At 46.9% G+C, this 576,716-nt stretch overlaps 2 protein-coding genes across 2 annotated transcripts; both read left to right on the top strand.

Annotated features, from left to right (window-relative positions):
- The first annotated feature begins 107,323 nt into the window (after positions 1-107,323).
- LOC139273868 (cation channel sperm-associated auxiliary subunit epsilon-like) lies at positions 107,324-359,592 on the top strand. Its single transcript, XM_070890944.1, has 19 exons — positions 107,324-107,328; positions 107,586-107,649; positions 107,778-107,855; positions 109,372-109,478; positions 132,533-132,907; positions 134,552-134,609; positions 139,358-139,544; positions 192,214-192,656; positions 216,981-217,039; positions 222,446-222,524; positions 256,130-256,182; positions 257,819-257,872; positions 279,415-279,448; positions 279,577-279,656; positions 309,802-309,901; positions 311,472-311,558; positions 317,975-318,129; positions 345,728-345,781; positions 359,394-359,592. The coding sequence occupies exons 1-19, from the start codon at positions 107,324-107,326 to the stop codon at positions 359,530-359,532; spliced, it is 2,211 nt and encodes a 736-aa protein (XP_070747045.1). The 3' UTR covers positions 359,533-359,592.
- Positions 359,593-441,478: 81,886 nt separating this feature from the next.
- Positions 441,479-455,793, top strand: psmb1 (proteasome 20S subunit beta 1). Its single transcript, XM_070889160.1, has 6 exons — positions 441,479-441,673; positions 450,325-450,432; positions 452,268-452,349; positions 452,860-452,989; positions 454,286-454,392; positions 455,452-455,793. Exons 1-6 carry the CDS (start codon positions 441,579-441,581, stop codon positions 455,635-455,637), a joined length of 708 nt encoding a protein of 235 aa, XP_070745261.1. The 5' UTR covers positions 441,479-441,578; the 3' UTR covers positions 455,638-455,793.
- Positions 455,794-576,716: the final 120,923 nt, after the last annotated feature.

Genomic DNA, 576,716 nt, shown 5'->3' with positions numbered 1-576,716 from the left:
GGAAAACAGTCTAAGAGACGGGATAAATCTTCATTTAGAAAGACACAGATTAATCAAGGACAGTTAGCATGAATTTGTTAATGGAAAGTCATGTCTGACTAACTTGATTGAATTTTTTGAGGAGGTAACAAAGAGAGTCGATGAGGGCAGTGCGTTTGATTCAGGCTTGTGTTTGAGCTAGTTCAACACTTGGTAATATTAACTATTTTAATATTTACAGCTCCATTTGGTTTATGAAGGAGATTCATTCGTTGAATGGATCATTCCATCATCATGTTCAATCAGCTCTAGAAGGTAAGATTAAATTTAAGGGACTGCTTAATGGGGAGGAACACCTTTTGGTCTTTTTTTAGTAGGGTAAGGGGGCATCTTTTGATATATTGTACTAAACTCTTCGATGATGACAAAATGGTGCTGTTATAATTTAACTCCAAATAATTATTTGTATAGGTTTTATTTGTTTGCATAGATTTTCCAATTGGACGAATCGCACCCATTAACCTGTAATGGTGCTGACCCTGTGCAAGTCTGCAATCAGCCTAATTAAAATATAGTGAGCAGGGTCCAGGTTTGGAAATGCCTGTGCTTAGGAGCTTACCCACTAATAGGTGGAAAATTTTGTTGCAGGTTTTAAAAGCCTGCAGCAGCTTAAAGGAACAAGCATCCTGATTTAAAAAAATTGTAAGACAGTAAGCTTCTGTGGGAAAAAAAACAACTATGGGCTACAGAGGAGGCAGATTTACAATAAATGCTCTTCTGGAGAAAGTGATTCAGCAGCTGGAAGTCTCTCTTAGGCTTTGAGAGCTAAATGTGAATGTTACCATCACAAACTTCACCTGGTAGCAATACAAGAAAATCAGTGACTTTATCAGGTCAACGAAGGCATGAGAATACACCATGATTATGCATTAATGCAGTGTACAAAGCAATAATGCAGTTACAAGTTACCTGGACTTTCGGGTTGGAAATCGATGGTTAGTGGTGTGCCACAGGGATTGGTGCTGGGACCACAACTGTTTACAATATACATAGATGACCTGGAAGAGGTGACAGAGTGTAGTGTAACAAAATTTGCAGAAGACACAAAGATTAGTGGGAAAGCGGGTTGTGTAGAGGACACAGAGAGGCTGCAAAGAGATTTAAATAGGTTAAGCGAATGGGCTAAGGTTTGGCAGATGGAATACAATGTCGGAAAATGTGAGGTCATCCACCTTGGGGAAAAAAAGTAAAAGGGAATATTATTTGAATGGGGAGAAATTACAACATGCTGCGGTGCAGAGGGACCTGGGGATCCTTGTGCATGAATCCCAAAAAGTTAGTTTGCAGGTGCAGCAGGTAACCAGGAAGGTGAATGGAATGTTGGCCTTCATTGCGAGAGGGATGGAGTACAAAAGTAGGGAGGTCCTGGTGCAACTGTACAGGGTATTGGTGAGGCCGCACCTGGAGTACTGTGTACAGTTTTTGTCACCTTACTTAAGGAAGGATATACTAGCTTTGGAGGGGGTACAGAGACGATTCACTAGGCTGATACTGGAGATGAGGGGGTTACCTTATGATGATAGATTGGAGTTCAGAAGGGTGAGGGGTGATCTTATAGAAACATTTAAAATAATGAAAGGGATAGACAAGATAGAGGCAGAGAGGTTGTTTCCACTGGTCGGGGAGACTAGAACTAGGGGGCACAGCCTCAATATACGGGGGAGCCAATTTAAAACTGAGTTGATTGTGAATCTGTGGAATTCTCTGCCCAAGGAAGCAGTTGAGGCTAGCTCATTGAATGTATTCAAATCACAGATTGATAGATTTTTAACCAATAAGGGAATTAAGGATTATGGGGAGCGGGCGGGTAAGTGGAGCTGAGTCCACGGCCAGATCAGCCATGATCTTTTTGAATGGCGGAGCAGGCTCGAGGGGCTAGATGGCCTACTCCTGCTCCTAATTCTTATGTTCTTATGTTCTAAGGCTGGATTTTTGGGGCGGCAAGGCGGTAAGGTTAGTGCCCGGGAACAGTTTGTGCCTATATAAGTAACATTGGGCAGCTGCGCCCTGAGTCAGGGGCGCAGCTCTAAGAGAGGGTTGTTCACCTCCCTTGGGTGCTAGCATGGGAAGCTCCCGAGCTAAAGAGCCGGGTTGGGAGCGCTCCGAGAGATGCCGGCGGGGGAAAAAAAATGTTTTTAAAAAGCCATAAAAACATTCCCAAAACATTCCCAAAACATAGCCCACGCTAAAAGAAAAACAATCACACTTACCTTCGGAGTCCATTATTTGTCTCTCCGCTATCAGTATCGTTGCAACACCTGCTTTCTCAGGCGTTCCCTGCGGGGTCGCTTTGGGGTGTACGGGTTGGGCAAGAGTCAAAACTCATGCCGGTGTCGCAATCAGGGGCGTTGTACACCGGTGCATCTCTTCTGGATGGTGCTGCTCGTCGCCACCGCAAAATGGACCCGAAGATCGCTACAGGGCGCTGGAGGCTGACTGCCTGGCCAGAACACCTCACAGTCACCATTGCCGCCGCTCCGGGGTGAAAAATGGAGCAGAGGGGAGCCAAACATCCACCCCACACTGTTTCAAAGTCATTTAAAAATTTGTCGTGAAATCTTATGATACAACAGGATGTTCTCTGTACCCGCAACCCTTGGCTAGAATTGTTGCTTTACATCTTTGCATAGATTCAATCCAAAAAGTCCTTCTATTCCTTAGAGATGATTGCTCGTATATATGTTGAGAAATAGATATTACTGCAAGTCTTCTTAACAATTGCTGTTTCTCACTTTTACTCTTGCAGGAGATGGCAGTTTGTAATAATTGTGAGAGATCACTTACAGGGAAAATCCTTAACAGTAGATCAGTGACTCTATTTGAGGAAGAAGTCTCAGAATCCTAGGAAAGAAGGCCATAGGGCATGCCAGAGTTGAGGAATTAACAGGGTTGCCATGGTTGGTTAGCAAATTTGCTGCTCTTCCTTTTTATCCTAATTTCCAATTCACTTACTGCCAACAAAGCATATGCTTAAGCCCTTTTACTATCTAACTCCTACTCAAAGTTATATATGAAGTCTGCTCATCAGGATATCTTTATAACCTGTTTTCCTCCTTTTCCCCAGATGTGCCAAAGGAAGGAAATCTTAGGCTATATCTGGCCATGTCAGCTCTTTGTAGCACAGACCAGTACTCACTCTCTCCCTCCCAAATGCCAGCTCTTCTGGGGCATTAGCCAGTGAGCAAGTGCACAGCGTGAGAGTAAGCATGAGTGGCCAGGTGTTGCCAGCAGAGAAGGAGGAGGGGTCAGATTGTGTCCCATCACAGCTGCTGAACCTAGGGGTCTGAACCACAAAGGAGGTTTAAAGAAGGATACGTTTTGAGCATTAAATATAGGAATGATAACGTTAGCATAGTGGTCATGTTACTAGACTAGTAATCCAGAGGCCTGGACTAATAATCTGGAGACGTGAGTTCAAATCTCGCCACGGCAGCTGTGGGATTTAAACTCAGTTAATTAACTGAATATGTGACACCAGAGCAACAGGAAAGTGGTTGACTCCGAAATGGCCTAGCAAGCCACTTTGTAACACACCCCTACAAGAAACTACAATAAGAATAAAACTGGATGGATCGACCTCAACAACAGCATCGACCTCAACACCGGCTTCAGATACGACAACGGCATACCCAGCCCAGTCACTCCTGCAAAGTCCTCCTCACTAACATCTGTGGACTTGTGCCAAAATTGGGAGAGCTGTCCCACAGACTAGTCAAGCAACAGCCTGACATAGTGATATTCACAGAATCATACCTTTCAGCCAATGTCCCAGATTCCTCCATTACCATCCCTGGGTATATCCTGTCGGGAGGAAGTGGCCCTGGGAGTTGCCACTCCGGACCCCATGAAGTCTCATGGTATCAGGGCAGGCGAACAACCCTGGTTCAATGAGGAGTGTCAGGAGCAGCACCAGGCGTACCTAAAAATGAGTTGCCAACCTGGGGAAGCTGGATTGCATACACGCTAAACAATGGAAGCAGCATGCTATAGACAGAGCTAAACGATCCCACAACCAACGGATCAGATCAGGCTCTGCAGTCCTGCCACATCCAGTCGTGAATGGTGCTGGACCATGAAACAACTGACGGGAGGAACATCCCCTTCTTCAATGGTGGCAGAGCTCAGCAGGAGAGTACAAAAGACAAGGTGTTTGTAACCTTCTTCAGCCAGAAGTGCGGACTGGATGATCCATCGGTCCTCATCTTCACAGAACCCAGGCTTCAGCCATTTCGATTCAATCCACGTGATATCAAGAAATGGCTGAGTGCACTAGATATAGCAAAGGCTATGGGCCCCGACATGCCGGCTGTCATGCTGAAGACTTGTGCTCCAGAATTAGCCGCAATGTTGCATTACTTCTACAACACTGGCATCTATCTGACAATGTGGAAAACTGGCTGATATGCTCATAATAAAGGATGAAACTAAGTACTGTGAACAATGAGTAAGTGTGACCTTAGCTCCTTTAATAAGACTCCAGCGTGCAGGTACCTCGTGGGTGACCTGCTTATATACAGCGCTCCCAAGGGATGCTGGGACTTCAACAGGTAGGCCCTCTGGTGGTGGTGTGATACAGGTTGCCAAGGGTTAAATACATAACACTGGCCAGCTATACCCTGTCCACATAACACAGCACAAATCCCATCCAGCCAATTACCACCCCATCAGTCTACTCTCAATCATCAGCAAAGTGATGGAAGGTTTCATCGACAGTGCTATCAAGTGGCACTTACTCACCAATAAACTGCTCACCAATGCTCACTTTGGGTTCCGCAGGACCACTCGGCTCCAGATCTCGTTACAGCCTTAGTCCAAACATACGCAAAAGAACTGAATTCCAGAGGTGAGGTGGGAGTGACTGCCCTTGACATCAAGGGAGCATTTCACTGAGTGTGGCATTCAGGAGCCCTCGTAAAATTGAAGTCAATGGGAATCAGGGGAAAGACTCTCCACTGGCTGGAGTCCTAACTAGTACAAAGTAAGATGGTTGTGGTTGTTGGACGCCAATTATCTTAGCCCCAGGACATTGCTGCAGGGCAGTGTCCTAGGCCCAACCACCTTCTGCTGCTTCATCAATGACCTTCCCTCCATCATAAGGTCAGACATGGGGATGTTCGCTGATGATTGCACAGTGTTCAACTCCATTCGCAACTCCGCAGATAATTAAGCAGTCTGCTGCATGCTGCAAGAACTGGACGACATTCAGGCTTAGGCTAATAAGTGGCAAGTAATATTCACGCCACACAGGCAATGATTATCTCCAACAAGAAAGCGTCTAACCACCGCCCCATAACGTTCAATAGCATTACCATCGCCAAATCCCCCAACATCAACATCCTGGAGGTTATCATTGACCAGAATCTTAACTGGACCAGCCACATAAATATTGTGCCTACAAGAGCAGGTCAGAGGCTGGGTATTCTGCTGTGAGTGTCTCACCTTCTGACTCCCAAAGCCTTTCCACCATCTACAAGATACAAGTCAGGATTGTGATGGAATACTCTCCACTTGCCTGGATGAGTGCAACTCCAACAACACTCAAGAAGCTCGACACCATCCAGGACACAACAGCACGCTTGATTGATGCTCTACCCACCACCTTAAATATTCACTCCCTCCACCACTGGCGCACCGTGGCTGCAGTGTGTACCGTCTACAAGATGCACTTCAGCACCTCCAAAATTGCCGACCTCTACAACATAGAAGGGCAAGGGCAGCAGGTGCATGGGAATACCATCACCTGCAAGTTCCTCTCGAAGCTACACACCATCCTGACTTGTAAATATATCATCGTTCCTTCATCGTTGCTGGGTCAAAATCCTGGAACTCCCTCCCTAACAGCACAGGGAGTACCTTCACCACACAACTGCAGCGGTTCAAGAAGGCGGCTCACCACCACCACCTTCTTGAGGACAATTAGGGACGGGCAATAAATGCTGGCCTTGCCAGCGACACCCAAATCCCTGGAACGAATAAGAAAATACAGGTGCAGGCTTTGGGACTGTGCCAAACAGCAGACTGCAGATAATGAGTCAGGTAGAGGAGTCCACTCGCTGCATGTGTTTAGTGTTGCATAATAGTTCGGCAACATTGCAGTTCACCATGGAGCTTGGCAATTCGGTGCAGTTGAAGGTCATGTTACCTGCTACTTGTCAGCCTGAGCCTGGATGTCATCCAGATCCTGCTGTAGACCAACATGGGCTGCATCATTTGTCAGAGGAGTTGTGAATGAAGTCGAACAATGTAGAAGCTTAAGAAAGCAGTCCCATTTTGACCTTGCTTTGGATGGAAGGTTATTAATGAAGCAGCTGAAGGTAGTTGGGCCAAGGACACTGCCCTGAGGAACATCTACTGTGATGTCCTGCTGCTGTGATGATTGGCCTCCAACAACCGCAACCTGTGTGTAAGGCATGCCTCCAACTGTTGGTGGGTTTTCCCCGTGACTGCTATTGAACTCAGTTTTGCTGGGGATCCTTGGTGCCATACTTGGTCGAATGTTGCCTTGCTATCAGCTACTCTCACCTCTTTTCCTGGCATTCAGCTTGTGTGCATGATTGAAGCAACGTTGTATGGAGGACTGGAGTGAGTAGTTCTGATGGAGCCCAGATTGAAAGTCAGCGAGTGGGTTATTAGTGAGTAGGTGTCACTTGGTGGCACTGTTGATGACTTCCATCACTTTGATGATTGGGAAGTGGGTGATAGGGTGTTAATTGGTAGGTGTTTATTTTTAAAAAATCATTAATAAATTTAGTTTAATTTGATTATTGGTCACTTAAAAAGGTGGCAGTGATTTAATTCAGTCAAATTTTATTCAAGAAAGCACAATCTGTGCATATGTCCACAGATCCTTAAAGGTAGCAGGACAGGTTGATAAGGTAATTAAAAAGGCATACAGAATATTTTCCTTTATTGGCAGAGACATAGAACACGAAAGCAGGGAATTTATGCTCGAACTGTATACAGCACAAGTTAGACCACAGTTTGAGTACTGCGTGCAGTTCTGGTCACCACATTACAGGAAGGATGTGATTGCACTAGAAAAGGTGCAGAGGACATTTACAAGGATGTTGCCAGGACTGGAAAACTTTAGCTATGAGGAAAGATTGGATAGGCTGTGGTTCTTTTCCTTGGAACAGAAGAGGCTGAGGGGAGATTTAATTGAAGTGTATAAAATTCTGAGGGGCCTCAATCATCATCATCGTCATCATAGGCAGTCCCTCGGAATCGAGGAAGACTTACTTCCACTCTTAGAATGAGTCCTTAGGTGGCTGAATAGTCCAATACGAGAGCCACAATCCCTGCCACAGGTGGGACAAACAGTCGTTGAGGGTAAGGGATGGTGGGACAGGTTTGCTGCACGCTCTTTCCTACATTACGCACACGTTTCCTACATTCCTTCCGCTGCCTGCACTTGTTTTCTGCATGCACTTGGTGATGAGACTCGAGGTGCTCAGCGCCCTCCCGGATGCACTTCCTCCACTCAGGGCGGTCTTTGGCCAGGGGCTCCCAGGTGTCAGTGGGGAAGGGGATGCCGCACTTTATCAGGGAGGCTTTGAGGGTGTCCTTGTAACGTTTCCTCGGTCCACCCTTGGCCCGTTTGCCATGAAAGAGTTCCGAGTAGAGCGCTTGCTTTGGGAGTCTCGTGTTTGGCATGCAGGCAATGTGGCCTGCCCAGTGGAGCTGATCAAGTGTGGGCAGTGCTTCAATGCTGGGGATGTTGGCCTGGTTGAGGACGCGAATGTTAGTTAATAACGCTCGAGTGTTCTCAACTCCATCCCGCAGCATGTGACCTGCCACCACCTCAGTGAAACTCCAATGTTGCACGAGGTAAGAAAAGCCATAAGACAAGGCTACGGGAGCAGATGGAATCCCTGCTGAGGCACTAAAGTATGACGTAGAGGCGCTGTTGGCGTGGATACATAACCTCATCTCTCTCATCTGGAAGGAGGAGAGCATGCCGGGAGATCTCAGAGATGCCGTGATCGTGACCATCTTTAAAAAAGGGGATAAGTCCGACTGCGGCAACTACAGAGGAATATCCCTGCTATCAGCTACTGGGAAAGCTGTTGCTAGAGTGCTCCTCAGCTGTCTTCTCCCTATGGCCGAAGGGCCTAGATAGAGTGGATATGAAGGACCTATTTCCCTTCGCAGAGGGGTCAATAACCAGGGGACATAAATTTAAAGTAGTTAGTAGAAAGATTAGAGGGGAGATTAGGAAACATTTCTTCAGGTTGAAGTCTGGAATTCACTGCCTGAAAGGGTGGTAAAGGCAGAAACCCTCATCACATATAAAAAGCTTTTGGATATGCACTTAAAGAGCCGTAATCTACAGGGCTACGGACCTGGTGTTGGAAGGTAGGATTGGGCTGGGGATCTCTTTTTCAATCAGCAGAGACACGAATGACCTCCTTTTGCTTTTTATGAAGCTGCTTTTATAGTTTTCTGTAGCCCAGCAATAGCTCGTCTACCCAGGTAATTAATCTGCTGACAGGCTATGTAAAGCAGATTTAACGGCATTAAAGCTAGCTCCCAGAATCCAAATGAAAAGGGTAAGATAAAAGTTACTTTTTAAAAAAGTATAATAGCATTCTTTATTTTTCTGCAGATCCCTCTCTGCTGAATTATCCTGCCAGGTGCGTGGAATATATGCAATTTTTCCAAGAGTTTTGAACCAGGTACATATTTCTTTGTTCCTCCTTATTTACTCATGAGAAAATGAGGTAGACTAATTTTTAAAATGAAGTTTTCAATGTCCGATTTGTTGACCCAAACCGTTATCTGAATTGGCCAAGCTATTCTTTGAGATTCTGTGCTGCAGTTAGCTCATAGAAACATAGAAACATAGAAAATAGGTGCAGGAGCAGGCCATTCAGCCCTTCTAGCCTGCACCGCCATTCAATGAGTTCATGGCTGAACATGAAACTTCAGTACCCCCTTCCTGCTTTCTCGCCATAACCCTTGATCCCCCGAGTAGTAAGGACTTCATCTAACTCCCTTTTGAATATATTTAGTGAATTGGCCTCAACTACTTTCTGTGGTAGAGAATTCCACAGGTTCACCACTCTCTGGGTGAAGAAGTTTCTCCTCATCTCGGTCCTAAATGGCTTACCCCTTATCCTCAGACTGTGACCCCTGGTTCTGGACTTCCCCAACATTGGGAACATTCTTTCTGCATCTAACCTGTCTAAACCCGTCAGAATTTTAAACGTTTCTATGAGGTCCCCTCTCATTCTTCTGAACTCCAGTGAATACAAGCCCAGTTGATCCAATCTTTCTTGATAGGTCTACAGGGCTGTAGTAATACCCACCCTGCTGTATGGATCAGAGGCATGGACGATGTATAGAAGGCACCTCAAGACGCTGGAGATATATCACCAACGATGTCTCAGCAAGATCCTGCAAATCCCCTGGGAGGACAGGCACACCAACATCAGTGTCCTCATCCAGGCTAACATCCCCAGTATTGAAGCACTGACCACACTCAATCAGCTTCGCTGGGCAGGCCACATAGTTCACATGCCAGACACGAGACTCCCTCAGCAAATGCTCTATGCGGAGCTCCTTCATGGCAAATGAGCCAAAGGTGGGCAGCAGAAACGTTACAAGGACACCCTCGGTAAAGTGCAACATCACCACTGACACCTGGGAGTCCCTGGCCGAAGACCGCCCTAGGTGGAGAAAGTGCATCCGGTAGGGCGTTGAGCTCTTCGAGTCTCAACGCCGAGAACATGAAGAGGTCAAGTCAGGTAGCGGAAGGAGTGCGCGGCAAACCAGTCCCTCCCACCCACTCCTTCCCTCTGTTATGTCTTTAATACTTTTATGAATGACTCCACGAGGTCCAGTATTGTACTTGAGTATTGTGACCTTAGTTCCATTTATTGTAACTCCAGAGTGAGGCACAAGCATAGTGGGCAGCCTTTTATACTGGGCCCTGCACACCTATGCAGGTGACCCTCAGGTCTCCCATTGCAGTGCCCTCTGATGGCACACCTTACGTGACTATACAGTTAGTATACATGGTCTACATACAGGACATCACTTCCCCCCAAATCTTTAATGCAAATTAACTCGTACATTGACGGTGACCTGGGCTTTGCTCTTCCTGGTTGACCATTGGAGGGTCACTTCTAGCTTGGGTGGGTTGGTGGTGAGATTTGTTGCCAGTGGAGGTCCCCGTGGTTTCTGGTTGTGAGTCCATGACTACTCCATTCTCCCCCCCCCCCCCCCCACTCACACAGAGATCATGCTAATGGCCCGTTACATGCAAGTTGCATTCGAGTTCATCACATGGGTTTTAAATTTACATCTTGGTACATTTGTTGGGTGGATTACAGTTGCGTTTCTTTTTGTGTGGTACATTTACATGATCAGTACAGGTATATCAGTACAGGTACACAAGGACAGTCTAGTTCCAGCACAGCTGGATGAGATCCGGGTTGTCTGGTGGCAGCGCAGCGCCCCATGCTAGTGGGTATGTGGTCGAGGTGAGCTTATTTTGCTCGAGTTGCCGGAGCTCAGGGCTCTTGCCGTTACTCCTAGTGTCAGGCAGGCCCAAAGACAGCTGATGTGTCTGTGACCTCCCTGTCCTTTTCACTTGCACTGTGTCGCTGCTGTTTCCTGAGAAGCGGTCTGAGAGAGTGAGCGTTTCGTCTAAGCGACGGTGGGGCTGCCTCATCTTGTCTAGCAGTTCGCAGGGGACTGCTAACTCGCTTTCCTTGCGGTCACCATTGTGAGCACTCTCTAGTTTTGGATCCTGGCTGTTCCAGGTCCCGTTCGGAAGAGCCATTGTGGGTGACCCTTCGCTCTTGGGCATTGCCGTGGTGGCGAGTGGGTTTGTGGACTGCGTCTTTTCCACCCGGGTGGTGGGCGACGGTAGCCGACTGCGAGCATAGGCGCAGTTTACTGTTTCTGGCCCATGGCGGTTCATGTCATCGGGTCCCTGCAATGTTAAACCGATCTGAGGCAGGGTATCGCTACCGGTGCCTCTGCTCTCCAGGGATCGTTTACTCCGCGGCTTGTCTACTTCTGTCAGCTGTGGGGACACTTTATGATACATCGTTCTGGTCCCGGGGAAGCAGACTACAGCATTGGGTAGCCCGGCGGACCTGTATACGCCCGTTAGGTGTTCGCCCGCTACATTGGCTGATTGCAATTTGCATCCGACATCGCTCAACAACATTTTGCTCGTTACAGCTGGACTTTTACATTGGTTACCAATTTCAAGCAGTTCATTCAAAAATGTCAGGTTGCTGGTCTCCTTTAAAATGGCCTTACTACTTTTACCCCAATCTTCTTCCTTGCGTGGAACCACATGTCATTGCTCCATTAGCGCTGCACCTTGTGATTTGGACGCCATCTTTTCCCTGTCTATGATGTCGACTGCCACGATCTTCTTTCCCAGGGATTCTGTCACTGAAGCTGGAAAGGCGCCCTCGGATCCAGTCTTCCTCCCCAAGAATCCTGCCACTGAATCCGGGAAGTCCACGCAGTCGTGATGAGCGGTCTGTGCCTCGGGGGCTGCGCGGATCTGCTCTCCGGTGCCTGGTCCAACCGAAGGTGGGGGCTTGCTCTGCCTCTGAGCACTGGGTATGTCGATCGCTGGAGGGATGAAGTCTTCCCAGTTCCAATGAATCTTCCCCAACCATCTTCTTCCAAGTAGCGTTGGTCCATCACCTGAACTATCCACAATGGTAAATTGTGCACCATGCCATCATGGGATACACTTACATCCGCATTACCAACAACTGATATCAGTTCCTTGGTGTAGATGCGCAGCTTTGCCTGAACCGGGACCGGCTTGGGTTGTTCAGCTTGATCGTTCCATAGCCTCGCAAAGGCTTCCTGGCTCATTACTGACTGACTCGACTCCGTGTCCACTTCCACGCAGACTGGAACGCCATTTATCTCGACTTCCATTATCACTGGAGGACAATCTGTGGTGCAGGTATATACTCCATACACTTTGTCCTGGGACTGAGCTGCCTCTCTCGCCATCTCTTCGTAATCCGCGCTGGATTCACAGCCATCTGCTGACTCCTCTTCCACATGGTGAGTCACAGCTCTTTTGCACATTCGCTGGAGGTGACCCTTTGTACTGCAGCCTTTGCACACATAGTTTCTGAACCGACACTGATGAGCCCTGTGATTATCTCCGCAACACCAGCATGGTGCTACTCGACTTAGATTTGCACCCCTCAGCGGACTCTTGAGTTAAAGGGCTCAGGGGGCCTGTACACTCTGCCCTGGGCGATTTATGTTCAACAGATCTGCCATTCTATTTACGCTACTTGCCGGGGTTGAGTCCTGATAGTGAGTCATCATCTGCTTGGAGCTGCAGCTTGAGGTCATGAATGCCTGGCTGATGCTGATGGCCTTCTGCAGAGTGATTTCGGCAGACAGTAGCCTGTGAAGAAGGGCCTCATGACCGATACCAATTTCAAAGATGTCCTGCAACGCATCGGCGAAGGATGTGCCGAATTCACACGGTCCTGCCAGCCTCATGAGGTCGGCAGCGTACTTCGTGATTTCCTGGCCCTCAGGGCGGCGGTGTGTCATAAAATCGATGCCTGGCCGTGAGGATGCTCTCCTTCAGTTTGAGTTGGTCCCGAATTAGCATTTTCAGCTCCTCGCATGACTTGGTCGTTGATTTCTCTGGTGCAATCAAATCCCTGACGAGGCCGTAGACCGCGGGCCCACAACTGCTCAACAAGATAGCTCTGCGCTTATCTGCCAACGTGGCCGGATCACCGCTTACCAGGTCGTTTGCTGCGAAATATTGGTCGAGCCGCTCCGTAAACCCAATCTTCACTCTCTGAAAACTTTTCTAATGCACCAACGTTAGTCATTTTTGCGTGAAATTTCGTAATCTCGTCGCCAGTTGTTATGTCTTTAATACTCTTATGAATGACTCCACGAGGTCTAGTATTGTGCTTGAGCTGTTGTGACCTGAGTCCCATTTATTGTAACTCCAGAGTAAGGCACAAGCATGGTGGGCAGCCATTTATACTAGGCCCTGCACACCTATGCAAGTGACCCTCAGGTCTCCCACCGCAGTGCCCTCTGGTGGCATACCTTATGTTGGACATTTTGGAGCGGGAGGGTGAACAGCCAGTTGTCATGGTGCATATAGGTACCAACGATATAGGTAAAAAACAGGATGAGGTCCTACAAGGTGAATTTAGGGAGGTGGGAGTTAAATTAAAAAGTAGGACCTCAAAGGTAGTAATCTCAGGATTGCTACCAGTGCCATGTGCTAGTTAGTGTAGCAATTGCAGGATAGTTCAGATGAATACGTGGCTTGAGGAGTGGTGCAGAAGGGAGCGATTCAAATTCCTGGGACATTGCAATCGGTTCTGGGGGAGGTGGGAGCAGTACAAACGGGATGGTCTGCACCTGGGCAGGACCGGAATCAATGTCCTAGGGGGAGTGTTTGCTAGTGCTGTTGGGGAGGGGTTAAACTAATATGGCAGGGTGGTGGGAACCTATGGAGGAGACAGAGGGAAGTAGAATGGGGGCAGAAGCAAATGATAGAAAGAAGAAAAGTGGAGGGCAGAGAAACCCAAGGCAAAAATCCAAAAAGCCCACATCACAGCAAAATTATAAAGGGGCAAAGTGTGTTAAAAAGACAAGCCTGAAGGCTCTGTGCCTCAATGCGAGGAATATTCATAATAAGGTGGACGAATTAACTGCACAGGCAGCAATTAATGAATTTGATATAATTGGCATCACGGAGACATGGTTCCAGGGTGACCAAGGCTGGGATCTCAACATCCAGGGGTATTCAACATTCAGGAAGGATAGACAGAAAGCAAAAGGAATTGGGGTAGCGTTGCTGGTTAAGAGGAAATTAACGCAATAGTCAGGAAGGACATTAGCTTGGATGACGTCGAATCTGTATGCGGGGAGCTGCGGAATACCAAAGGGCAGAAAATGCTAGTTGGAGTTGTGTACAGACCACCAAACAGTAGTAGTGAGGTTGGGGACAGCATCAAACAAGAAATTAGGGATGCGTGCAATAAAGGTACAGCAGTTATAATGGGCGACTTTAATCTACATGTAGATTGGGCTAACCAAACTGGTAGCAATACGGTGGAGGAGGACTTCCTGGAGTGTAATAAGGATGATTTTCGAGACCAATATGTCGAGGAAACAACTAGAGGGCTGGCCATCTTAGACTGGGTGATGTGTAATGAGAAAGGACTAATGAGCAATCTTGTTGTGCAAGGCCCCTTGGGGAAAAGTGACCATAATATGGCAGAATTCTTTATTAAGATGGAGAGTGACACAGTTAATTCAGAGACTAGGATGCTGAACTTAAGGAAAGGTAACTTCGATGGTATGAGACGTGAATTAGCTAAAATAGACTGGCGAGTGATACTTAAAGGGTTAACGGTGGATAGGCAATGGCAAACATTTAACGATCACATGGATGAACTTCAACAATTGTACATCCCTGTTTAGAGTAAAAAATAAAATGGGGAAGGTGGCTCAACCGTGGCTAACAAGCGAAATTAAGGATAGTGTTAAATCCAAGGAAGAGGCATATAAATTGGCCAGAAAAAGCAACAAACCTGAGGACTGGGAGAAATTTAGAATTCAGCAGAGGAGGACAAAGGGTTTAATTAGGAGGAGGAAAATAGAGAATGAGAGGAAGCTTGCCGGGAACACAAAAACTGACTGCAAAAGCTTCTCTAGATATGTGAAGAGAAAAAGATTAGTGAAGACAAACCTAGGTCCCTTGCAGTCAGATTCAGGTGAATTTATAATGGGGAACAAAGAAATGGCAGAGCAGTTGAACAAATACTTTGGTTCTGTCTTCACGAAGGAAGACACAAATAACCTTCCGGAAATACTAGGGGCCCGAGGGTCTAGTGAGAAGAAGGAACTGAAGGAAATCCTTCTTAAGCGGGAAATTGTGTTCGGGAAATTGATGGGATTGGAGGACGATAAATCCCCAGAGCCTGATACTCTGCATCCCAGAGTACTTAAGGAAGTGGCCCTAGAAATAGTGGATGTATTGGTGATCATTTTCCAACAATCTTATCGACTCTGGATCAGTTTCTATGGACTGGAGGATAGCTAATGTAACACCACTTTTTAAGAAAGGAGGGAGAGGGAAAACGGGGAATTATAGACTGGTTAGCCTGACATTGTAGTGGGGAAAATGTTGGAATCAATTATTAGAGATGAAATAGCAGCGCATTTGGAAAGCAGTGACCGGATCGGTCCAAGTCAGCATGGATTTATGAAAGGCAAATCATGCTTGATAAATCTTCTAGAATTTTTTGAGGATGTGGACAAAGGAGAACCAGTGGATGTGATGTATTTGGACTTTCAAAAGGCTTTTGACAAGGTCCCACACAAGAGATTGGTGTGCAAAATTAAAGCACATGGTATTGAGGGTAATATATTGACGCAGATAGAGAACTGGTTGGCAGACAGGAAGCAGAGAGTCGGAATAACCGGGTCCTTTTCAGAATGGCAGGCAGTGACTAGTGGGGTGCCGCAGGACTCAGTGCTGGGACCCCAGCTATTTACAATATACATTAATGATTTAGATGAAGGAATTGAGTTACTATCTCAACAAGTTTGCAGATGACACTAAGCTGGGTGGCGGTGTGAGCTGTGAGGAGGATGCTAAGAGGCTGCAGGGTGACTTGGACAGGTTAGGTGAGTGGGTGAACGCATGGCAGATGCAGTATAATGTGGATAAATGTGAGGTTATCCACTTTGGTGGCAAAAACACGAAGGCAGAATATTATCTGAATGGCAGCTGTCATGTATTCAACCAGCAATGTAACCCATGTATAATCTGACCTAAGTTGTACATTGTGAGAACAATGACTACTAGGTGGTGAACTTGTGGGAGACACTCCTAACCTGGACCTTCAGATATAAAAGGGGAAGCTCCACCCACTTCCTGCATTTGAGTGCTAAGAAATAAAGGACAGGTCACTGACTGACCTCTCAAGCATGGGCCTCGTGTGCACTTATACTGTATAGTAAGGACGTATCAATGGCGACGAGAAACTGGGATTTAAACCACGCGAGCATGGCCACTAACAGAACAGACGAGAGGTACTGTGCTAAGGAATGGTTGGGAGAGAGATTCAACATTGTTAAAGCAGCACAGAGTTCTCCAGGCAGACAAGGGCAATCGGGCATGCCCCAACATGTAGTCGAACCCAGAGGGGTAGATCGACAGAGACAATGGCAAGCTGAACGGCGATTCACGACATTGCAAGGGACAACGCGGCCAGTAATGAGGCCATCAACACCTGTTAATGGCGCACTCAAGGACAATACCAGGGGCAGTCACGGACGATCGACTGGCAAGGGACCTTTTGTTTCCAACAGCAGCTCATGTTGGAGGTGGGAGGCACACACTCAGCCGGAGTTTGCAGAGATGAGCAAAATACCTGCAGAAATTGCAGAAATGAACGCTGGGGGAAATCACTGGAAGCTGAAGTTCAGCGAGTTCGTGTGGAGCACGTATACAATTCATACACCAGGACGCCACCGATAATGATGAAAGTGCTCCTCAATGGCATCCCAGTATCAATGGAGCTAGACACGGGGGCCAGTCAGTCTCTGATGGGTATCAAACAGTTCGAAAAGTTGTGGGCGTCCAAGGCCAGGAGGCCAAAATTATCGCCGATTGACGCACAGCTACGGACATACACAAAGGAGATCATTCCGGCGCTAGGCAGCGCCACGGTAGTCGTGACCCACAAAGATTCGGAGAACAGATTGCCACTCTGGGTTGTCCCGGGGGACGGTCCCGCACTACTCGGGAGGAGTTGGCTTGCTGTGATGAACTGGAAATGGGGCGATGTCAATGCAATTTACTCTGGAGCGAGTATCATGCTCACAGATCCTGGACAAATTTGACTCATTATTTCAATCCGGCATTGGCACTTTCATGGGGGCCAAGGTAGTGATTCACATAAACCCGGACGCCAGACCAGTACACCACAAGGCCAGAGCTGTGCCGTACGTGATGCGGGAAAAGATAGAAGGCGAATTGGACCGCCTGCTGAGGGAAGGCATCATCTTGCCAGTCGAATTCAGTGACTGGGCGAGCCCGATTGCGCCGGTGCTCAAGGCGGATGGGTCGGTCAGGATATGTGGTGATTACAAGGCCACCATCAATCGGGTGTCACTCCAAGACCAGTACCCGCTACTGAGAGCGGAGGACCTCTTTGCGACGCTATCCGGTGGCACAAATTTTTTTCAAAATTGGACCTGACCTCAGCTTACATGACCCAGGAGCTGGCGAGTGAGTCGAAGAAGCTGACCACCATCACGACACACAAGGGGTTGTTTGAGTACAACAGATGTCCGTTCGTGATTCGCTTGGCCGCCGCGATCTTCCAGCGAAATATGGAAAGCCTCCTCAAGTCGATTCCAGGGACGGTGGTTTTTCAGGACGACATCCTCATCACGGGTTACGATACTGAAGAACACCTCCACAACCTGGAGGAGGTGCTACGCAGACTGGACCGGGTAGCGCTGCGATTGAAAAAGGCGAAGTGCGTCTTCCTAGCTCCAGAGGTAGAATTCTTGGAGATGAGGGTAGCAGCAGACGGCATCAGCCCTACTGCGTCCAAGACGGAAGCGATCCAGAGAGCACCCAGACCCCGTAACACGATGGAGCTGTGTTCGTTCCTGGGGCTCCTGAACTATTTTGGTAACTTTCTTCCCAAATTGAGCACGCTGCTAGAGCCGCTACACGTGCTCCTATGCAAAGGTCGCGAATGGGTCTGGGGAGACAGCCAGGAAAGGGCTTTTAATAGAGCACGCAATTTGTTATATTCCAACAATCTGTTAACGCTATATGACCCATGTAAGAAACTTGTGTTAACATGCGATGCGTCGTCCTATGGTGTTGGGTGTGTGTTGCAGCGTCAATGCCAAGGGTCAATTACAGCCGGTAGCTTATGCCTCCAGAAGTCTGTCCCAGACAGAAAGGGGCTACGGGATGGTAGAAAAGGAGGCGCTCGCATGTGTATGTGCGGTAAAGAAAATGCACCAGTACCTGTTTGGCAGGAAATTTGAGCTGGAGACAGATCACAAACCCCTAACGTCCCTTTTGGCCGACAACAAGGCCATAAATGCAAACGCATCGGCCCGCATACAGAGGTGGGCACTCACGTTAGCCGCCTATGACTACACAATTCGGCACAGAACGGGCACCGAAAACTGCGCTGATGCACTCAGCAGGCTCCCACTAGCCACCACTGAGGGAGCATGCTGCTGAGATGGTCATGGCTGTTGAAGCTTTCGGAAGCGAAGGCTCACCCGTGACAGCCCGTCAGATTAAAGTCTGGAGAAATAGAGACCCGCTATTGTCTCTAGTCAAGAAATGTGTCCTGAATGGGGACTGAGCAGCCACGTACAGGGCATGCCCTGAGGAATTTAAACCATTTCACAGGCGCAGGGATGAACTCTCGATTCAGGCCGATTGCCTACTGTGGGGAAACCGCGAAGTCATGCCCCAGATGGGCAGAGAGGTGTTCATCAGAGAACTCCACAATGAGCACCCGGGCATTGTCATAACGAAGGCAATTGCCAGGTCACACGTTTGGTGGCCAGGGATAGACGCAGATCTGGAACTTTGTGTTCGCAGGTGCAACACGTGTGCCCAGCTGAGCAATGCGTCCAGGGAAGCCGCTCTTATCCCCTGTCCATGGCCCGCCAAGCCTTGGTCACGCATCCATGTGGACTACGCAGGTCCTTTCATGAGAAAAATCTTTTTGGTTGTAGTCGACGCCTACTCCAAATGGATCGAGTGTGACATTTTAAATTCAAGCACATCCTCTGCCACGGTAGAAAGTCTACGGGCAATGTTCGCCGTCCACGGTCTACCGGACATCTTGGTCAGCGACAGTGGCCCGTGCTTCACAAGCACTGAATTCCAGGACTTCATGGCAGGTAATGGAATTAACCATGTCAGAACGGCACCGTTCAAGCCGGCCTCAAACGGCCAGGCAGAACGAGCAGTGCAGATAATTAAACAGGGGATGCTCAGAATCCCAGGGAGTTCCCTACAAAGCCGCTTATCACGCTTCCTGTTGGCCTACAGATCCCGACCACACTCGCTCACAGGGGTTTCACCTGCAGAGCTGCTAATGAAAAGGACGCTCAAAACCCAGTTATCCCTTATACACCCCACCATGAAAGAAATTGTCGAGAGCAGGCGCCAGCCACAATATGACTACCATGACAGGAATGCGAGGGCACGATGTATTGATGTAAATGACCCTGTTTTTGTCCTCAACTACGCTGCAGGGCCCAAATGGCTCGCAGGCACTGTGATTGCCAAAGAGTGAAATAGGATTCTCGTAGTTAAACTTACCAATGGACAAATCTGCCGCAAACATGTGGATCAAACAAAAAGGAGGTTCAGCAACCCCATAGAAGAAGCAGAGGAAGAACACAATATAGAGTTCACTACTCCACAGGTGACCGAACACAGGGACCAAAGGGAGGAGAGCCCAGTCACTATGGGCAGTCCGGATAGGCCTGAGGCACCGCAAACAGCAGACACTCAGGCCAGCACCCAACAACCGGAGCTCCAACTCAGGCACTCTACAAGAGAGCGTAAACCACCAGAGAGACTCAACCTATGATCCCAATAAGACTTTGGGGGGGGGAGATGATGTCATGTATTCAACCAGCAATGTAACCCATGTATAATCTGACCTAAGTTGTACACTGTGAGAACAATGACCACTAGGATGTGAACTTGTGGGAGACATTCCTAACCTGGACCTTCAGATATAAAAGGGGAAGCTCCACCCATTTCCTGTACTTGAGTGCTGAGGAATAAAGAGCAGGTCACAGACTGACCTTCTCTCAAGCATGGGCCTCGTGTGCATTTATACTGTATAGTAAGGACGTATCAGCAGCAGATTAGGAAAAGGGGAGGTGCAACGAGACCTGGGTGTCATGGTGCATCAGTCATTGAAGGTAGGCATGCAGGTAAGCAGGAAGTAAAGAAAACAAATGGTATGCTGGCCTTCATAGCAGGGGGATTTGAATATAGGAGCAGGGAGGTCTTACTGCAGTTGTACAAGGCCTTAGTGAGGCCTCACCTGAGATATAGTGTTCAGTTTTGGTCTCCTAATCTGAGGAAGGACGTTCTTGCTATTGAGGGAGTGTAGCAAAGGTTCACCAGGCTGATTCCTGGGATGGCAGTAATGACAGTACTGACACGAGGAGAGACTGGATCGACTGGGCCTGTATTCACTGGAGTTTAGAAGGATGAGAGGGGATCTGATAGAAACATATAAAATTCTGACGGGACTGGACAGGTTAGATGCAGGAAGAATGTTCCCGATGTTTGGGAAGTCCAGAACCAGAGGACACAGTCTAAGGATAAGGGGTATACCATTTAGGACTGAGATGAGGAGAAACATCTTCACTCAGAGAGTTGTTAACCTGTGGAATTCCCTACTGCAGAGAGTTGTTGATGCCAGTTCATTGGATATATTCAAGAGGGAGTTAGATATGGCTCTTACGGCTAAATGGATCAAGGGGTATGGAGAGAAAGCAGGAAAGGGGTACTGAGGTGAATGATCAGCCATGATCTTATTGAATGATGGCGCAGTCTCGAAGGGCTGAATGGCCTACTGCTGCACCTATTTTCTATGTTTCTATGTGACTATACAGTTAGTATACATGGTCTACATACATGACATCCTCGACGAATATCTGTCCCACCTGTAACAGACTCTCATATTGGACTGTTCAGCCACCAAGGAACTCACTTCAGGAGTGGAAGCAAATCTTCCTCGATTCCGAAGGACTGCCTATGATGAAGACCTGAAACAATGGCAAATGCAGAACTCGTAAACAGATGGCTCCTGATCACATTAAATGTATGGGCTGTGAGTGAGACATCTCATGTCACATTGTTCGCATGCCGGACACGAGACTCCCAAAGGAAGCGCTCTACTTGGAACTCCTTCAGGGCAAATGAGCCAAATGAGGACACCCTCAAAGCCTCCCTGATGAAATGCAACATCCCCACTGACACCTGGGAGTCCCTGGCCAAAGACCGCCCCTGAGTGGAGGAAGTGCATCTGGGAGGGCGCTGAGCACCTCGAGTCTCATCGCCGAGAGCATGCAGAAATCAAGCGCAGATAGCGGAAAGAGCATGCGGCAAACCAGTCCCACCCACCCTTTCCCACAACGACTATCTGTCCCACCTGTGACAGAGACTGTGGTTCTCGTATTGGACTGTTCAACCACCTAAAGACTCATGTTTCGAGTGGAAGTAAGTCTTCCTTGATTCCGAGGGACTGCCTATGATGAGGTTCTTCTGATATAGCAAAAGGAAACAAAGATTAATTTGATCAAGCAGCCAAATCAGAAGGCAGACAGCATACACACTGCCTGATAAGGAAAGATGAAACTGGGAATCCATTACAAGTTAGCAAGTTGGGATTTACATGCTGCAGTCATTTGAGTGCAGCGCTCAGAGATTTCAAATGGCTATGTAAAGGAATGTAAGGACTAAAAATACCAGGAGTTGACAGTAATAGATTCAGCCAATGGATCAGATTTTCCTGACTTGTGTCAAAGCAATGGCGCATCTGCATCATCCGAACCCTTGATGGTGCAAAAGAAAGAGGAAATTATGGAGTAATTGAGTTAGTCCATTAATTATGCGCTCCATGGGGCTGCAATGGCGGGATTGGCGGTGAATGCCATACATTGAACTTTTGTGCTCACCATTAACATCGCACTACATTTATGCCACAAATTTCTGGAACATCACTCCAATAACGGCATAGCAAGGTCAGTGTCATCAGGGGCCTTGCGACTGGCCTGCCCAATGGCTTATTTCTCTGAGCAACCACATGGCACGATAAAATGCTGAAATCAGACACAATAACTCAGATTGAGGTGAGGCACTGAGAGGTGAGTGACCTGCAACTTCAGAAAATACCTTAAATCAACTTTAAAAAAACCCAAATATTTTAAAAATGTAGAAAAAGTAATTACTGTAACAATATCTTGCATACACTTTTAAATAGATGTGTCTCAAAAAGATCTGAAAAAGAGAGTGTAAAACTTTGGAGAGGAGGGCCTGTGAGCATTGTGAGCACTTCTGCAAACCTGTGCATGAACATGCAGGATGCGTATTTGGGAATCACGGATCTTGACACTCAGGGAATGGTAACCATTCCTATTTATGAACGTGATGGGTTCATCCACATCGATGGCCACATGAACTCTGGAGAAGCCACAATCCTATGAAAATCAATGAAACTTTGCTGCGCTGGGGACATGTCACACTTGATGAGGTTGGATGCCCTGTGGAATAGGGCATCTGTGACCTGTTGAATGCAACTTCTCACACCGCCTTGGGTAATGTTAGAGGTTACTGTTGCCGACCTGAAAGGAACCACATGTATAGAAATTGAGAGCCATCATCAACATCATGACCAATGCAATGCCCTGTGGGAGGTGGACCGTGACTTCAGGTCCTGTTTAATGATCTTAGAGATGGCTGATTGTCTCCTTGGTGACATGCAGTCTGCGCACGTTTAGCTCCACCAACGTCTCAAAGGATATTAGTTCTCTGCAGACTCTCTTGGCGGGTTCGAGTAGTAGTTATAGCTCCTCAGTGTCCAGCCATGGTGCCTCACTCGCCGCGCCTATTCCCTCTGCTTCTCTTCCAGGTCATCCATTATGATCAGGAATAATGGAACACCCAGCGTAGACCATTGAACTGCTTTCACCCTCTTTGTGCCCTGAAATTTATTACCTTCTGACACTAACAGGAGTGTGAATGGCAAGACTGGCTCAAAAAGACTGCCAAGAAATAAAAAGAATTAAAAAGCTCTAGAAACAATTAATTTACTGCTAGAGCGAGACTCAATAGTTGCACTGGTCCCTTTGTGGGCCTCCCTCGTTGAGGGTTATGTGAGAGTTGGACATCGTGGAGAGTTGTATGTTGGACATCTTGGAGAGTTACTCATCGAACTTCCTTGTATCTTGGAACAACAAGCTTTCCAATTTAAAGAAGATAACTTTGGGTTGCCATGAGAAGCAAGCATAGCTCATCTTCAGGTATTGATGTCTGAGTATTATCTACGAGAAATGCTTGTGCAAGGAAATAAATGACTGGCAAGACATCAAGTATGAGTGATTAAAGTATAACTTTATGGCTGGAGTAATAAGCACAGACAGAGAGATCTATTAACGATAGTATAGAAAGATAACAGTTAATAAAATCTATTCTTCAAAGGATTCGAGAACAGTTAAATCAAGAAAAGTTGTTTGAGATTAGTAGCTTTGAAGTAAACAACTACAACTATTTAAGCAAATAAGACTGTTTTCAAACGATTCAGGAACAGAGATATAGGAACGGGGGAGACCATTTAGTCCCCCGTACCCATTCTGCCATTCAATGAGATCATGGCTGATATCTCTTAATACCTTTCGTTAACAAAAATTTATCAATCTCAGATTTAAAATTAATAATTGCCAATTGCGGAAGAGGTGTCTCCTAACGCTATTCCTGAAAGACCTGGCTCTAATTTTTAAACTGTGCTTCCCAGTCCTAGACTCCCCAACCAGCGGAAATAGTTTCTTTCTATCTCCTCTATCACTTCCCCTTAATATCAATCTAATCACCCTGTGACCTTCTAAATTCCAGGGAGTACAACCCTAGTCTGTGTAATCTCGCTACGTAATTTAATCCTTAGAGTCCAGATATCATTCTGTTAAATCAATGCAATATCCCTCCAAGACCAATATATCCTTCCTAAGGTGTGCTGCGCAGAACTGCTCACAGTACTCCAGCAAATCCACTGGGAGGACAGGCGCACCAACATTAGCGTCCTCGATCAGGCCAACATCCCCAGCATCGAAGCACTGACCACACTCGATCAGCTCCGTTGGGCGGGCCACATTGTTCGCATGCCTGACACAAGACTCCCAAAGCAAGCGCTCTACTCGGAACTCCTACAAGGCAAGCAAGCCCCAGGTGGACAGAGGAAACATTTCAAGGACACCCTCAAAGCCTCCTTGATAAAATGCAACATCCCCACCGACACCTCGGAGTCCCTGGCCAAAGACCGCCCTATGTGGAGGAAGTGCATCCGGGAGGGCACTGAGCACCTCGAGTCTCGTTGCCGAGAGAATGCAGAAAACAAGCGCAGGCAGCGGAAGGAACATGCGGCAAACCAGTCCCACCCACCTTTTCCTTCAACGACTGACTGTCCCACCTGTGACAGAGACTGTAATTCCCGTTGTGTATGGAGAAAGAGTCAGACTGAACACTGTGAGCTCAAAGTAAAGTGTGACCTTAGTCTTTTATTGCAGGTCTCCAGAGTGCCTCTCCAACCTGTGAAGCCTCCTTAAATACCTGTGCTCCAGAGGGATTATGGGATCCCTTGGGACTCCAGGGGATGAGCCCTCTGGTGGCTGTACAGAGTAAATACAAGTCCACATATATAACAACACTCCCCCCCTCAAAGTCAATAGTGTAACTATTTGCAATGTGAGTTGATCTGGGACCCTTCTTATCCTGGTTGATCGTCTTGGTGTGAAAGCTGGTGTTGTTGAATCATTTGTTGTGCCCTTGCTGGGTTACTGTGCAGCTGGCCTTGCTGGGCTGCCTGGTGTGTTGGGCTCTGCTGGGCTGCTGTGGATGATGGGTTCTGCTTCGTGGTCAACCGTGTGTATGTTGGAGGATCAAAAAAGATAGGGTCCAAGGTGGGTTGCTCAGGCTAGTCCGTGAATCTGAGTTGGATTTGTGCAAGTGTTTCCGGTGAATTGAGTACATTTGAAAGTTTGACCCAAAACACCGTGCCCTCCTCTTTGGCCACGACAGTGCCGGGAAGCCACTTGGGACCTTGTCCATAGTTTAATACAAATATAGGATCATTGATTTCAATCTCGCGTGACACATTTGCGCTATCATGGTATGCACTTTGTTGAAGCCACCTGCTCTCTACCTGTTCATGTAGATCAGGGTGAACTAACGAGAGCCTTGTCTTAAGTGCTCTTTTCATGAGCAGTTCAGCAGATGGGATCCCAGTGAGTGAGTGGGGTCTTGTGCGGTAGCTAAACAGGACTTGGGATAGGCGAGTCTGCAGTGAGCCTTCAGTTATCCTCTTGAAGCCTTGCTTGATGGTTTGCACTGCTCTCTCTGCCTGACCATTGAACGCTGGTTTAAACAGGGCAGATGTGACATGTTTGATCCCATTATGGGTCATGAATTCTTTGAACTCAGCACTTTTTGAAACATGGCCCGTTGTCGCTCACCAGGACATTGGGTAGGCTGTGTGTGGCAAACATGGCCCGCAGACTTTCAGTAGTGGCAGCGGACGTGTTAGCCGACATTATCTCACATTCAATCCACTTGGAGTACGCGTCTACAACCACAAGGAACATTTTACCCAAGAATGGACCTGCATAGTCGACGCATACCCGAGACCACGGTTTGGAGGGCCAAGACCATAAACTTAGCGGCACCTCCCTGGGTACATTGCTTAACTGCGAGCATATATTACATCTGTGAGTCCGCATCGATACCGGGCCACCACACGTGGGATCTGGCTATCGCTTTCATCATTATGATGCCTGGGTGGGTACTGTGGAGCTCATTGATGAAGGTGTCTCTGCTCTTCTTGGGGGGGCTACTACTCGATTGCCCCACAGAAGGCAGTCTGCCTGTATAGACATTTCAGCTTTGCGCCGCTGGAAAGGCTTTATTTCTTCCTGCATTTCCACTAGGACACTGGACTAGCTCCCGTGAAGCACACAGCTTTTGACTAGAGATAATAAGGGGTCCTGGCTTGTCCAGGTTGCTCACTCTCAAATGCTTCCATAACCATGGCTAGATCTGCGGACTGCGTCATTTCCACCCCCGTGGTGGGCAATGGCAGCCTACTGAGAGCATCGGCGCAGTTTTCTGTGCCTGGCCTGTGACGGATGGCGTAGTTGTATGCAGACAACGTGAGCGCCCATCTCTGGATGCGGGCCGATGCATTGGTATTTATCCCTTTACTCTCGGAGAACAGGGATATAAGTGGCTTATGGTCAGTTTCCAATTCGAATTTTAGCCCAAACAGGTATTGATACATTTCCTTTACTCCATAGACACACGCTAATGCTTCTTTTTCAATCATGCTATAGGCTCTCTCAGCCTTAGACAGACTCCTGGATGCATAAGCAACCGGTTGCAGTTTCCCGAAATCATTAGCTTGTTGCAATACACACCCGACACCATATGACGACGCATCACATGCTAGTACCAAACGCTTACATGGATCATACAATACAAGCAATTTGTTTGAGCATAAGAATTTTCTCGCTTTTACAAAGGCATTTTCTTGGCTTTTGCCCCAAACCCATTTGTCACCTTTTTGTAGTAAGACATGCAGTGTTTCTAACAGTGTTCTGAGACCCAGTAAGAAGTTACCAAAGTAGTTCAGGAGTCCCAGAAACGACCGCAGCTCTGTTCTGTGGCCTCAGTGTGTTCTCGATTGCCTCTATCTTCGCGTTGTTGGGCCTGATGCCGTCCGCCGCAACCATCCTTCCCAGAAACTCCACTTCAGGCGCCAGAAAAACGCACTTCGAGCATTTTAACCTGAGCCCCATGCGGTTGCATCGACTAAGAATCTCCTCCAGGTTCTGCAGATGCTCGACTGTGTTCCGACCTGTGACCAAGATGTCGTCCTGGAAGACCACGGTATGCGGGACCGACTTCAGTAAGCTTTCCATGTTTCTCTGGAATATCGCCACTGCCGATCGGATTCCATCTGTTATAAACAAAAAGACTTTTGTGCGAGTTGATGCAGGTAAGGGCGTTCGATGATTCCTCCAGTTCCTGCGTCGCGTAGGCTGAAGTCAGATCCAGCTTCATGAAGGTCTTTCCTCCCGTCAGCATTACAAAGTGGTCGTCGGCCTTTGGTAGTGGGTATTGGTCCTGTAGGGAGAAACGATTGATAGTTACTTTGTAATCGCCACAGATTCTGACGGTGTCGTCTCCCTTGAGGACTGGGACGATACGACTGGCCCACTCATTGAACTCGATCGGGGAAATGATGCCCTCTCTTTGCAGCGGTCTAGCTCGATCTCTACCCTTTCTCTCATCATGTATGGTACTGCTCTCACCTTGTGATGGATGGTTCGCGCCCCCAGAATTAGGTGGATCTGCACTATTGCTCCTTGGAATTTCCTGATGCCTGGTTCAAACAGCGAAGGAAATTTGTTTAAGACCTGGGCACACGAAGCGTCGTCAGCGGGCGATAGCGCTCCGACTTCGTCCCAGTTCCAGCGTATCTTTCCCAGCCAGCTCCTGCCGAGCAGCATGGGACCATTGCCCGGTACCACCCAGAGTGGTAGCTTGTGCACCGCTCCATCGTAGGAGACCTTTACGGTAGCACTGCCGGTAACAGGAATCAGTTCTCTTGTGTAGGTTCTTAGTTTCGTGCGAACTGGAGTTAAGACTGGCCTTGCGGCCTTGTTGCACCACAACCTTTCAAAAGTCTTTTTGCCCATGATGGACTGGCTCGTGCCCGTGTCCAACTCCATTGACACCGGGAGTCCATTTAGTTCAACATTCAGCATTATCGGGGGACAATTCGTGGTGAATGTGTGCACCCCATGTACCTCTGCCTCCTGTATCTGAGGCTCTGGTTCATCGTGATCCTCCGTGGATCTGTCCTCCTCTGCAACATGGTGGTTTGCAGGCTTTGTAGCTCGCCTGCACACTCGTTGGAGGTGTCCCATTGTTCCACAGCCCTTGCAAACGTACTCTTTGAATCGGCATGAATGGAAACGATGATCACCCCCGCAGCGCCAACAAGGTGTTAATGGCCTTGCATTCATCAGCCTTGATGGTGGACTCTTGAGACATCTGTGGACGTGTAGCTGCAGGTATGTGTGGCGTGCCCTGTACTTTACGATTCGAAAACAACATCACTTTGTTCGTACTACCTGTAGCAGCACTTGTGTGCCGAGAGATTTGCTTCGTATTGTCACTGGTGGCAATGAAATCCTGGGCTATCGCTATGGCCTTACTCAAGGTTGGGGTCTCTACAGTCAAAATTTTGCGAACTATGGTTTCGTGGCCAATGCCAAGTATGAAAAAGTCTCTGAGCATGTGCTCCAAATGTCCTTCAAATTCGCAATGTCCTGCAAGGTGTCTTAGCTCGGCGACATAACCCACCACTTCCTGGCCTTCTGACCTTTTGTAGGTGTTGAACCGGTACCTCGCCATCAGAACGCTTTCCTTCGGGTTCAAATGCTCTCAGACTAGTGTGCTCAAATCGTCGTATGATTTCTACGTGGGTTTCACTGGAGTGAGCAGATTCTTCATGAGGCCATACGTTGGTGCCCCACAGACGGTGGGCAGTGCACTCTTCCCCATCTAGCTCGTTGGCAATGAAGTATTGGTCGTGTCGCTACACAGAAGTTGCCCAATCATCTACCTCCGAGAATTTCTCCAGGATGCCCACTGTTCTCTGCATCTTTGGGTTCGCTATCTGTATCTCGTCGTCAGTTGTAGTGTATGGAGAAAGAGTCAGACTCAACACTGTGAGCTCAAAGTAAAGTGTGACCGTAGTCTTTTATTGCAGGTCTCCAGAGTGCCTCTCCAACCTTTGAAGCCTCCTTAAATACCTGTGCTCCCAAGGGATTATGGGATCCCTTGGGACTCCAGGGGATAAGCCCTCTGGTGGCTGTACAGAATAAGTACAAGTTTACAGATATAACACCCGTATTGGACTGTTCAGTCACCTAAGAACTCACTTTTAGAGTGGAAGCAAGTCTTCCTTGATTTCGAGGGACTGCCTATGATAATGATGATGTATAGCTGTAGCATAACTTTTACCCCCTTGTATTCTAGTCCCCTCGATATAAAGGCCAGCATTCCATTAGCTTTTTTGATTATTTTCTGTAGCTGTCCATGACATTTTAATGATCTATGTACATGGACCCTCAAGTCTCTTTGGACCTTCACTGTTTCTAGCTTTTCACCATTTAGAAAGTATTCTGTTTTATCCTTTTGAGGTCCAAAGTGGATGACCTCACATTTGCCTACATTGAAATCCATTTGCCACCGTTTTGCCCATTCGATTTATCTATTAATATTTCTTTATAATTTTATGTTTACATCTACATTGCTTACAATGCCCGCCTATCTTTGTGTCATCGGTAAACTTTGATATGTGGCTTTCTATCCCATCATCTAAGTTGTTAATAAATACAGTGAATAGTTGAGGCCCCAACGCAGATCCTTGTGGGACACCACTAATCAGATCCTGTCAATGAGAGTAACTGCCCATTGTCCCTACTCTCAGTTTCCTGCCACTCAGCCAATTTCCTAACGAGGTCAACAATTTGCTTTCAATTTCATGAGCTTAAACTTTAGCTAGCAGTCTTGTTTGAGGGAGTCCATATAAATAACATCCATAGACATTTCCCTTTCCATTGCAGTAGTCACCTCTTCAAAAAATTCAGTCAGGTTCGTCAGGCATGATGTGGCATGTACCTTCGACGTAGGCAAAATATGGTGTATAAAGGAGCATTGTGATCAACAGTTCTTCAGAGGGCTCAAAAGATAGAACTAGAAACCAAAACCCACGCTCTGTGTATGACATAGATCAATCACCTATACTGAATATCAATAAAGTCTGTTCCAGATACTCCCATCAAGTGTCTTGTGGTTACTCGAAACGTCTTGTTGTCAACCATAGAAAGAAGGAGGTTGACTGGGATCAGCTTTGGCGAGACTTAACAGTGGACCGCCACAAATGGTCCAGCCAGAGGATTGGAATTCATGCCTTATCTCAGTCACTCCGCAAATTACTGTTTTTTTTTTCAAATTAATAATGGCAGACGACGTTAAAGCGTCACTATAATGGCATGATTTCCCAGCAAATTCAGGCCCCATATTTTCCTGGGATTTTTGCGCTATTCCACATTACCCTTGCCAGAAACAGTTAGAAAGTAATTATCATAGCTCGGCCCCCACTAAAGTCAATGGCGATTGTGATTTTCATGCATTTATATCAGTTTTCACTTGGACTTAAAAGTAATGCCGGTGGTGGATGTCAGCTGCATGATTTATTGCTGCAAGGTCGGATTTAAACTCCCAGTTGTTAAAAATGTATTACTGTTAGAAAGATTAAACAACTAGGATCTTTGAGTTGTCACTTCCTGTACTTGGGATTTTCAATTTTAAATACGCATATTTCCAGTCTTTTCAATTGATGCAATTGTTCAAAATTTATATGACCCCTTTTCTATTTTCCTACAGTGCTCAACCTCACTACAGCCACTAACACAAAATACATATCTTTTCTAATAACTCTAATTTGCTTATTAATCACTTATTTCAATTAGCAATGACTAAATTGATGTACATGCACCTCAAAAACATTTCAAGCCCATCTACTCAGGAAAGGCTGTGATTTTTGCCGTCTACTAAGATTTGTCATCTTCAGTCTCATTCAAATCCAAATAATTCAAACTTTTCAATAAGTTAAAAATTCAAGATTAGCTTGCTTAGCTTATTTTATGCCCTCATAATCCACAAAAATAAAAGTCAGTAATTGCTTTATTCCTAAATTATTAATTTATAATGTAGCGATTTAGAATGACCTGAATTCATAGCAAAGCAGGTTGAATTATCCTGACAGAGACACATGGAACAGGAGTAGGCCACATTGCAGCACTGGAGCTGCGGATGGATTCACTGTGGAGCATCCGCGATGGCTGAGGATGTCGTGAATAGCACGTTTAGTGAGTTGGTCACACTGCAGGTAAAGGTTACACAGCCAGTTTGGGAATGGGTGACCATCAGGCAGAGCAGTGAAAGGAAGGTAGTGCAGGGGTCCCCTGCAGGCATCTCCCTCCAAAACAGGTGCACCGTTTTGGGTGCTGTTAGGGGAGATGATCCATCAGGGGAAGGCAGCAGCAGGCAAGTCCATGTCACCAGAGGTGGCTCTGCTGCACAAGAGGGCAGGAATAAGAGTAGGAGACCTATAGTGATAGGGGATTCTATTGTAAGGGGAATAGCTAGGCGTTTCTGCGGCCGCAAACGAGACTCCAGGATGGTATGTTGCCTCCCTGGTGCAAGGGTCAAGGTTGTCTCGGAGCGGCTGCAACGCATTCTGGAGGGATGGGTGAACAGCCAGCTGTCATGGTACATATAGGTACCAAGGATATAGGTAAAAAAAACAAGATGAGGTCCAACAAGCTGAATTTAGGGAGCTAGGAGTTAAATTAAAAAGTAGGACCTCAAGGGTCGTAATCTCAAGATTGCTACTAGTGCAACGTGCTAGTCAGAGTAGGAATTTCAGGATAGCTCAGATGAATACGTGGCTTGAGGAATGGTGCAGGGTGAGGGATTCAAATTCCTGGGACATTGGAACCGGTTCTGGGGGAGGTGGGACCAGTACAAACTGGACGGTCTGCACCTGGGCAGGACTGGAGCCGATGTCCTAGTGCTGTTGGGGAGGGTTTAAACTAAAATGGCAGGGGGATGGGAATCTATGCAGGGAGGCAGAGGGTAGTAAAAAGAGGGCAGAAGCAAAAGGTAGCAAGGAGAAAAAGAGTGGAGGGCAGAGAAATCAAGGGCAAAAATCAAAAAGGGCCACATTACAACATCATTCCATAATTCTAAAAGGACAGAGTGCTAAAATACAAACCTGAAGGCTCTGAGTCTCAATGCGAGGAGCATTCGTAATAAGGTGGGTGAATTGACTGCACAGATAGCTGTTAACGGATACGATGTAGTTGCGATTACGGAGACATGGCTCCAAGATAACCAAGGCTGGGAACTCAACATCCAGGGGTATTCAATATTCAGGAAGGACTGACAGGAGGAAAAGGAGGTGGGGTAGCGTTACTGGTTAAAGAGACGATTAACACAATAGTAAGGAAGGACATTAGCTTGGATGATGTGGAATCTATATGCGTAGAGCTGCGAAACACCAAAGGGAGAAAACGTTAGTGGGAGTTGTGTACAGACCACCAAACAGTAGTAGGGAGGTTGGGGATGGCATCAAACAGGAAATTAGGAATGTGTGCAGTAAGGGTACAGCAGTTATCATGGGTGACTTTAATCTACATATTGATTGGGCTAACCAAACTGGTAGCAATACGATGGAGGAGGATTTCCTGAAGTGTATAAGGGATGGTTTTCTCGACCAATATGTCGAGGAACCAACTAGAGAGCAGGCCATCCTCTACTGGGTCTTGTGTAACAAGAGAGGATTAATTAGCAATCTGATCGTGCGGAGCCCTTTGGGAAAGAGTGACCATAATATGGTAGAATTCTTCATTAAGATGGAGAGTGACACAGTTAATTCAGAGACTAGGGTCCTGAATTTAAAGAAAGGAAACTTCTACGGTATGAGACGTGAATTAGCTAGGATTGACGGTGGATAGGCAATGGCATACATTTAAATATCTCATGGATGAACTACAACAATTGTACATCCCTGTGTGGCATAAGAATAAAAAAGGGAAAGTTGCTCAACCGTGGCTAATAAGGGAAATTAGGGAGAGTGATAAATCCAAGGAAGAGGCATATAAATTGGCCAGAAAAAGCAGCAAACCTGAGGACTGGGAGAAATTTAGAATTCAGCAGAGGAGGACTAAGGGTTTAATTAGGAGGGGGAAAATAGAGTATGAGAGTAAGCTTGCAGGAAACATAAAAACTGACTGCAAAAGCTTCTATAGATATGTGAAGAGAAAAAGATTAGTGAAGACTAATGTCTTGCAATTAGAATCAGGTGAATTCATAATGGAGAACAAGGAAATAGCAGTCCAATTGAACAAATACTTTGGTTCTGCCTTCACTAAGGAAGACATGAATAACCTCCTAGGGTTATTCTAGGGTACCGAGGGTCTAGCGAGAAGGGGGAACTGAGGAAAATCCTTATTAGTCACGAAATGGTGTTAGGGAAATTGAAGGGACTGAAGGCCGGTAAATCCCCAGGACCTGATAGTCTGCGTCCCAGAGTATTTAAGGAAGTGGCCCTAGAAATAGCGGATGCATTGGTGATCATTTTCCAACATTCCATGGACTCTGGTTTAGTTCCTATGGATTGGAGGGTAGCTAATGTAACTCCACTTTTTAAAAAAGGAGGGAGAGCGAAAACAGGGAATTATAGATCGGTTAGCCTGACATCGGTGGTGGGGAAAATGCTGAAATCAATTATTAAAGATGTAATAGCAGCGCATTTGGAAAACAGTGACAGGATCGGTCCAAGTCAGCATAGATTTATGAGAGAGAAATCATGCTTGACAAATCTTCTAGCATTTTTTGAGGATGTAACTAGAAGATTGGACAAGGGAGAATCAGTGGATGTGGTGTATTTGGACTTTTGAAAGGCTTTTGACAAGGTCCCAACGAGAGATTAGTGTGCAAAATTAAGGCACATAGCATTGGGGGTAATGTATTGAAGTGGATAGAGAACTGGTTGGCAGATAGGAAGCAAAGAGTGGGAATAAACAGGTCCTTTTCAGAATGGCAGGCAGCGACTAGTGGGGTGCCACAGGGTTCAGTGCTGGGACCCCAGCTATTTACAATATACATTAATGATTTAGACGAAGGAATTGAGTGTAATATCTCCAAGTTTGCAGATGACACTAAGCTAGGTGGCAGTGCGAGCTACGAGGAGAATGCTAGGAGGCTGCAAGGGGACTTGGTCAGGTTAGGTTACTGGGCAAATGCATGGCAGATGCAGAATAATGTGGATAAATGTGATGTTATCCACTTTGGTTGCAAAAACAAGAAGGCAGATTATTATCTGAATGGTGACAGATTATTAAAAGGGGAGGTGCAATGAGACCTGGGTGACATGGTACATCAGTCAATGAAGGTAGGCATGCAGGTACAGCAGGCAGTAAAGAAAGTTAATGGCATGCTGGCCTTCATAGCGAGGGGATTTGAGTATAGGAGCAGGGAGGTCTTACTGCAGCCGTTCAGGGCCTTGGTGAGACCACACGTTGAGTATTATGTGCAGTTTTGGTCTCCTAACCTGAGGAAGTACATTCTTGCTATTGAGGGAGTGCAGCGAAGGTTCACCAGACTGATTCCCGGTATGGCAGGACTGACATATGAAGAAAGACTGAATCGACTCGGCTTATATTCACTGGAATTTAGAAGAATGAGAGGAGATCGCATAGAAACATATAAAATTCTGACGGGATTGGACAGGTCAGATGCAGGAAGAATGTTCCCGATGTTGGGGAAGTCCAGAACCAGGGGTCACAGTCTAAGGATAAGGGGTAAGCCATTTAGGACCGAGATGAGGAGAAACTTCTTCACTCAGAGAATTGTGAACCTGTGGAATTCTCAACCACAGAAAGTTGTTGATGCCAGTTCGTTAGATATATTCAAAAGGGAGTTAGATGTGGCATTTTTGGCTAAAGGGATAAGGGGGTATGGAGAGAAAGCAGAAATGGGGTACTGAAGTTGCATGATCAGCCATGATCTTATTGAATGGTGGTTCAGGCTCGAAGGGCCGGATGACCTACTTCTGCACCTATTTTCTATGTTTCTAACCCCTTGATCCTTTTTCGGGTATTCTATTAGATCATGGCTGATTGGTACTGCAACTCCATTTAACCGACTTCTCTCCATATCCTTAAATAACAAAAAATCTTATCACAGTTTTGAAAATTTTAATTGATTCAGCATCCATAGCCTTCTGGGGAGAGAGCTCCAGATTTCCATTACACTTTGTGTGGAAAAAATGCTTCCTGATATCACTCCTACATGACTTAGCTCTAATTTTAAGACTGTACCTCCTTATTCTGGAATCCTCCATCAGAGAAAATTGTTTCTCTGTATCTATCATTTTTTAATCCCTTCATCATTTTAATTACCCCAATTAGCTTACCCTTCAACCTTCTCAATCCAAGGTAATACAAACTAAGTTTATGCAACCTGTCCTCATAACTTAACCCTTTAAGCTCAGGTATAATTCTGGTGAATCTGCACTGTACCCCCTCCAAGGCCAACATACCTACTCCAAAGCCACTATATCTTTCCTGATGTGCCCCTTTGTAACTTCCTGCTCCTACCCACACAACTTACCGTGCCTCCTAACTTAGTGTCACCTGCAAACTTGGATATATAACTCTCTTCATCTACGTCATTAATATATATGGTTCCTTTTATCCCTACCCTACCTCTCGATCTCCTACATCCCAACCAGTTACCACCCTATGTCACAAGGTTCCCTCCAATTCTATGTGCTTTTGTTTTTGATCATAATTTTAAGTGCAAAGCCTTAACAAATGCCTCTAACAGTCCATAGAACAACATCCATAGACACTCCCCTATCCACCATATTAATTACCTCAGAAAACTCAACTACATTTTTCTATAAAGTTATGCTAAACCTTTATGAAACACTGGTTTGGCCCCAACTGGAGTGTTTTGGCTAATTCTGGCCGCCACACTTTAGGAAGGTTGTCAAGGCCTTAGAGAGGGTGCAGAAGAGATTTACTGGAATGGTACCAGGGATGTAAGACCTCAGTGACGTAGAGAGACTAGTGAAGCTGGGGTTGTTCTCCTTCGAGCAGAGGGGTTGAAAGGAGATTTGATAGAGGTGTTCAAAATCATGAGGGATCAAGACAGAGTAGATAGAGAGAAACTTCCCATTGGCAGAAGGGTCGAGAACCAGAGGACAGAGATTTAAGGTGACTGGCAGAAGAACCAAAGGCAACATGAGGAAAAACATTTTTACACAGCGAGTGGTTAGGATCTGAAATTCACTGCCTGAAAGGGTGGTGGAGGCAGATTCAGTAACTTTCAAAAGGGAATTGGATAAATACTTGTAAAGTAAATATTTGCTGGACTATGGGGAAAGAGCAGGGGAATGGTACTAGTAGAATAGCTCTTAGAAAGAGTCAGTACAGGCGCAATGGGCTGAATGACCTGTGCTGTATCATTCTATAATTCTAGTTTAATCAAACATGACCTACTCTTCACAAATGGTGGACATTTACACCATTATTTATTTCATTTTCAAAAATGAACTAGGTTATTTTCATAAATAAAAACCGTAAATGCTGGAATTACTCAACAGGTCCGGCAGCATCTGTCGAGACAGAAACAGAGTTGATGTTTCAGGTGTGTGAACTGAGAAAAGTTAGAGGTGTAACAGATTTTAATCAGGTGCAGAGGCATGAAAAGGGGGGAAGGGGTGGAAAGAACAAAAGGGAAGATGTGTGATAGGTTGGAAGGTCCGAGTAGTTAAATGCTGCAAATGGGAATGGCAGATCATCAACAGCTGCCACCCTTGCCAGCATTTTGTGTTTTATTTCAGATTCCAGCATCTGCAGTATTTTGCTATTGTATTAAATTATTTTCATGCCTTACGGATTAAAGGCACGTCACAACATGTTATCCTCCACATTTTGTTTCTCTTTTAAATGTGCATTAGTGTGAGAGAAAAAAATCGGAAGGGATTCTTTGGTGTAGAATCATAGAAAATTTGATGCCTGTGCCAGCTTCCTCATTGGAACTATCTAATCTGATATCATTTTCCTCCATCATTTAGTTTTTTTCTTCCTCTAATTCCCTCTTAAAGCCCCAATTTTGCCCCAATGTTTGGCGCCATACATTCTGGCATTGATATACCTGTAAACGAAGGTTGCGCGCCATCTCTGTGCATGAGGCAAACTTTCCCCACCAATAAACCGACGCAGAGAACCTAGACGCACCGTAGGAAAAACCCTTACCTGTAATTAGAGAAATCTGTGCTGGGCCGCTCCTATCCCCGGCCGAAGGGACTCCTTGTCTCTTACAAATAGACTAAGGTCATTTAAAAAGCAAATCCTAAGTATATGCAGGTAGAAAATTAAAAATAAATATAAACTTACCAATACTGATGCTCCTGCGATGATAAATTAATGCTGGCAAAAAAAGAAAAAATCTTTACTTATTTCCATTGACGTTCTCACTGCCCAAAAACCTCCAAGTAATACAGGGAAACCTTTTGAAACCTCCAATAATGAAAAAACAGCAGGCAAATCGGAGTCTTCTTCTTTTGGCATCCAGCACAGCCTTCTCCCGATTCTCCTCGACGTCGACTGTAGCTGCTGCTAGCCTCTGGCCGAAGGTCCTCCACCCACGTGGCCCGCTGCGAGCCCAGGACCAAGGTCTGCACACAAAAGACAGTGCAAGACACTCCAGGCTCAACAGTGATCTCTAATAAAGGTGGAACATTACGTTGAATAAAAAAAAATAATCCCACCACAAATCTTTTATGTTTTTATGGAGTATTATAGGGTGTTTTGTGTCCCCGTGTCTCTATGACTCTCCCTTGAGTCGACCCGTGCTTTAGAACTCCCGGGTTCGAGTTGTTTCTCTTTGGATGGCAGGAGCTTATGCCAATAGTTCCTGCCTAGCCCGTCAATTAGCGGGTAATCCCACAGAGAGAGAGAGAGACCAAGGTCAGATAGGTCTTCTCCTATGCCCGATGCGCAGCTCCTTAGTGGGATTACTGTGTAACCCGGCCGTGAGCGGATGCCACCCGGTTGGTCTTCCGAATTATGCCGCGAACCACAAGCCCCACAACCCTCAAGTTAGGACACAAGGAGTTACTATGGATAGATTATAATTGACTCACAAAACAAAACAATTCAGGTTGGTCGAAGATCGATGGCTTTTACTACACTCACAAAACGACAACTCCTACTCCCCTCGCTTACGGCTTAAAGATTAGGTGACTGTGGACACTAGCTTACAACCTTAGACTAAATACCCACCCTGTTGGTTACGCCGAAGCAACCCCCTTCCCAGAATATAAACCTAGATAATGGAAACCCTTCTAACTCAACCCCTCTCCGGGTTTGGTCAGAACCCACACTTGGAAGCCTCCTCACACACACAAACGTGTTAGCCTGCGTCTTGGACACTTGCAGTTCCTCAGCAGCTAAACACGCTGGCGGTCTTGGGGATTTCCAGAGGTGTATGCTGGATATAATTACCAGTCCTTGTTGCTGATTCACCCAGTCCCTGGTCCATTCAACTCTAAAGACAAAACCGTGCCTAACAGAGGCATCCGATGAGGCCTAGAGAGTTACGTTCCGGAGGTACAGCGAGGCACTTACTTCAGGCATTCCCGGAGAGTTGACAGACGCGTAGCCATGTGGGGAACCCTATTCCAGATGGTGAAGAAAAGTAAACCACTGAATCCCCCAAGTTCAGCAGCTTTATACCCCGTATAATACACAAAACTGGCTGGGCGATTCCTGTTTACCATGATGATGATGATGATGATGGGTCACAGAGATGCTGGTTGGTCTTCCTGATGATGTCTCTGTCCTGGATTGGTCTACTTGATGTAAACAATGGCAGGCCATTTCTGTAAATGAGCAATTCTCGAAGTGCTAACTGTTTATTGAGTTATTGTCTGCTCCTTCATTGAAAGAGTCCAGAGGTGTTAGATTTGGCCTGCAAACCTCATTGTCCATCCAGACATTCCGGTCCCATGGACAAAAGGTGTTTTTCCACAAATCACACAAAGTTGGAAATGAAAAGCCCTTTCTTTGCCTTTCATGACGTCAGCCTTGAGACTGGTCCCATGGCAATTCAAAAGACAGACAGCTCCTGCTATCAGCCCTTTTTGAAGTCCAAGGGCTAGATTTTCCATTATTTTTGCATGCATACTGCCCATTTAACGTCCATTTTAATGCTGAAATGAGGTGCAATGCTCATATATCGCCCATTTAGCTACAAAATGGAAAGTAACGGCCATTTCTCAGTCACTTATCACCGAGCGTTACTTTCAGCATGCATGTAACAGCGATAAAAAATAATACTTTTTTTGGGCGGAAAGATCAGAATGGGCGAAACCAATGCCCATAATATCGCCCAACATTACTTTTGGCACGTAATTAACGCCGAGATTTAATAATACCGCCTGGCCACTGTTTTTTGTCATAAAGATCACATTTGCTGAAACCTAACACCCAGAAAATTGTCCAGCCTTACTTTTGGCACCTCGCACACCCTCGCCGACAATATCGCTCGCTGAAGAAAACCGCTGTGAAAAAGTTGCTCTCTCCTGAACTAATCACAGCGTTATGACGCCATTTTCTAAATCGCAGGTCGCATCATTTAAAATGCTGCTCTGCTTCAACTTCGGGGGAGTTTGGATGTACGCTGGAGGTCTTTTAAGGTGCTGTGAACACCTGAACAAACATCTTTTCATACTGTGGACGACTGGAATTTACTTTAGGTGTCTTAGTGGGGACATTTATTGTTTGAACAATCGGTGTAATACTGATAGCTATTGGAATTGGGCCTGTCATTTCTCAGCCTGTCTTGATGAGTATGCACATGCTGCAGACTCGAGATGGCAGAAGGTACATTCAACAGCAATATGTGCCCAATCTAAGATGTGCCAGACTGATGAGCACCCCACGCACTTACAGGAAGAAGCGGTCTTATCTCAACTTGTCCGACACCACCTGCCGTAGGAGACTACACTTCCACAAGGATGTCATCAGTGAAATATGCTAGCTCATCAGGGGAGATGCGCAGCCTGCCAGCACCATCAGGACTGCACTGTCTGTCGAGGTCAAGATCACCACAGCACTTTCGTTCTCCGTGTCAGGTTACTTTTAGGCCTCAGCTGGCGACATTTGCGGTATATCTCAGCATGTTACACATTGCTGCATTAGACAGATCACTGAAGCCCTTTACGCACGCAGGATGGACTTTATTAGCTTCCCTATGCCCAGGGAGGCTCAGACTGAGTGGGCTTTAGGATTCTACCGAATTAATAAGTTCCCCAAGGTGCAGGGAGCAATAGACTGTACGCACATCGCGATGCAGGCACCTTTTCAGGATGCAGAGGTATTTAGGAACCACAAGGGATTCCATTCCCTGAATGTGCAACTCGTTGTTGACCACCAACAAATTATTATGGCAGTGAATGCAAAATTTCCGGGCTGCATCCATGATGCTCACATCCTGCATTTGAGCACTGAATCTGATATGTTCACCAGTCAGCCACAAGGTCAATGCTGGATGTTTGGTGACAAAGGATATGGTCTCGCCACTTGGCTGATGACCACCTGCGTGACACCCACACCGAAGCCGAGAAGCGATACGAGAGCCACAGATCCACTTGCAATATCGTGGAGAAAACCATTGGAATGCTTAAGCAGCGCTTTAGATGCTTGGACCACTCAGGAGGTGAGCTCCAATACCACACTGAGCAGGTAGCTCAATTCGTGGTGGTGTGCTCCATGCTGCACAACTTGGCTATCAGGAGGGGACAAGAAACGCCGGAAGGGACTGACAATCCACCTGAAGAGAGAGAGGAAGAGGAGGATGAGGAGGTGGACGCTGACCTTGGGCCAGACAATCAGACTGACGCTGAAACCATGTTCCCGCCCCCCTCTAGACCGTAGGAAACAAAGAAACACCGAAACTAGGTGCAGGAGTAGGCCATTTGGCCCTTCGAGCCTGCACCACCATTCAATATGATCATGGCAACTTCAGTACCCCATTCCTGCTTTCTCTCCATACCCCTTGATCCCTTTACCGTAAGGGCCACATCGAACTCTCTTTTGAAAATATCTAATGAACTGGCCTCAACAGTTTTCTGTGGTAGAGAATTCCACAGGTCACAATTCTCTGAGTGAAGAAGTTTCTCCTCATCTCGGTCCTAAATGGCTTACCCCTTATCCTTAGACTGTGACCCCTGGTTCTGGACTTCCCCAACATTGGGAACATTCTTCCTGCATCTAACCTCCCCAATTCCGACAGAATTTTATATGTTTCTATGAGATCCCCTCTCATTCTTCTAAATTCCAGTGAATATAAGCCTAGTCGATCCAGTCTTTCTTCATTTGTCAGTCCTGCCTTCCCGGGAATAGTCTGGTGAACCTTCGCTGCACTCCCTCAATAGCAAGAATGTCCTTCCTCAGATTAGGAGACCAAAACTACACACAATACTCAAGGTGTGGTCTCACCAAGGCCTTTTACAACTGCAGTAAACCTCCCTGCTCCTATACTCAAATTCTCCTGTTATGAAGACCAGCATGCCATTTGTTTTCTTTACTGACTGCTGTACCTGCATGCCTACCTTCAATGACTGATGTACCATGACACCCAGGTCTCGTTGCACCTCCCCTTTTACTAATCTGTCACCATTCAGATAATAATCTGCCTTCTTGTTTTTGCAACCAAAGTGGATAACCTTACACTTATCCACATTATTCTGCATTTGCCATGCATTTGCCCATTCACCGAACCTGTCCAAGTCCCCCTGCAACCTTCTAGCATCCTCCTCGCAGCTTGCACTGCTACCCAGCTTAGTGTCATCTGCAAACTTGGAGATATTACCTTCAATTCCATCAACTAAATCATTAATGTATATTGTAAATAGCTGGGGTCCCAGCACTGACCCCTGCAGCACCCCACTAGTCGCTGCCTGCCATTCTGAAAAGGACCTGTTTATTCCCACTCTTTGCTTCCTGTCTGCCAAGCAGTTCTCTATCCAGTCAATACATTACCCCCAATACCATGTGCCTTAATTTTGCACACTAATCTTGTCATGTATTCAACCAGCATTGTAACCCATGTATAATCTGACCTCAGTTGTACACTGTGAGAACAATGGCCACTAGGTGGGAGATACTCCTAACCTGGACCTTCAGATATAAAAGGGGAAGCTCCACCCACCTTCATCACTTGAGTGCTAAGAAATAAAGGACAGGTCACAGACTGATCTTCTCTCAAGCATCGGCCTCGAGTGCATTTATACTGTATAGTAAGGACGTATCAAATCTCTTGCGCGAGACCTTGTCAAAAGCCTTTTGAAATTCCAAATACACCACATCCAGTGGTTCTCCTTTATCTACTCTACTAGTTACTACATCCTCAAAAAATGCAAGAAGATTTGTCAAGCATGGTTTCCCTTTCATAAATCCATGCTGACTTGGACCGATCCTGTCACTGCTTTCCAAATGCGCTGCTATTACACCTTTAATAATTGATTACAGCATTTTTCCCACCACCGATGTCAGGCTTACTGGTCTATAATTACCTGTTTTCTCTCTCCCTCCTTTTTTAAAAAGTGGAGTTACATTAGCTACCCTCCAATCCATAGAAACTGAACCAAAGTCTATGGAATGTTGGAAAATAACCACCAATGCATCTACTATTTCTAGGGCCACTTCCTTAAATACTCTGGGATGCAGACTATCAGGCACTGGGGATTTATCGGCCTTCAGTCCCTTCAATTTCCCTAACCCCATTTCCTGACTAATAAGGATTCCCCTCAATTCCCCCTTCTCGCTAGACCCTCGGTCCCCTAGTATTTTCGGGAGGTTATTCGTGTCTTCCCTAGTGAAGACAGAACCAAAGTATTTGTTCAATTGGTCTGCCATTTCCTTGTTCCCCATTATGAATTCACCTGATTCTGACTGCAAGGGACCTACATTAGTCTTCACTAATAGAAACATAGAAACATAGAAACATAGAAAATAGGTGCAGGAGCAGGCCATTCAGCCCTTCTAGCCTGCACCGCCATTCAATGAGTTCATGGCTGAACATGAAACTTCAGTACCCACTTCCTGCTTTCTCGCCATAACCCTTGATCCCCCGAGTAGTAAGGACTTCATCTAACTCCCTTTTGAATATATTTAGTGAATTGGCCTCAACAACTTTCTGTGGTAGAGAATTCCACAGGTTCACCACTCTCTGGGTGAAGAAGTTTCTCCTCATCTCGGTCCTAAATGGCTTACCCCTTATCCTCAGACTGTGACCCCTGGTTCTGGACTTCCCCAACATTGGGAACATTCTTCCTGCATCTAACCTGTCTAAACCCGTCAGAATTTTAAACGTTTCCATGAGGTCCCCTCTCATTCTTCTGAACTCCAGTGAATACAAGCCCAGTTGATCCAGTCTTTCTTGATAGGTCAGTCCCGCCATCCCGGGAATCAGTCTGGTGAATCTTTGCTGCACTCCCTCAATAGCAAGAATGTCCTTCCTCAAGTTAGGAGACCAAAACTGTACACAATACTCCAGGAGGGAGAGAGAATCTTTTTCTTTTCACATATCTATAGAAGCCTTTGCAGTCAGTTTTTATCTTCCCTGCAAGCTTACTTTCATACTCTATTTTCACCCTCCTAATTAAACCCTTAGTCCTCCTCTGCTGAATTCTAAATGTCTGGCCAATTTATATGCCTCTTCCTTGGATTTAGCACTTTCCCCCAATTTCCCTTGCGAGCCATGGTTGAGCCACCTTCCCTTTTTTATTCTTATGCCACACAGGGATGTACAATTGTTGGAGTACATCCATGAGATATTTAAATGTCTGCCATTGCCTATACACCATCAACCCTTTAAGTATCATTCTCCAGTCTATCCTAGCCAATTCATGTCTCATACCGTCGAAGTTTTCTGTCTTTAAGTTCAGGACCCTAGTCTCTGAATTAACTGTGTCACTCTCCATCTTAATGAAGTATTCTGCCATATTATGGTCACTCTTCCCCAAGAGGCCTCCCACGACCAGATTGCTAATTAATCCTCTCTTGTTACACAAGACCCAATAGAGGATGGCCTGCTCTCTAGTTGGTTCCTCGACATATTGGTGTAGAAAACCATTCCTTATACACTCCAGGAAATCCTCCTCCACAGTATTGCTACCAGTTTGGTTAGCCCAATCAATATGTAGATTAAAGTCACCCATGATAACTGCTGAACCCTTATTGCATGCGTCACTAATTTCCTGTTTGATGCTATCCCCAACCTCCCTACTACTGTTTGGTGGTCTGTACATAACTCCCACTAACGTTTTCTGCCCTTTGGTATTTCGCAGCTCTACCCATATAGATTCCACATCATCCACGCTAATGTCCTTCTTTACTATTGCGTTAATCTCCTCTTCAACCAGTAACGCTACCCCACCTCCTTTTCCTTCCTGTCTATCCTTCCTGAATATTGAATACCCCTGCATGTTGAGGTCCCAGTCTTGGTTACCTTGGAGCTATGTCTCCGTAATCCCAATTACATCATATCCGTTAACAGCTATCTGCGCAGTCAATTCATCCACCTTATTAGGAATGCTCCTTTCATTAAGACTCAGAGCCTTCAGACTTGTTTTTTCAACACTCTTTGTTCTTTTAGAATTATGATGTAATGTGGCCCTTTTTGATTTTTGCCCTTGATTTCTCTGCCCTCCATTCTTGCTTTTCTCCTTCCTCCTTGGACTTTCAGAAGGCTTTCGACAAGGTCCCACACAAGAGATTAATGTGCAAAGTTAAAGCACATGGGATTGGGGGTAGTGTGCTGACGTGGATTGAGAACTAGTTGACAGACAGGAAGCAAAGAGGAGGAGTAAATGGGTACTTTTCAGAATGGCAGGCAGTGACTAGTGGGGTACCGCAAGGTTCTGTGCTGGGGCCCCAGCTGTTTACATGGTACATTAATGATTTAGACGAGGGGATTACATGTAGTATCTCCAAATTTGCGGATGACACTAAGTTGGATGGCAGTGTGAGCTGCGAGGAGGATGCTATGAGGCTGCAGAATGACTTGGATAGGTTAGGTGAGTGGGCAAATGCATGGCAGATGAAGTATAATGTGGATAAATGTGAGGTTATCCACTTTGGTGGTAAAAACAGAGAGACAGACTATTATCTGAATGGTGACAGATTAGGAAAAGGGGAGGTGTAACGAGACCTGGGTGTCATGGTACATCAGTCATTGAAGGTTGGCATGCAGGTGCAGCAGGCGGTTAAGAAAGCAAATGGCATGTTGGCCTTCATAGCGAGGGGATTTGAGTACAGGGGCAGGGAGGTGTTGCTACAGTTGTACAGGGCCTTGGTGAGGCCACACCTGGAGCATTGTGTACAGATTTGGTCTCCTAACTTGAGGAAGGACATTCTTGCTATTGAGGGAGTGCAGCGAAGGTTCACCAGACTGATTCCCGGGATGGCGGGACTGACATATCAAGAAAGACTGGATCAACTGGGCTTGTATTCACTGGAATTTAGAAGAATGAGAGGGGATCTCATAGAAACGTTTAAAATTCTGACAGGTTTAGACAGGTTAGATGCAGGAAGAATGTTCCCAATGTTGGGGAAGTCCAGAACCAGGGGTCACAGTTTAAGGATAAGGGGTAAGCCATTTAGGACTGAGATGAGGAGAAACTTCTTCACCCAGAGAGTGGTGAACCTGTGGAATTCTCTGCCACAGAAAGTTGTTGAGGCCAATTCACTAAATATATTCAAAAAGGAGTTAGATGTAGTCCTTACTACTAGGGGGATCAAGGGGTACGGCGAGAAAGCAGGAATGGGGTACTGAAGTTGCATGTTCAGCCATGAACTCATTGAATGGTGGTGCAGGCTCGAAGGGCCGATTGGCCTACTCCTGCACCTATTTTCTATGTTTCTATGTTTCTACCTTTTGCTTCTGCCCCCTTTTTACTTCCCTCTGCCTCCCTGCATAGATTCCCACCCCCCTGCAGGAAAGGGACCGTGGTGGCTACATAACTGCAAGACTCTTGTGTCAGCAGCTCATAAATGAGCGCTTTGTTTGAAAGAACGTTGTTGTTATTTACAAAGCTACAACACTGCTGGTTGTGCAAGTCATACATCAATGGTGTGCATCACCTTGGTGACAGTTAAAGTTTAAGTTGATTCCAGTTAAGTGTAATAATACCCTTTCTTGTTAAGGAATCACCAGTGTGTAACGGTGCAGTTATCTGAGACAATGCGCAACAATGTTTTGTGAAGTAAAAAACATTTAACCCGACCATTTGTCTGAAATCATAAGTATAACTGTAAAAAACACCCCGCCCCACTCCACAAGAAATTTATCACATTTACATCATTACAATGGTCCCCATTTCTAGCAAAACAGAACACAAAAGCAAACCAACAAGGTAGCCCCCTTGCCCCAACACTCCCACCAAAATAGCACCAGCAACTTAAAAATATGCCCCAGACAACACCTGCGGTCATGCACCTCATTTTCCTTCCCCCCCCACCTCTACCCCTTCCCCTTCCCCTCCTGACTCCAAGCCACCTGGCCGAGGAGCTCCTTAAGTGCTGCTGCATTGGGGAGGATGACGGCAGAACCACTGCTTGGACAGATGCGGGAGAGGACGGTCACAAGGTGGGAACGTCCTCCAGGCCAGAAGCAAGATCTTCCTCCTGGCTCTCATGTGTCGTTGGCACTGGGGGGTGCAGCACCTTGGGGTGCAGTGTCGTGCTCTGGGACCACTGGGAGCCCTCTGCCACCAGTGTTCCTGGCTTTCAGCTCCAGGGCCTCCGCCATCCGTGGCACGTACTCCATCATGGTGGCGGACATGCTGGCCAGCTGGTGGGATAAGCCCCCAATTGTGTCTGTAGGATCTGCTGACCTATGTCAACACTCCTCCTGGACAAGTGTGCCATGTCCATGCTTAGATCTGCTGCTCGTGGAGCAGACCTACCGCATCGAACCAACCTCTGCTTGGTCGGCACCATCCTGGAGACACCTGGGGTGCCCTGTGGCAAGGTGCTTGGGCCCGGATCCTCCACGGTCGATGTGGGAAATGGCCGCAGGAGCACTACATGTCAGCAGTGTCGATTGGATCATGGAGGTTGGGGATGCAGGCTCCTCGAAGTTGGCACTGTCATCCGTGGAGAAGGGACCCAGCAGATCCACGGGCGAGAATCGGTGCTCCTTAGCACCAAATGGAGTATCGTCCGGCGAGTCCGTCCTTGCGCCCCCAGCTTCTGGGCTCGGTGTTCTTGCATGGGGCTGCAAGGACGGCTGAGCTGCAAAACATAAATGAGATTTAAGAGGAGAAGCGGGTGCTGGGGCCACAAGGTGATTCCAACACTACACACAGCATATGCATGACAAAAGCAACATTGCTATCAAAATCATCACAGACATCACATTTCATGACCATCACCAAATTCTGCATTGCAATGATTCTCATGAGGACATCATTAGAGAAGAATTTTATGAATATCTATCATATAATATTGGTCGGATATGAGTGAGTCTGGCATCTATTGACTTTACATCACGCAATGGTGTATACTTTACTCACATGACATCACTTCAGGTTCTGCAGGTGCCTGCGTGGCCGACTGGGGGAGGGTCCCCACTAGTGCTAGCACCTGCTCCTCAGTGTCGGTGAGGTCGATGATGAATGGTGACCCCCCCACCCGTTCGCCTCTGCTCGGCCCTATTCTTGGCAAGCTTCTTCTGTAACAGCTAACAACAGCACGACATGGCATGAGATCATTGCGTGATATCATTGCTCGGTACTGTCACAGAGACTGATACAACACATTACCGTCAGATGTAATCATGATTATAATGAACATTATAATTCTTCACCAAAAGACGCAGTCTTTGAGTAAAACATTCCCGTTATATGTGCAAGACATCACATCTGATTTTAATCACTCATTTCACTTACAATTCCAATTATATAAATATATAAATACATGTAAATAGATATAATATTCTAGCGGATCCGACAAGGTCGTTCCACCGCTTGCGGCATTGGTTGCCCTCACGCACCTCACTGGTCGCTGTCGAGACCACCTCTGCTATCTCTGCCCATATCTTCTGGTAGGCCTTTGGGGTGGGCTTCTCACGCCCTCCCTGGGTCAATTGACCCCAGCGTGACGTGACCTCCTGCATGAGGGAGGCATTTGCCTTGTCCGATAACCTCCTCGCTCTTTTACGTCCTCCCAATTGTTCCTCTCCCACCTCACTGCTTTCACCAGCGTCAGTCTCCACAGCGTGCTGGGTCGCCTCCTCCATCTCTTCCATATTATATATTATTTGGTGGACTAAAACTCGGTGCCAACTACCTTCTTTGTGCTTAGTAGGCTTTTTACTGCTGGTGAATCTCCCTCGTGCCTCCCTCAACAGCCAAACAAGCACACACCACACCCACACACGCTTTCAGTCCCTCTCTGCTCCCTCTCTTCTGCGCATGTAATGATGACCCCTGACCACCTGAAAGACGGGAAATGAGTGTTGCCATGCCGTTGCTATGGTCGGCGACACTTTACGGCAGAAGGTCAAAAAAATGTAACGCTAATGCCCATTTCAGATTGCTCGCGGTAACGCCTATTTTAAAAAATGGAAAGTTAGGATTTTGGAAACGGGCGATCTCAAAACCCATATTTAGCGCCCAAGCAGGAAATAACGCCCATTTTTGCCCGATTTGCACAAAAGTGAAAAGTCTAGCCCCAAATGTTCAAACTTCATTTTGAAAGGCAGCCCATGTGTGTCTCCATTTTGAAAGTGTACAGATCCATTTTAAAAGTCCAAAAATCCTTCCGGCCCATACACACACTGATGTTGGCACCAGCCAAATCCTACATATTGGAGTGCTTAGGTGGACATTACATTATGTTTATTAACTATTCCCACCACAAATCTTGTATATTTTAATGGAGTTTTAGAGTGTTGGAGTGCTTAGCTAGACAATAATACTAAGTTGTTCATGGATCTAGACTGGGTGAGAGTCACTGATACATGCACCATGGTCCTTCGTTGCATGTATCAGTGACCCAGAACAAGGCAGGATCCATGAACACCTTAGTACTGGAACCTGCCCCTGTATCATTTAAACCAATAGGTTGCAAGGAGTGAGGCCATTTTACATGTTGAGTCCAGTTATCTTGTAATATTTATTAGTGCAGCAATAAAACATGAAGTGCAGGAGTTAGGTTAAAAGTCCAAAATTAAAATGTTTATTAAATATTTGTACAGCACAGTTGTAATTAGCTTGACTTTACTTATCTAAAGATTAGTGAAGGCCAACATAGGTCCTTTGCAGTCAGAATCAGATTAATTTATAATGGGGAACAAAGAAATGGCAGACCAATTGTGAACACTAAGGGTTTGAGGGTCTAGCGAAAAGGAGGAACTGAAGGAAATTCTTATTAGTCAGGAAATTGTGTTAGGGAAATTGATGGGATTGAAGGCCGATAAATCCCCAATGCCTGATAGTCTGCATCCCAGAGTACTTAGGGAAGTGGCCCTAGAAATAGTGGATGCATTGGAGATCATTTTCCAACATTCTATTGACTCTGGATCAGTTCCTATGGTCTGGAGGGTAGCTAATGTAGCACCACTTTTTAAAAATGGAGGGAGAGAGAAAACGGGTAATTATAGACCAGTTAGCCTGACATCAGTAGTGGGGAAAATGTTGGAATCAATTATTAAAGATGAAATAGCAGCGCATTTGGAAAGCAGTGACCGGATCGGTCGAAGTCAGTATGGATTTATGAAAGGGAAATCATGCTTGACAAATCTTCTGGAATTTTTTGAGGATGTAACTAGTAGAGTGGACAAGGGAGAACCAGTGGATGTGGTGTATTTGGACTTTCAAAAGGCTTTTGACAAGGTCTCACACAAGAGATTAGTGTGCAAAATTAAAGCACATGGTATTGGGAATCGGCTATGAGGTCATTCTTCGCAAACTGCTGTATGCTGAATCCCTAGATCTGAGCAAGGCCATCACGATAGCCCAGGCTTTCATGTCCACGAACGATAATGCTAAACAGATATCATTGCAGCATCGAAACTCACCGGCAAGTACTGTGCATAAAATAACGCCTTCAGCAGGCAGAACTGTAAATGGTAGGGCCTACACGCCCACAGAGGCCAGACCTAGGATGACTCAGAGTCCGCCGTGTGTCGTGAATGCGAATCCATTAACACCATGTTGGCGCTGCGGGGATAATCATCGAGCCCATCAATGTCGATTCAAGCACTATGTTTGCAAGGGCTGTGGAACAATGGGGCACCTCCAGCGAATGTGACTCACCACGTGGCAGAGTCGGCAGAAGATGACCGATCCGGCGTGGAACACGCTGAACGAGTAAGAGAAGCAACTCAACCCAAGGCTGAAGAGGAAGTGTATGTGGTACTCACCTTCACCACCAAAAGCCCCCAGATAATGTTACAAGTCAAATTAAACGGCATTCCAGTTTCCATGAAATTGGACACGGGGGCGAGTCAGTCAATTATGAGCCAGAAGACTTTTGAGAAACTCTGGGGCAATAAGGCACAAAACTAAGCTCGATCCACACCAAGCTGCGCACTTACACCATAGAGCTCATACCAGTCATTGGCAGTGCGGCAGTGAAGGTATCGTACGATGGAGCTGTGCATGATTTACCACTATGGATTGTACCAGGTGATGGCCCAATGCTGTTCGACAGAAGCTGGCTAGCAAAGATCCGATGGAACTGGGATGACATAAAAGCATTGTCTTCGGAGGATGACGCCTCGTGCGCCCAAGTGCGAAACAAATTCCCATCGTTATTCGAGCCAGGCATCGGCAACTTCACAGGTGCCAAAGTGCAGATCCATCTAGTCCCTGATGCACGACCCGTTCAACACAAGGCCCGAACGGTTCCATACATGATGTGAGAGAAAGTCGAGATCGAGCTGGACAGACTTCAACGAGAGTGGATCATATCGCCAGTCGACTTCAATGAGTGAGCCAGCACATATGTTCCGGTGTTGAAAAGCGATGGGACGGTCATAACCTGCGGGGACTACAAGGTAACGATCAACCGACTCTCGGTACACTACCCAAAGCAAATGACCTTGTTCGCAACGCTAGCAGGGGGGAAGTCGTTCACCAAGCTGGATCTAACCTCTGCTTACATGACACAGGAGCTGGCTGAACCTTCGAAAAAATTGACGTGCATAAACACGCACAAAGGACTGTTGATATACAACAGATGCCTCTTTGGGATTCGCTCAGCTGCAGACATCTTCCAGAGGAACATGGAGAGTCTGCTGAAATGGTGTTTCAAGATGACATCTTGATCACTGGCCGCAACACCACCGAACACTTGCACAACCTGGAAGAGGTTCTAAAGCGACTGAACAGAGTGGGACTCAGGCTGAAACGCTCCAAGTGTGTTTTCCTGGCGCCAGAGGTCGAATTTCTGGGGAGAAAGATTGCAACGGACGGCATCCAAGACGGGGGCCATTAAGAATGCATCCAGACCACAGAATGTGACGGGGCTCCGTTGGTTCCTGGGGCTCCCCAACTATTTTGATAACTTTCTACCGGGGTTGAGCACTTTGCTGGAGCCTTTGCATTTATTGCTACGCAAGGATGACAACTGGGTTTTGGGTAAATCTCAAGAGATAGCCTTTTACAAGGCCAGAAACCTGCTATGTTCTAACAAGTTACTTGCATTGTATGACCCGTGTAAACGTTTAGTACTAGCTTATGATGCATCTTTGTACGGGGCGGTTGTGTGTTGCAGCAAGCCAATGTGTCAGGCAAACTGCCACCGGTTGCATTTGCATCCAGAAGCTTATCTAAGGCTGAAAGAGCCTACAGTATGGTTGAGGAAGAAGCAGTAGCATGTGTATACAGGGTTCCGAAAATGCACCAATACCTATTTGGACTCTGGTTCGAGCTCGAAACCGACCACAAGCCGCTCATTTCACTGTTCTCAGAAAGCAAAGGTATTAACACCAATGCTTTGACCCGCATCCAAAGATGGGCACTAACGTTATCTGCGTATGACTATGTAATCCGCCACAGACCAGGCACTGAGAACTGTGCTGATGCCCTCAGTCCGCTACCATTGCCCACCATCAGGTTGGAAATGGCGCAACACGCAGATTTGCTTCTTGTAATGGATGCTTTTGAGAGCGAGCGGTCACCTGTCACGGCTCGTCAGATCAGGACCTGGACTAGCCAGGACCCTGTGCAATCACGAGTAAAACGCTACTTCCTCAATGGGAGCTGGTCGGCGGTTCTCAGGGAAATGCAAGACGAAATTAAGCCATTCCACCGACGCAAGGATGAAATGTCCATCCATTCGGACTGTCTCCTTTGGGGGAATCATGTAGTTTTGCCTAAAAAAGGCAGGGAAACTTTTATACACGACCTACACAGTACCCACCCAGGCATAGTCATGATGAAGGCTATTGCCAGGTCGCGCATTTGGTGGCCCGGCATTGACTCGGAATTGGAGTCATGCGTACACCAATGTAACACTTGCTCACAGTTGAGCAATGCACCAAGGGAGGCCCCATTGAGTCTGTGGTCATGGCCCTCCAAACCGTGGTCCAGGGTCCACGTAGATTTCGCTGGCCCCTTTCTAGGAAAAATGTTCCTTGTAGCAGTGGACGCTTACTCTAAATGGATTGAATGTATAATAATGTCGTCATGTACGTCCACTGCCACCATTGAAAGACACTGGGCCATGTTCGCTACCCATGGTTTGCCCGACTTTCTTGTTAGTGGCAATGGACCATGTTTCACCAACTCTGAATTCAACGAGTTCATGACCCACAATGGCATCAAGCATGTCATGTCTGCACCGTTTAAGCCAGCATCCAATGGTCAAGCGGAATGGGCACTCCAAACCATTAAGCAGAGCTTGAAATGCATGACGGACGGTTCCCTGCAGACCTGGTTATCTCGGATCCTGCTCAGTTACCGCACGCGACCCCACTCGCTTACTGGGGTTCCTCCTGCAGAATTGCTAATGAAGAGAGCACTCGAAACCAGGCTCTCTTTAGTCCACCCGGATCTCAATGATCATGTAGAAACCCAGCTTCAGCGGCATAACGTGTACCATGATCAAGCGGCTGTATCGCGTGACATTGAGGTTAATGACCCTGTGTTTGTTCTTAATTACGGTCATGGTCCCAAATGGGTTGCTGGCACTGTGTTAGCCAAAGAGGGGAATAGAGTGTTTGTTGTCAAACTTTTGAATGGACAGACGTGCAGAAAGCACTTGGATCAGACCAAACTGTGGTTCACTGACAACCAAGAACAGTTTGAAGAGGGCATTACCATCAATGATCCACCCACACACATCCAACCAGCAATCGACCTCGCGGACAACCATGAGGATGAACCCACCGTGCCCGACAATCCGATCAGACCAGCCACACCGCAGTGCAGCAATGATCCGACCGACTCACCCATGTCAGGACTTCAATGCGGGAACGCAGAGCCCCAGATCGCCTCAACTTGTAAATAGAAACATAGAATATAGGTGCAGGTCCAGGCCATTCGGCCCCTCGATCCTGAACCACCATTCAATATGATCATGGCTGATCATGCAACTTCAGTACCCCACTCCTGCCTTCTCTCCATACTCGCTGATCCCTTTAGCCGTAGGGGCCACATCTAACTCCCTTTTGAATATATACAACGAACTGGACTCAACAACTTTCTGTGGTAGAGAATTCCATAGGTTCACAATTCTCTGGGTGAAAAAGTTTCTCATCATCTCGGTCTTATATGGCTTACCCCTTATCCTTAGTCTGTGACCCCTGGTTCTGGAATTCCCCAACATCGGGAACATTCTTCCTGCATCTAACCTGTCCAATCCCGTCAGAATTTTATATGTTTCTATGAGATCCGCTCTCATTCTTCTAAATTCCAGTGAATATAAGCCTAGCCGATCCAGTCTTTCTTTATATGTCAGTCCTGCCATCCCGGGGATCAGTCTGGTTATCCTTCGCTGCACTCCCTCAATAGCAAGAATGTCCTTCCTCAGATTAGGAGACTAAAACTGCACACAATACTTAAGGTGTGGTCTCACCAAGGCTCTGTACAACTGCAGCAAGACCTCCTTGCTCCTATACTCAAATCCTCTTGCTATGAAGGCCAGAATACCATTTGCTTTCTTAACTGCCTGCTGTACCTGTATGCCTACTTTCAATGACTGATGTACCATGACACCCAGGTCTCGTTACACCTCCCCTTTTACTAATCTGTCACCATTCAGATAATAACCTGCTTTCCTGTTTTTGCCACCAAAGTGGATAACCTCACACTTATCCACATTATACTGCATCTGCCATGCATTTGCCCACTCACCTAACCTGTCCAAGTCCCCCTGCAGCCTCTTAGCATCCACCTGACAGCTCGCACTGCCACCCAGCTTAGTGTCATCTGCAAACTTGGAGATATTACATTCAATTCCTTCTTCTAAATCATTAATATATATATTGTAAATAGCTGGGATCCCAGCACTGAACTGTTCTGCCTCAAATAAAGCAATGTGACTGAGTACTGTAGACTTGAGTAAGTGTGACCTTAGTCTCTTTATGTTGACTCCAGAGTGCTGGCACAGCATGCGAGACCTGCTTATATGCAGTCCTGCCAAGGGATGCTAGGATCCCTTGGGACTCCAGCAGATACGCCCTCTGGTGGTGGTAGAATGTTGGTTACAAGGTGTTGCATACATAACATCACTCCCCCCACCCCCCCAAAGTCAATAGTACACTTATTTACAGGGTGAGACGATCTGGGGCTTTCCACTCCCTAGTCGATCGTCTCGGTACAAACTCAGGTGCAGGTGAATTGGCTGGCCCTTTGCTGGGCTGCTGCGCAGCTGACCTTGCTGGGCTGCTGGGGATGATGAGTTCAGCTTCGTGGTCAACCGTGATGTCGGTTGCCACTTGTATGTGTATTGGAGGTTCAAAGCTGGTGGTGTCCTCTTCAGGTTGCTCCTGGCTGTCTGAATCGTAGTTTGGTTTGGTCCAAATGCTTTCTGCAAGTTAGTCCATTTGCAAGTTTGATCTCAAATACCCTACTATCTTTTTTGGCTATGGCAGTGCCATTTGGGACCATGTCTATAGTTGAGTACAAATGCGTCATTGATTTCAATATTGCGTGACAAATTTGCGCGATCATGGTACATGTTTTGTTGATGTCGCCTGCCCTTGACATGATCATGGAGATCAGGGCAGATTAGAGAGAACCTTGTTTTGAGTGCCCTTTTCATGAGCAGTTTGGCAGAGGGAACCCCGGTGAACCAGTGGGGTCTTGTGCGGTAGCTGAGCAGGACTCGGGACAGGCGGGTCTGCAGGGAGCCTTCCGACACGCGTTTCAAGCTTTGCCTGATGGTTTGGCCTGCCCGTCCTGCCTCGCTGTTAGATGCGGGCTTGAACGGGGCAGATGTGATGTGCTTGATCCCATTGCGAGTCATGACTTCCTTGAATTCAGCGCTGATGAAGCATGGCCCATTGTCGCTGACAAGGACATCAGGCAGGCCGTGTGTGGCAAACATGGCTCGTAGGCTTTCAATGGTGGCAGTGGACGTGCTTACAGACATTATTACACACACAATCCATTTTGAATAAGCATCCACAATAACCAAAAACATTTTGCCTAGAAACGGGCCAGCGAAGTCAACGTGGATCCTAGACCACAGTTTGGAGGGCCATGACCACAAACTTAGTGGTGCCTCTCTGGGTGCATTGCTCAGTTGAGAGCAAGTGTTGCATCGGCGCACGCAAGACTCCAAATCTGAGTCGCTGCCGGGCCACCACACATGGGATCTGGCTATAGCTTTCATTATTACTATGCCTGGGGTGGGTACTGTGTAGGTCACGTATGAACGTTTCCCTGTCTTTCTTAGGCAAAACCACGTGATTACTCCACACAAGACAGTCCGCCTGTATGGACAATTTTGTCTTTGCGCCACTGGAACAGCTTGATCGCTTCATGCATCTCCGCTGGGACGCTGGACTGGCTCCCATGGAAGACACAGTTTTTTACAAGGGAAGTAAAGGATCCTGGCTGGTCCAGGTCCTGATCTGGCAGCCCATAACAGGTGACTTTTCGTTTTCAAATGCATCCATCACCAAGAGCAAGTCTGCAGGCTGTGCCATTTCCACCCTGGTGGTGGGCAATGGTAGCCGACCGAGAGCATCAGCGCAGTTCTCTGTGCCTTGCCTGTGGCGAATTACATAGTTATATGCAGACAGCATGAGTGCCCATCTTTGGATGCGAGCAGAGGCATTGGTATTAATACCTTTGCTCTCTGAGAATAGCGAGATGAACGACTTATGGTCAGTTTTTAACTCGAACTTAAGCCGAAACAGATACTGGTGCATTTTTTTCACCCCGTAAATGCATGACAGAGCTTCTTTTCCAATCATGCTGTAGGCCCTTTCAGCCTTGGACAAACTCCAGGACGCATAAGCGACCGTTTGCAATGTTCCCGATTCGTTTGCTTGTTGTAACACACACCCGACCCCGTATGAAGACGCATCGCAGGTTTACATGGGTCATACAGAACAAGCAGTTTGTTGGAACGTAACAGATTTCTGGCTTTCTCAAAAGTAGTCTCTTGTGATTTCCCCCATACCCTGTCATCTCCATTGCGTAGCAGCACATGTAGAGGTTCTAGCACGGTACTTAACCTGGGTAGGAAATTGCCAAAATAATTGAGGAGTTCCAGGAATGACTACAGCTCCGTCATGTTCTGTGGTCTCGGCGCGTTCTTGATGGCCTCCGTCTTGGCGTCGGTGCGTCTGATGCCATCTGCCCCAAGAACAGGACCTCTGGTGCCAGGAAAACACACTTTGAGCATTTCAACCTGCGTCCCACACGATCTAGCCGACTTAGAACCTCTTCCAGGTTCTGCAAGTGTTCGATGGTGTCCCGACCTGTGATCAATATGTTGTCCTGGAAAACCACGGTGCACGGAACCGACTTTAGCAGACTCTCCATGTTCCTTTGAAAAATAGCCGCGGCCGATCGAATCCCAAATGGGCATCTATTGTAGATGAACAAACCTTTGTGCGTGTTGATGCAGGTGAGGCCTTTCGAAGATTCCGCCAGCTCCTGCGTCATGTAGGTCGAAGTCAGGTCCAACTTGGTGAACATCTTTCCTCCGGCCAGCCTTGCAAATAGGTCGTCTGCCTTGGGTAGCGGGTACTGGATCTGCAGCAAAAAACAGTTAATCGTGACTTTCTAGTTCCCACAAATTCTGACCGTGCCATCGCCCTTCAGAACCAGAACAATCGGACTGGCCCACTCATTGAACTCAACCGGCACGATGATGCCCTCTCGTTGCAACTCGTCCAGCTCAATCTCCACTTTCTCTCGCATCATGTATGGCACCGCACGTGCCTTGTGGTGGATGGGTCGTGTACCGGGAACCAAGTGGATCTGCACCTTCACCCCAGAGAAATTTCCAATGCCTGGCTCAAACAACGACGGGAACTTGCTCAAAACCTGGGCACATGAGGCGCTGTGGACAGACGAAAGCGCTCGGATGTCATCCCAGTTCTAGCGGATTTTTCCCAGCCAGCTTCTGCCGAACAGTGTGGGGCCATCTCCTGATACAATCCATAGTGGGAGTTCGTGCACCGCTCCATCATAGGAGACTTTTACTGCTGCACTGCCAATTACAGGGATCAGCTCTTGAGTGTAAGTTCTGAACTTGGTATGAATACGGTTCAGCTTGGGCCTATGTGCCTTGTTGCACCACAGCCGATAGTAAGGCCTTTTTGCTCATGATAGACTGACTCGCACCTGTGTTCAATTCCATGAATTCTGAAATTCCGTTCAGTTCAACTTTTAACATGATCGGTGGACATTTCGTGGTGAAGGTGTGTCCCCCATACACTTCTGCCTCCTCGGTTCGAGTCTCTAGTTCAGTTTGATCCACCATGGGTCGGTCTTCCTCTGCAACGTGGTAGTTTGCAGGGTTTGCAGCTCGTCTGCACATTCGCTGGAGGTGTCCCATTGTTCCACAGCCTTTGCACGCATTCTGTTTGAAGTGGCATTGATGGGCTCGATGATCACCTCCGCAGCGCCAACAAGGTGTTAATTGCCTCACATTCACACTTGATGGCGGACTCTGGGTCATCTGAGGTCGTGCAGCTGCAGGCGTGTACATTCTGCCATATGCATTCCTGCCTGAAAACGACGTTACTTTGTGTACAGTACTTGCCGATGCATCTTTATGCTGCGAAATTTGTTTGGTGTTATCGCTGGTGGACATAAATGCCTGGGCTATCGTTATGGCGTTGCTCAGGTTCGGTGTTTCAACAGTCAATAGCTTGCGAAGGATAACCTCATGGCCAATGCCAAGCACAAAAAAGTCTCTTCGCATTAGTTCCAGGAATCCACCGAATTTGCATTGTCCTGCAAGGCGCCTTAGTTTGGCGACATAGATCGCCACTTCCTGGCCTTCAGACCGTTGACATGTATAAAATCGATATCTTGGCATCAGAACGCGCTCCTTCGGATTTAGGTGCTTCCGGACCAGCGTACACAGTTCTTCATACGATTTGATTGTTGGTTTCACCGGAGCAAGAAGATTCTTCATGAGGCCATAGATTGTTGCCCCGCAGACGGTGAGGAGGTTTAGCAGCGTTCTCATTCCCTTGCAGCTTGTTGGCCACGAAGTATTGGTCAAGTAGCTGCACTTCCCAATCGTCACCTTCTGAGAATTTTGCCAGGATACCAACAGTGCTCTGTATTTTAGCGTGATGGTTCGTTATCTATTACTCATCGCCAGTTGTTATGTCTCAAATAAAACAATGTGACTGAGTACTGTCGACTTGAGTAAGTGTGACCTTAGTCTCTTTATTCTGACTCCAGAGTGCTGGCACATCGTGGGAGGCCTACTTATATGCAGTACTCCCAAGGGATGCTGGGATCCCTTGGGACGCCATCAGATGCAACTTCTGGTGGCGGTAGAATGCTGGTTACAAGGTGTTGCATACATAACATTAACCTTGCGGTACCGCACTAGTTACTGCCTGTCATTCTGAAAAGGACCCGTTTATTCTCACTCTTTGCTTCCTGTCTGACAACCAGTTTTCTATCCACGTCAATACATTACCCCCAATCCCATGTGCCTTAATTTTGCACACTAATCTCTTGTGTGGTGCCTTGTCAAAAGCCTTTTGAAAGTCCAAATACACCACATCCACTGGTTCTCTCTTGTCCACTCTACTATCATCCTCAAAAAATTCTAGAAGATTTGTCAAATATGATTTCCCTTTCATAAATCCATGCTGACTTGGACCGATCCTGTCACTGCTTTCCAAATGCGCTGCTATTACGTCTTTAATAATTGATTCCAGCATTTTCCCCACTACCGATGTCAGGCTAACCAGTCTATAATTCCCTGTTTTCTCTCCCCCTCCTTTTTTAAAAAGTGGAGTTACATTCGCTACCTTCCAATCCATAGGAACTGAACCAGAGTCCATGGAATGTTGGAAAATGACCACCAATGAATCTACTATTTCTGGGGCCACTTCCTTAAGTACTCTGGGATGCAGACTATCAGGCCCTGGGGATTTATCGGCCTTCAATCCCATCAATTTTCCTAACACATTTCCTGACTAATAAGGATTTCCCTCAGTTCCCTCAGTTCTTTCTTCTCGCTAGACCCTCGGTCCCCTAGTATTTTCGGGGGGTTATTTGTGTCTTCCTTAGTGAAAACAGAACCAAAGTATTTGTTCAGTTGCTCTGCCATTTCCTTGTTCCCCATTATGAATTCACTTGATTCTGACTGCAAGGGCCCTACATTAGTCTTCACTAATCTTTTTCTCTTCACATATCTATAGAAGCTTTTGCAGTCAGTTTTTATGTTCCCTGCAAGCTTACTTTCATACTCTATTTTCCCCCTCCTAATCAAACCCATAGTCATCCTCTGCTGAATTCTAAATGTCTCTCAGTCCTCAGGTTTGCTGCTTTTTCTGGCCAATTTTTATGCCTCTTCCTTGGATTTAACACTATCCCTAATTTCCCTTGTTAGCCACGGTTGAGCCACCTTCCCCGTTTTATTTTTACTCCAGACAGGGATGTACAATTGTTATAGTTCATCCATGTGATCGTTAAATGTCTGCCATTGCCGATCCACCGTCAACTCGTTAAGTATCATTCGCCAGTCTATCCTAGCCAATTCACGTCTCATACCATCGAAGTTACCTTTCTTTAAGTTCAGGACCCTAGTCTCTGAATTAATCGTGTCACTCTCCATCTTAATGAAGAATTATACCATATTATGGTCACTCTTCCCCAAGGGGCCTCGCACGATCAGATTGCTAATTAATCCTCTCTCATTACACAAGACCCAGTCCAGGATGGCCTGCTCTCTAGTTGGTTCCTCGACATATTGGTCTGGAAAACCATCCCTTATACACTCCAGGAAATCCTCCTCCACAGTATTGCTACCAGTTTGGTGAGCCCAATCTATATGTAGATTAAAGTCACCCATGATAACTCCTATACCTTTATTGCACGCATCCCTAATTTCACGTTTGATGCCATCCCCAATCTTACTACTAGTGTTTGGTCGTCTGTATACAATTCCCACTAATGTTTGCTGCCTTTTGCTGTTTCGCAACTCTATCCATATAGATTTCACATCATCCAAGCTAATGTCCTTCCTTACTATTGCGTTAATTTCCTCTTTAACCAGTAATGCTACCCCACCTCCTTTTCCTTTCTGTCTATCCTTCCTGAATATTGAATAATCCTGGATATTGAGTTCCCAGCCTTGTTCACCCTGGAGCCATGTCTCTGTAATCCCAATGACATCATATCCGTTAACAGCTATATGCGCAGTTAATTCATCCACCTTATTATGAATGCTCCTCGCATTGAGACTCAGAGCCTTCAGGCTTGTTTTTTTAAGCACACTTGATCCTTTTAGAATTATGTTGTAATGTGGCCCTTTTTGATTGTTACCCTTGATTTCTCTGACCTTCACTCTTACTTTTCTTCTTCCTACCTTTTGCTTCTGCCCACTTTTTACTTCCCTCGGTTTCCCTGCATAGATTCCCATCCCCCTGTCATATTAGTTTAAACCCTCCCCAACAGCACTAACAAACACTCTGTCTAGGACATCGGTTCCGGTCCTGCCCAGGTGTAGACCGTCCGATTTGTACTGGTCTCACCTCCCCCAGAACCGTTTCCAATGTCCCAGGAATTTGAATCCCTCCCCCTTGCACCATTCCTCAAGCCACGTATTCATCTGAACCATCCTGCTATTCCTACTCTGACTAGCACGTGGCTCTGGTAGCAATCCTGAGATTACTACCTTTGAGGTCCTACTTTTTAATTTAACTCCTAGCTCCCTAAATTCAGCTTGTAGGACCTCATCCTATTTTTTACCTATATCGTTGGTACCTATATGTACCACGACAGCTGGCTGTTCACCCTCCCCCTCCAGAATGCCCTGCAGCCATCCGAGACATCCTTGACCCTTGCACCAGGGAGGCAACATACCATTCTGGAGTCTCGTTTGCGGCCGCAGAAACGCCTATCTATTCCCCTTACAATCGAATCTCCTATCATTATACCTCTCCCACTCTTTGTCCTGCCCTCCTGTGCAGCAGAGTGACCCCTGGTGCCATGAACTTGGCTGCTGCTGCCTTCCCCTGATGAGCCACCTCCCTCAACAATATCCAAAATGCTATATCTATTTTGGAGGGAGGTGACCGCAGGGGACCCCTGCACTACCTTCCTTCCCTTGCTCTTCCTGATGGTCACCCATTCCCTATCTGCCTGTGTAACCGTTACCTGCGTGTGACCAGTGAACTAAACGTGCTATCGATGACGGCGGATGCTCCAGAGTGAATCCATGTGCAGCTGCAGTGCCGCAATGCGGTCTGACAGGAGCTGCAGCTGGACACACTTCCCGCACACATAGTAGCCAGGGACTAGTGTCCCTGACTTCCCACAGAGCACAGGAGGAGCATGACTCGGCTCTGGGCTCTCCTGGCATGACTTAATCCTTAGATTAACTTAAATTGGCAACAATGCCAAAGGTTTCCTACTGATAAGAAAAGAAAATGAAAAGGTAAAAATACTCACCAATCAACCAGCTGCTTACCCGCTTGGCTGTGACGTCGCACTTCGATTTCTTTTTACTTCTATTTTGCCTTTTGTCCCTGCGGCAGCTAGCTGCTCCCGACTGTTGCTCCTTTGACTGCTGCTGGCCTTTTATAGGCCTCGAATCTCCCGCTCCTGCTGGCTGCTCCCGACTGCTGCTCCTCCAACTGCCACTGGTTTTTCTAGGCCTCGAGCCTCCTGCTCCCTCTGGCTGCTCCCGACTTGTATCTAAGACTTTGGAGGACTTATGTTATGTATGTAAACATTACAATGTGTAAGACTTGCCACCAGGGACGCACCTGTGGGAGACCCAAGGGTCACCTGCACACCCTGGGCAAGCAGGTATAAAAGGCAGTCTACCATGCTGCCTCCTCACTGTGGAGTTACATTAAAGAGACCAAGGTTGCAACAGTTTGAGCTGACAATATACAGTCTTGTGGAGTTATTCTGAACATAACAAAAACCATGGCAAACTTTGCAAAGAACAATCACCTAAAGCAACTAAAAAACAAACAAGACATTTATCCTCTTCAATCCTGCCCCAGTAGATGCTGCTACCCCTGCGCCTGCCTGTAGTTGCAGACTTCTGCTTCCTTGCCTCCCATACCTCCAGGTGTAATCTGTTTTTTTTCCGGCGTGGCGTTTCTTGATGCTGGGCTACAACAAGGACAGAGCCAAAATGTATCATAGTGGAATGCCCGGATTCCTCTTCGTAGTCAACTTCAGCTTCAGGATCAACCCTTGATTTTGGTGCAATGGAAAACGCTCCTCGCATTAAGGACAGCCTGGGTGAATCTCCCTATTGCCGATACGACCTCATTCAACCGCTCCGAAAGTCTTTCCACCTGGAATGACAGTCCCCCCAACTCTGCCCTCACTCCACCAAAGGCTTCCAGGAGCAATCGAGATTGTTGGATGATCAGATGGGGAAGTCCAGAGCCAGGGGTCACAGTCTAAGGATGGGGGGTGGGCCGTTTGGGACCGAGATGGGGAGAAACTTCTTCACCCAGAGAGTGGTGAACCTGTGGAATTCTCTACCACAGAAAGTTGTTGAGGCCAATTCACTAAATATATTCAAAAAGGAGTTAGATGTAGTCCTTACTACTAGGGGGATCAAGGGGTATGGCGAAAAAGCAGGAATGGGCTACTGAAGTTGCATGTTCAGCCATGAACTCATTGAATGGCGGTGCAGGCTCGAAGGGCCGAATGGCCTACTCCTGCACCTATTTTCTATGTTTCTATGTTTCTATCGCCCCGCTCATCCCCACAAGATGTCCTATGTTCTCAGAGTCCAGTGTTTCTGCATCAGGTCTGTAGTTCGTCCTCCTATGACGTCTCGCAGGTGTGGCTTGCTGCGACACACTTGTACCCGCAGCTTCGGACGTCACACCTAGAAAAGCCCTCTCGCTTGATTCACTCATGAAAGGGCTTGGAATCCTCGAGGCGTTCAGCATCCCAAATCCAGGGTAACCACCTCGTCGTCTATGACTTGTTGCTGCCCATCATTCTCCTGAATTGGAATATCTGGCGTGGCATTTTCTTGAACATTCTCTTCTTCAACTTCAGGTGCACCTTCTGTCTCCTCGTGATGATCAATTGCGAAACAAAAGATAGATGCTTGGTTAGCAGCATTGAGGAAGGAGGAGCATAGGCAGCACATGCAGTATGTAACATTTAGCCTACCCAGACTGTGCAGTTTGCAGGGCTTTACCCTCTAATGGAAAACTGGGCCCAGCTTCCACAAGGATTGTTGGTCTTCTCCTGTGACATTTAATCATTGACGCTATCCTCTGCTCCACGGCTGTTAGTTGCAGCCTACTTGGCAGACCTCCTCCAGTTTGTGACCGTTCTCGGTTGATCTGTGACAACATCATCTGCAAAGATGAAAATTGAACTTTTTAAGAGAGGGTCCTTCTGAACACATGCACACAGACGCACACGGATCACATTTACAGATGTTATTGCAGTGCATAAATAGACATATATTTAAAAGCCCAAATAAATGTCCGAGGTCCTGCCACTTCTTTTTCATCTGCGCACCGGTTCTCGGGGTCATGGACATTCCATTAAACTCGACAGCGACCTGGTCCCAAACTTTTGTGAGTGCAGACGGTTTAAGCTTATTTTTACCGAAACGCCCCTTGCTCTCAAAAACTCTCCATCGACTCAGTTAAGTCTATCAGGGGCTCAATTTCTTCCGCAAGAAATCTCCTCGCCCTTACGGTTTCCCCTTCTCTATCCCTGGCCCTTTTGCCTTCTCTGCGCCCTTCCATTGCAGCCATCTTGTGAACAAAGCTATATTTCCTACCTGCGAATCCACCTCTGCCTCCAATGGATTCTCAATGATGATCCACACAGTCCCCCCACACATGCTGTTTTTTTAATACTTTCAACTGCACATGTGCAAATGGTTATTTTTTTTCTTGTGTGCATGCGCAACGCATGCCCAGTGGGTTTAAAAAAAATATTTTTTGAGCGTGTGCGCATGCGCGATTTGGTGCCCGTTTTTTTTCAGCACATGCACTGTATGGTTTCAGCGCACATTGGAGGCTCTGTCTTGCAGATTCGGATCGGGTAGTGTCAGCGTCAGAGATGCGCATGTGGTGAGAAAACGGCATTTTTATTTTCAGCGCTGCGCGGCCGAAATAAAACCGAGCGTCCAGGTAAATGAATGCCATTTTTTTTCTTTAGGGAAACTTGGGCCCTAAGTATCATGATTCACTCACCTTTAATCATCACTTGTGGTAAAGCATCATATTTCCCAATGGCGCTTTATGTGAAAAAATTATTTCTGACCTGTCATTTATGATTCTAGTATTAAATCCTAAATTTATGCCCCATGTTACCAATTCATCAACCAGTGAAATAATATTTTTTCTATTTATGACCTTAAGAAGCATTTCTCTTACATAGTTCTCTAACTTCCTTTGTTCCAGTAAACACAGGCCTAATTTCTTTGGTAATCATGGGCCCAAGTTTCGGGCCGCGCCTAGAACGGCGCAGCCCCGATCTGGACGCCCGTTTTTCGCGCCACAAAGTGCGCCTAAAAAAAATTTCCAGATTCTCTGGCTCCCTGCTGATCCTCTTGAGCCGGGTGCATGCAGCACGAGCTGTAGGGGGCGGAGCTAGGTCCCTGCGCTGAAAACAGTGCCGGGACCTCTGCACATGCGCGCTACAGTGGGTGCGCATGTGCAGTAGCTCCAAGCACCCAAAACTGTATGGGAGGGGCCAGAAGCACGCAGCCCCTAGCCCTGGCCGAATGGCCTCACTGGGGCTGCGTACATAAGGCTCCTCCCACGCCCAGCTCCTGCTTCCTCCTGACCCGACTCGACTCCCGCTTCCTCCCCCCGCCCCCGGACCCGACTCCCACTCCCCCCCCCCCCCCCGCCCCTGGACCGGACAGGACCCGACCCGCACTTCCCCCCCCCCACCGACCAACCTGACCTCCCTCCCCCACCCCCCCCGACCCGAACCGAACCGACCTCCCTCCCACCACCCCCCCAACATAACCCGCGCTCCCGAACCCCCCCCCCTCCGGACCGGACCCGACCCAACCTGACCTCCCTCCCCCCGCCCCTGACACGAACCGACCTGCACTCCCTCCCTCCCCCCTACCCAAACCAACCAGACCTCCATCCTCTCCCCCCCCCCGACCCGACCCGTGCTCCCGACCGCCCCTCCCCGGACCGGACCCGACCCGACCCGCGCTCCCGACCCTGACCCGCGCTCCCCCCGACCCGACCCGCGCTCCCGACCCCGGACCCCGGACCCAACCCGACCCAACGCCACCCACCTGTAAATCTGGTGCTGGGGACCGGGCCCTGCCCGAAGTCTTGGGCCCGGCCGGGCCCGGCCCGTTCAGCCTCCCCCCCTCCCTTCTCCTTCCCCCCCCTTCTCCTTCCCCCCCTTCTCCTTTCCCCCCTCTTCTCCTTTCCCCCCTTCTCCTTTCCCCCCTTCTCCTCCCCCTTCTCCTTCTCCTCTCCCCCTTCCCCTCTCCTCCCCTTCTCCTCCCCTTCCCCTTCTCCTCTCCCCCTCCCCTTCTCCTCCTCCCCTTCCCCTTCTCCTCCCCTTCTCCTTCCCCCTTCCCCTTCTCCTCCCCCCCTTCCCCTTCTCCTCCTCCCCCCTTCCCCTTCTCCTCCTCTCCCCCCCTCTCCTCCTCCCCCCTTCTCCTCCTCCCCCCTTCTCTCCCCGCCCCCATCCCTCCCCCCTCCCCCTCTGCCTCCCTCGCTCCCCTCCCCCTGCCCCCCCTCTCTTCCTCTACCCCCCTCCTCCCCCTCCCCTCGCTGTCAGAAACACAGACACTGACAGACAGAGACTGAGAGACACAGACAGACAGATAGACAGAGAGATAGAGACACAGTGGGGGGGGGGGGGCATCCCAGCACGCTGTTGGCGGGCTCCCGGTGCTGCAGTCGGTGAGTAGAAAATGTTTTATTTATTGATTTTTTAAAAAATTATTTCTTATTAATTTTTTTTGATTGATTTATTGGTTGATTTATTGATATTTTTATCATTTATTATTGATGATGGCTCTTTATTTGTAAAACTGAAGTGTTTAATGTTTCTAAATTTCCCTTTAAACCCCCCCCCCAATTCCCTACGCCTGATTTGTAACCTACGCCTGATTTTCTAAAATGTAGACAAGGTTTTTTCGAGTGTACAAAAATCTTCACTTACTGCATTCTAAGTTAGTTTGGAGTAAGTTTTCACTGTCGAAACTTTGAAAATAGGCGTGAGTGGCCAGACACGCCCCCTTTTGAAAAAAAAATTCTGTTCCAAAGTGAAACTGTTCTAACTGACTAGAACTGGAGCAAACTAAATGCCGAGAATTTGAATTTCTAAGATACTCCGTTCTACACCAGTTGCTCCAAAAAATCAGGAGCAACTGAGGCCGAAACTTGGGCCCCATATCCCTTGTCTCATCCAACTGAATCAGCATTGCAATTTTGAGGTTACTTTTGTAATAAGGTGACTGTTGTTTATATAGGGACTGGAATAGTTTCCCACTCACTCCATTCCAGGTCAGGAATTTCCTCAGCTCAGACCGAACATCATCATCATCATCATCATAGCAAACTTTAACATGAACTTCCTCTGCAATATTCTTCATTAATCTGTCTTTCACATACATTCGGATTAGTGCTGTCAACAAATCAAGGTCAATCTCAGAACACTTTAGTCTTAGGAGAATCATCTCTTGCTCTCACACTGTATGATAGGTGGCATAGAATCATTTCTTGATTATATTTCTTTCATCAGTGCCATCACTTCCTTGTCCTTGGACTTCAGTTTTAAATTCACACCTTATCTATGTGACATAACTAGCCCTCTGGACTAACGGTTTTACCCACCCATAATCACACATCATTTTAAACATGTAAATACGACTTTGATGCCGGGGGGGTGGTGGTAGAGAATTATGAATGAACATGCAAGTCGCTTTGGAGCGCCAGCCTCAATGGATATTTTGTATAACACATCCTGGTACCATAAAGGGAAAATTTAATACTGGGCAGGAAATTGGGCTCGGTAGCGTCCGTTCTTTGCGCAATATGGGTGCTGTTCGGGGACCAAAATGCCATCTTAATGAGGGCGTTAGTGTATGCGCAGCTAATGTCCGCTGGAAGTATGCAGAGCGTGCAGATTATGACGTCAATCATAGTGCAATGCTCATTTTACGCCAGCGGTGCCGTTTTGGAGCTCAACGCTGAAGCTAATGCCCTCTTTATAATGGTAAAAGTTGACACAGAAGGTGTGGCAAAAATGTAGCAAATGAAGTCAAATGGTGCAGACATAAGTTGGCTGCAAAATTCGGCTCTATAGCGCCCGTTGTTTGGACGCTACAAGTGCCATTTAAGTTCCAAAATGGTGTCTGCGGCATGCACGCACACTTGATGTGGTCTGTGTCGGACGCCATCTTGGGGAGAGCGATCGTGCATGCACAGGGCACGTCCACTGGAAGCATGCAGTAGGCAGTTCAGCAGGCTACCATTTTGCAGCTCAACATTACAGTTAACACCCTACCCTCTCTTAAGCTCGCACAGTTGAACAGGTGTTAAGCAGCAGGAAGGAATGCCCACCAGCACTATTTAAAGGGATCTTAGAAACATAGAAAATAGTTGCAGGAGTAGGCCCTTCGGCCCTTCGAGCCTGCACCACCATTCAGTATGATCATGGCTGATCACGCACTTCAGTACCCCATTCCTGCTCTCTCTCCATACCACTTGATCCCTTTAGCCGTAAGGGCCACATCTAACTCCCTTTTGAATATATCTAATGAACTGGCCTCGATAACTTTCTCTGGTAGAGAATTCCACATGCTCACAATTCTCTGAGTGAAGAAGTTGCTCCTCATCTCGGTCCTAAATGGCTTACCCCTTATCCTCAGACTGTGATCCCTGGTTCTGGACTTCCCCAACATTGGGAACATTCTTCCTGCATCTAACCTGTCCAATCCTGTCAGAATTTTATATGTTTCTATGAGATCCCCTCTCATTCTTCTAACTTCTATTGAATACAAGCCTAGTCGATCCAGTCTTTCTTCATATGTCAGTCCTGTCATCCTGGGGTTCAGTCTGGTGAACCTTCGCTGCACTCCCTCAATAGCAAGAATGTCCTTCCTCAGATTAGGAGACCAAAACCGTGCACAATATTCAAGATGTGGCCTCACCAAGGCCCTGTACAACTGTAGTAAGACTTCCCTGCTCCTATACGCAAATCCACTCACTATGAAGGCCAACATGCCATTTGCCTTCTTCACCGCCTGCTGTACCTGCATGCCAACTTTCAATGACTGATGTACCATGACACCCAGGTCTCGTTGAACCTCCCCTTTGAGGTCCTACTCACCTAACCTGTCCAAGTCACCCTGCCCATTCACCACTCACCTAACCTGTCCAAGTCACCCTGCAGCCTCTTAGCATCCTCCTCACAGCTCACACTGCCACCCAGCTTAGTGTCATCTGCAAACTTGGAGATATTACATTCAATTCCTTCATCTAAATCATTAATGTATATTGTAAATAGCTGGGGTCCCAGCACTGAACCTTGCGATACCCCACTAGTCACTGCCTGCCATTCTGAAAAGGACCCGTTTATGCCTACTCTTCGCTTCTTTTCTGCAAACCAGTTCTCTATTACCCCCAATACTATGTGCTTTAATTTTGCACACTAATCTCTTGTGTGGGACCTTGTCAAAAACCTTTTGAAAGTCTAAATACAGCACACCACTGGCTCCCCCTTGTCCACTCCATTAGTTACATCCTCAAAAAATTCTAGAAGATTTGTCAAGCATGATTTCCCTTTCATAAATCCATGCTGACTTGAACCGATCCTGTCACTGCTTTCCAAATGTGCTGTTATTACATCTTTAATAATTGATTCCAACATTTTCCCCACCACTGATGCCAGACTGACCGGTCTATAATTACCTGTTTTCTCTTTCCCTCTTTTAAAAAGTGGTGTTACATTAGCTACCCTCCAGCCCATAGGAACTCATCCAGAGTCTGTAGAATGTTGGAAAATGACCACCAATGCATCCACTATTTCTAGGGCAACTTCCTTAAGTATTCAGGGATGCAGACAATCAGGCCCTGAGGATTTATCGGCCTTCAATTTCCCAAACACAATTTGCTGACTAATAAGGATTTCCTTTAGTTCCTCCTTGTCGCTAAACCCTCGGTCCTCTAGTATTTTCGGGAGGTTATTTGTGTCTTCCTTAGTGAAGACAGAACCAAAGTATTTGTTCAATTGGTCAGCCATTTCTTTGTTCCCATTATAAATTCACCTGATTCTGACTGGACGGGACCTACATTTGTCTTCACTAATTGGTTATCTCCCTCCAAAACAGATATACCGTTTTGGGTACTGTTGGGGGAGATGACTCATCAGGGAAAGGCAGCAGCAGCCAAGTTCATGGCACCATGGGTGGCACTGCTGCACAGGAGGGCAGGGAAAAAAATGAGAGAGCTATAGTGGTAGGGGATTCTATTGTAAGGGGAATAGATAGGCGTTTCTGCAGCCGCAACGCCGAGACTCCAGGATGGTATGTTGCCTCCCTGGTGCAAGGATCAAGGATGTCTCGGTGCGGCTGCAGGGCATTCCGGAGGGGGAAGGGTGAACAGCCAGTTGTCATGGAGCATATAGGTACCGATATAGGTAAAAAGCGGGATGAGGTCCTACAAGCTGAATTTAGGGAGCGAGGAGTTAAATTAAAAAGTAGGACCTCAAAGGCAGTAATCTCAGGATTGCTACCAGTGCCACGTGCTTGTCACAGTAGAAATAACAGGACAGTTAAGAGAATACGTGGCTAGAGGAATGGTGCAAGAGGGAGGGATTCAAATTCCTGGGACATTTGAACCAGTTCTGGGGGAGGTGAGACCAGTACAAACAGTGCCTTCGGTTGCCTGAGGAAAAGAGTGTTTGAAGACGAAGATCTCAAACCCGGCACCAAGCTCATGGTCTACAGAGCTGTAGTGATACCCACCCTCCTATATGTTTCAGAGACATGGACCATATACAGCAGGCACCTCAAAGCACTGGAGAAGTACCACCAACGCTGCTTTCGCAAGATCCTGCAAATCCATTGGCAGGATAGGCGCACCAATGTCAGTGTTCTTGCTCAGGCTAACATTCTCAGCATCGAAGTATTGACCATGCTTGATCAGCTCCGATGGGGCTCGGCTTCAAAAGAAGCCCGGAGGAGTTGAAGTCGAGCCCCTGTGTCTGACCGAGGGAGCGATTCTGCCAGTCGATGCTCCGACCCTCGACCCGGTGAGGATAGTAGAGGTGGTGGGGTAGTACTTTGAAAAAAAAAATCAAAATTTTGAGAATTGCATTACATTTTGTAGCCCCAAATGTCTTCATTGAATGCCTAGCTTCCCGTTGTAAGCAAACCTATTGCACATGCGCAGACCAAGGTGTAGTCCATACTAGGGCATCCACCTTGGAGAGAGAGAGGGAAGAAGAGGTGTGAGTGCTTTATTCTACAGTTTTGAGGTTATTGCAAAGTTACAATTTAATTATGGGGGTCATATTGACAATGCTATACCTCATGCAAGCCTTCTGCATGATGGAGCTGCGGAGGAGAAGATTGATTAGAGCAAGTAGGATGATGGGCAGGATGCCTTACCCACATCGGGTATATCGAGACAGGCGTTCATACCGGCATCTGTGAGGCAGACTGTATGAGAAGGCTGCGTTTCCACAAAGAAGTTGTAATCAAGATCTGTGAATTAATAAAAGCAGACCTAGAAGCGTCAGGAGGACTGCTTTGTCAGTTGAAGTGCAGGTTACAGCTGCACTTTCATTCTATGCGTATGGGTCATTCCAGGCCACAACTGGGGATGTGTGCACCATTTCTCAACATGCAACACATATCTGCATTCGGCAGGTGACTGCTGCACTATATGCCCGGAGGAATGACTGCATAAAGTTCCCCATGACTGCCCAGGCAATGCGTGACAGGACTGTGGACTTCTCCAGGATTGCTGGCTTCCCCAAGATACAGGGCTGCATTAATTTTACCCACATCGCCTTGCGAGCACCTTTGCAGGATTCCGAGATATACAGGAAAAGAAAGGGGTTCTACTCGATGCAGCTCGTCTGATGAAATGCATCGCATCATGGCAGTTGATGCGAGATACCCTGGAAGCACCCATGATTCTTTCATCCTACGTGTTTCAGCAGCAGCCAGAAGGGCAGAGCTGGCTATTGGGGGAACAAAGGGTACGGCCTTGCCACCTGGCTCATGACGCCCTTACACGTAACCCGGACGGAAGCTGAGCAGGAATACAACATGTCGCACATTGCAACGCGCAGCATAATAGAGAGGACCATTGGCATCTTGAAGCAGCATTTCCGATGCCTGGACCATTCCAGAGGCTACTGAGATTGTCGATCAGTTCACTGTTGTCTGCTGCATGCTGCACAACCTAGCCATCATAAGGCAGCAGCAGCTGGTAGTAGAAGACCCACCTGAGGTGAGAGTGGCTGATAATGAGGAGGAAGATGCAGGTGACGAAGATAAGGAAGCCATGCAACTACCTGAACCCGGAGCACGACGGCAGAGTAGGACGGGCCGTCGTGCCTCTTTAACAATTGCTCGAGTCTTGCGCCAGCAGCTCATCCTTGAATGCTTTGCTGCCTGAAGGCTCATTCAAAATGGACCATGTTTACTGTTTTGACCTGTTCCGTAATGTTGTGTTGTGTTTTAATAATGGAACAAATAATGTAAACGATTCTTCTTTAGTTCAAAAAGTTGTGTTAATAATGGAACAAATAATGTTAATGATTCAGCTATAATTTAAAATATATATTTTATTCAAAATGTTAACACTTTGTATATAACTTAACTTTAATAAAAGTATTCTTGTAACAAACTTTAAGCTATTCAGTTAAGATCACTTACAAACTTTAAGATCACTTACAAACTTTTAAACTTGTAAATTTACATCACTTACAAAAATTTTTTAATTTGATAACCGTTAAATAACAATAGCATAAGAACAACAGTAACAACAATAATAATAACAATAACATCAGCAGCAAACAAAGGCTGCACCCACCTCTCCTCCACCTTATTCTAAGACCGCCCGCTGCACTTGGTCTTGGTGACTCCACCCTTGCCTGCAGGTGGTGACGCAGCGTTTCTCAGGTTGGTACCTAGCTTATTCTTTCGAACATCTTGGGTAATGCGCACTTCTTGTTGGGGGTTGTGGGCAGGCGGTAATGTGGAAAGGCCCGGCTTGGGCCTCTTCAGAGGTTGGTCTGGGGATTGAAGTGGGAGTGGCAGTTGATTCCGTCAATTACCGTGGGGTCTGGGCGTGTTCCCTTATTGCAGCAGCTGCCTCCGACATTCCCTCCCTCATGTGTCTCGACATTGTCTCAACTACCTCCGACATTACTACCCTCATGTGCACCGACAGTGTACCACCCTCATGTGCACCAACAGTATATCAGCTACCTGCGACATTCTGTCCCTCATGTTCACCAACAGTGTATCAGCTACCTGCGACATTCTGTCCCTCATGTTCACCAACAGTGTATCAGCTACCTGCGACATTCCCTTCCTAATGTTCACTGACAGTGTAGAAGCATAGAAGCATAGAAAATAGGTGCAGGAGTAGGCCATTCGGCCCTTTGAGTCTGTACCACCATTCAATAAGATCATGGCTGATCATTCATCTCAGTACCAATTTCCTGCTTTCTCTCCAAACCCCTTGATCCCTTTAGCCGTAACGGCTAAAGGGATCAAGGGGTTTGGAGAGAAAGCAGGAAATGGGTACTGAGGTGAATGATCTTAAAGTTTGATCTTAAAGTACTGAGGTGAGTGATCTTAAAGTTTGTAAATGATCTTAACTGAATAGCTTAAAGTTTGATACAAGAATATTTTTATTAAAGTTAAGTTATGTTAAGTGTTAAAATTTTGAATAAAATATATATTTTAAATTATAGCCTACTCCTGCACCTATCTAACTCCCTCTTGAATATATTCAATGAACTGGCATCAACAACTCTCTGCGGTAGGGAATTCCACAGGTTAACAACTCTCTGAGTGAAGAAGTTTCTCCTCATCTCAGTCCTAAATGGCTTACCCCTTATCCTTAGACTTAGACTTATCAGCTACCTGCGACATTCCTTCCCTAATATGCCTGGACAGTGTTCCCATTTCTTGCGAAAGTGTTGTTTCTTCTCCCGACAGTCCCAATACCTCATCACCCACCCCACCGATAGTGTTCAGGAGTGAAAATATAACTTTTTAGAGAGGGTGTCTTTCTACTGTGTGGGACAAACAGATGGTCACATTTACAATTGCAATTCCAGTGAATAAATGAAAATATTACTTACACCAGCTACTTGACCAAGGTCCTGCCACTTTTCGCACTGGCCTCTGGACCTCGGGGTGGTCACCATTGCACAGTAATCTTGTGAAAGTTGGTTCCAGTGTTTCTTCATTTCTTTTGGTGAAACTTTTATGTGACCCCTGCTGGTGTCCAGCTCGTGCCACCTGGCCTCAATTACAGTAACCAAGGCCTCCACTCCATCCTGTGAGAAATTCTTGGTCCTTAAGCCGCATTGCATATTGCAGCTTGATTTTTTCCACTCAAAAGGCTCACACACAACTGGCTCTTTAAAAATGGCTGGATGCAGACTGGGAGGTGTACTGGGCATGCGCGCCCATACTTGTCATGTAGAAAACGACATTTTTTTCCCGCATGCACAAAAGGGGGGCCTCCTTTTTATGACGCAGACCTTGAGCTCCACCCTCCAAAGCTAAAGGACAGGCTGCATGGTTCCAATTTCAAAAATGACAACGGTCATATCTCTTCAAATATGCCAAAAAATGACATTGGGGACAATTGAGCCCATAATGTAGAGAAATGTGAAGTTATTCACTTTGAAAGGAAAATAGAAAAGCAGAGTATTTTTGAATGGTGAGAGATTGGGAAATGTTGATGTTCAGATTCCTTGTACACGAATCACTGAAAGTTAACATGCTGGTACAGCAAGCAATTAAGAAAGCAAATGGTATGTGTAATGTCCTTACCCAATGGCACAAAACCCACACGAGGCACATTCTATGGACAAGGTCACTCTATGACCTGAACCTTTATTCACAGGACCAAGAAGTGATGACTCTGCGTGGGACCTCCCTTTATATACCTGGTCTCCCACAAGTTCACCCCCTGTGGTCAAGGTGTGCATTGTTTAAGTATATACAGTATTGCAGTGGTGTTACATAGAGGTTACATACATGACATCACCTCCTCCCCAAAGTGTTATTGGGATCATAGGTTAAGTCTTTCAAGTGGTCTACGCTCCCTTGTGGAGCGCCGCAGTTGGGGCTCTGGTTGTTGAGCCTTGGCGTGAGTGTCTGTCACTTGTGGTGATTCCGGCCTGTCCGGGCTTGTGCATGCTGCTGAATGTTCTTGATGCTCATTCACTGGTGGTGGTGTGAATACCATCTCATCTTCCTCGGGTTCCTCAGTGTCCATGCTGAACCTTTTTTTTACTTGGTCCAGATGCTTGCGGCATATCTGCCCATTGTTAAGTTTAACCACGATGACCCTGTTCCCCTCTTTGTCTATTACAGTACCCTCAAGCCATTTGGGCCTCACGGCGTGATTGAGGACAAATACGGGGTCATTTATTTCTATACATCTCCCCCCTTGAATTTCAGTCATGGAACTCGTTTTGGGACTGGCGCTTGCCCTCAACTATGTCGCTCAGGACTGGGTGAATGAGGGACAACCGAGTTTTGAGTGTTCGTTTCATAAGTAGCTCAGCAGGTGGAACCCCCGTGAGCAAGTGCGGTCGGGACCTATAGGCCAGCAGGAGGCGCGATAGGCGGCATTGAAGGGAGGATCCTTGAATCCTGAGCATGCCTTTTTAATGATTTCGACTGCCCGTTCTGCCTGGCCATTGGAGGCCGGCTTGAACGGTGCTGTCCTGACATGGTTGATGCCATTGCCCGACATGAACTCCCGGTATTCGTAGCTCGTGAAACATGGGCTATTATCGCTAACAAGGATGTCCGGCAAGCCGTGGGTTGCAAAGACCGCACGTAGACTCTCCGCAGTGGTGGCTGTCGTGCACAAATTCAAAATGATGCACTCGATCCATTTCGAATACGCATCTACCACAATGAGAAACATTTTTCCCATGAACAGGCCCGCGTAGTCTACATGAATATGTGACCATGGCCTGGTGGGCGAGGACTACGGGCTGAGTGGGGCCTCCCTGGGGGCATTACCCAGCTGGGCACATGTCGTGCACCTGCAAACACAGTGTTCCAGGTCTGAATCAATTCCCGGCCACCAAACATGGACCGGGCAATGGCCTTCATCAGCACGATGCCTGGATGCTCGCTGTGGAGTTCCCTGATGAATGCCTCCCTGCCCCTCTGGGGCATGACTGCTCCATAGTAGGCAGTCAGCTTGGATGGAGAGCTCATCCATCCGCCTGTGAAGCGGTCTGACCTCCTCAGGGCATGCTCCATATGCGGGCGCCCAATCCCCAGTCAGGACACATTTCTTAATCAGAGATAGGAGGGGATCTCTGTTTGTCCAGATTTTGATCTGGCGGGTTGTGATGGGGGAGCCTGCGCTGTCAAAGGCATCAACGGCCATATCCACCTCAGCGCTTTGTTCCGCTGCCCCCTCGGTGGTGGCCAGTGGAAGCCTGCTGAGCGCGTCAGTGCAACTTTTGGTGCCAGGCCGGTGCTGGATGGAGTAGTCATAAGCAGCCAGCGTGAGAGCCCATCGGTGTATGCGAGCTGACATGTTGGCATTGACAGCCTTGCTGTCTGACAACAGGGATGTTAATGGCTTGTGTCCGTTTCTAATTCGAACCTCCTGCCAAAAAGGTACTGATGCATTTTTTTTTACACCATAGACACATGCGAGTGCCTCCTTCTCAATCATCCCATGTCCCCGTTCTGCTTGAGAGAGCGACCTGGAAGCATAAGCCACAGGTTGTAGTTGGCCCTCAGCATTACTCTGCTGCAACACGCACCCAACCCCATAGGACGATGCATCACATGTCAGAACCAATTTCTTACAGGGGTTGTACAGGGTCAATAACTTATTTGAACAAAGTAGGTTCTGCGCCCGATTGAAAGCCCATTCTTGACAGTCCCCCCAAAACCAATCACAACGCTTACGCAGGAGCACATGAAGCGACTCCAACAACGTGCTTAAGTTCGGCAGAAAGTTCCCGAAATAGTTCAAGAGTCCCAGAAATGAACGCAACTCCGATGTGTTGCCGGGCCTGGGCGCACACATTTAGACTTCTTGAGTTGCAAGCCTACCCGGTCCAGTCGGCGTAGCACTTCCTCCAGGTTGTGGAGGTGTTCCTCAGTGTCACGACCCGTGATGAGGATGTCATCCTGAAATACGATTGTTCCAGGAATAGATTTGAGCAGGCTTTCCATGTTTCTTTGAAAAATCGCGGCCGCTGATCGAATGCCAAACGGGCACCTGTTGTAAACGAACAGTCCCTTGTGCGTAGTAATGGTGGTCAGTAGTTTAGATTCGTCGGCCAATTCTTGGGTCATGTAGGCTGAAGTGAGATCCAACTTGGTAAACAGCTTGCTGCCTACCAGCGTGGTGAAAAGATCCTCCGCTCTCGGGAGCAGGTATTGGTCTTGTAGGGACACCCGCTTGATAGTGGCCTTGTAGTCGCCACAGATCCTGACAGAACCATGCGCTTTTAGGACGGGAACGATGGGGCTCGCCCAGTCGCTGAATTCAACGGACGAGATGATACCCATCAGCAAACGGTCCAATTCGCTCTCAATTTTCTCCCACATCACATACGGCACCACTCTGGCTTTGTGGTGCACTGGTCTGGCGTCCGGGGTGATGCGTATCACTACTTTGGTACCTTTGAACGTCCCGACGCCAGGTTGGAATAGTGACTCAAATTGTTGTAGGACTTGTGAGCACGAACTTCGCTCCACAGATGACATTGCGTCCACATCCCCCTATTTCCAGTTCATCTCAGCTAACCAGCTCCTCCCCAACAATGCGGGACCATTGCCTGGGACAATCCAGAGTGGCAGCCGGTTCACTGATCCATTGTGTGTGACCGCCAACATTGCACTGCCTAGTACTGGAATGATTTCTTTGGTATACGTCCGTAGTTGTGTCTCAATGTGTTCTAGTTTGGGTCTACTGGCTTTGAGTGGCCATAGCTTTTCGAATTGTTGAACACTCATGAGTGCCTGGCTGGCCCCCGTGTCCAGCTCCATGTGCACAGGGATGTCGTTTAATAAAACCTCCATCATCATTGGTGGCGTTTTGGTATATGAGCTGTGAATGTTTGCCACATGAACCCGTGAACTTCAGCGTCCATTGATTTGCCCCAAGAGTCATCCTGCCTCACAGACCCCTCTTCTGGTCCATCTGCATCGTAAATTAACCTCCCACTGTGTCCCCCTGTAGGTCTGGGGAAGCCACAACACTACGGGAACAATTGGCTGATTACCATAGTTCTTGTTTCCTTTTACCAAATACACCAACCCATGTTTCTGACGTTCTATGTCACTGAACCCTGCCATCACCTGATCCATCATATAGCTTCCATAGATAGAGCACGCCATAGCTCTTGAGATATCCCTTTCTGCATGAGTCATATCCAGAGTCGCATTTTTAAAGTGATCCTGGATTTGTCTATACAAGACAATCTCATCCCGGGTGGTTAGCAACATGTTTCTAACTCCTGTATCGTGTCCTAGTCTCCTTTATTCATGTTACATAACAGACCCTTCAACTGTCTCCTCATTGCCTTATCATCTTCCCACATAGTTTCTATATCTACTCTGATCAAAGCAGCGGTTCCTGCAGTAGCTCTTATAACTAACCATTCCCACAGGTCTCTGTTTGTCCTCAAGTGGCTATGATTGTGGCCTGAGATACTGACTATTGCATAAGTTTGTCCAACATAACATGACTTGCATTTTTCCTGGACGTGGTTCCTGTCTAGGAAATCCCTTATAATTTTTCCCACTAAATGTTGTATTATCCTCGGTCTCTTTCTGGGCATAAGTTTTTCGGGAAGGAAGTTAAAACCTATCGGTTTTTCATATCGAATGTCATTGTACAGCTGTTTATAACTGTGGGTAACAACTAGCCCATTTGGTGGCCTTTTTCCTAACAGTGGGTATTTCTCAATTCTGCATCTATCCTTTTCTTCCACCATGTCCTTTTTTCCCTTTTCCTAATCTCAATCTGCTCTGTTTATCCTTGTTGGGTTCCATCTGGTTCTGCATTAAAGCATCCCACCATTCCCCTGTGTCTTTTACTTATTTTAGGCCAATTCAGCGTATCCAAGAGTTGTCCTAGATATGGAATCCCCAAACTATTTGACATATCATAGAATCATAGAAATTTATAGCACAGAAGGAGGCCATTTTGAACCATCGTGTCCGCGCCGGCCAATAAGAGGCTATCCAGCCTAATCCCACTTTCCAGTTCTAGGTCAATAGCTCTGCAGGTTACAGCATTTCAAGTGCACATCCAAGTACTTTTTAAATGTGTTGAGGGTTTCTGCCTCTACCAGCCTTTCACACAGTGAGTTCCAGACCCCCATGATCCTCTAGGTGAAGGAATTTCCCTTCAAATCCTCTCTAAACCTTCTACCAATTACTTTAAATGTATGCCCTCTGGTTGTTGACCCCTCTGCTAAGCAAAATAGACCCTTTCCAACTACTATATCTAGGCCCCTCATAATGTCATACACCTCAGTGAGGTCTCCCCTTAGCCTCCTCTGTTCCATGGAAAACAAACCCAGCCTATCCAATCTGTCCTCATAGCTAAGATTCTCCACTCCCGACAACATCCTCGTAAATCTCCTCTGTACACTTTCCAGTGCAATCACATCCTTCTTGTAATGCGGTGACCAGAACTACATGCACCACTCTAGCTGTGGCCGAACTAGTGTTTTATACAGTGCAAACATAACCCCTGTGCTCTTGTATTCTCTGCCTCGGCTAATAAAGGCAAGCATTCTGTATTCCTTCTTAACCACCTTATCTACCTGGCCTGCTACATTCAGGGATCTGTGGACATGCACTCCAAGGTCCCTTTGTTCCTCTGCACTTCTCACTTTGACGCTTCTCCGTATTAAATTCCATTCGCCACTGTTCTGCCTACCTGACCAGTTGATTGATATCGTCCGCAGTCTATAGCTTTCTTCTTCATTATCAACCACACAAGTAGTTTCAGTACCGTCTGCAAACTTCTTAATCATACCCCTTATATTCAAGTCTAGATCATTGATGTATACCACAAAAAGCAAGGGATGTAACACCACTTTTTAAGAAAGGAGGGAGAAAGAAAATGGGTAATTATAGACCGGTTAGCCTGACATCAGTAGTGGGGAAAATGTTGGAATCAATTATTAAAGATGAAATAGCAGCGCATTTGGAAAACAGTGACCGGATCGGTCCAAGTCAGCATGGATTTATGAAAGGGAAATCCTGCTTGACAAATCTTCTAGAATTTTTTGAGGATGTAACTGGTAGAGTGGACAAGGGAGAAGCAGTGGATGTGGTGTATTTGGACTTTCAAAAGACAAGGTCCTGCACAAGAGATTAGTGTGCAAAATTAAAGCACATGGTATTGGGGTAATGTACTGATGTGGATAGAAAACTGGTTGGCAGACAGGAAGCAGAGAGTCGGGATAAACGGGTCCTTTTCAGAATGGCAGGCAATGACTAGTGGGGTGCTGCAGGGCTCAGAGCTGGAACCCCAGATATTTACAATATACATTAATGATTTAGATGAAGGAATTGACTCTAATATCTCCAAGTTTGCAGATGACACTAAACTGGGTGGCAGTGTGAGCTGTGAAGAGGACGCTAAGAGGCTGCAAGGTGACTTGGTCAGGTTAGGTGAGTGGGAAAATGCATGGCAGATGCAGTATAATGTGGATAAATGTGAGGTTATCCACTTTGGTGGCAAAAACACGAAGGCAGAATATTATCTGAATGGCGGCAGATTAGGAAAAGGGGAGGTGCAACGAGACCTGGGTGTCATGGTGCATCAGTCATTGAAAGTTGGCATGCAGGTACAGCAGGCAGTGAAGAAGGCAAATGGCATGTTGGCCTTCATAGCTAGGGGATTTGAGTATAGGAGCAGGGAGGTCTTACTGCAGTTGTACAGGGCCTTAGTGAGGCCTCACCTGGAATATTGTGTTCCATTTTGGTCTCCTAATCTGAGGAAAGACGTTCTTGCTATTGAGGGAGTGCAGCGAAGGTTCACCAGAGTGATTCCCGGGATGGTAGGACTAACATATAAGGAGAGACTGGATTGACTGGGCCTGTATTCACTGGAGTTCAGAAGGATGAGAGGGGATCTCATAGAAACATATAAAATTCTGAAGGGACTGGACAGGTTAGATGCAGGAAGAATGTTCCCGATGTTGGGGAAGTCCAGAACCAGGAGACATAGTCTAAGGATAAGGGGTAAGCCATTTAGGACCGAGATGAGGAGAAACTTCTTCACTCAGAGAGTTGTTAACCTGTGGAATTCCCTGCCGCAGAGAGTTGTTGATGCCAATTCATTAGATATATTCAAGAGGGAGTTAGATTGGGCCCTTACGGCTAAAGGGATCAAGGGGTATGGGGAGAAAGCAGGAAAGGGGTACTGAGGTGAATGATCAGCCATGATCTTATTGCATGGTGGTGCAGGCTCGAAGGGCTGAATGGCCTACTCCTACACCTATTTTCTATGTTTCTATGCCACACTCCTTGCATTGAAGCATATACCATTTAGTACAGGCAAATCTCCTTGGTGACTACTATCTAGCCCTTGTTTCCTCTATCCTTCTAATTTACTTTCTACATTTTTGTTTTCTAATCTCAGTTTTTCCTCCCTCCCTACTGACTATTCTCGGGCTCCTATCCCCCTGCCAAGCTAGTTTAAACCCTCCATAACAGCGCTAGCAACCCCCCCGCGAGGATATTGGTCCCAGCTCTGTTGAGCTGCAACCCATCCGGCTTGAACAGGTCCCACCCCCCCCCCCCCCCCCCCCCCCCCCCCCCCCCCCCCCAGAAACTGTCCCAATGCCTCAGGAATCTAAAGCCCTCCCTCCTGCACCAACTTTCCAGCCACGCATTCATCTGCTCTATCCTCCTATTTCTGAATAAACCAGCACGTGGCACCCGGAGTAATCCGGAGATTACTGCCTTGGAGATGCTGCTTTTAGACTATATACAGCAGACATCTCAAAACACTGAAGAAGTACCACCAGCGCTGCCTCCGCAAGATCTTGCAAATCCATTCGCAGGATAAACGCACCAGTGTCAGTGTTCTCGCTCAGGCCAACATGCGCAGCATCGAAGCATTGACCACACTCGATCAGCTTCGTTTGGACTCCCAAAGCAATCGCTCTAGGCAGAGTTTCGACACGGCAAGTGAGCCCCAGGTGGGCAGAGGAAACTCTTCAAGGACACCCTCAAAGCCTCCTTGACAATGTGCAACATCCCCACTGACTCCTGTGAATTTCTAGCCCAAGACCTCCTAAAGTGGAGGAAGAACATCCAAGAGGACGCTGAGCACCTCGAGTCCAATCGGCGAGAATGAGCAGGAACCAAGCGTAGACAGCGGAAGGAGCATGCATCAACCCAAGCTCCCCACCCACCCTTTCCTTTAACCACTGTCTGCCCCACCTGTGACAGAGACTGTAGGTCCTGCATTGGACTGTACAGTCACCTGAGAACTCAACTTTTAGATTGGAAGCAAGTCATCCTTGACTCCAAGGGACTGCCTATGATGATGATTTTAATCTGTCTCCTAGCTCCCTAAAGTCTGCCTGCAGGACCTCATCCCTCTTTCTACCTATGTCATTGGTACCAAAATGGACCACGACCTCTGGCTCTTCACCCTCTCCCCCCAGATTGCCCTGCAGCCTTTTGGTGACATCATTAACCCTGGCACCAGGGAGGCAACATACTATCCTGGAGTCACATCTGCGGCCGCAGAAACGCCAGTCTGCTCCTCTCACTATTGAATCCCCTACCACTATTGCTCTTACACTATTTTTCCTTCCCCCCCCACCCCCCACCCCACCTCCATCCAGCTGAACCACCCATGGTGCCGTGGACTTGACTCTGACTACACTCCTCAGAGGGACCATCACCCCCACCAGTACTCAGGATAGACTACCAGTTGGAGAGTGAGGTGCCCTCCGGGGCCTCCTGCCTGGTCTTCTTCTGCCTGGTGGTCACCCACTTGCTCTCGGTCCGCTCTCTCTTAGGCTGCGGAGTGACCATCTCTCTAAACGTACTATCCACTTAGTTCTCAGCCTCGCGGATGCACCACAGTGACTCCAGCCACCAGTCAAGCTCCATAAACTGTCGCTTGAGTAGTTGCAGCTGGGTACACTTATTGCACATGTAGTCATCCATGCTACACGAAGCGTCCATGACTTTCCACATGTCACAGTATGTGTACTCTGCTAGACTGAGCTGCCCTGCCATTCCTGCCATCCTTTTATTTTACAGACTAAGAATGAACCTTTATTTAAAAGACTAAGAACTAAACTTTTATTTAAATACTAAGAACTAACTTAACAGAAAAAAAACATTCACCCACTGCTCACCAATCAGCTACTTCTCTTGTGCCATCGTCACTTTTAAATTCTGACATCCCTTTCGAATGTTGCCTGTTGAGCCTTGCTTTTGTCTGCTCCGCCTTGTCTCAGCTCCACGCAGGTCCGCTGCCTCTGTCGGGCCTGCACTCGCTGCGTTGCTTTTAGGCGCTCAACCTTGCTTCAGCTCCCACTGCTGCTCCCACGCAGGTCCGCTGCCTCTGTACTTTTAACCGTTTCTCTAAATCTAAACCCTGGATCTGTGTAGCTTCCTTTCCCTCACTGAAACCTCAGAGTTAACCGAACATTGTTTTTATAACAAAAGAAAAATACTGTGGATGCTGGAATCCAAAGTAAAAACAAACAATGCTGGAAATCTCAGTGGGTCAGGTTTTTAATACACTGACATTCTATTTTAATCCCTTCTCCCCCTTGGGAAGAATACAGGAAGATTCATCGGTGAGTGTTTCATGTTTAGAATAATCACAGTCACATCACATCCGTGCTCTGATGCCGCGCCCTGTTCTGGTAGGAATATAACATTGGTTGGTACTTTGTCCTTTCCGATAATGATGACGTTCACGGTTTGGTCGATACCAGCAAGCATCAGAAATCCCACTATGCATCTGAGTCCAGCCTTTTTTATCATCTGGAGGAATAAAATGCACAGTATTTATCCTTTCACAGTCTTTAGCTGATTAATATGGTACCATTTAGTTACCTCCCTCTTTCCCATTCTCCCCTTGGGGTTCTGAATCAGGTACACGGCCGGGTTCAATTTATCCACTATCGGATAAGGCCCCTTCAACTTGGGGTCAAACGCATTTTCCTTTTTCCCATAGTTTAATACCATGGCTATGTCCCCTATCTGATACTCGAAGGGTCTGATGTTATCAAAGTATTTCTTGACTTGGTTTTTAGATTTCCCTAAATTTTCCGCCACGTAGTGGTTAGGTGGGAAAGCTCTGTTAATAAAGGATGAGAGCAGTGCAGTAGTGAGAAATTATATTGGCTGAGAAGATCAAGATGTAGAATCAGTTTGGGTGGAGATAAGAAATAGTAAGGGGAAGAAGTCACTGGTGGGCATAGTCTATAGGCCCCTTAACAGTGGCTACACAGTTGGACGGAGTATAAATTAAGAAATAATGGAGACTTGTAAGAAAGGTACTGCAATAATCATGCGCGATTTTAATCATATTGATTGGACAAATCAAATTGGCCAAGGTAGCCTTGAGGAAGAGTTCATAGAGTGCATCTGGGATGGTTTCCTAGAACGGTACATAAGAACATAAGAAATAGGAGCAGGGGTAGGCCATACGGCCCCTCGAGCCTGCTCCACCATTTAATACGATCATGGCTGATCCGATGATGGACTCAGGTCCACTTCCCTGCCCGCTCCCCATTACCCTTTGTTCCCGTATTGATAAGAAACTGTCTATTTCTGTCTTAAATTTATTCAATGTCCCGGCTTCCACAGCTCTCTGAGGCAGCGAATTCCACAGATTTACAACCCTCTGAGAGAAGAAATTCTTCCTCATCTCTGTTTTAAATGGGCGGCCCCTTATTCTAAGATTATGCCCCCGAATTCTGGTCTCTCACATCATTGGAAACATCCTCTCTGCATCTACCTTGTCGAGCTCCCTCATAATCTTATACGTTTCGATTCTTCTGAATTCCAATGAGTTGAGGCCCAACCTCCTCAATCTTTCCTCATAAATCAATCCCCTCATCTCCGGAATCAACCTAGTGAACCTTCTATGAACTGCCTCCAAAGCAAGTATATCCTTTTGTAAATATGGAAACCAAAACTGTACGCAGTATTCCAGGTGTGGCCTCACCAATACCCTGTACAACTGTAACAAGACTTCCCTGCTTTTATACTCCATCCCCTTTGCAATAAAGGCCAAGATTCCATTTGCCTTCCTGATCACTTGCTGTACCTGCATACTATCCTTTTGTGTTTCATGCACAAGTACTCCCAGGTCCCGCTGTACTGCGGCACTTTGCAAACTTTCTCCATTTAAATAATAACTTGCTCTTGGATTTTTTTCTGCCAGTGGGAAAAGTCCAGCTGCCTGTCCCGTCTGGGATCAATTAACCCATCGCAGATCTGGAATCCAACTTGGGATCTTCAGTTCTGCATGGCTCCTTACTGCTCCTAGAGTTCATTCCCAGGGGTAAGATGTGGGACGTGTACAGATTTCACCTGCAGATTATTTTACACTTTTGACAATTCTCACACTTAACCTGTGGGGTGCCCGCATCAACTCTGGTTGCCAAGCAACAGAATGTACCATCCTCTCCAAAAGGCCACACTTTCCTCTCTTGCTGCCCACCCGCCTCAGTTCCAGTTGGGCCGAAGCAATTCGAGACCCCACTCTCACAGCAGCAGACGCTGTTACGGACAGAGCCGCGGCAACACCCGAGGGATAGGCAAACCAACCATACGTTGCAGAACCAACCAGGGAGCAGGCTATCTTACTGTGTAATGAGTTCGGAGGAGTGGCCAGCATCGCGAGACCTGAGCATGCGCGGGGCTACAAAAAAGGCGGTGGCGGTTCGGAGGAGCCTGAGTCCAGAGGAGCTAGTTGCAGCACCGACAACAGAGACAAAAAGTAAAAAGAATCGAAATCGAAGTCTGACGTCGCAGCCAAACAGGTAAGTGATTGGCTGGTTGATTTTTTCTTTTCTTTTTTTTAAACCTTGGGCATTGGTGTAAGTTAGGAGCTGCAATGAAATAGATAAGTGATACTTATTATCTAAAGAAAACTAATTCATTAAATCAGCTGCATGCTGAACAGCGGCTGGGTGTGTTTTGCTGCTTGATAGTTCCGAGTCTAACTAGAGGGATGGCAGGGCAGCTCAGTCCCATGGATTGCTCATCCTGTGGCATGTGAGAAGCCCTGGATGCTTCGCACAGCCTGGACGACCACGTGTGCAGTGTGTGTTTCCAGCTGCACCAACTCGAGCTCCGCGTTTTCAAGCATGAGCGGTGACTGGAGTCACTGCGGTGCATCCACGAGACTGAGAGCTACGTGGATAGCATGTTTCTAGAGGTGGTCACCCCACAGCTTAAAAGTGTGCAGGCAGAGAAGGAATGGGTAACCAGCAGACAGAAGAGGAGGTCTGGGCAGGTAGTGCAGGAGCGATTGGCTCAGCTGCACAGGAGGGGAGGAAGAAGAATGGAAGAGCTATAGTGGTAGAGGATTCAATAGTCAGGGGAACAAACAGGCGTTTCTGTGGCCGCAGACGGGATATGTTGTCTCCCTGGTGCCAAGGTCAAGGATGACCGAGCGGCTGCAGGGCATTCTACGGGGGAAAGGGTGAACAGCCAGAGGTCATGGTCCATATCGGGACCAATGACATAGGTAGAAAGAGGGATGAGGTCCTGCAGGCAGAGTTTAGGGAGCTAGGAGAGAGATTACAAAGCAGGACCTCAAAGGTAGTAATCGCTGGATTACTCCTGGCGCCACAAGCTAGTGAGTACAGAAATAGGAGGATAGAGCAGATGAATGCGTGGCTGGAGAGATGGTACAGGAGAGAGGGCTATAGATTCCTGAGGCATTGTGACTCTGAGGGAGGTGGGACCTGTACAAGCCAGACGGGTTGCACCTATATACTCGCGGGGCGGGGGGTTGCTAGTGCTGTTGGGGAGGGTTTAAACTAGCATGGCAGGGGGATGGGAACCTGAGAATAGATGCAGTAGGGAGGGGAGTAAAGCTGGATTTAGAAAGCAAAAATTTAGAAAGTGAGTTTGAAGGACAGAGGAAACAAGCAGAAAAAAAGGGTAAAAAAATAAATTTAAAAGAAGTTCTTTATCTAAATGCACGTAGCATTCATAACAAAATAGATGAGTTGATGGCACAAATAGATACAAACGGGTATGATCTGACAGCCATTACAAAGACGTGGTTACAAGGTGACCAGGACTGGGAACAAAATATTTAGGGGTATTTGACAATTCGGAAGGACAGACAGAAAGGAAAAGGAGATAGGGTAGCACAAAGGATGGGATCAGTGCATTAGTGAGAAACGATATAGGCTCAGGGGATCAAGATGTTGAATCAGTTTGGGTGGAGATAAGGAATAATAAAGGGAAAAAGTCACTGGTGGGCGTAGTATATAGGCCCCCTAACAGTAGCTACATGGTTGGACGGAGTATAAATCAAGAAATAACGGAGGCTTGTAATAAAGGAAAGGCAATAATCATGGGTGATTATAACTTTCATATTGATTGGACAAAGCAAATTGGCCAGGGTAGCCTTGAGGAGGAGTTCATAGAGTGTACCTGGGATAGTTTCCTTGAACAGTTTGTTGCTGAACAAACCAGGGAGCAGGCTATCTTAGATCTTGTTATGTTTGTTATGTACCTATGAATGGCTCCACGAGGCAATGTGCTGTACTCAAATTGTAGTGACCTTGGTCTTTTATTTGTAATTCCAGAGTGAGGGACATGCATGGTGGCTCCCCTTTTATACAGCCCCTGCCACTAGGGCAGGAAACCCCGGTCTCCACCAGTTGCACCTTCTAGTGGTGCCAGCATAGTATATACACAGTGTAAACCTTATTGATAGTACATCAGGTAAACAAGTCTCCATCTTATGCAACTATACAATGACTACACAGAGAGTATATCTATAGTCTGCATATATAATAGATCTAGTACTGTGTAATGAGGCAGGATTAATAAATGATCTCTTGGTGAAAGATCCTCTAGGAATGAGTGACCATAATATGGTTGACTTTCAAATTCAGTTGAGGGGTGAGAAGGTTGGTTCTCAAACCAGGGTCCGAAGCTTAAATAATGGAGAATACAAAGGTATGAGGGCAGAGTTGGCTAAAGTGGACTGGGAAAATAGACTAAAGTATGGGATGGTTGATGAGCTAGTGGGAGACCAGAGGATTGGGAAATTTTTTTAAGCCAGCAGAGAACGACTAAAAAAATGATTAAGTGAGGGAAGATAGATTATGAAAGTAAACTAGCACGAAATATAAAAACAGATATAACATTTTGGGTACTGTTGGGAGAAGATGGCTCAACAGGGGAAGGTAGCACCAGCCAAGTTCATGGCACCATGGGTGGCTCTGCTGTACAGGAAGGCAGGTAAAAGAGTGGGAGATCTATAGCGATAAGGGATTCTATTGTAAGGGGAACAGATAGACGTTTCTGCAGCCGCAAACGAGACCACAGGATGGTATGTTGCCTCCCTGGTGCAAGGGTCAAGGATGTCTCGGAGCGGCTGCAGGGCATTCTGGAGGGGGAGGGTGAACAGCCAGCTGTCGTGGTGCATATAGATACCAACGATATAGGTAAAAAGCGGGATGAGGTCCTACAAGCTGAATTTAGGGAGCTAGGAGTTAAATTAAAAAGTAGGACCTCAAATATAGTAATCTCAGGATTGCTACCAGTGCCACGTGCTAGTCAGAGTAGGAATAGCAGGATAGTTCAGATGAATACGTGGCTTGAGGAATGGTGCAAGGGGGAGGGATTCAAATTCCTGGGACATCGGAACCGGTTCTGGAGGAGGTGGGGCCAGTACAAACGGGGCGATCTGCACCTGGGGCAGGACCGGAACCAATGTCCTAGGGGGAGTGTTTGCCAGTGCTGTTGGGGAAGGTTTAAACAATTATGGCAGGGGGATGGGAAGTAAAAAGGGGGCAGAAGCAAAAGGTAGGAAGGAGAAAAACAAGAGTGGAGGGCAGAGAAATCAAGGGCAAAAATCAAAAAAGGCCACATTACAACATAATTCTAAAAGAACAAAGAGTGTTAAAAAAACAAGCCTGAAGGCTCTGAGTCTCAGTGCAAGGAGCATTCGTAATAAGGTGGATGAATTAACTGCACAGAAAGCTGTTAACGGATATGATGTAATTGGGATTACGGAGACCTGGCTCCAGGGTAACCAAGGCTGGGAATTCAACATCCAGGGGTATTCAAAATTCAGGAAGGATAGACAGGAAGGAAAAGGAGGTGGGGTAGCGTTATTGGTTAAAGAGGAAATTAACACAATAGTAAGGAAGGACGTTAGTGTGGATGATGTGGAATCTCTATGGGTAAAGCTGTGAAACCCCAAAAGGCAGAAAACATTAGTGGGAGTTGTGTACAGACCATCAAACAGTAGTAGGGAGGTTGGGGATGGCATCAAACAGGAAATTAGGGACACGTGCAATAAGGGTACAGCAGTTATCATGGGTGTCTTTAATCTACATATAGATTGGGCTAACCCAACTGCTGGCAGTACTGTGGAGGAGGATTTCCTGGAGTGTATAAGTGATGGTTTTCTAGACCAATATGTTGCGCAACCAACAAAAGAGCAGGTCATCGTAGACTGGGTCTTGTGTAATGAGAGAGGATTAATTAGCAATCTGGTCGTGTGAGGCCCCTTGGGGAAGAGTGACCATAATATGATGACACAAAGATCAGTGGGAAAGCAGGTTGTGTAGAGGACACAGAGAGGCTGCAAAGAGATTGAGATAGGTTAAGCGAATGGGCGAAGGTTTGGCAGATGGAATACAATGTCGGAAAATGTGAGGTCATCCACCTTGGGAAAAAAAAACAGTAAAAGGGAATATTATTTGAATGGGGAGAAATTACAACATGCTGCGTTGCAGAGGGACCTGGGGGTCCTTGTGCATGAATCCCAAAAAGTTAGTTTGCAGGTGCAGCAGGTAATCAGGAAGGCGAATGGAATGTTGGCTTTCATTGCGAGAGGGATGGAGTACAAAAGCAGGAAGGTTCTGCTGCAACTGTATAGGGTATTGGTGAGGCCGCACCTGGAGTACTGCGTGCAGTTTTGGTCACCTTACTTAAGGAAGGATGTACTAGCTTTGGAGGGGGTACAGAGACGATTCACTAGGCTGATTCCGGAGATGAGGGGGTTACCTTATGATGATAGATTGAGTAGACTGCGTCTTTACTCGTTGGAGTTCAGAAAGATGAGGGGTGATCTTATAGAAACATTTAAAATAATGAAAGGGATAGACAAGATAGAGGCAGAGAGGTTGTTTCCACTAGTCAGGGAGACTAGAACTAGGGGGCACAGCCTCAAAATACGGGGGAGCCAATTTAAAACCGAGTTGAGAAGGAATTTCTTCTCCCAGAGGGTTGTGAATCTGTGGAATTCTCTGCCCAAGGAAGCAGTTGAGGCTAGCTCATTGAATGTATTCAAGTCACAGATAGATAGATTTTTAACCAATAAGGGAATTAAGGGTTACGGGGAGCGGGCGGGTAAGTGGAGCTGAGTCCACGGCCAGATCAGCCATGATCTTGTTGAATGGTGGAGCAGGCTCGAGGGGCTAGATGGCCTACTCCTGTTCCTAATTCTTATGTTCTTATGGTAGAATTCTTCATTAAGATAGAGAGTGACACAGTTAATTCAGAGACTAGAGTCCTGAACTTAAAGAAACATAGCAACATAGAAACATAGAAAATAGGTGCAGGAGTAGGCCATTCGGCCCTTCGAGTCTGCACCGCCATTCAATGAGTTCATGGCTGAACATGCAACTTCAGTACCCCATTCCTGCTTTCTTGCCATACCCCTTGATCCCCCTAATAGTAAGGACTACATCAAACTCCTTTTTGAATATATTTAGTGAATTGGCCTCAACAACTTTCTGTGGTAGAGAATTCCACAGGTTCACCACTCTCTGGGTGAAGAAGTTTCTCCTCATCTCGGTCCTAAATGGCTTACCCCTTATCCTTAGACTGTACCCCCTGGTTCTGGACTTTCTCAACATTGGGAACATTCTTCCTGCATCTAATCTGTCTACACCCGTCAGAATTTTAAACATTTCTATGAGATCCCCTCTCATTCTTCTGAACTCCAGTGAATACAAGCCCAGTTGATCCAGTCTTTCTTGATATGTCAGTCCCGCCATTCCGGGAATCAGTCTGGTGAACCTTCACTGCACTCCCTCAATAGCAAGAACGTCCTTCCTCAAGTTAGGAGACCAAAACTGTACACAATACTCCAGGTGTGGCCTCACCAAGGCCCTGTACAACTGTAATAACACCTCCCTGCCCCTGTACTCAAATCCCCTCGCTATGAAGACCAACATGCCATTTGCTTTCTTAACCACCTGCTGTACCTGCATGCCAACCTTCAATGACTGATGTACCATGACACCCAGGTCTCGTTGCACCACCCCTTTTCCTAATCTGTCACCATTCAGATAATAGTCTGTCTCTCTGTTTTTACCACCAAAGTGGATAACCTCACATTTATCCACAAAGAAACGTAACTTCGATGGTATGAGACATGAATTGGCTCGGATAGACTGGCGAATGATACCTAAAGAGCTGATGGTGGATAGGCAATGGCAGACATTTAAAGATCACATGGATGAACGACAACAACTGTACATCCTTGTCTGGTGTAAAAATAAAAAGGGGAAGGTGGCTCAACCATGGCTACAAGGGAAATTAGGAATAGTGTTAAATCCAAAGAGGGATATAAATTGGCTAGCAAAAGCAGCAAACCTGAGGACTGGGAGAAATTTAGAATCCAGCAGAGGAGGACTAAGGGTTTAATTAGGAGGGAGAAAATAGAGTATGAGAGTAAGCTTGCAGGGAACATAAAAACTGACTGCAAGAGCTTCTATAGATATGTAAAGAGAAAAAGATTAGTGAAGACAAATGTAGGTCCCTTGCAGTCAGAATCAGGTGAATTCATAATGGGGAACAAGAAAATGGCAGACCAATTCAACAAATACTTTGGTTCTGTCTTCACTAAGGAAGACGCAAATAACCTCCCGAAAATAATAGAGGACAGAGGATCTAGCGAGAAGCAGGAACTGAAGGAAATCCTTATTAGCCAGGAAATTGTGTTCGGGAAATTGATGGGATTGAAGGCCAATAGATCCCTAAGGCCTGATAGTCTGCATCCCAGAGTACTTATGAAGTGGACCTAGAAATAGTGGGTGCATTGATGGTCATTTTCCCACATTCCATAGACTCTGGATCAGTTCTTATGGATTGGAGGGTAGCTAATGTAACCCCACTTTTTAAAAAAGGAGGGAGAGAGAAAACAGGGAATTATAGACCGGTTAGCCTGACATCGGTAGTGGGGAATATGTTGGAATCAATTACTTAAGATGTAATAGCTGCGCATTTGGAAAGCAGTGACAGGATCAATCTAAGTCAGCATGGATTTATGAAAAGCAAATCATGCTTGACAAATCTTCTACATTTTTTTGAGGATGTAACTAGTAGAGTGGATAAGGGAGAACCAGTGGATGTGGTGTATTTGGACTTTCAAATGGCTTTTGACAAGGTCCCACACAAGAGATTAGTGTGCAAAATTAAGGCACATGGGATTGGGGGTAATGTATTGACATGTATAGAGAACTGATTGGCAGACAGGAAGCAAAGAGTGGGAATAAACGGGTCCTTTTCAGAATAGCAGGCAGTGACTAATGGGGTATCGCAAGGTTCAGTGTTGGGACCCCAGCTATTTACAATATATATTAATGATTTGGACAAAGGAATTTAATGCAATCTCTCCAAGTTTGCAGATGATACTAAGCTGGGTGGCAGTGTGAGCTGTGAGGAGGATGCTAAGAGACTGCAGAGTGACTTGGACAGGTTAGGTGAGTGGGCAAATATATGGCAGATGCAGTATAATGTGGATAAGTGTGAGGTTATCCACTTTGGTGGGAAAAACAGGAAGGCAGAATATTATCGGAATGGTGACAGATTAGTAAAAGGGGAGGTGCAACGAAACCTGGGTGTCATGGTACATCAGTCATTGAAAGTAGGCATGCAGGTACAGCAGGCAGTTAAGAAGGCAAATGGCATGTTGGCCTTCATAACGAGAGGATTTGAGTATAGGAGCAGGGAAGTCTTACAACAGTTGTACAGGGCCTTGGTGAGGCCACACCTTGAATATTGTGTACAGTTTTGGTCTCCTAATCTGAGGAAGGACATTCTTGCTATTGAGGGAGTGCAGCGAAGGTTCACCAGACTGATTCCCGGGATGGCAGGACTGACATATGAGGAGAGACTGGATCGACTAGGCATGTATTCTCTGGAATTTAGAAGAATGAGAGGGGATCTCATAGAAGCATATAAAATTCTGACGGGATTGGACAGGTTAGATGCAGGAAGAATGTTCCCGATGTTGGGGAAGTCCAGAACTAGGGGTCACAGTCTAAGGATAAGCCATATAGGACCGAGATGAGGAGAAACTTTTTCACCCAGAGTATTGTGAACCTGTGGAATTCTCTGCCATAGAAAGTTGTTGAGTCCTGTTCATTGGTTATATTCAAAAGGGAGTCAGATGTGGCCCTTATGGCTAAAGGGATCAGGGGGTATGGAGAGAAGGCAACAGTGGGGTACTGAAGTTGCATGATCAGCCACGATCATATTGAATGGTGGTGCAGGCTCCAAGGGCCGAATGGCCTACTCCTGCACCTATTTTCTATGTTTCTATAAAGCGCCTTGACGTTGCCGGCTGCTCGCTGCTTGGTACCGGTACCACTTCAGGTGATTTCTAAAGTAGCTGCAGGTTCATCCCCCTCTAGCTTCCATAACTTCCTCCTCCTCCTCCTCTGGTTCGGTGGTCATAGACTCTTCCTCCTGTTTCTCACCACCCATGGTGAATGACACCTGCATAGGTGCAGGTGCAGCCTCCACTTGCGCCGCCGGTTGACCTTCAAAGCACAATTGAGCCTGTTGAGCTTATTAGAACAGAAGGGTACACATTACCGAGATATGTTACCTATTAATGCACCATGAAGATTTCACTGCCCAGAAAGCTGTCGCGGCTGCATCAGTCGCGGATGGACAGAATAGGGAGTGAGGGTTTATGGGAGCGCACATAAAAGGGGACAGATGGCCAGAATACCTTCACCTGCTCTTATTGCTTATGTTCTTATGTTGTCAACCTGAGTAGCATAAAGGCTGCATGCATGATATGACTTGACATGACATCATTCGTATATTGCATTATCATTACATGATGTTACATTACTTTAAAACTGAGACATTACTCACGTGACGCATAGGAGGGTTCCGTAACACCACGGGGGGTGGCCGAGCGACTGTGGGTCCCCACAAGTGCCACAGCACGCTCCTCGAGGTCGATCAGTGGCTGCACCTGAGCAGGGCCCCCCTCTGGGGCGCCTCTGCTCAGAGCGGTTGTTAGATATCTTCTGCTGCAAGCGTGAAAAGAGCGTGGCATAAGCCAATTGACTAGGTAGTATCATGGAAACACAACAGTTTCAAATGTTACATGCAAATAGGATCAACAATTGATGCACGATTATAACAAAGCTCAGCATGTTTAGGACCTAAAGCATGACACATACATCTCTCTATACTACAATCGCCATTGAACTCAGCAATGGCAGGAGCTAATGTACAAAAGTGTCCCAGGGCAGACAGTGAGCAAGTGTAGCTCTCCCACAGTCCATGCTGGGTCCCTGTGTAAGTGACAGCAGCCAGAGAGACTTAAAAAGGGCACAGGTTCATAACCCTGTCCAGACCTTAGCAGGGATTCTATATATATGTGTATGTATGTATGTAAGAATTTACAAAATTTAATTCAATCCATGAGATTTACTATTATAATTATAATTACAATCTTCATCAATACAATATAAAATCTGTACTTACTCTTGCTAATGCCACAAGGCTGTTCTAGTGCTTCCGGCACTGGTCGGGCCCCCTCGCCTCGTGGGACGCCGAGGAGACGACATCCGCAATCTGACCCCAAATTTTTCGGTACGCCCGGGATGGAGGTTTCCCACTGCCACCCCGGGTTAATTTGGCTCACCGGGAGTTCACTTCCTGGATGAGAGCCTCATTGGCCTCGTCGGAAAAGGGCTTTGCCCTCTTCCTACCCCCCTCCACACTGTCTGATGATGCCATTGTTCTCTTCTCTTTATTTTTTTTTGAATCTCTCACTCTTGCGAACTATGTTTTCCTCCTCTGCTTTCTTTTTCCCCTCTCTCTCTCTCTCTCCCTCCATAACTGCCTTCTGCGCATGTGTGGATGGCCCCTGACCTCCCGAAATGTGGGAAAAGCTGTCCACCAAAAAAAAAACGCATGCGCAGAAGGCCGTTGCTAGGGAAGCTTTGCCTTCCACATCACTGGGCTATCGCTGGGCCCGTTTCGCTTCGTTGATCTATCGTTGGGCCCATTTCGCTTCGCTGGGCTATCGCTGAGCCGAAAGTCATGAAGGCTGACACATCGTCAAGGTTGGAACATCGGCCATTTTTTGGGCGATAGCCAGCAAAGTGGAAAGTCTAGCCCACAATGACATGTCAGGTGTGTACTCCTCATTAGAATATGGAAGATAAATACTTGAAAAACCATAACTTACCTTTTCTCTTTACAAATGTTGTCTGACCTGCTGTGTATTTCCAACATCTTTTGTTTCTGTTTCATACTTCCAGCATCTGCATATTTCCCTTTTACTTGAGTTGAGATGTTCTTCCCAATATTTGATTTAAAATAAGAACATAAGAATTAGGAGTAGGATTAGGCCATTCAGCCCCTCGAGCCTGCTGCGCCATTCAATGAGATCACGGCTGATCTTTTACCTCAACTCCACTTTCCTGCACTATCCCCATATCCCTTGATTCCTTTAATATCTAATAGTCTATCAATTTATGTCTTGAATATACTCAAAGACTGACCTTCCACAGCCCTCTGGGATAGAGAATTCCAAAGAATCACTACCCTCTGACTGAAGAAGTTTCTCCTCATCTCCTAAATGGTCGACCCCTTATTCTGAGACTGTGACCCCTGGTTCTAGACTCCTCAGCCAGAGGAAACATCCTCCCAGCATCTACCCTGTCAAGCCCTGTAAGAATGTTGTATGTTTTAATGAGAATATTGCAGGTGCGGTCTCACCAGGACCCTAACATGTCTTTACTCTTATACTCAAATCCTCTTGTAATAAAGGCCAACTTACCATTTGCTTTCTTAATTGCTTTCTGTACCAGCATGTTAACTTTCAGTGATTCGTGTACAAATACACCGAGGTCCCTCTGAACACCAACATTTCCCAATCTCTCACCATTTAAAAGTACTCTGGTTTTCTATTTTTAAAGTGGATAACTTCACATTTCTCCATATTATATTCAATTTGCCATGTTCTTGCCCACTCACTTAGCCTTTCTATATCCTGTCTATATCCCCTTGAAGTCTCTTTGCACCCTCCTCACAACTTACATTATCGCCTAGTTTTATATCATTAGCAAACTTGGATTTTGGTCCCCTCATCTAAATCATTGATATAGATTGTGAGTAGCTGGGGCCCAAGCACCGATCATTGTGGCACCCCACTAGTTAATTGCATGTCAACCTGAAAATGACCTCTTTATTCCTACTCTCTGTTTTCTGTCCGTTAACCAATCCTTAATCCATGCTAGAATATTACCCCCAATCCCATGAACACTAATTTTGTTTAATAACCTCTAGTGTGGCACCTTATCGAACACCTTCTGAAAATCCAAATACAGCACTTCCTTACCTATTCTGCTAGTTATAACCTCAAAAAACTCAACTGATACATCAAACATAATTTCCCTTTCATAAATCCACATTGACTCTGCCCAACTGTATTATTATTTTCTAAGGGCCCTATTACCAAGTCTTTAATAATAGATTCTAGCATTTTCCCGACTTCCCTCACCTGAGAGCACGAGTCCTGAATGCTGTGTTGACTGCCCGGTGCCAGGGTTAAGGACATCTCCTCTGGGCTGGAGAGGAACTTTGAGTGGGAGGGGAAAGATCCCGTTTTCGTGGTCCACGTGGGTACCAAAGACATAGGTAGGACAAAGAAAGAGGTTCTGCTGAGGGAGTATGAGCAGCTAGGGACTAAATTCAAAAGCAGAACCACAAAGGTAATAATCTCTGGATTACTACCTGAGCCAAGAGCAAATTTGCATAGGGTTAATAAGATCGGCGCGATGAACACGTGGCTCAAAGATTGGTGTGGGAGAAATGGGTTTCGATTCTTGGAGCACTGGCATTAATATTGGGATAAGAGGGAGCTATTCCGTCGGGACGGGCTTCATTTGAATCAGGCTGGGACCAGTATCCTGGCAAATCGATTAACTAGGGCTGTAGATAGGGCTTTAAACTAAATAGTGGGGGGGAGGATGCAGGTGAGTGAAAATTTTAAAAGTCAAAAAGAAAGCAGAAGGCAATAGTGCAGGATAGCGATAAGGGTAATGATAACCAGAGTGTGACAGGAAGGGACAGATAAACATAAGAGTGCATTAGAAAGTGGGGTCAGAGTAGGGAAAAATGGTAAAAAGACAAAATTAAAGGCTCTTTATCTGAATGCACACAGCATTCGTAACAAGATAAATGAATTGATGACACAAATAGAAACAAATGGGTATGATCTGATAGCCATTATAGAGACGTGGTTGCAAGGTGACCAAGGCTGGGAACTGGATATTCAAAATGTATTTGACATTTCAGAAGGATAGGCAGAAAGGAAAAGGAGGTGGGATAGCTCTGTGAATAAAGGATGAGATCAGTGCAGTAGTGACAAATGATAGTGGCTCAGATCAAAATGTAGAATCATTTTGGATAGAGATAAGAAATAATAATGGAAAGAAATCACTGGTAGGGGTAGTCCGTAGGCCCCCTTAATAGTAGCTACACTGTTGGATAGAGTATAAATCAAGAAATAAGGGTAAGAAAGGTACTGCAATAATCATGGGTGATTTTAATCTTCATATTGATTAGACAAATCAAATTGGCAAAGTAGACTTAAGGAAGAGTTCGCAGAATGTATTCGGGATGGTTTCTCAGAACAATACACTGTGGAACCAACCAGGGAGCAGACTATTTTAGATCTGGTAATGTGTAATGGGACTGGATTAATTAATGACCTCATAGTAAAGGATCCTCTTGGGAAGAGTGATCATAGCATGGTAGACTTTCAAATCAGTTTGAGGGTGAGAAAACTAGGTCTCAAACTCGTGTCCTGAACTTAAATAAAGGCAATTACAAAGGTATGAAGGCAGAGTTAGCTAAAGTGGGATAATAGATTAAAGGGTGTGACGGTAGATGAGCAGTGGCAAACATTTAAGGAGATATTTCATAACTCTCAGCAAAGATATATTGCAGTGAGAAAGAAAGAGGTAGAAATTGCCCCCCTCCAGAAATGGGGCGCATTCACCCCTTTCTATGTTTTATTTACCGTAGCTGCGGTTCAGGTTGACTCTTTCGGGAAATTCCGCTCTTTTTTTTTGTTTGTTTTCATCCAGAAGTCGGTCATAATGGGGGGCGGTGACTACACCTGAGGAGTAAAAACACGGCAGCTGAGGGGCGGATGTTGGGGACGGTGCATATTCACTGCCGTGATGGCATCATCGCAGGCCACGTCACCATGACTCTCCCCTTCACTTAAAGGGGAGAACCTCCGTGGTTTTTAATCCTCAGCCCACTGGCTCACCAGGGAGGGATTCGGCCAAGAGGGGGTACCAGGCTGCCTGCTGGCATCCCGGCCGAACCGGGGGCATAGTTGTCGTGGCCAAACTGACAGTCGGCCAACAAAAAAAAATGGTGGCAGCAGCAGTGCGCCCTCCCCTTTCAGGGAAGTCGCACCGCCACTGTAGAAGGCCACGGCCTCACTGGACCATTGGGGTAAAGGTTATTTTGGCACCGCCGGGTGGGCCGAAGATTTTCCGAGTGGAATGTCGCTGTCGGGGGAGTAGATCGGCGGTGCGCATGGTGATGACATGCTTAACACCGATCGGCAGCAGCGGAGAGGTGGGGGAGTGGAGGAAGGGGGGATCGGGCCACTGCCGGGAAAATTGGGCCAGTAGCGTCCATTCCACCAAAAGTCATCAGCCACTCCACTCCGCAGCGTGGCCGCTGATTTGTGGTGGTAACAGACCTGAAGGAAAGGGGCAATTTCAGCCCAAAGACTCTAAGGGAAAGATGAACTATCCATGGCTAACTAAGGAAATAAAGGATGTATGAAATTGAAAACAGAGGCATACAGTGTTGTGAAGAATAGTGGAAGGCCAGACGATTGGGAAATTTTTGGAAACCAGCAAAGGATGACTAAAAAAATAATTGAGAAAAAATAATTTGAGAGAATAAATTAGCAAGAAATATAAAAAGACAGTAAGAGCTTCTACGGGTATATAAAAAGGAAGAGAGTAGCTAAAGTAAACGTTGGTCCCTTGGAGGATGACACTGGGGAATAATGGAAAACAGGGAAATGGCAGTGACTTTGAACAAATATTTTGTATCGGTCTTCACGGTAGAAGACATTTAAAGCATCCCAATAATTGATAATCAAGGGGCTATTGGGAGGGGAAATTAAAACAATCACTATCACTAGAGAAAAAGTACTAGGCAAACTAATGGGACTAAAGGTGGACAAATCCCCTGGACCTGATGGCCTGCATCCTAGGGTCTTAATAGATGTGGCTGCAGAGATAGTGGATGCATTGGTTGTAATCTACCAAAATTCCCTGGATTCTGGAGAGGTTCCAGCGGACTGGAAAACCGCAAATGTAACGCCCCTATTTAAAAAACGAGGGAAACAAAAAGCAGGAAACTATAGACCAGTTAGTCTAACATCCCTCATTGGGAAAATGCTGGAGTCCATTATTAAGGAAGTGGTAGCAGGACATTTAGAAAATCATAATACCTGTACAGTTAAGCAGAGTCAGCATGGTTTTATGAAAAGGTAATCATATTTGACAAATTTACTGGAGTTCTTTGAGGATGTAACGAACAGGGTGGATAAAGAGGAACCAGTAGATGTGGTGTATTTGGATTTCCAGAAGGCATTCGACAAGGTGCCACATAAAAGATTACTGCACAAGGTAAGAGCTCACAGGGTCGGGGGTAATATATTAGCACGGATAGAGAATTGGCTAACTAGCAGAGAGTCGGGGTAAATGGTTCATTTTCAGGTTGGCAAACTGTAACTAGTAGGTGCCACAGGGATCAGTGCTGGGGCCTCAACTAGTTACAGTCTATGTTAATGACTTGGATGAAGGGACCGAGTGTAATGTTGCCAAAGTTGCTGATACAAATATAGATTTGAAAGAAAATTGTGTGAAGGACGCATAGAATCTGCAAAGGGATATAGATAGGCTAAGTGAGTGGGCAAAAAATTGGCAGATGGAGTATAATGTGGGAAAATGTGAGGTTATCCTCTTTGGTAGGAAAAATAAAAAGGAAAATTATTATTTAAATGGGGAGAGATTACAAAATGCTGAGGTACAGTGGGATCTGGGGTCCTTGTACATGAAACAGAAAAAGTCTATTGTAAGAAGGATGGAGTATAAAAGTAAGTCCTGCTACAACTGTACTGGGCGTTGGTGAGACCATACCTAGAGTACTGCGTACAGTTTTGGTCTCCTTATTTAAAGAGGGATATACTTGCATTGGAGGCAGTTCAGAGAAGGTTCACGAGGTTGAAGGGGTTGTCTTATTAAGGCAGGTTCGGCCTATACTCATTGGAGTTTAGAAGAATGAGAGGGGATCTTATTGAAACATAGAAGATTCTGAAGAGGCTTGACAGGGTAGATGCAGAGAGGATGTTTCCCCTCGTGGGGTAATCTAGAAGAAGGGGGCATAATTTCAGAATAAGGGGTCGCCCATTTAAAACAGAAATGAGAAGGAATTTCTTCTCTCAGAGGGTCATGAATCTTGGAATTATCTTCCCCAGAGAGCTCTGGAGGCTGGGTCATTGAATATATTTAAGGTGGAGCTAGACAGATTTTTGAATGATAAGGGAGTAAAGGGTTATGTGGAGCGGGCAGGAAAGTGGAGCTGAGCTCATGATCAGATCAACTATGATCTTATTAAATGGCAGAGCAAGCTCGAGAGGCTAAATAGCCTACTCCTGCTCCTAATTCTTATGTATTGACGTCAGGCTAAATGGTCTGTAGTTCCCCGTTTTCTCTCTCCTTCCTTTCTTAAGCAGCGGGGTTACATTAGCTATCTTCTAATCTGCGGGAACCGTTCTAAAATCCATGGAATTTTGGAAGATGACAACCAATGCATCCCTTATCTCTATAACCACCTCTTTCAAAACCCGAGGATGTCGGCCATCAGGTCCAGGGGATTTATCGGCGTTCTCCAGTACTATATTTTTACTAATACTAATCTCTTTGAGTTCCTCACTCTCGCTATTTCTGGGATGGTTTTTGTGTCTTTTTCCGTGAAGACAGACACAAAGTATTTGTTTAATTTCATTGCCATTTCCTTATTCCCCATTATAATTTCTCCTGTCTAAGCCTGTAGGGGACCCACATTTATTTTTGCTAATGTTTTCCTTTTTACATTCCTGTAGAAGCTTTTACCATCTGTTTTTATGTGTCTCGCTAGTTTACACTCATATTCGATTTTCCCTTTCTTTATCAATTTCTTGGTCCTCCTTTGCTGAATTTTAAGATCCTCCCAATTGTCAGGCTTACTGCTCTTTTTGGCAACATTTTTAGCCTTTTCCTTTGATTTTTAATACTATCTTTAACTTCTCTTGTTAGCCACGGTTGGATCACTTTTCCTGTGAGGATTTTATACCTAAAAGGAATGCAAATTTGTTGTAAATTATATATTAATTCTTTAAATGCTAGCCATTGCTCATCTACCGTCATCCCTTTTAATGTAGGTTCCTAATCTACCTTAGCCATCTCACCCCTCATACCTACGTAGTTTGCTTTGTTTAGATTTAAGACTCTAGTTTCGGATTTAACTAAATCACTTTCAAACTTAATCGAAAATTCTATTATATTACGGTCACTCTTCCCTAACGGCCCCTTTACTACAAGGTTATTAATTAACCCTTTCTCATTGCACAATACTAGATCTAAAATAACCTATTTCTCTAGTTGGTTCCTCAACATACTGATCTAGGAAGCCATCTTGTATACATTCCATGAATTCATCCTCCACACTATTACTGCAAATTTAGTTTGCCCAGTCTGTATGTAGATTAGAGTCCCCCATGATTACCGTATTACCCTTGTTACATGCACCTCTAATTTCCTGATTTATACTGTGCCCTACATTGCCATTACTGTTTGAGGGCCTATAAACAACTCCCAACAATGTTTCTACCCTTTGCTGTTTCTTAGCTCCACCCAAACTGATTCTACTTCCTGCTTTTCCATGCTAAGATCTTTATTCCATCCTTTATTATCAGGGCTACCCCTCCTCCTTTTCCATTTTGCCTATCTCTTCTAAAAGTTAAGTAGCCTGGAATATTTACTTCCCAATCATGGTCACTTTGCAACCACTTCTCCATAATGGCTATTAGATAAAACCTATTAATATCTATCTGCGCTATTAATTCATCAGAACATAAGAATTAGGAACAGGAGTAGGCCATCTAGCCCCTCGAGCCTGCTCCGCCATTCAATAAGATCATGGCTGATCTGGCCGTGGACTCAGCTCCACTTACCCGCCCGCTCCCTGTAACCCTTAATTCCCTTATTGGTTAAAAATCTATCTATCTATGATTTGAATACATTCAATGAGCTAGCCTCAACTGCTTCCTTGGGCAGAGAATTCCACAGATTCACAACCCTCTGGGAGAAAAAATTCCTTCTCAACTCGGTTTTAAATTGGCTCCCCCGTATTTTGAGGCTGTGCCCCCTAGTTCTAGTCTCCCCGATCAGTGAAAACATCCTCTCTGCCTCTATCTTGTCTATCCCTTTCATTATTTTAAATGTTTCTATAAGATCATCCCTCATCCTCTGAACTCCAATGAGTAAAGACCCATGTCGACTCAATCTATCATCATAAAGTAACCCCCTCATCTCCGGAATCAGCCGAGTGAATCGTCTCTGTACCCTCTCCAAAGCTAATATATCCTTCCTTAAGAAAGGTGACCAAAACTGCACACAGTACTCCAGGTGCGGCCTCACCAATACCCTATACAGTTGCAGCAGGACCTCCCTGCTTTTGTACTCCATCCCTCTTGCAATGAAGGCCAACATTCCATTCGCCTTCCTGATTACCTGCTGCACCTGAAAACTAACTTTTTGGGATTCATGCACAAGGACCCCCAGGTCCCTCTGCACCAAAGCATGTTGTAATTTCTCCACCTTCAAATAATATTCCCTTTTACTGTTTTTTTTTCCAAGGTGGATGACCTCACATTTTCTGACATTGTATTCCATCTGCCAAACCTTAGCCCATTCGCTTAACCTATCTAAATCTCTTTGCAGCCTCTCTGTGTCCTCTACACAACCCGCTTTCCCACTAATCTTTGTGTCACCTGCAAATTTTGTTACACTACACTCTGTCCCTTCTTCCAGGTCATCTATGTATATTGTAAACAGTTGTGGTCCCAAAACTGATCCCTGTGGCACACCACTAACCACCGATTTCCAACCCGAAAAGGACCCATTTATCCCGACTCTCTGCTTTCTGTTAGCTAGCTAATTCTCTATCCATGCTAATACATTTCCTCTGACTCCGCGTATCTTTATCTTCTGCAGTAACCTTTTGTGTGGCACCTTATCGAATGCCTTTTGGAAATCTAAATACACCACATCCATCGGTACACCTCCATCCACCATGCTTGTTATATCCTCAAAGAATTCCAGTAAATTAGTTAAACATGATTTCCCCTTCATGAATCTATGTTACGTCTGCTTGATTGCACTATTCCTATCTAGATGTCCTGCTATTTCTTCCTTAATGATAGCTTCAAGCATTTTCCCCACTACAGATGTTAAACTAACCGGCCTATAGTTACCTGCGTTTTGTCTGCCCCCTTTTTTAAATAGAGGCGTTACATTAGCTGCTTTCCAATCCGCTGGTACCTCCCCAGAGTCCAGAGAATTTTGGTAGATTAAAACAAATGCATTTGCTATAACTTCCGCCATCTCTTTTAATACCCTAGGATGCATTTCATCAGGACCAGGGGACTTGTCTACCTTGAGTCCCATTAGCCTGTCCAGCATTACCCCCCTAGTGATAGTGATTATCTCAAGGTCCTCCCTTCCCACATTCCCGTGACCAGCAATTTTTGGCATGGTTTTTGTGTCTTCCACTGTGAAGACCGAAGAAAAATAATTGTTTAAGGTCTCAGCCATTTCCACATTTCCCATTATTAAATCCCCCTTCTCATCTTCTAAGGGACCAACATTTACTTTAGTCACTCTTTTCCGTTTTATATGTCGGTAAAAGCTTTTACTATCTGTTTTTATGTTTTGTGCAAGTTTACTTTCGTAATCTATCTTTCCTTTCTTTATTGCTTTCTTAGTCATTCTTTGTTGTCCCAATCTGCTAGTTTCATCTATTTTGTTGCGATTGCTTTGCACATTCAGATATAGTGCCTTCAGCTTTGACTTTTTTCTATTTTTCTCTGGTGTCACTTTAGTCAGTAATGCCCTATTACCTTTGTTACTCTCTCTGTCCCTTCCTGACTCACTCTGCTTATTGTTTCCCAAAACTCTGCTCTGCTCTAGAGCCTTCACATTTCTCTTGCTGCTTTTAAATTTACTCTTTCCTGAATCCTCCCACCACCCCCTTCATTAGTTTAAAACCCTGTCTGCTGCCCTAGTTATTCGATTTGCCAGGACACTGGTTCCAGCCCGGTTCCAGAACGGAACAGCTCCCTCTTTCCCCAGTATTGGTTCTAGTGCCTCACAAAGCAAAACCCCTGCCTCCCACACCACTCTTTGAGCCATGCATTTAACTTTCTAATCTGCTCATCCCTATACCAATTGGCAAATGGCTCAGGTAATAATTGTCCCACTATTTCTAAATTAAGGTCACTGAGTTAATTAGTAATAGTATTCTGGATTTAGCATCTTTCTTCCTAGACTAGTCTGATCTTTCCTCAGTTCATCTTTTTATACTTATCAGTCTTGTTCTTCTCTGCACTCTCATGGTGCAGTACTATGCCAAAATAGAACAGGAAAGTCCAATATTCTGTGGATTGAAGCCATTTATATGTGGGGAGTGAACATCAGATAATGAGAAATATTCCAGTAAGAAATCTGTGTTTTCTGAACATTGGGTCCAAGGTTGTATTGAGCTAATGAGAGCAAGTCTCTGGAATCGTTAATACTATCAAAATATTGCTAGAATGTCTCCTCTGCCCTAGAATAGTTATACATGGATGCATTTTGACATCAAAATCTTAATTGTGAAGTACATTTTAACCAGTGAGCATTGACGTATTGCAGACAGACTGAAAAGATGCTTTGGTACAGTGAAGCTAATGGCTTCCACTTGTGCTGTATTACTGATTCAAGTTCTGTTTCGTACAGCAGCTTTCGTAATACTAATGCTCTTGCTTTCTCTTAGACAGCAGAAGATGCCGCTCGCTACTTTGAGTTAGGTTATGCCTTATTCAACTTTGTATGGTATATGGTGAAACTACCGAATACTAACAGGTAATGGTTAACAATACAAAATAAGTTGTTGAATTAATGTTTCTGTATAAAAGTCATATGTTAAGTGAATAGTTCCATGAGGAACTGGAATATGTTTGATACTTGCTGATTGACATTGAACTATAAAGATATACAATACAGCCCAATTTTGAGAGGTTTACATTGTACCTGTTAAATAGATACTAGAGGGGTAAGTTTATGAGACTGCGTTACCATCAGGGTGGAGTCGTAAAATTACCCCTCAGCTACATTCTTGAGTTCTGCTGTGGCAATTAAAGGTGGCCAGTCCTATTGCGGGGATGGGGGGTGGCAAGTGGAACAAGTACATTTTATTCAAACATCAATTTTTCTCAACATGAGGTTGAGTTTCTTTCTCTAGTCTAGTCTATTCTGATGTCACTGATGGAAAATATTCCTTTACATCCCAAGTGTAGGTGTAGAGACTAGCTTGTCCAGGGACTGAAAACCACGAGCAGCTGAGGTTGTAGAGTATCCAACTGGTAGTGTGGTTTCTTGGTGTCGGGATCAACTCTCAGGCTAGTTTCAAGTCACGGGCCCGGTTTCTAATGGAGCCACTCAAGGACATACCCCTGTTAGTCACGTCATGCAGCAACGTAACAGGGAGGGAGAGAGCTTGTGCTGCAGGCAAAGAAATAACTTCATGTTTGTCAAGAAATATCAAGATTTCTGCAAGTATTCAATGTAAATATTGGAGACTGTAATGGCAAGCAGATCTAACCTGAAAGCTCTAGAGAATACATCTATAACTTGCTCGATGCATCTGTCCATAATTGTTTGACTTCGGTTACGGATGGACCCAGCAACTGCTTAGAATGACCTGGTTACATGGAAGTTAAGAGCAATTGTGACCTTAACAACCATTGATAAACTGATGCATATGGTGCAGGTGGGCTGTAGATCCCCTAGCAGCATGTGGCATAACTGTGCAACAGAAAGAAAAACCTTTGCAAGCACTGATCCTCAGTGAAATACAGGTGGGCACTCCCCTCCCTGCCTGTATATTCCTATGTGGTGCCAATGATGGGCAAGTGCCTCTGGTACAGCCTTAGCAACTACATCTCCCTCTATTGCTCCTTCTCCTTCCAAGAAATAAAGTCAACGGGAAACCAATTAATTGTGCCTTGTCTGAAAAGGGAGGAAGGTGGCAGGCCCTGTGAAGATGGCACAAAGTCAGATGACAGAAGAATCAAAAATACCACACCAATAAAACTTTTTACAGCATCTGTAATTGTAAGCCCTGATTTTAAATCTGGCGTGAGTGCAGCTAAATGTTCAAAGGCAGAGTCCCACCCGAACCCGGCATAAATCACTAGGATGCAGGTGGGCAGGAGCAGGCTTTTGGGCGCCAGAAGGCTGCCGCCAGGGATTCAACCGAACAGTCTCCAGCATAAGATAAGTGTTCGGGAATAGGGGGGCGCGGGGAACCAGGTGGGTAGTATCGTCCTGAGGCAACTGTAGTCGGGAGAGAGCGGTCCAAGGATCCTTTGTGGTGCCCGGCGGAGCATTCCTGTTCTGTTTAAATGGTGTTAAAATCGAACTTTTCGGAGTCCGGTTTCTTTAAATTCTCTTCTGCCTTCATTACATTGCCTACCAATCCTGGACACCAGTTTTATACTGATGTGATTCAGCACAAATGATACGGAAATTATGGAAGTTGGGACATACTACATCCCCATGTCATTACTGCCTCATTTGCTTGCGCCCGCACAAGAAAGGACAGGAGTTGCTGTTGGAAAAGATGACAGAAAATGGAGCGGGAGCACAAGTGCCTGGAGATCTTGCATAATGGATCTTCATTACGATAATTTTTCTGCAAGTGTACAAATGATTGTCACATGTTTCATTCTCCTTATCACTAGATGATTTTCAAAATTTGTGTTTTATGCACTTACTGGATGAAACAATTAAAAAGTCCATTCCTTTTTCAACATAAAACATGAGTGTTTCTCTAGTGCACATGAATAATGTTTTGCTGATATTCTGTTCTATACAGACCTTGCCTCAGTTGACTCAACTCTGTAACTAGCCACTGGGGGAGACGCAAGTCGTTTTGCCCATTGATTTTTTTTTCTCGCTCATATTCTTCTCCTTCGGGGAAGATCCTTATGCTTCACTTCATGCTGCTGTGTACAGAATTGACCGTGAGCATGCAGCCGAACAATCTAGGTGGTCATGCTTTGTTGAATCAAATGTGCCAACATCATTGCACCATGTCGTAACTTTGCACATGAATTTTAATTATGCTAATGGTTCCATGGTTTTATATTAACATGTATGCATCCAAAGAGAACAAAATTAGCTTCACAGTTAATTGCAGAGATTATCATCAAAAACACATAAGAAATAATAAAAAAGTGATTTTGCCTTTGTGCCTTCCTAAAGCATATGTCCTTTTTGAGTGTTTATTTTCCTAGCATTGTGCACTAAGTAACAAAATATGATCCTGACAAATCCTATTGCTTGATGAACCAGTTTAACATTTGAAGGTGAAGATGAAGCTGCGGTTCAGCGTCTTCACAAACCTATCCCGAGGGATGTAAGTAATTATATGGTAGAAATGAGGCGAAAGATTTTGGTATTTCTTCTGCATCATATTTCTTTAAATGATTTTTAAATGCTTACACATTTTACTGGCAATCATTTTGTCCATTGTTTGCTATTTAGGAACTCAGGATTTGGGTAGTTGACCCTGAACAAGCTGCTTCTGCAGAGCTGAATAAAAAAGCTGAAAGGCCTTCTCCAGTAAGAACATAATATATTATCCATTGTTGTATGGTTCTTACATTAATTTGTTTTACTGAACAAGATCATACTTGAAAGTTAGTCCTTGATACATGTAGTCTCTATATACAAATTGAAAGTCTCTCCTTCATGAGAGAAACACTCAAACTCAGGGAAACATTTAATGTTGAAGCTTCCAGTCAGGTGACCTTGTCTTTTTTCTTCCACCCTCCACCCATCTTCTTCCCTCCGTTCCCCACCCATCTTCTTCCCTCCGCTCCCCACCCATCTTCTTCCCTCCGCTCCCCACCCATCTTCTTCCCTCCGCTCCCCACCCATCTTCTTCCCTCCGCTCCCCACCCATCTTCTTTCCTCCGCTCCCCACCCATCTTCTTCCCTCCGCTCCTCACCCATCTTCTTCCCTCCGCTCTCCACCCATCTTCTTCCCTCCGCTCCCCACCCATCTTCTTTCCTCTGCTCCTCACCCATCTTCTTCCCTCCGCTCCCCACCCATCTTCTTCCCTCCGCTCCCCACCCATCTTCTTCCCTCCGCTCCCCACCCATCTTCTTCCCTCCGCTCCCCACCCATCTTCTTTCCTCCGCTCCCCACCCATCTTCTTCCCTCCGCTCCCCACCCATCTTCTTCCCTCCGCTCCTCACCCATCTTCTTCCCTCTGCTCCCCACCCATCTTCTTTCCTGCCTCGGTCTAACTGTATATTCAGTTATTTTTCCTTTACCGTATCATACAGATCGTATACCTTTGTGCTTCTACACCAGGATAAAAAGATTATAGTTTTCCGGTGCTGTACTGATTCCAGACCATGCTTTAGCCTCTTTGGTTCCCTCAATAGAGAGGGTATCTTATACTTGAACAATTTAAAAAAAAATAACTTTTAAACTTTGGCAGTATGCTATTGTTTATCAGGCCAAGTGGGTTTTCGGTGCCATTTGAAGCTCGATATCTATGTTTCAATGAAATTTTCCAACCTAGCACCTAGAATGGTTAACCTTTAAGAACTGTCTGGTTTTGTTGATAACAGCATCTGAAAGCTTGCTAGCAAAGTGAGAGCACCATGATTTTCTATTTTTACAAAATATAATTGTTCCAGACATTTTGAAATGGGCAGCTTTGAAATATAAATACGTATAGGTGTGGTGTTTGTTATACTGATCACAGTTTTGAAACAAAAAAACTTGGCTGGCAAAGGTCATACACTGTCAATAGTGCAGTGTTCCATATCACAAGTTGTTGATCTTGGTGGACTCTGGGTGCTACCCCTCTCCATGAAGGGGGATCAATAAATAGCGAGTTACAATGCATATCTTTTAATGGAAAACTTAAGAGTGGTATTTTAAGAACTCCAGGGAGCAGATCACCTGCTTGCTCTGCTGATGTGATTCAGTGGAACCGAAAGAGGTTATGGCTGGAGCGGCTGGAACCGATCATAAAAATGAAGACCACAAGATCGGTCCTATCATATTTGATTTTACTGAGCTATTCACTATTTAGGACTGATGTGTGTTTTTACTCAACAGTTATCTCGTATTTTGACCAAAGAATTCTTTAATCTGGGACAGGAGCTAATACTGACAACGTTTCCCACAAGTCACAATTATGAAACATCATTTGATGTTGAAGCGGGGTATGTATAGGTTTAACAAAGAATCTTCTCAAACAGCATATATTAGATATTCTCTCTCACTCATTCAATCTACATATACATATAGGAACTGCCATCATGCTGTCCAGAATTTACAAGGATGCCAGAATACGGGAAGGCAAGAAGCCAAGCTCCTTCATGAACAAATTTAACCATTTCAAATTTTACCTCAAACAAATATCTAATAACCTTTGTTGAATTAGGGATTGGTCTGAATCCTTCTAACTGCTGTAACTATTACCTCATTGGGTAGCAATTTTGACAGAAGGGGATCCATTTTAACTCCCCAAAAATCGGCACTCACGGCCTCATAATGGAGTTGATACCCTTATCGCATCGTTAACCCAGACGATATGGCCGGCCCATTTGGAAAGGAGCCTACCACTGGTCGCCTAAAGCGCCTGCCTGTTTCAGGCCATATACCACTTTAATATGCAAATAGAGGTCCTGTGACATTCTCTGCAGCCTACACAAAAAGTTGTTGGTGGAGCTGCATGGGTAGTGTATGGAGAAAGAGCCAGACTGAATACTGTGAGCTCAAAGTAAAGTGTGACCTTAGTCTTTTATTGCAGGTCTCCAGAGTGCCTCTCCAACCTGTGAAGCCTTCTTAAATACCTGTGGTCCCAAGGGATTATGGGATCCTTTGGAACCCCGGGGAATGAGCCCTCTGGTGGCTGTACAGAGTAAATACAAGTCCACATATATAACAACATTCCCCCCAAAGTCAATAGGGTAACTAATTACAATGCGAGTCGATCTGGGGCCCTTCTTGCCCTGGTTGATCATCTCGGTGTGAAAGCTGGTGTTGTTGAATCATTTGTTGGACCCTTGCTGTGCAGCTGGCCTTGCTGGGCTTCCTCGTGTGTTGGGCCCTGCAGGGCTGCTGTGGATGATGGCTTCTGCTTCGTGGTCAACCGTGGTGTCGGTTGCCACTGGTTTGTATGTTGGGGGATCAAAAAAGGTAGGATCCAAGGTGGGTTGCTCAGGCTAGTCTGTGAATCTGAGTTTGATTTGGTCCAAGTGTTTCCGGTGAATGAGTCCATTTGAAAGTTTGACCCAAAACACCCTGCTCCCCTCTTTGGCCACGACAGTGCCGGGAAGCCACTTGGGACCTTGTCCATAATTTAATACAAATACAGGATCATTGACTTCAATCTTGCGTGACACATTTGCACTGTCATGGTATGCACTTTGTTGAAGCCGCCTGCTCTCTACCTGTTCATGTAGATCAGGGTGAACTAATGAGAGCCTTGTCTTAAGTGCTCTTTTCATGAGCAGTTCATCAGGTGGGATCCCAGTGAGTGAGTGGGGTGTTGTGTGGTAGCTAAGCAGGACTCGGGATTGGCGAGTCTGCAGTGAGCCTTTAGTTACCCTCTTCAAGCCTTGTTTGACGGTTTGCACTGCTCTCTCTGCCTGACAATTGGACACTGGTTTAAACGGGGCAGATGTGACATGTTTGATACCGTTACGGGTCATGAATTCTTTGAACTCAGCACTGGTAAAACATGGCCCGTTGTCGCTCACCAGAACATCGGGTAAACCGTGAGTGGCAAACATGGCCCGCAGGCTTTCAGAAATGGCAGCGGACGTGCTAGCCGACATTAGCTCACATTCAATCCACTTGGAGTACGCATCTACAACCACAAGGAACATTTTACCCAAGAACGGGCCTGCATAGTCGATGTGTACCCTAGACCACGGTTTGGAGGGCCAAGACCATAAACTTAGCGGCGCCTCCCTGGGTACATTGCTTAACTGCGAGCATGTATTACATCCGTGAACATAGGACTCGCCAAGTCCGCATCGATACCGGGCCACCACACGTGGGATCTGGCTATCGCTTTCATCATTACGATGCCTGGGTGGGTACTGTGGAGGTCATTGATGAAGGTGTCTCTGCCCTTCTTGGGGATCACTACTCGATTGCCCCACAGAAGGCAGTCTGCCTGTATAGACATTTCATCTTTGCGCCGCTGGAACGGCTTTAACTCTTCCTGCATTTCCACTGGGACACTGGACCAGCTCCTGTGAAGCACACAGCTTTTGACTAGAGATAATAAGAGGTCCTGGCTTGTCCAGGTTTTGATCCGCCGGGCAGTGACGGGTGATTGCTCACTCTCAAATGCTTCCATAACCATGGCTAGATCTGCAGGCAGCGCCATTTCCACCCCCGTGGTGGGAAATGGCAGCCTACTGAGAGCAACGGCGCAGTTTTCTGTACGGATGGCGTAGTTGTATGCGGACAACTTGAGCGCCCATCTCTGGATGCGGGCCGATGTGTTGGTATTTATCCCATTACTCAGAAAACAGGGATATAAGTGGCTTATGGTCAGTTTCCAATTCAAATTTTAGCCCAAACAGGTATTGATGCATTTTCTTTACCCCATAGACACACGCTAACGCTTCTTTTTCAATCATGCTGTCGGCTCTCTCGGCCTTAGACAGACTCCTGGATGCATAAGCAACCGGTTGCAGTTTCCCGAAATCATTAGCTTGTTGCAACACACACCCGACGCCATATTACGATGCATCACATGCTAGTACCAAACACTTACATGGATCATACAATACAAGCAATTTATTTGAGCATACAATTTTCTCACTTTTACAAATGCATTTTCTTGCCTTTTGCCCCAAACCCATTCGCCCCCTTTTCGTAATAAGACATGTAGTGGTTTTAGCAGGGTGCTGAGACCCGGTAAGAAGTTACCAAAGTAGTTCAAGAGTCCCAGAAACGACCGCAGCTCCATCACGTTCTGTGGCCTTGGTGCATTCTCGATTGCCTCCGTCTTTGTGTTGGTGGGCCTGATGCCGTCCGCCGCAATCCTCCTTCCAAGGAACTCCACTTCAGGTGCCAAGATAATGCACTTCGAGCCTTTTAACCTGAGCCCCACATGGTTGAGTCTACTATGAACCTCCTCCGGGTTCTGCTCGATTGTGTTCCGACCTGTGACCAAGATGTCATCCTGGAACACCACGGTGTGCGGGACCGACTTCAGTAAACTTTCCATGTTGCTCTGGACTATCGCCGCCGCTGATCAGACTCCAAACGGACATCTATTATAAACAAAAAGACCTTTGTGTGTGTTGATGCAGGTGAGGGTCTTCGATGATTCCTCCAGTTCCTGCGTCATGTAGGCGGAAGTCAGATCCAGCTTCGTGAACGTCTTTTCTCCCGCCAGCGTTGCAAAGAGGTCGTCGGCTTTTGGTAGTGGGTATTGGTCCTGCAGGGAGAAACGATTGATAGTTACTTTGTAATCGCCACAGATTCTGACGGTGCCGTCTCCCTTGAGGACTGGGACAATTGGACTGGCCCACTCGCTGAATTCGATCGGTGAGATGACGCCCTCTCTTTGTAGCCGGTCTAGCTCGATCTCTACCCTCTTTGAAAATCAAATAAGGAATCAGTTTAGTTTTAACACTAAAAACAAATCCCTTCTTTTCTAAATAGTGTGGCCTAGAAATTGCATAAGGCCTGAAAATGGCTGTGGGTATCACGATGTGTGACTACATGGCGCTCATTCCATCCAATGAGGGCAGCACGCAAACTTTGTGCTGCCTGCTAATTTAAATGATAGCAGTGTGCAGCTCAGCTCTAAACATTGAGTGACTGCGTGCTGCAGCAAGGTGCTCAGGTTCGTGCGAGGCTAGTACCAATTAAAGCGAGCCTGGAAAGGACAGGTGGATTCTGGCTGCAGCAGGTATTGGAAGTCGTTGTAGAGGAGTGTGTGACCGACAGGAAGAGTGAAGATGGCGTAACATGGTAGAGAGAGTGCTCCCAGATTTTCTGATGCAGCACTCAAGGCCTTGGTGCTGGAGGTGGACAGGAGGAGAGATGGCCTCTATCCACAGGAAGCCCTCCAGACACATGCTGAGAAGGGAATGGGAGCAGATAACCATTGCTGTCAATGTAAGCAGCGTAGCCCCAAGGACCTGGATGCAGAGCAGGAAGATGTTTAATCACCTCACATGAGTGGTCAAGGTCAGTGAATTCATCTTCAAATGCCATATCACACCATCTGCACCACTAGCCTCATATACTGCTCAATGTACCACACCCCCATCGCTCACCTACCAACAATCTCTATCAAACACGACTCAAACCTCACATTCATAGCTTCACCTCACCCTCACACACTTACCACTGCTGCAAGCCTCACACCACATCTCATAGCTTGCACACACTGCGAGCTAATCAATTGTGACATGCACATCAGTCAAACACATTGCTCCACACTCACTGACACACTCCCCTTTCTCTTACAGGACAAGGTGGCTCACAACCGGAAGCAGCAGGACCTAACCGGCGTGGAACAGGCATGACCAAACCCTCAGAGAGGAAACGGTCCTGGAGATAATTGGAGCGGCCATCGCTGAGCCCATGACCAGTCAGGGCTTAAACAATGCAAAATGTCAGTATCCTCATACCTAATCCTCCTTCTCACATCCCACTTCCCCCTTATCCCACAATCTCTTCCGATTTACAAGCTTCAGATGGTATAAGCATGCACCTCTTGCTTTCCCCCTCCTCTCACCACAACCCTACACTTGTGCTTTTCTCCTTTCAGATTGCCATGAACTGCAACCTGGCTAGGCAGTGGAGGAGGAGCAGGAAGTGCAAGAGAGAGAAGGAAGTGAAGCAAAAGATGCACATCATTGCAAATTATTATTTAAATAGAAAGAGATTACCAAAATGCTGCAGTACAGAGGGACCTGGGGGTCCTTGTGCATGAAACATAAAAAATTAGTATGCAGGTACAGCAAGTAATCAGGAAGGTAAATGGAATGTTGGCTTTTATTGCAAGGGGGATGGAGTATAAAAACAGGGAAGTCCTGCTTCAACTGTACAGGGTATTGGTGAGATCATACCGAGAGTACTGCGTACAGTTTTGGTCTCCTTATTTAAGGAGGGATATACTTGCAGTTCAGAGAAGGTTCACTGGGTTGATTCCTGAGATGAAGGGGTTGACTTATGAAGAAAGGTTAAGCAGATTGGGCCTATACTCATTGGAGTTTCGAAGAATGAGAGGTGATCTTATTGAAATATGAGATACTGAGGGGGCTCGACAAGGTTCATGCAGAGAGGATGTTCACCCTGTACAGTTGTAGCAGGACTGCCCTATTTTTATACTCTATCCCCCTTGCAATAACGGCCAACATTCCATTTGCCTTCCAAATTACTTGCAGTACCTGAATGCTAACATTTTGTGTTTCATGTACAAGGACCCTCTCTGTACCACCACATTTTGTAAGTCCTCCACATTTAAATAATAATTTGCTTTTTTATTTTTCCTACCAAAGTGGATAACCTCACATTTTCCCACATTATACACCATACGCCAAATTTTTGCCCACTCACTTAGCCTATCTATATCCCTTTGTAGATTCTTTGCATCCTCCTCACAACTTGCTTTCCCACCTATCTTTGTGCATCCCGAAAGCTGTGTTGCCTACCCGGTGCCAGGATAAAGGACATCTCCTCCGAGCTGGAGAAGAACTTGGAGAGGGAGGGGGAAGATCCAGTTGGTAGGTACCAATGACATAGGTAGGACAAAGAAAGAGATTCTGATGAGAGAGTTTGAACAATTAGGGACTAAATTGAAAAGCAGAACCACAAAGGTAATAACCTCTGCATTATTACCTGAGCCACGAGAAAATTGGCATAGGGTCAATAGAATCAGAAAGGTGAGTGCGTGGCTCAGAGGATGGTATGGGAGAAGTAGGTTTCGATTCGTGGGGCACTGGCACTAATACTCGGGAAAAAGAGAGCTGTTCCGTGGGGACGGATTACACCTGAACTATGCTGGGCCCAGAGTTCAAGCGAACTGACTAACTAGGGAGCTAGATAGGGCTTTAAACTAAATAAGGGGCAGGGCAGGGGGAAGATGGTCGCAATAGAGAGCAATCCAGAATGCAAAAGAGAAAAGAAAAGGAAGCAATGCAGGAAAGTGATTGTGGTAAGGATAACCAGATTATGTCAGGAAGGGACAGAGCATACACACAAAAGAGTGCACTAGCAAATAGGGTCCAGGTAAGTAAAAATTATTGTGTATCTGTAAAGCATGCACTCCCATGTTCCGCCACCAGGGAGCTCATCCCCTGAAGTCCCAAGAGACCCCAGCATCCCTTGGGAGCACTGTATAAAGTCGGCCCCTAAGGCCTGTTCCTCACTCTGGAGTGTCTTATTAAAGACTGAGGTCACTGTTACTTTAACGTCCCTGTGTGCAGCCTCATCTGTGTTAGGAACACAATAACTGGCGATGAGGATACGAATCCAATGCAAAGATGCAGCAAACTGTGGACATCCTGGAGAAGTTCTCAGAGGGTGAGGACTGGGAAGCCTATATCGAACGGCTAGACCAGTACTTTGTAGCCAACGAGCTGGACGGAGAAGGAAGCGCTGCAAAAAGGAGACCGGTCCTCCTCAGTCTGCGGGGCACCGACCTACAGCCTCATGAAGAATTTTCTGGCTCCGGTGAAACCCACAGGTAAGTCGTATGAGGAGCTGTGTACACTGGTTCGGGAGCATCTGAACCTGAGGGAGAGCGTGCTGATGGCGAGGTATCTGTTCTACATGTGCCAGCGATCTGAAAGTCAGGAAGTGGCGAGCTACATCACTGATCTAAGGCGACTTGCAGGACAATGTGAGTTTGATAGCTATCTGGAGCAAATGCTCAGAGACTTTTTTGTGCTGGGCATTGGCCACGAGACCATCCTACGAAAACTTTTGACTGTAGAGACATCGACCCTCAGTAAGGCCATTGCGATAGCACAGGCGTTTATGTCCACCAGTGATAACACCAAACAAATCTCTCAGCACACAAGTGCTAGCAATGTTCATAAATTAACTGGAACTGTGTTTGCAAGCAGAAATGTACAGGGCAGAACCCTCGCGTCTGCAACTACTAGCAAGCCTCAGGTGAACCAGATGACTCATGTCCCCAACAAAGAATGAATGCAAGGCAATTCACACCTTGTTGGCGTTGTGGAAGCTTCCATTCAGCCTATTCATGCCGCTTCAAAGGGTATGTTTGCAAGAGCTGTGCAAACGAGCTGCAAGCTCTGCAAAACCTGCTAACCACCATGTGGCAGAGGGAGATTGGTCCATGGTGGATCAAAGCAATTTCGAGCCTCAGAGAGAGGAGGCAGATGCTGAACAACACGCGGTGCACATATTTTCGACAAAATGTCCACCTATAATGCTAAATGTAAAATTGAATGGCTTACCCATAGCCATGGAACTGGACACTGGTGCTAGCCAATCCATCATGAGTAAAAAGATGTTTGAGAGACTGGTGCAACAAGGCATTCAGACCAGCCCTGAGCCCCATCCACACGAAACTGAGAACGTACACCAAAGAGCTTATCACTGTCCTGGGCAGCGCCATGGTCAAGGTCACCTACAAGGGCACGGTGAATGAACTGCCACTCTGGATTGTACAGGGCGATGGCCCCCACTGCTTGGAAGGAGCTGGTTGGGCAAAATCCGCTGGAACTGGGATGACATCCGAGCGCTGTCACATGTCGATGAGGCCTCATGTACCCAGGTTCTTAACAAATTTCCTTCCCTTTTTGAGCCAGGCATTGGAAACTTTTCCGGGGTGAAGGTGCGGATCCACTTGGTCCCTGAGGCACGACCCATTCACCACAAAGCGCGAGCGGTACCTCACATGATGAGGGAGAGAGTGGAAATCGAGCTGGACAGGCTGCAACGCGAGGTCATCATCTCTCCAGTGGAATTCAGCGAGTGGGCCAGCCCGATTGTTCCAGTACTCAAAAGTGATGGCACGGTCAGGATTTGCGGCGATTATAAAGTAACTATTAATCGTTTCTCGCTACAGGATCAATACCCGCTACCTAAGGCAGACGACCTATTTGCGACGTTGGCAGGAGGCAAGACGTTCACCAAGCTCGACCTGACTTCGGCCTACATGACGCAGGAGCTGGAGGAGCCTTCGAAGGGTCTCACCTGAATCAACACGCACAAGGGACTGTTCATCTACAACAGATGCCCGTTTAGAATTTAGTCGGCTGTAACGATCTTCCAGAGAAACATGGAGAGCCTACTCAAGTCAGTACCACACACGGTGATCTTTCAGGACGACATATTGGTCACAGGTCGGGACACCGCTGAGCACCTACAAAACCTGGAGGAGGTACTCCAGCGACTGGATCGCGTAGGGCTGTGGCTGAAGAGGTCAAAATGCGTCTTCATGGCAACAGAAGTGGAGTTTTTTGGGAGAAAGTTCATGGCTGTCATGTATTCAACCAGCAATGTAACCCATGTATAATCTGACCGAAGTTGTACACTGAGAACAATGACCACTAGGTGGTGAACTTGTGGGGGACACTCCTAACCTGGACCTTCAAATATAAAAGGGGAAGCTCCATCCACTTCCTGCACTTGAGTGCTAAGGAATAAAGGACAGGTCACAGACTGACCTCTCAAGCATGGGCCTCGTGTGCAGTTATAATGTATAGTTAGGACGTATCAGTGGCGGACGGCATTCGGCCCACAGACGCCAAGACGGAGGCTATCAGGAATGCGCCCAGGCCACAGAACATCACAGAGCTGCGGTCGTTCCTGGGACTCCTCAACTATTTGGTAACTTCCTACCGGGGTTAAGCACCCTTTTAGAGCCCCTACATGTGGTATTGTGCAAAGATGAGAACTGGGTATGGGGAAAAAAAACAAGTAATTGCTTTTGAGAAATCCAGAAACATTTTATGCTCCCAACAAGCTGCTTGTATTGTATAACCCATGTAAAAGATTTGTGCTAGCATGTGACGCGTCGTCGTACGGAGTCGGGTGTGTATTACAACAAGGTAATACGGTGTCCCTGACGATTACGTGTGCGGGAAGTGTATCCGCCTCCAGCTCCTGACAGACCACGTTGCGGAGTTGGAGCTGAGGGTGGATTCACTCTGGAGCATCCACGATGCTGAGAATGACGTGAGTATCACGTGTAGCGAGTTGGTCGTACCACAGGGAAAGGGTCCACAGCCAGATAGGGAATGGAAGACCAACAGGAAGAGCAGTGCAAGGAAGGTAGTGCAGGAGTCCCCTGTGGTCATCCCCCTGCAAAACAGATACACTGCTTTGGGTACTGTTGAGGGGGATGACTCATCAGGGGAGGGCAGCAGCAGCCAAGTTCATGGCACCGTGGCTGGCTCTGCTGCACAGGAGGGCAGGAAAAAGAGTGGGAGAGCAATAGTGATTGGGGATTCAATGGTGAGGGGAATAGATAGGCGTTTCTGCGGCCGCAACCGAGACTCCAGGATGGTATGTTGCCTCCCTGATGCAAGGGTCAAGGATGTCTCGGAGCGGGTGCAGGACATTCTAAAAAGGGAGGGAGAACAGCCAGTTGTCGTGGTGCACATTGGTACCAACGACATAGGTAAAAAGAGGGATGAGGTCCTATGAAACGAATTTAAGGAGCTAGGAGCTAAATTAAAAAGTAGGACCTCAAAAGTAGTAATCTCGGGATTGCTACCAGTGCCACGTGATAGTCAGAGTAGGAATCGCAGGATAGCGCAGATGAATACGTGGCTTGAGCAGTGGTGCAACAGGGAGGGATTCAAATTCCTGGGGCATTGGAACCGGTTCTGGGGGAGGTGGGACCAGTACAAACCGGACGGTCTGCACCTGGGCAGGACCGGAACCAATGTCCTAGGGGGAGTGTTTGCTAGTGCTGTTGGGGAGGATTTAAACTGATATGGCAGGGGGATGGGAACCAATGCAGGGAGACAGAGGGAAACAAAAAGGAGGCAAAAGCAAAAGACAGAAAGGAGATGAGGAAAAGTGGAGGGCAGAGAAACCCAAGGCAAAGAACAAAAAGGGCCACTGTACAGCAAAATTCTAAAAGGACAAAGGGTGTTAAAAGAACAAGCCTGAAGGCTTTGTGTCTTAATGCAAGGAGTATCCGCAATAAAGTGGATGAATTAACTGTGCAAATAGATGTTAACAAATATGATGTGATTGGGATTACGGAGACGTGGCTCCAGGATGATCAGGGCTGGGAACTCAACATCCAGGGGTATTCAACATTCAGGAAAGATAGAATAAAAGGAAAAGGAAGTGGGGTAGCATTGCTGGTTAAGGAGCAAATTAAGGCAATAGTTCGGAAGGACATTAGCTTGGATGATGTGGAATCTATATGGGTAGAGCTGCAGAATACCAAAGGACAAAAAACGTTAGTGGGAGTTGTGTACAGACCTCCAAACAGTAGTAGTGATGTTGGGGAGGGCAACAAACATGAAATTAGGGGTGCGTGCAATAAAGGTGCAGCAGTTATAATGGGTGACTTTAATATGCACATAGATTGGGTTAACCAAACTGGAAGCAATACGGTAGAGGAGGATTTCCTGGAGTGCATAAGGGATGGTTTTTTAGACCAATATGTCGAGGAACCAACTAGGGGGGAGGCCATCTTAGACTGGGTGTTGTGTAATGAGAGAGGATTAATTAGCAATCTCGTTGTGCGAGGCCCCTTGGGGAAGAGTGACCATAATATGGTGGAATTCTGCATTAGGATGGAGAATGAAACAGTTAATTCAGAGACCATGGTCCAGAACTTAAAGAAGGGTAACTTTGAAGGTATGAGGCGTGAATTGGCTAGGATAGATTGGCGAATGATACTGAAGGGGTTGACTGTGGATGGGCAATGGCAGACATTTAGAGACCGTATGGATGAACTACAACAATTGTACATTCCTGTCTGTCGTAAAAATAAAAAAGGGAAGGTGGCTCAACCGTGGCTATCAAGGGAAATCAGGGATAGCATTAAAGCCAAGGAAGTGGCATACAAATTGGCCAGAAATAGCAGAGAACCCGGGGACTGGGAGAAATTTAGAACTCAGCAGAGGAGGACAAAGGGTTTGATTAGGGCAGGGAAAATGGAGTACGAGAAGAAGCTTGCAGGGAACATTAAGACAGATTGCAAAAGTTTCTATAGATATGTAAAGAGAAAATGGTTAGTAAAAACAAACGTAGGTCCCCTGCAGTCAGAATCAGGGGAAGTCATAACGGGGAACAAAGAAATGGCGGACCAATTGAACAAGTACTTTGGTTCGGTATTCACTGAGGAGGACACAAACAACCTTCCGGATATAAAAGGGGTCGGAGGGTCTAGTAAGGAGGAGGAACTGAGGGAAATCCTTATTAGTCGGGAAATTGTGTTAGGGAAATTGATGGGATTGAAGGCCGATAAATCCCCAGGGCCTGATGGACTGCATCCCAGAGTACTTAAGGAGGTGGCCTTGGAAATAGTGGATGCATTGACAGTCATTTTCCAACATTCCATTGACTCTGGATCAGTTCCTATGGAGTGGAGGGTAGCCAATGTAACCCCACTTTTTAAAAAAGGAGGGAGAGAGAAAACAGGGAATTACAGACCGGTCAGCCTGACATCGGTAGTGGGTAAAATGATGGAATCAATTATTAAGGATGTCATCGCAGTGCATTTGGAAAGAGGTAATATGATAGGTCCAAGTCAGCATGGATTTGTGAAAGGGAAATCATGCTTGACAAATCTTCTGGAATTTTTTGAGGATGTTTCCAATAGAGTGGACAAGGGAGAACCAGTTGATGTGGTATAGTTGGACTTTCGGAAGGCTTTCGACAAGGTCCCACACAAGAGATTAATGTGCAAAGTTAAAGCACATGGGATTGGGGGTAGTGTGCTGACATGGATTGAGAACTGGTTGTCAGACAGGAAGCAAAGAGTAGGAGTAAATGGGGACTTTTCAGAATGGCAGGCAGTGACTAGTGGGGTACCGCAAGGTTCTGTGCTGGGGCCCCAGCTGTTTACACTGTACATTAATGATTTAGACGAGGGGATTAAATGTAGTATCTCCAAATTTGCGGATGACACTAAGTTGGGTGGCAGTGTGAGCTGCAAGGAGGATTCTATGAGGCTGCAGAGCGACTTGGATAGGTTAGATGAGTGGGAAAATGCATGGCAGATGAAGTATAATGTGGATAAATGTGAGGTTATCCACTTTGGTGGTAAAAACAGAGAGACAGACTATTATCTGAATGGTGACAGATTAGGAAAAGGGCAGGTGCAAAGAGGCCTGGGTGTCATGGTACATCAGTCATTGAAGGTTGGCATGCAGGTACAGCAGGCGGTTAAGAAAGCAAATGGCATGTTGGCCTTCATAGCGAGGGGATTTGAGTACAAGGGCAGGGAGGTGTTGCTACAATTGTACAGGGCCTTGGTGAGGCCACACCTGGAGTATTGTGTACAGTTTTGGTCTCCTAACCTGAGGAAGGACATTCTTGCTATTGAGGGAGTGCAGCGAAGGTTCACCAGACTGATTCCCGGGATGGCGGGACTGACCTATCAAGAAAGACTGGATCAACTGGGCTTGTATTCACTGGAGTTCAGAAGAATGAGAGGGGACCTCATAGAAACGTTTAAAATTCTGATGGGGTTAGACAGGTTAGATGCAGGAAGAATGTTCCCAATGTTGGGGAAGTCCAGAACCAGGGGTCACAGTCTAAGGATAAGGGGGAAGCCATTTAGGACCGAGATGAGGAGGAATTTCTTCACCCAGAGAGTGGTGAACCTGTGGAATTCTCTACCACAGAAAGTTGTTGAGGCCAATTCACTAAATATATTCAAAAAGGAGTTAGATGAAGTCCTTACTACTAGGGGAATCAAGGGGTATGGTGAGAAAGCAGGAATGGGGTACTGAAGTTGCATGTTCAGCCATGAACTCATTGAATGGCGGTGCAGGCTAGAAGGGCCGAATGGCCTACTCCTGCACCTATTTTCTATGTTTCTATGTTTCTATGTAACGTTGCGGGGAAGTTGCAACCTGTCACCTATGCTTCCAGGAGCTTGTCGAAGGCCGAGAGAGCTGACAGAATGATTGCGAAAGAGGCATTAGCGTGTGCGTTCGGGGTAAAGAAAATGCATCAGTACCTGTTTGGCCTCAAATTTGAGCTGGAAACTGATCACAAGCCCCTCACATCCCTGTTCGCTGAAAACAAGGGGATAAATACTAATGCCTCAGCCCGAATACAAAGGTGGGCACTCGCGCTATCAGCATATAACTATACCATCCACCACAGGCCAGGCACCGAGAACTATGCAGATGCTCTTAGTCGGCTACCATTGCCCACCACGGGGGTGGAAATGGCGCAGCCTGAAAACTTGTTGATGGTGGCGCAGCCCGCAGACTTGTTGATGGTCATGGAAGCGTTTGAAAATGATAAATCACCAATCACAGCCCGCCAGGTTAGGACTTGGACCAGCCAAGATCCTCTGCTGTCCCTAGTAAAAAACTGTGTACTGCATGGGAACTGGGCCAGCATCCCCGTTGAAATGCAAGAGCTAATCAAGCCGTTCCAGCGGCAAAAGGACGAGCTGTCCATTCAGGCACACTGCCTGTTGTGGGGTAACCGTGTAATGCTACCGAAAAACGGCAGGGAGACGTTCATCTCGGATCTCCACAGCACACACCCGGGTATAGTAATGATGAAAGCGATAGCCGGATCCCACGTGTGGTGGCCCGGTATCGACTCTGACTTAGAGTCCTGTGTACAGCAATGCAACATATGTGCTCAGTTGAGCAACGCGCCCAGAGAGGCATCACTAAGTTTGTGGTCCTGGCTCTCCAGTCCATGGTCGAGGATCCATGTCGATTATGCGGGCCCGTTTCTCAGTAAAATGTTCCTGGTGGCGGTGGATGCTTTTTCAAAATGGATTGAATATGAAATAATGTCGGGAAGCACCGTCACCACCACCATTGAAAGCCTGAGGGCCATGTTTGCCACCCACAGCCTGCCTGACATACTGGTCAGTGACAACGGGCCATGTTTCACCAGTGCCGAATTTAAAGAATTCATGACCCGCAATGGGATCAAACATATCACCTCGGCCTTGTTTAAACCAGCCTCCAATAGGCAGGCAGAGCGGGCAGTACAAACCATCAAACAGAGCCTTAAATGAGTCACGGAAGGCTCATTCCAAATCCGCCTGTCCTGAGTACTGCTCAGCTACCTCACTCACTCACAGGGGTGCCCCCGGCTGAGCTACTCATGAAAAGGACACTTAAAACTAGACTCGCTGGTTCACCCCAACCTGCATGATCAGATAGAGAGCAGGCGGCAGCAACAAAATGTAAATGATGGCCGCGCCACTGTGCCACGGGAAATTGATCTGAATGACTCTGTGTATGTGCTAAACTATGGACATGGTGCCAAGTTGATCACGGGCACGGTGATAGCTAAAGAAGGGAATAGGGTGTTTGTAGTCAAACCAGACAATGGACAAATTTGCAGAAAGCACCTGGACCAAACTAGGCTGCGGTTCACAGACTGCCCTGAACAACCCACAGTAGAGACCACCTTTTTCGAGCCCACAACACACACCCAAAGGATCAACGACACCACGCCGGACCAGGAAATCGAACCCATCACGCCCAACAGCCCAGCAAGGCCAGGCTCACCTAGCAGCCCTGCAGAGCCAACAACATGCCAGCCCAGCGAGGGCACAGCCAACACACCAGAACAGACATTTGTACCGAGGCGGTCCATCAGGGAAAGAAAGGCTCCCAACCGCCTCACCTTGTAAATAGTTTTCACTTTGACTTTGGGTGGGGTGTGATGTTGTGTATCTGTAAAGCATGCACTCCCATTTTCCGCCACCAGGGAGCTCATCCCCTGAAGTCCCAAGGGATCCCAGCATCCCTTGGGAGCACTGTATATAAGCCTCCCCTACGGCCTGTTCCTCACTCTGGAGTGTCTTATTAAAGACTGAAGTCACTGTTACTTTAACCTCCCTGTGTGCAGCCTCATCTGTGTTCGAACACAATAAAAACAGTGAAAATACAAATAGGGCTATAATACAAAATAATGTTAAGATGTCTAATAATGTTAAAAGGACAAATTTAAAAGCATTGTTTCTGAATGCACGAAGCATCTGTAATAAGGTAGACGAATTAACAGCGCAAATAGATGTAAACGGATACGATATAGTTGCAATTATGGAGATATTGTTGCAGGGTGACCAGGGTTGGGAACTGAATATCCAAGGATATTTTATATTTAGGAAGGACAGACAAAAAGGAAGAGGGAGTGGTGTGATGTTGTTAGTAAAGGATGAAATCAGAGCAATAGTGAGAAAGGATATTGGCTAGAAAATCAAGATGTAGAATCAGTCTTGGTAGAGCTGAGGAGCACCAAGGGGCAGAAAACATTGGTGGGAGTTGTCTATAGGCCTCCAAACAGTAGTGGTAGTGTAGGGGACGGCATCAAACAGGAAATTAGCGATGCATGTAGCAAGGGTATTACAGTAATCGTAGGTGACTTTAATCTACATATAGACTAGCCAAACCAAATTAGTAATAATACTGTGGCAGATAAATTTCTGAAGACTGTACAAGATGGTTTTTGAGACCAGTGTGTTGAGGAGCCTACTAGGGAACAGGCTATCCTAGATTGGGTATTGTGCAATGAGAAGGGGTTAATTAACAGTCTTGTTGTGCAGGGGTCCTTTAGGGAAGAGTGACCATAACATGATTGAATTTCTTATTAAGATGGAAAGTGAAGTAGACCAATCCAAAACTCGGGTCCTAAATCTAAACAAAGGAAACTGCAAAGGAAACTACGAAGGACACTTCCAGTGTCCCTGACGACTTCATATGCAGGAAGTGTATCCTGCTGCAGCTCCTGACAGACCACATCGCGGCACTGGAGCTGCGGGTGGATTCACTCTGGAACATCCGTGATGCTGAGGATGCCATGAATAGCACATTTAGTGAGTCGGTCATACCTCAGGTAAAGGTTACACAGACAGATAGGGAATGGATGACCAACAGGAAGAGCAGTAGAAGGAAGGTAGTGCAGAGGTCCCCTGAGGTTATCCCCCTCAAACACAGATACACCACTTTGGGTACTGTTGTGCAGGATGACTCATTAGGGCAGGGCAGCAACAGCCAAGTCCATGGCACCGTGGGTGGCTCTGCTGCACAGGAGGGCAGGAAAAAGAGTGGGAGAACTATAGTGGTCGGGGATTCTATTGTAAGGGCAATAGACAGACGTTTCTGCGGCTGCAATCGAGACTCCAGTGTGGTATGTTGCCTCCCTGGTGCAAGGGTCAAGGATGTCTCAGACCAGCTGCAGGACATTTTGGAGCGGGAAGGTGAACAGCCAGTTGTCGTGGTGCATATAGGTACCAACGATATAGGTAAATAACGGGATGAAGTCCAACAAGCAGAATTTAGGGAGTGAGGAGCAAAATTAAAAAGTAGGACCTCAAAGGTAGTAATCGCAGGATTGCTACCAGTGCCACATGCTAGTCAGAGTAGGAATCGCAAGATAGCTCAGGTGAATAACTGGCTTGAGGAGTAGTGCAGAAGGGAGAGATTTAAATTCCTGGGACATTGGAACCGGTTCTGGGGGAGGTGGGACCAGTACAAACCTGACGGTCTGCACCAGGACCGGAACCAATGTCCGAGGGGAAGTGTTTGCTAGCGCTGTTGGGGAGGGGTTCAACTAATATGGCAGGGGGATGGGAACCTATGCAGGGAGATAGAGGAAAGTAGAATGGGGCAGAAGCAAAAGATAAAAAGAAGAAAAGTAAAAGTGGAGGGCAGAGAAACCCAAGGCAAAAATCAAAAAGGGCCATATTACTGCAAAATTCTAAAAGGGCAAAGTGTGTTAAAAAGACAAGCCTGAAGGCTCTGTGCCTCAATGCGAGGAGTATTCGTAATAAGGTGGATGAATTAACTGCACAGGCAGCAATTAATGCATATGATATAATTGGCATCACGGAGACATGGCTCCAGGGTGATCAAGGCTGAGAACTCAACATCCAGGGGTATTCAACATTCAGGAAGGATAGACAGAAAGGAAAAGGAGGTGGGGTAGTGTTGCTGGTTAAAGAGGAAATTAACGCAATAGTCAGGAAGGACATCAGCTTGGATGATGTGGAATCTATATGGGTGGAGCTGCAGAATACCAAAGGGCAGAAAACGCTAGTGGGAGTTGTGCACAGACCACCAAACAGTAGTAGTGAGGTTGGGGACAGCATCAAACAAACCCAAGGCAAAAAACAAAAAGGGCCACTGTATATATAGGGGCTGCAGGAGGGGTCAAAACTAAAAATCATGCTTTAAAACTAGTATTAAAACACTACCTAAACGCACGCAGCATTCGAAATAAAAGTAAATGAGTTGTCGGCAAATCATTACAAATGGATATAATTTGGTGGCCATTACAGAAACGTGGTTGCAGGGTGGCCAAGACTGGGAATTATACATACAGGGGTATCTGACGATTCAGAAAGATAGACAAGAAGGGAAAGGAGGTGGGGTAGCTCTGTTAATAAAGGATGATATCAGGGCAGTTGTGAGAGATGATATTGGCTCTAATGAACAAAATGTTGAATCATTGTGGGTGGAGATTAGAGATAGTAAGGGGAAAAAGTCACTGGTGGGCGTAGTTTATAGGCCCCCAAATAATAACTTCACGGTGGGGCGGGCAATAATCAAGGGAATAATGGAGGCATGTGAAAAAGGAACGGCAGTAATCATGGGGGATTTTAACCTACATATCGATTGGTCAAATCAAATCGCACGGGGTAGCCTGGAGGAGGAATTCATAGAATGCATACGGGATTGTTCCTTAGAACAGTATGTTACAGAACCTACAAGGGAGCAAGCTATCTTAGATCTGGTCCTGTGTAATGAGACAGGAATAATAAACGATCTCCTAGTGAAAGATCCTCTCGGAATGAGTAATCACAGTATGGTTGAATTTGTAATAAAGATTGAGGGTGAGGAAGTAGTGTCTCAAACAAGCATACTATGCTTAAACAAAGGGGACTACAGTGGGCTGAGGGCAGATTTGGCTAAAGTAGACTTGAAACACAGACTAAACGGTGACACAATTGAGGAACAGTGGAGGACTTTTAAGGAGCTCTTTCATAGTGCTCAACAAAAATATATTCCAGTGAAAAAAGGCGGTAAGAGAAGGGATAACTAGCCGTGGATAACCAAGGAAATAAAGGAGAGTATCAAATTAAAAACCAATGCGTATAAGGTGGCCAAGGTTAGTGGGAAACTAGAAGATTGGGAAAATTTTAAACAACAGCAAAGAATTACTAAAAAAGCAATAAAGAAAGGAAAGATAGATTACAAGGGTAAACTTGCGCAAAACATAAAAACAGATAGTAAAAGCTTTTACAGATATATAAAACGGAAAAGAGTGACTAAAGTAAATGTTGGTCCCTTAGAAGATGAGAAGGGGGATTTAATAATGAGAAATGTGGAAATGGCTAAGACCTTAAATAATTATTTTTCTTTGGTCTTCACAGTGGAAGACACAAAAACCATGCCAAAAATTGCTGGTCACGGGAATGTGGGAAGGGAGGACCTTGAGACAATCACTATCACTAGGGGGGTAGTGCTGGACAGGCTAATGGGACTCAAGGTAGACAAGTTCCCTGGTCCTAATGAAATGCATCCCAGGGTATTAAAAGAGATGGCGGAAGTTATAATCTACCAAAATTCTCTGGCCTCTGGAGAGGTTCCAGTGGATTGGAAAGCAACCCTAACCCTAACCCTAACGCCTCTGTTTAAAAAAGGGGGCAGACAAAAGGCAGGTAACTATATGCCGGTTAGTTTAACATCTGTACCGGGGAAAATGCTTGAAACTATCATTAAGGAAGAAATAGCGGGACATCTAGATAGGAATAGTGCAATCAAGCAGACGCAACATGGATTCATGAAGGGGAAATCATGTTTAACTAATTTACTGGAATTCTTTGAGGATATAATGAGCATGGCGGATAGAGGTGTACCGATGGATGTGGTGTATTTAGATTTTCAAAAGGCATTCGATAAGGTGCCACACAAAAGGTTACTGCAGAAGATAAAGGTACGCGGAGACAGAGGAAATGTATTAGCATGGATAGAGAATTGGCTGGCTAACAGAAAGCAGAGAGTCGGGATAAATGGGTCCTTTTTGGGTTGGAAATCGGTGGTTAGTGGTGTGCCACAGGGATCGGTGCTGGGACCACAACTGTTTACAATATACATAGATGACCTGGAAGAGGGGACAGAGTATAGTGTAACAAAATTTGCAGATGACACAAAGATTAGTGGGAAAGCGGGTTGTGTTGAGGACACAGAGAGGCTGCAAAGAGATTTAGATAGGTTAAGCGAATGGGCTAAGGTTTGGCAGATGGAATACAATGTCGGAAAGTGTGAGGTCATCCACCTTGGGAAAAAAAAAACAGTAAAAAGGAATATTATTTGAATGGGGAGAAATTACAACATGCTGCGGTGCAGAGGGACCTGTGGGTCCTTGTGTATGAATCCCAAAAAGTTACTTTGCAGGTGCAGCAGGTAATCAGGAAGGCGAATGGAATGTTGGCCTTCATTGCGAGAGGGATGGAGTACAAAAGCAGGGAGGTCCTGCTGCAACTGTATAGGGTATTGGTGAGGCCGCGTGCAGTTTTGGTCACCTTACTTAAGGAAGGATATACTAGCTTTGGAGGGGGTACAGAGACGATTCACTAGGCTGATTCCGGAGATGAAGGAGTTACCTTATGTTGGAGTTCAGAAGGATGAGGGGTGATCTTATAGAAACATTTAAAATAATGAAAGGGATAGACTAGATAGAGGCAGAGAGGTTGTTTCCACTGGTCAGGGAGACTAGAACTAGGGGGCACAGCCTCAAAATATGGGGGAGCCAATTTAAAACTGAGTTGAGAAGGAATGTCTTCTCCCAGAGGGTTGTGAATCTGTGGAATTCTCTGCCCAAGGAAGCAGTTGAGGCTAGCTCATTGAATGTATTCAAATCACAGATAGATAGATTTTTAACCAATAAGGGAATTAAGGGTTATGGGGAGCGGGCGGGTAAGTGGAGCTGAGTCCACGGCCAGATCAGCCATGATACTGTTGAATGGTGGAGCAGACTCGAGGGGCGAGATGGCCTACTCCTGTTCCTAATTCTTATGTTCTTATGTTCTTAAATGATACTTAAAGAGTTGACGGTGGATTGGCAATGGCCATCATTTAAAGATCACATGGATGAGCTTTAACAATTGTACATCCTTGTCTGGAGTAAAAATAAAACGGGGAAGGTGGCTCAACCGTGGCTAACAAGGGAAATTAAGGATAGTGTTAAATCCAAGGAAGAGGCATATAAATTGGCCAGAAAAAACAGCAAATCTGAGGACTGGGAGAAATTTAGAATTCAGCAGAGCAGGGCAAAGGGTTTAATTAGGAGGGGGAAAATACAGTATGAGAGGAAGCTTGCCGGGAACATAAAAACTGACTGCAAAAGCTTCAATAGATATGTGAAGAGAAAAAGTTTAGTGAAGACAAACATAGATCCCTTGCAGTCAGATTCAGGTGAATTTATAATGGGGAACAAAGAACTGGCGGACCAGTTGAACAAATACTTTGGTTCTGTCTTCACGAAGGAAGACACAAATGACATTCCGGAAATACTGGGGGACCGAGGGTCTAGTGAGAAGGAGAAACTGCAAGATATCCTTATCAGGTGGGAAATTGTGTAAGAGAAATTGATGGGATTGAAGGCCGATAAATCCCCAGGGCCTGATAGTCTGCATCCCAGAGTACTTAAGGAAGTGGCCCTAGAAATAGTGGAAGCATTGGTGATCATTTTCGAACAGTCTATCAACTCTGGATCAGTTCCTATGGACTGGAGGGTACCTAATGTAACACCTCTTTTTAAAAAAGGAGGGAGAGAGAAAACGGGTAATTATAGACCGGTTAGCCTGACATCAGTCATGTGGAAAATGTTGGAATCAATCATTAAGGATGAAATGGCAGCGCATTTGGAAAGCAGTGACAGGATCGGTCCAAGTCAGCATGGATTTATGAAAGGGAAATCAAGCTTGACGAATCTTCTGGAATTTTTTGAGTATGTAACTAGCAGAGTGGACAAGGGAGAACCAGCGGATGTGGTGTATTTGGACTTTCAAAAGGCTTTTTACAAGGTCCCGCAAAAGAGATTGGTGTGCAAAATCAAAGCACATGGTATTGGGGGTAATGTACTGACATGGATAGAGAACTGGTTGGCAGACAGGAAGCAGAGAGTCGGGATAAACGGGTCCTTTTCAGAATGGCAGGCAGTGACTAGTGGAGTGCCGCAGGGCTCAGTGCTGGGACCCCAGCTCTTTACAATATACATTAACGATTTAGATGAAGGAATTGAGTGTAATATCTCCAAGTTTGCAGATGACACTAAGCTGGGTGGCGGTGTGAGCTGTGAGGGGGATGCTAGGAGGCTGCAGGGTGATTTGGACAGGTTAGGTGAGTGGGCAAATGCATGGCAGATGCAGTATAATGTGAATAAATGTGAGATCCATTTTGGGGGCAAAAACACGAAGACAGAATATTATCTGAATGGCGGCAGATTAGGAAAAGGGGAGGTGCAACGAGATCTGGGTGTCATGGTTCATCAGTCATTGAAAGTTGGCATGCAGGTACAGCAGGCGGTGAAGTAGGCAAATGTTATGTTGGCCTTCATAGCTAGGGGATTTGAGTATAGGAGCAGGGAGGTCTTACTGCAGTTCTACAGGGCCTTACTGAGGACTCACCTGGAATATTGTGTTCAGTTTTGGTCTCCTAATCTGAGGAAGGACGTTCTTGCTATTGAGGGAGTGCAGCGAAGGTTCACCAGACGGATTCCCAGGATGGCTGGACTGACATATGAGGAGAGATTGGATCGACTGGGCCTTTATTCATTGGAGTTTAGAAGGATGAGAGGGGATCTCATAGAAACATATAAAATTCTGATGGGACTGGATAGGTTAGATGCAGAAAGAATATTCCCGATGTTGGGGAAGTCCAGAAGCAGGGGACACAGTCTTAGGATAAGGGGTAGGCCATTTAGGACTGAGTTGAGGAGAAACTTCTTCACTCAGAGAGTTGTTAACCTGTGAAATTCCCTACCGCAGAGAGTTGTTGATGCCAGTTCATTGGATATATTCAAGAGGGAGTTAGATATGGCCCTTACGGCTAAAGGGATCAAGGGGTATGGAGAGAAAGCAGGAAAAGGGTACATAGGGAATGATCAGCCATGATCTTATCGAATGGTGGTGCAGGCTCGAAGGGCCGAATGGCCTACTCCTGCACCTATTTTCTATATTTGTATGACAGGTTAGATGCGGGAAGAATGTTCCCGATGTTGGGGAAGTCCAGAAACAGGGGACATAGTCTTAGGATAACGGGTAGGCCATTTAGGACTGAGATGAGGAGAAACTTCCTCACTCAAGAGTTGTTAACCTGTGGAATTCCCTGCTGCAGAGAGTTGTTGATGCCAGTTCATTGGATATATTCAAGAAGGAGTTAGATATGGCCGTTATAGCTAAAGGGATCAAGGGGTATGGAGAGAAGGCAAGAAAGTGGTACTGAGAGAATGATCAGCCATGATCTTATTGAATGGTGGTGCAGGCTTGAAGGGCCGAATGGCCTACTCCTGCACCTATTTTCTATGTTTCTATGTTTACTAGGACTTTGCCTTTAAACTCACACACTGACGTATCTCATCTTGCCATTCTGAAATAGATTATAATTTCTGTTACTTTTAGTGTATTTTGCAGATGTGAAATCTCTCTAGTCCAGAGTTTTGCAGCACAGACCTAATCGAACGAGCCATAGTAATGCCTGTTGTAAATTTTTGTTCAGGATTTTTTTCTTTGTGTTCCGCTGTATTTCTTCCTTCCAAGTACCGCTCATCTCCATGCATCCTGCTCGAGGGAGGTTGTGACATGAACAGATACATTCTGATCAACTGGCAAATGTAAAAGAAAAAAGTTTACATCGAGGTTCTCCCCTCCGTCTTCAGCTCAGAAAAGCGCATTGCTTTTGAATGGTGATCCGTACAGTAGTTAAATTGAGAATTGACAAAATTAACAGGTGCATCAACTGAGACGGGGCAAGTTTAAGACATGACTGATGTCCCTGGGATTTCTACTTGTACTTTGAGTTAATAAATCACCTAAATATAAAGATAATTTTCAGCATAGTTCTTCTGATTCTTTCAATAGGTACTGGACAGTCAACATTTACAATGTAACTACTGAGATAATTCTTACAATTGGTGGCAGACCTATAACTTACAACGATTTATTTATCGTGGATACAGTCTACACTATTGAAAAACGTCTCGATCTCTCTTTCATTAAAGCACTTGGGTATTTTTCACTGAAACTGGATGAGGGCAGCAATCCCTTGATCGTGTACCACCCATGTTCTGCCAGCAGTGCCTTACTTCTGACAGTTCATGGTACCTTTATAACCCATGATGGTTTTATTACGGTGGAAGAGCTGAAAATTGTACCTACCGAACTACAGCTTCGAGAACAGAACAAAGTAAAAACAGCTGCATTCCTGGAGAGAAACATCTTATTTCTTATTGATCAGTCAGTTTACATAAGACATGCAAAAGGTTTTTATACAAAACTTGGGACTAAGAGTGATCTACCCGAAAATGGGATTATTGGCCTACTGAGCAGGACAGCATGTGCAGTTGTATATCCAGTAACGGTAGGTCTATTTAAATTATTATTAAATTAAAAATATTTTCCCTCTTCACAATCTTTTGCATTTTTTCACCATCCAGTGGGCCACAATTGTAGTTTCAAAGTACCAGAGATGAACCAGTAAAATGTGGAGGTGAGTAGAAGAGGAGATATCTTATGGAAATAGTCAACAGTCTTTCAGTGAATACAGCAGTATCGTTGCTTTCGAAAACAGGTGCAGAAATTATGAGAATTTTTGAAGACAAAAGGTCAGAACATACATGCTATTACAGGGGATGGCTGTGAGAACCAGGATTCCTTTTAACAGCGTTCCTTATACGATCAAAGGTATGCTGGAGTTTGGCTCAGCTACTTTTTTGTGGGACTGCCTGGGAAATTCAGGTGTCATATCTGAGATTATCCCTTACGTTCAAGTGATATTTACACGGAGAGGTCCGTGCCCGGTATCGTCATGTTGATCCAGGCCGACTCAAGCTTTGTATCATTGTCTTGCCATATATTCCTTTCCCACTTGGGACGCAGGTAATGACCCAGGAATTCATAGCTGAATGGGGTTGCATGACTCCGAGAGATTATTAGTGAAAGTTACTATCTCCATCTCACTAGCACCCTCTTAAATTCTCTTAGGTGGTCAGTTCAGGCCACCTACGTGATCCTATCATAATAGCAACATCGTCAGCCAAGAGATAAATATTGGCCAGGACAACTGCACTGCTCTTCTTCAAATAATGCCACAGGATTTTTTACATCCACCGAAGAGGGCAGACAGGATGTCCTTTTAATTTCTCATCCTAAAGGCGACTGTTCTGACAGTGCAATACTCCTTCGGTGCTGCAGTGGAGTGTCAGCCAATATGATGTTCTCAAGTCCTGGAGTGGGACTTGTACCCATGACCTTCTGACTCAGAAGTGAGAGTTTACCACTGAGTTCAAGGTTGACACCTTATATATTAAAATGTATGCCTAAAAATATTGATAAGTTACTGCAGATCAATGAGCTGCCATTATTATTTACAATGTGGCTATAAAAAGCACCTGTCAACAAAGGGCATGGAAACAGGATTCACAGATACCTTGAGCTGGCAGAACTGAGTTGACCCATTATGTTATTTATACCAGTTACGTACCTATTTGGATGGTTAATAAGTGACCATTATTGTAGGCGTGCTTTGATTGGCTCAGTTGTGCATTAGATATAATGCAAGAACGTACACTGAGTAAAATCACACATTTTAAGCAAATTGTTAAAAAAAATGGGAGAAAAATTAGCTCCCATTTACAATGTCCCCCAGTGTACTACAAAAAAACTGAAGGGGGCGAAATTGGGCTCTTTTGCGCCTCCCATTAGCACTTCTGAGGGGCATTAGAAGGGTGCAAATGGTTTTGCGACTGGGCACAGCAAGATCAGCGACTCCCGCCATATTCAGCGGATGTGTAGTAGCGCCGGTACGGCATTGTGCCCCAATCTCCTTTGCACATCACCCTGGTAGTGCCCGGACCCAAAATTGCATTTTGCCCCCTGCAGCAGCATTAGGCGAAAACACCGACAATTGCAGGAGGCGTGCATCGGGCGGCCGGCCGAGGTAAGTTTAAAAAAAACTTACCTTGCAGCTTTTTTCACAGGTTCCTGCCCACGATCGATCAGCCCGGCGCTCTGCTTGAGTACCGGGCTGATCGGGCGGGATTGTGTCTGCCGTTGTGGAGCAGGTAAAATTTATTTCCTTTGCAGCAACTGTAGCAGTGGCCCTTCACTTTAAGGGAGGCAACGCGGCAGTGCTGCATGGCCCAGTATGCAGTACTGCTCAACTCACCACCCCACCCGCTGCCAATTGTACTCCAGAAAGGAAGTGGAGCGCTTGATTTAACATCCCACTTCCTTCGTCTTGCACAAATGCCGAATTTTTTAAAAGTTTGAAATGATTAGCGCATGGGGAGAATTTTATAAACTTTTAAAAGTTAGCGCCCCAAACGGAGCGATACCCAATTTAATCCCAGAAGTGTTAGGACACCAATCGGTTGACATTGCCCAGCATCCCGTTTGGAGGCAGTAACTTTGCGGGACCAGAACACTAATTGCCCAGCCTGAAAGTTCCGCCCCCAGCGAGGAATTGGGCCCTTCCACCCCTCAAGAGAGGCAGAGCACTATTGGAGCCGCTTCCCATCCGTGGAGGGGCGTCAGCGCTTCGCAATTAAAGGGCAGGGCTGCTGCGCGCTCTGCAGTCCCTTTGGCAGCCACCAGGGACGCCCTCGACCGGGCAAACAGCTGGGCACCCATAATGGAGTTCCGAGCTGCAGGATGGTGGCCCGGTCGATGCAAGGGCCGTCATTGTCAGACCGACAGAAGAGTCGGCCAATAGAAAAAAATGGCGGCCCACGGCATAAATGGCCTCCCCTTTAAGAGGCGCCTCAGCGGCGGATGTCCGCCAGCTTCCTGACCCGCAAAGCTGCTGGTGACATCGGCCGGTTCCATCCTCGCTGCTCACAGGGCAATTCCTCCATGGGGCGGTGAGGGGTTTGCGCGCACGCCGATGATGTTATTGCCGTGCTTGCACCAGCCCACGGCATAAATTGCGGGGCGCGGTGCTAACAACAACACCCCCCCCATTAAACCTCTAGGGAAATTTCCCTTGAGGTGCTATCGACCCCTTCCCCCATGCGATAACCCCATTAGTACCCCCGTAGCGCTAAAAAGGGCAATTTTGCCCCCCCCAATTACCTTAGTCTTATTTTACTCTTACCTACCTTTGTGCTGGTTTTCTAAAAATGTTCTTAATTGAATGAAATCCCACTCTTATTTGCTCAGCAAGTTTAAGTCCTGCATAGATTCACCCATATAGATCAGGTAGTTTGGGCAGGTTCAATTCCCAGTTTATATGGAGTTAGCTGATTAGGCGCCTGATTGGAGAGTGTATGGTTGACAAGAGTTGCTGCTCTTGATCATCCAGTGCAATGTACTTGAAGTGCGTTTGTTATTCAGTATGGGCAGGATTGTACTCACCTGCGTTGTTCTCTTTGGTCAAATAGCTTGCTGACAATCACATGAACAATACTCTCTTGGGCAAGCTGTTGGAGGGTACCTCATGAAGGAAGCAACATCTTCAGGGAGGGGAAAAAAGTATTGGGAGGCTTTAAAAAATAGGAATAATGTCCAGGTGATTCCTCATCGAAGGGATGACAAATTGCTGTTTTATGTGGAAGATGCACTTGTTTCAGTAATGACAAAGACTTCATCTGTGGTAAGGTGACCAACCCGTATCTCATAAGCTACATGCAGCTTTTGGGAGCGGAGAATTGTGACTTTGGCTGACATTGTAAAACAAGCTATATCAATTCAGCCGCCCGTTGTACATCTCTGATTTTCATTGATGTCAATTTCAAGCCTTTTTTTAAAGACTTCCTGTTCTGCTGAACATAATAGAACATACATAAGAACATAAGAATTAGGAACAGGAGTAGGCCATCTAGCCCCTCGAGCTTGCTCCGCCATTCAAAAAGATCATGGCTGATCTGGCCGTGGACTCAGCTCCACTTACCCGTCCGCTCCCCATAACCCTTAATTCCCTTATTGGTTAAAAATTTATCATTGAATACATTCAATGAGCTAGCCTCAACTGCTTCCTTGGGCAGAGAATTCCACAGATTCACAACCCTCTGGGAGAAGAAATTCCTTCTCAACTCGGTTTTAAATTGGCTCCCCCGTATTTTGAGGCTGTGCCCCCTAGTTCTAGTTTCCCCGACCAGTGGAAACAACCTCTCTGCCTCTATCTTGTCTATCCCTTTCATTATTTTAAATGTTTCTACAAGATCACCCCTCATCCTTCTGAACTCCAATGAGTAAAGACCCAGTCTACTCAATCTATCATCATAAGGTAACCCCCTCATCTCTGGAATCAGCCTAGTGAATCGTCTCTGTACCCCTTCCAAAGCTAGTATATCCTTCCTTAAGTAAGGTGACCAAAACTGCACACAGTACTCCAGGTGCAGACACCCAAAACTCTATACAGTTGCAGAAGGACCTCCCTGCTTTTGTACTCCATCCCTCTCGCAATGAAGGCCAACATTCCATTTGCCTTCCTGATTACCTGCTGCACCTGAAAACTAACTTTTTGGGATTCATGCACAAGGACCCACAGGTCCCTCTTCACCACAGCATGTTGTAATTTCTCCCCATTCAAATAATATTCCCTTTTACTATATTTTTCCCAAGGTGGATGACCTCACACTTTCCGACATTGTATTCCATCTGCCAAACCTTAGCCCATTCGCTTAACCTATCCAAATCTCTTTGCAGCCTCTCTGTGTCCTCTATACAACCCGCTTTCCCACTAATCTTTGTGTCATCTGCAAATTTTGTTACACTACACTCTGTCCCCTCTTCCAGGTCATCTATGTATATTGTAAACAGTTGTGGTCCCAGCACCGATCTCTGTGGCACACCACTGACCACCGATTTCCAACCCGAAAAGAACCCATTTATCCCGACTCTCTGCTTTCTGTTAGCCAGCCAATTCTCTATCCATGCTAATACATTTCCTCTGACTCCGCATACCTTTATCTTCTGCAATAACCTTTTGTGTGGCACCTTATCGAATGCCTTTTGAAAATCTAAATACACCACATCCATCGGTATACCTCTATCCACCATGCTCGTTATATCCTCAAAGAATTCCAGTAAATTAGTTAAACATGATTTCCCCTTCATAAATCCATGCTGTGTCTGCTTGATTGCACTATTCCTATCTAGATGTCCCGCTATTTCTTCCTTAATGATAGTTTCAAGCATTTTCCCCCTACAGATGTTAAACTAACCGGCCTATAGTTACCTGCCTTTTGTCTGCCCCCTTTTTTAAACAGAGGTGTTACATTAGCTGCTTTCCAATCCGCTGGTACCTCCCCAGAGTCCAGAGAATTTTGGTAGATTATAACGAATGCATCTGCTATAACTTCCGCCATCTCTTTTAATACCCTGGGATGCATTTCATCAGGACCAGGGGACTTGTCTACCTTGAGTCCCATTAGCCTGTCTAGCACTACCCCCCTAGTGATAGTGATTGTCTCAAGGTCCTCCCTTCCCACATTCCTGTGACCAGCAATTTTTGGCATGGGTTTTGTGTCTTCCACTGTGAAGACTGAAGCAAAATAATTATTTAAGGTCTCAGCCATTTCCACATTTCCCATTATTAAATCCCCCTTCTCATTTTCTAAGGGACCAACATTTACTTTAGTCACTCTTTTCCGTTTTATATATCTGTAAAAGCTTTTACTATCCGTTTTTATGTTTTGCACAAGTTTATCTTCGTAATCTATCTTTTCTTTCTTTATTGCTTTCTTAGTCATTCTTTGCTGTTGTTTAAAATTTTCCCAATCTTCTATTTTCCCACTAACCTTGGCCACCTTATACGCATTGGTTTTTAATTTGATACTCTCCTTTATTTCCTTGGTTATCCACGGCTGGTTATCCCTTCTCTTACCGCTCTTCTTTTTCACTGGAGGTTTGTTAATATTTCAATTATAGTTGGCGTTCTAATGATTTTCCAGACAATATTTGGCTACTTTTGTTTCAATATAAATATTCCCTGCAACAAAAAAATTAAAAACCAGAGAACATAATATATATTTAAATGTTTCTTTAAAAGCATCTGCCTTATATTGGGAGAGCAGAGCGCAATCAAGTTCAAAAGCAGGGAAATTGCGCCATCTTATTTAAATATATTAAACATTAAATGAAATTCCTATATATTTTGTGTGAGATTATTTTAGGCCGGCCTGAAGTGACCAAGCCTTCTGGCTGGAACATGCATCCTTGTATTTGACTTAATATCTCTTTGTCGGTAATGTATTCAATTATTTCTTCTGGCTCTAGAACTTTTGAACAATTGATCGCCCCTTGATTTGTGATAAGAAATTTAATATGACTTTTCTCAAAGGACAGAGGAGGAAGTTCAGAATTCTGCATATAACATGTTACTTCTGATCGCATAAATATAACCCACTTTATTAAAATGTTTACCTATTTCAATGTATTTTGCAGGACGAATATATCTTGAGTTCAGCTGCTGTATGGACTAGCAACAACTTGTATCTTTTAAATTCAAGGGAAGTCTCATTTTCCAAACATTTAAAACTACCTGATTGGTCAGCTGTCCTTAAATTTGCAAAAAATTCCACGATAAACATTGGTGCAGTATCATTTGGTTCTCGTCCTCCTGAAGTTGGAGTTCTGATAGAGGTCAGGAATTACAATACTCAAAGAAGACTATACTTAACCATTTACAATGAAGAAACCGAGACATGGGTACTTTCTTCCCTTTTCTTATATGCTGATTCACAGTATTTGCCTGTTAGCCCTTTTTATATGCATTTTATTGATTCGGCTTTGCCAACGGTGTTTATCTGGAGCAATAACTCCGTGTTCTATAGCTTGAGAAACAACAGTAAGAGTGGAAAGATGACTATTAATGGAAACGAAGACCTTTCCAGTGCAGTGGAAGGAAGCAGTATCCATCAAATTATTTTTGGTTAAGTACTTTGTTTACATCATAATTTTTTCTCGATAAATATATTATTGCTATGAATGTGTTATGTCGGCAGTAACGATGTTGGCCTGGATGTGATGGTCAGCAGCAAAGAAACGGTGCTTTGCCGTTCATCACGTTTTATAGGCAGCTGCCGGTTCCAAGAGTTCATTTTCAGCATGGGCCCCTTTACAGGGAATCTGTGGTGTATGTGAGCAGGTCAATAAACAGCGTTTCTCTTTAACCAATCAGATTGAAGAATCCTCACCGAGATATGCAGGGGATAATTTTAACCCCCAAAACAGGTGGGTTGGTGTCAGGTGAGTTGTAAAGTTTGAGTGTTTTCGTGCCCTCAAAAAAAAACAAGGGGGCACTTGTTTGAAAGTGTTTGGTGTGTGTCGTCCCACCCCACCGCCCCCTTTAATCAGGGAGCACTTGATTTCATTGTTTCCTACAAAATAGTTGTAAAGTTTTAGAGGAAGGCCTCCTCGTAGGACTGCTCCTGGGCATGGCCACGGTGCCCATCCAACAGGTCCAGGCAGCGGGTGGTCGAGGGGGTCGTTCAGCCCGACTGCCTGCCTCTCTTCCATGGTTACATCCGAGCCAGGGTGTACCTGAAGATGGAGCACGTGGTGTCCACCGGTATGCTAGCGGCCTTACGTGAGAAGTGGGCACCGGAAGGACGGGAGTGCATCATCATCCCTGGCAATCAAATTTTAATTTGACTATTATTATTACAAGTTTAATTTGTTTAATGTGTCGGTTTTGGTGCCCCCCCCTCTTTAATCAGGGGGCACTTGATTTACATTTGATTTACAGGTGCAACTAAAATAATTGTAAAATTTTAGAAGTCTTAACCCCAACCCGCCTACACTTCCATAGTATGCAGGAAAACCTGTACTTCTGGGTTTACCAACCCCTCTCGCGCACACCCCACCCTCTTACGAACCCCACTCCTGTTAATATCAAGGCTGCAAAGTAAACCAGGAAGTATAACTTTGAATATTTAATTCAATGTAAAATCATGTACAGAAAGCAAAATAAAGTAAGGGGAAAAAAGAGATTAAGGGGGCGCGGAAGGCCTGCCCCGGCTGCTGAATTAAGTTTACTGCTCCGCAAAGAAAGTGGAGCGCAATCTCGCACGCTCCACTTCCTGTAGGGGCGGGACCAGCAGCGCTAATGGAGTGCGGTCGGGAGAGCTACGTGGATGCTCCACATAGCATTGACCCGCTTCAACGCCCCTCCCTTCGCTTAAAGGGGAGGGCCGCTGCGCACTCTGCAAGGCCTCTGGTAGCCTCCACTGACCACTGAGACTGCAGCCCGGCACCCAAAACGGAGTGCCGGGCTGCACAGATGGTGGCCCGGACCATGCTAGGGAGCACGTCCTCGCGGGGTAGAAATGGATTGGTGCGCGGCAATTACATCTTCACCAGTTGTGTGGGTAGTCAGTTACACCATGGGAAAGCCTGCAATTCTCGCAAAGCTGCGTGCTTGCTCCGCCTGTTGTTTTGGCCAGAGAGAATGAAATGTATTCAGCTCTCTTGGAATACAGAGTCTCAGTTACCTCCAGTGTTCCCACTTAGCGGGCACGCAGTAATCTGCATGATCTCATGCAGGCCACGCACCAGTTTTTGCATTGTAAATTCTGTGCATCAATCATCCCATTAATTTATTTGGGATGCTCGGCCCATTCAAAATACCACGCATGTGAACCGACTGCACGGGAGCTGCAGAGTCGGCGCAGCTTAAAGGAAATATTGCCGCAACTGTGCATGAATTGAAAGGGACTGCTCATTAAGAGAAATAGGCCGCACAGGACAATGTGCAGCTCACAGTGAACATTAGTTACCTTCCTTATGCAACAGTGAACAGCAAACGGCAAGATGTTGCAAATATCTCCTACTCCAGCCAGGAAGGAGCCCCTGATCCATAAAGGTTCATGGGCACCACATTTACGGCCTCTGGCAATGCAGTCCTCGCCCTGCTATGAGGCTGTGGCAAGTAGCAGATTTCAGTGAGGACGTACTTAGTGAAGCGCAGACGTCTGACACACTGTTCCTTACTCAGGTAGGAGTAGTACTTCCTGAACAGCCTGCGCTGATATGGCCTTCTGCTGAGAGCAGCGTGTCCTGTTCTGTGTCATTCTCCTTGTCACTGTCATTCTCCTTGTCACTATTTGTGAAGTACAATGCATACTACTGCACTTTTGTCTGGGAGCAAGTGATTCGTGTAGAATCCTTGAGGTTAAGACGAAGTCTTGCAGCATTTGCCACATCATTCTCTGTAGACTTTAGCAACTTTAAAGAACTCTGGAAACCACCAAACACTTCAACAAACATAGAAACAGCCAGTAGAAATTAATCAGCAGCTAACTTGTAAGTAGGTGATGATCCCTTTAAATAGCGCTGGTGGGAGTTCCTTCTGCTTAATGCATGTTCAACTGTGTGTGTAAAGTCCTTACACAATACCACAAATCCACACGAGGCACATTCTATGGACAAGGTCACTCTGACCTGCACCTTTATTCACAGTACCAAGAAGTGATGACCCTGTGTGGGACCTCCCTTTATATACCTGGATGACCAGGTGAGAAGTTCAAGTTCACCCCCTGTGGTCAATGTGTGCATTTCTCAAATATATACAGTATTGCAGTGTTGCTACATGAAGGTTACATACATGACATCACCTCCCCCCAACGTCTTATTGGGATCACAGGTTAAGTCTTTCGGGTGGTCTGCGCTCCCTCGTAGAGCGCCGCAGTTGGGGCTCTGGCTGTTGAGCCTTGGCCTGCGTGTCTGTCCCCTGTGGTGATTCCGGCCTGTCCAGGCTGACCGCAGGGACTGTACATGCTGCTGAATGTTCTTGTTGCTCGTTCACAGGCGGTGGTGTGAATACCATCTCATGATCATCCTCATGTTCCTCAGAGTCCATGCTGAACCTTTATTTTTAAACTTGGTTCAGATGCTTGCGGCATATCTGCCTATTGTTAAGTGTAACCACGATGACCTATTCCCCTCTTTGTCTATTACAGTACCTTCAAGTCATTTGGGCCCCAAAGCATGATTGAGAACAAATACGGGGTCTATACATCTCCCCCTTGAATTACGGTCATGGTACTCATTTTGGGACTGGCGCTTGCCTTCAACAATGTCGGACAAGACAGGATGAATGAGGGACAGCCGAGTTTTGAGTGTACGTTTCATAAGGAGCTCCGCAGGTGGGACCCCCGTGAGCGAGTGCGGTCGGGACCTATAGGCCAGCAGGAGGCGCGATAGGCGGCATTGAAGGGAGAGACCTTGAATCCTGAGCATGCCTTGTTTCATGATTTGGACCGCACGTTCCGCCTGGCCATTGGAGGCCGGCTTGAAAGGTGCTGTCCTGACATGGTTGATGCCATTACTCGACATGAACTCCGGAATTCGTAGCTCGTGAAACATGGGCCATTATCGATAACAAGGCTGTCCGGCAAACCGTGGGTTGCAAAGACCGCACGTAGACTCTCCACAGTGGTGGATGTCGTGCACGAATTCAAAATTATGTACTCGATCCATTTTGAGTATGCATCAACCACGATGAGAAACATTGCCCCATGAACGGGCCCGTGTAGTCTACGTGAATGCGTGACCATGGCCTGATGGGCCAGGACCACGGGCTGAGCGGGGCCTCCTTGGGGGCATTTTCCAGCTGAGCACACGTTGTGCACCTGCAAACACAGTGTTCTAGGTCTGAATCAATTCCCGGCCACCAAACGTGTGACCGGGCAATGGCCTTCATCAGCACGATGCCTGGGTGCTCGCTGTGGAGTTCCCTGATGAAAGCTTCCCTGCCCCTCTGGGGCATGACTACCCGGCTGCCCCATAGTAGGCAGTCGATTTAGATGGAGAGCTCATTCATCCGCCTGTGAATCGGTCTGACCTCCTCAGGGCATGCTCCGTGTGCGGGCACCCAATCCCCAGTCAGGACACATTTCTTAATCAAAGATAGGAGGGGATCTCTGTTGGTCCAGATTTTGATCTGGCGGGCTGTGATGGGGGAGCCTGCGATGTGAAAGGCATCAACGGCCATGACCATCTCAGCGCTTTGCTCCGCTACCCCCTCAGTGGTGGCCAGTGGAAGCCTGCTGAGCGCGTCAGCGCAATTTTCAGTGCCGGGCTGGTGCCAGATGGTGTAGTCATACGCAGCGAGCATGAGAGCCCATCACTGAAGGTGAGCTGACGCATTGGCATTGACAGCCTTGCTGTCTGACAACAGGGATGTTAATGGCTTGTGGTCCGTTTCTAATTCGAACCTCCTGCCAAAAAGGTACTGGTGCATCTTTTTCACCCCATAGACACATGCGAGTGCTCCCTTATCAACCATCCCATATCCACGTTCTGCTAGAGAGAGTGACCTGGAGGCATAAGCCACAGGTTGGAGTTGCCCCTCAGCATTGCACTGCTGCAACATGCACCCAACCCCATAGGACGATGCATCACATGTCAGAACCAATTTCTTACAGGGATTGTACAGGGTGAACAACCTATTTGAAAAGAGTAAGTTATGCGCCCGATTGAAAGCCCATTCTTGACAGTCCCCCCAAAACCAATCGCAACCCTTACGCAGGAACACGTGTAGTGGCTCCAACAATGTGCTTAAGTTTGGCAGAATGTTCCTGAAATAGTTCAAGAGTCCCAGAAATGAACGCAACTCTGATGTGTTGCAAGGCCTGGGCGCTCGTCGAATCGCCTCTGTTTTGGATTCGGTAGGCCGAATCCCGTCTGTAGCAACCCTCCTGCCCAAAAACTCGACTTCAGGAGCCAAAAACACACACTTAGGTTTCTTGAGTCGCAGGCCTACCCGGTCCAGTCGGCGTAGCACCTCTTCCAGGTTGTGGAGGTGTTCCTCGGTGTCCCGACCCATGATGAGAATATCGTCCTGGAATACAATCGTTCCAGGAATGGATTTGAGCAGGCTTTCCATGTTTCTTTGAAAGATCGCAGCCGCTGATCGAATGTCAAACAGGCACCTGTTGTAAACAAACTGTCCTTTGTGAGTGGCGATTGTGGGCAGTAGTTTGGATTTGTCGGCCAGTTCTTGGGTCATGTAGGCTGAAATGAGGTCCAACTTGATGAACAGCTTGCCGCCTGCCAGCGTGGCAAAAAGATCCTCTGTTCTCGGAAGCGGGTATTGGTCTTGTAGGGACACCCAGTTGATAGTGGCCTTGTAGGCGCCACAGATCCTGACCGAGCCATCCGCTTTTAGGATGGGAACAATGGGGCTCGCCCAGTCGCTGAATTCAACGGGCGAGATGATGCCCTCTCTCAGCAAATGGTCCAATTCGCTTTCAATTTTCTCCCGCATCACATACGGCACAGCTCTGGCTTTGTGGTGCACTGGTCTGGCGCCCGGGGTGATGCGAATCACTACTTTGGTACCTTTAAACGTCCCGACACCAGGTTGGAATAGCGACTCAAATTGCTGTAGGACCTGTGAGCATGAACTTCGCTCCACAGATGACACTGCGTGCACATCCCCCCATTTCCAGTTCATCTCAGCTAACCAGTTCCTCCCCAACAGTGCGGGACCATTGCCCGGGACAATCCAGAGTGGCAGCCGTTTCACTGATTCATTGTGTGTGACAGCCAACATTGCACTGTCTAGCACTGGAATGATTTCTTTGTTGTACGTCCATAGTTGAGTGTCAATGCATTCTAGTTTGGGTCTGCTGGCTTTGAGTGGCCATAGCTTTTCGAATTGTTGAACGCTCATGAGTGACTGGCTGGCCCCGTGTCCAGCTCCATGCGTACCGGGATGCCGTTTAATAGGACCTTCATCATCATAGGTGGCGTTTTGGTATGTGAGCTGTGAATGTTTGCTACATGAACCCGCTGAACTTCAGCGTCCATTGATTTGCCCCACGCGTCATCCTGCCTCGCAGACCCCTCTTCTGGTCCAACCGCCTCGTAAATTATCCTGGTCGTAGGCTTCCTGCACATTCTAGCTAAATGACCAGTGAGGTTACAATTTCTGCAGGCAAACTGTTGAAACCTGCAAGTCCTGGCAGCATGTCTGCCCCCACACCTCCAGCATGAACTGAGATTCCCATTATTGTGAACAAAAGAGCTGTTACAAGGCATTCCTCGCTGATTGTCCCTTTGACTGCTCTTGAGCACCCTGTTAGTAGGTGTCAATGGCCCCATCCCAGAATGCATTGTCCACTGGAATGGTGTAAATGTCCGTTCAGTCTGCCATTGTCTGTGTTGAAAACCTGTTCTGGGGTCTATTCCTGCCTGGGGTGTGTCGAACTGCCCTTGCCTGCCTGCTGGGCTCTCAGTCGCGTTTAGGATATTGACCCCCTGATCCATCGCCACGTTGGAGTCAGAGTTGCGCGCGTATATTATCTCGGTTTCCTCCTCACCCGCCATAAAAGTCTGAGCCAGCAACGCTGCCGCATCCAAGGTCAAGTCCTTGGTCTCGATTAACTTTCTGAAAATCCCGGCATGACTGATGCCCTCAGTAAAGAAATCCCTTAGCATCTCCCCACTGCAGGCGACTGTGAACTTAGAGGCTGGCCAAGCGCCGGAGGTCCGCAATGAAGTCCGGTATGCTCTGTCCTTCCCGACGTCGGTGGGTATAAAATCTGAGTCGGGGAATCTGTATGCTGCTCGTCGGTTTGAGGTGCTCACTGATTAGTTTGCTGAGCTCTTCAAAGGTTTTGTCCGCCGACTTCTCGGGTACGAGCAGATCTTTCATGACCGCGTTAGTCTTAGATCCACAGCTGGTCAGTAGATGAGCCCTTCGCTTGTCGGCCGCTGCACCTCCCAGCCAGTCCTTCGTGACAAAGCTCTGCTGGAGCCTCTCAATGAAATCGTCCCAGTCCTCACCAACACAATACCGTTCCTCAGTGCTACTGGTGGCCATTCTTGTGGGTCGTTGATTCCCGTTTCTCGTCGCCACTGTAAAGTCCTTACATAATACCACAAATCCACACAAGGCACATTCTATGGACAAGGTCACTCTGTAACCTGCACCTTTATTCACAGTACCAAGAAGTGATGACCCTGTGTGGGACCTCCCTTTATATACCTGGATGAGGAGTGTCTCCCACAAGTTCACCCACTGTGGTCAATGTGTGCATTTCTCAAGTATATACAGTATTGCAGTGTTGTTACATGAAGGTTACATACATGACAGTGCGAGCATAAGAGAGGGTGTTAACTGGAATGTTGAGCTCCAAAATGGCAGCCTACTGATCTGCTTACTCTGCATACTTCCAGCGGACGTGCCCTGCATGTGCACTAACACCCTCCCCAAGATGGCATCTGGCACAGCCCACACCAGAAGTGTGCACACGAACTGCAGATGCCATTTTGGAACCTAAATGGCACTTGTAGCGCCCACTTGCAGGCACTCCCTGCCTACACCTGTTGCCACATTTTTGTCACACTTTCTGTGTCAACATTTTACATTAAAAACAAAGGCATACAAAGTGGCCAAACTAGTGGGAGGACAGAAGATTGAGAACTTTTAAAAGCCAGCAAAGAATGACTTAAAAAAAATGATTAAAAAGATAGACTATGAAAGTAAACTAGCACGATACATAAAAACAGATAGCAAGAGTTTCTGCAGGTATATAAAAAGGAAAAGAGTGGCTAAAGTAAATGTTGATCCCTTAGAGGATGAGACCGGGGAATTAGTAATGGTGAACATGGAGATGGCAGAAACTCTGAACAAATAGAAACACAAAAAATAGGAGCAGTAGTAGGCCATTCGGCCCTTCGAGTCTGCACCGCCATTCAATATGACCATGGCTGATCATCTATCTCAACACCATATTCCCATTTTTTCCCCTTGATGTCTTTTGTTTCTGGAAATCTATCTCCCTCTTAAATATATTCAGTGACTTGGCCACCACAGCCTTCTATGGTTGAGAATTCCACAGGTTCACCACCCTCTGAGTGAAAACATTTCTCCTCATCTCGGTCCTAAATTTCCTACCCCGTATCCTGAGACTGTGACCCCTTGTTCTAGACTTCCCAGCCAGGGGAAACATCCTCCCTGCATCCAGTCTATCCAACCCAGTCAGAATTTTATACGTTTCAATGAGATCCCCTCTCATTCTTCTAAACTCTAGTGAATACAGGCCTAGTCGACCCAATCTCTCCTCATACGACAGTCCTGCCATCCCAGGAATCAGTCTGGTGAACCTTCACTGCACTCCCTCTATGGCAAGTATATCCTTTCTTAGGTAAGGAGACCAAAGCTGCACACAATAGTCTCACCAAGGCCTGTATAACTGTAGTAAGACATCTTTGCTCTTGTACTCAAATCCTCTTGCAATGAAGGCCAACATACCATTTGCCTTCCTAACTGCTTGCTGCACCTGCATGTTTGCTTTCAATGACTGGTGTACAAGGACACCCAGGTCCCTCTGTACATCGACACTTCCCAAGCCATCACCATTTAAATAATACTTTGTCTTTATGTTTTTCCTACCAAGGTGGATAACTTCACATTTAGCCACATTATACTGCATCTGCCATGTGTTATCACATCCTTCATAATAGACTCTCGCATTTTCCCTACTACTGATGTTAGGCTAACTGGTCTGTAGTTCCCCGTTTTCTCTCTCCCTCCTTTTTTAAATAGTGGGGTTACATTTGCCACCCTCCAATCTGCAGGAACTGTTCCATAATCTATAGAATTTTGGAAGATGACAACCAATGCATCTACTATTTCCATGGTTACCTCTTTTAGTACCCTGGGATGCAGATCATTATGCCCTGGGGATTTATTGGCCTTATGGTGTATGAAATGATACAATGAACTCTGTACTGTGAGCCAGTGACCAGGTGTAACCTGGTCAATCTTTAATGGCTTCCAGAAGTGAAGATACAAAGGTGAAGTTCAGGTTATATACCAGGCCCAGCACGAGTGTACCTATAACCCTAGGACCTCCAACGGTAATGCCCTCTGGTCGTGGGCAGATCTTATGTACATGCATTACATGATCCCCCACCCCCTCCCCCCACCCCGCCAATTTTTGGCACAAGTCCATTTTACAAGTTCAGACGGCCCAGAGCGCTTTGCTCCCTGGTTGATTGTCTCAGCACAATCCCAGTGCTTTCCGAGTCTCTCTCAATTTGGGGATGGGCATTGACCACAGTGGGTTCTTCTGATAGCTGGACGTGAGTTGTTTGGTCGTCTAAGCTTGCGGTGTCTTCTTCCAACTGTTCCGTTTCGGTCAGTGTGTCTTAGCTTGATTTGATCAATGTGTTTCCTGCACATCTGCCCATTCTTGAGCTTACCTAAATACACCCGGTTATCCTCCTTATCCGTAACATTGCCCGGGAGCCACTTGGGCCCTTGACCATGGTTAACTACATAAACTGGGTCATTTACAGATATGTCACGTGGCACTGCGGCGCGGACGTGATACCACTGCCAGCGTTGACGTTGGGTTTCAACTTGATCGTTAAGGTCAGGATGGACTAGAGAGAGCCTGTTTTTGAGGCCTCTCCATCAATAGTTGCGCAGGCGGGACCCCAGTGAGCATGTGTGGCCTCGTCCTGTAACTGAGCAGTATGCATGACAAGCATGTCTGCAAGGAACCGTGAGTTACGCGTTTCAGGCTCTGATGGTTTGAACTGTCCGCTCCGCTTGACCATTGGATGCGGGTTTGAACGGGGCTGACCTCACGTGTTTTATGCCGTTGGTTTCATGAACTCTTGATACTCCAGGCTCGTGAAACACGGTCCGTTGACGCTGACAATGATGTCTGGCGGACCTTGTGTGGCAAACATGGTTCTCAGGTTCTCAATGGTGGCAGTGGAAGTGCTGGATGACATGATCACACATTCTATCCATTTCAAGTATGCATCCACCATCACAAAAAACATTTTACTGAGGAAGGGGCCTGCAACGTCGATGTGGATTCTAGACCACGGTTTGGATGGCCACAGACTGAACGGAGCTTCCTTTGGGGCATTGCTTAACTGCATGCAAGTGCTGCACTGATGCATGCATGACTCTAACTCCGAGTCAATGCCAGGCCACCAAACATAGGACCTGGTGATGGCCTTCATCATGACAATACCGGGATGCATACTATGTAACTCCCATACAAATTTCGCCCTGCCTTTCTTGGACATTACAACATGATTACCCCACAGTAAACAGTCGGACTGGATAGAAAGCTCATCTTTGCGACGGCTGTACAGTTTGGTTTCATCACCCATTTCCTTGGGGATGGTCGACCAGTCCCCGTTAAGAACACAATGATAGGGTTGGATCCTGGTTGGTCCAGGTCTTAACTTGTTGAGCAGTGACAGATGACCCTTCACTCTCAAAGGCATCCATGACCATGAGTAGCTCTGCGGGCATTGGCGCTTCCACCTCCGGTGTGGGCAACAGTAACCGGCTCAATGCATCAGCACAGTTGTCGGTGCCTGGTCTATGGCGAATGACATAATCATAGGCAGATAATGTCAGCACCCACCTCTGAATGTGGGATGACACGTTGGTATTGATACCTTTGTGTTCCGAGAACAATGATCTAAGCGGCTTGTGATTGGCTTCCAGCTCGAAGCGAAGCCCAAACAGGTACTGGTGCATTTTTTTTTACTTCATAAACACATGCTAAAGCCTCTTTCTCTACCATGCCATAGGCTCTTTCCGTCTTGGACAGGCTTCGAGACACATATGCAACTGGTTGTAGTTTGTCTGACTCATTGGCTTGCTGGAGTACGCAGCCGACCCCATAGGACGACGCATCACAGGTCCAAACTAGACGCTTGCATGGGTCATGCAGTACCAGTAGCTTGTGGGAACACTACAGATTTCTACCCTTCTCAAAGGCTCTGTCTTGACGTTCACCCCACACCCAGTCATCTCCTTTCCTGAGCAGCTTGAGCAAAGGCTCTAACACTATGCTCAATTTGGGTAAGAAGTTACCGAAGTAGTTGAGAATACCCAGGAACGAACGCAGCTCCGTCACATTCTGGGGCCTGGATGCCTTTTTGATGGCCTCTGTTTTCGCGTCTGTAGGCCTGATTCCGTTTGCAACATTCTTTCATCCAAGGAATTCGACCTCTGGTGCCATGAAAATGCACTTCGAACGTTTCAACCTGAGTCCCACTTTGTCCAGATGACGCAGAATCTCTTCCAGATTGTGCAGGTGCTCGGCGATATCACGACCTGCAACTAGGATTTTGTCTTGGAATACCACGGTTCTGGGGACGGATTTCAATAGGCTCTCCATGTTTCTCTGAAATATGGCTGCCGCCGAACGAATGCCAAAAGGGCACCTGTTGTAACTAAACATTCCTTTGTGCATGTTGATGCACGCAAGTTTCTTTGATGATTCAACCAGTTCCTGTGTCATGTAGGCTGACGTTAGATCCAATTTGATGAACGATTTTCCCCCGGCTAGCATTGCAAACAGGTCATCAGCTTTTGGTAGTGGGTACTGATCTTGTTTCGAAAATTGCTTGATCGTGACCTTATAGTCTCCACAAATCCTGATCGTGCTGTCGCTCTTTAACATGGAACTTCATTAAATTCGACCGATGAGATGATCCCTGTTGTGTATGCATGCCTGTTTACTGTGTGATGTCTGTAACACTGTATGCAACATTAAATGTACCCTTGTACTGTACACGCCTTACCGGTACACTAGAGGGTGCTGTTACTGGAGACACAATGGTTGCATGCACATGGGAGGTAACCCAGTATAAAAAGGAACACACAGCTTGTTGTTGGCACTCAGGAGCTGCTAATAAAGGACTGCAAGTCTGCAGTGTTTAAGCACCATACCCTGCCTCGTGGAGTCATTACTAAAGATGCCTGCATACACTATAACGGGCGACGGGAATACGGGATCACGAACTACATGCTCAACATGTCTAACCTCAGCAACTTTCAGCAATTTACGGAGGGGGAGGATTGGGATGCTTTTGTGGAAAGATTGGAACACTTCATAGCCAACGACCTGGACAGGGACACACCGGCCACACTACCGAACAAACGCATCCTGCTTAGCAGTTGTGGGCCCACCATCTCGTCAGGGACTTACTAGCCCTGGAGAAGACAACCACCAAGAGTTATGAGGAACTTGTAACAATCATACAGGAACAACTAAAACCAAAAGAAAGCATCCTCACAAGCCAGTCACCGGTTCTACACTTACTGGCGACCTGAGGGCCAAGAAATTGCCAAGTATGCTGCACACTTAAGAAGACTAACTGCACCGTGTGAGTTTGCCGACCAGCTTAATGAAGCACTAAGGGACATTTGTCATCTGAACTGGCCACGAAGGCCTCCTACACAAATTGCTCTCGGCTGATATCACGGTCACCCTGTAGAAAGCAATTCAAGTGAGCCAAGCCTACATGGTTTCGGCCAGCGACTCCAGGTGAATACTGACCCAGGACTAAACCAGCGAGCGCAGTGCACCGCATGGACACTTCTAAAGGCAGAAATGCTGCCTCGAGTCCTGCAACCCTGAGTCCGCCACATGGGGCAAACCAGATGGCCCCGTGCTGGCGCTGTGGAGGAAACCACAGGGCCCACCAATGCCGCCACAAAGACGATGCATGCAAAGGCTGCAAAGAAAAAGGGCACCTTCAGAGAATGTGCAGAAAAGGCTTTACTCACTGTGTCTCTGATGAGTTGGCTAATCACCGGGGCTCCGACACAGATAAAGATGAAGCTGCTCTAACCCTGGGAGAGGAGTATGGAATCTTTACCTGCTCCACCGGAAGTTCTCCGTGTATGATGGAAGTGGACATCGACGGGGTCCCATTCTCCATGGAGATTGACACAGGAGCGAGCCAGTCTGTGATGAGCCAAAAGACCTTTGAAAAAATTTGGTGGAATCCTGCCACTCGACCAAAACTGTCTCCTGTCCAGGCAAAGCTGCTCACCTATACCAAAGGTGAAATCCAAATCATTGGCAGTGTAGACGTCCAGGTCTCCCAGGGCGGTGTGTTGCACAAACTTCCCCTGTGGATTGTAGCCGGCGACGGTCCCACGCTGCTGGGCAGGAACTGGATGAACCGGCGATAAGGTGCTGTGGAAGAAAAGACCACCACAGCCTGCCTGCAACAAGACCACAAAATGGCTGCAGCACCTCAAGAACGTGGAGGAAAAGTGCACCACAAAATGGCTGCTGCTTGGTGAGCAGCAGACCTGCATTCAAAATGCGAGTCATCATGGGACATCGAGCGGCCAATCGGATTTGAAAGCTCCCTTACAGGAGACCGGTAACCAAAAAATTTAAAGGGAAAGTTCCAACTATTTGAGTACACGGACTTTAAAGCTAAAGATGCAATTAAAGGGTGCAAGTATGAAAATGTATGCAATGTAACCATGAATTGTGATGCTGGTTTAACTAATGTGACTAATGAGATGAATGCTGGTGTCAGTAAGGTTAAGAACAAGTTTATTATGCTTAACAATAATGATAGAGATTGTGAAATGCCTAATGTAACCATGTCTGTTGAAACCAGGACACCCAAAAGTGATGCAAGTGTGAGAAGGTATAATGCAGGCTCGACTATGTGTGCTCAGAGCCAAGGTGTTATGTATACCGGTAGGACATTGTCAAAGGACATTGGGTACTACAGGGACCATGCTAATGCCAATGGAATCCCCCTGTGGGAGACCCCCGTGTCCAGCAGGCTACCTGACCATATAGCCTGGATCTTTGGAACGAATGTGATGCCCCTTGCAGGACACACACAGGTAGTGGGAGCAGACCCACTACAGGGAGAAGGTCAATGTGCAGCCCAGCCACCACCAATGGCAACCAGCATCAGACCAGCCCTACAGCCCCTGGCCACCAGGAGCATGAGGCCAATACCCTCCAGCTTCCCTGGCAAACGCTGGGATGACCTAACCCTCATCCCCATTGGTGGACAAGGAGCCCACCCAGTCTTGTGGCCCTGCCCACCACCCCACAACTACCCACATCACAGTGTATACACACCACCCACTGCTGCCGTGGCTACCTCCCCGAGGGATCCCACAACAGTGACACCCACATGGTTTGTGTGTGAGGGAGGGGAAACGTACGAGGCCAGCCTCAAGCACAGGGGTCACACCTGCCAACCACACAACCCTCACCACAACCTCCCATAGCCCACCACTGATCACCTCCCCTGGTCATGACAACAAGGATATGAAAAATGCTTTAGGGGGGAGTATTGTTGTGTATGCATACCTGTTTACTGTGTGATGTCTGTAACACTGTATGCAACATTAAATGTACCCTTGTACTGTACACACCTTACCGGTACACTAGAGGGTGCTGTTGCTGGAGACCCAACAGTTGCCTGCACATGGGAGGTAACCCAGTATAAAAAGGAACACACAGCTTGTTGTTGGCACTCAGGAGCTGCTAATAAAGGACTGCAAGTCTGCAGTGTTTAAGCACCATACCCTGCCTCGTGGAGTCATTACTAAAGGTGCTTGCATACATTATAATCCCCTCGCGTTGTAATTCGAGTTTGACCTTTTCTCTCATCATGTGCGGGACAATATTGATTAATGATTTAGACGAAGGAATTGAAGGTAATATCTCCAAGTTTGCAGATGACACTAAGCTGGGTGGCAGTGCAAGCTGCGAGGAGGATGCTAAGAGGCTGCAGGGGAACTTGGACACGTTAGATGAATGGGCAAATGTATGGCAGATGCAGTATAATGTGGATAAATGTGAGGTTATCCACTTTGGTGGCAAAAACAGGAAGGCAGATTATTATCTGAATGGTGACATGAGTAAAAGGGGAGGTGCAAAGAGACCTGGGTGTCATCGTACATGTCATTGATGGTAGGCATAGAAACATAGAAAATAGGTGCAGGAGTAGGCCATTCAGCCCTTCGAGCCTGCATTACCATTCAATAAGATCATGGCTGATCATTCACCTCAGTACCCCATTCCTGCTTTCTCTCCATACCCCTTGATCCCTTTAGCCGTAAGGGCCATATCTAACTCCCTCTTGAATATATCCAACGAACTGGCATCAAAAACTCTCTGCGGTAGAGAATTCCAAAGGCTAACAACTCTCTGAGTGAAGAAGTTTCTTCTCATCTTGGTCCTAAGTGGCTTACCCCATATCCTTAGACTGCATCCCCTAGTTCTGGATTTCCCCAACATCGGGAACATTCTTCCTGTATCTAACCTGTCCAGTCCCGTCAAAATTTAATATGTTTCTATGAGATCCCCTCATCCTTCCTTCTAAACTCCAGTGAATACAGGCCCAGTCGATCCGGTCTATCCTCATGTCAGTCCTGTCATCCCGGGAATCAGTCTGATGAACCTTTGCTGCACTCCCTCAATAGCAAGAACGTCCTTCCTCAGATTAGGAGACCAAAACTGAACACAATATTCCAGGTGAGGCCTCACTAAGGCCCTGTACAACTGCAGTAAGACCTCCCTGCTCCTATATTCAAATTCCCTAGCTATGAAGGCCAACATTCCATTTGCCTTTTTCACCACCTGCTGTACCTGCATGCCAACTTTCAATGACTGATGTACCATGTCACCCAGGTCTCGTTGCACCTCCCCTTTTCCTAATCTGTCACCATTCAGATAATATTCTGTCTTCGTGTTTTTGCCACCAAAGTGGATAACCTCACATTTATCCACATTATACTGCATCTGCCATGCATTTGCCCACTCACCTAACCTGTCCAAGTTACCCTGCAGCCTCTTAGCATCCTCCTCACAGCTCACGCTGCCACCAAGCTTAGTGTCATCTGCAAACTTGGAGATATTACACTCAATTCCTTCATCTAAATCATTGATGTATATTGCAAATAGCTGGGTCCCAGCACTGAACCCTGCGGCACCCCACTAGTCACCGCCTGCCATTCTGAAAAGGACCCGTTTATCCATACTCTCTGCTTCCTGTCTGCCAACCAGTTCTCTATCCACGTCAGTATATTACCCCCAATACCATGTGCTTTGATTTTGCACAACAGTCTCTTGTGTGGGAACTTGTCAAAAGCCTTTTGAAAGTCCAAATACACCACATCCACTGGTTCTCCCTTGTCCACTCTACTAGTTACATCCTCAAAAAATTCCAGAAGATTTGTCAAGCATGATTTCCCTTTCATAAATCCATGCTGACTTGGACCGATCCCGTCACTGCTTTCCAAATGCGCTGATATTCCATCTTTAATAATTGATTCCAACATTTTCCCCACTTCTGATGTCAGGCTAACCGGCCTATAATTACCCGTGTTTTCTCTCCTTCCTTAAAAAGTGGTGTTACATTAGCTACCCTCCAGTCCATAGGAACTGATCCAGAGTCGATAGACTGCTGGAAAATGATCACCAATGCATCCAGTATTTCTAGGGACACTTCCTTAAGTACTCTGGGATGCAGACTATTAGGCCCTGGAGATTTATTGGCCTTCAATCCCATCAATTTCCCTAGCACAATTTCTTGCCTAATAAGGATTTCCTTTAGTTCCTCCTCACTCGACCCTCGGCCATTTCTTTGTTCCCTATTATAAATTCATCTGATTCTGACTGCAAAGATCCTACATTTGTCTTCACTAATCTTTTTCTCTTCACATATCTATAGAAGCTTTTGCAGTCAGTTTTTATGTTCCCAGCAAGCTTCCTCTCATATTCTATTTTCCTCCCCTTAATTATGCTCTTTGTCCTCCTCTGCTGAATTCTAAATTTCTCCCAGTCCTCAGGTTTGCCACTTTTTCTGGCCAATTTATATGCCTATCCTTAATTTCCCTTGTTAGCCACGGTTGAGCCACCTTCCCCGTTTTATTTTTACTCCAGCCAGGGATGTACAGCAGGCAATAAAGAAAGCAAATGGCATGCTGGCCTTCATAGCGAGGCAATTTGAGTGTACGAGCAGGGAGGTCTTACTGCAGCTGTACAGGGCCTTGGTGAGACCACACCTTGAGTATTGTGTGCAGTTTTGGCCTCCTAATCTGAGGAAGGATGTGCTTGCTATTGAGGGAGTGCAGCGAAGGTTCACCAGGCTGATTCCCGGGATGGCAGGACTGACATATGAGGAAAGACTGGATCGGATAGGTTTATACTCACTAGAATTCAGAAGAATGAGAGGGGATATCATAGAAACTTATAAAATTCTGACGGGACTGGACAGGGTGAATGCAGGTAGAATGTTCCTGGTGTTGGGGAAGTCCAGAACCAGGGGTCACAGTCTACAGATAAGGGGTAAGCTATATAGGACCGAGTTGAGGAGAAACTTTTTCACCCAGAGAGTTGTGAACCTGTGGAATTCTCTGCCACAGAAAGTTGTTGAGTCCAGTTCGTTGGACATATTCAAAAGGGAGTTAGATGTGGCCCTTACGGCTAAAGGGATCAGGGGGTATGGAGAGAAGGCAGGGGTGGGGTACTGAGGTTGCATGATCAGCCATGATAATATTGAATGGAGGTGCAGGCTCGAATGGTCTGCTCCTGCACCTATTTTCTATGTCTATGTTCCTAGGTCAATCTGCACTTTGGCTCCCTTGAAGCTGCCAATTCCCGGTTCAAACAGTGAGGGAAATTTGCTTAGCACTTGAGCACACAAATCATCATCTGCTGATGACAGCTTTGATATCGTACCAGTTCCATTTTATTTTCTCGAGCCAACTCCTGCCGAATAACGATGGGCCGTTGCCCGGGATAATCCATAACGGTAGATCATGAACCGAGCTCTCGTACGTCACTCTTACTGTTGCACTACCGATCACTGGAATGAGCCCTTTGATGTAGGTACGCAACTTAGCATTTATCGGACTCAGCTTGGGTCTCTCTGCCTTGGTCACGCACAGCTTTTTGAAAGTCCTCTCTCTGGCTCATTATCGATTGACTCGCACCCATGTCTAATTCCATGGATACCGGCACCCTGTTTAATTTTACCTCCATCATTATCGGTTGACTCTTTGTTAGGAACGCACGTATGCTATACACTTCCTCCTCGGAGCTCTCAAATGCCTTGGGCTGCATCGCCAGATCCACACTGGATTGGTTATCATCTTCACACACCCTCCTCCTGCTGGCCTATAGGTCCCGACCGCACTCGCTCATGGGGATCCCGCCCGCGGAGCTACTCATGAAACGAACACTCAAAACTCGGCTGTCCCTCAGTCATCCAGTCCTATCCGACATTGTTGAGGGCAAGCGCCAGTCCCAAAACGAGTACCATGACCGAAATTGAAGGGGGAGATGTATAGAAATTGATGACCCCGTATTTGTTCTCAATCACACTTTGGGGCCCAAATGGCTTGAGGGTACTGTAATAGACAAAGAGGAGAATATGGTCATAGTGGTTAAACTTAACAATGGGCAGATATGCCGCAAGCATCTGGACCAAATAAAAAAAAGGTTCAGCATTGACACTGAGGAACCTGAGGAAGATCATGAGATGGTATTCACACCACCGCCAGTGAACGAGCAACAAGAACATTCAGCAGCATGCACAGTCCCTGCGGTCAGCCCGCACAGGCCAGAATCACCATAGGTGACAGACATGCATACCAAGGCTCAACAACCAGAGCCTCAACTGCGACGCTCCATGAGAGAGTGCAGACCACCCGAGAGACTTAACCTATGGTCCCAATAAGATGTTGAGGGGGAGGTGATGTCATGTATGTAACCTTTATGTAACAACACTGAAATACTGTATATACATAAGAAATGCACACCTTGACCACAGGGGGTGAACTTATGGGAGACACTCCTCACCTGGTCACCCAGGTATATAAAGGGAGGTCCCATGCAGAGTCATCACTTCTTGGTTCTGGAAATAAAGGTTCAGGTCATGGAGTGACCTTGTCCATAGAATGTGCCTCATGTGGATTTGTGGTATTGTGTAAGAAGTCCAGCTTCATGAATGTTTTTCTTCCCGCCTGAGTCGCAAATAGGTCGCCTTCCTTTGGTAGCGGGTATTGATCCTGCAGGGAGAAACGATTGATAGTTACCTTGTAATCACCACAGATTCTGACGGCGCCGTCTTCTTTGAGGACTGGAACAATTGGACTGGCCCACTCGCTGAATTCGATCGGCGAAATGATGCCCTCTCGTTGCAGCCGGTCCAGCTCGATCTCCACCCTCTCTCTCATCATGTATGGTACTGCTCTCACTTTGTGATGGATGGGTTGTGCCCCTGGAATCAAGTGGATCTGCACTTTTGCTCCTTGGAACTTCCCGATGCTCAGTTCGAACAGCGAGGCGAACCTGTTTAGGACCTGGGCACATGAAGTGTCGCCGACGGATGAGTGTTCTGACATCGTCCCAGTTCCAGTGAATCTTTCCCAGCCAGCTCCTGCCAAACAGCGTGGGCCATCGCCCGGTACCACCCAGAGTGGTAAATTGTGCACCGCTCCATCGTAGGAGACCTTTACGGTAGCACTGCCGATTACGGGAATCATTTCCTTTGTGTACATTCTCAGTTTAGTATGAATGGGCATCAGGACTGGCCTTGAGGCCTTGCTGCACCACAATTTATCAAAAGTCTTTTTGCTCATTATGGACTGGCTCGCGCCCATGTCCAGCTCCATTGACACCGGGAGTCCATTTAATTCAACCTTCAGCATTATCGGGGGACACTTTGTGGTAAATGTGTGCACCCCATATACCTCTGCCTCCTCAGTCTGAGGCTCTGGTTCGTTGTGATCCACTGTGGATCTGTCCTCCTCTCCAACATCGTAGTTTGCAGGATTAGCAGGATTTGCAGCTCGCCTGCACATACGTTGGAGGTGTCCCATTGTTCCACGGCCCTTGCAAAAGTATCATTTGAAGCAGCATGAATGGAAGCGATGATCACCTCCGCAGCACCAACAAGGTATTAATGGCCTTGCATTCACCACCCTTGATGGTGGACTCTGAGACATCTGTGGATGTGCAGCTGCAGGCATGTGAGTCCTGCCCTGTATGTTACGATTCAAAAACATTACTTTGTTCACAGTACTTGCAACAGCACTCGTGTGCTGAGAGATTTGTTTGGTATTGTCACTGGTGGTAATGAATACCTGGGCTATCGCTACGAAGAATTACTTAATGGCCAATGCCAAGTACAAAGAAGTCCCTGAGCATGTGTTCCAAGTGTCCTTCAAATTCGCAATGTCCTGCAAAGCGCCTTAACTCGGCGACGTAGCTCGCCACTTCCTGGCCTTCAGACCTCTTGTACGTGTAGAACCGCTACCTCGCCATCAGAACATTTTCCTTCGGGTTTAGATGCTCCTGGACCAGTGTGCACAAATCATCATATGACTTCTCTGTGGGTTTCGCTGGAGTGAGCAGATTTTTCATGAGGTCATATGTTGGTGCTCCATAAACGGTGAGGAGGATTGCGCTTCATTTGGCAGCGTTCGCTTCTCCTTCCAGCTTGTTGGCTACAAAATATTGGTCGAGTCGCTCCACGAAGGTTTCCCAATCACCTCCCTCCAAAAATTTCCCCAGGATGCCCACGGTTCTCTGCATTGTTGCGGTGGGGTTCGTCATCTGTATCTCATCGCCAGTTGTTATGTCCTGAATAAAAATTCTGACCAGATACTGTAAGCTCAAAGTAATGTGTGACCGTAGTTCTTTATTACACGTCTCCAGAGTGCCTCTCCAGCCTGTGAGGCCTCCTTATGTACAGGTGCTCCCAAGGGATTGTGGGATCCCTTTGGACTCCAGGGGATGAGCCCTCTGGTAGTTAAACAAGGTATTTGCAGGTTTACATATATAACAAAGATGATGCGTGAAATCTCCTCAATCCTCTCCCTCATTGAATCTCTCGAATTCCAACAGTACTCGATCGTGCTGTGCTCGCCATACTTTTGCGTGAGTTCATATTTGCCTCGTCGCCAGTTATGGTGTATGAAATGATACAATGAACGCCATACTGTGAGCTAGTGACCAGGTGGAACCTGGTCAGTCTTTAATGGCTTCCAGAAGTGAAGATACAAAGGTGAAGTTCAGGTTATATACCGGGCCTAGAACCTCCAACGATAGTGCCCTCTGGTGGTGGGCAGACCTTATGTACATACATTGCAGACCTTCAGTCCCATTAGTTTCTCCAACACTATTTTCATACTAATAATCATTTCCTTTACTTCCTCTTGCTCCCTAGACCCTTGGTTCCCGAGCATTTCTGGGACGTTATTTGTGTCCTCTTCCATGAAGTCAGAACCAAAGTATTTATTTAATTCTGCCATTTCATTGTTCCCCATTACAAATTCTCCCATTTCTGACTGTAAAGGACCTACATTTGTCTTCACTAATCATTTTCTTTTTACGTACTTGTAGAAACTTTGGCAGTTGTTTTTTATGTTCCTTGCAAGTTTACTCTCATACACTCTTTTCCTCTTAAATCAATCTCTTGGTCCTTTTTTGCTGAATTCTAAACTGCTCCCAATCCTCAGGCTTGCTACTTTTTCTGGCAACTTTGTATAACTCCTCTTTGGATCTAATACTATCCTTAATTTCTTTTGTTAGCCATGGTTGGGCCACTTTTCCTTTTACGCCAGAAAGGAATGTATAACTGTTGCAATTCATGCATTCGTTCCTTAAATATTAGTCATTGCCGATCCACCGTCATGCCTTTTAATGAATCCTCCCAATCTATCATAGCCAATTCATTCCACATACCTTTGTAGTTTCCTTTGTTTAGATTTAGGACCCTAGTTTCGGCTTGGACTACTTCACTTTCCACCTTAATAAGAAATTCAATCATGTTATGGTCACTCTTCCCTAAAGGACCCCGCACAACAAGACTGTTAATTAACCCTTTCTTATTGCACAATACCCAATCTAGGATAGCCTGTTCCCTAGCAGGTTCCTCAACATACTGATCTAAAAAACCATCTCGTACACACTCCAGGAATTCATCTGCCACAGTTATTATTAATTTGGTTTGGCCAATCTAGTTGTAGATTAAAGTCACCTACGATTACTGTAGTACCCTTGCTACATGCACCCCTAATTTCCTGTTTGATGCCATCCCCTACACTGCCACTGCTGTTTGGAGGCCTATAGACAACTCCCACCAATGTTTTCTGCCCCTTGGTGCTCCTTAGCTCCACCCAGATTGATTCTACATCTTGATTTTCTGAGCCAATATTCTTTCTCACAATTGCTCTGATTTCATCCTTTACTAACAACGCCACACCACCCCCTCTTCCTTTTTGCCTGTCCTTCCTAAATATCAAATATCCTTGGATATTCAGTTCCCAACCCTAGTCACTTTGCAACCATGTCTCCGTAGTTGCAACTATATCGTATCCGTTTACATCTATTTGCGCTGTTAATTTATCTACCTTATTACTTCGTGCATTCAGATACAATACTTTTAAATTTGTCTTTTTAACAATATTTTGTACTATAGCCCTATTTGTCATGTTGCTATTTTTCTTACCTGGACCCAAATATTTTGTACCAGTCTTTAAGGTAGAGGACACTAACAAAATATCCCAACAGTGGATAATCAGGGGGCTATAGGGGGGAAGGAACTTAACACAATCACAATCACTGAGGAGGTGATACTCAGTAAGATAATGGGACTTGTCAGGGGTGGTGTGCGGGGTCAGTTTGCCTTCCCTGACCGAGAGCGGTTGCGAGTCGCTCCCACTTCCTGGTTCCCGAGCCTGGATTTATTAATCAGGGTGTGATAAAGTACAGCAGACAACTGCTTTGTACAAAGAAGGTATGGATTTTATTCAAAAAAGCAAATAACACAAATACACTCCAGTAAAACTGTAAAATCTTACAAAACAGTTCTAAACAATGGGGAATACTTTGTTACAGGTCTGGACCAAGACCTAGCTTTGTCAAGCCCATGTGGTGGCTGGTGTGCAACGGTCACCACACGTTAAAAACATCCACACACAGGCATCTTCCACTCTTCAAGATGTAGTTCGGGATCTGGACTATTAGGTCCTTCATTGAAACACCTGTGAACTCATCCCTTTTTGGCGTGGAAGCAAGTCATCCTCGTTTCGAGGGACTGCCTATGATGACATAAAAGGTTACTGCACAAGATAAAAGGTTCACGGGGTTGTGGGTAATCATCATAGGCAGTCCCTCGGAATAGAGGAAGACTTGCTTCCACTCTTAGCATGAGTTCTGAGGTGGCAGTACAGTCCAATACGAGAGTTGTGGGTTGTGGGTAATATATTAGCATGGATAGAGGATTGGCTAGCTAACAGAAAATAGAGAGTCGGGATAAATGGTTCATTCTCAGATTGGCAACCAGTGGGGTGCTGCAGGGATCAGTGCTGGGACCCTAACTATTTACAATTTATATTAATGGCTTGGAAGAAGGGACTGAGTGCAACGTAGCCAAGTTTGCTGACGATACAAAGATGGGAGGAAAAGCAATGTGTGAGGAGGACATACAAAATCTGCAAAAGGACATAGGCTAAGTGAGAGGGCAAAAATTTGGCAGATGCAGTATAATGTTGGAAAGTGTGAGTTTATGCACTTTGGCAGAAAAAAAGTCAAAGAGCAAGTTATTATTTAAATGGAGAAAAATTGCAAAGTGCTGCAGTACAGCGGGACCTGGGGGTACTTGTGCATGAAACACAAAAGGATAGTATGCAGGTACAGCAAGTGATCAGGAAGGCCAATGGTATCTTGGCCTTTATCGTAAAGGGGATGGAGTATAAAAGCAAGGAAGTCTTGCTACAGTTATAGAGGGTACTGGTGAGGCCACACCTGGAATACTGCGTACAGTTTTGGTTTCCATATTTAAGAAATGATATACTTGCTTTGGAGGCAGTTCATAGAAGGTTCACTAGGTTGATTCCGGAGATGAGGGGGTTGACTTATGAGGGAAGGTTGAGGAGGTTGGGCCTCGACTGATTGGAATTCAGAAGAATGAGAGATGGTCTGTGGAATTCGCTGCCTCACAGAGTTGTGGAAGCTGGATCATTGAGCAGATTTAAGATAGACAGTTTTTTAACCGATAAGGGGTTATGGGGAACTGGCAGGGAAGTGAACCTGAATACATGATCGGATCAGCCATGATCATATTAAATGGCGGAGCAGGCCCGAGGGGCCGTATGGCCTACTCCTGCTCCTAATTCTTATGTTCTTATTTATTATAAATTTCTGTGTTGTCAATAATGCACTTCCCTATATAAACCATCACAAGTGGCTCAAGAACTTTCTAAGCCATCTGTGCCACTTCAGCTGCCATCTTGATTTTTTTTTCCTGAGTGAATTTACGTAGCAGACAAAATGCTTTTAAATTTCAAATTTCAGTTGCTAAATTTAAGATATTTGTTTCACATAGCCTCATTGGTAATAAGCATGTTTTGTATACTTAACAATTTCACTGTCCTGTTCTCAACTGTTGTCGGACCTGGCCACTGCTGATTGGGTGCCCCATGGTTGATTTCTAGTGCCCCAACTCTAATGTGACTTAGTACATGCAGCCTTATGTCTCTTAAGTTTGCCTCCCCTTCTTCCCCCTGAGCTGTTAAAGAGTGAGTTGTGATTAGCTGGCCTGATCTTGGAAAATGCTAGTCCCCACCATGTCACCTCCAACTGTTGCCAATTGTTATGTCTTAAATAAAGTGATGTAATTGAGTACTGTAGACGTGAGTAAGTGTGACCTGAGTTCCTTTATTCTAACTCCAGAGTGTTGGTACAGCATGGGAGGCCTGCTTATATACAGTGCTCCCAAGGGATGCTGGGATCCCTTGGGACTCCAACAGGTACGCCCTCTGGTGGCGGTATAATACTGGTTACATAGGGTTGCATACGTAACATCACTCCCTCCCAAAGTCAATAACACACTTGTTTACAGGGTGAGACGGTCTGGGGCCTTTCGCTCCCTAGTCAATCGTCTCAGTACAAATGCAGGTGTAGGTGAGTTGGTTGGTTCTTCGCTGGGCTGCTGTGCAGCTGGCCTTACTGGGCTGCTGGGGATGGTGAGTTCAGCTTCATGGTCAACCGTGATGTCGGTTGCCACTTCTGGGTGTGTTGGAGGGTCAAAGTTGGTGGTGTCCTCTTCGGGTTGCTTGTGGCTGCTCGTGGCTGTCTGTGAATCGCAGTTTGGTTTGGTCCAAATGCTTTCTGCAAGTTAGTCCATTTGCGAGTTTGACCTGAAACACCCTACTCCCTTCTTTGGCTATGACAGTGCCAGCAAGCCATTTGGGACCCTGTCCATAGTTGAGTACAAATACAGGGTCATTGACTTCAATATCACGTGACAAATTTGCGCGATCATGATACATGCTTTGTTGATGCCGCCTGTCCTCGATGTGATCATGGAGATCAGGATGGACAAGAGAGAGCCTTGTTTTGAGCACCCTTTTCATGAGCAGCTCGGCTGGGGGAACCCCGGTGAGCGAGTGGGGTCTGGTGCGGTAGCTGAACAGGACTCGGGACAGGCGGGTCTGCAGGGAGCCTTCCGACACGTGTTTCAAGCTTTGCTTGATGGTTTGGACTGCCCGTTCTGCCTGGCCATTGGATGCAGGCTTGAACGGGGCAGATGTGACGTGCTTGATCCCATTGCGAGTCATGACTTCCTTGAATTCAGCACTGGTGAAGCACGGCCCATTGTCGCTGACAAGGACATCAGGCAGGCCGTGCATGGCAAAGATGGCTCGTAGGCTTTCGATGGTGGCAGTGGATGTGCTTACAGACATTCAATCCATTACACACTCAATCCATTTTGAATAAGTATCCACAACAACCAAAAACATTTTGCCTAGAAACGGGCCAGCGAAGTCAACGTGGATCCTAGACCACGGTTTGGAGGGCCATGACCACAAACTTAGCGATGCCTCCCTGGGTGCATTGCTCAGTTGAGAGCAAGTGTTGCATTGGCGCACGCAAGACTCCAAATCTGAGTCGATGCCGGGCCACCACACATGGGATCTGGCTATAGCTTTCATCATTACTATACCTGGGTGGGTACTGTGTAGGTCGCTTATGAACATTTCCCTGCCTTTTTTAGGCAAAACCAGGCAATTACCCCACAAAAGACAGTTCGCCTGTATGGACATTTCATCTTTGCGCCGCTGGAATGGCTTGATCTCTTCATGCATCTCCACTGGGACGCTGGACCAGCTCCCATGGAGGACACAGTTTTTTACAAGGGACAGTAAAGGATCCTGGCTGGTCCAGGTCCTGATCTGGTGGGCCGTAACGGGTGACTTTTCATTTTCAAATGCATCCATCACCAAGAGCAAGTCTGCAGGCTGTGCCATTTCCACCCCTGTGGTGGGCAATGGTAGCCAACTGAGAGCATCAGCGCAGTTCTCTGTGCCTGGTCTGTGGCGCATTACATAGTCGTATGCAGACAGCGTGAGCGTCCATCTTTGGATGCGAGCAGAGGCATTGATATTAATCCTTTTGCTCTCTGAGAATAGCGATATGAGCGTCTTATGGTCAGTGTCTAACTCAAACTTAAGACCAAACAGATACTGGTGCATTTTTTTCACCCCGTAAACGCATGCCAGAGCTTCTTTTTCAATCATGCTGTAGGCCCTTTCAGCCTTGAACAAACTCCAGGATGCATAGGCGACCGGTTGCAATATTCCCGATTTGTTTGTTTGTTGTAACACACACCGGACCCCGTACGAAGATGCATCGCAAGCTAGCGCTAAGCGTTTACATGGTTCATACAGAACAAGCAGTTTGTTGGAACATAACAGATTTCTGGCTATCTCAAATGCAGCATCTTGTGATTTACCCCATACCCAGTCATCTCTCTCCTAGCCGGGTTAAGCACCTTGCTAGAACCTCTAGGTAGAACCCGGGTAGGAGTCTCAGGAGCGACTGTAGCTCCGTCACGTTCTGTGGTCGGCGTTCTTGATGGCCTCCGTCTTGGCGTCAGTGGGTCTGATGCCGTCTGCCGCGACTCTTCTCCCTAAGAACTCGACCTCTGGCACCAGGAAAACACACTTTGAGCATTTCAACCTGAGTCCCACACGATTTGGCCGACTTAGAACCTTTTCCAGGTTCTTCAAGTGTTCGATGGTGTCCTGACCTGTGATCAATATGTCATCCTGGAAAACCACGGTGTGCAGAACCGACTTTAGCAGACGCTCCATGTTCCTTTGAAAAATAGCCATGGCCGATCAAATCCCAAACCGGCATCTATTGTAGATGAGCAGACCTTTGTGTGTGTTGATGCAGGCCTTTCGAAGATTCCGCCTCTTCCTGCATCATGTAGGCCGAGGTCAGGTCCAGCTTGGTGAACGTCTTTCCTCCGGCCAGTGTCGCAAATAGGTCGTCTGCCATGGGTAGCGGGTGTAGTGTATGTAGGCACCTTTAGTAATGACTCCACGAGGCAGGGTATGATACTGAAACTGTGTAGACTTATAGTCCTTTTATTTGCAGCTCCTGAGTGAGGACAACAAGCTGTGAGTTCCTTTTTATACTGGGTTACCTGCCATGTGCAGGTAACCCGTAGGTCTCCAGCAGCAGCACTCTCTGGTGTACAGTATAAGGGTACTTTCAGTGTGGCATTACAGTGTTACAGGCATCACACACTAAACAGGCATGCATACACAACAATACTCCCCCCTAAGCATTTTCATATCCTTCTTGTCATGACCAGGGGAGGTGATCAGTGGTGGGCTATGAGAGGTTGTGGTGAGGGTTGTGTGGTTGGCAGGTGTGACCCCTGTGCTTGAGGCTGGCCTCATACGTTTCCCCTCCCTCACACACAGACCAGATAGGTGTCACTGTTGTGGGGTGGTGGGCAGGGCCACAAGACTGGGTGGGCTCCTTGTCCACCAATTGGAATGAAGGTCAGGTCATCCCAGGGTTTGCCAGGGAAGCTGGAAGGTATTGGCCTCATGCTCCTGGTGTTGGCCCTGATGGCCAGGGGTTGTAGGGCTGGTCTGGTGCAGATTGCCATTGGTGGTGGCTGGGCTGCCCATTGATCACTGTCCCTGTAGTGGGTCTGCTCGCACTGGCTGTGTGTGTCCTGCAAGGGGCATCACATTCGTTCCAAAGGTCCAGGCTACATGGTCAGGTAGCCTGCTGGATCTGGGGATCTCCCACAGGGGGATTCCATTGGCATCAGCATGGTCCCTGTAGGACGCAATGTCCTTTGGCAGTGTCCTACCGGTATACATGACACCTTGGCTCTGATCACACACAGTCGAGCCTGCATTATACATTCTAGCATTTGCATCACTTTTGGGTGTCCTGATTTCAACAGACATGGTTACGTTAGGCATTTCACATTCTCTATCATTATTGTTAAGCATAATAAACTTGTTCTTAACCTTACCGACACCTGCTTTCATCTCATTAGTCACATTAGTTAAACCAGCATCACAATTCATGGTTACATTGCATACAGTTTCATACTTGCACCTTTAATCGCATCTTTAGCTTTAAAGTCCGTGTACTCAAATAGTTGAAACTTCCCCTTTAAATTTCTTTGGTTACCAGTTTCCTTTAAGGGAGCCTTCAAATCCGATTGGCCGCTCGGTGACATGTGATGCTCCTCCATGCTTACTTGTGGTATGGCCGCGGCCATTTTGATTTTCGGTTTTTCTCCTCCTGGTGCTGGTGCTGCAGCCATTTCTTGGCTTTCTTGCAGGTAGGCTGCAGTGCTCTTTCCCTCCACAGGTTCGACCCTGGACATCGGGAATCCATTTCTTTCGACGCCGTTCACCTCTTGGAGTGCTGCCTCGGCCCGGAAAGTGGAGTTTGGATCCTCGGTCTTGGAGATTTCGCCGGGGTGCTGTGGGCAGTTGAGCTGGACAGTGGAACCTCCGGATGCTGCGATGGATCCATGTTTGAGGTCGATTGCCGGAGCCCGGAGGCCTGGGAGCAGCTTTGCTTGGACAGGATGCCATTGTGGTCGATTGGCGGGATTCATCCAAAGTTCTTCAAAGGTCGCTTGGCTCATCGCAGACTGGCTCGCCCTTGTGTCGCTCTCTATACAAACCGGGACCCCGTCGATGTCTACTTTCATCGTCCATGGAGAACTTTCAGTGGAGCAGGTATGAGTTCCATACTCTTCTTCCAGGGGTTGAGCAACTTCACCTTCCTCTATGTCGGAGCCCCGGTGATCAGCCAACTCATCAGAGATGCGGTGAGTAAAGCTTTTTCTGCACATCTTTTGAAGGTGGCTTTTCTCTTTGCAGCCTTTGCAGGTATAGTCTTTGTAGCGGCACTGGTGGGCCCTGTGGTTTCCTCCACAGCGCCAGCACGGGGCTAGCCGGTTTATCCCATGTAGCGGACTCAGGGCTGCGGGACTCAGGGCAGCGTTTCTGCCCTTCGAAGTATCAATGCGGTGCACTGCTCTCGTCGGTTTAAAGTCCCTTAGTGCTTCATTTAGGTAGTTACCAAAGTCGCACGGTGCAGCCAGTCTCCTTAAGTGTTCCAATCTTTCTACAAAAGCGTCCCAATCTTCCCTATCGGTAAATTGCTGAAAGATGCTGAGATTCAACATGCTGAGCATGTGGTTTGTGACCTCGTATCCCATCCTCGTCGGCAGTTGTAGTGGATGTAGGCACCTTTAGTAATGACTCCACAAGGCAGGGTATGATACTGAAACTGTGTAGACCTGTAGTCCTTTATGTGCAGCTCCTGAGTGAGGACAACAAGCTGTGAGTTCCTTTTTATACTGGGTTACCTGCCGTGTGGAGGTAACCCTTAGGTCTCCAGCAGCAGCACCCTCTGGTGTACAGTATAAGGGTACTTTAAGTATGGCATAAGTGTTACAGACATCACACAGTAAACAGGCATGCATACATAACAGCGGATACTGGTCCTGAAAAACGGTTAATAGTTACTTTATAGTCCCCGCAAATTCTGACCGTGCCATCACCCTTGAGGACCGGAACAATCGGACTGGCCCACTCATTGAACTCCACCGGTGCGATGATGCCCTCTCTTTGCAGCCGGTCTAGCTCGATCTCCACTTTCTCTCGCATCATATTTGGCACCTCCCATGCCTTGTGGTGGATGGGTTGTGTACCGGGAACCAGGTTGATCGGCACCTTCGCCCCCGAGAAATTTCCGATGCTTGGCTCAAATAACGACGGGAACTTGCTCAGAACCTGGGCACATGAGGCGTCATCAGCGGATGAAAGCGGTTGGATGTTGTCCCAGTTCCAGTGGATTTTTCCCAGCCAGCTTCTGCTGAACAGTGTGGGGCCATCTCCTAGTACAATCCATAGTGGGAGTTCATGTACTGGTCCATCATAGGAGACTTTTACTGCTGCACTGCTAATTGCAAGGATCAGCTCTTTAGTGTAAGTTCTCAGTTTGGTATAAGAACATAAGAACATAAGAACATAAGAATTAGGAACAGGAGTAGGCCATCTAGCCCCTCGAGCCTGCCCCGCCATTCAATAAGATCATGGCTGATCTGGTCGTAGACTCAGCTCCACTTACCCGCCCTCTCCCCGTAATCCTTAATTCCCTTATTGGTTAAAAATCTATCTATCTTTGACTTGAAAACATTCAATGAGCCAGCCTCAACTGCTTCCTTGGGCAGAGAATTCCACAGATTCACAACCCTCTGGGAGAAGAAATTTTTTCTCAACTCGGTTTTAAATTGGCTCCTCCGTATTTTGAGGCTGTGCCCCCTAGTTCTAGTCTCCCCCACCAATGGAAACAACCTCTCTGCCTCTATCTTGTCTATCCCTTTCATGATTTTAAATGTTTCTATAAGATCACCCCTCATCCTTCTGAACTCCAAGGAGTAAAGACCCAGTCTACTCAATCTATCATCATAAGGTAACCCCCTCACTTCTGGAATCAGCCTAGTGAATCGTCTCTGTACCCCTTCCAAAGCTAGTATATCCTTCCTTAAGTAAGGTGACCAAAACTGCACGCAGTACTCCAGGTGCGGCCTTACCAATACCTTATACAGTTGCAGCAACACCTCCCTGCTTTTGTACTCCATCCCTTTCGCAATGAAGGCCAATATTCCATTCGCCTTCCTGATTACCTGCTGCACCTGCAAACTAACCTTTTGGGATTCATGCACAAGGACCCCCAGGTCCCTTTGCACCACAGCATGTTGTAATTTCTCCCCATTCAAATTAATATTCCCTTTTACTGTTTTTTTTCCCAAGGTGGATGACCTCACACTTTCCGACATTGTATTCCATCTGCCAAACCTTAGCCCATTCGCTTAACCTATCCAAATCTCCTTGTAGTCTCTCTGAGTCCTCTACACAACCCGCTTTCCCACTAATCTTAGTGTCATCTGCAAATTTTGTTGCACTACACTCTGTCCCCTCTTCTAGGTCATCTATGTATATTGTAAACAGTTGTGGTCCCAGCACTGATCCCTGTGGCACACCACTAACCACTGATTTCCAACTGGAAAAGGACCCATTTATCCCGACTCTCTGCTTTCTGTTCGCCAGCCAATTCTCTATCCATGCTAATACATTTCCTCTGACTCCGCGTACCTTTATCTTCTGTAGTAACCTTTTGTGTGGCAGCTTATCGAATGCCTTTTGGAAATCTAAATACACCACATCCATCGGTACACCTCTATCCACCATTCTCGTTATATCCTCAAAGAATTCCAGTAAGTTAGTTAAACATGATTTCCCTTTCATGAATCCATGCTGCGTCTGCTTGATTGCACTATTCCTATCCAGATGTCCCGCTATTTCTTCCTTAATGATAGTTTCAAGCATTTTCCCCACTACAGATGTTAAACTCACCGGCCTATAGTTACCTACCTTTTGCCTGCCCCCTTTTTTAAACAGAGGCGTTACATTAGCTGCTCTCCAATCCGCTGGTACCTCCCCAGAGTCCAGAGAATTTTGGTAGATTATAACGAATGCATCTGCTATAACTTCAGCCATCTCTTTTAATACCCTGGGATGTAGTTCATCAGGACCAGGGGACTTGTCTACCTTCAGTCCCATTAGCCTGTCCAGCACTACTTCCCTAGTGATAGTGATTGTCTCAAGGTCCTCCCTTCCCACATTCCTGTGGCCTGCAAATTTTGGCATTGTTTTTGTGTCTTCCACTGTGAAGACGGAAGCAAAATAATTGTTTAAGGTCTCAGCCATTTCCACATTTCCCATTATTAAATCTCCCTTCTCATCTTCTAAGGGACCAACATTTACTTTAGTCACTCTCTTCCGTTTTATATATCGGTAAAAGCTTTTACTATCTGTTTTTATGTTTTGCGCCAGTTTTACTTTCGTAACCTATCTTTCCTTTCTTTATTGCTTTCTTAGTCATTCTTTGCTGTCGTTTAAAATTTTCCCAATCTTCTAGTTTCCCACTAACCTTGGCCACCTTATACGCATTGGTTTTTAATTTGATACTCTCCTTTATTTCCTTGGTTATCCACGGCTGGTTATCACTTCTGTTGCCGCCCTTCTTTTTCACTGGAATATATTTTTTTTGCGCACTATGAAAGAGTATGAATAGGGTTTAGCTTGGGCCTGTGTGCCTTGTTGCACCACAGCCTGTCGAAGGCCTTTTTGCTCATGATAGACTGACTCGCACCCATGTTCAGTTCCATGGATACTGAAATTCCGTTCAGTTCGACTTTTAACATGATCGATGGACATTCCGTGGTGAAGGTGTGTACCCCATACACTTCTGCCTCCTTAGTTTGAGTCTCTACTTCAGTTTGATCTGCCATGGATCGGTCTTCCTCTGCAACGTGGTGGTTTGCAGGGTTTGCAGCTCATCTGCACACTCACTGGAGGTGTCCCATTGTTCCACAGCCTTTGTACGCATAGTGTTTGAAGCGGCATTGATGGATTCGATGATCGCCTCCACAGCGCCAACAAAGTGTTAATTGCCTCGCATTAATGTTTGATGGTGGACTCTGGGTCATCTGAGGTTGTACAGCTGCAGGCGTGTACGTTCTGCCGTATGCATTCCTGCCTGAAAACGATGGTACATTGTGTACAGTACTTGCCGAAACCTCTTTATGCTGCGAAATTTGTTTGATGTTATCGCTGGTGGACATAAATGTCTGGGCTATCGTTATGGCTTTGCTCAGGTTCGGTGTTTCAACAGTCAATAGTTTGCGAAGGATAACCTCATGGCCAATGCCAAGCACAAAAAAAGTCTCTTAGCATTTGCTCCAGTCATCCATCGAATTCGCAATGTCCTGCAAGGCGCCTGAATTTGGCGACGTAGCTCGCCACTTCCTGGCCTTCAGAACGTTGACATGTGCAAAATCGATACCTTACCATCAGAACGCTCTCCTTCGGATTTAGGTGCTCCCGGACCAGGTTACACAGTTCTTCATACGATTTGGCTTTTGGTTTCAACGGAGTGAGAAGATTCTTCATGAGGCCATAGGTTGTTGCCCCGCAGATGGTGAGGAGGATCGCCCTTTTTTTGGCAGCATTGGCGCTCCCTTCTAGCTCGTTGGCCACGAAGTATTGGTTGAGTCGCTCCACGAAGGCCTCCCAATCATCCCCTTCTGAGAAGTTCTCCAGGATGCCAATAGTTCTCTGCATTTTTTAGTGGTGGTTCGTTATCTCGTCGCCAGTTGATATGTCTTAAATAAAGTGATGTAACTGAGTACTGTAGACGTGAGAGGTGTGACTTTCGTTCATTTATTCAAATTCCAGAGTGTTGGTACAGCATGGGAGGCCTGCTTCTATACAGTGCTCCCAAGCAGATACGTCCTCTGGTGGTGGTATAATACTGGTTACATAGGGTTACATACATAACACCTATGGCCACCAGCTCATCAATCTATTCCAAACCAGACCTGGTCTGCCTCTCTACATTCTCGCTGCTTGTGAGTCTACTTCCCAATACTTGCCTGCGAGCCAATATACTATCCTCATCATCACTACTTGTCACCAATGTTCCTCCTAATTTTTTTGTGGGTGAGCAAAACTTAACATTGGAAATTCGGTCCCGGGCTACGCGGAACTGACAGAGAGCTGCCCGGCCATGCAACTTAAAAGGAATGTTACTTGTCACTTTCCTGTCATAGAACTTCGGGCCTCCTGCTGGTTGGCTAGCCCCATGGGCAGTCCCAGTCTTCTGCTGCTGCCTCTCAACTATCTGATTCAGCCAATATAAATGTCATTAGTAAACCTTTAACACAGTAGTTTTGGAATCAATAAAATTGAAATATCCGCTCAGCACCCGCTGTGCACCCACCCATTCCATTGTACCCATCCGTCACAAGCTGTTTCCCTTGGCCCTTTTACCCACTCATTTCTGTCCTCTCAGCCACCCCTCTCTCCTTCTTCCCTCACCCCTTCTGTCCCTCATCTATCCCGTTGTCCGCTCATTGCAGCTCCTGCTCTTCCCCAACCCCTCTCACTTTTCCCCCTCTTGCTTTATATCCTTATTGTAGTGTATGGAGAAAGAGTCAGACTGAACACTGTGAGCTCAAAGTAAAGTGTGACCGTAGTCTTTTACTGCAAGTCTCCAGAGTGCCTCTCCAACCTGTGAAACCTTCTTAAATACCTGTCCTCCCAAGGGATTATGGGATCCCTTGGGACTCCGGGGAATGAGCCCTCTGGTGGCTGTAGAGAGTAAATACAAGTTCACATATATAACATTCCCCGGCAAAGTCAATAGGGTAACTATTTACAATGTGAGTCGATCTGGGGCCCTTCTTGCCCTGGTTGATCGTCTCGGTGTGAAAGCTGGTGTTGTTGAATCATTTGCTTGGCCCTCGTTGGGCTGCTGTGCAGCTGGCCTTGCTGGGCTGCCTGGTGTGTTGGGCCCTGCAGGGCTGCTGTGGATGATGGGTTCTGCTTCGTGGTCAACCGTGGTGCTGGTTGCCACTGGTGTGTATGTTGGGGGATCAAAAAAGGTAGGGTCCAAGGTGCGTTGCTCAGAATAGTCTGTGAATCTGAGTTTGATTTGGTCCAAATGTTTCCGGTGAATAAGTCCATTTGAAAATTTGACCCGAAACACCCTGCTCCCCTCTTTGGCCATGACAGTGCCGGGAAGCCACTTGGGACCTTGTCCATAATTTAATACAAATACAGAATCATTGATTTCAATCTCGCGTGACACATTTGCGCTATCATAGTATGCACTTTGTTGAAGCCGCCTCCTCTCTACCTGTTCATGTAAATCAGGGTGAACTAATGAGAGCCTTGTCTTAAGTGTTCTTTTCATCTGCTCTCTCTGCGTGACCATTCGACGCTGGTTTAAATGGGGCAGATGTGACATGTTTGATCCCGTTACGGGTCATGAATTCTTTGAACTCAGCACTGGTAAAACATGGCCTGTTGTCGCTCACCAGGACATTGGCTAAGCCGTGTGTGGCAAACATAGCCCGCACACTTTCAGTGGTGGCAGTGGACGTGCTAGCCGACATTGTCTCACATTCAATCCACTTGGAGCGCGCGTCTACAACCACAAGGAACATTTTACCCAAGAACGGGCCTGCATAGTCGACGTGTACCATAAACTTAGCGGCGCCTCCCTGGGTACATTGCTTAACTGCGAGCATGTATTACATCTGTGAACGCTGGACTCTTAAGTCCGCATCGATGCCGGGCCACCACACGAGGGATCTGGCTATCGCTTTCATCATTACGATGCCTGGGTGGGTACTGTGGAGGTCATTGATAAAGGTGTCTCTGCCCTTCTTGGGAACCACTACTCGATTGCCCCGCAGAAGGCAGTCTGCCTGGATAGACATTTCATCTTTGCGCCGCTGGAACGGCTTTATCTCTCCCTGCATTTCCACTGGGACATTGGACCAGCTCCTGTAAAGCACACAACTTTTGACTAGAGATAATAAGGGGTCCTGGCTTGTCCAGGTTTTGATCTGCCGGGCAGTGACGGGTGATTGCTCACTCTCAAATGCTTCCATACCCATAGCTAGATCTGCGGGCTGCGCCATTTCCAACCCCTTGGTGGGCAATGTCAACCGACTGAGAGCATTGGCGCAGTTTTCTGTGCTTGGCCTGTGGCGGATGGTGTAGTTGTAGGCGGACAACGTGAGCACCCATCTCTGGATGCGGGCCGATGCATTGGTATTTATCCCTTTACTCTCGGAAAACGGATAGAAGTGGCTTATGGTCAGTTTCCAATTCGAATTTTAGCCCAAACAGGTATTGATGCATTTTTTTACCCCATAGACACACGCTAACGCTTCTTTTTCAATCATGCTGTAGGCTCTCTCAGCCTTAGACAGACTCCTGGATGCATAAGCAACCGGTTGCAGTTTCCCAAAATCATTAGCTTGTTGCAATACACACCCGACGCCATATGACGACGCATCACATGCTAGTACCAAATGCTTACATGGATCATACAACACAAGCAATTTGTTTGAGCATAAGAATTTTCTCGCTTTTACAAAGGCATTTTCTTGGCTTTTGCCCCAAACCCATTCGCCCCCTTTTCGTAATAAGACATGCAGTGATTCTAGCAGTGTGCTGAGACCCGGTAAGAAGTTACCAAAGTAGTTCAAGAGTCCCAGAAACGACCGTAACTCCGTCACGTTCTGTGGCCTCGGTGCGTTCTCGATTGCCTCCATCTTCGCTTTGGTGGGCCTGATGCCATCCGCCGCAATCCTCCTTCCCAAGAACTCCACTTCAGGCGCCAGGAAAACGCACTTCGAGCATTTTAACCTGAACCCTACGCAGTTGAGTCGACGAAGAACCTGCTCCAGGTTCTGCAGGTGCTCAACTGTGTTCCGACCTATGGCCAAGATGTCGTCCTGGAAGACCACAGTGTGCGGGACCGACTTCACTAAACTTTCCATGTTTCTCTGGAATATCGCCATCGCTGATTGGATTCCAAACGGGCATCTGTTATAAATATAAAGACCTTTGTGCGTGTTGATGCAGGCGAGGGTCTTCGATGATTCCTTCAGTTCCTGCATCATGTAGGCTGATGTCAGATCCAGCTTCGCGAACATCTTTCCTCCCGCCAGCGTTGCAAAGAGGTCGTCGGCTTTTGGTGGTGGGTATTGGTCCTGCAGGGAGAAACGATTGATAGTTACTTTGTAATTGCCACAGAGTCTGACGGTGCCATCTCCCTTGAGGAATGGGGAATTGGACTGGCTCACTCGCTGAACTCGGTCGGTGACATGATGCCCTCTCTTTGTAGCTGTCTAGCTCGATCTCTACCCTTTCTCTCATCATGTACGGTACTGCTCTCGCCTTGTGATGGATGGGTCGCACCCCCGGAATTAGGTGGATCTGCACTTTTGCTCCTTGAAATTTCCCGATGCCTGGTTCGAACAGCAAAGGAAATTTGTTTAAAACCCAGGCACACGAAATGTCATCAGCGGGCGATAGCGCTCGGATGTTGTCCCAGTTCCAGCGGGTGCAGGACATTCTGAAAAGGGAGCGTGAACAGCCAGTTGTCGTGGTGCACATTGGTACCAGCGATATAGGTAAAAAACGGGATGAGGTCCTATGAGACGAATTTAAGGAGCTAGGAGCTAAATTAAAAAGTAGGACCTCAAAAGTAGTAATCTCGGGATTGCTACCTGTGCCACGTGTTAGTCAGAGTAGGAATCGCAGGATAGCTCAGATGAATACGTGGCTTGAGCACTGGTGCAGCAGTGAGGGATTCAAATTCCTGGGGCATTGGAACCGGTTCTGGGGGAGGTGGGACCAGTACAAACCGGTCGGTCTGCACCGAGGCAGGACCGGAACCAATGTCCTAGGGGGAGTGTTTGCTCGTGCTGTTGGGGAGGAGTTAAACTAATATGGCAGGGGGATGGGAACCAATGCAGGGAGACAGAGGGAAACAAAATGGAGACAGAAGCAAAAGACAGAAAGGAGATGAGTAAAAGTGGAGGGCAGAGAAACCCAAGGCAAAAAACAAAAAGGGCCACTTTGCAGCAAAATTCTAAAGGGTCAAAGTGTGTTAAGAAGACAAGCCTGAAGGCTCTGTGCCTCAATGCGAGGAGTATTCGGAATAAGGTGGACGAATTAACTGTGCAGATAGCAGTTAACGGATACGATGTGGTTGGCATCACGGAGACATGGCTCCAGGGTGACCATTGCTGGGAACTCAACATCCAAGGGTATTCAACATTTAGGAAGGATAGACAGAAAGGAAAAGGAGGTGGGGTGGCATTCCTGGTTAAAGAGGAAATTAATGCAATTGTAAGGAAAGGCATTAGCTTGGATGATGCGGAATCGGTACGGGTGGGGCTACGGAATACCAAAGGGCAGAAAACGTTAGTGGGAGTTGTGTACAGACCTCCAAACAGTAGTAGTGATGTCGGGGAGGGCATCAAACAGGAAATTAGGGGTGCATGCAATAAAGGTGCAGTAGTTATCATGGGTGACTTTAATATGCATATAGATTGGGCTAACCAAACTGGAAACAATACGGTGGAGGAGGATTTCCTGGAGTGCATAAGGGATGGTTTTCCAGACCAATATGTCGCGGAACCAACGAGGGGGGAGGCCATCTTAGACTGGGTGTTGTGTAATGAGAGAGGATTAATTAGCAATCTCGTTGTGCGAGGCCCCTTGAGGAAGAGTGACCATAATATGGTGGAATTCTACATTAGGATGGAGAACGAAACAGTTAATTCAGAGACCATGGTCCAGAACTTAAAGAAGGGTAACTTTGAAGGTATGAGGCATGAATTGGCTAGGATAGATTGGCGAATGATACTTAATGGGTTGACAGTGGATGGGCAATGGCAGACATTTAGAGACCGCATGGATGAACTACAACAATTGTACAAAAGAACATAAGAATTAGGAACAGGAGTAGGCCATCTAGCCCCTCGAGCCAGCTCCGCCATTCAACAAGATCATGGCTGATCTGGCCGTGGACTCAGCTCCACTTACCCGCCCGCACCCCGTAACCCTTAATTACCTTATTGGTTAAAAATCTATCTATCTGTGATTTGAATACATTCAATGAGCTAGCCTCAACTGCTTCCTTGGCCAGAGAATTCCACAGATTCACAACCCTCTGGGAGAAGAAATTCCTTCTCAACTCGGTTTTAAATTGACGCCCCCGTATTTTGAGGCTGTGCCCCCTAGTTCTAGTCTCCCCGACCAGTGGAAACAACCTCTCTGCCTCCATCTTGTCTATCCCTTTCATTATTTTAAATGTTTCTATATGATCACCCCTCATCCTTCTGAACTCCAACGAGTAAAGACCCGGTCTATTCAATTTATCATCATAAGGTAGCCCCCTCATCTCCGGAATCAGCCTAGTGAATCGTCTCTGTACCCCCTCCAAGGTTAGTAGATCCTTCCTTAAGAAAGGTGACCAAAACTGCACGCAGTACTCCAGGTGTGGCCTCACCAATACCCTGTACAGTTGCAGCAGGACCTCCCTGCTTTTGTACTCCATCCCTCTCACAATGAAGGCCAACATTCCATTCGCCTTCCTGATTACCTGTTGCACCTGGGCCAATTGTGGAGCAGTGGAGGCGTGGCCTAAACAGTTGGAGCTGTGAGCAGTGAGAGAAGGAGCTGCTGCTTTTGCTCCTGGCTGGGCCTGTGAATCAGCCCAGGAAGAGAAGGAAGGAAGGAAGGGGCTTCACCACCAACTTTCACCCAGAGGGAGAGGAGGAAAAAGCAGAAAACTTGAACAACTTCACCATTTCTACAAAGAGTTGGAGAGAGGGGGAAAGACCAACAACAACATCCAGTGTGGAAGGAGGGAGACTCTACCATTCTACAGGTGGGTGTATTGGTACAGTCCCTAAAAGACTTTGCTGTATCGGTGGGGGGAGGAAAGAAGACCAGTCGGGGGCCGGAACATCGCGGGGGGTGTGTGTGTGTGGAAGTGTGTGTGGGGGCCTTGCTTACAACTAGGCCCCACACACCTTTGAAGCACCCCTCCCCCATTGCCTAGCCTGGGATAGCTGGAGCTACCAGGCTGAAGAAACAATTAATCCACCCTAATTAACATCGTTGGGAGTGTGTGCCTGTGTGGCTCCAGCTGCACCAGGTGAAGACATCTTCTCCCCTCACCCGAAGACCACCCCAAGGACTATTTTTGTTTGCCATCTGGGGATTGCACCCACGCACAGCTGCGAGGGGAGACCTGCCCTTGCAGTTTCCCCCCTTCCCACCCCCCTCTTTCTTTGTTACTCTCTGTCTCTCCCCCCTCTCTCTGAGAGCCCTTTTCCTCCCAAATTAATTGGAAAAATATAAAACAATTAAGACAACTGAGCAGAGGGAGCAAGGCCCCTCCCCAATTGTCAACTAGGGGAGAGGTGTGCCTCGTTAAGAGCTCCTCTGCTCAGTCTATTAAACGAGGCCATTTAAAGACCATTAAGGCCTGTGACTTTGGGGTGGGTGTAGCCCTTAAAGGGACCCCGTGATGGCAACCCCATCCACGCCGGTGGCAGGGCCAGCTAGGACTTATGCGCAGGCGGCATCCACATCCACATCCACGGCACCTCCTGCGCCACCTGCTGCCCTGCCACCATTCAGACTTATAACTACGAAACACGGGGTCAAGAGCTACACTCACCCCACAATGAGCATTGAGGAGTGCGTGCGGGCGATGGCTGGGGTAGTCAGCCCCTCGGCCATTGTCACAGCCTCCAAGATGTCTGGGAAGGCCGTGTTCTTCCTGGGGTCGGAGCGGGCGGTGTCCCTGGCCATTGAAAAGGGGCTCACGGTGGGCAGGGCGTTCCTGCCGGTGGACCCTCTCGAGGCCACCGCGCAGAGGGTCATTCTATCAAACGTCCCGCCCTTTGTTCCCGCTGAGCTCCTCCTCCCTCACCTACACCAACTGGGGGAGGTAAGGTCGGGGATCAACCCCATACCGCTTGGCCTCAGGGAGAACAGCCTGCGCCACGTGTTCTCCTTCCGCCGCCAGCTCTTTGTCCGGCTGGCGCGGGAAGAGACGGCAGAGGGCAATTTTAATGTGGTGCACGAGGGGACTGCCTACCGCGTCTTTTGGACGTCGGATGGCGTGCGGTGCCATGCCTGCAGGGAGGTGGGGCACGTTTGCAAGAACTGCCCCGCCTCCAAAGCCGCCAAACCACCGAGGGCGGACAAGGCTGGCGCCACCGCCACCCATCCCCCTAGTAGCGTCTGCGTGCCGGGAGCTTTGGGTGCGCGGGCATCGTCGGGGGCCTTTGTTTTCACGGCCTTCGGCGGGGGGGAGGGAGAGCGTCCGGCCGGAAAGAAGGCGCGGAAGAAGGCGAAACACCTCGAGGCGGGTCCCCTTAGTGCGCCAGACAAGCTGTTCACCGCGCTCGGCCCAACCCCGTCATCGGCGAGCGCGGGGTGCCCTGAGCCCGTGCCCGAGCCCTTGACTAATACCGCAGAGGGGTTCGGGCGCGGGCAAGATAAGAAAAAGGGGTGAGTGGAGCGGGAGGCCTCGGCAGACACGGGTGTCTCCCTGTCTCCGTGCCCCCCCAGGAAAAAAAGGAGGCGCCGCTCCAATGAGGCGGGGGGGAAACAACATCCCTCCGCAGAGGAGTCGGTGCCCGCCGCATGTCCCGCGTCCCCCACCGGCGCCCCCAAATTGCGCCGTAGGCACGAGAAATCTGTCCCCGGGGAGGGTGAGGCAGTCGAGGCTGCCCAGCCGCTGCCTCCCGGGGATGGCATGAAAGATCTGCCTGTCGTGGGGGGCGTGGGGCCAGCGGAAGAATGCGTAGCCGCCGGGTCGAGCGTCCCGGGGACTGAGGCGGGCGGGGCCGAAAAGGCCGAACCTGAGCCCGCCCAGCCAATATCCAACTTCCCCCGGGATTTGCTCGACTCGGCAGAAATACAAAGTATTAACACTTTTAATGAATCTGTACACGCTGGGCCAGGGGGTGGCGGCGGGGAGGGGGAGGAACACCCACCCTCGCCCCCTACTTTGGAGCTGGAGCGCTTGGAGGGCCTGGGGATTTTCTATGGCCGGGTCTCTCCTTGTTCCCCGGTTCCTGGGGTGGAGGAGGAACCCCTTCCGCTGTCGCTTCCCGACCCAGCACCAATTCTAAAAGAGCCCAGTGGGGACTCCTCTGCCGACGATCCTGGGGGTGGGATCGGGGCAGAGCCAGGGCCGATGGAGCGGCCGGGCCGTTTGCCGTACCTCGTGCGGTCGACGGGCCGGCTGCTAGCGGCGACCTCCCGGAGGAGGACGGGGACTCGGTGGAGGACGCGGGTGAAGATCTCGAGTCCATCGCCAGTGAGGCGGTGGATCTCCTCGTGCCTGCCGCTGAGTCCCCCCTCATTCCCGTAGAGGATCTCCGGAACTTTTTGGTCGAGAGCCAGGGTCGCCGCAACCGAGCCCATCTGGCCCGGGAAAGATGGTCCGAGCCGGGGCTGCTCATCGCTTCCGTCCGCGTCGCCGCTAAAACCATGGCCGTGGGCGGGCCCTTATCAAGGGCGCAAGGCCTTGAGCTGTGCCAGCTCAAAAAGTTCCTCGCTGGGCTGCTGAAGGAGTGGAGGTCAACAAAAGACTCCGCTCCCTCCCCCACAATAGGTTAAGGTAGAGGTTGCACTATGCTTTTGCCATGAAGATAACCATAGCCAGCCTCAACATCAACGGCGGCAGAGGGGCACGTCGTAGATTTGACAATTTTTCACTCCTGCGGGAGGGAAAATATGCGGTGTGCTTCCTGCAAGAAACCCACACCGTTCCGGGAGACGAAGCCACGTGGCTCCTGGAATGGCAAGGAGAGGTCCGCATGAGCCACCTCACCGCCACTTCTAGTGGGGTGGCCATCTTGCTGGGCCCGCATTTTCAGCCGGAGATCTTGGGGGTCGAGGAGCCCGTGCCAGGCCGCTTGCTGCACGTAACGGTTCGCCTGGGGGATGTGCCGCTCCATCTCGTGAACGTGTACGCCCCTCAGCCCGGCCCGCAGCAGGCGCGCTTCTTCGAAGAAGTGTCTGCTCTTTTTGGCTCCGTCGACGTCGGCGACTGCATTGTCCTCGGGGGGGATTTTAACTGCACCCTCGAGGCGAGGGACCGCTCCGGTGCCCCGCAGAGCATGACGGCAGTGGAGAAGTTGAGGGACCTGGTCGGGTCTTTCGACTTGGTGGACGTCTGGCGAAATCTCCACCCCGACTCCAGCGCCTTTACTTGGGTGAGGCCTGGAGTAGGATGGTCCAGAGTCGACCGCCTTTACGTGTCTCGGGCGTACGTTTCCTGCGTCCCGGCGGCCTCCATGCGGCCGGTGCCGTGTTCGGACCACCACCTGGTGTGGGCGGAGCTCGCTTCGCTCCGCGCGAGGACGGGGTCCGCGTACTGGCACTTTAACAACCGGCTGCTGGAGGACGTGCGGTTCCAGGACTCGTTCCGTCGATTCTGGTCCGACTGGAGAAGGAAGCAGGGGGGCTTCCCCTCCTTGAGGCTATGGTGGGACGTGGGCAAGGCTCACGTCCACGTCTTCTGTCAAGAGTACGCGAGGGGGTCGACCAAGAGGCGGGCGGCCGGAGTCGGGCGCCTAGAAAAAGAGGTGCTCGACCTGGAATCCCGTCTCGGTCAAGTCGTCGAGGACCCGGCTCTGCGGACGGTGTACGAAGCTAAGAAGGCCGCGCTGAAGGACCTGCAGCTCGTCGGGTCCCGAGGCGCGTTCGTGAGGTCGCGGATCCGGTTCCTGCGGGATCAGGACCGCGGCTCCCCCTTCTTCTACTCGCTGGAAAAAAGGCAGAGTGTCCGTAAGCAGCTCTTGACGCTGCTGGCCGACGACGGCTCTCTCGTCTCGGATCCGGTGGGTGTCAACAACAGGGTCCGTGAATATTACGGGGCTCTGTTCTCTCCGGATCCGTCCAACGAGGAAGCGCGTAGAGTTTTGTGGGAGGACCTGTCGAAAGTCAGCCCGGAGGGCGGTGAAAATTTGGAAGCTCTGCTAAGCCTGGCGGAGCTGACCGGTGCCCTCGACCGGCTCTCGAGGGGAAAATCCCTGGGGCTGGACGGGCTGACCGTGGAGTTCCACAGGGCTTTCTGGGACGTCCTGGGGAGCGACTACGCGCGGGTCCTGGGGGAAAGTCTGGCGACCGGGGAGATGCCCCTCTCTTGGCGCAGGGCAGTCATCGTCCTGCTGCCTAAGAAGGGCGATCTCCGCCTCCTTAAGAACTGGCGCCCGGTCTCCCTCCTCAGCACAGACTACAAAATCTTCGCCAGGGCGATGTCTGCTCGCCTTGGCACCGTGCTGGACCACATGATCCACCCCGACCTGTCCTACACGGTCCCGGGCCGGACAATCCACGATAACATCCATCTGGTCCGGGACCTCATCCATCATTCCCAGGAGGCTGGTCTGTCGGTCGCCTTCTTATCTCTCGACCAAGTGAAGGCGTTCGACAGGGTGGATCACGACTATCTGCTCGGAACTCTGCGCGCTTTCGGGTTAGGGACGCATTGTCAGACAGGAAGCAAAGAGTAGGAGTAAATGGGTACTTTTCAGAATGGCAGGCAGTGACTAGTGGGGTACCGCAAGGTTCTGTGCTGGGGCCCCAGCTGTTTACACTGTACATTAATGATTTAGATGAGGGGATTAAATGTAGTATCTCCAAATTTGCGGATGACACTAAGTTGGGTGGCAGTGTGAGCTGCGAGGAGGATGCTGTGAGGCTGCAGAGCGACTTGGATAGGTTAGGTGAGTGGGCAAATGCATGGCAGATGAAGTATAATGTGGATAAATGTGAGGTTATCCACTTTGGTGGTAAAAACAGAGAGACAGACTATTATCTGAATGGTGACAGATTAGGAAAAGGGGAGGTGCAAAGAGACCTGGGTGTCATGGTACATCAGTCATTGAAGGTTGGCATGCAGGTGCAGCAGGCGGTTAAGAAAGCAAATGGCATGTTGGCCTTCATAGCAAGGGGATTTGAGTACAGGGGCAGGGAGGTGTTGCTACAGTTGTACAGGGCATTGGTGAGGCCACACCTGGAGTATTGTGTACAGTTTTGGTCTCCTAACCTGAGGAAGGACATTCTTGCTATTGAGGGAGTGCAGCGAAGGTTCACCAGACTGATTCCCGGGATGGCGGGACTGACCTATCAAGAAAGACTGGATCAACTGGGCTTGTATTCACTGGAGTTCAGAAGAATGAGAGGGGACCTCATAGAAACATATAAAATTCTGACGGGGTTAGACAGGTTAGATGCAGGAAGAATGTTCCCAATGTTGGGGAAGTCCAGAACCAGGGGTCACAGTCTAAGGATAAGGGGTAAGCCATTTAGGACCGAGATGCGGAGGAACTTCTTCACCCAGAGAGTGGTGAACCTGTGGAATTCTCTACCGCAGAAAGTTGTTGAGGCCAATTCACTAAATATATTCAAAAAGGAGTTAGATGAGGTCCTTACTGCTAGGGGGATCAAGGGGTATGGCGAGAAAGCAGGAATGGAGTACTGAAGTTGAATGTTCAGCCATGAACTCATTGAATGGCGGTGCAGGCTAGAAGGGCCGAATGGCCTACTCCTGCACCTATTTTCTATGTTTCTATGTTTCTATTTCGTCGCCCAGATCCGACTTTTGTACGCCGCCGCGGAGTGTCTGATTAAGGTTAATGAGTCCTTGACGGCGCCCCTTCGCTTTAGGAGAGGGGTGCGCCAGGGATGCCCCATGTCCGGCCAGTTATATGCCATCTGCGTGGAGCCTTTCCTGCGCCTCCTGCGGACGAGGTTGACGGGACTGGCTCTGCAAGGGCTGGGCGTGGAGGTCGTCCTCTCGGCTTACGCCGATGACGTGCTCCTCGCGGTAGAGGATCCCGCTGACCTGCGGAGGATGCGTGAGTGCCAGGAGATTTACTCGGCCGCATCCTCCGCCAGAATCAACTGGGAAAAATGTTCCGGACTCCTGGTGGGTCAGTGGCGGGTGGACACCCTGCCGGAGGAGCTCAGGCCTTTTGCCTGGAGCACGACCCATCTCCTCTACCTGGGAGTCTACCTTAGCCCCGACGAGGAAGCCTGGCCGGCGAACTGGCAGGAGCTGGAGGCCAAGGTCGCCGCTCGCCTAGGGCGCTGGACAGGACTGCTCCGAGTGCTGTCCTACAGGGGTCGAGCGCTAGTCATAAACCAGCTGGTGGCTGCAATGTTGTGGTACCGGCTGGTCACTTTGACCCCTCCCCCTGCGTTTGTCGCCAAGATACAGAAGAAGCTGGTGGACTTCTTCTGGAACAACAGGAAGCACTGGGTCTCTGCCGCGGCCTTGAGTCTCCCGCTTGAGGAAGGCGGTCAGTCGTTGGTGTGCGTCAGCGCCCAGCTCGCGACTTTCCGTCTTCAGACCCTGCAGAGATACCTTTACGTCGAGCCCCCTCCTAGGTGGTGTGCTCTGGCGACGTATTTCTTCCGCCAGCAGCGCGACCTCAATTACGACACGCAGCTCCTGTTTGTGAACTTGGGGGGTGTCAGGACCGCCCTCCAGGAGCTGCCTGTCTTTTACAAGGAACTCATCAGGGTCTGGAACAAAGTCGCCACCAAGCGCAGCTCTCCGCCGGCTGGAGTGGCGGCTGTCCTGCAGGAGCCGCTGCTCGGGAATCCGTACCTCCACGACCGAGGTTTTATGTGGCGGTCGGAAGAGAGGGCTGTGGCTGGTGAGGTGACCAGGGTCAGGGACCTGCTCGATGGCGGAGGAGCGGGCTGGATGGCGCCAGGCACGCTGGCGCGGCGCCTAAATTCAGCCAACGTCTGCCGCGCGGCCGAAGCCATCGAGTCGCTAAAAACAGCTTTGGGCCCTGACTCTGTTAGGTGCATCGAGGAGGCTCAAGCACGTGGGGAGATCCCGTCCGAACTGACCCCCGTCCGGACGGAATTCCTCATCGGCGCCAAAACCCGGAACCTCCCTCGGGAGCCGGCACCTCACAACTTGAGCCGCCTCGAGGAAATCCCCTCCGTGCCTTTCAGTTCCGCGCGGAGGGGTTTCCTGTATGGGCTGCTCCTGCACACTCTCAACTTTGCCATCCTCGCCGGCCATCCGGACACGCCATGGCGTACCATCTTGCCGTCCGGAGGAGGCGGGGGTCCCCGATGGAGGGCACTCTATGCGGGAGTCCTCCCACTATTCATCGGGGACTTGGCCTGGAGGGTGGTGCACGGAGCAGTGCCGTGCAACAAATTTTTAAGCCGGTTCATGGACTCCCAGGCCACCTGCAATTTCTGCGGTCTGGAAGAGTCCGTGTTCCATGTTTTTATGGAATGCACGAAGTTGCAGCCCCTGTTTTATTATTTAAAGGGGCTGCTCCTGAAATTCTGGCTGCACTTCAGTCCCACTCTCCTGATCTTTGGGCACCCTGTGCGGAGGGGAGCGGGTAGGTCCGAGGGCCTCCTCGTAGGACTGCTCCTGGGCACGGCCAAGGGTGCCATCAGCCGGTCCAGGCAGCGGGCGGTCGAGGGGGTCGTTCAACCTGACTGCCTGCCTCTCTTCCGCGCGTACATCCGTGCCAGGGTGTCCTTGGAGATGGAGCACGCGGTGTCCACCGGTACGCTCACGGCCTTCCGCGAGAGGTGGGCACCGGAGGGACTGGAGTGCATCGTCACGCCCGGCAACCAAATTTTAAATAGATTTTATGTTTTAAAGTTTAATTTGTTTTAATTGCCGGTGCTTTTAGTGTCCCCCTCCCCTTTTATAGGGGGCACTGGAGGAAAAAATTTGATTTTAGTGCCCCCCCCCAAAAAAAAAACACAAAAAAAAAACACAAAAAAGAAAAAAAAGGGCCTTGTAAATGTCTGGTGTGTCATCCAGGGCGGGTGGCACGGTTTAATGTTTATGTTTTTTTCAGGTAAACTCCAAAAGAGTTTCATGCACAAGGACCCCCAGGTCCCTCTGCACCGCAGCATGTTGTAATTTCTCCCCATTCAAATAATATTCCCTTTTACTGGGTTTTTTTCCAAGGTGGATGAACTCACATTTTCCAACATTGTATTCCATCTCCCAAACCTCAGCCCATTCGCTTAACCTATGTAAATCTCTTTGCAGCCTCTCTGTGTCCTCTACACAACCCGCTTTCTCACTAATCTTTGTGTCATCTGCAAATTTTGTTACACTACACTCTGTCCCCTCTTCCAGGTCATCGATGTATATCTATGTACAGTTGTGGTCCCAGCACTGATCCCTGTGGCACACCACTAACCACCGATTTCCAACCCGAAAAGGACCCATTTATCCCGACTCTCTGCTTTCTGTTCGCCAGCCAATTCTCTATTCATGCTAATACATTTCCTGTGACTCCGCGTAACTTTATCTTCTGCAGTAACCTTTTGTGTGGCACCTTATCGAATGCCTTTTGGAAATCGAAATACACCACATCCATCGGTACACCTCTATCCACCATGCTTGTTATATCCTCAAAGAATTCCAGTAAATTAGTTAAACATGATTTCCCCTTCATGAATCCATGTTGCGTCTGCTTGATTGCACTATTCCTATCTAGATGTCCCGCTATTTCTTCCTTAATGATAGCTTCAAGCATTTTCCCCACTACAGATGTTAAACTAACTGGCCTATAGTTACCTGCCTTTTGTCTACCCTCTTTTTTAAACAGAGGTGTTACATTAGCTGCTTTCCAATCCGCTGGTACCTCCCCAGAGTCCAGAGAATTTTGGTAGATTATAACGAATGCATCTGCTATAACTTCCGCCATCTCTTTTAATACCCTGGGATACATTTCATCAGGAGCAGGGGACTTGTCTACCTTGAGTCACATTTGCCTGTCCAGCACTACCCCCCTAGTGATAGTGATTGTCTCAAGGTCCTCCCTTCCCACATTCCCGTGACTAGCAATTTTTGCCATGGTTTTTGTGTCTTCCACTGTGAAGACCGAAGCAAAATAATTGTTTAAGGTCTCAGCCATTTCCTCATTTCCCATTATTAAATCCCCCTTCTCATCTTCTAAGGGACCAACATTTACTTTAGTCACTCTCTTCTGTTTTATACATCAGCAAAAGCTTTTACTATCTGTTTTTATGTTTTGCGCCAGTTTACTTTCGTAATCTATCTTTCCTTTCTTTATTGCTTTCTTTGTCATTCTTTGCTGTTATTTAAAATTTTCCCAATCTTCTAGTTTCCCACTAACCTTGGCCACCTTATACGCATTGGTTTTTAATTTGATACTCTCCTTTATTTTCTTGGTTATCCACGGCTGGTTATCCCTTCTCTTACCGCCCTTTTTTTTCACTGTCTGGCGTAAAAATAAAAAAGGGAAGGTGGCTCAACCGTGGCTATCAAGGGAAATCAGGGATAGTATTAAAGCCAAGGAAGTGGCATACAAATTGGCCAGAAATAGCAGCGAACCCGGGGACTGGGAGAAATTTAGAACTCAGCAGAGGAGGACAAAGGATTTGATTAGGGCAGGGAAAATAAAGTACGAGAGGAAGCTTGCAGGGAACATTAAAACGGACTGCAAAAGCTTCTATAGATATGTAAACAGAAAAAGATTAGTAAAGACAAACGTAGGTCCTCTGCAGTCAGACTCAAGCGAAGTCATAACTGGGAACAAAGAAATGGCACACCAATTGAACAAGTATTTTGGTTCGGTATTCACTAAGGAGGACACAAACAACCTTCCGGATATAAAAGGGGTCAGAGGGTCTAGTAAGAAGGAGGAACTGAGGGAAATCCTTATTAGTCGGGAAATTGTGTTGGGGAAATTGATGGGCTTGAAGGCAGATAAATCCCCAGGGTCTGATGGTCTGCATCCCAGAGTACTTAAGGAGGTGGCCTTGGAAATAGCGGATGCATTGACAGTCATTTTCCAACATTCCATTGACTCTGGATCAGTTCCTATGGAGTAGAGGGTAGCCAATGTAATCCCACTTTTTAAAAAAGGAGGGAGAGAGAAAACAGGGTATTATGGACTGGTCAGCCTGACATCGGTAGTGGGTAAAATGATGGAATCAATTATTAAGGATGTCATAGCAGTGCATTTGGAAAGAGGTGACATGATAGGTCCAAGTCAGCATGGATTTGTGAAAGGGAAACCATGCTTGACAAATCTTCTGGAATTTTTTGAGGATGTTTCCAGTAGAGTGGAAGGGAGAACCAGTTGATGTGGTGTATTTGGACTTTCAGAAGGCTTTCGACAAGGTCCCATACAAGAGATTAATGTGCAAAGTTAAAGCACATGGGATTGGGGGTAGTGTGCTGACGTGGATTGAGAACTGGTTGGCAGACAGGAAGCAAAGAGTAGGAGTAAATGGGTACTTTTCAGAATGGCAGACAGTGACTAGTGGGGTGTTGCAAGGTTTTGTGCTGGGGCCCCAGCTGTTTACATTGTACATTAATGATTTAGACAAGGGGATTAAATGCAGTATCTCCAAATTTGCGGATAACATTAAGTTGGGTGGCAGTGTGAGCTGCGAGGAGGATGCTATGAGGCTGCAGAGTGACCTGGATAGGTTAGGTGGGTGGGCAAATGCATGGCAGATGAAGTATAATGTGGATAAATGTGAGGTTATCCACTTTGGTGGTAAAAACAGAGAGACAGACTATTATCTGAATGGTGACAGATTAGGAAAAGGGGAGGTGCAACGAGACCTGGGTGTCATGGTACATCAGTCATTGAAGGTTGGCATGCAGGTACAGCAGGCGGTTAAGAAAGCAAATGGCATGTTGGCCTTCATAGCGAGGGGATTTGAGTACGGGGTAGGGAGGTGTTACTACAGTTGTACAGGGCCTTGGTGAGGCCACACCTGGAGTATTGTGTTATGTTTTGGTCTCCTAACTTGAGGAAGGACATTCTTGCTATTGAGGGAGTGCAGCGAAGGTTCACCAGACTGATTCCCAGGATGGTGGGACTGACCTATCAAGAAAGACTGGATCAACTGGGCTTGTATTCACTGGAGTTCAGAAGAATGAGAGGGGATCTCATCGAAACTTTTAAAATTCTGACGGGTTTAGACAGGTTAGATGCTGGAAGAATGTTCCCAATGTTGGGGAAGTCCAGAACCAGGGGTCACAGTCTAAGGATAAGCCATTTAGGACCGAGATGAGGAGAAACTTCTTCACCCAGAGAGTGGTGAACCTGTGGAATTCTCTACCACAGAAACTTGTTGAGGCCAATTCACTAAATATATTCAAAAAGGAGTTAGATGTAGTTCTTACTACTAGGGGGATCAAGGGATATGGCGAGAAAGCAGGAATGGGGTACTGAAGTTGCATGTTCAGCCATGAACTCATTGAATGGCGGTGCAGGCTCAAATGGCCGATTGGCATACTCCTGCACTATTTTCTATGTTTCTATGTTTCGCAGCCAGCTCCTGTCGAGCAGCGTGGGACCATCGCCTGGCACCATCCCGAGTGGTAGCTTGTGCACCGCTCCATCATAGGAGACCTTTACGGTAGGACTGCCGATTACAGGAATCAGTTCTTTTGTGTAAGTTCTTAGTTTCGTGCGAATTGGAATTAAGTAGGCCTTGAGGCCTTGTTGCACCAGAACCTTTCAAATGTCTTTTTGCCCATGATGGACTGACTTGCATCCGTGTCCAGCTCCATTGACACCGGGATTCCATTTCGTTCAACATTCAGCATTATAGGGGGACAATTCGTGGTGAATGTGTGTACCCCATATACCTTTGCCTCCTCTATCTGAGGCTCTGTTTCGTCGTGATCCTGCTCTGCAACCTGGTGGTTTGCAGGTTTAACAGGCTTAGCAGCTCATCTGCACACTCGTTGGAGATGTCCCATTGTTCCACAGCCCTTGCAAACATATCCTTTGAATCGGCATGAATGGAAACAATGATCACCCCCGCAGCGCCAACAAGGTGCTAATGGCCTTGCATTCATCACCCTTGATGGTGGCCTCTGAGACATCTGTGGACGAGTAGCTGCAGGTATATGTGACCTGCCTTGTATGTTATGATTCGAAAACAACATCACTTTGTTCACAGTACTTGTAGCAGCAGTTGTGTGCTGAGAGATTTGCTTCGTATTGTCACTGGTGGCAATGAATGCCTGGGCTATCGCTATGGCCTTACTGAAGGTTGGGGTCTCTACAGTCAAAAGTTTGAGAAGTATGGTTTCGTGGCCAATGCCAAGTACGAAAACGTCTCTGAGCATGTGCTCCAAATGTCCTTCAAATTCGCAATGTCCTGCAAGGCGTCTTAGCTCGGCGACATAACTCGCCACTTCCTGGCCTTCAGATCTTTTGTAGGTGTAGAACCAGTACCTCACCATCAGAATGCTTTCCTTCTGTTCAAATGCTCTCGGACCATTGTGCACAAATCGTCATATGATTTCTCCGTGGGTTTCGCTGGAGTGAGCAGATTCTTCATGAGGCCATACGTTGGTGCCCCACAGACGGTGAGGAGGATCGCCCTTCGTTTGGCAGCGCTCTCTTCCCCATCTAGCTCGTTGGCCACGAAGTATTGGTCGAGTCGCTCCACAAAAGTTTCCCAATCATCTCCCTCTGAAAATTTCTCCAGGATGCCCACTGTTCTCTGCATCTTTGGGTTTGCTCTCTGTATCTCATTGCCAGTTGTATTGTATGGAGAAAGAGTCAGATTGAACACTGTGAGCTCAAAGTAAAGTGTGACCGTAGTCTTTTATTGCAGGTCTCCAGAGTGTCTCACCAACCTGTGACGCCTTCTTAAATACCTGTGCTCCCAAAGGATTATAGGATCCCTTGGGACTCTGGGGAATGAGCCCTCTGGTGGCTGTACAGAGTAAATAGAAGTCCACATATATAACACTTATATTTCTATATTTTTTCTATTGTAAATTCGTATATCCACATTTACAATGGAAAGTCTAAGCAATTATCCCGCTGTAATTACACCCACCAGATGCAGCACTTCCATTGGTGTGAAAGAGCATTACATCTTGACAAGTTTAGATCGACAGTCTCACATTATTAACGTGAAGATAGGAATTTAAATATAGATTCTTTGTATAATGAAAATACAGCTATTTTCTACTGATTCAGTATTTTAATCTATGCTTTCTTTTCAATTATTACAGATCATAAATTGAATATTGTAATTAAGATGGTCAACAATTTAATGCTTTATGGTGTAGTTGGCATAAATGCACTGCTGAAGCTGCACGTATGGGAACGACAGGATTCAGAGATAATCCTTTACTCCAACCTTCTAAGTCAGATTTTTGTCATTAAATTAGTAAATTCCGTTATCAATCAAGAACTGTACCCTCTGCAATTGGAAATTTCCAGTATTTTATTTAATGAAGATTTACCAGGATGTCCGTTCAGGAAGTTCCACCACAATATGGATTTGCCGGTGTACTATCTAGACATGGGAGAATCTCTGGCGTTTTGGTCTGAAATTATCTACATAGACAAAAATGGGTTACAACTAGAATTAATAGATTACAATAAGAATCTGCTTCATTGGACGGTTGACTCAGACTTTCAAATAACTATAAGATTTCATACAAGAAACCTGGTACGTGATCATTCGCTAATATTATTTAAAAAATACTGAATATCTTTTTACAAATTTTAAAATGCAGTCAGACCCACTTTTGATGGTTACAGGCTTATTGGGGTGATTTTAACCTTTGGAAGGGCTGGGCGATTAAAACTGCTTTAGAATACTTAATGGTCTGTTCCCACTGAGTTCCTGTTGTTTGCTATTTTAAGCACGCAGTTTAATCGGTCGAGGCACCTGCCATGGGCCGGTGACACAATTAGGATCCCATTGCCATTTTAACGAATATCACAAACGTCCTTCCCAACGCCCAGCTCACCAGTAAAGCCGAGCAGGATTGTGTTCTCAGAGCCACTAAAGTAGTATTTAAAGGGGCACTCACCTGCTGGTAAATGGATCATAGGATGTTTGTGCTATTTAGATTGTGAGGAGAGTTTTCAACTTCCAGGTTGTTTCTTTCTGATATTTTCTGCCTTACCTTCAGTAAGCTTTATCTGCTTATAATAGGAGCTGTTATTGACAGTTTTATTTGGATTGAGGAACAATTGGAGCAAGAGGAGCACCAGCCTCAGCAACAAGCATGAACAGCAGCTGTGCCTTTTGGAACACAGCAGGTGAGAGCGGTGCTCATAGGAAACCATGCCAAGCACACAAGGTGTACAGGTCAAGAGTCACTTTCCTTGATCTGTTTGAAGAGCAGTGGCTCAGGAGGCTGTGCTTCTTCAGGCAGGCTGTTGCAAACCTCTACAGCCTCCTTCAACAGAACCTGCTGCCTGCTGGATCAGAGGGTCATGCATGCTAGCAGCTTTCAAAGTCACCAAAGCACTTCTTTGTGATTGACTAATTCCAGTCCAAAGGAGCGATCTTCTGCATCTTCCCATCTGAAGTACACAGCTGTATTAAGCAGATCACCAATCCTTGCTCACCAGGGATAATCAGTACATCACTTCCTCCATTGACCTCAAATTTCAACTTGAGAGAACTTCAGTTTTTGCAGCAGTGGCTGGCTTTCCTCATGTCTGGGGTATCATTGACTGCACATATGGTGCCAGCAGCCTTTATGAATAGGCAGGGCTGCCACTCCATTAATGTCTCTGATCACAGAAACATCATGCATTCGTAAATGTACCCAGACGGCTGCCATGATGCAATCATGCGGTATTCAACCATCTCTCAATATTCGACCCTTCCACCAACATGATAGGATAGCTGCTGGGAGACTAGGGATACTCCCTACACACAATGCTTATGACAGCCCTTTGCCACCCCACTACTACTGAACAACACCAATATAATCAATGCCATGGGACTACCAGCACACTGTTGCTTTATCTGCTCCAAATGCAATCCTCTCTGTAGGACATCACTATAATGCAGGAGTCTCTAAGGCGGATATTGTATGGAGCCCCCAGACATATTCACACATCTGAAGGCTACTGGCTGGTCTTCTGGTGCCAACTATGATGGCAACATGTGAACATTCAACGATGCCCTGCTACTGCTGCAAATACCCGAGCTCTCTTGTGTTGATTGTTGAGGTCAGTTGGGAAGGTAATGCACTGGTTAGTTCTGGTAAACAGGGCATTGTTGGCCTGCTTGTTGCAGCTGTGGACTGCAGACTGGGAGATGCAGGTGAAGTCTCCTATAGCAAATTTGAAGGAGCCAGTGACAAAGAGGTTAAGGGATGTGGTGAGTTTGAAAGCCACTGGCAAAGCATGCCCCCTGCCTGCCCACCACCCCCCCGCCCCGCCCCTACTCATCCCTTGTCCAGCAGGCAGCAGGTCCTATTGCAGGAGGTTGTAGAGATCTGCGATAGCTTGCCTGGAGAAGCACAGGCTCCCGCCACACTGCATCTCGAAGAGATCTAAAAATGTCACTCTTGGCCTGTGTGCCAGGTATGCTGGTGAAGTTGCTGAGGCTTTTGCTGCAACTGTGTTCCTCCATCCAAGTGAAACTGGTAATAATAGCACCTATAAGCAGATAAAGCTTATTGAGGGTACGTATGGCAAAATATATCAGAAACAAGCTGGAAATTGGAAACTCTTCTGGAAACCTAGTTGGAACAAAGATGCTATGATCCACTTACCTGCAAGTGAATGCTTTTTTAAATACTACATTGGTGGCTCAGAAAGACCTATATTGGTAGGTTTGAGAACTGGGTGGGACTTTGTCGTTATGTAAAAATTATTTTAATTGCGTCATGGGACCACTGATTTGCAAGCCCATTGTACCCCGCCAACTCGCCAAGGGTTCTTTGGCAGCACCTCCCAAACCCGCGACCTCTACCACCTAGAAGGACAAGGGCACATGGAAACACCACCACTTCCGCGTTCCCCTCTAAGTTGCACACCATCCTAACTTGGAAATATATCGTCGTTCCTTCATCGTCGCTGGGTTAAAATCTCGGAACTCTCTAACAGCACTGTGGGAGTGAATACCTTCACCACACGGACTGTGGCGGTTCAAGAAACATAGTAACATAGAAAATAGGTGCAGGAGTAGGCCATTCGGCCCTTCGAACCTGCACCACCATTCGATAAGATCATGGCTGATCATTCCCTCAGTACCCCTTTCCTGCTTTCTCTCCATACCCCTTGATCCCCTCAGCCGTAAAGGCCATATCTAACTCCCTCTTGAATATATCCAATGAACTGGCATCAACAACCTTCTGCGACAGGGAATTCCACAGGTTAAGAACTCTCTGAGTGAAGAAGTTTCTCCTCATCTCAGTCCTAAATGGCCTACCCTTTATCCTAAGACTCTATCCCCTGGTTCTGGACTTCCCCAACATCGGGAACAATCTACCCGTCAGAATCTTGTATGTTTCTATGAGATCTCCACTCATCGTTCTAAACTCGAATGTATAAAGACCCAGTTGATCCAGTCTCTCCTCATATATCAATCCAGCCATCCCGGGAATCAGTCTGGTGAACCTTTGCTGCACTCCCTCAATAGCAAGAACGTCCTTCCTCAGATTAGGAGACCAAAACTGAACACAATATTCCAGGTGAGGCCTCACCAAGGCCCTGTACAACTGCAGTAAGACCTCCCTGCTCCTATACTCAAATCCCCTTGCTATGAAAGCCAACATACCATTTGCCTTCTGTACAGCTTGCTGTACCTGTATGCCAACTTTCAATGACTGATGAACCATGACACCCAGGTCTCATTGCACCTCCCCTTTTCCTAATCTGCCACCATTCAGATAATATTCTGTCTTCACGTTTTGGTCCCCAAAGTGGATAACCTCACATTTATCCACATTATACTGCATCTGCCATGCATTTGCCCACTCACCTAACCTGTCCAAGTCACCCCTCACAACTCACACTGCCACCCAGTTTAGTGTCATCTGTAAACTTGGAGATATTACACTCAATTCCTTCATCCAAATCATTGATGTATATTGTAAAGAGCTGGGGTCCCAGCACTGAGCCCTGCGGCATTCCACTAGTCACTGCCTGCCATTCTGAAAAGGACCCGTTTATCCTGACTCTCTGCTTCCTGTCTGCCAAACAGTTCTCTATGCATGTCACTATATTACCCCCAATAACATGTGCTTTGATTTTGCACACCAATCTCTTGTGTGGGATTGTCAAAAGCCTTTTAAAAGTTCAAATACACCACATCCACTGGTTCTCCCTTGTCCACTCTACTAGTTACATCCTCAAAAAATTCCAGAAGATTTGTCAAGCATGATTTCCCCTTCATAAATCCATGCTGACTTGGACCGATCCTGTCACTGCTTTCCAAATGTGCTGCTATTTCATCCTTAATAATTGATTCCAACATTTTCCCCACTACTGATGTCAGGCTAAAAGGTCTATAATTACCTGCTTTCTCTCTCCCTCCCTTTTAAAAAAAATGATGTTGCATTAGCTACCCTCCAGTCCATAGGAAATGATCCCGAGTCGATAGACTGTTGGAAAATGATCACCAATGCATCCACTATTTCTCGGGCCACTTCCTTAACTACTCTGGGATGCAGATTATCAGGCCCCGGGAATTTATTGGTCTTTAATACCATCAATTTCCCTAACAAAATTTTCCGCCTAATAAGGATATCCTTCAGTTTCTCCTTCTCATGAGACCCTCGGTCCCCTAGTACTTCCGGAAGGTTATTTGTGTCTTCCTTCGTGAAGACAGAACCAAAGTATTTGTTCAATTGGTCTGCCATTTCTTTGTTCCCCATTATAAATTCACCTGAATCCGACTGCAAGGGACCTATGTTTGTCTTCACTAATCTTTTTCTCTTCACATATCTATTGAAGCTTTTGCAGTCAGTTTTAATGTTCCCGGCAAGCTTCTTCTCGTACTCTATTTTCCCCCTCTTAAGTAAACTCTTTGTCCTCTGCTGAATTATAAATTTCTCCCAGTCCTCAGGTTTGCTGCTTTTTCTGGCCAATTTATATGCCTCTTCCTTGGATTTAACACGATCCTTAATTTCCCTTGTTAGCCATGGTTGAGCCACCTTCCCCGTTTTATTTTTACTCCAGACTGAGATGTACAATTGCTGAAGTTCATCCATGTGATCTTTAAATGTTTGCCATTGCCTATCCACCGTCAACCCTCTGAGTATCATTTGCCAGTCTATTCTAGCCAATTCACGCCTCAAACCATCGAAGTTACCTTTCCTTAAGTTCAGGACCCTTGTTTCTGAATTAACTGTGTCACTCTCCACCTTAAAAAAGAATTCTACCATATTATGGTCACTCTTCCCCAAGGGGCCTCGCACAACAAGATTGCTAATTAGTCCCTTCTCATTACACATCACCCAGTCTAGGATGGCCAGCCCTCTAGTTGGTTCCTCGACATATTGGTCTAGAAAACCATCCCTAATACACTCCAGGAAATCCTCCTCCACTGCATTGCTACCAGTTTGGTTAGCCCAATCAATATGTCGATTAAAGTCACCTATGATAACTGCTGTACCTTTATTGCACACATCCCTAATTTCTTGTTTGATGCTGTCCCCAACTTACGACTACTGTTTGGTGGTCTGTACACAACTCCCACTAGCGTTTTCTGCCCCTTGGTATTCCGCAGCTCCATCCATACTGATTCCACATCATCCAAGCTAATGTCCTTTCTTACTCTTTAACCAGCATTGCCACCCCACCTCCTTTTCCTTTCTGTCTATCCTTCCTAAATGTCGAATACCCCTGGATGTTGAGTTCCCAGCCTTGGTCACCCTGGAGCCATGTCTCCGTGATGCCAATTACATCATACCCATTAACTGCTATCTGTGCAGTTAATTCGTCCACCTTATTCCGAATACTCCTCGCATTGAGGCACAGACCTTCAGGCTTGTCTTTCTAACGCACTCTGCCCCTTTAGAATTTTGCTGTAATGTGGCCATTTTTGCTTTTTGCCTTAGGTTTTTCTGCCTTCCACTTTTACTTTCCTTCGTTCTATCTTTTGCTTCTACTTCCATTCTACTTCCCTCTGTCTCCCTGCATTGGTACCCATCCCCTGCCATATTAGTTTAACTCCTCCCCAACAGCATTAGCAAACACTTCCCCTCGGGCATTGGTTCCGGTCCTGCCCAGGTGCAGAACGTCCGATTTGTGTTGGTCCCATCTCCCCCAGAATCGGTTCCAATGTCCCAGGGAATTTGATTCCCTCCCTGCTGCACCACTGCTCAAGCCACGTATTCATCTGAGCTAGACTGTGATTCCTAATCTGACTAGCACGTGGCACTGGTAGCAATCCTGAGATTACTACTTTTGAGGTCCTATTTTTTAATTTAGCTCCTAGCTCCCTAAATTCGTCTTGTAGGACCTCATCCCTTTTTTTACCTTTATCATTGTACCTATATGTACCACGACAACTGGCTGTTCACCCTCCCTTTTTCAGAATGCCCTGCACCCGCTCCGAGACATCCTTGACCCTTGCACCAGGGAGGCAACATACCATCCTGGAGTCTCGTTGCGGCCGCAGAAACGTCTATCTATTCCCATTACAATTGAATCCCCTATCACTATAGCTCTCCCATTCTTTTTCCTGCCCTCCTGTGCAGCAGAGCCACCCATGGTGCCATGGACTTGGCTGCTGCTGCCCTCCCCTGATGAGTCATCCCCCTCAACAGTACCCAAAGTGGTGCATCTGTTTTGCAGTGGGATGACCGCGGGGGACCCCTGCACTACCTTCCTTCCACTGCTCTTCCTGTTGGTCACCCATCCCCTATCTGACTGTGTACCCTTTTCCTGCGGTAAGACAAACTCACTAAACGTGCTATTCACGTCATTCTCAGCATCGTGGATGCTCCAGAGTGAATCCACCCGCAGCTCCAGTGCCGCAATGCTTCGGCTCATCACCATCTTCTCAAGAGCAATTGGTGATGGGCAATAAGTGCTCGCCTTGCCAGTGACGCCCACATCCCATTAACTAATTTTTAAAAAAAATTACCCACCCAGTCTGCAAAACTCTGCCTGCCCACGGTGGGCACCGCAGTTGACTCAACAAACTCGTTAAGTTGGTGACAGGCGTGAATGCAGCGTTAAGTACTCTACCGCTAACGTAAGGGTTAAAATCAGCCTTGTTGAATATTCTTACATATGCTAGCCTGTTTTTCACAGCAGTCTAATAAAACCTGTAAAATCTAGTGTAAATCTAAGTAATTTTAGTCTGGATATTATTAGTATGCTTTAGAAACAGCAGTTTATAGAAACATAGAAACATAGAAAATAGGTGCAGGAGCAGGCCATTCAGCCTTCTAGCCTGCACCGCCATTCAATGAGTTCATGGCTGAACATGAAACTTCAGTACCCCCTTCCTGCTTTCACGCCATACCCCTTGATCCCCCGAGTAGTAAGGACTTCATCTAACTCCCTTTTGAATATATTTAGTGAATTGGCCTCAACTACTTTCTGTGGTAGAGAATTCCACAGGTTCACCACTCTCTGGGTGAAGAAGTTTGTCCTTATCTCGGTCCTAAATGGCTTACCCCTTATCCTTAGACTGTGACCCCTGGTTCTGGACTTCCCCAACATTGGGAACATTCTTCCTGCATCCAACCTGTCCAAACCCATCAGAATTTTAAACGTTTCTATGAGGTCCCCTCTCACTCTTCTGAACTCCAGTGAATACAAGCCCAGTTGATCCAGTCTTTCTTGATAGGTCAGTCCCACCATCCCGGGAATCAGTCTGGTGAATCTTCGCTGCACTCCCTCAATAGCAAGAATGATTTCCTCAAGTTAGGAGACGAAAACTGTACACAATATTCCAGGTGTGGCCTCACCAAAGCCCTGTACAACTGTAGCAACACCTCCCTGCCCCTGTACTCAAATCCCCTCGCTATGAAGGCCAACATGCCATTTGCTTTCTTAAACGCCTGCTGTACCTGCATGCCAACCTTCAGTGACTGATGTACCATGACACCCAGGTCTCGTTGCACCTTCCCTTATCCTAATCTGTCACCATTCAGATAATAGTCTGTCTCTCTGTTTTTACCACCAAAGTGGATAACCTCACATTTATCCACATTATACTTCATCTGCCACGCATTTGCCCACTCACCTAACCTATCCAAGTCACTCTGCAGCCTCATAGCATCCTCCTCGCAGCTCACACTGCCACCCAGCTTAGTGTCATCCGCAAATTTGGAGATACTACATTTAATCCCCTCGTCTAAATCATTAATGTACAATGTAAACAGCTGGGGCCCCAGCACAGAACCCTGCGGTACCCCATTGGTCACTGCCTGCCATTCCGAAAAGTACCCATTTACTCCTACTCTTTGCTTCCTGTCTGACAACCAGTTCTCAATCCACGTCAGCACACTACCCCCAATCCCATGTGCTTTAATCTCCTGTGTGGGACCTTGTCGAAAGCCTTCTGAAAGTCCAAATATACCACATCAACTGGTACTCCTTTGTCCACTTTATTGGAAACATCCTCAAAAAATTCCAGGAGATTTGTCAGGCATGATCTCCCTTTCACAAATCCATGCTGACTTGGACCTATCATGTCACCATTTTCCAAATGCGCTGCTATGACATCCTTAATAATTGATTCCATCATTTTACCCACTACTGAGGTCAGGCTGACCGGTCTATAATTCCCTGCTTTCTCTCTCCCTCCTTTTTTAAAAAGTGGGGTTACATTGGCTACCCTCCACTCGATAGGAACTGATCCAGAGTCAATGGAATGTTGGAAAATGACTGTCAATGCATCCGCTATTTCCAAGGCCACCTCCTTAAGTACTCTGGGATGCAGTCCATCAGGCCCTGGGGATTTATCGGCCTTCAATCCCATCAATTTCCCCAATACAATTTCCCGACTAATAAAGATTTCCCTCAGTTCCTCCTCCTTACTAGACCCTCTGACCCCTTTTATATCCGGAAGGTTGTTTGTGTCCTCCTTAGTGAATACTGAACCAAAGTACTTGTTCAATTGGTCTGCCATTTCTTTGTTCCCCGTTATGACTTCCCCTGATTCTGACTGCAGGGGACCTATGTTTGTCTTTACTAACCTTTTTCTCTTTACATACCTATAGAAACTTTTGCAATCCGCCTTAATGTTCCCTGCAAGCTTCTTCTCGTACTCCATTTTCCCTGCCCTAATCAAACCCTTTGTCCTCCTCTGCTGAGTTCTAAATTTCTCCCAGTCCCCAGGTTCGCTGCTATTTCTGGCCAATTTGTATGCCATTTCCTTGGCTTTAATACTATCCATGATTTCCCTAGATAGCCACGGTTGAGCCACCTTCCCTTTTTTATTTTTACGCCAGACAGGAATGTACAATTGTTGTAATTCATCCATGCGGTCTCTAAATGTCTGCCATTGCCCATCCACAGTCAACCCCTTAAGTATCATTTGCCAATCTATCCTAGCCAATTCACGCCTCATACCTTCAAAGTTACCCTTCTTTAAGTTCTGGACCATGGTCTCTGAATTAACTGTTTCATTCTCCATCCTAATGCAGAATTCCACCATATTATGGTCACTCTTCCCCAAGGGGCCTCGCACAATGAGATTGCTAATTAATCCTCTCTCATTACACAACACCCAGTCTAAGATGGCCTCCCCCCTAGTTGGTTCCTCGACATATTGGTCTAGAAAACCATCCCTTATGCACTCCAGGAAATCCTCCTCCACCGTATTGCTTCCAGTTTGGCTAGCCCAATCTATGTGCATATTAAAGTCACCCATTATAACTGCTGCACCTTTATTGCATGCACCCCTAATTTCCTGTTTGATGCCCTCCCCAACATCACTACTACTGTTTGGAGGTCTGTACACAACTCCCACTAACGATTTTTGCCCTTTAGTGTTACGTAGCTCTACCCATATAGATTCCACATCATCCAAGCTAATGTCTTTCGTAACTATTGCATTAATCTCCTCTTTAACCAGCAATGCTACCCCACCTCCTTTTCCTTTTATTCTATCCTTCCTGAATGTTGAATACCCCTGGATGTTGAGTTCCCAGCCCTGATCATCCTGGAGCCACGTCTCCGTAATCCCAATCACATCATATTTGTTAACATTTATTTGCACAGTTAATTCATCCACCTTATTGCGGATACTCCTTGCATTAAGACACAAAGCCTTCAGGCTTGCTTTTTTAACACCCTTTGTCCTTTTAGAATTTTGCTGTACAGTGGCCCTTTTTGTTCTTTGCCTTGGGTTTCTCTGCCCTCTACTTTTCCTCATCTCCTTTCTGTCTTTTGCTTTTGCCTCATTTTTGTCTCCCTCTGTCTCCCTGCATAGGTTCCCATCCCCCTGCAATATTAGTTTAACTCCTCCCCAACAGCACTAGCAAACATTATAAAAAGTATGCACTTGTTTAAGCACTTGTCATCAATAAGGAAATTGCGCTTCCAGAGTGGGGACTTCCTATGCCTGGCCCGGCCCGGAAAGTCCTGCTCCCGATGTGGAATTGGGCTGTGCGCCCCTCAATGGGAGCGGAGCGCTGTCACCGCCGCTCTGCTTCACTTTTTGAGGCGCGCTCTCAAGGCGGCAGCATAGCACTGACACCCCTTCAATTAAGGAGGAGGGCCACTGCACACATTGCAGGCCCTTTGGTGACCACCACTAGGCCATGAGGGATGCGATTGACTGGGCCAGCGGCACAGTACCTAAAACAGAATACCAGGCTGCATGATGCCGACCCGGTCGACGCGACGGCTACCATTGTCGGGCCGATGCAAGAGTCAGCCAACAAATAAAAATGGCGGCCCGGGGCGCTAAAAACTTCCCTTTTAAGGGGCTCCTCCATCTTCGTGACCCGTGAAGCTGCCATTGGCATCTGCCCGCGCCAGCCTCGCGGCCCGCAGGGCACAAAGGATCGGGGTGGTGAGAGGTCGGTGTGTATGGTGATGGAGTAATCACTGGTTGCGCGCTGGCCCAGGGCGTTAATCATGGTGCGGGGCGCTGCCAGAATTGCGCCCCCCCCAAACCTCTGGGGCAAGTTCCCCATAGTCGCTAGTGCCCTCCCCTCCTCCCCTGGGTGAAAACACCATTGCGTCCCATGTGTGCCCCCTATAGGCACTAACGGGGCTATAAAAAGGGGCAATTTCAGGCCCCTCAATGCCCTAACAATATGACTGACATGTGATGCACTTTGGGACCTGTTACAATGTTAAAGGTCCGACAAAATGCACGTTATTATTGTAGGTCCCCAAGTTCTCTGGCCTTAACTAATTGGGCTGTGCCCATTTCAGACCAAAAAGAAGATAAAACTAAAGGGGCCGAAATTGCCCTCCTCCCGAAACAGGGCGCACGTACATCTTTTTGGTGTGCATTACTGCCCCAATGGTTCGGGCAGCCATTAGAGCAACATTCAGCACTTTGGGGGGATGGGGTGAAGGTGTATTGCGATGTTGGTGGCGGGAATGGGCTCCTTGCAGCGGTGTGGGGGTCGAAGGATAGATTAGGCGGAGAAATTCAACTGATTTCTATTGACTGATTGATGAGACAACTGCTCCCTGACCTTAAAGGGCAAGTTTTGCAGCTAGGCCCTGAGCATTGAGTTTGTCTCTGGTGCTTCTGACGGAATGGCTAATGCAAGAGCTTTAAGGAGGGCCAACCGCTTCTCCGATGTTGAAATTGACACGCTCACCCAAGCTGTGGAGGGAAGGAGGCACGTACTGTATCCGGACTCAGGAAGACCCAGTTGCGCCGTCTTTGTGAATGCGTGAAGCGAGATAGCTGCGGAGGTGTCGGTGACCTCAATTCATGACCGCACTGCCACTCAATGCTGCAAAAGGTTGAACAACATAACTTGACTGATGAAAGTGAGTACATGTTTCCCCAACTCCTGACCGTCCATCTCTGAGCCTCTCCTTCACCTCTTATTTCCCACCTTCACTATATAGCCACAGAAGCACCATTTGATTGCTGAGGCATCTATATCTATGTGTGCATACTCACAATGGAGAGTCCCTTTCAGAGGGCTGCTGGGGACGAGGTCAATATCCAGTGGCATAGAAGAGAGGGTGCAGTGGCTAGTGAGCCCACATGTTGACTTCACCGCCGGCAGTGTGGATCCCATTGGGAGCAGAATCAGTCAGTGAAGGCCTTCCTTTGGCAGGAAAAATAAAAAAGCAAATTATTATTTAAATGGAGAGAGTTTACAAAATACTGCAGTACAGAGGGACCTGGGGGTCCTTGTGCATAAAACACAAAAAGTTAGTATGCAGGTACAGCAAGTAATCAGGAAGGCAAATGGAATGTTGGTCTTTATTACAAAGGGGAGTCCTGCTATAACTGTAAAGGGTATTATTGAGACCACACCTAGAGTACTGCGTACAGTTTTGGTCTCCTTATTTAAGGAGGGATATACTTGCGTTGGAGGCTGTTCAGAGAAGGTTCACTAGGTTGATTCCTGAGATGAAGGGGTTGACTTATGAAGAAAGGTTGGGCCTATACACATTGGAGTTCAGAAGAATGAGAGGTGATCTTATTGAAACATAAGATACTGAGGGGACTCGACAAGGTAGATGCAGAGAGGATGTTTCCACTCATGGGGGAATCTCGAACTAGGGTACATAGTTTAAGGGGTCACCCATTTAGAACTGAGATGAGGAGAAATTCCTTCTGAGGGTCGTAAATCTGTGCAATTTGCTGCCCCAGAGAGCTGTGGAGGTTGGGACATTGAATATTTTTAAGGTGGAGATACGACAGATTTTTGAACGATAAGGAAGCAAAGTGTTATGGGGAGCAGGCAGGAAAGTGGAGCTAAGCCCAAGATCAGATAAGCCATAATCTTATTAAATGGCGGAGCAGGCTCGAGGGGCCAATGACCTACTCCTACTCCTATTTCTTATGTTATTATGTTCTTTAATGCCATCTCTTCCCGAAAGTCCAAGCGCCTACCAGTCAATTGGTGGTTGTGCGCAAGTTGCTTGCTGGATGGTGCAATGCCCTACCTCATGGAACTCTTGTGTCATTTATGATTGCAGATGATACCCCAAGTGTGAGCCAGAGTGAAATAGACACCCTTGAGCTAAGTGTGAGCCAGAGTGAGACCGACACCCTTGAGCCGAGTGCAGGCATGTCCAATGAGGGCGATGAAGAGGGGGACACTGCTGCGAGCACCACGTCACTGCTTCCTACACTCGCACGCACCAGCTCAGAGACTGGAAGTATGCGTTTGTTGCAGTTAGATTTAGGAGAGGGGTCTGCACTGGGTGATGCACCGGGGCCTAGCGGGCTGCAGCATGGTGAAGGGCAAAGGAAACCTCGGATGACAGCTCTCTGGCAGGGAGGAGGGCCGAAATCGCACGCGAGTTCTGCTGCATAGGACTCAGTAAACCCCTCTGTGGCAGCTTTTGAAACAAGGGTGCAGGCCATGCATTCGCAGATGTTGGGGGCAATGGCAAGGATGCCTGAGAGCCTGTCGCAATCAGGAATTTGGAGGAGTCTGCCTCCCACATTGCGGACAGCTCTGCGCAGACAATGCGCATATCATCATTGCCAGTATGCAGACGATGGTGGAGTCCCAGAGTGACCGTGTGGATCCAAATGTGATGAAGTGTGTCAGGGGCGATGTGGCAGCTGCCATTACAGCACAGGTGGAAGGAAACCAACGTCTCAGTGCTATGTTGGAGAGGATGGCCGCTGGCCTGGAAGCTCAGAATGTTCTCACGCACTCTGAGTAACAGATCACGGAGCGTCTTACTGCTGTCATATCTGATGGCATTGAGATTGTGTCTGCTCTCATGCAGTCTCAGCTGGATGCCACGCGAGCTCTGACTGCTGCCACAGTCCACCAGGAACCTTCTGGTGTCACACCACCCCGCCCAAATTTCCACCAGCAGATTGGTGGGGATCGTAAGGTGCTGCCTCGGGGGTATGGTGCAGGCTCATCGGACCAGGATCCTGATGTGGTCTCTCACGATCACAACAGTCCTGAGCCAAGACCTCCCACTCCGTCTTTGCTGCCAACCATGGATTCGCCCCAGCCAATTCCGACTGAAGGCGCCGAGGAGGATGCAGCCAGCCCTTCCAGGGATGAACTGGTCGAGGGCATCCGAGAAGGACATCTGTAGCTTCTACACCTGAAACAGAGCCGTGATGCAGCCACAGAGGAGAAACTATGGCATAGTTCCAGAATAGAATGCGTAAGAGGGGTTATAAGGAAATGCACAAGGGTGAGAATTGATAATGTGTATGTTTTTTGCACCATTATTTCTTGTGTAATAAATCTTTTTGTGGATTGAATATCTGTGCAGGTCTCTCAGTTAATTGTAGGGAATGATGTGTGAAAGGGCTGATTGGTTTGCCCGTGGAAATGCATAGATGAAGGCTACTGTGCACATGAACTCAGCGGAAACGATCAGCAATGAGACCTGCAGCTGGGCAGGACCGGAACCAATAGGGGGAGTGTTTGCTAGTGCTGTTGGGGAGGGGTTAAACTAATATGTCAGGGGGATGAGAACCTATGCAGGGAGACAGAGGGAAGTAGAATGGGGGCAGAAGCAAAAGATAGAAAGAAGAAAAATAAAAGTGGAGCGCAGAGAAACCCAAGACAAAAAGCAAAAAGGGCCACATTACAGCAAAATTCTAAAGGGACAAAGTGTGTTAAGAAGACAAGCCTGAAGGCTCTGTGCCTCAATGCGAGAAGTATTCGTAATAAGGTGGACGAATTAACTGCGCAGATAGCTTTTAACAGATATGATGTAATTGGCATCACGGATTCATGGCTCCAGGGTGACCAAGACTGGGAACTCAACATCCACGGTGTATTCAACATTCAGGAAGGATAGACAGAAAGGTAAAGGAGGTGGGGTGGCATTGCTGGTTAAAGAGGAAATTAACGCAATAGTAAGGAAGGGCATTAGCTTGGATGATGTGGAATCAGTATGGGTGGAGCTACGGAATACCAAAGGACAGAAAACGCTAGTGGGAGTTGTGTACTGACCACCAAACAGTAGTTGTGAGGTTGGGGACAGCATCAAACAAGAAATTAGGGATGCGTGCGATAAAGGTACAGCAGTTATCATGGGCGACTTTAATCTACATATTGATTGGGCTAACTAAACTGGTAGCAATGCGGTGGAGGAGGATTTCCTGGAGTGTATTAGGGATGGTTTTCTAGACCAATATGTCGAGGAACCAACTAGAGGGCTGGCCATCCTAGACTGGGTGATGTGTAATGAGAAAGGACTAATTAGCAATCTTGTTGTGCGAGGCCCCTTGGGAAAGAGTGACCATAATATGGTAGAATTCTTTATTAAGATGGAGAGTGACACAGTTAATTCAGAGACGAGGGTCCTGAACTTAAGGAAAGGTAACTTCGATGGTCTGAGACGTGAATTGGCTAGAATAGACTGGCAAATAATGCTTAAAGGGTTGACGGTGGATAGGCAATGGCAAACATTTAAAGATCACATGGATGAACTTCAACAATTGTACATCCCTGTCTGGAGTAAAAATAAAATGGGGAAGGTGGCTCAACCGTGGCTAACAAGGGAAATTAAGGATAGTGTTAAATCCAAGGAAGAGGCATATAAATTGGCCAGAAAAAGCAGCAAACCTGAGGACTGGGAACATTTTATAATTCAGCAGAGGAGGACAAAGGATTTAATTAGGAGGAGGTAAATAGAGTATGAGAGGAAGTTTGCAGGGAACATAAAAACTGGACTGCAAAAGCTTCTATAGATATGTGAAGAGAAAAAGATTAGTGAAGACAAACATACGTCCCTTGCAGTCAGATTCAGGTGCATTTATAATGGGGAACAAAAAAATGATGGACCAGTTGAACAAATACTTTCGTTCTGTCTTCACGAAGAAAGACACAAATAACCTTCCGGAAATACGAGGGGACCGAGGGTCTAGTGAGAAGGAGGAACCGAAGGAAATCCTTATTAGGCGGGAAATTATGTAAGGGAAATTGAAGGCCGATAAATCCCCGGGGCCTGATAGTCTGCATCCCAGAGTATTTAAGGAAGTGGCCCTAGAAATAGCGGATGCATTGGTGATCATTTTCCAACAGTCTATCGACTCTGGATCAGTTCCTATGGACTGGAAGGTAGCTAATGTAACACCACTTTTCAAGAAAGGAGGAAGAGAGAAAACGTGGAATTATAGACCAGTTAGCCTGACATCAGTAGTGGGGAAAATGTTGGAATCAATTATTAAAGATGAAATAGCAGCACATTTGGAAAACAGCGACAGGATTGGTCCAAGTCAGCATAGATTTATGAAGGGGAAATCATGCTTGACAAATCTTCTAGAATTTTTTGAGGATGTAACTGCTGGAGTGGACAAGGGAGAACCAGTGGATGTAGCGTATTTTTGACAAGGTCCCACACAAGAGATTGGTGTGCAACATTAAAGCACATGGTTTTGGAGGTAATGTACTGACATGGTTGGAGAACTGGTTGGTAGACAGGAAGCAGAGAGTTAGGATAAACGGGTTCTTTTCAGAATGGCAAGCAGTGACTAGTGGGGTGCCGCAGGGCTCAGTGCTGGGACCCCAGCAATTTACGATATACATTAATGATTTAGATGAAGGAATTGAGTGTAATATCTCCAAGTTTACAGATGACACTAAGCTGGATGGCAGTGTGAGCTGTGAGGAGGACGCTAAGAGGCTGCAAGGTGACTTGGACAGTTTAGGTGAGTGGGCAAACGCATGGCAGATGCAGTATAATGTGGATAAATGTGAGGTTATCCACTTTGGTGGCAAAAACATGAAGGCAGAATATTATCTGAATGGTGGCAGATTAGACAACGGAGAGGTTGAACGAGACCTGGGTGTCATGGTACATCAGTCATTGAAAGTTGGCATGCAGGTATAGCAGGCGGTGAAGAAGGCAAATGGTATGTTGGCCTTCAGAGCTAGGGGATTTGAGTATAGGAGCAGGGAGGACTTACTGCATTTGTACAGGGCCTTGGTGAGGCCTCACCTGGAATATTGTGTTCAGTTTTGGTCTCCTAATCTGAGGAAAGACATTCTTGCTATTGAGGGAGTGCAGCGAAGGTTCACCAGACTGATTCCCGGGATGGCAGGACTGACATATGAGGAGGGACTGGATCGACTGGGCTTGTATTCACTGGAGTTTGGAAGGATGAGAGGGGATATCATAGAAACATATAAAATTCTGACGGGACTGGACAGGTTAGATGCAGGAAGAATGTTCCCGATGTTGGGGAAGTCCAGAACCAGGGGACATAGTCTAAGGATAAGGGGTAAGCCATTTAGGATGAGCTGAGGAGAAACTTCTTCACTCAGTGAGTTGTTAACATGTGGAATTCCCTGCCACAGAGAGTTGTGATGCCAGTTCATTGTATGTGTTCAAGAGGGAGTTAGATGTGGTCCTTATGGCTAAAGAGATCAAGGGGTATGGAGAGAAAGCAGGAAGGTGGTACTGAGGTGAATGATCAACCGTGATCTTATTGAATGGCGGTGCAGGCTCGAAGGGCCGAATGGCCTACTCCTGCAACTATTTTCTATGTTTCTATGTTTCTATGAGATGGTTTAGGACTTCCCTTGCAATGCCGCCTCCTGCATGGCCAATGACCCACATCCTGCTTCTCCACCTTCTCCTGTGCGTCGTGCTCCTGCGCCTCCTCCTCCTCCTGGTCCTCCTCCTCAGGTGGTACTGCTGCTTTGTCCCCCACTGGATGTGCACTCATAATTGTCAGGTTGTGAAACATGAAGCAGATGATGATGAATAGGGATACCTGCTCAGGTGACTACTGCAGCACTCCTCCTGAGTCATCTTGGCATCGGAACCTCTGTTTCAGGATTTTGATGGTCGTAACTCAAAAGGACATGGTGTCAAAATTAGAATTATAACGGGCGCAGGTTCCGAGCCCTGTCCAGATCTTAGCAGGGAATATATGCAAGAATAACCAGCTTAATTTCAATCCGGGAGATTTACATATTATGTGGATCATTACAATTTAAAATCCATTTCATACTCTTGCTGAAGCAACCGGCTGTTCCAGCATTTCCGGCATTGGTCGGACCCCCTTGCCTCATGGGACGCCGACGAGACCATGTCAGCGATCTCGCCCCAAATCTTTCTGCAGGTTCGGGGTGGAGGTTTCCCGCGCCCACCCCGGGTTAATTGGGCCCATCGGGAGAGCGTCTCCTGGACCAACGCATCATTGGCCTCATCACTAAAGTGTTTGGCCCTTCTCCTCCCCTCCACATCCTGGCCACTCTCCGCAGACTCATGCTCCAGGTTGGTCATATGTATTATTGATTATTTATTATAATGATATGATATATATATATTTTAACTATTATATTATGTAATTATTAATTATTATTTATATAATAATCTCCTCTCTGTCTGTCTGTGTCTCTCTATCTCTCTGGCTCTCCTCTCTTTTCTCTCTCCTCTCTCTCTCTCTCCCCCTCCTTTTTTACTTCTGGGCATCCATGAATGAACCCTGACCTCCCGAATCGTGAGAAAACTTGTTTGCCAAAAATAAACCGCCTGCGCAGAAGGCCGTTGCTAGGGAAGCCTTGCCTTCCACATCGCTGAGGCCCATTTCGCATTGCTAAGGCCCAATCCACATCGCTGGGCTATCGCCGGAAAAAAAAAGTTGACAGTAGCGATCCAAAAAATAGGCGATGTTTCAACGATCCTGAAAGCTTAAACATCGCTAAGGCTGAGTGGAAAGTCGAGCCCTTAATTTTTTAATTCTTTTGCAGCAAATACTTAGTTAAGGGTTTTGTAAATGTTGTTTTGTGATTTTTGATTTTTTTCTTTCTTGCAATTTTTTTTGCGTTTTCTCCCCTCCCAAGGCCTGTATTTTTCGCGTTGATAGGCCTCGGGCTAAAGTTGGCGACATTGCAGTTTTTAACGCGAATCATCATGCAACGACAATTTTTAAGAACAGGTGTATTTTGTGACCAAATTTACCCCCTTAAAAAATGATGACATTTTAATTCTTATTTATTCACTATTTTGTTATTATTTAAATGACAGGCTGAGGAACTTCTAGCCCCTAGTACTGAGCCCTGCAGAACCCCACTGGAAACAGCTTTCCCATCACAAAGACACTTATCGACCATGACCCTTTGCTTCCTGCCTCTGAGCCAATTTTGGATCCAGCTTGCCACTTTGCCTTGGATCCCATGGGCTTTTACTTTTGTCTGCCATGTGGGACCTTATCAAAAGCCTTGCTAAAAATCCATATACAATGCATCACACGCATCATCCTCATCGACGCTCCTTGTTGCCTCCTCAAAAAATTCAATCAAGTTAGTCAGACACTAACAAATCCATGCTGACTGACCTTGATTAATCCGTGTCTTTCTAAATGAAGTGTCGCTCAGAATTTTTTCCAATAACATTCCCACCACCGAGGTTAGGCTGACTGGCCTGTAATTACTCTGTTTAAAAAGGGAGAAAAGGATTGACAAAAGGTACAACATTAGCAGTCCTCCGGCACCACCCCTATAGCCAGAGAGGATTGGAAAATGATGGTCAGAGCCTCTGCTATTTCCTCTCTCACTTCTCTTAACAATCTGGGATACATTTCATCCGAGCCTGGGGATTTATGCACTTTCAAATATGCTAAACCCCTTAATACTTCCTCTCTCACTATGTTTATTTCATCGAATAATTCATACTCCTGATTGCAATGTCTGCATCGCCCCTCTCTTTTGTGAAAACAGGTACAAAGTATTCATGAAGAACCTTCAGCTGCCACACACACATTACATTTATGGTCTCTAATAGGCCCTACTCTTTCTTTAGTTATCCTCTTGCTCTTAATGTATTTATAAAACATCTTTGGGTTTTCCTTGATTTTACTTGCCAAATGTTTTTCATGCTCTCTTTGCTTTCCTAATTTCTTTTTTAATTTCACCCCTACACTTTCTATACTCCTCTTGGATTTCTGGGAAATTGTGTTGGAGAAATTAATGGGATTGAAGGCCGATAAATCCCCAGGGCCTGATGGTCTGCATCCCAGAGTACTTAAGGAACTGGCCTTGGAAATAGCGGATGCATTGACAGTCATTTTCCAACATTCCATAGACTCTGGATCAGTTCCTATGGAGTGGAGGGTAGCCAATGTAACCCCACTTTTTAAAAAAGAAGGGAGAGAGAAAACAGGGAATTATAGACCGGTCAGCCTGACATCGGTAGTGGGTAAAATGATGGAATCAATTATTAAGGATGTCATAACAGCGCATTTGGAAAGAGGTGACATGATAGGTCCAAGTCAGCATGGATTTGTGAAAGGGAAATCATGCTTGACAAATCTTCTGTAATTTTTTGAGGATGTTTCCAGTAGAGTGGACAAGGGAGAACCAGTTGATGTGGTGTATTTGGACTTTCAGAAAGCTTTCGACAAAGTCCCACACAAGAGATTAATGTGCAGTTAAAGCACATGGGATTGGGGGTAGTGTGCTGACGTGGATTGAGAACTGGTTGTCAGACAGGAAGCTAATAGTAGGAGTAAATGGGTACTCTTCAGAATGGCAGGCAATGACTATTGGGGTACCGCAAGGTTCTGTGCTGGGGCCCCAGCTGTTTACATTGTACATTAATGATTTAGACGAGGAGATTAAATGTAGTATCTCCAAATTTGCGGATGACACGAAGTTGGGTGGCAGAGTGAACTACGAGGAGGATGCTATGAGGCTGCAGAGTGACTTGGATAGGTTAGGTGAGTGGGCAAATGCATGGTAGATGAAGTATAATGTGGATAAATGTGAGGTTATCCACTTTGGTGGTAAAAACAGAGAGACAGACTATTATCTGAATGGTGACAGATTTGGAAAAGGGGAGGTGCAACGAGACCTGGGTGTCATGGTACATCAGTCATTGAAGGTTGGCATGCAGGTACAGTAGGCGGTTAAGAAAGCAAATGGCATGTTGGCCTTCATAGCGAGGGGATTTGAATACAGGGGCAGGGAGGTGTTACTACAGTTGTGCAGGGCCTTGGAGCCACACCTAGAGTATTGTGTACAGTTTTGGTCTCTTAACTTGAGGAAGGACATTCTTGCTATTGAGGGAGTGCAGCGAAGGTTCACTAGACTGATTCCCGGGATGGCGGGACTGACATATCAAGAAAGGCTGGATCAACTGGGCTTGTATTCATTGGAGTTCAGAAGAATGAGAGGGGATTTCATAGAAACGTTTTAAATTCTGACAGGTTAGATGCAGGAAGAATGTTCCCAATGTTGGGGAACTCCAGAACCAGGGGACACAGTCTAAGGATAAGGGGTAAGCCATTTAGGACCAAGATGAGGAGAACTTCTTCACCCAGAGAGTGGTGAACCTGTGGAATTCTCTACCCCAGAAAGTTGTTGAGGCCAATTCACTAAATATATTCAAAAAGGAGTTAGATGTAGTCCTTACTACTAGGGGGATCAAGGGGTATGGCGAGAAAGCAGGAATGGGGTACTGAAATTGCATGTTCAGCCATGAACTCATTGAATGGCGGTGCAGGCTCGAAGGGCCTAATGGCCTATTCCTGCACCTATGTTTCTATGTTTCTGCAGCATTGAGCCCTTGGTATCTGTCATAAGCCTCCCTTTTTTTCTTTATCCTACCCTCTTTGCCCCTTGACATCCAGGGGGTTCTAGATTTGATAGTCCCACCCTTTTCTTTAAGGGTACATACTTGCTCTAAACCCTCATGATTTCCTCCTTGAATGCTTCCCATTGCTCTGACATTGATTGATTTGCCTTCAAGTAGCTGTTTCCAATCCACTTTGGCTAAATCACATCTCGGTTTGTAAGACTGGTTTTTCCCCAGTGAAGATCTTTTATTCCTGGTGTATCTTTGTCCTTTTCCATAACTACCCTAAATCTAACTGAATTATGATCACTTGCACCAAAATGCTCTCCCACTGATATCTCTTCCACCTGCTCAGCTTCATTACCTAAAACTAAGCCCAGAACCACCCCTTCCCTTGTTGGGCTTGCTACGTACTGGCTAAAAAAGTTCTCCTGAATGCATTTTAGGAATTCTGCACCTTCTATACCTTTCACACTAATTCTATCCCAGCTAATATCAGGGTAGTTGAAACCCCCCACTGTTACTGCCTATAGTTTTTGCACGTCTCAGAAATGTGTCTGTAAGAGAAGGGATAACCATCCATGGCTCACACAGGAAATAAGGGATGGTATCAAATTAAAAACAATGACATACAATGTGGCCAAAACTATTGGGAGGCCAGAGGACTGGGAAATTTTTAAAAGCCTGCAAAAACGACTAAAAAATTAATAGAGGGAAGATATATTATGAAAGTAAACTAGCACGAAATATAAAAACAGATCCTAAGAGTTTCTACAGGCACATAAAAAGGAAAAGAATGGCTAAAGTAAATGTTGGTCCCCTGGAGGATGAGACTGGGGAATTAATAATGGAAATGGCAGAGACGTTGAACAAATATTTTTTGTCGTTCTTCACGGTAGAAGACACTAAAAACATCCCAATAGTGGATAATGAAGGGGCTATATGGAGGATAAACTAAATACAATCACTATCACTAAAGAAGTAGTACTTGGTAAAATAATGGGACTAAAGGCAGACAAGTCCCCTGGACTTGATGGCTTGCATCCTAGGGTCCTAAAAGAAGTGGCTGCAGAGATAGTGTATGCATTGGTTGTAATTTACCAAATTTCTCTGGATTCTGGGGAGGACCCAACGGATTGGAAAACCGCATATTTAACTCCCCTATTTAAAAAAGGAGGCAGACAGAAAGCAGGAAACTATAGATCGGTTAGCCTAACATCTGTCGGTGGGACCCCATTATTAAGGAAGCAGTAGAAGGACATTTGGAAAAACATAATTCAATCAAGCAGAGTCAGCATGGTTTTATGAAAAGGAAATCGTGTTTGACAAATTTGCTGGAGTTCTTTGCGGTTATAACGAGCAGGGTGGATAAGGGGGAACCAGTGGATGTGGCGCATTTGGATTTCCAGAAAGCATTCAATAAGGTGTCACATAAAAATTTATGGGCAGATGCAGCAAGAGCGGTGAGATTGGGGTGAAGGAGCGGCGAGAGACTGTGGGGGGATGTGATCGGGGCCCAGGGAAGGCGTGAGTTCGGGGCCAGGGGCCCAGAGGCAGCAACGGCCAGCCCACACTGCGATATGTGTGCGAACTAGGTCCGTGCAGCAGAGCACGTCTCCAGTTGTCTTGGGTAATCCTTCCACTGGACCAAGACCTAGCTCTGTCAAGCCCGTGTGGTGGCTGGTCTGCAACGGCCACCGCACATTAAAAAAATCCATGCACAGGCATCTTCCACCTTTGAGAATGTAGTTCAGGTTGTTCATTCGAAACACCTGTGTACTCATCCTTTTTTTTGACGTGGAGGCAAGTCATCCTCGTTTCGAGGGACTGCCTATGATAACATAAAAAGTTACTGCACAAGATAAAAGTTCACGGGGTTGGGTGTAATATATTAGCATGGATAGAGGATTGGCTAACTAACAGCAAACAGGGAGTCTGGATAAATGGGTCATTTTCCGGTTGGCAAACAGTAACAAATGGGGTGCAGCAGAGATCGGTGCTGGGGCCTCAACTATTTACAATCTATATTAATGACTTGGATGAAGGGATCAAGTATAATGTTGCCAAGTTTGCTGATGATACAAAGATGGGTGGGAAAGCAAATTGTGAGGAGGACACACAAAATCTGCAAAGGGATATAGACAGGCTAAGTGAGTGGGCAAAACTTTGGCAGATGGAGTACAATGTGGGAAAATGTGAGGTTATCCACTTTGGCAGAAATAATAGAAAAGCAAATTAAAATTTAAATGGAGAAAAATTGCAAAGAGCTGCAGTACAGAGAGACCTGGGGGTCTTTATGCATTAAACACAAAAAGTTAGTATGCAGGTACAGCAAGTAATCAGGAAGGAAAATAGAATGTTGGCCTTTATTGCAAGGGGTATAGAGTATAAAAGCAGAGAAGTCCTGCTACAACTGTATAGGTTATTGATGAGGCCCTATACAGTTTTGGTCTCTGTATTTAAGGAAGAATATACTTGCATTGGAGGCTGGTCAAAGAAGGTTCACTAGGTTAATTCCGGAGATGAGGGGGTTGATTTATGAAGATAGGTTGAGTAGGTTGGACCTATACTCATTGGAGTTCAGAAGAATGAGACGTGATCTTATTGAAACATATAAGATAATGAGGGGGCTCGACAAGGTGGATGCACAGAGGATATTTCCACTCATAGGGGAAACTAAAACTAGGGGGTATAGTCTTAGAATAAGGGTCCGCCCATTTAAAACTGAGATGAGGAGGAATTTCTTCTCTCTGAGGGTTGTAAATCTATGGAATTCTCTGCCCCAGAGAGCTGTGGAGGTCAGGTCATTGAATATATTTAAGGCGGACAGAGACAGATTTTTGAGCGATAGGGCAATAAAGAGTTATGGGGAGCGGGCAGGGAAGTGGAGCTGAGTCCATGATCAGATCAGCCATGGTCTTATTAAATGGCGGAGCAGGCTTGAGGGGTCAAATGGCCTACCCCTGTTCCTATTTCTTATGTTGGTCAACGACCTCTGGCTGTTTACCCCCCTCCCTCAGAATGTCCTGTATACTCCCATTCCTTTTCTTTCATCCCAAAATGTATTACTTCACCCTTATTCCAATGTAAAAAGTCTGCCACCCGCCAACTGTCTGTGGTACTGATTTTAACATTTGGCGCAGAACGGGCAGTCGGCTGGCAGAACATGCCTGCCATCTGACTTGTGTTGTTGCCTTGAGGCCCAAGGCATGGTTAATTGGGATCACTTGGTCCGATCTGCCATTTCATCAGGCAAGGCTCTTTGTCAGGAGGGCAAATATTTACCAGTGCATATTGCAGTTTTAACAGATCACAGCAATGTTATAAATTATGATGACAATTTTAGAGCCATTTGATCCCAAACTTAACAGAATACTGAAGAAATTGTTTGTCATTTTAGTCAATTGTGTTTCGTCACGTGGAAGATTACAGCAATTCAGAAAACTATACAGCAGCCCTGTAAGTATGTTTGTTTTTTCCTTTATCATGATACTTATCTTGCCCTTAAAATAAATGGTTTGAGCTCCTATTTGAACCCTCCCCCAACCCTCCAACCCCAGTGCCCATGGGAGCAAGGCATGCGGGTGCTTAAAATAGCCCGGCACACTGCAGCCAGCTTCTGTTTTAACTCCCCAGTTTAGGGAGATATGTGAGGCAGGTGATGCCTTCATCGGTATTAAAGTCGGGGTCCAATGACGTCAAGTTTACCTTAGGTCTATTGCAGCTGCAAAGCAATATTGACACAAACCTTCTGAATAATAAAAGAAAAAGAAAGGAAGACTTGCATTTATGAAACGTCTTTCATGACCTCAGGATGTCCCAAAGTGCTTTATAGCAAATTAAGTACTTTTGAAATGTAGTCACTGTTGCAATGTAGGAAACTCGTAAGCCTATTTTTTTTTATTTGTTCCTGGATGTGGGCGTCGCTGGCAAGGCCAGCTTTTATTGCCCATCCTTAATTGCTTTTGAATAGGTGGTGGTGAGCCGCTGCCTTGAACCGCTGCAGCCTGCGTGGTGATGGTACTCCCATTGTTATGTCTGTAATGTTCTTATGAATGACTCCACGAGGCAATGTGTTGTACTCAAACTGTAGTGATCTTGGTCCTTTATTCGTAACTCCAGAGTGAGTTAGCCGCATGGTGGCTACACTTTTATACAGCCTCTGCCACCAGGGCAGGAAACCCCTGTCTCCACCAGTTGCACCCTCAAGTGGTGCCAGCTTAGTATATACACAGTGTAAACCTTATTGATCATACATCAGGTAAACAAGTCTCCATCTTATGCAACTATACAGTGACTACACAGAGAGTATCTCTATAGTCTGCGTATATAACATCACTCTCCCCCAAGTCCTTTGTGCCAATTACCTTTGCACTATGTGCTTTGGCTTAACTCTCCCCAAACTTAAGTGCCAATAGCCCTTGCACCTCGGCTGTGCTTTGGTTTTGCTCTCTCCTTGTTAACTCCCAAGTCCTTTTGCCACAACGTTGGGTAGTGGCTACGAGTTTAGATGGTTCGATGATGCAGTGGAGGTTCCAGTGGGTTCTGGGTGTGATCCATGTGTGTGTCCATGGCTACATACATCCATTTCCCCCTCGCCCACCCCCCACAGCTAGACCATGCAGCTAGCCCGTTACATTAACATACAGGATCAGACACAGTGCATATACAAATAACTTTTTTTTTTACTGTTTGTATCATGACACCTTGGTTCAGTGACTTACATGCGTTACTTTTTACGGTTGTGCGCCAGGATTGAGTAGATTGCATTTGTGGTTCAGTCATGGTCAGTATTGAGATAGCAGTACAGGTATGCGAGGACGCTGGTTCCAGAGCAACTGGATGGCTCCTAGTCGGCTGATGGCATTGCTGCGCCCCCTGCTAGCGGGGTGGGCTTGGTTCGCTCACCTTGTCAGGACTCAGGGCCTTTGCCGTTGCCTAGTGGTGGGCAGAGCCACAGATGTGTGTGGCCTCCCTGTCCTCCTTTGAGGGCTGCAGTATCTTCTGCCTGCTCTCTAATGGTGTTGGGAACCTGGCTGTTCCAGGTCCCGTTTGGGGAACTCGTTGGTTTTGATTTTTCGCTCCCGGACATGGCCAAGGTAGCGACTGGGTCTGGGGGCTGCGCCGTCTCCACCCGGGTGGTGAGCAACAGTGGCTGACTGCGCGTATTGGAGCCGTTTTCATTTCCGGGTCCATGGCGAATAGTGCCATCGGGTGTCTGCAGCGTGGGATAGACCTGGGGCAGGGTATCAGGATCAGTGCCTTCACCCTCCTGAGGTCGCTGGCTTATAACTTGTGGGAACATCTGGGGCAGGGCATCAGGATCAGTGCCTTTACCGTCCTGAATTCGCTCGCTTGCTACTTTTGGGGACACTCTATTCCTGACATCTCGCAACAACATTTTATTCTTTATATTAGGAATAGTACTGACATCTCACAACATTTTGTTCACAATCTTAATCGGTTCGTTACATTGATTGTCATGCATACAATGTCTCTTTAAGTTCAGTTGGTTGCAGGTCTTCTTTAAGAGAACCCTGCTGGCTTTACCCCAATCAAATTCTTTGTTAGACACCACGTGTTGGTCCCTCAGTGTTGCACCTCGTGATATGGCTGCGGCCATCTTTTTTTTTCAGCCACGCTGCACCTCGCTGCAGCATCTTGCCTCTGTCCTCGAGGTCGACTGCCTTAATCCTTCTCTCCCGTGATTCTGCCACAAAAGCTGGAAGAGTGCCTTTGAATTCGATCTTTCCCCCATGGATTCTTGCCACTGGAGCATGGAAAGTACTTTTAGGTCGTTCCGATCGGATCATTGCCACGCAGTCGTGATGGACGGTCTGTGTCTCAGGTGCTGCGCTGCTCTGTTCCCTGGTGCCTGACCCAAACGAAGGTGAGGTTTTGCTCTGCCTCTGAGCATGGGCGACATCGATTGCTGGAGTGAAGAGATCTTCCCATTTCCACTGGATCTTCCCCATCCACCTTCTTCCGAGTAGCATTTGACCATCACCTGCAACAATCCACAGAGGTAACTTGTGCATCACACCATTATGGATTACACTTACCTCCACACTACCAAGGATTGGGATCAGCTCCTTGGTGTAGGTGCACAACTTTTCCTGTACTGGAACCAGATCGGGTCGTTTTTCGTTCCATAGCCTCTCAAAGGCATCCTGACTCATCACTGACTGGCTCGCTCCCGTGTCCACTTCCATGAAGACTGGAACGCCATTTATCTCGACTTCCATCTTCACTGGAGGACAATCCGTGGTGCAAGTATACACTCCATACACTTCTTCTTGGGGCTGAGCTGCCTCTCTGGCCAAATCATCATACTCCCCGCTGGATTCAAAGTCATCTATCAACTTCTCTGCTAGATGGTGAGTCATATTTCTTTTACACATACGCTGGAGTGGCCCTTCGTGTTACAGGCCTTGCATATGCACTCAGCAAACCGACACTGATGAGCCCTATGGTTTCCTCCGCAATACCAGCATGGTGCTACTCGATTAGCACCCCTCGACGGACTCTGAGTTCTGGAACCCTGAGGTCTGTGCTCTCTGCCCTGTGAAAGGCATCATTCTGTGTACAGTACTTGCCAGTTTTGAGTCCACAGGATGAATGATTTGCTTGGTGCTGCAGGTCGAGGTCATGAACGCCTGACTGATGCTGATGGCTTTCTGCAGGTTGACTGTGGTGTCGGCAGATAATAGCTTGTGAAGAAGGCCCTCGTGGCCAATTCCTATAATGAAGATGTCTCGCAATGCTTCGTTGAGATGCATTCCAAAATCACATGGTGCTGCAAGTCTCCTGAGGTCGGCAGCATATTTTGCAATCTCTTGGCCCTCAGGTCTGCAGTGAGTGTAAAATCTGTGCCTGGCTGTGAGGATGCTCTCTTTTGGTTTTAGTTGGTCGTGAATTAGTTCAGTCAGCTCGTTGTATGTCTTATCCTTGGCCTTCATGGGTGCCAGCAAGTCCCTGATGAGGCGGTAGACCTTGGGCCCACAAAAGGTCAGCAGTATAGCCTTGCACTTCTCCGTCAATGCATCCATCTCCCCTGCCAGGTCGTTTGCCACAAAATATTGCTCGAGCCTTTCCGTGAAGGAAACCCAATCATCACCCTCTGTGAAGTCTTTAGTGTCCCAAAGGTAGCCATAATTGTGTGAAAATCTGTATACTTGTTGCCAGTTGTTATGTCTGTAATGTACTTATGAATGACTCCACGAGGCAATGTGTTGTACTCAAACTGTAGTAACCTTGGTCCTTTATTCGTAACTCCAGAGTGAGTTAGCCACATGGTGGCTACCCTTTTATACAGCCTCTGCCACCAGGGCAGGAAACGCCGGTCTCCACCAGTTGTACCCTCTAGTGGTGCCAGCATAGTATATACACAGTGTAAACCTCATTGATAGTACATCAGGTAAACAAGTCCCCATCTTATGCAACTATACAGTTACTACACAGAGAGTATATCTGCTGTTGGGGTGAAAGTTCCAGGATTTTGACCCAGCAACTATGAGGGAACAGTGATATATTTCCTAGTCAGGATGGTGTGTAACTTGCAGGTGATGGTGTTCTCAAGCGCCTGCTGCCCTTGTCTTTCTAGGTGGTAGAGGTCGTGGGTTTGGGAGGTGCTGTTGAAGAATCCTTGGTGAGTTGCTGCAGTGCATCTTGTAGATGGTACACACTGCAGCCACGGTATGCAGGTGGTGGAGGGAGTGAATGGTGGTGGATGTGGTGCCAATCAAGCAGGCTGCTTTGCCCTGGATGGTGTTGAGCTTCTTGAGTGTTGTTGGAGCTGCACCCATCCAGACAAGTTGAGAGTATTCCATCACACTCCTGACGTGCCTTGTAAATGGTGGAAAGGCTTTGGGAAGTCAGAAGGTGAGACACCTGCCACAGAATACCCAGCCTCTGACCAGCTCTTGTAGCCACAGTATTTATGTGGCTGGTCCAGTTAAGTTTATGGTCAGTTGTGACCCCCAAGTGCTGGTGTTGATTCAGCGATGGTAATGCGTTTGAATGTCAAAGGGCGATGGTTAGACACTCTCATGTTGGAGGTAGTCATTGTCTGGCATTTCTGCAATGCGAATGTTTGTTGCCACATATCAACTCAAGCCTGAATGTCATCCATGTCTTGCCGCATGTGGGCAGAGACTACTTCATTATCTGAGGATCCCGTGAGCCTGTGCTGGCTCTCTACAAGAGCACCTTAGCGAGTCACACTCCTCTGCCCCGTAGCCCTGCAATTTTTTTTCTTTCAGGTACTTATCCAACTCCCTTTTGAAAGTCGTGATTAAGTTTGCCTCCACCATCCCTTCAGGCAGCGTATTCCAGATCATCACCACTCTCTGCGTAAAAAACTTTTTTCTTATGTCACCTTATATCTGTGTCCTCTGGGTTTTGAAGCTTCCACCAATGGGAACAGTTTCTACTCTGTCCAAACCACTCATGATTTTGAACACCTCAATCAAATCACCTCTCAATTTTCTCTGCTTCAAGGAGAACAACCCCAGCTTCTCCAGTCTATCCATGGTAAGGCCATGAGTCACAGGCCTTCCCATAGCACAGAGCATTCCACTCTTAGCTTTGTCTTTTCAAGAAAGTACAAACACATTGACATTAGAATTTTTATTTGAAGTACTAGGAAGGAGCATTAACAATGGCACGAATCATAAACATCTGTTTGTTTGATTGTCACACAAATGACAAAATGGCTCGTGATGGTATTGGACAGCCATGCTACCTAAAACTAGCATCCCTCAAGAAGATCAGATAGATTGAGTGTATTTCTATTCATATCATTATTAGAAAAGTTGTACTTGAAATCTGTTTTAATAAAATGTGTGCAATATCATGCTGTTTCAGAAAAGCAACAAGTGGTGTTTTAACTGTGGAATTCCAGCCCAATTATATCGAGTATACTTGTCAACTTTCATCCAGGAGGGTATGTTTTATAGAAATTAATTTATTTGTGTGTTGGTAAATTTACAGTGGTGATTTTTGAAATGGTAACAGAAAATGGAATAGTGACTTCAGTTTGTCATTTATCAAAAATACATGTATGCAGTGTAGTATCACTAGGTTTTCAATGTATAAATCTCCTACTTTACAGCTGCCATTTTAATAGAAACTCTATTTTTTTTCTTTTAAATTCCACATTCCCCACATTATCTTGAGTAGTTCAACCTAGCTTGATTGGTTCTGAACACATACATGATAATGTCATCATAACCTTGCAGATAGCTAGTACTATCTGTGGTCTCTAACTCCCACATTATATAAATCCCCAGCACGTGTCGTTGGTCCACTTCATTTTCTTCCTAGCTAAAGATCCTTTGCTCTTCTTTGAAGCAAAATTACTAGCCTCTCTGCAGGAGCATTTTAGATTAGACAGATATCAGAGTATTAAACATTTTGTTCCTTGGATCTGACCTGTCCGGGATCTTGTGTTTCTTTCATGGATTTCACAGGATCTTCAGGTGTTGTTGTAGGTTGGTATTGGCTGATGAACTTCCAGAAAATCAGCATACATGATGATGTATATAAACAGGGTTTCTGCCTCACTGCTGGTGAATTCATGGTGGGAAAGCAGGAGTATCTGAGGAAGATTCCCAAGTAAAACAACAGAAAAGTCTTGGGGAGGAATTTTAACTCCCAGGCAGGAATGCAGTCTAGCGAGCGGCCGGCCTATTCAAGAGCAGCAGAGGGAGGCACAGTTGATTTTAACGGTCGAGCCTCATTATTTAAAATTTTCAGAGCCATGCGGAAAGAGTGGGGGAGTGGGACTAATTGATTAGCTCTTTCAGAGAGCTGGCACAGGCACGATGGGCTGTATGATTCTATGGCCCCGATATTTATGGGGAGATGGGGAGGAAGCGCGATAGTAGAATGAGGTGGGGGAGGGGGGAAAACCAGGAATGCAGAGGTCCTGCCGAATTTAATGAAAGAACCTCATGACAATTTTTTATTTCTTTTCCTCCCCCTTCAATACAATCTGGCACTCCTCTACTTCATATAATCAGAGAATGGTTACATAGATTGAGTCTCCTCAATCGAGACTCTGCCTTTGACTCGAGTGTTCTCCACTCCATCCTGCAACAGGCAACCCGCCAGCACCTCAGTGAAACTCCAACGCTGCACGAGGTAGGCAAAGCCATAAAACAGCTCAATAATAACAAGGCTACAGGTGAAGATGGAATTCCTGCTGAGGCGCTAAAACATGGCGAAGAGTCGCCGTTGGCGCAGATACATGACCTCATCTCGCTCATTTGGAGGGAGGAGAACATGCCGGGTGATCTCAGAGATGCAGTGATCGTGTCCATTTTTAAAAAGGGGAACAAATCCGACTGCAGTAACTACAGGGGCATCTCCCTGCTATCAACCACTGGGAAGGTTGTCGCTAGAGTCCTCCTCAACTGTCTTCTCCCTGTGGCCGAGGCGCTCCTCCTGGCGTCGCATTGCGGATTTCATCCCTATGGGGAACAACGGACATGATCTTTGCAGCACGACAACTGCAGGAAAAATGCAGGGAGCAGTGCCAGCCCTTCTGAAGTAAAAAAATAAATAAAACGGGAAGGTGGCTCAAACGTGGCTAACAAGGGAAATGAAGGATAGTGTTAAATCCAAGGAAGAGGCATATAAATTGGCCAGAAAAAGCAGCAAATCTGAGGACTGGGAGAAATTTAGAATTCAGCAGAGGAGGACAAAGGGTTTAATTAGGAGGGGGAAATAGAGTATGAGAGGAAGTTTGCTGGGAACATAAAAACTGACTGCAAAAGCTTCTATAGATATGTGAAAAGAAAAAGATTAGTGAAGACAAATGTAGGTCCCTTGCAGTCAGATTCAGGTGAATTTATAATGGGGAAAAAAGAAATGGCAGACCAGTTAAATAAATATTTTGGTTCTGTCTTCACGAAGAAAGACACAAATAACCTTCCGGAAATACTAGGGGACCGAGGGTCTAGTGAGAAGGAGGAACTGAAGGAAATCCTTATTAGGCAGGAATTTGTATTAGGGAAATTGATGGGATTGAAGGCCGATAAATCCCCGGGGCCTGATAGTCTGCATCCCAGAGTACTTAAAGAAGTAGCCCGAGAAATAGTAGATGCATTGGTGATCATTTTCCAAGAGTCTATCAACCCTGGATCAGTTCCTATGGACTGGAGGGTAGCTAATGTAACACCACTTTTTAAAAATGGAGGGAGAGAGAAAACAGGTAATTATAGACCGGTTAGCCTGACATCAATAGTGGGAAAAATGTTGGAATCAATTATTAAAGATGGAATAGCAGCGCATTTGGAAAGCAGTGACGGGATCGGTCCAAGTCAGCATGGATTTATGAAAGGGAAATACTGCTTGATAAATCTTCTAGAATTTTTTGATGATGTAACTGGTAGAATGGACAAGGGAGAACCAGTGGATGTGGTGTATTTGGACTTTCAAAAGGCTTTTGACAAGGTCCTACACAAGAGACTGGTGTGAAAAATTAAAACACATGGTATTGGGGGTAATGTACTGACATGGATAGAGAACTGATTGGCAGACAGGAAGCAGAGAGTCGGAATAAACGGGTACTTTTCAGAATAGCAGGCAGTGACTAGTGGGGTGCCGCAGGGCTCAGTGCTGGGACCCCAGCTATTTACAATATACATTACTGATTTAGATGAAGGAATTGAGTGTAATATCTCCAAGTTTGCAGACGACACCAAGCTGGGTGGCAGTGTGAGCTGTGAGAAGGACGCTAAGAAGCTGCAGGGTGACTTGGACAGGTTAGGTGATTGGGCAAACGCATGGCAGATGCAGTACAATATGGATAAATGTGAGGTTATCCACTTTGGTGGCAAAAACATGAAGGCAGAATATTATCTGAATGGTGGCAGATTAGGAAAAGGTGAGGTGCAACGAGTCCTGGGTGTCATGGTACATCAATCATTGAAAGTTGGCATGCAGGTACAGCAGGCGGTGAAGAAGGCAAATGGTATGTTGGCCTTCATAGCTAGGGGATTTGAGTATAGGAACAGGGAGGTCTTACTGCAGTTGTACAGGGCCTTAGTGAGGCCTCATCTGGAATATTGTGTTCAGTTTTGGTCTCCTAATCTGAGGAAGGACTTTCTTGCTATTGAAGGAGTGCAGCGAAGGTTCACCAGACTGATTCCCGGGACGGCAGGACTGACATATGAGGAGAGACTGGATCGACTGGGCCTGTATTCACTGGAGTTTAGAAGGATGAGAGGGGATCACATAGAAACATATAAAATTCTGACAGGACTGGACAGGTTAGATGCAGGAAGGATGTTCTCAATGTTGGGGAAGTCCAGAACCAGGGGACATAGTCTAAGGATAAGGGCTAAGCCATTTAGGACTGTGATGAGGAGAAACTTCTTCACTCAGAGAGTTGTTAACCTGTGGAATTCCCTACCGCAGAGAGTTGTTGATGCCAGTTCATTGGATATATTCAAGAGGGAGTTAGATATGGCCCTTACGGCTAAAGGGATCAAGGAGTATGGAGAGAAAGCAGGAAAGGGGTACTGAGTGAATGATCAGCCATGATCTTATTGAATGGTGGTGCAGGCTCGAAGGGCCGAATGGCCTACTCCTGCACCTATTTTCTATGTTTCTATGTTTTTCAATCCTACAAAGGCCTTTGACAGTGTCGACCGTGAGGGCTTATGGAGCGTCCTCCTCCATTTTGGGTGCCCCCAAAAGTTTGTCAACATCCTTCGCCTGCTCCATGACGACATACAGGCTGTGATCCTTACCAGCAGATCTGTTAAAGACACATTCCAAGTCCGAACCCGGGTCAAACAGGGCTGTGTCATCGCTCCAAATTTTTTCTCAATCTTCCTCGCTGCCATGCTCCACCTCACTGTCAACAAGCTCCCCGCTGGAGTGGAACTAAATTACAGAACCAGTGGGAAGCTGTTTAACCTACGCCATCTCCAGACCAGGTCTAGACCACCCAAACCTCTGTCGTTGAACTGCAGTACGCGGACGACGCCTGCGTCTGCGCACATTCTGAGGCTGAATTCCAGGATATAGTTGATGTATTCACCGAGGCATATGAAAGCATGGACCTTACGCTTAACATCCGTAATACAAAGGTCCTCCACCAGCCTGTCCTTGCCGCACAGCACTGTCCCCCAGTCATCAAAATCCACGGTGCGGCCCTCAACAATGTGGACCATTTCCCATACCTCGGGAGCCTCCTGTCAACAAAGGCAGACATTGATGCAGAGATTCAACATCGCCTCCTTCGGCCGCCTGAGGAAAAGAGTGTTCGAAAACCAGGTCTTTAAACCTACCACCAAGCTCATGGTCTACAGGGCAGTAAAAGTACCCACCCTCCTGTATGGATCAGAGGCATGGACGACTTACAGAAGACACATCAAGTCGCTGGAGATATATCACCAATGATGTCTCCGCAAGATCCTGCAAATCCCCTGGGAGGATAGACGCACCAACATCAGTGTCCTCGCCCAGGCTAACATCCCCAGCATTGAAGCACTAACCACACTCGATCAGCTTCACTGGGCAGGCCACTTAGTCCGCATGCCAGACACGAGATTCCCTAAGCAACTGCTCAATGCGGAACTCCTTCATGGCAAACGAGCCAAAGGTGGGGAGCGGAAACGCTACAAGGACACCCTCAAAGCCTCCCTGATAAAGTGCAACATCACCACTGATGCCTGGGAGACCCTGGCCAAAGACCGCACTAGGTGGAGAACGTGCATCCGGGAGGGTGTTGAGCTCTTCGAACCTCAACGCTGCGAGGATGAAGAGGTCAGACGCAGGCAGCGGAAGGAGCGTGTGGTAAATAAGTGCCACCAACCACCCCGCCCTCCCCCCCACCCCTTCCCCCGCGGCAGGGTCTGTGGCTCTTGTGTTGGACTGTTCAGCCACCAAAGAACTCGCTTTAGGAGTAGAAGCAAGTCTTCCTCGATTCCGAGGTACTGCCTATGATGATGATGCTGATGATGATTGTTGCAGCACGGAAGAAGGCTATTTGGCCCGTCGAGCCCATGCTGACTCTCAGCTAGTCCCATTCCCCTGCCCTTTCCCTGCAGCCTTGCAAATCTTTTTCCTTCAGATACTTATCCAACTCCCTTTTGAAAGATAAAATTGAGTCTGCCTCCACCACCCTTTCAAGCAGTGCATTCCAGATCTTAACCGCTTGCTGCATAATAAAGTTTATTCTTATGTTGCCTTTGGTTCTTTTGCCAATCACCTTAAATCTGCATCCTCTGGTTCTCGCCATGGGAACAGTTTCTATCTATCCTGCCCAGATCTCTCATGATTTTGAACAACTCTACCAAATCTCCTCTCGTTCTCCTTGAGGCAGGGAAGATTAACCTCAGCTTCTCCAGTCTATCAACATAACTGAAGTCCTTTATTCTTGGAATCATTCTCGTAATCTTTTCTGCACCTTCTCTAAGGTCTTCACATCCTTCCTAAAGTGTGGTGCCCAGAATTGGGGCCGAACCAGTGTTTTATACAGGTTCATCATAATTTACACACTTCTGTACTCTATACCTCTATTTATGAAGCCCAAGACCTGTAAACCTTTTTAACTGCTTTCTCAATCTCACTGCCACCTTCAATGATTTATGCACACATACCCCCAGGTCTCTCTGTTTGTGCACCCCCTTTAGGATTGCACCATTTAGTTTATATGTCCTCTCCTCATTCTTTCTACCAAATGCATCACTTAATACTTTTCTGCGTTAAACTTCATCTGCTACGTGTTCACCCATTTCACCAGCCTGTCTATGTCCTCCTGAAATCTATCACTCTGCTCCTGACTGTTCACTATACTTCCAAGTTGTGTGTCATCTGCAAATTTTGAAATAGTGCTCTATACACCCATGTCCAAGTCATTAATATATATCAAGAAAAGCAATGATCCTAGAAGCGACTCCATCTCTTCTTTATCAATTTTTATCGTAATAACTGTCTCCACTACCTGCTCCTTCACTGTTTCTATGGCAGCATCCTTTTCCTGCAAAGTACTCATTTAGAACCACCTCATACCTTCAGCCTCCATGCATAGGTCTCCTTTTTGGTCCCTATTCAGACCACCCCTCTTCTTACTGCCTTTTTACTATTTATATGCCTATAGAAGACTTTAGGATTACCTTTTATGTTGTCTTCTATTCTATTCTCAGACCCTCTCTTTGCCCCTCATATTTTCTTTTTCACTTCTCCTCTGACCTTTCTACATATAGCTTGATTCTGAGATGTATTTGCAACCTGACATCTGTTATATGTACTCTTTTTCTGCTTTATCATATTCACTCTCTGTTTCGTCATCCATGGAGCTCTGACTTTAGGTGCCCTACCTTTCTCCCTCATGGGAATGTATCTCGACCTATTTCCTCTTTAAAGGCCGCCCATTGTTCCACTGCAGTTTTGCCTGCCAATCTTTGATTCCAGTTTACCCGGACCAGATCCGTTCTCATCCTATTGAAATTGGCCTTCCCCCAGTTAACCATTTTTACTCTAGATTGCTCCCTGTCCTAGCTAATCTAAACCTTATGATACTATGATCACTGTTCCCTAAATGTTCACCCACTGACACTTGCTCCACTTGACCGACCTCATTCCCCACAACCAGATCCAGCAATACCTCCTCCCTCGTCGGGCCGGAAACACACTGATCAAGAAAGTTCTCATGAACACACTTCAAAAATTCTTCCCCTTCTCTGCACTTTACACTATTATGATCGTAGTCTATACAGGTTGAACCTCCCTTATCTGGAACCCTCAGGACTTGGCCTGTTCCGGATAAGGGATTTTTCCGGACAAGGGGCAGTCATGTTAAATTGGGTGGTACAGATACTGAGCAAGGGGTTATCGGGGCTGGCTGGCTTGGGGCTGGGAGTGCGGCAGAGAGATCATTTGAGGAGGGGGGTGGGCGTGAGCTGGATCGCAGGGTCAGGCCAACGATGGTGGGAGTCGGCAGCGAGGAGGGACTTCAATTTGTTCATGTCGGAGTTCTATGCATGCGCTACCCGGTGGTCGGGAATGGTTCGGGACGAGGGGTGGTTCCTATCGAGGGGTGGTTCCGGATAAGGGAGTTCCGGGTAAGGGTGGTTCAACCTGTATTAGGATAGATGACGTCCCCCATTATACTACTCTCTAGTTCTTGCACCTCTTTGTAATTTCTCTGCAAATTTGCTCCTCCATATCTTTCCCATTATTTTGTGATCTATAGAATAATAAAATACACTTAGTAGGGTAATGGCACCTCTATTATTTCTTAACTCTAGCCATATAGATTCCTTTCTTATCCCCTCCAGGACATCTTCCCTCTCCAGCACTATAACATTCTCCTTAACCAGTACTGCCACACCACCTCCTATCTTTTCTGTACACCTTATAACCAGGAATATTTAATATCCAATCCTGTTCTTTTTTGAGCCTGGTCTCAGTTATTGCCACAACATCATATTCCCCTGTGGCTATTTGTGCCTGCGGCTCACTTACCTTGTTTAGTATGCTTCGTGCATTCACATAAATACAGTGGTAAGCCCATCTTAAACCATCCTGTTTCTCTCTTAGTTGGACACCAATAAATACCTTACCGTTTCTTACTTTTATGCTCTCTGCCTCTCCCAATCCTTTGAGCACTTTATTTCCCCTTTCTAATGTTATATCCTTGTGCCTATCCTCCTGCTAAATTAGTTTAAACCCTCCTCAACAGCAATAGCAAACCTCCCCGCGAGGATATTGGTTTCGGCCCTGTGAGGTGCAACCTGACCGGCCTGTACAGGTTCCACCTCCCCCAGTCCCAATGCCCCAAGAATCTGAAGCCCTCCCTCCTGCACCATTTCTCCAGCCACACAATCATCTGCTCCATCCTAGTATTTGTATACTCATTTGTGTGTAGCACTGGGAGTAATCCAGAGATTACTACCTTTTGAGGTCCTTCTTTTTAATCTCTTTCCTAGCTCCCTAAAATCTGCCTGCAGGATCTCATCTCTCTTTCTGCCTATGTCGTTGTTACTAATATGGACCACAACCTCTGCTGTTCACCCTCCCCTCTCGGAATGTTCGGCACTGACACCCTTGACCCTGGCACCAGGGAGGCAACATACCATCCTGGAGTCATGTCTGCGGTCACAGGAACACCTGTCTGCTCCCCTAACTATTGAATCCCCTACCACTATTTCTCTTCCACTCTTCTTCCTCCCCCCCCCCTGTCCAGCTGAGCCATCCGTGGACTTGACTCTGGCTGTACTCCCCAGAGGAACCATCGCCCTCACCAGTACTCAAAACAAGATACTGGTTGAAGAGCGAGATGCACTCAGTGGACAACTGCCTGATCCTTCTTTTCTGTCTGTCAGTCTCCCATTCCCTTTCTGTTGGTGCACTCTTATGCTGCGGGGAGACTATCTCCTGAACCATGTTATCCACGAAGCTCTCAGCATTGCCAATGCACCGCAGTGACTCCTGCTGCTGCTCAAGCTCTGAAACCTGGAGCTCGAGCTCTTCCAGCTGACGGCACTTCTTGTACACATGGTTGTCCAGGACACGGGAAGCATCCTAGATTTCCCACATGACACGGATATGCACTCCACTGGACCGAGCTACCCTGTCATGCCTTTATTTGTTTGAATAATAACTAACTTTACAAAAACTTAAGACTATGATGTATTTAATTCTATTAATATAATGTAGTATTACAGTTACTAATGTAATATAGTATTAATAGTTATGAATATAATTTAGTATTAACAGTTACTAATTTAATATAGTATTAAACTAATCTCCAAGCTTCTGCTTTATTACTAACCAGCTATTTAACCCCCCCCCCGCCCCCGACCCTTAACTTGAAGTTTAAAAAAAACGGTGTGACCTTTACCAACCAATCAGTTACCAGCTATCCTGTGATGATACTCCTTGTGTTTTTTTTCAAATCGCCGTTCAGCTACCTTTATGTTGCTGCCGCTGCTCCTGCTGCTGCCAGTTAGGTCCACGCTCTTTCCTGGACCTTCTCCGCCTCTCCCTTACTGCCGCCGCTCCCGCTCTGATCCACACTACTTCCCCATTCAAGCTGACTGCTTTCTCCCTCTTGCCCCCGGCATCTTTCTGCCCACAACACTTTGGGGGAAAAATTCAGTTGCTTAGTGCCTCCTGTTAGTGCCAGCAGCTGATGCCAACGGGGCACTGATGCAGTAGCGGCGAGGCAAATCCAGCCCCCCCATTGTGCCGCCGGTACAAGGTACAGCTGGGGACTTCAGATCATGACGTCAGTGAGCGTGGATCTGCAAAATCGATTGTCGCCACCTACCTTAGCGCCTCGACCAAACAGCGACAGGGAGAGCTGCCGTGGAGCTGTCGGAAATCGGTTCCAGGGACGTTATTTAAAGGGATCATGAGTTATGAGTCACAACTGTCAGGTTAGAGGAATTTCAGTGCTTTCTTGTCAATTTGATATTGTGCAACGGATTAATTCAGTAAGTTAAAGGTTATTTTGTATCAAGAGTGTCGTGGTAACTAAAATGTAGTTACATTTATTCTTTAAAAAATTACATCAATGGGAGTTGTACTAGCAGTCGACCTGGCCCTCCAGGATCTACAGCAGAGGGAGCGGAGGCAGCAATAAAGAGTGGAACATGTGGCCAGAGGGAGGAGGAGGGCCATCAGGGCTCCCTATAGGAGGGTATTCCGAGAGCAATTCTTCTACCTCCAATTAAGTGAAGAGCAATGTATTAGAAGGCTCTGCTTCACCAACGAGGTAGTAACAAAACTCTGCCACTGCCTGAGGGCATTGGTCATGCCAGGATTTTCTGAAAGCTAATTGAGACCAAGGACTTGACCTTGGAAGCGGCGGCGTTGATGGCTCAGACCTTCATGGCGGGGGAGGAGGAAACCAAGATAATATACGCATGCAACTCTGCTTCCAACATGGCGATGGATCAGGGAGTTAACATTGTAAACGCAACTCAAAACCCTTCAGGCAGGCAAGGGCAATTCGACACCACCCAGGCAGCAACAGACTCTAGAGTGGGTCCTCAACAGAGACAATGGCAAGTTGAACGGACATTTACGCCATCACAGTGGACAATGCGTTCCAGGATGGGGCCATTGACACCCACTAACAGAGTGTTCAAGAGTAATCAAAGAGACAATCAGAGAGGAATGCCCTTTTGTTCACAACAATCTCAGCTCATGCTGGAGATGCGGGGGCAGACATGCTGCAAAAACCTGTAGGTTCCAACAATTTATCTGTAGGTTCCAACAATTTATCTGTAGAAATTGTAACTTCAGTGGACATTTAGCCAGAATATGCAGGAAGCCCGCAGCGAGGCTAATTTATGAGGCAGATGAACCAGAAGAGGGGTCTGCAAGGCAGGTTGGTGCTTGGGACAAAGCAATGGATGCTGAAGTTCAGCAGGTTCATGTGGCAAACATCCACAGCTCATATACCAAAACGCCACCTATGATGATGAAAGTCCTATTAAACGGCATCCCGGTACACATGGAGCTGGACACAGGGGCCAGCCAGTCACTTATGAGTGTCCAACAATTCGAGAAACTATGGCCACTCAGAGCTAGCAGACCCAAACTAGAACGCATTGGCACGCAATTACGGATGTACACCAAAGAGATCATCCCAGTGCTAGGCAGTGCAATGTTGGTGGTCACACATAATGGATCAGAGAAACGGCTGCCACTCTGGATTGTCCTGGAAAATGGTCCCGCACTTTTGGGGAGGAGCTGGCTAGCCAAGATGAACTGGAAATGGGGGGATGTGCATGCCATTTCATCTGTGGAGCGAAGTTCATGCTCACAGGTCCTACAGAAATTTGAGACACTATTTCAACCTGGTGTCAGGACTTTCAAAGGTACCAAAGTAGTAAAACGCATCACCCCGGACGCCAGACCAGTGCACCACAAAGCCAGAGCTGTGCCATATGTGATGAAAGGAGAAAATTGAGAGTGAGTTGGACAGGTTGCTAAGAGAGGGCATAATTTCGCCCGTTGAATTCAGTGACTGGGCAAGCCCCATCGTCCCTGTCCTAAAAACGGATGGCTCGGTCAGGATCTGTGGCGACTACAAGACCAATAACCGCTTCCGAGAGCGGAGGATCTTTTTGCCACACTGGTAGGCAGCAAGCTGTTCACCAAGTTGGACCTCACTTCAGCCTACATGACCCAGGAACTGGCAGAAGAATCCAAGCTACTGACCACCGTCACCACTCACAAGGGGCTGTTTGTCTCCAACAGGTGTCTGCTTGGCATTCGATCAGCGGCCGCTATCTTTCAAAGGAACATGGAAAGCCTGCTCAAATCCATCCCTGGAACAATCATATTTCAGGACGGCATCCTTATCACGGGTCGAGACACCGAGGAACACCTCCACAACCTGGAGGAGGTGCTAAGCTGACTGGACCGGGTAGGCCTGCGACTAAAGAAGTCCAAGTGTGTATTTTTGGCCCCAGAGGTCAAGTTTTGGGCAGGAGGGTTGCCGCAGACGGGATCCAGCCTACCGAATCCAAAACGGAGGCGATTCGTCATGCGCCCAGGCCCGGCAACACATCAGAGTTGCGTTCATTTCTGGGACTCTTGAACTATTTCAGGAACTTCCTGCCGAACTTAAGCACATTGTTGGAGCCACTACACGTGCTCCTGCATAAGGGATGCGATTGGTTTTGGGGGGACTGTCAGGAACGGACTTTCAATCGGGCACGGAACCTGCTTTGTTCTAATAAGCTGTTGACCCTGTACAACCCCTGTAAGAAATTGGTTCTGACATGTGATGCATCATCCTATGGGGTTGGGTGCGTGTTGCAGCAGAGTAATGATGAGGGCCAACTTCAACCTGTGGCTTATGCCTCCAGGTCGCTCTCCCAAGCAGAATGGGGATAGGGGATGGTTGAAAAGGAAGCACTCGCATGTGTCTACGGATTTGAAAAAGATGCACCAGTACCTTTTTGACAGAAGGTTCGAGTTAGAAATGGACCACAGGCCGTTAACATCCCTGTTGTCAAACAACAAAGCTGTCAATGCCAATGCATCAGCTTGCATACAGTGATGGGCTCTCACGCTCGCTGCGTATGACGACACCATACGGCACCGGCCAGGCACCGAAAATTGCGCTGACGTGTTCAGCAGGCTTCCATTGGCCACCACTGAGGGGCCAGCGGAGCAAAGCGCTGAGATGGTCATGGCTGTTGATGCCTTTGACAGTGCAGGCTCCCCCATCACAGCCCGCCAGATCAAAATCTGGACCAACAGAGATCCTCTCCTATCCTTGATTAAGAAATGTGTTCTAACTGGGGATTAGGCGCCCGCACACGGAGCATGCCCTGAGGAGGTCAGACCGTTTCACAGACGGATGGATGAGCTCTCCATCCAAGCCAACTGCCTACTATGGGGCAGCCAGGTAGTCATGCCCCAGAAGGGAAGAGAAGCATTCATCAGGGAATTCCACAGCGAGCACCTAGGCATCGTGCTAATGAAGGCCATTGCCCGGTCACATGTATGGTGGCCGGGAATTGACTCAGACCTGGAACACTGTGTTCGCAGGTGCACGACGTGTGCCCAGCTGGGTAATGCCCTCAGGGAGGCCCCACTCAGCCCATGGCCCTGGCCCACCAGGCCACGGTCACGTATTCACAGACTACGCGGGCCCGTTCATGGGAAAAATGTTCATTATCGTTGATGCGTACTCGAAATGGATCGAGTGCATCATATTAAATTCGTGCACGACATCCACCACTGTGGAGAGTCTGCGTGCGGACTTTGTGACCCATGGCTTGCTGGACATCCTGGTTAGCGACAACGGCCCATGTTTCACTAGCTATGAATTCCGGGAGTTCATGTCGGGTATTGGTATTAAACATGTCAGGACAGCACCGTTCAAGCCGGCTTCCAATGGCCAGGCGGAACATGCGGTCCAAATCATAAAACAGGGCATGCTCTGGATTCAAGGACCCTCCCTTCAATGCAGCCTATCGTGCCTCCTGTTGGCCTATAGGTCCCGACTGCATTCGCTCATGGGAGTCCCGCCCGCGGAACTACTCATGAAACGTACACTTAAGACTCGGCTTTCCCTCATTCATCCAATCCTGTCAGACATTGTTGAGGGCAAGTGCCAGTCCCAAAATGAGTGCCATGACCGTAACTCAAAGGGGAGATGTATAGCAATCGATGACCCTGTATTTGTTCTTAATCACGCTTTGGGGCCCAAATAGCTTGAGGATACTGTAACTGGCAAAGAGGGGAATAGGGTCATAGTGGTCAGACTCAACAATGGACAGATATGCCACAAGCATCTGGACCAAGTAAAAAAAAAGGTTCAGCATGGACCCTGAGGAACCTGAGGAAGATCATGAGATATTGCCCACACCACCGCCAGTGAACGAGCAATAAGAACCGTCAGCAGCATGCACAGACCCTGCGGCCAGCCCGGACGAGTCAGAATCACCACAGGTGACAGAGACGCATGCCAAGGCTCAACAACCAGAGCCCCAACTGCGGCGCTCCACGAGAGAGTCTCGACTGCCTGAAAGAGTTAATCTTTGACCCCATAAGACGTTGGCGGGGGGAGGAGGTGATGTCATGTATGTAACCTTCATGTAACTGTAACCTTCATGTAACAACACTGCATACTGTATACACCTAAGAAATGCACATCTTGACCACAGGGGGTGAACTTGTGGGAGACACTCCTCACCTGGGTCATCCAGGTATATAAAGGGAGGTCCCACGCAGGGTCTGCACTTCTTGGTCCTGTGAATAAAGGTTCGGGTCACAGAGTGACCTTGTCTGCAGAATGTGCCTCATGTGAATTTATAGTAGTGTGTAAGGACACTACAGGTGACGAGGGCTATCTGCTCTCCACCTGGCTCATGACTTCCCTCTGCAACCCCAACACTCGTGCCCAGCACTCATAATGAGAGCCATACTGCCACCGGTTCATCATCGAGCAGAACATCAGCCTATTGAAGAAATGGGTCTGCTGCCTTGACCACTTGGGAAGAGCCCTCCAGTACTCAGCAGATGGTGTCCCATTTCATGGTGGTCTGCTGCATGATCCACAACTTGGCCAACATGAGGGCACAGCCCTGTCATCAGGGATTGTGGGACCACCTCAGGAGGAAGACATAGAAAACATAGAAACATAGAAAATAGGTGCAAGAGTAGGCCATTCGGCCCTTCGAGCCTGCACCACCATTCAATAAGATCATGGCTGATCATTCACCTCAGTACCCCTTTTTGTAAATTCCTGGATTCATTTACCTCAATCTGGTTCAGTAAAATTACTGAGTCGAATACCTCTTGTGCTTTGAACAAAGCAGTCTTTATTACCGGCCAGTAAGACCTATCAGACAGAAGATATACTCTCTGGATAGAGCGTACACACTCCCTACGGATAGGTGAAGTTACATCGTAAAGCGTCAACAGTTATACAGTTTTGAAATCAGATAACAAAATACAATTAGATTGACATTCTAACTCAGCCACTCATTAGTCAATCTATATGAGATGTTTTTATGAAAGCTCAAGCATTGCCTCTAAATGTTTCAATCTAGTGGTGTGACTATTAACTGAGACCTTGCAATTCTGCAGATTTATTTCATGTTACAATTAGATGTTATTGGCAGGATTAGTGACTTGAAACCTTGAGAAAGACTGTTAGCTATGCTGATGTTGCACTATTTGCAATCTGACATTCTCCCAGCTATTCTTCCATGGCTTATACATTTTCATATATCCCGTTTACTTTACTGTCCTTAATTCCATATATTCCGTTCAGATATCCACATAATGAGAGCCATACTGCCACCGGTTCATCATCGAGCAGAACATCAGCCTATTGAAGAAATGGGTCTGCTGCCTTGACCACTTGGGAAGAGCCCTCCAGTACTCAGCAGATGGTGTCCCATTTCATGGTGGTCTGCTGCATGATCCACAACTTGGCCAACATGAGGGCACAGCCCTGTCATCAGGGATTGTGGGACCACCTCAGGAGGAAGACATAGAAAACATAGAAACATAGAAAATAGGTGCAAGAGTAGGCCATTCGGCCCTTCGAGCCTGCACCACCATTCAATAAGATCATGGCTGATCATTCACCTCAGTACCCCTTTCCTGCTTTCTCTCCATATCCCTTTAGCCATCAGGACCTTATTTAACTCCTGCTTGAATACACCCAATGAATTGGCATCAACAACTCTCTGCGGTAGGGAATTCCACAGGTTAACAAATCTCTGAGTGAAGAAGTTTCTCCTCATCTCAGTACTAAATGGCTTAGCCCTTATCCTTAGACTATGTCCCCTGGTTCTGGACTTCCCCAACATTGGGAACATTCTTCCTGCATCTAACCTGTCCAGTCCTGTCAGAATTTTATATGTTTCTATGAGATCCCCTCTCATCCTTCTAAACTCCAGTGAATACAGGCCCAGTCGATTCAGTCTCTCCTCATATGTCAGTCCTGCCATCCCAGGAATCAGTCTGGTGAACTTTCACTGCACTCCCTCAATAGCAAGAACGTCCTTCCTCAGATTAGGAGACCAAAACTGAACACAATATTCCAGGTGAGGCCTCACTAAGGCCTTGTACAACTGCAGTAAGACCTGCCTACTCCTATACTCAAATACCCCAGCTATGAAGGCCAACATACCATTTGCCTTCTTCACCGCCTGCTGAACCTGCAATGACGGATGTACCATGACACCCAGGATTCGCTGCACCTCCCCTTTTCCTAATCTGCCGCCATTCAGATAATATTCTGCCTTCCTGTTTTTGCCACCAAAGTGCATAACCTCACATTTATCCACATTATACTGCATCTGCCATGAGTTTGCCCACTTACCTAACATGTCCAAGTCACCCTGCAGCCTTTTAGCGTCCTCCTCACAGCTCACACTGCTTAGTGTCATCTGCAAACTTGGAGATATTACACTCAATTCCTTCAACAAAATCATTAATGTATATCGTAAAAAGCTGGGGTCCCAGCACTAAGCCCTGCGGCACCCCACTAGTCACTGCCTGCCATTCTGAAAATGACCCGTTTATCCCGACTCTCTGCTTCCTGTCTGCCAACCAGTTCTCTATCCATGTCAGTACATTACCCCCAATACCATGTGCTTTAATTTTGCACACCAATCTCTTGTGTGGGACCTTGTCAAAAGCCTTTTGAAAGTCCAAATACACCACATCCACTGGTTCTCCCTTGTCCACTCTACTAGTTACATCCTCAAAAAATTCTAGAAGATTTGTCAAGCAGGATTTCCCTTTCATAAATCCATGTTGATTTGGGCCGATCTCGTCACTACTTTCCAAATGTCCTGCTATTTCATCTTTAATAATAATTGATTCCAACATTTTCCCCACTACAATGTCAGGCTAACCGGTCTATAATTACCCATTTTCTCTCTCCCTCCTTCTTTAAAAAGTGGTGTTCCATTAGCTACCCTCCAGTCCATAGGAACTGATCCAGAGTCGATAGACTGTGGGAAAATGATCACCAATGCATCCACTATTTCTAGGGCTACTTCCTTAAGCACTCTGGGATGTAGAGCCCCGGGGATTTATCGGCCTTCAATCCCATCAATTTCCCTAACACCATTTCCCGCCTAATAAGGATTTCCTTCAGTTCCTCCTTCTCACTAGACCCTCGATCCCCTAGTATTTCCGGAAGGTTATTTGTGTCTTCCTTCGTGAAGACAAAACCACAGTACTTTTTTAACTGGTCCGCCATTTCTTTGTTCCCCATTATAAATTCACCTGAATCTGACTGCAAGGGACCTATGTTTATTTTCACTAATCTTTTTCTTTTCACATATCTATCGAAGCTTTTGCAGTCAGTTTTTATGTTTCCAGCAAGCTTCCTCTCATACTCTATTTTCCCCCTCTGAATTAAACCCTTTGTCCTCCTCTGCTGCATTACAAAATTCTCCCAGTCCTCAGGTTTTCTGCTTTTTCTGGCCAATTTATATGCCTCTTCCTTGGATTTAACGAGCCACCTTCCCCATTTTATTTTTACTCCAGACAGGGATCTACAATTGTTGAAGTTCATCATGTGATCTTTAAATGTTTGCCATTGCCTATCCACCGTCAACCCTTTAAATATCACTTGCCAGTCTATTCTAGCCAATTCATGTCTCATACCATCAAAGTTACCGTTCCTTAAGTTCAGGATTCTAGTTTCTGAATTAACTGTGTCACCTTTCATCTTAATAAAGAATTCTATCATATTATGGTCACTCTTCCCCAAGGGGCGTTGCCCAACAAGGTTGCTAATTAGTCCTTTCTCATTACACATCACCCAGTCTAGGATGGCCAGCCCTCTAGTTGGTTCCTTGACATATTGGTCTAGAAAACCATTCCTAATACACTCCAGGAAATCCTCCTCCACCGCATTGCTACCAGTTAGGTTAGCCCAATCTATATGTAGATTAAAGTCACCCATGATAACTGCTGTACCTTTATTGCACGCATCCCTAATGTCTTGTTTGATGCTGTCCCCAACCTCACTACTAGTGTTTGGTGGTCTGTACACAACTCCCTTTGGTATTCCGTAGCTCCACCCATACCGATTCCACATCATCCAAGCTAATGTCCTTTCTTACTATTGCATTACTTTCCCCCTTAACCAGTAACGCCACCCCACCTCCTTTTCCTTTCTGTCTATCCTTCCTAAATGTTGAATACCCTTGGATGTTGAGTTCCCAGCCATTGTCACCCTGGAGCCATGTCTCCGTGATTCCAGCTACATCATATCCGTTAACTGCTATGTGCACAGTTAATTCATCCACCTTGTTCCGAATACTCCTCGCATTGAGATACAGAGCCTTCAGGCTTGTCTTTTTAACACACTTTGCTGTAATTTGGCCCTTTTTGCTTTTTGCGAGGAGGAAGATGACGTGGAGAAGGAACAGGAGCGAGGGAGGGGCAGTCACTCCATCGAGCTTCTGGAAGGGCGGTCCGTGATCGTCTCATGAGACTTGCTCACCACATCCCCATCATTCCATCCCTGTCACAGTCCATATCAGAGCGCAAAGCTGAAATGAGACACACCACAAAAGAATCCACCAGAATGAATAAATTTAGCAAGAATTAATGAACATATATTTGCACCAAAAATATTGACCCTTGTGAAATGTCTTAGTGCCTTTCACTACTGTGCCTTTGCCGACTCTAGTGCTCCTACAAAATGTTGGCCCAGTAGCTGCAGCAGGGCTGGTAGAAGGCTACTGTGTATCCATGCAGGGGACTTCAGATAGCCTTGAAGGACGTCTTGACCAGCTCTGGACCTAGAAGGCCCAGCTGTAGACTCCACCACCTCGGCATGGGCGGCAGCACTCTGGGCTGACTGGATGACTGGCAACGACAAAGACAATGGTGGAGTGGCAGAAGCAGGAATGCTATCATCCTGAAGAGGAGAACGGGTTCCTGCTCCACTGACCCACTGACACTCCCCTGGGGCAGCACCTCAGCATCCCTGGCAATCTGTTGGAGCACAGATTGCTGGCCTGCTTCGACACTGTGAAAGCCCTGGTTGACGGTGGTAGACCCAGCCACAATGGCAGCTGTCAGAGCTTGGGTGGCATGAGATCAGTCTGAGATTGGATGCCACCAAGCATGGACTGCATTACAGCACTAAAATGTTGAGTCGCTTCTGCCTGTGCTGCAATGGAAGCTGCCAGATCGCCCATTATGTGCATCATCAGGTCTGGGTTGCCATGGCTTCTCTGGGAGTCTACCATCCTTTGCAGACTGGAAATGATGGGCTCCTTGGTGTAAGCAGAGATTTGTACAATGTTGGAGATGGATTCCTCCATGCACCTTATCATTGCCGAGAGGCTCTTGGGCACCCTTGCCATTGCACCTATCATCTCCGTGGGCACACCCAACACCCTTCTTAACACCTCTCCATTGAGGTCTTCATCTGAGTCCTGTGCAGCAGAACCCGCACGCAAACTCGCCCTCTGGGGTGCTGGTTCCCGAGCTACTCTTCCCCCCTGGCCTTCCTGCAGCCCACTCAGCCCCAGTGTCTCACCCTGTGCAGATCCCACTACTATCCTAGCCTCTGAAGAACACGTAGTGTCAGTATCTGAGTTGGTGACTCTAGGTGAGACATACAGTGACACGATGTGCTTTTCCTCCTCGTCTCCCGCCTCGCTCTCCACGGTTCCCTCAGGGACAGGCTGCTCAGGTGCTTGCTGATTATCTGAAAGCATAAAGGCACAAGAGTTGGGTTAAGGTGAGGGGAAGGGGGCAGGAAGGGAGAACATAAGAAATACGAACAGGAGTAGGCCATTCGGCCCCTCGAACCTGCTCCGTCATTCAATAAGATCATGGCTGATCTACCTCAATTCCACTTGCCTGCGCGAACCCCATATCCCTTGATTCCCTTAATATCCAAAAATCTATCGATCTCTGTCTTGAATATGCTCAACGACTGAGCATCCACAGCCCTCTGGGGTAGAGAATTCCAAAGATTCACCCTCTGAGTCAGGAAATTTCTCCACATATCAGTTCTAAATGGCTGACCCTCATTCTGAGGCTGTGATGCCTGGTTCTAGACTCCCCAACCAGGGGAAACGTCATCCCTGATCTACCCTATAACAATTTTGTATGTTTCAATGAGATCACCGCTCATTCTTCTAAATTCTAGAGAATATAGGCCAAGTCTACTCAATCTCTCCTCACAGGACAATGCCCTCTTTCCCAGGAATTAGTCTGGTGAACCTTCATTGGCAAGTATATCCTTCCTTAGGTAAAGAACAAACATAAGAACATAAGAATTAGGAACAGGAGTAGGCCATCTAGCCCCTCGAGCCTGCTCCTCCACTCAACAAGATCATGGCTGATCTGGCTGTGGACTCAGCTCCACTTACCCGCCTGCTCCCCATAACCCTTAATTCCCTTATTGGTTAAAAATCTATCTTTCTGTGATTTGAATACATTCAATGAGCTAGCCTCAACTGCTTCCCTGGGCAGAGAATTCCACAGATTCACAACCCTCTGGGAGAAGAAATTCCTTCTCAACTCGGTTTTAAATTGGCTTCCCCGTATTTTGAGGCTGTGCCCCCTAGTTCTAGTCTCCCCGACCAATGGAAACAACCTCTCTCCCTCTATCTTGTCTATCCCTTTCATTATTTTAAATGTTTCTATAAGATCACCCCTCATCCTTCTGAACTCCAATGGAGTAAAGACCCAGTCTACTCAATCTATCATCATAAGGTAACCCCCTCAACTCCGGAATCAGCCTCGTGAATCGTCTCTGTACCCCCTCCAAAGCTAGTATATCCTTCCTTAAGTAAGGTGACCAAAACTGCACGCAGTACTCCAGGTGCGGACTCATCAATACCCTGTACAGTTGCAGCAGGACCTCTCTGCTTTTATACTCCATCCCTCTCGCAATGAAGGCCAACATTTCATTTGCCTTCCTGATTACCTGCTGCATCTGCAAACTAACTTTTTGGGATTCATGCACAAGGACCCCCAGGTCCCTCTGCACTGCAGCATGTTGTAATTTCTCCCCATTCAAATAATATTCCCTTTTACTGTTTTTTTTCCCCAAGGTGGATGACCTCACTTTTTCCGACATTGTATTCCATCTGTCAAACCTTAGCCCATTCGCTTAACCTATCTATATCTCTCCTCGACACATACCGCTTTCCCACTAATCTTTGTGACATCTGCAAATTTTGTTACACTACACTCTGTCCCCTCTTCCAGGTCATCTATGTATATTGTAAACAGTTGTGGTCCCTGTGGCACACCACTAACCACCGATTTCCAACCCGAAAAGGACCCATTTATCCCAACTCTCTGCTTTCTGTTAGCCAGCCAATTCTCTATCCATGCTAATACATTTCCTCTGACTCTGCGTACCTTATCTTCTGCAGTAATCTTTTGTGTGGCACCTTATCGAATGCCTTTTGGAAATCTAAATACACCACATCCATCGGTACACCTCTATCCACCATGCTCGTTATATCCTCAAACAATTCCAGTAAATTAGTTAAACATGATTTCCCCTAGGGGATAGAAGGCGACCAAAACTGTACACAATACTTCAGGTGTGGTCTCACCAGGGCCTTATATCATTGCAGTAAGAAGTCTTTACTCTTATACTCAAATCCTCTTGTAATAAAGACCAACATACCATTTGCTTTCTTAATTGCTTGCTGTACCTGCATGTTAACTTTCAATGATCCGTGTACAAGGACACCTAGGTCCCTCTGAACACCAACATTCCCAATCTCTCTCCATTTAAAAAATACTCTGCTTTCCTATTTTTCCTGCCAAATTGGATAATTTCATATTTCTCTACCTTCCAATCCTTGGGAACCTTTCTAGCATCTATGGAATTTTGGAAGATAACAACCAATGCATCCGTTATCTTTATAGCCACCTCTTTCAAAACCTTAGGATGTCGGCCATCAGGTCCAGGGAATGTACCAGCTTTCTGTCCCTTTAATTTCTCCAGTACATTTTTTACTCATACTAATTTCTCTTAGTTCCTCATTCTCGCAATACCTTTTGTTTCTCCCCTATTTCTTGGAGATTATTTGCGTCTTCTTCCGTGAAGACAGATACAAAGTATTTGTTTCATTTCTCTTCCATTTCCTTATTCCCCATTATAATTTCTTCTGTCTCAGCCTGTAAGGGACCCACATTTACTTTAGCTAATCTTTTCCTTTTTACATACTTATAGAAGCCTTTATGGTGTGTTTCTGTCTCTCACTAGTTTACTCTCATATTCTAACTTCCTTTACTTGATCCACCTTTGCTGAATTCCAAATTCCAACAAATCCTCAGGCTCACTGCTCTTTTTGGCAACATTATAAGCCTCTTCCTTTGAGAAAATGCTATTTTCAACCGTTGGACCACTTTTCCTGTGGGGATTTTGTGCCTTAAAGGAATGTATATTTGTTGTAAATTATGTATTAATTCTTTAAATACTAGCCATTGCTCGCCTACCGTCATACCTTTTAATGTAGTTTCCCAATCTACCTTTGCCATCTCGCCTCTCATAACTACGTAGTTTGCTTTGTTTAGATTTAACACCCTAGTTTCAGATTTAAATGAATCACTTTCAAACTTAACATAAAATTCTATCATATTATGGTGAATTTATAATGGGGAACAAAGAAATGGCAGACCATTTGAACAAATACTTTGGTTCTGTTTTCATGAAGGAAGACACAAATAACCTTCCATAAATACTAGGGGACCGAGGGGCTAGTGAAAAGGAGGAACTGAAGGAAATCTTTATTAGGCGGGAAATTGAGTTTGGGAAATTGAGCGGATTGAAGGCAGATAAATCCCCAGGGCCTGATAGTCTGCATCCCAGAATACTTAAGGAAGTGACCCGAGAAATAGTGGATGCATTGGTGATCATTTTCCAACATTCTATTGACTCTGGATCAGTTGCTATGGACTGGAGGGTAGCTAATGTAACACCACTTTTTAAAAAATGAGGGAGAGAGAAAATAGGTAATTATAGACCGCTTAGCCTGACATCAGTAGTGGGGAAAATGTTGGAATCAATTATTAAAGATTAAATAGCGTATTTGGAAAGCAATGACAGGATCGGTCCAAGTCAGTTTGGATTTAAGAAAGGGAAATCATGCTTGACAAATCTTCTGGAATTTTTTGAGGATGTAACTAGTAGAGTGGACAAGGGAGAACCAGTGGGTGTGGTGTATTTGGACTTTCAAAAGGCTTTTGACAAGGTCCCACACAAGAGATTGGTGTGCAAGATCAAAACACATAGTATTGGGGGTAATGTACTGACGTGGACAGAGAACTGGTTGGCAGACAGGAAGCAGAGAGTCGGGATAAACGGGTCCTTTTCAGAATGGCAGGCAGTGACTAGTGGGGTGCCACAGGGCTCAGTGCTGGGACCCCAGCTATTTACTATATACATTAGTGATTTTGTTGAAGGAATTGAGTGTAATATCTCCAAGTTTGCAGATGACACTAAGCTGGGTGGCAGTGTGAGTTGTGAGGAGGACGCTCAGATGCTGCAGGGTGACTTGGACAGGTTAAGTGAGTGGGCAAATGCATGGCAGATGCAGTATAATGTGGATAAATATGAGGCAGGTAACTATAGGCCGGTTAGTTTAACATCTGTCATGGGGAAAATGCTTGAAACTATCATTAAGGAAGAAAGAGTGGGACATCTAGATAGGAATAGTGCAATCAAGCAGACGCAGCATGGATTCATGAAGGGGAAATCATGTTTAACTAATTTACTGGAATTCTTTAAGAATATAACGAGCATGGTGGATAGAGGTGTACCGATGGATGTGGTGTATTTAGATTTCCAAAAGGCATTCGATAAGGTGCCACACAAAAGGTTACTGCAGAAAATAGAGGTACGCGGAGTCAGAGGAAATGTATTAGCATGGATAGAGAATTGTCTGGCGAACAGAAAGCAGAGAGTCGGGATAAATGGGTCCTTTTCAGGTTGGAAATCGGTGGTTAGTGGTGTGCCACAGGTGCTGGGACCACAATATACATAGATGACCTGGAAGAGGGGACAGAGTGTAGTGTAACAAAATTTGCAGATGACACAAAGATTAGTGGGAAAGCGGGTTGCGTAGAGGACACAGAGAGGCTGCAAAGAGATTTGGATAGGTTAAGCGAATGGGCTAAGGTTTGGCAGATGGAATACAATGTCGGAAAGTGCGAGGTCATCCACCTTGGGGAAAAAAAAACAGTAAAAGGGAATATTATTTGAATGGGGAGAAATTACAACATGCTGAGTTGCAGAGGGACCTGGGGGTCCTTGTGCATGAATCCCAAAAAGTTGGTTTGCAGGTGCAGCAGGTAATCAGGAAGGTGAATGGAATGTTGGCCTTCATTGCGAGAGGGATGGAGTACAAAAGCAGAGAGGTCCTGCTGCAACTGTATAGGGTATTGGTAAGGCCGCACCTGGAGTACTGCGTGCAGTTTTGGTCACCTTACTTAAGGAAGGATATACTGGCTTTGGAGGGGGTACAGAGACGATTCACTAGGCTGATTCCGGAGATGAGGGGTTACCTTATGATGATAGATTGAGTAGACTGGGTCTTTACTCGTTGGAGTTCAGAAGGATGAGGGGTGATCTTATAGAAACATTTAAAATAATGAAAGTGATAGACAAGATAGAGGCGAAGAGCTTGTTTCCACTGGTCGGGGAGACTAGAACTAGGGGGCACAGCCTCAAAATACGGGGGAGCCAATTTAAAACCGAGTTGAGAAGGAATTTTTTCTCCCAGAGGGTTGTGAATCTGTGGAATTCTCTGCCCAAGGAAGCAGTTGAGGCTAGCTCATTGAATGTATTCAAGACACAGATAGATTTTTAACCAATAAGGGAATTAAGGGTTACGGGGAGTGGGCGGGTAAGTGGAGATGAGTCCACGGCCAGATCAGCCATGATCTTGTTGAATGGCGGAGCAGGCTCGAGGGGCTAGATGGCCTACTCCTGTTCCTAATTCTTATGTTCTTATGTTCTTATGAGGCAAAAACACGAAGGCAGAATATTATCTGAATGGTGGCAGATTAGGAAAAGGGGAGGTGCAACAAGACCTGGGTGTCATGGTGCATCAGTCATTGAAAGTGGGCATGCAGGTACAGCAGGCAATGAAGGAGGCAAATGGTATGTTGGCCTTCATAGCTAGGGGATTTGAGTATAGGAGCAGGGAGGTCTTGCTGCAGTTGTACAGGGCCTTGGTGAGGCCTCACCTGTAATATTGTGTTCAGTTTTGGTCTCCTAATCTGATGAAGGATGTTCTTGCTATTGAGGGAGTGCAGCGAAGGTTCAGCAAACTGATTCCCGGGATGGCAGGACTGACATATGAGGAAAGACTAGATCAACTGGAGTTTAGAAGAATGAGAGGGGATCCCATAGAAACATATAAAATTCTGATGGGACTGGACATGTTAGATGCAGGAAGAATGTTTCCGATGTTGGGGAAGTCCAGAACCAGGGGACAGAGTCTAAGGATAAGGGGTAAGCCATTTAGGACTGAGATGAGAAGAAACTTCTTCACTCAGAGAGTTGTTAACCTGTGGAATTCCCTACCGCAGAGAGTTGTTGATGCCAGTTCATTGGATATATTCAAGAGGGAGTTAGATGTGGCCCTTACGGCTAAAGGGATCAAGGGGTATGGAGAGAAAGCAGGAAAGGGGTACTGAGTGAATGATCAGCCATGATCTTATTGAATGATGGTGCAGGCTCGAAGGGCCGAATGGCCTACTCCTGCAACTATTTTCTATGTTTCTATGTTTCTATGAGATGGTTTAGGACTTCCCTTGCAATGCCGCCTCCTGCATGGCCAATGACCCACATCCTGTTCCCTCGTTAGTTCCTCAACATAGTGATCTAGAAAACCATCTTGTTTACATTCCATGAATTCGTCCTCCACATTATTACTGCAACTTTGATTTGCCCAGCCTATATGTAAATGATTACTGTATTACCCTTGTTAATGCACGTCTAATTTCCTGATTTCTACTCTACTTACATCACCCATAAACAACTCCCACCAAAGTTTTCTGCCTCTTGCTCTTACTTAGCTCCACCCAAACTGATTCTACTCCTTGATTTTCCGAGCTAAGATACTTTCTCTACTGTTTTCATCCCATCCTTTATTATCGGGGCTGACCCACCTCTTTTTCCAATTTAAATATCCTGGAATGTGGTTACTTTGCAACCACGTCTCCGTAATTGCTATTTGATCAAACCTATTCATTTCTATCTGCGCTATTAATTCATCGATTTTGTTGCGAATGCTTTGCGCAGATATAGCGCCTTTCGCTTTGACTTTTTTCTATTTTTCCTGATGTCACCTTCGTCACTGATGCACTATTACCTTTGTTCACTCTCACTGCTCCTCCCCCACGATCTCTCGCTGCTCATCTGCCCCGACCTTCCCACTCCTCTGCTGCACATGGGCCCCGCCGATGTTCCTGCCCACGCCCCATTCATGGCGGAGGATCAGTGAGAGATCGTGGTGGACGTGCGGCGAATGTTTTTGTGGCGGAGGAACGGTGAGGGATCGTGGCAAAGAGCGGTGTGAGATTGTGGCAGAGCTGCGCAAATGAGGGTATGGGGCCCAGAAGAACCGAGGACCCAGGGGCAGCATGGCCAGCCCACACTGCGATATGTGCGCGCACTACGTCCGTGCAGCAGAGCAGGTCTCCAGTCGTCCTGGTTAACCCTTGCCACTGGATAAAGGCCTAGCTCTGTCAAGCCCGTGTGGTGGCTGATGTGCAACAGTCACCACACGTTTAAAAAAAATCCACGCACAGGCATCTTCCACCCCTTCAATTGGAGTTCAGGACTAGAATATCGGGTCCTTCATTCAAACATCTGTGAAAGTGAGTCATCCTCGTTCGAGGGACCACCTATGATGATGATAATTACCTTTGTTACTGCCTCTCTGCCTTCTTGACCCACTCTGTTTATTTTTACCGCAAACTCTGCTCTAGAGCCTTGACATTTCTCTTGTTGCTTTTAAATTTAGCGTCCAAAATTGCCCCGTGCACTGAGCGAAGGCGGTAAACATCCAGGCCAGGGCTTTGTCATGCGCTCTGCATCCTTGGAGGGGCACTCCCGGAGTGGCCTGCGCACGCTCCGGATTGCAGCGCTATGCGAGACTTAAATGTAGGGGGCATGATAAAGAAATTTGCAGATGATACAAAAAGGATACAACTCTCTAGACTGCAGGAAAATATCGATGAACTAGTCTGTTGGGCAGAAAAGTGGCAAATGGAATTCAATCTGGAAAAGTGTGAGGTACTGCATTTGGGGAAGGGCAACAAGGCAAGGGAGTACACAATAAATAGGAGGATACTGAGCAATGTGGAAGAACAGAGGAACCTTGGAGTATTTGTCCACAGATCCTTAAAGGTAGCAGGACTGGTCGATAAAGTCGTGAAAAGGGCATATGGAATGCTTTCCTTTATTAGCCGAGGCATAGAATACAAGAGCAGGGAAGTTATGCTAAAACTGTATACAACATTAGTTAGGCCACAGCTTGAGTACAGTGTGCAGTTCTGGTCACCACATTACAAGAAGGATGTGATTGCACGAGAGGGTGCAGAGATTTACGAGGATGTTGCCAGGACTGGAAAACTTCAGCTATGAGGAAAGATCGGATAAGCTCGGGTTGTTTTTGTTGTGTATCTGTAAAGCATGAACTCCCATGTTCCGCCACCAGGGAGCGCATCCCCTGAAGTCCCAAGGGATCCCAGCATCCCTTGGGAGCACTATACATAAGCCGGCCCCCAAGGCCTGTTCCTCACTTTGGAGTGTCTTATTAAAGACTGAGGTCACTGTTACTTTAACCTCCCTGTGTGCAGTCTCATCTGTGTTAGGAGCACAATAACTGGCGACGAGTATACGAATCCAACGCAAAGATGCAGCAAACTGTGGGCATCCTGGAGAAGTTCTCGGAGGATGAGGCCTGGGAAGCCTATGTCGAATGGCTAGACCAGTACTTTGTAGCCAACGAGCTGGACGGAGAAGGAAGCACTGCAAAAAGGAGAGCGATCCTCCTCACGGTCTGCGGGGCACCGACCTACAGCCTCATGAAGAATCTTCTGGCTCCGGTGAAACCCACAGATAAGTCGTATGAGGAGCTGTGTACACTGGTTCGGGAGCATCTTAACCCGAGGGAGAGCATGCTGATGGCGAGGTATCGGTTCAACATGTGCCAGCGATCTGAAGGTCAGGAAGTGGCGAGCTACGTCGCCGAGCTAAGGCGACTTGCAGGACAATGAGTTTGATGGCTACCTGGAGAAGATGCTCAGAGTCATTTTTTTTACTGGGCATTGGCCACGAGACCATCGCACGAAAACTTTTGACTGTAGAGACACCGACCCTCAGTAAGGCCATTGCGATAGCACAAGTGTTTATGTCCACCAGTGATAACACCAAACAAATCTCTCAGCACACAAGTGCTAGCAATGTTCATAAATTAACTGGAACTGTGTTTGCAAGCAGAAATGTACAGGGCAGAAACCATGAGTCTGCAACTGCCAGCAGGCCTCAGGTGACCCAGATGACTCAGAGTCCGCAACAAAAGATGAATGCAAGGCAATTCACACCTTGTTGGCGTTGTGGAGGCTTCCATTCAGCCTAGTCATGCCGCTTCAAAGGGTATGTTTGCAAGAGCTGTGGAACAATGGGGCACCTCCAACGAGCTTGCAAATGAGCTGCAAGCTCTGCAAAATCTGCTAACCATCACGTGGCAGAGGAATATCGGTTCATGGTGGATCAAAGCAATTTCGAGTCTCAGAGAGAGGAGGCAGATGCTGAAGTACACATTTTCGATGCACACGTTTGACGAAATGTCCACCTATAATGCTAAATGTAAAATTGAATGGCTTACCCGTAGCCATGGAACTGGACACTGGCGCTAGCCAATCCATCATGAGTAAAAAGATGTTTGAGAGACTGTGGTGCAATAAGGCTCTCAGACCAGCCCTGAGCCCCATCCATAGGAAACTGAGAACATACACCAAAGAGCTCATCACTGTCATGGGCAGCCACATGGTCAAGGTCACCTATGAGGGCACGGTGCACGAACTGCAACTCTGGATTGTCCCGGGCGATGGCCCCACACTGCTTGGAAGGAGCTAGCTGGGCAAAATCCATTGGAACTGGGATGACCTCCGAGCGCCATCACATGTTGATGAGGCCTCATGTACCCAGGTTCTTAGAAAATTTCCTTCCCTTTTTGAGCCAGGCATTGGAAACTTTTCCGGGGCAAAGGTGCGGATCTACATGGTCCCACAGGCACAACCCATTCACCACAAGGCGCGAACAGTACCTCACATGATGAGGGAGAGAGTGGAAATCGAGCTTGACATGCTGCAACGCTAGGGCATCATCTCCCTAGTGGAATTCAGCGAGTGGGCCAGCCCGATTGTTCCAGTACTCAAAAGTGATGGCACGGTCAGGATTTGCGGTGATTATGAAGTAATTATTAATCGTTTCTCACGACAGGACCAATACCCACTACCGAAGGCAGACGATCTATTTGCTACGTTGGCAGGAGGCAAAACGTTCAACAAGCTCAACCTGACTTCGGCCTACATGACGCAGGAGCTGGAGGAGTCTTCGAAGGGCCTCACCTGCATCAACACGCACAAGTGACTGTTCATCTACAACAGATGCCTGTTTGGAATTCAGTCAGCTGCAGCGATCTTCCAGAGAAACATGGAGAGCCTACTCAAGTCGGTACCACACTCGGTGGTTTTTCAGGACGACATATTGGTCACGGGTCAGGACACCGTCGAGCACCTACAAAACCTGGAGGAGGTCCTCGTGACTGGATCGCATAGGGCTGTGGCTGAAGAGGTCGAAATGTGTTTTCAAGGCAACAGAAGTAGAGTTTTTGGGGAGAAAGATCGCTGTGGACGGCATTCGGCCCACAGACGCCAAGACAGAGGCTATCAGGAACGCGCCCAGGCCACAGAACGTCACGGAGCTGCGGTCGTTCCTGGGACTCCTCAACTATTTTGGTAACTTCCTACCAGGGCTAAGCACCCTTTTAGAGCCCCTACATGTGTTATTGCGTAAAGGTGAGAACTGGGTATGGGGAAAAAAAACAAGTAATTGCTTTTGAGAAAGCCAGAAACATTTTATGCTCCAATAAGCTGCTTGTATTGTATAACCCGTGTAAAAGACTTGTGCGAGCATGTGATGTGTCGTACGGAGTCAGGTGTGTATTACAACAAGCTAATGTTGTGGGGAAGTTGCAACCTGTCGCCTATGCCTCCAGGAGCTTGTTTAAGGTCGAGAGGGCCTACAGCATGATTGAGAAAGAGGCATTAGCGTGTGTGTTCGGGGTAAAGAAAATGCATCAGTACCTGTTTGGCCTCAAATTTAAACTGGAAACCAATCACAAATCCCTCATATCCCTGTTCGCTGAAAACAAGGGAATAAATACTAATGCCTCAGCCCGCATACAAAGATGGGCACTCGCGCTATCAGCGTATAATTATATCATCCGCCACTGGCCAGGCACCGAGAAATGTGCGGATGCTCTCAGTCGGCTACCATTGCCCACCACAGGGTTGGAAATGGCGCAGCCTGCAAACTGGTTGATGGTGGCGCAGCCCGCAGATTTTTTGATGGTCATGGAAGTGTTTGAAAATGATAAATCACCCGTCACGGCCCACCAGCTTAGGACTTGGACCAGCCAAGATCCTCTGCTGTCCCTAGTAAAAATCTGTGTACTGCATGGGAGCTGGGCCAGCATCCCTGTTGAAATGCAAGAGCTAATCAAGCCGTTCCAGCGGCGAAAGGATGAGCTGTCCATTCAGGCAGACTGCCTGTTGTGGGGTAACCGCGTAGTGATACCCAAAAAGTGCAGGGAGACGTTCATCTCGGATCTCCACAGCACACACCTGGGTATAGTAATGATGAAAGCGATAGCCAGATCCCACGTGTGGTGGCCTGGTATCGACTCTGACTTAGAGTCCTGTGTACGGCAATGCCGCGTGTGTGCTCAGTTGAGCAACGCACCCAGAGAGGCATCACTAAGTTTGTGGTCCTGGCCCTCCAGACCATGGTCGAGGATCCATGTCGACTATGTGGGACCATTTCTCGGTAAAATGTTCTTGGTGGTGGTGGATGCTTTTTCAAAATGGATTGAATGTGAAATAATGTCGGGAAGCACTGCCACCGCCACCATTGAAAGCCTGACGGCCATGTTTGCCACCCATGGCCTGCCTGACATACTGGTCAGTGACAATGGGCCATGTTTCACCAGTGCCGAATTTAAAGAATTCATGACCCGCAATGGGATCAAACATGTCACCTCGGCCCCGTTTAAACCAGCCTCCAATGGGCAGGCAGAGCGGGCAGTACAAACCATCAAACAGAGCTTTAAACGAATCACAGAAGGCTCACTCCAAACCCGCCTGTCCCGAGTACTGCTCAGCTACCGCACGAGACCCCACTCGCTCACAGGGGTGCCCCCGGCTGAGCTACTCATGAAAAGGACACTTAAAACCAGACTCTTGCTGGTTCGCCCCAAGCTGCATGATCAGGTAGAGAGCAGGCGGCAGCAACAAAATGTAAACAATGGTCGCGCCACTGAGTCACGGGAAATTGATCTGAATGACCCTGCGTATGTGGTAAATGATGGACATGGTCCCAAGTGGATCGCGGGCAAGGTGATAGCTAAAGAAGGGAGTAGGGTATTTGTAGTCAAACTAGACAATGGACACATTTTCAAAAAGCACCTGGACCAAACGAGGCTGCGGTTCACAGACTGCCCTGAACAACCCACAGCAGACACCACCTTTTTCAAGCCCACAACACACACCCAAAGGATCAATGACACCAACCCGGACCAGGAAATTGAACCCATCACGCCCAACAGCCCAGCAAGGCTAGGCTCACCCAGCAGCCCTGCAGGGCCAACAACACGTCAGTCCAGCAAGGGCACAGCCAACACACCAGAACAGACATTTGTACCGAGGCGGTCCACCAGGGAAAGAAAGGCTCCCGACCGCCTCACCTTGTAAATAGTTTTCACTTTGACTTTGCGGGGGGAGTGATGATGTGTGTCTGTAAAGCATGCACTCCCATGTTCCGCCACCAGGAAGCGCATCCCCTGAAGTCCAAAGGGATCCCAGCATCCCTTGGGAGCACTGTATGTAAGCCGGCCCCTAAGGCCTGTTCCTCACTCTGGAGTGTGTTATTAAAGACTGATGTCACTGTTACTTTAACCTCCCTGTGTACAGTCTCATCTGTGTTAGGAACACAATAACTTGTGTTTGGAATACAATAGTTTTCCTTGGAACAGTGGAGGCTGAGGGGAGATTTAATTGAGGTGTATAAAATTATGAGCGGCCTAGATGGTGTGGATAGGAAGGCCCTATTTCCCATAGCAGTGGGGTCAATAACCAGGCGGCATAGATTTAAAGTAGTTGGTAGCAGGATTAGAGGGGAGATGATGAAAAATTTCTTGACCCAGAGGGTGGTGTGAGTCTGGAATGTACTGAATGAAAGGATGGTAGAGGCAGAAACACTCATCACATTGAAAAAGGACTTGGATGTGCATTTAAAGAACCGTGACCTACAGGGCTACGGATCTAGTGCTGGAAGGTGGGATTAGGCTGGGTAGTTATTTTTCAACCAACTCGGACACGATGTGCCAAATGTCTTCCTTCTGTGTTGTCATTTTTTATGATTCAATGATTTAAAGGGGAGGACCGCTGCACACTCTGCAGGACCTTTGATGACCTCTACTGGGCCACCAGGGAGTCAATCGATCGGGCCAGCAGCCTATGACTGATAACGGGAGTGCCAGGTTGCATGATGGTGGCCCGGTCAATGAAAGGGCTACCATTGTCGGGCTGACGAAGAGTTGGCCGACAAAAAGACATGGCGGTCCGCTTTTAAGGGGCCTCCCCTTTAAGGAGCGCCACAGTGACTGATGTCCGCCAGCTTCACACCATTGTCGTGGCCCATGGGGCAATTTCCCCAACGGGTTGCAAAGGGGTTGACGTGGGGCATTAAGGGGTCGCTGTACATGGTGATGACATAATTGCTGGGCGTGTGCCAGCCCAGGGCGCAAGTCACAAAGTGTGGTATTACCGGCACATCGCCCCCCCCCAAACCTCCGAGACAATTTCCAGGGAGGCGCAATCACCCCTCGCCCAGGCGAAAACAGCATTGCATTGGGTGTCAGCTTGTCCCCCGCCTGGCACTCCTGTTCCCTCTGTTGAGAGCAACCTTGGTCTGCAAGAGAAAGGATAGTGTGCGAGTGAGTGTGGGGAAATGTGTTTGGTGATGTGCCTGCCAGAGTTGAATAGCTGTCATTGTGTGCAAGGTGTGAGATGTGAATGTGAGTATTGGTAGGTAGATACTGTTGGTGGGCAAGTGCTAGAGGGTGGTGCTTTGGGCAAAGTGTGAAGACTGTGGCATTTGTTGAAGCATTGACTCACCCTGACCATCTGAGTGAGGTTGTTATATTTCATCCTGCACTGTGTGGGGGTCCTGGGGACCACAATGCTACCCGAGACATGCTGTGCTACCTCTCTCCACATGGTGCAGAAGACTTGTGGCAAAGGCCTCCTGCCACATGCTGAGAAGAGCACTGCCCTCCCTCACTCCACAACAAACTTCAACGCCTCCAATGCTTGATCGCAATGTGGTCTCTCTCCCTGGGGTCTGGATCTGCATGAGTACAGTTGATTCAGTAGTCCTTCTCCTTGACCTACTGCTGCTTGCTGAGGCAGCTGTCCAGCCAGCAATGCTGAGAATGAGGCTTTGCAGCATCAATGACCCTCCCCTTTAAGAACTGGGAAAAGCCTGTGGCAATGATGACTTGTGATTAGACTACATGCAAAATTGGTCCACTCTGAGTGTAACACCAATTGGTGCCCCAATCATTTCTTTGAACAGTGAGAATGAATTTTGCGTGCAGTCTAAAGCATTAGTGCCTGGTGCTGATTCTCCAACTTTTCTAATGATACCAGCCATTCCTAGCCCTTTGTTTGAAGATTGCAACAAAGATAAAAGTGTAGCAGGAGAAATAGTCCGTGACGCAATCTTTAAAATTTCATTTGCAGGTTTCACATATTAATGTGGGCTGTCCTCTGAAGAAACACTTAAGAGTAGAAAGGTATGGCATATCATTACATTTGACTTTGTAATTTTGTTCCACTTCAGCCTTCTATTTCACTTTTGTCAGGAAAGTGAATTGTTCTAGTACCAATGCTGGCTAGAGTTGATGGAGATTTCATCACATGACCTCTTGCCTCCGACTGCGCTGCCCCTGCGTTCCCGCCATTGGTCACCCGACATGTCATCCAGTACAGGCACCGCCTTCCCATGCTAATTGAAAAGCAGACACACTCTTCGTTACCCTAATGGATGATCCTGGACTCTCGATCAAACAGCCTTTATCCCATCTTTAATATTTTTATAACTAATAAACGAAAATGTTCAAAGAAAATGAAAAAAACACAATTTGTTTTAATGACCCTATGAATTTTCTCCAGGGTTGATCGCAACAGTATCCTGGAGATCAATCTTCAATTCCTGGAGACTCAAGACAATCCTGGAATGTTGGCAACCCTAATGCTGCCCAAAAAGATGACACGCATACGCAGGAAGAAATGTTTCCTTTAAGCTGCGTGGCTGCCCAGCACAGCCGGCTCACCAGCTTTTAAGTAGGAAAAAACGCGCATGCACATTATTTTGAATGGGCTGCGCAGCCCTTAAGAACATAAGAACATAAGAAATAGGAGCAGGAGTAGGCCCTACTGTCCCTCGAGCCTGCTCCACCATTAAATAAGATCATGGCTGATCATTGACCTCAACTCCACTTTCCCGCCTGATCTCCATATCCCTTTATTCCCCTAGACTCCAAAAATCGATCTATCTTAAAGGGACTGTGCACCTATTTCTGTTCCTCCAAGTCCCACAAGGAAAGTAAAAAACAAAAGTTAAAACAAAAGACCTCTTCTGGTCCCAACTTCTCTTCCTTCTAGATTGGCCTGCTAGGAAAGCCGCAACCTAATCTGCATATTTAAAGGAAAACCCCAGCTGGTTTGCAACACTTCTCAGAAGAGCATCTTAAAATAGAAGCAGGTGGGAGGAGAACGGGACGTCAGTGGGTTAGTCCCACAAGCAAATTTAAAATCGCCCTTAATATCATAGTACCATTGGATATATTAATCAGCCAATAGCCTATCCAGCTTGCTGGATAAATGTTGGATCTAACAAGAACCTACGAATTACTGCGGATGCTGGAAATCTGAAATAAAAACAGAAAGTGCTGGAAATACTCAGCAGGCAGTGACTGTGGAGAGAGAAACAAAGTTAATGTTTCAAGTCAATGACCTTTCATCAGAAAAAGTTAGAGATGTAACAGGTTTTAAGCAAGTAAAGAGGCAGGGAGAGTGGAGAAAAGAACAAAAGGGAAGGTCTGTAATCGGGTGTAAAGTAGGAGAGATTAAATGACAAAAGGGATCAAGGGGAAAGGAAAAAGTGGGTGGTAATGGTGCAAGGAAAGAAACAAAAGATAAGACAAATAGAAGAGGGAGGGAGAAAGGAGGCAAAGGGAGAGAGCAAAGGGGGTGGAGAGGATCATGATGAATGTATGTGAGCAAGACTGGATATTAATTGTGCTAAAGTATATAGTCAGTTTGCTACAGACTGTCAGTCGAGTCATCTGAACATTGGTGTGTTTTTAGTAATTTCATAGTTTCTGTTGCGCTTTACTTAACATTTATTACCTGTTCCATTTATTTCAGACCCAGTTCATCAGGATGTGAAATCAGTAATATCACATCTTACAAAATTCCTGGGTGAGAAGTAAAGTAATATTTCACAATATCTATTTAATAGCAGAGTTATGCGTAAGGAAAGTTATGTGACATTCTTATGGCTTAATTAACAGCACAATTTTAAATTTGCAAATGAAGATGTAGCACCATAAATGAAAACCTCAGATTAGGGAGTTTTGGTGTTATTACGGATGTCAATTACATAAATTGAATTCTTTTCTTCAAAGTTATCCAATCTTTTCATATTTCTATACAAATTTCAGAAGACTTTAAATTTTAAATAATATACTTTGGTCTAGAAATTCGACATTGGTAAAAAGCTGCCGGTGCCACCGCAGGCTGGAGTTAACAGACGCTGAAAATGATGGCGCTAGTCGGACCGGTAAAGTGGCGCTGGTGGTTCATTAACATTCGCCCAGTGCTAGACTTACCATGCAACGCCATTCTGGAGGTCCCAATGTAGCATGGCTTACAGCAAGCACAGCCATCTCGAGAATTTTAGCTATGAGGAAAGATTGGATAGGCTGGGGTTATTTTCTTTGGAACAGAGGAGGCTGAGGGGACACCTTTATTGAGGCGTATAAAATTGAGGGGCCTAGATAGAGTGGATAGGCTGAACCTATTTCCCTTGGCAGAGGGGTTAACAACCAGAGGGCATAGATTTAAAGTAATTGGTAGGAGAGGATTTGAGGGGAAATGTTTTCATCCAGTGGGTGGTGGGAATCTGGAACTCACTGCCTGAAAGGGTGGTAGAGGCAGAAAACCTCACCACTTTTTAAAAAGTACTTGGATATGCACTTGAAGTGCCGTAATCTACAAGGCTACGGACCAAGAGCTGGAAAGTGGGATTAGGCTGGATAGCTCTTTGTCGGCCGGTGCGGACACGATGGGCCGAAATGCTGTAAATTTCCATGCTGTAAATTTCTATGATTCTATCTCTTAAAGCAAGGTTGTCATTTCAGAAAATAGTTCGATCCCTTAAAGGGGAACTGCTTCTGAAATGAAAAAAATTAAAGTCATGTAAAAATAGGCAGTTTTTACCCTTTAAAGCTCAATTGCCTTCTGGAAAAAAAATTAAAAGAATTCCCAAATGGCAGCTATCAGCTCTTAAAACTGAAGTACATTACACACCCCAAAAAAAGCTAAGTGTTTCAGCACTAACACAAATGGCTTAGCAAGCCACAGAATGGGCACTAAGGGTTTCACACGCTGTACTCCAGCTGTGTGCAGGGGGTCAACACTGCAAGAGAGGTCCTCCACCCACAGGAGCCAGTAGGCCCTCTGGAAAGAAGAATGTGGGGCCAGATCACTGCCAGCAGTATCGCTATCATCACCTGGCTCTAGTGCTCAAAGAAGCTTCATGATCTCAGACTAGTGGTCAAGGTCAGTGAATGTATCTTCAAAAGACATCTCCTACCAACTGCACCACTAGCCTTACACACTGCTCATTGCACAACCCTGCCCTCATCTACCAGCAATCTGTACCAAACATGAGGCACACCTCCCATTCCTAGCTTCACCTCATCCCCTTGGAGGAAATGGTGCTGGCCATTCTTGGCAGAGGCATGGCTGAGCCCTTGGCCAGCAGCAGGGCTGAAAGGTGACAAGATATTGGTATCCTCATACGTTATCTTCTTTCTCGCATGCACCTCTTGCTTTCCCACTCTCCATCCATGTGCCTTCCTCATTTCACACACCCCAAAAAAGCAGCCTCCCCAGCCAATAATTGACCAAGAAGAGGGAGAGGTGTGAAGAAGAAGCATTGTGGTTATGTTACTGGACTAGTAATTCCGAGGCCTGGACTAATGATCAAGGACGTGAGTTCAAATCCCACAACGACAGCTGGGGAATTTAAATTCAGTTAATTAAATAAATCTAATAAAGCTAGCATCAGTAATGGTGATCATGGATTATCGTAAAAATCCATCAGGAAGTCTGCCATCCTTACTTGATCTGACCTATATGTGACTCCAGACCCACAGCAATGTGGTTGTCTCTTAACTGCCCTCTTCAATAGCCTAGCAAACCACTCAGTTGTAACAAAGCACTACGAGAAACAATTAAGAATTTAAAAAAACACCCGACATTGACCTTGGACACCCAGCCCAGAAAAGTCTTCCTCACTAATATAAGGGGACTTGTGTCAAAATTGGGAGAGCTGTCCCACGGACTAGTCACACTCACAGAATCATACCTTTCAGCCAATGTCCCAGACTCCACCATCATCATCCCTGGGTATCTCCTGTCCCACCAGCAGGACAGATTCACCAGAAGTGGCGGCGGAGTGGTATACAATCAGGAGGGAGTGGCCCTGGGTGTCCTCAACATTGACTCCAGACCCCATGAAGTCTCATGGCTTCAGGTCAAGCATGGTCAAGGAAACCTCCTGCTGATTACCCCTACCGTCCTCCCTCAGCTGATGAAACAGTACTTCTCCATGTTAAACACCACTTGGAAGAAACACTGAGGGTAAAAAGGGCACAAAATGTTCAATGTCCATCACCAAGAGTGGCTTGGTAGTAATACTACTGACCGAGGTGGCCGAGTCCTGAAAGACATTGCTGCCAAACTGGGCCTGTGGCGGTGGTGAGAGAACCAACATGAGGGAAAAACCTACTTGACCTTGACCTCACCAATCTACCTGTCACAGATGCATCTGTCCATGACAGCATTGATAACAGTGACCACCACACAGTCATTGTGGAGATGAAGTCCCATCTTCACACTGAGGAAACCCTCCATTTTGTTGTGTGGCACTACCACCATGCTAAATGGGCTAGATTCAGAACAGATCTAGCAGCTTAAAACAGGGCATCTATGAGGTGCTGTGGGTCATCATCAGCAGCAGAATTGCATTCCACCACAATCTGTAACCTCATGGACCGGCATATTCCTCACTATAGCATTACCATCAAGCCAGCAGACCAACCCTGGTTCAATGTGAAGTGTAGAAGAGCATGCCAGAACCACCACTAGGAGTACCTAAAAATGAGGTCCCAACCTGAGGAAGGTGCAACACAAGACTACATGTATGCTAAACAGCAGAAGCAGCATGCTATAGGCAGAGCTAAGTGATCCTACAATTAACGGATCAGATCAAAGTTCTGCAGTCCTGGCATGTCCAGTCGTGAATAGTGGTGGACAATTAAACAACTAACAGGAGGAGGAGGCTCCATGATATCTCTTTGAAACATACAAAATTCTTATAGGGATTGACAGGGTAGATGCAGGGATGTTTCCCCTGGCTGGGAAGTCTAGAACCAAGGGTCACATTCTCAGAATAAGGGGTCAGCCATTTCAGACTGAAATGAGGAGAAATTTCTTCACTCAGAAGGGAGTGAATCTACCCCAGAGAAGTTTGGAGATTCAATCGTTGAGTATATTCTTGACAGAGAGCGATAATTTTTCATATTAAAGGAATCAAGAGATATGGGAATAGGGCAGGAAAGTGAAGTTGAGGTAGAAGATCAGCTATGATCTTATTGAATGGTGACGCAGGCTTGAGGAGCTGAATGGCCTACGCCTGCTCCTATTTCTTATGTTCTTATGAATATCCCCATCCTCAATGATGGTGGAACCCAGTGCATGAGTGCAAAAGACAAGGTTGAAGCATTTGCAACCATCTTCAGCCAGAAGTGCTGAATGGATGATCCATCTCGGCCTCCTCCTGATGGCCTCACCATCACAGATTCTAGTCATCAGCCACTTTGATTCACACCATGTGATATCAAGAAAAGGATGAACACACTGGATACAGCAAAGGCTTTGGGCCCTGACAACATCTCGGCTGTCATGCTGAATACTTGTGCTCCAGAACTAGCTGCGTCTCTAGCCAAGCTGTTCCAGTAAAGGTACAACACTGACATGTACCTGAATATGTAGAAAACTGCCCAGGTATGTCCTGTCCACAAAACACAGGACAAATCCAATCTGGCCAGTTACCGCCCCAGCAGTCTACTCTCAATCAACAGCAAAGTGATGGATGGTACTGTCGACAGTGCTATCAAGCGGCACCAATAACTTGCTCATCAATTCTCAGTTTGGGTTCCATCAGAACTACTCGGCTTCAGACCTCATGACAGCCTTGATCCAAACATGGACAGAGGAGCAAAATTCCAGAAGTGAGGTGAGGGTGACCGAGTGTGGCATCAAGGAGCCCTAGTAAATTTGAAGTCAATGGAAATAGGGCAAAAACTCTCCACTGGCTGGAGTCCTACCGAGCACAAAGGAAGATGGTTGTTGGAGGTAAATCATCATAGCCCCAGGTCATCGGTGCATGAGTTCCTCAGGGCATTGTCCTTGGCCCAACCATCTTCAGCTGCATCATCACTGACCTTTCCTCCATCATAAGATCAGAAGTAGGGCTGTTTGCTGATGATTATCTGAGGAGTTCCATTTGCAACTCCTCAGATAATGAAGCAGTCCATGCCCACATGCAGCAAGACCTGGACAACATTCAGGCTTGGGCAAGTAACATTCGCACACCACAAAAGTGCCAGGCAATGACTATCTCCAATAAATGAGAGTCGAACCACTGCCCCTTGACATTCATCAGCATTACCATCACCGAATCCCCCACCATCAACATCCTGGGGGTTACCATTGATCAGAAACTTAACTGGACTAGCCACGTAACTACTGTGGCAACAAGTGCAGGTCAGAGACTGGGTATTCTGTGGCGAGTGCCTCACCTGCTGATTCCCCAAAGCCGTTCCACCATCTACAAGGCACAACTCAGGAGTGTGATGGAATACTCGTTACTTGCCTGGATCAGTGTAGCGCCAACAACACTCAAGAAGCTCAATATCATCCAGGACAAGCAGCCTGCTTGATTGTCACCCATCTACCACTGGTGCACCATGGCTGCAGCAACTCACCAAGGCTTCTTCAGCAGCACCTCCCAAACCCGCGACCTCGACCACCTAGAAGGACAAAGCAGCATGCGCATGGGAACACCATCACCTGCAAGTTCCCCTCCAAGTCACACACCACTCAGACTTGGAAATATATCGCCTTTCCTGCATCATCACTGGGTCAAAATCCTGGAACTCCCTAACAGCACTGTGGAGTACCATCACCAGCAGGACTGCAGCGGTTCAAGCTGGAGGTTCACCACCACCTTCTCAATGGATGGACAATACCGCCCACATCGCAGGAACGAATTTTAAAAAAGAAATGCCGTCACTCGATTTCACACTCCCAGCCAACAGCTCCTCAAGGTTGACCAGCATGGCCATTTGCTGTCTCCCCCACTGAAAGTCTGCAGCCTTCCACCAGCCATCCTGCAGCCACTTTGGTAGCACTGTGTGACATCAGCACAAGAGGCAAAGGTGTATACATGATAGGAAAAAAAGAAAGACTTGCATTTATATACTGCCTTTCATGACCACCAGACGTCCCAAAGCCATTGAAGTACTTTGTGAAGTATAGTCACTGTTGTAATGTAGGAAATAGTCACTAAGGGAATGCATAAGGGTGATTAGTTATTTTCTTACTGTAATATTGGATGCATATATGGATAAAGTTGGATTGGAAAGTTTGCTTTATGGTGGCTTTTATTTCAGCATTGTGGCCAAGAGGAAGCTGTGAAGGTCAGTAACAGAGGGAAAGTAATGTGTGGGACTAATATTGAAAGGGAAATTGGGATTGTTGTAACTGGGACCGCAGGCAGATGATTTCATCCCAGATATCCGGGCCAGAAAGGGACTATCTGGGTTGCTTCCTCCTCTTCTGCTTTCTTCTCCTCTGTATCTGCTTTTTCCCTATACAAGCAGATGCTGTAAATCTGAAATAAAAGCATAAAATGCTGGAAATGCAGAGCAGGTCAGGCAGCATCTTGACCTGAGACATAAAATCTGTTTCTCTCTCTGTGGATGCTGCCTGGCCTGCTGATTATTTCCAGCAATTTCTGTCTTCTCAGAGGTCTTCCATTACCTGCACATTTAAAAAAACATTTAACTTATATTGCACTGAGCCACTGCTTCAGTAAAATAAAGGAAATTCAGTCCATAAGCTTAAATGCAAGCTTACCTGAAAGATGTATGTGTCCCTTTAAGAGGTGCTGATAACATCTCTGTCAGTCTGCTGCACATCGTTTTTCAGAGCGACCTTGGGACCTAGGCTAAACTCAGTGCTAAGGTTAAAGTTCCACAGAGCATGACGTTATGCTCTTGATATTTGCGTTTCCAGAGCCAACGCTGCTATCAGCAATGCTAAAGCCCTCACCAAAATGCCGGCCGCCAAGTCCTGCACCAGAGATGGGCGTTAGAGTGGTGGCTAACATTTTTTGCCAGGATTGCCGCTAATTCATGGCAATAAGGTAGATACTTTTTGGGCCAATGTCTAAATTTATGTTGACCATCAGTGAAAAGATTTACACAATCATAGTCTTCCTCTTCCCCTCACCCCATCTCCATTTCCCCTCCCTTTTCTACATCATGACTTCGTCCCTCTGCTCCTTTTGCTTCCTTTCTCCCTTCCCCTTCTATTTGCCTGATCCCATCACCCCAGCCTTAGTTCAATTTTCTCCCCACCAGTGCTAAACCTAACAAAAATGACCTTGCTCTTGACCCCCATGTGCGATGCCGCTAATTGTTCAAATGTGACTATCACCATCAAGAGGAAGGAACCCTGAGCTTCTTTCCAATGCTGAGAGGCACTGGGATAATTGTAGCCATCACCCAAGCTGAAGATTAGAACACTAAGCACAGACACGGATTAAATCTGGGTCTTCCCAGGCAGACGTGAGCAGGAGCGGCGGCAAAAAGGAGAGCTGAGAAACCCTGGACACAGGCGGACCTCAGCGGGAGTGGCGACATAAAAGAGAACTGAACAGTGAGTTAATAAAACAGAAAACAAGGAGTGATGTCACAGGACAGCAGTAGGTGATTGGTTGTGAGTATTACAGCTCCTTTGCTTTCTAAATTAGGTAAGTGGATTCAATTCAGAACTGGGAGATTATTAACTACTATAACTTTATCTAATTAATAACAAACTAAATTAACTTATTAAAACTACAAATTAAAAGTAAAAATAATCATTTGAATAAATGCTGTAACTAATTATATAAATAAAATAAGGTTGATAGAGATGGCAGGGCAGGTGGTGTGTGGTAACTGAACATCTGGGAGTTGGCGGAGACCAATATGATCCCGAGCAATCACACCTGCGGTAAATGCCTGCAGCTCAAGGAACTTCAGCTCAGAGTTGTTGAGCTGGAGTCCGAGCTGCAGAAATTGTGATGCATCAGGGAGGGGAGGAGTTATCTGAGCACTACACTTTGCGGATGAAATTCGGTTGATAACACATGCTGATAACGCCGGTGTTAGGTGTTAACTGGGAATTAGGCATCTGGTAGTGGTTGTTCACGCCTGACGCGAAATTCGCTTGATATTTTTTAGAGGCGTAAAAAGGTAACGTCCTGCCGGCTAACGACATGGAAATCATGATGTCAGTACGCGTGCAACGCCTCCATGGGACCCTTCTTACCACATTCACTTTTGCCAAGTCACGTTACGGCTTGCGTCCATGACGCCTGTAAAAGTTGGACTGCACAAGGCGGGGAAAATAATCGGGGGTGTTATTTAAACAGAGTTACAGCCGGAGCTCAGAGGTCTCAGTCAGTGCTGCGTTTGATGCTTGCACAGACAGTAGGGTGTTGGTGTCGCACTGCTGCTGACTCGTCAGATTCACTACAAGAATCTGGGGCACATTGTCTGCCATCTCGGCTAACTCTGAAATCCCTATCTCGCTGTGATCTGTGTCAAGTGATGGGGTCAGTGATGGTGCACCACGTTGTCCTGCGGCGCCGACTTGAAAGGCAATGGCTGCAGAGACAGCTTATGGCAAATGTGGATCCTCCCCAGAGGAGAGGCCCCAGACGGCAGGGCAGGAGGCCGTACACACCAAGGTTTACCGTGCACATTACTCTTATCTTGAGATGTCCGAGTAGCAGTGCTTAAGAAGGCTGAGGTTCCGCAGGGAGATGGTCATGGCGCTTTGCAACCTTCTGCAGAAATACCCGGCAGCTGACATCGACACTAGGACCTCGCTTTCAGTGGCAGTGAAAGTGACAGTAGCACTTCTATGCTACCGGCACCATCCAATCTCCTGTAGGCGATATATGCAACATCTCACAGTTTGCAGTACATTGCTACAGAGGGCGTCGGTCACCTGGCGAATGCAGCAAACGATTGAACTACATCAAGTTCAGCATGTCAAGGGAAGACCAGGATAAGCGCACCCTTGGCTTTGCCAGGCTACCGGGCCTTCCCAGGGTTCAAGGAGCCATTGATAGTACGCATGTGGCATTGAGGATCCCGTCCCACAATGGAGATACCTTTCGGAATTGCAAGGAATTCCACTCCTTCAACGTACAGCTGGTCTGTGATCACAGGCAGATGATCCTCGCTGTAGTGCCCGATATCTTGGCAACTGCCAGGATGCCTTCACCCTTCACCCGTGGCTGGCACCTGGGCAACAAAGGATATGGTGTGGTCCCCAGGCTGCTGACAACCCTCCACAATTCCACCACCCCAGCCAAGCTGTGCTACAACAGCAGCCATACCACAACCCGGGCCATTATTGAGCAAACTATCGGGGTTCTGAAGCAGCATTTGAACGCTGCCTTGAACGCTCTTGTGGAGCATTGCAGTACTCACTTGAGAGAGTCTCCATGATCACTGTTGTCTGCTGCATGCTGCACAACCTGACCATTATGATGGCCCAGCCATTACCACCAGGGATGGATGATCCACCTCAGGAGGAGGATGACCTTGACGAGGAAGACGAGTATCTTCTCTGAAGGAGGAGGCAGCATGACACTGCTGCGGCTGGAAGGGCTGCTCATCAGAGACTCATCACTCATCGATTCCAAAGAATGAATGCCCAATGGCCAGCCTATACACCTGGGCATCAACTCAACACATCACTACACACCTTGCAGCCCTTCATCTTAAGTAATCAGTGCCTCATCATGTGAGCAATCCAAACATGCTTTATTACAAACATAAATCATATGTGGTGAAAACAACCACAAGACAACATCATCCCCAACACATCAACCTATCCACAAAACCCCTTCAAACATTCTCATATACATCCAAATGGACCTATTGACATTAGTTAATTTTGTAACGAGTACCAAACAATTGTGGGATTGTTCATTGAACTGCAACAATTTACATGAGCTCACATTAGATGAGCTGGTCATCTCTGTTGACTATGAACCAAGTGTTTGGTGCATCATACAAGTGCAACTAATATTAAAATCTCATATCTTCACAAGGTTAGCATATGTGGCCACCTTCACAAAGGGCTTTACGACCCCTTCCATTGCCCCCACCCCCACCCACGCCTACTGCTCCTCCGCAATGGGGTTTCAGGGCCTTCAGCAAGGCTGGTAGTTGGTTGCTGACTTCGATCCGCAGTCACACATGATAGCCTAGCAAGATGTCCAATGCCAGCTCGGGCCCTGGAGGTCCTGGCTGCGGACTCCATTACCTCAGCATGGCTGGAAGCACTCTGTTGTAGATGGGGTGCGGAGAGCGACAGCAGTGAAGAAGGAATGATGTCATCCTGAGAAAGGACATCACAGTCCAATTGGCCCAACAGGCTGATACTCCCCTGGGGCAGAGCAGCATCATCAGCAGAAATCTGGTGAGATCAGAATCCTGCGCTGGGTCCCCCTTCAACTAATGGGGCGCCAGACCGGATGGCAGCGGTCAGTGCATCCATTGAATCGATTTGTCTCTGTATCAAGAGTGTCTGCGACTGCAGTACACCAGAGAGCTGACTCAGGCCACCACGCCCTGATGACATTTGAGTATAGAGGCGTACAATAGCATTGGCCTCATACTCAATGGCCACTACAACGTCAGCCACAGACCGCGCCACCATGTCTGGGGCCCCATAGTCAATGTTTGTATCCAGCATCCATTGGTATCTACCAAGGCTGGGCTGCTGAGAGGCATGAGTAACAGTTGAGGTGGACTCCTCCATCCTCACAGCTAGTGCATCAAGACTATGTGGCACCCTTGCTAGTGCACCCTACAGATCGCTGTGCAACTGCAGGGATTGTGTTGCAACAACCTCTAGGTTGGGCTCATCATCAGAGTGCTGCTGAGCATCGCTCAGGCATGCACTCACCCTCTGGGGAGCTAGTCTCCGGACTTCTCCCTCCCCGTGGCATTGCTGGAGGTCCCTAGGTCCCTCTGTCTCCCCCAACACCCCTTGGTCAGCAGCGCTGCTGGCCCCACTCTCTGACGGTACAGCCTCCTGCGTGAGGTCAAAGGAGGTGTCGTCCTCCTGCTCCTCCTTGTCCTCTGGGTCATCGCCACCATCTGCGCCCTAGACGGCCCCGGTGGATCTGGTTGGTCATCTGGAAGCACAAACACAGAACAGTGGTTACCTGCAGGGGAGGGGGTCAGCAGCAGGAAAGGCTTTCGTGAATGCCAGTCTCATGGAAATAGCTGCACGTTGATGGTGTCAGGGCCAAGTGTCCTGCAGGTCGCTGCAAAGGAACTCAACTTACTGTCACTGTCCCGAGGGGGGTCGGCCACAACCACCGCCATCGCATCAACTTGAACGCCCATCAGCACAGCTATCCATTCCTCCAATGGAGTGAGCACGTGGAGGTCTGGCTCCCCTCCACCAGTCCGCATTTGCTCCCGTCGGTTGTGGCCGAGCTTCACCTGTAACATTAAACAGAAAGTCGGAGTTAGAGACCTTCTATCAGTGTGTCCCAAGCGCCTTTCATACTTACTACCATTTACTCTATGACAGTCTTAACAGCTCAATGTAACTACCATTTGCGGCGTCAACTTGCTGTGAGGCGACATCACAGCAACGGGGAGCCTATAACACACATATGAAGACTGAGGAGTAAACAACAGGAAGGGTGTGTCTACAGACCCGAGTAGCAAGGCTAACAGTACATGTAAGCCCTTGCAGTGGGTGAGGCTGCAAATGGGAACCTTGACTGTGGCCTTACCCACTTAGAGCATGGATTCCAAAATACTACATTGAGCAGAGAGTGCACATTGTGGTGAGAGCATAGCATGTTGACGTTTGAAATTAAAGATACTCACCCTCACTAACCATGTCAGGTCGTTCCACTTTTTCTGACATTGCATTGTTGTCCTTGGCACCGTGTCACTCCCTCTATAGTCTTCGGTATGTTTGGGGTTGGGGTTTCCTCCCAGTCCTCAGCACCTGCCGACGCCTCTCCAGGACATCAAGGAGTGCATCCACTGCGGTGTCTGTGACCGAGGGGCATGCTGACGAGCTGCTGCTGTAAGGTCTGCCATCGTCACGCTCAGAGTGAGTGAGCAGGAAGGGAATATAACCACGAGGCTTTGATGCGGCCAATCAACGTCTCAATTCAATCCAGGTGGCACCACTATCTCGGTGGCGCAGCTCCAAATGATACCTAAGTCCCAGATGTTGCGCCTACACTTAACGGCCCACTTAGTGCATCCAGGTAAGTGTGCAATGCCATGATTTAACGTTCCTATCAATGCTTTAGGTGCCAACACTGAATTTTCACATTTGTGGAGTGCCTGAAGCGAGCTGTTAAAACTTTCTCTCGTGCGGTGACAACGCCTCAAGAATGGCGGTACTGAATTTCAATCCCTTTGTTTCAGGAGGCAGTCACACCTCTTGGGTTTTACAGTTCATCAATTGTCAGGAACAAGAGGGTGTGACTGCGAGTCAGGAAGGTATGGAGACCCAGGATATAGTAAAGGAGGAGCCTCAGCCTTTGACCTTGTCCAACAGGTATAAGGTACTTGGTGCCCTTATGGATGAGAACAAGGACTACAGGGAATTTGGGCAAACTGACCATGACACCGTCGTACAAGAGGTCATTCAAGTGGGGAGAGTAAAATGAATGTGGTAGTGATAGACAATAGTATAGTCAGGTTGATCGATACTGTTCTCTGCAGCCAAGGCAGGGAGTTCCGGAGGTTGTTTTGCCTACCCAATTCCAGGCTTAAGGATATCTTGGAGTGGGAGGGATAGGATCCAGTTGTCGTGGTCCAGGTAGAAACCAATGACATAGGTAGAACCAGGAATGAGGTTCTGCTGAGGGAATTTGAGGAGCTAGGATCTAAATTAAAAAGCAAAACCTCATAGGTAATAATCTCTGGATTGTTACCTGTGGCACGCATAAATTGGCATAGGGAAAAATAGATTAGAGGTTTAAATGCGTGGCTCAAAGTGAGGTGTGGAAGAGGTTTCAGTTCATGGGGCACTGGCACAGTACTGGGGAAAAAGGGAGCTGTTCCTTGGGATGGGCTCCACTAAAACTAGGCAGGTACAAGTGTCCTGGCAGACTGAATAACTAGAGCAGTAGATAGGGCTTTAAACTGCTGAAGGAGGTGGGGGTGGGAGGATTCAGGAAAGAATAAATTTTAAAAGCAGCAAGAGAAATGTCAAGGTTCTCAAGCAGAGTGGAGTTTTGGATAAAAATAAGCAGAATGGGTCAGGAAGTGACAGAGAGAGTAATAATGGTAATAAGGCATCAGTGACTACAATGACATCAGGAAAGAATAGACATAAGTCAAAGCTAAAGGCACTATATCTGAATGCGCGACGCATTCGCAACAAAATAGATGAATTAATAGCGCAGATAGAAATTAATAGGTTTGATCTATTAGTCATTATGGAGACATGGTTGCAAAGTGGCCATGGTTGGGAACTAAATATTCCAGGGTATTTAATGTTTAAAAGAGATAGGCAAATTGCAAAAGGAGGAGGTGCAGCCCTGATAATAAAGGATGGGATAAAGACAGTAGCAAGAAAGGATCTTAGTTCCGAAAATCAAGAAGTAGAATCAGTTTGGGTGGAGTTGTTTATAGGCCCCCAAACAATGGTTGTAAGGAAAGGCTGAGTATAAATCAGGAAATTAGAAACACATGTAATAAGGGTAATACAGTAATCATGGGGAACTTTAATCTACATATAGACTGATCAAACTAAATTTGCAGTATTAGTGTAGAGCACGAATTCATGGAATGTATACAAGATAGTTTTCGAGATCAGTATGTTGAGGAACCAATTAAGGAACACGCTATTTTAGATCTAGTATTGTGCAATGAGAATAATTAATAAGCTTGTCGTAAAGGGGCCTTTAGGGAAGAGCGACCATAATATGATAGAATTTGATACTGAATTTGAAAATGATTCAGTTGAATCCAAAACTAAGGTCTTGCATTTAAACAAAGCAAATTATGTCGGTATGAGGGGCGAGTTGGCTAAGGTAAATTGGGAAACTACTTTAAAATGTATGACAGTAAACAAGCAATGGATAGCATTTCAATAATTGATATATAATTTACAACAAATATACATTCCGTTAAGGCACAAAAACCCTACAGGAAAAATAGTGCAACTGTGGCTAACAAGTGAAGTTAAAATAGTATTAGATCAAAGAAAGAGGCTTATAATTTTGCCAAAAAGAGTAATAAGCCTGAGGATTGTGAGAATTTTAGGATTCAGCAAAGGAGGATCAAGACATTGATAAAGAAAAGGAAAATAGAATGTGAGAGTAAACTACCGAGTGACATAAAAACAGACTGCAAAAGCATCTATAGGTATGTAAAGAGGAAAGATTAGCAAAAGTAAATGTGAGTCTCTTACAGGCTGAGACAGGAGAAATTATGGGGAACAAGGAAATGGCAGAGACATTAAATAAATACTTTGTATCTGTCTTCACAAAAAAAACATTCCTGGAAATAGTGGAGAACCAAGGGTCAAGCGAAAATGAGGAACTGAAAGAAATTAGTATTAGTAAAAAAAGGTACTAAAAAAATGAATGGGACTGAAAGCCAATAAATCCCCTGAACCTGATGGCCTACATCCTAGTGTTTTGGAAGAGTTGGCTATAGAAATAGTGGATGCATTGGTTGTTATCTTGTAAAATTCCATAGATTCTAGAACAGTTCCTGCAGATTGGAAAACAGCAAATGTAACACCACTATTTAAGAAAGGCAAAAGAGAGAAAATGGGAAATACAGACCAGTTAGCCTGACATCAGCAGTAGAGAAAATGCTTGAATCTATTATTAAGGACATGGTAACAGGGCACTTAGAAAATAATAATAAGATTGGGCAGAGTCAACACGGATTTATGAAAGAGAAATCGTGTCTCACACATCTGCTCGAGTTTTTAGAGGTTGTAACTAGCAGAATAGATAAGGGGGAACCAGTGGATGTGGTGTATTTAGATTTTCAGAAGGAATTCGATAAGGTGCCACACAAGAGGTTATTAAACAAAATTAAGGCTCATGGGTTGGGGGATAATATACTAGCATGGATTGAGGATTGGTTAACAGACAGAAAACAGAGAGTAGGAAGAAACAGGTCATTTTTAGGTTGGTAAGCTATAACAAGTGGGGTATCGCAAGGATCGGTGCTTGGGCCTCAGATATTCACAATGTATATCAATGATTTGGATGAGGGGACCTAATGTAATATATTTAAGTTTGCTGATGATACAAAGCTAGTTGGAAATATAAGTTGTGAGGAGGGTGCAAAGAGGCTTCAAGAGGATAAAGACAGGCTAAGTGAGTAGGCAAGAACAAGGCAAATGGAATATAATATGGAGAAACGTGAAGTTAACCACTTTGGTAGGAAAAATGGAAAAGCAGAGAATTTTTTTAATGGTGAGAGGCTGGGAAATGTTGGTATTCAGAGGGACCTGGGTGTCCTTGTACACGAATCACTGAAAGTTAACATGCAGGCACAGCAAGTAATTAAGAAAGTAAATGGTATGTTGGCCTTTATTGCAAGGGGATTTGAGTATAAGAGTAAAGATATCTTATTGCAATTATATAGGGCCCTGGTGAGATCACATCTGGAGTATTGTATACAGTTTTGGTAGTCTTACCCAAAGAAGGATATAATTGCCATAGAGGGAGTGTAATGAAGGTTCACCAGTCTGATTTCTGGGATGGAGGATTGTCCTTTGAGGAGAGATTGAATAGACTAGGCCTATATTCTCTAGAGATTAGAAGAATGAGAGGAGATCTCATTGAAACATACAAAATTCTTACAGGGCTTGACAGGGTAGATGTAGGGAGCATATTTCCCCTGGCTGGAGAGTCGAGAACCAGGGGTCACAGTCTCAGAATAAGGGGTCGGCCATTTAGGACGGAGGGTGGTGAATCTTTGGAATTCTCTACCCCAGAGGTCTGTGGATATTCAGTCATTGAGCATATTCAAGATAGAGATTGATAGATTTTTGAAAATTAAGGGAATCAAGGAATATGGGGCTAGATTTTAATTTTTTTTTGCATGCATAACGCCCACTTAACATCCATTTTACTGCTGATACGATGTATAAAGCCCAGATATCGCCCATTTAGTCACAAAATGGAAACTGACGCCCATTTTCCGGACACTTATCGCCGAGCGTTACTTTCCCCAAGTGTATAACGGCAGGAAAAAATAATACTGCCTGACCACCTTTTTGAGCGGAATCATCAGAATGGGCGAAATCAACGCCCATAATATCACCCAGTGTTAGTTTCTACACATAATTAATGCCTAGATTCAATAATACCGACTGTCCAATTTTTTTTGTCATAAAGATCACATTTGCCGAAACTAACGCCCAGGAGATCACCCAGCGTCACTTTCACCACCTCGCACACATCTCACCCACAATATTGCTTGCCCAAAACACTGCTCTGAAAAAGTGGAACTGTTCTGAACGAATCACAGCAATGTGGGCACCATTTTTAAAATCGCAGATCACTTCATTCAAAAGGCTGTTTCAACTTCGGGGGAGTTTGGATTGACTCTGGAGTTCTTCTCAGGTGAAATGACCATCTCAACAGACATTTTTTCAGACTCTGGACTATTGGGGTTTATTGTAGGTGTATTTTAGTGAGGAAATTATTGCTTCTGATCAATCACTATTATACTTTCATTGCAATGGGGCCAGCCATTTCTCAGCCTGCATCGATTAATATGTAGATGCTGCAGAGTGCAGATGGCTCAATGTGTGATGCACATCATTATGTACCCAATTTAAGACGTGCCAAAATGAGAAGGAGATCCAGACCATACACACCCCGCACTTACAGGTAAAAGAGGTCTTACCTCGACGTGTCCGAGCACACCTGCCTTCGGAGACTGCGCTTCCACAAGGTGGTGATCAATGAAATATGTGAGCTCATCAGGCCACATATGCAGCCTGCCATCAGGACATCAGTGTCGGTTGAGGTCAAGGTCACCGCAGCACTGTCTTTCTTCGCATCTGGTTCCTTTCGGGCCTCAGCGGTCGAGATTTCCCCTCTGTCTCACCATGCCACCATTCGCTGCATTAGTCATGGAAGCCCTGTACACGTGAAGGATGGACTTTATCAACTTCCCCAAGACCACGGAGGCTCAGACTGACAGGGCTGGAGCATTCTACTGCATCGCTAAATTCCCCAGGGTGCAGGGAGCAATACAGTGCACTTACATCACCATGCGGGCACCTTCTCAGGACCCAGAGCTTTTTTGTAACAGAAAAGGATTTCTCTCCCTGAAGGTCCAACTAGTTGTCGACCACAACCAGATCATACTGGCAGTGAATGCCAAATGTCTGGGCAGCTTTGATGAGGCTCACATCCTGTGTGAGAGCACTGTCTCTGACATGTTTAAGAGTCAGCCACAAGAGCAATGCTTGGTGACAACCGATATGGCCTAGCCACCTGGCTGATGACCCCCTGCATGACATCCACACCGAGGCCGAGAAGCAATATAACCAGAGCCACAGAGACACACGCAATGTTGTCCAGAAAACAATAACTGCTTAAACAGCGCTTCAGATGCCTGGACCACTCAGGAGGGGAGCTACAATACAACCCTGAGCAAGTAACTAAATTCGTGGTCATGTGCTCCATGCTGCACAACCTGGCTTTCAGGAGGGGGCAAGAATTCCCAGAAGGGACTGATGGTCCATCTCAGGAGAGAGAGGAAGAGGAGGACGAGGGGCTTGATGCTGACCTAGGGCCAGACAATCAGGCTAGCTATGCAACCCTTCCCACTCCAGACCGCAGGAAAGGGCCCATGTTGGCTACATAGCTGCAAGACTCTTGCGTCAGGAGCAATTTGCCTGAAAGAATGTTGCTGTGAGTGACAACGCTGACACACTGCTGTGCGTGTGCAGTTCAAACATCAATGGTGGCCATCACCTTGGTACCAGTTAAAGTTTACGTTGATTGAATTTAAATTGTATTTAACCCTTTCATGTTAAGGAATCACCAGTGTGTAACGGGCCAGCTATCTGTGACAATGCACAACAAGGTTATGTTCAATAACAAAAATTTATACCAACATTGGTCTGAAACCATAAGTATCACGATCAAAAACACCCCAAGCCCGCCCACACCCCACTTTTTCCACCATTGACATCAATCAAATGGTCAACATGTCCAGCAACACAGAATACAAATGCACAGCAGGAGGGTGGCCCCCTCCCCCCATACATTACAAAAAATTGCATACATCCAGATGGAGATATAACACAGCCATCACCTGCGGATATGCAGCTCACTTTCCTTCCCCCCCCTTCCCCTTCTTCTCCCCACCTCTACCTCTTCCCCTCCACGCCGCCTGGCTGAAGAGCTCCTCAGGCGGTGCCTCATTGGGCGGGGGGAGGATGAAGGTAGAGGCGGTGGTTGCACGGGTACGGGAGCGGGGGCTGCTGAGGGGGGAACATTCTCTGATCCAGAACAGGATCTTGGTCCTGCCTCTCATCTGTCGTTCGCAATGGTGGTGTGGAACCTAGGGGCGGAGTGTCGTGCTCCGGGACCACTTGGAGGCCTGTGCCAGCAGTGTTCCTGGCCATCGCCTCCAGGGCCTCCGCTATCCACGGAACGTACTCAGTCATGGCGGCCAGCTGTTGGGATATACCCCCCAATGCATCGAGGATCTGGTCACCAATGTCTACAGTCCTCCTGGACAACTGTACCATCTCTCCACTCTCATGTCGCGCTCGTGGACCAGACATGCCGTGTCCACAAAACCTCCGCGGTGTCGGCGCCGTCCTGGGGACAAATGGGGTGCCCTGTGGAGAGATGCTTGGGACCGGTACCTCCAGAGTGGAGGCGGGAATGACCGGAGGACCACTAGATGGCCTTGGGGTGGAATGGCTTCTGGAGCGTGGCGATACAGGTTGCTCGAAGTCCGCGCTCTCATCCGTAGAGAATAGACCCAGCGGATTGATGGGCAAGAATCGGAGCTCCTCAGCACCAGATGTAGGATTGTCTGGCGAGTCCGGCCCCGTGCCCCCACCTTCTGGCCTCTGTGGTCTTGCCTGGGGCCGCGCTGAGCTGCAAAACACAAATGAGGTGAGAGGAGAAGGGGGTGCTAGGGTGATGAGGTGAGTCCAGCGCTACAAGACAAAAGCAGCATATGCACGACAAAAGCACACCGCTATCAAGATCATCGCAATCATCACATTTCATGACCATCAACACATTGTGCATTGCAATGATTTTCATTAGGCCAGCATTATTTATAGGACAATTTTAGAAATCATCTATCATATATGATAGTTCGGATATGAATTGGTGTGGAATTGACTTTACATCACGCAATGGTGTGAACTTTACTCACGTCGCATCACTTCAGGGTCTGCAGATGCTTGCGTGGCCGTCCGGGGGTTCTTCCCCACGAGTGTGAGCACCCACTCCTCCATGTCAGTGATGTCGCTGATGATTGGTGGCCTCCCACCCGTATGCCTCTGCATGGACCTCATCGTCGATAGCTTCTTCTGTAAAAGGTGACAGGACGACATGGCATGAGATCATTGTGTGATAACATTGCTAGGTACTGTCACAAAGACTGATGCAACACATAACCGACAGATGTAATCATGATTATAATGATAATTATCATAAGAACACAAGAAATAGGAGCAGGAGTAGGCCATAAGGCCCCTCGAGCCTGCTCCCCAATTCAATAAGATCATGGCTCATCTGATCATGCACTTCGCCGCCCGCTCTCCATAACCCCTTATCCCCTTATCATTTAAGAAACTGTCTATTTCTGTTTTGAATTTATTTAATGTCCCAGCTTCCACAGCTCTCTGAGGCAGCGAATTTCACAGATTCACAACCCTCTGAGAGAAGAAATTTCTCCTCATCTCAGTTCTAAATGGGCGGCCCCTTATTCTAATATCATGCCCTCTAGTTCTAGTCCCCCCCACCAGTGGAAACATCCTCTCTGCATCCACCTTGTCAAGCCCTCTCATAATCTTATACGTTTCTATAAGATCACCTCTCATTCTTCTGAATTCCAATGAGTAGAAGCCCAACCTACTCAACCTTTCCTCATAAATCAACCCACTCATCCCCGGAATCAACTTAGTGAACCTTCTCTGAACTGCCTCCATAGCACGTATATCCTTTCATAAATATGGAAACCAAAACTGCATGCAGTATTCCAGGTGTGGCCTCACCAATACCCTGTACAGCTGTAACAAGACTTCCCTGCTTTTATACACCATCCCCTTTGCAATAAAGGCCAAGATTCCATTGGCCTTCCTGATCGCTTGCTGTACCTGCATACTAACCTTTTGTGTTTCATACACAAGTACTCCCAGGTCCCACTGTACTGCAGCACTTTGCAATCTTTCTCCATTTAAATAATAACTTGCTCTTTGATTTTTTCTGCCAAAGTGCATGACCTCACACTTTCTAACATTATACTCCATCTGCCAAATTCTTGCCCACTCACTTAGCCTGTCTATGTCCTTCTGCAGCCTCTTTATGTCCTCCTCACACATTGCTTTTCTTCCCATCTTTGTATCGTCAGCAAACTTGGCTACATTACACTCAATCCCCTCTTCCAAGTCGTTAATATAAATTGTAAATAGTTGGGGTCCCAGCACTGATCCCTGCAGCACCCCACTCGTTACTGATTGCCAACCAGAGAATGAACCATTTATCCCGACTCTCTGTTTTCTGTTTGTCAGCCAATCTTCTATCCATGCTAATATATTATCCCTAACCCCATGAACTTTTATCTTGTGCAGTAACCTTTTGTGTGGCACCTTGTCAAATGCCTTCTGGAAGTCCAAATACTCCACATCCACTTGTTCCCCTTTATCTACCCTGTTCGTTACATCCTCAAAGAATTCTAGCAAATTTGTCAAACATGACTTCCCCTTCATAAATCCATGCTGACTTTGCCTGACCAAATTTTGCTTTTCCAAATCATTCTTTACCTAAAGACGTGCACCGTGACCGCAGGCTTTGACTACAACATTCCCAGTAAAAGTGCAAAACTCACATCTACTGATAGTCACTCATGACTCTTACAAATCAAATTATATAAATACATAAGTACATGTAAATAAATGTAATACTTACTCTTGCGGATCCCACAAGGTCGTTCCATCGTTTGCAGCATTGGGTTGCCCTCATGCATCTCATTGGGCGACGACGAGACCACCTCTGCTATCTTGGCCCATATCTTCTGGTAGGCCTTTGGGGTGGGTTTCCCAAGCCCTCCCTGGGTCATTCACCCCACTCGACCTCCTGCAGGAGGGAGGCATTTGCCTCGCCCGAGAACCTCCTCGCTCTTTTGCGCCCTCCAATGTGCTCCTCTCCCAGCTCACTGCTGTCACCAGCTTCAATCTCCACAGTGTGCTGTGACGCCTCCTCCTCTCCCTCCATTATAGGCCAAATTCGAGCAAATATCTGGCTAGTAACAGCTAATTTTTGTTTCCCTATTTGCTTTAAAGCTCTAAACTCTCCCTCCTGCCTCCCAAAGCAGCCACACCACACCCCACACACGCCTTCAGTTTCTCTCAGTTCCCTCTCTCTCTGTTTCCTCTTCTGTGCATGTTATGATGACCCTTGACCTCCTGAATCGCGGGAATCGAGCGTTGCCATGCCGTTGCTAAGGACGGCGACACTTTATGGCAGAAGTTCAGAGAGATTTAACGCTACCGCCCATTTCATATCACTCGCGGTAATGCCCAATTTCAAAAATGGAGACCAGGGGCTTTGAGAATGGGCGACAAGCCGGCAATCTAAAAACCCATTTTTACCACCCACGCCGGAAATACCGCCCATTTTTGGACAATCTGCACAAAAGTTTAAAATCTAGCCCATGGGGATAGTGCAGAAAAGTGGAGTTGAGGTATAAGATCAACCATGATCTTATTGAATGGTGGAGCAAGCTCGAGGGGCCGAATGGCCTACTCCTGCTCCTATTCTTATGTTCTTATGTTGATAGATTTTTGGATATTAAGGGGATCAAAGGATATGGGGATCGTGCAGGAATGTGGAGTTGAGGTAGAAGATCAGCCATGATCTCATTGAATGGCAGACAGGCTCGAGGGCCAAATGGTCTACTCCTGCTCCGATTTCTTATGTTCTTCCTGCTATGTATAGCTTTGTGACATAGGATGCAGTGCTGTTATATACTGAGCCACCGGAGGTCACTGCTCTTCTGCTAAACTGAGGCCACCACGCACGTGCAGTTGAAAAATCTCACTCGATTTACTTTTCAGATTGGAAATACATTTCTGTATATTATACATATTGATTTTTCTGTGTTCAGGTCCGTTTTAAGATACCCCATGAAAGAAGATGTGGTGAGTTCTCCAAATTTTGTGATTTTAGTTTCTAATACAATTTTATTTTAAATATCATTTTTATATTTAGAAAATATATATTTGATTAAAAAAAAAAATTTAAATTTGTTTTATTTTTTTACTTCTAGGAGATGTTATATGACATGAAAAGATATGGTTGCCCCATTAGGGTTTACTACAAATCACCTTTCAGGCCAAATTTAAAATTGTAAGTATTTGCTACTATAAAACAAAGGGGGGAATTTTAGCCCACAAAAATGGGTGGGTTGGGAGCGGATAGAGGAGGTGAAAGTTTAAACACCCAAAGCCACCTCCAACCCACTCACTTCTGGGTTTAACGGAGGCGGGACAAGGGGCGGTCAGCTAATCCGCTCCCAGCAGGCGGTTTGGCAATTTAAATATTTTTATGAGTTTGGCAGCCCCTGATTTAACTTGAATTGTAGGTTTTACACTGGGTTGCCATGTTTCCCTGGCCTCGGGAAAACCTGCAGCCGAACTGAGGCGAAGACAGCTTCGGGGAGAAAGTAAGTGCCTTCACAGCATTGCTTGTTGGCCAGGGGGCAGGAGTGTTCCCCCTTGGCCCCTCAAGCTCCCTCCATTCGACCACCACCCCCCCATACAAAGGCCAATGGACCCCCTTGGGGTCAAGGATCGGACATCTCCCTGGGGTCAAGGATTGGTCCGGGATCGGGGATCAGACATACCTGGTTCTGTGGCATGCTTTGGAGTGCTCCCCGCCTAACTGGAAGCCAAACCCATCACTCAGGCTGACTTCCGAGTGGGGAACATGTCAGGGCCAAAAGAAGCATGCTGTGGAGATAAAACTCAACAGAACGTGAGGAAATCTAGACTTTCAGGTTTCTGCCCCAGGTTTCTGTCTGTCAGGTTTCAGCACAAAGGCTATAGAATCAACTACATGGTATGAAGCTTACCATTGCTGTAATAAGCCAAGTTTTGCATAGAAACATAGAAAATGGGTGCAGGAATAGGCCATTTGGCCCTTCGAGCCTGCATCACCATTCAATAAGATCATGACTGATCATTCCCTCAGTACCCCTTTCCTGCTTTCTCTCCATACCCCTTGATCCCTTTAGCCGTAACGGCCACAACTAACTCCCTCTTGAATATATCCAATGAACTGGCATCAACAACTCTCTGCAGTAGGGAATTAAACAGGTTAACATTCTCTCTGAGTGAAGAAGTTTCTCCTCATCTCAATCCTAAATGGCTTACCCCTTATCCTTAGACTATGCCCCCTGGTTCTGGAGTTCCCCAACATCGGGAACATTCCTGCATCTATCCTGTCCAGTTCCGTCAGAATTTTATATGTTTCTATGAGATCCCCTCTCATCCTTCTAAATTCCAGTGAATACAGGCCCAGTCGATCCAGTCTCTCCTCATATGTCAGTCCTGCCATCCGTGGAATCAGTCTGATGAATCTTCGCTGCACTCCCTCAATAGCAAGAACGTCCTTCCTCAGATTAGGAGACCAAAACTGAACACAATATTTCAGGTGAGGCCTCACCAAGGCCCTGTACAACTGCAGTAAGACCTCCCTGCTCCTATACTCAAATCTCCTAGCTATGAAGGCCAACATACCATTTGCCTTCTTCACCGCCTGCTGTACCTGCATGCCAACTTTCAATGACTGATGTACCATGACACCCAGGTCTCGTTGCCCCTCCCCTTTTCCTAATATGCCACAATTCAGATAATATTCTGCTTTCGTGTTTTTGCCCCCAAAGTGGATAACCTCACGTTTATCCACATTATACTGCATCTGCCATGTGTTTGCCCACTCACCTAATCTGTCCAAGTCCCCCTGCAGCCTCTGAGCATCCTCATCACCGCTCACACCGCCACCCAGCTTAGTGTCATCTGCAAACTTGGAGATATTACACTCAATTCCTTCATCTAAATCATTAATGTATATTGTAAAGTGCTGGGGTCCCAGCACTGAGCCCTGTGGCACCCCACTAGTCACTGCCTGCCATTCTGAAAAGGACGCATTTATCCCGAATCTCTGCTTCCTGTCTGCCAACCAGTTCACTATCCACATCAGTATATTACCCCCAATACCATTTGCTTTAATTTTGCACACCAATCTCTTGTCCAAAGCCTTTTGAAAGTCCAAATACACCACATCCACTGGTTCTCCCTTGTCCACTCTACCAGTTACATCCTCAAAAAATTCTAGAAGATTTGTCAAGTATGATTTCCCTTTCATAAATCCATGCTGACTTGGACCGATCCCATCACTGCTTTTCAAATATGCTGCTATTTCATCTCTAATAATTGATTCCAACATTTTCCCCACTACTGATGTCAGGCTAACCGGTCTATAATTACTTGTTTTCTCTCTCCGTCCTTTCTTAAAAAGTGGTGTTACATTAGCTACCCTCCAGTCCATAGGAACTGATCCAGATTCGATAGACTGTTGGAAAATGATTACCAATGCATCCACTATTTCTAGGGCCACTTCCTTAAATACTCTGGGATGCAGACTATCAGGCCCCAGGGATTTATTGGCCTTCAATCCCATCAATTTCCCTCACACAATTTCCCGCCTAATAAGGATTTCCTTCAGTTCCTCATTCTCACTAGACCCTTGGTCCCCTTGTATTTCCGGAAGGTTATTTGTGTCTTTCTTCGTGAAGACAGAACCAAAGTATTTGTTTAACTGGTCCGCCATTTCTTTGTTCCCCGTTATAAATTCACCTGAATCTGACTGCAAGGGATCTACGTTTGTCTTCACTAATCTTTTTCTTTTCAAATATCTATAGAAGCTTTTGCATTCAGTTTTTATGTTTCCAGCAAGCTTCCCCTCATACTATATTTTCCTCCTCCTAAAACCTTTGTCCTCCCCTGCTGAATTATAAAATTCTCCCAGTCCTCAGGTTTGCTGCTTTTTCTGGCCAATTTATATGCCTCTTCATTGGATTTAACACTCCTTAATTTCCCTTGGTAGCTACAGTTGAGCTAATTCCCCCGTTTTATTTTTACTCCAGACAGGGATGTACAATTGTTGAAGTTCATCCATGTGATCTTTAAATGTTTGCCATTGCCTATCCACCAAGTATCATTAGCCAGTCTATTCTAGCCAATTCACGTCTCATACCATCAAAGTTACCTTTCCTTAAGTTCAGGACCCTAGTCTCTGAATTAACTGTGTCACTCTCCATCTTAATAAAGAATTCTACCATATTATGGTCACTCTTTCCCAAGGGGCCTCGCACAACAAGATTGCTAATTAGTCCTTTCTCATTACACATCACCCAGTCTAGGATGGCCAGCCCTCTAGTTGGTTCCTCGACATATTGGTCCAGAAAACCATCCCTAATACACTCCAGGAAATCCTCCTCCACCGCATTGCTACCAGTTTGGTTAGCCCAATCAATATGTAGATTGAAGTCACCCATGATAACTGCTGTACTTTTATTGCACGCATCCCTAATTTCTTGTTTGATGCTGTCCCCAACCTCACTATTACTGTTTGGTGGTCCGTTATCCAGTCTCAGCAAAGGTCTATAATTTCATAATGAATGCCTTTAGTAGTAAGTGTTTTGAGCCCAGGTGCCTGGGTTCCCCAGGGCTCAGACACTCTCACCCTCTTGTCCTTCTACATATCAGTATCCTTCTCCATTTAACATCCAACTCTTGTGTTCATGATTTCACTCGGCATTCATCAATATTCTTCAGGTTGCACACTCTCTGTGCACACAGTCTCCAACACTCTCACAGTTCAGCAGCTGAAATACCATATCTTGAACTGCTCCATGTCCTTTGGTGCAGCAGTGAAAATCATGTTTCTTTCAATTCTTTCAAAAATGAATTTCTTACATGTCTCTCACAAGTGGAGTGGACTACTTTTAATACGTTAGCCATTAGTAATGAGTCAGAATGGGTAGCAGATATTGAATAATTTCTCCTGGGAGTTTTCAAAAAAATGTATTTTATAAAGAACTAATGAATTGATTAATTTTTATTTTGTACCATCCTATTTCTGGATAAGCGGAACAGAAGTGAGAGGCTCACTTACAACTTTCACTGTGCTGTGCTTTGGTTAGTAAATGGGGTAAGAATGCAAAAGTGAAGTTTGCCTAGCCATCCGCATGCAAAATCCTGGCCTGGCTGGGGCAGAAGTATTTGCATTTGGCAGACTGTTGATAGCTGAACCACAGCATTAGGAATCCTATCAGTAACCTGGTGCCAAGTAAAGGATTACAGCCTCTTTAAATTACAACAGTTTGTTTTCACCCATTAATAAGGCGCTATACAATTTTCTGGCAGCCTGCACGATAGCAGCTGTGCAACTGGAAATTAGTAGAAAGACTTGGCACTGTCTACTGTCTAGAAGGTACAGTTTAAACATAAACTTCGAGGCTTAGACCAATATTCAGACTACAACTTTGAGCCACCACAGCAAACTGCACAAGAAGGTTCAAGTAAGCCAAAGATTCAGGTGCAATTTTTTCAGGTAAATTCTTTTCATTTGAAAGTGAAGTGTTTCTGATTGTTGTTCCAAAATATGTTCTGGCAACTTGGCAGGTAATTGTGAAAGCCATGGGACGTGATTAAATAGACAGTATTTGGCCACCTCTAATTGGTTAATTGTCCTAATGTGCATGCTTATTATAAACTAAATGCAGGCTTCTAAATTTAGACATGGAATCAGATTATGCAGAGATAACATAAACATTTGAAGGAAGTTAATGAATGTAGATTGGAATTATCAACAAGTCATTCATCATCATTATCATCATCATAGGCAGTCCCTCGGAATCGAGGAAGACTTGCTTCCACTCTTAGCATGAGTCCTTAGCTGGCTAATACAACTCTTTTCATTGGAAACAAAATTAAACATTTAAATCAAGTGCCCCCTGATCTGGGAGACACTCCAAACATTTTTCCAGGCCCTTTTTTTTTGTTTGTTCTTTTTTGTATTTTTTGTGGGGTTTTTTGTGTTTTTTTGGGGGACTCAAAGATAAATATATACAAGCGCCCCCTATAAAAGGGGAGGGGGACACTAAAACCAAGCAATAAAAAACAAATTAAACTCCAGTCCAATACAAGAACCACAGTCTCTGTCACAGGTGGGACAGACAGTGGTTGAAGGGAAGGGTAGGCAGGGAGCCTGGTTTGCCGTACGCTCCTTCTGCTGCCTGCATTTGATTTCTGCATGCTTTTAGCGACGATACTCGAGGAGCTCCGCACCCTCCCGGATGCACTTCCTCCACTTAGGGCGGTCTTTGGCCAGGATCTCCCAGGTGTCAGTAGGGATGTCGCACGTTATCAGGGAGGCTTTGAGAGTGTCCTTGTAACATTTCCTTTGCCCATCTTTGGCTCGTTTGCCATGGATGAGTTCCGAGTAGAGCGCTTGCTTTGGGAGTCTCGTGTCTGGCATGCGAAACATAGAAACATGGAAAATAGGTGCAGGAATAGGCCATTCGGCCCTTCGAGCCTGCACCACCATTCAATAAGATCATGGCTCATTATTCACCTCAGTACCCCTTTCCTGCTTTCTCTCCATACTCCTCGATCCCTTTAGCCGTAAGGGACATATCTACCTCCCGCTTGAATATAGCCAATGAACTGGCATCAACAACTCTCTGCGGTAGGGAATTCCACAGATTAACAACACTCCGAGTAAAGAAGTTTCTCCTCATCTCAGTCCTAAATGGCTTACCCCTTATCCTTAGACAATGTCCCCTGGTTCTGGACTTCCCCAACATCGGGAACATTCTTCCTGCATCTAACCTGTCCAGTCCCGTCAGAATTTTATATGTTTCTATGAGATCCCCTCTCATCCTTCTAAACTCCAGTGAATACAGGCCCAGTCTCTCCTCATATGTCAGTTCTGCCATCCCGGGAATCAGTCTAGTGAACCTTCGCTGCACTCCCTCAATAGCAAGAACGTCCTTCCTCAGATTAGGAGACCAAAACTGAACACAATATTCCAGGTGAGGCCTTACCAAGGCCCTGTACAACTGCAGTAAGACCTCCCTGCTCCTATACTCTAATTCCCTAGCTATGAAGGCCAACATACCATTTGCCTTCTTCATCGCCTGCTGTATCTGCATATCAACTTTCAATGACTGATGTACCATGACACCCAGGTCTCATTGCACCTCCCCTTTTCCTAATCTGCCACCATTCAGATAATATTCTGCCTTCGTGTTTTTGCCACCAAAGTGGATAACCTCACATTTATCCACATCATACTGCATCTGCCACGCGTTTGCGCACTCACCTAACCTGTCCAAGTCCCCCTGCAGCCTTTTAGCGTCCTCCTCACAGCTCACACTACCATCCAGCTTGCAAACTTGGAGATATTACACTCAATTCCCTCAGTCAAATCATTAATGTATATTGCAAATAGCTGGGGTCCCAGCACTGAGCCCTGCAGCACCCCACTAGTCATTGCCAGCTATTCTGAAAAAGATCCATTTATCCCAACTCTCTGCTTCCTATCTGCCAACCATCCATGTCAGTACATTACCCCCAATACCATGTGCTTTAATTTTGCACACCAATCTCTTGTGTGGGATCTTGTCAAAAGCCTTTTGAAAGTCCAAATACACCACATCCACTGGTTCTCCCTTGTCCATTCTACCAGTTACATCCTCAAAATATTCTAGAAGATTTGTCAAGCAGGATTTCCCTTTCATAAATCCATGCCGACTTGGACCGATCCCGTCACTGCTTTCCAAATGTGATGCTATTTCATCTTTAACAATTGATCCCAACATTTTCCCCACTACTGATATCAGGATAGCCGGTCTATAATTCCCCGTTTTCTCTCTCCCTTCTTTCTTAAAAAGTGGTGTTACATTAGCTACCTTCCAGTCCATAGGAACCGATCCAGAGTCGATAGACTGTTGGAAAATGATCACCAATGCATCCACTATTTCTTGGGCCACTTCCTTAAATACTCTGGGATGCAGACTATCAGGCCCCAGGGATTTATCGGCCTTCAATGCCTTCAATTCCCTAACACAATTTCCCGCCTAATAAGGATTTCCTTCAGTTCCTCCTTCTCACTCGACCCTTGTCCCCTAGTATTTCTGGAAGTTTATTTGTGTCTTTCTTCGTGAAGACAGAACCAAAGTATTTGTTTAACTGGTCCGCCATTTCTTTGTTCCCCTTTATAAATTGACCTGAATCTGACTGCAAGGGACCTACGTTTGTCTTCACTAATCTTTTTCTCTTCACATATCTATCGAAGCTTTTGCAGTCAGTTTTTATGTTCCCAGCAAGCTTCCTCTCATACTCTATTTTCCCCCTCCTAATTAAACCCTTTGTCCTTCTCTGCTGTATTATAAAATTCTCCCAGTCCTCGGGTTTGCTGCTTTTTCTGGCCAATTTATATGCCTCTTCCTTGGATTTAACAATATCTTTAATTTTCCTTGTTAGCCACGGTTGTGCCACCTTCCCCATTTTATTTTTACTCCAGACAGGGATGTACAATTGTTGAAGTTCATCCATGTGACCTTTAAATGTTTCCCATTGCCTTTCCACCATCAACCTTTTAAGTATCACTCGCCAGTCCATTCTAGCTAATTCACGTCTCATCCCCTCAAAGTTACCTTTCCTTAAGTTCAGGACCCTAGTCTCTGAATTAACTGTGTCACTCTCCATCTTAATAAAGAATTCTACCATATTATGGTCACTCTTCCCGAAGGGGCCTCGCACAACAAGATTGCTAATTAGTCCTTTCTGATTTCACATCACCCAGTCTAGGATGGCCAGCCTTCTAGTTGGTTCTTCGACATATTGGTCTTGAAATCCTCCTCCACCGCATTGCTACTAGTTTGGTTAGCCCAATCAATATGTAGATTAAAGTCGCCCATGATAACTGCTGTACCTTTATTGCACGCATCCCTAATTTCGTGTTTGATGCTGTCCCCAACCTCACTACTACTGCATGGTGTTCTGTACACAATTCCCACTAGCGTTTTCTGCCCTTTGGTATTCCGTAGCTCCACCCATACCGATTCCACATCATCCAAGCTAATGTCCTTATTATTGCATTAATTTCCTCTTTAACCAGCAACACCACCACTCCTCCTTTTCCTTTCTGTCTATCCTTCCTAAATGTTGAATACCCCTGGATGTTGAGTTACCAGTCTTGGTCACCCTGGAGCCATGTCTCCGTGATGCCAGTTACATCATATCCATTAACTGCTATCTGCGCAGTTAAGAGCAGGGAGGTTATGCTTGAATTATATAAAACACTAGTTAGGCCACAGCTAGAGTACTGCATACAGTTATGGTCACCAAATTACAGGAAAGATGTGATTGCACTAGAGAGGAGATTTACGAGGATACAAAAGCAAACTACTGTGGATGCTGGAAATCTTTACGATGGATTTACGAAGATGTTGCCAGGACTGGAGAATTTTAGCTGTGCGGAAAGATTGGATAGACTGGGGTTGTCTTCTTTGGAACAGAGGAAGCTGAAGGGAGATTTAAGTGAGGTGTATAAAATCATGAGATGGCCTAGATTGAGTGGATAGAAGGGATCTATTTCCCTTAGCGGAGGGGTCAATAACCAGGAAGCATAGATTTTAAGTAATTGATAGAAGTATCAGAGGTGAGTTGATGAACTTTCTTCACCCAGTGGAACTCACTGGTGGTAGAGGCAGAAACCCTCATCGCATTTAAAAAAGCACCTGGATCTGCACTTGAAGTGTCATAATCTACAAGACTACGGACCAAGAGCTAGAAAATAGGATTAGGTTGGATAGCTCTTTTGCGACTGTCACGGACACAATAGGACAAATGGTCTCTATTGTGTTCCTAACACAGATGAGGCTGCACACAGGGAGGTTAAAGTAACAGTGACCTCAGTCTTTATTAAGACACTCCAGAGTGAGGAACAGCCTTAGGGGCCGGCTTATATACAGTGCTCCCAAGGGATGCTGGGATCCCTTGGGACTTCAGGGGATGCGCTCCCTGGTGGCGGAACATGGGAGTGCATGCTTTACAAATACACAACATCGCTCCACCCCCCAAAGTCAAAGTGAAAACTATTTACAAGGTGAGGCGGTCGGGAGCCTTTCTTTCCCTGGTGGACCACCTCGGTACAAATGTCTGTTCTGGTGTGTTGGTTGTGCCCTTGCTGGGCTGGCGTGTTGTTGGCCCTGCAGGGCTGCTGGGTGAGCCTGGCTTTGCTGGGCTGTTGGGCGTGATGGGTTTGATTTCCTGGTCCAGAGTGGCATCGTTGATCCTTTGGGTGTGTGTTGTGGGCTCGAGAAAGTTGATGTCTGCTGTGGGTTGTTCAGGGCAGTCTGTGAACCGCAGCCTCGTTTGGTCCAGCTGCTTTCAGCAAATTTGTCCATTGTCTAGTTTGGCTATAAACACCCTATTCCCTTCTTTAGCTATCACTGTGCCCCGCGATCCACTTGGGACCATGTCCATAGTTTAGCACATACACAGAGTCATCCAAATCAATTTCCCGTGACACAGTGGCATGACCATCGTTTACATTTTGTTGCTGCCGCCTGCTCTCTACCTCATCATGCAGGTTGGAGTGAACCAGCGAGAGTCTGGTTTTAAGTGTCCTTTTCATGAATAGCTCAGTCGGGGGCATCCCTGTGAGCGAGTGGGGTCTCGTGCCGTAGCTGAGCAGTACTCGGGACAGGTGGATTTAGAGTGAGCCTTCTGTGACTCGTTTAAGGCTCTGTTTGATTGTTTGTACTGCCCGCTCTGCCCGCTCATTGGAGGCTGGTTTAAACGGGGCCGAGGTGACATGTTTGAATCCATTGCGGGTCATGAATTCTTTAAATTCGGAACTGGTGAAACATGGCCCGTTGTCACTGACCAGTATGTCAGGCAGGCCGTGGGTGGCAAACATGGTTCTCAGGCTTTCAATGGTGGCGGTGGCGGTGCTTACCGACATTATTTCACATTCAATCCATTTTGAAAAAGCATCCACCACCACCAGGAACATTTTACCGAGAAACGGGCCCGCATAATCGACATGGATCCTCGACCATGGTCTGGAGGGCCAGGACCACAAACTTAGTGGTGCCTCTCTGGGCGTGTTGCTCAACAGAGCACACACGCTGCATTGCCGTACACAGGACTCGAAGTCAGAGTCGATACCGGGCCACCACACATGGGATCTGGCTATCGCTTTCATCATTACTATACCCGGGTGTGTGCTGTGGAGATCTGAGATGAATGTCTCCCTGCCCTTTTTGGACAGCACTACGCGGTTACCCCACAACAGGCAGTCTGCCTGAATGGACAGCTCATCCTTTCGCGCTGGAACAGCTTGATTAGCTCTTGCATTTCAACGGGGATCCCATGCAGTACACAATTTTTTACTAGGGACAGCAGAGGATCTTGGCTGGTCCAAGTCCTAATCTGGCAGGCTGTGACAGGTGATTTATCATTTTTAAACGCTTCCATGACCATCAACAAGTCTTCGGGCTGCACCACCATCAACAAGTTTGCAGGCTGCGCCATTTCCAACCCCGTGGTGAGCAATGGTAGCTAACTGAGAGCATCCGCACATTTCTCAGTGCCTAGCCTGTGGCGGATGGTATAGTTATACGCTGATAGCGCGAGTGCCCACTTTTGTATGCGGGCTGAGGCATTCGTATTTATCCTCTTGTTTTCAGTGAACAGGGATATGAGAGGCTTGTGATCGGTTTCCTGCTCGAATTTGAGGCCAAACAGGTACTGATGCATTTTCTTTACCCGAACACACACGCTAATGCCTCGTTCTCAATCATGCTGTAGGCGCTCTCAGCCTTAGACAAGCCCCTGGAGGCATAGGCGACAGGTTGCAACTTCCCTGCAACGTTAGCTTGTTGTAATACACACCCGACTCCGTACGACGACGCATCACATGCTCGCACAAGTCTTTTACACAGGTTATACAATACAAGCAGCTTGTTGGAGTATAAAATGTTTCTGGCTTTCTCAAAAGCAATTACTTTTTTTTTCCCCCATACCCAGTTCTTACCTTTACGCAATAACACATGTAGGGGCTCTAAGAGGGTGCTTAACCCCGGTAGGAAGTTACCAAAATAGTTGAGGAGTCCCAGGAATGACTGCAGCTCCGTGACGTTCTGTGGCCTGGGCGCGTTCCTGATAAGCCTTTCTCTTTGCGTCTGTGGGCCGAAAGCCGTCCGCCGTGATCTTTCTCCCCAAAAACTCCACTTCTGTTGCCATGAAGACGCATTTCGACCTCTTCAGCCGCAGCCCTACGCGATCCAGTCGCTGGAGGACCTCCTCCAGGTTTTGTAGGTGCTCGATGGTGTCCCGACCAGTGACCAATATGTCGTCCTGAAAAACCACCGTGCGTGGTACCGACTTGAGTAGGCTCTCTATGTTTCTCTGGAAGATCGCTGCAGCCGACCGAATTCCAAACGGGCATCTGTTGTAGATGAACAGTCCCTTGTGCGTGTTGATGCAGTTGAGGCCCTTCGCATACTCCTCCAGCTCCTGCGTCATGTAGGCCAAAGTCAGGTCAAGCTTGGTGAATGTCTTGCCTCCTGCCAGCATCGCAAATAGATCGTCTGCCTTAGGTAGCAGGTATTGGTCCTGTAGCGAGAAACGATTAATAGTTACTTTATAATCGCCGGAAATTCTGACCGTGCCATCACTTTTGAGTACTGGAACAATCGGGCTGGTCCACTCGCTGAATTCCACTAGGGAGATGATGCCCTCACGTTGCAGCCTGTCCAGCTTGATTTCCACTCTCTCCCTCATCTTGTGAGGTACCGCTCGCGCCTTGTGGTGAATGGGTCGTGCCTCTGGGACCAAGTGGATTCATACCTTCGCCCCGGAAAAGTTTCCAATGCCTGGCTCAAAAAGGGAAGGAAATTTGTTAAGAACCTGGGTACATGAGGCCTCATCGACATGTGATAGCGCTTGGATGTCATCCCAGTTCCAGTGGATTTTGCCCAGCCAGCTCCTTCCAAGCAGTGTGGGGCCATCGCCAGGGACAATCCAGAGTGGCAGTTCGTGCACCGTGCCCTCGTAGTTGATCTTGACCACTGCCCAGGACAGTGATAAGCTCTTTGGTGTATGTTCTCAGTTTCGTGTGGATGGGGCTCAGGGCTGGTCGGAATGCCTTGTTGCACCGCAGTCTCTCAAACATCTTTTTACTCATGATGGATTGGCTAGCACCAGTGTCCAGTTCCATGGCTACGGGTAAGCCATTCAATTTTACGTTTAGCATTATAGGTGGAAATTTTGTCGAAAATGTGTGCACCCCGTGTACTTCAGCATCTGCCTCCTCTCTCTGAGGCTCGAAATTGCTTTGATCCACCATGGACCAATCTTCCTCTGCCACGTGGTGGTTAGCAGGTTTTGCAGAGCTTACAGCTCGTTTTCAAGCTCGTTGGAGGTGCCCCATTGTTCCACAGCTCTTGCAAACATACCCTTTGAAGTGGCATGAATGGAAGCCTCCACAACGCCAACAAGGTGTGAATTGCCCTGCATTAATCCTTTGTTGGGGACTCTGAGTCATCTGGGTCACCTGAGGCCTGCTGGCAGTTGCAGACTCGTGGTTTCTGCCATGTACATTTCTGCTCGCAAACACAGTTCCAGTTAATTTATGAACATTGCTAGCACGTGTATTGAGAGATTTGTTTGGTGTTATCACTGGTGGACATAAACGCCTGTGCTATGGCAATGGCCTTACTGAGGGTCAGTGTCTCTACAGTCAAAAGTTTTCGTAGGATGGTCTCGTGGCCAATGCCCAGTACAAATAAGTCTCTGAGCATTTGCTCCAGGTAGCCATCAAACTCACATTGTCCTGCAAGTCGCCTTAGCTCGGCGATGTAGCTTGCCACTTCCTGACCTTCAGATCGCTGGCACGTGTAGATCCGATACCTCGCCATCAGCACACTCTCCCTTGGGTTAAGATGCTCCCGAACCAGTGTACACAACTCCTCAAGCGTCTTATTTGTGGGTTTCACCGGAGTCAGAAGATTCTTCATGGGGCTGTAGGTCGATGCCCCGCAGACCGCTCTCCTTTTTGCAGTGCTCCCTTCGTCCAGCTCGTTGGCTACAAAGTACTGGTCTAGCCGTTTGACATAGACTTCCCAGTCCTCACCCTCCGAGAACTTCTCCAGGATGCCCACAGTTTGCTGCATCTTTGCGTTGGATTCGTATACTCGTCGCCAGTTATTGTGTTCCTAACACAGATGAGACTGCACACTGGGAGGTTAAAGTAACAGTGACCTCAGTCATTATTAAGACATTTCAGAGTGAGGAACAGGCCTTAGGGACCGGCTTATATACAGTGCTCCCAAGGGATGCTGGGATCCCTTGGGATTTCAGGGGATGCACTCCCTGATGGCGGAACATGGGAGTGCATGCTTCACAGATACACAACTGTCTCCTGTGCCGTAAATTTCCACGATTGTATGATTCATTGAAGTAGCGTTGGATGATAAGTGGAGAAGGCTATTGATATGAAGGACAAGAATGTGAAAGAGTGAGTGAACCCTGGGGAATCGAAACTGCTGAGCCTTTTGCAGGTGCAAAACACTTCAAAATTCTGACATGTTTCTGTGTGAGTGACTTCATGTTCAGCAGAAATGCTTTTAATAGAGGTAAGCTTGTCTCCTGAAATGTTTTAACTTGAAACTGTAGCTCAGATTTGGAGTGACAGTAGTATTACAAATTTTTGGTGAGGTTAGCTACACATTAAGGTATTTTTAAGGACCCTTTTGGTCAAGAACTGCATTTACCTCAAAGATGCAAAAGCAATAATGAAATAAGGAATCTACAACAGCTGATTTGTGTCGTTGCTCAGAGAAAACTTGATGGCATTTGTAGATCATCAATTACACAGCCAGAGCTTTTGTGATTCATTAATGGTGTCTATATACTTTTTTGTCTTTGGCCTATCGATTACATTTGAATACTTTTATTTAAGTATTTAAATTACATATCCTGATGATATTGGATTCATGTGTGTCGCATGAGAACATAAGAATTAGGAGAAGCAATAGGCCATTCAGCCCCTCGAGCCTGCTCTGCCATTCAATAAGATCATGGCTGATCTTCTACCTCAACTCCACTTTCCTGCACTATCCCCATATCCCTTGATTTCCTAAGTATCCAAAAATCTATCGATCTCTGTCTTGAATATCATCATCATCATAGGCAGTCCCTCGGAATCAATTGCTTCCACTCTAAAAGTGTGTTCTCAGGTGGCTGTACAGTCCAATGCGGGAATTACAGTCTCTGTCACAGATGGGGCAGACAGTGATTGAAGGAAAGAGTGGGTGGGGAGCCTGGTTTGCCGCATGCTCCTTCCGCTGTCTGCGCTTGATTTCTGGATGCACTCGGCGACGAGACTCGAGGTGCTCAGTGCCCTCCTGGATGCTCTTCCTCCACTTTGCGCGGTCTTGGGCCAGGGATTACGTAATCGTGACCATCTTTAAAAAAGTGGACATGTCTGACTGCGGCAACTACAGAGGAACCTCCCTGCTGTCGGCTACTGGGAAAGTCATCGCTAGAATCCTCCTTAACCATCTTCTCGCTGTGGCTGAAGAGTTCCTCCCAGAGTCACAATATGGATTCCGTCTGCTAAGGGGTACAAGGGACATGATCTTCACCGCGTGACAACTACAAGAGAAATGCAGGGAATAGCACCAGCCCTTGTACATGGCTTTCTTTGACCTCACAATGGCCTTTGACACTGTCAACCATGAGGGACTATAGAGAGTCCTCCTCCATTTCGGCTTCCCCAAAACGTTTGTCACCATCCTCCGCCTGCTCCATGACAACATGCAAGCCATGATCCTGACCAACGGATCCACCACAGACCCAATCCATGTCCGGACCGGAGTCAAACAGGACTGCGTAATCACGCCAACGCTCTTCTCGATCTTCCTCGCTGCAATGCTCCATCTCACGCTCAACAAGCTCCCTGCTGGAGTGGAACTAAACTATAGAACTAATGGGAATCTGTTCAACCTTCGTCACATCCAGGCTAGATCCAAGGTCGTCCCATCCACTGTCATCGAACTGCAGTACGTGGATGACGCATCTGCGCACAGAGGTGGAACTACAAACCAATGTCAACATCTTCACCGAGGTGTACGATAGCATGACCTTACACTAAACATCCATAAGACAAAGGTCCTCCACTAACTTGATCCCGCCACACAACACTGCCCCCCAGTCATCAAAATCCACAGCGCTGCCTTGGACAATGTGGACCATTTTCCATAACTCAGGAGCCTACTATCAGCAAGGGCAGACATCAACGATGAGGTCCAACACTGCCTACAGTGCACTAGCACAACCTGTGGTCGCCTGAGAAAGAGAGTGTTCGAAGACTAGGACCTCAAATCTGTCACCAAGCTTATGGTCTACAGGACTGTAGTGATACCCGCCCTCCTATATGGCTCAGAGATGTGGACCATATACAGTAGACACCACAAAGCGCTGGAGAAATACCAGGTGGGCAGAGGAAACATTTCAAGGACACCCTCAAAGCTTCCTTGATAAAGTGCAACATCCCCACCAGTACCTGGGAATCTCTGGCCCACAACAGCCCGAAGTGGAGAAAGAGCATCCGGGAGGGCATTGAGCACCTCGAGTCCCGTTGCTGAGTGCATGCAGAAAACAAGGGCAGGTAGCGGAAGGAGCGTGCAGCAAACCAGATACCCCACCCACCCTTTCCTTCAACGGCTGTCTGTCCCACCTGTGACAGAGACTGCAATTCCCGTATTGGACTGTACAGTCACCTGAGAACTTTTAGAGTGGAAGCAAGTCTTCCTCGATTTCAAGGGACTGCCTATGATGATGATGATTCCCAGGTGCCGGTAGGGATGTTGCACTTCATCAAGGAAGCTTTAAGGGTGTCCTTGAAACGTTTCCTCTTCCCACCTGGTGCTCGCTTGCTGTGTAGGAATTCTGAGTAGAGCGCTTGCTCAGGGAGTCTTGTGTCAGGCATGCGGATGATGTGGCCTGCCCAATGGAGCTGGTCGAGAGTAGTCAGTGCTTCGATGCTGGGGATGTTGGCCTGAGCGAGAACATTGATGTTGGTGCGATTCTCCTCTCAGTGGATTTTCAGGATCTTGCAGAGGTAGTGCTGGTGGTACTTCTCCAGCGCTTTGAGATGTCTACTGTACATAGTCCACGTCTCTGAGCCATATAGGAGGGTGAGTATCACTCCTGCCCTGTAGACCATAAGCTTGTTGCCAGATTTGAGGTCCTGGTCTTCAAACACCTTCAGCGATGTTGGACCTTATCATCGATGTCAACCCTTGTTGATGGTAAGCTCCCGATGTATGGAAAATGGTCCACGTTGTCCAAGGCTGTGCCGTGGATTTTGATGACCGGGGGGCGAGGGGGCAGTGCTGTGTGGTGAGCTCAGGTTGGTGGAAGGAAGACCTTTCTCATACGGATGTTTAGTGTAAGGCCCATGCTTTCGTACGCCTCAGTGAAGGTGTTGACGATGGCTCGGAGTTCGGCCTCTTGAGTGTGCGTAGACACAAGCGTCGTCCGCGTACTGTCGTTCGATGACAGAGGATGGGACGACCTTGGATCTAGCCTGGAGGCAGCGAAGGTGGAACAGGTTCCCATTGGTTCTATAGTTTGGTTCCACTCCAATGGGGAGCTTTTTGAGATTGAGATGTAGCATTGCATCAAGGAAGATCGAGAACAGCGTTGGTGCGATAACGCAGCCCTGCTTGACCCCAGTCTGGATGTGGATTGGGTCTGTGGTGGATTCATTGGTCAGGATCATGGCTTGCATGTTATTATGGAGCAGTGGAGGATGGTGACAAACGTTTGGGGGCAGCCGAAACAGAGGAGGACGCTCCATAGTCCCTCACGGTTGACAGTGTCAAAGGCCTTTGTGAGGTCAAATAAGGTCATGTACAAGGGTTGATGCTGTTCCCTGCATTTCTCTTGTAGTTGTCGTGCAGTGAAGATCATGTCTGTTGTACCCCGTTCGACGTGAGTGTCCTTGACTCCATCCCACAGCACGCTACCCGCCACCGTTTCAGGAAAACCCCAGCCCTGCAAGAGGTAGAAAGGGTCATCCATCAGCTCAAGAACAGCATGGCATCAGGAGCAGATGGAATTCCCGTGGCGGCACTAAAATATGGCTGGAAAAGCACTATTGACACGAATGCATGACCTCATCTCTCTTATCTGGAAGGAGGAGAGCATGCCAAGCAGACGACAGTGCTTGGAGCGAGGGTATTGTCATGATGCCTTGTACTTGTTCTTCTGACGGAACAAGGTGTTGGTGATGACAAGATCATGTTCTAGGCATTTTGTCAGGAGCATGGTACTGCTGGAGTTGGATTTCCCTACCCCTTCTCTGCTGATCACACCTCCCCAGAGGTCTGTGCCCGTACTGATTCTGGTGTTGAAGTCGCCAAGGAGGATCAGTTTGACGTCTGTACGGACCCGGGACAGGGATTGTTCAAGGCTGGAGTAGAATTCATCTTTGGTCTCATCTGTTGCGTAGAGTGTTGGGGCGTACACTCTGATGACTGTGGAGCACTGGTTCTGGACTAGGGTGAGCCGGAGGGTCATGAGACATTCACTTATCCCGCAAGGGAAGTTTCTGAGACAGCCCACCAGCTCATTCTTCATGGCGAAGCCAACTCCATGGAGGCGGCGTTCTTCTTCTTCTGGTTTACCTTTCCAGAAGAAGGTGTAACCACCACCTTGTTCTTTGAGCTGGCCTTCCCCTGCCCGCCGGGTCTCACTTCGGGCAGCGATGTCAACGTCGAGGCATCTGAGTTCCCGGGCAATGATAGCAGTGCAGCGTTCTGGTCTGTGGCTTTTGGGGGTTGTCCATGAGGGTCCCGATGTTCCAGGTCCCGAACTTCATTTTGAAGGGTGGAAGATGCCTGTGCGTGAGTTCTTTTAACACGGGGTGGCCGTTGCACACCAGCTACCACATGGTCTTGACAGAGCAAGGTCTTGGTCCAGTGGCAAGGGGGTCCGAGGTGACTGGAGACCAGGCTCGACTGTATGGGCCTAGTTGCCTACGGTGGGATGTGAGCCGTAAGCTCGGCACTGAGCAGCACCTTCAGGACAGGTGATGGGAGACCTGAAGTGTGATGAAGAGTGGGGATGAGAGATGCTGGGGCCCTGCTCCATTTTAGCTTCTCGAAGGGTCATGAGAGAAGTCAGAGTGACCACCGCCATTCCCTTCAGCCAGCTCAGAGCCTTGATAGGACCGGTAATAGTTGGCTTATGTTTAAAACTCCCTTCAGCTGCTCTAGGCTCGAGCTGCCTCCGTTGTCAGGGAGGCGCTTATATTTAAAACTTCTTCCAGCTGCTCCAGGCTCGATCAATATACTTGGATATACTCAAATACTGAGCCTCCGCAGCTTTCTGGGATAGAGAATTCCAAAGATTTACCACTCTCAGTGAAGAAGTTTTTCCTCATCTCAGTCCTAAATGGCCGACCCCTTATTCTGAGACTGTGACCCCTGGTTCTAGACTCCGCAGTCAGAGGAAACATCCTTCCTGCATCTACCCTGTCAAGCTCTGTAAGAATTTTGTATATTTCAATGAGATCAACTCTCATTCTTCTAAACTCTAGAGAATAAAGGTCTAGTCTACTCCGTCTCTCCTCATAGGACATTTCCCCCATCCCAGGAATCAGTCTGGTGAACATTCCTATGTCAGTCTAACCTCAGTGGTGGGAAAATTATTGGAAAAAATCCTGAAAGACAGGATAAATCTACATTTAACAAGGCAAGGATTAATTCGGGACAGTTAACACCGATTTTTAAAGGAAGATCGTGTTTGACTAATCTGATTAAATTTTTCGAGGAGGTAACCAGGAGGGTCGATGAGCGTAGTGCATACGATGTAGTGTATATGGACTTTAGCAAAGCTTTTGATAAGGTCCCACATGGCAGACTGGTCACAAAGGTAAAAGCCCATGGGATCCAGGGCAAAGTGGCAAGTTGTATCAAAAATTGGCTTAGAGGTAGGAAGCAAAGGGTAATGGTTGATGAATGTTTTTGTGACTGGAAGGATGTTTCCAGTAGCGTTCTGCAGGACTCAGTACTGGGTACCTTGCTTTTTGTGGTATACATCAATGATTTAGATTTGAATATAGGGGCTTTGTTTAAGAAGTTTGCAGATGACACTAAAATTGGCTGTGTGGTTGATAATGAAGAGGAAAGTCATGAATTGCAGGAGGATATCAATCCATTGGTCAGGTGGGCAGAGCAATGGCAAATGGGATTTAATTTGGAGAAGTGTGAGGTAATGCACTTGGGGAGGGCTAATAAAGAAAGGGTATACACATTAAACGGTGGGCCACTTAGAAGTGTAGATGAACCAAAGGGACCTTGGAGTGCTTGTCCACAAATCCCTGAAAGTAGCAGGCCAGGTGCATAAGGTGGTTAAGAAGGAATATGGAATGCTTGCCTTTATTGGCCGAGGCATAGAAGAACAGGGACATTATGCTTAAACTGGATTGTATACTGGTTAGGCCACAGCTGGAATACTGTGTGCAGTTCTGGTCATCGTATTATAGGAAGGATGTGATTGCATTGGAGAGGGTGCAGAGGAAATTTATGAGGATGCTGCCTGGAATGGAGAATCTTAGCTATGAGGACAGATTGGATAGGCTGGGTTTGTTCTCCTTGGAACAGAGGAGGCTGAGGGGAGACCTCATTGAGGTGTATAAAAATTTGAGGGGTCTAGATATAGTGGTTAGCAAGGGCTATTTCCCTTGGTGGAGGGGTCAATTATGAGAGGGCATAAGTTTAAGATGGTTGGTGACAGCAAGCAAGCCCATGTTTCGGGGACACCCTCAGGGCCTACTTGATGAGGTGCAGCATCCCCACCGACACCTGGGAGTCCCTGGCCAAAGACCGCCCTAAGTGGAGGAAGTGCATCCGGGAGGGCGCTGAGCACCTCGAGTCTCATGCCGAGAGCATGCAGAAACCAGGCGCAGGCAGCGGAAGGAGCATGCGGCAAATCAGTCCCACCCACCCTTTCCTTCAACGACTGTCTATCCCACCTGTGACAGAGACTGTAATTCCCCTATTGGACTGTTCAGTCACCTAAGAACTCATTTTTAGAGTGGAAGCAAGAGTTCCTCGATTTCGAGGGACTGCCTATGATGATAATGATATAATTGCAATAAGACATCATTACTCTTATACTCAAATCCTCTTGTAATAAAGACCAACATACCATTTACTTTCTTAATTGCTTGCTGTATCTACATGTTAACTTCCAGTGATTCATGTACAAGGACACCCAGGTCCCTCTGAACACCAACATTCCCAATCTCTCACCATTTTAAAAATACTCTGGTTTTCTATTTTTGCTACCAAAGTGGATAACTTCACATTTCTCCACATTATATTCCATTTGCCATGTTCTTGCCCACTCAATTAGCCTGTCTCTATTCCCTTGAAGTCTCTTTGCATCATCCTCATAACTTACATTTCCACCTAACTTTATATCACCAGCAAACTTGGATATATTACATTTGGTCCCCTCATCCAAATCATTAATATATATTGTGAATAGCTGGGGCCCAAGCACCGATCCTTGCAGCACTCCACCACTTACAGCCTGCGAACCAGGAAATAAACCTTTTATTCCTACTCTGTTTTTGGTCCGTTAACCAATCCTCAATCCATGCTAGTATATTACACCCAATCCCATGAGCCTTTATTTTGTTTAATAACCTCTTGTTAATCGATTGCCTTCTGAAAATCTAAATACACCACATCCATTGGTTCCCCCTTATCTGTTCTGCTAGTTGCAACCTCAAAAAACTCTAACAGATTTTTCAAACATGATTTCCCTTTCATAAATCCATGTTTACTCTACCCAATCCTATTATTATTTTCTAAGTGTCTTGTTACCACGTCCTTAGTAATAGATTCTAACATTTTCCCTACTACTGATGTCAGGCTAACTGGTCTATAGTTACCCATTTTCTCTCTGGGCTCCTTTCTTAAATAGCAGGGTTACATTAGCTACTTTCCAAAACCCTAGGATGTAGGCCATCAGGTCCAGGGGATTTATCAGCTTTCAGTCCCATTACTTTCTCCAGTACTATTTTTTTTACTAATACTAAATTCTTTCAGTTCCTCATTCTTGCTAGATCTTTGGTTCTCCACTATTTCCAGGAAAGATTTTTTGTGTCTTCTTCCATAAAGATAGACACAAAGTATTTATTTAATTTCTCTGCCATTTCCTTATTTCCAATTATAATTTTTCATGTCTCAGCCTGTAGGGGGCTCACATTTACTTTCGCTAATCTTTTCCTGTTTACATACCTATTGAAACTTTTACAGTCTGTTTTTATGTCTCTCGCTACTTTATACTCATATTCTATTTTCCCTTTCTTTATTAATTTCTTGGTCTTCCTTTGCTGAATTCTAAAATCCTCCCAATCCTCGGGTCTACTGCTCTTTTTGGCAACATTATGAGCCTCTTCCTTTGATCTAATACTCTCTGGTCTCCAATCGTCTTGGATCCCCTTGCCATTGGACCAAGACCTTGCCTGTCAAGCCGTGTAGAAGTTGGTGTGCAACGGCCACCCCACATTAAAATAATTCATGCACATGCATCTTCCACCCTTTACAATGAAGTTCGGGACCTGGAACGTTAGGACCCTCATAGACAACCCCAACAGCGACAGACCGGAATGCCGTACTGCTAATGTTGCCCGGGAACTCAGACTTTTCGACATAGACATTGTCGACATAGACAGAGCCCTAAGCGAGGCTCGGCAAGCAGGGCAAGGCCAGCTCAAGGAACAAGGTTGTGGTTACACCTTCTTCTGGAAAGGTAAACCAGAAAAAGAACGCCGCCTCCATGGGGTAGGCCTCGCCATAAAAATTGAACTAGTTGGGCGTCTCAGAGACTCCCTCTGCGGGATTAACGAACGCCTCCTGACCCTTCGGCTCACCCGAGCCCGGAACCAGTGCGCAATGGTCATCAATGCATATGCCCCAACACTGGAAGCTACAGACGAGACCAAAGAGGAATCTACTCCAGCCTTGAACAATCCCTATCCCAAGTCCCAACGGGTGACAAGTTGATCCTCCTAGGTGACTTTAATGCCAGATTTGGAAAGGACACAGACCTCTGGGGAGATGTGATCGGCAGAGAGGGGGTAGGGAAAACCAACTCCAACAGTATCATCCTCCTGATGAAATGCTTAGCACATGGTCATGTCATTACCAATATCTTGTTCTGTCAGATAGACAAGTACAAGGCCTCATGGTGACACCCCTGCTCCGAGCACTGGCATCTGCTAGACTACGTCATCGTCTGAGCGAGGGACCGCAAGGATGTACGCATCACCCACACCGTGACAGGAGCTGATGACTGCTGGACGGACCATCGTCTAATCCGCTCTGTCATTTCCATCACTGTAGCCCCAAAACAGTGGTGGCAACAGAAACGATGCCGCAGGAAAATCAACGCTGGAGCACTCAAAGACCCTGCTAAGAAAGCCCTACTCAGCCAATGCCTCACAACCAACCTGATGACTTCCAGTGATCCAGAGATGCAGAGTGTCCACAGTGCCTGGTCTGCCTTCAAGGCCTCCATAATTAGCACCTGTGAAGAGATGCTTGGTCACTTGACCAGGAAACACCAAGACTTGTTTGACGAGAACAACCAGGAGATCCAGGAGCTAATAAGCCACAAACACAAGGCATTCTTGAACTGGAAACAGCAACACAACTGGAGAGCAAGAAAGCAGCTCTATAGACGTCAGAATGCCGAGGTCCAACATAAAACTCACGATCTAAAGAACAGATGGTGGATGGAAAAAGCGCAGGAGATCCAGCAACTAGCCGACAACCACGACATGCCTGGATTTTTTACTACAGTCAAGACCATCTACAGCCCAAGCACCCAAGGTCCTACCCCACTACGGGTAAAAGAACAGAGAGATGCTCATCAAGGACAGAGAGGCAGTCAGGAGCACTTCAAAGATCTCCTTAACTGAAACTCTGTCTTCGACAAGAGTGTCCTCGACTCCATCCTGCAGCATGCTACCCGCTATCACCTCAGCACAAGCCCAGCCCACCAAGAGGTTGAAAGGGCCATCTGACAACTGAAGAACAACAAGGTCTCAGGAGCAGATGGAATCCCCTCCGAAGCACTAAAGCATGGCGGGGAAGCACTATTGGCGCGAATCCAGGAATTCATTTCTCTTATTTGAAAGGAAGAGAGCATGCCAGTTGATCTCAGAGATGCTATAATCATGATTATTTTCAAGAAAGGTTACAAGTCCGATTGCGATAATTACAGAGGAGTTTCCCTGCTGTCTGCCACAAAGAAAGTCATCACAAGAATCCTGCTCAATCCCCTTCTCCCAGTGGCTGGATCTCCTCCCAGATTCACAATATGGATTCCGCCCACTAAGGGGCAAAATGGGCATGATCTTCACCGCGTGTCAAATTCAAGCGAAATGCAGGGAGCAGCACCAACCTCTGTACATGGTCTTCTTTGATCACACAAAGGCCTTCGACACTGTCAACTGTGAGGGATTATGGAGTGTCCTCCTCAAATTCGGTTACCCTCAAATGTTTGTCGTCATTCTCCGCCTGCTTCACAATGACATGCAAGCCGTGATCCTGACAAATGGATCCACCACAGACACAATACACATGCGGTCTGGGGTCAAGCAAGGCTGTGCCATTGCACAAACCCTCTTCTCGATCTTCCTTGCTGCAGTGTTCCATCTCATCCCCGCTAGAGTGGAGCTAATCTACAGAACAAACGGGAAATTGTTCAATCTCCGTCGCCTCCAGCCCAGATCTAAGGTCGTCCCAACCTCTGACATTGAATTACTGTATGCAGACGCGTCGTTTCCGCACACTTGGAGGTTGAACTCCAAACCATCTTCACCGAAGCGTACGAGAGTATGGGCCTTACATTAAACATCTGTAAGGCAAAGGTCTTTACCAATCTGCCCCCACCTCATAGTACTGCCCCCCAATTATCAAGATCCATGACGATGCCTTGGACAACATGGACCATTTTCCATACCTCGGGAGCCTACTGTCAACAAGGGCAGACGTCGATGACAACGCCCTTCAGTGTGCCAGTGCAGCCTTCGGTTGCCTGAGGAAAAGAGTGTTCAAAGACCAGGATCTCAAACCCGACACCAAACTCATGGTCAACAGAGCAGTAGTGATACCCGCTGGAGCAGGAAGAGGAGGCGCAGGAGGAGGAGGACTAGGATACATGTCGCCAGCCACCCAGGAGGCGTTGTCCAACCCTGCAAGGAAAGTACAGACATGTCTCATTGCTGCTCGATTTAGATAATTTCATGCCCACATGACCCTTCAGCTTCTATTTTCCAGGGCCATCCCAATGAGTGCCTTCATTCATAATTGCCCATCCTCAAATTCTACACCTGCCCAGATATAGGTGCAAAAAATAAAGATTTAATATATCATCAAAATTATTGCAAACAACTAGCATAACAAAAAACAGTGCAAAAAACTAACGGAAAAACATCATTTGCCTCCCTTGTGCATTTCCTTATAACCCCTCTTACGCATGCCTATCCGACACTATACTTCAGTGGCTCCCTTGTGGCTGCCTCATGTGTCTGGGAAGGCTGCTGTGTTCTGCTGCAAATGTGCTACTAGGATGCCCTCAACCAGCTTTGGCCCTGGAAGGGCCGGCTACAGACTGGTCAGCGCCTTCCTGGGAGGGTTCAGTCTAGCTTGGCTCAGGCGAGTCCATGGTTGGATGTAATGGCGGAATGTGACAGGTCTGGGGTCAGGAATGATGTGATCCTAAGAGAGCACATCATTAGGATTCTGATCCGAGGTGCCTGCATCACTCCCCGGGGGCGGCACATTACCATCACCACCAATCTGAGGGAGCTCAGGTCGGTGCTGTGGTGCCATACTAGAAGGTCCCCCATGGCCCGTGGTGCACCCAGCCGCAAAGGCAACACAGGTGTTGGGTGACCTGAGACTGCATAGGAGCAGCCAGAGTGTCAAGGCCACCAGCTATGACGGCACTTAGACGCTCTGTCGACTATTGCAGAGCCGCAGCCATCCTCTTCAAAGCAGCACCAATGTGCTCGTTCCCTTGTGCCTGTGCTGCAATGTCAGCTCCCACATCACCTGTGAGTTGCGGCCTCACAGCTGGATCCCCACTGTCTCCCATCGCCTGCACATTGGCAATGATGGGCTCCATGGAGTGCGAAGAGCTGTCGACAATGCGGGAGGCAGAGTTCTCCATGCTCCTCACCACTTCCGACAACCTCTCCTGCACCCTTGCCAGTGCCCCCAACATCATGACCTCCATCCTTCTTTCATAAGCCCCAACATCGATGGGCTCATCTGAGTCGTCCTCAGCAGAACTCCGGTGTGGACTCGCCCCTCCGCCCCCCCCCACCCCCGAAGAGATGGCACCTGAGGTTGCCTAGCCCCGTCACCATGCTGCAGCCTTCGAGGCCCCAGTGCAGCACCCAGTGCAGACCCCTGTACTATCTGAACTAGATCGGACCGCGCACTTCCAGTCTCATCGGACATGTCCCCAAACGATGGAGTGCGATCCAGGGTGTCAGCAAGGCTGGAGCCTTCAAAATCCTCAATGCTGCCAGGATGTGGATCTCTATCGTTTGTCCACAAGGATCCCCTCCAGGCCTCGCGACAGTGTTTCAGGAGGATCCTCTTCCTCGGTTGCCACTCGGCCTTCATCTGTAAGCATCAATGGCACAAAGGCTGCCGTGAGGGGGAGGTGGGGGATTGACGCATGGAGGCTGGAACTAGCACACTTTAAGATGGAAAGGTACGGTAGGCGCTGGTGCCTTCAGGGAGCGATAGCATTGAAGGAAGGCCTCACTTACCCATGCTGCCCAAATCGGCATCGCCAGTACCGGAGGCTACAGAGTGGGAGTTTCATCTGCAAGCATAAATGGGAGAAAGGCTGCCGTGAGGGGCAGGTGGGGAATTGACGCATGGAGGCTGCAACTAGCACACTTTCAGAGGGGAAGGTACCGTAGGCACTGTAGCATTCATAGAATCATAGAAATTTACAGCACGGAAGGAGGCCATTTCGGCTCATCATGTCCGTGCCGGCCGACCAAGAACTAACCAGCCTAATCCCATCTTCCAGCTCTCGGTCTGTAGCCCTGTAGATTACGGCACTTCAAGTCACATCCACGTATTTTTTTAAATGTGGTGAGGCTTTCTACCTCTACCATCCTTTCAGGCAGTGAGTTCCAGATCTCCACTACTCTGGGTGAAGAAATTTCCCCTCGTATCTCCTCTAAACCTCCCCCCCAATTACTTTAAATTTATGCCCCCTGGTTGTTGACCCCTCTGCCAAGGGAAACAGATCCTTCCTATCCACTCTATCCAGGCCCTTCATAATGTTATACACCTCAATCAGGTCTCCCCTCAGTCTCTTCTGATCCAAAGAAAACAGACTCAGCATCTCCAATCTTTCCTCATAGCCAAAATACTCCAGTATAGGCAACATTCTTGTAAATCTCTTCTGAACCCTCTCCAGTGCAATCACATGTGGGAGAGATAGCATTAAAGGACTGCCTTCACTTACCCACATTGGCATCGGCAGTACCGCAAGCCACAGGGAAGGCCCACAAGAGTCCTCAACCCTCTCCTCCAAAGGTGTGAGGATTTGAAGATGTGGCTCGCCACCTCCTTTGCTCCATTCTATTATGAGCAACTTTGGCCTGCAAAACAAAGAGGTGTTGAAGGGCACCACTGTGATGACGCATCAGAAATGAGTGCACATGTATGTCCCAGACATGCAGCTGTAACTGTGAGATGAAAGGGAGCCTCCATTGCGAGAACACACACATATATATATATAGGCCTCAACAATAAAATGCTGCTTCAGTGACTATACAGTGAAGGTGGGAAATAAGAGGATGAAGGAAGGCTCTCAGATGGAAGGTCAGCAGTTGGTGGAACAGGTACTCCCTTTCATCAAACGGATGATGTCGTTCATCCTTTTCCGATATTGGGTAGCCAACCAATCATGGATGGAGGTGCCTGAGACCTCCACAGCTATCTCTCTCCATATTAGTATTAGTAAAAACTTCACGACTGGGTCTCCCTGCATCTGGGTACAGGACTCACTGCCTTCCCTCGACAGGCTGCATCAGAGTCTCCAGCTCCGCGTCCGAGAATCAAGTTGCCCTCCTTGGTACAGCGGCACCAGCCCTGGCCTTCACTGCAAGGCCTTCCCTCCTCAGGGCCTAGCTGCAAACCCTGTCCTATAAGAAGGCCAGGGAACAGCTGGCTTGTTAGCTGCAAATCACCAGAAGGGTGAATTTCCTCATGATAATTGCGTTCCAATCTACCCACCCACACTGCTGCAAAGTCCCAATCTGGTCATTACCACTGGCAGCCATTTTAAAAAAAAAAATCAGTGAAAATCGATCCAATGTCTGCCGCAACCATAGCGGCGGTAATGGCGGCAAAAAGACGGTAAGTGCGCCAGGTTTCTGGTGGGCCTGAATTTCGGACCCCACTTGTTAGCCACTGTTCCTATGGGGTTTTTGTGCCTTAAAGGAATGTATGTTTGTTGTAAATTATAAATTAATTCTTTAAATGCTAGCTATTGCTTGTCTACCGTCATACCTTTTAATGCAATTTCCCAATCTACTTTAACCAACTCTCCCCTCATACCTACGTAGTTTGCTTTGTTTAGATTTAAGACCCGAGTTTCGGATTTAACTAAATCACTTTGAAATTCAATATAAAATTCTATCATATTATGGTCACTCTTCCGTAAAGGCCCCTTTATTAATTAACCCTTTCTCATTGCACAATACTAGATCTAAAATAGCCTATTCCCTGGTGGGTTCTTCAATATACTGATCTAGAAAACTATCTTGTATACACTGCTGGAATTCGTCCTTCAGACTATGACTGCAAATTTGGTTTGCCCAGTTTATATGTAGATTAAAGTCCCACATGATTACAGTAGTACCCTTGTTACATGCACCTCTAATTTCCTGACGTATACTGTGCCCTACATTGCCACTACTGGTTGGGGGCCCATAAACAACTTCCACCAATGATTTCTGCTTCTTGCTGTTTCTTAGCTCCACCCAAACTGATTCTACTTCTGATTTTCAGAGCTAAGATCTTTTCTCTCTACTGTCTTTATCCCATCCTTTACTATCAGGGCTACGCCTCCTCCTTTTCTATTTCGCCTATCTCTTCTAAAAATTAAGTATCCTGGAATATTTAGTTCCCAACTTGAGCTTTTGCAACCACGTCTCCGCAATGGCTATTAGATTAAACCTATTCATTTCTATCTGCCCTATTTATTCATCTATTTTGTTGTGACTGCTTTGCGCATTCAGATATAGTACCTTTAGCTTTGACTTTTTTCTATTTTTCTTTGATATCAGCTCAGTCAATGATGCACTATTACCTTTATTACTCTCTCTGTCACTTCCTGACCTACTCTGCTTATGCTTACCCAAATCTCTGCTCTGCTCTGGAGCCTTGACATTTCTCTTGCTGCTTTAAAATGTACTCTTTCCTGAATCCTCCCAACACTCCATCCCCCTCCCTTCTACCCGCCCACCCATCCTTCATTAGTTTAAAGCCCTGTCTACTGTCCTAATTATTTGATTTGCCAAGTCACTGGTTCCAGCCCGGTTCAAGTGGAGCCCATCCCAATGTAACAGCTCCCTCTTTCCCTAGTACTGGTTACAGTGCCCGATGAAGCAAAACCTCTGCCTCCCACACCACTCTTTGAGCCACGCATTTAACTTTCTAATCTACTTATCCCTATACCAATTGGCGCGTGGCTCAGTTAACAATCCAGAAATTATTACCTTTGAAGTTCTGCTTTTTAATTTGGACGCCAACACCTCAAACTCTTTCAGCAGAACCGCATTCCTAGTTCTACCTATGTCATTGGTTCCTACATGGACCACGACAACTGGATCCTCCCCTTCCACTCCAAGTTCTTCTCCAGCTGTGAGGAGATGTCTTTAACCCTGGCACCAGGCAGGGAACACAACCTTCGGAACTCCCAGTCGCGGCTGCAAAGAACAGTATCTATCCCTCTGACTATACTGTCCCCTAACACAACTACATTCCCTTTCACACCCCCCACTTTGAATGGCCTCCTGCACCATGGTGCCTTGGTGAGCCTGCTCATCCATCCTGCTGGCATTCCACTCATCCACACAGGCAGCAAAAATCTCATAGATGTTGGATATGTGCAAAGGCTGAGGCTCCTCCAGCACTGCACCTGGGGTCCCCTTACCTGCCTGAGTTGCAGTTACACCTCCTATCCCTGACCACTAACCAGACCTGCACCACTACCTAATCTAAGGGGTGTGACTGCCTCCTGTCCAGTGTCCAGGTAATTCTCCCTCCCGGATGCCCTGCAATGTCTGCACTTCAGACTCCAGCTCAACAACTGTGAGCTGAAGTTACTCAAGATGCAGGCACTTACTGCAAACATGGTTGTCCGGGATCAAAATGCTCTTCACAAACTCCCACATGCTGCAGTTGCGGCACACCACCTGCACTGCCATACCGATATGACCTTGTTCTATTTAATGAAATATAATTAAATTTGTATTTAAGCAATTTAGTTTACAGTTTAGTTCCTTGACTTCTTAATTGATCTGGATTAAGTAATGGATAATGAAATTAAATAACTGACCCAATATGGTGGGCAGGAAGTGTGTGCACATTGCCGTTTGGAAGTGTGCCGTCCACTATATTGGGAAGGAAAAATAATTGGGCTCTTCGCATTTGTAAGTATGGGTCCTAATGCCCGTTTCGGGTCCCCACTGTAAGATTGGTTTGCCCTGAGGCAGCTGGTGCCAACTGCACTCAAGAAAATCAGACCTTGGGACCACCCGTTACCAACAGGGTAAGTTTTTGAAATATACTTATCTAAGTGTGGAGCTGGGAAAGTTCCTCCTGATACCACATTTAAAGAAGGCAGGCCGTCGCAGCTCCCCCACCCCAATCGCATCTGCTCCCCGATCGCAGCGGTATCCGATCTTCCTTCCCCGCCTCCCATCCATCCCTCTCCCCGGCTTCCAATCTTTCCCACCCGGGATGTCCACCCCCCCCAGACCTGGCCTCCAATCTACCTCTCCACCTCCATTTCAACCCCTGAGGATATAGAAGCAGGGTGGGAAGAGGTCATTAGAGTGAGAGGAGGATCATGTGGAGTTTAAAAGCTAGCATAGACCAGTTACATCTAATGGCCTTTTCTGTCCTATGGATTCAATGTAACTAGAACTGGAGGTTTTAATTGTTCAAAATTGTTTTAATAAAGTGTGATATGGGCTTGTACTGATGAAGAATGATTAAGATATCAGGCCATCAAACAAATGTGGAATTTCAAGGATTTTTTTTGTTGTTTGATTATAGGTATTTGGGTGATACTTTTCTTCGTCATGTAAATGCCAATTTCATTCTTTGGGAAGAACAGGATAGGACTGATTTCTATTATAATACAACCATGGCAGAGGTAAAACTGATATGTACCATAAAAATATTTAAAATCTTGTCCATAGAGCTTGGCCTGTGGCAAACTTGGCATAAAATTTGGCAAGGCAACAGCGCATAAGGGGCTGCAGCTTACCATTGAAGAAACAGTTGTGGTTGTGGCAGAAAAGCGGCTAATTGTTCATAATGCCATAATGTACATATGTGGGAAACAGTGCTCCCTTTGATGAGGAAGAATTAGGGGTCCTGCTGCATCAAAGGAGAATGGCTCTATTTGGGGCTGCAGGCAACCTTCTAGTCATCATCATAGGCAGTCCCTCAAAATCGAGGAAGACTTGCTTTCACTCCAAAAATGAGTTCTTAGATGACTGAACAGTCCAATTTGGGAATTACAGTCTCTATCGCAGGTGGGACAGACAGTGGTTGAAGGAAAGGGTGGGTGGGACTGGTTTGCCGCACGCTCCTTCCACTGCCTGCGCTTGTTTTCTGCATGCTCTCGGTGACGAGACTCGAGGTGCTCAGCGCCCTCCCAGATGCTCTTTCTCCACTTAGGACGTTTTTTGGCCAGGGACACCCAGCTGTCAGTGGGGATGTTGCACTTTATCAAGGAGGCTTTGAGAGTGTCCTTGAAATGTTTCCTCTGCTCACCTGGGGCTTGCTTGCCGTGTAGGAGTTCCGAGTAGAGCACTTGCTTTGGGAGTCTTGTGTCCGGCATGCGGACAATGTGGCCCGCCCAAAAAAGCACAGGTACACGCTGCATGCAAAGTGGTTGCCAATTGAGCGAACTTAATTTTCTCATAGTGAATCCTCTGGCTTGTAATAAGCAGTGCGGGAGATCCACTAGTACATTTTAAACTTAGCAACCAGAAACGGAGTGGAGAATTTAAATTGGCACCTGACAGCATAAACAAGATCATCATAGGCAGTCCCTCGGAATCGAGGAAGACTTGCTTCCACTCCTGAAGTGAGTTCTTTGGTGGCTGAAAAGTCCAATACGAGAGCCACAGACCATGTCACAGGTGGGTCAGACCTTCGTCGAGGGAAGGGGTGGGTGGGACTCACTCTCTCGGTGTTAAGACTCGAGGTGCTCAGCGCCCTCCCGGATGCACTTTCTCTACTTAGGGCGGTCTTCGGCCAGGGACTCCCAGGTGCCAGTGGTGATGTTGCATTTTATCAAGGAGTCCTTGTAACGCTTCCGCTGCCCACCTTTGGCTCGTTTGCCGTGAATGAGCTCCGCATAGAGTATTTGCTTAGGGAGTCTCGTGTCTGGCATGTGAACTATGAGGCCTGCCCAGCGAAGCTGATCGAGTGTGGTCAGTGCTTCAATGCTAGTTCAGGATGTTAGCCTGGACGAGGACACTGACGTTGGTGCTCCTGTCCTCCCAGGGGATTTGCAGGATCTTGTGGATACTGCTTAAAAGGAACCTGTACAGTATAAATGCATCAAGTTACAATACATTCAAACTTCAATCATTTTCTCAGCCATTTAGTGCATTATGGCAGTCTCATTTGATTATGAAACTAGACCAAGTCTCACCTATAAGGTGGTGATCTTCATGGATTTAAATCCTTTTTGAATTTTCTTTGTTTAGGCTGGTTGTCGGTGGGAAGCGCAGACCTGGGACTCCATGCTAGAACTTCACAAAGATACACCGATACAAGATATCTGGGGTCCTGGGGTAAATGTGGTTGTGTTTTTTAAATAATTGCTACTCACCATGTAACGCATGGGCATTAAGCAGTTCAGTGTTTAAATTTCGATCCTGATATTTAAAGAATGAGGCATCAGATTATTATATATACTCGGTCCTCTCCCATTGCGTTTCACATGGGAAGTCAAGACCACAAGACCAAATCCACTATTCAGGTCAAGCATGTTAGAAAGTGGTGGGATTACTGGACCCAGATGGGGAAGTGGGTTCAGGGGAGGGAAGGAGGGAGATCTCAGGGGGAGGAGGAGGGGAGGGGGAGAGAGATGGAGAAGGGAGGCTGATAGGGATCAAGGGATAGGAAAGGGGATGAGGAGAGGGGAAAAGGAGGGGACAGAGCAGGACGAGGGATGGAGGAGAGGGAGGAAAGGAAAACAAGGACGTGTTGTGTGATATTGGCCAAAGGCCCATTTCTTCACAGTGTGGGGAGGTGGAGAGGGGGAGGAGCGAAGTGGAGAGGGGGGGGGATGTAGATGGGGAGGTAGGAGAGATAAGGAAGAGGAGGGGGCAGAAGGTGAGGGCAAAAGTGAGGTGGCAAGGGTTGGGTGGCACTGTGTGTGGGAGGGTGGAGCTCTACCGGGACAGAGATGGGAGGGAACAAGCCTTTTCTTCTCATTTAGGGTGGAATGTTAGATGGTACGCTTTCAGCTCAGGATGGGTTTTGGTGCTGTTACTTCTGGGTGAGGAGTAACTATCAATATGAAAATTTACCATTGGGAAAGAACTCAAACCAACAAGAGCACTGCCTTGTTACAGAATGTCCTCCACCCCTGCAGGAACAGCATCACAACACGGAGCATGTTATAGAAACATAGAAACATAGAAAATAGGTGCAGGAGTAGGCCATTCGGCCCTTCTAGCCTGCACCGCCATTCAATGAGTTCATGGCTGAACATTCAACTTCAGTACCCCATTCCTGCTTTCTCGCCATACCCCTTGATCCCCCTAGCAGTAAGGACCTCATCTAACTCCTTTTTGAATATATTTAGTGAATTGGCCTCAACAACTTTCTGTGGTAGAGAATTCCACAGGTTCACCACTCTCTGGGTGAAGAAGTTCCTCCGCATCTCGGTCCTAAATGGCTTACCCCTTATCCTTAGACTGTGACCCCTGGTTCTGGACTTCCCCAACATTGGGAACATTCTTCCTGCATCTAACCTGTCTAACCCCGTCAGAATTTTATATGTTTCTATGAGGTCCCCTCTCATTCTTCTGAACTCCAGTGAATACAAGCCCAGTTGATCCAGTCTTTCTTGATAGGTCAGTCCCGCCATCCCGGGAATCAGTCTGGTGAACCTTCGCTGCACTCCCTCAATAGCAAGAATGTCCTTCCTCAGGTTAGGAGACCAAAACTGTACACAATACTCCAGGTGTGGCCTCACCAATGCCCTGTACAACTGTAGCAACACCTCCCTGCCCCTGTACTCAAATCCCCTTGCTATGAAGGCCAACATGCCATTTGCTTTCTTAACCGCCTGCTGCACCTGCATGCCAACCTTCAATGACTGATGTACCATGACACCCAGGTCTCTTTGCACCTCCCCTTTTCCTAATCTGTCACCATTCAGATAATAGTCTGTCTCTCTGTTTTTACCACCAAAGTGGATAACCTCACATTTATCCACATTATACTTCATCTGCCATGCATTTGCCCACTCACCTAACCTATCCAAGTCGCTCTGCAGCCTCACAGCATCCTCCTCGCAGCTCACACTGCCACCCAATTTAGTGTCATCCGCAAATTTGGAGATACTACATTTAATCCCCTCATCTAAATCATTAATGTACAGTGTAAACAGCTGGGGCCCCAGCACAGAACCTTGCGGTACCCCAGTAGTCACTGCCTGCCATTCTGAAAAGTACCCATTTACTCCTACTCTTTGCTTCCTGTCTGACAACCAGTTCTCAATCCATGTCAGTACACTACCCCCAATCCCATGTGCTCTAACTTTGCACATCAATCTCTTGTGTGGGACCTTGTCGAACGCCTTCTGAAAGTCCAAATATACCACATCAACTGGTTCTCCCTTATCCACTCTACTGGAAACATCCTCAAAAAATTCCAGAAGATTTGTCAAGCATGATTTCCCTTTCACAAATCCATGCTGACTTGGACCTATCATGTCACCTCTTTCCAAATGCACTGCTATGACATCCTTAATAATTGATTCCATCATTTTACCCACTACCGATGTCAGGCTGACCGGTCTATAATTCCCTGTTTTCTCTCTCCCTCCTTTTTTAAAAAGTGGGGTTACATTGGCTACCCTCCACTCCATAGGAACTGATCCAGAGTCAATGGAATGTTGGAAAATGACTGTCAACGCATCATGTTAGGTAGCCAAGCAATTGAAGTCAGAACACGACTGCAGTGCAATTTGTTCTAAGCTCACAACATAAAAACGTCAAAGCAAGCTCAAACACACCAAAAGGCCCCATCTTCTGGGAGTTGTTTCTCAGCAGGTTTGTGGGGCAAATGCTGCAATTTAGTTCTCATTGTGTGGAAAGTGAACTGCTGCTCTCGAAGAGCAGAAATAGACCCAGATTTGTGCTAATTGGGGGTCGCGGAGGGAAGCCTCCGCTCAGGTGGGGTGGTGGGATTTCTATTTAGAGGGAAAAGCTGAGTATATGCTTATTGCGGGTTGTGGAGGGCGAGATCCACTATGTGCTCAGTGAAAGGGGGGTAGGTTGAGTTTTTCTTTGGTGGGGAATGGGTTTGAAGACCAGGCTTGTTCTCACTTGGGTTAGGGTTGGCAGGACTTACTTGTCTTTAATAGAATGTAGAGCAATCTGAGACTGCCAGACAGTAGTATAGGTGTACAATCAGCCTGCCATTGGGAGGTGGATTGTTGGATTGCTACTATTCTGCTCACGGCTGTGGGAACATGGTGAGGTGATCTTTTGGCCAGTTTATGATGGAATTGTTGTCTTATACATTGTTCATCTTATATAGATCAATTGGAAATTTCAAAACTGAGATTGACAGATTTTTGTTAGGTGAGGATATTCAGCTTTACAGAACCAAGGCGGGTAGATGGAGTTATGATACAGAGCAGCCATGATCTAATTGAATTGTGGAACAGGCTCGAAGGGCTGAATGGTCTACTCCTGTAACTATGTTCCTATCTTACATGGGAGTATAAAATTGGATATTTCAGCGGAGGTTGGAGCTCTACTTTTAAAAAAAGGTTTTGAAAAGTTGTGTATCTATGGAATTCTCTGCCCCAGAGAGCTGTGGAGGCTGTGTCATTGAATATACTTACGGCAGAGATAGACAGATTTTTGAGTGACAAGGGAGTAAAGGGTTATGGGGAGCGGGCAGGGAAGTGGCACTGAGTCCATGATCAGATCAGCCATGATCTTATTGAATGGCGGAGCAGACTCGAGGGGCCAAATGGTCGACTCCTGCTCCTATTTTTTATGTTCTTATGTAAGTCTCAGATTTTGACATCAGTTGTAAATTAATGTTGCTAAAATCTGATACTTCAAATGATAGCACTTGTCCCTGCGAATTAACAGTTTCAAAAAACTTGTTACAGCCACACATTTGGGAAAAGTAAGACATTATTTATTTTGAAGGTTAAAATTTGATATGCCATTCCTGTTTACCCTGCCTGATTAGTTTACTAAATAGGTATCAGAGTTTCTGGTGCCCCTCTGCTTAACAATGGTTGACCTGCAATATCCAAAGTCGTTTCTTAAATGATCACTATTTTCCTCAGGACACTTCACTGTACAGATTGAACCTCCCTTATCCGGCACCCTCGGGATCTGGCCTGTGCCAAATGAGGGATTTTGCCGCATTAAAGGGAGGTCAGCCCAGGGCGGGAGCGGCCCGAGGTCTGGGAGGGGGACAGGAGATCAATACCTCGAGCGGGCCCGAAGAGTCGGCGGGCTGCGAAGTGTTGGCGGGCCCAAGCGGGTGGCCCCAGCAAGTATTGGCGCGGCCCCAGTGGGCTGAGTGTCGGCGGGCCCCAGCGGGCCGAGTGTCGGCAGGCCCCAGCGGGCCGAGTGTCGGCGGGCCCCAGCGGGCCAAGTGTCGGAGGGCCCCAGCGGGCCGAGTGTCGGCGGGCCCCAGCGGGCCGAGTGTCGGCGGGCCCCAGCGGGCCGAGTGTCGGAGGGCCCCAGCGGACCGAGTGTCGGTGTGGCCCCAGCGGGCCGAGTGTCGGAGGGCCCCAGCGGGCCGAGTGTCGGAGGGCAACCAGCGGGCCGAGTGTCGGCGTGGCCCCAGCAAGTGTTGGCGCGGCCCCAGTGGGCTGAGTGTCGGCGGGCCCCAGCGGGCCGAGTGTCGGAGGGCCCCAGCGGGCCGAGTGTCGGCGGGCCCCAGCGGGCCGAGTGTCGGCGGGCCCCAGCGGGCCGAGTGTCGGCGGGCCCCAGCGGGCCGAGTGTCGGAGGGCCCCAGCGGGCCGAGTGTCGGAGGGTCCCAGCGGGCCGAGTGTCGGAGGGCCCCAGCGGGCCGAGTGTCGGTGTGGCCCCAGCGGGCCGAGTGTGGCGGGCCCCAGCGGGCCGAGTGTGGCGGGCCCCAGCGGACTGAGTGCCAGCGCGGCCCCAAAGTCGGGGTGGAGGTCGGTCACGTTCTGCGCATGTGACCCCGGCCACCAGAATCATGCCGAACGAGGGTTAGTGCCAGATAAGGCAGTCCCGGATCAGGGAGGTCCAACCTGTATTAGTTTCCCGCAACAACAAAAGATAACATGATTTTTTTTTGTTCATCAATTGGACCCCTCTACAAAAACCTGGACTTTACTCCAGTTTGCCATGTCAAGAATTCTGTTCCACATGACACTTTAAAAGGAAAACTTCTGCATATTGGATAACCACAATTTTCTACAGTTAAACATTGGGAAGACTGAAGCTATTGTCTTCGGCCCACCACAAACTCCATACCCTTGTCACCGATTCCATCCCTCTCCCTGGCCACTGTCTCAGGTAGAACGAGACTGTTCACAGCCTAGGTGTCCTATTTGACCCCAAGCTGAGCTTCTAACATCTGCGAGACAAAGAACACCTACTACCATCTACGTAAAACTGCCTGCCTCATAAGAACATAACAAATGGGAGCAGGAGTAGGCCATTTGGCCCCTCGAGCCTACTCCGCCATTCAATAAGATCATGGCTGATCTGATTTTGGCCTCAGCTCCCCTTCCCTGCCCGCTCCCCATAACCCTTGTCTCCACATTGTTCAAACATCTGTTCATCTCCACCTTAAATATATTCATTGACCCAGCCTCCTCATCTCTCTGGATAGAGAATTCCAAAGATTCACGATCCTCTGAGAGAAGAAATTCCTCCACATTTCCGTTTGAAATGGGCGACCCCTTATTCTGAAACATTGCCCTCTAATTCTAGATTTCCCCCCAAGGGGAAACATCCTCTCTGCATCTACCCTGTCAAGCCCCCTCAGAATGTTATACGCTTCAATAAGATCACCTCTCTTTCTTCTAAACTCCAATGAGTATAGGCCCAACCTACTCACCCTTTCTTCATAAGACAACCCCTTCATCTCAGGAATTAACCTAGTGAACCTTCTCTGAACTGCCTCCAATGCAAGTATATCCCTCCTTAAATAAAAATACCAAAACTGTATGCAGTATTCCAGATGTGGGCTCACCAATGCCCTGTACAGTTGTAGCAGGACTTCCCTGCTTTTATATTCCAGCTTCCATTCCAGCCTCTGCCCGTCTGCTCCTGAAACGCTCAATCATGCCAATGTCACTTCCAGAATCGACTATTCCAATGCTCTCCTAGCTGGCATCCCATCTTCCACCCTCCATAAACTTAAGCTCAACCAAGCCTCTGCTGCCTGCATCCTATTCTGCATCAAGTTCTGCTCAGCCATCTCCCAGATGATTGCTAACCTACATTGACTCCCGGTCCACCAATGCCTCCAATTTAAAATGCTCATCCTCGTGTTCAAATATCTCCTTGACCTCCCCCCCCCCCTCCCATCTCTGCAACCTGCTCAAGAACTCTGTGTTCCTCCAACTCTGGACTCTTGTGCTTCCTCCACTTATTTCACTCCAGCATTGTTGCAATGAGCTATCTAGGCCTCATGCTCTGGAATTCCCGCCCAAAATCTTATCACCTCTTTACCTCCCTCTTTTCCTCTAAACCCCTGTTTAAAAGCCACCTCTTTAACCAAGCATTTAGTCACTTCTTCTAATATCTCCTTTTTGGCTCAGCATCCATTTTTGCCTGTTTACATTTCTTGGGACATTAAAGGTGCTATATAGATGCAAGTTATTGTTGTATTGTCATACAGTATGCTGAGGGTATTGTAATGAACTTAAAAGCCTTCCATTTTCCTAATATCATGCAGTGTTCACAGAAGAATATTGGTATAACAATAAGATAATGAAGGTTTATGTTGATGTATTTGGATTAAGAATTATAGGTCTTGTTTTGAGTCTCATGGAGTTGTTAAAAACATGGACAGACCGTATGAAATTCTGAATGGAACAAGCTCTATGTACCTGACCTGGCCAACTGACTATACCGGAGTTTATGTTTTCAGCGTGAAAATATTGGATCCCAACTACAGGTTGTTTGATACATACTTTACTGTTATTGAAAACAATATTTGTCAGTTGAAATTCTGAACTATGTTCACCAACAAAAGATATGAAAATGTACTCATACTTCCATCTCTGGAATAAAATAATGTCATTCTAAAAGCAGAATTCCCTTCTTTAACACTGACACATTATTGGGGAAGACTTGCCCTCTGGAGTACAGGTAGCACATGTGCTAAGTAATCTAAGTAATTATTAATGATTGCTAATTTTTTTGTGTCAGTGCTAGCACTTTTGCCACTGACTTCAGGTTGTAGTGTCCATAGTGTCAGCTGTAGCATAGTTGGTAGCACTCCTCTAAGTCAGAAGATTGTGGGCTCAAGTCCCATTCCGGAGACTTAAGCACAAAAATCTAGGCTGCATTGTCGGAGGTGCCTTCTTTCAGATGAGACGTTAAACCGAGGCTCTGTCTGCTCTCACAGGTGGGCGTAAAAGATCCCCCATGGCACTATTTTGAAGAAGAGTAGAGGAGTTATCCCCAGTGTCCAGGCCAAAATTTATCTCTCAAACAAATTAATTAAAAAAAACAATTATCTTGTCATTATCACATTGCTGTTTGCTGTTGTGTTTCCTGCATTACAACAGTGATTACACTTCAAAAGTACCTGTACTTCGTTGGCTGTAAAGCACTTTGGGAGGTCCTGAGATTGTGAAAGGTGCTATATAAATGCAAGTCTATCTTTGTAGTGCTTATGTAATAGCTTGTGTATGATAATACTTGTTGCCCATGCTAACGCATAGATCTGGGACTGAAGGTTTCCTTTTTGCTTATGTCCTTGTTAATGAGCATTTAATGGGAATAGTGCAAATTGGTTCAGCATTTACTTCATTCTCAGTGTGCTAATTTTCCTGGCAAAGGTCAAAGGGTGAGCAGAATAATACATATCTTACAGAAATAGCCAAAGAAAGATTTTTTACAGTGAATGTAATAGCATGGGGGCACCATCAAGTCTGCCATTGGTTGACATGTTGGAAGAGGAGCAACAGGAGAGGGAAGCTCAGAAATGTCAAGGACACAGAATGCACAATTTTGCAGAGAGAAGCACAGTATATATGCTACTAAGCATAGAACAAATAAACTTGATGTACCTTGCTAGCTGAAGTTCAACAAGCAGAGTGACTACCTTTATATTATTCTATCTGCGTATAAGGATAATGGGCTAGACTTTCCATTATTGTACAGATCGCCCAAAAATGGGCGTTATTTCCACTGTTGGCGTTTATTATGGGTTTTGAGAGCGCTGGATTATCGCCCATTTTCAAACCCCCTAGTTTCCACTTTATAAAATGGGCGTTAGCGGGAACGATGTGAAATGGGCGTTAGTGGTATTTTCTTTTCTTCTGTCATAAAATGTCAGCGTCCATAGCAGCGCCAGGGCAATGGTCTTTTCCCGTGTTTTAGGAGGTCGGGGTCATCAATACATGCGCAGAAAAAGAGAGAGAGCAGAGAGGAAGAGAAAGCGTGTGTGGGTTTGTTGTCTGGATCTTTGTGGTTTGTTTGGCTGTTGTCGGAGTTTGGAACGATTTTTGTGAGGAACAATCATAAAATATAGCACTATTTAGCTTGGTGAAACAAAAATATCTGTAAAAAAAAATAATAAAATGGAAGTCATGGAAGAGGTGAGAGAGCACGATGTGGAGGTGGAGGAGGCTGGTGAGGGCAGTGAGGTTGGAGAAGAATTGGAGATGGGAGGATGAAAAATAGCGAGGAGATTCTCGGACGAGGCAAATGCTGCCCTCCTGCAGGAGGGGGAGTCACGTTGGGGTCAATTGACCTGGGGTGGGCATGGGAAGCCCACCCCGAAGATGTACCAGAAGATTTGAGCCGAAATCGCCGAGGTGGTCTCATCGGTGCGTGAGAGCAACCAGTGCCGCAAGCACTGGAATGACCTTGTTGGTTCCGGCAGAGTAAGTATGACATTTATTTACATTTACTTATATATTTATATAATTGGAATTGTAAGTGTAATGAGTAAATAAATTCAGATCTGATGTATTGCAGTTAGATCGGTAATGTTTTACTCAAATCCAAACTGGAAGCAATACGGCGGAGGAGGATTTTCTGGAGTGCATAAGGGATGGTTTTTTAGACCAATATGTCGAGGAACCAACTAGGGGGGAGGCCATCTTAGACAGGGTGTTATGTAATGAGAGAGGATTAATTAGCAATCTCGTTGTGCGAGGCCCCTTGGGGAAGAGTGACCATAATATGGTGGAATTCTGCATTGGGATGGAGAATGAAACAGTTAATTCAGAGACCATGGTCCAGAACTTAAAGAAGGCTAACTTTGAAGGTATGAGGCGTGAATTGGCTGGGATGGATTGGCGAATGATACTTAAGGGGTTGACTGTGGATGGGCAATGGCAGACATTTAGAGACCGCATGGATGAACTACAACAATTGTACATTCCTGTCTGGCATAGAAATAAAAAAGGGAAGGTGGCTCAACCGTGGCTATCAAGGGAAATCAGGGATAGTATTAAAGCCAAGGAAGTGGCATACAAATTGGCCAGAAATAGCAGCGAACCTGGGGACTGGGAGAAATTTAGAACTCAGCAGAGGAGGACAAAGGGTTTGATTAGGGCAGGGAAAATGGAGTATGAGAAGAAGCTTGCAGGGAACATTAAGACGGATTGCAAAAGTTTCTATAGATATGTAAAGAGAAAAAGGTTAGTAAAGATAAACGTAGGTCCCCTGCAGTCAGAATCAGGGGAAGTCATAACGGGGAACAAAGAAATGGCGGACCAATTGAACAAGTACTTTGGTTCGGTATTCACGAAGGAGGACACGAACAACCTTCCGGTTATAAAAGGGGTCGGGGGGTCTAGTAAGGAGGAGGAACTGAGGGAAATCCTTATTAGCCGGGAAATTGTGTTGGGGAAATTGATGGGATTGAAGGCCGATAAATCCCCAGGGCCTGATGGACTGCATCCCAGAGTACTTAAGGAGGTGTCCTTGGAAATAGTGGATGCGTTGACAGTCATTTTCCAACATTCCATTGACTCTGGATCAGTTCCTATGGAGTGGAGGGTAGCCAATGTAACCCCACTTTTTAAAAAAGGAGGGAGAGAGAAAACAGGGAATTATAGACCGGTCAGCCTGACATCGGTAGTGGGTAAAATGATGGAATCAATTATTAAGGATGTCATAGCAGTGCATTTGGAAAGAGGTGACATGATAGGTCCAAGTCAGCATGGATTTGTGAAAGGGAAATCATGCTTGACAAATCTTCTGGAATTTTTTGAGGATGTTTCCAGTAGAGTGGATAAGGGAGAACCAGTTGATGTGGTATATTTGGACTTTCAGAAGGCGTTCGACAAGGTCCCACACAAGAGATTGATGTGCAAAGTTAGAGCACATGGGATTGGGGGTAGTGTACTGACATGGATTGAGAACTGATTGTCAGACAGGAAGCAAAGAGTAGGAGTAAATGGGTACTTTTCAGAATGGCAGGCAGTGACTAGTGGGGTACCGCAAGGTTCTGTGCTGGGGCCCCAGCTGTTTACACTGTACATTAATGATTTAGATGAGGGGATTAAATGTAGTATCTCCAAATTTGCGGATGACACTAAGTTGGGTGGCAGTGTGAGCTGCGAGGAGGATGCTGTGAGGCTGCAGAGCGACTTGGATAGGTTAGGTGAGTGGGCAAATGCATGGCAGATGAAGTATAATGTGGATAAATGTGAGGTTATCCACTTTGGTGGTAAAAACAGAGAGACAGACTATTATCTGAATGGTGACAGATTAGGAAAAGGGGAGGTGCAAAGAGACCTGGGTGTCATGGTACATCAGTCATTGAAGGTTGGCATGCAGGTGCAGCAGGCGGTTAAGAAAGCAAATGGCATGTTGGCCTTCATAGCAAGGGGATTTGAGTACAGGGGCAGGGAGGTGTTGCTACAGTTGTACAGGGCATTGGTGAGGCCACACCTGGAGTATTGTGTACAGTTTTGGTCTCCTAACCTGAGGAAGGACATTCTTGCTATTGAGGGAGTGCAGCGAAGGTTCACCAGACTGATTCCCGGGATGGCGGGACTGACCTATCAAGAAAGACTGGATCAACTGGGCTTGTATTCACTGGAGTTCAGAAGAATGAGAGGGGACCTCATAGAAACATTTAAAATTCTGACGGGGTTAGACAGGTTAGATGCAGGAAGAATGTTCCCAATGTTGGGGAAGTCCAGAACCAGAGGTCACAGTCTAAGGATAAGGGGTAAGCCATTTAGGACCGAGATGCAGAGGAACTTCTTCACCCAGAGAGTGGTGAACCTGTGGAATTCTCTACCACAGAAAGTTGTTGAGGCCAATTCACTAAATATATTCAAAAAGGAGTTAGATGAGGTCCTTACTACTAGGGGGATCAAGGGGTATGGAGAGAAAGCAGGAATGGGGTACTGAAGTTGAATGTTCAGCCATGAACTCATTGAATGGCGGTGCAGGCTAGAAGGGCCGAATGGCCTACTCCTGCACCTATTTTCTATGTTTCTATGTTTCCAGTAGAGTGGACAAGGGAGAACCAGTTGATGTGGTATATTTGGACTTTCAGAAGGCTTTCGACAGGGTCCCACACAAGCGATTAATGTGCAAAGTTAAAGCACATGGGATTGGGGGTAGTGTGCTGACATGGATTGAGAACTGGTTGTCAGACAGGAAGCAAAGAGTAGGAGTAAATAGGTACTTTTCAGAATGGCAGGCAGTGACTAGTGGGGTACCGCAAGGTTCTGTGCTGGGGCCCCAGCTGTTTACACTGTACATTAATTATTTAGACGAGGGGATAAAATGTAGTATCTCCAAATTTGCGGATGACACTAAGTTGGGTGGCAGTGTGAGCTGCGAGGAGGATGCTATGAGGATGCAGAGTTACTTGGATAGGTTAGGTGAGTGGGCAAATGCATGGCAGATGAAGTATAATGTGGATAAATGTGAGGTTATCCACTTTGGTGGTAAAAACAGAGAGACAGACTATTATCTGAATGGTGACAGATTAGGAAAAGAGGAGGTGCAACGAGACCTGGGTGTCATGATACATCAGTCATTGAAGGTTGGCATGCAGGTACAGCAGGTGGTTACGAAAGCAAATGGCATGTTGGCCTTCATAGCGAGGTGATTTGATTACAGGGGCAGGAAGGTGTTGCTACAGTTATACAGGGCCTTGGTGAGGCCACACCTGGAGTATTGTGCACAGTTTTGGTCTCCTAACTTGAGGAAGGACATTCTTGCTATTGAGGGAGTGCAGCGAAGGTTCACCAGCCTGATTCCAAGGATGGCAGGACTAACCTATCAAGAAAGACTGGATCAACTGGGCTTGTATTCACTGGAGTTCAGAAGAATGAGAGGGAACCTCATAGAAACGTTTAAAATTCTGACTGGTTTAGACAGGTTAGATGCAAGAAGAATGTTCCCAATGTTGGGGAAGTCCAGAACCAGGGGTCACAGTCTAAGGATAAGGGGTAAGCCATTTAGGACCGAGATGAGGAGAAACTTCTTCACCCAGAGAGTGGTGAACCTGTGGAATTCTCTACCACAGAAAGTTGTTGAGGCCAATTCACTAAATATATTCAAAAAGGAGTTAGATGAGGTCCTTACTACTAGGGGGATCAAGGGGTATGGCGAGAAAGCAGGAAGGGGGTACTGAAGTTGAATGTTCAGCCATGAACTCATTGAATGGCGGTGCAGGCTCGAAGGGCCGAATGGCCTACTCCTGCACCTATTTTCTATGTTTCTATGTTTCTATGTTTACGGTGTACATCTTTAGGTTAATAATGATAATAATAATAATTATAACATGCCAGTTATGTGTTGTATCAGTATCTGTGACAGTACCTAGCAATGATCTTATGCAATGATCTTATGCCATGTCATGCTGTTGTTACCTTTTGCAGAAGAAGCTTTCGAAGAATAGGGCCGAGCAGCGGCGCACGGCTGGCGGCCCGCAAGTGATGTGTGAGCTGACCGACATTGAGGAGCGGGCGCTGGCACTAGTGGAGATCCACACCCAGTCGGCTAAGTGTGCAGCAGCAGAACCAGATGTTATGCCACGTGAGTAAAGTATACACCATTGCGTGATGTAAAGTCAATAGATGCCATACCCACTCATATCCGTACAATATATGGTAGATGATTGCTGAAATTGTTATGTAATTAATGATTGGCTCATGTAAATCATTGTAATGCAGAACTTGGTTATGTGCATTAAATGTGATGTCTGTAGTGCTGTTCTCGTGCATATGCTGTGTGTAGCGTTTGAATCACTCTGTGACCCTAGCACCCGCTTCTCCTCTAATTAATCTCATTTATGTTTTGTAGCTCAGCCAAGAGCGCAGTCACTGGCAACATCACCGAGGCGAGGTGATGATCCGGCGGTGCCGGTGGATCATACTTCTGGTAGTGAGGAGCTCGTTGAGCGGCAGGGTGCCCTCTCCACTGCCGACAGTGAGGAGTTGGAGGAGTCTGCAGCAACAAGCTCCATATCAAGCACACCGATTACATTTTGTGTTCCTACGGCCATGTCCTCCTCCACCGTGGAGGTAGCAGGCCCAAGCACTTTGCCGCAGGGCATCCCAAGTGTCTCTGTGCCAGCGTTGACCCCGTGGAGGTTGGTTCGATGCAGCAGTACTGCTCCATGATCGGCAGATCTCAGCGGGGACATGGTTCATTTGTCCAGGAGGTGTGTTGACATAGGTCAGTAGATCCTCCAGACAATGGGGGTCATAACCCAACAGCTGGCCACAATATCCACGACCATGATGGAGAACATGCCGCGGATGGTGGTGGCCCTGGAGGTGATAGCCAAGAACACTGGTGCCAGAGGGCTACCAGTGTTCCCGGAATGTGGCACTGAAACCCAAGGTGCCGCACCCCCATTGCCAACGGCACATGCGAGCCAGGAGGAAGCTCTTGCTTTTGGCTCGGAGGATGTTCCTTCCTCGGGAACGTCCTCTCCAGCATCCGGCTAACCATCGGATCTGCCGTCATCGCCCCCAATGAAGCAGCGCCTGAGGAGCAGTGCGGCAAGGCGGCTTGGAGTCGGGAGGGGAAGGGGAAGGGGGAGAAGAGATGGGGGGGGAAAGGAAAATGAGGTGCATGGCCGCGTGAGTTGGAGTTGTGACAGTATTGTTCTTGCTTGTTAATAAATGTTGGGAAGTTTGGGGGAAATGGGGAGGGGGGTACCTTGTTGTATTTGCATGTGTGTTATTGGAAATGTAAAAAATTTAATAAATGATATAAATGTTATAAATTCGTTATGGGTTGGAATGGGGGTGGGGTGTTTTTTTAGAGTTATAAATATGAATTAATACAAATGTTATCATAATTTTTTTTCCTTTAACATAACATTGTTGCGCATTTTCTCAGATAGTTGCAACGTTAAACACTGGTGATTCCTTAACATGAAAGAGGATAATTAAGCGTGACTTGAATCAACTTTAACTTTAACTGTCTACAAGGTAATGTACAGCATTCATGTATGAGCTGCAGGGACAGCAATCTTGCAGCTTTGTAAATACCACCAATGTTATTTCAAGCAAAGTGCTCATTTATGAGCTGCTGACTTAAGAGTCTTGCAGCTATGTAGCCACCACGGGCCCTTTCCTGCGGTCTACAGGGGGGCGGGGGCATGGTTTCATCGTCAGCCTGATTGTCTGCCCCGAGGTCATCGTCCACCTCCTCGTCCTCCTCTTCTTCAGTCTGCCACCTCTTTGATTGGGCACATAATGCTCTTCAATACCTTCTGCCATTTCCAATCTGCAGCATATGCGTAGTCATCAAGAAAGGCTGAGAAATTACAGGCCCCATTACAATAACAATCAGTATTACACCCATTGTTCATAAATAATAAATGTACCTACTAAAAACAAATAAAATAAATTCAAATCGTCCACAGTATGATAAAATGTTTGTTCAGATTTTCAAATCAACTTAAAATAACCCCAGATTACATCAAAACTCCCCAAAAGTTGAAGCAGCCTTTTATATGAAAAGTCCTCCGATTTACAAAATGGCGTCCACACCGCTGGGTTAAGTTCAGGTGAGGGCCGCTTTTTTTCAGCGTTTCTCTCAGCGATATGTGGACGAGATGCCGAAAGTAGCGTTCGCCGATATTATGGGCGTTAGTTTCCATTTTTCTGACGTTTATGGCAAAAAAAAATGGGCGGACAGTATTATTAATTCTCAGTGTTAACTATATGCCGAAAGTAACGCTGGGTGATAAGTGAGCGATAAATGGGTGTAAGTTTCCATTTTTTGGCTAAATGGGCGCTATCTGGGCGTTATACCTCATCTCAGCGTTAAAATGGACATTAAGTGGGCGGTAGCGATGCAAAACTTATGGAAAGTCCAGTCCTATAAGTCAACAATCTTTTTCACCCTTTCTTACTTGTTTCAGTACTTTTGAAATATCCTCAATATTACCTTTTTGTGCTGCAATTACAACATGTTAATGGATAAATTCAGGTTAACAATACTCTTTTATAAAGCTGTTCGGACCAACGTAAACAGAAATGCAAGAAATTTGACATTCATCCTCATTACTCGCATTGTTACTTTTCTTCAAATGAGACATCTTCTGTAGATCCTTCCAAGTGCGCTGGATGCAAGATACTGTGTTCATTGCATACACAAATGCCTCTCATGATTGCCAGACTTTGTGTTTAGTATTGGCTAGCCATCCACCCCAAAGAGCTGATTTCATTAATGTTCCAAAGGGGAAAGATGGTTCTAGCAACAGGCTGGATATGGTGTAAACAAAATTTACTGAGAGTTTAACTAGACATGAGATTGGCCACCACCAGATTTAGCTTGAAAGGGAAAATGGAGCGACTGATAGAGTTAGAAACACATAGGTGCTCGTGTAAGCTGAAAAAGATGACATCAGTGTTGCTGACATTGCTGCAGGAAATTTTCACTCATCCAGGAATCAATGTTGGCCAGTCAGTTGGAAAGTACTGCAACAGCCTTGGTGGCAGTGAAGAGGTAGAGTGGGGTGTCATCAGCATGCAGGAGAAAGCTAAAGACATGGCACCAATATTAAGGGGAGGGGCAGGGGGTTTAATTGTGCTTTTTGTGGTGGAGTCCAGTGGTGGTGGCTGCTGATATTCATTTTAATTATCTGCTTGGAGATACCAGGCAAGAGTCAGGAACCGCACACATGTTGGCACTCAGGATCCAGGAGACAGAAGTGTGGGGCAGCAGTGGACATTTATTTTTGTTTTGTTTTTATGGAGGTGCCAGTTTTTTTCAATTGTTTTACTTGAGCGTCATGGGTCATATAAACTGGATATTTCCCAGGTTGTTGATGGCCTACCCAGGTTGTCTAGTGTTATTTGGGTTTTTTTTGCAGGCAGAAAACATAAGAATATAAGAAATAGGAGCAGGAGTAGGCCATTTGGCCCCTTGAGCTAGCTCCGCTTTTTCATCATCATCATCATAGGCAGTCCCTCGAAACGAGGAGGACTTGCTTCCACGCCAAAAAGGAATGAGCTCACAGATGTTTCAATGAAGGACCTAATATTCCAGGTCCCGAACTACATGTTGAAGGATGGAAGAAACCTGTGCGTGGATTTTTTTAACGTGTGGTGACCGTTGCACATCAGTCACCACACGGGCTTGACAGAGCTAGGTCTTGGCCCAGTGGCAAGGATTAACCAAGACGGCTGGAGACCAGCCCTGCTGCACGGACCTAGTGCACGCACATATTGCAGTGTGGGCTGGTCCGTGCGGCCCCAGGACCCTTGCCATTGCTGAGCCCCGAACTCACGCCTCTACTTGGTCATGATCACGACCATGAGCAAGACCATCAGCAGGCCGAGACCATTACAGGGAGCAACGTGCGGCGGCCTGGGCCGGAAATCGGCTTGGTCCCAGCCTGCAAGACCATCAGCAGGCCGGGGCCATTGGAGGGAACAACGTGCGGCGACATGCCACTGCAGGGAGCAGAGCATGCTGCTGCAGGAGGGTGACGGCTGTGAAGAAGGCGACTGGATTTGACATCACCCAAATCTAGATCGCTGATTGGCGTGTGGGCAGGTACAGCTGGAGCGGCGACGTCGGGGCGGAGGAGCGGCGAGAGTTCGTAGAGGATCCGCCATTTAATTAGATCATGGCTGATCAGATCTTGGGCTCAGCTCCAGTTCCCTGCCACTCCCCATACCCCTTCACTCCCTTATCATTTAAAAATCTGTCTATCTCCACCTTAAATATAATCAATGACCCAGCCTCCACAGCGCTCTGGAGCAGAGAATTCCACAGATTTACAACCCTCTGAGAGAAGAAATTCCTTCTCATCTCAATTCAAAGTGGGCGACCCCTTATTCTTAAACTATGCCCCCAGTTCTAAATTCCCCCACGAGTGGAAACATCCTCTCTGCATCTAATTTTCGAGCCCCTTCGGTATCTTATATGTTTTAATAAGATCACCTCTCATTCTTCTGAACTCCAATGAGTATAGGCCCAACCTGCTCAACCTTTCTTCACAAGTCAACCCCTTCATCTCATGCATCAACCTAGTGAACCTTCTTTGAACTGCCTCCAATGCAAGTACATCCTTCCTTAAATAAAGAGACCAAAATTGTATGCAGTACTCCAGGTGTGACCTCACCAATACTCCGTACAGTTGTAGCAGGACTTCTCTACTTTTATACTCTATCCCCCTTGCAATAAAGGCCAACATTCCATTTGCCTTCCTGATTGCTTACTGTACCTGCATACTACCTTTTTGTGTTTCATGCACAAGAACTCCCAGGTCCCTCTGTACTGCAGCATTTTTTAATTTTTCTCCATTTAAAGAATAATTTGCTTTTTTATTTTTCCTACCAAAGTGGATAACCTCACACTTTCCCACATTATACTCCATCTGCCAAATTTTTGCCCACTCACTTAGCCTGTCTATATCCCTCTGCAGATTATTTGCGTCCTCCTCACAACCCACCCATCTTTGCATCATCAGCAAACTTGGCTGCATTACACTCAGTCCCTACATCCAAGTCATGAATATAGATTGTAAATAGTTGAGGCCCCAGCACCAATCCCTGTGGCACTCCACTAGTTATTGTTTGCCAACCAGAAAATGATCCATTTATCCTGGCTCTGTTTTAGAAACATAGAAACATAGAAAATAGGTGCAGGAGTAGGCCATTCGGCCCTTCGCGCCTGCACCGCCATTCAATGAGTTCATGGCTGAACATTCAACTTCAGTACCCCATTCCTGCTTTCTCGCCATACCCCTTGATCCCCCTAGTAGTAAGGACTACATCTAACTCCTTTTTGAATATATTTAGTGAATTGGCCTCAACAACTTTCTGTGGTAGAGAATTCCACAGGTTCACCACTCTTTGGGTGAAGAAGTTTCTCCTCATCTCGGTCCTAAATGGCTTTCCCCTTATCCTTAGACTGTGACCCCTGGTCCTGGACTTCCCCAACATTGGGAACATTCTTCCTGCATCTAACCTGTCTAAACCCGTCAGAATTTTAAACGTTTCAATGAGATCCCCTCTCATTCTTCTGAACTCCAGTGAATACAAGCCCAGTTGGTCCAGTCTTTCTTGATAGGTCAGTCCCGCCATCCCGGGAATCAGTCTGGTGAACCTTCGCTGCACTCCCTCAATAGCAAGAATGTCCTTCCTCAAGTTAGGAGACCAAAACTGTACACAATACTCCAGGTGTGGCCTCACCAAGGCCCTGTACAACTGTAGTAACACCTCCCTGCCCCTGTACTCAAATCCCCTCGCTATGAAGGCTAACATGCCATTTGTTTTCTTAACCGCCTGCTGTACCTGCATGCCAATCTTCAATGACTGATGTACCATGACACCCAGATTTCATTGCACCTCCCCTTTTCCTAATCTGTCACCATTCAGATAATAGTCTGTCTCTCTGTTTTTCGCACCTCACATTTATCCACATTATAAGAACATAAGAAATAGGAACAGGAGTAGGCCATATGGCCCCTCGAGCCTGCTCCGCCATTCAATAAGGTCATGGCTGATCTGATCATGGACTTAGCTCCACTTCCCCACCCGCTCCCCATAACTCCTTATTCCCTTATCGTTTAAGAAACTGTCTATTTCTGTCTTAAATTTATTCAATGTCCCAGCTTCCACAGCTCTCTGAGGCAGCGAATTCCACAGATTTACAACCCTCAGAAGAAATTTCTCCTCATCTCTGTTTTAAATGGTCGACCCTTTATTCTAAGAGCATGCCCTCTAGTTCTAGTCTCCCCCATCAGTGGAAACATCCTCTCTGTTCTAACATTTCTAAATCTCTTTATCGTTACTAACTTTAGCTATTGAAACAGAATTACTGGAGTATGTACATTCACCATATGTAGCAATTTACATTACATTTCACCTGCCACTGTTCTACATATTTTACCCAACTCATTTTGCATCCTCAGATTCAACAACCACCCTTCCTCCATTCCAGTGTGTTAGCTTTTGGAGATTTAAATAATTTGTATTGACCTTCTGAAATCAAATAATTATTATAAATTAAAAACAGAGAAATCCCAAATTTGATCCTGGAGGCATCCACTCAGTACTCACACACCCACCCACCCCTCCAAAAAGTACAGTACCCATTGCTTCCCAATATTCAGCCAATTTCTTATTCATTCCCAGGTGGGGTTTCACTGGGAATATCACATGCTCAAAAAAAGTCAATGAAGATGGCCAGTCTTGAATGGCCAGTGTGGCTGTTAGTTATCAGGTTAAAATACAGGTACACTTAATAATTAGTTCCATTATTTACAGCTATGTGAGGCTGATGCATCTGTAGCTGCCCGTTCCAATTTGAAAATGGGTTCCACTTTATCTTTCTTCAAAACTAACAAGAATGCAAAACTCAGCATTCAATTCCTTCATACTAACACATCACAAATCTAATTCCTCGTTCTTCTTAATGCACTAGAATAAATACCATCCTTTCCAGGAGATTTTCTTTTGTTTTTAGCTTTTAGGCTGTCTCGGACCTCCTCATTTAAATCAGTCATGTTGCTTGTGCTTTCTCTTTAGAGTTGTCAACTCTTCCTACTGAAGTACTGAAATAATTTTTTGCAGTTATGTTTAAAGGGGTTGAATGTTGAAGATTAAGAAGTACAAAATTTGTGTATGCAAGTCTTGAGAAGATGGAAATATATACAAGTGGAGGGTTAAACATTAAAATGTAGATTTAATTAAATATTAAGCTTAAAATAGCAACAGGAGAACTTCTAGAAGGTTTAAAATGAAAACATAAAAATACAGCAGATGCTCTTGAAGGTGTAATCAGAATGAAAAGAGGAAACTGGTAAAACATATTACAATGGTCATTGAAGGAAAGAAACAGATTTGTTGAGGATATTTGCAACTAGAAAAGCATTAAAGCAGGCCCCACAAAGATGACCGATGTGGGCAGGGGCTTGGATGCAAACTACATGTTAGAAATGGGTTTTTTTAACCCCCCACAATAGTTTGCACCATAGGAAATGTTTGTAGCTTTGCCATTCCAGTAATTTTATGTAAACTCAGTGTTCCATTCGCCAAACACAGAAAATCTATTAAAAAAAACACAAAATCTCTCAAGGAATTCATAAAACTATTCCAAGTAAAATATCTGACTTCCAATAAAAATATAAATTTTACACACTCTGCTATAGTGGTCCCCATGTAGAAAAGCAAAAATATTATCGTAGCTTAGAATTACAGGAACAAATATAAGTAGCACCTCCATTTCATGCAGTATGGATGATGCTAGATATATGTGGGCATATACCGTTAGCCACTTGAAATACAAAAAACATAATATTTTAGGTAATACCAAATAAACTCTCCCCTTCATTCCAATTCTATTCAATAACTACCCAAAGTACATCACTTCATACTATACTTATTATACTTCATCTGCCATGCATTTGCCCACTCACCTAACCTATCCAAGTCACTCTGCAGCCTCATAGCATCCTCCTCGCAGCTCACTCTGCCACCCAACTTAGTGTCATCCGCAAATTTGGAGATACAACATTTAATCCCCTCGTCTAAATCATTAATGTACAATGTAAACAGCTGGGGCCCCAGCACAGAACCTTGCGGTACCCCACTAGTCACTACCTGCCATTCTGAAAAGTACCCATTTACTCCTACTCTTTGCTTCCTGTCTGCCAACCAGTTCTCAATCCACGTCAGCACACTACCCCCAATCCCATGTGCTTTAACTTTGCACATTAATCTCTTGTGTGAGACCTTGTCGAAAGCCTTCTGAAAGTCCAAATACACCACATCAACTGGTTCTCCCTTGTCCACTCTACTGGAAACATCCTCAAAAAATTCCAGAAGATTTGTCAAGCATGATTTCCCTTTCACAAATCCATGCTGACTTGGACCTATCATGTCACCTCTTTCCAAATGCGCTGCTATGACATCCTTAATAATTGATTCCATCATTTTACCCACTACCGATGTCAGGCTGACCGGTCGATAATTCCATGTTTTCTCTCTCCCGCCTTTTTTAAAAAGTGGGGTTACATTGGCTACCATCCACTCCACAGGAACTGACCCAGAGTCTATGAAATGTTGGAAAATGACTGTCAATGCATCTGCTATTTCCAAGGCCACCTCCTTAAGTACTCTGGGATGCAATCCATCAGGTCCTGGGGATTTGGCGGCCTTCAATCCCATCAATTTCCCCAACACAATTTCCCGACTAATAAGGATTTCCCTCAGTTCCTCCTTACTAGACCCTCTGATGCCTTTTATATCCAGAAGGTTGTTTGTGTCCTCCTTAGTGAATACCGAAACAAAGTACTTGTTCAATTGGTCTGCCATTTCTTTGTTCCCAGTTATGACTTCCCCTGATTCTGACTGCAGGGGACCTACGTTTGTCTTTACTAACCTTTTTCTCTTTTCATATCTATAGAAGCTTTTGCAGTCCATTTTAATGTTCCCTGCAAGCTTCCTCTCGTACTCTATTTTCCCTGCCCTAATCAAACCCTTTGTCCTCCTCTGCTGAGTTCTAAATTTCTCCCAGTCCCCGGGTTCGCTGCTATTTCTGGCCAATTTGTGTGCCACTTCCTTGGCTTTAATACTATCCCTGATTTCCCTTGATAGCCACGGTTGAGCCACCTTCCCTTTTTTATTTTTACGCCAGACAGGGATGTACAATTGTTGTAGTTCATCCATGCGGTCTCTAAATGTCTGCCATTGCCCATCCACTGTCAACCCCTTAAGTATCATTCGCCAATCTATCCTAGCCAATTCACACCTCATACCTTCAAAGTTACCCTTCTTTAAGTTTTGGACCATGGTCTCAGACTTAACTGTTTTGTCCTCCATCCTAATGTAGAATTCCACCATATTATGGTCACTCTTCCCAAGAGGCCTCGCACAACGAGATTTCTAATTAATCCTCTCTCATTACACAACACCCAGTCTAAGATGGCCTCCCCCCTAGTTGGTTCCTCGACATATTGGTCTAGAAAACCATTCCTTATGCACTCCAGGAAATCCTCCTCCACCGTATTGTTTCCAGTTTGGTTAGCCCAATCTATATGCATATTAACGTCACCCATGATAACTGCTGCACCTTTATTGCATGCACCCCTAATTTGTTGTTTGATGCCCTCCCCAACATCACTACTACTGTTTGGAGGTCTGTACATAACTCCCACTAGCGTTTTCTGCCCTTTGGTATTCTGTAGCTCCACCCATACCATTTCCACATCATCCAAGCTAATGTCTTTCCTTACAATTGCATTAATTTCCTCCTTAACCAGCAACGCCACCCCGCCTCCTTTTCCTTTCTGTCTATCCTTCCTAAATGTTGAATCCCCTTGGATGTTGAGTTCCCAGCCTTGGTCATCCTGGAGCCATGTCTCCGTGATGCCACATCGTATCCGTTAACTTCTATCTGCACAGTTAATTCGTCCACCTTATTCCGAATACTCCTCGCATTGAGGCACAGAGCCTTCAGGCTTACCTTTTTAACACACTTTGACCCTTTAGAATTTTGCTGCAAAGTGGCCATTTTTGTTTTTTGCCTTGGGTTTCTCTGCCCTCCACTTTTACTCATCTCCTTTCTGTCATTTGCTTCTGTCTCCATTTTGTTTCCCTCTGTCTCCCTGCATTGGTTCCCATCCCCCTGCCATATTAGTTTAACTCCTCCCCAACAGCACTAGCAAATGCTCTTCCTTGGACATTGGTTCCAGTCCTGCCCAGGTGCAGACCGTCCGGTTTGTACTGGTCCCACCTCCCCCAGAACCGGTTCCAATGCCCCAGGAATTTAAATCCCTCCCTGCTGCACCACTGCTCAAGCCACATATTCATCTGAGCTATCCTGTGATTCCTACTCTGACTAGTACGTGGCACTGGTAGCAATCCCGAGATTACTACTTTTGAGGTCCTACTTTTTAATTTAGCTCCTAGCTCCTTAAATTCGTCTCGTAGGATCTCATCTCGTTTTTTACCTATATCGTTGGTACCAATGTGCACCACGACAACTGGTTGTTCACCGTCCCTTTTCAGAATGTCCTGCACCCGCTCCGAGTCATCCTTGACCCTTGTTCGTTAGCCAGTTTTCTATTCATGCAAATATATTACACCCAACCCTATGAGCTCTTATCTTGTGCAGTAATTTTTTATGTGTCACCTTATCGGATGCATTCTGGAAATTCAAATACACCACATCCACTGGTTCCCCCTTATCCACCCTGCTTATTCCATCCTCAAACAACTCCAGCAAATTTGTCAAACATGATTTCCCTTTCATAAAACCATGCTGACTCTGCTTGACTGCATTATGATTCTCCAAATGCCCTGCTACCGCTTCCTTAATAATGGACTCCAGTATTTTCCCAATGACACGTTAGGCTAATTGTCTATAGTTTCCTGCTCTCTGTCTCCCTCCTTCTTTTAATAGGGGCATTACATTTACAGTTTTCCAATCCATTGCAACCTCTCCAGAATCTGGGGCTAGACCTGCAACTTTTTTTGCAGCTTAACGCCCATTTAACGCCCATTTTACCACTGAAATGACGTATATTGCCCATATATCGCCCATTTTGGCACAAAATGGAAGCTGTTGGGCATTTTTAGGAAACTTACCGGCGAATGTTATATTCCCCATGTGCTTAACGCCGGGAAAAAATATTACAGCCCTCCCATTTTTTGGCGGCAGAATCATCAGAATGGGTGAAATCAACGTCCATAATATAAGAACATAAGAACATAAGAATTAGGAACAGGAGTAGGCCATCTAACCCCTCGAGCCTGCTCTGGCTGTGGACTCAGCTCCACTTACCTGCCCGCTCCCCATAACCCTTAATTCCCTTATTGGTTAAAAATCTATCTATCTGTGATTTGAATACATTCAATGAGCTAGCCTCAACTGCTTCCTTGGGCAGAGAATTCCATAGATTCACAACCCTCTGGGAGAAGAAATTCCTTCTCAACTCGGTTTTAAATTGGCTCCCCTGTATTTTGTGGCTGTGCCCCCTAGTTCTAGTCTCCCCGACCAGTGGAAACAACCTCTCTGCCTCTATCTTGTCTATCCCTTTCATTATTTTGAATGTTTCTATAAGTTCACCCCTCATCCTTCTGAACTCCAACGAGTAAAGACTCAGTCTACTAAATCTATCATCATAAGGTATCTCCTCATCTCCGGAATCAGCCTAGTGAATCGTCTCTGTACCCCTTCCAAAGCTAGTATATCCTTCCTTAAGTAAGGTGACCAAAACTGCACGCAGTACTCCAGGTGCGGCCTCACCAATACCCTGTACAGTTGCAACAGGCCCACCCTGCTTTTGTACTCCATCCCTCTCACAATAAAGGCCAACATTCCATTCGCCTTCCTGATTACCTGCTGCACCTGCAAACTAACATTTTGGGATTCATGCACAAGGACCCTGTGCGGAGGGGAGCGGGTAGGTCCGAGGGCCTCCTCGTAGGACTGCTCCTGGGCACGGCCAAGGGTGCCATCAGCCGGTCCAGGCAGCGGGCGGTCGAGAGGGTCGTTCAACCTGACTGCCTGCCTCTCTTCCGCTCTTACATCCGGTCCAGGGTGTCCTTGGAGATGGAGCACGCGGTGTCCACCGGTACGCTCGCGGCCTTCCGCGAGAGGTGGGCACCGGAGGGACTGGAGTGCATCATCACGCCCGGCAACCAAATTTTAATTTGGTTTTCCGTTTTAAAGTTTAATTTGTTTTAGTTGCCGGTGCTTTTAGTGTCCCCCTCCCCTTTTATAGGGGGCACTGGAGGGAAAAAAATTTGATTTTAGTGCCCAAAAGAAAAACCAAAAAAAAAAAGAAAAACACAAAAAAGAAAAAAATGGGCCTTGTAAATATCTGGTGTGTCATCCAGGTCGGGTGGCAATGATTAATGTTTATGTTTTACAGGTAAACTCCAAAAGAGTTTCATGCACAAGGACCCCCAGGTCCCTCTGCACTGCAGCATGTTGTAATTTCTCCCCATTCAAATAATGTTCCCTTTTACTGTTTTTTTTCCCAAAGTGGATGACCTCACATTTTCCGACATTGTATTCCATCTGCCAAACCTTAGCCCATTCACTTAACCTATCTAAATCTCTTTGCAACCTCTCTGTGTCCTCTACACAACCCGCTTTCCCACTAATCTTTGTGTCATCTGCAAATTTTGTTACACTACACTCTGTCCCCTCTTCCAGGTCATCTATGTATATTGTAAACAGTTGTGGTCCCAGCACTGATCCCTGTGGCACACCACTAACCACCCCGATTTCCAACCCGAAAAGGACCCATTTATCCCGACTCTCTGCTTTCTATTAGCCAGCGTTACTTTCTGCACGGAATTAACGCCAAGGTTTAATAATACCACCCACCCACCCACTTTTTTTTGTCATAAAGAACACATTTGGCAAAACTAATGCCCAGCAGATCGCCCACCATCACTTTCACCACCTTGCACACATATCGCCCACAATATCGCCCGCCCAAAAAAGCGCCCATAAAAAGTGGAACTGTTCTGAGCAAACGCCAGCGGTGTGGCTGCCATTTTTAACATCGCAGGTCGCTTCATTAAAAGAGCTGCTTCAACTTCGGGAGAGTTTGCCTTGACTCTGGAGTTCTTCTCAGGTGAAGTGAACATCTCAACAGACATATTTTCAGACTCTGGACTATTGGGGGTTTACTCTAAGTATATTTTAGTGAGGAAATCATTGCTTCTGATCAATTGCTATTATACTTTCAATGCAATGGGGCCAGCAAACAATAACTGTGCTTAAGCAGCACTTCAGATGTCTTGACCACTCAGGAGGGGAGCTACAATACAACCTTGAGCAAGTAGGTAAATTCGTGGTCGTGTGCTCGATGCTGCACAACCTGACTATCAGGAGGGGTCAAGAATTGCCAGAAGGGTCTGATGCTCCACCTCAGGAGAGAGAGGAAGAGGACGACGAGGGGCTGGACGCTGACCTAGGGCCAGACAATCAGGCTGGCTATGCAACCATGCCCATGACCCCCTCCAGACCGCAGGAAAGGGCCCATGGTGGCTACATAGCTGCAAGACTGTTACATAAGGAGCTGATATCTGAACGATTTGCCTGAAAGAGCATTGATGTGAGTGACAACGCTGATACACTGTTGTGTGTGTGCAGCTCAGACATCAATGGTGCCCTTCATCTTGGTGCCAGCTAAAGTTTATGTTGATTGAATTTAATTTGTATTTAACCCTTTCATGTTAAGGAATCACCAGTGTGTAATGGTCCAGCTATCTGAGACAATGCGCAACAAGATTATGTTCAATAAAAAAAAATTTATACCAACATTGGTCTAAAATCATAAGTATCACAGGCAATAACACCCAACCCCTGCCCACACCCCACTTTTTCTACCGTTGACATCAATCAAATGTTCAACATGTCCAGCAACACAGAATACAAAGGCAAAGCAGGAGGGTTGTCCCCAGCCGCCATACATTACAACAAATTGCATTCATCCAGGTGGAGATATAACAGCCATCACCTGCGGACATGCACCTCATTTTCCTTCCCCCCTCCCCTTCTTCTCCCCACCTCTACCCCTTCCCCTTCTCGCTTCACGGCGTCTGGCCAAGGAGCTTCTCAGGCGGTGCTTCATTGGGAGGGATGAAGGCAGATGCGGTGGTTACACGGGTGCGGGAGCAGGTGGGGGGATGCCGAGGGGGTAACATTCTCTGATGCAGAAGCAGGATCTTGGTCCTTGCTCTCATCTGTCGTTCGCAGTGGTGGTGCGGAACCTAGGGGTGGAGTGCCGCGCTCTGGGACCACTGGGAGGCCTGTGCCAGCAGTGTTCCTGGCTATCGCATCCAGGGCCTCCGCCATAGAAACATAGAAAATAGGTGCAGGAGCAGACCATTCGGCTCTTCGAGCCTGCACCGCCATTCAAGATGATCATGGCTGTTCATGCAACCTCAGTACCCCACCCCTGCCTTCTCTCCATACCCCCTGATATCTTTAGCTGTAAGGGCCACATCTAACTTCCTTTTGGATATGTCCAACGAATTGGACTCAACAACTTTCTGTGGTAGAGAATTCCACAGGTTCACAACTCTCTGGGTGAAAAAGTTTTTCCTCCTCTCGGTCCTATATGGCTTACCCCTTATCTTCAGACTGTGACCCCTGGTTCTGGACTTCCCCAACATTGGGAACATTCTTCCTGCATCTTCTGAACCAATATTATTTCTCACTACTGCCCAGATCTCATCCTTTATTAACAAAGCTACTCCACCTCCTTTTCCTTTCTGTCTATCCTTCCGAATTGTCAAATGCCCCTGAATATTCAGTTCCAAGCCTTGGTTATCTTGCAACCATGTCTATCGAATCATACCCATTTATATCTATTTGTGCCATCAACTCATCTATCTTGTTACGAATGCTGTGTGCATTCAGATAAAGAGCTTTTAATTTTGTCTTTTTATAATTTTTCCCTGTTTTGTTCTGATACACTCTTATTTTTATACATTCTGTCCCTTCCTGTCACACTCTGGTATAATTTCCCCCAATGCTACCCTGCTCTATTACCGTCTCCGTGTTCTTTGACTTTTAAAATTTCTGCTCACCTGAATCCTCCCCCCCATTATTAAGTTTAAAGGCCTCTCTACAGCCCTAGTTATTCGAATCACCAGGGCACTAGCCCCAGCACGGTTCAAATGATGCCCATCCCAACAGAACAGCTTCCTCTTACCCCAGTACTGGTGCCAGTGCACCAGGAATCAAAACCCATTTCTCCCACACTAGTCTTTGAGCCACACGTTCATCTCTCTGATCTTATTTACCCTATGCCAATTTGCTCGTGGCTCAGGTAGTAATCCAGAGATAATTATCTTTGTGGTTGTGTTTTTCATTTTTTAAACAAACAGATGAAGGGAGTTCCTTGAAGCTTCCTCTTTTTCCATGACCTCATGTCTTCTCTCTCTGCTGACTGTAAAGGCCACACACTTCTTGACTTAGAGATAAAGAAGGTTGGGCCAGGATATTGCCTTCTGAGGCCAGTCCGGTGCGGCCGAGGTAAGTGGTGGACTGCAACCTCGCTCCTGGCATCATCCTGCTCTGTCTCAAGAATCTTCTGTTGATGGGGCTTGTTAAACCCGCCCTGTGAGGTTCCTTTAAAGGGATCATGGCCAACTTTATTTTGACAGTTTCTGCTGTCAGTGTTCTACAGCATTGACAAACACTGACAAACACGGCTTATGGAGGGAGTCACAGCACGCAGGAAGCTTCTCTTCCCTTCCAAAAGGCGGAAGAAACCGCCCCAGGACACCAACGCAGCCTGGTTTTGCATTCCACGGGAGGACACAAGCAGGGATGTCTTTAGGAGGGCCTGGCTGCAGTGGCGCAAAACTTTTAATGATCTCAGTAGATCACGAAACGTTACTGCAAAGCCACACTCAACCTCATCCTGCTGTGCCACTCATCACATCCCCATCACTCTGCCTTCCCTACCCTACTCCTGCACACCCTTACTCACACCAACTTACCTTGCACGTCCACCCATCCCTCTCTCTCTATCTACATTATCACATCCCATCTCAAGCCACCCCTCACACTCCCCCTCATCCTTGTCCAATCATACTAACTAACAACACACGAGGGTAGGCACTTGTGTCCTTTAGCCAATGTTCATGTAAAGTTTCTGTTAATGTGCTGTCAAATATTGAAATCTTTATTTTTAAGACTTTGCGTTCTTGGACAGATTTGTGTGCACCTTTGGTAGTGGCTTAGTCAGCTGCAATGAATGGTGAGACATAAGGGTACCAGGATTAACCCCCCACCACCACAATGGTGATGAATGTGAAAGGATTGGCTTGCGCATTTCAGAGTTGCTTTATGGTGCTGGTGTGGGGTGTTGCCAACCTGGCACATCATGTGGCAGTCAGGATGTACGGCGTCAAGTGAAGTAAATATGGCCATCGCGAGGCCATCCCTGGCTTCCCAGGCAGCAATGTCCCGTGTCCTGTGCAGCATCAGGTGTTTGTGGAAAAGTTTGCTGTTGTTAGTGATGCTGTTGTGTCTGGTGATGATGGTGTGCTGGTGATGTCGGTGTTGGGGCTGATCGTGATGGGATTCTGAGGACCAAGGTGAGTTTTTTCAAGTGCACCAATGCTGCTGGATTAGATGGCAGCTGAAGTTAAGATGACAGAAACTATCTGTCAATGGTGAGAGAGATTGCTCCAAGGTGGTGACACTGGATAGAGAGTTTACTCCAAACATTTCCAACCTTCCTAAAGCTCAAAAATGTGTTCTAAATCCTGAAGACTCCAGCTTCTAACATTGGAGAAGTAAACAGCTGTGAAATGGTAGCTTTTATACCACTTTTGCAGCTGTCACTTATTCAGAGCAATGGAGAGTCATTGAAAACCCGACCTACTTATCTGATGTGATCCCCGAGCATTGTGAAATGCATCAAAAAGCTGGAAAAATGGTAAGTAGATGGCAAAATGCTGATTAAGTATGTTTAAACACCCTCTTAACTACTTCAATTGGCTCAGCTGCCGCTTAGTATCGGGTCTATAAAGCATAGGCCCCAGTGGAGTGCACACTACATGGGAGTCCTCCCACTGTTTATCGGGGACTTGGCCTGGAGGGTGGTGCACGGAGCAGTCCCGTGCAATAAATTTTTAAGCCGGTTCACGGGCTCCCAGGCCGCCTGCAATTTCTGCGGTCTGGAAGAGTCCGTGTTCCATGTTTTTGTGGAATGTGCGAGGTTGCAGCCCCTGTTCCACTATTTAAAGGGGCTGCTCCTCAATTTCTGGTTGCACTTCAGTCCTACACTCCTGATCTTTGGGAACCCTGTGCGGAGGGGAGCGGGTAGGTCCGAGGGCCTCCTCGTAGGACTGCTCCTGGGCACGGCCAAGGGTGCCATCAGTCGGTCCAGGCAGCGGGCGGTCGAGGGGGTCGTTCAGCCTGACTGCCTGCCTCTCTTCCGCGCGTACATCCGCGCCAGGGTGTCCTTAGAGATGGAGCACGCGGTGTCCACCGGTACGCTCACGGCATTCCGCGAGAGGTGGGCACCGGAGGTCCTGGAGTGTATCATCACCCCCGGCAACCAAATTTTAATTTGATTTTATATGTTTTAAAGTTTAATTTGTTTTATTTGCCAGGTTTTTAGTGTCCCCGTCCCCAGTTTTATAGGAGGCACTTGTAAATTATGGTTTTAGAGCCCAAAAGAAAACACAAAAAATCTACAAAAAATTACAAAAAAACCCCCCAAAAAAACAAAAAAAGGGTTTTGGGAAATGTTTGGAGTGTCCCCCAGATCGGGGGGCACGTAATTTAATGTTTATGTTTGCCCCCAAAAGAGTTGTAAAGCATAGGCGCCGATGGAGTGCACTCTACGCGGGAGTCCTCCCACTGTTTATCGGGGACTTGGCCTGGAAGGTGGTGCACGGAGCAGTCCCGTGCAACAAATTTTTAAGCCGGTTCACGGGCTCCCAGGCCGCCTGCAATTTCTGCGGTCTAGAAGAGTCCGTGTTCCACGTTTTTATTGAATGTGCGAGGTTGCAGCCCCTGTTCCACTATTTAAAGGGGCTGCTCCTCAATTTCTGGCTGCACTTCAGTCCCACACTCCTGATCTTTGGGAACCCTGTGCGGAGAGGAGCAGGTAGGTCCGAGGGCCTCCTCGTAGGACTGCTCCTGAGCACGGCCAAGGGTGCCATCAGCCGGTCCAGGCAGCGGGCGGTCGAGGGGATCGTTCAGCCTGACTGCCTGCCTCTCCTCCGTGCGTACATCCGGTCCAGGGTGTCCCTGGAGATGGAGCACGCGGTGTCCACCGGTACGCTCGCGGCCTTCCGCGAGAGGTGGGCACCGGAGGGACTGGAGTGCATCATCACGCCCGGCAACCAAATTTTAATTTGATTTTATATGTTTTAAAGTTTAATTTGTTTTAATTGCCGGGTTTTTAGTGTCCCCCTCCCCTTTTATAGGGGGCACTTGTAAAAAAAAAACAAAGAAAAGCACAAAAAAGTACAAAAAAAAAAAAAATATAAAGAGGTTCGTGATAAGTGTCCCCCAGATCGGGGGTCACTTGAACTAATGTTTATTTCTGTTTCCAACCAAAAAAGTTGTAAAGCATAGGCCCCGATGGAGTGCACTCTACGCGGGAGTCCTCCCAATGTTTATTGGGGACTTGGCCTGGAGGATGGTGCACGGAGCAGTCCTGTGCAACAAATTTTTAAGCCGGTTCACGGGCTCCCAGGTCGCCTGCAATTTCTGCGGTCTGGAAGAGTCTGTGATCCATGTTTTTATCGAATGCACGAGGTTGCAGCCCCTGTTTCATTATTTAAAGGGGCTGCTCCTCAATTTCTGGTTGCACTTTAGTCCCACACTCCTGATCTTTGGGCACCCTGTGCGGAGACGAGCAGGTAGGTCCGAGGGCCTCCTCGTAGGACTGCTCCTGGGCATGGCCAAGGGTGCCATCAGCCGGTCCAGGAAGCGGGTGGTTGAGGGGGTCGTTCAGCCTGACTGCCTGCCTCTCCTCCGTGCTTACATCCGGGCGTCCCTGGAGATGGAGCACGCGGTGTCCACAGGTACGCTCGCGGCCTTCCGCGAGAGGTGAGCGCCGGAGGGACTGGAGTGCATCATCACCCCTGGCAACCAAATTTTAATTTGATTTTATATGTTTTAAAGTTTAATTTGTTTTAATTGCCGTGTTTTTACTGTCCCCCTCCCCTTTTATAGGGGGCACTTGTAGATTTACAGTTTTAGGGCCCCAAAAAAACACAAAAAAAATTATAAAGCAGGTCGTGATAAGTGTTTGGAGTGTCCCCCAGATCGGGGGGCACTTGAACTAATGTTTATTTCTGTTTCCAACCAAAAGAGTTGTAAAGCATAGGCCCTCGGCAACCAAATTTTAATTTGATTTTATATGTTTTAAAGTTTAATTTGTTTTAATTGCCGGTTTTAGTGTCCCCCTCCCCTTTTATAGGTGGCACTTGTAAAATTTATGATTTTAATGCCCAAAAAAAATCACAAAAAAACCCCCCCAAAAAAATACAAAAAAACCCCCAAAAAACAAAAAAGGGCAGTTGAAAAGTGTCTGGAGTGTCCCCCAGATCGGGGGGCACTTGAACTAATGGTTATTTTTGTCCCCAAAAGAGTTGTAAAGCATAGGCTCCCAGCAACCAAATTTTAATTTGATTTTATATGTTTTAAAGTTTAATTTGTTTTAATTGCCAGTTTTAGTGTCCCCCTTCCCTTTTATACGGGGCACTTGTAAAATTTATGATTTTAATGACCCCCAAAAAAATCACAAAAACAACACAAAAAAAACAAAAAAACAATTTAAGAAAAGGGCAGTTGAAAAGTGTCTGGAGTGTCCCCCAGATCAGGGGGCACTTGAACTAATGGTTATTTTTGTCTCCTAAAAAGAGTTGTAAAGCACAGGCAGACTCGGCACTTGGGAAACTGACACGGAGGCAGGTTCAGAGCGGAATCCTGCCCCGCTATAAATCTTTTAGGATTTGATAGTGGGCCCAGCTCCAAACCCGCCTCTTGAGCATCGGCAAAATCCCAGCCTTGGTGTGGGATATTAAAACATGGACATTGGTGCAGTCGAAGATGCATTTTCTAAGGTTGGGTTTAAAGCACATTAAGGGGATGGGGGAGATTTCTGTTGTTCACTATTTTGAGCAAAATCATAAACCTGCATAAAGAACGTTTATAGTTTCATTATCACTCGTGAATAAATTCTCCCCAGAGGAAGTGGATCTTTACCCTTCAGCTGGTCTATCCAGTGGTGTCCACGCTTTTGGACTCCATGGACCATAAAGCTTTGGGACCCACATTTGGGGCTCAATTTTGCCCAACCCCTTAAGTGCGCCGACTTTGCGCGCTGGAAACGGCGCCGGAAAAAAGCCGCCCCATCCTGGCCGCTCTTCCGAGTCCCTGAAGTCCCAGCGTGGTGTGCATTGTGAAGTGGGGGCCGGAGCAACAGACCAGCGCAGAAAGCACTGCCGGCAGCTGCACGCATGCGCAGTGAAGTCTACGCACATGCTTCTGCCCTCCCAGCATGTCCTGCGGGCTGTGAGCAGGACCTGATGCTCGCAGCCCCTATCCCCAGCCGAAGGGACACCCCGATCTCGCTGCATCCTATCCCCGGCCGAGTGGCCTCCCGCACCGGCCGGCCGGCCCACTGAGTTCCCGGGCCGAGGTAGGACTTCAGTTTTATTTTTTATTTATTGATGGTTGTGCTTGAGAGTTTTGATTGAGGGGGGGCAGGAGAAGAGTTTTGGGTGGGGGGGGGGGGGGAGAAAGAGTGTTTTGTGGTGGGGGGGGACTTTTAAAAAAAAAAACTTGATTCTGGCATAAAGGTCGGAATTCTATTTTTTATTAGTTATTGATTGATTGCTTATTACTTTTTGTGGTTTGTTAAGTGCTTTGTAAGTCTTGGAGATTTAAATGTACTAACCTGCGCCGATTTCTTAACTGCCCGCAAGGTTTTTCAGAGCTGGCCACAAACGCTGACCTAAGTCGAGTTGGAGTAAGTTTTAGCTGCCAAAGTGGCATAAATGGCCAAAACTGTCTGGGTATGCCTCCTAAAAAAATCATACCTAACTGACTTACTCTGGCTCACATTTTGGGGGGAGGGGGGCGGGAAAATAGCATTTTTTAAATTAGGCTAGGAAAAACAACTTACTCCAAAAAAATTGATGCAAGTCATGGCCAAAATTGGGCTCATCAAGACTAAATCCAGGTTCCCATGGATTTGCATATATCTCAAATAGTTGAGACGAGTAGATGTTCTGCTTTAGGACTTATCTGCCAAAACAGCGCTTTCCAGACTTTGGCATTCACAAAGATTCAAACGGCATAAACCGATAAATAGGAAATATGAGCATAAATTAGAACTGGATTGCCTAGGCCAACAGTACACGATTGCCAGGGGTCACATATGGCCAGTGGACCACATGTTGAACATCTTGGGCCTAAAAGTAAAGTGGCTCATTGTAGTCACATTGATAAATGAAATTTTCCAACCCAAGTTTTACTGTCACCAGGTACAGAACTTTCTCTCAAGAATGTATTTTCCATTACTTTCCTGTTATTTTTAATTTGCCAGTCTTTTAATTTTCTAGTCTTATATTTGTTTGTTTCTGCAGTTTCTGTGAATTGACAGCTCAATTTGCTGTGGAAACCTATGGAGTGTTAATCAGGTATAGTTTCTATAACAAAAGTAATCATCTAGAGTAGTGTGTGCAATCCATTGCATTGAGCAGCACAAAATACGGGAGTAAAGAATTATTTTTACTGAGTTAAGAGTGTTCTGTTCAATAGGCATGGCACAGTGGAATTTTTGTGCATCATTTGAATTTTAGGACACAAATGATGAGAAATATGCAGTATGATAGCTTTGCATCATTTGCATCCATTATAAGAATATGAGAAATAGGAGCAGGTGTAGGCCATTGGCCCCGCGAGCCTGTTCCGCCATTTAATAAGATCATGGCTGATCTGCTCCTGGGCTCAGCTCCACTTCCCTGCCCGCTCCCCATAATCCTTCACTCCCTTATCATTCAAAAATCTATCTCCACCATAAATATATTCAATGACCCAGCCTCCACAGCAATCTGGGGCAGAGAATTGGACAGATTTACGACCCTTTGAGAGAAGAAATTTCTCCTCATCTCAGTTTTAAATGGGTGACCCATTATTCTAAAACTATGCCCCTAGTTTGAGATTTCCCCATGAGTGGAAACATTCCGCATCTACCTTGTCGAGTCCCCTCATTATCTTATATGTTTCAATAAGATCATCTCTCATTCTTCTAAACTCCAATGAGTATAGGCCCAACCTACTCAACCTTTCTTCATACGTCAACATCTTCATCTCAGGAATCAACCTAGTGAACCTTCTCTGAACTGCCTCCAATGCAGTATATCCCTCCTTAAATAAGGATACCAAAACTGTACGCAGTACTTGAGGTGTGGCCTCACCAATATCCTGTACAGTTGTAGAGGGACTTCTCTCCTTTTATACTCTATCCCCCTTGCAATAAAGGCCAACATTCCATTTGCCTTCCTGCTTACTTGCTGTACCTGCATACTAACTTTTTGTGTTTCATGTACAAGGACCCCCGGGTCCCTCTGTACTGCAGCATTTTGTAATCCCTCTCCATTTAAATAATAAGTTACTTTTTTTTTTCCTACCAAAGTGGATAACCTCACACTTTCCCTCATTATACTCCATCTGCCAAATGTTTGCCCACTCACTTAGCCTGTCTATATCCCTTTGCAGATTCTTTGGAGATGAAATTGCCCCTTTCCTTAAGGCCTGTTACCACCGGATATCGGCGGCAACGCTGCGGAATGCATTGGCCGCCGACTTTTCGTGCAATGGCCGCCATTATCATAATTCTGATCCTGCGGCATCCCGGCGGTAACCCACTCCCGCCCCCCCACCACCGCTCCACTGCTGCCGCTCTGTCCTAAGTGAGTCATTAGTGCGTGCACCACCCACCCAACAGCGCAATTCCACCAAGAAAATCTTCCTCCTACCGGGCGGTGCCAAAAGCTAATATTTTTCAGACGGTGCAGTGAGGTTGTAGTCATTATAAAGTGGTGGTGTGACTCCCATTAAAGTGGAGGATGCACAGCCACTGCCGCCATTTTTTTTTGTCGGCCGACTGCCATGTCGGGCAGACAATTATGCCCCCAGGTGGACTCATGGACCGAACTTTAAAAATTGCGCAGGCTCTCCTCTTCAAGTGAAGGGGAGCTGCGTGGTGATGCGGCGCCGTGATGATGTCATTAGCGCTAGACTGATGACTGACAGCGGCAGACACTACACCCCATCCCACCCCCAACTTCTGCCCCTCTAGTGTGCTTACCGACGTATATCCGCCGTCATTATGAGCGACTTCCGGTCTGCTGGAAAAAAAAAGCCAAGAGCTGATTTTCACTCAGGGGGCCACCTCATCCACCGTGGTGGTAAAAACACTAGAAACGGGGTGCGTGAGCCCCATTTCCAGCGGTGAGCAATTTTGGTCCCTTTGTGTCATCCTCACAACTTGCTTTTCCACCCATCTTTATATCATCAGCAAACTTGCTACATTGCACTCGGTCCCTTCATCGAAGTCATTAATATAGATTGTAAATAGTTGAGGCCCCAGCACCGATCCCTGTGGCACCCCACTAGTTACCATTTGCCAACCGGAAAATTACCCATTTATCCCGACTCTGTTTTCTGTTAGTTAGCCAATCCTCTATCCATTCTAATATATTACCCCCAATCTCATGAGCTCTTACCTTGTGCAGTAACCTTTTATGTGGCACCTTATCGAACGCCTTCTGGAAATCCAAATGCACCACATCCACTGGTTCTCCCTTATCCACCCTGCTCGCTACATCCTCAAAGAACTCCAGCAAATTTGTCAAACATGATTTCCCTTTCATAAAACCATGCTGACTCTGCTTGACTGTATTTTGCTTTTCCAAATGTACTGCTACTGCTTCCTTAATAATGGATTCCAGCATTTTCCCAACAACGGATATTAGGCTAACTGGTCTATACTTTCCTGCTTTCTGGCTCCCTCTTTTTTTTAAATAGGGACGTTACATTTGTGGTTTTCCTATCTGCTCCAGAATCCATGGAATTTTTGTAGATTGCAACCAATGCATCCACTATTTCTGCAGCCACATCTTTTAAGACCCTAGGTTGTAAGCCATCAGGTCCAGGGGACTTGTCCGCCTTTAGTCCCATTATTTTACCGAGTACTTTTTCTTTGGTGATAGTGATTGTTTTAAGCTCCCCCTCCCTATAGCACCTTGATTATCTATTATTAGGATGCTTTTAGTGTCTTCTACCGTGAAGACCGATACAAAATATTTGTTCAAAGTCTCTGCCATTTCCCTGTTCTCCATTATTGATTCCCCATTATAATACATTTGCTCATATTTACTGGTGTAACCTCAGAAAATTAAGGGCTAAAGTGTTCAAAAATGACATGGCAAAAACAGTTTTTTTAGGTGTCGAGACTGTAGGTGTAAAACAATAATACAACATATTCTTATCTTCTACAACATGCATCAGTGTTCTGTGTCAATTGTTCCTCCATTATTAATTGTATATTTAACTTTATTTATTCTAACATTTCTCTACTTCAAAGAATTGAGGTCAAATGCTGAAGATTCAAACATTTGTGATTTTCTTTGCACATGCTGCTATGTGATCAGATGAATAACACCATTTCATCTGTGCTTGAGTTGTTACATAGAAACATAGAAAATAGGTGCAGGAGCAGGCCATTCGGCTTTTCGAGCCTGCACCACCATTCAATATGATCATGGCTGATCATGCAACTTCAGTACCTCATTCCTGCCTTCTCTCCATACCCCTGATCCCTTTAGCCATAAGGGCCACATCTAACTCCCTTTTGAACATATCCAACGAACTGGACTCAACAACTTTCTGTGGTAGAGAATTCCACAGGTTCACAATGCTCTGGGTGAAAAAGTTTCTCCTCATCTCGGTCCTAGATGGCTTACCCCTTATCCTTAGACTGTGACCCCTGGTTCTGGACTTCCCCAACATTGGAAACATTCTTCCTTCTTCTAACCTGTCCAATCCTGTCAGATTTTTGTATGTTTCTATGACATCTCCTCTCATTCTTCTAAATTCCAGTGAATATAAGCCTAGTCTATCCAGTCTTTCTTCATATGTCAGTCCTGCCATCCCGGGAATCAGTCTGGTGAACCTTCACTGCACTCCCTCAACAGCAAGAATGTCCTTCCTCAGATTAGGAAACCAAAACTGCACACAATACTCAAGATATGGTCTCACGGAGGCCCTGTACAACTGCAGTAAGACCTCTCTGCTCCTATACTCAAATCCTCTCGCTATGAAGGCCAACATGCCATTTTCCTTCTTCACCGCCTGCTGTACCTGCATGCCTACTTTCAATGACTGATGTACCATGACACCCAGGTCTCGTTGCACCTCCCCTTTTACTAATCTGTCACCATTCAAATAATTTGCCTTCCTGTTTTTGCCACCAAAGTGGATAACCTCACATTTATCCACATTATACTGCATCTGCCATGCATTTGCCCACTCACCTAACCTGTCCAAGTCACCCTGCAGCCTCTTAACATCCTCCTCACAGCTCATATTGCCACCCAGCTTAGTGTCATCTGCAAACTTGGAGATATTACACTCAATTCCTTTGTCTAAATCATTAATGTATATTGTAAATAGTTGGGGTCCCAGCACTGAACCTTGCGGTACCCCACTAGTCACTTCTGAAAAGGACCCATTTATTCCCACTCTTTGCTTCCTGTCTGCCAACCAGTTCTCTATCCACGTCAATACATTACCCCCAATCCCATTTGCCTTAATTTTGCACACTAATCTCTTGTGTGGGACTTTGTCAAAAGCCTTTTAAAAGTCCAAATACATCACATCTACTGGTTCTTCCTTATCCACTCTACTAGTTACATCCTCAAAAAATTCGACAAGATTTGTCAAGCATGATTTCCCTTTCATAAATCCATGCTGACTTGGACCGATCCTATCACTGCTTTCCAAATGCGTTGCTATTACATCTTTAATAATTGATTCCAGCATTTTCCCCACTACCGATGTAATGCTAACCGGTCTATAATTCTCTGTTTTCTTACTCCCTCCTTTTTTAAAAAGTGGGGTTACATTACCTACCCTCCAATCCATAGGAACTGATCCAGAGTCCATGGAATGTTGGAAAATGACCAGCAATGCATCTACTATTTCTAGGCCACTTGCTTAAGTACTCTGGGATGCAGACTATCAGGCCCTGGGATTTATCGGCCTTCAAACCCATCAATTTCCCTAACACCATTTCCTAACTAATAAGGATTTCCCTCAGTTACCTCAGTTCCTCCTTCTCGTTAGACCTTCGGTTCCCTAACATTTTCGGAAGGTTATTTGTGTCTTCCTTAGTGAAGGCAGAACCAAAGTATTTGTTCAATTGGTCTGCCATTTCCTTGTTCTGAAGGGGTACTGAAGTTGCATGTTTAGCCATGAACTCATTGAATGGCGGTGCAGGCTAGAAGGGCCGAATGGCCTACTCCTGCACCTATTTTCTATATTTCTATGTTTCCCCATTATGAATTCACCTGTTCCTGACTGCAAGGGACCTACATTAGTCTTCACTAATCTTTTTCTCTTCACATATCTATAGAAGCTTTTGCAGTCAGTTTTTATGTTCCCTGCAAGCTTACTCTCATACTCTGTTTTCCTCCTCCTAATTAAACCTATAATCCTCCTTTGCTAAATTCTAAATTTCTCCCAGTCCTCAGGTTTGCTACTTTTTCTGGCCAATTTATATGCCTGTTTCTTGGATTCAACACTATCCCTAATTTCCCTTGTTAGCATGGTTGAGCCACCTTCCCCGTTTTATTTTTATGCCAGACAGGGATGTACAATTGTAGTTCATCCATGTGAGCTTTAAATGTCTGCCATTGCCTATCTACTGTCAACCCTTTAAGTATCATTCGCCAGTCTAGCCTAGCCAATTCGCGTTTCATACCATCGAAGTTACCTTTCTTTAAGTTCAGGACCCTAGTCTCTGAATTAACTGTGTCACTCTCCATCTTAATGAAGAATTCTACCATATTATGGTCACTCTTCCCCAAGGGGCCTCGCACGACAAGATTGCTAATTAATCCTTTCTCATTACACAAGACCCAGTCTAGGATGGCCTGCTCTCTAATTGGTTCCTCGACATATTGGTCTAGAAAACTATCCCTTATACACTCCAGGAAATCCTCCTCCACAGTATTGCGACCATGTTTGGTTAGCCCAATGTATATGTAGATTAAAGTCACCAACTAGGAGGGAGGCCATCTTAGACTGGGTGTTGTGTAATGAGAGAGGATTAATTAACAATCTCATTGTGCGAGGCCCCTTGGGGAAGAGTGACCATAATATGGTGGAATTCTGCATTAGGATGGAGAATGAAACAGTTAATTCAGAGACCATGGTCCAGAACTTAAAGAAGGCTAACTTTGAAGGTATGAGGCGTGAATTGGCTAAGATAGATTGGCGAATGATACTTAAGGGGTTGACTGTGGATGGGCAATGGCAGACATGTAGAGACCGCATGGATGAATTACAACAATTGTACATTCCTATCTGACGTAAAATTAAAAAAGGGAAGGTGGCTCAACCGTGGCTATCTAGGGAAATCAGGGATAGTATTAAAGCCAAGGAAGTGGCATACAAATTGGCCAGAAATAGCAGTGAACCTGGGGACTGGGAGAAATTTAGAACTCAGCAGAGGAGGACAAAGGGTTTGATTAGGGCAGGGAAAATGGAGTACGAGAAGAAGCTTGCAAAGGCGGATTGCAAAAGTTTCTATCGGTATGTAAAGAGAAAAAGGTTAGTAAAGACAAACGTAGGTCCCCTGCATTCAGAATCAGGGTAAGTCATAACTGGGAACAAAGAAATGGCAGACCAATTGAACAAGTATTTTGTTTCGGTATTCACTAAGGAGGACACAAACAACCTTCTGGATATAAAAGGCATCAGAGGGTCTAGTAAGGAGGAACTGAGGGAAATTCTTATTAGTCGGGAAATTGTGTTGGGGAAATTGATGGGATTGAAGGCCGATAAATCCCCAGGGCCTGATGGACTGCATCCCAGAGTACTTAAGGAGGTGGCCTTGGAAATAGCAGATGCATTGACAGTCATTTTCCAACATTCCATTGACTCTGGATCAGTTCCTATCGAGTGGAGGGTAACCAATGTAACCCCACTTTTTAAAAAAGGAGGGAGAGAAAAAGCAGGGAATTATAGACCGGTCAGCCTGACCTCAGTAGTGGGTAAAATGATGGAATCAATTATTAAGGATGTCATAGCAGCGCATTTGGAAAATGGTGACATGATAGGTCCAAGTCAGCATGGATTTGTGAAAGGGAGATCATGCTTGACAAATCTTCTGGAATTTTTTGAGGATGTTTCCAGTAAAGTGGACAAAGGAGAACCAGTTGATGTGGTATATTTGGACTTTCAGAAGGCTTTCGACAAGGTCCCACACAGGAGATTAATGTGCAAAGTTAAAGCACATGGGATTGGGGGTAGTGTGCTGACGTGGATTGAGAACTGGTTGTCAGACAGGAAGCAAAGAGTAGGAGTAAATGGGTACTTTTCAGAATGGCAGGCAGTGACTAGTGGGGTACCGCAAAGTTCTGTGCTGGGGCCCCAGCTGTTTACATTGTACATTAATGATTTAGACGAGGGGATTAAATGTAGTATCTCCAAATTTGCGGATGACACGAAGTGGGGTGGCAGTGTGAGCTGCGAGGAGGATGCTATGAGGTTGCAGAGTGACTTGGATAGGTTAGGTGAGTGGGCAAATGCGTGGCAGATGAAGTATAATGTGGATAAATGTGAGGTTATCCACTTTGGTGGTAAAAACAGAGAGACAGACTATTATCTGAATGGTGACAGATTAGGAAGGGGGAAGGTGCAGCGAGACCTGGGTGTCATGGTACATCAGTCATTGAAGGTTGGCATGCAGGTACAGCAGGCGGTTAAGAAAGCAAATGGCATGTTGGCCTTCATAGCGAGGGGATTTGAGTACAGGGGCAGGGAGGTGTTGCTACAGTTGTACAGGGCCTTGGTGAGGCCACACCTGGAGTATTGTGTACAGTTTTGGTCTCCTAACTTGAGGAAGGACATTCTTGCTATTGAGGGAGTGCAGCGAAGATTCACCAGACTGATTCCCGGGATGGTGGGACTGACCTATCAAGAAAGACTGGATCAACTGGGCTTGTATTCATTGGAGTTCAGAAGAGTGAGAGGTGACCTCATAGAAACGTTTAAAATTCTGACGGGTTTGGACAGGTTGGATGCAGGAAGAATGTTCCCAATGTTGGGGAAGTCCAGAACCAGGGGTCACAGTCTAAGGATAAGGGGTAAGCCATTTAGGACCGAGATGAGGAGAAACTTCTTCACCCAGAGAGTGGTGAACCTGTGGAATTCTCTACCACAGAAAGTAGTTGAGGCCAATTCACTAAATATATTCAAAAGGGAGTTAGATGAAGTCCTTACTACTCGGGGGATCAAGGGTTATGGCGAGAAAGCAGGAAGTGGGTACTGAAGTTTCATGTTCAGCCATGAACTCATTGAATGGCGGTGCAGGCTAGAAGGGCTGAATGGCCTGCTCCTGCACCTATTTTCTATGTTTCTATGTTTCTATGTTTCTATAACTGCTGTACCTTTATTGCACGCATCCCTAATTTCCTGTTTGATGACATCCCCAACCTCACTACCACTGTTTGGTGGTTTGTGCACAACTCCCACTAATGTTTTCTGCCCTTTGGTGTTTCGCAGCTCTACGCATATAGATTCCACATCATCCAAGCTAATGTCCTTCCTTACGATTGCGTTAATCTCCTCTTTAACCCGTAACGCTACCCCTTCTCCTTTTCCTTTCTGAATATTAAATACCCCTGGATGTTGAGTTCCCAGCCTTGGTTACCCTGGAGCCATGTCTCCGTAATCTCAATTACATCATATCCGTTAGCAGCTATCTGCAAAGTTAATTCATCCACCTTATTACGAATGCTCCTCGCATTGAGACTCAGAGCCTTCAGGCTTGTTTTTTTTAACACTCTTTGTTCTTTTAGAATTATGTTGTAATGTGGCCCTTTTTGATTTTTGCCCTTGATTTCTCTGCCCTCCAATCTTACTTTTCTCCTTCCTACCTTTTGCTTCTAGCCCCTTTTTACTTCCCTCTGTCTCCCTGCATAGATTCCAATCCCCCTGCCATATTAATTTAAACCCTCCCCAACAGCACAAGCAAACACTCCCCCTAGGACATCGGTTCCGGTCCTGCCCAGGTGCAGACCGTCCAGTTTGCACTCGTCCCACCTGCCCTCGAACTGGTTCCAATGTCCCAAGAATTTGAATCCCTCCCTCTTGCACCATTCCTCAAGTCACGTATTCAACTGAACTATCCTGCTATTCCTACTCTGACTAGCACATGGCACTGGTAGCAATCTTGAGATTACTACCTTTGAGGTTCTACTTTTTAATTTAACTCCTCGCTCCCTAAATTGAGCTTGTCGGACCTCATCCCGTTTTTTTACCTATATCGTTGGTACCTATATGCACCATGATAGCTGGCTGTTCACCCTCCCCCTCCAGGATACCCTGCAGCTGGTCCGAGACATCCTTGACTCTTGCACCAGGGAGGCAAAATACCATCCTGGAGTCTCGTTTGTGGTGGCAGAAATGCCTATCTATTCCCCTTACAATAGAATCCCCCATCACTATAGCTCTCCCATTCTTTTTGCTGTCCTCCTGTGCATCAGAGTCACCCCTGGTGCCATGAACATGGCCGCTGCTGCCTTCCCCTGATGGGCCACCTCCCTCAGCAGTATCCAAAACGGTATATCTGTTTTGGAGGGAGGTGACCCCTGCTCTTCCTGATGGTCACCCATTCCCTATCTGCCTGTGTAACCTTTACCTGCGGTGTGACCAACTCACTAAAAGTGCTATCCACAACATCCTGAGCATCATGGATGCCCCAGAGTGTATCCATGCGCAGCTCCAATGCTGCAATGCGGTCTGTAAGGAGCTGCAGCTGGACACACTTCCCGCACACATAGTTTCCAGTGTCTCTGACTTTCCACTTAGCACAGGAGGAGCATGACATGGCTCTGGGCTCTCCCGCCATGACTTAACCGTTAGATTAACTTAATTTGGCAACAATGCCAAAGGTTTCCTACCAATAAGAAAAGAAAAAGAAAAAGTACTCACTAATCAACCAACCAATCACTTACCCACTTGGCTGTGACATCACACTTTGATTTCTTTTTACACTTCTATTTTGCTTTTTGCTTTTTGACCCTGCACCATCTAGCTTCTCCCGACTGCTTGGCCCCTTTTATGGGTCTCGCTGCTCCCGACCTGCTCCGATCCAATCTTCACACATTATGATTTCATATACTACAAGTAGAAACCAAAACATGCTGAATTTTCTTTGCCTGAAATTCAGGCTTTGTTGAACCATAAGAAACTGTCTTATTTCTTTTGTAGTTTTGACAAAGTGCAATTGACTTATTTTGGCACGTCTTGTTGTATGTATATTCAGATATATTATTCATATTTGCCAAACTTTTATGTTTCATATTTCTGTAAGAATTCCTCTGTGACGGCTTCTGGCATATGCCTGGAGTACATATTGAGCAACTGTACACTCCCAGGCTGTGATGTTTTGTCCATTAAAGCTGACGGGCATAAAGCCATGGGGTGGGAGTGTGCAATTTCCCGATCTGCGCGCCGGGCGTGCACCAGTAGCTGTCTCAGTTTATGTTTCATTTTTCTGTTGTAAAAAAATTAATTAGTCACTTTAATCTGTGAAAATCTGGACTGTATTTAGTATTTGAAGTGTTGCAGCACAAGACTATGTAAAATTCAGTAAGCAGATCAGTGAAAGTTCAGGTACACGCCTCAGCAAAGGACAGATCATAAAAAAAGAAAAGCTTCCAGATTGTGTGGCACCCAGTCTGTTTATGGAAATCACTATTAAACTGTCAAGAGAGAAAGTGGTTCAGTTGAAAACTTGAAATTATAATGAAGGCCATTGCAGTGAGTCTAGCAGATGAGCTTGTTGACACTGCTAAGGATTCTCATAACATGGATGAGTCCTACCATATGGTTATAACTTCACAACCACAGAAATCAAATAATATTTTATTTGAGAATATATGTGTCAAAAAGTACAAAAGCTGTACCATCTGGAGAAATTAGGGATAATTCAAATTACATTAAAAATTCTCTTGAGAACATCACTATGTTAGCTTCATAAATATATATTACCTGCAATTTATAAAGCATTCATAAGAACATAAGAACATAAGAAATACAAACATAGAAACATAGAAACACAGAATATAGGTGCAGGAGTAGGCCCTTCGAGCCTGCACCGCCATTCAATAAGATCATGGCTGATCATTCCCTCAGTACCCCTTTACTGCTTTCGCTCCATACCTCTTGATCCCCTTAGCCGTAAGGGCCATATCTAACTCACTCTTGAATATATCCAATGAACTGGCATCAACAACTCTCTGCAGCAGGGAATTCCACAGGTTAACAACTCTCTGAGTAAGCAGGTGTAGGCCATACGGCCCCTCGAGCCTGCTCCACCATTTAATAAGATCATGGCTGATCTGATCATGGACTCAGTTCCACTTCTCTGCCCGCTCCACATAACCCCTTATCCCCTTATCGTTTAAGAAACTGTCTATTTCTGTCTTAAATTTATTCAATGTCCCAGCTTCCACAGCTCTCTGAGGCAGAGAATTCCACAGATTTACAACTCTCTGAGAGAAGAAATTTCTCCTCATCTCTGTTTTTAATGGGCGGCCCCTTATTCTAAGATCATGCCCTCTAGTTCTAGTCTCCCCCTTCAGTGGAAATATCCTCTCTGCATCCACCTTGTCAAGCCCCCTCATGATCTTATACCTTTTGATAAGATCACCTCTCATTCTTCTGAATTCCAATCAGTAAAGGCCCAACCTACTCAACCTTTCCTCATAAGTCAACCCCCTCATCCCCGAAATCAACCTAGTGAACCTTCTCTGAACTGCCTCCAAAGCAAGTATATCGTTTCGTAACTATGGAAACCAAAACTGCACGCAGTATTCCAGGTGTGGCTTCACCAATACCTTATATAGCTGTAGCAAGACTTCCCTAGGTGCAGCAGTAGGCCATTCGGTCCTTCGAGCCTGCACCGCCATTCAATGAGTTCATGGCTGAACATGCAATTTCAGTACCCCATTCCTTTTTTCTCGCCATACCCCTTGATCCCCCTAGTAGTAAGGACGACATCTAACTTCTTTTTGAATATATTTAGTGAATTGGCCTCAACAACTTTCTGTGGTAGAGAATTTCACAGGTTCACCACTCTCTGGGTGAAGAAGTTTCTCCTTATCTCGGTCCTAAATGGCTTACCCCTTATCCTTAGACTGTGACCCCTGGTTCTGGACTTCCCCAACATTGGAAACATTCTTCCTGCATCTAACCTGTCTAAACCCGTCAGAATTTTAATCGTTTCTATGAGATCCCCTCTCATTCTTCTGAACTCCAGTGAATACAAGCCCAGTTGATCCAGTCTTTCTTGAAATGTCAGTCCCACCATCCCGGGAATCAGTCTGGTGAACCTTCGCTGCACTCCCTCAATAGCAAGAATGTCCTTCCTCAAGTTAGGAGACCAAAAGAGTACACAATACTCCAGGTGTGGCCTCACCAAGGCCCTGTACAACTGTAGTAACAACTCCCTGCCCCTGTACTCAAATCCCCTTGCTATGAAGGCCAACATGCCATTTGCTTTCTTAACCGCCTGCTGTACCTGCATGCCAACCTTCAATGACTGATGTACCATGACACCCAGGTCTCGTTGCACCTCCCCTTTTCCTAATCTGACACCATTCAGATAATAGTCTGTCTCTCTGTTTTTACCACCAAAGTGGATAACCTCACATCTATCCACATCATACTTCATCTGCCATGCATTTGCCCACTCACCTAACCTATCCAAGTCACTCTGCAACCTCATAGCATCCTCCTCGCAGCTCACACTGCCACCCAACTTAGTGTCATCCGCAAATTTGGAGATACTACATTTAATCCCCTCGTCTAAATCATTAATGTACAATGTAAACAGCTGGGGCCCCAGCACAGAACCTTGTGGTGCCCCACTAGTCACTGCCTGCCATTCTGAAAAGTATCCATTTACTCCTACTCTGCTTCCTGTCTGCCAACCAGTTCTCAATCCACGTCAGCACACTACCCCCAATCCCTTGTGCTTTAACTTTGCACATTAATCTCTTGTGTGGGACCTTGTCGAAAGCCTTCTGATAGTCCAAATACACCACATCAACTGGTTCTCCCTTGTCCACTCTAATGGAAACATCCTCAAAAAATTCCAGAAGATTTGTCAAGCATTATTTTCCTTTCACAAATCCATGCTGACTTGGACTAATCATGTCACCTCTTTCCAAATGCGCTGCTATGACATACTCCATCCCCTTTACAATAAAGGCCAAGATACCATTGACCTTCCTGATCACTTGCTGAACCTGCATACTATCCTTTTGTGTTTCATGCACAAGTACCCCCAGGTCCTGCTGAACTGCAGCATTTTGCAATCTTTCTCCATTTAAATAATAACTTGCTCTTTGATTTTTTTCTGTCAAAGTGCATGACCTCCAACATTTTCCTCCATCTGCCAAATTTTTGCCCACTCACTTAGCCTATCTATGTCCTTTTGCAGATTGTTTGTGTCCGCCTCACACATTGCTTTTCCTCCCATCTTTGTATCGTCAGCAAACTTGGCTACGTTACACTCGGTCCTTTCTTCCAAGTCGTTAATATAGATTGTAAGTAGTTGGGGTCCCAGCACTGATCCCTGCGGCACCCCACTAGTTTCTGATTGCGAACCTGAGAATGAACCATTTATCCCAATTCTCTGTTTTCTGTTAGTTAGCCAATCCTCTATCCATGCTAATATATTACCCCCAACCCCATGAACCTTTATCTTGTGATGTAACCTTTTATGTGGCACCTTGTCAAATGCCTTCTGGAAGTCCAAATACACCACATCTACTGGTTCCCCTTTATCCACCCTGTTCGTTACATCCTCAAAGAACTCCAACAAATTTGTCAAACATGACTTCCCTTTCATAAATCCATGCTGACTCTGCCTGACTGAATTTTGCTTTTCCAAATGTCCTGCTATTCAAGCCATGTCTATTAATAATAAAAGATTCTGTGTGATTACAGGAAGGACGGCACAATTGTTGTCTCTGTGGTGTTCTCCTTTATATTTCTTCTACTCTGCAGCTTTGCCTACAGTTACAATAAGTATATGAAGATCTTCGTAGAGATGCTGTACTTCAAACAAATGAATAAATATTCTTAATAACAAATATCTACATCCTACGGAACAGAGACAGCATTATAAACTCCATAATTCTCTTTATTTTACCACAAATAAATGTTTATGCAATATTCTTAATCTAATTATCAAATGGTTAAAATGTTTAGTAAAATACAGTACTTCTGAGAATTGTTATGCTATTCATTCCCAATAAAATTATTTATGTTAAATGACACACATTGTCCATGAACTTCGGCAACAAAGCAAGCACTAGGCTTGATGTGCTCTGTTTCCAGGTTTTTTGGGGGCGGGGGTGGAAGACGGTGATGTTTCGGGGGATTTACAAATTGGAAATAAGCCATCTGGCCCAGTCACTCTGTTGGTATTTAACCTCCACATGAGCAGTAATTCTAAAATCCCATGTGCCCAACCTGTTCCAATATCGGGCCAACAATCCTTCTGTGACTCGTTTAAGGCTCTGTTTGATGGTTTGTACTGCCCGCTCTGCCTACCCATTGGAGACTGGTTTAAACGGGGCTGAGCTGACCTGTTTGATCCCATTGCGGGTCATGAATTCTTTAAATTCGGCACTGGTGAAACATAGCCCGTTGTCACTGACTAGTATGTCAGGCAGGCCGTGGGTGGCAAACATGGCCCTCAGGCTTTCAATGTTGGCAGTGGCGATGCTTCCCGACATTATTTCACATTCAATTCATTTTGAAAAAGCATCCACCACCACCAGGAACATTTTACCGAGAAACGGGCCCGCATAGTCGACATGGATCCTCGACCATGGTCTGGAGGGCCAGGACCACAAATTTTAGTGGTGTCTCTCTGGGCGCGTTGCTCAACTGAGCACATACGCTGCATTGCCGTACACAGGACTCTAGGTCAGAGTCGATACCGGGCCACCACACATGGGATATGGCTATCGATTTCATCATTACTATACCCGGGTGTGTGCTGTGGAGATCTGAGATGAACGTCTCCCTGTCCTTTTTTGGTAGCACTATGTGGTTACCCCACAACAGGCAATCTGCCTGAATGGACAGCTCGTCCTTTCGCCGCTGGAACGGCTTGATTGGCTCTTGCATTTCAACGGGGATGCTGGCCCAGCTCCCATGCAGTACACAATTTTTTACTAGGGACAGCAGAGGATCTTGACTGGTCCAAGTCCTAATCTGGAGGGTCGTGACAGGTGATTTATCATTTTCAAATGCTTCCATGACCATCAACAAGTCTGCGGGCTGCGCCACCATCAACAAGTTTGCAGGCTGCGCCATTTTCACCCCCGTGGTGGACAATGGTAGCCGACTGAGAGCATCCGCACAGTTCTCGGTGCCTGGCCTGTGGCGGATGGTATAGTTATACGCTGATAGCGCGAGTGCCCACCTTCGTATGTGGGCTGAGGCATTAGTATTTATCCCCTTGTTTTCAGCGAACAGGGATATGAGGGGCTTGTGATTGGTTTCCAGCTCAAATTTGAGGCTAAACAGGTACTGATGCATTTTCTTTAACCCGAACACACACACTAATGCCTCTTTCTCAATCATGCTGTAGGCCCTCTCGGCCTTAGACAAGCTTCTGGAAGCATAGGCGACAGGTTGTAACTTCCCCGCAACGTTAGCTTGTTGTAATACACACCCCACTCCGTACGACGATGCGTCACATGCTAGCACAAGCCTTTTACACGGGTTATACAATACAAACAGCTTGTTGGAGCATAAAATGTTTCTGGCTTTCTCAAAAGCAATGACTTGGTTTTTACCCCATACCCAGTTCTCACCTTTGTGCAATAACACATGTAGGGGTTCTAAAAGGGTGCTTAACCCCGGTAGGAAGTTACCAAAATAGTTGAGTCCCAGGAACGACCGCAGCTCCGTGACGTTCTGTGGCCTGGGCGCGTTCCTGATAGCTTCTGTCTTGGCGTCTGTAGGCCGAATGCCATCCGCTGTGATCTTTCTCCCCAAAACTCCACTTCTGTTGCCATGAAGACGCATTTCGACCTCTTCAGCCACAGCCCTACGCGATCCAGTCGCTGGAGGTCCTCCTCCAGGTTTTGTAGGTACTCGGCGGTGTCCCGACCCATGACCAATATGTCGTCCTGAAAGACCACCGTGTGTGGTATCGACTTGAGTAGGCTCTCCATATTTCTCTCGAAAATCGCTGCAGCCGACCGAATTCCAAACGGGCATCTGTTGTAGATGAACAGTCCCTTGTGAGTGTTGATGCAGGTGAGGCCCTATGAAGACTCTTCTAGCTCCTGCATCATGTAGGCCGAAGTCAGGTCGAGCTTGGTGAACGTCTTGCCTCCTGCCAGTGTCGCCAATACGTCGTCTGCCTTAGGTAGCGGGTATTGGTCCTGTAGCGAGAAACGATTAATAGTTACTTTATAATTGCCGCAAATCCTGACCGTGCCGTCACTTTTGAGTACTGGAACAATCGGGCTGTCCCACACGCTGAATTCCACTGGGAAGATGATGCCCTCGCGTTGCAGCCTGTCCAGCTCAATTTCCACTCATCATCATGTGAGGTACCGCTCGCGCCTTGTGGTGAATGGGTCGTGCCTCTGAGATCAAGTGGATCCACACTATCGCCCCGGAAAAGTTTCCAATGCCTGGCTCAAAAAGGGAAGGAAATTTGTTAAGAACCTGGGTACCTGAGGCCTCATCAACATGTGATAGCGCTCGGATGTCATCCCAGTTCCAGTGGATTTTGCCCAGCCAGCTCCTTCCAAGCAATGTGGGGCCATCGCCCGGGACAATAAAGAGTGGCAGTTCGTGCACCGTGCCTTCGTAGGTGACCTTGACCATGGCGCTGCTCAGGACAGTGATAAGCTCTTTGGTGTACATTCTCAGTTTCGTGTGGATGGGGCTCAGGGCTGGTCTGAATGCCTTGTTGCACCACAATCTCTCAAACATCTTTTTATGATGGATTGGCTAGCGCCAGTGTCCAGTTCCATGGCTACAGGTAAGCCATTCAATTTTTCGTTTAGCATTATAGGTGGTTATTTTGTCGAAAATGTGTGCACCCCGTGTACTTCAGCATCTGCCTCCTCTCTCTGAGGCTCGAAATTGCTTTGATCCACCGTGGACTGATCTTCCTCTGCCATGTGGTGGTTAGCAGGTTTTGCAGAGCTTGCAGCTCGTTTACAAGCTCGTTGGAGGTGCCCCATTGTTCCACAGCTCTTGCAAACATATCCTTTGAAGCGGCATGAATAGGCTGAATGGAAGTCTCCACAACGCCAACAAGGTGTGAATTGCCTTGCATTCATTCTTTGTTGGGGACTCTGAGTCATCTGGGTCACCTGAGGCCTGCTGGCAATTGCAGACCCGTGGGTTCTGCCCTGTACATTTCTGCTCGCAAACACAGTTCCAGTTAATTTATGAACATTGCTAGCACTTGTGTGCTGAGAGATTTGTTTGGTGTTATCACTGGTGGACATAAACGCCTGTGCTATCGCAATGGCCTTACTGAGGGTCGGTGTCTCTACAGTCAAAAGTTTTCGTAGGATGGTCTCGTGGCCAGTACAAAAAAGTCTCTGAGCATTTGCTTCAGGTAGCTATCAAACTCACATTGTCCTGCAAGTCGCTTTAGCTCGCCACTTCCTGACCTTCAGATCGCTGGCACATGTAAAACCGATACCTCGCCATCAGCACGCTCTCCTTCAGGTTAAGATGCTCCCGAACCAGTGTGCACAACTCCTCATACCTTATCTGTGGGTTTCACCGGAGTCAGAAGATTCTTCATGAGGCTGTAGGTCGGTGCCCCGCAGACTGTGAGGAGGACCGCTCTCCTTTATGCAGTGCTTCCTTTTCCGTCCAGCTCGTTGGCTACAAAGTACTGGTCTAGCCATTCGACATAGGCTTCCCAGTCCTCACCCTCCGAGAACTTCTCCAGGATGCCCACAGTTTGCTGCATATTTGCGTTGGATTCGTATACTCGTCGCCAGTTATTGTGCTCCTAACACAGATGAGACTGCACACAGGGAGGTTAAAGTAACAATGACCTCAGTCTTTAATAAGACACTCCAGAGTGAGGAACAGGCCTTAGGGGCTGGCTTATTTACAGTGCTCCCAAGGGATGCTGGGATCCCTTGGGACTTCAGGGGATAAGCTCCCTGGTGGTGGAACATGGGAGTGCATGCTTTACAGATACACAACACTTACCCCCACAGCCCAAGTTCATGCCCCCTCCTGACTAAGTTCATACCCCCTCAGCCTTAGTTCCTTACCCCACCCCCACCTCCAGCCCCCTACAGCCAAAATTCCTTACCCCCAACCCAAGGACACCCTCAGTCTACATTCCTGACCCCATCCTAGCCAAAGCTCCTGCCCCAGCCAAGTTCCAGCCCCATCCCAGCCCAAGTTACTGGCCTTAATGCCCACATGCCTTCCCCCCGCCCCGCCATAGATTGGGCATTATGTTTGTGTCTCGAATTGTTAACAAGTTTATTGGGTATGAAGTGAATAATGACAGTGTTGTGACTTCCGGATTTCATCCACTCCAATTATGTCCCTTGTCACACTTGCACCGAGCTTTCCGAGAAATCGAGTGTGGGTGTAAAGGGTTTTGGAAGAATGTGATCCGTCTTCTCTGAGTTCCCTCTCTCTCCTTCAATCCCCTCTCCCGCTTCCCCTCTCTCTCCCCCAGTCTCTGTTTCTCTCCCCCACAGTCCTTCTCTCTCCCTCCCTAATCTCTCGCTCCTCTCCCCAGTTTCTCTCTATCTCTCCCCTGCAGTCTTGCTCCTTCGCCCCCCCCCCTCCAGTTTATCTCTCTCTCACCCCCCTCCCCAGGCTCTCTTTCTCTCTGCCCCCGCTCTCTCTCCCCTCCCCCAGTCTTTCTCTCTCTCTCTCCCCCACCCCCAGTCTCTCTCCCTCCCCCAGTCTCTCGCTCCCCTCCTAGTCTCTCTCCCTCCCCAGTCTCTCTCTCCTACTACCTCCTCTCCCACAGAAGGCTGCGAAAATATTCCAAATAATCCAAAAGCTAGAAGTAGCTCCAGCGGCAGCTCTACGCAGCTGTCTCTCTGTCTCACACTCGACTTCCGGCTTCTTCGTATGTTGCACTGCACATGCACGACTGAACCGAGGGCCCATGCTCAAAAAGGGGGCCGAGTCCAATGTGGCCATGCACAGAAGGACACACAAAAAAAACTAGTGCAAATAGTCACTCTGCCTTAAAATCCAACACCTACGGAAGCCAAGCTTCAGCACCTTGAGTCCACCTCTCCTTTCTCCTTTAAGAACCTGCTTAAAACCCACCTCTTTGACCAAGCCTTTGATCACCCAATTCTAATAGCCCCTTCTTTGACTCTGTGTACATTTGCAGTGATCACGCCTCTGTGAAGCATTTTGGCTGTTTTTCCATGTTAATGATGCTATAGAAATGCAAGTTATTCTGAATAAACAGTAAGTTCGAAGAGCTATATGGTAAATAGCCCTTATCCTGCCGAGTAAGCTATCAGCAAGGACAGACATCGATGACGAGGTCCAACACCACCTCCAGTGTGCCAATGCAACCTTCGGTCACTTGAGGAAGAGAGTGTTTGAAGACCAGGACCTCAAATCTGGCACCAAGCTTATGGTCTACAGGGCAGTAGTGATATCCGCCCTCCGGGCTAAATTTTCCATTTTTTTGCATGCATAACATCTATTTTAACACTGAAATGATGTGTAACCCCCAGATATCTCCCATTTAGCTACAAAATGGAAACTGGCTCCCTTTCTCAGTCACTTATCACCGAACATTACTTCCAGCACGTGCATAACGGCAAAAAAATAATACTGCCCGCCCACTTTTTTGGGGCCGATTCATCAGAATGGGCGATCCCAACGCCCATAATATCGCCCAGCATTACTTTCGGCACGTAATTAACGCCGAGATTTAATAATACCGACCGGCCACTGTTTATTGTCGTAAAGATCAAATTTGCCAAAATTAACGCCTAGAAAATCGCCCAGCGTTACTTTCGGCACCTCGCACACATCTCGCCGACAATATTGCTCACCGAAAAAAACGCCGGGAAAAAGTGGAACTAACGGGAACTACTTACAGCGGTATGGACGCCATGTTCTAAATCACATGTCGCATCATTTAAAGGGTTGCTCTGCTTCAACCTCGGGGGAGTTCGGGAGTACTCTAGAGGTCTTTGGAGGTGATGTGAACATCTGAACAAATATCTTATCATACTGTGGACGATTGGAATTTAATAGGTGCCTTAGTGGGGACATTCATTCTTTGTGACCAATCAGTGGAAAACAGATAGCTATTGGAATGAGCCCTGTTCTTTCTCACCTTCTCTTGATGACCACTTACATGCTGCAAACTCGAGATGGCAGAAGGCACACTCGACAGCATCATGTAAGACGTGACAGACTGATGAGGAGGACCAGACGTTACACCCCCCGCAAGTACAGGGAGAAGCAGTCTTCCCTCAACTTGTCCGACACCAACTGCCTTTGGAGACTGCGCTTCCACAGAGAGGTTATCAGTGAGATATGCCAGCTCATCAGGGCAGATCTGCAGCCTGCCAGCACCATCAGGACCGCACTGTCCGTCAGGGTCAAAGTCACCGCGGCACTGTCGTTCTACACATCGGGTTCTTTTCAGGCCTCAGCTGGCGACATTTGTGGTATGTCTCAGCACGCCACACGTTGCTGCATTAGACATGTCACTGAAGCCCTTTACGCATGCAGGAGGGACTTTATCAGCTTCCCTATGACCAGGGAGGCTTAGACTGAGAGGGCTCTCGGATTCTACCGAATTACTAACTTCCCCAAGATGCAGGGAGCAACAGACTGTATGCACATCGCGATGCAGGCACCTTTTCAGGATGCTGAGGTTTTCAGGAACCGCAAGGGATTCCACTCCCTGAATGTGCAACTCATTGTCGACTACCAGCAAATTATTATGGCAGTGAATGCTAAATTTCCAGGCAGCATCCATGATGCTCACATCCTGCGTGAGAGCACTGTATCTGGCTTGTTTAACAATCAGCCACAAGCTCAATGCTGGATGGTTGGTGACAAAGGATATGGCCTCGCCACCTGGCTGATGACCCCCCCCCGCATGCCATCCACACCGAAGCGATACAACGAGAGCCACAGAGCCACTCGCAATATCGTGGAGAAATCCATTGGAGTGCTTAAGCAGCGCTTTAGATGCCTGGACCACTCAGGAGGCGAGCTCCAATACCACCCGAGCAGGTAGCTCAATTCGTGGTGGTCTGCTCCATGCTGCACAACTTGGCTATCAGGAGGGGACAAGAATTGCCTGATGAGTCTGACAGTCCACCTCAACAGAGAGAGGAAGAGGAGGACGAGGAAGCGGACGCTGACATCGGGCCAGACAATCAGGCTGATGCTGAAGCCATGCCCCCGTCCCACTGTTGACTGCATGAAAGGGCCTGTGGTGACATCATAGCTGCAAGAGCTTTTCGTTAGGAGCTTATAAATGATCGCTTTTCCTGAAAGAACATTGGTGGTATTTACAAGGCTGACACACTGCTGGGTGTGCAAGTCAGACATCAATGGTGTGTGCATTATCTTGGTGACAGTTAAAGTTTAAATTGATTGAAGTTAAGTGTGATTATACCCTTTTTGATGTTGAGGAATCATCAGTGTGTAATGGTGCAGCTATCTGAGCCAATACGCAACAAGGTTATGTTAAATAAAAACATTTAAACCAACCATTTGTCTGAAATCATAAGTATTTCTGTAAAAAACAACCATTCCCCCGCCCCCCCCCACCGGCTTCTCATCCCCACCTCTACCCCCTCCCCTTCCCCTTGTGACTCCAAGCCGCCTGGCCGAGGAGCTCCTCAGGCACTGCTTCATTGCGGGGGGGGGGGGGGAGGAGACGGCTGAACCACTGCTTGGACGGATACGGGAGAGGACGGTCCCGAGGTGGGAACGTGCTCCGAGCCAGAAGCAAGATGTTGCTCCTGGCTCTCGTGTGTGGTTGGCAATGTAGGTGTGGCACCTTGGGGTGCAGTGCCGTGCTCCGGGGCCACTGGGAGCCCTCTGCCACCAGTGTTCCTGGCTACCAACTCCAGGGCCTCCTCCATCCCTTCCATGTTATATCTTATTTGTTGGACAAAAACTCGGTGCCAACTATGTTCTTGATGCTTAGTGGGCTTTTTGCTGCTGGTGTATCTCCCTCATGCCTCCCACAACAGTCAAACAAGCACAAACCACACCCACACACGCTTTCAGTCGCTCTCTGCTCCCTCTCTCTCTGTCTCCTCTTCTGCGCATGTAATGATGACCCCCTGACCTCCTGAATCGCAGGAAAAGAGCATTGTCATGCCGTTGCTCAGGACAGCGACACTTTACGGCAGAATGTCAGATATTTAACGCGAACGCCCATTTCATGCCGCTTATATGAACGCCCAATTTTTAAAATGGAGACTAGGGGCTTTGAAAATAGGCGACAAGCCGGCGATCTGAAAATCCATTTTTACCACCCTCGCCAGAAATACTGCCCATTTTTGGGCGATCTGCACAAAAGTGTAAAATCTAACCTCTGGACTATATGCAGTAGACACCTCAAAGCACTGGAGAAGTACCACCAGTGCTGCCTCTGCAAGATCCTACAAATCCACTGGGAGGATAGACGTACCACTGTCAGTGTTCTCGCTCAGGACATCATCTCCAGCATCGAAACGCTGACCACACTCGACCAGCATATTGTCTGCATGCCCGACACGAGATTCCCTTAGTAAGCGCTGTATTTGGAACTCCTACATGGCAAGCGAGCCCCAGGTGGGCAGAAGAAACGTTTCAAGGACACCCTCAAAGTCTCCTTGATAAAGTGCAACATCCCCACTGACACCTGGGAGTCCCTGGCCCAAGACCGGCCAAAGTGCAGGAAGAGCACCTCGAGTCTCGTCGTCGAGAACATACAGAAATCAAGCACAAACAGCGGAAGGAGTGTGCGGCAAACCAGACTCCCCACCCACCCTTTCCTTCAACCACTATCTACTGCACCTGTGACAGAGACTACAATTCCTGCATTGTGTCATGTATTTACATGCTGTTTGTAGCCACCAGATGGTGTCATTGTTGAAGGCCACTGAGCACGCACATGGTGCTGCTCTGGTATAAAAGGCCAGCCATTAAGCACTTTGGGCCTAAATAAAGCAGAAGCAAGGTTGTACCTTGCTTAGTTAAACCGTACTCAGTTTGAACCTTTATTGCTTACATAACATTTGGCGACGAGAATACAAGAAACTTTGTTTGCACAATGAGCACGATTGGATTTTTAGAGCAATTCATGGAGGGAGAAGATTGGGCAGACTTTGTGAGCCGTTTGAACCAGTACTTCGTGGCCAACAAAATGAAGGGGGTCGACGATGCAGATCGGTGCCGGGCCGTGTTCCTCACTGTGTGCGTTCAAAGATCTACAGTCTGATAAAGAATCTACTCATGCCTAATGATCCATCAGAGAAAACGTTCAAGGAGTTGTGTACATTGGTACGGGAGCACCTCAAGCCAGACGATGGCATCATCATCTCGAGATACAGGTTTTATACACGGGTTCGATCGGAGGGCCAGAGCGCGGCGGAATTCGTTGCCGACCTGAGACGTCTAGCGGGACCGTGCAAGTTCGGGACGGTGTTGGCAGACATGCTGCGGGACGCCTTTGTTATCGGTATCAACCACGAGGTGATCCTGCACAAACTTCTGGTGGTGGAGGAGTTGGATTTAAAAAGGGCCATCCAGATCGCTCAATCATGTATGACGACGGACCGGAGTCTAAAGCAAATATCAGCGAAGAACCGAACCTCGGCAAGTACTGTAAATGCGATTGATTCGGCGTTCGACAGAGCGGCACATGGCAGGGCCTATCCGGCTGCATTCGCGAAACCTGTGGCTGCCCAAAGTCTGCCAGCGGGAATATATCTGACTTCTCCGTGTCGGCGTTGTGGGGGAAATCATTGGCACCAGCAGTGTCGATTTAAGCAATATAGTTGCAAAGGCTGTCTAAGGGTGGGGCATCTCCAGCGCAAGTGTCCACAGATGAGCAAGCGAGCTGCGATACACCACGTGGAGGATGAGAGTCAGACTAGCGGATCCGGATACGCAATCCGAGATGCCAGAGGAGGAAGTGTATGGACTGTAGTCTTTCATAACCAAGAGTAAGCCAATTTTGATTAATGTGAAGTTTAACAGGATACCGGTATCAATGGAACTGGACACAGGGACGAGTCAATCGATCATGAACGAAAAGGCATTTCATAAGCTGTGGGATACTAAGACTGTGAGGCCAAGGCTGAGCCTTGTTAACGCCAAGCTGCGCACGTACACCAAAGAACTGATAAAGGTGATTGGCAGTGCACAAATTAATGTGTCGTATAACGGTGTGGTTCATGAGTTACCGCTGTGGATTGTTCCAGGCAATGGCCCAATGCTGCTCGGCAGGAGCTGGTTGGAGAAAATCAGATACGACTGGAATGTCATAAAGGCGTTGTCGTCGGAGGACGATACATGTGCCCAAGTATTGAGCAAGTTCCCCTCGCTGTTCGAACCGGGTATCGGCAACTTCACGGGAGCCAAGGTGCAGATCCACGTGTACTCAGATGCAAGACCCGTCCATCATAAAGCTCGGGCAGTGCCGTATATGATGAAGGAGAAGGTCGAAATTGAACTGTACAGACTCCAGCGTGAAGGGATCATATCACGGTCGATTTAATGAATGGGCCAGCCCCATTGTTCCTGTGCTGAAAAGTGATGGCACAGTCAGAATCTGTGGAGACTACAAGGCCACGACCAACAGGGTTTCGAAACAAGATCAGTATCCATTACCGAAGACTGATGACTTGTTTGCGACGCTAGCCGGAGGGAAGACGTTCACAAAACTAGACTTGACGTCAGCCTATACGACGCAGGAGTTGGTCGAGATGTAAAAGAGATTTCCGTGCATTAACATGCACAAAGGACTGTTTACCACAGGTGCCCGTTTGGAATTCGCTCGGCTGCAGCAATATTCCAGAGGAATATGGAAAGTCCACTGAAGTCCGTTCCCAGAACTGCCTTGTTCCAAGATGACATCCTGATCACCGATCATGACTCCAAGGAACATCTGAACAACCTGGAAGAGGTTCTACTGCATTTGGACAGAGTGGGATTCAGACTTAAATGCTCGAAGTGCATCTTCATGGCACCGGAGGTCGAATTCCTCGGGAGGAAAATCGCCGCTGATGGCATCAGACCTACTGACGTGAAAACCAAAGCCATCAAGAATGCACCCAAGCCGCAGAACGTGACAGAGCTGCGTTCGTTCCTGGGTCTACTACTTTAGTAACTTCCTACCTAAATTGAGCACCTTACTTGAACCACTACACATGCTATTGAGAAAAAGCAACAACTGGGTGTGGGGCGCATTGCAAGACAGAGCTTTCGAGAAAGCCACCAATCTGCTTTGCTCGAACAAGCTGCTGGTATATTATGACCCATGTAAATGTTTAATTTTGGCCTGTAACGCATCGTCATATGGAATTGGTTGTGTGTTACAACAAGCCAATGAGTCGGGGAAACTTCAACCTGTCGTGTATGTGTTTGTCTAAAGCAGAAAGAGCCTGCAGTATGGTAGAAAGAAGCTTTAGCGTGTATGTAAGGTGTTAAAAAGATGCATCAATACCTGTTCGGTCTGAGGTTCGAATTAGAGACCGATCACAAGCCACTCATTTCGTTGTTTTCCAAGAGAAAAGGTATCAATACCAACGCTTCATCCCGCATCCAAAGGTTGGCGCTGACATTATCTGCCTATGATTATGTCATTTGCCACAGACCTGGCACAGAGAATTGTGCCGATGCTTTGAGCCGTTTGCTGTTGCCCACACTGGAGGTGGAAACACCACAACTGGCAGATTTAATGTTAATCATGGATGCTTTTGAGAGTGAAGGTACCCCTGTCACGGCTCAACAAGTTAAGACCTGAACCAGCTAGGACCCGATATTATTGGTGGTAAAGGGTTGCATCCTCAAAGGGGATTGGCCTGCCATACCTAAACAAATGTGCCAGGAGGCCAAACTGTACATTCGTCGCAAGGACGAACTGCTATTCAAGCAGATTGCATATTGTGGGGCAATCAAGTTGTAATGCCCAAGAAAGGGAGAGAGAAGTTTGTGCGTGAGTTACACAGCACACATCCTGGTATAGTGATGTTGAAGGCCATCGCAAGGTCCAATGTATGGAGGCCAGGAATTGATTCTGAGCTGGAAGCATGCGTGCAGCAGTGCAACACCTGCATGCAGCTCAGCAAAGCACCAGCGGAATCGTCGCTGAGTCATGGCCATCCAAACCTTGGTCCAGGATCCATGTAGATTTTGCAGGTCCCTTCCTAGGCAAGATGTTTTTAGTGGTGGTGGATGCTTATTCGAAGTGGATAGAATGCATAATCATGTCATCCAGTACGTCCACGGCAACCATAGAGAATCTCAATGTCATGTTTGCGACACATGGTCTGCCTGACATAGTGGTGAGTGACAATGGGTCATGCTTCACCAGTCAGGAGTTTCAGGAGTTTGTAAAACTCAACGGCATAAAACATGTAAGGTCAGCACCATTCAAGCCTGCATCCAACGGGCAAGCAGAACATGCAGTACAAATTATCAAGCAAAGCATGAGGAGAGTAACGCAACGGTCACTGCAGACCTGCTTGTCTTGCATACTGCTGAGTTGCAGGACAAGACTCCACACACTCACAGGGGTCTTGCCAGCTGAACTCATGATGAAAAGAGGTCTTAAGACCAAGTTATTTCTTGTACACCCAGATTTAAGTAATCATGTTGAATACAGAAGACAGAATCAACAAGGGTACCACGATCGCGCAACTGTGTCACGCGAGATTTCTGTTAATGATCTTGTATATGTGTTGAATTATGGTCAGGGTTCCAAATGGATCCCTGGTACAGTCATGGTCAAGGAGGGCAACAGAGTATTTGTTATTAAGCTCAAGAATGGGCAAACTTGCAGGAAACACATGGATCAAACAAAGCTGAGGCACACAGACGAGCCAGAGCAGTTGGACGACCAACCAACCTACCAGCAGCCTTCTGTGGACTCGAGGTCCATCACTGAACCCGGAATTCCCATCACGGACTTGTTCAATAAAAATGGACTTGCAATTCCTGACATGGCTACTGCCACTCCCAACAAGTCCGCCATCCAGCCACAACAGATTCCGCACATTCACCCAAGGCTGGAATTGAACTGAGACGGTCAACCCAGGAGCGTAAAGCACCGGACTGTCTCAACCTATGAGAGACTGTGATAAGATCTCAGAGGAGGATATTGTCATGTATGTACATGCTGTTTGTAGCCACCAGATGGTGTCATTGTTGGAAGCCACTGAGCAGCACGCACATGGTGCTGCTCTGGTATCAAAGGCCAGCCATTTTGTGAGTCAGATTCTTTGGGCCGTAATAAAGCAGAGCCAAGGTTGTACCTTGTTCAATTAAACAGTATTCAGTTTGTACCTTTGTTGCATACTGTTATATATGTGGACTTGTATTTACTCTATACAGCCACCAGAGGGCTCATCCCCCAGAGTCCCAAGGGATCCCATAATCCCTTGGGAGCACAGGTACTTAACAAGGCTTCACAGGTTGGAGAGGCACTCTGGAGACCTGAAATAAAAGACTAAGGTCACACGTTACTTTGAGCTCACAGTGTTCAGTCTGACTCTTTCTCCATACACAACAACTGGCGACAAGATACAGATAGCGAACACAAAGATGCAGAGAACAGTGGGCATTCTGGAGAAATTCTCGGTGGGTGATGATTGGGAAACTTTTGCAGAGCGACTCGACTAATACTTCGTGGCCAACAAGCTAGATGGGGAAGAGAGCGCTGCCAAACGAAGGGCGATCCTCCTCACCGTCTGTGGGGCACCAACGTATGGCCTCATGAAGAATCTGCTCACTCCAGCGAAACCCATGGAGAAATCGTACGACGATTTGTGAACATTGGTCCAACAGCATTTGAACCCGAAGGAAAGCATTCTGATGGTGAGGTACCTGTTCTACACCTACAAAAGGTCTGAAGGCCAGGAGGTGGCGAGTTATGTCGCCGTAAGACGCCTTGCAGGACATTGCGAATTTGAAGGACATTTGCAGCACATGCTCAGAGACTTTTTCGTACTTGGCATTGGCCACGAAACCTAACTGCACAAACTTTTGACTGTCGAGATCCCAACCTTGAGTAAGGCCATAGCGATAGCCCAGGCGTTCACCAGTGACAATACGAAGCAAATTTCTCAGCACACAAGTGCTGCTGCAAGTACTGTGAACAAAGTGATCTTGTTTTCGAATTGTAATTTACAGGGCAGGTCACACATACCTGCAGCTGCACATCTGCAGATGTCTCAGAGTCCACCATCAAGGATGAGGAATGCAAGGCCATTAACACCTTGTTGGGTGATCATCATTTCCATTCATGCCGATTCAAAGGATATGTTTGCAAGGGTTGTGGAACAATGGGACACCTCTAACGAGTGTGCAGGTGAGCTGCTGAGCCTGTTAAACCTGAAAACCACCACGTTGCAGAGGAAGAACGGTCCATGGTGGATCAAAGCAATTTCGAGCCTCAGAGAGAGGAGGCAGATGCTGAAGTACATGGGGTGCACACATTTTCGACAAAATGTCCACCTAAACGTAAACGTAAAATTGAATGGCTTACCTGTAGCCATGGAACTGGACACTGGCGCTAGCCAATCCATCATGAGTAAAAAGATGTTTGAGAGACTGTGGTGCAACAAGGCATTCAGACCAGCCCTGAGCCCCATCCACACGAAACTGAGAACGTACACCAAAGAGCTTATCACCATCCTGGGCAGTGCCATGGTCAAGGTCACCTACAAGGGCACGGTGCATGAACTGCCACTCTGGATTGTCCTGGGCGATGGCCCCACACTGCTTGGAAGGAGCTGGCTGGGCAAAATCCGCTGGAACTGAGATGACATCCGAGCGCTATCACATGTCGATGAGGCCTCATGCACCCAGGTTCTTAACAAATTTCCTTCCTTTTTCGAGCCAGGCATTGGAAACTTTTCCGGGGCGAAGGTGCGGATCCACTTGGTCCCAGAAGCATGACCCATTCACCACAAGGCGCGAGCGGTACCTCACATGATGAGGGAGAGAGTGGAAATCAAGTTGGAGAGGCTGCAACGCGAGGGCATAATCTCCCCAGTGGAATTCAGTAAGTGGGCCAGCCCGATTGTTCCAGTACTCAAAAGTGATGGCACGGTCAGGATTTGCAGTGATTATAAAGTAACTATTAATCGTTTCTCGCTACAGGACCAATACCGCTAACTAAGGCAGACGTTCACCAAGCTCGACCTGACTTCGGCCTACATGACGCAAGAGCTGGAGGAATCTTCGAAGGGCCTCACCTGCATCAACACGCACAAGGGACAGTTTGGAATTCGGTCGACTGCAGCGATCTTCCAGCGAAACATGGTGAGCCTACTCAAGTCAGTACTACACACGGTGGTAATTCACGACGACATATTGGTCACGGGTCGGGACATTGCTGAACACCTACAAAACCTGGAGGAGGTCCTCCAGCAACTGGATCGCGTAGGGCTGCGGCTGAAGAGGTCGAAATGCGTCTTCATGGCAACAGAAGTGGAGTTTTTGGGGAGAAAGATCGCGGCGGACGGCATTCGGCCCACAGACGGCAAGACAGAGGCTATCAGGAACGCACCCAGGCCACAGAATGTCACAGAGCTGCGGTCGCTCCTGGGACTCCTCAACTATTTTGGTAACTTCCTACCGGGGTTAAGCACCCTTTTAGAGCCCCTACATGTGTTATTGCGCAAAGGTGAGAACTGGGTATGGGGAAAAAAACCAAGTAATTGCTTTTGAGAAAGCCAGAAACATTTTATGCTCCAACAAGCTGCTTGTATTGTATAACCCATGTAAAAGACTTGTGCTAGGATGTGACGCATCGTTGTATGGAGTCGGGTGTGTATTACAACAAGCTAACATTGTGGGGAAGTTGCAACCTGTCGCCTATGCTTCCAGGGGCTTGTCTAAGACCGAGAGGGCCGACAGCATGATTGAGAAAGAGGCATTAGCGTGTGTGTTCGGGTTAAAGAAAAGGCATCAGTACCTGTTTGGCCTCAAATTTGAGCTGGAAACCTATCACAAGCCCCTCACATCCCTGTTCGCTGAAAACAAGGGGATAAATACTAATGCCTCAGCCCGCATACAAAGGTTGGCACTCGCGATATCAGCGTATAACTATACCATCCGACACAGGCCAGGCACCGAGAACGGGGGTGGAAATGGCGCAGCCTGCAAACTTGTTGATGGTGGCGCAGCCCGCAGACTTGTTGATGGTCATGGAAGCGTTTAAAAATGATAAATCACCTGTCACAGCCCGCCAGATTAGGACTTGGACCAGCCAAGATCCTCTGCTGTCCCGAGTAAACTGTGTACTGCATGGGAGCTGGGCCAGCATCCCCGTTGAAATGCAAGAGCCAATCAAGCTGTTCCAGCGGCGAAAGGACGAGCTGTCCATTCAGGCAGACTGCCTGTTGTGGGGTAACCAAAAAAGGGCAGGGAGACATTCGTCTCGGATCTCCACAGCACACACCTGGGTATAGTAATGATGAAAGCGATAGTCAGATCCCACGTGTGGTGGCCTGGTATCGACTCTGACTTAGAGACCTGTGTACGGCAATGCAGCATATGTGCTCAGTTGAGCAACGCGACCAGAGAGGCACCACTAAGTTTGTGGTCCTGGCCCTCCAGACCATGGTCAGGGATCCATGTCGACTATGCAGGCCGGTTTCTCAGTAAAATGTTCCTGGTGGTGGTGGATGCTTTTTCAAAATGGATTGAATGTGAAATAATGTCGGGTGTAAGGGGAGCTTGGGGTGTGGGTTCGAATCCACACTCCCCTGGGGTTCTGTACGTGCGATTTATGATGATGGGTGAGTAATGAGGCACCAGACACAGTGGGTAAGAGTACAAAATGGCTAATGTTGTTTATTTAGAATAGTAAACACCAAGGTAGAGGGCATAGGAAGAGTCATAAATAGCAGCAAAGGCACAATCTCACTCAACAACACGAAAAATCTCGCAACAGGGAAGGGGAAAATAAGAGGTTAAAACATTCCACTCACACACAACCACACCTCCCACTTCCACCCTTCTTACCAATTCCTATCCTAAATTGAGTCTGTGAGGGGGTTTGGGCTATATTCACAAGCCTATCAACTCCAGGGTTCTGGGGGCACTTATTTCAGCTCGGGGTCCCTCTGGGGTGAGTTTTACGTTGTTGGTCGGTTCAGTTTTCCTCCTCGATGTTGCGTCGGTTTCTTCTATTTGTCTCTCGGTTGGCTCCTAAGCAAAAAGCTGCTGGAGTTAAGCACATCTTCCCCAGAGCGAGGGCCTTGTGAAAAGCTGACTCAACTCCCAAAAGCTGACTCCAACCTCCAACCCCTGGTTGGTTTCCTTGCTCAGCTCAGCTGTGGGAAGTCACTGCCACTGCCTGCTGGTTTTCAGTCTCAGTGGCTTCGTCTGTGGAACTGCTGCTTCTTCCTCTGGTGGAGCGAGAGGGAGAGAGAGCTCTCTCTAGATACAAGCTCCAAGCTGCAAGCTCTCCAACTTCCAAAACCTCCCCTCTCTCCAAAACCTCCCCCACCTTACAAAACCTCCGACCTCTCCAGCTGCTTCCACATCCTGCTGCTTCTACCTCCCGGTGGTTCTGTAGGTCCTATAACCAATTTAGTTTTTGCCTTTTCGCGCTCAAACTCAGTTGGTGGTCCATTGTGTAAGTTTGGGTGGGGAGATAGCTTTGAATATTTAATCAGAAGATGTCACAGGTACAGGTAGGTGCGAGGACAGGGGTATTGTTTCAGTGCACATTGGCACCTCAACGTCTGCTGGTCTATTGTCCACTGTCCATATTAATTAGGTAGATGATGGTCCACATTCATTAGGGGTGAGTCATATTTTCAAACAGGGCCGGCTAGTCCCCATTGGTTGAGGATTTCCCCGCTTCAGGCCCGAATCGACTCCTGATTGGCCTGCCAGAATGCACTTTTCCCCCATTGGCCAGTGCCTCTGTCTCGCTTGTGAGCCAGACTCCACAATGTCGGTATTTTCCCACACGTTTCCCAGCCTGCCTGGTCTGAGGATTTTACTTGGCCAACAATGTTCAATTTAAAATGTATAGAACGATCCCATCTTAGTTTTCTTGTCCTTAGGGTGTTCCAATAAAATGCGGCCATGGATTTTCGAACCTTACACTCCCCCATTAAAACACTCTGTCTCAGGGTGTTTTCAAAATGTGAAGCAAAATCTTTTCCCTCTCACAGAGCCAATCTTCCCCAAGTCTTATCTAAACCCACGATAAAACCTTAAAATACACCAATGGTATTCATACATTTGGAATCAATACAATACTGAAAATGTAAAAATGCTTCTCAACCAATACCCTTCACCAAAATCATAATAGTATATAGTATCACACATCATAGTATTACAGATAGGGAGGTATGGACCTTTTACAAGGTACAGACTTTTCTTTACAGTGCAATACATTTGGCTCATGCAATCAGTCCCGTCATACTGCATAGATTTTGCTAGCTCTCCCTTTTCGTTTGGCCTTTGACTTGGCCTCCCGCATAGCTTTCTCAATTTTTAAACGACGGCCCTTTCTCCTAAGCTGGCAGCGGATCGCCAGCAAATCGGCTCCGATGATCAGCTGTGCCACTACCAGGGCGTGAGAGAGGATGCGGTCCCAGGCCGGGACCTCTACGTTCAACCTCCAATCCCACCAGGGCCTTGAATTTAAGTCAGCTATCTGGGCTCCCAATTTTACTGTTTTCTTGTTGTAGGGTGAAATAATGTTTCTGGGATTTTTGTGCTGCTTTGAACAGATCTGTCAGGTGCTCTGGTAAAAGTGGAATGTGGTATCCGAAATGTGCTACATAATTGTCCATGCTATTAATCATTGATGCCCCGGTGTTGAAACCGGTAAAAACATCATTCCAGATCCCTCTTCTGTGTCTTTTCGGTTTGACGTTGTCTTTGAGTTGTAAACGGTACAGCAAAGTCTTATTCAAATAGCCAAAATCGAGCTAGTAGAATGTCCTGAACATTTCTCGAAGGTGAACCTGGTAGAGGTGTTCTGTCTCTTTTGGGCACCACTCAGGTAGGTGCACCTCGGTAAGGTTTAGGATGACGGAGGCCACGGCGTAGTGGACCCCCTGGTATAGCAGCTTGTCCGTGGGAACCAAAACCAAACTGTTCTCTGGTCCCTGGGTGGTGGTGGGGCATCTGTCCGTGTCAGTTGGTTCGATCAGGGCTGTGGGCAGGGGCTGTCTGGGGTGTGCGCTTAACTCGGTGGCGTGGATGGAGCTGGGGTGGCTTACTATGCATGCGACCATGCTCCGGTCCCATCCCATCCCCTCCCCTTCATCCCACCACTGTCGGGAGAACATTATGGAGATGCCGGCCGGGCATATCTTCTCTGATCCCCACATGCACACACACACTCCTAACTCCGCCTCCCACCATTTATCCCAACACACACTCACTCCCCCCCGGGTGCCCGTGATGGTCCGGTAGATGCTGTTGTCCAGTCTCTCCCAATCTGCTGTCAGGTTTCCCATGTTTTTGCTCAGCTTCCTGAGCTACCACCACCTTCCCACCGGGATGTGCCCCTTACAGATCAGGCGAACCCTCTTCCCAACCACTACCCTAGCCCGGGATGCGGTCACCTCAATGCTGGGGCAGAAGACTGCTTCCCCATACGTGACCCCAGGGTGGCTGGAGTATCTAGTGGAATTGGACCCCACCCACCCTGGCCACCTTCCCCTGTGGGTATATACTGCGATCCCCTCTACCCCTGGTGTCCCTTCTCCTGTGGTGACAGTCGGTGCCTGCCCCCCTGAGCATCCAAAAATAATAGCTTCTTCAGTCTCTCCCCGGTAGCCGATGCACATTCTGATGTAGGTGCACAGGAGCAGGATTTTCCTCATCTCTGGTTCCTCTTCTGAAAGACAAAACCTCACTTGGTTCAAAACCCTGAGCCCCCTGGCTCATCCCTTCCCCATTTTCCACTCTGTCTACACCTCACAGTACCCCAGCACGGGTTTAAACTGTGTGTGCCTATCGGTCTAACCGCAAACTGCAATTTTACTGTGGAAGTCAAGGGGTTTCAACTAATAAACACTTGAAACAACAAACAAACCTTACACAAAAGAGGAAGTGAGAGAAAAAAAAAGTCCAGGCTCCCTATCCTGTCGGTTCAAAAGCCTCACTGTTATACTCCCTATATTGCAGAGGCCACCTGAGCCCCAGTACACTAGAGAAAACTCTATATATATCTGTACACACCTACTGCTCTCCTTTTTAACCTGCTTGCCACCTTTCTCGGGTGGCTGTGCTAATCTCTGGGATGCTCCTTGGTTTTCCTTTTATGCGGGGGAATGTAGGGGGGAGACTGTGGTGTATGTAGCACACAAATCACTGACTCCACACGGTCTGGTGTAAGTCTAACTGCTGTGACCTTCGTCCTTTATTGTTCAGCTCCAGAGTGCCTCCCAGGTGTGGTGGTCAGCCTTATATAGTCCTTGTTACAGGTGCTACCAGGGTTTCCCACCGCAGCGCCCTCTGTGGTGTGGCATAATGCTTACATTACATTTAAGGTACTGGGACGATACACACATCATTACATAACATCACCTTCCCCCCCCCCCCAACCAGGACGCAGGACAACGATACATACGTCATTACATAACAGAGACCACCTCTCCTTTGGCCTCTTGGGCTGGACCGACCTCCGCGGCCCCTCTGTCTCCCCTGCCAAGGTGCCCCCGAGCTTCAGGTGGTGCTTACTGGGCTGGTACAGCCCCTCACCCCCTCCAGGGATGGCTCACTGTCCTCGGGAGCAACGGAAATTCACCTGGCAGGCCCCTCACTGCCGGGGACTCCCGTATCCTCTGGGGCCTTTGGGTTGTACAAGGGTTCCACCCGAAACCACTCGCAGCTGATACTCTCACAGTGTTTCCTCAGTTCTTCTAGGGACCACTCACTACTGGGACCCACCGCCACCCTCTCTCCTGCAGGCTCTGGGCTGTCTGCACCAAAAGCTAGGCTAGCCCCGACAGGCTCCTCACTGTCGGCGACCCCTGTCTCCGGTACAACCCCTTCCCTGTCAGGAGACCTTGGCTGTGGGGTCACGTCCAGTGACTGGCTGCCTGCCCTGAGCGGCCCTTTTCCCCTAGTACCTCTCGGGAAAGTAGAACAGGCTGCTAGGGACGGTGGCACCCTTGGCTGCGGAGTCCGAGCGGATCTCCTAACGGGTGGAGGTGAGTCCTCGTCCCATATGTAGGGTGGGAATCCCCCTTCCTGTGGGTCCCAAATCTGTGGGTAGTTTGTACCTGTGAAGCAACTCACTGTTCCTTGTGGTGGGATCGGTGGGGCTGCAGTGGTGGGCTGGGGGCCTGGGCTTCCCGTCGGGATTATCCCTCCGGGCTGCCCTTTCCCACGAGGTTTTGCCTTGTTGGGGTTAAACAGTTTACATTGGTTAATGTGAAACCATTTAACCCGGCGGGGCATCTTGACCACATATACCATGGGGCTTGCCTTGTCGACAATGCTGTAAGGTCCCATGCATAGTGGCTCAAAGACTCCCACCCTGGCAAAGTTGCGGACCATGACCTGGTTCCCCACCTGCCACTCGTGGTGTTTGCTGGGTTCCAGCAGCAATCGGTTGGTCTGGTGCTGCTTCCCCATGTTAGTGGCCGCCTGCCGGTGAATCTGCTTGAGGTGCTCCAACAGACTCTTGGTAAAACGGTCCCTATTCACCTCGATTACCTGAGCTTCCGTCAGGACCGGGGCAAGTACATGGGTGGTGGTTCTATTGGCTCTTCCAGTCATGAGCTCGTATGGGGAATACCCCGTGCTTTTTGACTGACTGGCCCGGATCCCCATCAAAACCAGGGGCAACCTCTCCACCCACCTCTGCGGGGAATCCCCAGTCTCCTTCCTGAGTTTTTCTTTCAAGGTCCTATTCATATCCTCCACTAGTCCCAAGGACTGGGGGTTGTAGGCGACGTGCCACTTCCCCTCAATCCCCAGCACCTTAAGGGTTGCCTGCATGACCTGTCCCATGAAGTGGCTCCCCTGGAGAACACCTCCCTAAGCAATATCCTGGCGGTCCCCGCTGCTGTGGCTGTTCGGCAAGGGAAGGCTTCAACCCACTTTGTGAAAGTGTCCACCAAAACCAGGCAATACCGGTACCCTCCCTTAGCCACAGGTAGGGGCCCTATGTAATCGATTTGTATGGATTGCCATGGTCCCTCTACCCTCCTTGTGTGTCCTAGAGACATCGTTCTTTTCTGGGGATCTGGATTATTGGTTGCACAGACAAGACAGTTCGCGCAAAATTCCCGAGTGTCTTCCCGTAGGTGACCGGTCCGGGGTGTCCAGCTCCAGGGCCTGCGTGGGCCAGCTGAAGGAACTCCCTCTGGTGCTGCTGGGGCACTATCCACTGCTCTTCATTAAACAACATCTTCTCCCTAACATGGATGTCTGTGCCTCCGTACGGTCCTTCGACCTTTTCTCCCGCAGTCAGCTTGTCCATGACGGACTGGAGGACGGGATCTCGTGCCTGTACCTGCTGGAGGTCCGGGGCCAAAGCCACCCCTGTGCTCCCTTGTGTCCCCTGTCCGCCCCGGATAGCTGCTATAGGGCCTGCCTCAAGCGGGTTCCACTTGGTTCCTGTTCAGGCTCCCTCTTTGGCCAGCTGATCTGCCTTTTGGTTCCCTGCAGCCCCGGGCTCATGTTTGTAATGGGCCTTTACTTTGTCATTGGTACCAATGACATAGGTTAAAAAAAGGGATGAGTTCCTACGAAATGAATTTAAGGAGCTAGGAGCTAAATTAAAAAGTAGGACCTCAAAAGTAGTAATCTCGGGATTGCTACCAGTGCCACGTGCTAGTCAGAGTAGGAATCGCAGGATAGCTCAGATGAATACGTGGCTTGAGCAATGGTGCAGCAGGGAGGGATTCAAATTCCTGGGGCATTGGAACCGGTTCTGGGGGAGGTGGGACCAGTACAATCCGGACGGTCTGCACCGGGGCAGAATCGGAACCAATGTCCTCGGGGGAGTGTTTGCTAGTGCTGTTGGGGAGGAGTTAAACTAATATGGCAGGGGGATGGGAACCAATGCAGGGAGATAGAGGGAAACAAAAAGGAGGCAAAAACAAAAGACAGAAAGGAGATGAGGAAAAGTGGAGGGCAGAGAAACCCAAGGCAAAGAACAAAAAGGGCCATTGTACAGCAAAATTCTAAAAGGACAGAAGGTGTTAAAAAAACAAGCCTAAAGGCTTTGTGTCTTAATGCAAGGAGTATCCGCAATAAGGTGGATGAATTAACTGTGCAAATAGATGTTAACAAATATGATGTGATTGGGATTACGGAGACGTGGCTCCAGGATGAGCAGGGATGGGAACTCAACATCCAGGGGTATTCAACATTCAGAAAGGATAGAATAAAAGGAAAAGGAGGTGGGGTAGCATTGCTGGTTAAGGAGGAGATTAAGGCAATAGTTAGGAAGGACATTAGCTTGGATGATGTGGAATCTATATGGGTAGAGCTGCAGAACACCAAAGGGCAAAAAACGTTAGTGGGAGTTGTGTACAGACCTCCAAACAGTAGTAGTGATGTTGGGGAGGGCATCAAACAGGAAATTAGGGGTGCTTGCAATAAAGGTGCAGCAGTTATAATGGGTGACTTTAATATGCACATAGATTGGGCTAACCAAACTGGAAGCAATACGGTGGAGGAGGATTTTCTGGAGTGCATAAGGGATGGTTTTTTAGACCAATATGTCGAGGAACCAACTAGGGGGGAGGCCATCTTAGACTGGGTGTTATGTAATGAGAGAGGATTAATTAGCAATCTCGTTGTGCGAGGCCCCTTGGGGAAGAGTGACCATAATATGGTGGAATTCTGCATTGGGATGGAGAATGAAACAGTTAATTCAGAGTCCATGGTCCAGAACTTAAAGAAGGCTAACTTTGAAGGTATGAAGCGTGAATTGGCTGGGATGGATTGGCGAATGATACTTGAGGGGTTGACTGTGGATGGGCAATGGCAGACATTTAGAGACCGCATGGATGAACTACAACAATTGTACATTCCTGTCTGGCATAGAAATAAAAAAGGGAAGGTGGCTCAACCGTGGCTATCAAGGGAAATCAGGGATAGTATTAAAGCCAAGGAAGTGGCATACAAATTGGCCAGAAATAGCAGCGAACCTGGGGACTGGGAGAAATTTAGAACTCAGCAGAGGAGGACAAAGGGTTTGATTAGGGCAGGGAAAATGGAGTATGAGAAGAAGCTTGCAGGGAACATTAACACGGATTGCAAAAGTTTCTATAGATATGTAAAGAGAAAAAGGTTAGTAAAGACAAACGTAGGTCCCCTGCAGTCAGAATCAGGGGAAGTCATAACGGGGAACAAAGAAATGGCGGACCAATTGAACAAGTACTTTGGTTCGGTATTCACGAAGGAGGACACGAACAACCTTCCGGTTATAAAAGGGGTCGGGGGGTCTAGTAAGGAGGAGGAACTGAGGGAAATCCTTATTAGCCGGGAAATTGTGTTGGGGAAATTGATGGGATTGAAGGCCGATAAATCCCCAGGGCCTGATGGACTGCATCCCAGAGTACTTAAGGAGGTGGCCTTGGAAATAGTGGATGCGTTGACAGTCATTTTCCAACATTCCATTGACTCTGGATCAGTTGCTATGGAGTGGAGGGTAGCCAATGTAACCCCACTTTTTAAAAAAGGAGGGAGAGAGAAAACAGGGAATTATAGACCGGTCAGCCTGACATCGGTAGTGGGTAAAATGATGGAATCAATTATTAAGGATGTCATAGCAGTGCATTTGGAAAGAGGTGACATGATAGGTCCAAGTCAGCATGGATTTGTGAAAGGGAAATCATGCTTGACAAATCTTCTGGAATTTTTTGAGGATGTTTCCAGTAGAGTGGATAAGGGAGAACCAGTTGATGTGGTATATTTGGACTTTCAGAAGGCGTTCGACAAGGTCCCACACAAGAGATTGATGTGCAAAGTTAGAGCACATGGGATTGGGGGTAGTGTACTGACATGGATTGAGAACTGGTTGTCAGACAGGAAGCAAAGAGTAGGAGTAAATGGGTACTTTTCAGAATGGCAGGCAGTGACTACTGGGGTACCGCAAGGTTCTGTGCTGGGGCCCCAGCTGTTTACATTGTACATTAATGATTTAGATGAGGGGATTAAATGTAGTATCTCCAAATTTGCGGATGACACTAAGTTGGGTGGCAGTGTGAGCTGCGAGGAGGATGCTGTGAGGCTGCAGAGCGACTTGGATAGGTTAGGTGAGTGGGCAAATGCATGGCAGATGAAGTATAATGTGGATAAATGTGAGGTTATCCACTTTGGTGGTAAAAACAGAGAGACAGACTATTATCTGAATGGTGACAGATTAGGAAAAGGGGAGGTGCAAAGAGACCTGGGTGTCATGGTACATTAGTCATTGAAGGTTGGCATGCAGGTGCAGCAGGCGGTTAAGAAAGAAAATGGCATGTTGGCCTTCATAGCAAGGGGATTTGAGTACAGGGGCAGGGAGGTGTTGCTACAGTTGTACAGGGCATTGGTGAGGCCACACCTGGAGTATTGTGTACAGTTTTGGTCTCCTAACCTGAGGAAGGACATTCTTGCTATTGAGGGAGTGCAGCGAAGGTTCACCAGACTGATTCCCGGGATGGCGGGACTGACCTATCAAGAAAGACTGGATCAACTGGGCTTGTATTCACTGGAGTTCAGAAGAATGAGAGGGGACCTCATCGAAACATTTAAAATTCTGACGGGGTTAGACAGGTTAGATGCAGGAAGAATGTTCCCAATGTTGGGGAAGTCCAGAACCAGAGGTCACAGTCTAAGGATAAGGGGTAAGCCATTTAGGACCGAGATGCGGAGGAACTTCTTCACCCAGAGAGTGGTGAACCTGTGGAATTCTCTACCACAGAAAGTTGTTGAGGCCAATTCACTAAATATATTCAAAAAGGAGTTAGATGAGGTCCTTACTACTAGGGGGATCAAGGGGTATGGCGAGAAAGCAGGAATGGGGTACTGAAGTTGAATGTTCAGCCATGAACTCATTGAATGGCGGTGCAGGCTAGAAGGGCCGAATGGCCTACTCCTGCACCTATTTTCTATGTTTCTATGTTTCTATGTTTCTATGAATACAAATGTCTGCCCCGGTCCCTACTGCCTGCATGATGTGCTGCAGTCGGGGTTTTATGACCAGGGGCTTACTGTCTGTAGATGTATACCCGCGACGGGACCAGATGGCTAGGTACTCCGTGCAGGCATTGCAGGTGAACATACTATCTGAAAAGATAGCATAGGGCCGTGGGAATTCGTCGGGGTGGGTGACTACATACATGACTGCCGACAGTTCAGCATGCTGGGTGCTCATGGTGGTCGGGAGCTTTATGGCCCTGGCAATGCCTGCCTGGGGATCAGAAATCCCGCACCCTGTGAGCCTTTCCCCTGCCATCACCGTGCTGGACCCATCAACATAGATCTCCCGGCCGTGGGGATGGATCCTCGCCCGGAGCCCTATGTCCACATCCGAGACCCCCTCAACGGAGCAATGGTGGACTTTCCCAGGGTACAGCATGTTGGCTGCCAGTCGGGGCTCACACATCCCTTTTACTCTCAAATCCATCTGTGAGAGCAGGAGGGTCCAGTGAGCAAGGCATGCGCTGCTCACTGTCCCATCCTTAATTCTCCCATCCAGCAGCATCTGAGTGGGGGTGTGATGAGTGAGGAGGGTGATTGGGGACACTCCTGTAAACACCTGCGACCGCTTCACAGCCCAGTGGGTGGCCAGCAGATGCCTTTCAGAGTTTGAGTAACCCCTCTCACCCTCAGTGAGGACCCTGGTGGAGCAGACCACCGGCCTCAGCTGGCCGTGCCGCTGTTGCATCAGCACAGCACTTAAGCTATCCCCGCTGGCTGCTACCTCCAGAAAAAATTCCTCGTCCTCATCTACCGCTCCCAGGGCAGAGCTTTCTGCAGGTCTCCCTTGAGGCGGGTAAACGCTGCATCACAGTCCTCATCCCACTCCCACTCCACGCCTTTGCGCAGGAGCCGGAGTAGGGGGGCTGCAATGCCTGCGTAATCCTCAATGAAGTCCCTGCAGTAACTGGTCAGACCCAGGAACGACCTCACCCCTGTAACTGTAGTCGGAGCCAGTAACTCCTGAACTGCCCTCCTCTGAGCCTCATCAATGGCTCTCTCCCCTGCCCACACAGTCAGCCCCAGGAATTTTACCTCTGTCCGGCCGATCTGTGCCTTCTTAGGGTTTACTTTAAAACCCTCCTCGTGCAGCAGTCCCAACAGCTCTGCCAGCAGGGGACCGTGCTCTTCCTCCGAATCAGAGAATAGCAGGAGGTTGTCCACATACTGGACTAACTGTCTGGGTCTGCTGAACTCTTTCAGACAGTTGGCCATACACTGATGAAAAATGCTCGGACTGTTGTGGAAGCCCTGGGGAAGACAGTTCCAGGGATACTGCTGTACTTTGAATGTAAAGGCTATTTTGTACTGGTCCTCCCACCGCAGCGGGATGGACCAGAACCCATTCGAGATGTCCAGCACCGTAAAGACGGCTGCGGATGCGTGGATGGCTGTGACTAGGTTGGCTACGGCTGCCACTGTGGGCGCACAGACAGGGATATTTTTATTGAGGACTCGGTACTCCACTGTGGCCCTCCAAGAATTGTCCATTTCCTAACCGGCCAAAGTGGAGAGTTCACATGTGTAGCTATTGGTCTCAACACTCCCTGTCTGACTAGAGATCCCACTGCGACCTCTAGGTCTGCCTCAGCCTCCCTGGGAAAATTATACTGCTTCTGGGGCTTAGACATGGGGTCCCCATCTACTCTGACCTCGACCCCATTTACCCGTCCACAGTCGTGCTTATGCCTGGAAAATATTGCCAGGTTGGCTCGCACAAAAGCCTGAGAGATCATCGGATTGCCGTCTACCAGAGTGCGGCTAGAGGTGGGAGTTCCTACAAAAGGCCAGTGAGAACGGGAGCAGTGCGAGTTCGGCGAGAGACCTATAAAAGGCCCAACTTGTGCAGCTACAGGGGGAAGGCAAAAAAGAAGTAGAAAGAAATAGAAAGGTGACGTCACAGCCAAGGGGGTAAGTGATTGGCTGGTGATTGGTGAGTAGTTTTTCTTTTTTCTCTTCTATAACAGTGAGTAAACTTTAGCATTGTTGTTGCCAATTTAAGTGTATCTAAGGGTTAAGTCGTGGCAGGAGAGCTCGGTCACGTGATATGCTCCTCCTGTACCATGTGGGAACTCAGGGACACTTCCGGTGTCCCTGACGACTACGTGTGTGGGAAGTGTATCCGCCTCCAGCTCCTGACGGTCCGCATTGCGGAATTGGAGCTGAGGGTGGATTTACTCTGGAGCATCCACGATGTGAGAATGACGTGAGTAGCACGTGTAACGAGTTGGTCTTACTGCAGATGAAGGGTCCACAGCCAGATAGGGAATGGAAGACCAACAGGAAGAGCAGTGCAAGGAAGGTAGTGCAGGGGTCCCCTGCGGTCATCCCCCTGCAAAACAGATACACCGCTTTGAGTACTGTTGAGGGGGATGACTCATCAGGGGAGGGCAGCAGCAGCCAAGTTCATGTCACCGTGGCTGGCTCTGCTGCACAGGAGGGCAGGAAAAAGAGTGGGAGAGCGATAGTGATGGGGGATTCAATTGTAAGTGGAATAGATAGGCATTTCTGCGGCCGCAACCGAGACTCCAGGATGGTATGTTGCCTCCCTGGTGCAAGGGTCAAGGATGTCTCGGAGCGGATGCAGGACATTCTGAAAAGGGAGGGTGAACAGCCAGTTGTCGTGGTGCACATTGGTACCAACGATATCGGTAAAAAATGGGATGAGGTCCTACGAGACGAATTTAAGGAGCTGGGAGCTAAATTAAATGTATAGATAGAAAATAGGTGCAGCAGTAGGCCATTCGGCCCTTCTAGCCTGCACCGCCATTCAATGAGTTCATGGCTGAACATTCAACTTCAGTACCCCCTTCCTGCTTTCTCGCCATACCCCTTGATCCCCCTAGTAGTAAGGACCTCATCTAACTCCTTTTTGAATATATTTAGTGAATTGGCCTCAACAACTTTCTGTGGTAGAGAATTCCACAGGTTCACCACTCTCTGGGTGAAGAAGTTCCTCCGCATCTCGGTCCTAAATGGCTTACCCCTTATCCTTAGACTGTGACCTCTGGTTCTGGACTTCCCCAACATTGGGAACATTCTTCCTGCATCTAACCTGTCAAACCCCGTCAGAATTTTAAATGTTTCTATGAGGTCCCCTCTCATTCTTCTGAACTCCAGTGAATACAAGCCCAGTTGATCCAGTCTTTCTTGATAGGTCAGTCCCGCCATCCCGGGAATCAGTCTGGTGAACCTTCGCTGCACTCCCTCAATAGCAAGAATGTCCTTCCTCAGGTTAGGAGACCAAAACTGTACACAATACTCCAGGTGTGGCCTCACCAATGCCCTGTACAACTGTAGCAACACCTCCCTGCCCCTGTACTCAAATCCCCTTGCTATGAAGGCCAACATGCCATTTGCTTTCTTAACCGCCTGCTGCACCTGCATGCCAACCTTCAATGACTGATGTACCATGACACCCAGGTCTCTTTGCACCTCCCCTTTTCCTAATCTGTCACCATTCAGATAATAGTCTGTCTCTCTGTTTTTACCACCAAAGTGGATAACCTCACATTTATCCACATTATACTTCATCTGCCATGCATTTGCCCACTCACCTAACCTATCCAAGTCGCTCTGCAGCCTCACAGCATCCTCCTCGCAGCTCACACTGCCACCCAACTTAGTGTCATCCGCAAATTTGGAGATACTACATTTAATCCCCTCATCTAAATCATTAATGTACAGTGTAAACAGCTGGGGCCCCAGCACAGAACCTTGCGGTACCCCGCTAGTCACTGCCTGCCATTCTGAAAAGTACCCATTTACTCCTACTCTTTGCTTCCTGTCTGACAACCAGTTCTCAATCCATGTCAGTACACTACCCCCAATCCCATGTGCTTTAACTTTGCACATCAATCTCTTGTGTGGGACCTTGTCGAACGCCTTCTGAAAGTCCAAATATACCACATCAACTGGTTCTCCCTTATCCACTCTACTGGAAACATCCTCAAAAAATTCCAGAAGATTTGTCAAGCATGATTTCCCTTTCACAAATCCATGCTGACTTGGACCTATCATGCCACCTCTTTCCAAATGCACTGCTATGACATCCTTAATAATTGATTCCATCATTTTACCCACTACCGATGTCAGGCTGACCGGTCTATAATTCCTTGTTTTCTCTCTCCCTCCTTTTTTAAAAAGTGGGGTTACATTGGCTACCCTCCACTCCATAGGAACTGATCCAGAGTCAATGGAATGTTGGAAAATGACTGTCAACGCATCCACTATTTCCAAGGCCACCTCCTTAAGTACTCTGGGATGCAGTCCATCAGGCCCTGGGGATTTATCGGCCTTCAATCCCATCAATTTCCCCAACACAATTTCCCGGCTAATAAGGATTTCCCTCAGTTCCTCCTCCTTACTAGACCCCCCGACCCCTTTTATAACCGGAAGGTTGTTCGTGTCCTCCTTCGTGAATACCGAACCAAAGTACTTGTTCAATTGGTCCGCCATTTCTTTGTTCCCCGTTATGACTTCCCCTGATTCTGACTGCAGGGGACCTACGTTTGTCTTTACTAACCTTTTTCTCTTTACATATCTATAGAAACTTTTGCAATCCGTCTTAATGTTCCCTGCAAGCTTCTTCTCATACTCCATTTTCCCTGCCCTAATCAAACCCTTTGTCCTCCTCTGCTGAGTTCTAAATTTCTCCCAGTTCCCAGGTTCGCTGCTATTTCTGGCCAATTTGTATGCCACTTCCTTGGCTTTAATACTATCCCTGATTTCCCTTGATAGCCACGGTTGAGCCACCTTCCCTTTTTTATTTTTATGCCAGACAGGAATGTACAATTGTTGTAGTTCATCCATGCGGTCTCTAAATGTAGGACCTCAAAAGTAGTAATCTCGGGATTGCTACCAGTGCCACGAGCTAGTCAGAGTAGGAATCGCAGGATAGCTCAGATGAATACGTGGCTTGAGCAGTGGTGTAGCAGGGAGGGATTCAAATTCCTGGGGCATTGAAACCGGTTCTGGGGGAGGTGGGACCAGTACAAACCAGACGGTCTGCACCTGGGCAGGACCGGAACCAATGTCCTAGGAGGAGTGTTTGCTAGTGCTGTTGGGGAGGAGTTAAACTAATATGGCAGGGGGATGGGAACCAATGCAGGGAGACAGAGGGAAACAAAATGGAGACAGAAGCAAAAGACAGAACGGAGATGAGTAAAAGTGGAGGGCAGAGAAACCCAAGGCAAAAAACAAAAAGGGCCACTGTACAGCAAAATTCTAAAGGGTCAAAGTATAATAAAAAGGCAAGCATGAAAGCTCGGTGCCTCAATGCAAGGACTATTTGGAACCCAGGAGAGGGCTCTGAGCTAGTTAGAGTGGATGAGAGCTCAGATGAACAGGACCCCAAGGAAGAATGCAAAAGGCAGGAGGCAACAGATCAGAGTAGCATTGGGGTAAGTGTAAACCATAAGGTGATAGGAAGGGACAATATGTATGAATATAAAGGGGCTGCAGGAGGGGTCAAAACTAAAAAACATGGTTTAAAAACTAGTATTAAAACACTCTACCTAAACTCACGCAGCATTCGAAATAAAGTAAATGAGTTGACGGCACAAATCATTACAAATGGGTATGATTTGGTGGCCATTACAGAAACATGGTTGCAGGGTGGCCAAGACTGGGAATTAAACATAAAAGGGTATCTAACAATTCGGAAAGATAGACAAGAAGGGAAAGGAGGTGGGGTAGCTCTGTTAATAAAGGATGATATCAGGGCAGTTGTGAGAGACGATATTGGCTCTAATGAACAAAATGTTGAATCATTGTGGGTGGAGATTAGAGATAGTAAGGGGAAAAAGTCACTGGTGGGCGTAGTTTATAGGCCCCCAAATAATAACTTCACGGTGGGGCGGGCAATAATCAAGGGAATAATGGAGGCATGTGAAAAAGGAACGGCAGTAATCATGGGGGATTTTAACCTACATATCGATTGGTCAAATCAAATCGCACAGGGTAGCCTTGAAGAGAAATTCATAGAATGCATACGGGATTGTTTCTTAGAACAGTATGTTACAGAACCTACAAGGGAGCAAGCTATCTTAGATCTGGTCCTGTGTAATGAGACAGGAATAATAAACGATCTCCTAGTAAAAGATCCTCTCGGAATGAGTGATCACAGTATGGTTGAATTTGTAATACAGATTGACGGTGAGGAAGTAGTGTCGAAACGAGCGTACTATGCTTAAACAAAGGGGACTACAGTGGGATGAGGGCAGAGTTGGCTAAAGTAGACTGGAAACACAGACTAAACAGTGGCACAATTGAGGAACAGTGGAGGACTTTTAAGGAGCTCCTTCTGTAAAGTCCTGTCCCCTCAGTACAGATTCACGTGAGGCATGTAGTGAAGTCAAGGTCACTCTGGACCTGCACCTTTATTTCACAGCTCTGGAATGCTGCACTTGCCTGAGACCTGTCCTTATATACCTGTCTCTTGCAAGTGCACCCCTGGTGGTAAGGTATGCTGGTGGTTACAGGTCATATCTTATTACAGTCATGTATAGCATGTTAGGATACAGTTATATATAATAATGTAAGATACATGACATCACCCTACCCCAAGATCGTATTGTCTTTATAGGTTCAGTCTCTCAGGTGGTCTACACTCTCGCGTGGAGCGTCTGAGTTGAGGTTCAGTTGTTTGCCTTGGTGTCTGTTTTTCTTTGGGTGTGGTTGCTGGTATCTCGCCTGGGCTGTCTGTTTCGATTGGTGTGATTGTTGTTGACTCGCCTGGGCTGTCTGTTGGGATTGCCCTTTCCTCAGGTTGTTCCCTCTGTCTGTCCACCAGGTGTGGTGCAAGTTCCACATTGTAGTCTGCCTCTGGTTCCGCAGTGTTGTTGATAAATCTGCTTTTGACTTGGTTTACATGCCTCCGGCAGGTTTTGCCATTGTCCATTTGTACTACCATTAGCCTGTTTCCTTCCTTGCCCTTTACTGTCCCTGCAAGCCATTTGGGACCCCTGCCATAGTTTAGTACAAACACTTTGTCCCCTATCTCATTCCATCTCCCCCTCGAATTTCTGTCATGGTACTCAGTCAGCTTACGGTGCTTTGCCTCAACGATTTTGTGCATGTCTGGGAGGATTAATGAGAGCCTTGTTTTTAAAGTCCTTTTCATCAACAGTTGCGTGGGGGGGATCCCAGTCAATGAGTGCGGACGAGATCTGCATGCCAGCAGCAGTCGCGACAGGCGACCCTGCAGCGTGGGACCTTGGATTTTAAGCATGCCTTGTTTAATGATTTGCACTGCTCTCTCCATCTGGCGGTTGGAGGCCGGCTTGAACGGTGCCGTCTTGACGTCAATTATAAAGTCTTGGATTTCTGCGCTGGTGAAGCACGGACCATTGTCACTGACCAATATGTCAGGGATTCCGTGCGTTGCAAACATGGTTGCGAGGCTCTCCACAGTGGTGGAGGTGGTGCTCGAGTTTAAAATGGTGCATTCGATCCACTTTGAAAATGCATCTACAACTACGAGGAACATTTTGACCATGAATGGGCCCGCATAGTCTACGTGCACCCACGACCACGGTTTGGTAGGCCAGGGCCAGGGGCTCAGTGGAGCCTCCCTGGAGGCATTGCTGAGTTGGGCACAAATGGTGCACCTTCGGACGCAGAGCTCCAAGTCCGCGTCAATACCAGGCCACCAGACGTGGGACCTGGCTATGGCCTTCATGAGAACGATCCCCGGGTGCTCGCGGTAGAGCTCCCGGAAAAATGCCTCTCTGCCTCGCAGAGGCATGACTACTCGGCTGCCCCACATCAGGCAGTCTGCTTGTAGTGATAGCTCATGCATGCGCCTGTGAAAGTGTTTTAATTCCTCGGGGCAGGCATCGCGAGCCTCTGCCCAGTCACCGGTTAGGACACATCTTTTTACTCAGGATAACATGGGGTTGCTGGCCGTCCAGGCTCTTATTTGGCGAGCCGTCATGGGCGAACCTGTGGACTCAAAGGCATTGATTGCCATGACTATCTCACAGTCCTGTTCGTCAGACCCTTCCATGGTCGCCAGGGGTAGCCTGCTGAGCGCATCGGAACAGTTGTCTGTGCCTGGTCTGTGCCTTATGGTATAGTCGTAGGACGTGAGTGCCCACCGTTGAATTCGCGCCGAGGCGTTGGTGTTTATTGCCTTGCTCTCGGATAGGAGGGACGTGAGGAGCTTGTGGTCGGTTTCTAATGTGAACTTGGCCCTGAAAAGGTATTGGTGCATCTTTTTGACACCGTACACGTACGCGAGCGCCTCCTTCTCTACCATTCCGTGACCTGGAGGCATAAGCTATGGGTTGTAATTTGCCCGCACTATTGACATGTTGCAAAACGCACCCGACCCCATACGCTGATGCATTGCATGTGAGAACTAGTTTTTTACCTGGGTCAAAGAAAGTCAAAACACTGTTGGAACACAGAAGGTTGCATGCCTTATTGAAGGCGCGTTCTTGGGCGTCCCCCCAAAACCAATCGCACCCCTTTCTGAGTAGCATGTGGAGAGGCTCCAGCAGCGTGCTTAAGTTCTGCATAAAGTTCCCAAAGTAATTGAGTAGCCCGAGAAAGACGCGCAGTTCTGAGACATTCCGGGGCCTGGGTGCCAGGCGAATTGCTTCTGTTTTGGTGTCTGTTGGGCGGATTCCATCAGCGGCAATCCTTCTGCCCAAAAATTCAACCTCGGGTGCGAGAAACAAGCACTTGGATTTCTTGACTCATAGGCCTACCCGATCCAACCGCTTTAGTACTTCCTCCAAATTACGGAGATGGGAGTCGGTGTCCCTGCCCGTGATAAGTATGTCATCTTGAAATACAACCGTCCCCGGGATGGACTTGAGCAGACTCTCCATGTTGCGCTGGAATATGGCAGCTGCCGACCTGATGCCGAATGGGCATCGATTGTACATGAAAAGGCCTCGATGTGTGTTGATGGTGGTGAGTAGCTTGGATTCCTCGGTCAATTCTTGCATTATATACGCAGATGTGAGGTCTAATTTTGAGAAAAGTTTACCTCCAGCCAATGTGGCAAATAAGTCCTCCGCTCTGGGCAGCAGGTACTGGTCCTGTAGGGAGACTCTGTTTATGGTAGATTTGCAGTCCCCACAGATTCGTACGGATCCATCAGGCTTCATGACTGGGACGATGGGACTTGCCCAGTCGCTAAATTCCACAGGTGATATAATGCCTTCCTGCAGAAGCCTGTCTAGTTTGTGTTCAATCTTTTCCCTCATCACATAGGGTACAGCTCTGGCCTTGTGATGGACCGGTCTAGCATCCTGTGTGATGTAGATTTTGACTTTGGCCCCTTTGAAAGTGCCCACACCTGGCTGAAAGAGATGTTCAAATCGCTTTATAACTGTTGAGCAGGAGGTCCGTTCCTCTAATGACATGGCATGGACATCATCCCATTTCCAGTTTAGTTTTGCCAGCCAGCTTCTCCCCAGCAGTGCTGGGGGGTCTCCGGGGATAATCCACAGGGGAAGTCGGTTCACTGTCCCTTTGTGTGTGACAGAGAGCATGGCGCTGCCGAGGACTGGTACGATTTCTTTGGTATAGGTCCTTAGTTTGGTGTCGACCCTTGTGAGTTTTGGTCTGTCTCTTTTATGCGGCCACAGTTGTTCAAATTGTTGAGCGCCCATGAGAGATTGACTCGCTCCCGTATCCAGCTCCATGTTGACAGATATCCCGTTGAGTAGGACCCTCATCATTATAGGAGGCGTCCTGTTGTAGGAGCAGCGGCCATTGATCGTGTTGATCCGCTGTACATCGGTGTCCCGGGTACTGTCCCCACCATCTTCTGGTCCTCTTTCTGACCTATCTGATTCGTATACCAGCCGAGCTGCCGTTTTTTTGCACATGCGGGCCAAATGCCCTGTATATTCACAATTTCTGCAACCAGCCTGCTGAAATCGACATCCCCTTGACGAGTCCCCACCCCCACACCTCCAGCACAGACATGCTCCATTGTTCAAAGTGTTCCCAAAGAATGAGCTGCGTCTGGCTGATCTCTCTTGAGCTTCTCTCAGTTTGTAGTTGATTGCTGGGATTGTGGGTTGATGAGGTGTGAACGGCCGTACCTGTGGCCCTTGATGGCTTCTGCCTGCTGTCGAGAGCCCATTCTCCCGGTTTTGTCTGTGTGTGGGGGTAGCAGCTTGTTTAGTGCTGTGAACTTCTTGTTCCAATATTTCGTAAGTTGTCATACCTGCATTGTAAATCAACCTCTTCCCCTACCAAGAATATCTGTGCAACCAGTGCTGCTGCCTTTAAGGTCTCTAAGAGCTTTCGGAATATGCCTGCGTGGCCTATTCCTTCAATGAAAAAGTCTCTCAGCATTTCTCTCCTCAGTTCATCGGAGAACTCACATAAACTAGCCAACCTCCGAAGTTCCGCCACGAAGTCGGGTATGCTCTGGCCCACACAGTGTCTGTAGTTGTAGAATCTGTGTCTGGCCATGTGTAGGCTGCTTGCTGGCTTCAGGTGGTCTCTTACCAGTGTGCTCAATTCTTCAAACGACTTGCTTGCTGGTTTCTCGATTGCCAACAGATCCTTCATTAAAGCGTATGTTTTCGAGCCTCAGCTGGTCAAGAGATGGGCTCTTCTCTTGTCTGCCTTATCCTCGCCTAACCAGTCTTCGGTTACAAAGCTTTGCTGGAGCCTTTCTCCCGCATTGTACTTTTCATCTGATCCGTTGTTCGCCATTCTGTGGATTCTGTAATCCCGTAACTCGTCACCACTGTAAAGTCCTGTCCCCTCAGTACAGATTCACACGAGGCATGTAGTGAAGTCAAGGTCACTCTGGACCTGCACCTTTATTTCACAGCTCTGGAATGCTGCACTTGCCTGAGGCCTGTCCTTATATACCTGTCTCTTGCAAGTGCACCCCTGGTGGTAAGGTATGCTGGTGGTTACAGGTCATATCTTATTACAGTCATGTAGAGCATGTTAGGATACAGTTATATATAATAATGTAAGATACATGACACCTTCATAGTGCTCAACAAAAATATATTCCAGTGAAAAAGAAGGGCAGGAAGAGAAGGGATAACCAGCCGTGGATAACCAAGGAAATAAAGGAGAGTATCAAATTAAAAACCAATGCGTATAAGGTGGCCAAGGTTAGTGGGAAACTATAAGATTGGGAACATTTTAAACAACAGCAAAGAATGACTAAGAAAGCAATAAAGAAAGGAAAGATAGATTACGAAAGTAAACTTGCGCAAAACATAAAAACAGATAGTAAAAGCTTTTACCGATATATAAAACGGAAAAGAGTGACTAAAGTAAATGTTGGTCCCTTAGAAGATGAGAAGGGGGATTTAATAATGGGCAATGTGGAAATGGCTGAAACCTTAAACAATTATTTTGCTTCGGTCTTCACAGTGGAAGACACAAAAACCATGCCAAAAATTGCTGGTCACGGAAATGTGGGAAGGGAGGACCTTGAGATAATCACTATCACGAGGGGGGTAGTGCTGGACAGGCTAATGGGACTCAAGGTAGACAAGTCCCCTGGTCCTGATGAAATGCATCCCAGGGTATTAAAAGAGATGGCGGAAGTTATAGCAGATGCATTTGTTATAATCTACCAAAATTCTCTGGACTCTGGGGAGGTACCAGCGGATTGGAAAGCAGCTAATGTAATGCCTCTGTTTAAAAAAGGGGGCAGACAAAAGGCAGGTTTAGGCCAGTTCGTTTAACATCTGTAGTGGGGAAAATGCTTGAAGCTATCATTAAGGAAGAAATAGCGGGACATCTAGATAGGAATAGTGCAATCAAGCAGACGCAACATGGATTCATGAAGGGGAAATCATGTTTAACTAATTTACTGGAATTCTTTGAGGATATAACGAGCATGGTGGATAGAGGTGTACCGATGGATGTGGTGTATTTAGATTTCCAAAAGGCATTCGATAAGGTGCCACACAAAAGGTTACTGCAGAAGATAAAGGTACACGGAGTCAGAGGAAATGTATTAGCATGGATAGAGAATTGGCTGGCGAACAGAAAGCAGAGAGTCGGGATAAATGGGTCCTTTTCGGGTTGGAAATCGGTGGTTAGTGGTGTGCCATAGGGATCGGTGCTGGGACCACAACTGTTTACAATATACATAGATGACCTGGAAGAGGGGACGGAGTGTAGTGTAACAAAATTTGCAGATGACACAAAGATTAGTGGGAAAGCGGGTTGTGTAGAGGACACAGAGAGGCTGCAAAAAAATTTAGATAGGTTAAGCGAATCGGCTAAGGTTTGGCAGATGGAATACAATGTCGAAAAATGTGAGGTCATCCACCTTGGAAAAAAAAATAGTAAAAGGGAATATTATTTGAATGGGGAGAAATTACAACATGCTGCGGTGCAGAATGACCTGGGGGTCCTTGTGCATGAATCCCAAAAAGTTAGTTTGCAGGTGCAGCAGGTAATCAGGAAGGCGAATGGAATGTTGGCCTTCATTGCGAGAGGAATGGAGTACAAAAGCAGGGAGGTCCTTCTGCAAGTGTATAGGGTATTGGTGAGGCCGCACCTGGAGTACTGCGTGCAGTTTTGGTCACCTTACTTAAGGAAGGAGATACTAGCTTTGGAGGGAGTACAGGGATGATTCACTAGGCTGATTCCAGAGATGAGGGGGTTACCTTATGATGATAGATTGAGTAGACTGGGTCTTTACTCGTTGGAGTTCAGAAGGATGAGGGGTGATCTTAGAGAAACATTTAAAATAATGAAAGGGATAGACACGATAGAGGCAGAGAGGTTGTTTCCACTGGTCGGGGAGACTAGAACTAGGGGGCACAGCCTCAAAATACGGGGGAGCCAATTTAAAACCGAGTTGAGAAGGAATTTCTTCTCCCAGAGGTTTGTGAATCTGTGGAATTCTCTGCCCAAGGAAGCAGTTGAGGCTAGCTCATTGAATGTATTCAAATCACAGATAGATAGATTTTTAACCAATAAGGGAATTAAGGGTTACGGGGAGTGGGCGGGTAAGTGGAGCTGAGTCCACGGCCAGATCAGCCATGATCTTGTTGAATGGCGGAACAGGCTCGAGGGGCTAGATGGCCTACTCCTGTTCCTAATTCTTATGTTCTTTTGTTCTTATGTGCCTAGGTCATATCCCTCCTTCGGTTTTACAGTGCAGGGGGAACCCTTGCTCTGGATGACTGCTGTACCTTCCCCCTCCCCGGTGTCAGCTGTGCCCCACAGACAGTGGTTCCTCAGGTCGACCAGAATTTTCTGGCCGCTGAGGAAATCTGCCCCTAGGATGCCTTTACCCACTCCCTCCCACGGCAGAAGGACACACTTCCACATGGTGTGGAGGATGCCTATGTGTATCTGCAGTGGTTTGGAGAAGAAGCCCTCGCGTTCTTCTCCAGTGGAGCTGGTTAGGCAGTAGGGGATCCAACTGGATAGGGGTGAGGTGGTCGGGTCGTCTACATGAACCAGGATGCACGAGACCTCTGTGTCCAGCAGATACTCCCCCCGGACCCCCTCAACCCCCATCATGACACGGGGTCTGCTCCACGCATCATAGGTGACCGGGCAGAGGTACACAGGTTCCTTGGGGTCTAGTCATTGGGGGTTGTTGGTCTGGGCCTGAGGAGTGCCTGCAGAGCCGCGAGGAAACCCTCGAGTTGGGCGGCAGGGCTGGGCACAGCTGGCTTGGGAGGGCTTGCGTCCGCGGGGACTGGGGCTGAGGTTGGGACCTGCGGACCTCTCTTTTCCTGCCTCAGAGCCCAGCATTCCCTCTTCATGTGCCCTGTCTCCCCGCACCTGTAGCAAACCACCTCTCTGCCTGCCTGCCAATTCCCTTCTTGCCTCCACTCTCTCTTATCAGAGCCGGGGTGGATCTCACACACCTTCCCCTTGGTGGGTTTCTCCCCCCCCCCACCCCCCCCCCCCCCGATTCTGCCATTGCGAAAAGAGAGGGTCAGCTGCCTCAGCACCGTCTCCTCTGTGGCTTGGGGGTCTCTGAAATTGAACCACACGTTGGCCTGGGCGCGCAACTCAGGTAGGCTGTTTGCCACCAGTGCACGCAGCCAGCGACCACGTCGGTGTGCATCCAGCTGGGTTCGGTCCAAATTCCCCCCACTGGCTTCCTCATACACTGGCCACATTCAATCAGCGAATGCCTGAGGGATCTCCCCGGGTCTCTGGACAGTGGCCTGTACCTGGTCGAACGGACAGCCGTCGTTCAACCCCATGGCCTCCAGGATATCCTCCCAGAGAGCAGCCACTGTTCGCTGACCCCTCTTACTCTCAGCAGAGAGAGCCTGACACAGGGCTGGGTCCAGTGAGAACAGGAGCAGTTTGCTCCATTCAGCCTCATCGCAGTCATTTATGTCTCCTACCTGCTCTACTTCCATAAAGTGGACAGAGGGGTCTCCTTTTCGGTTAAGTTTATTCACATGAGCCACCATCTGCCGCAGCTGGGTCGCACTGTGGGGAACCATGTACTGGTTCTGTAGGGGACCCTCAGCCTGACCCACCGTGGGTGGTCCGAATCTACCCTGCCTGATGGGGCACATTGGGGCTGGTCCCGGAGGTTTAGATTCCAGCATTTCACCCTGCCTCTCCTCCGGGATCCCCAATAGAGCTGTGGGAGAGGGCCTGTAGGATTCTTCCTCCCCACAGCCTGTTTCACTATGCTCCCCCTCCCGCACCTCGGCTGGGCTGATAAGGCACACCACTCCTTTACTGGTGCCTTGCTTTCAGCCCAGCCAAGGGCTTTTGCCTCAGCTCGGGCCAGAGCTTTGGTGTTGGGCCGGGTGGGGATTCGAGTCTCGGGCACTTCCAGAGCCTTTGCTCCGGCTAGAACAAGGGCTGCTTTGGCTTCAGCCAGAGCCAGGGTGAGCCGATCAATTTGTTCCTGAAAGGAACGATGATCCGCCTCTGCCCTGCTGTAGCACGCCTGAAGCGCAGCCTGTAGCTGGAGAGTCTTGCCCTCTCCCAATCTTCCCTGGTTCTGAGCTGGGCAAGTTCCTCCTGCAATCCCCTGACGTAACATTTTCCCTCAGTTACTTGGGACTGAAGGTACTCCCTGTGGTTGCGATAGCTTTCTCCATCCCTCTCTCATTCCTGCCTCTCCCACTTTAAATCCTGATCCAGCTTTTCCCTTTCTTTGCTGGTCTTTACTAGCTCCTCTCTCTGCTCAGCTAACTCTGTCTGCAGGACGTCTACTTGCCTGTCCAAGACCTGTATTTGCTTCTGAAAGCACATCAGCCACACTGCCTTTTCCATTGATCTTTTATGATCTTTACTCTGGGTCCACCTGGCTGCTGTGTCCTCAGGCCGTTCAGCCCTCAGCAGCGCCCGCACTCACTTCCTTGAGCAGTTTATCCTTGCTGTTACATACGTAGCAATCCTACCCTCCATTTTATACTCCTCTCCACCAAGACTGACTGTCTCTTCACCCTCACTCAACGCACGTCCCTTCTTCGTGGTCAGCACAGGGAAGGGGAAAATAAGAGGTTAAAACATTCCACTCACACACAACCACACCTCCCACTTCAACCCTTCTTACCAATTCCTATCCTAAATTGAGCCTGTGAGGGGGTTGGGGCTATACTCACAAGCCTATCAACTCCAGGGTTCTGGGGTAACTTATTTCAACTCGAGGTCCCTCTGGGGTGAGTTTTACGTTGTTGGTCGGTTCAGTTTTCCTCCTCGATGTTGCGTCGGTTTCTTCTATTTGTCTCTCGGTTGGCTCCTAAGCAAAAAGCTGCTGGAGTTAAGCACACCTTCCCCAGAGCGAGGGCCCTGTGAAAAACTGACTCAACTCCCAAAAGCTGACTCCAACCTCCAACCCCTGGTTAATTTCCTTGCTCAGCTCAGCTGTGGGAAGTCACTGCCACTGCCTACTGGTTTTCAGTCTCGGTGGCTTTGTCTGCGGAACTGCTGCTTCTTCCTCTGGTAGAGCGAGAGTGAGAGGGAGAGAGAGCTCTCTCTAGATACAAGCTGCAAGCTCCAAGCTCTCCAACTTCCAAAACCTCCCCTCTCTCCAAAACCTCCCCCACCTTACAAAACCTCCAACCTCTCCAGCTGCTTCCACATCCTGCTGCTTCTACCTCCCGGTGGTTCTGTAGGTCCTATAACCAATTTAGTTCTGGCCTTTTTGCGCTCAAACTCAGTTGGTGGTCCATTGTGTAAGTTTGGGTGGGAAGATAGCTTTGAATATTTAATCAGAAGATGTCACAGGTACAGGTAGGTGTGAGGACAGAGATATTGTTTCAGTGCACATTGCTGCCTCAACGTCTGCTGGTCCATTGTCCATTGTCCATATTAATTAGGTAGATGATGGTCCACATTCATTAGGGGTGAGTCATATTTTCAAACTGGGCCGGGTAGTCCCCATTGGTTGAGGATTTCCCACTTCAGGCCCGACTCGACCCCTGATTGGCCTGCCAGAATGCACTTTTCCCCCATTGGCCATTGCCTCTGTCTCGTTTGTGAGCCAGACTCCACAATGTCTGTATCCGCCCACACGTTTCCCAGCCTGCCTGGTCTGAGGATTTTACTTGGCCAAAAATGTTAATTTAAAATGTATAGAACGATCCCATCTTAGTTTTGTTGTCCTTAGGGTGTTTCAATAAAATGCGGCCGTGGGTTTTCGAACCTTACATGGGAAGCACCGCCACCGCCACCATTGAAAGCCTGAGAGCCATGTTTGCCACCCACGGCTTGCCTGACATACTGGTCAGTGACAACGGGCCATGTTTCACAACTGCCGAATTTAAAGAATTCATGACCCGCAATGGGATCATACATGTCACCTCGGCCCCGGTTAAACCAGCCTCCAATGGGCAGGCAGAGCGGGCAGTACAAACCATCAAACAGAGCCTTCAACGAGTCACAGAAGGCTCACTCCAAACCCGCCTGTCCCGAGTACTGCTCAGCTACCGCACGAGACCCCACTCGCTCACAGGGGTGCCCCTGGCTGAGCTACTCATGAAAAGGACACTTAAAACCAGACTCTCGCTGGTTCACCCCAACCTGCATGATCAGGTAGAGAGCAGGCAGCAGCAACAAAATGTTAATGATGGTCGCGCCACTGTGTCACGGGAAATTGATCTGAATGACTGTGTATGTGCTAAACTATGGACATGGTCCCAAGTGGATCGCGGGCACGGTGATAGCTAAAGAAGGGAATAGGGTGTTTGTAGTCAAACTAGAAATGGTCAAATTTGCAGAAAGCACCTGGACCAAACGAGGTTGCGGTTCACAGACTGCCCTGAACAACCCACAGCAGACACCACCTTTTTCGAGCCCACAACATACACCCAAAGGATCAACAACACCACGCCGGACCAGGAAATCGAACCCATCATGCCCAACAGCCCAGCAAGGCCAGGCTCACCTAGCAGCCCTGCAGGGCCAACAACACGCCAGCCCAGCGAGGGCACAGCCAACACACCAGAACAGATATTTGTACCGAGGCGGTCCACCAGGAAAAGAAAGGCTCCCGACCGCCTCACCTTGTAAATAGTTTTCACTTTGACTTTGGGGGGGGGAGTGATGTTGTGTATCTGTAAAGCATGCACTCCCATGTTCCGCCGCCAGGGAGTTCATCCCCTGAAGTCCCAAGGGATCCCAGCATCCCTTGGGAGCACTGTATATAAGCCGGCCCCTAAGGCCTGTTCCTCACTCTGGAGTGTCTTATTAAAGATTGAGGTCTCTGTTACTTTAACCTCCCTCTGTGCAGCCTCATCTGTGTTAGGAACACAATAGTTGGAACACAGTCAAGCACCTGCAGAACCTGGAGGAGATTCGTAGTCAACTCAGCTGCATGGGGCAGCGTTTTCCTGCTGCCTGAAGTGGAGTTCCTGGGAAGGAGGATTGCGGTGGATGGCATCAGGCCCACCAACATGAAGACAGAGGCAATCGAGAACGCACCGAGGCCACAGAACGTGATGGAACTGTGGTCGTTTCTGGGACTCAAACTACTTTGGCAACTTCTTACCGGGTCTCAGCACCGTGCTAGAAAAGGGGGCGAATGGGTTTGGGGCAAAAGCCAAGAAAATGCCTTTGTAAAAGCGAGAAAATTCTTATGCTCAAACAAATTGCTTGTGTTGTATGATCCATGTAAGTGTTTGGTACTGGCATGTGATGCGTCGTCATATGGCGTCGGGTGTGTATTGCAACAAGCTAATGATTCCGGTAAACTGCAACCGGTTACTAATGAGAATGTGGGAAAATGTATAGAGACAGTGAAGTGAACAAAGGATTCATGGAAGAATAACATTAAGAATGTCAGACTGCAAATGTTACAACATTGGCACAAATAACAGACTTGCTCAAGGTCTTGCTAGTCATGCCAGTAAAACTGCAACAATAACAAGGGTGAAAAGCTCTTTGTGTAAAAACAGTTGAACAGTTGTTGTTACACATAACCACTTGCCCGTACCTAATTGGGCAAGGAAGGCCAGGTGTCGGCTTGTGAGTGGACAAAGGGGAGAAGGGATCACAAGAGGATAGGGTGAACTGAATGTCAATCAATTGTATCATGTACCGAAAGTGTATAACCGTTGCGCCCCTACATTGTAACGAGGCTTGTCCGTGGGAAGTGAGTGCATTCTGAAGGGAGAGCGTTCCTTCGTTCTGATAAGTCCCGGCCGGTGAAACAATTAATAAAGTTTGCTTTGTTATAAGCGGCTACGGTGTTCGACTCAGTGAATTCGCTGAACCAGATTGAGGGAAAAGAATCCGTATTAACATTTGGTGTCAGAAGTGGGATCTCAACAGATGACTGCTGAAAACGTGCGAATTAAGATCCAGACTCGCTTTGGATGAGACGGGAGGAAAGTGACCACTGGAGTGAGTATACTTTAAATACCATTTCAGTTTCCTTCAGTTTCAAAAGTCTGAGGAAAGTTTGGCCACTTGCTAGTTCTCAGGTAGTGTCTGAACGAGATCCAGGACAATCTGGCGAATACCTTCTAAACTTAGGATAGGGAAGGATAGGGAAATCGCGTGGCGACGCGAACCGCGCGGTGACGCGGAAGGATAGGGAAATCTGGAACCTAGAACAAATTAAGTAAGGCTTAGGTTAGGGAAATCTGGAACCTAGAACAAATTAAGTAAGGCTTATCGCGCGGCGACGCGAACAGGAAAACCGCGGGGCGACGCGGAAGAAAAAGGAAATAGACAATCGCGCGAACCGCGCGGCGACGCGGAGGTTAGGGAATTACGTAAAATTAAACCGCGGGGCGATGCGGGACTGTGTAAATTTTAAATTGTACTTATTCCAGGTACGGCGTCAATCTTGTATATCACTTGGTCCACCTAGGCTCTGGATAAGATAACTTAAACCACCGCGGGGTGACACGGGGACAATCAGGACTAATTAGGACCCTGATCCTACGCGGGGCGATGCGAGGATGGGTAATTTAGATAAAACTACGAATTCCCTGAAAGGTCATGGATCCAAAAATAGAGCCAGACAAAACAATTAATAGGAAAGAAGAGAGACTCTTGTGAACGTCTGTTTTAAATGAGAAATACTTGTGTGATTTCGTACTTGTGTGATTTTGACTGTGGATATGAAAGCCTGTTTGGGAAACCGGGGAGTTGTGGTTTGTTTTAGCTCCACCCACTTTTTCAAACAGAGTGAAAGTTTTTTTAACCCTTCGTAGTGTTGTCCTGTATGTGGGAAGTTTAAGAGTGTGAACCTTATTGAATTATATTTTAAATTAGGAACGCAGGTGTGGATATATTCGGATGATAAGTTACGGAGCTAGGAAATGCACAAAGGATAGGTTTGTTGAGTAAAAGATAAAAAATACATGGTCCCGGTGGTTGAAAAAAAAAGAATTTATTTGACACGCTCACTTACTTGTCGAAAGAAAACATGCAATGATTGATTACACTGGGTTGAAAGACATAAATTTAGTCTCGGAATGAGATAAAGAATGCCTTTTAAAAAAAGCTGCTAAGCTCAAAAAAGGTTTTAAATAAAGATTGAAATTACAAAATTTGAATTGGGATTTTGAGATATTCAGAGAAGGCACAGCAAAATACTGAGGTGGAGTCAAAAAAAAATGTATTATATTAAATCTGATCTCTTAAAGAAAATAGGAGATATAAAACTAAAAGGTTTGGAAACAATCTAGAAATACCTTCAGGGATCAGGTCAAACTCCTGGGCGAGTGGCGTGCTATCTGCGAAGGTGTAAAAGGGATTTTTTGAGATGTTAAAAACAGCAAGCTTTAGCAGTTTCAAAGAGACAGTGTAACACGACCTTGAGGCTGGAACAATTGAGATAACGAAAAGCAGCCCTCTCAGCCTACGTGCCAGACTCCCCTCTAGTTATGGAAAAGACAAAAAAAAAGACGCAACCTTGAAAGAAAACAAATTGAACGAATTTGAAAGAAAAAGTGTCTTCGATTGTCTGGGATTTTAAATTAACAAATTTACCGAGCCCTCTGTGTAAAATGCAAAACCTAATTTGAAGAAAGGAGATCTTAAAAAAAACGTAACGTACTAAATAGGTGCTGAAAGGAAAAAGTGTTCTGAGATGGAAAAGAACATAACTTACTAAATACTAGCTGATATTTGCTGTGAAAAAGATATTGGCTTAATTGAAAATTTTTTGGAAGAGGTAAAAGACACTCTCCATTGATAATGATTTTAAATTATGAGAAAGTTCCACTGCAGTTTGAAAAGATGCATCACTTCTGTCGAGTTGGCAGGAGAACGCCACTAAATTAGGACTCTCATTGACAGAAGGAGGACATGTTAAAACCGTAGACATCTTAAAGAAAGAGTGCGCGCATGAGAAACGTACTAAGAGTTCCACTGGGACCTCTGAGAAAGGTATTGACCGACTACGTAGTCAAATGGTTGGCTTTGCATTGACCGAGGCTGATGACGAAATTGCATTTCAGTAAACAAATAGTTATTAAAAATGTGTGGTCTCGTTTTAAATCAATTAAAAAAATCTTTGGCAAGTACTTGAATTAAAAGTTTAAAAAATTGGAGTTTAATCTAAAATGCTGCCTTTCCTGATGAGAAGACTTTTATTATGACGGCTTTACTAATGATTTCTGCTGTTTAATGGATTCCTAATTTCTAAGCAAGTTTTGAAGGCACAAAGACTTTTTTTTCAGATGATTACGTGAAGTCACGTAATGACATCAGGTCTTCTTACAAACCTGTAAAGGAGTTAACCCTTTCCATTGACAGCCGTTTTATGCTGAACATTATTAATTTGGATTTCTTAATAGAATAAAGACTCACCTGACAGATAAAGGAAATGGTGGGATAGTCAGAATAAAATAGAACTAGCTTATGTAATAATACTTGCCTGATACAATAAAGAAATAAATACTCAAACAAAACAAATTGAAGAGTTAAAAGGCTAAGATAAATAAGCTGAAAGAGATTTAAAACACGGGATCAGACACACACAGATAGTACAGTGCACAGCCATAGCACCATCACCTGTGGCAAAAGAGCCAATGTACCCCACGGTGGGGAATCCACAAACCCAACCTAACCCTGACCTCAGATTTCACGGAGTGACCTCGACATGCATGGATAAAAGATGAGTCAGATTAAAAATCCTGCAAAGGATAAGTTAGCCTCGGAAAAACCAATGCCAACCATCCAAGACGTCATTAAAGCACAGGAGGACGCTCCTGAAAAAGATAAACTGTTGTGGAAAGATTATGGATGTACTTATGACAATGTTTCTAAACTCTGGACCACTCCCGCGGAACAGACTTGCATGTCTGACGAGTTGGCCCAATGGGTTATTGAATGTATGCACTTTGCTACTCATTGTGGAGCAAGGACAACAAGTGACACGCTTTTGGCCACTTGGTGGCACCCTAGACTCCAGGCGCTGGCCCAGAACATCAGTAGTCGCTGCCTTGTTTGCCAACAGCATAATCCAGGGAAGGGAGTCCCCTGTGATTGGGGTAAGACGCCCCTACCAGAAGGTCCCTTTGAGACCTTGCAGTTGGACTACATTGAGTTGCAAAGAGTTCAGTGTTACAAATATGTGTTAGTAATAGTAGATGTGTTTAGCAAATGGATCGAAGCCTACCCTACCCTGGACAATAAGGCTCAAACTGTTGTTAAGGTGTTAAAGAGGGAAATTGTTCCAAGATATGGTATCCCAGCTCGACTGAGTTCCGATAATGGCCCTCACTTTATTGGCCAAGTTAACAAAGAATTCTGTTCCCAGATGCGCATTAACCAGCAGCTGCATTGTGCCTACCGACCCCAAGCTGCGGGACTGGTTGAACGTGCTAATCAAACTCTTAAAACCAAGCTTGCAAAACTGGTAGCATCAACCGGACTCAATTGGCTCAAACTCCTTCCCATAGCCCTATTCCAGATCCGAACTACTCCCACCGATAAGGCTACACTGACCCCCGCTGAGGTCATTTATGGTAGGCCCCTTAGGACCCCCTGGAATCAGAATGTCCCCTGCACTGTCCAATTCCACCACATGACTGAGGAAATGACCACCTATGTTCTTTCTCTGACTCAGGCTCTGCGAATAGCCCACAACCAGGTTCGAGAGGCTCACCTCGACCTCCCAGTTTTACCCGAATCGTCCCTCGTGGCACCAGGGAAGTATGTCCTGATTAAGAAATGGATTCGGAAGGGATTAGAGCCACGATGGGAGGGGCCTTTTCAGGTGTTAGTCACTACCCCCACTGCAGCTAAGGTTGAGGGGAGAAGTGCCTGGGTTCACCTGCACCACTGCAAGCTCACCACCCTCTAACGAACCTATTTTACTGGTTATTTTAACTCCTGTTTCTGTTCCAGACTTCCTCTTCTCCATAGCTGAATAAGGTCCTTCCGAGGAGCGTCCTGACTAACCGAGTGGGTCCCGAGGAGAACAGTTTGAACTCCTACCCATAGTAATAGACAACCAGCTACTCCGACGGTGACCTGAGAAGAGAGGCGAGAAAACCGAACTCTTTGAATCAGCAAAATATTCGGACTATTTATCCTTGTCCATAGAGACGCTACAAGGAACATTTTGTTCTCGAGTAATTGTTAACCTAGAGCGATAAGATGAAACTGTGTCTGTGTGCCACAGTCTGTATAGTAGTGTTGGTGTACGTCAAGTGCGGCACGTGGGAAGCGAGACTGAAGCGAGAGCTCCATGTAAACACATTTTTGTATATGTCTTATGTTTATGCGCAAAATGGGAACTTTTCTACTTGCTGGGTGTGCTCACATATCCCTATACATTCCAAAGGGGGAATTCCTTTGCGCCCCGTTCCACTGACCCTAACTGAGACTGTCAAGTGGCTTCTGAGCCAGACTAGCATGAGAGGAGGGGGGCCAATGCAAATACGAAAGATGAAAGGCGGGTCAAGAGAGGGATCACGGAGGGCAGGAGGAGCATCATACCGTTACCGTGTGGACAACCACGGGGACGTTACCAAGTGGGAGAGTGCTGGGTACCCCATTAGTCAAACGTTTCAGGGATGGTACCAACCACCCTGTGACCGTAAAAAGGAACCCCCATTCTTAGTCCTGACCAATACCTCGGGGATCGGGAGGCCAACCGGGACCATATGTTTAACCCGAAATGACACCAGTAGCAAGGGACATATCATAGGGTACAGCGATTGCCCACACAACCTCAACATCACAACAGGCACACGGGTCACTATCCTCTCTCACCTTCCGAATAAAACAGGTGGAGGTCTGTGGGCCCAGTCTTGGGACCCCAACACAATATATAAAAAGGTAGCGTATAATGGCACGTATTTTGTGTGCGGTCATAGGGCATATCCCTGGTTGCCTAGGCGATGGACAGGGTCCTGCTATTTGGGATATGTGGTGCCATTTGTGCGGCAAACACGTACCCTGGCGGAAGCACATGCCTCCAGCCAACACAAGCGAGCCCTCACCCCCGCCGAAAGGTTCTTTGGGGTCATGATGTTCCCATTCGGGATAGGACGCACCATGGATGAAGTACAGAACCTAGAGAGGGTATTGGAACAGATAGCTAGCTATACTGCTGAAGCTCTGGAGGACATCACAGCCGAAATGGTAGCAATGCGGACCGTAGCATTACAAAACCGAATGGCCCTCGATTATCTGTCAGCTGAGAAAGGGGGAACGTGTGCCCTGATAGGATCTGAATGTTGCACTTACATTCCCGATAGTTCAGAAAACATAACCAATCTCACTGATCACATAAGAAGGGAGGTAAAGAAGTTATCCAGCCAGCAGGAGGATCTAGCTGGTTTGATTGGCTATTAGGTGGATCCTGGGGATCCTATCTAATGCATGGGGCAATTATTCTCATCGTAGTAATAATTACCTGTTGCTTGATTATTGGTTGCTTTAACCTTTGTTGTAAAGTCATGATGGCAAGGTTAGCAAACCCTCTTGTGACCATGGGCTCCCGGGTTATGATCCAGCAAACTAAAGACCTACTCGACAAGGGGGATCAGGAAAGAGAGTGCGAACGGCTGAATGCGATACTCCTGGAATAATCCTAAAGATTATCATGGAATGATAAAAGGGGGGAATGAGAATGTGGGAAAATGTATAGAGACAGTGAAGTGAACAAAGGATTCATGGAAGAATAACATTTAGAATGTCAGACTGCAAATGTTACAACATTGGCACAAATAACAGACTTGCTCAAGGTCTTGCTAGTCACGCCAGTAAAACTGCAACAATAACAAGGGTGAAAAGCTCTTTGTGTAAAAACAGTTGAACAGTTGTTACACATAACCACTTGCCTGTACCTAATTGGGCAAGGAAGGCCAGGTGTCAGCTGGTGAGTGGACAAAGGGGAGAAGGGATCACAAGAGGATAGGGTGAACTGAATGTCAATCAATTGTATCATGTACCGAAAGTGTATAACCGTTGCACCCCTACATTGTAACGGGGCTTGTCCGTGGGAAGTGAGTGCACTCTGAAGGGAGAGCGTTCCTTCGTTCTGATAAGTCCCGGCCGGTGAAACAATTAATAAAGTCTGCTTTGTTATAAGCGGCTACAGTGTTCGACTCAGTGAATTCGCTGAACTAGATTGAGGGAAAAGAATCCGTATTAACATTTATGCATCCAGGAGTCTGTCTAAGGCCGAGAGAGCCTATAGCATGATTGAAAAAGAAGCATTAGCATGTGTCTATGGGATAAAGAAAATGCATCAATACCTGTTTGGGCTAAAATTCGAATTGGAAACTGACCATAAACCACTTATATCCCTGTTTTCTGAGAGTAAAGGGATAAATACCAACGCATCGGCCCGCATCCAGAGATGGGCGCTCACGTTGTCCGCAGACAACTATGCCATCCGCCACAGGCCAGGCACAGAAAACTGCGCCGATGCTCTCAGTAGGTTGCCATTGCCCACCACGGGGGTGGAAATGGTGCAGCCTGCAGATCTAGCCATGGTTATAGAAGCATTTGAGAGTGAGCAATCACCCGTCATTGCCCGGCAGATCAAAACCTGGACAAGCCAGGACCTCTTATTATCTCCAGTCAAAAGCTCTGTGCTTCACGGGAGCTGGTCCAGTGTCCCAGTGGAAATGCAGGAAGAGATAAAGCTGCTCCAGCGGCGCAAAGATGAAATGTCTATACAGACAGACTGCCTTCTGTGGGGCAATCGAGTAGTGGTCCCCAAGAAAGGCAGAGACACCTTCATCAGTGACCTCCACAGTACCCACCCAGGCATCGTCATGATGAAAGCGATAACCAGATCCCACGTGTGGTGGCCCGGTATCGATGCGGACTTAGAGTCCTGCATTCACAGATGTAATACATGCTCGCAGTTAAGCAATGTACCCAGGGAGACGCCGCTAAGTTTATGGTCTTGGCCTCCAAACCGTGATCTAGGGTACACGTCGACTATACAGACCCGTTCTTGGGTAAAATGTTCCTTGTGGTTATAGACGCAAGTGGATTGAATGTGAGATAATGTTGACTAGCATGTCTGCTGCCACTACTGAAAGCCTGCGGGCCATGTTTGCCACACATGGCTTACCCGATGTCCTGGTGAGCGACAACGGGCCATGTTTTACCAGTGCTGAGTTCAAAGAATTCATGACCCATAACGGAATCAAACATGTCACATCTGCCCCGTTTAATCCAGCGTCCAATGGCCAGGCAGAGAGAACAGTGCAAACCATCAAGCAAGGCTTGAAGAGGGTAACTGAAGGCTTACTGCAGACTCACCTATCCCTGCTTAAGTCCTGCTTAGCTACTGCACGCGACCCCACTCACTCACTGGGATCCCACCTGCTGAACTGCTCATGAAAAGAGCACTTAAGACAAAGCTCTCATTTGTTCACCCTAATCTACATGAACAGGTAGAGAGCAGGCAGCTTCAACAAAGTGCATACCATGATAGCGCAAATGTGCCACGCGAGATTGAAGTCAATGATCTTGTATTTGTATTAAATTATGGACAAGGTCCCAAATGGCTTCCCGGCACTGTCGTGGCCAAAGAGGGGAGCAGGGTGTTTCGGGTCAAACTTTCAAATGGACTCATTTACCAGAAACACTTGGACCAAATCAAACTCAGATTGGACCCCACCTTTTTTGATCCCCCAAAATACACACCAGTGGCAACCAGCACCATGGTTGAACACGAAGCAGAACCCATCATCCATAGCAGCCCTGCAGGGCCCAACACACCAGGCAGCCCAGCAAGGCCAACTGCATAGCAGCCCAGCGAAGGCCCAACAAATGATTCAACAACACCAGCTTTCACACCGAGACGATCAATCAGGGCAAGAAGGGCCCCAGATCGACTCACATTGTAAATAGTTACACTATTGACTTTGGGGGGGAATGTTGTTATATATGTGGACTTGTATTTATTCTGTACAGCCACCAGAGGGCTCATCCCCCGGAGTCCCAAGGGATCCCATAATCCCTTGGGAGCACAGGTATTTAAGGAGGCTTCACAGGTTGGACAGACACTCTGGAGATCTGCAATAAAAAACTAAGGTCACACTTTACTTTGAGCTCACAGTGTTCAGTCTGACTCTTTCTCCATACACAACACATACATAACAGGATCAATGTAGATTTTGCAGGTCTCTTCCTGGGCAAGATGTTTTTAGTGGTGGTGGATGCTTATTTGAACTGGATAGAATGCATAATCATGTCATCCAGTACATCCACGGCAACCATAGAGAATCTCAATGTCATGATCGCGACACATAGTCTGCCTGACATAGTGGTGAGCGACAATGGGTCGTGCTTCACCAGTCAGGAGTTTCAGAAGTTTGTAAAACTCAATGGCATAAAACATGTAAGGTCAGCACCATTCAAGCCTGCATCCAACAGGTAAACAGAACGTGCAGTACAAATTATCAAGCAAAGCATGAGGAGAGTAACCCAAGGGTCACTGCAGACCCGCTTGTCTTGCATACTGCTGAGTTACAGGACAAGACCCCACACATTCACAGGGGTCTCGCCTGCTGAACTCATAATAAAAGAGGTCTTAAGACCAAGTTATCTCTTGTACACCCGGATTTAAGTAATCATGTTGAATACAGACAACAGAGTCAACAAGGATACCACGATCGCGCAACTGTGTCACGCGAGATTTCAGTTAATGATCCTGTATATGTGTTGAATTATGGTCAGGGTCCCAAATGGATCGCTGATACGGTCATGGCCAAGGAGGGCAACAGAGTATTTGTTATTAAGCTGAAGAATGGGCAAACTTGCAGGAAACACATGGATCAAAGCTGAGGCATACAGACGAGCCAGAGCAGTCGGACAAAGAAACCGTCGATGACCAACCAAACTACCAGCAGCCTTCAGTGGACTCGAGGGTCATCAGTGAACCCGGAATTTCCATCACGGAATTGTTCAATAAAAATGGACTTGCAATTCCTGACATGGACACTGCCACCCCCAACAAGTCAGCCATCCAGCCACCAGCCACAACAACAGACTCCGCACGTTCACCCAAGGCCGGAATCGAACTGAGACGGTCAACCCGGGATGTAAGGCACCGGACCGTCTCAACCTGTGAAAGACTGTGATAAGATCTCAGAGGAGGGTATTGTCATGTATGTACATGCTGTTTGTAGCCACCAGATGGTGTCATTGTTGGAGGCCACTGAACAGCACGCACATGGTACTGCTCTGGTATAAAAGGCCAGCCATTTTGTGAGTCAGGCTTTGGGTCTAAATAAAGCAGAAGCAGGGTTGTGTTATGTATGTGAACCTCATCTGTGTGTAATACTTGCCACTAGAGGGCACACCTGTGGGAGACCTATGGGTCACCTGTGTACCTTGGTGCAAGCAGGTGTAAAAGGCAGTCCACCACGCTGTTGCCTCACTCTGGAGTTATATTAAAGAGACCAAGGTCACAATGATTTGAGCTTACAACACAGTCTCGTGGAGTTATTCTGAACTTAACAACTGTCGACAAGTTACAGATCACGAACTTTCACGCGGAAATGGCTGCCGTTGGTATTCTTGAGAGATTTTTTGGGAGTAATGATTGGGATGCCTTCGTTGAGTGCCTCGACCAGTACTTTGTGGCCAACGAATTGGACACGGCTGAAACAGAGATCAAGCGCAGGGCGATTATCGTCACTATATGTGGGTCTTTGGAATATGGCCGTCTTAAAAATTTGCTGGCACCGGTCAAACTAACAGACAAATCTTATGCAGAGCTGTGTACGCTGGCTAAGAAACACCTCAAGCCAAAGGAGAGCATCCTGATGGCCAGGTACCGTTTTTACACGCACTGTCGCTCCGAAGGCCAGAACGTGGCGAGTTTCAGCACAGACCTAAGATACCTTGCGGGGCAGTGCGACTTTGCAGGATCCTTGGGGGAAATGTTGCGGGACCTTTTTCGTGGAATTGGCCACGAGGTCATCCTTCGCAAACTGCTGTCTGCCGAATCCCTGGATCTGAGTAGGGCCATTACGATAGCCCAAGCCTTCACATCCACGAGCGACAACACAAAACAGATATCTTCACAGAATCGAAGCTTACCGGCAAGTACTGTGCTTAAAATAATGCCTTCAGCAGGCAGGACTGTACAAGGTAGGGCCCACACGACAGCAGAGGCCAGACCCAGGATGACTCAGAGGCCGCTGGGGAGTGCTAATGTGAATCCAGTAACACCATGCTGGCGCTGCGGGGGCAGTCACAGAGCCCATCAATGTCGATTCAAGCGCTACGTGTACAAGGGCTGTGCAACAATGGGGCATCTCCAGCGAATGTGCAAGCGACCTCGGACTCACTACGTAGCAAAGTGAGCGACCGATCCAGTGCGGATCACGCTGAACGAGCAGGAGAGGCAACTCAACCGGAGGACGAGGAGGAAGTGTATGGGGTACACACCAAAAGCCCTCCGATAATGTTAAAAGTCAAATTTAATGGCATTCCAGTCTCCATGGAATTGGACACGGGGGCGAGTCAATTGATTATGAGCCAGAAGGCTTTTGAGAAACTGTGGAGTAACAAGGCACAGAGGCCAAAACTGAGCCCGATTCACACTATGCTGCGCACTTACACCAAAGAACTCATACCTGTTATCGGCAGTGTGACAGTGAAAGTATCGTATGACAGAAGGGTGCATGATTTACCACTATGGATTGTACCAGGCGAATGGCCCAACGCTGTTCTGTAGGAGCTGGCTAGGCAAGATCCGGTGGAACTGGGACGACATCAAGGCCCTGTCCTCGGCAGATGAGGCCCCCTGAGCCCAAGTGCTAACCAAATTCCCGGCGTTATTTGAGCCAAGCATCGGCAACTTCACAGGCGCCAAAGTGCAGATCCATCTTGTCCCTGGGGCACGGCCCGTTCATCACAAGGCCCGAGAAGTCCCATATATGATGCGGGAGAAAGTCAAAATCGAGCTGGACAGACTTCAACGAGAGGGAATCTTATCGCCAGTCGAGTTCAACGAGTGAGCCGGTCCAATCGTGCCGGTACTGAAGAGCGATGGGACGGTCAGAATCTGCGGGGACTACAAGGTGACGATCAACCGAGTCTCGTTACAGGACCAGTACCCGCTACCCAAAGCGGAGGACTTATTCGCAATGCTAGCAGGTGGGAAGTCATTCACTAAGCTAGATCTAACCTCTGCTTACATGACACAGGAGCTGGCTGAACCGTCAAAGAAGTTGACGTGCATCAACAAGCATAAACGACTGTTCATATACCACAGATTCCCCTTTTGGGATTCGCTCGCCTGCGGCCATCTTCCAGAGGAACATGGAGAGTCTGCTGAAATCAGTTTCATGCACAGTGGTGTTCCAGGACGACATCTTGATCACTGGTCGCAACACCACCGAACACTTGCACAACCTGGAAGAGGTTCTAAAGTGACTAGACAGAGTGGGACGCTCTGAAACGCTCTAAGTGTGTTTTTCTGGCGCCAGAGGTCGAATTTCTGGGGAGAAAGATTGTGGTGGATGGCATCAGACCCATGGACTCCAAGACGGAGGCCATCAAGAATGCACCCAGACCACAGAATGTGACAGAGCTGCGTTCATTCCTGGGACTCAAATACTTTGGTAACTTTCTACCGGGGTTGAGCACTTTGCTGGAATCCTTGCATTTGTTGCTATGCAAGGGTGACGACTGGGTGTGGGGTAAATCTCAAGAAGCAGCCTTTAACAAGGCCAGAAACCTGCTATGCTCTAACAAGTTACCTGTATTGTATGACCCATGTAAACACTTAGTGCTAGCATGTGATGCATCGTCGTACGGGGTCGGTTGTGTGTTAAAGCAAGCAAATGTGTCAGGCAAACTGCAACCGGTTGTATATGCATCCAGAAGATTATCCAAGGCTGAAAGAACCTACAGTATGGTTGAGAAAGAAGCGTTAGCATGTGTATACGGGATTAAGAAAATGCACCAATATCTATTTGGTCTCCGGTTCAGCTCGAAACCGACCACAAACCGCTTACTTCATTGCTCTCAGAAAGCAAAGGTATTAACACCAATGCTTCGTCCCGCATCCAAAGATGGGCACTAACATTGTCTGCATATGACTATGTAATCCACCACAGACCAGGCACTGAGAACTGCGCTGGCGCCCTCAGTCGGTTGCCATTGCCCACCACCGGGGTGGAAATGGCACAACCCACAGGCTTGCTTCTGGTAATGGATGCTTTTGAGAGCGAGGGGTCACCCATCATGGCCCGCCAGATCAGGACCTGGACCAGCCAAGACCCCCTGTTATCGCTAGTAAAAAGATGCATCCTCAATGGGAGCTGGTTGGGGGTTCCCGGGAAAATGCAAGGTGAAACTAAGCCTTTTCACCGACGCAAGGACAAACTGTCAGTCCAGTCGGATTGCCTCCTATGGGGGAATCGCGTGATTTTGCCCAAAAAGGGCAGGGAAACGTTTATACGCGACCTACACAGTACCCACCCAGGCATAGTCATGATGAAGGCTATCGCCACGTGGAATGTCTGGTGGCCTAGCATTGACTCCGAATTAGAGTCATGCGTACACCAATGCGACACTTGCTCACAGCTGAGCAATGTACCCAGGGAGGCCCCCCTGAGCCTGTGGTCATGGCCCTCCAAACCGTGGTCCAGGTTCCACGTAGATTTCGTTGGCCCCTTTCTAGGGTAGATGTTTCTAGTAGCAGTGGATGCTTACTCAAAATGGATTGAATGTATAATAATGTCATCATGTACGTCCACTGCCACCATTGAAAGCCTCAGGGCCATGTTCGCCACCCATGGTTTGCCCGACGTCCTTGTCAGTGACAATGGACCATGTTTCACCAGCTCGGAATTCAACAAGTTCATGACCCGCAATGGCATCAAGCATGTCAGGTCAGGTTAATGGGAAAGCAGATTGTGTAGAGGACACAGAGAGGCTGCAAAGAGATTTAGATAGGTTAAGCGAATGGGCTAAGGTTTGGCAGATGGAATACAATGTCGGAAAGTGTGAGGTCATCCACCTTGGGAAAAAAAACAAAAAAAGGGAATACTATTTGAATGGGGAGAAATTACAACATGCTGCGGTGCATGAATCCCAAAAAGTTTGCAGGTGCAGCAGGTAATCAGGAAGGCGAATGGAATGTTGGCCTTCATTGCGAGGGATGGAGTACAAAAGCAGGGAGGTCCTTCTGCAACTGTATAGGGTATTGGTGAGGCCGCACCTGGAGTACTGCGTGCAGTTTTGGTCGCCTTACTTAAGGAAGGATATACTAGCTTTGGAGGGGGTACAGAGACGATTCACTCGGCTGATTCCGGAGATGAGGGAGTTACCTTATGATGATAGATTGAGTAGACTGGGTCTTTACTCGTTGGAGTTCAGAAGGATGAGGGGTGATCTTATAGAAACATTTAAAATAATGAAAGGGATAGACAAGATAGAGGCAGAGAGGTTGTTTCCACTGGTCGGGGAGATTAGAACTAGGGGGAACAGCCTCAAAATACGGGGAAGCCAATTTAAAACCGAGTTGAGAAGGAATTTCTTCTCCCAGAGGGTTGTGAATCTGTGGAATTCTCTGCCCAAGGAAGCAGTTGAGGCTAGCTCATTGAATGTATTCAAGTCACAGATAGATAGATTTTTAACCAATAAGGGAATTAAGGATTACGGGAGCGGGCGGGTAAGTGGAGCTGAGCCCACGGCCAGATCAGCCATGATCTTATTGAATGGCGGAGCAGGCTCGAGGGGCTAGATGGCCTACTCCTGTTCCTAATTCTTATGTTCTTATGCCCCGTTTAAGCCCGCATCCGATGGCCAAGCGGAACGGGCAGTTCAAACCATCAAGCAAAGGCGCGCAACAGACGGCTCCTTGCAGACCCGGTTACCTCGGGTCCTGCTCAGTTACCGGACGCGCCCCCACTCGCTCACTGGGGTTCCCCCTGCAGAATTGTTAATGAAGAGTGCACTCAAAACCAGGCTCTCCTTAGTCCACCCGGACCTCAACGATCACATAGAAACCCGACGGCACCGGCATAACGTGTACCATGATCGCGTGTGACATTGAAGTCAATGATCCGGTTATATTAAAGAGACTGTGATGTATTTGCAGCCATGCTCTGTACCATGCATTGTAGCATGTAATTACATGTAACAGCCAACAGATGAGGAAAGCCCGGGAGGCACACATTACTGCATCTCGTGCTGCCTCCCTATATAAAGCAGGCTCCCCCTGCAGGTTTCACTTTTGGAGTTTACATTAAACCTAAAGGACACGAGGTGATCAGCTCCAGCAATGATTTATTATAAAGATAATCATACGTATAAGAGACCAAGTTCATAATGGTTTGAGCTTATAATACAATCTCGTGTGAGTTATTCTAAACTTAACAGGTTGTACCTTGCTTAGTTAAACAGTACTCAGTTTGAACCTTTATTGCATACATAACACATTGGACTATACAGTCACTTGAGAACTCACTTTTAGAGTGGAAGTAAGTCTTCCTCGATTTTGAGGGACTGCCGATGATGATGATGATCTGAAAGCCCCACCTCACACACACACACACACACACACACACACACACACACACGGATACACTCACTCACTTAAACACCACACAGACACACCACACACACACACACACGCGGGTACACTCACTCACTTAAACATCACACAGACACACCACACACAAGATACTCACTCACTCAGAGACACACCACACAGACACATCACTCAGAGACACACACTCAGACAACACTGTTCACTCCTCACCCTTTTAGAGCTCTTTTGAACATATTGCCACTTTTATAAGGTCCATCAGAGAGGAGGAAAGGACTGGGCAGAGGAGCATGCGAGAGAATAACTTCGATTCCCTTTAAACTTTGCCTCCTTCTTAAGTTTGGACCAAAGTCTCTTTCATGGGTAGTCGTTTCTCATACAGAAAAAGCAAATCCCCACATCACACTGCCTGGAAAGATTATTATGTTTATCGAATCTTGGCAGGCACAATAAACGCTAGCCCCGCTCACAATATCTGCTGCCAACTCCCATCTGAGCTAAGCTGAGACCAGAAAATCCCCAGATGAAGGGGCTGCCATAGAATCCATGCTGTGGTTACATAGAAACATAGAAAATAGGTGCAGGAGTAGGCCATTCGGCCCTTCGAGCATGCACCGCCATTCAATGAGTTCATGGCTGAACATGCAACTTCAGTACCCCATTCCTGCTTTCTCGCCATACCCCTTGATCCCCTAGTAGTAAGGACTACATCTAACTCCTTTTTGAATTTATTTAGTGAATTGGCCTCAACAACTTTCTGTGGTAGAGAATTCCACAAGTTCACCACTCTCTGGGTGAAGACGTTTCTCCTCATCTCAGTCCTAAATGGCTTACCCCTTATCCTTAGACTGTGACCCCTGGTTCTGGACTTCCCCAACATTGGGAACATTCTTCCTGCATCTAACCTGTCTAAACCCATCAGAATTTTAAATGTTTCTATGAGATCCCCTCTCATTCTTCTGTACTCCAGTGAATACAAGCCCAGTTGATCTAGTCTTTCTTGATATGTCAGTCCCGCCATCCCGGGAATCAGTCTGGTGAACCTTCGCTGCACTCCCTCAATAGCAAGAATGTCCTTCCTCAAGTTAGGAGACCAAAACTGTACACAATACTCCAGGTGTGGCCTCACCAAGGCCCTGTACAACTGTAGTAACACCTCTCTGCCCCTGTACTCAAATCCCCTCGCTATGAAGGCCAACATGCCATTTGCTTTCTTAACCACCTGCTGTACCTGCATGCCAACCTTCAATGACTGATGTACCATGACACCCAGGTCTCGTTGCACCTCCCCTTTTCCTAATCTGTCACCATTCAGATAATAGTCTGTCTCTCTGTTTTTACCACCAAAGTGGATAACCTCACATTTATCCACATTATACTGCATCTGCCATGCATTTGCCCACTCACCTAACCTATCCAAGTCACTCTGCAGCCTCATAGCATCCTCCTCGCAGCCCACACTGCCACCCAACTTAGTGTCATCCGCAAATTTGGTATAACACATCAAGCAGCAAGGGGTACAAGTGACTCTGAGCCTGACGTACACAGCAAACAATGGGCAGTCAACGAAAGGCACTTTTAACTAGTGCCTCACTCACCAAGTGCAAACCTGAAATCCTCTCTTACTGGGAAATATGATTCAACACAAACACTTTTAAAAACAAAAGTTTTGAACCAAACTCTATCAGCATAGCCAAACCCAGAACATGGCTGGTGGAGAAACATCTCCCGACGGCCAGGAAGGGATGAGAAGAGATGGAGAGAGAGAAAGGGAGGATCGAGGTGAAATGGAGAAAGCAAGGAACAGTAAGAGAGGGAGGAAGGAAGGAATGAGAAGTCAGAGGAAGGAAGGAATAAGGAGAGAGGTAGAAAATGAAGGAACAATAGGTGAAAGGGAATGAGAGAGAGAATATTAATGAATGATATAACTTGCTGCTCTGCAGATGTTAAAGAGCTTGAGTTACGATTTCTTTTCTACAACCACTGGCTCTGACAGTCTCTGTGCGCTCAGTTGCTGAGCTAGCTCCTAGGCGTAAACCTTAAACAATGGCACTTCTTCTCCTCCAGCCTCTGCTTCTCCACAGCTTCCTCAAGACTCAGCCCGACCCACTCTGCCTCCTTTTTGGGAATCAAGAACGCTTTATTTGTGTAATAGATGACCTCCCTTGCCTCTGCAATGTAAGAGTGAAGCTTTGTGTCCTTGTGAGCGAGCCTTGGCAACATTGCATGTTTCAGATCCATCCCCAACTTCGAATTCGGGTAGACCTTTGGAGTCTTGTCATTGTTGGCATATCTGAACCCTTATACAGAGCCTTCTCCTCCCCAAAACCCACGCTGCGACTCTGGGAGGAAGTAGATGGTAAAAGCCCCTCCCCCTGGGGCCGTGGCCCAGTGTATCTCACAGAAGCCTGAAGACTTTCTACAACATAGATCTAACTATTTTAGTTGATAACCATATATCAAGTGTCCCCTTATTAACGGGGGGCACTAAAACCAATTAACGTTTTACAGGAAACTTAAATCAAATTAAAATTTGGTTGCCGGGGGTGATGATGCAGCTCCAGTCCCTCCAGCGCCCACTTCTCGCAGAAGGCCGCGAGTGTACCGGTGGACACCGCGTGCTCCATCTCCAGGGACACCCCTGGCTCGGATGTAGGTGCGGAAGAGAGGCTGGCAGTCGGGCTGAACGACCCCCTCGACCGCCCGTTGCCTGAACCGGCTGATGGCACCCTTGGCCATGCCCAGGAGCAGTCCTACGAGGAGGCCCTCGGATCTACCCGCTCCCCTCCGCACTGGGTGCAACATGGGTACAAACATGAGCTTTCTCTAGAATTGTCCAATGCATGGCACACTCTAGTGACAGTGATCAATATCACACCGACCAGTCAAAATGGCACTCATGTTGGTTGGTCACTGAAACAAATGATACTGAAACTATAGCTGATGTGTTCCCAATGAAGTAAGAAGTCCCAGACTCCCAGAAAGTCTTTTTCAAAGTTAATCTGTCCAAAATTCTGTTCACTTTCATAGAAGCTTTTAAAAGCCAGCAAAGAGTGACTAAAAAAATGATTAAGAAAGGGAAGATAGACTAGCACGAAATATAAAAACAGATAGCAAGAGTTTTTATAGGTATATAAAAAGGAAAAGAGTGGCTAAAGTAAATGTGGGTCCCTTAGAGGACGAGACCGGGGAATTAGTAATGGGGAACATGGAGATGGCAGAAACTCTGAACAATTATTTTGTATCAGTCTTTACAGTAGAGGACACAAACAATATCCCAACAGTGGATAGTCAAGGGGCTATAGGGGGAGGCCCGGCCCAAAGATGCACTCTGGGTCTCTTCAGCCGGCCAGCCAGCCAGCCGGCCCGGCCCAACGACAGGCTGTACCGGCCCTAGGTCATTAGTGGTGAACACTGACTGGGCTGTAGATTACTGACTTACATTTTAAACTTTTAATCAATTTGAGAAACTTTTTAAACAATTTGGGAAAATGTTTAAACTTTTAAATAACTTGGAGAATTTTTCTTTTGAAACGTCCGGAGAAACTTTTAAATAACTTTGGAAAAATTTGGAAGAAACTTTTAAAACATCCCTCGGAACTCCAGCGGACAACTGACCTTCCTAATGCCTGCCCCCAACCAAGCCTTGGGCCACTGACCATCAAGGGCGCTCCTCGGCGCCGAGCTTGCGGCCAACATCTCGCCGTCGGCAATTAGGCTCATATAGCAGCACCAGGTCTCCAGTCGACTTGGACCTCCTTGCGACTGGACCAAAACCTTGCTCTGTCAAGCCCGTGTGATTGCCGGTGTGCAGCGGCCACCCCACGTTAAAAGAAGTCATGCACAGGCATCTTCCACTTTGTTAACATGAAGTTCAGGACCTGGAACGTCAGGACCCTCATGGACAACTCCAACAGCAACAGGCCGGAACACTGCATCGCCATAGTCGCCCAGAAACTTAGACGCTTTGACATCGACATCGTCGTCCTAAGCGAGACCCAGTGGACAGGGGAAGGCCAGCTCAAGGAACAAGGTGGAGGTTACACCTTTTTCTGGAAAGGAAAAACAAGAGGAAGAACGCCACCTTCACGGAGTTGGCTTTGCCGTCAAAAATGAACTGGTTGACCGCCTCAAAGACTCCCCCTGCAGGATTAACGAATGCCTCATGACTCTCCGACTCACCCTATCACGGAACCAATGCGCCACAGTCATCAGTGCGTACGCCCCTACACTCGATGCAATGGATGAGACCAAAGAGGGTTTTTAATCCAGCCTCGAAACATCCATGTCCCGCGTCCTCGCGGGCGACAAATTGATCCTCCTAGGTGACTTCAACGCCAGGGTCAGCAAAGACACAGCCCTCTGGGGAAGTGTGATTGGCAGAGAGGGGTAGGGAAAGCCAACTCCAGCGGTACCCTATTCCTGACAAAATATCTAGAACATGAACTCCTCATCACCAATACCCTGTTCCACCAGAGGGACAAATACAAGGCATCGTGGCAACACCCTCGCTCCAAACACTGGCACCTGCTCGACTATGTCATCGTCCGAGCCAGGGATCGCAAGGATGTGCGCATCACCCGTGCCATGACAGGAGCTGATGACTGCTGGATGGACCACCACCTAATCCGGTCCATCATCGACATTAACATTGCCCCAAAGCAGAGGGGACAACAGAAGCAGTGCCGCAAAAAAGTCAATGCCGGGGCACTTAAAGACCCAGCTAAGAGAACTCTATACAGTCAGCGCCTCACAACCAATCTGGCATGCCTTGATGACCCTGAGATGCTCAGTGCCCACAGCGCTTGGTCTGCCCTCCAGGCCTCCATAACCAGTGCCTGTGAAGAGACACTTGGTCACTCAACCAAAAAACACCAGGACTGGTTTGATGAAAATGATCAGGTGATCCAAGAACTAATACATCGCAAGCGCAGAGCATTTCTGAGCCTCAAGCAACAACCCAACTCGGGTGCAGCAAAGCAACATTACAGATGACTCAAGGCTGAGGTCCAACAAAAAACCCAGGACCTAAAGAACAGGTGGTGAATGGAGAAAGCACAGGAGATACAACAACTGGCCACGACATACGAGGATTCTTCATTGCAGTCAAGGCCACCTACGGTCCAAACTCCCAAGGCCCCATCCCACTGCTGGCCAGGAACAGGGAAACACTCATCAAGGACACCGAGGCTGTCAGGGCCCGCTGGAAGGAGCACTTCGAAGATCTCCTCAATTGAGACTCTGCCTTTGACTCGAATGTTCTTGACTCCATCCCACTGCATGCAACCCGCCACCACCTCAGTGAAACCCCAACATTGCACGAAGTAGGAAAAGCCATAAAACAGCTCAAGAACAAGGCTACGGGAGCGGATGGAATCCCTGCGGAGACGCTAAAATATGGTGGAGAGGCGCTGTTGGCGCGGATACATGACTTCATCGCTCTCATCTGGAGGGAGGAGAGCATGCTGGGAGATCTCAGAGATGCAGTGATCGTGACCATCTTTAAAAGGGGGGACAAGTCCAACTGCAGAAACTACAGGGGAATCTCCCTGCCATCAGCTGCAGGAAAAATGCAGGGAGCAGCGCCAGCCCTTATACATGGCCTGCTTTGACCTTACAAAGTCCTTTGACACTGTCAACTGCGAGGGTCTATGGAGCGTCCGCCTCCATTTCAGATGCCCCCAAAAGTTTATCAACATTCTTCGCCTGCTCCACGACGACATGCAGGCCGTGATCCTTACCAACGCATCCACAACAGACCCATTCTACGTCCGAACCAGGGTCAAACAGGGCTGCATCATCGCCCCAACCCTCTTCTCAATCTTCCTCGCCGTCCTGCTCCACCTCACAGTCAACAAGCTCCCCGCTGGAGTGGAACTAAACTACAGAACTAGTGGGAAGCTGTTTAACCTACGCCGCCTCCAGGCCAGATTCAAGATCACACCAACCTTTGTCGTTGAGCTACAGAATGCGGACGACGCCTGCGTCTGCGCATATTCTGAGGCTGAACTCCAGGATATAGTCGATTAAGTATGGAAGAACTCCACAAGACTGAGTACTGTAAGCTAAAACTGATGTGACCTTAGTCTCATTAATACAACTCTAGAGTGCCTAAGCAGCATGGCAGACAACCTTTTATACTCCCTTGCACGAGATATACAGGTGACCCTTGGGCCTCCAACAGTCGCGGCCTCTGGTGGCAAGTCTTACACAGTTACAATGTTTACATACATAACGTCACTCCCCTCCAAAGTCTTTGATACAAATTATTTACAAGTTGAGACGATCCAGGGTCCTACACTCCCTGGTTGATCATCTGAGTTCAAACTCTGGCATAGGTGAATTGGTCAGACAATTGCTGCACTGCGGCACGGCTGGTCTGACAGGACTGTTGGGAACGGTGGGTTCATCCTCTTGATTGACAGTGAGGTCGATTGCTGGTTGGGTGTGTGTTGGTGGATCGATGATGGTGACGTCCTCTTCAGGTTGTTCCTGGTTGTTGGTGAACCGCAGTTTGGTCTGATCCAAATGCTTTCCGCACGTTTGTCCATTCAATAGTTTGACTATAAACACTCTATTCCCCGCCTTGGCCAAGACAGTGGCAGCGACCCATTTAGGACCATGACCGTAATTAAGGACAAACACAGAGTTATTAACATCAATGTCACGCGATACAGCACATGATCGTGGTACATGTTTTGCCGGTGACGCCGGGTTTCCACATGATCATTTAGATCTGGGTGGACTAGGGAGAGCCTGGTTTTGCGTGCTCTCTTCATTAACAATTATGCAGGGGAACCCCAGTGAGCGAGTGGGGTCGTGTCCGGTAGCTGAGCAGTACCCGAGATAAGCAGGTCTGCAAGGAGCTTTCCGGGATGAGGTCCTACAAGCTGAATTTAGGGAGCTAGGAGTTAAATTAAAAAGTAGGATCTCAAAGGTAGCAATCCGTGCTAGTCAGAGTAGGAATCGCAGAATAGCTCAGATAAATACATGGCTTGAGGAGCGGTGCAGAAGGGAGGGATTCAAATGCCTGGGACCAGTACAAACCGGTCTGTCTGCACCTGGGCAGGACCGGAACCAATGTCCTAGGGGGAGTGTTTGCTAGTGCTGTTGGGGAGGGGTTAAATTAATATGGCAGGGGGATGGGAACCTATGCAGGGAGACAGAGAGAAGGAAAATAGGGGCAGAAGCAAAAGATAGAAAGAAGAAAAGTAAAAGTGGAGGGCAGAGAAACCCAAGGCAAAAATCAAAAAGGGCCACATTGCAGCAAAATTCTAAAAGGGAAAAGTGTGTTAAAAAGACAAGCCTGAAGGCTTTGTGCCTCAATGCAAGGAGTATTCGTAATAAGGTGGACGAATTAACTGCACAGGCAGCAATTGATGAATATGATATAATTGGCATCACGGAGACATGGCTCCAGGGTGACCAAGGCTAGGAACTCAACATCCAGGGGTATTCAACAGTCAGGAAGGATAGACAGAAAGGAAAAGGAGGTGGGGTAGCGTTGCTGGTTAAAGAGGAAATTAACGCAATAATAAGAAAGGACATTAGCTCGGATGAGGTGGAATCTGAATGGCTGGAGCTGTGGAATACCAAAGAGCAGAAAACGCTAGTGGGAGTTGTGTACAGACCACCAAACAGTAGTAGTGAGGTTGGGGACAGCATCAAACAAGAAATTAGGGATGCGTGCAATAAAGGTGTAGCAGTTATCATGGGTGACTTTAATCTACATATGGATTGGGCTAACCAAACTGGTAGCAATACGATGGAGAAGGATTTTCTGGACTGTATTAGGGATGGTTTTCTGGACAATATGTCGAGGAACCAACTAGAGAGCTGGCCATCCTAGACTGGGTGATGTGTAATGAGAAAGGACTAATTAGCAATTTTGTTGTGTGAGGCCCCTTGGGGAAGAGTGACCATAATATGGTAGAATTCCTTATTAAGATGGAGAGTGACACAGTTAATTCAGAGACTAGGGTCCTGAACTTAAGGAAAGGTAACTTCGATGGTATGAGGCGTGAATTGGCTAGAATAGACTGACAAATGATACTTAAAGGGTTGACGGTGGGTAAGCAATGGCAAACATTTAAAGATTACATGGATGAACTTCAACAATTGTATCTCCCTGTCTGCGGTAAAAAATAAAACGGGGAAGGTGGCTCAACTGTGGCTAACAAGGGAAATTAAGGATAATGTTAAATCCAAGAAAGAGGCATATAAATTGGCCAGAAAAAGCAGCAAACCTGAGGACTGGGAGAAATTTAGAATTCAGCAGAGGAGGACAAAGGGTTTAATTAGGAGGGGGAAAATAGAGTATGAGAGGAAGCTTGCCGGGAACATAAAAACTGACTGCAAAAGCTTCTGTGAAGAGGAAAAGATTAGTGAAGACAAACATAGGTACCTTGCAGTCAGATTTAGATGAATTTATAATGGGGAACAAAGAAATGGCAGACCAGTTGAACAAATACTTTGGTTCTGTCTTCACAAAGGAGACAAATAACCTTCTAGAAGTAATAGGGGACCGAGGGTCTAGTGAGAAGGAGGAACTGAAGGATATCCTTATTAGGCGGGAAATTGTGTTAGGGAAATTGATGGGATTGAAGGCCGATAAATCCCTGGGGCCTGATAGTCTGCATCCCAGAGAACTTAAGGAAGTGGCCCTAGAAATAGTGGATGTATTGGTAATAATTTTCCAAAAGTCTATCGACTCTGGATCAGTTCCTATGGACTGGAGGGTAGCTAATGTAACACCACTTTTTTAGAAAGGAAGGAGAGAGAAAACGGGTAATTGTAGACTGGTTAGCCTGACAACAGTAGTGAGGAAAATGTTGGAATCAATTATTAAAGATGAAATAACAGCATATTTGGAAAGCAGTGACAGGATCGGTCCAAGTCAACATGGATTTATGAAAGGGAAATCATGCTTGACAAATCTTCTGGAATTTTTTGAGGATGTAACTAGTAGAGTGGACAAGGGAGAACCAGTGGATGTGGTTAATTTGGACTTTCAAAAGGCTTTTGACAAGGACCCACACAAGAGATTGGTTTGCAAAATTAAAGCACATGGTTATTGGAAGTAATGTACTGACATGGATAGAGAACTGGTTGGCAGACTGAAGCAGAGAGTCGGGATAAACAGGTCCTTTTCAGAATGGCAGGCAGTGACTAGTGGGGTGCCGCAGGGCTCAGTGCTGGGACCCCAGCTATTTACAATATACATTAATGATTTAGATGAAGGAATTGAGTATAATATCTCCAAGTTTGCAGATGACACTAAACTGGGTGGCGGTGTGAACTGTGAGGAGGAGGCTAAGAGACTGCAGGGTGACTTGGACAGGTTAGGTGGGTGGGCAAATGTATGGCAGATACAGCATAATGTGGATAAATGTGAGGTTATCCACTTTGGTGGCAAAAACACGAAGGCAGAATATTATCTGAATGGCGGCAGATTAGGAAAAGGGGAGGTGCAACGAAACCTGAGTGTCATGGTACATCAGTCATTGAAAGTTGGCATTCAGGTACAGCAGGCGGTGAAGAAGGCATATGGTATGCTGGGCTTAATAGCTAGGGGTTTTGAGTATAGAAGCAGGGAGGTCTTACTGCAGTTGTACAAGGCCTTGGTGAAGCCTCACCTGGAATAGTGTGTCCAGTTTTGGTCTCCTAATCTGATCAAGGACATTCTTGCCAATGAAGGAGTGCAGCGAAGGTTCACCAGACTGATTCCCGGGATGGCTGGACTGACATATGAGGAGAGACTGGATCGACTGGGCCTTTATTCACTGGAGTTTAGAAGGATGAGAGGGGATCTCATAGAAACATGTAAAATTCTGACGGGACTGGACAAGTTTAGATGCAGGAAGAATGTTCCCGATGTTGGGGAAGTCCAGAACCAGGGGATGCAGTCTAAAGATAAGGGGTAAGCCATTTAGGATTGAGATGAGGAGAAACTTCTTCAATCAGAGAGTTGTTAACCTGTGGAATTCCCTACTGCAGAGAGTTGTTGATGCCAGTCCATTGGATATATTCAAGAGGGAGTTAGATGTGGCCCTTACGGCTAAAGGGATCAAGGGGTATGGAGAGAAAGCAGGAATGGGGTACTGAGCTGAATGATCAGCCATGATCTTATTCAATGGTCGTGCAGGCTCTAAGGGCCGAATGGCCGACTACTGCACATATTTTCTATGTCTCTATGTTACGTGTTTCAAGCTCTGCTTGATAGTTTGGACTGCCCATTCCGCTTGACCGTTAGATGCGGGCTTAAACGGGGCAGACATGACATGCTTGATGCCATTGCAGGTCATAAACTCGTTGAATTTCGAGCTGGTGAAACACAGTCCATTGTCACTGACAAGGACATTGGGCCAGCCACGGGTGGCGAACATAGCCCGGAGGCTTTCAATGGTGGCAGTGGATGTGCTGGATGACATAAGAACATAAGAACATAAGAATTAGGAGCAGGAGTAGGCCATCTAGCCCCTCGAGCCTGCTCCGCTATTCAATAGGATCATGGCTGATCTGGCCGTGGACTCAGCTCCACTTACCCGCCCTCTCCCCGTAACCCTTAATTCCCTTATTGGTTAAAAATCTATCTATCTGTGACTTGAACACATTCAATGAGCTAGCCTCAACTGCTTCCTTGGGCAGATAATTCCACAGATTCACTACCCTCTGGGAGAAGAAATTCCTTCTCAACTCGGTTTTAAATTGGCTCCTCCGTATTTTGAGGCTGTGCCCCCTAGTTCTAGTCTCCCCTACCAGTGGAAACAACCTCTCTGCCTCTATCTTGTCTATCTCTTTCATGATTTTAAATGTTTCTATAAGATCACCCCTCATCCTTCCGAATTCCAACGAGTAAAGACCCAGTCTACTCAATCTATCATCATAAGGTAACCCCCTCATTTCCGGAATCAGTCTAGTGAATCGTATCTGTACCCCTTCCAAAGCTAGTATATCCTTCCTTAAGTAAGGTGACCAAAACTGCACACAGTACTCCAGGTGCGGCCTTACCAATACCCTATACAGTTGCAGCAGGACCTCCCTGCATTTGTACTCCATCCCTCTCGCAATGAAGGCCAACATTCCATTCGCCTTCCTGATTACCTGCTGCACCTGCAAATTAACTTTTTGGGATTCATGCACAAGGACCATCAGCCGGTCCAGGCAGCGGGCGGTCGAGGGGGTCGTTCAACCTGACTGCCTGCCTCTCTTCCGCTCTTACATCCGGTCCAGGGTGTCCTTGGAGATGGAGCACGCGGTGTCCACCGGTACGCTCGCGGCCTTCCGCGAGAGGTGGGCACCGGAGGGACTGGAGTGCATCATCACGCCCGGCAACCAAATTTTAATTTGATTTTACGTTTTAAAGTTTAATTTGTTTTAATTGCCGGTGCTTTTAGTGTCCCCTTCCCTTTTATAGGGGGCACTGGAAAAATGTGATTTTAGCGCCCCAAAAAAACCCCCAAAAAAATGAAAAACACAAAAAAAAAACCAAAAAAAAGGAAAAAAGGGCCTTGTAAATGTCTGGTGTGTCACCCAGGTCGGGTGGCACGGTTTAATGTTTTATGTTTTTGCAGGTGAACTCCAAAAAGAGTTTCATGCACAAGGACCCCCAGGTCCCTCTGCACCTCAGCATGTTGTAATTTCTCCCCATTCAAATAATATTCCCTTTTACTGTTTTTTTCCTCAAGGTGGATGACCTCACACTTTCCGATATTGTATTCCATCTGCCAAACCTTAGCCCATTCGCTTAACCTATCCAAATCTCCTTGCAGCCTCTCTGAGTCCTCTACACAATCCGCTTTCCCACTAATCTTAGTGTCATCTGCAAATTTTGTTGCACTACACTCTGTCCCCTCTTCCAGGTCATCTATGTATATTGTAAACAGTTGTGGTCCCAGCACCGATCCCTGTGGCACACCACTAACCACCGATTTCCAACCCGAAAAGGACCCATTTATCTCGACTCTCTGCTTTCTGTTCGCCAGCCAATTCTCTATCCATGCTAATACATTTCCTCTGATGCCGCGTACCTCTATCTTCTGCAGTAACCTTTTGTGTGGCACCTTATCGAATGCCTTTTGGAAATCTAAATACACCACATCCATCGGTACACCTCTATCCACCATGCTCGTTATATCCTCAAAGAATTCCAGTAAATTAGTTAAACATGATTTCCCCTTCATGAATCCATGCTGCGTCTGCTTGATTGCACTATTCCTATTTAGATGTCCCGCTATTTCTTCCTTAATGATAGTTTCAAGCATTTTCCCCACTGCAGATGTTAAACTAACTGGCCTATAGTTACCTGCCTTTTGCCTGCCCCCTTTTTTAAACAGAGGCGTTACATTAGCTGCTTTCCAATCCGCTGGTACCTCCCCAGAGTACAGACAATTCTGGTAGATTATAACGAATGCATCTGCTATAACTTCCGCCATCTCTTTTAATACCCTGGGATGCATTTCATCAGGACCAGGGGACTTGTCTACCTTGAGTCCCATTAGCCTGTCCAGCACTACCCCCCTCGTGATAGTGATTGTCTCAAGGTCCTCCCTTCCCACATTCCTGTGACCTGCAATTTTTGGCATGGTTTTTGTGTCTTCCACTGTGAAGACCGAAGCAAAATAATTGTTTAAGGTCTCAGCCACTTCCACATTTCCCATTATTAAATCCCCCTTCTCATCTTCTAAGGGACCAACATTTACTTTAGTCACTCTTTTCCGTTTTATATATCTGTAAAAGCTTTTACTATCTGTTTTTATGTTTTGTGCAAGTTTACCTTCGTAATCTATCTTCCCTTTCTTTATTGCTTTTTTAGTCATTCTTTGCTGTTGCTTAAAATTTTCCCAATCCTCTCGTTTCCCACTAACCTTGGCCACCTTATACGCATTGGTCTTTGATTTGATACTCTCCTTTATTTCCTTGGTTATCCACGGCTGGTTATCCCTTCTCTTGCCGCCCTTCTTTTTCACTGGAATATATTTTTGTTGCGCACTATGAAAGAGCTCCTTAAAAGCCCTCCACTGTTCCTGAATTGTGCCACCGTTTAGTCTTTGTTTCCAGTCTACTTTAGCCAACTCTGCCCTCATCCCACTGCAGTCCCCTTTGTTTAAGCATAGTACGCTCGTTTCTGACACAACTTCCTCACCCTCAATCTGTATTACAAATTCAACCATACTGTGATCACTCATTCCGAGAGGATCTTTTACTAGGAGATCGTTTATTTTTCCTGTCTCATTACACTGGACCAGATCTAAGATGGCTTGCTCCCTTGTAGGTTCTGTTACATACTGTTTTAAGAAACAATCCCATATGCATTCTATGGATTCCTCCTCCAGTCTACCCCATGCGATTTGATTTGACCAATCGATATGTAGGTTAAAATCCCCCATGACTACTGCCGTTCCTTTTTCACATGCCTCCATTATTCCCTTGATTATTGTCCGCCCCACCGTGAAGTTATTATTTGGGGGCCTATAAACTACGCCCACCAGTGACTTTTTCCCCTTACTATCTCTAATCTCCACTCACAATGATTCAACATTTTGTTCATTAGAGCCAATATCATCCCTCACAACTGCCCTGATATCATCCTTTATTAACAGAGATACCCCACCTCCTTTCCCTTCTTGTCTATCTTTCTGAATCGTCAGATACCCCTGCATGTTTAATTCCCAGTCTTGGCCACCCTGCAACCATGTTTCTGTAATGGCCACCAAATCATACCCATTTGTAATGATTTGTGCCATCAACTCATTTACTTTATTTCGAATGCTGCATGCATTTAGGTAGAGTGTTTTCATCCTAGTTTTTAAACCATGATTTTTAGTTTTGACCCCTCCTGCAGCCCCTTTATATTCAGTGGCCCTTTTTGTTTTTTGCCTTGGGTTTCTCTGCCCTCCACTTTTACTCATCTCCTTTCTGTCTTTTGCTTTTGTCTCCTTTTTGTTTCCCTCTGTCTCCCTGCATTGGTTCCTATCCCCCTGCCATATTAGTTTAACTCCTCCCCAACAGCACTAGCAAACACTCCCCCTCGGACATTGGTTCCGGTCCTGCCCAGGTGCAGACCGTCCGTTTTGTACTGGTCCCATCTCCCCCAGAACCTGTTCCAATGCCCCAGGAATTTGAATCCCTCCCTGCTGCACCACTGCTCAAGCCACATATTCATCTGTGGTATCCTGCGATTCCTAGTCTGACTAGCATGTGGCACTGGTAGCAATCCCGAGATTACTACATGATTACGCATTCAATCCATTTGGAGTAAGCATCCACTACAACTAAAAACATCTCTCCGAGAAAGGGGCCAGCAAATCTACGTCAATCCTAGACCACGGTTTGGAGGGCCATGACCACAGATTCAATGGAGCCTCCCTTAGTGCATTGCTCAATTGTAAGCACTTGTTGCACTGGTGTATGCATGTCTCTAAGTCCGAGTCAATACCGGGCCACCAAACATGCGACCTGGCCATAGCCTTCATCATGGCTATTCCTGGGTGGGTATTGTGTTGATCACGTATAAACGTTTCCCTGCCTTTTTTTGGCAAGACCACGCGATCACCGCATAAGTGACAATCCGACTGGATGGACTTTTCATCTTTGCGTTGATGAAACGGCTTAATTTCTTCTTGCATTTCCCCGGAGGAACGGCCAACCAGCTCCCATTGAGAACGCAACTTTTTACAAGTGATAGCACAAGATCATGGCTGGTCCAGGTCCTGATCTAGCAAGCATTGACGGGTGAACCCTCGCTCTCAAAAGCATCCATGACCAGAAGCAAGTCTGCGGGCTGCGCCATTTCCACCCCGGTAGTGGGCAATGGTAGCCGACTGAGGGTATCAGCACAGTTCTCCATGCCTGGTCTGTGGCGGATAACATAGTCATAGGCGGACAATGTTAGTGCCCATCTTTGGATGCCGTACGAAGCATTGGTGTTTATACCTTTGCTTTCTGAAAACTGCAAAATAAGCAGTTTGTGATTGGTTTTAAGCTCAAGCCGAAGTCCAAATAGGTATTGGTGCATTTTCTTAACCCCATATACACATGCTAACGCCTCTTTTTCGACCATACTGTTGGCTCTTTCAGCCTTAGACAGACTTCTAGATGCGTATGCAACCGGTTGAAGTTTGCCCAATACATTGGTTTGCTGTAACACACAGCCGACCCCGTACGAAGATGCATCACAAGCTAGCACTAATTGTTTACACGGGTCATACAGTACAAGCAACTTATTCGAACAAAGTAGGTTTCTGGCCTTCTCAAAGGCTGTCTCTTGAGATTTACCCCAAACCTAGTCATCACCCTTACGTAGCAACATGTGCAACGGTTCCAGCAAAGTGCTTAATCCAGGTAGAAAGTTACCAAAATAGTTGAGGATCCCAGGAATGAACATAGCTCCGTCACATTGTGTGGTCTGGGTGCATTCTTGATGGCCTCTGTCTTGGAGTCCATGTGTCTGATGCCGTCTGCCGCAATCTTTCTCCCAAAAATTCAACCTCTGGTGCCAGAAAAACACACTTGGAGCATTTCAGCCTGAGTCCCACTCTGTCTAGTCAACTTAGAACTTCTTCCAGGTTGTGCAGGTGTTCGGTGGTGTCACGACCGGTGATCAGGATGTCGTCTTGAAACACAACGGTGCGCGGAACCGATTTCAGCAGACTCTCCATGTTCCTCTGGAAGATGGCAGCAGCCAAACGAATCCCAAAAGGGCACCTTTTGTGCGTGTTGATGCACGTCAATCTTTTCAAAGAGTCAGCCAGTTCCTGTGTCATGTAGGCAGAGGTTAGGTCCAACTTGGTGAATGACTCTCTCCCCTCCCCCCCCCCCCCCGTTAACATTGTGAACAGGTCATCCGCCTTGGGTAGCGGGTATTGGTCTTGCAACAAGACTCGTTTGATCGTTACCTTGTAGTCTCTGCAGATTCTGACCGTGCCATCGCTTTTCAACACTGGAACAATCGGACTGGCCCACGCGTTGAACTCGACTGGTGATATGATTCCCTCTCGTTGAAGTCTGTCCAGTTCGATCTCGACTTTCTCCCTCATCATATATGGAACCGCTCAAGCCTTGTGATGAACGGGCCTTACATCGAGGACTAGATGAATCTGCACTTTGGCGCCTGTGAAGTTGCGATGCCTGGTTCAAATAGCGACGGAAACTTGCTCAGCACTTGGGTGCACGAGGCATCCTCCACTGAAGATAGTGCTTTGATGTCGTCCCAGTTCCATCGAATCTTTCCCAGCCAGCTTCTGCAGAATAGCATTGAGCCATTGCCCGGTACAATCCACAGTGATAAATCATGCACAGCTCCATCGTACGATACCTTAACTGCCGCACTGCCAATGACTGGTATGAGCTCTTTAGTGTAGGTACGCAGCTTTGTCTGAATTGGGCTCAGTTTGGGCCTTTGTGCCACATAGTTGCCCCACAGTTTCACAAAAGCCTTCTGGCTCATAATTGATTGACTCGCCCCCATGTCCAACTCCATTGATACCGGAATACCGTTCAATTTGACTTTCAGCATGATAGGAAGGCTCTTGGTGGTGAAGGTGTGTACCCCATACACTTCTTCCTCGGGTTGAGTTGCCTCTCTTGTTTGTTCTGCGTGATCCACGCTGGATCGATCATCCTCTGCCGACTCTGCCACGTGGTGAGTCGCAGCACTCTTGCACATTCGCTGGAGGTGCCCCATTGTTTCGCAGCCTTTGCACACGTTGTGCTTGAATCGACATTGATGGGCTCGATGATTACACCCGCAGCGCCAACATGCTGCTAATGGATTTGCATTCATGCCCGATGGCAGACTCTGAGTCATCCTAGGTCTTGCAGCTGCAGACGTATAGGCCCTGCCACATGCAGTTCTGCCTGCTAGCGACATTATTTGATGCATAGTACTTGCCAGTGAGCTTCGATGCTGGGAAGATATCTGTCTGGTATTATCGCTCGTGGCTATGAATGCCTGGGCTGTCGTGATGGCCTTGCTCAGGTCGAGGGATTCGGCGGACAGCAGCTTACGAAGAATGACCTCGATGCCAAGCACAAAAAAGTCCCGCCGCATTTCCCCCAAAAATCCAGCAAATTCACAAGTTCCCGCAAGGCGTCTCAGGTGGGCGACATAACTCGTCACGTCCTGACCCTCGGAGCAGTGGTGCATGTAGAAGCGATACCTGGCCATTAAGACACTCTCCTTCGGCTTGAGGTGGTTCCGAACCACAACTCTCCACTGGTTTCTCTGATGCTAGCAGATTCTTGATGAGGCCGTATATTGTGGACCCACACACATGGTGAGGAGAATCGTCCTGCGCTTGATCGCTTTATCGTCCCTGTTATATATGCATACAAAGATATACTCTCTGTGTAGTCACTGTATAGTTGCATAAGATGGAGACTGGTGTACCGGAGGTACCATCAACAAGGCTCACACAGTATACACTATGTTGGCACCACCAGAAGGCGCAACTGATGGAGGCCCAGGGTTCACCTGTACACCACAGGTACCCAGGTATAAAAGGGAGTCCACCATGTGGTATCCTCACTCTGGAGTTATATTAAATGGACTAAGGTCACAACAGTTCAAGTACAATACTTTGCCTCATGGAATCATTGTCAGAGCATCTAAAGACATAACAATTGGCAACGAGATTACGGACTTTCACATGAAAATGGCTAACTTTGGTACGTTGCAGCAGTTCGCCGGTGGTGATGATTGGGATGCCTTTGTGGAGAGGCTCGACCATTTCTTCACAGCAAACGACCTGGCAGGCGATAATCCGGCCACACTGGCTGATAAGCGCAGAGCTATCCGGCTAACCAGTTATGGGCCCACCGTCTATGGCCTCGTCAGGGACTTGCTGGCACCAGCGAAGACAACGACCAAGACGTACGAGGAGCTTGTACCCTGATCGAGGAGCAACTCAAGCCCAAAGAGAGCATCCTCACAGCCAGACCCCGGTTTTATACCCACCGACGACCCGAAGGCCAGGAAATCACGAAATATGCTGCAGACCTCAGGAGGCTGGCAGCACCGTGTGATTTCGGCGACCACCTCACCGAAGCGCTGCGGGATATCTTTGTCATCAGAATCAGCCACGAGGGCCTTCTTCACAGGCTACTGTCTGCGGATACCACAGTCACACTGCAGAAGGCCATCTCCGTGAGCCAGGCATTCATGACCTCGACCTGCGGCTCTAGGTGGATGACTCATCCTCAGGACACAAACCCAGCAAGTACTGTATGCAGACTGGCGCCTTTTAGAAGCAGGACTATAGAACGTGAATCTCCTCAGGGGAGAGAGAACAGGCCCCCGAGTCCCTTAACTCTGAGTCCGCAGAGGGGGGCTAATCGGTTAGCACTATGCTGGTGCTGCGGAGGGAATCACCGGGCTTACCAGTGCCATTTTAAGGACTATCTGTGCAAAGGGTGCAGCACAAAGAGCCACCTCCAGTGAACGTGTAAAAGAAATAAGACTCACCGTATTGATGAAGAGTCTGCAGAGGGCTATGTGAATCCAGCGCGGATTATGAAGCGATAGTCAGGGAGGCAGCTCAGCCCCACGATGAGGTGTACGGAATGTTTACCTGCACCACAGAATGTTCCCCGTTGAGAATGGAAGTCGAGATAAACGGCGCTCCAGTCTTCATGGAGGTGGACACGGGGGCGAGCCAGTCAGTAATGAATCAAGAAGCCTTTGCGAGGCTATGGGACAATCTAGCTGAACGACCCAAGTTGATCCCGGTTCAGGCAAAGCTGCACACCTATACCAATGAACTCATCCCAGTCATTGGTAGTGTGGATGTAAAAGTACTCCATGATGGCGCGGTGCACAAGTTACCTCTGTGGATTGTTGCAGGTGATGGACCAACGCTACTCGGAAGAAGGTGGATGGAGAAGATCCATTGGAGTTGGGAAGATTTCATCCCTCCGGCAATTGACGTCCTCCGTGCTCAGAGGCAAAGCAAGCCCTCACCTGAGGTTGGATCGACACCAGAGAGCAGACCATCACAGCACCCGAGGCACAGACCGCTCAGCACTATTGCGTGGAGATGTTCCAGCTGAGACGACCTGAACGCACCTTCCAGGCTCCAGTGGCAGGACTCCGAAGGAAGAAAATCGAATCCAAAGGCGACTTCCCAGCTTCGGTGGCAGAACCCGGGGAGAAGAGGATCACTGCCGCCGACATCGTGGATGGAAGAAAGATGGAGCCCAAACCACGAGGTGAAGTGCTGAAGGAAAAGATGGCGGCAGCCAGATCACGAGGTGCAGCGCTGATGGAGCAACACGTGGCACCAAGCGATGAAGAGGATTGGGGTAAAGATACAAGGCTCTCTTAAAGGAGGCCAGCAACGCACCACATTTAAAGGGACAGTCCCACACTCTCACACACTGTAATAACAACTGTGAGCTAAATGTAAAGCTTGTAATTAATGATCAGAGTTTTATACATATACTAAGCACAGAAAAGTCAGGCGATTGCGATCGGAGCTACAGTTTATCTACAATAAGCAATGAAATGTTGTGCGATGCAGAATTTCAACTGTATTCTGATTATGTAGCGGGCAAACACCCATCAGAAGCACACAGGTCCAGCGGGCTACCCGATGCTGTAGCCTGCGCCCTTGGGACCAGGGTGATGCACCATGGAGTGTGGCCACAAGCAGCTAAAATAGACAAGCTGCAGAGCAAATGAACTTAGGATGGCAACGGCTCCTCCGAACAGGACCTGGACCAGCCAGGATTCCAAACTAGAGAGTGCTCACAACGGTGCCCTCAAGGAAAGCAAGTCAGCAGTCTCCTGCGAACTGCTAGACAAGACGAGGCAGCCCCACCGTCACTTAGACGAAACACTCACTCGCTCAGACCGCTTCCCAGGGAGCAGCAGCGACACAGTGCAAACGAAAAGGACAGAGAGGTCACAGACACATCAGCTGTCTTTGGGCCTGCCCGACACGAGGAGTAACGGCAAGAACCCTGAGCTCCAGCAACTCGAGCAAAATGAGCTCACCTCGACCACAGACCCGCTAGCATGGAGCACTGCACCGCCACAAGACGACCCAGATCTCATCCGGCCGTGCTGGAACTAGACTGTCCTTGTGTACCTGTACTGATATACCTGTACTGATCATGTAAATGTACCACACAAAAAGAAACGCAACTGTAATCCACCCAACAAATGTACCAAGGTGTAAATGTAAAGCCCATGTGATGAACTCAAATGCAACTTGCCTGTAACGGGCCATTAGCATGATCTCTGTGTGGGGGGGAGCGGGGGGTGGAGAGTGGAGAATGGAGTAGTCATGGACTCACAACCAGAAACCACGGGGACCTCCACTGGCAACAAATCTCACCACCAATCCACCCAAGCTAGAAACGACCCTCCAATGGTCAATCAGGAAGAGCAAAGCCCAGGTCACCGTCAATATACGAGTCAATTTGCATTAAAGACTTGGGGGGAAGTGATGTCATGTATGTAGACCATGTATACTAACTGTATAGCCACATAAGGTGTGCCACCAGAGGGCACTGCGGTGGGAGACCTGAGGGTCACCTGCATTGGTGTGCAGGGGCCAGTATAAAAGGCTGCCCACCATGCTTGTGCCTCACTCTGGAGTTACAATAAATGGGACTAAGGCCACAACACTCAAGTACAATACTAGACCTCGTGGAGTCATTCATAAGAGTATTAAAGACATAACAGTTTTAAGTTCCTCCCTCCCTATAGTACCTTGATTATCCATTATTGGGATTTTTTAGTGTCTTCTACCATGAAAACCGATACAAAATATTTGTTCAAAGTCTCTGCCATTTCTCTGTTCCCCACATTACAGTTTTGCCTGCCAATCTTTGATTCCAGTTTACCCGGGCCAGATCCGTTCTCATCCCACTGAAATTGGCCTTCCACCAGTTAAATATTTTTACTCTAGATTGCTCCTTGTCCTTTGCCAAAGCTAATCTAAGCCTTATGATACTATGATCACTGTTCCCTAAATGTTCACCTACTGACACGTGCTCCACTTAATCTACCTCATTCCCCAGAACCAGATCCAGCAATGCCTCCTCACTTATCAGGCCGGAAACACACTGATCAAGAAAGTTCTCCTGAACAGACTTCAGAAATGCTTCTCCTTCTCTGCCCTGAACACTATCACGATCGCAGTCTATATTAGGATAGTTGAAGTCCCCCATTATTTCTACTCTATAGTTCTTGCACCTGTTTGTAATTTCTCAGCAAATTTGCTCCTCTACATCCTTCCCACTATTTGGCAATCTACAGAATAAACCTAGTGGCGTAATAGCGCCTCGATTACTTCTTAACTCGAGCCATATAGATTCTGGCCCTGACCTCTCCAAGACATCCTCCCTCTCCAGCACAGTAACATTCTCCTTAACCTATACTGTCACACCACCGCCTATATTTCCTGAACACCTGATAATCAGGAAAATTAATACCCAATTCTGCCCTTTTTTGAGCCAGGTTTCAGTTATTGCCACATCATATTCCCATGTGGCTATTTGTACCTGCAGCTCACTTACCCTGTTTACATTAACGTTTTGTTAAATTACATTTTCATCAGCAAAACAAACCTCAGACCAGGATCCCTCCCATATCTGATTTCGGATTGGGGAGTTGGGGGGCGGTGGAGAGAAAGGATAACTAATCTAAAATGTACACACCTGTGGGATGGTGGGAGTTTCTTTTAATGCTTTAATCCCAGTTAAGCAACACCTCAATTTCAAAATTCTCATCCTTGTTTTCAAGTCCCTCCATGACCTCACCCTTCCTGATCTCTGTAATCTCCTCCAGCCCCACAACCCCCCCCCCCAAGATGTCTGCGCTCCTTAAATTCTGCCCTCTTGAGCATCCCTGATTATAATCGCCCAACCATTGGTGGCCGTGCCTTCAGCTCTGGAACTCCCTGCCTAAACCTCTCTACCTCTATCCCCTCCTTTAAGATGCTCCTTAAAACCTACATTTTTGACCAAGCTTTTGGTCATCTGCCCTAATTTCTCCTTATGTGGCTCGGTGTCAAAACGTTTGTCTTGTAACACTCCTGTGAAGCGCCTTGGGACGTTTCAGTACATTAAAAGCGCTGTATAAATGCAAGTTTATGCTGTTACCACCTGTGCTTTGAGCTGCACTTGAAGAAGCAGCGCCCGCACCGACACACGGGGCCTGGGCAGGAGAAGTGCGCGCAGGCGCAGACGGTATCAGCAGGGGGAAGTGGAGTGTGTGGCACCCGGTCTAGCGCATGCGCCGTTTGCCGGCGGTTGGGGTGGGGGGGAGGGTTAGGAGGTGACACCGCGGCTGCCATCTTGTCAGTGAGACAGCAGCCGGCGAGGAGCGGGAGCGGTCTGGGCCTGGATTTGGGTTTCACTGTGACCGGGGAATGTTGCACTCGGGCGGCTATCGGGGCAGCATGGAGGAGTACCAGCACTTGGGGCCGGTGCAGCACCGCTTCTCACCGTACACCTTCAATGGAGGGTGAGTGTGCCCACACGTTCACCCGAAGGCCGCTCGAGGCCTGGGACTGTGGAGAGGGGAGAGGCCCCGGGAGGGAGAGGACATGGGCTGCTGGTGATCAGGGTCCCGGGCTCGATCCCCAAGGTCCTGAGCCAGATCCATGTCGGATTGAACAACCCCTGCCCCGAGTTCACAGCCCGGCGCCAGCCGCTGGGCTCGGGGTGAAAGGCGGTGGGTTGGCGGCTGCTCGCGGTCAGTGTGTTTGGTTCACGGGCTCGATATTCAGACATTAGTTCTCTCTCTCTCTCTCTTATTTCCTCCACTTCCTCTTTCGGTCTCTCCCAGTTGGAAACGATCCTGCGATTCTCCCCACACCGCACGGCTGGTTTCTCGGGGAACTTCCTGCAGTTCGCCGTGCGCAGATGTGAAACTTCTATTTATTTTAGGACGTTAAAACTATATTTCAAATGTTTTTTTTTAGTTTGGAGATGTTTCCTTTTTGGACTTGTACCGGAAATGTTTATGGACTAAGCAAATAAAAAAAATGCCGGAAAGAGAATAGATCGGATGGTTCAGTTGCGAGATTTGCTGGCCATTGAGTTCTGCACTGACAGATGTGCTACACTGTAGATGAGGAACGGGAGTCGGCCATTCAGCCCCTCCAGCCTGTTCGCCAAACATGAGATGTTAAACCTAGGTTCTTTGCGCCTCTTTGTGGATGTTAGAAGCAGTAAGGTGGCATTTTGGAGGAATCAGATCAAATGGATGTTTTGTACAAACTTATTCAATCCTATTCCGGCCACCACAATCAGCTCTACCAAAGGATGCCCACTGGCCTCCTGTACTGTATCATTCTATGATTCTATTGTGACATTACTGGCAGCAGCTGCCATGTAACATATTTGAGCTGCTTTAATAGTCCTTTTGGGGAATAATATTATTTTATTTGCTCTTGGGAAGTGCTGGCAAGACCACATTTGTTGCTCATCCCTCGGGGTTCATTTAGTCTCAATTACGTTGTATTGGGCTGGAGTCATGGTAGGTTCCCTTATTCATCATCATCATAGGCAGTCCCTCGAAACGAGGATGACTTGCTTCCACGCCAAAAAGGAATAAATTCACAGGTGTTTCAATGAAGAACCTAATATTCCAGATCCGAAACTACATCTTGGAGGGTGGAAGATGCTGTGTGTGGATTTTTTTAACATGTGGTGGCCGTTGCACACCAGCCAGCACATGGGCTTGACAGAGCTAGGTCTTGGTCCAGTGGCAAGGATTACCCAAGACAACTGGAGACCAGCTCTGCTGCATGGACCTAGTGCGCCCACATATAGCAGTGTGGGCTGGCCCATGCTGTCCCTGGGCCCTCTCCTCTTCTGGGCCCCAAACACACACATCTCCTGGGCCCCGGTCACTTCTTTCTACAAACTTGCCGCTCCTTCGCCCCTCCTGCTGTGCCTGCCCGCACTGCAATCTACACCTGACTTCGCAGCCGTCGCCCTCCTGCAGTGGTATGCCGCCATACGCTGCTCCCTCTGATGGCCCCGGCCTGCTGATGGTCTTGCAGGCAGGGGCCCCGCCGATTTCCGGGCCGGGCCGCCGCACGCTGCTCTGTCTAATGCAGCTTTTCAATCACAGTAAATCCCTTATTAGGACATCAGTGAACCAGTTGGATTTTTACAACAAATAATACTTCCTGGTCTTTTTCTCTGGTTCCAGCCTGCATATTGCCAGATTTACTGAATTCAGTTTCACAACTTGCCTTTGTGGAATTTGCTTTCATGTCCTCTGGGAGCTAATCTAGTAATATAACCACTACACTACTTTACCCCAGTAAGATGGCTCAGGGGCTTGTCTAATTCCACAAGGCTTTGACACAAGAGGCCAGTGGATGCAGAGGCTGTGTTTTCTGTTGCAGAATCCAACCATCACATTTCAGGATTTACAAACAATTTTTCCAGAGGATTTGGGAACTTTAAATTTTGGGTTTTTAAAGCAAGGTGAATTTTCAAATTAAAAATAAAAGGTTCCCCCAAAGCTTAAACATTAAGCAATTTGTTAACATGTATAAGCAATCAAAAAACTCACCCATTGCATTGGAAAGTCCTTTGGTTCATGTCTGAGAATATCAAGATTAAAAAAATGTTAAACTTGGAAGCAGGAAGACTGCACATGTCAGAAAACAGAAAATTGTCAGGGCTTTTGTTGAGACAAAGAGGTTAGAGATGGTGGAGGATAGTTAGAAGCCATCTTATTTAATTAAGTAATCATAGAAATTTTCAACGCGGAAGGAGGCCATTTTGGCCCATCGTGTCCGCGCCAGACGACCTAGAACTATCGTTGCCGGGAGAATGCAGAAACAAGCGCAGACAGCGGAAGGCACGTGTGGCAAATCAGACTCCCCACCCGTCCTCTCCTTCAACCACCTGTGACAGATTGTGCAGTCCAATATGGGAATTACAGTCACCTGAGAACTCACTTAGATGGAAGCAAGTCTTCCTCGTTTTCGAGGGACTGCCTATGACGATGATGATCTAGCCTAATCCCACTTTCCAGCTCTTGGTCCGTAGCCTTGTAGGTTATGGCACTTCAGTTTATATAAATATATATATAAAAAAATCGCTTCAAGTACTTTTAAAAACTGGTGAGGGTTTCTGCCTCTACCACCTTTTCAGGCAGTGAGTTCCATACCCCCACCCCCCTCTGGGTGAAAAAATTCACCTCAAATCCCCTCTAAACCTCTTGCCAATTACTTTAAATCTATGCCTCTGGCTGTTGACCCCTCTAAGGGAAATAGATCCTTCCTATCCTCTCTATATAAGATCCTCATAATTTTATACACCTCAATAAGGTCTCCCCTCAGCCGCCCCCTATTCCAAAGAAAAGAAACCCAGCCTATCCAATCTCATTAGCTAAAATTCTCCAGTCCAGGCAACATCCTCGTAAATCTCCTCTGTACCCTCTCCAGTGCAATCACATCTTTCCTGTAATATGGTGACCAGAACTGTACACAGTACTCTAGCTGTGACCTAACTGATGTTTTGTACAGTTCAAGCATAACGTCCCTGCTCCTGTATTCTATGCCTTGGCTAATAAAGGCAAGCATTCCGTATGCCGCCTTATCTACCTGGCCTGCTACCTTCAGGGATCTGTGGACGTGCACTCCAAGGTCCCTTTGTTCCTCGACACTTCTCAGTGTCCTACCATTTAATGTGTATTCCCTTGCCTTGTTAGTCCTCCCCAAATGCATTACCTCACACATCTCTAGATTGAATTACATTTGCCACTGTCCTGCCCACCTGACCAGTTCATCGATATCTTCCTGCAGTCTACAACTTTCTTCTTCATTATCAACCACACAGCTGATTTTAGTATCATCAGCAAACTTCTTAATCTTGCCCCCTACATTCAAGTCTAAATCATTGATCTATACCGCAAAAAAGCAAGGGACCTAGTACTGAGCCCTGCGGAACCCCACTGGATACAGCCTTCCAGTCACAAAAACATCCATCAACCATTACCCTTTGCTTCCTGGCTTGCTGCTTGCCTCTGAGCTAATTTTACATAAGAATTTGTCACTTTGTCCTGTGACTATTCTGCCATGTGGGACCTTATCAAAAGCCTTGCTAACATCCATATACACTACATCAAACGCACTACCTTCATCGACCCTCCTTGTTACCGCCTCAAAAAATTCAATCAAGTTAGTCAGACATGGCACAAAAGTAAAATACTGTGGATGAGTAAAATACTGCGGATACTGGAAATCTCAGCGGGTCAGGTAGCATCTGTGGAGAGAAAAACAAAGTTAACGTTTCGGGTTGACGACCCTTTGTCAGGACTGCCGAATGTTCAAAAAGGGGACATTCTTAAGTATTGAAAGGGGGAGGAGAAAAACAAAAGGGAAGGTCTGTAATACGGTGGAAGGCAGAAGAGATTAGAGAGACAGATTGGATGATGGGCCGAATTGAAATGGTAATGACAGAAGTTAGAAAAAGGTTAATCTGGATAGGGTGTGAATGGCGCAATAATGACCAGCTACCATTCGAGACAAAGAGAGAGAAAAAAAACATAAGATGGGGGGTGGGGGGGGGGGGGGGGAAGAGGGGAGAAGGAAGCCGGAAGCCAAAGATGGGCAGAGGTTATGTTCTCGATGTTGAGTCCAGAAGGCTGTAAAGTGCTTAAACGAAAGATAAGGTGCTGTTCCTCAAGCTTGTGTTGAGCTTCATTGGAACAGTACAGGAGTCCGAGGACTAAAATACCAGAGTGGAGTGGGGAATTAAAGTGACAGGCGACCGGAAGCTCATGACACACTTACGGACTGAATGGAGATGTTCAGCAAAGTAATCACCCAATCTACGCATGGTTTCCCCAATGTAGAGGAGACCACATTGTGAACAGCGAATACAGTATACTAAATTGCAAGAAGTACAAGTAAATCGCTGTTTCACCTGGAAGGAGTATTTGGGACCCTGGACAGTGGGAAGGGAGGAGGTAAAAGGGCAGGTGTTGCATCTCCTCTGCTTGCACGGGAAGGTGCCGTGGGAATGGGAGGGGGTGATGGGGGGTGACTACGGAATAGACCAAGAGGGAGCAGTCCCTTCGGAACGCGGAGAGGGGAAGATGTGATTGGTGGTGGGATCATGCTGGAGGTGGCAGAAATGGTGGAGGATGATTCGTTGAACGTGGAGGCTGGTGGGGTGAAAGGTGAGGACAAGGGGAACCCTGTTGTGGTCTGGAGGGAGGGGAAAGGGTGAGAGCAGAGGTGCGGGAAATAGAATGGACACAGTCAAGGGCCATGTTAACCACGGCGGAGGGGAATCCTCGGTTGAGGAAAAAGGAAGACATGTCAGAGGCACTAATGTGAAAGATGGCATCGTCAAAGCAGATGCGACGGAGACGGAGAAATTGGGAGAACGGAATGGAATCCTTAAAGGATGCGGGATGGGAGGAAGTGTAGTCAAGGTAGCTATGGGAGTCAGTGGGCTTATCGTGGATACTGGTCGAAAGCCTATCCCCAGAAATGGAGAAGTTGAAGAAGGGAAGAGTCTGAGATAGACCACGTGAAGGTGAGGGAAGGATGGAAATTGGATGCAAAGTGAATGAAATTTTCAAGGAAGACATGACCTTCCCTTAACAAATCCATGCTGACTGTCCTTGATTAATCCATGTCTTGCTAAATGAATATTTATCCTGTCCCTCAGAATTTTTTCCAATAACTTTCCCACCATCGAGGTTAGGCTGATTGGCCTGTAATTACTCAGTCAATCCCTTTCTCCCTTTTTAAACAAGGGTGAAATGTTAGCAGTCCTCCGGCACCACACCTGTAGCCAGAGATGATTGGAAAATAATGGTCAGAGCCTCTGCTATTCCTCTTTTGTTTCTCCTAACAGCCTGGGATACATTTCATCCGGGCCTGGGGATTTATCCATTTTCAAAGCTGCTAAACATCTTAATACTTCCTCTCTCACTATGTTTATTTCATCTAATATTTTGCACTCCTCCTGCCTGATTGCAATGTCTGCATCGCCCCTTTCCTTAGTGAAAACTGACGTAAAGTATTCATTAAGAACCATAACCACTTCTTCTGCCTCCACACACACACATTACCTTTAAGGTCTGTAATAGGCCCTACTCTTTCTTTAGTTATCCTCTTGCTCCTAATGTATTTATAAAACATCTTGATTTTCCTTGATTTTATTTGCCAGCATTTTTTCATGCTCTCTCTTTGCTTTCCTAATTTCCTTTTTAATTTCACCCCTGCACTTTCTATACTCCTCTTGAGTTTCTGCAGCATTGAGCCCTCGGTATCTGTCATAACCCTCCCTTTTTTTCTTTATCCTACCCTGTATGTCCCTTGACATCCAGGGAGTTTTAGATTTGTTAGTCCCACCCTTTTTCTTTAGGGAACCCTCAGGATCTCCCACTGCTCTGTCACTGATTTACCTTCTAGTAGCTGTTCCCAGTCCACCTTGGCTAAATCACCTCTCAGCTTAGCAAAATTGACTTTCCTTCAATTGAGAACCTTTATTCCTGGTTATCTTTGTCCTTTTCCTAAATCTAATTGAATTATGATCACTAGCACCAAAATGCTCTCCCACTGATACCCCTTCCATCTGCCCAGCTTCATTCCCTAAAACTAAGTCCAGAACCGCCCCCTCCTTTGGGCTTGCGACATACTGGCTAAAATGTTCTCCTGAATGCATTTCAAGAATTCTGAACTCTCTATCCTTTCACACTGCTATCCCAGCTATGAAATCCCCTACGCTTATTGCTCTATAGTTTTTGCACTTCTCAGAAATGTACCTATATATTTGCTCTTCTATCACCCTCTGATTGTTTGGGGGTTTATAGTACACTCCCAGTAGTTAATTGCCCCTTTTTTGTTCTTCAATTCAATCCATATGGCCTCATTTGATGATCCTTCGAACATATCATCCCTCCTCACAGCTGTAATTGTTTCTAGATGTGGGCTAGAACATGGCGTGTGGTTTGTTTCGTATTAATAAGCAAAGATAAATTTGAACAATAACGACTGTTCTGTGTGTTCACATTACCTGTACTGTGAAATAAAGCAGCTTAATAATTCGTATCTGGCCTCATCTGACTAAGTGCATCTTCATTCTGCCTTTGGAGAGATTGAAGAAGTCCACATTTGTAAGGCGTAAATATTCTGTTCGGGTAACAAGGGTCTTCTATTGTTAAAACCCCTCTTGGTCAGCTCCCTCAAAAATAACACGCTCAGCCTGCTTATAGCTGCGACTGATGCCTCTACCCAATAAAGTATCTGTGGCAGACCCGAATTTGTAACACAACTCTACGCAGCTGGCAAAGTGTAGGTTAATGCCCGTTAACTTACAGTTGTTTGTTGAAATCCATCACCATTTTTATTAACATACAGGAGTAGGGGAGAAATGTGAATTGCAGACAGCACATTACCTCTTCTGTAGCGTGAAAGTTCAGTGTAAGGCATAGCAATAACAGACTATTGGACATCCTTCGGGGAAACAGCTGATGCAGAATGGTTTGATCTTTTTATTATGTACTACCGCAAAATTGGCTCTCGAGTCACTTACATTAAAACCGTGACTACCCTTCAAAAGCACGTCATTGGTTGTAAAGCGCTTTGGAATGCCTTGAGATTATAAAAGGCACTATATCAAAACAAGGTTGTTCTCCTTGGAGCAGAGAAAGCTCAGAGGAGATTTGATAGAGGTGTTTACACTCAGAGTAAATAAAGAGAAACTTTCCAGTGGCTGAAGGGTCGACAACCAGAGGGCACAGATTTAAGGTGATCGGCAAAAGAACCAGAGGCGACATGAGGAAAAACATTTTTACTCAACGAGTGGTTAGGATTTGGAATGCACTGCCTGTTCGGGTGGTGGATGCACATTCAATAGTAGCCTTCAAAAAGAGAATTGGATAAATACTTGAAGGAGTAAATTGCATAGCTGTGGGGAAAGAGCGGGGGAGTGGGACGAACGATTGCTCATCGAAAGAGCCAGCACTGACTCGATGGGCTAAATAGCTCCTTCTGTGCTGTGCTGTACTATGCTTACTATGATTGTTACTGAGTATCACAATTATGCTGCTTCTACCATCTGCACTCAGTGAAGGACATGACGCTCCTTGGAAAAATGAAAATTGAACCAGTCTGCTTTCAGAGTTAAACATGCCGTTGCTAATGGTATTTGTAAAGCAAGGGATGTGGGAAAGTTGTTGACTTTAATAAGAATTGTTGAATACCACTTGAGAAATACTAAAATAGCTTCTGTGTAAAATGTATTGGATTAACTGTATTGAAATGATAAGAACATAAGAAATAGGAACAGGAGTAGGCCATACGGCCCCTCCAGCTTGCTCCGCCATTCAAGAAGATCATGGCTGATCCGATCATGGACTCAGTTTCCCTGCCCGCTCTCCATAACCCCTTATCCCCTTATCATTTAAGAAACTGTCTATTTCTGTCTTAAATGTATTCAATGTCCCAGCTTCCACAGCTCTCTGAGGCAGCGAATTCCACAGACTTACAACCCTCAGAGAAGAAATTTCTCCTCATCTCTGTTTTAAATGGATGGAGCCTTATTCTAAGATTTTGCCCTCTAGTTCTAGTCTTCCCCCATCAGTGGAAACATCCTCTCTGCATCCCCCCTCCTAATTTTATACGTTTCGATAAGGTCACCTCTCTGAATTCCAATGAGTAGAGCTAAGTCAACCCCCTCATCCTCGGAATCAACCTAGTGAACCTTCTCTGAACTGCCCCCAAAGCAAGTATATCCTTTCATAAATATGGAAACCAAAACTGCACAGTATTCCAGGTGTGGCCTCACCAATACCTTTTATATAGCTGTAGCAAGACTTCCCTGCTTTTATATTCCATCCCCTTTGCAATAAAGGCCAAGATTCCATTGGCCTTCCTGATCACTTGCTGTACCTGCATACTATCCTTTTGTGTTTCATGCACAAGTACCCCCAGGTCCCACTGTACTGCGGCACTTTGCAATCTTTCTCCATTTAAAATGATGACACTTTCTAAGTGTTTGATTTTCACAGCAAATCCTAGCATAATCTACTTGAAACTGCAAAGGAAAAGGACACCTTTGGTTGTATTTTTTTTGTGTTTGGAATGTAGTTCTGATGCTTTGATTTATTTTCCTGTCTCATTACTTAAGAACTGTGCTGGCCATTGCTGGGGAAGATTTTTCCATTGTTGCTTCAGATACACGTCTGAGCGAGGGTTACTCCATTCATAGCCGGGACTCACCCAAGTGCTACAAACTGTAAGTCCAAAAACATCGTTTTACATGAGTAACATTTTGCGGTGCATGCAATCCCTTGTCTTTTAATGCTTCCATTTCTTAGATCAGTGGCTTTAGGGTAGAGCACCTCCTGAAACTGTGAACAAAGATTTTATTTCTTCATGCTTCTTTTACAATTTTGTTTCCTCCAAATTCTTGTGCTGCATCTCGCAATGTGCCAGTTATTTGCATAACATCCATTAACAGTTCTTGTAGGTAAATTAGTGTACACAGCACAGAATCAATAATCACCTGCTGAACTCCCTCAGTAGCTTAGTTGACTGACGGCAACAGAAGGCCCCAGGTTCAATTGTCTAGGTTTATTTCATTAGCTGATGTCTGACAGGGTGACAAAAGTACTACAATCGGTCTTATCTCAGATTAGAGAGTGGGAAACAATGTTCCCTGTAATTTATTTTGGTGCGTGGTCCCTTTAATGAGCTGCGCAGCCCAATCAAATTTTTGCATATGCGCGGTTTCTTGCATTGAAAAGCCGCTGAGTGGCTGTGCAGCCACTTAGCATGAACGTTAGTGGGAAATCTGCCAGGATTTCCACTCCGGATCGTTATCGTGGGGTGGGGTGGGGGTGAAGGATTGGAATTGATTACATGTGAGGCAAAACACACCTGGTAATGTTTAGCACTGTATTGCAAGCTAGTTAATTTTCCTTTAAAATGACATTTATTGTAATGTTTTCTATCTGGCTTTAGGTAAATTACAGAAGAGTAATACAATTTTGGGGGTAAAATGCTCAAAGTATTGGAGTTTCATGTGTGGCTTATGTTTGGTTTCTCTTGATTGGATCACTCCAACTATTTATCCATTTATCTTCCATGTAGTCCATTTAATGGCTTGAGCTTTCCACCTTGCCCCCCCATTGTTCGGGCTGCTCCCTGTGGAGGCTTCTGACCACCACGGAGATCAACCCAATGCCCACTAGCTTTCACGTCATCCACACACTGGAGGTGGGCTCTCTGGCCTGTGCCAGTGAGAGGGTGAAGTTACGCCACAGTGTCTGGACCCAGGCTGCCTGCAAATCGGCACTCATTTTCTTTCCAAATATTTATTTTACTTCCCTTCTTGGGCCTGTGCAAGGCAATCCTCTGTCTGAACCCTTGCAAAAGGTACTGGCTGCTGAATGATTTCTCCTTCCCCGTCTGCCTGTCGTTAAATGCTGAGCCAAATTGGCTATGAGGAAAGAGTGGAGATGTTGGGTCTGTTTTCTTTGGAAGGCTGAGGAGAGACCTGATGTGTATAAAATTATGAGGAGCCTGGATAGAGTGGATTGGAAGGACCTGTCGGAGGGGTCAACAACCAGGGGGCATAGATTTAAAGTAATTGGGGGGAGGTTCAGAGAAGATATGAGAGGAAATGTCTTCACCCAGAGGGTGGTGGGGGTCTGGAACTCACTGCCTGAAAGGGTGGTAGAGGCAGAAACCCTCACCACATTTTAAAAATAGTTGGATGTGCACCTGAAGTGCTGTAACCTACATGGCTATGGACCAAGAGCTGGAAAGTGGGGTTAAGCTGGATAGCTCTTGGTCGGCCGGCGCGGACATGATGGGCCGAAATGGCTACCTTCCATGCTGTAAATTTCTATAATTCTATAAAATAGGTGGCCTTCGGATCCAGCATTTAAACAGTTCCAATGCTTGGAAATATGGCGGAGGCTATGTTTCTCTCATGCCAGTGGAAAGCCTCGACTACTATCAATTTCCTTCATGTCAAATATTCCTCAGTAATTGTTCTGTGAATTACATTAGCATGGTCTAACCAAACAGATTTCACATTAACCCTCCTTTTTAATGTAATTTTAGGACAGGCCAAACAGTGATTGGATGCACTGGTTTTCATGGAGACTGCCTTACGTTAACAAAAATTATTGATGCAAGATTAAAGGTATTTGGTGATCATGAATGCCCTGCTGGCATGGGAATTGAGGTTGGGTGTTGAAAATACATTAACTGGTGAATATTTCTTAGTGTTGATTGAAGTGACAGATAATCAATCTGGCCAACTGAGCATCTCCCATTTCGGCCACTCAGTGGCAGCATCGAGCACACCTTGATCAGGTACAGTGTGGTTAGTTGCAGAGTAAAGAACCCTCTCCTCTGTCCTAACACTGTACCTTAGCCCAAAGCTCAAGAGCATTTTCCAAGAGGAAAATGGTGCCCTTTTAACACCCCTGGCCCCTTTGCAGCTGTCAAATTAGAAGCAGTTTTGTGCTGTGGTACCGTGGCTGTTAGAAACTAGACAGATTCACGGTGCTTTAAGATTGCCAGACTGGAAGTTTCTTTTGTTGTAATTCTATATTGACTAAAACAACAATGTCTCTTTTCTCCATGACTCTCGAGCTGCAAAGCTTGTTTTTGCATTTTGGTTCTATGCTCTACTAATTGTGTGTTTCAGATGTACAAACACTCAAATAACAAGACCATGACAAGTGGGGCAATAGCAGCAATGCTGTCTACAATTCTGTACTCGCGCCGCTTTTTCCCTTACTATGTTTACAACATCATTGGTGGCCTCGATGAGGAAGGTGAGATTGGCTATTTAACAGTGACTGTACTGTACCTTCTGTTTTCTTCCCAGTCTTGCAAGAATTTCGCACAGTAGCATAGTATACTGGTCTAATAATGCATTATGCCGTAGAGTGGTTGGGCATGAATTGCTGCTTGCATGTTCCTGCCTGCATGTTCCCAGCAAAAGGGTACAGTAATTGTAAAACACATTCTCCCTTAATTTGCGGTCAGCGGCGAAGCAAAGGCGCTGGCCATGAAGTAAGGTTCCCACAAAGATCTTGCGGCCTCTGTGGTGAGAAATTTGTCTTTTCCGACGTTCGGTTGAGATCAGTGTAAGTTAATGGGGAATCCCTAATGCCAGCTGCTGAGACATCAACAAGCTGTCTAACCAGCCAATCACAATGCAGAATTCTCACATACCAGGGAACCAGGAAGTGAATCAGCTCCTTTTATTCTTACATTTTAAAAATGTTACAGAGAGCAGAACAAAGATTGGGGCTCTTGCGTGGGAAAAAGACAAACCTGAAATAAAGATAAACAAGTTTTTTTTTTAAAGTTTCGGAACAGTGAATGACTGACCACAACTTCAAGATTTCTGCATTAGGATGCAAATGAGCTACATCCTCAAGTTTCAAAGGGGTAATAAAATTTTTATTGTCCCCCACAAATTCGGGGCCATTTCTAGGCTATTTACAGAGTAGCATTGACACATGGTAACAGGTTGCCTATCCACCTGTTCCCCCTGCCGCTCATTATAGGGTTTACAAAGAAACGGATTGAGTTCAGCTATAAAGTGACTGGAAGGGAGGTGTAATTGAGTCAGTTAAATCAGTTCTTGGGGAGCTTTGGCTTTCAGGTGATAGGTTAGTGAGGCCCTGTCTGCCCCCTCAGGTGGACATCCATTTATCCCTCAGCAAGACTACAGCAGCTTAATTGGTCATTGCTGTTTGTGGGGCCTTGCTGTGTGTAAGTTGGCTGCCACATTTCCCTACATTATAACAATGAATGCACTTTAAAAGAAGTACGTTGGTTTTGAAGTTGTTTGTGAAGTCTTGAGGTCGTGAAAGACAAAGTGCAAAATCTTTTATTGTTGGCTCGCTACGGAATCTATAATGCAAACTTGTACAAATAAACTAGCGTCCCAGTTGAACTCTTCATTTATAACAGGATTTCTAACCACTTTCCAATATCAAGTAACGAGTCAGCCAGTTGTAAAAGAATATGTCTGTCTTGAAAAGTACGGGAGAATAAATTATAAATGTAATAATTCTCGGCGCACATGTTGAACATGTTTTCCCACTTTTTAAATGCAGGGAAGGGTGCCGTGTACAGCTTTGACCCTGTAGGATCCTATCAGAGAGATGCTTACAAAGCTGGCGGCTCAGCCAGCGCTATGCTACAACCACTTCTAGACAACCAGGTAACATCATTTGACCCAATAATTTATGTCATTTAACAGTCTCTTAACAACTTGCACAACAAATGGAATCTGAGGGGGTCTGGGCTGTCTGAGCCAGGCCCGGCTCCTGGTGTGGAGTTTCATTGGATGAGGTGTGGATCACGACCAATGTTCCCTTGAACCTGCCCAGCGCACTGAAACTCCCGCACAGTTCACCGGCTTTTAAGTAGGAAAAACCGCACATGCTGCTGTAAGAAATCCTGGATTGTAAGAAATAGTCTTGTACCGACCGGTTCCCTAGCTCAGCACAGTTTGCCTAAGTTGATGACACTGAAAGATTCCAATCACATCAGATAAGGAATTGTACAGAGAACTGTACAAAAGTTACAAGAGCATAATGCAAAAACAGGCCTTGATAAGAGGTCTAGTAAGGAACCTTGAGATAACAAACTGTCCAAGAGAAGGTGTGATCTCGTGGGAAGTGGAGGGTTTTTCACGCAAAAGTTGAGACAAAGAACTCGACATATCATTAGCACCCTGATTTGGGAAACGCTCTCACAGGTTAGATAGCCCTGTCCATATTCTACATCAGGCCCACCCCTAAAAAGATAATAAAAGAAAGACTTAGAGAGCTTTTCGGGGCATACGGTGCAGAAAAGAGCTGTTGTGCTGCCAGCCGTCTGTCGGATCAGGACTGATACCACCTACTTGTCATGGCCGTATGTCTATCCTGATTGTGTATTGTGTTTGACGATATTTGAACTGCCGCTCCTTAATAAAATGCCTTATGACTCCCAAGACCCTTTGTGTGTGACCTGCGATCCAAATCTTACACCGCGGTATTTTGAATGGGTCGTGCACCCAAAGAAAAATTAATGGGAACGTTGATCATGACACACTCAATTTACTAGTCAACAATGACACAACTCACATTTATGACACTATTTTCTAATAATTGTGTTTAGCTCTCTTTTTTAAATTGTACCTTTACTGGTATCACCTAACTTAGAATTGTCGGCTAAACCCAGTGAATATTTGGAGGTGGGAGAAGACTCTAATTTGGTGCATTTTCTTTGCTAGATTGGATTCAAGAACATGGAGAATGTGGAACATGTCCCTCTTACACTGGAAAAGGCCACACAGCTGGTAAAAGATGTTTTCATCTCTGCAGCTGAGAGAGATGTTTATACCGGTGACTCTCTGAAGATTTGCACCATTACAAAGGATGGAATCAGAGAGGAATCGGTGCCTCTTCGGAAAGATTAAGACCAAAAACCCTTGCTGTTTAGAACCACCTTATTACTGATTTGGAGTAATCCTTTATCTTTCGCATCAATAATGCTTCGTAATGTCCCACAGCCAGCATCTTCTTTTGTATGTTTTGTTGTAATATACTGACAAATAAAATTTCACACTGTTAAACGTGTTTCCTTTTCATTTCTAGGAGAAACTGTGCTCGTAAAGTCTGATTATAACAATGCATTGCATTTGAGCAGAAAATGTCACCCTTTATGTTTTGCCAATTTTTTCCCGTGTTCCTCTCCCCAGGGCATTCACTCTGCTGAGGTATAAATTTCACAGGTCGGGTAACCTCTGATGGCTCACCCCAAGATCAAATAGAGAATTCAGAAGAAACTTCTTTACCCAAAGAGTAGTGAGAATGTGGAACTCGCTACCACAGGGAGTGGTTCGTAATGCCCCATTTAAGGGGGAGAAAGGAATAGAAGGTTCTGCTGATAGATGAGGAAGGTTGGGAGGATGCTCGAGTGGAGCAGAAACACTGGTGTGGACTGGTTGGGCTGAATGGCCTGATTCTGTGCTGTACATTCTCTGCAAGTTGCTGCTCATCACGTGTGAGTCTCGACAGTGAGTGACAGCTGGCATTTTGACCGTGAAAAGCATCATGGCCGAGCGTGACCTTGTCCTCAGTCAATATTCACGTCTCAGGCTATCATAAAGCAGTCGTCTGATTTGGATACTGACCATTAAAGTACAAAGAAGTTAGTTTGGTGGGGGTAAAGACGTCGGGCGCCCTTTCCTGATGTCGCATCTCTTCCCCCATTCCTGATGTCTCAACTGTGCTCAAGTATTCCAGACATTCTTTCAAATCGCAACAGAAAACGTTTGTGTTGTATATTTTCTTTCCAGGCTTTGAAATCCTTTTTAAAGCCTGCACAGTTCACGGCCTGACCTTCATGTCTGTTTGAGGTTTGATGGTCTGTTTCTGTTTCCTGAATCTGCACAGTACAAGACCTTAATGTCAGACTCTAGTACTAAACTATATTAATACATTTTACAAAAAATGCTACCTTTTTGAGAATGAAATTTAGCCAAAGATAAAATTATCTGATCATACTTGCTATATAGAAAATAAGTCACAGTTGTTTATATAAACTGGTGGATCTCCCATGACATTCCTTGTGGCTAGTCAGGGCGTGGAGCACAGTTTCTGATGTTTACTCTGGTCCTGCTCTGAAACATTCAACACTTGCTCCCCAGTAATGTTCACTGACTTTCTCTACCTCTCATAGGCAGTCCCTCGAAATCGAGGAAGACTTGCTTCCACTCCAAAAGTGAGTTCTCAGGTGACTACAGTCCAATACAGGACTTACAGTTTCTGGCACAGGTGGGACAGACAGTGGTTGAAGGAAAGGGTGGGTGGGGAGTCTGGTTTGCCGCACGCTCCTTCCGCTGCCTGCGCTTGTTTTCTGCATGCTCTCGGTGACGAGACTCGAGGTGCTCAGCGCCCTCCCTTAGGGCGGTCTTTGGCCAGGGATTCCCAGGTGTCGGTGGGGATGTTGCATTTTATCAAGGAGGCTTTGAGGGTGTCCTTGAAATGTTTCCTCTGCCCACCTGGGGTTCGCTTGTTGTGTAGGAGTTCCAAGTAGAGCCCTTGCTTTGGGAGTCTTGGATCGGGCATGCGGACACTGAGCTGGTCGAGTGGTCAGTGCTTCGATGCCTGATCGAGAACACTGATGTTGGTGCGTCTGTCCTCCCAGGGGATTTGCAGGATCTTGCCATTGCCTTTACCTCTGCCATTTGAGTTGCAGGGGGAGCTAACATTTATTCCCTGCCACTGCCGCTCCTCATTCTCCAATATTCAATGCACATACTGCTAACCTTCACATACAAACCTGTCAGAGCTGCTCCCCCTATTCTGGTTGCTACTGGGCCAAGTAGTTAGCAGAACCAATCAGAAAGCAAAGAGCAGGTCTGCAAATGGACTTTTTTTTTGTTAATGACAGCAATAGATGTTGAGGAAGTCGGGCTTGATTTTCAGCTGAGGATTTACATAACATCCCTGCTCATCAGTATAGACATGCGCTACATTCACTGTCATCCAATAACTGATTTTATTACAACCAGAAAAAGCCGGTAACACTCAGCCAGCCAGGCAGCATCTGCCGAGAGAGAAACAGTTAAGGTTTCAGGTCGATGACCATCAGAATTCATCATGATTTTTATTGATGTAATCCTTCCATTCAATAACAGAAATTACTGTAACTAATTATTTCCTTTTTTCATCTGCTTCCCTCCTGAAGGGGCTGGCTGACACCGGTTCCATGGAGTTGGCACCTTGTGGTATCTCTGCCAACTGTCTATATATGTGAGCTTTGGTAGTGAGTGTCGTTTTGGGTATTATCACAGCTGGGCCCAATCCTGCCCTCACAGGATGCCTACAGAAACGCACGTGGAACAGGAGGGGGCCATTCGGCCCCTCAGACCTGCTTCTCCATTCAGTCAGATTGTGGCTGATCGACCTCAGCTCCATTTTGCTGCCTTTGCTCCATATCCTTTGATATCCTTACCTAACAAAAATCTATCAGTCTTGGTCTTAAAAGCTCCAATTATTCTCACAGCATCCACCGCCTTCTGGGGGAGTAAATTCCAGGTTTCTACTATCCTCTATGTGGAAAAAGTGCATCCTGATTTTTTTTCATTCATGGAATGTGGGCATCGCTGGCAAGACCAGCATTTGGGGAAAAAGCAGGAATATGGTGTTGAGATAGAGGATCAACCATGATCATATTGAATTTTCTGTGTTTATTGTCGCTCCCTACTTGCCCTTGAGAAGGTGGTGGTAGTGGTGAGCCGCTTCTTGAACAGCTGCAGTCCGTGCACAATGCTGTTAAGGAGTGAATTTCAGGATTTTGACCCAGGGACGATGAAGGAATGGCGATATCATTCCAAGTCAGGATGGTGTGTGACTTGGAGGGGAACTTGCAGATGATAGCGTTGGCATGCGCCTATTGCCCTTGTCCTTCTAGGTGCTAGAGGTCACGGGTTCGGGAGGTGCTGCAGTACATCTTGTAGATGGTACACACTGCCATCTGAATAGCCCAGCTCTAATTTTAAGGTTATGTCCCCTCGTTCTGGATTTTCCTACCAGAGGAAATAGTTTCCCTGTATCTACCCTATCGAATCCTTTTATCATTTTAAACATCCCGATTTAGATCACTCCTCAACCTTCTAAATGCCAGGGAATACAAGCCAAGTTTATGCAACCTTCCCAACAGGAGTTGCTGAATAGCAATCATAAGCAGGAATCTGGCTGAACCACCTGCCCCCAACTGTAGGGTGCCAAGCTCAGTTGTAGGGACCTTACTAGTTGTGATCGGCTAATTCAGCACGGACCGCGAATTAAATATGGAAACTTTCTAGTCTGGCCAGATGAACCGCAGTGGTCTTTTGCAGTCCTGTACTTATGAGCTGGATCCCAAGAATTCTGTGGGAACCCAACAAAATTCTGTGGCAAGAAAACGTCGATTCTACAAGTCTATTCAATTCCTGCGGCATATCACTAAATGCTCAAAGTTTATTTTGCACATTAACTTTAATTGGAAAAAAACAACGTAAGAATTAAGGTTTAACTATAATTACAATAAAACATTAAAACTGCACTGTTATTACAATCACTTTATAAAGTCTAAGCCACCACAATGGCTATTCCTATTGCTGATTGCTACTGGGGTTGTGGATGAATTCCATCGACTGTTCAGAGAGGTACAGGAGTGCGATGGCTATGGTACTGAGACTAGTAATGCAGAGACCCCCCTGGACTACTTATCCAGAGAATGTGAGTTCCAATCCCACCGTGGCACTTTGAGAATTTAAAAAGCTGGAATCAGTAAAATTGATCATGAAGCTGTTGGATTGTCATTAAAAATAAATAAGTTGAATAAATCCTTTCGGAAAGGAAACCTGCTGTCATTGGGCCTACATGTGACTCCAGTACCACACCAATGTGGTCACTCTTAACAACTTGCATTTATATAGCGCCTTTAATGTAGTAAAACATCCCAAGGCGCTTCACAGGAGCATTATCAAACAAAATGTGCCACCGAGCCTCATAAGGAGAAATAACGGCAGATGACCAAAAGCTTGGTCAAAGAGATAGGTTTAAAGGAGGGTAGAGAGATGGAGAGGTTTAGGGAGGGAATTCCAGAGCTTGGGACCTCGGTAGCTGAAGATACGGCCGCCAACAGTTGAGCGATTAAAATCAGAGATGTTCAAAAGGCCAGAATTGGAGGAGTGCCAAAATCTCGGGTTTCCTTAACTGCCCTCTGAAGTGGCGTAGTGAAACACTCAGTTGGATCAAAACTGCTACCCAATGTTTCAAGAAGGCGGTCTTCTCAAGGGGTAGCTAGGGATGGACAGTAAATGCTGGCCTTTCCAGCCATGCCCACATCAAATAAACAACGACTGTGGAGGGGGCAGAGTCAGCAGTCAAACAGAAAGCAGTGAGTCCTGCCTATGGCCCAGTAATATATGGACAATGCAATTACCAACAGACACCAGGGGGAGGCACGTGAAAAAGCAGCAAGCAAGAACCTTCATTAAATAATTCTAACAATCAATTCATTGAAAGAAAAATTACTCCCTTAAAAAGTTCCAGCAGAAAAAAACCCATCAGTGGAACAAAACCAGTGAGGGGAACGTTTCTCAGGCTTCCTGTTGCTGGTCACTACATATATGGATAGACACCAGATGACAACAAGCTTGGGCTCAGCGATAATGACCAACATTACATAGAATGACACAGATTTTACAGCACAGAATCAGGCCATTCGGCTCAACTGGACCATGCGGTGTTTATGCTCCAAACGAGCCTCCTCCTGCCCCTCTTCATCCAAACCTATTCCTTTCTCCCTCATGTGTTTATCTAGCTTCCTCTTAAATGGATCTATGCTACTCGCCTCAAATACTCCCTGTGGTAGAGAGTTCCACATTATAACCAGTCCATGGGTAAAGAAGTTTCTCCTGAATTCTTTATTGTATTAGTGACTATCTTGTATTAAAGGCCCCTAGTTCTGGTCTTCTGTACAAGTGGGAACATCTTCTCTACGTCTACCCCATAAAACCCCTTCAGAACTTTAAAGACCTCTCTAGTTCTGGGATCACCCTAGTAACTTTCTCCAGTGCCTCTATATCTTTGTTATAACATGGTTGAATAGCCTACCGGCACTCACCACCTCGGCCCGCACACGAAGATTGGTCACAGGTTAGGTATCGGAGGGTACCTGGCAGCCGAGGTGGAAGGGGGCAGAAATAGAACAAATGTTTAGTTAAAGTAGAGAAGCAAAACAAAGAGAAAACTGAACTATGTGTTGGACAAAAATCTAAACAAGTGAGCGGAGATTTAGAGGCTGCAGCTGTACCACTGGCAAGACTTGACTGCAAACCATTCGTCAATATTTGAGAAAATGTTACCTCAAGAGTTATGCCAAAGGCCTCGACATAAACACAATTAAATAAAACATCATCTCCGCTGCTGATTTTAGAAAGGTTAGAGAAATATTGACTTATATTTCATTGCTACCATTCTGTTTTTGAACTCAACAATTAGAGGAGGTAGAGATACAATTAAAAGTCACCAACGTGTCACATAACCATAGTTAAGTGTAATCCTGTCCTCAACTGACATTTGCACACTAGTGCTGAGGCCAATTGTAACATCTAGACTGCTGCCCTGACAGACAGATGATGAAATAATACTTGTATCAAAGGCAGACATATTGATACGCAGCTGTGTTGTGTAAATCAGCAATTGAAATTCAAACTTTTTTTTCTATCCTTCTCCACTTTACACTTTGACTGCGAAATACAACATCTAGATCTATTTATCTATATATTATTATTTTAAAAATATTTGCATCTAATTGTTGGGTTAGTCCCACAGTTTCCAATTATAGGGTTCCTCATTTGCTTTGATTGGCCTGGCAGCAACCAATCAAGTTGCAGAGCCAGGTATCAGCTCAGAGCACAGCACTAAACCTCATCATCCAGATGATAAATGGCAACATCTAGAGAATGGGGGAAAGGGCAGCTCACCCAACAGAAGTAATAATAATGTATGTATTAGGAGCAGAGAAGGCTGAGGAGATTTGCTAGAGGTGTTTAAAACCATGAAGGGTTTAGATAAAATAAATAAAGAAAAGCTGTTTCCAGTGGCTGAAGGGTCAATAACCAGAGGGCACAGATTTAAGGTGATGGGCAAAAGAACCAGAGGCGACATGAGGAAAAACATTTTTACACAACGAGTGGTTAGGATTTGGAATGCTCTGCCTGATAAGGTGGTGGATACACGTTCAAAATTGGATAAATACTCAGAGAAAAAGTTGCAAGGATGCAGGGAAAGAGACTGACTGGATTACTTTTTGAAAGAGCTGGTGCCCACTCGGTGGGTGAATGGCCTCCTTCTGTGCTGTACTATTCTATGATTCTATAAGTATTGAAGCAGTCTCCATACTTACAGCAATACCCACTGAAATTGAAGAAGCAATCAAAATAAAACCCAAATTCACAACGAAATTGGATGACAGTAGAAGAGCCATATTATTCTGCTCATGAAGACTTGGTAATCCATGACCAACAAGTCCATGAGTGTTTTCTGAAGATCATTTTTCTAATAAAATAAACTGAGTAATTCACTGACCCTTACACACCCCCAATATGGATATTTACAACTGTTAACATTATCACTGTCCATTACTTTTAGTAAGTTGTAGAAAGATAAGAACATAAGAAATAGGAGCAGGAGTAGGCCCCTCGAGCCTATTCCATCAGTCAATAAGATCATGGCTGATCTGATCTTGGCCTCAAATCCACTTCCCTGCCCGCTCCCCTTGCCTCCCTTATCATTCAAAAATCTGTCTATTTCCACCTTAAATACATTCAATGACTCAGCCTCCACAGCTCTCTGGGGTAGAGAATTCAAAAGATTCATGATCCCCTGAGAGAAGAAATTCCTCCGGATATAATGGTTAAAAGATTATTTTGTAGAGTATGCTCCCCCTGTCGATACTGTGGTCATTATTTTTGGTCACTTTTTTGTGAACTTTTGTCCTTGTTAATCCCTATGTCAGCATTTCCCATTCAGTTTTGCTATGTCAGGTGTCACAACATAGTTGCAGGCGCTGGCCACTAGATGACACTGTCCTTCAGTTTCTGAAGTCTCTCCTCAAAATCGTCCGCCATCTTTTAGATTTAAAAAAAATTCATATAATCGACTGACCAAACATCAGTTTGCATTTATATAGTGCCTTTAACATACAAAAATATCCCAAGGTATTTCACAGGGAAATAAATCAGATGAAAATAGACAGTGAGCCAAAGGAGGAGCTATTAGGAAGAGAAGAGGTGGGTTTTAAGGAGAGTCTTAAAGGAGGAGTGGAAGGTGGAGAGCGAGAGGGATTGAAGGAGAGAATTCCAGAGCTTGTGGCCCAGGTGCTGAAGACACAGATGCCAGTCGTGGGGCAAAAGAGTGTATGGGTTTAGGGGGCTAGAGTCAGAGGAATGGAAAGTCTGGAGAGTTTGGATTGAGGGGCTGGAGAAGATTACAGAGATAGGGAGGGGCGAGGCCGTTGGAGCGATTAGAAAACAAGGATGATAATTTTAAATTGGAGGCGTTGGTAGACCTGGATCCAATGTAATTCAGCGAGCACAGGGGTGATGGGTGAACGGGACTTGGTGCGGGTACAGTTTGTGGGCAGCAGAGCTTTGGGTGAGCAGAAGCTTACGGAGGGTGGAGCATAGGAGGCCAACCAGAAGAGCGTTGAAATAGTTGGGTCATCATCATCATAGGCAGTCCCTCGGAGTCGAGGAAGATTTGCTTCCACTCTAAAAATGAGTCCTTAGATGGCTGAACAGTCCAATACGAGAACCACAGTCTCTGTCACAGGTTGAGGGAAGGGGTGGGTGGGACTGGTTTGCCGCACGCTCTTTCCGCTGTCTGCGCTTGATTTCTGCATGCTCTCGGCGATGAGACTCGAGGTGCTCAGTGCCCTCCCGGATGTACTTCCTCCACTTAGGGCGGTCTTTGGCCAGGGACTCCCAGGTGTCGGTGGGAATGTTGCACTTTATCAGGGAGGCTTTGAGAGTGTCCTTGAAACGTTTCCTCTGCCCACCTTTGGCTCATTTGCCGAGTTCCGAGTAGAGCGCTTGCTTTGGGAGTCTCGTGTCTGGCATGCGAACAATGTGGCCTGCCCAGCAGAGCTGATCAATTGTGGTCAGTGCTTCAATGCTGGGGATGTCTGCCTGATCGAGATGCTAATGTTGGTATGTCTATCCCCCCAGGGGATTTGCAAGATCTTGTGGAGACATTGTTGGTGATATTTCTCCAGCGACTTGAGGTGTCTACTGTACATGGTCCACGTCTCTGAGCCATACAGGAGGGCGGGTATTACTACAGCCCTGTTGACCATGAGCTTGGTGGCAGATTTGAGGGCCTGGTCTTCGGACAGTCTCTTCCTCAGGCGGCCGAAGGCTGCACTGGCTGCAATAGTCGAGAATGATGGTGACAAAGGCGAGGTTGTGGGTTTGAGTGGAAGCTGGGCTGAGACAGGGCTGGAGGGAGGTGATGCGGCGGAGGCAGAAATGTATCAGTGATGTAACACAGTTATACATGAGGGTTTCAAAGTTTGTCCAGCAGGCAAACACAGTACTGCTGTTATCCATTTGTACAGCTGGAGAGGAGTGCCTGTATACAGCAACAACCCAGGTCATTCTCCCGGATATTTCAGATGAAAGTGAATAAAACGGACCACGTGCTTTGGCAAAATATCACATTTGTTGCGTGCTTTGTTTTATTTAAATCAGTCGTGTTATTAGTGATTGGGCTGAAGCCCCTGGCCTGGTGTCCAGCTTTAAAGAGACGATAGATTGCTGCTGGCTGCTCGGTTTAATGTTGTTTTAATTTCTCCACCTGTTCCTCCGCCGTGGATTGCTAAATCCCAGCACTGTGGCAAAAATAGCTTATTGAACAAATCCCTTCCATTTGAGGCCACACACTTTCAGAATGCCATAAATGTTCATATTGACATTGTGTGCCCCATAAATGTCACGGCAATTCTCCGGGGATGAATCTTTGAGCCTGTGCTGAGCTGGTTGAGGCAGAAGAGGGGCTTCACCATCCCTGGGCCGGGGAATGGGATAAATTCCTGTTTGCTATCCAGTGTCTGGGCCTTTCCCCACTGGAATGTGCGCATGCTGGGAATGCCAGGTGAGAACGCGATCATGTTTGGCTGTGCTGCCCATCCTGGGAGAACAGCCGGCCAACACAGCGTCTGGGTTGAATGTAAAGTATGAGCAATGCACTGGTGGTTGCCTGGCCTCTACAATGCTGCAAAGTGGGAGAAAATTGGGGGGGGGGGGGGGGGGGAATGAATAGGCTATTAATTACTAGACTTAACTTTCTGTGGTGAGTTTAATAGGCAATTAATGTGCAAGTTTTTGTTCTATTAGTTCCTGGGATGTCGCTGGCAAGGCTGACACTTACTGCCCCTCCTTAGTTGCCCTTGAGAAGGTGGTGGTGCATCACCTCCTTGAACCGCTGCAGTCCGTGTGGTGAAGGAGCTCCCACAGTGCTGTTAGGGAGGGAGTTTCAGGATTCTGACCCAATGACGATGAAGGAACAGTGATATATTTGCAAGTCAGGATGGTGTGTGACTTTGGAGGGGAACTTGCAGATGAGGGAATTGCAGCAACATTGTGAAACTCACGGAGAGGTTGAGGGCCAGCTGCTGTTTTTGCAAAGCAAATTGTCCAGCAACTTGTGATGATTTGCAATTCACGGGTATCTGTCCCTGCTGGCTGATTGGTACATTAATAATAGTGAGTGTCGTTCGCACTCTGTTACATTCTTTAGCAAATTCTGCAGAGCCCGATGTGTATTCATTATGTGATTGCAATGTTTTATATAACGATACAGCAGGTGGCGCTCTCACACCAGAAGTTGGTACAACCTGCTGCCCATCCACTTTCGAGCAGTTATGAGTTTACAGTTAAGTCTTTATATATGTAAGATCTCAAACAGGAACACCTGATTCATCCTCTAATTCTCTTCCCTTTTTTCCTCCCACTGTGTCTGTCTAAATGACTATCTCTCTGTATCTGTCTGTCTTTCTATCTTCTCTGTCTGTCTCTTTCCCTCTCCTTTCCCCCTCATTTCAAATCCCATCTCTTGGAGAATGCCTTTGGTTGCTTTTTTCTGAAGTTATGACTTATGTTGGATAGCAGTTTGTTTGCGAACCTAGACAGTGATTGGCGTTTGACCTATGTTCGCCCGACAGTCCACACAGGCCTGTACTTCTAGCAGGGGGCCACTGGATAGCCATCTGCATCAGGAAGCCCCAGCTGACTAACCCCTCCCTGGGCCAATGTCACCGAGGCTGACTATACTCCAGCTGAAATTAGCTGATTCAACCAGACCAGGGATCAAACCTGAGACCCTTGCTGGCCCGTACAACTTAGTACCACAGCACGTCATGCATTCTCCCTCCCTTCCTTTCTGACTCTCTCTGTCATAAGAACATAAGAAATAGGAGCAGGTGTTGGCCATTTGGCCCCTCGAGCCTGCTCCGCCATTCAATAAGATCATGGCTGATCCGATCTTGGCCTCAACGCCACTTCCCTGCCCGCTCCCCATAACCCTTGACTCCCTTATCGTTCAAAAATCTGTCTATCTCCACCTTAAATATATTCAATGACCCAGCCTCCACAGCTCTCTGGGGTAGAGAATTCCACAGATTCATGACCCTCTAAGAGAAGAAATTCCTCCTCATCTCTGTCTTAAATGGGCGACCCCTTATTCTGAAACTATGCCCCCTGGTTCTAGATTCCCCCTTGAGGGGAAACATCCTCTCTGCATCTACCCTGTCAAGCCCCCTCAGAACCTTATATGTTTCAATAAGATCACCTCTCATTCTTCTAAACTCTAGTGAGTACAGGCCCAACCTGCTCAACCTTTCTTCATAAGACAACCCCTTCATCTCAGGAATCAACCTCATGAACCTTCTCTGAACTGCCTCCAATGAAGTATATCCTTCCTTAACTGAGGAGACCAAAACTGTACGCAGTACTCCAGGTGTGGTCTCATCAATGCCCTGCACAAGAATTGCCTGCTTTTATACTCCATCCACTTTGCATAAAGGCCAACCTTTCATTTGCCTTCCTAATTACTTGCAAACTTTTTGTATTTCATGTACAAGGACACCTAGATCCCTCTGTACCACAGCATTCTGTAATCTCTCTCCATTTAAATTATAATTTGTTTTTCTATTCTTCCTACCAAAGTGGATAATCTCACATTTTCCCACATTATACTCCATCTGCCAAATTTTTTGCCCACTCACTTTGCAGATTCTTTGTGTCCTCCTCACAACTTGCTTTCCCACCTATCTTTGTATCGTCAGCAAATTTGGCTACATTACACTCGGTCGCTTCGTCCAAATCATTGCTATAGATTGTAAATAGTTGAGGCCCTAGCACTGACCCCAATGGCACCCTACTGTCTGTCTCTCGATCTCTCTCTTTCTGTCTTGCTCTTTCTGTCTCTCTTTCTGTCTCTATCTCTCTTTCTGTCTCTATCTTTCTCTCTCTATTTCTGTTTTTCTGCCTCTCTCTTTCTGGCTCTCTTTCAATCACTGTCTCTGTCTCTTTCTGTCTATCTCTTTGTGGCTCTCTCTCTGTCTCTCTCTATCTTTCCGTCTCTTTCTCTCTCTTTCTGTCTCAGTCTGTTTCTGACTCTCTCTCTCTCTCTCTCTCTTTCTGTCAATCTTTCTGCCTCTCTCTCATTCGGTCTCTCTCCATTTTGCGTCCCTTCACCTGTGCTCTGAATCTGGCTTTCTGTGCCTTTCCATTCTTTCAACTTCTCCTTTGCTGACAGAGCTTTTTTAGGGCCTTCCCAACCCTCCACACCTCTGTACCTCCCTCTCCACTTTTGACCACATTTTCGGTCATCTCTTATATAACCCTCTTTCAAAGGCTCAACACCGGCTCCTTACCTCCTCTGTGATATGCCTTGGGATCAAAATTGCTTTAGAAACGCAAATTGTTATTGAAAGGAAGAACATTTCCTTTGGGTCAACACTATGTGATATGTTATCACCTCCAGCGGGGGGGCGCAGTTCTCAATGATGCCAGAGTTAGGCAGACACGTTGTGTACACATTGACAAGTGGAAGCACCAGACCACAGTTATATACTGCCCTGTGGTAAACCCTCAGGTTATACACTGCCCTGTGATAAACCCTCAGGTTATACACTGCCCTGTGATAAACCCTCAGGTTATACACTGCCCTGTGAAAAACCCTCAGGTTATACACTGCCCTGTGATAAACCCTCAGGTTATATACTGTCTAGTGATAAACATTCAGGTTATACACTGCCCTGTGATAAACCCTCAGGTTATACACTGCCCTGTGATAAACCCTCAGGTTATACACTGCCCAGTGATAGACCCTCAGGTTATACACTGCCCAGTGATAAATACTCAGGTTATACACTGCCCAGTGATAAACCCTCAGGTTATACACTGCCCAGTGATAAACCCTTAGGTTATACACTGCCCAGTGACAAACCCTCAGGTTATATACTGCCCAGTGATAAACCCTCAGGTTATATACTGCCCAGTGATAAAGCCTCAGGTTATACACTGCCCAGTGATAAACCCTCAGGTTATACACTGCCCTGTGATAAACCCTCAGGTTATACATTACCCAGTGATAAACCCTCAGGTTATACACTGCCCAGTGATAAACCCTCAGGTTATACACTGCCCTGTGATAAACCCTCAGGTTATACATTATCCAGTGATAAACCCTCAGGTTATACACTGCCCTGTAATAAACCCTCAGGTTAGACACTGCCCTGTGATAAACCCTCAGGTTATACACTGCCCAGTGACACACCCTCAGGTTATACACTGCCCAGTGACAAACCCTCAGGTTATACACAGCCCAGTTATAAACCCTCATGTTCTACACTGCCCTGTGATAAACCCTCAGGTTATACACTGCCCAGTGACACACCCTCAGGTTATACACTGCCCAGTGACAAACCCTCAGGTTATACACTGCCCAGTGACACACCCTCAAGTTATACACTGCCCAGTGATAAACCCTCAGGTTATATACTGCCCTGTGATAAACCCTCAGGTTATACACTTGCCCAGTGATAAACCCTCAGGTTATATACTGCCCAGTGATAAACCCTCAGGTTATACACTTGCCCAGTGATAAACCCTCAGGTTATACACTTGCCCAGTGATAAACCCTCAGGTTATACACTGCCCAGTGATAAACTCTCAGGTTATACACTTGCCCAGTGATAAACCCTCAGGTTATATACTGCCCTGTGATAAACCCTCAGGTTATACACTTGCCCAGTGACAAACCCTCAGGTTATACGCTGCTCAGTGATAAACCCTCAGGTTATACACTGCTCTGTGATAAACCCTCAGGTTAAATACTGCCCTGTGATAAACCCTCAGGTTATATACTGCCCAGTAATAAACCATCAGGTTATACACTTGCCCAGTGATAAACCCTCAGGTTGTACACTGCCCTGTAATAAACCCTCAGGTTATACACTGCCCAGTTATAAACCCTCAGGTTAAATACTGCCCAGTGATAAACCCTCAGGTTATATACTGCCCAGTAATAAACCATCAGGTTATACACTTGCCCAGTGACAAACCCTCAGGTTATACGCTGCCCAGTGATAAACCCTCAGGTTATATACTGCCCAGTGATAAATGCTCAGGTTATATACTGCCCTGTGATAAACCCTCAGGTTATACATTACCCAGTGATAAACCCTCATGTTATACAATGCCCTGTGATAAATCCTCAGGTTATGCACTGCCCTGTGACACACCCTCAGGTTATACACTGCCCTATGATAAACCCTCAGGTTATAAACTGCCCAGTGATAAACCCTCAGGTTATACACTGCCCAGTGATAAACCCTCAGGTTATACACTGCCCAGTGATAAACCCTCATGTTATACACTGCCCAGTGATAAGCCCTCAGGTTATATACTGCCCAGTGATAAACCCTCAGGTTATATACTGCCCTGTGATAAACCCTCAGGTTATACACTGCCCAGTGACACACCCTCAGGTTATACACTGCCCAGTGACACACCCTCAGGTTATACACTGCCCAGTGACAAACCCTCAGGTTATATACTGCCCAGTGATAAACCCTCAGGTTATATACTGCCCAGTGATAAACCCTCAGGTTATACACTGCCCAGTGATAAAGCCTTAGGTTATACACTGCCCAGTGACAAATCCTCAGGTTATATACTGCCCAGTGATAAACCCTCAGGTTATACACTGCCCAGTGATAAACCCTCAGGTTATACACTGCCCAGTGACACACCCTCAGGTTATACACTGCCCAGTGACACACCCTCAGGTTATACACTGCCCAGTGACAAACCCTCAGGTTATATACTGCCCAGTGATAAACCCTCAGGTTATATACTGCCCAGTGATAAACCCTCAGGTTATACACTGCCCAGTGATAAAGCCTTAGGTTATACACTGCCCAGTGACAAACCCTCAGGTTATATACTGCCCAGTGATAAACCCTCAGGTTATACACTGCCCAGTGATAAACCCTCAGGTTATACACTGCCCTGTGATAAACCCTCAGGTTATACACTGCCCTGTGATAAACCCTCAGGTTATACACTGCCCTGTGAAAAACCCTCAGGTTATACACTGCCCTGTGATAAACCCTCAGGTTATATACTGTCTAGTGATAGACCCTCAGGTTATACACTGCCCAGTGATAAATACTCAGGTTATACAGTGCCCAGTGATAAACCCTCAGGTTATACACTGCCCTGTGATAAACCCTCCGGTTATACACTGCCCAGTGACAAACCCTCAGGTTATATACTGCCCAGTGATAAACCCTCAGGTTATATACTGCCCAGTGATAAACCCTCAGGTTATACACTGCCCAGTGATAAACCCTCAGGTTATACACTGCCCTGTGATAAACCCTCAGGTTATACATTACCCAGTGATAAACCCTCAGGTTATACACTGCCCAGTGATAAACCCTCAGGTTATACACTGCCCTGTGATAAACCCTCAGGTTATACATTACCCAGTGATAAACCCTCAGGTTATACACTGCCCTGTAATAAACCCTCAGGTTATACACTGCCCAGTGATAAACCCTCATGTTATACAATGCCCTGTGATAAACCCTCAGGTTATACACTGCCCAGTTATAAACCCTCATTTTATACACTGCCCTGTGATAAACCCTCAGGTTATACACTGCCCAGTGACACACCCTCAGGTTATACACTGCCCAGTGACAAACCCTCAGGTTATACACTGCACAGTGACACACCCTCAAGTTATACACTGCCCAGTGATAAATCCTCAGGTTTTATACTGCCCTGTGATAAACCCTCAGGTTATACACTTGCCCAGTGATAAACCCTCAGGTTATATACTGCCCAGTGATAAACCCTCAGGTTATACACTTGCCCAGTGATAAACCCTCAGGTTATATACTGTCCTGTGATAAACCCTCAGGATACACACTTGCCCAGTGACAAACCCTCAGTTATACGCTGCCCAGTGATAAACCCTCAGGTTATACACTGCTCTGTGATAAACCCTCAGGTTAAATACTGCCCTGTGATAAACGCTCAGGTTATATACTGCCCAGTAATAAACCATCAGGTTATACACTTGCCCAGTGACAAACCCTCAGGTTATACGCTGCCCAGTGATAAACCCTCAGGTTAAATACTGCCCAGTGATAAACCCTCAGGTTATACACTGTCCAGTGCTAAATCCTCAGGTTACACACTGCCCAGTGATAAACCCTCAGGTTATACACTGCCCAGTAATAATCCCTCATTTGTACACTGCCGAGTGATAAACCCTCAGGTTATACACTGCCCAGTGATAAACCCTCAGGTTATACACTGCCCTGTGATAAACCCTCCGGTTATACACTGCCCAGTAATAAACCCTCAGGTTATATACTGCCCTGTGACAAACCCTCAGGTTATACACTGCCAGGTGATAAACCCTCCGGTTATGTACTGCCCTGTGATAAACCCTCAGGTTATACACAGCCCAGTGATAAACCCTCAGGTTATACACTGCCCAGTGACAAACCCTCAGGTTATATACTGCCCAGTGATAAACCCTCAGGTTATACACTGCCCAGTGATAAACCCTCAGGTTATACACTGCCCAGTGATAAACCCTCAGGTTATACACAGCCCTGTGATAAACCCTCAGGTTATACATTACCCAGTGATAAACCCTCAGGTTATACACTGCCCTGTGATAAACTCTCAGGTTATACATTACCCAGTGATAAACCCTCAGGTTATACACTGCCCTGTAATAAACCCTCAGGTTATACACTGCCCAGTGATAAACCCTCATGCTGTACAATGCCCTGTGATAAACCCTCAGGTTATACACTGCCCAGTTATAAACCCTCATGTTATACACTGCCCTGTGATAAACCCTCAGGTTATACACTGCCCAGTGACACACCCTCAGGTTATACACTGCCCAGTGACACACCCTCAGGTTATACACTGCCCAGTGACACACCGTCAGGTTATACACTGCCCAGTGACACACCCTCAGGTTATACACTGCCCAGTGACAAACCCTCAGGTTATACACTGCCCAGTGACACACCCTCAGGTTATACACTGCCCAGTGATAAACCCTCAGGTTATACACTTGCCCAGTGATAAACCCTCAGGTTATACACTGCCCAGTGATAAACTGTCAGGTTATACACTGCCCAGTGATAAACCCTCAGGTTATATACTGCCCAGTAATAAACCATCAGTTTATACACTTGCCCAGTGACAAACCCTCAGGTTATATGCTGCCCAGTGATAAACCCTCAGGTTAAATACTGCCCAGTGATAAACCCTCAGGTTATACACTGCCCAGTGATAAATCCTCAAGTTACACACTGCCCAGTGATAAACCCTCAGGTTATACACTGCCCAGTAATAATCCCTCATTTGTACACTGCCCAGTGATAAACCCTCAGGTTATACAGTGCCCAGTGATAAACCCTCAGGTTATACACTGCCCTGTGATAAACCCTCCGGTTATACACTGCCCAGTAATAAACCCTCAGGTTATATACTGCCCTGTGACAAACCCTCAAGTTATACACTGCCAGGTGATAAACCCTCCGGTTATGTACTGCCCTGTGATAAACCCTCAGGTTATACACAGCCCAGTGATAAACCCTCAGGTTATACACTGCCCAGTGACAAACTCTCAGATTATATACTGCCCAGTGATAAACCCTCAGGTTATACACTGCCCAGTGACACACCCTCAGGTTATTACACAGCCCAGTGATAAACCCTCAGGTTATACACTGCCCAGTGACAAACCCTCAGATTATATACTGCCCAGTGACACACCCTCAGGTTATACACTGCCCTGTGATAAACCCTCAGGTTCTTCACTGCCCAGTGATAAACCCTCAGGTTATACACTGCCCAATGATAAACCCTCATGTTATATACTGCCCAGTGATAAACCCTCATGTTATACAATGCCCTGTGATAAACCCTCAGGTTATACACTGCCCAGTGACACACCCTCAGGTTATACACTGCCCAGTGACAAACCCTCAGGTTATATACTGCCCAGTGACACACCCTCAGGTTATGCAGTGCCCAGTGATAAACCCTCAGGTTATACACTGCCCAGTGATAAACCCTCAGGTTATACACTGCCCAGTGATAAACCCTCAGGTTATACACTGCCCTGTGATAAACCCTCAGGTTATACACTGCCCTGTGATAAACCCTCAGGTTATACACTTGCCCACTGATAAACCCTCAGATTATATAATGCCCTGTGATAAACCCTCAGGTTATACACTGGCCTGTGATAAACCCTCAGGATATATACTGCCCAGTGATAAACCCTCAGGTGAAACACTGCCCAGTAATAAACCCTCAGGTTATACACTGCCCTGTGATAAACCCTCAGGTTATACACTACCCAGTGACACCCCCTCAGGTTATACACTGCCCAGTGATAAACCCTCAGGTTTTACACTGCCCAGTGGAAAAAACCCTCAGTTTATACACTGCCCAGTGACAAACCCTCAGGTTATACACTGCCCTGTGATAAACCCTCAGGTTATACATTACCCAGTGATAAACCCTCAGGTTGTACACTGCCCAGTGATAAACCCTCAGGTTATACACTGCCCTGTGATAAACCCTCAGGTTATAAATTACCCAGTGATAAACCCTCAGGTTATACACTGCCCTGTAATAAACCCTCAGGTTATACACTGCCCAGTGATAAACCCTCATGTTATACAATGCCCTGTGATAAACCCTCAGGTTATACACTGCCCAGTTATAAACCCTCATTTTATACACTGCCCTGTGATAAACCCTCAGGTTATACACTGCCCAGTGACACACCCTCAGGTTATACACTGCCCAGTGACAAACCCTCAGGTTATACACTGCCCAGTGACACACCCTCAAGTTATACACTGCCCAGTGATAAACCCTCAGGTTATATACTGCCCTGTGATAAACCCTCAGGTTATACACTTGCCCAGTGATAAACCCTCAGGTTATATACTGCCCAGTGATAAACCCTCAGGTTATACACTTGCCCAGTGATAAACCCTCAGGTTATATACTGTCCTGTGATAAACCCTCAGGTTATACACTTGCCCAGTGACAAACCCTCAGTTATACGCTGCCCAGTGATAAACCCTCAGGTTATACACTGCTCTGTGATAAACCCTCAGGTTAAATACTGCCCTGTGATAAACCCTCAGGTTATATACTGCCCAGTAATAAACCATCAGGTTATACACTTGACCAGTGATAAACCCTCAGGTTATACACTGCCCTGTGATAAACCCTCAGGTTATACACTGCCCAGTTATAAACCCTCAGGTTAAATACTGCCCAGTGATAAACCTTCAGGTTATATACTGCCCAGTAATAAACCATCAGGTTATACACTTGCCCAGTGACAAACCCTCAGGTTATATGCTGCCCAGTGATAAACCCTCAGGTTAAATACTGCCCAGTGATAAACCCTCAGGTTATACACTGTCCAGTGATAAATCCTCAGGTTACACACTGCCCAGTGATAAACCCTCAGGTTATACACTGCCCAGTAATAATCCCTCATTTGTACACTGCCGAGTGATAAACCCTCAGGTTATACACTGCCCAATGATAAACCCTCAGGTTATACACTGCCCTGTGATAAACCCTCCGGTTATACACTGCCCAGTAATAAACCCTCAGGTTATATACTGCCCTGTGACAAACCCTCAGGTTATACACTGCCAGGTGATAAACCCTCCGGTTATGTACTGCCCTGTGATAAACCCTCAGGTTATACACAGCCCAGTGATAAACCCTCAGGTTATACACTGCCCAGTGACAAACCCTCAGGTTATATACTGCCCAGTGATAAACCCTCAGGTTATACACTGCCCAGTGATAAACCCTCAGGTTATACACTGCCCAGTGATAAACCCTCAGGTTATACACAGCCCTGTGATAAACCCTCAGGTTATACATTACCCAGTGATAAACCCTCAGGTTATACACTGCCCTGTGATAAACTCTCAGGTTATACATTACCCAGTGATAAACCCTCAGGTTATACACTGCCCTGTAATAAACCCTCAGGTTATACACTGCCCAGTGATAAACCCTCATGCTATACAATGCCCTGTGATAAACCCTCAGGTTATACACTGCCCAGTTATAAACCCTCATGTTATACACTGCCCTGTGATAAACCCTCAGGTTATACACTGCCCAGTGACACACCCTCAGGGTATACACTGCCCAGTGACACACCCTCAGGTTATACACTGCCCAGTGACACACCCTCAGGTTATACACTGCCCAGTGACACACCCTCAGGTTATACACTGCCCAGTGACAAACCCTCAGGTTATACACTGCCCAGTGACACACCCTCAGGTTATACACTGCCCAGTGATAAACCCTCAGGTTATACACTTGCCCAGTGATAAACCCTCAGGTTATACACTGCCCAGTGATAAACTGTCAGGTTATACACTGCCCAGTGATAAACCCTCAGGTTATATACTGCCCAGTAATAAACCATCAGTTTATACACTTGCCCAGTGACAAACCCTCAGGTTATATGCTGCCCAGTGATAAACCCTCAGGTTAAATACTGCCCAGTGATAAACCCTCAGGTTATACACTGCCCAGTGATAAATCCTCAAGTTACACACTGCCCAGTGATAAACCCTCAGGTTATACACTGCCCAGTAATAATCCCTCATTTGTACACTGCCCAGTGATAAACCCTCAGGTTATACAGTGCCCAGTGATAAACCCTCAGGTTATACACTGCCCTGTGATAAACCCTCCGGTTATACACTGCCCAGTAATAAACCCTCAGGTTATATACTGCCCTGTGACAAACCCTCAGGTTATACACTGCCAGGTGATAAACCCTCCGGTTATGTACTGCCCTGTGATAAACCCTCAGGTTATACACAGCCCAGTGATAAACCCTCAGGTTATACACTGCCCAGTGACAAACTCTCAGATTATATACTGCCCAGTGATAAACCCTCAGGTTATACACTGCCCAGTGACACACCCTCAGGTTATTACACAGCCCAGTGATAAACCCTCAGGTTATACACTGCCCAGTGACAAACCCTCAGATTATATACTGCCCAGTGACACACCCTCAGGTTATACACTGCCCTGTGATAAACCCTCAGGTTCTTCACTGCCCAGTGATAAACCCTCAGGTTATACACTGCCCAATGATAAACCCTCATGTTATATACTGTCCAGTGATAAACCCTCATGTTATACAATGCCCTGTGATAAACCCTCAGGTTATACACTGCCCAGTGACACACCCTCAGGTTATACACTGCCCAGTGACAAACCCTCAGGTTATATACTGCCCAGTGACACACCCTCAGGTTATGCAGTGCCCAGTGATAAACCCTCAGGTTATACACTGCCCAGTGATAAACCCTCAGGTTATACACTGCCCAGTGATAAACCCTCAGGTTATACACTGCCCTGTGATAAACCCTCAGGTTATACACTGCCCTGTGATAAACCCTCAGGTTATACACTTGCCCACTGATAAACCCTCAGATTATATAATGCCCTGTGATAAACCCTCAGGTTATACACTGGCCTGTGATAAACCCTCAGGATATATACTGCCCAGTGATAAACCCTCAGGTGAAACACTGCCCAGTAATAAACCCTCAGGTTATACACTGCCCTGTGATAAACCCTCAGGTTATACACTACCCAGTGACACCCCCTCAGGTTATACACTGCCCAGTGATAAACCCTCAGGTTTTACACTGCCCAGTGGAAAAAACCCTCAGTTTATACACTGCCCAGTGACAAACCCTCAGGTTATACACTGCCCTGTGATAAACCCTCAGGTTATACATTACCCAGTGATAAACCCTCAGGTTGTACACTGCCCAGTGATAAACCCTCAGGTTATACACTGCCCTGTGATAAACCCTCAGGTTATAAATTACCCAGTGATAAACCCTCAGGTTATACACTGCCCTGTAATAAACCCTCAGGTTATACACTGCCCAGTGATAAACCCTCATGTTATACAATGCCCTGTGATAAACCCTCAGGTTATACACTGCCCAGTTATAAACCCTCATTTTATACACTGCCCTGTGATAAACCCTCAGGTTATACACTGCCCAGTGACACACCCTCAGGTTATACACTGCCCAGTGACAAACCCTCAGGTTATACACTGCCCAGTGACACACCCTCAAGTTATACACTGCCCAGTGATAAACCCTCAGGTTATATACTGCCCTGTGATAAACCCTCAGGTTATACACTTGCCCAGTGATAAACCCTCAGGTTATATACTGCCCAGTGATAAACCCTCAGGTTATACACTTGCCCAGTGATAAACCCTCAGGTTATATACTGTCCTGTGATAAACCCTCAGGTTATACACTTGCCCAGTGACAAACCCTCAGTTATACGCTGCCCAGTGATAAACGCTCAGGTTATACACTGCTCTGTGATAAACCCTCAGGTTAAATACTGCCCTGTGATAAACCCTCAGGTTATATACTGCCCAGTAATAAACCATCAGGTTATACACTTGACCAGTGATAAACCCTCAGGTTATACACTGCCCTGTGATAAACCCTCAGGTTATACACTGCCCAGTTATAAACCCTCAGGTTAAATACTGCCCAGTGATAAACCTTCAGGTTATATACTGCCCAGTAATAAACCATCAGGTTATACACTTGCCCAGTGACAAACCCTCAGGTTATACGCTGCCCAGTGATAAACCCTCAGGTTAAATACTGCCCAGTGATAAACCCTCAGGTTATACACTGTCCAGTGATAAATCCTCAGGTTACACACTGCCCAGTGATAAACCCTCAGGTTATACACTGCCCAGTAATAATCCCTCATTTGTACACTGCCGAGTGATAAACCCTCAGGTTATACACTGCCCAGTGATAAACCCTCAGGTTATACACTGCCCTGTGATAAACCCTCCGGTTATACACTGCCCAGTAATAAACCCTCAGGTTATATACTGCCCTGTGACAAACCCTCAGGTTATACACTGCCAGGTGATAAACCCTCCGGTTATGTACTGCCCTGTGATAAACCCTCAGGTTATACACAGCCCAGTGATAAACCCTCAGGTTATACACTGCCCAGTGACAAACCCTCAGGTTATATACTGCCCAGTGATAAACCCTCAGGTTATACACTGCCCAGTGATAAACCCTCAGGTTATACACTGCCCAGTGATAAACCCTCAGGTTATACACTGCCCTGTGATAAACCCTCAGGTTATACATTACCCAGTGATAAACCCTCAGGTTATACACTGCCCTGTGATAAACCCTCAGGTTATACATTACCCAGTGATAAATGCTCAGGTTATACACTGCCCTGTAATAAACCCTCAGGTTATACACTGCCCAGTGATAAACCCTCATGTTATACAATGCCCTGTGATAAACCCTCAGGTTATACACTGCCCAGTTATAAACCCTCATGTTATACACTGCCCTGTGATAAACCCTCAGGTTATACACTGCCCAGTGACACACCCTCAGGTTATACACTGCCCAGTGACACACCCTCAGGTTATACACTGCCCAGTGACACACCCTCAGGTTATACACTGCCCAGTGACACACCCTCAGGTTATACACTGCCCAGTGACAAACCCTCAGGTTATACACTGCCCAGTGACACACCCTCAGGTTATACACTGCCCAGTGATAAACCCTCAGGTTATATACTGCCCTGTGATAAACCCTCAGGTTATACACTTGCCCAGTGATAAACCCTCAGGTTATACACTTGCCCAGTGAAAAACCCTCAGGTTATACACTTGCCCAGTGATAAACCCTCAGGTTATACACTGCCCAGTGATAAACTCTCAGGTTATACACTGCCCAGTGATAAACCCTCAGGTTATATACTGCCCAGTAATAAACCATCAGTTTATACACTTGCCCAGTGACAAACCCTCAGGTTATATGCTGCCCAGTGATAAACCCTCAGGTTAAATACTGCCCAGTGATAAACCCTCAGGTTATACACTGCCCAGTGATAAATCCTCAGGTTACACACTGCCCAGTGATAAACCCTCAGGTTATACACTGCCCAGTAATAACCCCTCATTTGTACACTGCCCAGTGATAAACCCTCAGGTTATACATGCCCAGTGATAAACCCTCAGGTTATACACTGCCCTGTGATAAACCCTCCGGTTATACACTGCCCAGTAATAAACCCTCAGGTTATATACTGCCCTGTGACAAACCCTCAGGTTATACACTGCCAGGTGATAAACCCTCCGGTTATGTACTGCCCTGTGATAAACCCTCAGGTTATACACAGCCCAGTGATAAACCCTCAGGTTATACACTGCCCAGTGACAAACTCTCAGGTTATATACTGCCCAGTGATAAACCCTCAGGTTATACACTGCCCAGTGACACACCCTCAGGTTATTACACAGCCCAGTGATAAACCCTCAGGTTATACACTGCCCAGTGACAAACCCTCAGGTTATATACTGCCCAGTGACACACCCTCAGGTTATACACTGCCCTGTGATAAACCCTCAGGTTATACACTGCCCAGTGATAAACCCTCAGGTTATACACGCCCAATGATAAACCCTCATGTTATATACTGCCCAGTGATAAACCCTCATGTTATACAATGCCCTGTGATAAACCCTCAGGTTATACACTGCCCAGTGACACACCCTCAGGTTATACACTGCCCAGTGACAAACCCTCAGGTTATATACTGCCCAGTGACACACCCTCAGGTTATGCAGTGCCCAGTGATAAACCCTCAGGTTATACACTGCCCAGTGATAAACCCTCAGGTTATACACTGCCCAGTGATAAACCCTCAGGTTATACACTGCCCTGTGATAAACCCTCAGGTTATACACTGCCCTGTGATAAACCCTCAGGTTATACACTTGCCCACTGATAAACCCTCAGATTATATAATGCCCTGTGATAAACCCTCAGGTTATACACTGGCCTGTGATAAACCCTCAGGATATATACTGCCCAGTGATAAACCTCAGGTGAAACACTGCCCAGTAATAAACCCTCAGGTTATACACTGCCCTGTGATAAACCCTCAGGTTATACACTACCCAGTGACACCCCCTCAGGTTATACACTGCCCAGTGATAAACCCTCAGGTTTTACACTGCCCAGTGGAAAAAACCCTCAGTTTATACACTGCCCAGTGACACACCCTCAGGTTATACACTGCCCAGTGATAAACCCTCAGGTTATACATTACCCAGTGATAAACCCTCAGGTTTTTCACTGCCCAGTGATAAATCCTCAGGTTATACACTGCCCAGTGATAAACCCTCAGGTTATATACTGCCCTGTGATAAACCCTCAGGTTATACACTGCCCAGTGATAAACCCTCAGGTTATACACTGCCCTTTGATAAACCCTCAGGTTATACACTGCCCTGTGATAAACCCTCAGTTTATACATTACCCAGTGATAAACCCTCAGGTTATACACTGCCCTGTGATAAACCTTTATGTTATACACTGCCCTGTGATAAACCCTTAGATTATACACTGCCCTGTGATAAACCCTCATGTTATACAATGCCCTGTGATAAACCCTCATGTTTTCCACTGCCCTGTGATAAACCCTCATGTTATACAATGCCCAGTGATAAACCCTCATGTTATACAATGCCCTGTGATAAACCTCATGTTATACACTGCCCTGTGATAAACCCTTAGGTTATACACTGCCCTGTGATAAACCCTCATGTTATACAATGCCCTGTGATAAACCCTCATGTTATACACTGCCCTGTGATAAACCCTCATGTTATACAATGCCCTGTGATAAACCTCATGTTATACACTGCCCTGTGATAAACCCTTAGGTTATATACTGCCCAGTGATAAACCCTCATGTTATACAATGCCCTGTGATAAACCCTCATGTTATACACTGCCCTGTGATAAACCCTTAGGTTGTACACTGCCCTGTGATAAACCCTCAAGTTATACATCATGGCAAAGAATTAGAGCAGAATTAGAAGATATCCGCACACCTTTACAAGTAGCTGTAGTTCAACAAAAATTGTGTATAATCCAATCACATCTAATTTTAAATTGATTGATGCTTGCACTGCAGTGAACTTCAGTTCCACAACCTACCGGCCCAGCTTGTGAAGAAAGACTGGAGAAATTTGGGGTCTTTACCCTTGAAAGGTGACTAAGGGAGGGACCTCACACAGGTAAATAAGGTTGTAAAAGCTGTGATGTATGTAGCACTTAAATCACCGACTCCATACAGTCTGGTGTTGTAGTAACTGCTGTGACCTTAGTCCTTTATTGTGTATACTCCAGAGTGCCTCTCAGATGTGGTGGGCTGCCTTTTATACTCTGTCTTGCACGTCCTTTCGGGTCTCCCACCACAGCGCCCTCTGTGGGGCACCATTGTACTATTACATTTCATGTACCTGGACAATACATAACATCTCACTCCCCCCGCAGTTCCAAAAGCCATTGCCGGTAACCTCGGCCTTGTTCGGAACTGGGGTGGGGGAATTTAAAGAAAGAATAGAAGGAATAAAGAAGAAAGAAAGAAGAAAAACGGCCAAGAACAGTTTGATCTTGAATCTGGCAGAAGTGGTTCTTTGGATTCGATCAGTCATTGTCCCTGTGAGAACGGCCTCTCTAATTGCTGCCGTATCTGCCGCTCTGGCTCTTGTATCCGCCCGAGTAGCTGTCGCGTTCTCCCGAGTCATACCGCCCGCCGCCGTAGCCTCCGCCACCGCTGTAGCCTCCGCTCCGCTCCTGTCCCAGTAACTGCCGCCTCTCCTGTAGCCGCCGTAACCACCACCACCGCAGCCGCGACTGCCGCCTGACTTTTTCTCCGCGTGGGCCACCCGGATTTGTTGATGGATTTCCCATTCATCGCGTCGTCGGCTCGCACCTCAGTGATCGGCCCGTACTTAAAAAAAACTGCTCTTCCAGGGTCCAGGGTGGGGATTTAGACTGTCGATTTCTCCTCCAGCTCGGTCGGCACTGCTCTTTGGGAACCCAGGGGGACAGCGGTCTGTGGAGGAATGAAGTCTTCCCAGCTCCCACGGACCTTCCCCATCCGTCTCCTGACGAGTAACGTTGGCCCATCGCCTGCAATGACCCACGAAGTTAAACCGTGCGTCTCACCCCCGTGAGATACCTGCACATCCACTCTGCCAAGAACAGGTATCAGTTCCTTGGTGTATGTACGCAGCTTCGCCGTGACCGGGACCAGCTTGGGTCGTGCAGCTGGGTTGACCCACAGTTTATCAAAAGTTTCCTGACTCATCAACGACAGACCCGATCCAGTGTCCACTTCCATACTCACTGGGACTCCGTTAATCTTGACTTCCATAATCACTGGGGCCGAATCGTCGGTACACTTATACAGTCCAAACGCCTCATCTTCTGCCTGCTCCTCGCTGAATTTTGGATCCTCTACCATCTCCTCAGCAACACGGTGAGTCAGGTTCCTTTTGCACATACGCTGAAGGTGGCCTTTCGTGTGGCAGGTATTGCACGTATACTCCGCAAACCTGCACCGGTGAGCCCCATGGCTTCCTCCGCAGCGCCAGCATGGTGCTACTCAATTAGCCCCCCTCGGCGGACCCTGAGTTCCAGGACCCCGAGGTCCGTGCTCTCTGCCCTGGGCAGAGCCACGTTCTGCAGTTTTGTCCGTGGCGGGCGCTATCCTGTGGACAGTGCCTGCTGGGTTCGACACTGTGTGGATCAGCTGCTTGGTGCTGCAAGTCGAGGTCATAAATGTCCGGCTGATGGTGATGGCTTGCTTCAGGGTGACTGTAGGTTCAGTGGCTAGCAGCTTGTGAAGGAGACCCTCATGGCCAATCCCCATAACAAAAACGTCTCGCAACGCCTCATCAAGGCGTGTGCCAAAATCACATGGCGCCGCGAGTCTCCTGAGGTCCGCAGCATATTTGGTGACATCCTGGCCCTCAGGTCTGCAGTGGTGGTAGAATTTGTGCCTGGCCGTGAGGATGCTCTCCTTCGGTTTCAGTTGGTCATGAATGAGTTCGATCAGCTCCTCATATGACTTACGGGTGCCAGAAAATCCCTGACGAGACCGTAAACCTCATCGCCTCAACTGGAAAGCAATATTACCTTACGCTTCTCTCTCAGTGCGTCCGTGCCCCCCGTCAGGTCGTTTGCTGTAAAGTAGTTCTCGAGCCTTTCCGTAAAGGCCTTCCAATCATTGCCCACCGTAAAATCTTTTAACGAGCTCAGAGTAGCCATGGTTGAGTGAAGCTCGTCCGTGTCCTCGTCGCCAATGTGATGTATGTAGCACTTAAATCACTGACTCCACACAGTCTGCTGTTGTAGTAACTGCTGTGACCTTAGTCCTTTATTGTGTAACTCCAGAGTGCCTCTCAGGTGTGGTGGGCAGCCTTTTATACTCTGTCTTGCAGGTACTTTCAGGCCTCCCACCACAGCGCCCTCTGTAGCGCACCATTATACTTATACATTTAATGTACCTGGACAGAACATAACCAAAGGTATAGGGAAGAGTGAATCCAGAACTTCAAGGTAAACCATGACAAGACGAAGCAGGTCAAAGTTGGATTTAATCAAATTCAGGATTGATGTCTTGAATATAAAGGGGACATTGATTGAAAGATTCCAGTGATTCTGGGATTGAAGTTGTGCTATCTGTTAGAAGCAACTGGCCAGGGTTGATTGATGGAAATTTGGGAATGGATGAGTATTCTGAAGAATGAAGATACAGATCAGCCATGATCTACAGAGAATTACACAGAGTGTACCGCACAGTAACAGGCCATTCGGCCCAACGGGTCCATGCCCGGCGTTTATGCTCCACACGAGCCTCCTCCCACTGTACTTCATCTAACCCCATCAACATATCCTTCTATTCCTTTCTACCACATGTGTTTATCTAGCTTCCTCTTAAATGCATCTATGCTATTTGCCTCAACTACTCCTTGTGGTAGAGACTTCCACATTCTAACCACTCTCTGGGCAAAGAGGTTTCTCCAGAATTACCTCTTGGATTTATGAGTGACTATCTTATATTTATGGCCCCTAGTTCTGGTCTCCCCCAGAAGTGGACACATCTTCTCCACATCTACCCTATCGAACCCCTTCATAATCTTAAAAACTGCTATCAGGTCACCCTCAGCCTTCCCTCTCCTAGAGAATAGGGCCCCAGTCTGTTCATCCTTTCCCAATAGGTATAAACTCTCAGTTCTGGTATCGTCCTTATAAATCTTTACCTTCGCCATCTAATTGAATGGTGCAACAGGCTCGAGGGGCTGAATGGCCCACTACTGTTCCTATGTGAGGAGGTTCTTCAGGTAAAGAGTGATCAGTACATGGAATGGCCTTCCGATTAGCGTGGTGGAGGCAACAAAACATTTAAGAAATAGTTAGATGTTATGATGGCTGGAAGTTTTTGGGATGGATGAGGTCACTGTTTAACTCGTGACTAATACAGTCCCACTGTATGGCCAGCAGATGGGGCTAAATCACACGTTACAAGGGAGGGCCACTTCTGCCCATTCAATGAGCCATCCTGTTGTCGTCAGTGATGCACAGCACCAGTGCTACAGGCTTACATAGAGACAATATTTAAACATAAAGTGACATAAACAAAGAACCGGTAACACTATAACTTGAGTAACATTATAGTTCTGGAGCACGGGCAGATAAATCTGGCTTAATGTTTGTGTAACGCACGGCACTTAGTTTGTTTTCTCCCCTTTTCTCTTGAAGGTGGGGCGTGCTTCCACCAGGCTGCTGCCTTGGCCAAGTGGCTATAATGCATGTGTGAGTCCAGTCAATGTGTTGGGACATTATTTTAATTATGGGCGGGTTGGGCGGAGAGGGAGAGGGGTTGGTGATCCCAATCTGTCCACATCCGATCTCCAGATAGATGCATTTATCCGGCAGATGTCAATCGGGTAGTGAACAGGAGCTGGCGCCTGACAATGGCAGCTCAACACCATGCAGTTACAGCTCTAGCTCCAGGCTGATGTTACCTCCCTCCTGGCCCAGGACACCGAGGGGCAATCGCATTGCCCTCACCTACCTTCCTGGTTGAGGTCAGCTGATTCAGCACAGGCCTGGGATCATCCACTCATCCAATGGGGGAGCCCTCCTACCTGTTTATTCAGAATCACCTGTCCCGCCCCCCCCCCGTATCACTGAAGATCGGTATGTGGATGTCGTCGTCACTTCCAGTCAGCTTTTGATTTGCTGACGTCACAGGACCATCTGAACTGCACCAATGAAAATATTAATTGTCGAGGCAAACTTTGTCCCATTTATTTCCTTCATTATAGTGCTGTCCTCTACATACTGACAGAGTGTAAGAAAGCGTGGAATGAAGAGAAGGAAGTTGTTGGGCCATTCAAGCCCAGTCCCTCCACAGCCTCTGGCCTCCTCCAATTCTGGCCTCTTGAGCCCCCGATTTTAATCGCTCTACCATTGGCGGCCGTGCCTTCAGCTGTGTGGGCCCTAAGCTCTAGAATCCTCTCCCTAAATCTCTCCGCCTCTCCACCTCTCTCTCCTCCTTAAAACCTACCTCTTTGACCAAGCTTTTGGTTACCTGCCCTAATATCTCCTTATGTGGCTCGGTGTCAAATTTTGTTTGATAACGCTCCTGTGAAGCGCCTTGGGATGTTTTACTACATCAAAGGTGCTATGTAAATGCAAGTTGTTGTTGTTGTTGTTGTGATGTCTGAGTCTGCCGGCTCAATGTAATGCAGGTTTTCTGGCCCATCGAGTGCCCCTCCAGTTGGTGGGGTGCAGACACACTAAGTTTGGGCATCCAGTTTATGAAAGGAGTTTGTAACTCCTGTCTGTGAGCATACAGCAGAGTATACTGCCTCTGAAACATCGCAGCAAATCACTTCACTAATTGATCCATACAACAAAACTGCTGCTGCTCACTGGAGCCGAGTGCAAACGTACAATGTATAAATGGGCAATGGTTTTGGAAAGTAAGATTGGAGCCATTGAGCCAACGACTGACTATAAATGGGGATCCATCTATCCATTGTGGCCTGCCCCGGGGCAGGTCATATCTCAAGCCTCATCACCTCAGCTTCTTGAGCCACTTACTAGGGAAGAGTAATGAGATGGTTTCCCATTGCCTTCCCCGCAGTTTCTGGTCTTCGGAGAACTGTCTCCTGGGTGGGCTGCAATCATGAGCACCATCCACCCTTTGCGGTGGGGAAGGGGACCACCCACCACAACCCATCACACACAATAATCTTCGCTGGACATCAATCCAGTATTCAGTGCCAGTGCACCTGTCTCTGTCCAGAGTGGGGTCCGAAACCTAACCCTTCCGACTCCGAGCCGGTGGTGACTCTGCCCGGACAAGTTAATCCAGTATTTAGCGACCATATTGCAGTCACCCCCTTGCCAGGGCTCGAACCCTTCACCTTCTGGCTCAGGGGCACATTGCTCGCTCCTAAATGCTGATGATGAAAGGAAAATTCCACCGTATATAAAGATAGCGACTCTGACAACATCTGCCCTGGGTCCCTTCCTTCTGTAAGGACAGCTTCAATTGGATGTAAAGAGACTCCGATAAATGTTGAGCATCGTCCGTCTCACAAATCTTCCTCACGTGTTCATTCCAAAAGTTAGGAAGTTAGGAGAACTTTTTTTACAAAAGAGGTCGGTAGGACGTGAAGTCCCTTTAGTGTCAGCTGTGGCTCAGTTGGTAGCATTCCCACCTCTGGGGCCGAAATTGCCCCTCTCAGAAAGACCCGTTCGCGCCACCGGGATGCGCTAACAGGGCACTAAGGGGGTTTTGCCCGGGCACGGAAGCCAGAGCTACTCCCCTCCACCACGCCTCTAAATTTCCCCCGGGCCTCAGCGCGGTGAAAAGTGGTTTGCGCCGCGCCCCGCAATTAGCACACCGTCACGGTTCACGCATGGCGATGACGTCATCGCCATGCGCGTCAACCCCTTATTGCCCCGCGCCGACCCCTTTGCGCCCCTCGGGGGCAACTGCCCCACAGGACGCGAGGGGCAATGCCACCAACAGCTTCTCGGGGCAAAGGTGCTGTGGTGACATCGCCCCGGCCGCCCTTAAAGGGGAGGTGTTAGTGTGGCGGCCACCATCTTTTTGCTGTCGGACAACTTTTCCGTTGGCCCAACAAGGCCGGCCGCTGTTGTTGGCGCGCCACCAATGTGCAGCCCGGCTCCCCCATTGGGCGCTGTGCCACTCACCCGGCCGGACCCTCCCCGGTGGCCCAGTGGGCCTCACGAAAGAGGCGGCAGTGTTCGCAGTGGCCCCCACTTTACAGGAGGGGAGGGACGTTGTGACACGTCAGCCCCACGCTGATGTGCTCAGTGTGGCATTGAGTGTCAGGCCCTGCCAACACCGGGCCAAAACTCCCTTAGCGCAAACAACATTTCTTTTACTAAAAGAGATCAATTTTGTGCTGGAGCAAATCAGGTAAATCGAATTGAGCGCCCCAGCATGGGGTACATTCGGCCCCTCTGACTCCAGAGAATTGAGCAGGAAGTTTCGAAGAATAAGGGTTCATTTTCCCTGATGTCCTGGCCAATATTTATCCCTCAATCAACCTCACTAAAGCTGATTATTTGGTCACGATCACATTGTTGTTTATGGGAGCTTGCTGTATGCAAATTGGCTGCCGCGTTACAACAGAGACCACACTTCAGAAGTTGGCTGTAAAATACTTTGGGATGATCTGAGGTCTTGAAAGACGCTATATAAATGCAAATCTGTCTTTTTTTAAATGGGCAGTAGTGGACCGCCCCACCGTTATACACACTGCCTGCTGCCCGAATCTCCCTTTGGAAAGAGGAAGGAGTATAATGGCCTCCCACATTACCTGCCCGCTGATGTTCCACCCTACGGTTCTATGGACAGCCCAACCCGACCACAGTGAAAAGCAGCGGCTGGTCAATTTAATGGCCTGTCCTTGACTGAGCCGTTAAACTAGAAGGAGCTCAAGCGACAGCTCCAATCACAGGGGAATTCCAGTTGAGAAGGAGCCCGTTTGAAACCATGGAGCCCGAGCTGGTGCTCTCCCTCTCCTACCTGAGCTGCTGCCATATAATCCCATGGCCCCCTGCTCCTTCCCCCCCCATTATCACTTTCATATCATTCTTGTTCCAGCGCAACACCTTGTATTATTGGCAGATTTTAGTTCCAAAATTCCGTTTGGAGTGTTTTCATTCCTGACTGCTTTGGGAAGCTGATGCGATTATCTTGAAAATCGGTAAGAACTGCAAATTTCCAACGCTATTGTCAAAGGGGAGCTAAAAGTCATCCTCTGACTACATTCCTTTGACGGAGTGTAGAGACTTGTTTTGTCCGGGCTCGCCCATCCTTTCAGCTACAATGACACGGAGGGTTCAGATAACCTGAGCGCTGTGTGGACCTTTCCTTCTGATCTTTTGTGAACAATGGATCTTTTCCACAATCCGTCAGTTTATACAGCAACTCAGATAAGAGGAAATGTTCAGTTTTTTTTTTATCAGATCTGGGGTCTGGGCAGCCTTGGACACGTGATTCCCCTGCCCTGTTTATCTTGTGTGGATATTGCTATGAGTCTTGCTTCCTGTAAGTGAGGAAAGGTGAGCTTGCACGCTCAAGAGAGAGTGAAAGGGGGGAAAAAGCTCTGTTTTCATCTGGTGTATCGCTCAGATAAACTATTTCATTGCGAGTCCTCTTGCAAGTTGAAGGCAAAAGTGCATCTCATACCCTGAATGGAGATATACAGGTTTCTTCTTTGTCTGTCTGTGTGTGTGTGTGTCATCTCCTTTAAGTTATGGGGCAGCCAGTGACCCGGATGTAATGAGTCACTGTATCTGGGCTCACACACAGGGAACGAACTGCCTGCCTGGCTGTTTTATCCCCTGACCATTCCATTCACACATCACCATGTGTTTGTGTGGAGTGGGGGGGAAGGAGAGGCGGGATTGGTGGCGAAATCCTGAGCCAATGGTTTGATCGCTTATCGACTAGTGTGTGCTCCTCAAGGTACACGCAAAGAAGAGCCTGCATTGATATAGCGACTTTCACAACCTCAGGACGCCATCGATGCGCTTTACGTGCAATGAGGTGCCTTTGAAGTGCGGCCGCTTGTTGTGATGGAGCAAAACCCAGGTTAATGATGCATAACAAAAGGCTTGAGCACAATGGGAACACAAAAGGAAAAATACATGGCGTAGTTGAGGCGAATAATCTATGCATTTAAGAGGGAGCTAGATAAACACATGAGGGAGAAAGGAATAGAAGGATATGTTGATGGGGTTAGATGATTTAGGATGGGAGGAGGCTCATGTGGAGCACAAACACTGGCATGGACCTGTTGGGCTGAATGGCCTGTTTCTGTGCTGTAAATACTGTGTACTTGTATGTAACTAGGTCATTTCTACATTGGATTATAAAACATGTTTCAAACACATCTCCTGAATAGGAAAGCTCATTATCAACTGCTCCTCAATGTTACAGTGTGGATAGAGAGTGCTAGAAAATGGAGGTCCTCTCTACATCCTGTTGCGTAAAATGTGCAGGAATGGTGACTTGACAGAAACCTGTACATCTGCCAGAGGTATGCCACACGCTGTTATTTCTAGTGTCAGCTGTGGCTCAGTAGGTAGCACTCTGAAGGTTCAGGACCCACTCCAGAGACTTGTAGAATTTAATCCAGGCTGACATTCCCAGTGCAGTGCTAAGGGAGTGCTGCATCGTCGGAGGTGCTGTCTTTCAGATCAGACGTTAAACCGAGGCCCTGTCTGCTCTCTCAGGTGAATGTAAAAGATCCCATGGCACTATTTCCGAGAAAATCAGGGGAGTTCTCCCCAGTGTCCTTAGCCAATATTTATCCCTCAATCAATATCACTAAAACAGATTATCTGGTTATGATCACACTGCTGTTTGTGGGAGCTTGCTGCACGCTTTGGGATATAAAAGATGCTTTTCCCCTCATCACCAGGACAAGGCGCTTTGGAGCAGAGGTGCGGGTTTCGTAACTTTACATCGGAAGTCTCAAAGGGTGTGAAAAGAACTGGTTTGTGAGTGGGTTTGAATTTGGTAACAAGTGGCTCTCATTGGCTCTCCTAAAATCAGCTGTGGAGCTCGGTGACTGTCCCAATATTATGCCTGACAATATTGCTGCTGCCGGGACCTGGATGGTGTCGAGCTTCTTGAGTGTTGTTGGAGCTGCACTCATCCAGGCAAGTGGCGAGTATTCCATCACACTCCTGACTTGTGCCTTGTAGATGGTGGAAAGGCTTTGGGGAGTCAGGAAGTGAGACACCCGCCACAGAATACACAGCCTCTGACCTGCTCTTGTTGTCATATCCCCAGCATCGAAGCACTGACCACACTCGACCAGCTCCGTTGGGATGGCCACATTGTCCGCATGCCAGTCACAAGACTCCCAAAGCAAGCGCTCTACTTGGAGCTCCTACATGGCAGGCTAGCCCCAGGTGAGCAGAGGAAACATTTCAAGGACACCCTCAAAGCCTCCTTGATAAAGTGCAATATCCCCACCTGCACCTGGGAGTCCCTGGCCAAAGACCGCCCTAAGTAGTGGAAGAGCATCCGGGAGGGCGCTGAGCACCTCGAGTCTCGCTGCCAAGAGCATGCAGAAATCAAGCGCAGACAGCGGAAGGAGCGTGCGGCAAACCAGACTCCCCGCCCACCCTTTCCCTCAACCATTGTCTGTCCCACCTGTGACAGAGACTAATTCCCATATTGGACTGTACAGTCACCTGAGAACTCACTTTTGGAGGGATCGCCAATGATGATGATTTATGTGGCTGGTCCAGTTAAATTTCTGGTCAATGGTGACCCCAGGATGTTGATGGTGGGGGATTCGGCGATGGTATTGCTGTTGAATGTCGAGGGGCAGTGGTTAGACTCACCCTTGTTGGAGATAGTCATTACGTGGTGCGACTGTTACTTGTGGGGCTGGAGCCAGCAAGGCTGAGGGACTTGAGGCTGAGAACATGGCGAAAGAGACACAGCAGCCGTGCTGTAACTGTGTTTTAAAGAAGTGATTTTGATGAGTGTTGAGAGTGAGAGTTTAATGCAGATTTTATTGAATGTGATTCATTGTTAAACTGTTAGTGACACCGCTTGAGCGTTTTCTCAGCTGAACAATGTTGTTTATCAGGCCCGGCTGAAGATCAGTTAAACCGGTGCTGGACACATGCCAACAGCAGTCTAAAGTGGAAAGCCTCTTTATTCGTTGCATGAAACTTATTTTTCAAGTCATGTATCGCAGTATTTCACTGTGCAGTGGCAACGGATCAAGGGATTCTCATTGGACATGGTAGGGCTAACCCTGGTGGAGAGAAAGATGCTGCAGAAGGTTTGATTTTGTTTCCTGGTGAGACTGTGGCTAATATGATGAGGAAAGGGGAACAGACAATTAGTAGCACTAAACCCCATTTAGGCTACAACATTACCAATGTTCCCTCTAATTCTACTTTTTGTGCGTGGTTCCTTTAAATTTGTTGCCTGGTCTCGCTTCCAGCTTGAGTGGCCAGTGTGGGAGCCCCTGATTGGTGCAGGGCCACGCTCCCACACACCTTAGTGGGGACATTGACCATAACCCGGGGAACGTGACTCCAACACAGGCCACAGCACTACACTCCCCATTTACACTGGATCTCGCTGCAAGGACTCTGCAGTCAGGAATTGGGTATTTTTAATGCACTGCTTTTGAACAGGAGACACACACACACACACACACTACTGTCAGGACACTGTGACCAAGGTAGCACTCTCCCCTCTGCATCAGAAAGTTGTGGGTTCCAGCAACTTGAGCACATAATTCTAGGCTGACACTCCAGTGCAGTGCTGAGGGAGTGCTGCACTGTCGGAGGTGCCGTCTTTCAGATGAGATGTTAAACTGAGGCCCCGTCTGCTCTCAGGTCAACGTAAAAGATCCCATGGCACTATTTCAAAGAAGAGCTGGGGAGTTTTCCCCGGTGTCTTGGCCAATATTTATCCCTCAATAAACATCACTAGAAAGCAGACAATCTGGTCATTAACACTTTGCTGTTTGTGGAAGCTTGCTGTGTGCAAATTGGTTGCCATGTTTCCCACATTACAGCAGTGACTACACTTCAGAAAAAGTACTTCATTGGCTGTAAAGCCCTTTGGGATGTCCTGAAAGGCGCTCTATAAATCACTATTGATTGGTTGCCTGGTTTCACTATGCAATGCTTCCAAACAATGTTCCCTCTAATTGTTTTTTGAGTGCATGGCCCCTTTAAGGGGTTGTGTGGCCCATTCAGATTCCCGCACATTCACAGTCCTTCCATTGTGAACCCAGCAAATGGCCTGCACGGGACCTGCAGACAGGTAAGGGGCCGCGCAGCTTAACGGGAACGCTGCTTCCAAACCTCCAACAGTGCAGCACTCCCTCAGCACTGCCCCTCCAACAGTGCAGCACACCCTCAGCACTGCCCCTCCGACAGTGCAGCACTCCCTCAGCACTGCCCCTCCGACAGTGAAGCACTCCCTCAGTATTGACCCTCCGACAGTGAAGCACTCCCTCAGTACTGCCCCTCCGACGGTGAAATACTCCCTCAGTACTGCCCCTCCGACAGTGAAGCACTCCCTCAGTATTGCCCCTCCAACAGTGAAGCACTCCCTCAGTATTGCCTCTCCGACAGTGAAGCGCTCCCTCAGTACTGCCCCTCCGACAGTGCAGCACTCCCTCAGTACTGCCCCTCCGACAGTGAAGCACTCCCTCAGTATTGCCCCTCCGACAGTGAAGCGCTCCCTCAGTACTGCCCCTCCGACAGTGCAGCACTCCCTCAGTACTGCCCCTCCGACAGTGCAGCACTCCCTCAGCACTGCACTGGAGTGCCGGCCCAGATTATGTGCTCAAGTCTCTGGAGTGGGGCTGGAACCCACAACCTTCTGACTCTGAGGCGAGAGTGTTGCCCATTGAGGCACGACCAACACCTTCACGTCTGAGCCTTGACAGTGAGACTCGGCAGGCTATTCATTTGCCGAGGGCCCCATAAGCCTGGACTTGCCCGATGCCCACACACTGGCACTTTCCAGCGGGCCGATGACTGGATAGGATCAGGAGCAGGGAACCCTGGCTGACTTTCTCCTCTGTACCTCTTGCTGAGGCTGATTGCAGCATCCGTGCTGCCACCCCGGCTGGCAGCATCCTCGGGCAATCAACACCGGGCCCTCCCGAACCCAGGGTACTGGCTTAACCAGAGGAACTAAGTCCCCCCCCGTCCGCGGCACAGCACCTAGTAGTGTCGGCCCACCCCTGACCTCCCGTGCACATCCCGCCCAGGTTTGTCGTGTCAAGGAAGGTCACTTCATTATACCAATGGTAGCTGTTAAGGGGGCGCATCTCAGCCGCCTATTACTGATCGAAGGCCGGACTGTCTGGTGGGGGAGAGCTGGGCTGTGGGGGTTACTAGTTTCCCCGCATCCCATCCAAAAGAAACCTATTGGTAGCCCCTCACCCCCCCCCCCCCCCAGCTGGGGTGTACAGGACTTAAAACATTTATCAAGGGTTTCTGGGCTTGGAGCCTGAGGTGGGCCCTATAACTGCCAGTGGTCTGGGAGTCACACCTGGGCAGCTTAGACAAACCTACCCCGGCCCGACCTGGAGGCCCAGAGCAGGAATTCCCGAAGTAGGGAGTCTCCACTCCTGGGCACGTCCCCCTTACAACGATAGTAAGAGATCGGCGTAAGCCATCCTGAAAAGTTGCCCATCAGGTCGGGACGCGGCGTAGCTGGAGTCCCACCTCGGTTCTGGCTGGTCCTGCCCATGTTCGAAACACCATGGACCTTTGGGGCTGGGATATTAGCAAATGGATCCAACTAGGGTTGCCAACCCTCCAGGGAGTTTCCAGAAATTCAGGACTAATCTCCGGGACACTGCTGCCAGCAATTCACAGTCGCGGTAAAAAAAAAATGTCTGTGAACATTTTGGTTATTAATTGTAAAAGTATCGGAGATGAAGGGGGCGGGCGAAAGAGTGTTTGACTGAGAGTCAAGAATCAGCCAAACGCGTGGTGAAGAGCCTGGGAAGGCGGGCTCTGTGATGATGGATGTGATGGGCGACCAATGGCGGGGCGGCTGGCGGTCATGTGATGACACCTCCAGGACAATGTCCACTCGGAGTTGGCAACTCCACATCCAACTCAGCAATGCCCGAGCGACGTCGGCAATGACCACAGTTTTCTGCCCGTTGTACAAACATCGTATCGCAATCACAATGGTCACAATCTAAAGCACATGGCCAGACATGACAGCCTTGGGCAGGAGGACCCCAGGTTCAATTCTGACCCGAGTTAGCTGATCCGAAGCACGGCCGTGATAAAGGAGCCATCACTGACCTCAGCTGGCCCGGTGTGAGGCAGAGGGAAAGCAACCAGGGGTTGTTGTTTGGTTTTCCTGGCCCAAAAGTGTGCCCATAGATTAGGCGGTTCCCTGCGAGGTTAAATCGCCTGTTCCTGTTCACCATTTAAGCTCACACAGGAAGATTTGGTCGTGTGCCATCGTCACATAGGTTCTGGAGGGCAGCCAGCATCCTTTGAGCTATACCACCAGCAAGAGGACGCGAGAAAGGGGGGGTGGGGGGAAGAGGAAGAAGTGTTAGCAGGTATTTGCACCTTTAAAGGTGGGAGGATAGGTACAAAAAGCCATTAAAAAAAGGAAAATGGGATTCTGCGTTTAATAAGTCAGAGCATTGAATGCAACAACAAAGACTTGATGTTAAATTTACACTTGATTGGTTGAGCTTCACTCGGAGTTTTGCGAGTAGTTCAGGGAGCTTCATTATATGAAGGATATTAAATGCGGTGAAGGTTCATGATACAAGAAGGAGCGATCCACTGGAGTTCATTTATTTATGCTATTTAAATGCTTTTGGTCTTAATAAGTATTTGTTTTAAAAAAAAACTTCAAAAATGTATGCCGGGGTCACTTAGTAACAGAGTGTGCTTGCCGGGTTATACTGTGAAGGAAAGGTTCCGAACAGTTTAAAGTGTGGGGCATTCCTTTAAAGTGAGAATGGTTCTCTGTAACCTCCTCCAGTCCGACAACCCTCCGAGATCTCTGCACTCTTTCAATTCTGTCCCAATATCTCCCTATGTGGTTCGGTATTAGATTTTGTCTCAGAACAGTCTCGTGAAGCGCCTTGGGAGGTTTTATTACCTTAAATACGCTATATATAAATGCAACTTGTGGCATTCACAATGTCCATCGCTTCACCGTGCCTTCAGCTGCCTGGGCCCTACGCTCTGGAATTTCCTCCCTAAACCTCACCGCCTCTCGACCTCTCTCTCCTCCTTTAAGACGCTCTTTAAAACCTGCCTCTTTGACCAAACTGTTGGTCACCTATCCTGATTTCTCCTTGTGTGGCTCGGTGTCAAATTCTGTCTGGTAACGTTACTGCGAAGCACCTTGGGAGGTTTTACAATGTTAAAAGCGCTATATGAATGCAAGTTGTTGTTGTTGTAATTGGCATATGGGTGTTTGGTTCTGGACAAGTGGGGTTGGCCTACCTGTGAAGGGAAACGCAGGGGCCGAGTACAGCCAAATAAAACTGGGCTCAGAAAACCTGATCTCACGGATATAAAAGAACAATGGGCATTTACTACACGTTTTTACTTTGTTGGGGGAAAAAAAAGAAAGACTTGCATTTATATAGCGCGTTTCACAACCTCAAAATGCCCCAAGCGCTTTACCGCCCATGAAGCACTTACAAGGTGCAATCACTGTCGTAAAGTAGGAATTATCTGGCAGAAAATCAGGCAGTCATGAATCCCAACTGGAAGAATTTGTTTTGATTAGAATTTCTCCGAGGTTAAACCAGAATTCCTCTTTATCCAGTGTTTGACTTGCCAATAGTTCAGAGAAATGTTGACTTAAAAAAAAAATTCCTCTGCAGTTATTTTTAACTCTGAATTTACCAAATGTAATAATCCCACGGCTGATCACACCGCGGGAGGCCAGATTAATCTGCAGCACTTCCTAAAGACCATTCTTAAAGTAAAATCGTGTTTTTTTTTAGGGGTAGGTGGGGGGGGGGGGAGTTGATGATATCATCAGCCATCTTGCATGGGAGCCTGCAAATGCATGTAATCATCTCTTATTTGTGTGTGTGTGGAGTTTTTCTTTTTACGCTGGGAGAAAAATCTAATTAAGCTTGAAAAGGTTTTGTCCCGATCTAGTGTGCTGTAGGAGGGGGTGTGGAGGGCAGTTGGGGGGGGGGGGGAGCAGGTCTCATTGAATCTACTCCCTCTGCCACTCGGGTTCAGAGAGACAGTGGTTGGCAAGACAAAACAAACAAGCTGAGACTGTGAGAAACAGTCGGGGAGATCAATCTAAATCAATTAGGGGCAGCGGGTTGACAATTTTAAAGATTGCCACGTTAAAGGAAAAAAAAGCTAAATCACTGCGCGAAGATGGGGAAGAAAGAAAGTCCCATTCACAAGACCCCCAGAAGAGAGAGAGAAAAGGAAACTGCACATTTTATTTAATAAGTTCTGTGGGCAGGGAAGAGGGAAGCTACTTCATTGGGCGAGTAATTCTCCTAAGTGTGTTTCATGGTGATAGTGACTTGAATGAACATGGCAGCAGAGAATGAATGGCTGGTAGGCCACTGACACAGTGCCAGAGGGAATTGTCGAGTTTTAACTTAATCACCAAAAGCAGCAGGTGACAATGATGTCGAACATCTACTTCCCATCGCTCCTCACAGCCAGAAATACTAATTCCGCACAGAAATGACAAGCTGAGATGGGAACACCACCGGTTCCGGGGGTGGGGGCATGCTTCTCCTTTGAAGATCATTTCAGATCATTGTTGTGAAGAGACAAAGACCTTGCCTTTATATAGCGTCTTTCACATCCTCAGCACGTCCGAAAGCACTTCACAGCCAATGACTTTTGAAGTGTAGTCACTCTTGCATTGTCGGCTGCGCACAGCAAGCTTCAGCTCTCAGCAATCAGATAAATGCTCAAGGAATAAATACCGGCCAGGATCCTGGGAGAATGCCCCTGCCCTTTTTGGACTAGTACCATAGACAGGCTCTCGGTTTACCGTCTCACCTGAACAAAAAAGCACCTCCGACAGTATAGTACTCCCGCAGTACCAACTGATATCAGACTTGATAATGTGCTCGAGCCTCGATGTTAACCTATCCCCCTCCCCCCCACCCAGGAGGAAGGGGGCAGGTTTAGGATGGACGGCCTGGTTTACACCTACCACCCAACTTTACGGTCCATTGGCGTCAATAGGACATAAAATGGAGGTGTTCCTAAAGCAGGTATTGGGTTAAAATCAGGCAAGAGCGGGCCTTGGACATGTAATATAGAGCTGCACAGTCTGTAGAAGAGAAACAAGTAAGACAGAAAGAGAATCATGATAGAGGCAGAGTAAGAGGGAGAATTGTGAAATTAAATCAGGTCAGAGTGTAAAACCATCACCATAATTGGTTACCAGGAAGAGTAGTGAAGCTATGTGGTCCTCGCACATATTTGTTCAAGATGTTTGATCATGGAAAGATTAGGTTTGTTCACATAGATCATATCTTACCTACAGATGTGGAAGGAGTTGAAAGTTGATTCAATTATTTCTGATGAGTCAGATATTCTTGTTACAAGTAGAGTACCAGTAGCAAATCCTACATCAGAAGCCCAAGAGAAAGTCAGAATTTAGTCTGAGTTAGGGAGACAAACAGTCTGAAGTTGTAGAGTCCAAATGATCAAGGGCTGCCCTTAGAGGAAAACTCTCGTCAGGCTCACCCTAGAATGAGTATAGAATGAGTCTAAGTTCGATACTAAGTTTGGAAAGTTCTGTTCAAGAGTGAAGGCATCCTCTTTGAAACAGAAAACACGTAGTTAAGTTTGATTTGTAAATATGGCAAAATAAGTCCATATCTTTTGTTATGTATAACCATGCAAGTTATGTATGATGATTGATTGTTATGATTACTTCTTCATTCAGGAGGAAGACGTGCGATATAGCTCCACCTAGTGGACTACTATGGTAATGCAACCACTGATGTATAATAATAAAAGGGTAATGTGACCAGGTCACCTGACAAGTTCCTATAGAGCCATTTTGTGTGTGTGTGTGTGTGTGTGTATGTGTGTGTGTTTCAGTGATGTCATAAGAACCTTTGGCTGTCTAACTCAGGGGCACAAGGGCTACTAGCTGAGCCAAGCTGACACTCAAGTGGGAAGCTCCACCCCCTTCCACTCTGCCGACTGCACCTCAAACCACCAAAGGAAATGTCAATCATTCGTGCATCTTCTAATTGTAACCGTTATTGTAACTGGGGGCTGGGCTCCTGCGATGGCCCTGGCAGGTAAATGCAGCACCCAATTCCTGGTTCCCATTGAGTTAGCTCCTCTCAGCAGTGGTGAGAGCCTTAAAACTGACCTCAGTGGCCCTGGGTCAGGGAAAGGAGAAGAAAAAAAATCAATGTCCCTGTTCATGTTAGGGTGGCCAACTCAGGTTGGATGTATTCCTGGAGGTTTCGACACATGACCGCTTGGCCGCTCCACCTGGTCAAACGGTCTTTGCTGCACAAAAAAAACACACAATTGTTTTAATCCTCATATGATCTATCTCTTGTGAGTCTCACGGCAGATTAGCCGCCAATTCCTGGAGACTCCAGGGCAATCCTGGCGGGTTGGCGACCCGAGTGCATGATGGTTGCCAAGTGAAGGTTGGGCGAGGATAAAATCAGCCTTGGCTGTAATGTCGCCCACATTCAAATAGCTTGCTGACATTCACTGTCCAGGCTAACACATGGAGAACGGCCATTCGAGTAATGAATGCAGACCATGAAGCCATCAGTCCCTTCAGGAGAGGAGGGGAGAAACCTGAACAGAAAAGGCTCGAATAGCCCAGTGATTATCTTATTGGGCCATCACCTCAGACGAGTTTAATTAGCCACCGAGACAAATTGAGATATTTATTTCAATAAATCTGGTAACATGAAAATGACCATGAAAGCTGCTGGATTGTTGAAACCCAGCCATCTGACTGCTCCAGCCAGAGACCTGTTACCCCTACCTGGTTCTGGCCTTTCATGTCCCACACTATAGGGGCAATTATAACTCTCCCCACTCCAAGATTACCCTGGGGCCAATATTTATCCTTCAATTGCTCATCCCACATCCAGTATTTGATGAGCAGAAATTTTCTCCAATTGAATATTGGAAAGGCTGAAGCCATTGTTTTTGGTCCACGCCACAAACTGCGTTCCCTAGCTACTGACTCCATTCCTCCCCCGAACTCCTGTCTGAGGCTGAACCAGACTGTTCACAATCTTAGTGTCATATTTGACTCTGAAATGAGCTTTCGACCACATATCCACAGCATAACTAAGACCTATGTCCACCTCTGTAACATCGCCCATCTCTGCCCTTGCCTCAGCTCATTTACTGCTGAATCCCTCATCCATGCCTTTGTTACCTCTAGACTTGACAGCTCCAACACACTCCTAGCTGGCCTCCCACATTCTACCCTACGTAAACTAGAGATGATCCAAAACTTGGCTGTCTGTGTCCTAGCGCGCACCAAGTCAAATTTTTTGTCTCATAATACTCCTGGGAAGTGCGTTGGGACGTTTCATTTTGTTAAAGGTGCTATATAAATACAAGTTGTTATTGTTGTTCAACCACCATTGCTAAAACACATTGGGGCTGAAATTGCCCTCCCCGGAAATGGGGCGCACGCACCGTGTTTCAGTGTACCTTAGCGCCAATATGGATGCGGCGGTGTTTAAGAGCGAAATTCCGCTTTTTCAGCAGAGTGGTAATGACCGGAGTAATGGGCTGGTCTCAGTGGAGTGGCGTTTGGACCACACAATTCCGCCCCTAACCAATCCATCCTAACCATGCAGCTGCTCTCAGGCTGTTTCAAAGGGCAGGTTTGGAAAGCTGTGTCTTGACTTCGGTCTGACTTCCTTCAGAGGAGATGGCTGCAGCGGGACCTTTCAGGAGGGCCAGCTGCTTCAGCAACACTGAGCTGGAAAGCCTGATGCCAGCTGTGGAGGGAAAGAGGTGGCCACTCTTCCCTGATACTGGTGGGTGACCAATTAGGATCGTCTGCTTAAACGGGAGATTGCGGAGGAGGTTTCAGGACCTCCATTCACCAGCGCACTCCCACCCAATGCAGGAAAAGGCTCAGACCTGATTCGATTGATGAAAGTGAGTACATGTTCCCCCAACTCCTCACCTTACATCTGCAAGACTCTCCTTCACCTTAACTTCTTTCTAAGCAACACTACATAGTAGCTGAAGTAGCATTTGATTGCTAAGGCATGTATGGGTGCACACTCACAATGGAGGCTCCCTTGCATGTGAGATTCACAGCTTCATGTAATGGACCCAGACTTGCACTAATTGCCGAGGCCTCAGGAAACTCCGATTTACCAACCCTTCCTTGTTTTGCAGGCCAAGGTGGCGCGCAACCGTTCCCAGCAACAAGCTACTGGTGGGAGCGAGGCCGAAACTGTGGAGCTGACTGATCTGGAGGAGAGGGTGCAGAGGTTAGTGGGCGCGCACGTTGGTCTCCCTGTGGCTGCTGGTCGCTCGAATCCCACTGGGGGGAACGTGGGTAAGTGAAAGCTTTTGTGCAATGCCATCTCTCCTTGACAGTGCAATGGCTACCTGGCTATTGCTTATGCTTGTGTGCAATCTGCTTGCTGCATGGTGCTATGCGGCCCCTCACCCTCACGGCACCCCTTGTCCCATTTATGATTGCAGGTGAGACCCCGAGTGTCAGCATACACCCTTGATGCGACTGGCAGCCAGAGTCAGGAGGACACATTTGATGCCCTGGATGATCTTGGTGACATGTCCGACGAGGGAGATGGAGAGGGGGAGAGCTCTGCCAGCAGCACCGCGTCACCGCTTCCTACAGTCACACGCGCCAGCTCAGGTACTGGGAGTACATGCTTGGGTACCTTAGATTTAGGAGAGTGGTCTGCACTGGGTGGAGCACAGGGGCCTAGCGGGCTGCAGCATTGGGGTAGGGAAAAGGGAACCTCGGGTGCCATCTCTCCGGGGGCGAGTGCGTAGCCGAGTCCTGCTGAGGAGACTCAGATGAGTCCATTGATGTTGGGGTTTACCCTAAGAACATAAGAAATAGGAGCAGGAGTAGGCCACCTGGCCCCTCGAGCCTGCTCTGCCATTTAATAAGATCATGGCTGATCTGATCTTGGGCTCAGCTCCACTTCCTGCCCTCTCCCCAAAACCCTTCACTCCCTTATTGTTCTATCTCCATCTTAAATATAATATAAATAATGACCCAGCATCCACAGCTCTCTGGGGCAGAGAATTCCATAGATTTACAACCCTCTGAGAGAAGAAATTCCTCTTCATCTCAATTGTAAATGGGAGGCCCCTTATTCTGAGACTATGTCCCCTAGTTTTAGTTTCCTCGATGAGTGGAAACATCCTCTCTGCATCCACCTTGTCGAGCCCCCTCATTATCATATGTTTCGATAAAATCACCTCCTTCTTCGAAACTCCAATGAGTAAAGGTCCAACCTATTCAATCTATCTTCACAAGTCAACCCCCTCATCTCAGGAATCAACCCAGTGAACCTTCTCTGAACAGCCTCCAATGCAAGTATATCCTTTCTTAAATACAGAGACCAAAAATTTACGCAGTACTCTAGGTGTGCCCTCAACAATACCCTGTACAGTTGTAGCAGGACTTCTCTGCTTTTATGCTCCATCCCCCTTGCAATAAAGGCCAACATTCCATTTGCCTTCCTGATTACTTGCTTTATCTGCATACTAAATTTTTGTGTTTCATGCACAAGGATCCCCAGGTCCCTCTGTACTACAGCATTTTGTAATCTCTCTCCATTTAAATTATAATTTGCTTTTCTATTTTTTCTGCCAAAGTGGATAGCCTCACATTTTCCCACATTGTAGTCCATTTGCCAAATTTTTGCCCACTCACTTAGCCTGTCTATATCTCTCTTCAGATTTTTTTGTGTCCTCCTCACAAATTGCTTTCCCACCCATCTTTGTATCATCAGCAAACTATGCTACATTACACTTGGTCCCTTCATCCAAGTCATTAATACAGATTGTAAATAGTTGAGGCCCCAGCACCGATACCTGCGGCACCCCAATAGTTACTGTTTGCCAACCGGAAAATGACCCATTTATCCCGACTCCCTGTTTTCTGTTCGTTAGCCAATCCTCTATCCATGCTAATATATTACCCTCAACCCCGTGAACTTTTATCTTGTGCAGTAACCTTTTATGTGGCACCTTATCAAATGCCTTCTGGAAATCCAAATACACCACATCCACTGGTTCCCCCTTATCCACCCTTATGAACAAAGGGTGGAGGCCATGCATTCCGAGCTCTTGGCGACAATCCAAGGGGTGCCCGAGAGGCTGTCGCAAGTGGTCAGGAGCATGGAGGAGTCCGCCCCCCGCAGTGTGGGCAGCTCTGGGCACACTATGGAGCCCATCATTGCCAGTGTGAAGATGATGGTGGACTCCCAGAGTGTCCGTGCGGATCCAGCGGTGATGACGCATCTCTTGGCCGAGGTGACAGCTGTCATTGCAGCACAGGTGCAAGGGAACATAGAAACATAGATACATAGAAAATAGGTGCAGGAGTAGGCCATTCGGCCCTTCTAGCCTGCACCGCCATTCAATGAGTTCATGGCTGAACATGCAACTTCAGTACCCCATTCCTGCTTTCTCTCCATACCCCTTGATCCCCCGAGTAGTAAGGACTACGTCTAACTCCTTTTTGAATATATTTAGTGAATTGGCCTCAACAACTTTCTGTGGTCGAGAATTCCACAGGTTCACCACTCTCTGGGTGAAGAAGTTTCTCCTCATCTCGGTCCTAAATGGCTTACCCCTTATCCTGAGACTGTAACCACTGGTTTTGGACTTCCCCAACATTGGGAACATTCTTCCTGCATCGAACCTGTCTAAACCCGTCAAAATTTTAAACAATTCTATGAGATCCCCTCTCATTCTTCTGAAATCCAGTGAATACAAGCCCAGTTGATCCAGACTTTCTTGATATGTCAGTCCCGCCATCCCGGGAATCAGTCTGGTGAACCTTCCCTGCACTCCCTCAATAGCAAGAATGTCCTTCCTCAAGTTAGGAGACCAAAACTGTACACAATACTCCAGGTGTGGCCTCACCAAGGCCCTGTACAACTGTAGTAACACCTCCCTGCCCCTGTACTCAAATCCCCTCGCTATGAAGGCCAACATGCCATTTGCTTTCTTAACCGCCTGCTGTACCTGCATGCCAACCTTCAATGACTGATGTGCCATGACACCCAGGTCTCGTTGCACCTCCCCTTTTCCTAATCTGTCACCATTCAGATAATAGTCTGTCTCTCTGTTTTTACAACCAAAGTGGATAACCTCACATTTATCCACATTATTCTTCAACTGCCATGCATTTGCTCACTCACCTAACCTATCCAAGTCGCTCTGCAGCCTCATAGCATCCTCCTCGCAGCTCACACTGCCACCCAACTTAGTGTCATCTGCAAATTTGGAGATACTACATTTAATCCCCTCATCTAAATCATTAATGTACAATGTAAACAGCTGGGGCCCCAGCACAGAACCTTGCGGCACCCCACTAGTCACTGCCTGCCATTCTGAAAAGTACCCGTTTACTCCTACTCTTTGCTTCCTGTCTGCCAACCAGTTCTCAAACCACGTCAGCATACTATCCCCAATCCCATGTGCTTTAACTTTTCACATTAATCTCTTGTGTGGGATCTTGTCGAAAGCCTTCTGGAAGTCCAAATACACCACATCAACTGGTTCTCCCTTGTCCACTCTACTGGAAACATCCTCAAAAAATTCCAGAAGATTTGTCAAGCATGATTTCCCTTTCACAAATCCATGCTGACTTGGACCTATCATGTCACCTCTTTCCAAATGCGCTGCTATGACATCCTTAATAATTGATTCCATCATTTTACCCACAACCGATGTCAGGCTGACCGGTCTATAACTCTCTGTTTTCTCTCTCCCTCCTTTTTTAAAAAGTGGGGTTACATAGGAACTGATCCAGAGTCTATGGAATGTTGGAAAATGACTGTCAATGCATCCGCTATTTCCAAGGCCACCTCCTTAAGTACTCTGGGATGCAGACCATCAGGCCCTGGGGATTTATCGGCCTTCAATCCCATCAATTTCCCCAACACAATTTCCCGACTAATAAGGATTTCCCTCAGTTCCTCCTTCTTACTAGACCCTCTGACCCCTTTTATATCTGGAAGGTTGTTTGTGTCCTCCTTAGTGAATACCGAACCAAAGTACTTGTTCAATTAGCCTGCCATTTCTTTGTTCCCCGTTATGACTTCCCCTGATTCTGACTGCAGGGGACCTACGTTTGTCTTTACTAACCTTTTTCTCTTTACATATCTATAGAAGCTTTTGCAGTCCGTCTTAATGTTCTCTGCAAGCTTGGGCTGCAAACTGTGAGATGTTGGAGATGTCTGCAGTGGCAGCTTGGAACAACCCAATGGCATAAAAGTTCAAGGTGATTGTAACCTTGGAGGTCATCGTCAGGACTGTCCTCACACATGTTTGTGGCTCCAAGTCTGCCTGCAGGAGATTGCAGAACTCCGTCACTACATCCTTGTGGAATCATGGTCTGCGCAGGCACTGATCATCATTCAGGTCCCTGTATGATAATTGGTGGTGGAAGACCCTTTGACGATAGGGCCTGGCGCCCCCACGTCCGTGCAGCCGTCACGCTCTCTCTTCTGCCTCATTGGCTTCTCCCTGCCTCTGCAGGCTGCTGCTGTCCAGCATCTCGGCTCCGCCACAGGCTGCCTCCTATCCTGCTGACCCAGTATCTGGTGCGGGGGGGTCCGCGTACCTCACCGTCCTCCATAGGGGCCGCCCATGCCGAGGGCCTTCCTGTGGCAGCTCTCTGGCCGTCCCTCTGTGGCCATCTCCCTGGCCCTCTTCCCTATTTGTCTGGGTTGTCTGATCAGCCATGATTGCTGCGGCCCTTGCACATTGTGTGTGCCCCCGGCGCCGCCTTCCCCTGCATGCCTCGGCTGCACACACAATGTGCAGGGGGCGTTGGCCTGCCAGCACTGCCCCCATTCCCAACCCCTCCCCAAGCCCAGCCCCCTCAATGTTGTCTCCCTGTTCTTCAGGTGGAGACACCTCCAGCACTCTCAAGCAATCGCGTACTGCAGTACTATCCTCGCCCTGGTGAAATAGTCGCCGACACAAATGCACCAAAAAACCAACACACCTTTAAGGAACGCTGGCGGTGTGCAGCAAGAACCAAAAAAATCTACTCTTGGTACCGCCGAGCGGTCGTAAGATTTTTATACCGGACGTGGCTTCCGGCCCAGGGCCTCGGCGGTGCGTGCTCTGGTGACCACTGAGGAGTGTTGGCAGTGGGGGGGAAGCGGTGCGGTGATGGTCACTGCTGAGAAACCGCGGCAGAGCAATTGGGCGCCATTCCACGAAAAGTTGGCGGCCATTCCACTGCGCAGCGTGGCCGCCAATTTCCAATGGTGACAGACCTTAAGAGAAGGGTCAATTTCACCCCATTGTATCATTGCTGTTTGTGGGAGCTTGCTGTGAGCAAATTGGCTGCCACAGTTCCTACATTATAACAGTGACTACTCTTCATCGGCTATAAAGTGCTTTGGGACATCCTGAGGTCGTGAAAGGTGCTATATAAATACAAGTCAGTCAGTCTTTCAGTTTTTCTTTCTTTCTCGCTCTTTCTCTCCCTCTCTGTCTTTGTCTCTCTCCTTCTCTTTCTTTCTCCTTTTCACTTTCCTTTTCTTTCTCTCCCTCTCTCTTTCTCATTCTCGGTCCTTTGTTCTTTCCGTTTCTCTTTTTCTGGGCAGTTCCAATCAGCCGGCAGACTTACCCAGCGACACCTGGCCCCATAGCCTTATATGCTAACCTGACTGTCTGAGCAGGCAGCAAGGGCCATCCGATTGTGTCTCTGGTGGCCATGTGGCTGTCCCACCGGCAAAGCTAGCGGGAAGAGACGCCGGTGGCCCAAAGAGATAGTGTTTTGTGGGAACAGGAGGAGTCAGAGTGCCTCCCACAACCAGGTAGTCCCTTAAGAGAGGCAAAAAAACCCCCAGAGAAAACCCCCGGGGCCAATAAGGGAAAAAAAACACTCTGGGAAATTCCTCTCCGACCCCCTCAGGCGATCGAAACCAGTCCAGGAGATCGGTTAGCCTGACATCAGTAGTGGGGAAAATGCTGGAATCAATTATTAAAGATGTAATAGCAGCGCATTTGGAAAGCAGTGACAGGATCGATCCAAGTCAGCATGGATTTATGAAAGGGAAATCATGCTTGACAAGTCTTCTAGAATTTTTTGAGGACGTAACCAGTAGAGTGGATAAGGGAGAACCAGTGGATGTGATGTATTTGGACTTTCAAAAGGCTTTTGACAAGGTCCCACACAAGAGATTAGTGTGCAAAATTAAGGTTCATGGTATTGGGGGCAATGTTTTGACATGGATAGAGAACTGGTTGGCAGACAGGAAGCAAAGAGTGGAAATAAATGGGTCCTTTTCAGAATGGTAGGCATTGACTAGTGGGGTGCCGCAGGGTTCAGTGCTGGGACCCCAGCTATTTACAATATACATTAATGATTTAGACAAAGGAATTGAATGTAATATCTCCAAGTTTGCAGATGACACTAAGCTGGGTGGCAGTGCGAGCTGTAAGAAGGATGCTGGGAGGCTGCTGGGGGATTTGGACTGGTTAGATGAATGAGCAACTGCATGACAGATGCAGAAAATGTGGATAAGTGTGAGGTTATCCACTTTGGTGGCAAAAACAGGAAGGCAGATTATTATCTGAATGGTGACAGATTAGTAAAAGGGGAGATGCAACGAGACCTGGGTGTCATGGTACATCAGTCATTGAAAGTTGGCATGCAGGTACAGCAGTTGGTGAAGAAAGCAAATGGCATGCTGGCCTTCATAACGAGGGGATTTGAGTATAGGAGCAGGGAGGTCTTACTGTAGTTGTACAGGGCCTTGGTGAGGCCTCACCTGGAATATTGTGTGCAGTTTTGGTCTTATAATCTGAGGAAGGACATTCTTGCTATTGAGGGAGTGCAGCGAAGGTTCATCAGACTGATTCCCGGGTGGCAGGAATGACATATGAAGAAAGACTGGATCGACTAGGCTTATATTCACTGGAATTTAGAAGAATGAGAGGGGATCTCATAGAAACATATAAAATTCTGACGGGATTGGACAGGTTAGATGCAGGAAGAATGTTCCCGATGTTGGGGAAGTCCAGAACCAGGGGTCACAGTCTAAGGATAAGGGGTAAGCCATTTAGGACCGAGATGAAGAGAAACTTCTTCACTCATAGAATTGTGAACCTGTGGAATTCTCTACCACAGAAGGTTGTCGAGGCCAGTTCATTAGATATATTCAAAAGGGAGTTAGATGTGGCCCTTATGACTAAAGGGATCAAGGGGTATGGAGAGAAAGCAGAAATGGGGTACTGAAGTTGCATGATCAGCCATGATCATATTGAATGGTGGTGCAGGCTCGAAGGGCTGAATGGTCTACTCCTGCACCTATTTTCTATGTTTCTATCACACGGACCAAGTGTTTTCTGTACATCCACTTGCTTTCTATATGATACAATCTCTGTCCCAGCCAAGTCTTGCTCCAGCTCCCTCTGAAAGGCGTGCAGGGAGTCAGCACCCATGGTACGACAATCACCCTCAGCCCTCCTGTCCCAGGCTGGGGATCAAAGCAGCCAGAGTTCGTGCTTCCAGTGACTACCCAGTAGGACAGTGTACCCATGTGGATTTAAGGTGAGGATGGAATCAAACTTGTTGTGAGGCACCCCTACAGAGAAATAGTCCGCCGACAAACAGTCTAGGCCCACACACGAGGACTGCATTGAGATACTTGATGGCATTCAGCACCTGTGCAACAACAACAACCTGTATTTATAAGGACATAAGAAATAGGAGCTGGAGTAGGCTATACTGCCCCTCGAGCCTGCTCCACCATTTAATGCGATCATGGCTGATCTGATCATGGGCTCAGTTCCACTTCCCCGCCTGCTCCCCACAACTCCTTATCATTTAAGAAACTGTCTATTTCTGTCTTAAATGTCCCAGCTTCCACAGCTCTTTGAGGCAGCGAATTCCACAGATTTACAACCCTCTGAGAGAAGAGATTTTTCCTCATCTCAGTTCTAAATAGGCAGCCCCTTATTCTAACATCATGCCCTCTAGTTCTAGTCTCCCCCATCAGTGGAAACATCCTCTCTGCATCCACCTTGTCAAGCCCCCTCATAATCTTATACTTTTCAATAAGATCGCCTCTCATTCTTCTGAATTCCAATGAGTAGAGGCCCAACCTACTCAACCTTTCCTCATAAGTCAACCCCCTCATCTACGGAATCAACCGAGTGAACCTTCTCTGAACTGCCTCCAAAGCAAGTATATTCTTTCGTAAATATGGAAACCAAAACTGCACACCTTTATAAAACGCCTTTAACGTAGTGAAACATCCCAGGAGCGTTACCAGACCAAAAATTGACATCGCACCAAAGAAGGAGACAGTAGGACAGGTGACCAAAAGTTTGGTCGAAAAGATATGTTTTAAGGAGCACCTTCAAGGAGGAGAGAGAGGTAGCGAGGCGGAGAGGTTTAGAGAGGGCAATCCAGGCCTTGGGGCCTAGGTAGCTGAAGACATGGCCATCAAAGGTGGGGGGAAGGAAGTGGGGGATGTGCAAGAGGCCAGAATTGGAGGAATGCAGCGTTCTCGGAGGGCTGTGGGGGTGGAGGAGGTTACGGAGATAGGGAACTGAGCCCAAGTAGGTTCAAGGGAGGAAACCAGAAAAGGAAAAAAAAGAGAAGCAGGAATTCTATTCTAATCCATTTAGGATTGATCTAGAGCACCAAAAGAATTACATTGTCTCAATGAGACATACAGCTGAGAAAAAAATCATTGTGATGAAATGGACAAAGCGTTGTATTGGAATAGTTAGAGCGCAGAGCGCAATACTCTGTGTTTGAAGCTTATTTGGCCTAAATTAGTAATGCGCCTTTTCGTGATAAAACCATAAGGTTGCCTCAGTGTCATCGGCCAAAATAAAACCGAACTAAAGTGCCCCCTTTTTTTAAAGGGGCACAATTATTTGAGAACAAAACCGTGAAACAAAGGAAAGTTATAAAATGAAATATTAATATTCCATCTATTCAGTGTGCCCTCCAATCTCTGCGGTGCCCACTGGGCCCGGAAATCAGTAGTTTTTGTTTTGCACTTGGAGCTAAGATCTTCTAAGTGTAAAGAGTTAAGAGCCCGAAATTCCCTCGATAACGCGGCAATGGGTGGCAAACGGGCGGAAAAGGCCTACTGTCACCGTCCACGCCTCCCGGCAAATTGAGTTGGTGGAGAGGCCAAGAGGTAACGCTGTGTCCTCTAACGCCAGCCGCGTGGTGACATCATCCAGCGTGCAACACCCCGTTTGTGGCCGCCCCCATGATATTTGGTTTGTACGGAGGCCTAATGGCCAGGCATCTGTACAGCCAGGAAAAAACAGTGTCAACATAGCGGATCTCGGGCAGAACCGCCCAGAGAGCAAGGTAAATTTTTTCTTTGTTTATTTCAGCTTTGATTTACTGGTTGCAGCAGTAGGGAAGTGTGTGTGTGGGGGTGTGAGAAGTTTTAGGTTTTTTTTCTTCCCGTTTTTCCAGCTTGCATGCCGACAGCCTCCCGTGGGGAAATTGAGTCGGCCTGCTGAGCTCCTGTCCCGGTGGCGCCCGAGGATGAGTGTACAACGCCACTTTTAGCGCTGCGCTCTCATCTCTGGGCGTAAAAACTGAATGTGGCATTTTGAGGCTGCTGCTAAAATCAGCCCTCAGGCGGTGACATCGCCTCAAAAAACAATTTCGACCCCTAAGTGTTGCAATCCATTTATCGCCCTCCGCCATGCTTTTTAAATGTATTTACAGGAATTCCAGACAACAACCTCACTCTCACATCTGTTTATGCAAAGCGCCTGTTCTCCATTTAATTCTGAACTGAGCCGCAGTTTGACGAAATTTTGAGAAAATCCAAGCTCATAAAATGCACTCCAGCTCTGACGCAGCTTTCCTGGGGTTTCACGTCTTCGCTAGTTTGGACCCATTTAGCCTGCAGCTCCCAGTCCGAGGTCGGATCTGTAGGCAGCTTCTGTTAGGGTATTCGCCAAGGTAGATACCAGAATGGAAAGGTTATACTCTCAGGAAAGGTTGAATAGGCTCCACTAGAGGAGAATGCAGAGGGGTGACCTAATAGAATTCTTTAAAATGATGAAGGAGTTTGATAGAGTAGATGTAGAGAAGATGTTTTCACTTGTGGGGACTCCAGAACTAGGGGCCATTAATTCCACAAGCAGCAGAAGGAGCGAGCGGCAAACCAGACTTCCCAACCACTCTTTCCTTCAACCATTGTCTGTCCCACCTGTGACAGAGACTGTAATTCCCGTATTGGACTGTACAGTCACCGAAGAACTCACTTTAGAGGGACTACCTATGATGATGCATTAATATATAAGATAGTCACTAATCGATCCAATAGGGAATTCAGAAGAAAAGTCTTTACCCAGAGAATGGTGAGATTATGGAACTCGTTACCACAGGGAATAGCTGAGGCAAAAGGCACAGATGCATTTAAGGGGAAACTAGATAAATACACAAGGGAGAAAGAAATAGAGGGTTATGCTGATAGGGTTAGAGAAAGAGCGGTCGGAGGAGACTTATGTGGAGCATAAACCTGTTGGGGCAAATGACCCGTTTCTGTGCTATAATATAAACAGGACTCGGTTAACATTGTCTGGCCCCGGCCAGCCTGAAGTACTGTGGGGGTGATTTTAAACTGCAGGTTGCCCTGCTTACCAGGCATCTGGAAGTTGAAAATAGCAGGGTAACAGCAGGCACCCCTTGGCCACCTAAGGCCCAGATGGTGCAATTTCCTGATGGGCCTTTAAATGGGTGCCCAGCTGCTTCAGTATGCAAACTGAGGTCCTAGCACCGTTGCAATTTTCAAGTAGAAATGGGTGGACCGTGCATGCTCAAGGCATTTGCAGCAGGCAGTGTGCAGCCTAACCAGTGGTCCTTAAAGGGGCCAATGGAGGCAACTGCATACAGGACCTGGAACATTTCAGGAGCAGAAATTGCCCCACAAAAATTTGGCAGCTAGTTTCTGGTCACTAGGCTGTCCATCCCCCCCCACCGGTGAGCCTGCCCACCTAGTACTGCCGATCTCTGGCTCGGCTCACCCAGGGACCTGTCGGATCTCCGCTGGGCTGAATTCTAATGAGGTCCGAAGACGAAAATGCTTGGGGCCCTCCCGTTGCATCCATTGGGCGGCCAGCATGGACTGCTGACTCTGGGTTCAAAATCACCCTCTACCCGGTCCTGTCCAGACAGAGTGGGGCTGGATTTTGATTTTGGCCGATTGTCTAAAATGGGTGACAGCGACTCAATGGAAGTCAAATGGGAATGAAAATCACGAGGGATGTATAAGGAGCTGCCGACTCACTATCACCCATTTTACATCGTGGCACAAAGTCAAGTTCTAGCCCAGCGTGTTTGCAGAGCTCTCTCTTAACGGGTAACACGTTAAAAAAATCCACGCACAGGCATTTTCCACCCCCCAACTGGAGTTCAGGACTGGAACATCGGGTCCTTCATTGAAACATCTGTGAACTCTTGTGGAAACAAGTCATCCTGGTTCGAGGGATCGCCTATGACGGTGATGATGATGCTTAGAGAGCAAGGAGAAAGTTTACACACTCCACACTAAATTAATGTCAGGTATAGAGTTAAAAATGGGGGAGGAATTCACTTTGCAAACCAAGTTTGACACTGCATTGGATTTACTTATATATAATCAAAACAGATGGAAATTCCCACTGTGCATATATTTTGGTGCTTCATATTTATAACAGATGCTTGTAAAAAACCAAACTGACAATTCCAGAAAGGAAAGAGATGCAATTACACCTGAATCATAATGTCCTGGTTTTACAAGCACTGTGATGGCATTTTCATGACACTAAGATGTTGTTGTTTTCAATGCTAATCATCATCATCATCATAGGCAGTCCCTCGGAATCAAGAAAAACTTGCTTCCACTCCTGAAGTGAGTTATTTGGTGGCTGAACAGTCCAATACGAGAGCCACAGGCCTTGTCACACAAGGGACAGATAGTCTTTGAGGGAAGGGGTGGGTGGGACTGGTTTGTCGCACGCTTTTTCCGCTGTCTGCGCTTGATTTCTGCACGCTCTCGGTGTTGAGACTCGAGGTGCTCAGCGCCCTCTCAGATGCACTTCCTCCACTTAGGGTGGTCTTGGGCCAGGGACTCCCAGGTGTCAGTGGGGATGTTGCACTTTATCAGGGAGGATTTGAGGGTGTCCTTGTAGTGTTTCCACTGCCCACCTTTGGCTCGTTTGCCGTGAAGGATCTCTGAGTAGAGCACTTGCTTTGAGAGTCTCGTGTCTGGCATGTGGACTATGTGGCCTGCCCAGCAGAGCTGATCGAGTGTGGTCAGTGCTTCACTGCTGGGGATGTTAGCCTGAATGAGGACGCTGATGTTGGTGCGCCTGTCCTCCCAGGGGATTTGTAGGATCTTGCGGATACATCGTTGGTGATATTTCTCCAGCAACTTGAGGTGTCTACTGTACATGGTCCATGTCTCTGAGCCATACAGGAGGGCAGGTATTACTACAGCCCTGTAGATCATGAGCTTGGTGGCAGTTTTGAGGGCCTGGTCTTCAAACACTTATCCTCAGGCGTCCAAAGGCTGCACTGGTGCACTGGAGACGGTGTTGGATCTCGTCGTCGGTGCCTGCTCTTGTTGATAGGAAGCTCCCGAGATATGGGAAGTGGTCCACGGTGTCCAGGGCCGCGCAGTGGATCTTGATGACTGGGGGGCAGTGCTGTGCGGTGAGGACAGGCTGGTGGAGGACCTTTGTCTTACAGATGTTCACCGTAAGGCCCATGCTTTCATCACCTCAGTAAATATGTGGACTATGTCCTGCAGTTCAGCCTCTGTATGTGCGCAGACTCAAGCATCGTCCACGTACTGTAGCTCAACGACAGAGGTTGGGGTGATCTTGGATCTGGTCAATACACATAGCTGGATAAAGCTATGGATCTCACACAGATAGATCTGTATCTAGGTGTACAGAAATTGCAAGCATTTCCTTCTGGTAATCTGGAACATGGGGAGCTTGATATCAGATGTGAGAAACTTCCCTTCTCTTATCCAAAGCTGCAGCACACATCTGATCACACGTAACATCTACCCAGCACAATTGGCCCTCTTGATGATCGTGTGTTAAGTTAAGGAAACCTATATTTAGTGGTTGTAAGGTCGTTGCAGATCTGAACTCGTTTGATGTCATCATTAACCATGACTTTTTTTTCTATTACTAGCAAAGTACTTTGGTCTCTGATCAGTTTAGAACATCTAACCACAAAAATGTTGGTTCTTCTGTGTAATTTCAGTGAAGTTTGGCTTCAGACTGAATCAGCGTTTCCCCATAACATCTCTTCTTAACTACTTGATCCAAGTGTGTATAAGAAAGTGTATTGCTGAACCTCTCTTGGAGCTGACTCAAAGGGCTGGGAACATTTTGCAAAAACAAACCATTAATTGTTTGAATTGGTGCCTCTATTGCCGTATACAGTTCCTCAGTGCGCATCTCCTGCCATTAAAATTAGATTCGGCCATATTTATGATCCAGTTCCTCAATTTGCCAGTTAATTTATGAATATAAAGCTGTTCAAAATGCCTGCAATGGTCTCTCATTGTGAAGATGATGATTAACTAAAGAGATAAAAACAGAAAATGCTGGAAATCTCAGCAGGTCAGGCAACATCTGTGCAGGGAAAAACAGAGTTAAAGTTTCGGGTCAACAACCCTTCGTCAGAACTGCCGAATGTTTGAAAAGAACATTCTTAAGCACTGAAAGGGGGAGGGGAAGAAAGAATAAAAGGGAAGGTCTGTGATAGGGTGGAAGGCAGGAGAGATTAGAGAGACAGAAGGGATGATGGGCTAAATTGAAATGGTAATGGCAGAAGTAAGAAAAAGATTAGCTTAGATAGGTGGAATAATGACCAGTTGCCATTGGAGACAAAGAGAAAAAAATCGTGAAAAAAACATACTGAACTCGATGTTGAGTCCAGAAGGCTGTAAAATGCCTAAACAAAAGATGAGGTGCTGTTCCTCGAGCTTGCGCTGAGCTTTATTGGAACAGTGTAGGAAGTCGAGGACGGAGAGTCTAGAGTGGGAGTGGAGTGGGAATTAAAGTGACAGGCGACTGGAAGCTCAGGGTCACATTGCGGACTGAACGGAGGTGCTCCGCAAAGCGGTTACCCAATCTACGCTTGGTCTCTCCAATATAGAGGAGACCACATTGTGAGCAGCGAATAGAGTATACTAAATTGAAAGAAGTACAAGTAAATCGCTGTTTCACCTGGAAAGAGTATTTGGGGTTCTGGATAGTGGGAAGGGAGGAGGTAAAAGGGCAGGTGTTGCATCTCCTGCACTTGCACGGGAAGGTGCTGTGGGAATGGGAGGGGCTGCTGGGGGTGACTGCGGAATGGACCAGGGTGTCGCGGAGGGAGCGGTTCCTTCGGAATGCTGAGAGGGGAGGGGAGGGGAAGATGTGATTGGTGGTGGGATCACGCTGGAGGTGGCGGAAATGGCAGTGGATGATCCGTTGAATGTGAAGGCTGGTGGGGTCAAAGGTGAGGACAAGGGGAACCCTGTCATGGTTCTGGAGGGAGGGGAAGGGTGAGAGCAGAGGTGCGGGAAATAGAATGGACACAGTCAAGGGCCATGTTAACCACGGCGGAGGGGAATCCTCGGTAAGGAAAAGGAAGACATGTCAGAGGCACTGGTGTGAAAGGTGGTGTCATCAGAACAGATGTGACGGAGACGGAGAAACTGGGAGAACGGAATGGAATCCTTACAGGATGCGGGGTGGGAGGAAGTGTAGTCCAGGTAGCTGTGGGAGTCAGTGGGCCTATCGTGGATACTGGTCGAAATCCTATCTCCAGAGATGGAGACGAAGAAGTTGAGGAAGAGAAGGGAAGATTCGGAGATAGACCATGTGAAGGTGAGGGAAGGATGGAAATTGGATACAAAGTGAATGAAATTTTCTAGTTCAGGGCGAGAGCAGGAAACAGCACTGATATAGTCATCAATGTACTGGAAAAAGAGGTGAGGGAGGGGACCCGAGTAGGACTGGAAAAACGAAAAGGCAGGCATAGCTAGGACCCATGCGGGTTCCCATAGCAATATCTTTAATTTGGAGGAAGTGAGTGGAGTTAAAGGAGAAGTTGTTGAACTATATGCCATGGACTTGCTCTGCCATCACTGAGATCATGGCTGATCACCACCTCAGCTCCCTTTCCCCAGCTTTGCTCCATATCCCTTCAACCAATAGCAGGCACCTCGAACCTTAGCACTTCTTCATCTATTCTTGGCCTCAACAGCTTCTCTGATCTCAAATAGAACTCCTTCCTTCCATTGAAAACGTTGCTTCCAAGAAGCTTTTTTCTGTCTACAGTTAGAGGGTATACTTATTTATGATTAGATGTTGTATCAGTTCCTCATAGTAAGGTTCTATGAAATGTTACGGCCAAATGCTCATAGATTTATTAAGCATATAAATAGTGCTTAAACAGAAACTATCTTCTCTTCTTAGGCAGTCCCTCATATCGAGAATGACTTGCTTCCACACCAAAAAGGGATGAGTTCACAGGTGTTTCAATGAAGGACCTAATATTCCAGATCCTGAAGGGTGGAAGATGCCTGTGAGTGGATTTTTTTAATGTGTGGTGACCGTTGCACACCAGCCACCACACGGGCTTGACAGAGCTAGGCCTTAGTCCAGTGGCAAGGATTAACCAAGACGACTGGAGACCAGCTCTGCTGCATGGACCTAGTGCGCACACATATCGCACTGTGGGTGGCGTCTTAGAAGTTTCAAACTGACCAGTTCCTTCTTTGAGACTCGTTTGTGTCAACCGTGGCTCAGTGGGTAGCATGATTGGAGCGTGGGCAAGTACAGCGGGAGCAGCGAGGTCGGGGCGAAGGAGCGGCGAGAGATTGTAGAGCAATGTGATCGGGGCCCAGGAGGGGCGTGAGTTTGGGCTTACACCAGTCAATGATGATTGGGAATCAAACACATTACAGTTCTTAGCTCAGTATTCAGGTTAATCAAACCTTTCACTCCAAATTCACATTACCATTCACTGCTTTTTATACCTTCCACTTACCCCTGCTATGTAACAATCAGCATGTCCCCACATTATATGCTTACTCCAAAAGCTAAAACAACTCCATAGAAAGGGAACCGTGTAAGGAACCTAGGGCTGGATTTGGGGCTTTTGCGGTTTCAGGTGGGGTGTTAAAGTTAGCAGTGGGGTGTTAAAGTTAGCGCCCGTAAATAGTTTGCACCCTCAACTGCAAGTTTTAGCAAAAATGTAAGTTAGAGGAGCGTAAACTCGGGCATTACACAACGGACATTGTGCGCCCAAGCCGAAACTTGTGGCGATAAAGAAGTTTCATTGCTGTTTAGTGCCCTGCAACATAACGTTGTATATTGTATGGTTTTATTTTGGTGGGGAAATTTTTTGTGACTTCGTTGCAGTAAAATATATGAATCATCATTTACCATTGGCGTCATGTGCATCATTCCAACTTTCACCGGAGATGTGCCTTAATGGGGGCACATAGCGTGTCCAGTATTAGCTCCATCCCTCAGTTTCCTCCATTTAGCAGAACTGGTCCATAATGAGCTGACGACGTGCGACTCTTGGTCCAGCTGCATCTCCACCCATGGATGGTGTGGCTATCCAATGGGGGCCTCGCCAGGCTCCTCTTCGTTGTCCTCCTCCTCCTGAGGTGGGCCTGCAATCTCCACTGGCAATGCCTGGCCCCTCATGATGGCCAAGCTGTGCAACATGCAGCCCACCACAATGAATTCGGATACCTATTGAAGAGAGTATTGAAGGCTGCCTCCAGAGCAGTCCAGGCATCGGTCTACCTGTAGGAGATGGCATATTTCTGTCAGCACTTTCTTTCAGAAGCGCAGCTTTCTCACACACTGCTCCTCAGAGAGCTGGAGGTATGAGCGTTGGTGCATGTAAACCCGTGGGGGGTAAGCCCTCCTCCCCAGACGTCTTCGGTCTCTCCTCATCAGTGGGCTGACATGGCCAAGAGCCCTTCTTCTAGCTTGACACCGCCTGGCAATAGCATGGAGCATGATACGGTGTCGAGCTAGTAATGCCTCCATTAAATTCTCTCATTGACGTTGTAAGGACACTGTAATAGCAGATAAAAGTGGTGTTTGCAAGTGAGAGCTTTGCGCAGTGCGCAACCGTTGCAGTCAATCTGACCTGCGATGTCGGAGCCTCATCCCTCAATCGACTGCCAATACCATCTGCCGCACCCTGGGACCGCCTGTTTATTTTCAGGTGTTTCCTGGCGGGTGTTAAATGAGGCGCAAGGGCCGAATGTTTCATCCAGCGTTGCACGATGATGTCCTGATCTCAGTCAAAACGGACAGCGGGGAGGTAAGTTTTTGTGCCAACGCTAACCAATAGTCGAATCTACCGACCGGGCGGTAAATTCTGGACACCCAAATACAGCATTTAACGCCCACCGAGGCGCTAACTGAGGCGCTAATGAGCCGAAAATCCAGCCCTAGACCTTATCAATAAGACAGTTAACAAGCTAAACCTCTCTCCAACAAATTCCTTTTCCATTGAGGCAATGATTTCAGGGCAAAGAATTCAGTATTATTGTGCCTTGTTTCTTTTAAGGTAACTGATACAACATCCTGCCTTGTTTCTGTTGAGGTAACAAGAATCAATATATCTCCTTATTTTTGTTATCTTTTCGTATATTTCTTCCCCAAGCTTTAGAATTCCGTCTCTAAGCCTCTTCACCTCTCTACCTCTCTCTCCTCTTTTAAGACGCTCCTTAAAACCTACCTCTTTGACCAAACATTTGGTCACCTGTCCTAATATCTCCTTATGTGTCACGGTGTCAAATTTTAATTGTCAAATTTTGTTTGATAAAGCTCCTGTGAAGCAGCTTAGTTTTACTATGTTAAATGCGCTATATAAATACAAGTTGTTGTTGTTTAATTGCTGTGCAATGATGTGAATTTTGAAAGCCTTGTTTATTTACCCAATCGCGTCTTGCTGCCTCTTGTGAAGTCATCTTCAGTCATCTATAATTATCCTGACAGAGTTTTAATAAAAAATAAGGCATCAATATGATGTTGTCTGCCTGTTAATGTGTCGGCAACACTCTCACCCCTGAGTCCGAAGGTCGTGGATGTAAGCTTGAGCGCAAACTCTAGACTGAAACTCCCAGTGCAGTGCTGAGGGATTGCAGCACTGTCAGGGGTGCTGTCTTTCGGATGAGACGTTAAACTGAGGCCCTGTTTCTTTTGTTATGGTGGAAATGAATGGCTGGAAAATTGAGTGCAGTGGCTCCCAAAATTCCTGACATGAGCTGGTGACAGTTAGGTCTTCCTGTTGGCTGAGCAGACTCGTAAAATAATCAAAAATCCTGAACAAACTCTGAATAGGTCTGTTTGTAATGTACAACCTTCCTGCCCCCCACTGTCATACCTTTAACTTGCCCAGGCTCTGGGTGGAGTTAGTTCACTCCTGGGTTTAGTTGGTGGACAATATTTTGCACAGTGCCAGGTGGTCAACTAACTCTCCTCCGATCGGCCAGTGTCAATCACAGTCTGGTGCTAATTCTAATCAAAGCTCCCACACACTTTGATCTCTTTGAATGATTAACTCCTTGGACTTCAAGTCTGCAAGAGGAAAAATTGGGTTCCCAGGAGTACAACTGCGCAGCGATAAACCAACAGGCGAACCCTCGCCATCATGTGAGCCCAGAAATGATCGTTTGCGTATGAACACCTCGTACGGTAATCCTCTGACAGTTCATTTGACGGAGCAGCTGTGACCCATTTACTTTAAGGAGTAACATGTCGGAGCCATGGAAACGAGTTAAAGACAGGATATACGCAAGACACGAAAAGTAAAACAAAACTGCAAATGGAAATAAAAAGCAGTAAATACTGGAACTGCAGAGTGGAGCCATCAGCACTTGGAATGAGAAAAGATATTTTGGGTGTTTATGAGGCCTGTATAAATAGTCTACACCTGAAATGTTGATCCGCCGTTTCTCTTTAGAAAGGCTGATGGATTTGCTGTGCGTTTCCAGCACTTGAGCAATAAGGGAGTAAAGGGTTATGGGGAGCGGGCAGGGAAGTGGAGCTGAGTCCATGATTAGATCAACCTTGATCTTATTAAATGGCGGAGCAGGCTTGAGGGGCCAAATGGCCTACTCCTGCTCCTATTTCTTGCGTTCTTATGTTCCTGTTTTTATTTAAGATGGGCACTTTTTTCCACTCAATTTCTTTTGTCTGAAGGATGCTCCTTGTTATTTCGTTCATCAGAGGCCTCGGTGGCTGATTTCCCATGATCCTTTGTGCATTTTCCCAGGCCACTGTGAACTGCGAGGAGTTTCTGATCTGACACAACATGGGCTCCCGGAAGGTGTGAATGAGAATCATTCACACCCACAGAATAAGTTCCCTCAGCAGGGAACCAGACTCTTTAACAGTCAGTATTAAGACTATAATGCCGAAACATCCCTTATCCCCCAGCCCCCACCCCAGCACTGCTAGCCCTGCCAAAGCGGGAGTCTATTAACTTCAGTGAACTTCATTACATTATGGCCAAGGTTCCCCGTTGTGTCTGTAGGGTGAGCACTTAGACAGCATGATTGGACAGCATGATTGAATACTTCACAAATCTCACAAAGGGGTTTGGACCAACAACTCAATAAAGTTGTGAAAATTGATTCTGCCCACTTCAAAGTGTTCTCATTTGAAACTATTCACTCACAAAATATCTTACAAAGCACCATTTTCATTCTCGTTTCCCAGCTCCTTTCCACTTTATGCTACAAGGTAAGAGATCCTTGTGAAATGACTGCATTGTTCAGACTAACATGTCACAATCGGCAGAGCCACCATCACATTAGCATCAGAATGAACGAGGAGCGGGTAGAGTTGGTTCCTCTGCTCCAGGAGTCGCCTTGTACATGGGCTGGGCTTAACATCACTGCTGTACTTTATTTCTTTGCTCATTTAAGTTGTAATACTGTAATGTGAAATGCATTTTCTGTTGAAACAGTTGGGCAAATGTTAACGGTCCCTCCTTTAAATAAACAACAACGTAGTAAAACGCTCCAAGGCATTTCACAGGAGCGGAATCAGACATCGATACACATTAGAAGATCTTAGGACAGGTGACGAAATGTTTGGTCAAAGAGGTATGTTTCAGTGAGAGTCTTAGAGGAGGAGAGCGGAGTGAGGGTGAGTCCTCTTGTGCATCCATGAATTCCTTCGCTCCACCATTGGTGGCCATGCCTTCGGATATCTAGGCCCTAAACTCTGGAATTCCCTCTGTCATGTATCCTACATGGTTACTGCTTGTACTATCACTAAGGTGTGCCACCAGAGGGCACCGCAGTGGGAGACTTGTAGGTTACCTGTACAGGTGTGCCAGGCCGAGTATAAAAGGCAGGTCACCAGGTGTGATCCTCACTCTGGAGTTATCAATAAAGGACTAAGGTCACTATAGTTCAAGTACAACACATTGCCTCGTGGAGTCATTGTTAAAGCATCTAAAGACATAACAATTGGCGATGAGATTACAGACCTTCACGCGAAAATGGCTACCGTTGGTACATTGCAGCAGTTCGCCGATGGTGATGATTGGGACGCCTTTGTGGAGAGGCTCAACCATTTCTTCACAGCAAATGACCTGGCAGGCGACAATCCGGCCACACTGGCTGATAAGCGCAGAGCTATCCTGCTAACCAATTGTGGGCCCACTGTCTATGGCCTCGTCAGGGACTTGCTGGCACCAGCGAAGACAACGACCAAGGTGTATGAGGAGCTTGTAATGCTGATCCAAGAACAACTCAAGCACAAAGAGAGCATCCTCACAGCCAGACACCGGTTTTATACACACCGACGGCCCGAAGACCAGGAAATCGCAAAATATGCTGCAGACCTCAGGAGGCTGGCGGCACCGTGTGATTTCAGCAACCACCTCACCAAAGCGCTGCGGGATATCTTTGTCATTGGAATCGGCCATGAGGGCCTTCTTCATCTACTGTCTGCGGATACCACAGTCACACTGCAGAAAGCCATCTCCGTGAGCCAGGCATAGGCAGATGACTCGTCCTCAGGACTCAAACCTGGCAAGGACTGTGCACAGAGTGGCGCCTTTTAGAGGTTGGACTGTAGAACGTGAACCTTCTCAGGGAAGAGAGAACAGGCCCCCGAGTCCCTTAACTCAGAGTCCGTCGAGGGGGGCTAACTGAGTACCTCCATGCTGGCGTTGTGGAGGGAATCACAGGGCTCACCAGTGCCGCTTTAAAGACTATGTATGCAAAGACTGCAGCACAAAGGGCCACCTCCAGCGAATGTGTAAAAGAAATATGACTCACTGTGTTGATGAAGAGTCTGCAGATGGCCATGAATCCAGCACGGATTATGAAACAATAGTCAGAGAGGCAGTTCAGGCCCACGATGAGGTACATAGCATGTTTACCTGCACCACCGAGTGTTCCCCGCTGAAGATGGAAGTGACGATAAATGGCGTTCCAGTCTTCATGGAAGTGGACACGGGGGCGAGCCAGTCAGTGATGAATCAAGAAGCCTTTGAGAGGCTATGGGACAATCAAACTGAATGACCCGAGTTGGTCCCGGTTCAGGCAAAGCTGCGCACCTACACTGATGAACTTATCCCAGTCGTTGTTAGTGCGGATGTAAAGGTATTCCATGATGGCGCAGTGCACAAGTTACCACTGTGGATTGTTGCAGGTGATGGACCAACACTACTCGGAAGAAGGTGGTTGGAGAAGATCCATTGGAGCTGGGAAGATTTCACCCCTCCAACCATCGACGTCGTCCACGCTCAGAGGCAAAGCAAGCCCTCAGCTGAGGGTGGACCCAGCACCAGAGAGCAGACCAGCACAGCACCCGAGGCACAGACCGCTCAGCACGACTGCGTGGAGATGATCCAGCTGGGTCGACCCGAACGCACCTTCCAGGTTCCAGTAGCAGGACTCCAGAGGAAGAAAATCTGATCCAAAGACGACTTTCCAGCTTCGGTGGCAGAACCCAGGGAGAAGAGGATCACCACAGTCGACATTGTGGATGGAGGAAAGATGGCGCCCAAACCACGACATGATGCACTGAAGAAAAAGATGGCGGCGGCCAGACCACGAGGTGCAGCGCTGATGGAGCAACACGTGGCACCAAATGGAGAAGAGGATTGGGGTAAAGAAAGCAAGCTCTCTTAAAGGAGGCCTGCAACCCACTACACTTAAAGGGACAGTTCCACACTCTCAATCAATATAAGAGCAACTGTGAATTCGATATAAAATGTGCAATTGATGATCAGAGTTGTGTACATGCAATAAGCAAAGAAAAGTCTCAATGTAATAGCAACTGTGAGTTAGATGTAAAATGTGCAATTGATGATCAGAGCTGTGTACATGCAATAAGCAAAGAAAAGTTGCTTGATCGCGATCAGAGCTACAGGTTATTTACAATGAGTAATGAAACGTTGTGCGATATAGGATTTCAACTGCATTCAGTCAATGCAGCGGGCAGACACCCATCGGGAGCACACAGGACAAGCGAGCTACCCAATGTAGTAGCCTGCGTCCCTGGGACCAGAGTTATGCACCATGGAGTGTGGCCACAAGCAGCCAATACATACAAGCCGCAGAGCAAGCGATCTCAGGAGGGCCACGGCACCGGTATCGATACCCTGCCCCTGATCGGCGCCATCTCTCAGGCACCCGATGGCACCAACCGCCATGAACCTGAATTAGCAAACTGTGCTAAGGCGCAGCCCCCAGACCCTATTGCCACCAAGGCCATACCCGGGAACGAAGGGTCACCAGCAACAGTTCTCCCAAATGGGACCGGGACCAGCCAGGATCCCAAACCAAATAACGCCCAGGCAAGCGAATCAGCAGTTCCCTGTGCACTACTAGACGACTGCCCCTCAGGGAACAGCAGTGACCCAGGGCGCAAGGAGAGGACAAGGAGGTCACAGGCATCTGTGACCCTGCCTGATGCTAGGAGCAACAGCAAAAGCCCCAAGAGCAGGCAGCAACTTGAGCCAACTGGGTTCCCACTGCCAGCACTGGGCACTGCACCGCCACCAGACACTGGACACTATCCAGCAGTTCTGGTACTAGTTTGTCCTCACGTACTGGCGCTGGCCTCAGCACTGACTCCAAGACTATTCCAAGCATGTATCACGAATGCAATACTGAAAATACAAATTTTCTTATTTGGACTTGAATATATATGAATGTAATGAGCCAACAGCGCCATCGGTATGTGGGGGGGGTGGGAGAAAGGAGAGATTGGAGTGGTCATGGACACACACACAAACAGAAGCCACCAGCACTCTACTGCCAACGAAACATCACCCACTCACCCAAGATGGAAACGACCCGCCAAGGGTCAACCATTTAGAGCTAAGCCCAGAGCACAGTCAATGCAGAGGCGATTTGCACGAAAGGCTTGGGGGGGAGTGATGTCATGTATCCTACATGGTTACTGCTTGTACTATTACAAGGTGTGCCACCAGAGGGCACCGCAGTGGGAGACTTGTAGGTTACCTGTACAGGTGTGCCAGGCCTAGTATAAAAGGCAGGCCACCAGGTGTGATCCTCACTCTGGAGTTACAAATAAAGGACCAAGGTCACTACAGTTCAAGTACAACACATTGCCCCGCGGAGTCATTATCAGAGCATCTAAAGACACAACACCCTCCTTAAAACTCCTCGCCTCTCCACCTCTCTCTCTTCTCCTTTAAGAAGCTCTTTAAAACCTACCTCTTTGACCAAGCTTTTGGTCACCTGTCCTAATGTCTCCTTCTTTGGTTCGGTGTTAATGTTTTAATGTCTGATTACACTCCTGTGAAGCACCTTGGATGCTTTACTACATTAAATGTGCTATATCAATACAAGTTATTGTTCATAGAAATATAGTCCATCACCTAATCCACTCTTATCCTCCGGTTATGTGCTAGTTTTACCTTTACACATATAAATAGTGGGGATCCTTTGTTCCTATTTGGAAAGGGTGATTTGGCCCATGGAAATTTCTATCCCATCATTGCATGCATAATGCAATTTACATTACATAAGAACATAAGAAATAATGGCAGGAGTAGGCCATTCGGCCCTTCGAGCCTGCTCTGCCATTCAATAAGATCATGGCTGATCTTCTACCTCACCTCCACTTTCCTGCACTATCCCCATATCCCTTGATTCCCTTAATATCCAAAAATCTAGCGATCTCTGTCTTGAATAATACTCAACGACTGAGCCTCCACAGCCCTCTGGGATAGGGAATTCCAAAGATTCACCACCCTCTGAGAGAAGAAATTTTTCCTCATCTCTGTTTTAAATGGGCGGCCCTTTATTCTAAGATCATGCCCTCTAGTTCTATTCTCCCCCATCAGTGGAAACATCCTCTCTGCATCCACCCTGTCAAGCCCCCTCATAATCTTATACATTTCGATAAGATCACCTCTCATTCTTCTGCATTCCAATGAGTAGAGGCCCAATCTACTCAACCTTTCCTCATAAGTCAATCCCCTCATCCCCGGAATCAACCTAGTGAACCTTCTCTGAACTGCCTCCAAAGCAAGTATATCCTTTCGTAAATATGGAAACCAAAACTGCAGTATTCCAGGTGTGGCCTCACCAATATCTTATATAGCTGTAGCAAGACTTCCCTGCTTTTATACTCCATCCCCTTTGCAATAAAGGCCAAGATACCATTGGCCTTCCTGATCACTTGCTGTACCTGCATACTATCTTTTTGTGTTTCATGCACAAGTACCCCCAGGTCCCGCTGTACTACGGCACTTTGCAACCTTTCTCCACTGGGAGGTGCTGACCAAGAAATATGTGCAGTATTTCTAGTAATACTCAAGTTTGTCTTCGTCCATTTCTTTAAGTCATTGCAACTTTATTCAGGTGTCCTGTCAGATCCTCCGAGTGGTTTGTGGAGAGTTTGCTCTTTCAGTGACAAACTGCCTTGCTCAGTGGCCCCATCGCACATTTCAGGTTGTTGCCCCTCGCCAGATATATGATTACAACCTGTTGGTGAGGGCCTTGTTGGTAAAATGAGTATTTTGCAATTGTCAATTGGGCTGTTATCTGTGAATATCGCACACTCCGAAGCTGGATTAAGGAACATTTACGCAGGCTATGAGCCTTGTTTGCTACTTGTTAATGTGTCATGACGCCAGGTACATTGCTACCACTAACATAAATAGCATGTTTGAAAATGGCGCTTGCTTGCGATTTTGTTAGCGGGTCGAAAAATTGGCTGCCACGTTTCCCACATTACGACAGTGACAACACTTCAAAACAGTACTTCATTGGGTATAAAGTTCTTTGGGACGTCCTGTGGTCGTGAAAGGCGCTATATAGATGCATGTATTTCTTTCTTAAATGACAATGAAGGATAGAGTCACGGTTTTGAACAACAAGGAAACTACTGCGCTAAGTGCAAGAAAAATAATTTGTGATAAAGGGACGGACAAGATGTAGCCAAAACTAATCACACTGGTTTCCACCCTTGCCTGAGCTCTTCCGCTGCTGAAACCCTCATCCATGCCTTTGTTACCCCTTATCTTGACTATTCTAACGCACTCCTGGCTGGCCTTCCACATTCCACCCTATGTAAACTAGAAGTAATCCAAAACTCGGCTGCCCGTATCCTAACGTGCACCAAGTCCCGCTCACCCATCACCTCCGTGCTCGCTGACCTACATTGGCTTCCGGTTAAGCAATTTCAAAATTCTCATCCTTATTTTCAAATCCCTCTTTAGCCTCGCCCCTCCCTATCTCTGTAATCTCCTCTAACCTCACAACCTCTCCGAGATGTCTGCACTCCTCTAATTCTGCCCTCTTGAGCATCTCTGATTATACTCGCTCAACCATTGGTGGCCGTGCCTTCTGTTGCCTAGACCCCAAGCTCTGGAACTCCCTCCCTAAACCTCTCCGCCTCTCTACCTCTTTTACCTCCTTCAAGATACTCCTTAAAACATACCTCTTTTACCCAAGCTTTTGGTCACCTGCACTAATTTCTACTTATGCGGCTCGGTGTCAAATTTTTATCTCATAATACTCCTGTGAAGCGCCTTGGGACGTTTCACTATGTTAAAGGCGCTATATAAATACCAGTTGTTGTTGTTGATTTGCTACCAACATAATTCTGTACAGTTGGCTGAAGTTAGGGAGATGTGTAACATTGACAAACATGGACTCTTCTGACAATGTAGGCTGTGAGATAACCTCCCATTTGATTGTGTTTGTGTTTGGTAGAATGTGGGAGTGAAAGTGCCCTGCGCAAATATTGTGAGTTATTTGAGTCATAGCCTCTCACTGGAGCAGAGTCTAAAGTGAGTTGATTTGACTCTGTGCTTCAAGCTCTGCAAAGGCCACAATTCCCCTGCTTGCTCAACTTGGTGGGGTGAAGAAAATCACTGTTACCGTGCCTCAGGTGTTAGTAGTGCTTGAGCGGGTCAAGCCTGAAGAGGAGGCCCCTATAGCTTTCAAAAATAATGGGACTAAAGGCAGACAAGTCCCTTGGACCTGATGGCTTATATCCTAGCGTCTTAAAAGAAGTGGCTGCAGAAATAGTGGATGCATTGGTTGTAATCTACCAAAATTCCCTGGATTCTGGGGAGATCCCAGCGGATTGGAAAAGCACAAATGTAACGCCTCTATTTAAAAAAGGAGGCAGACAGAAAGCAGGAATCTATAGACCAGTTAGCCTAACATCTGTCGTTGGGAAAATGCTGGAGTCCATTATTAAGGAAGCAATAGCAGGACATTTGGAAAAGCATAATTCAATCATGGTATTATGAAAGGGAAATCATGTTTGACAAATTTGCTGGAGTTCTTTGAGGACATAACGAGCAGGGTGGATAAAGGGGAACCAGTGGATGTGGTGTATTTGGATTTCCAGAAAGCATTCGATAAGGTGCCACATAAAAGGTTACTGCACAAGATAAAAGTTCATGGGTTGGGGGTAATATATTAGCATGGATAGAGGATTGGTAACTAACAGAAAACAGAGAGTTGGGATAAAGGGTCATTTTCCGGTTTGCAAACAGTAACTAGTGGGGTGCCGCAGGGATCGGTGCTAGGGCCTCAACTATTTACAATCTACATTAATTACTTGGATGAAGGGACCGAGTGTAATTTAACCAAGTTTGCAGATGAAAGAAAGATGGATGGGAAAGCAAATTGTAAGGAGGACACAAAAAATCTGCAAAGGGATATAGACAGGTGAAAAATTTGGCAGATGGAGTATAATGTGGGAAAATGTGAGGTTATCCACTTTGGCAGAAAAAATAGAAAAGCAATTATAATTTAAATGGAGAAAAATTACAAAGTGCTGCAGTACAGAGGTACCTGCTTGTGCATGAAACACAAAAAGTGAGTATGCAGGTACAGCAATTAATCAGGAAGGCAAATGGAATGTTGGCCTTTATTGCAAGGGGGATGGAGTATAAAAGCATAGAAGTCCTGCTACAACTGGACAGGGTATTGGTGAGGCCATACCTAGAGTACGGCGTACAGTTTTGGTATTTAAGTAAGGATATACTTGCATTGGTGGCTGTTCATAGAAGGTTCACTCGGTTGATTCCTGAGATGAGGGGGTTGCCTTATGAGGATAGCTTGGGCCTATAATCATTGGAGTTCAGAAGAATGAGAGGTGATCTGATTGAAACTTATAAGATAATGAGGGGGCTCAATAAAGTGGATGCAGAGAGGATATTTCCACTCATAGGGGAAACCAAAACTAGGGGACATAGGCCCCAAACTAGGTGGAAGCTAAGCTCCGCCCAAGTGCTGCCCAAGGGACCGCTGAGATCCCGACGGTACTTTGGGGGGAACCTTCATGAAAAAGTTCTGGAAAGACCACCTGGCTGCAAAAAAAGGACTTATGGCATAAATGTGGGCGGCTGTGGGCGGGTGCTCCCAATCTCAACGGGAAAGGCGATCCTCAGCAAAGTACCACCGAGGATTGAGTCGGGCCCAGGGAGGGGGGAACAGATAAAATGTAAAATTTCCAAAAAATAAAAACAAAAACACTGGAAACCTTCAGAGTACCCCATCCACCTGAATCGCCCGGGGAAAAAAATAAAGAAAAGAAGTTTACTAACCTTTTTTTGCGGGTCTTCTTACTTACCGTTGAGGTTAGACCTGCCTCCACACAGCGGTCTTTTTCCCTGTTGCAGAGGAGGACCAAACTGGCAGCTCGGCAGGTGGGAGGACACTTACACACGGTGCGTGCCAGCGGACACCAGCGTCTTCCCACCTCGCCAGCGGGAGGCCTCCACCAAACTCGCTCGGAGAGGCGACCGCCCAGAAAACTCGGCGGTAGCAGGCGGTATGTCCACCAAGTTCGACCCCCTAGTCTCAGAATAAGGGGCCGCCCATTTAAAACTGAGATGAGGAGAAATTTCTTCTCTCAGAGGGTTGTAAATCTATGGAATTCTCTGCCCCAGAGAGCGGTGGAGGCTGGGTCATTGAATATATTTAAGGTGGAGAGAGACAGATTTTTGAGCGATACTGGAGTAAGGGGTTATGGGGAGCGGGCAGGGAAGTGGACCTGAGTCCATGATCAGATCAGCCATGATCTTATTAAATGGCGGAACAGGCTCGAGGTAAATGGCCTACTCCTGCTGCTATTTCTTATGTTCTTCTGTTTGTGAATCTTCCGCTTCCGTAACGTAAATCGACCTTTCTGTGAAGAAATAAAGTCCTTCGGGAGGAATTTAAAATTTAAATCGTAAATACTGGCGTCCCTTGTGTCCGTGATTGTTTTGCTGGGAATGACAGGGACTGTGTCCTGCGAGTTGATTCTAACATTACTGTCTAATTTGAACATGCCCACCCATATTTGGGTGAACACATTCAATGGCACTGTCACATCTAACGGTGTGCTGCCAGAATATCCCCACCACATTATCCGTCTTGACCTACCCCAGTGGTACTTTGCAGAAACATAGGAATGGCTGGATGACAAAAGACCGAGGTCCATCTAGCTCTCCTTCTCGTCGTCGCAGGACACACCATAATGGAGTGTCCTTTCTTGTCCATGAGCTGTGATGCTGTGCTATGTAGTGTTCTCTTGTACTTATATCAGTCTAATTAGAGTAATTATTTGCTGAAAGCCTTTTATACCTTGTGTGCTAACTGAGATGTGTTTACTTGTTTGTACTAAGCTAATGAGTTAGAATGAATGGAGATATTTGCAGACCGAGTACAACCTCATTGTATCAGGGATCTGGTAAAAGGAAGCTGTTTTGTTGAATTTATGCTGAGCTGCAGCTACAGAAAGGAGCTGTGTAATATCCCTGGCGAGGGGGAGGGGAAACCAGCCTTGATGCGTGTTTCAGGACTGCCCCGGGAATTCTGGCAAGCACACCCTCCCGCAGAGCCAACGCCAGCTGAGAGCTGGCATGGGTCCTGTAGCGGGCCTTTGGTAGGCCGCAAAGACTGCCGGAAACCATGGTAATCAATCGCGGAGGGCCTTGGTGTCTCCCTATTGCAATGGCTGGGTGCCACTCCGACGGCTGCCACCACAAGGGGATGGGTGCCTCTGCTGCGCCCATACAAGCACATTCTGACTGCTCTGACTATGGAAATGAACCCATCCTTATAGTAGGCAATGTGGATCACTGCCAATGCTCATTGGCGACAAGCAATCCTGATATGCCGATCTTCCGGCAGCAGAGCAGGAGCTCCAGAACTTTAATTCATGATTAACAACAATTAAAACTTGCATTTATATAGTGCCTTTAATGTAGTAAAACCAAGGTGCTTCACAGGAGCGTTATAGTTGACACCAAGCCACATAAAGAGAAATTAGGGTAGATGACCAAAAACTTGGTCAAAGAGGTAGGTTTTAAGGAGCTTCTTAAAGGAGGAGAGAGAGGTAGATAGGCGGAGAGGTTTACGGAGGGAGTTCCAGAGTTTAGGGCCTAGGCAGCTAAAGGCACGACCACCAATGTGGAGCGATTAAAATCGGGGATGCTCAATTGGAGGAATGCAGATATCTTGGACAGTTTGGTCTGGAGGAGGTTACAGAGATAGGGAGGGGCGAGGCCATGGAGGGATTTGAAAACAACGATGAGGATTTTAAAATTGAGGCATCGCCGGCCCGGGAACCAATGTAGGTCAGTGAGCACAGGGGATGATGAGTGAACAGAAATGGCGCGAGTTAGGACACAGGCAGCCGAGTTTTGGATGAGCTTAAATTTATGGAGGGTTAATGATTAACAATGAATGGAAAAAAAGTTAATAAAGTCACGGGCTCGACGGGCCGAATGGCCTCCTTCTGTGCTGTAATCATTCTATGACTCTATGAAAACATTTTTAACCTAACTCGCCCTTTATTGTACATCCCTGTCTGGAGTAAAAGTAAAACGGTGAAGGTGGCTCAACCGTGGCTAACAAAGGAAATTAAGGATAGTGTTAAATCCAAGGAAGAGACATATAAATTGGCCAGAGAAAACACCAAACCTGAGGACTGGGAGAAATTTAGAATTCAGCAGAGGCGGACAAAGGGTTTAATTAGGAGGTGGAAAATAGAGTACGAGAGGAAGCTAGCCGGGAACATAAAAACTGACTGCAAAAGCTTCTATAGATAGGAAAAGAGAAAAAGATTAGTGAAGACAAACGTAGGTCCCTTGCAGTTGGATTCAGGTGAATTTATAATGGGGAACAAAGAAATGGCAGACCAATTGAACAAATACTTTGGTTCTATCTTCATGAAATAAGGCACAAATAACATTCCGGATGTACTGGGGGACAGAGGGTCTAGTGAGAAGGAGAAACTAAAGGATATCCTTATTAGGCGGGAAATTGTGTTAGGAAAATTGATGGGATTGAATGCCGATAAATCCCCAGGGCCTGATAGTCTGCATCCCAAAGTACTTAAGGAAGTGGCCCTAGAAATAGTGGATGCATTGGTAATCATTTTTCAACAGTCTATCGACTCTGGATCAGTTCCTATGGACTGGAGGGTAGCTAATGTAACACCACTTTTAAAAAAAGGAGGGAGAGAGACCGTCAGTCATGGGGAAGATGTTGGAATCAATCATTAAGAATGAAATAGCAGCGCATTTGGAAAGCAGTGACAGGATCGGTCCAAGTCAGCATGGATTTCTGAAAGGAAAATCATGCTTGATGAATCATCTGGAATTTTTGGAGGATGTAACTAGCAGAGTGGACAAGGGAGAACCAGTGGATGTGGTGTATTTGGATTTTCAAAAGGATTTTGACAAGGTCCCACATAAGAGATTGGTGTGCAAAATCAAAGCACATGATATTGGGGGTAATGTACTGACGTGGATAGAGAACTGGTTGGCAGACAGGAAGCAGAAATTCGAGATAAACGGGTACTTTTCAGAATGGCAGGTAGTGACTAGTGGGGTGCCACAGGGCTCAGTGCTGGGACCCCAGCACTTTACAACATACATTAATGATTTAGATGAAGGAATTAAGTGTAATATCTCCAAGTTTGCAGATGACATTAAACTGGGTGGCGGTGTGAGCTGTGAGGAGGACGCTAAGAGACTGCAGGGTGACTTGGACAGGTTAGGTGATTGGGCAAATGCATGGCAGATGCAGTATAATGTGGATAAATGTGAGGTTATCCACTTTGGGGGCAAAAACACGAAGGCAGAATATTATCTGAATGGCGGCAGATTAGGAAAAGGGGAGGTGCAACGAGACCTGGGTGTCATGGTCCATCAGTCATTGTAAGTTGGCATGCAGGTACAGCAGGCGGTGAAGAAGTCAAGTGGTATGTTGGCCTTCATAGCTAGGGGATTTGAGTATAGGAGCAGGGAAGTCTTACTGCAGTTGTACAGGGCCTTGGTGAGACCTCACCTGGAATATTGTGTTCAGTTTTGGTCTCCTAATCTGAGGAAGGATATTCTTGCTACTGAGGGAGTGCAGCGAAGGTTCACCAGACTGATTCCAGGGATGGCAGGACTGACATATGAGGAGAGATTGGATCAACTGGGCCTTTATACACTGGAGTTTAGAAGGATGAGAGGGGATCTCATAGAAACGTATAAGATTCTGACGGGACTGGACAGGTTAGATGCAGGAAGAATGTTCCTGATGTTGGGCAAGTCCAGAACCAGGGGACACAGTCTTAGGATAAGGTGTAGGCCATTTAGGACTGAGATGAGGAGAAATTTCTTCCCTCAGAGAGTTATTAACGTGTGGAATTCCCTGCCGCAGAGAGTTGTTGATGCCAGTTCATTGGATATATTCAAGATGGAGTTAGATATGGCTCTTATGGCTAAAGGGAATCAAGGGGTATGGAGAGAAAGCAAGAAAGGGGTACTGAGGGAATGATCAGCCATGATCATATTGAATGGCGGTGCAGGCTCGAAGGGCCGAATGGTCTACTCCTGCACCTATTTTCTATATTTCTATGTTTCAGGAAATGATGGGGTCGGGTGTACCACTGTTTTTAACACCGCCCAAACTTACTCTCCACTGAAGTTAATGGAGAGAAATATTGGGCGGGTGTAAAGCTGGCGTTCCACCTGATCCCATAGGATTCCTGCTTGGCGAGTTAGATTAAATTTACCTCCCCCCCCGCCAATAAATCTGAGCAGTAAGTTCTCTCCTCATACCTTCAACTCCTGGAGCCCTCCTCCTTACAGCCTTACTGCTGTTAGTGTCTGTGTTACTGGTCGATACTGTAGAATCTACCCTTTGGGTAAATGATTCTAGATTCCAAAGCACCAACAACAGCAACTTGTATTTATATAGCACCTTTAAAGTAGTGAAACATCGCAAGGCGCTTCACAGGAGTATTATGAGATTTTAAAAATTGACCAGTTGCCCCAGCATGTCACAGACCCACGAGAGATGGTTCAATCAAATAACGGGGGGGGAGGGTAAAATTACCAGAGAAGTTTGAGTTTGAATAATTTGCATCAGTCCTGAGGGACTTGTTTTATTCAGTGTCTAGAAACGGTGTAATTCTGACCTCAGCCTTTGGCTTCACACCTTCGGTAATCTGTTTACCATGTGTACAGCTTGGCGTGAATTGATTATCACTTGAAAGCTCTCCAGTGCCAGTTATACCAGCAGGTGCTTGGAAGAAATCACACGAGTGACCATGGGAAAGTTTCTCTCGACACCTTTTCGCCAGGGCCAGATTGCACAGATGTTGATTTAAAAGCTGTGGTCCACCCTGACCTACAAACCCAATTAAATCGTCCCTTTTGCAACTTTTGCATTGGGTTTGGGGGAAGGGGCGATGGGGGGATGGGGAGTAATTGCTGTATGCTGCTGTCCCACTTTTACAACTTGTAGTCAGGGACCAGTATGCTGGGCTCTGCTATTGTCACAGAAGCTGAGACACCAAAGTATTGGAGCAGTTTCCTACGTTTACCTCACTCCTGCCTGCCCCGCTCAGGCAGATGTGAAAATGCCCCTGGCATTAGTTGACAAAGAACAGAGAACTCTTACGCTGTTTCAGCCAGAATTCCTCCCTCAGCCCACACCCCCAAGAAACAGATTGTCCTGTCATTTCTCCCATTGCTGTATGAAGGACTCGGCTAAACGCAAATTGCCTTCCGTAATAGTGACTACACTTCACAAATAACCTGTTGGCAGTGAAATGCTTTGGGATGTCTATTGAACATGAAAAGCCACCCATTTATAAATGGAAGGATGTTCTTTCTTGATAATACTGTCCTGATCAGCACTGGGAGATTGGTTGTTAATACCTGCATTGAGAACAATAAGTAAAAAAGGACTTGCATTTATATAGCGCCTTTCATAACCACAGGACATCCCAAAGTGCTTTACAGCCAATTAAGCATTTTTTGGAGTGTAGTCACTGCTGTAATGTAGGAAACGTGGCTGCCAATTTGCGCACTGAAAACTCCCACAAACAGCAATGAGACAATGAGCAGATAATCTGTATCAGTGAGGTTGATTGAAGGATAAATAATAGCCAGGACACTGGGGATAACTCCCCTGCTGTTCATTGAAATAGTGCCTTGGGATCGATTACATCCACGTGAGAGGGAAGACGGGACCTTGGTTTAATGTCTTATACAAAAGTCAGCACCTCCAATAGTACAGCACTCCCTGAGCACTGCACTGGAGAGTCAGCCTAGATTTTTGTGCTCAAGTCTCTGGAGAGGGACCAAGATTCATTAACAATGCGTAAAGCTGGTGAGCTGGAATCCCAACTCTTAAATTAATATCTGATGGATGAAACTTGGTACCGAATTCCCCCTGGTTTTGGTACAATCTGGCACCGGTGATTTAACCCCAGTGTGTGCAAATTTATATTTTGCCAACACTCCTGTATTCCTTCAGGTGATTTGGCAATTCTCTGTAAAATAATGGCTGTCTAGTGAGAAGATGCTCCATGCTGTACGAAAGCATGGGTCTTACGCTAAACATCTGTAAGACAAAGGTCCTCCACCAGCCTGTCCTCGATGCACAGCACTGCCCCCCAGTCATCAAGATCCACAGCACGGCCCTGGACACCGTGGACCACTTCCCATACCGCGGGAGCCTCCTATCAACAAGAGCAGGCATGGACGATGAGATTCAACATCGCCTCCAGTGCGCCAGTGCAGCCTTCGGCCACCTGAGGAAAAGAATGTTTGAAGACCAGGCCCTCAAAACTACTGCCAAGCTCATGGTCTACAGGGCTGTCGTAATACCTGCCCTCCTGTATGGCTCAGCGATATGGACCATGTACAGTAGTCACCTCAAGTCGCTGGAGAAATACCACCAACGATGTCTCCGCAAGATCCTACAAATCCCCTAGGAGGACAGATGCACCAACATCAGCGTCCTTGTCCAGGCTAACATCCCCAGCATCGAAGCATTGACCACACTCAATCAGCTCCACTGGGCAGGCCACATTGTTCACATACCAGACACGAGACTCCCAAAGCAAGCGCTTTGTGTGGAGCTCCTTCATGGCAAACGAGCTAAAGGTGGGCAGCAGAAATGTTACAAGGACACCCTCAAAGCCTCCCTGATAAAGTGCAACATCCCCACTGACACCTGGGAGTCCCTGGCCAAAGACCGCCCTAAGTGGAGGAAGTGCATCCGGGAGGGCGCAGGCAGCGAGCGGAAGGAGCATGCGGCAAACCAGTCCCACCCACCCCTTCCCTCAACAACTGTCTGTCCCACCTGTGACAGAGACTGTGGTTCTCGTATTGGACTGTTCAGCCACCAAAGAACTCACTTCAGGAGTGGAAGCAAGTCTTCCTCGATGCCTATGATGATGATGATAAAATGATGGCTGTCTAGTGAGGAGATGCTCAGAGTGCCACTCTCACCCTTTTTGGCACAACCTTTTAGTCGCTGGTCTCTGGGACTGCCTGTGCAGAGGGTGGATAGAGTGTGAGCACTGGGGGTCAGCAGGACTGACACACCCACGTTACCATGGTTACCTGAAGGCAAGGCCTTTCACACACTGAGGACAGACAGGGCCATATGTCTGCCACTGGCTCCCATCCTGTGATGTGCACCTTCCCCCTCACACTCTGCACGAGGAAATGAGGCTTTCGATTTGTGTCTGCTCCAGTTAGAACAGCTGCAGCTGACACAACCAAATGGAGTCTGGTCAACCTTGGTACTGACACAAGTCTGACTGGCACCCGGGGATGCGGGAAACGTAGGGGGGAGCAGGATGATGGCAGAGGGTGGGTTAATTTTCCACTTGCCCCACCCTGGCTGGAAAACTGGCAGAGCGGATCACCTATCATTTCAACCGAATGGAAATCAGGCGGGTTCCACAAGGGGCGAGGGATCCGCTCTGCCAAGTTACCACTCAGGTGTGGTCTGGTATCTGCGCAGTCAGGAAGTGAACAGAAGCGCCCGAATTTCTTGGACATTATCTAGACATGCAGCTCATTGCTGTCTGTGGGATCTTGCTGTGCGCAAGTTGGCTGCCGTGTTTTGTACACTTCAAAAGTGCTTCATTGGCTGTAAAGCGCTTTGGCACATCCAGAGGATGTGAAAGGCGCTATATGAATGCAAGTTCGTTCTTCCTTTGAACTGATTACAGCCTCCAGCATTTGTGTCCAATTGACTTTGATTCCGAGTTTGGATTGCTTCACCAACCTTCACCCATCCAGCTTGTACCTCTTGCCCTTGTAGCAGCTGATGTGACGTCCAGCTCTGTTTAATCCCCATGAAAAGGGGGTAGAGGTGCATGGGGAGTGCTTTCACTCGCTGTACAGGAGGTAACAACACACACTAGCTGATCCCATTTGTGAGCTGCTTGTGTCGGAAGGTCAGCTTCAATGAGGTCGGGTGCCAGGCCTTATTGCCTGGGCACTGTTTCCCAGTGTTCCTCAATCTGTGGTAGCACGACTAAAACAATGAAACAGAAGAAGCCTATGATTAGGAACAAAAGGGCCTGCTTACAAATCGAGAATAAGTATGGCTCACCTCACCTATTGAGAAAATAACAATACTCACTCCCCAATCTGATCTATAAATTACTTCTTTAATTGGAATGTAAACGCAACAAACCAGGAGCCCCTGCGAAATAAGAAACCAAATGTTTTGCGTAAAGGGAATGTCTACGCCTAGTTTAAATGTGGAGCTGTCAATAAGGTAAAACCCACAGCTTTCACTCTGCAAGCCCTTTCTGTCTCTCTCTCTCTCTGCCTCTCTCTCTCTGTCTGCCTCTCTCTGCCTTTCTGTCTCTCTCTGCTCTCTCTCTCTCTCTCTCTGTCCCTCTCTCTCTGCCTCACTCTCTCTCTCTGTCTGCCTCACTCTCTGTCTGCCTCTCTCTGCCTTTCTGTCTCTCTCTCTGCTCTCTACCTCTCTCTCTCTCTCTGCCTCACTCTCTCTCTTTCTGTCTCTCTCTCTGCTCTCTCTCTCTCTGCCCCTCTCTCTCTCTGCCCCTCTCTCTCTGTCTCTCTCTCTCTCTCTGCCCCCTCTCTCTGCCCCTTTCTCTCTCTCTCTGCCTCTCTCTCTCTCTCTCTCTGCCCCTCTCTTTCTCTGCCTCTCTCTCTGCCCCTCTCTCTCTCTCTGCCCCTCTCTTTCTCTGCCTCTCACTCTTTGCCTCTCTCTCTACCCCTCTCTCTTTCTCTGCCTCTCTCTGTGTTTCTCTCTCTTAAAGTAGAAGTAAAGGGTAGCTATTCACAGTGACAGAAGGTTGGTAGTGGTGTTCCACAAGGATCAGTGCTGGGACTACTGCTGTTCACAATTTATATTAACGATTTAGACTTTGGAATCAAAAACATAATTTCTAAATTTGTGGATGACACCAAATAGGGGGCGATAGTCAATACTGAGGAGGGCTGCAATAAATTACAGGAGGACATTAAAAAACTTGCAGAATGGACATATAATTGGCAAATAAAGTTCAACCCTGATAAATGTGAGGCATTACATTTTGGTAGAAAGAATAGGGAGGTCACTTATTACTTGGAGGGTGCGAGTCTGGGTGGGGAAGAGGAACAAAGGGATCTCGGAGTACAAATACATAAACTCACTAAAAGTTGCGACACAGGTTAGCAAGGTCATAAAAAAGCAAACCAAGCACTAGGGTTTATTTCTAGAGACATAGAATTGAAAAGTAGGGAAGTTATGCTAAACCTGTATCGAACATTGGTTAGATCACACATAGAGTACTGCGTAGAGTTCTGGTCGCCATATTATAAAAAGGATATTGAGTCATTGGAGAGGGTGCAAAGATGATTTACAAGGATGATACCAGAAATGCGAGAGTATACATATCAGGAAAGGATGAACAGGCTGGGTTTCTTTTCTCTTGCAAAAAGAAAGCTGAGGGATGACCTAATAGAGGTCTTTAAAATTATCAAAGGTTTTGAGAGAGTGTTTCCACTTCTGGGGTCATCATCATAGGCAGTCCTTCGAAATCGAGGAAGAGTTGCTCCCACTCTAAAAATGAGCATAGCTAGAGGCCATCAATATACGATAGTCACCAAGAAATCCCATAGGAATTCAGAAGAAACTTCTTTACTCAAAGAATGATGAGAATGTGGAACTCGCTACTACAGGGAGTGGTTGAAGTGGATAGTATAGATGCATTTAAGGGGAGGCTAGACAAGCGTATGAGGGAGAAGGGAGTAGAGGGTTAAGCTGATAGATTTAGATGAGGAAAGACAGGAGGAGGCTCGAGTGGAGCATAAACGCCGGCATGGACTGATTGGGCCGACAGGCCTGTTTCTGTGCTGTATATCCTATGTAAGTCATAAAACGTCCCCGGACATTTTAGGAACATAGGTATAGAAGGAGGCCATTCAGCCCCTCAAGCCTGTTCCGCCATTCAATGAGATCATGGCTGTTCTGTATCTTAACTCCTTCCACCCATCTTGGTTCTCTATCCCTTAAAACCCTTGTGTAACAAAATTTACAGGAAGCCCCTAAACAGAAGATTGGAAGTTAAGGGGTGGGGTGGGGGGGGGGGGGGTGCAGGGGGGGAGGTTGGCTGAACCCATGTTCAAAAGGGGACGGTGGGATCAAGTAGTTTTTTGAAGTTGGTAAGAGACGAAGCAGGCAGATGGGTTCAGGAAGAGAATCCCAGAGGATGGGAGTGTGATGGCTGAAGATTATGCCACTGATGGTGGATCAGGCATGGGGGGTTGGGGGGGTTTGTGGGTCTCCTTAGACTAGAGTTGGAAGAGTGACATGTGAGCTTATTCATAAGTCACACAAGTGTCTGAATTGTGAGGACATTGTTTAGAAAATGGTAGAGGTGTACTTGGAAAAATACATTTTGTACATCAGTTACCGTGTTGTCTCCCAACTGAGTGTGGATTCTGGGTTTCTGCAGGGGCTGTACCCAATGATATTACATGTACCCAATTTAATACTACACGCCATGTACAGAACTAAATTCATTTCATAAGTGAGGTAGCTGTGAAACTTGGCTTTGCTCTCCTCCAATAGTCTGTAATCTCCCATTATTTCTGTTATGTATGCATGTTAATGTTGTACTGTAACACTTGACCTGAATGTACCTTTACCCTGTATATACCATACCTGTACACCAGAGGGTGCTGCTGCTGGAGACCTAAGGGTTACCTGTACACTGCATGTAACCCAGTATAAAAGGGAGCTCACCTCCTGGTGTCCTCACTCTAGGAGCTGCAATAAAGGACTAAAGTCACTACAGTTCAAGTGCCATACCCCTGCCTCGTGGAGCCATTAAGAGAGTGCTTACATACACAATAACTGGTGACGAGGTTATGAATTTCCACGCACAACATATCTAACCTAAGCAACTTCCAACAATTCGCTGATGGGGGAAGATTGGAATGCCTTCGTGGAAAGGCTAGAACACTTTTTCATTGCGAACAACCTGGCTGGGGACTCATCAATCTCGTTGGCGAACAACGCAGAGCCATCCTGCTCAGCAATTGTGGGCCCACTATCCATCGCCTCATCAGGGACCTGCTAGCCCCAGCAAAGATGACAACCAAGTCCTATGCAAAGCTCGTAACTTAAACCCAAAGAGAGCATCCTCACAGCCAGGCACCGGTTTTACACTCACTGGCGGCCCGAAGGCCAAAAAATCGCAAAATATGCTGCACACCTGAGACGATTGGCTGCACCATGTGATTTTGGCGACCACCTCACCGAAGCACTAAGGGACATCTTCGTTATTGGAATCGGCCACGAGGGCCTCCTCCATAAACTGCTCTCTGCGGACACTACGGTCACCCTGCAGAAGGCAATCAAAGTGAGCCAGGCCTTCATGATTTCGGTCTGCGACTCCAAACGGATGATGACCCATACCCAGGACTCTAACCCGACGAGCACAGTGAACAGAATGGCGACTTTCAGAGGCAAGACTGCTGCCCCGAGTCCCGCAACCCTGAATCCGCCACATGGGGCCAACCGGCTAGCACCGTGCTGGCGTTGTGGAGGAAACCACAGGGCCCACTGGTGCCGCTACAAAGACTATACCTGCAAAGGCTGTAACACTAAAGGTCACCTTCAACGAATGTGTAGAAAAAGTTTTACTCACCGAGTCGCTGAAGAGTCGGCCAATCACCCGGGCTCCAGCGCCGATGAAGACGAAGTGGCTCAGCGCCTGGAAGAAGAGTACAGAATATATACCTGCTCCTCCAAGAGTTCCCCGTGGAAGATGGAAGTGGACATCAATGGGGTTCCAGTCTCGATGTCGAGTCGACTAGTTGCGATCGGAGCCAATGTGTCATGTATGCTAAAGGTAGAATGATAGATGATACCGGGTTCTACAGGTATAATGTCAATGCCAGAGGAAACCCCCCGTGGGAGACCCCCAGGTCCAGCGGGCTACCTGGTCATGTAGCCTGCACTTTTGGGACCAATGTGATGCCCCAGGAAGGGCTCACACACACTCAGTGAGAGCAGGCCCACTGCAGGGACAGTGGTCAATGGGCAGCACAGCCACCACCACTGGCAATCTGCCCCAGATCGGCCCTGCACCCCCTGGCCACCAGGGCCAGCACTGGGGGCAAGAGGCCAGTACCTTCCAGCTTTCCTGGCGCACCCTGGGATGCCCAGACTTCCACCACCAATGGAGGACAAGGAGCCCACACAGCCCTGTGGCCCTGCCCACCACCAAACGCAACCACCTACCCATTTTACAGTGTATGTACCTTACCCATAGCACTTGCTCCACCACTGCGGAATCCTCCAACAGTGACACACACTTGGTCTTTGTATGAGGGGGGGGGGGGAAATGGATGAGTGCAGCCATGAGCACAGGGATCACAATGACACCCACACAACCCTCACCACAACCTCCCACAACCCACTACTGATCACCTCCCCATGTCATGGCAATAAGGATTTGGGAAAGGCTTTGGGGGGAGTGTCGTTATGTATGCATGTTAATGTTGTACTCTAACACTAGACCTGAATGTAACTTCACCCTGTACATACCATACCTGTACACCAGAGGGTGCTGCTGCTGGAGACCTAAGGGTCACCTGTACATTGCAGGTAAACCAGTATAAAAGGGAGCTCCTCTCTTGGTGTCCTCACTCTAGGAGCTGCAATAAAGGACTAAAAAAAGACTAAAATCAATACAGTTCAAGTGCCATATCCCTGCCTTGTGGAGTCATTAAGAGAGTGCTTGCATACACAATAACTTCACTCATATGTGTGATTCAGTTAAAGCTACGTGCAGACAGGACTGAATCACTCTATTCCTTGACCCTGCAATCACCCAGCATTTCGATCAGCAGTGTGACTACTGTTCTACCAGCATGGGCAGTAGCTTGTGCAGAATAAAATTCTACACTGTTTCTCCTATGAGAGATTCCCCTATGGCCATTCAAACTAGGGGATCCCATTGCTTCTCATTCATTCACTCTGTTAGGGAATTCCCTTCCTAAACCTCTCCGCCTCTTCCTCCTCCTTTAAGACGCTCCTTAAAACCTGCCCGTTTGACCAAGCTTTTGGTCACCTGTCCTAATATCTCCTTATGTGGCTTGGTGTCAATTTATGTTTGATAACGCTCCTATGAAGCACTTTGGGGATGTTTTACTATTTAATGGCTCAATACAAATGTAAGTTTTTGTTATGCTCTGGTACGATAACAGCAAGCTTGACCTTTGCACTATGAAAATTTGCAGCTAGTTTTTGGTTCATAGAAGGAACAAATCTTGAGACCTATTGACTATCTTGGATTTCTGTGCAATGTTTTTGTGGTTCCAACGTTTCATATTATGGCAGTACAGCACAAGCTGATAACGGTGATAACTCTGCAGTCTAAGAGTGAAAATTCCACCTTATCAAGTGTTGATACAACAATGCAATGTTGGGATTGGCTAATGCAGTGAAAAAGACTTGCATTTATATAGCACCTTTCACAACCTCAGGATACTCCAAAGTGCTTTACAGCCAATGAAGGATTTTTGAAGTGTGGTCACTTGTAATGGAGCAAACCACAGGTTACATAAAGTGTTGTAATGCAGGAAACACAGCAGCCAGTTTGTGCCGATCAAGATCCCACAAACAGCACTGAGATAAATGACCAGATAATCTGTTTTAGTGATGTTGGTTGAGGGATAAATATTGGCCAGAACTACTGGGGATAACTCCCCTGCTCTTCTTCGGGTCTTTTATATCCACCTGAGAGGGTAGACAGGGCTTTGGTTCAACGTCTCATCCAAAAGATGTTACCTCTGACAGTGCAGCCCTCCCTCAGTACTGCACTAGGAGTGTCAGCCTGGATTATATGCTCAAGAGTCTGAAGTGGGGCTTAGAACCCATAACCTTCTGACTCGGGCGAGAGTATTAGCCACTGAGCTACATAGCTAAGCCATACAGATGAGACAGGCCCATGTTCAATCCCTAGTTGGTGCTGAGATAGCTGATCTCAGCAAGGCAGAGGTAGAGTCACTACAATTAATGTCAGTGATTGTGTGTGAGGAAGGGGTAAATCAGAATAGGTTCACCTGCCTGATTGCTATCTGGTGACCCCTTGATGTATGGGCATTGGCTAAGGACAGGTGTGGGCTGTTGTGATCTGCTTCGCAGTTGAATATCCTGCTGACCATCATACATGAAGAATCACTATGCTGAGGCACTGGGAGGCTGCCGATGACCATGGAACCATAGCCCAGGGTCAGCACCTGGCAGAAAAAGGAGGTAGGTTCTCTTTGGGGCACGATAGCACATGTCTGATGAACACCAATGCCCCTGGCTCCAAGAACTGTCAGAGGTGCGGTGTGATTTAGCAGAAACCGGAAGATTGCCAGTCACGGCGTGCTGTTCAAAATGTTACTTTCAGAGTTCCAATCAAACTGGAGCGTTGAATTGTCAATAATTGAAGCCAACCAAGCTGCCTCCTGGGTGGTGGTGGCTGGGTATGTCAATGTGTTGAAATGGTTATTTTAACTAAATCCCATTATACAGCTATTGATTCACTATAAACCTGCAATCACTTGAGACTATTCCTCTTGCTGAATTTCTCCCCTCGTTCCCCTGATGGTGTTGACTCCTTGCTGAGGTATCCCCTGGAAGGACAGATGCACCAACATTAGCGTCCTTGATCAGGCCAACATCCCCAGCATCGAAGCACTGACCACACTCGACCAGCTCGGTTGGGCGGGCCACATTGTTCACATGCCTGACACAAGACTCCCAAGGCAAGCGCTCTACTCGGAACTACACGGCAAGCGAGCCCCAGGTGGGCAGAGGAAACGTTTCAAGGACACCCTCAAAGCCTCCTTGATAAAATGCAACATCCCCACCGACACCTGGGAGTTCCTGGCCAAAGACCGCCCTAAGTGGAGGAAGAGCTTCCGGGAGGGCACTGAGCACCTTGAGTCTCATCGCCGAGAGCATGCAGAAAGCAAGCGCAGACAGCGGAAGGAGCGTACGGCAAACCAGACTCCCCACCCACCCTTTCCTTCAACCTCTGTCTGTCCCACCTGTGACAGAGACTGTAATTCCCGTATTGGACTGTACAGCGACCTGTGAACTCACTTTAAGAGTGGAAGCAAGTCTTCCTCGATTTCGAGGGACTATCTGTGATGATGATGGCTCCAGTTGCTCTCTGCTAACTCATCCAATTCCTTTGTGAGCCTAGAGGGTGATGCTTGGGAAGCTGTGCGATGGTGAGGGGTGCCACACATTATGTCCACGCATGCAGGGAATGGGCTTCTCGATAGCGAATTGGAACGGGGAGCCTCCCTCATCCAAGGACGCTGAAACCAGTTGTGGCACCCAAAACTGCTCCACAATCCTGGAGAGCATACTGGGCCCAGCGCAGATAGAATTTGGAACATCGCTGCTCACTACTCACTGCGTCAACCCACTGAGCTCGTGGGAGAGCCTATTGGAATTTTTTTCTCTGTCTTTGTAAGCTTTTCACCCTTGTCCTGCTGAACAAACAGAAGCTCCATATGGTCAGCACAAATGCCATGGCAGGAGCTTAAATAATGCTTTCTTCGTCCATTTGGGCCAGTGTAAAACTTCAAGCAGCACTTCATTCTGGTGCAGTGGTGTCAAAGTCACATCTGATCCCCCTCCCATATAATGGTATGTTTAAAACAAATCACTGCACGCACATAGTCGTTGACTCCAACTTACAAAGTGAACCAACTGTTGAACAGTTTATTGGGTGGAACAAGCATGTGAAATTCAGACCATTTCCTCGGTTGAAGTAGAAGAGCTCAAAGTCTCGTTAATCCTGTTCATATTTACTATAATGGCCATTTGCTCAATTTATTTAAGAGGGAACTTTCAAACACTTATTTCAAAAATACAAAACATATACTACAAGTACCATAAGAAAACAAACCAGAAAAATATTAACAACATTTATGAACATTCCCCATGTATTTTCTCCCACCCCCACCATTATTGGTCTAATCCCAATTCAGCTGGGACAATCAAAATTTGTCCCCTGCTCCCTGCCCGCACCCCCCCCCCCTCCCCCCCACCGCCCTCACTCTCCCAGATTGCAACTGGAGCAGCACAATTGGACAGTTGGCCGTGGGAGTCGAGGAGAGGGTTAAAAATTACCCAGGGTTCCTTCTTCTGGTCGCTATCCAATGGCAATCAATAGGACGGCGAGGTTGCAAATCGTCTGGTTCAGCCTGAGACAATGGCCAGGAAGGGGGATGGAATCAGTGGCGATGGTAGAGTTTGTGGTGGGTACAGAAGTGAATAGCTTCAGCCTTCCCAATGTTTAATTGTAGGAAATTGCAGCTCATCCAGGACTGGGTATGGGACTAGCAATTCTGACAATGCAGAGGCAGAGGAGGGGTGGAGGAGCTGGTGGTGAGGTAAAGCTGGGTGGCCCCTGATGGCATGCCTTTGGATGATGTCGCTGAGGGGCAGCATGTCGATGAGAAATAGGAGGGGAGACAAGGATAGATCCTTGGGAGACTCCAGAGGTCATGGGGTGGGGGTGGGAAGACATAACATTGCAGGAGGTTCTCTGGCTATGACTGGATGGGTAAGAGCGAAACCAGGCGAGGGCCGTCCCATTCAGCTGGACAATGAAGAAGAGGTGTTGGAGGAGAAAGGATAGTGCACCATGGTTACAGTCACAGAGGATGTTGATACCAATATCCGCAGGTCGTTGAAATCTGCCAATTTTGGAATATATTGGAAGGTGGCACCAGTAGCGAGGCTTCCCAGGAGAAATGTTCTCACGTGGTTAGTGTGGCACAGTGGGTAGCACCCTCGCCTCTGAGTTAGAAGTTATGGGTTCAAGTCCCACTCCAGAAACTTGAACACAAAAATCTAGCCTGACACTCCAGTGCAATGCTGAGGGAGTGCTGCACTGTCGGAGGTGCTGTCTTTTGAATGAGACCTTAAACCGAGGCCCTGTCTGCTCCCTCAGGTGGATGTCAAAAATCCCATGGCTCTATATCCAAGAAGAGCAGGGAACATAAGAACAGGAGCAGGCCATTCAGCCCCTCAAGCCTGCTCCGCCATTCAATGAGATCATGGCTGATCTGCGACCGAACTCCATATACCCGCCTTTGGCCCATATCCCTTAATACCTTTGGTTAACAAAAAGCTATCAATCTCAGATTTAAAATTAACAATTGATCTAGCATCAGTTGCCGTTTGCGGAAGAGAGTTCCAAATTTCTACCACCCTTCTACCATTCCCAACCAGTGGAAATAGTTTATCTCGACCTACCCTATCTGTTCCCTTTAATATCTTGAAAACTTCGATCAGATCATCCCTTAATCTTCTAAATCATAGGGAATACAACCCTAGTTTGTGTAATCTCTCCTCATAACTTAACCCCTAGAGTCCGGGTATCATTCTGGTAAACCTACGCTGCACTCCCTCCAAGGCCAATATATCCTTCCTAAGTTGTGGTGCCCAGAACTGCTCCCAGTGCTCCAGGTGTGGTCTAACCAGGGCTTTGTATAGTTGCACCATAACTTCTACCCCCTTGTATTCTAGCCCTCTGGATATAAAGGCCAACATTCCATTAGCCTTTTTGATTATTTTCTAAACCTGTTCGTGACATTTTAATGATCATAGGGCTCAATTTTCGCCACCATTGGGCACTGTTTTTTTGCCGTCCGCTGATTATTTTTGGAGCTATCATGATTTTGCAACTTTCCTCAATGTTTGTACGCCAGCAGCGACTGTCAGCGCCAGATTTTTCGTACGGCAGATTTTTTGGAGCAGGTCTGGTTGAAAACTGATTTCCATGCCGATTTTGGCCATTTAATCGATTTTCACCAACACCGATTTTTTTCAGGACTCTGCAGAGTGGCTTTAAGTACTGATCAGAAAAACCCTACGTTAAGTTAAGGAACTCGGCGCTGAGTATATTTCTGAGTTTTTGGAACAAGAGAAGAAGGCAATTTAAAATACAAATTCATGATGATTTTTGCAGAGGGAACTCAGAAAATTAATTTTTTCCACAGAATATTTTTGAGAATGGGAAAATTGCGACTCCATCATCCACTCCTGAAGTGAGTTCTTTGGTGGCTGAACACTATAATATGAGAGCCACAGACTCTGTCACAGGTGGGACAGATAGTCATTGAGGGAAGGGGTGGGTGGGACGGGTTTGCTGCACATTCTTTCCGCTATCTGCGCTTGATTTCTGCATGCTCTCGACGTTGAGACTCGAGGTGCTCAGCGCCCTCCCGGATGCACTTCCTCCACTTAGGGCGGTCTTTGGCCAGGGACTCCCAGGTGTCAGTGGGGATGTCGCACTTTATCAGGGAGGCTTTGAGGGTATCCTTGTAGCGTTGCTGCCCACCTTTGGCTCGTTTGCCGTGGACGAGTTCCGAGTAGAGCACTTGCTTTGGGAGTTTCGTGTCTGGCATGCGAACTTTGTGGCCTGCCCAGCGGAGCTGATTGAGTGTGGTGAATGCTTCAATGCTGGGGATGTTGGCCTTGACGAGGACACTAATGTTGGTGCGCCTGTCCTCCCAGGGGATTTGTAGGATCTTGCAGAGACATCATTGGTGATATTTCTCCAACAACTTGAGGGGTCTGCTGTACATGGTCCATGTCTCTGAGCCATACAGGAGGGCGGGTATTACTACAGCCCTGTAGACCATGAGCTTGGTGGCAGTTTTGAGGGCCTGGTCTTCAAACACTTTTTTCCTCAGGTGACTGAAGGCTGCACTGGCGTACTGGAGGCGGTGTTGGATCTCATCGTCGATGCCTGCACTTGTTGATAGGAGGCTCCCGAGATATGGGAAATGATCCACGGTGTCCAGGGCCACGCCGTGGATCTTGATGACTGGGGGGCAGTGCTGCGCAGTGAGGACAGGCTGGTGGAGGACCTTTGTCTTACAGATGTTTAGCGTAAGGCCCATGCTTTCATATGCCTCAGTAAATATGTCGACTATGTCCTGGAGTTCGGCCTCTGTATGTGGGCAGACGCTGGCGTCGTCCACGTACTGTAGCTCGACGACAGAGATTGGGGTGGTCTTGGATCTGGCCTGGAGACAGCGAAGGTTGAACAGGTACCCACTGGTTCTGTAATTTAGTTCCACTCCAGCGGGGAGCTTGTTGACTATGAGGTGGAGTATGGCGGCGAGAAAGATTGAGAAAAGGGTTGGGGCGATGACACATCCCTGTTTGACCCCGGCCCGGACGTGGATTGGGTCTGTGATGGATCCGTTGGTAAGGATCACGGCCTGTATGTCGTCGTGGAGCAGGTGGAGGATGGTGACGAACTTTTGGGGGCATCCGAAACGGAGGAGGACGCTCCATAGACCCTCGCGGTTGACAGTGTCAAAGGCCTTTGTAAGGTCGAAGAAGGCCATGTATAAGGGCTGATGCTGTTCCCTGCATTTTTCCTGCAGCTGTCACGCTGCAAATATCATGTCCGTTGTGCTCCGTGGGGGACGAAATCCGCACTGTGACTCCGGGAGGAGCTCCTCGGCCACAGGGAATAAGACGGTTGAGGAGGACTCTAGCGAAGACTTTCCCAGTGGCTGATAGCAGGGAGATTCCTCTGTCGTTGCCGCAGTCGGATTTGTCCCCTTTTTAAAAGATGGTCACGATTACAACAACTCTGAGATCCCCCGGCATGCTCTCCTCCCTCCAGATGTGAGATGAGGTCGTGTATTCGCACCAGCAGTGCCTCTCCGCCATACTTCAATGCCTCAGCAGGGATTCCGTCCGCACCCGTAGCCTTGTTATTTTTTAGCTGTCTTATGGCTTTTTCTACCTCGTGCAGTTTTGGAGTCTCACTGAGGTGGTGGCGGGTAGCATGCTGCGGAATGGAGTCGAGAACACTCGAGTCAAAGGCAGAGTCTCAACTGACGAGATCTTCGAAGTGCTCCTTCCAGTGGGCCCTGACTGCCTCGGTGTCCTTGATGAGTGTTTCCCCGTTCTTGGCCAGCAGTGGGGTGTGGCCTTGGGTGTTTTGCCCAAAGGTGGCCTTGACTGCGATGAAAAATCCTCGCACATCATGGCTGTCGGCCATGTGCTGTATCTCCTGTGCTTTCTCCATCCACCACCTGTTCTTTAGGTCCCGGGTTTTTTGTTGGACCTCAGCCTTGAGCTGTCTGTAATGCTGCTTTGCTGCTCCCGAGTGTGGTTGTTGTTTAAGGCTCGCTTCGACTTACCCTATCCTGGAACCAGTGCGCCACAGTCATCAGTGCATACGCCCCAACACTCGATGCAACTGATGAGGCCAAAGAGGGTTTTTACACCAACCTCGAAAAATCCATGTTCTGCGTCCCCACAGGCAACAAACTGATCCTCCTCCGTGACCTCAACGCCAGGGTCGGCAAGGACACATTGCGACTCCACCCCACCACAGAATCTCCGTTCACGGGGCTCCAGGCACAGGACGGAGGAGTGCCGGCCGGCCAGCGGCAGAATTGTTCCGTCGGCCGGACACAAGCACAGGAGCTCGGCGCTTGGATTCCACGCCCACGCCCCTCCACCCGACTTCTTTCCAGGTTGAGCGCTGATCTCCTGTGTTTCTGTCTGGCCGAGGGAGCAATCCTGCCAGCATGTTCTCCGACCTGTGCATCGTAGACTGCACAGCAGCAAACATATACATTTTCACAAAAGCTATAATTAAAGTGCCATAAATCACTGAGTGTCACATCTTCATAGCAACATAGAAAGTAGGTGCAGGAGTAGGCCATTCAGCCCTTCGAGCCTGCACCACCATTCAATATGATCATGGCTGGTCATGCAACTTCAATACCCCATTCCTGCTTTCTCGCCATACCCCTTGATCCCCCTAGTATTAAGGACTACATCTAACTCCCTTTTGAATATATTTAGTGAATTGGCCTCAACAACTTTCTGTGGTAGAGAATTCCACAGGTTCACCACTCTCTGGGTGAAGAAGTTTCTCCTCATCTCGGTCCTAAATGGCTTACCCCTTATCCTTAGACTGTGACCCCTGGTTCTGGACTTCCCCAACATCGGGAACATTCTTCCTGCATCTAACCTGTCTAAACCCATCAGAATTTTATATGTTTCTGAGATCCCCTCTCATTCTTCTAAATTCCAGTGAATATAAGCCTAGTCGATCCAGTCTTTCTTCATATGTCAGTCCTGCCATCCCGGGAATCAGTCTGGTGAATCTTTGCTGCACTCCCTCAATAGCAAGAAGGTCCTTCTTCAGATTAGGAGACCAAAACTGTACACAATATTCAAGATGTGGCCTCTCCAAGGCCCTGTACAACTGCAGTAAGACCTCGCTGCTCCTGTACTCAAATCCTCTCGCTATGGAGGTCAACATGCCATTTGCCTTCTTCACCGCGTGCTGTACTTGCATGCCAACTTTCAGTGACTGATGTACCATGACACCCAGATCTTGTTGCACCTCCCCTTTTCTTCATCTGTCACCATTCAGATAATATTCTGCCTTCTTGTTTTTGTCACCAAAGTGGATAACCTCACATGTAGCTACATTATACTGCATTTGCCATGCATTTGCCCATTCACCTAACCTGTCCAAGTCACTCTGCAGCCTCTTAGCATCCTCCTCACAACTCGCACTGCCACCCAGCTTAGTGTCATCTGCAAACTTGGAGATATTACATTCAATTCCTTCGTCTAAATCATTAATATATATTGTAAATAACTGGGGTCCTAGCACTGAACCCTGCGGTACCCCATTAGTCAGTGCCTGCCATTCTGAAAAGGACTCGTTTATTCTTACTCTTTGCTTCCTGTGTGCCAACAGAGCCTCGTGTTGCGCATGCGCAGACCAGGGTGTGGTCCGTTCTACTAGGGCATCACCCAGCAAAGGTGGGAGTGCTTCAGTGAGTACTGTCTCACAATAACAAGAATAACAAAATTGAGAATAATAATTATGGGTGCAACTATTACGATGCCTCATGTAATAAGGTTAATTTGCATGCATGCCATGCAGAGGCGACGGATAATACAACATCAACATCGCAGAAACCAGGTCGTTTGGGGATTGGTGGGGAGGAGGCCACACCCTGATCGAATCTACAGGTACAGGCGCTCATACCTACACCTGAGTGAGGCAGACTGCATTCGCAGGCTGCGATTTAGAAAGGAGGTCATCACTGAGATCTGCCAGCTAATCAGGGCAGACATACAGCCAAGAAGTGGCAAGAGGACTGCCCTACCTGTGGAAGTGAAGGTCACTGCAGCACTTACCTTCTATGCTTCTGGCTCATTTCAAGCAGCAACTGGGACATGTGCTGTATCTCGCAGCACGCCACACATTGCTGCATTCGACAGGTGACTGCTGCACTGTATGCCAAAAGGAACCAGTTCATCAATTTCCCTATGACCACCCAGGCAATGTGAGACAGGGCTGTGGGGTTCTCCAGAATTGCTGGCTTCCCCAGGGTACAGGGTGCCATTGACTGTACCCACATCGCCTTGAGAGCACCTTTGGACGACTCCGAGGTTTATCGCAACAGGAAAGGGTTCCATTCCCTAAATGTGCAGCTGGTGTGCGACAATCTGCACCGGATCATGGCAGTGGATGCCAAATACCCAGGCAGCATCCATGATGCTTTCATCCTACGCGAGAGCGTTATATCTGTGATGTTTCAGGAACTGCCTGGAGAGCACAGCTGGTTGCTCGGGGACAAAGGGTATGGGCTCGCCACCTGGCTTATGACCCCCCTACGTAATCCCCGCACTGAGCCAGAGCGTCGGTATAACATGTCACACATAACGACATGGAACATCATAGAGCAGACAATTGGCATAGTGAAGCAGCGATGCCTGGACCATTCTGGAGGCTACCTGCTATACGCCCCTCACCACGTCGGTCAGTTCACTATCGTGTGCTGCATGCTGCACAACTTGGTCATCACGAGGGGACAGGTACTGGACATTGAAGATTCTCCTGAGGGGAGAAGGGAGGGGGAAGGAGGAGGAGGCTGACAACGAGGACAAGGAGGAGGAGCAGCAGGAGGAGGAGGAGGATGAACCCATGCCACCACCTGAACCTGCAGGACGACAGCGGAGGAGGCAGCCTCATGCATCTATAGCCATAAGCTAGAGACTTGCGTCAGCAGCTAATCCGTAATCGCTTTGCTGCCTGAAGGCTAAACGGACCAAAAGTGTTGACTCTTTGCACCTGTTAGTCTGAAAAAATAATGTACACAATAATGTACGTAATGTTATGTTGGTTTATACTGTTTTAATTTAAAAAATAATGTGCAGGATTATTTTTTAAATAATGAGGTTTATTAAACATTTGTACGGTTGTACTTAACTTTAATAAAAAATGTTGTATCAAACTTTAAACTTTTCAATGAAGAAAACAACAAGTAGCAGCAACAAACTCTAGCTGCAGCAATCTCTCCTCCCCCTTATTCAAAGATCTTAGTGCAGTGTGTCCCTCTTGCCCCTGTTGTTGCCTCTACCCCAAGGTCCAGGTCACTGATTGGAGCGTGGGCAGGTACAGCTGGAGCGGCGAGGTCGGGGGCGCAGGAGCGGCGAGTGATCTTGGAGGGATGTGATCAGAGCCCAAGAGAGGCGCGAGTTCGGAGCCCAAAAGAGGCGAGGACCCAGGGGCAGCACGGGCCAGCCCACACTGCGAGATGTGTGCAGACTAGGTCTGTGCAGCAGAGCTGGTCTCCAGTCGTCTTGGTTAACCCTTGCCACTGGACCAAGACCTAGCTCTATCAAGCCCGTGTGGTGGCTGGTGTGCAACGGCATTTCAGGTTGAGCTCTCCTTCCCACCCTCCTCGGCCATCTCCCAGGTGTGGCTTGCTGCAGCCCATTGGGATCCGCAGCCTCAGACTGTACTCCATGAAATGTCGCGTCGGTTGTATCGCTCAGTAAAGGGCTTGGCACCCTCAGGGGGTTCGCCGGCTCCAATTCCAATATAAACATCTCAGTATTGGTGTCTTCCTGCCGCCCTTCATTCTCCAGCTCATCTTCGTCCTGATGTTGATGAAGAATATCTGGACTGACTGCTTCCTGATCATGCTCTGCTTCTATTTCTGCATCAGCTTCTGTATCTTTGCAACATCTCTGTATCTGTACCTGTGCAAAACCAGTTGATGTGGTATATTTGGACTTTGAGAAGGCTTTCGACAAGGTCCCACACAAGAGATTAATGTGCAAAGTTAAAGCACATGGGATTGGGGGTAGTGTGCTGACATGGATTGAGAACTGGTTGTCAGACAGGAAGCAAAGAGTAGGAGTAAATGGGGACTTTTCAGAATGGCAGGCAGTGACTAGTGGGGTACCGCAAGGTTCTGTGCTGGGGCCCCAGCTGTTTACACTGTACATTAATGATTTAGACGAGGGGATTAAAGGTAGTATCTCCAAATTTGCGGATGACACTAAGTTGGGTGGCAGTGAGAGCTGCGAGGAGGATGCTATGAGGCTGCAGAGTGACTTGGATAGGTTAGGTGAGTGGGCAAATGCATGGCAGATGAAGTATAATGTGGATAAATGTGAGGTTATTCACTTTGGTGGTAAAAACAGAGAGACAGACTATTATCTGAATGGTGACAGATTAGGAAAAGGGGAGGTGCAACGAGACCTGGGTGTCATGGTACATCAGTCATTGAAGGTTGGCATGCAGGTACAGCAGGCGGTTAAGAAAGCATATGGCATGTTGGCCTTCATAGCGAGGGGATTTGAGTACAGGGGCAGAGAGGTGTTACTACAATTGTACAGGGCCTTGGTGAGGCCACACTTGGAGTATTGTGTACAGTTTTGGTCTCCTAACTTGAGGAAGGACATTCTTGCTATTGAGGGAGTGCAGCGAAGGTTCACCAGACTGATTCCCGGGATGGTGGGACTGACATATCAAGAAAGACTGGATCAACTGGGCTTGTATTCACAGGAGTTCAGAAGAATGAGAGGGGACCTCATAGAAACGTTTAAAATTCCGATGGGTTTAGACAGGTTAGATGCAGGAAGAATGTTCCCAATGTTGGGGAAGTCCAGAACCAGGGGTCACAGTCTAAGGATAAGGGGCAAGCCATTTAGGACCGAGATGAGGAGAAACTTCTTCACCCAGAGAGTGGTGAACCTGTGGAATTCTCTACCACAGAAAGTTGTTGAGGCCAATTCACTAAATATATTCAAAAGGGAGTTAGATGAAGTCCTTACTACTAGGGGGATCAAGGGGTATGACGAGAAAGCAGGAAGTGGGTACTGAAGTTGCATGTTCAGCCATGAACTCATTGAATGGCGGTGCAGGTTAGAAGGGCCTGCATCTATTTTCTATGTTTCTATGTTTCTATGAAAACATAACAGAGCAGATGTTTGGTCAGCAGCAGGGGAGGGGGCAGAGGGGGCAGGGTGACACTAGTACGCAGGTCACACAGCGCGGGCTCGTTTGAAAGACCACGATGCCAACCCAGATTGTGCAATTTGCAGGGCTAACCCTCGCTCGGTAACCTGGGCCCAGCGTCCACATTGGTGGTTGATCTTCTCTTGCGAGATTGAATCATATCAGCGATTCTCCATTCCACGGCTGTTAGTTGCAGCCTACTTGGCGCACCTCCTCCAGTTTTTGACCTTCCTTGGTTGATCTGTGACACCTTCCTCTGCAAATATGAAAATAGAACTTTTTAAAGAGAGGGTCCTTCTGCTGTGGTGGCCACACACACAAACACACACACACACATACAAATATTAGTCACATTTACAAATGTAATTGCAGTGCATAAATAAAAATATTACTTACAGTAACTACTTGGCCAAAGTCCTGCCACTTCTTTTTGACCTGCGTGCTGCTTCTCGGGGTAATGGCCACTACATTGAACTCTTCTGCAACTTGGTCCCAAAGTTTTGCCAGTAGAGAGGGTTTCAGTTTCTTTTGTCCCATTCTTCCTTTGTTCCCCAGCACATCCCATCTCCTCTCAATGATGTCTACCAGGGGCTCAATTTCTTCTGCTAGAAATCTCTTGGCCCTTCCCCCTTCCCCTTCCTTTGGATCCATCTTTTGCAACTAAAATTTAAATGTCCAGATCCAGCTCCGATCTGATCTTGATCTTGATCCAGACCAGGAAGTTTACTATGGATGCGCGGGCACACCCGTCACGTGGAAAAATCGATTTTTTTTTTGTCGCACATGCTCAGAGACTTTCTGGCACACACTTGAAGCTCCACCCCGGACTTAACTTCGGGTACCGCAGCGCCAAAATGAAATTTTACTTTGCCGAAAGTTGCATCTTTTTTTTTTTGGTGCAATCGGGCACCGACAAAATCGTCCGTTAATCCTCCTGCGTGGCAAAAATCGGCAAAGAGGGAAATTGAGCCCTGGATACCTGGATCCTCAAGTCTCTTTGCACCTCCACTGATTTTAGTCTTTCACCATTTAGAAAGTACCCTGCTCTATCCTTTTTAGGTCCAAAGAGGATTGCCTCATATTTGCTTACATTGAAATCCATTTGCCACAGTTTTGCCCATTCACTTAGGGCCGAAGTCCCCCCTTCCCTTAAGACCTGTTACCGCTGGAAATCAGCGGCCACACTGCGGAGTGCAATGGCCGCCAATTTCTTGTGTGATCGCTGTCATTTTAGAAATTCCAGTCCTGCGGTATTCCGGCGGTGACCCGCTTTCCCCCCCCCCCACTGCTCCACTGCTGCTGATCTGTCCTAGGTGCGTCATCAGAGCGCGCACCGCCAATGTGCTCCCCCGATGTCGAAATTCCGCTAAAAAGAATCTTGCTCCCGCTGCGCGGTGCCAAAAGCTGCTTTTTTCTGCCAGTGCAGTGAGGTTGTAGTCCTTGTAAAATGGCGGTGCGGCTCTCGTTAAAGGGGAGGACATACTGCCGCTGCCACCATGTTTTTTTTTGTTGGTGACTGCCATGTTGGGCTGACAATTTTGCCCCCGGGATTGGCTGGGCCATCAACAGGCAGCCTGGCACCCCCTCTTGGGTGCCAGGCCACTGGCCCGGCCGAAACCCTCCCTGGTGGCCCAGTGGGCCGAACTTAAACAGTCGCGCAGGCTCGCCCCTTTAAATGAAGGGGAGAGCCGTGGCGATGCTGCACCGTGATGATGCTGCACCGTGATGATGTCATGACAGTGGCGGGCATTCCGCCCGCCCCCAACTTCCGCCCCTCTAGATTCCGAACTTCCGCTCACCGCCGCATAGCCTTTTTTCCTTTTTTAATCATCCAAACAACCTACTGTACAGCCATTGAACATCTAGTCACTGTAAAACGCTGGCTGTCCTGTCAGACTGGGAATCAGCACTCTGAGTACAGGTGCACAGGGCTTGCCTGCTTCCACCCACTCAACAGTTATACATTCAAACCATGACTGCTCCAACACACAGCTATTAATAAAGATTCAGCCTGTACAATGTAACTGGGACATCTTTTCCCTCTCTTGACGATGCTGACTGTTGCTAGGGGATCATTCCACAAAAAAAGGGTAAAGACTTGCATTTTATATAGCGCCTTTCACAACCACTGGACATCCCAGAATGCTTTATAGCCAGAGGTTTTTCTTTTGAAGTGCAGTCACTGTTGCAATGTAGGAAATGCAGTGCCAATTTGTGCACAGCAAGCTCCCACAAACAGCAATTTGGTAATGACCAGATAATCTGTTTTTAATGATGTTGATTGAGGGATAACTATTGGCCAGGACACCGCGGATAACTCCCCTTCTCTTCTTCAAAATAGTGCCATGGGATCTTTACGTCCACCTGAGAGGGCAGATGGGGCCTTGGGATAACGTCTTATCTGAAAGACAGCACCACCGACAGTGCAGCACTCCCTCAGCCTAGATCGTTGTGCTCAAGTCCCCGGAGTGGTACTTGAAGCCACAACCCACTGAGCACGCAGGGTCCGATTGACCGCTGGTATTGTGTGTAAGTGGCCATTCTTCCTGTGGGAGCCTCGAGAATGTGCGTTAGTGGGCTATTTGATCATGGGTGGCAACACAGTCAAGCCCAATGCTGTCTTCACCTGACTTTGACTTTGACTTCACTTCACCTGATATATCTACTCTCCTGCATGCGCCTACTGCATAGTAATCACCCCGACACCCTCTCTCCCACTGGCACTAGGGCACTGAGGCCAATTGTAGTCACCCTATCGTGGCCTTGGCTAAGATCAGCTGAGGCAGCACAGTTCAGAGATCAAACTGATGTCTGGACCTGTGTCCCACGCTGGCAGCGCAGTTCCAAATGGAGCCGGTGGGAACAAATGGATATTTGTTAATTACTTGACGGTGCCTCATCTCTTCAACAGATTTGGACCAAACATTTATCTCAAACAATAGAGTCAATGGTCAGAAACTGTGCTGGGACAAATGGTGCAGCCTCCAATCAAATCAGGGGCCCATCAAGGACTCATCACTATGATGTGCGATTACATTTAAATCAATGATTTTGACCCATTTATCATCGCCGTAGCACTTCGCGTCAGCTTACGACTTCCTGGTCCCTGTAAAGCCATTTCGCAATGGTATTCAGGAACTGTTCAAGGTAAAATATCTCCACTTAGGCTGAACGTGAGGCATTTCGTTGCACTGACATATGCCTGATTGCCCCAGAATTAAATAGTCAAGGACCCTGCCTTTCTTCTGATCTTCGCTCCTGCAGTCGGCTGACAGCTGGGCGAGATCAGCTGCACCTCATGCCTTTGGGGGGAAGAGATTTGCATCACTGCTTCTTCCCAAGCCACCAGCCACTACTTAAAGATTTGGGTTTGTAATTAAAGGCTCCATTTACTCAGACACTGTTGAACTGGCTTGAGTCGGAATTAAGTGCTGATCTGAATTAGATAGCACTGTGTAAACAGATGAGTTGAAAATGTACTCAACCTACCAGCTGTCCCGCTACACAGCACAATTACATTCTGGTTTTCATTTCCACATTTCCTGGTGGGAGAAATGAAACCCAATTAGGAATAACATTGATGTCCGTCGGTTCCCCCTGCACCCATACACTCACGCCCCACACACACACACCTTATACTGTAGAACTGTTTCTTCCCCATGTCCCTGGGCTCCTTATGCCCTCGAGCTACATAGAAATTACAACTTAGACACAGGTCATTCAGCTCAACCAGTCCGTGTTGGTGTTTATCCCTAACACAAGCTAATCCCATTTGCCTGCCCTGTTCCCCGTATTCTCTAGAATTTGTACTTGCATATTCGTTTAAAATTCACGTTTGAGACTTTAAGTTCTGACATTCTAGAATGTTGGAGAAGCTCTGTGCTGATCAGCAATGTGAAAATCGTCAGAAAAGACAGTGCTGCCATTATCCACTGGGCCATTGGGAATCTGCTATGCTAGAAGTTGTGAAGGTTGTGGGTTCAAGTCGCACTCCAGAGACTTGAGCCCGTAGTCTAAGCTAACACTCCAGTGCAGTACTGAGGAAGTGCTGCACTGTTGGAGGTAGCACCGTTCAGATGAGATGTTAAAGAACATAAGAACTAGGAGCAGGAGGAGGCCATTTGGCCCCTCGAGCCTGCTCCACCATTCAATAAGATCATGGATGATCCGATCTTGGCCTCAACTGCACTTCACTGCCCGCTCCCCATAATCCTTGACCCCCCTATCATTTAAAAATCTGTCTATTTCTACCTTAAATATATTCACTGACCCAGCCTCCACAGCTCTCTGGGGCAGAGAATTCCAAAGATTCATGATCCTCTGAGAGAAGAAATTCCTCCTCACCTCCGTATTAAATGGGCGATCCCCTTATTCTGAATCTATGCCCCCTAGTTCTAGATTACCCCACGAGGGGAAACATCCTCTCTGCATCTACCCTGTCAAGCCGCCTCAGAATCTTATATGTTTCGATAAGATCACCTTTCATTCTTCTAAACTCCAATGAGTACGGGCCCAACCTACTCAACCTATCTTCATGAGACAACCCCTTCATCTGAGGAATCAACCGAGTGAACCTTCTCTGAACTGCTTCCAATGCAAGTACATCCCTTCTTAAATAAGGAGACCAAAACTGTACGCAGTACTCCAGGTGTTGTCTCACCAACGCCCTGCACAGTTGTAGCAGGACTTCCCTACTTTTATACTCCATCCCCCTTGCAATAAAGGCCAACATTCCATTCACCTTCCTAATTACGTGAGTAATTGGCTACAGTACACTTGGTCCCTTCATCCAAGTCATTAATATAGATTGTAAATAATTGATGCCCAAGCACTGATCCCTGTGGAACCCAACTAGTTACAGTTTGCCAACCTGAAAGTGACCCATTTATCCCGACTCTCTGTTTTCTGTTAGTTAGCCAATCCTCTATCCATACTAATATATTATCCCCAACCTTGTGAGCTCTTATCTTGTGCAGTAACCTTTTATGTGACACCTTATTGAATGCCTTCTGGAAATACAAATACATGACATCTACTGGTTCCTCATTATCCACCCTGCTCGTTATATCCTCAAAGAACTCTAGCAAATTTGTCAAACACAATTTCCCTTTCATAAAACCATACTGACTCTGCTTGATTGTATTATGATTTTCTAAATGTCCTGCTACTACTTCCTTAATAATGGACTCCAGCATTTTTCCAATAACAGTTGTTAGGCTAACTGGTTTATAGTTTCCTGCTTTCTGTCTCCCTCCTTTCTTAAATAGGGATGTTATATTTGCGATTTTCCAATCCGCTGGGACCTCTCCAGAATCCAGGGAATTTTGGTAGATTACAACTAATGCATCCACTATCTCGGCAGCTACTTCTTTTAAGACCCTGGGATGCAGGCCATCGGGTCCAGGGGACTTAACCACCTTTAGTCCCATTAGCGTCGAGGAGGAGGCGACAGTCCGGGGTCGGAGGCCGATAAAAAGGCCGCGAGTTCAGGAGTTCGGGCAGCGTTGAGGAGGAGGCATGCTTGTGCAGCTACAGGGAGAAGGCAAAAGAAGTAGAGAGAAATAGAAAGGTGACATCACAGCCAAGGGGGTAAGTGATTGGCTGGTGATTGGTAAGTAGCTTTTCTTTTTTCTCTATCAGTGAGTAACTTTTAGCATTGTTGCCAATTTAAGTGTATCTAAGGGTTAAGTCATGGCAGGAGAGCTCGGACACGTGTTATGCTCCTCCTGTACTATGTGGGAAATCAGGGACGCTTCCGGTGTCCCTGATGACTACGTGTGCGGGAAGTGCATCCGCCTGCAGCTCCTGACGGTCCGCGTTGTGGAACTGGAGCTGAAGGTGGATTCACTCTGGAGCATCCATGATGCTGAGAATGACGTGAATAGCACGTTTAGTGAGATGGTCCTACCGCAGGTAAAGGGTCCACAGCCAGATAGGGAACGGAAGACCAACAGGAAGAGCAGTGCAAGGAAGGTAGTGCAGGGATCCCCTGCGGTCATCCCCCTGCAAAACAGATACACCGCTTTGATTACTGTTGAGGGGGATGACTCATCAGGGGGGAGCAGCAGCAGCCAAGTTCATGGCACCATGGCTGGCTCTGCTGCACAGGAGGGCAGGAAAAAGAGTGGGAGAGCTATAGTGATAGGGGATTCAATTGTAAGGGGAATGGACAGGCGTTTCTGCGGTTACAACCGAGACTCCAGGATGGTATGTTGCCTCCCTGGTGCAAGGGTCAAGGATGTCTCGGAGCGGGTGCAGGACATTCTGAAAAGGGAGGGTGAACAGCCAGTTGTCGTGGTGCACATTGGTACCAACGATATAGGTATAAAAATGGGATGAGGTCCTACGAGACGAATTTAAGGAGCGAGGAGCTAAATTAAAAAGTAGGACCTCAAAAGTAGTAATCTCGGGATTGCTACCAGTGCCACGTGCTAGTCAGATTAGGAATCGCAGGATAGCTCAGATGAATACGTGGCCTGAGCAGTGGTGCAGCAGGGAGGATTCAAATTATTGAGGCATTGGAACCGGTTCTGGGGGAGGTGGGACCAGTACAAACCGGACGGTCTGCACCTAGGCAGGACTGGAACCAATGTCCTAGGAGGAGTGTTTGCTAGTGCTGTTGGGGAGGAGTTAAACTAATATGGCAGGGGGATGGGAACCAATGCAGGGAGACAGAGGGAAACAAAACAGAGACAGAAGCAAAAGACAGAAAGGAAATGAGTAAAAGTGGAGGACAGAGAAACCTAAGGCAAAAAACAAAAAGGGCCGCTTTGCAGCAACATTCTAAAGGGTCAAAGTGTGGTAAAAAGGCAAGACTGAAGGCTCTCTGCCTCAATGCGAGGAGTATTCAGAATAAGGTGGACGAATTAACTGTGCAGATAGCAGTTAACGGATACGATGTGGTTGGCATCACGGAGACATGGCTCCAGGGTGACCAAGGCTGGGAACTCAACATCCAAGGGTATTCAATATTTAGGAAGGATAGACAGAAAGGAAAAGGAGGCGGGGTGGCATTGCAAATGAAAGAGGAAATTAATGCAATTGTAAGGAAAGACATTATAGCTTGGATGATGTGGAATCGGTATGGGTGGAGCTACGGAATACCAAGGGGCAGAAAACGCTAGTGGGAGTTGTCTACAGGCCTCCAAACAGTAGTAGTGATGTTGGGGAGGTCATCAAACAGGAAATTAGGGGTGCATGCAATAAAGGTGCAGCAGTTTAATATGCATATAGATTGAACTAACCAAACTGGAAACAATACGGTGGAGGAGGATTTCCTGGAGTGCATAAGGGATGGTTTTCTAGACCAATATGTCGAGGAACCAACTAGGGGGCAGGCCATCTTAGACTGGGTGTTGTGTAAAGAGAGAGTATTAATTAGCAATCTCATTGTGCGAGGCCCCTTGGGGAAGAGTGACCATAATATGGTGGAATTCTACATTAGGATGGAGAATGAAACGGTTAATTCAGAGACCATGGTCCAGAACTTAAAGAAGGGTAACTTTGAAGGTATGAGGCGTGAATTGGCTAGGATAGATTGGCGAATGATACTTAAGGGGTTGACAGTGGATGGGCAATGGCAGACATTTAGAGACCGCATGGATGAACTACAACAATTGTACACCCCTGTCTGGCGTAAGAATAAAAAAGGGAAGGTGGCTCAACCGTGGCTATCAAGCGAAATCAGGGGTAGTATTAAAGCCAAGGAAGTGGCATACAAATTGGCCAGAAATAGCAGCGAACCCGGAGACTGGGAGAAATTTAGAACTCAGCAAAGGAGGACAAAGAGTTTGATTAGGCAGGGATAATAGAGTACGAGAGGAAGCTTGCAGGGAACATTAAAATGGACTGCAAAAGCTTCTATAGATATGTAAAGAGAAAAAGGTTCGTAAAGACAAACATAGGTCCCCTGCAGTCAGAATCAGGGGAAGTCATAACTGGGAACAAAGAAATGGCAGACCAATTGAACAAGTACTTTGGTTCGGTATTCACGAAGGAGGACACAAACAACCTTCCGGATATAAAAGGGGTCAGAGGGTCTAGTAAGAAGGAGGAACTGAGGGAAATCCTTATTCGTCGGCAAATTGTGTTGGGGAAATTGATGGGATTGAAGGCCGATAAATCCCCAGGGCCTGATGGTCTGCAACCCAGAGTACTTAAGGAGGTGGCCTTGGAAATAGCGGATGCATTGATAGTCATTTTCCAACATTCCATAGACTCTGGATCAGTTCCTATGGAGTGGAGGATAGCCAATGTAACCCCACTTTTTAAAAAAGGAGGGAGAGAGAAAACAGGTAATTATAGACCGATCAGCCTGACATCGGTAGTGGGTAAAATGATGGAATCAATTATTAAGGATGTCATAGCAGCGCATTTGGAAAGAGGTGACATGATAGGTCCAAGTCAGCATGGATTTGTGAAAGGGAAATCATGCTTGACAAATCTTCTGGAATTTTTTGAGGATGTTTCCAGTAGAGTGGACAAGGGAGAACCAGTTGATGTGGTATATTTGGACTTTCAGAAGGCTTTCGACAAGGTCCCACACAAGAGATTAATGTGCAAAGTTAAAGCATATGGGATCGGGGGTAGTGTGCTGACGTGGATAGAGAACTTGTTGACAGACAGGAAGCAAAGAGCAGGAGTAAATGGGTACTTTTCAGAATGGCAGGCAGTGACTAGTGGGGTACCGCAAGGTTTTGTGCTGGGGCCCCAGCTGTTTACATGGTACATTAATGATATAGACGAGGGGATTAAATGTAGTATCTCCAAATTTGCGAATGACACTAAGTTGGGTGGCAGTGTGAGCTGCGAGGGGATGCTATGAGGCTGCAGGGTGACTTGGATAGATTAGGTGAGTGGGCAAATGCATGGCAGATGAAGTATAATGTGGATAAATGTGAGGTTATCCACTTTGGTGGTAAAAACAGAGAGACAGACTATTATCTGAATGGTGACAGATTAGGAAAAGGGGAGGTGCAACGAGACCTGGGTGTCATGGTACATCAGTCATCGAAGGTTGGCATGCAGGTACAGCAGGCGGTTAAGAAAGCAAATGGCATGTTGGCCTTCATAGCGAGGAGATTTGAGTACAGGGGCAGGGAGGTGTTGCTACAGTTGTACAGGGCCTTGGTGAGGCCACACCTGGAGTATTGTGTACAGTTTTGGTCTCCTAACTTGAGGAAGGACATTCTTGCTATTGAGGGAATGCAGCGAAAGTTCACCAGACTGATTCCTGGGATGGCGGGACTGACATATCAAGAAAGATTGGATCAACTGGGCTTGTATTCACTGGAGTTCAGAAGAATGAGAGGGGACCTCATAGAAACATTTAAAATTCTGACGGGGTTAGACAGGTTAGATGCAGGAAGAATGTTCCCAATGTTGGGGAAGTCCAGAACCAGGGGTCACAGTCTAAGGATAAGGGGTAAGCCATTTAGGACCGAGATGAGGAGAAACTTCTTCACCCAGAGAGTGGTGAACCTGTGGAATTCTCTACCACAGAAAGTTGTTGAGGTCAATTCACTAAATATATTCAAAAAGGAGTTAGATGTAGTCCTTACTACTAGGGGGATCAAGGGGTATGGCGAGAAAGCAGGAAGGGGGTACTGAAGTTGCATGTTTAGCCATGAACTCGTTGAATGGCGGTGCTGGCTCGAAGGGCCGAATGGCCTACTCCTGCACCTATTTTCTATGTTTCTATGTTTCTATGTTAGTTTGCCTCGTACTTTTTCTCTGGTGATAGTGATTGTTTTAAGTTCCCCCCTCCCTATAGACCCTTGTTTATCTATTATTATTGGAATGCTTTTAGTGTCTTTTACCATGAAGACCAATACAAAATATTTGTTCAAAGTCTCTGCCATTTAGAACATAAGAACATATGAAATAGGGGCAGGAGTAGGCCATACTGCCCCTCGACCCTGCTCCGCCATTCAATATCATGGCTGATCCGATCATGGACTCAGGTCCACTTCCCTGCCCACTCCCCATAACCCCTTATCCCCTTATCGTTTAAGAAACTGTCTATTTCTGTCGTAAATGTATTCAATGTTCCAGCTTCCACAGCTCTCTAAGGCAGCAAATTCCACAGATTTACAACCCTCTGAGAGAAGAAATTTCTCCTCATCTCTGTTTTACATGGATGGCCCATTATTCTAAGATCATGCCCTCTAGTTCTAGTCTCCCCTATCAGTGGAAACATCCTCTCTGCATCCACCTTGTCAAGCTCCTTCATAATCTTATACGTTTCAATAAGATCACCTCCCATTCCTCTGAATTCCAATGAGTAGGGGCACAACCTACTCAACCTTTCCTCATAAGTCAACCCCCTCATCCCCAGAATCAACCTTCTCTGAACTGCCTCCAAAGCAAGTATTTCCTTTCATAAATATGGAAACCAAAACTGCACGCAGTATTCCAGGTCTGGCCTCACCAATACCCTGTATAGCTGTTGCAAGACTTCCCTGCTTTTATACTCCATCCCCTTTGCAATAAAGGCCAAGATTCCATTGGCCTTCCTGATCACTTACTGTACCTGCATACTAACTTTTTATGTTTCTTGCACAGGTATCCCCAGGTCCCGCAGTACTGCAGTACTTTGCAATCTTTCGCCATTTAAATAATAACTTGCTCTTTGATTTTCTCTGCCAAAGTGCATGACCTCACACTTTCCAACATTATACTCCACCTGCCAAATTTTTGCCCACTCACTTAGCCTGTCTATATCCTTTTGCAGATTTTTTGTGTCCTCCTCACACATTGCTTTCCCTCCCATCTTTGTATCATCAGCAAACTTGGCTACTTTACACTCGGTCCCTTCTTCCAAGTTGTTACTATAGATTGTACATAGTTGGGGTCCCAGCACTGATCCCTGCGGCACCCCACAAGTTACTGATTGCCAACCCGAAAATGAACCATTTATCCCTACTCTGTGTTTTCTTTTAGTTAGCCAATCCTCTATCCATGCTAATATATTACCTCCAACCCCGTGAACTTTTATCTTGTGCAGTAACCTTTTATGTGGCACCTTGTCCCTGTTTCCCATTATTAATTCCCCAGCCTCATCCTCTTAAGGGACCAATGTTTACTTTAGCTACTCTCTTCCTTTTTATATACCTGTAGAAGATCTTGCTGTCTGTTTTTATATTTCTTGCTAGTTTACTCTCATGATCTAGCTTCTCTCTCTTTATTTATTTTTTAGTTGTCCTTTGCTGGTTTCTAAAAATTTCCCAATCCTCTGGCCTACCACTGATCTTTGCAACATTGTATGCCTTTATATTCAATTTTATACCATCCTTAACTTCCTTAGTTAGCCACAGATGGTTCATCCTTCTCTTAGTGTCTTTCTTTCTCACTGGAATATATCTTTGCTGAGAGTTATCAAATATCTCTTTAAATGTCTGCCACTGCTTATGTGCCGTCTTACCCTTTGATCTATTTTCCAAGTTCACTTTAGCCAACTCTGCCTTGATATTTTTGTAATTGCCTTTATTTAATTTCAGGACACTAGTTTGAGACCCAAGTTTCTCACCCTCAAACTGAATTTGAAAATATAACATGTTATGATCACTCTTCCCTAGAGGATCCTTTTCTATGAGATCATTCATTAATCCTGTCTCATTACACATTAACAGATCTAAAATAGACTGCTCCCTGTTTGGTTTCACAATGTATTGTTCTAAGAAACCATCCTGAATAGACTCTATGAACTTGCCCTCAAGGCTACCTTGGCTTAAACCGAGGCCCCATCTGCTCTCTCAATTGGAAATAAAAGATCCCATGGCACTATTTTGAAGAAGGGCATGGTCGTTATCCCCGGTGTCCTGGCCAATATTTATCACTCAACCAACATCACTAAAACAGTAGTTCTGGTCATTACATGGTTATTATCACGTTTTAATTTGTGGGATCTTGCTGTGTTTCCTTGATTACAACAGTGACTATACTTCAAATGTACTCATATTACTGTACAACACTTTGGGACTTCCTGAAGTTGTGAAAGGTGCTATATGAATGCAAGCCCTTTCTTTTCTAAGTTAAGAATTATATTTTTGACGTTGTATCATTGCACCCAGTACAGAATTTAAGTGTCAGCCTAGATCATTGTTGTCCACTGTATTAGCTACTAGCCACATGTGGCTAATTGGGAATCCAAGGTAGCTAATTGCATTCATGATTTAGGAAATAATAAATGGGTAATCAAAATTATCCATGTCACTCCGCTATTTACGAATGGCAAGAGAGGGAAACCAGGGAATTGTAGAACAGTTAGCTTAACATCTGTTGTCGGGGAATTGTTTAAGTTTATAATTAAGGATGGGTTACTGAACACCTTGAAAATATTTAGTTGATCAGAGAGAGCCAGAAGGATTTTTGAAAGGTAGATCATGCCTGACGAAACTGATTGCATTTTTTGAAGAGGTGACTAAAATAGTGGCCAGGAGAATGGATGTTATTTATATGGACTTCTAGAAAGAAAGAAGACTTGGATTTATATAGCGCCTTTCATGACCAACAGACATCTCAAATCACTTTACAGCCAATGGAGTACTTTTGGAGTGCAGTCGCTGTTGTAATGTGGGAAACGCAGCAGCCAACTTGCGCACAAGCAAGCTCCCACAAACAGCAATGTTATAATGACCAGATAATCGGGTTTTGTTATCTTGATTGAGGGATAAATATTGGCCAGGACACCGAGGATAACTCCCCTGCTCTTCTTTGAAATAGTGTCATGGGATCTTTTACGTCCGCCTGAGAGAGCAAACGGGGCCTCGGTTTAAAGTTTCCTCCGAAAGAAGGTATTTGATAAAGTCCCACATAAGAGACTGTTATTTAAGGTAGAAGTCCACGGAATTGCGGGCAAATTATTGACCTGGTTAGGAAATTGGCTGAGCTCCAAAGAGATTTAGGTGTCTAGGTACATAGATCATTAAAATGTTATGAAAGATACAGAGAGTAGGGATAATGGGTAGGTACTCAAATTGGCAGAGTGTGACTAGTAATGTCTGCAAGGATCTGTGTTGGGGCCTTAACTATTCACAATATTTATTAACGATATAGACGATGGCATAGAAAGTCATATATCCAAATTTGCCGATGACACAAAGATAGGCGGCATTGTAGATGAAAGCATAACATTACAAGGGATTATTGATAGATTAAGTGAATGGGCAAAACTGTGGCAAATGGATTTGGACCTAAAAAGGATAAAACACGGTACTTTCCAAATGGTGAAAAGCTAAAAGCAGCAGATGTCTAAAGAGATTTGGGGGTCCAGGTACATATATCATTAAAATGAACAGGTACAGAAAATAATCAAAAAGGCTAATGGAATGCTGGCCTTTACACCTAGAGGACAGAATACAAGGGTGTAGAAGTTATGCTGCAGCTGTACAAAACCCTGGTTAGACCACACCTGGAGCACTGTGAGCAGTTTGGGCACCACACCTTAGGATGGATATATTGGCCTTGGAGGGAGTTACAAGGAGAGATTGCACAAATTCGGGTTTTATCTCGAGAATTTAGAAGGTTAAGGGGTGATCTGATCAAAGTTTTTAAGATATCAAAGAGAACAGATAGGGTAGATAGAGAGAAACTATTTCCGCTAGTTGGGATTTTAGGACTAGGGGGCACATTCTAAACATTAGAGCCAGACCTTTCAGGAGTGAAATTATGAAATACTTTTACACACAAAGGGTGGTAGAAGTTTGGAATTCTCTTCCACAAACGGCAATTGACATTGAGTCAATTGTTCATTGTAAATTTGAAATCGATAGCTTTTTGTCAACCAAAGATATTAATGGATATGGACCAAAAGCAGGTATGTGGAGTTAGGTTGAAGATCAGTCATGATCTTCGGAGTCGGAGAGGCGGGAGTCCAGGGAGCAGAGTCAGCGGAGACCGATAAAAGGCCCACACTCGAGCAGTCCGGGGAGTCGGAGAGGCGGGAGCTCGAGGAGGCAGAGGCCTATAAAGGTCCACACTCGAGCAGTCCGGGGAGTCGGAGAGGCGGGAGCTCGAGGAGGCAGAGGCCTATAAAGGCCCACACTCGAGCAGTCCGGGGAGTCGGAGAGGCGGGAGCTTGAGGAGGCAGCGGCTTATAAGGCCAGCTGGTGCAGCTGCAGCAGGGTGAGAAGGCAAAAAAGTAGAAAGAAATCAAAAGGTGACGTCACAGCCAAGGTGATAAGTAATTGGCTGGTGATTGGTAAGTAGCTTTTCTTTTTTCTTTTCATTATCAGTAAGTAACCTTTTAGCATTGTTGTTGCCAAATTAAGTTAATCTAGGGGTTAAGACATGGCAGGACAGCTCGGAAACGTGTTATGCTCCTCCTGTAATATGTGGGAAGTCAGGGACGCTTCCGGTGTCCCTGACGACTATGTGTGCGGGAAGTGTATCCGCCTGCAGCTCCTGACGGACCGCATTGCAGCACTGGAGCTGCGGGTGGATTCACTCTGGAGCATGCACGATGCTGAGAATGATGTGAATAGCACATTTAGCGAGTTGGTCTCACCACAGGTAAAGGGTACACAGCCAGATAGGGGATGGGTGACCAACAGGAAGAGCAGTGCAAGGAAGTTAGTGCAGGGGTCCCCTGCGGTCATCCCCCTGCAAAACAAATACACCACCTTGGGTACTGTTGAGGGGGATGACTCATCAGGGGAGAGCAGCAGCAGCCAAGTTCATGGCACCATGGGTGGCTCTGCTGCACAGGAGGGCAGGAGAAAGAGTGGGAGAGCTATAGTGATAGGGGATTCGATTGTAAGGGGAATAGATAGGCATTTCTGCGGCCGTAACCGAGACTCCAGGATGGTATGTTGCCACCCTTGTGCAAGGGTCAAGGATGTCTCGGAGCGGGTGCAGGACATTCTGAAAAGGGAGGGTGAACAGCCAATTGTCATGGTGCATATAGGTAAAAAACGGGATGAGGTCCTACGAGATGAATTTAGGGAGCTAGGAGCTAAATTAAAAAGTAGGACTTCAAAAGTAGTAATCTCAGGATTGCTAGCAGTGCCACGTGCTAGTCAGAGTAGGAATCGCAGGATAGCTCAGATGAATACGTGGCTTGAGGAGTGGTGCAGAAGGGAGGGGTTCAAATTCCTGGGACATTGGAACCGGTTCTGGGGGAGGTGGGTCCAGTACAAACCGGACGGTCTGCACCTGGGCAGGACCAGAACCAATGTCCTAGGGGGAGTGTTTGCTTGTGCTGTTGGGGAGGAGTTAAACTAATATGGCAGGGGGATGGGAACCTATGCAGGGAGACAGAAGGAAATAAAATGGAGGCAGAAGCAAAAGATAGAAAGGAGAATAGTAAAAGTGGAGGGCAGAGAAACCCAAGGCAAAAAACAAAAAGGGCCACATTACAGCAAAATTCTAAAGGGGCTAAGTGTGTTAAAAAGACAAGCCTGAAGGCTCTGTGCCTCAATGCGAGGAGTATTCAGAATAAGGTGGATGAATTAACTGCGCAGACAGCAGTTAATGGATATGATGTAATTGGCATCACGGAGACATGGCTCCAGGGTGACCAAGGCTGGGAACTCAACATCCAGGGGTATTCAACATTTAGGAAGGATAGGCAGAGAGGAAAAGGAGGCGGGGTGGCGTTGCTGGTTAAAGAGGAAATTAATGCAATAGTAAGGAGGGACATTAGCCTGGATGATGTGGAATCGGTATGGGTGGAGCTGCGGAATACCAGAGGGCAGAAAACGCTAGTGGGAGTTGTGTACAGACCACCAAACAGTAGTAGTGAGGTTGGGGACAGCATCAAACAAGAAATAAGAAATGTGTGCAATAAAGGTACAGCAATTATCATGGGTGACTTTAATCCACATATTGATTGGGCTAACCAAACTGGTAGCAATGCGGTGGAGGAGGATTTCCTGCAGTGCATTCGGGATGGTTTTCTAGAACAATATGTCGAGGAACCAACTAGAGAGCTGGCCATCCTAGACTGGGTGATGTGTAATGAGAAGGGACTAATTAGCAATCTTGTTGTGTGAGGCCCCTTGGGGAAGAGTGATCATAACATGGTAGAACTCTTTATTAAGATGGAGAGTGACACAGTTAATTCGGAAACTAGGGTCCTGAACTTAAGGAAAGGTAACTTCGACGGAATGCGGCGTGAATTGGCTAGAATAGACTGGCAAAGGATACTGAAAGGGTTGACGGTGGATAAACAATGGCAAACATTTAAAGGTCACATGGATGAACTTCAGCAATTGTACATCCCTGTCTGGAGTAAAAATAAAACAGGGAAGGTGGCTCAACCGTGGCTAACAAGGGAAATTAAGGATCGTGTTAAAACCAAGGAAGAGGCATATAATTTGGATAGAAAAAGCGACAAACCTGAGGACTGGCAGAAATTTAGAATTCAACAGACGAGGACTAAGGGTTTAATTAAGAGGGGGAAAATAGAGTACAAGAGGAAGCTTGCAGGGAACATAAAAACTGACTGCAAAAGCTTCTATAAATATGTGAAGAGAAAAAGATTAGTGAAGACAAACGTAGGTCCCTTTCAGTCGGATTCAGGTGAATTTATAATGGGGAACAAAGAAATGGCAGACCAATTGCACAAATACTTCGGTTCTGTCTTCACGAAGGAAGACACAAATAACCTTCCGAATGTACTAGTGGACAGTGGGTCTAGTGAGAAGGAGGAACTGAAGGATATCCTTTTTCGGCGGGAAATGGTGTTCGGGAAATTAATGGGATAGAAGGCCGATAAATCCCCGGGGCCTGATAGTCTGCATCCCAGAGTACTTAAGGAAGTGGCCCTAGAAATAGTGGATGCATTGGTGATCATTTTACAACAGTCTATCGACTCTGGATCAGTTCCGATGGACTGGAGGGTAGCTAATGTAACACCACTTTTTAAAAAAGCAGGGAGAGAGAAAATAGGTTATTATAGACCGGTTAGCCTGACATCAGTAGTGGGGAAAATGTTGGAATCAATCATTAAGGATGAAATAGCAGCGCATTTGGAAAGCAGTGACAGGATCGGTCCAAGTCAGCATGAATTTATGAAAGGGAAATCATGCTTGACGAATCTTCTGGAATTTTTTGAGGATGTAACTAGCAGAGTGGACAAGGGAGAACCAGTGGATGTGGTGTATTTGGACTTTCAAAAGGCTTTTGACAAGGTCCCGCACAAGAGAATGGTGTGCAAAATCAAAGCACATGGTATTGGGGGTAATATACTGACGTGGATAGAGAACTGGTTGGCAGACAGGAAGCAGAGATTCGGGATAAACGGGTCCTTTTCAGAATGGCAGGCAGTGACTAGTGGAGTGCTGCAGGGCCCAGTGCTGGGACCCCAGCTGTTTACAATATACATTAAAGATTTAGATGAAGGAATTGAGTGTAATATCTCCAAGTTTGCAGATGACACTAAACTGGGTGGCAGTGTGAGCTGTGAGGAGGATGCTAAGAGGCTGCAGGGGGACTTGGACAGGTTAGGTGAGTGGGCAAATGCATGGCAGATGCAGTATAATGTGGATAAATGTGACGTTATCCATTTTGGGGACAAAAACACGAAGGCAGAATATTATCTGAATGGCAGCAGATAAGGAAATAGGGAGGTGCAATGAGACCTGGGTGTCATGGTTCATCAGTCATTGAAAGTTGGCATGCAGGTACATGGTATGTTGGCCTTCATAGCTCGGGGATTTGAGTATAGGAGCAGGGAGACAAATGGTATATTGGCCTTCATAGCTCGGGGATTTGAGTACAGGAGCAGGGAGGTCTTACTACAGTTGTACAGGGCCTTAGTGAGGCCTTACCTGGAATATTGTGTTCAGTTTTGGTCTCCTAATCTGAGGAAGGACGTTCTTGCTATTGAGGGATTGCAGCGAAGGTTTACCAGACTGATTCCAGGGATGGCTGGACTGACATATGAAGAGAGACGGGATCAACAGGGCCTTTATTCACTGGAATTTAGAAGGATGAGAGGGGATCTCATAGAAATGTGTAAGATTCTGAAGGGACTGGACTGGTTAGATGCGGAAGAATGTTCCTGATGTTGGGGAACTCCAGAACCAGGGGACATAGTCTTAGGATAAGGGGTAGGCCATTTAGGACTGAGATAAGAAGAAACTTCTTCCCTCAGAGAGTTGTTAACCTGTGGAATTCCCTGCCGCAGAGAGTTGTTGATACCAGTTCATTGGATATATTCAAGAGGGAGTTGGATATGGCCCTTATGGCTAAGGGGATCAAAGGGTATGGAGAGAAAGCAGGAAAGGGGTACTGAAGGAATGATCAGCCAAGATCTTATTGAATGGCGGTGCAGGCTCGAAGAGCCGAATGGCCTGCTCCTGAGCCTATTTTCTATGTTTCTATGATCTCATTGATAGGCGGAACAGGCTCGATTTGCTGAATGGCCTACTCCTATTCCTATGTCCTTGAGCATGTGATATCAATGCTGTTATTTGCACAGGATATGAAAGTATACAGCATAGAAACAGGCCATTGGGCCGAACCAGGCCATATTAGCGTTTATGCTCCTCTTGAGCCTCCTCCTGTCTTTCCTCATCTAACTCTCTCAGCATAACCCTCTATTCCCTTCTCCCTATGCTAATCCACCTTCCCCTTAAATGAATCTATCCTCTCCTACTCCTTTTGGTAGCGAGTTCCACATTCTCACCACTCTCTGGGTAAAGAAATGTCTTCTGAATTCCCTATTGGATTTCTTGGTGACTATCTTATATTGATGGCCTCTAGTTTGGCTCTTCCCCTCAAGTGGAAACATTCTCTCTGAGTCTACTCTATCAAAACCTTTCAAGATTTTAAAAACCTCTATTAGGTCACCCCTCAGCCTTCTCTTTTCAAGAGAAAAGAAACCCAGCCTGTTCATCCTTTCCTGATAGCTACAACCTCGATGTTTTTCTGTAAAATAGTAAGACGAGAAGTGTGTGTGTGAATGCTTTACTTCCTTAGTTACTGAATGGTAGTAGATGTTTATTTAACATGTGAAGTACACTTACCTGTACTGTGAGTGTGTGCAAGGAGTTTTCTACTAAAATCAGTACATGTGGCTAAAATGGTGTCGCCGCAACCACAAATAAACAACAATTTCTATTGGACAACACTTGCCCAGATTATTTGCTCAAACTCCTAGTACAGGCCTAGAACTCACTATCTTCTGACTCAAGAGATAAGACTACTACCAACGAAGCCAAGCTATGCAAAGGGGATGGAGTATAAAAGCAGGAAAGTCTTGCTATTGCTATACAGGGTATTGGTGAGGCCACACCTGGAATACTGCATGCAGTTTATAGGTTTCCATATTTACAAAAGGATATACTTGCTTTGGAGGCAGTTCAGAGAAGGTTCACAAGGTTGATTCCGGAGATGAGGGGGTTGACTTATGAGGAAAGGTTGAGTAGGTTGGGCTTCTACTCATTGGAATTAAGAAGAATGAGAGGTGATCTTATTGAAATGTATAAGATTATGAGGGGGCTTGACAAGGTGGATGCAGAGAGGATGCTTCCACTGATAGGGGAGACTAGAACTAGAAGGCATGATCTTAGAATAAGGGGCCGCCCATTTAAAATTGAGATGAGGAGGAATTTCTTCTCTCAGAGGGTTGTAAATCTGTGGAATTCACTGCCTCAGAGAGCTGTGGAAGCTGGGACATTGAATACATTTACGACAGAAATAGACAGTTTCTTAAACAATAAAGGGATAAGAGGTTATGTGGAGCGGGCAGGGAAGTGGAGCTGAGTCCATGATCAGATCAGCCATGATCTTATTGAATGGGAGCAGGCACAAGGGGCCGTATGGCCTACTCCTGTTCCGATTTCTTATGTCTTATGTGCTGAATTAGGTCCTAGCTAGGGCAGGGGTAGCAGCCACCACAGTTAGGTTTCCGTGCCCAGGGAGGATGAATCCTCATTGCTTTCCTGTGTGATGTTTTGGGTGAGGATAGGAGCAGTCAAGGTTTAAGGGAAAAGTCAAAACAACTGCAGAGAGAAGTCTTGTCTTTGAGAAGCAGGGGCCTGTGGCACACACAGACATCCAGACTCAGGCTTGAGGAATGCAATTATCAAAAACAACTTTGCTGGAAAAAATTTGGTCATCATTTCTGACTAAGATTTGCTTTATTCTTTACAAGGCTCCACACACAGGGAAAGGAGAAGGTGGCTTTCTTTTAATATAGGTGGCTAGGGTCAGGACAGGGAGGAAACCTATACTCCGTCTGGTGGATAAAGTCCAGAGAATTAGCTGGATTAAATACAGCTCAACAAGATCAAAGACTGAGCAGTCCCTTCCACATCTTGCCCCCCTATCCGGTTCTTCCATTCCTCCCCCCTCCTCTCCTGAAAGTGCCAATTCCTTACTCGGGTGCAGTTCCATTGGCACAGGAAGTCCTCTGCTACCGTTCTTCCTCCGAGAGCATAGACAGTGTGTGTCAGCAGGCTATTCGACCATGTCTCCAATGGTTAGGCCAGTCCTGTCTTCACCTGGTGCTAGGGTTGCCAATTCCGGTTGGATGTATTCCTGGAGGTGTCTTCACATGACCTCCTGCCTCCAAATACACCTCCCCCTTCACCCCCCAAGATGCTCATCGTCACGGTGCCCTACCTTCCCACGCCCATTGGACAGTGTACAGACTCTTCGTTACCCGATTGGATGGTTCTTGACTGTCAGTCAAAAGCCTAGTTCCCATGCCTGATATTTTTATAGCTAATAAACAAAAGTGTTCAAAGAAAGTGTTTTTAAACCCACAATGTTTAACGCCCCTATTATTTTTCTCCCAGGTTGCTAGCAGCAGTGACTTGGAGATAAATTTTCAATTCCTGGAGAGACCAGGGCAATCCTGGAGTTGGCGACCATTTACCCATGTATGCATTTTCCAGCAGAGTGTCACTGATAGTGATGAGGAACAGGAACCTTGATTGATTTCACACTCCCTAGTACAGCAGTGCTGACGCCAATTGTATTTCCCAAAATGCTGAGATTGACTAACGTACTACAGACCAGGGATGGACTGTGAGATATTCCTGGCCTCTGTGACTCAGTGCCACACCTTGCAGTGCAGTTATCCACTGGGCCATCAGGGAACCGTGTGAAGGTGGTTTAGGCCTACACTGTATGCCAGCACTGAGGGAGTGCTGCACTGTCAGAGTTGGCGTCCTGCGGGTGAGATGTTAAACCAAGGCCATGTCTGCTTTCTCAGCTGGATGCAAAAGATCCCATGGCACTATTTTGAAGAAGAGAAGGAGAGTTCTCCCCGGTGTTCTGGCCAATATTTATACCTAAACCAGCATCACTAAAACAGATAATCTAGTCATCATCACATTTCTGTTTGTGGGATGTTGCTGTGCGAAAATTGGATGCCGAGTTCTCCACATTACAACAGTGATGACACTTCAAAAGTACTTAATTGGCTGTAAAGCGCTTTGGGACATCTTGAGGTTGTGAAAGGTGCTATATAAATGCAAGTATTTCTTTCTATTGTCGGAGTGCCGATGGATACTTGATCAAGTTGACCAAAGACATCAAATACTGTCAACTCAATGCAAAGTGAAATATATACCATTTGTCACGTCCCAGTTTAAAGGTGGTAATAAAACTAGAAGCAGTGTATCCCCTGCAGCACTGGGGTCAAGGCCCGGGAAATTCTCTTATATTTTCACATGCTATACCTGGGTGTGGAGGTTGGGGCCAATACAGAGCAGGAGTGAGTGGAAGGCAGGTGCTGAGGCTAGTCAGAGAGTGTGAGGCTCAGGGAATAAGCAGCAGGGAAGGCCAAGGTTCATAGTCTGAAGCTCAGGGAGCCATGCTGATCTTTCTCAGTTTCTGATTGGCTGTTTTTGTGAAATATGATTAGAAGCGTTAGAACAAAGAAAAACACAAGAAACACCATTAGCATCAATCAGAAACATAACATTCCTGTGGTCACTTATTCTCTTCTGATCAGTCCCATGCCCTAAGCCTCTCAAACAGTGCTGTTGCCCTATATAAATCCTGTACTATTGCCTTCTCTGAGAAACACCAGCTGCGAAACACCTGTATTTTGAGATTTCTGCACACTTAGTGAATATGTCCCTTACAAAACATCACTCTAACGCTTATAATACACTTTCTTATGTGATGGAGGTTCTAATCATGATGTCTTCAACAGCAATAACTTGTGCTTATATCGCAAATTTACCGTAGTGAAGCACTTCAGAGGTGTGAGGCCAATGTTGGGCAATAGTCGAAGAGAAGGCTGACATCAATCAACGGCAGAAAGAGGCCATGTCCTGATCACCTTCTGACCAGAAAGAACATTCTCCTGACCACCACCTTCATCCCTTTGGTGATGAACGTTGATAATAGTGCTCTGTTTATTCCATAGTTGTTAATGAGACTAGTTATTTTTGTGTGGTTATTCCTGTTTATTACCAACACATTATAATCAAATTCAGTTTAATTTCCCCCCCCACATCTCCTGATGCCAGACTCCTGTTGGGGGACAGTTCTTACAGGCACAGACTGTCTGGCGTCTCACACAAATGGTCATTCTTCCCTTCAGTCTGCATTCACGAAGGT

Source organism: Pristiophorus japonicus, chromosome 9, assembly GCF_044704955.1.
Source record: "Pristiophorus japonicus isolate sPriJap1 chromosome 9, sPriJap1.hap1, whole genome shotgun sequence".
NCBI lineage: Eukaryota > Metazoa > Chordata > Chondrichthyes > Pristiophoridae > Pristiophorus > Pristiophorus japonicus.
Note: the sequence above shows the minus strand (reverse complement) of the source record. Positions and strands in the feature narration are given on the sequence as shown.

Coding starts and splice junctions, on each gene's coding strand:
- psmb1 (XM_070889160.1), top strand. CDS start 441,579: ATGTTGCACTCGGGCGGCTATCGGGGCAGCATGGAGGAGTACCAGCAC. Junction 441,674..450,324: donor CCGTACACCTTCAATGGAGG/GTGAGTGTGCCC, acceptor TCATTACTTAAG/AACTGTGCTGGCCATTGCTG. Junction 452,350..452,859: donor TTATTGATGCAAGATTAAAG/GTATTTGGTGAT, acceptor TGTGTGTTTCAG/ATGTACAAACACTCAAATAA.
- LOC139273868 (XM_070890944.1), top strand. Junction 192,657..216,980: donor GATTTCATACAAGAAACCTG/GTACGTGATCAT, acceptor TTGTCATTTTAG/TCAATTGTGTTTCGTCACGT. Junction 318,130..345,727: donor ATATTGGATCCCAACTACAG/GTTGTTTGATAC, acceptor TTGTTTCTGCAG/TTTCTGTGAATTGACAGCTC.